Consider the following 433,782-nt stretch of genomic DNA (forward strand, 5'->3'; position numbering starts at 1 on the left):
TTCAGTGGCTTCGACAAAAATAGATATTTTCACTATAAGTACCGAGTACCGAGAATATGTACAAAAATACCTGTATGTATTACATCGCAAATAGATGCTGTAAAGGATAAATCCGAGTAGCACTTCCAATGGAAATCTTTTTTTGGGTAATAAATTGTTAAATCTGCCTTACTCTATAATCTGCAGATTTGAGTCTTGGGAACTCTTGTAAAAAGTCTTCTCTGGTTCGAGAAGCCTGTTCCCTGTTAATCTCACCTCACAAGTAATTGTTACACTCTAGCGACATCTGTAGGACTCTGGAGTAAGCTTTATGACTAGCGCCATCTATCGCTTAAATACTCAACTTATTCCCATACATCACATTAAGTATGTGGTAACTGGCATTAAGTCGATGCACTAAGTTGTGTAAAATTTTGAATCAAGCCGCTAACAATATCACCCCTTATGTAGATAAGGTTTAAACTCCCGCTTAACGCCATCCGCCTGTTTAGGCACAAATATTTAAATGTTGTAAGATCATTTTACAAAGAACCTTATTTTCCACATTATACGATAAAAGCATAACTGAAAATGGGTTTGTAAGTTTGGGTATCTGGCAGCGAGACAAATGAAATATAATTTTGTTGTTTCACAGCGTTCATTTGGGTGAGTCAGTAGCGCAGTTATGGGATGACTCCGGACCGATGATGATGATGCCAGATGTACGTGGCGATGATTCCGGTGGAGTGGTTGAAGCGGTGTCAGTTAGTCGACACTGTGGTGACCAGATTCGTGGATGTGTTCAGAAGAGTCCATGGTAATCCGTAGTGCAGAGCCGAGGCGTAGGTATAGTAAAGGTCCGTGTAGCGGCGCAGTGGATTGCTGATTATGACTGGCGGACTGCTAATTCATGTTGTCGCTTATATATGTAAAAAACGTTGGTTAATATTGCCAAACAAACCTAGGCAACGGCCGAAATTTCCAGAATGTTTCTATAACGGCCAATGTACCTTGGCGCTTGGCGTAATGGCGTACCACTACATAAGTAAGAGATTTTGAAGATTAAAGCAGTTTTTATAAGCCTGACACATTACTTTTTTGGGCTAGTGAAAAGACTCATCACAAAAAAACTCGATCAGTTCAAAGGGCAAGATGTGTTCCTAGCAGTATTTAATTGAAGCATTTCGAAGTGATCAAATTTTCAAACCAAAACACAAAATTTTGCATTACTAGGTCGTGCAACGCCTTAATATAAATAAGTAGGATATTTTTTGTTGTCATAAATAAAGATATATGATGGTTTTTTTATTTTATTTTTAACTAACTGACAAACTAACCATCACGCTGTTTCCAAATATATCAAACTGGGATAAAACATAAAATGTTTGTATTCTTACTATGTACGTATTATAATCATTAATGTATTATACAGTCTATCTATTATTTAGTCTATGATGATAATATATTATATTATCAAGACGAATCAAGCGCATTGCAATTTAAAAGTGTGGTTAATAATGTTATATAGTGTTCAGGAATCTAAATAACTTTGACTAATAACTAAATAAAGCAGAGTTTAAACAGTAAAATGTTTTTCTAAATATACGAAAAAATTACTAATATTGAATAATGCTAATTTATTAAGAAACGCTTAAAATTTAAAGTTTAAATACGGGATTGTCCATTAATGAATGACTTGAAATACGAATTGAATGTCGCGATGTCGGAACACGTGTTGATAAAAATCCTAATATTTCTGCTTTTCGTCATATTTTCGTATATTATCAATGTAAATGCAGGTGCATGAACACGTTTCCCGATATATTTACTAAAATTTTATCAGTAAACGGCCTGTAATCCCGTTTTTATCAAAATTACAAAATTTTGAAGAAATTTTCAATAAATATCAATACTCATTTTTCTTCGTGTTGACTTAAATTCATTATACTAATTCCAAATATTTTGACTTACTGTTACGAGTACAACAGTTTATAAATGGAGTGCGATTTGATCATATTTATCATCAAATGCGCTATTACTCTGAGAGTCATATTTGATTTAAATCTAATCACATCTGCCCTGATGATGGACACTGTAACTTTGTCCGAAAAGTTCTCTAAAAAAGGAGTTTGAGGAAAACCGCAACACGGCATAACACCCCAAAAACAAATAAAAAAATCTGAGAGTCACGATAGTTTTTATGAAACTTCGCTGCTATCAATCTTCTGCACTGGCGGTTTGTGGGCTTGTAAAATGGGGAGGCACAAACATTTCTAATGCCATCATGTATATGTATATCTACTAACACCTAACAATTAATATACTTAGAAAAAATAATTGCAAATATTACCTACGCCAAACTACAATAATAATCATGTGAAAACATGAAAAAATGAATTAAATGAAACAAACACAAGATACACCTCGTCAACTGTAAATTCTTTCTAAATCAATACAAACAATAGTCCTACTCCATAGGCACTGCCGCGTAATTTGCAAAAGTAAAAAAAAAACTGTCATTACAGCTACTTAATCGTAAATGATCGGTTCTACTTCGGAAATGTTCGTTGTTTGAGGCGCGCCTCAAATTAAACGACGCGCGATCATGTCAGCTACCATACGGTGTGACTTTCCCATCCCTCTCCACCTACATGAAATCAGCGGCTCTTGGAGGCGGGCCCTGTCTCTGCCCCACTGGTGTATTATCGTAGGTACTGCGTTCTGTTTGCTGGGCGAGCGGAAATTCTTTGTAAATAGTTATATAAAGACAACCAGTCTAGAGAAATACATAAATACTAATGGGTAGTATTTAAATAGAAGTAACTTTAAGGCTTACAATAAATAAATTTTTATCATTTTAAATAAAGTTATAAGATATTTTGGATACGATAAGTATAGATACGTGTTTTTTTTTCCTTTTTTTCTGCTATTTTTTAGGGAGTCACAGCCTCCTCTACCTCATTGCATGAACCTTCAGTGATCTCCTATTGCCTCTTTCCAGCTTATCGCACACAATACGATGTCCGACTATTCACAGCACTGCCATTGAGAGTAATTTTAGGTCTCCCATTACTCCTACGCACTGCAGAGGAGCCTATTAGATGACAGGCTGAGGCACTCATTTAGTACCTACAGATCTGATGAGTGTTTTATAGAGATCGGATTCATCCTTCTCGAGGGTTTTGTACTTTGGAGCCGCTCATTACCTTTTGAAGTACCTCGTTGAAGAGTACACAGGCAAGGGCATCGCCTGTCAGAGCCAGTAATGCGTGCGTGGAGTTCGAGAACTTAAATACTTTCCAAAACTTTTGATATTCCAGATTCCAATAATAAGTCAACACCCACCACTGGAAAATAGACAAGAATATAATACAAGACTCCATTCTTCAAATAAGCAAGTTATACAGTCTAGTATTCGAAAAGCCAACCTAAAAAATATTGGATGAATTTTAACACTTATGAAATATGAAAACATTTTTTTTCTCGAATAGTTGCAAATAATAATTGTGCTTTTATGCAGAAAAACAGCGTTTTCTAAGAAAAAACGCTGTTGTTGTTCAGATTCATTCAAATTACGCCCCATATATTCAACTACGCTCCTAACAAAAGTCGTTTTAAGATCTCAATCACTCAAATCAATTTATTTATTTAAAATAATATATAGTAGGTATTCTTTGCGGCACGTTCCAGAGAGGAAGATACTCGCAGTAGGGCCCTGTTGTAAGACCACTTTTCACAATTGATACGTTGCTTGAAATATCTTCAGCCGTATGTAGTGACCAGATTTGAAAAGCCAGGCATTCTTCCACGTATTCCCCATCTCTTTCCCCTCCTCACAGCCTTCAGCCTCACAAAATATTCCAATCGGGTATGCCATAGTCTCACTGGCTCCAGACGGTTAAGAGCAGTTGGGACTCTTGTGTGGAATTCATATAAAAAAACGACAGATGACAGCTCCATGCCTATATTGATGGCCGGTAACACGCTCTCAGTACAGGTCGAAAATTACATAATTGACTATAACATAATTGAACTAACGGTTTTATGCGATAGGCGCTTGGCATAATATTTGTCATTATAATGCTGATAAAGGTTATATTTCGGTATTGTGTTATTTTTTAATATGTTGTAACACATCTGGAATATTTAATTTTCAAATAATGCAAATTTTTGTCAGTGAAACGAAAAATAAGATACATGAACAGAGGGCGTTATTTTTTTCTCTTTTACGTGTATTGTAATAACGTTTTGTCTATTAATTGAACAAACTTACCACATATTTTTTTACACACTGTATATGTTCACTACAATCAAATGAAACGTCAACGGCCTGAGCTTTTCACATAAGGCTATTTTTGCGCATAAGGGCCCAATTTATTTTAAAATGTAATGTTAGTAATTAATCATGTAATCGAAAAAAAAAAGCCTCAAGCGGATACTAAACTAAAGTAATATTATAACTATTAACTTTTGATGGGATAATTCGAAACCGAAAAAAAGTTGAAAAACCTCTTCTTATGAAAAATCTTAAGCCAGTTGAAAATGCATTCAAGAGGCTGATCAGAATATTATAAAACACGCAGAGTTATCTTTTGACCTCTACCCAGGACCGCCAATAAGCAACAAAACGTTTAATCTCAGTGGGAATATAAGGGAGGAAGTGTCACATTAAACTACCACATGTCTCTCTGTAAATCTAAACTACCACATGTCTCTCTGTAAATTAAAGATTAATTTCTTTAAATCAAAGAAATATATACATGCATCTATGTTTTATGTGTGTGTGTGGGTGTGTGTGTGTGTGCGTGAGTGTGTGTGCGTGTGTCTGTGTGTGAGTTTGTATGCACCTTTATTCGAGGACCTTCACAGGCCTTTAGACCCAGAATCCGAGGACTCACACGAATCCGAGGACGTCCTCGGATTCAAAATGCGAAAAACTGAATATGTACCTATAATCTATGCGTTATGATTGGTCAACTGTCGAAATTTTGGGCCGATCGGAGAGAGTCCTCATTTTCGTGGCGAAAAATATCGTGTTTAAGTTGGGTAGTGTTTCATTAGTACGGATGTGTGACCACCAGGGCGGCGCCGCTAATGCTGGAAATCACACACAGACCCTAAACCGAGGACTCTCTCAAAGTCCTCGGTTTCGTGTTAAAAGGTGCCGATTGCCGGAATGTGAACACCAGGAGGCGCTGCAAGCTCGAGTGTCAAGAAATCTCACCTACGCCCTAAACCGAGGACCCGTCGTTCGAAATTCCTACGTGCATGTTGTGTATATAATAAGTATTGCACTATTAAGATTGTGTCGACAAGGAATTCAGTTTTTGACTGTTGAAACAAAATTCAATATTGCGTTTACTTCGTATTGTGAACTATGTTCTGTAATACTGTTTAATTCGATGTACGGTATTGTAATATTTAATAAGTAATTAGGACACCTGATCAAGTATTTGATTAATCCGCGTCATATATTCTTCTTTCACTCCATTCTTCGTTAATCCGCTCTATGACCCTATTACCTACACCTCACAAAAACGCCTCTGTCTGAATTAAGGACAAGGGAAGAATATCGCCACCTGGATGGGTGATGTTATCAAGTGGGTTAAGGAGGAGCTGTAGGAAGGGTTTTATTAATGCGGATCTTGAAGAGTCGGAAAAAATTACCAAACGCAGAGTAACATTATCGTCAAATAAAACATACAAAATCGTTAAAAAAAAAATGGTTTTTTAGGTAGTCTGACAAAAAAATTAAGACAACAAAGTCGTTTATAATTAAAATTATTGAACCAATATAATAATGATTTAAAACAAATATATGCCAAGAATATTCTTATACATCATTTTAAACACAGAAAATCTCCCAAATGAAACTCGGATACATGACACAAGAGCCTCAAAAAGGATTTTATTTTTATTTTTTTTTATTAGTAAAAAAAGATACACGAATTACATAATATAACAATTACATAATATAATTACACAATATAGTACAGTTATTAATTACATAATATTAGTATTTGATGTACCCCCATAAATAAGCAGGGCTTGTGTGTATGGGGGTGTTGTTTTATTGGTTTATATTTGGTACGATTCAGTTCAACTGTTCGGAATACTTTTTAAGGTGGCTTTTGAATTCGTTTATATTTGCATTCATGTTTCTCATTTTTTCTGGTAATGAGTTAAAAAAATTAACTCCGAGATATTCATGGTTGAACTGTCCTATTGTTTTTTTACGTTTAGGAGTAGGAAGTATTGACGTTTGTCTAAGATTTCTGTTATTTTTAAAGGGTGCAATTTTATTTTGAATATAGTTTTTATAAATTTGTAATGTTGCATGGTAGAAGTATAATGCACTTAATTTTCTGACCTTAAATTGTTTGAATAAAAGTTCGGACAAATATGAATAGGTTTTTTTATAATATGGTTTTTATTATTAGTTTTTGTGATATGTACTTGTTTGAGTTTGATTTTTATATGTACCGCCCAGCCTATAATGCCGTATTGTATAATTGATTGACAGAAAGCAAAGTATGTGGTTCTAAGTAATTTTTCGTTTAAAATATCTCTTAAACATCTAAATATATATGTTAGTTTCCTTATTCTGTTGTTCAGAATATTTATATGTGGGGACCATTTTAAACGCTGGTCTATTGTTATACATAGGTACTTAATATCGGTCTTGCTTTCTATGTTTGTGCATAACATATTGCATTTGTGGTTTTCTGTATTTTTCACAGAGTGAATAATTATGTTTATTTCTTTAGGTGTTTCTTGTTTTTAAATGAAAAATGGTAAATAATAAGTTTTTTTAGAATTTAAAGTCAACAGGTTTTCATCAAACCATAATTTTAGTTCATTGATATCTGTATTTGCCATGTTATTTAATTCTGACCAGGTGTTTGCTTTTAGTAGTAGGACTGTATCGTCAGCGTAAGAGACAATGTCTCCATATTTGGAAATATTGAATATATCGTTGACATATATAATAAATAACAATGGTCCCAAAACCATGCCTTGGGGTATTGAAAAGTCGCTATATTTTGAATCGCTGACTTGATTGAGTAATTTTACTTGTTGAGGTCTTTTATGTAAATAACTAGCTATCCATGCTAAGACTTTTCCACAAATCCCTATTGATTTTAATTTACTTATTAATTTTTTATGTGATATGCTGTCGAAAGCTTTTTTGAGGTCTATAAATATGCCAAGACATTTTTTATCGGAATCTAGGGCCGTATATAAATAGTTGGTTATTTTTGCTATCGAGTCGTGAGTACTTGTATTTTTTTGAATCCGAATTGGTTATAATTAATTATTTTATTTTCTTCTAAGAATGTCCAAATTTGTTGTTTTACAATTTTTTCATATATTTTTGATATATTCGAGAGAAGTGAAATCGGGCTATATCGATATACGAGATGTTCCAAAATTCAAGACAAGTTTTGGCCAAAGAAACCACATATATCTGGCAACCAAACTCTACAACATCCTTCATCCAAGTTTGAAAAAGATAAATAAGTTTAAGGAAAAAATCAAAACATGAGTAGAAATTAATACAGACATACTATAGAATGTATTAAAAACATAAACCTACCAGTCCACCTCAGCACAGGACCACCTAGTGAGGAGGACTAAGAACAAACAGATGAAACATTTATATTTATATACACTATCATATCTTGTAATTCTCATCAAACCTGTAATTAAATAGTCACTAATAAAAAAAAATTAAAAAATTAATTAAATGAAGACAATGTAAGCGAAACTCAATCAAAAATCTGGAAACAGAAAAATCAGAAAAAGATATTGGCACCTCTAGGACTCGAACCCAGGACCTCTCGCTCTTCCGGGCGAACGCGCTAACCACTGCGCCAAGGTGTCGATATCAAATTCGTCGTTGTTTGTCCTGGGCTCGAGTCCTAGAGGTGCCAATATCTTTTTCTGATTTTTCTGTTTCCAGATTTTCGATTGAGTTTCGCTTACATTGTCTTCATTTAATTAAATGTTACAATTTGAGGTTTTACTCATAAAAAAAATGAAAATTTAAAAAAAATTATAATTCTTTCCTTCCAGGCATGATTCTTTATATTTTATTTCTTGGCGTTCTTTTGTATGATGTTGTGCACATAAAATTTAATGTTTTTCCATGTTCTCTGTCTTAAATCTGGTTCATTGGTCAAACATTCTTCGCACTCTTTTTTGTTTGGAATTTTTTTTCTTATCCAGAAGACAGCCATTTGCCTTGATACGGCATCCTTCTCAGCAGAAGTCCACATTTTCCTTGCTGTTATTTTCTTTTTCCTTGTGACATGTGCATTCATTGTTGGAATCTCATCCGTACCTACTCCGTGGTCATCTGAATCCCAATCTTCATTTTCCACGTTTGTACCATTAGGAATCGGAGGAATGGATACCGAAGACGGTAATATTGTCGCGGACACGGATTTTTCTTGAAGGTCAATAGTATCTAGATTTCTGCCTTTATTTTCGGCCAACTTTCCGCCATCCATGGCCAGCAAGAGATTACTCACCTTGCTCAATTGTATGGTACTTTCAGGAAGACGGTAAAACTCTCTATGAACCCGAATGTCATGGCCCATGTATGTTGCCAGTTGGTCCATTTCGTTATTTTTGAGGTTCAATAGCTGAGATGCAGTTGTCACTTGCTTCCGTAATTTTGTGGATGTCAGAGCTTTGGGATCTTTAGCACCACATCCCAAAGCGAATTGTCGTAATGATGTGTCTGATCTCAAGAACATAAGCGAATTTATTTTAGCAAATAGGTATACGTTTCTGTCTAAAATTCCCACAGACGACCTCTTTTCAATAAAATATTTAGCAATACGATGAGGCGTATACTTTTGTTGCCTGTTCACCGAACGAGCGAACGTTAGGACGAGCCGCGACGCTTCCAAGATACGTGTAAGAACTTCGTTCCACACTATTTCGAGGACCCAAGACCTCCAAAAACTATAGACCACTAAATCGAGGACCTTCCGAGATCCGTGTATTTTACGTATGTGTAATCCTGAATACGTGGACAGGCCTCGGATATGGGAAGTCCTCAGTTACCGGCTGTGTATTCCGGTTTTTTGAGGACCGTTTTCTAGGTGCTTACCGGGTGTATGATGAAACCGAATAGACAGCAACGATCACGATTAACTTGAGTATACGTATAAGTGTAGAATACATGTCTACTTTATATAATATAACAGGACCTCGAATTCGGGTAGCCAGTTGAAGTCCTCGAAATCGGGATTGGACAAACAAGGGTGCGTGTGTCTGTGTGTGCGTGTGTCTGTGTGTGCGTGTATCAGGGTGTGTATGTGTGTGTGTGTGAGGGTGTGTGTGTGTGTGTGTATATGTTTGTAAATTTAAAAAAAAAAAAAGAAAAAATAGAAACTTCTCTAAAAAAAAAAACCAATCACATTGATCTCTATAGATACATTTAACAAGTTTAAAAAAAACTATATTTTAAACACCACTGTTTTATCCTTACACTATAATACCCACGCTCAGGCTTCGCCTTTGTGGGATTTTTTTGTTACTCTTTCATTCTATATTACTATGTATGTACCTGAATTGTATATGTATCAAAAATTTTGTTAATAAAAAAAAAAAAAAAAAAAAAAATAGCAGCCTGCTCGCTGTCTGGCCTACAAACATAGGGGCCGCTACGGAACCTTATTATCGCTCCCCCATAAACCTCATCATTTGGCAATACTGTCACTTGAATTGCCTCCTCCGTAATAAATGGAATGGTTGCCGAAATTACCACAAGTAAGAAAATGAAGTCATATAATACATGAACATATAATTAAGTCCTGTTCAAAGTAGATCAGAGGAAAACAAAATTATAAATAAAATTCTTGCTTGAACAGACTATACAGGTGTTCGGAGGTAAAGTGCGCTAACTTCAGGAGGTGACTCTACAAGATGGTAAAAGTAAAAAAAATAACGACATTTTTCGATTTTCCAATGTTTATTTTCGCATACAAAAATATTTTTCCATAAATGAGTATTTATTTTCACATACAAAAATATTTTTCAATAGAAGAATATTTATTTTTCCATGCAAACACATCAACTTTTTAACCTTAAAACTACCTGAAAACGTTGGAATATAGAAAATAGTTGCAAACTTTTTTACTTGCAATTTCATGTAGACTCAACACAGTAAAAAAATATCATAAATTTCATTATTTTTATAATTTTTTATTATGTTGTCTTATTAGACGTAAAGTCGAAAGAAAGAAATCCATATTTGGTTTTATTTTGGTTATGATACACACGTACAAACATAAATATATAATATCGGACAGAGGGTAATCCTAACTCAATGGTAAAAGGTAAAGGGCAAGGTGAAGGAATATTTATATCTGAACAAGATATTTAACTTCGTATAAATATTATATAAATATTAAATTTGAAATCTACTGTTAAATAATTATTTTTTTCTACAAGAAAATATACTGGAAGCGTTTGGTAAAGTTATTGTTTTCAAACGGCACCTATTGATTATATTTATGGACTTTTAGTATGTACCGTTTTATCGAAATGTAAATATCACAGGAAAAGTTAAGAATAGACATTTGCCTAACGTAACTACCCGTAAAGAATTTACAGATAAATCATTATTTTTATAGTGTTGCTTTTATAACAATTTTACAAAGTGGTGTGTAGCGCCGGTTTTGATTGCTGCCTATAGTAATTGAAAATGCTACTTTGAAATTTGAATGGCACCATTTCATTTCAGCCACTGAACATGAAGTGAACCCATGAAGTGATTCTTCCATACAATTTCCAAGTCTCATTTCAAGGCGATGTACTACGTAGTAATTTAAAATCATATATTTTTGGTTTGAAAATTTGGTCGCCTAGAAATGTTTCAGATGATTTAATTAAATACTGCGAGTAGAATACATCCTGGCCTCTGAAATAATCGAGTATTTTTTAGATAGATCTTTTTATAAGCACAGAAAAAAATAATGTATAGGCCTATGAAAACTGCTTTAAAGTTCAATATCTCCTACTTACGAACCTATTTTCGGTTATGGTGTTATTGTATAATGTGGCAAATTAAGTTACAAATTTATCGAAAAACATTAAAATATTTGTGCCTGAACATCCAAAAAATAAAATTAAAGGCATTTTGGCCATGTTTTTTTCTTGCATAAATCAAAACAGGTGGTTGGTGTGAAGCGGGAATTTAAGCCTTATCGCCATCTACATAAGGTGTGTTATTGATAGCGGCTCGATTTAAAATATTACACGACGTAGTGCATCGCCTTAAATAAATTATTTATGGTATAATTCGCTTTGAAACAGAAAACCATCGCAACGAGGGTAATTTAGTAATTTATTTTAAAAATCTGTTTTATAGACATATTTTGTAAAATATTTATTTACTGGGTTATTTTTAGCTGCTAAACGTTTCCACAAAAAAATAAATCATCCCACAATAGTCGTTAATTTTATCGACGTATTATAGATTTAGGCACCCACTTCGTGGATTTAGACAATCATCATCGCCTTCAAATTTAATGTTAAAACATGAGCGTCTGCAGTGATGCGGAGTCAACGTTTTTTTCCTCAGCAATATATTTATTTTTATTCAACGATATGAATTTTATGAACGAGATAAATCAAAACACAATCGAAATTGGGTCAAAAGGGGCGTCTTTAAGTGCACATTATCTGCAGGCTCAATGCTCGGCCAATCGCAAATTGTGCACAGTCCAAACCCTTTCTCAACTAGTGTTGCAACTCAATGCATAGAAAATTCGTTCGAAAAAAAAATTCTGTTGTACGTTGGCTTTTCCAAATTCCTTTATACAATATTTACGAAAACGCGCATAAACTTCACATGACAAAGCAAGAATAAGAGTTAATTAATTGAAATTCAAACACTTTTTGAAATACTGGCATAAAGAGCTCCGGGCCAAAAAGGCCCCTTTTTCTTTCATCATGAGTATAAATTGGTTGTTGGAAAATATTTTTTTGCAATGAAACCTGGCTGCAATTAGGGGGCTACACTTTCTGATATTTCACAATCAGAACGAAATAATTTATAGTATATTTTTTGCTCGTTCCAGGGTGATCCATTTTCAGCATTTCCAGCTTAGGAAGCGGGTATGAGTTCGTTTGGTTACTTAGCAGAGGCACCTGGGTTTATGGGTTGAGGTTTGTCCAGGTCTTGGTGGCGGATGAGAAAGACCCTTTGACTTCTCCAGCTGGACCCTCTCCACCGATTGCTTCCACAACAGCGGGAGGGATGAATTCATACGTCCATCACACCTGGTCACAGTGACCCCTTAGATCTCTAATACATGTTTCCTTCCCTCAACTACGCCTCCTTCCTTTTCTTAAAAATAGTCACCACACAGCACACTCAAAGAAAACATAGGCCTTGGAGGAAGTTATTTTCCATAGGGCCTCCTGTGTCGAGTTAAACTAAAAAAGGAAGATGAGCCGTACAACAAGCCTGTTATGGTCCCATTATAGTAGTAGTGTGACCACTGACTATAATAGTCTTTGTGACTATTACACGTGTCGTCATCGATCTAGTATCTTCTATATTTTTCGTTTTTATACAAGACGTCTGAGAAGGATTTTTTGGTCGGTGAAATATGACCACTATATGCTGTGTATGTGATCGCTTTTCTTTCTTCTGCTCTACGAATTAATATTTTTATCTCACAAGGTGACACCTGAATTTTTTTTTATGATTTCCTATTTTATCACAATTTTCTAAGAGAGAGTCCAGTTTGTGCTACAGACGTAAATAATGATTGAACACAGAATGTAATAAACCCTTTTATTAAGGTATTATTAGTTTTTTGCATGGGACAAAATCTCCCCTTTGGCTCTATTTCTTCATTCTGGTTATCTTTTCCAAATTCAGATAAAATGTTAAAATATTGAAATGTCGGTTATGTGATGGTCTCAGTTACAACTGGTTGTTCTTCTGGATCGTTTTGTATCAGTAATGAACTCTTTAAATCTATTTAGACCAAATTAGAAAAGATTGAAATCGATTGAAGATGAACGCAAAAAGATTATGTAAATCCACTACAAGCAAAAACAATTTACACCTGAAATAAAATAATGGTAGTGTAATTTAATTTTAATATCGATATGTTTTTGTAAAAATTAAGTAAATTCGGTAAAAAACATAAAATAATGGTAAAATAAAAAATATCCTCAATAAATCGATAGTAGATGTGCATTTAAAAAATAATGTTCTGGTTTGAAAGGGTTAAATTTAATTGCATTTGAATGGTCATTGACGGCAATGTTCGGATTCATAATATAAAGTCGTTTGCGAAAAAAATAGTTGCAGTTGTAGTGACACGGTGCACGATGCGGTTCCCGGCTTTTCTGGTCCTCTTGGCGGTGGTCGGATCGGCAACAGCTTCCGAGGAGACAACCCCTGTCACCGAAGTCTCCATCGTCATCAAGAATTATACCATTTACGGAGATAATGGTAAGGTAAGTGTCAATTTTTTAAATATTTTTAAGTCTCCGCGTGATTTTTTTAAAAATTTATAGTTATTTCGTCTACTGATAATTCGACAAAAAAATAGTGAGAAGAAACGCAATTTTCCCTTAATTTGCGTAGTATTGGCATTATTTGAAATGTCAACATTCCTTCTTGAACAAATAATAATTTCATTGACCTAGGTCTAATAAAATTTGGTACATACACAGGACATTTATGAAAAATGTTTGTAGGCATCACCAAAAATATTACTATTTAAATATACTAATGCGTCTGCAGCATTTACAAAAACAAGCACATCCATTTTTTTTACACTTCTTTCACCCACACACACACACACAAATCCACACACACACGCAATGGTCTTGATATTTACTACAAAGACGATGTTTGAAGGGACCAACAATCCACTTCAAGGTGGTTTAACCAGGCAGTGCCAATATATGACTTTAATGAAAATTCCCTATTCGTACGCTTTTGGTGCAAATAAATCGATTTCACTACCATCCTATCAAAGCTAGATCCGGATACCACTATGCTATGGAGGTCACCTCTATAAATTTCTAAATTAAAAGACTCTACTTAACTTATTAAATTTGCATATATTCTTTAAAATTGGCGCAGATAAGATAAGTACGCACGTCTACAGACTAAATAACAAATATCCCATAAAGATTACTGCAATTGTTTATTGAACATTTCGATTTATTTATAATATAATCGTTTAACCTTGGCCTTAAGAATAAATAAAGTAGTTATTGGGTCAGCACTCTTTAAAATTTCAACACGTTGTATCTTTTGATTTATTATGTTGTCTCAATCATGCATGCATTAATTGAATATATATTTTTATTTTATCTTACACCACGCTAATTATCACCATTATAAATTGACTGCAAAAAAATGAAAGTTTGATTTTTTAATCCTCTATTGTACAATGCGCAGGTTCAAAGTTCGGTAATTTAAAAAAAAAACAAAAATGTAATTTTTATTGTATTCATTTGGAATAACTTGATGAGTAAAACCTTGTAATATTTAATTATTGAAGACAATATTCGCGATTCCTAAACGAAAATTTGAAAAAGAACAATCAGAATAATTGGAATCGCTAATATTGTCTTCAACAATTAATTATTACAATTTGAGGTTTTATTCGTTATTCCAAAAAAATAAAATATTCATCCTTTACTTGCAGAAAAACTCAATAGATATCGCACATTTAAAAAATATGTATATTTATCTAAAGACATTGTCTAGTCTAGATTGCATTTAGTTTAGGTTGAATCTTGCATAAAGATAGCTGACAATAAAATGTGCAGTGAGAAAAATTGAGACAATGTTGGTAGTTCATATTCGAAGGATGAAACAGTTAAATATGACCGAAGAAGATATCCCATTAGCTCAGTTATTAGAGCAATACCCCGGCAAGGCACGGGTCCTGAGTTCGAGTTCTAGATGTGACCGTCTCTTTTTCTGATTTTCCTGTTTCAAATTTTCGTTTAGGAATCGCTAATATTGTCTTCAGTAACTAAATAATATTTTTAATTGAAACTTTATGATGGAAGGTAGGTCAGAAGCGATACTAAATTCAGAATCGGAAAAACAGTAGCCGTATACTTCCCAACTTCATCAAAATCGTCTCTTTCCCTTTCCCCGTGACATATTTGTTTAGTGTGTGCAATAGTCTCGTTGTGCTGGGGGCTGGGAAATTTTTGTGTAAAGTTATATAAAAAAATATGATTATAATAAAATAAATTATGATTGGCGTTACTTTTACTTTTCAATCATTATATGCTTCGGTGTCCGTGGGTAAAGTGCACTAACTTGGAGGTGATTGATTCTTTGTGATAGTAGTACAAGTAAAAAAATAATAATTTTAGAAATAAAAAGTTTGAGGATAGTTTTCAGATAAAAAATTTTCTTTCGCTAAAAATACTTTTGAATGAAAAAAAAAAGAAAACGGAATTTCAAATAATGTAGAAACATCTTCCAAAGTTAGTGCACTTTACCCTCAGACACCCTGTATAAGATAGCGATAAGTGAATTCATTGGTTTCAATAAAATTCTTATAATTTACGCTTCGAATGAATAAATACAAAATGTATTTTAAAGGGTCACTCTTAGGGTCAGTTGTTTCACAGAATTTGAATAACTCATCACATTTTAAAGTAAATTTTCAAGTTCTGTGAAAGTTCTATTCAAGTTCTGTTATTATATCATTAAAGGTCAGTTATTACACAAAACTTAAATAAAAACAGAATTTTCACTGAATTTGAAAATAAACTTTGTTCAAATTCTGTGAAACAACCCGTCCTTACAATAATGAACTCCATGAACCAAATATACATGTAATGTATAATAAATTAATTAATTAGTTTGCGATCTTGACTAAAAGTTAGGTTAGTTTTGGGGCAGAGCCCACATGTGTATAGTTGGAAAAGAAAATCACAAAAAGATCCCAGAATCTCAATGCCAGAATAGCACGGGCTACCTCCACCGTAATTAGTTGGTACATAGTCAATGGCAAAAGAGAAAGTATAAGAGTGTTAATATGTTTCCTGAGCAGTGTAATTACGACTAATTTATTATGCGTTAACGAAAATTTATTCCTTCTTAATTTAAAAGGTGGCCCAGCGGGTAGCGGGTGGTCATGGAATACCTCTCTTTATAAATGATTAAGCAAGTAATTGCTGCCATTCGTTCCCAAAGGGACGACCTTTTACCTTACAACAATGTCCTTTTGCATTAGATTTATGCTTAAGGGTTGCTGAATGGTTTCACAGCCTTTGGAGCTTACTTTTGTCCATTTAAATGTCCTTTTTCATTTTAAATGTGAATTTAAGAATTGTTAAATTGTAGATTAGCGAATGTGCGGCCTTGGATATTATTTCAACCGAGGTCGAAAGGTTTTTAAAAGGTGAATGTATGGGTCAGAGGGTTTAATACGCACTGTGGTAAATGTAAGAGTTATATAGAAATATTTATAAAATAAATATTGTAATTATAAAATTCATAAAAGTTTTCATCATACCAACATTATTTGTTTTATACTTCTTATTTTTAGAAGGTGTAATTAATTATTTGACGAAAAAAGCATTCTTATCTTTGCATTGTTTTTACAGTTTCTATGGATTGAAAGCAAAGTTTATCTTCCAAGTAGGTAATTAATAAGTTTCTTATCTTTGCGTTGTTTTTAAAGTTTCAATGCATTAGTTTATCTTCCAAGTAGTAAGTACTAAGTATCAATTTCGCGGCGACCCTGTGGCCGAGGGGTAAGGCTCTCGTCGAGTAATCAGAAGGTCGCGAGTTCTATCACGGTGTGCGCAAGTAAATGTTGTTTGATTAATTTGTGTTACTCCACAATGTATTCATAAATAATAGTGGAAGATACTATCAGTATCACCCTTGTGTAAGATCACCATTTAGAAAACGTTGCTTGCAATGAATTAAGCCGTGTTCGGTGACCAGATCTGAATAGCCTGGTACTCCCCCACCTTCCTCTACCCCATCTCCTTCCCTACCACACTAAACTAGCTTATCAAAATTGAGGATACCACAGTCTCATGCGGCACTCAGATTAAAAAAGTAAGTACGTGCATATAAATGTAAAGGACTCCAGTTTTCTTTTAAAATTAAAGATAATGTGGCGATAAGCAAATTACATCGTTAATGGCCACATTATTTTTATTACCAGAGGTCGTTTGAATAGCGTAAAGATGATAATTCTTACAGAAATTGTTTAATTGTTTTATTTGACACAACTTGACCACAAGCTGAAACGGTATGAGAATCGAAGTTTAAGGCCCCGCATTAGAATTTCTATTGATTTATAACATATTAAAAAATATATGTTATTATAATATCTGTTATGTTATTATGATATTCAAGAAGATAACCGTTTTAGACAAGAAATGGTTTCCCCATTTTTCAATAGAAGTATCGCATCTCTATAAAGTGCTCATATAAAAACAAGTTTTTTTCAGTTTCGTAAAATTGTTAAAATGCTATCGTGTCGTTTCACGAAATTTCAAATAATATATTTGTACACTCTCAAAGATAGTCCACTTTACCCAGGGACAACTTATAAAATGTTCAAGTTTTTATAGCGCCATAAGAAAAAAAAAATTGTGTGTCAACAACAGTTATTTAATAAATCAAAACCAAAATTTCTTTTGTAATCATAATATTTGTAAGTAGGTATTTAATAACCTATATTATATGTAACATTTTTTGTACTTCGGATAAGGAATTATTCAATTTGTCCATTGTCAATTTTGTGGCGATTCACTGATTTAATTCGGAAAAAAAAATACTGATCAAATACAAAACGTTATTTTGTTGGTCTTTACATTACAAGAAGGTACAATCTATAGCATTTCTTTCTTAGCTCGCACGGGTTTGGGCTTCCCCGTGGCTAGTTACCTTATTCCTCTCACCCCCCAAATATTATCAAATCTTCGTTAAAATCCCCTTTATTCCAAGCATATTTTTCAAATCTTTTTTCCTACAAGCGCCGTACGCAGCGCCACAAGGCAGCTTAAGTAAACAAATTATAAGCTAAATTTACCTGTGGGCTCAGCTTAAGAATTTAATTAGGCTTAAAACTGTATGTAAAACTCTGGGAGTCGATTGAATGGATCTCAAAGTCGAGACTGTGAACAGAAAACTTCATGATATTCCAGACACCGTGAGGATTTCCATGTTTTAACATTTGTCCAGCAGTATAGGTACAGTTATTGCAACTGTTGCGTTTTTATTACGATAACTTTTCCAGAAATCGTAGAGACCTGAATTTGAAACAACTTAAACATTTTTACAGCCAGGCCGATCGCCATGTACGAGTACTTTCTCTTTGTGACTGCCTGGTAACCAGTGAAATACTCTATCTGACACCTCTTTTCTCTTATCTCATTTAATTATTGTATTATTTAAATTTACCGTATGTACTCGCTTACACACTGCACATGACATTGTCTCTAATACTGTGCAGAAGATTCCTGCTTCCAGCTGCAGCGGAATTTTGTGAATATTATTTGAGTGTGAATGCTTCCTAACACCGTATGCAGGTTCATACGATTCTAAATGGATTATTATTATTATAACTCAAAACCCTTGGCATACATAAATATAGCTGCCAATACAAATGTGCGGTGAGAAAAATGAAGACAATGATGGTAGTTCTTATTCGAAATATGATATAGTTAAAATATGACCGAAGATAGGGTCCCATTGGCTCAGTTGGTAGAGCTGTGCCCTGGTAAGACAAGGGTCGTGGGTTCGAGTCCTAGATGTGACCGTATCTTTTTCTGATTTTTCTGTTTCAAATTTTCGTTTAGGAATCGCTAATATTGTCTTCAATAATTAAATACTTGTAAGAGCCTTTAAGGACTAGCCATCTGTCTATCTGTTACATATACCATCGCGGGAAAGTGGTGGGCCACCTTCAATATACATATAGAGATAGCGATTTGAATAGTTTTTACTGAGACTGCGTAGTTACAATTGTATCTTCATATATTTTGTATGGAAAATATGGTGGGTAATATAATTTTATAAAAAAATATATTTTCGTATCTTTTTCCGATTTCGCTGTTTCGAATTTTCGTTAAGGAATCGCTAATATTGTCTTTAATAATTAAATATTAACATTACTTTAAGAGCATTTAAGGACTAGCCATCTGTTACATATACTATCGCGGGAAAGTGGTGGGTCACCTTTAATATACATATAAAGATAATTTTATAAAAAATATATTTTTGTATCTTTTTCCGATTTTTCTGTTTCAAAATTTCGTTTAGGAATCGCTAATATTGTCTTCAATAATTAAATACTAACATTACTTGTAAGAGCCTATAAGGACTAGCCATCTGTCTATCTGTTACATATACCATCGCGGGAATGTGGTGGGCCACCTTTAATATACATTTAGAGATAGCGATTTGAATAGTTTTTACTGAGACTGCGTAGTTACAATTGTACCTTCATATATTTTGTATGGAAAATATGGTAGGTAATATAATTTTATTAAAAAATATAATCTTTAGAAAAGGTATATTTTTTCACTCATCTCGTCTTTGATAATTTACGTTCAAAATGTACGAAGATACACTGTACCTGCGTCACCTGTCACAAAAATAAAATTATGCCGCCCGACGAAGGTTAAGTAAGGCTGAGCTTTTGAGTGCCTTCTTAATACCTATCCAAATGATTTAAAATTTTCTTAAATATGACATTTTAATATTTTTTATTGAAATTTATTAGTTTGAAATAACGTACCTTGATATAAAAGAGCCACAAACCATTTTTTTTCGTGGGGAAAGAGGGAGATAAGTAATGTCTTATTCCAAAGTATGTTTATTCTTAATGTCAGAGTTACTCAGTTTAGAAAATAAAATTAAATGGTTTTAAATATCAACACTTCTATATTCTAGACACTCAATTGTGAGTGTTTTCAGACTGTCTATTTCTGGTGGTCATCAGCATAACGGTAGGATAGAAGACCAAATGATTCAATTATTCATGCTACTAGAAGAGGTAACTCCCAGATGTCTTTAAGACCTTTCCAATTTACGAATACATTTCTTCCAGCTCCAACATTTTTCCTCTAACCAGTCACCAGAGCATCTCAGTCGCTTTGTGTGCAAGGCTGAGAAAATTTTTATTCTAACAGGAAGTCGTCAATGTTAAGCCTACGCCTTGCTCTCGTAAGGAATTTTCGGTGGGTTCAAATCAAATTAATGGATGATCTGATAGGCCTACATCTACAATAGCCGCTTAATTTTGAAAAAAAATCCAAAGATCCTCCTGCAACGTAAGTTGAAGCACTAATCCATTGACGGCATCCGAAGCAATCTAACAAGTCAGTAAATTTAACAGTGTTTGGTGACTCCGCACGCTCTAGGTGTATATTAATATAGCCAGTTATGAAAATATTGTTCGAAAGTCCTATAATCCGCTCGAGAAAACACGACAGTTCATTATGAGTTTATTTCAGCCACGATGGCAACGTCTAACCAGTCGTCTATACGAAACGGTAAATTATAATAGTACGAAAAGAAAAAGGTATGAGGTTTTTATTCTATTGTCTTCATATTTAAATATTACAATTTGAGGTTTTACTCAATAAAGTTATTCCAAAAAATAAATATTCTCTCTAGACTTGCAGAAAAGTCAATAGATGTCGCACATTAAAAATAAAAAAAATAAGATAGGTTTATCTAAAAAGACGCTGTCTAGATTGCATTTAGTTCGGGTTGAATCTTGCGATCATACATAAAGATAGTTGCCAATAAAAAAAATGTGCGGTGAAAAAATGAAGACAATGTTGGTAGTTCTTATTCGAAGTATGATACAGTTAAGAGTGACCGAGGGGGATAAGATCCCATTAGCTCAGTTGGTAGAGCAGTGTCCCGGAAAGACAGGGGTTCTGGGTTCGAGTCCTAGATGTGACCGTATCCTTTTCTGATTTTTCTGTTTCAGATTTTCGTTTAGAAATCACTAATATTGTCTTCAATATTTAAATATTACAGTTTGAGGTTTTACTAAATAAAGTTATTCCAAAAAATAAATATTATTTCCATTTGCTAATGCCTATACACCTTACAATGACGCTCCTGCATAATAAAAAGCCTTTTCCCTACCTACCTAACAAGATTCAATCCTCTTGAATTCAGGAACGAACTAATAAATTATTCTTTTATACACAAAGTGATGTTCTATGAATTTTTAACGTTTTATTTCTCAGTTAATAAGCTTCTTAATTCTGTTAGATAAATAATATAGGAGTCCCAGGGAGAGGTCGTACTACGTAATCGACGGTCGTCCTCTTCCTTCTCACGAGTCACGTATGAGAACCAAAAAGATAGAAGATACTAAAACGATGACGTACGACCTCTCACCTTCGTAAAATAACCTCTTGTCGTAGTGTAATAAAGGAGAGAAGAATCTTAATATTATAAGTCTTAAGTATTTCAGGTTGAGTCCGGCTTGTAATGGCAGCAGGAGCTGAATTTTTTTTATCAAATTTTTTTATGTTTTATCATTTTTGTCGGGCGGCATAATTTTATTTTTGTGACAGGTGACGCAGGTACAGTGTATCTTCGTACATTTTGAACGTAAATTATCAAAGACGAGATGAGTGAAAAAAATATACCTTTTCTAAAGATGATATATTTTTAAATAAAATTATATTACCTACCATATTTTCCATACAAAATATATGAAGATACAATTGTAACTACGCAGTCTTAGTAAAAACTATTATCGCTATCTCTAAATGTATATTTAAGGTGACCCACCACTTCCCGCGATGGTATATGTAACAGATAGACAGATGGCTAGTCCTTAAAGGTTCTTAAAGTAATGTTTATATTTAATTATTAAAGACAATATTAGCGATTCCTTAACGAAAATTTGAAACAGTAAAATCGGAAAAAGATACGAAAATATATTTTTTAATCCAATTATATTACCTACCACATTTTCCATACAAAATATATGAAGGTACAATTGTAACTACGCAGTCTCAGTAAAAAGCTATTCAAATCCCTATCTCTAAATGTATATTGAAGGTGGCCCACCACTTTCCCGCGATGGTATATGTAACAGATAGACAGATGGCTAGTCTTTAAAGGCTCTTACAAGTAATATTAATATTTAATTATTGAAGACAATATTAGCGATTCCTAAACGAAAATTTGAAACAGAAAAATCATAAAAAGATACGGTCTTATCTAGGACTCGAACCCACGACCCTTGCCTTACCAGGGCACAGCTCTACCAACTGAGCCAATGGGACCCTATCTCCTTCGGTCATATTTTAACTATATCATATTTCGAATAAGAACTACCATCATTGTCTTCATTTTTCTCATGACGCGGGCCTCATAATAAACGCTAAAAAAACTAAGATCTCCACACGCCAGATATAATGAAACGCATTCGCTACATACACAAATATTTGACTACATACATAAAAATTTTGCACAGCCCTGTTGCTGTGGAACCATTGAATTTGTCGAATAATATGTATATCTAATTATGTATGTCTGATTACGTCTAATAGGGATCCAAATGATAATCTAGTCTCCTTCAACGGAAGCAATCTTCCGAACAGGCCTTCCATTGATATGCTTGGTGTAACTATAAGTGACCAGCTCAGGTACGGGGGCTCCATCGAAGCCAGAGTAAAGTTGGCCTCTCAGAAGCTGGGCGTACTGTACAGGGCCCGCAGATACTTTAATAGTACACAACTGCTGACCCTGTACAAATCGTAAGTGCGCCCTACTGTCGAATTTGGCAGCCATCTCCGGTCCGAAGCCCCTAAATACCTGAAAAAACCCTTGACTCTGTGCAAAAACGGGCGGTCCGTTTGATAGATAACCCAATCTTAACAAACGGACTGCAATCTTTATAGCACAGGCGTCAGGCAGGTATGCTGTCCTTGTTCTATCGGTATTACAATGGAAGATGCTCTGAGGAACTAGCGTCATTGATCCCTTCGGCACCGGTGCGTAGTCGGGATACACGCCAAACGCGCGCCCAACATTTGTACACGGTTGACATTTGTCACATGAGAACGGGTCGCTTCTACGATTCGTTCTTAAGTTCAACAGCTCGGCTGTGGAACGAACTGCCGGCCTCTGTGTTTCCTCCCTCCTATAACATGGGACTCTTCAAGACCCATGTTCACTCCTTCCTCTCCACAAAAAGACCCTCCACACAGCATCCCCAAAGATGACATAGGCCCTGAGGGAAATTATTTTCTTCAGGGCCTCCTGTGTGGAGTTAATATAAAAAATAAAATTGAAAAATCTAAGTGTAACTATTGACTGCTACATGAAATGGGATGTACACATTTGTAATGTTTCTGTGGTATTAGTATACTTTTCTGTTGCTCAAGGCTCGTTAGAAGATTGATAACTCTGATGGTTCGTTTACAGATTTATTACGATAAAAGCAATTACAACCGAGCTGTACAATATTAGTTGGTAACGTGTGCTGGCTATACTGCTAAAAATGGAACAGGACTTTCTCAATAATAATCCTAGAGAAGCATATAGGGGAGTAAACTTCTTCAAGAAGGGTTTCAAACCGAATACAACACTATGCAAAGACGCTGATGGATCAATTATATCAGATAAGGAACGAATAAAAACAGTGTGGAAAAACTACTTCTATAAACTTCTCAACCCTAATAGCGACCTGAGAAGTCACCCTACCAACATCCCCACTGAATCAAGTAATGAAGAATCAGCGAATCCACCAACAATGCAAGAAATAAATGCTGCACTAAAGAAACTTAAAAACAACAAATCACCTGGGAAAGACAACCTCCCGGCAGAGTTGTTCAAATATGGAAATGAGCATCTGAGAAATCTGCTACTCAATTTAATAACTAAAATATGGACACTGGAAAAAATCCCAAAGGAATGGCAAATAAGCATAATATGCCCAATTCACAAGAAAAGTGACAAATTAAAATGCGAAAATCATAGAGGAATATCACTTCTATGCACAGCATATAAAATCTGCACCATGATACTGAAACAAAGAATTGATAAATATGCAGAAAACCTACTGGGAGAGTATCAGGCAGGCTTCCGCACCGGTAGATCCACAACAGACCAACTGTTCACCGTCAGACAGATCTTGGCAAAGTGCTGGGAATTTGACATAGACATACACCAACTATTCATTGATTTCAAGCAAGCATATGATAGCATAGATCGGGAGTGTCTATATGACATACTACTACAATTCCAGATTCCACCTAAATTGGTTAGGCTCATAAAAGCCACAATGTCAGACTCAAGATGTCAGGTCAAAATAGACGGAGAATTGTCGGAAGAATTTACAGTATCACAGGGACTTAAACAGGGGGACAGTCTGGCTCCCACTCTCTTCAACATTGTGCTCGAACATATAATACGAAAAACACTAATAGACACTGGCTCCAATATTTGTTTCAAGAGCAGTCAAGTTGTCGGATATGCGGATGACATCAACATTGTCGAAAGATCAATTTCAGCCATTAAGGAGGTCTTCGACCCTTTAGAAACAGCGGCGCGGGAAGTAGGACTGCGAGTTAATGGTGACAAAACAAGAATGATGGTACAGAGCAGGAACCCCTCACACAGAAGAAGAAGTAGTGCACTATTTAAAGACAACTACTCGTATGAAGTGGTCGATCAATTCACCTACCTGGGCTCCAGCCTGACAGAGAACAATGAGGATCCAGCAGAAATCAGAAGGAGAATCACAGCAGCCAACAAAACATACTTCTCTTTGCTGCCAGTGTTTAAGTCACGTAGTGTCCACAGAAAAACCAAAATAACCATATATAAGACCATTGTAAGAACTGTATTGGCATATGGATGTGAGGCGCTGACACTGACAATAAAGATGGCTGAAATGCTGGATACTTTTGAAAGAAAGGTGCTGAGAAGAATATGTGGACCCGTGAAAGAGGGCGAACAGTGGCGTATCCGGCACAATATAGAATTGTACGATATATATAAGGCCCCTAGCATCTCTGCACACATGAGACTCCTCAGGCTGAGATGGGCTGGGCATGTACAGAGAATGCCGGATACACGCGTCCCAAAAATAATTCTGACTGGTCACCCAGGTGGAAAGAGAAAAGTGGGAAGACCCAGACTGAGGTGGGAAGATGAGGTAAGAGGGGATGCAGCACAGCTTCTCCAGGTGACAAACTGGAAGTCAGCCGCTGAGGACAGGAGGAGTTGGAGGCGACTGTTGCAGGAGGCCAAAGCTCGATATGGGCTGTAGCGCCATCGAAGAAGAAGAAGAAGAAGAACGTGTGCTCGCTAGTGGGGTGGTTTTCCGTCTGGCGCTGCTCCGTCAGCGCCCGTAGTTAATGCTACCGGTTCGGAAGGGCTCGGCATTCCCGAGCAGTTCCAAACCGCTTGTACAGTGTTGCCAGACACTGCAACATTACAAATGTTTGTAAACGTTTAAGGGCTATAGTAAGTAGGATTTATAAAATAAAATACTTTATGCCTATAAGTACCTAAAAATCTACTCATCTCTGGCCGAATCCACTATCCGATATGGAATTTCGTCTTGGGGACATTCACGTAAAACAAATGTAAGTTATATACAAACGTTACAAAACTCCATTATTAAATTACACAAATGCACACAGAATTAACATCAAAATAATGTACAAGTCTTTGAATGTTTTACCTGTTAGAGTATTATTGTTGTATAATATCATTAGTCAACAAATTATACCGTCGAATTCCTTGTATAAGGTAAGAGTCTACCATAAACATAACACAAGATTCACTCAAAATGATGGATTAGTGATTCCGAAATGTACATAAGTATGGAGAAAGAACTCTAAACTCCATTGTGCCGAAGATATCTAATAATCTATCAATGTCAATCAAAAATAATACCTTATGTACCATTAAAGTCAAATATAATCTAAGAAAATGGCTATTGGACACAAATTTTATGTACCTACTGAGGCCCTTGTATAGCTAATTTGAATTCAAAGTTAAATTTAAAAATATAAAGTAAATTGTACCTACCTATGTATGCTAAATATGGATAATATTGTTTCAATTGTACTTGTCTGATATATAACGCTTATACTGCAACTATATTTTTATATTTTTAATTTTTCTATTCTGTTATATTAACTTAACCGTGTTATATTAACTTAACCGTCTCATTGTATGAAGTGTTGTCTGTATGTACCTGCTAAAAAACCACAAAAGCAGTTGGTTTAAATTGAAAAAATAATACTTTACATTTATGTTTTTAATAGGGGTAAGAATTTTAATAGTTTTGATCATTCTTATCTCCTCGGGGGATGCATGAGACAGCAGAGTTGAATAAAGAGCATTATTTTTAAATATCTAATAAGGCCGATTACCATGGTCTCAGCTTGAGAAAAGGATTGATAGTGTACTATGATACCATCATATCATATCGTATCGTATCATATAGATTTTATCAAAATAAATAGCTATGTAGTATTCTTATTTTATTTTCTTGGTATTAAATATCAATTTATAAAGCGTAATATATAAACTTATTCCAATAAGTAAAACAATAACATAAAATGGAAAAGAAACAACCTTAAAATATTTCGTGGTTAGTTAATTCTTCCAACTGTATCAGTGGCGTAGAGATAAATCATCCGTGCCCCCTGCCAAACGTCAACAGACAGCCCACCCTTACAAAAGGAAATAAGAAACCACAAAATAATATTTTTATAACATAACGTACGTTATAATCTACGCGATTATAGATCGCAAATCTTTTAATACACCTTGTACAAGATATATGCCCCCGTATATTCGTAATATAAATATGAATAAATAGTTATGTCCGTATAAAAACTCAATTCTTTAATTTAATACAATGTTGTAGTGGTATGCCTTTCTTGAAAGAATTTAGTTTTTATACAGACAACTTTATTCATAGGCGCAAACAAATGATTCGTTTTAATATTTTAAAACATAACTTGCAAAAAGTTTATTTTAATAATGTATCTAGCAACGCGTAGATTATAAAGTAAGTTTCGTTTACCAAAACTATTGTTGGCTGTCAATATTTTTATCACATACATTATAAGTGAAAAAAAAATACAGTGTGTGGCAAGCCAACGCACGACGGAAGTAAAACTTTTAGTATTTTTCTCTCTCTCTTTTCATTTCATATTATTTACAATTATTTTTATTTACAATGCTATACATTATAGTTTTAAAAAGCGTAAATTTATTTATAGGCGTGTTGTTAAAAAATGAACGTTTAACTAGATTCCTAATATTGACATATTTATAAGTAGCATGTGATAAAAAAAAATAAAAGTTATAAAAATATGGGATTCGAACCCGGGTCCTGCATAACGAGTGTCGAACGCTCTGCCTCTAGACTACGAGGAGAGGTATCTCGCGCGACGAGAACCGCGTATAACGTGTACTCCTCAATTGACTTTTAACGTGTAAATTTTCGTTTTCAAACACGGCAAATGAATAATATCACATAACGTCTCGTTAACGCTTTATATAGGGTCGAATAGAAGATATATCGGCAGTGTGAAGTCATATCTGTCGTTTTTAAAAATATTTCCGTTTATTTGTCCGTATATTAATTAATAATGGGTGTGTTTTCTACTAAAAAAACTTGTCACGCACGTCTGCGAGAATAATTAGTCGCGTTATCGGCCTTGATTAGTAATTTTATTGATTCAAAATAAAAATAATTAATCAAAATACCGAGCGACTCTACCGGCTCGATTTGTAAGCTATATTTCGACAAAAATATCATATAGGTACCGACCGTTAATTCTAGCCAATTACTCGAGTGATCACCTGCCGGTCTAGAGTCTCACTAAATGGATTTAGACATTTCGGGAGACTATCGGTTAAAATTAACAAATTTATGTAATTTTTTTTTTAAATGTATATATTTTCTTATATGTATGCCTGACAAAGTCGCAGCACGAGAGCATTTTATCACTTTTCCTCGTATTAAAAAAAAATCCCAAAAAAAAAAAAAAAAATAGTTAAAGCGGGGATCGAACCTCGGTTTTTCACGACGAAAATCGGGTGCTCTGCCTCTAGACCGCGAAGCTGAGTTTGGAGATTGACCTAAACTAGGTATATAATATTAGCTAGGCTCCTATAGCGAAATGATCCCCGTTTTTCGTGACGGTCATGAGTCGGTTTTACTCCGGTCCTCGAAAATGCATGACGCGCGTAAAGAAGTTTTTCTTCAAAAATAAGAATATATAATGTTGGAATTGACTTTAAGCTTTTTCTTTAGAAATAGTGAACCTACGTCTCTAGTGGTTAATGTTGTAATAGAGAGGGATACACTTATCGTAAAAACGATTTGTTCCCTCACCAAAAAGGTCAACCGTGTATAGTGTACAGATTATCAGCACGCATTTATTATGTCTTCCGAATACGCCGAGATGGTATGGTGCGAATAAATTTGCGAGCCGAAACGCAAGCCAAACAACAAATGACGCGAAACACCGCTTGCAATTGTTTCGTTCCTTTCCCATAATTCGAGTATCGGTTTGCTTTTCCAGGGTATCGATTCTCCAATCCAGGCCGTTCGAAAATCGCTGTCGAAAGTACATACATTGGTCGAAATTCTTATTCTTGAGTCTCGTCGAAGGTGCATGCTTACATACGCCAAACTTCAAAAGTCATTCTACTTAACGAGTGGGTCAAACTATGGAATGACTTCATTCAGAATCAAGGCCCAGGACAGATGTCTACAAAATTCAACAGTGGGCCGCACATGCGATTTGCACAGGGCCAGCAGTAGTCGTGTAGAACTTTGCGGGCTTTTTACAGCATGCCCAGTTACCCAGAAGCTAATTTAACACTGGCCATAACTGGGTTTCTTGGAAATGTTCAATAAACAACTTGGTGTTACATAGCACTCTTTAGGGTGAATTGCCTAATACAAAAAAAAACTTCGTGTTAAGATGGCTTCTGATATTAAATATTTGCACCCGTATATAGGCAAAATGAATTCGAATAAAAAGTTTTGCCCGTATAAAAATTCAATTCCTTTCAAGAGGCGCATACAAATAAAATATTGGATTGAATCGCCGATACAATATTATTGTTGAATGCCTTTCTTGAAGAAATTTAGTTTTTGTACGGTCAAAACTATTTTTTCATATTCAGAAGATTCAACCCGGTGAAAAAGCAACTATTCCAAACATTCTGCATGAGCTATTACACTAGCGAACTATGGACAAGGACAAGGCATCATGAACATACTCCGAGTGTAATATAACCACAGTACAGGCGCTGTTCGTCCTCCCTTGGCGGTGCAGTGCTTTACAGATGTTCGCAGAGGGTGCATGGGATTGCTGGCTTGATGCGGTACAGAGTAGCCGGGACTAGTCAGCTCTACAGGAAATCGGAAAACACTCTTGTCCAGGCCATCGCCTAGTGGCAGATCGTGCCCCTACACCATAGATGGAGAATGTCGCTCAAGCCACCGTAGTACAAGTGTTAACTATGTTTTATTTTATTTTATTTTAAACTCAATATCCTGTAATTTATTTAGATGAACGCTTTTACATTTGAAATAAACATTATTCATATACACATTGCGTATGTACGGGCGCAAACAAAAAAAAATCGTCTTAATATTGTAAAACATAACTTGCAAAAAGCGTATTTTAAATTTACGCCATCTATGAACACGTAGATTTTAACGAACGTCGCGTTGAAACTTAAGACATGCACAGTAAAAATAAATATGATTCATTCAATGATGAATAATAATACATATGGATGTGATAAATTATCTTCCATGCTTAGTAGGATTAGATCAATGATTTTTGAACGAAAAATAACGTGAAATGTATATAAATTTTTATTAAGTTCTACCAACTTCCTTACCGAACTACTTATTGCTTGACAACTATTAGGCCTTCCAAGACATTATAAAACTCTTTTACTGAGATCAAACTTCTAAACATTTTTTTTTCTAGCACCATCGGTAGAATGACTTTAAAATAACAACCTTTTTTTAAATTCCATTATTTTTTCAATTTCTCAGTCCGCCCCTGCCCTCTTGTACGCAATAGACAAGAAGAGTTCGAGTCGCGTGCGTTGAAAATTGTCCAAGAGATGGTGCTAGTTTATCGATTCTCTTTGCTTGCTTCTAATAAAGCCCCTCCCACCAGAAAATGTAAACTCGAGTCAAAAGCGCTAAATTGTCACAAGTCTAGCTTTGATATAGCCGCTTTGCTTGACTAGGTGCCATGTTTTAATGGCGCTTATTTGATCTTACTAGCACGGAAAGCCAAGTTAAGGCCATTCCCAGAGCCAAGAGCATTTCGGTAGAGTCGGTTTAGTCTAATGGGTGCGACACAAATATAAAATATTAAAATATAATAACATAATAATATAGCTACAATTAACTTATGTCTATGCAAACTAATACCATTTTGAAAGGCAATTGTTTATATTTAAAGGTATATTTTTAAGCTTTCATAATATTTCACAAAGTACGTTAACTAGTGATAATATTAAATTTGATCCAGAAAAATCTTGTTTTATATAAATTTTTGGTAAAAATCGTATATAATTACTTAAAATGAACTGGTTTTTGTTTTTAAACATTTATCAGAAGCGTTGCCAGAGTTGATTTTGAATGTACGGATAATAAACAGATTCTCGAGATTATCAAACAGAATATTATCAAACAGTATATTATCAAACAGAATATTATATTAAACAGAATCTGCGAAAAAAATATTTTGTCTTCCAAATCATCACAATCAGTCCTTAGCTTGACCTACATTTGATTGTCTTGACTTCGAAAATAATAAAATTGAAGTATTAGAGAATTAATCATTTTAATGCTGTTATATTGATAAATCAATCTAAAATTATAATTCATTTATGATTATCTTTTAGACATTAAGTCATATTAACGTTTTTTTGACACCTGTTTCATTAAAAACTATAAATAAGCATTAAAATGAATTATTTCCTTAATTTATAATATATTGGACTTAAAAAAGCAATTTACTAAAACAAAACCAAGATTAAAATTCGATATAGATTGATCTAAATTACACCTAACTTTTTGTGTTCAGAATAAAAGTGTTGCTGTCTGGTGATTAAATCTGTTATAAAAACTGTTCCTACCAAATTATTTGAAAGAGATAATCTTACTAAGATAAGAAGTGGCAATATGGATTGTTGTAAATATATTAATGACGTTGAGACGAAAAACAGTCAATTGATAAACCCAAAATCTTGATTGGGCATTGACATATCATTTATTTAAAAAAAAACGTGATGCAAATCAGATATTTATATCGCGATTAATTTTGATTGAAAACAAAGAGGAATGTGAGGGTGAAATGACACAAAATTTTTTAATTCTCTCTAAACCTAGAAAGGTTTATTGTGGAGTTTGAGAAATTGATTTTATATATTATTATTTTAAAGGTTATTCGTAAACCGGGAATGTTTGTCTTTCTTTTCAAAAATTTAAATATTTATTTTTTTTATTTATTATTATTTTTATATATTAGGTGGCTCGTAAAGGCTAAAAATCGTCCATGATCTTGGTCTATTTTAGCAAAGACAAATATTATTACTCTCACCAAGTTCATAAACACGGATTACAATCATATTTGGTTGATTTTTAAAATCTTTTGAATTTCATCAAAAGTTCTTTCAATACATCAATACAAGCGCGTTGACAAAGTGCTCTTAATTCAAAATAATAGTTTTATTCGTGTACTGGTCACCGTAAGGTATGAAAGACAGTATGAATTTCGAAAGGCAAATTTATTTTTTGAAAGTAAAATTTAAAATTGTAATTTTATATTTCATTAGATCCTGCGGTGAAACATTTCAGCGTTACTGATTTTGCCATCGAAACACAACTAGACAGCCTCGCCCATTTTCTGTGAACGTAGTAGGGTCCCGCGCGCGCGCAACAGAGCCGAACTCCCCCTGGCAGGCTCGGGGAGCGACGGCGAGCTGCGAACGCCACTGCCGCTGAGCTGTGCCGTGACTGCTATTGCTATTCGGTCGGCGAAAGTAGATGAGCCAACAACGAGCGCGAGCGCAATATTGCTTGGGATCCTACCGACCGGTGTGAAGTACGCGCGGAACCTCCTACCCATTTACCTGGGAGACTTACCTGTACGCTGGGCGTGCGATCTAACCTCAAACCCGCCTGACATTTGCGCGCCATTCGAACGTTCCCATGTTTAGAAAAGAATTATCCCCTCAGTGTCTGGTAGTGATTGTTTTCTGAAATATCCGTGTGTCTGCGGGATATTATGGTGTCCTCGGGAGAGCGGGGGAGTCCGCTCGCCGTGGTTTTCAAATGTAAAATGTGGTTTGTGTTTTCATTTTGTGCTCTGTTTACCGGGACGTCTTACGTGATCGCTGGCAGCGGTCACATTACTGACAGTAAGTACACGTGACATAACAATTAATTCCTTCTTCCGCTCATATCCGAAACATCCGGGAAATATTGTCTGTGATGAGTTATGCCGTTAATTAATACGCGTTGAAATCACCGACCTCCTCCACGTCGGTGTATTGACGATCGCAGGTATCGGTATATGTAGCCGCTGCGTCTCAAACAGCTGGTAAAGGAATTCCAAAACCCGAGACACGTCGCCCGACAAATAAACACAACGACTCTAAAATATTATTTACTTGGAATTGTATGCAGTGTTTAGAGTATCAGGTGAAAAAATCCAGGTAAACTTTATAAATACGGCATACCTACTCACTCATAAATGGTACAAATATTATATTCGGCGGAGATTCTAATAATAATTGGACCTTGAATACAATTATTTTTTCTAGAACGCACCATTTTATGCCGCAACCTACTTTGACCTATTGATTTAACCGTTTAAATTACATATTAAGCTACATTCAAAACAACACAATTCATTGAAAAAAATACAAACGAATTTGTGAAAGTAACTTTTGTATAAGGATTTTTCGAGGTCCCTTTTTTACCCCTCGAAATCAATGAATATTGGCCTATTGTTATTTGAATACATTGACAACTACTAACGGTTCAGGGACAGTGCTTTTCAATTTACCTGTACTTAGTGAGAATAATAATTTTTGTCGTTGCTAAAATAGACAGAGATCATGGGTCATAAACATTCACGTTTAAAATTCACAAAAAATGTCTAACAGTATTGTTGACGGGGGTAATCAGTTTTAACACATTTCTGCATACAGTATTGTCACCTGGCACCAACGCACGGACATCTAAAGCACACAATAATAAAAGTAACTATAAATAAAATACAACATATGTACTTATGATTTGAGATTTTCACTGCCAAAAGTATTATAGTGATTTGTTTTGGACGTTTCGGACAGTATTCCACTGTCCATCATCATGGCTGATGTGTAATTTACATTTAAACATCTGTCCTGATGATGGACACTGCAATGCAGTCTGAAACGTTGGCTAAAGAAGGAGGTAGCGAAACACGGCATAATACCCCAAAAACAAATCATTAAAATACATCATACCAAAAATACAATATTTTGATAAAACCAATAATTATTAGGTACAGGATTCCGCTTATTCCGTAATTTATTCAATGTTTTTTTAAAACAAATATCTGCCTCATTTGACAAACTTTAAATACCTATGGGTATATTATTTAATAAAATATTATTATCATTAAAGAGCAGGATCATTATTTTGATCCGGCGATCAACGACGATATTTAATTATTATTATCAAATTTTTCAGAATAAAATTTAACTATCATAGATAGGTACTTGAATTCAAATTTTTTTTAATTAAAAATGAAAATTATGTAAATAGTTGTTTTGCTGTTGAAACGCAGCTTTTAATCTAAAAATTGCATAGTTATAAAATAAACAAAAAAAATTATTGCTTTTTTTTAATGGCGATATCACGAACAATAAGGTTATCATCAGCAAAGAATATTGATTACTTAATCGTGATTCTACTTTCTGAATGTGACTTTCTTTACACTACTGCGTACTATATCTTGTTTTATTTAACTACTTTTGTGGATTCTGTAAAACGTTATATTAGTGTTGAGATCCCGCCTAAATATTTATTACATCCTTAAACATAAATATGACTTATTATATTTAAATACGCTAAGGACGGGTTGTTTCAGAAAATATGAACAAATCATCTAATTAAAGTTAATTTTCAAGTTCTGTGAGAGTCCTATTGAAGTTCTGTTATTATATCAACATGGGCCAGTTGCTTCACAAAAATTAAATAATTACAGAAATTTCACAGTTCTTGAAAATGAACTATTCATATTCTTTCAAATAATTTGAACAATTCTTCAAATTTCAAAGTTAATTTTCAAGTTCTGTGAAAGATTTTTAATGTTTTGTTATAATATCAGTACTGTCAGGCAAATAGCCTATAATATAATAACAGAACTTGAATAGAACTATCATAGAATCCGAAAATGAACGTTGATATTTGAAAAATTGTTCAAATCCTCCAAAACAACCCGTCCTTAATGTGAATGGATACATTTGTTGAGGAACATAAAAAAATCATTATCACATTATTTGAAAAAAAAATTTTTTTTAGTATTTACCTAGTGTATTTTCATTTGCATCGAAATAAGGCTATGTAATAAACGAAACCCTTAATTATAACCGAAAAAAATCACGTGTAGAAAAAGTAAAAATATTATTCTTGAAAAAACTTTTGTTAGATATTAAATTTTTTGTTCATTTTTTTGTAATTCAGTTCAAGTCTGTATAGAAACCTACCCACGCATCTTAATTTTTGGTAATGTTACACCTATTTATTACACATCTAATTCGACCTACATACTTCATGTTTTTATATTACTATAAGGTGACACTAACTACTATTGATTGACACCTGAAATTTTACCTAGATTCACGCGAGACACCTGTTCAAAGGCTTCCGATACTTTTCATTATATCATACAAACATGAATATAAAACGTATACCACAGCGAACAACTATGCCAGTTAACGTCCATACATGACGATATCGACGTAACGTTTCTACATACGATATGTAAATGTTCGGAATGTTCTTCGATTGGAAAGTTTTTATCTAACAATCATTCTACAGTTGATAGGAAAATATTTGCTGTTTTATCAGCTGTTGTAAAATTTAACTAAAATGCTACAAATGTTATTCCATTGATTTACCCGTAATATTCAGATGCTAATATTATAAAATATAGCAGTTAAACTTAGAATTACGTTCATTTTCGTGCTTGAAATCGGATCACCGTGCTTAGTGACCAGGTCTGAAGAGCCAGGGACTTCACAACCTTCCTCTCTACTTCTCATTTGCCTCCCCACTCTATTAGTGGGGAGGCAATAACAATACAATTTGTTTAAAGAAAGCACACTACCTAAGTTAATAGAATACATTTTATATATACTTGTATTCTATTATCTTTGGTCACTATCTTAATGAAAATTCTTTTCTATAAACATTTTCTCTCATAAAATTGAAAAACTGCGAATAAGGACGGGTTGTTTCAGAGAATTTAACAATTCTTCAGATTTAAAACTTAGGACGGGTTGTTTCGGAGAATTTGAACAATTCATCTAATTTCAACATTCATTTTCTGGTTCTGTGACAGTCCTTCTGTTATTATATCATTATAAGCTAGATGCTTGGCAGAACTGAAATAATTACAGAACTTGAAAAAATATCTCACAGAACTTGAAAATTAACTTTGATATTTGAAAAATTGTTCAAATTCTCCCAAACAATCCCGTCCTTAATTTTAAGTTATTTACAGGTTCTGGCCTATAATAGAATAATAACAGAACTTGAATAGGACTTTCACAGAATCCGAAAATGATCGTTGAAATTTGACGAATTGTTCAAATTCTATGAAGCAACCCATCCTTAGGAAAGGTTGTGTAACAGAATTTGAAGAATTCATCAATATCAAAGCTGATATTCAAGTTCTGTTATTATTTTTTTAGTTTTTTAAGCAACTGGCCAATAATGACATAGTAATATAACATAAATAGAATCCTCAAAGAACTTGAAGATCAACTTTGAAATTTGAATAATTGTTCATATTCTGTGAAACAACCCGTCCTAAATAAACAAAACGATTTCACATTTGAAAAAAATATCTTTACTGAACCATTAAAAAGGCCACCGACTCGAAACGAAAACCGAAAGTACAAACAAATTTATATACAGACGACATGCAAAACGGTCGAGTTAAAACACACAGAACAGGATACGCCCAGTAAGTTAAGTACTCAAAGCATTTGCCTCTCAGAGTTTGTTATTGCGGAAACGCGAACGCAAAAATAGAAAACCAAACAACTTGCCGAAAAACTTTAATAAAATACCTATTATATTTCGTAATTCACGAATTCATACCAGGTAGGTACTTGTGCGTCATGAACTCACCAGTTAGAATTAGAATTCATGAATAACTTAGAAACGCGTATTGCCGATAGTCATAAACATTTCAACTTGGTTTTTACAAGGATCAAACATCTCCATTAGAACACCGATAAAATCGCATTAAATGATATTTATGAACTTTTTCGGAGTAATACAAATATTATTTTATTCATATGAAACAGATATTTTGTTATGTGACATTATAATTTAAAATAAAACAAATAACTTTAGTAAACACCACTTTTATTTTTATACTTAATGCCGACCGGGTTTCGCTACAATCGCAGCTTCTTCAGGGCAGTACATTTCTTGACTAAAACCTAAAGTCTGCAGGTAACATGTGTTACCAATATATTAAGGCGAAACTTACAAAATTTCACAATGATAATTCATCACATCCTAATACTCCTTATAAAAAGTTATATAAAGTCATGGAAAGTGATGAAACAAAAAATTTATTAACTGGGTTAAGTAGGTTAGGTTAGGTTAGGATTAAATTATTATTTTTTCATCGTTTCTAATGAATTTCTAAAGGTGTGTTGAATTGTCACTGTGTTGAGTTATCATGGAACCGTCAACAGGGAACAACTTAGGACGGGTTGTTTCGGAGAATTTGAACAATTCATCAAATTTCAACGTTGAAAGTCTTATTCAAGTTCTGTTATTATATCATTATAGGCTAGTTGCTTGACAAAACTGATATAAAAAGAACATGAAAAAATCTTTCGCAGAACTTGAAAATGAACGTTGAAATTTGATGAATTGTTCAAATTCTCCGAAACAACCCGTCCTTAAGTATTGCACTTTTATTCACGTTGATTTGGTTGTTGACGACTTTGCTGTTAATGTTTTTGGATTTCGTTACCAAATAATAATACAACAATAATCTATTTAGTAGAACTAAAAACATATTATACATGCTATTTAAGATGTAAATATGTTTGGTTTGATATTAAAACTATATTTGAGATACACCGACAAAAGTGTATTGTTAATGTGTCCGAAAATACGTAAAATTATCGTTATTTCTAATGAAATCGATCAAATATTTTGGTAAGCTGAATTTTTTTCTTGAACTGATCATTTATTTACTTGATTTTTTTACGCCAATCTGGACTCCCACATGTTTTTTTAAGACAAATGACGTCTAATGAATAACAGCATAACAAAATATTTTACAATGCAAGATGGGAAAATAGTAAATAAGATAATAGATAGATTCTGAAACATTACAGAAAACACCAAGAAATAAGTCGATAGAAAATAAAACTAAAATACTTCAGTATATGTAGGTACATTATTATACAAGTATCAGACGCACAAAAAATAAGTCGAAGCAGTCCGTTTTTGTTATTGATTAGTTTTTTTTGGTTCTGCTTGTCGAAATGAATTCTATTAAGACCTGTTAATATTTAGTAATTGATGGGTTAAATATATCAATAACATCCTTATGTGATTCCGTGTTGGAGTTTTACCAATAATACGGTAGATAATGTCTCGATGTTGATTTGATAGGTATTTGGAAAGGAGTCAACTGTTCAGGGCTGTTAATTATTAAATTTATGACATAAATAAGTTTAGTCATTAACGATTCCACGTTCTGATAATTTTAGTAAATAGAGTTGGCACAGTAGATAATCATAATTTACACAATCACTGGCCTTGGAGTCACAAACTCTTACGTAAAATGGAGACATTAGTTTTCTTCCGATTCGGTGTGAACCACATACCAAGGGATTTTTTGTTCAGCTATGGCAGTAATGTTAAGAAAAACATAAGGGTAAACGTATGGTGCATTATAATCTACGATGGTTTAAATTGAAATATTCCATGTAAATACACTTTTTGTAAGTTATGTTTTAAAATATTAAGACGAATTATTATTTTGCGCCCGTACATACGCCATATGAATATGGATATATAGTTTTGTTGGTAAAAAACCCCAATTATTTGAATAAAGCAATACAAACACAATATTATATGCGTGGTTCAATCCAATATATTTTTGGAAAGAATTTAGTTTTAGGGACAAAACTATTTATTCGTATTAATTAGTAACTAATAATTTGCCATCTATGAATGCTTACATTATAACTTACGTTACAGGATATTACGTATATTATTTACTTATCTACACTTGCGTAAGTCAAGTAGTGATAAATAGGTAGTTCAACTCCTTTTTTATCTTTCGTAACAATATTGATGCTCTTTAAATAAAGCGGTTCTTGGCTTTATATGATAAGACTATCAAAATATTAAGTTTTAATTATCTCAACGAGAACCTTCAGAACAAACCATCTTTGTAGTAGGTTCAGACAATGCCAATGTCAAGAGATGAAATATTTAATCTGGTACTTGAAACCCCATACCCGCGCCAGTGAAATGATTAATTTAAAGATTATTGAAGGTTTTAGATTACTTGCTAACGCCATCACCATTCATTTATAGGAACAGTAGATTTAATTTATTCAGTAGATACAATTAGTTATTTGAATAGTAGTAGGCTTTGCGTTAAAAAAATATTTTTCAAATTTTCTCTATTTAAATCGAAAGCAAAAATTGTAGCAGAGTGGGTAGTTCGAACTCTTTCACATATCACCACTTAACTACTAAATTTAGATGTTATGCAATATTTGTATTCGGTTCAATAAGTGTATAATAATTTATATAGAAGTAAACATTGGAGCACACACATGAAGGACACACAGAATATTATACTTAACACAGATGAAATGACAAATGTTCGAGTTGAAACAGATCTTCGGCAGGCTCAGTTAATAATAAGTCAAAGCAAATAAATATACAAGTAAAAAAGAGTGATTGCTTTCTGCGAAAAGTATAAGATATTTGGTTGAAATATTATATTACAAGATTAAGTTAAGCTTGGAAAAAGTTTTTTAGCAGTATGATCTTTACCGATTTCAAAGAAAACTGAAATCGTCGTTTATAAAACCATTCGACTCCAAGACCTCAGACCGCTAAATGAAATGTATTTGGATGTTTTTAAAAATTTTAACGATTTCACCAGACGTAAGGAAAATTTAGCGTCAATTCGGGCACACGGCGCCCATGACACTTTTCTATCGGTATAATATCTCTTTGGTATATGTTGCTCTTTTACACACTATCTGCCAAGTGGTACGAATAAACAAGGAAGAAGTCCAAATATTTGTAACAGGTGGTGCAAAAGTCTTCACTCAATTTCCTTAAGCTGTTACGTCTATAAATACAAATAATGTATCCATGGTTTTTCAACGCGTATTCTGCTTCTGTTAACTTCACAAATAATTTAATTACCTTATTACACGCCGTAGTACATTAGATTTTACAAGTCATTTGTATCACTGAAATGTCAATACTTAAAATTAAAAAAAAAAAGAAAACATAAATGAAAAAGTAAACAGAACATACAATAAAATAATGCATTAGATAAAAATGTGAACAGAAACTAAGAATAAAATATTCATAAGTCTGCGTGATTTCTTATTTATAAATTAAAACATAATATTTCACCCCTCACAAAATCAACAGAAAATTTGATTTACTCTTTAACAATAATAATAATAAAATAATAGTGGAAGGTTTATACATATAGGTCTTTTTCTGTTCAAGAAAAATAACAGAAATGGAATAAAAAAAACGTCATCATGACAAGACACTATTTGCAAAAATGAGTACATTTTCCGATAGGTTAATGAATTTTGCGCCATCTTTTATTTAGAAATAGATATTTTGAACAAAAGTCAGAGTGAATAGTCACTGTAGAAATTTTTTTCTAACGTAAATCTCACTCATTTTTATCGGATGTTCTTTTTGCGTATTTTCATCCGTTGTCGCATTTACTGGCACAACATGTGTACGAAAGATCGGGGCTTTTTATAGCGCTTTTTCTTTCATTCTATTTGTGAACACCACCAGATCGTGAGATGGTGAGATTCAGTCACCGTCTACCACGCTATACACATATCATTAGCTATATAAATACACACATCTGTCGTCATTGTTGATGAACAGAAGATGAATGGGTTTTTATAAACCTTCGAAATATCATAAAAATTGGTGCAACTGAATTGTCATTTGTTTTCACTCATAAGATCTTTCCCGTTTCATATTATTTTACCGCTGTAAGTAGTCATAAAGTTAGTTATTATCACACGACTTTGTGTCATATATATTATAGTAACAAAAATACAATACAATCGAATACAACATACAACGTGTCCCAAAATTTGACACCAACCTTAATATATATTTCTTTCGGAATATCTAAATATGATCCCAGTAAAAAGGTTGATGAACTGATTTTTGCAATAACATGCTAGGTCAGTTTGGTAATTTTTTTCAGTCTGATGAGTCAAAATCAGATGTTTTTTTCTTCTAATATGTGACTTTGGCAAAAATGTATTTTTTTCCAAACGTAAAGCACACTTATTTTTGTACTGTGATCAACAACAGCATTATTCAGGATTGCGTGGCAGAAATCAGAATTGTAAAATATAGAAATCTGTAGTTGTGGCATTAAAAGAACTGACCTAAGGTGTAGATTTTCCCTACATTCATAAAAGTGCAAATATCTCGAAAACTAGCGACTTTTTACTGAGGTCATATTTAAATATTCCGATTAGTCGTGAGCTTACCTATTACCCATTGACAGGTTGGCGTTGATGCTTGAGACACTTTGTATATCTACAAGATACGATTTTTATTAACTCGTTTGAGTGATTTATGATATTAAATAAATTAATATTTTTAATTATTTATATTTATGTAATGATTTATGGATTCGCTTAGACTGTCAGGGAAACTATTTAAGAATTTATTGAAATACTCACGTGTACCGGAGTGAACTATCAACTTAATTAGAAAATTGAAGAATAAAATAGTTCATGCCTTTATGAGTTTATTGTTTAAAGACTTGTATGTATATTGACAACAATGATTTTCGGAATGAGATGGTCAGTATTTTTCCTCTTATTTTGAATGTCAAGTGTGCAAAATTTCTTCAAGAAGTATCAAAATTCTGCTTAAAGGGGGTGTGAAAAGGGGATAGGGTGGTTCTGATTTAAAAGTAATCTTCCTCTTGTTTTGAATGTCAAGTGTGTAAAATGTCATGAAATGAATATAACAGTAGATTTGAATATTAATTAAATCTACGTGATCTGCCACAGACACTCTTCTTTATATAAATAGATAGATAGAATATAAATATTGTGGCGAACTACGCACGAAGCATGCACCGCAGACGACTTACTTAGGCACCATCAAATGAATATGAACATCAAGCTAGTGAAGAGAGTTTTTACGATTAAAGAATTTTTTTTTAAATCAAGCATTCATGGGCTATTCTTAACAAATTGGCTGCATTCGACCGTTCACCACGATACAAAATTTTGGTTCCGGGTCAGTTCGATCCTGCATGTTTACAATCAAGATGCTGTATTAGATGACTCAATCCTACGTAGTATCTTTAAAAAAATATTATCTTCACAAAACAGGATGTTCACCGTTCATCGCAACGTATCTTTAAATTCTCCTAAAATTATGTGTGTAATGGTTTAGTTTGTTATTTCGGTTTATGTGTGCCATTTGTTTACGATGTCTGTATGACGTCGGAGTTGTCTATATGGTAGGTACAGACTTGGCAGCATCTCAAGACGCGAGTTGGTGTACTTCTGTTGCTCTATTTCTTGATCTATGAAACTCGGCAATACTTCTGCAACCGCTTTGAGTGCAATCGCATAGTCAAACCAATTTAAAGAATGTATTTATACTCTATGAACATATTTATGCTGATCATGACATTTGAGGTGAGTGCGACGTTAGTGTCTCTACTAAATTTTGTGTGAAATAGATAGGTACCTTGCAATACATACCTGGCTTTACGCGGTAACATCATACGAAGTTTAGAGGTGGGTTCAGGAAAGATATTTTTACGGTCGGTTCAGAGATTCATTATCCAATTTTTTGAGTTTTTAAGAAGATTCGATCTCAAAATATCGAATAAGGAATTTGGTGCGGCACTCCAAATTCCAGAAAAGCATGCATCCCACAAAGAAAATGAATTTATCGAAAAAACAAGTTTTTTTGTCCCGTACGAGAAAGGGCTGCTGGTCTTTTTTATAAAAAAAATAATTTCGGATTTTTTGGCTGAAATACCTAAACCAACTGTACCTACATATTTTTTTTAATCAAGAGGTAAGGTATGGGCTAAAATTAAAAAAAAACGACTGATCTACGTTCTAATGCAAAATTGATATAAAAAACGTTTTTATACAATTTAAATAAAAATAGACGGTTGGGCAGGAATGTTTTTTTTTTTTTAATATTTTACAACATATTTCCAAAGTTAGTTCTAAATCCATGAAATTTCGAGTTCTAATGGTCTGTATTTCATAATTTAAAATTCAAATAGGTAAAATAGTTCTTATCTGTACTATAAAACTTTGTTATAACTAATAAATTTGTGCTGAACTTTTTCCATATCGTTTTAACCGGATTGCCAATAATTTAATTGCATTAGTTAATTAAGAGGAAACTACAAGCCAAAAATATGTATATTCTTGGTATACCTTATATTGTAGGTGATAGGCATTAAAATCGTTTGACAAACGAAGTCTAGAAACGTTCGATTTCATGCACAAAAGTGGTTTTTATTTATTTTGTAAATAATTTTATGAGAAAGCAAAAAAGTTAATCAAGCGAAACTCTCACAGATAATCTTATCTATAATACTGTATTTTTTTGTAAGTTTTTTACTTTATGCGTTCATACGTTTCAATTGAAAAAAATGTTTTCTGGTAGTTTACATTTTTTTTTTATTGAGTAATTTATTATTTTTATTTTTATTCTACTCAAGCGAAACGATAGGAAAACCTTCAATTGATCGAAAGCATATTTTTTGGTATTCATAATGTACACCAATTCGTTACAAAGATTAGTCAAAATAGTGATTTAGCATTAACCTTCGCCTTAAATTGTAAATACATACATAGAATAAAAACAGAAAACAAGTGAAAAACATTAAATTTAAAAAAATTAAGCAAATAGCCGTTTACGCAGGATTTTTGAGGGTCTCACGTTTCCAAAAAGCCATCAAGGGGACTCGATCCAGGCAATCGTGGGTAGCAGTGATGATGGAATTCTTCGATTGGCGTAATTAATGTGATCGTATTTATATAGTTGGTAGAAACAGCAAATTAAAGAGATATGGAAGAAAGTTGTGTAGAATAAAAGGGAAATTAAGCAAATGAGAATGGTAGAAGTTGGGGATGACCGAGAGAAACATGGCACGATCAACTAACAAAATACTTGAGGTGAGCCATGCCAAGTCAAAAAATTAGAATAAATGATAAGCAAATTTAAATTTAATATTTAATAAGGTTTTTATGTTTTTGATTTATACAAAAACATGTTTTTTTATAATATAAGGATTGTATCAAGACGTAGGTAAGGTTTTTTTAGAAGGGTTTGTATGATACGATATATGAATGTAAATGAAACAAGGAGTGCTTACCAAGACCGAGTTGTTTGACTGTCAATCCCTGTTACCCAGGTAGGAAATAACGTAATGGTTAGTTAGTTATGTAAATAATGCAATAGTGTAGTTGGCAGAGTATGTACGTTGCATTTTTGATGTCTCGTATTATTATTATTCATCGGCAGTAATTAGCAAGTCTACCTATGTACCTTCTTGTTTATTTTATTGAGTAACCTATCCATTTTTGATAATCAACACCGACAATCGCTAATTCACGTTCACATCGCCATCTCCACAATAACATTGAACAAAATACATAGGACTAAAAAAACATTGACAAAGGGACAGAACAAAATAGGACTAAAAAAAAAATTGACAAAGAGACAACAAAATAGGACTAAAAAAACACCGCGAAAGGGACAGAACAAAATACAAAGAGTATATTGTCAGATGTTTTGAATTTAAAAGTACTAATAGATGTCGCTCGGGCAAATTGCAAATCTCGAAACAAAGCGAAGTAGCTCTGCATATTTGAAGCCGTAAAGAGCAGAGGTTACTGTCCCGCTCTGTCAGCGCGTAGACCGTAGATATTGTCGATCTTTCTACCTTTTAGTTTTCCCTAATCCTTCCCTGCTTTGGTAATCATGACGTCACCCCGCAGTGTGCTCAGTTTTCAGTAAATTTGACTTTCCTCTCATTTAACAACGGTCACCATTCTACTTGCTCTCGGAATGGATTAACTTTATTTTAAGAAGGTCTAAGTTGAACTTTATGATTTGATTTCCCAATTTTTTCGTTATTTTGCAATATTCAAGTTGAAATTGACTCAAAAATGATTTATTTTAAATTAACTCCAACCAAGAGGCCTTGGAAAAGAATTTCACTAGAGAACGGGTCGTTTCAACGACTCTAAAATTTTATTTTCTATCCTCAAAAGACCCTCTGCACTACATTAGCCCTGAGGGAAAATATTTTCTTTCTATGGAGTTAATGTAAAAAAATGTGTTCAGGAGTAATAGAAGTATTTATCCGTCCTTCCCACCAATGGAGTATAGTTAAAAATAAGCCCAAAAAGGAGTTAAAAAAGAGCTATAACCTATACCCATAGAAATAACTCTTAAATTGTCAGTTTTGTATAAAAAAATGAGCTAGATTATCTAAAATAATAACGGGCTAAGAAGCCAAATCCTTTTTTGGAGCTGATGGCCGCAATTTAGAGCTAAATCTAGCTCTAAAGGATTTGAGGTGGCATCACTGCCTCATACTGCGGTTCCAAGAGAGTCTCGTTCGAGAGGTCAAAAGTCGTTTAGAAATCGATAATATTGTCAGCAATAATTACAATTTGAGGTTTTACTCATTAAGTTATTCCAAAAAAAATAGAAATAAAACAAATAAATTTGCTGAGTTAGTTTCTTTGTATTAATTTAACTATACATTGTGTTATGAATCTGTCAACTAAGACGTTGTGGATGTGCCCCGATTATTATAGAATTAATCCGTATAATAAAATATATGCAATTATTTCGAATCCGTTACCAACAATTTATTAAAAAAAGCTGGTCATATTACGACCTTGCGACGATATGTTGGTACCTAGTATCTAATTTCCTACAACTCGTGAGGCCGGCAGCCCAAATTCTGAATTGAAAGATAATCAAAAACGAACGAATAAATCGCTTTCCTCTCATTTGAGAATACAGTTGGTTTATAAGAGAACCGTGGAGTTGCCAGAAAACGAATAAATTCTAATGTTGCCTTTTTTTATGTTCGCGATTTTTCACTCAGTTCCCGCAGCGAAAAAGCGAATGGGAGGTTATGTAGGTACCTACTTATGTTTTATTTGATCGGAAGTACGATGTACTCCACGAAACGCCCTCACAATGGAAACTAAGAAGCACCCGACCAGGAAAAAAATCATTTAATAAGAAACCCAAGAACTGATTACCATAGATAATAAATACAATGGGAGATGAAAGCGTGCCGACCATGAAACGCCTACCATCTAGATTTGAATGGAAACCTATGTTAGCACTCGCCATGTCTCTCTTTTGCCTAATTTCGTACACGGAATAAAATGAGTACCTATTGCTAATTTACGAATGTCTTGAAATTATTGGTAATTCGGTTAAAAACTTCTCCCAGTGTCTGGAGTTAGTGAGACTATGGCATCCCTAATTGGGGTATATTCCTAGGCTGAAGTTAGTCGGGAGGGGAAGGAGATGGGTAAGGAGAAGGTGGGGAAGTACCTGGCTGTTCAGATCTGGTCACCAAACACGGCTAAAGCCATTTAAAGCAGTGTTTCAATTCTGAATGGTGGTCTTACACCAGGGTGATACTGAGAGTATCTTCCACTCTGGAACGTGCCGAAAGTATACATTGCTAATACATCGGAACACGTAGTCCGTTCATGCACCTGCATTAGGGTGTCCCAGGACATAAGGAAGAATTTTTTTTTCATGAATTTAAATATGCATACCCTCTTATTTTATTCCATTTGATCTCAATAACTCATATAATAAATATTATTTTGATTAAACACCGGCAACCCGTGCCGACTTGATGCCAAAAATATGGTACAGAGTTAATATGGAAGGATTTTCAACTTTCATTTTTGTCGGATAAATAAAATTTAAAAATGCACAAATGTTCAATTATGTAGTATTTTATATTTAAAAATGGTTTATTGATTAAATTTTTTCTTCATAGTTTGTTTTTTACAGTAAGGATAAATCTTCCGGTGTTCCTGAACGCATCGTAACAAAAATTATTTTTGTTCCTCTTCGACCGTGAGATTAAGCCATGAAAATCTTGCATTAATTTAACAGTTCTTTCAGCTGTATCATTCACTACTCTCAGCGGCGACACCTTCTTTCTGACTTCTTGATACGAAGCAATATTTGACCACATCGTAGGGAATTAAGAAAACTGGCATTTGTTTTCAGACGATCAAACAAATACTTGTTCTTGACTGAAATGAAGTCGTAAATATTTTTCTCTGAAACAAAAGTCACTAAATTATGATATGAACAAAAACCTCAATACAAAACATAATTTAAACTACTTAATAAACTTACCATACAATTTACCATCAAGATCTTCCTTCGATGGGATGTAACGTTTGTCATGGGTTGATAAATTATTTTTTTTGATATTTCTAGCATTTTTATTTTAGTTGTTTGATCCACAGCGTCATCAAACAGCGATAAAATAGATCCTTCATCAGTCAAATACCATAGCTGCTTACTGAACAGAAATAAAGCTGTCATTGAGATGTTTTCATCAATTTTTTCTTAAGCCTTCATCGATTTCAAAAAGCACAAGTCCTGGTAAGGTACTTTAACAGCTATAATACATTGTAACCATGGCTTGACATAGGATGTTACTATGAACAAGCAAACGTCTAAAAGTGCCGCCTTATCCTTACCGGTAATTTTAAATTGCGCACAAATTAATGATATTTTCGAGGAATAAAGCGCCTTTGCCATCCATCGAGCACCTGGGGGCCAAATCTTAAATTTTCTCGCTGTATCTTCTCCTAAAACTATCACACAGAGCTCTTAAAACTCTCAATAGTCATCTCCAAGTATTTTTGTTGTCAGTGAAGTATGGTAAAAGTCAAGCAAATCATCGATTTCGGAAGCGGTTAGGTGCAATGTGAGATTTTCTCTGTAGCACTGAATTTTATCGGGATCAACATTTTTACAGTTATCTCGAAACTTTTTAAAGAGTGGTATGTCAGGCCTTGTAGTCAATTGACTGATTTTTACTTCGAATACAGCTTTTAATACCAACTATGGCTATATTTTGTATATATTGACAGTTAAATTCACTTTCCGGATATTGTAGAACAAAACTTCAAGAACTTGTCCATTAGATGGCAGTTTAGAACCCGATATTTGGTGTTTTACGACTCCTATTAAAAATATACTCTTTTTAGAAGTGCGTAAATCTAACAACATCTTCCCTGAACGAGTGATTTTCGTTTACTAACAAAATAGCAAGTTACTACAAGCTCATCAACACATTTGCTCGCTGGTGTCTTAATGTACAAGTACTGACATCTTTCGATGGAAGTCGGCACGGGTTGCAGTTGTCCAAAGTAAACGAAATTTTTTTCATAAGTGTTTTTTCATTATTAAAACAAAATTAGAGGGTATGCGTTCAAAAATAACAACTTTAATTTTTTTGGGACACCCTAACCTGCATTTTCCTTAATAATGTATAATAAAAATTTTTTACTAAAAGTTTAACAGGGAACCTATTAATTCATTCTCTGAATGTGCCTGCAATCCCCTTTTCAACCGGATTACCAAAAATTTTAAGAGATTCTTAATAAATAAGCAATTCTCAATTACTCTCATAATATTCGAATTTAATAACGATGATGAAACACAGTTTGTGACGGAAATTTAAGACCTGATTTGCCAGACTTTTGGATCATGAAACACGCCCACTTTACATTTCTTGTGTTCTTATTTATTCCATGGAAAAAGTTTCAGGTTTTTGAGGGCCGTTGAGATGTAGTTTTGTTATTTCTCATACTTGCTATTTCCAGGTCATTATTCCAAGCCCTTCTCACCTTCAAGAACTTGTCTGAATTCAAGTGCACTGAGTTTTCAAGTCGCATAATTAAAGAAACACAGTATGTACCTACGTAAAATAATACATAAAATAAACTTGCAACAATACAAAGTTGAATTTACATGTTGAAACATTGACTTTTCTCTACTTTCTATAAATATAATATACACATAATATATATTTGTAAACCTTTCGGAAGAAATTCTCTAAATGATACTGAAAATCCTATCAATATATTCTAATATACATATAATCCTATATTTTCAATAATTTAGAAGAACTAAGGACACCAACATACAGACGAGGATAGTGATTTTATTTAAAACTATTAAGAGATAGAGATTAGCTAATAAAACAGTTTAAAGCTAGCCCCAAACGGGTATAATCTTCTAATTGTAGTAGGTAAGATGAAAGTTTACATCGATCACGAGGGAGGCTGGGCAGAAAATGGTAGTGGGGCCCCTCTCCGGAAACTAATTATTACCGGGAATAAATCGAACCCGTTTAATTAGATTTTAGGCAGGAATTGGCCGGCCAAAGAATCTGTTGACAAAGAAAGATCACAACTCAAAGGTCAGGGCGGGGGATGTGGGTCACCAGGTATCGATGATGCTATTCCTGAAAACTGCTTTTCTTGAGATTATACTTAAATTTTTACAGAAATTTCACGGGTTCGGAATAATGCAATCTTAAAAAATAATAATATCGAACCTAACCTAACCTAGCAAAATATAACCGAATCTAACTAAATCCAACCTAAAAAACTCGTGTTTTTTTCATAAAACTTGAAATTATATTCATTTTCAAGTAATTTTGTTTCTTTTATGGAATACGAAATTACAATCACATCTAGGTTAACAATTATTTTTTTATAAGCAATAATTATTAGCCTGAAACACTCATCCACATTGAAAAATCTCCTGATAAAAGATACAAGACGCCAACGGGATGGGAACCCGTGTCCTTTCGATTTTCGGTCGACAGCTCTGACCACTGAGGCTGATGGCGGCTTATCTCTTATCCGCGAAATAATTCAATATATACTAGTGTTTTATTCAACAATTACTGCTTGTTACATTTTTTCACCTGAAACAACCAACTTTATTTTATATGAGAAAGGCATTGTAAGTGCTAACTCTCACATCTAGGATGTGTTAAAGAAAATAATCAAGGACCTTCAAACGTTAAAACGATTCATAGAATAAATGAAATATGTTTTAATAGAAAAATTAAACACGTTTTTTCCCCAGATCTAGGGAATTTTTCCCAGATTTCCATCAATGCCTAGAATCTGGTATGTATTGCGGGTTAGTACGATGGGTCACGGCAGCTGGTCGTCATTTGTCTTGCTCCCTATAATTTGTCCCCGGCTCCTGTAATTTGTCCCCCGGTGACCTCCAGGTCAGCCCGCCGGACCGAAAGGAACCCCGCTGGCGCCTATTTCGAAATTTTAGATGAAGGAATGTTGGGAAAGGATACGTATAAATCACCCAGGCCTTTGAATCTATTTAATTAAACATATTATATCATTTTCGGTACAGGGCGCCATCTAAAAAATCTGTTGAAAATATAAAACTGATTATTTTTTGACATGGAAAACTTTGGAATGATGAAAAAAAAGGTACCTAACCTAACCTAACATAAACCAAATTTTCTAACCTAACCTAATCTAACATAACTTAACCTAACCTAACATAAACGAACATACATAACCTAAAGTTATCGTATAACCTGGTTAACCTCTAAAATCTTCGCTTTTTTCTGGAGACTCTTTTCCTTTCGACTTAGTAGTGTTTCAAATTTATTTGTAGAACTCTTTTCAGATTTGATTATTATAATGAATCATACAGATAGCGTTTAATTTTGACATTGACTTCGGAAGGCAAACCAGATGTGCCATAATTTAACTACCAATTTGCTGCTTTTAAACAAGGATATACTAAGTAATAAGACAACATTGAAATTTTTTAGTTATGTGACACAAGGTTATAGTATAAAGTATGTTGTAAGGACTCATTCATACATGAATATTATATAAATAGTGGTAATATTATGAATTCCCTTGGGAGTTTATTTATCCTGGATTTAATGATAGTAAGGTTCCAATTCTATTAACCATCTTTTAGTAATTATTGATGATTGAGACTTAGTTTAGAGTACCTAACATTCATCTATCTTCTATCAATATATAAATAAAAATGTAAAATGGTTCAAAATTTTAAATCTCCGAAAGTTCTTCATCGATTGCTATGAAATTTAAACGCGTGTGTTTTTATATACCTATATTAAATTGATAGTCACCTCTGACAGGTAAAAACATATTTTTTTATTTAAATAGTGCCATCTGTTGTACCGAAAAGCAACACGCGCTATTGTTTCTCTATCTGCACAGACAGACTGAGCCACAGAATCGCGTAGCGGGGTACAGCTAGTGATTAATAAAATTAACTTAAAAGACACTGGACAGAGAATTAGTACGATTTAGTATGAATTACATTGGAGCCTAATAATCTAGGGTGAAGGGAAATTTTCTGGTAGCCAGCTTGTATGACAAACTTTTGAAATTATTTATGTGTAAAGTTGTAACAAATTATTATTTTCTTTTAATATAATATGCATTTTGGATTCGGCTTATTATTTTTTTTTTGTATTTTTGAGACGGGGAATGTGAAACGTAATGATAAAATCATATAGGTTAAGACCTTTTTCGCATATCTCCCCCCTCACCCTGCTGTTACAAATTGTTCTCGAATGGATCTATCCAGGGCTTTTTAGGTTCGTGATTAATAATCTTTTCTAATCGTGATTAGGTGACAAAAATGCTCTTGGATTGTTCTGTTCTGCTTTGAGAAAAGTAATTTTTCAGTTAAGTACAAGAAACATTAAATCCACATTTTGCGAAGTTCGTTAGAATCGACGATTCTCTGCAAAGCAATTTTGAAGTTTTCAACACAGCCATATGTCAGTAAAGTTTCATTGGAAAACACTACACAGACATAAAAATCAGCACACGTTTCAAAACAATACGAAACAGTCGAACAGTTTTTAATTACTCAGCTGTCAAAGTTTATACGCAGAATAGAAAATAAACACGAAGAAAAGGTGTACAAAAAGCCTGTTCATAACGAAAACAGGTATTATTTGAAAGTTGGAAAATATTTACTTATAAAAATTCTTTATTTTATGCCACAGAAAGACGGTCAGCTAAACGTTTGGGAGGCCGTATTATTATGCGACCAGTGTTAATTAAATTGGAACCAGCGAACCCGCTGATTGTAGCTTGGGGGTTTGTTAGGACAACGCTTTTCGTACATTTTTTATATCTAAGATGAAAATAACGAGGTCATGGAAGGAGTTATAAGACTTCAGCTTCAGGTACAATAATACTATTTCAAATTGCTGGGGCTTGGCAATACTATTTTAATTTTAGGCATGTGAATGTGGTACATTTTAGATGGTGCGTTTTAGATTTGAGTTTGCTTTATTAAAAAGTATTTTTTTGTCAATCGTAATATGTTGGAGGTAGCTTCTAATTATGTATTTAACGTTCGACGGTATTTGTTTGTTCTTAACTGGAACTGTAAAAACAACCTAGTAATTATGTTTTATTTACTATTCAAGGTCTCAAATTAAGTAAAACAAAAAACTTTTTACCTAATACGTACCTCAAATATGATATATAATCATCATCATATATATGACTGACTAACATAATATGTTACTATAATTATTCAATTTAAAAAAAACTATTCAAACCATCGTAAATGATTCTTACTTTATTATACGTTATAGAATATTATAAATTATTATTTATTTAATAATTATGCAAAATAATATATTAGAATACTATGCAAAAAAACCATTATAATTATTGAAAATAAAATTTTAACATTTCAAATTATAACAGGAGGCAGAATTATATAATGTTTTTTCCTAATTTTCACGATATCGAATATTGCTTTTACGTCCAACAGATGGCGCTGTTTAAAAAAAAAACATGTTATTACCTGTCACATGTGACATCTTTTTAATAACATATTATAATATTATAATTCAAATCGTGCCAGCCAACGACATGGCGCTTGTGAATATGCTGTGCCGCACTGCAAAACCAGGTTGGCCCAAAGGCATATTAGTTTTATTGCTCCAAAAATGTATAATTCTTTATGTACAACCGTTAAAAGGGACACGTGTGTAAACCTTCAATCTTTTAAAAAGTACATCAAATCTTGGCTAAAAAACACTGAACTCGATATTTTTTTCTTATAAGTTTTAGCAAAGCTATCTGTAACATTTATATCCATGTAGAGATTATTTTTTATTATTTCACATACATATAAAAACAGCGGATATATTTTATTGTTTGTAATGCTTTGTCTGCTAATTCACTTTTTAAGATTACTTCTTTAAAAACTAGTATTTACCTTATTTTTTGTGTTATTATAAAACTTTTGCATATTTCATGATTTAGTTTCTTGTATTGCATCTCTACAGTAACTCTTTTAAAATAACTTAAATTTATATTTGATATTGTATCTCCACTTAAACCATATAAATAAGATAAAAATACTTATAATACCCATACTCAGGCTTCGCCTTCGTGGGATTTTTTTTTTAATTATGTACATTTATTTCAATATTTTTTATACATTTTTCAATATTTTATGTATGTATAAAAAAAAAATTCAATAGTAAATTTAAAAAAAATAAAATATATATATGTAGGCATATAAAAACACAGGCGCATTCGAATGCAACTTTGTGTCAAAATTTTAAAGCAATCGGTGAAGAACATTCAAAGATTTAAGATTATGAACAAACAATAATGTACATGTTTATTTATAATTTTTTCATCTATTAAACAGTTTTTATTGTTAAATTTATTTATTTGACTCTCCGTTTGCAGGCTTTCGAGAAGTAGATTGTGATACAAGTGAGAATACCCTCATATGGCCTATGCTTCTTTTAGCACTTTTAGTCTTCACTGTATCCGTTTATTATGTTGTCTTATGTTCGTGAACTTATGATGTTCTTATAAAATTTGTGTTTGTTTGTGTAAGTAAATTTAAGGACATATTATGATACAACCGTACAATTTTCAATTGGTTCATTTGTTTGCAAAGTTTTTTCGTGGGGTTATCTGTAAATAAGCGTGCAACACGTTGCAGTTGAGATCTTTATCCGATGTCTAAATAATTCCTCTTGCGGAAGAGGCACCACGATCTTCAAAGTAAACCCACGGTTTCAGCAAAGCCCGCACTTAAACCCGAGTGACGTTGTTAGCCAAACTTGCCTGCAGTCGGCAAATATTAAATTAAACCAACTTCACAAGCAGTTTAAAGCAGATACAATTATGTCAAATAAGTTCACAAGGAAGTCACCGCTGTATGCAATAATTATTCTCACTCAGACACTAATTACGTTTTGAATATATTCCTTTATTAACTTCTGTAAATGAACACTAATGAATGTTGGGAAAAAACAGTGCTCAATCTTTATTTCAATTAATATTAGACTTCTTTCGAATACTAACGAAATATTTCTAAGAATTTCCCAAACTATGATTTTCATTGAAAAATAATAAAACAAAAGGCACTTCAACAACGTTACAATACATGCAGGTATATTTTTTTAGTCTTGACACTTTATCTTTGAACCTTTTGTACACCGATACACATTACTGTGATAGAAAGAGACAAAGATGTACTCCTTAATTTTTTTTTAAATTTAAATTATTTAACTTTATTTGGGAAACACAGATTTGTACATACATATTACGTATTATTTCATAAACTCATCGCGCTAGAAAAATATGCCTGTTACTAAAGTAGTCCTTGCACAACATCCGAATATTACACAGAGCGCAGCTGTTTTCTGTAATGATTTAGATTTTTAAATATATGTATATAGGATGTCCCAAAAGCCAAAAAGCAACAACTTTTTTAAAACAAACATATAAAGTAATGTTATACCATTTTAAAAACTACACTAAACGAGCAATTTTTTTATTTTTATTTTCTTAATGTATAAGTACTGTTATTTTAATTTTGAACTGTGATCATTTTGATCAATAGCAAGCCTCTTTGGGGTTGCGCAATAAAAATTAGGCTCTTAAAGATGATTAGGAATTTTGTAGGTGTGGTACTCGAAAAACTCTTCTAAGGTGCCGAAACTTTTTCTTTTATTTTGTATTATTATATTATGATTTTCTCTTCCATCATGAGTTGGCCTACCAGCCCTCTAAAAGATGTCTATGACGGTGACTATTGTGACACCCTGTGTAGGTATACCTAGATAAATTACGGAAATATTTTTTATATTGTGTTACCTAGTGAAAGCATCGCCTGCGTTTGTACAGTGATGAGACAAAAATGACCTATGGCAACTAGCGAAATCTTATGATCGGACATATAAAATTAAAAAAAAATGGTTATAAAAAGCGTAAGCGTTCAAATATGTTTTAAAAGGGCATATGTAAATACGAATGTTAAAGAGAGCGCCCTAATATAAATAAAAAAAATTATAATTAAGCGAAAATGGTGAAAATATTTAATAAAACACCACTCGTTTGAAATAGATCAAAATCACATCACTATGAATTTTTTCATGCCTATAACATATTAAATATCAGAACAAAACGTATTTTTTTCTATCGCTAGAATTTCACATACCTAAGTAACGTTTCGGCATTACAAATGTATGGACATTATCTTCAAAAATATTTAACATATATTTTAGTGAAACATAAAAACTTAAAGAGTTAACGGAAAAATTGTTATAAATCGGTAGAAATTGGGTAGGCGGGGGATTAATGTAATATTTTAATCACTCTTAGTAACTAGCAAAGTAGTACAACAACGAATTCAGATAATCAAATGGGAAAGAACCGTGCATTAACTATTTTATTACGAATTTTACTTATCATAAGATATCTATATAACTCATGCATATGAAACATGCAAATTGACTCAAACTAGTCGCTAGAATGAAGTTACGATATGAAAGCCAAACCTAAAGCTAATCCTGATCAAAGTTTGATAAAGTTCGTGGATAGTAGGTACATCTAGTTCACCCCTATTGAGATCTTGGCTCCTTTACTAGGAGTAGGTGCCATTTGACGTAAAGTTTACGCTTTCATCTCTGTAACAGATTTACTATGAGATATTCAAATAATTTCTGAAGGTTGCATTTCGTATGGAATATTACTTATTTCTGCTTAATTAAACTGTTTGCTAATAAGTTTAAAATGCCATTGTGTTACGTGGTGGTCCAACCACGGAACTTACGATCGATCGACGATTCGTTGAAGAAAGGCTTATTAAGGGTTGAATTCTTGGCGAAGCGGACATATTTTTCTGTTTGATATATGGGCAATGTTGGATTCGGTTTTCCGATACACATTATTAATTGATTGATGGATTATCCAAAAACAGCATTTTTACTTGTTGTCAATATTATCATTATTACATTATTATTACATAAGAAATAATTATTACATTGGTCATAAATATAAAATACCTATCCAAAATAGTTTAAACTACAAAATATTATTTTCATACAATTAGAACGTGTACTCAGGTCAGCAGTTAAATTGGTGTTTTAAAATATTTCATAACGCACCACGCTGTCTAATTTATTAGGCTATTGTAATAAACACAAAATGTCTACCACAACATGGAATTCTAACTAATTATCATTATTAATATTTATTATTGATAAGTCGCTTTGGATCCTAGTGCTCCCAACCCACTGGAGCAGGTGAGACTATGGCATCCACAATTATGGTATAGTGTGAGGCTGAAAGTAGTGATGCTGAAGGTAGATTACCATTCAGAGTTGAAGCGTTGCTTGGAATGCCTTTGGTAGTGTTTGGTGATTATATCAGAATAGCCCAGTACTTACCAACCTTCCTATTCCCTTCCGCATTATCTTCAGTATCACAACATAATTCATGGAATTGCCATAGTCCCACTAGTTCCGAACAGTCGGGACTCAAGTGCAGTATTTACAAAAAATATAAACTATCTGCATTATTTGTAAACGCCATCCCGTTTCGTTCCCAGTTATTGTACATCTGCTTTTTTTTAACATTTGACAAGATATAGACAAGAATATTTTGGTAAATTAGTTTCACATGTGCTGACATGCTGACATACTCCGCTTCTGACATTGCGACATAAAAATGGCCATGAGAAAAGTATTTATCTCTCCAGACAATTTTAGTCACATTGAAATACTCTCGTTTTGACAAGGCTTGTTTTACTGTACTTGACGTTTGTTGTATGTAAGTATGTAAGTATGTACCGTCGACGAGACTCAATAATAAGACCAATGTATGTGCTTTCGAAGGCGATTGCGAGCGGCCTCGATTGGAGAATCGATACCCCGGATAAAAACAATATTACGTTTCACTGACTTCTCTGATGAATGTGATAATATATTTACAGTCCAACGATATGAAACAAGTACGCACTGAAAATATAATAAGTAAATATAAAATTATAATGTTCCTCATTTTTAGTCATACGAGCTTATGAACCGACCTGGGATGTCTTAAATTTCATATTTTACAAAAATACAAACGTTCAATCTTGCTAAAATGCTTAAAATGACGCGTGAAATACTTTGCATAAGAGCTTTTTGATATATGCGATCTAAAAACGTGGGATTAAAGTAAGTTATGGGGCTCTCACTTAAATATCTGTAGGAAAAAGCTCGGCTTAAGTGTTGGATACAGTGGTGAAACGTAGATATTATTCACGTATGGTTCCAAATATCTTCCGAATGAAGTAGGTTTTAGGAAGGTACTGTTGGCTTAGTCTCTGCGGTATCGTTTGGTGAAGTAAATGCTCAACGGTGGTAATTTCCCATATAACGTTCGGGCGGTGCTACCCCCTCCCTTAGCATGGGCAGGATTAGCGTAATGCTTATGGAAAGGTGAACCTTAGACAGAGGTGTGAATATTTACGTCATTACAGTCTTCGATCTACTTGAATAATTATTGAATTATTTGTTCTTTAGGTGTACTATATCGAGTGAAAGTATGATTAATTATGATATTTTCTTATAATCTTTCAGATTTCAGCCCCTTGTCTTTTCCGATGGGAGTGCTAAAGCCTCTCTGGCTTCTAAAATAATCATGGTAGAATCGTATTTCACCATCAAGTAGATGCGTAGTCTTTGAAGTTAACGTAGACACAATAATCAGAGTAACAAGAGCTCTTATACAATATCATTGTATAAGAGCTCTTGATACTCAAGTCGTGTTTTGACGTTCTACAAAGAAAATAAACATTAACAATATAATGAAACAACTTCCATTAAAATCCATCTTCTATTGTTTAATGCACGCGACGAGACAATAAAGGTCAATTTGTTGGATGCGTCTGCCAAATAGTTTTCAACGAGAGACGGCCGGCGTGGTCTAGTGGTATACGCTTTTGACTACAGATCCGAAGGTCGCGGGTTCGAACCCGGCGTGCGCAAATAAATTTTATTTGATTGATTTGTGTTATTTCACAATTAATTAATTAAAATAATATATATATAGTATATTTGCGGCACGTTCCAGAGTGGAAGATACTACCAGTATCGCCCTGGTGTAAGACCACCATTCAGAATTGAAACGTTGCTTGAAATGGCTTTAGCCGTGTTTGGTGACCAGATCTGAATAGCCAGGTACTTCCCCACCTTCCTCTTCCCCATCTCCCTCCCCTCCCCAATACCCTCAGCCTCACAACATACCCCAATTGGGGATGCCATAGTCTCACTGGCTCCAGACGGGAGCAGTTGGGACTCTTGTGCGGTAATACTGTAAAAAAAAAAAAAAAAAAAAAAATTGACATTGTTGTGAACCATCTACCATTGATTTCTTTTGTAAATTTTTCGTAAATAATCTTTTATGATAATAAATTAAGAATGGCGTCCTTATCAACATTGACAATGACGTTTTTTGTCTCGAATTCGGCCATTTTCAGACCTGTCTGCTACTCTGCGGTGATTTTAGTGGACGACCTCTGAAAATTTATCTGTGGATAAGGAGATAATTAGTTTTTTTTATGGTACAGATTAGAGTGAAATCGCGAAAATTGCATCATAATTTTTGAAGGTGAAATACATGATGTGATACAAGAAAAAATATTATTTCAGCCATGTATTTTGCTCGCGAAACGTCAAGTTTTTTTTTTTTTGCTTTCTATAATGTCTTTCTCTTCGATTTATTTTAAGCTATTCAAAGCATTAATTGTATTTCGAAATGAAATATTACGTAGAGTTTTTTACGTTATCTGTTTTTTCAGTTTTTAGCTGAAAAATACCAATGTCCACAGTCTAACATAATCATACGATTATTTATTTATTTTACGCCTATTAAGGCTTTTACTTACATATATAACAATATTTACGAAATTATACTCTTAAATAGTGCAGGAAATGACTGTTTAAAACACACATGCAAATAAAAGTTATAAGTCGGGTGCCATGCATTTGTTGGGTATCTACGTATTACTCTATCGGCCATAGGAAATAAAACTTATATTAAATATAAGCATCAACAAAAGTATCAACATTTACATAAAATCGCATGAATCGTTCTAATTTTCCAGAGTTTGATTATTGGACAGTAAGCCATGAACACTTGAGTATTTGAAATGAAGTCTGTCTACTCCAATGTTCCTCCTAAATCCAGCACTTTGTACGCCTGTAATTAGTTCTGAATTCCTGAATTATTAAGCCTTACTTGGCGCATTTCACATGAGCTGGTTAAGTCTAGTTAGACTTATCTGTCTTACTGTGACTGGGGAAAATGTACGCCAATACTGCTGATACATATGGTGGAGCTTCTTATGTTTAAAATAATGACTAAATTTTATGTTAATAATGTAAGATTATTTTTTAAATAAACAATAAAAAAATATATTAAAAATATCTTCAAATTATTCGTCATCCGGTTAAAATGGCTGTTTCCTGATAAACGTGTAGTATATTCCTAATATTGTGTTCATGCAACTTCACCTATACAATGATGAAATGCGAAAATATTGTAATTTTTATGAACACGTGTTCCGACATCATGATAAAAAGTTCCTCTTTTACAAAAAAAAATAACAGAAAACCCATTAATCCCGGTTTAACCTGATTACGAATATGATTTGAGATTTTCACGGCCAAAAGTATTTTTGTTATTTGTTTTTGGGGTGTTATGCCGTGTTGCGCTAACTCCTTCTTTAGCCAACGTTTCGGACAGCATTGCAGTGTCCATCATCAGGGCAGATGTGTTATTTTGGAAATAAAATGATTACGAATAATTTAAAGAGATTCTTAACAAATTAGCAATATTTTAAATCAATAAGTCTTCTCTGTGTGAAAACATTATTTTAACTGTTTCATGTTTTTTATGGCTTACTCGGTTTTATCCGAGTTTATGTACAATGTTTTCTTCAATTGTCCTTTTCATTTAAAAAAATTGAAATTATGATAAATGAAAAATTTCAGCTTACATCATTAATCTTGGATTTTATAATCTTACCATTCTAGCTCACTGAAAAGTCACGGACCGACACTGATAAAAAGATATTTCTAGATTTAATAGTTAATAAATAATATTATTATATTATAAATAGAAAACACTTTACAAGCCGAAAGGAGTTCCGTTGACATAGGAATATCATTGACGGCCTGACCTGATGATTTGTTGACCTGAATATTTTTTGCTTCATAGTAATGATTTAGCCCAATAACATGTAATCCCTAACCGTGATAATGGTTATCAAATGATTAATTAAAAACAAAAATCTTCGTAAGATATCTTAAACGATTACAAGTAATTGTTATATTTTTAAATATAAAAGATTAGAATAAATAGGTACTACATCAGATACTGAAATGGTAATTTGATTCCATGTGCAGATAAGTTTTTATTTAAACAAAGCATTGACGTAACACGACACGCGTTGATGTTGATAATGCCTTCGAAGGACAATATGGCTGCCAAAAGAATACCTTCAAAACAAAATATGTAGGTACCAAAATGTTCATTATTTATTACGAAAGTGAATATAAGATATAATCTTTATTATTATTCTAGAAGCGTTTTAATCGATACAGTGTTTTTGTCACACTAAGCACCCGAATATGGAACCTTTACGATACAAATCTTTCAATATACTTATTTACCGATCATAATATTGTTTCCACTCCGTGTTAAATAACAATTTTTATTACATTCAAATAAATTCTCTTGTTAGAAATTACGAAATTTGAAATGAAGGCTTTTAATTTTTTAGAGCTGTTCTTTGTATCCTTATTTCACACGTGCCAAACAATGCACCGGGCAATAGTATATCGGAACATCTAGGGAAAAGAGAAAAGCACAAAATCTATGGTTTTGAAATGTTGACTAAACTGGAGCAATTTTTGTCCGATATTCTCTAGCCTCCCCCCTTCCCCAAAATACGAAATTATTCTAGGGAATTTTTCCCCTGAAATTTCTCTGGCCACCTCATCCATTCAGCCAAGTACCTCATTTGTATGACTTTGTATTCATTCTGAAATCTGGGAAACTTTTTATTTCTTAAACCTGGAGAAATTTTGATCTGAAATCTAGGTCTAAGAAAACTTCCATTCTGTTTCATACCCTACTACATGAAAAATGCTGGCAATCCGCCACCCGACAGCAGGGCGCGCAGTGGGCGCATCCGGCAACAACCCGGTTACCCGATGCCGGACGGTACCGGCCGTCATGTGCGGAAAGATACATACTAGCCCATACAACTCAGCGCTCTTTACCCGGCAGCCGGCCGGTACCGTACGGCTTTATCCGGAATGTGTGATAGGCTTATTGTTAAAACATATTTTTCTTGGTATAGTTTTTACTTGAGAAGAATCAGTAAAATATTATATTTCTGATAATAGAAGAAATCACTAGCACACGTACAGGGTGCGGCAAAATAGACCGTGCAGTTTTGAAGGACTGGAAAAAAAACGCCGCAACTTACGGAAATTGGATTTATTTGGTACATAATGCCGTTTTATGCATCAAATCCTGAAGATGGCATCAAAAAGATGATAAGACAAAAATATGATACATTGATGATAGCGATTTCTGAAGTGTTCAGCCGCATTTTGGCACTTCCGGATAAGTATTTTCTTCAGGTATCCCTATAGGAAGAAGTCGCAAATTACAGTCGGGAGGCCACTGGGTGGATACAAAAGAACGGCGATTTTCAAGAAATATGCAAACGGCGAACCCCAGTGTTTTCCGGAACAAACCTTGACATAATGCCACCCCTCCCATGTTCTTACCCATACAACACGAGATGTACAGGCCCTTCAAAACTGCATTGTCTGTTTTGCTGCACCCTGTATACTCGCGCAACTTGACAGCAGTTGTCTCAATAGATGGATGCTTTTCTTATAGTTAGAAATAATATGTTATTGCCAAATGACAATAGATTTCCATTCAACCAAGCTACCGGAATAGTAAAATGTAAATGGAATACGAAGGCTAATCTATTATAATAATAATAAATAGTATGAAAACAATCGTATCAATGAAACCTTCAAAAAAAATTTCAAAAATTAAAGTTTTAAAAAAATTAAGAGAAGAAAGAAATAATTAAATTTTTTTATCTCTTGTTCATAAACAAATTTAATTGTAAGTATGGTTAACACTGAAATAAACTTTTCGGTGCAAAAACTCCCTCTGCAACATGAATACGAATTTCCACAAACTTTGCATATATCGCTTTTGACCAGATATCGAAAGAGCGGGCAGATAAAGTATGGAATAATTTATAAAAGTCCCCATAAAATTGAATATATTCGAATAAGAATCCGGAGAGGAAAATATTTTTGGAACAGGGTAGTTTCACGGGTAAGTTAACTTTAGAGGTTGTGCGATCGAAATTGTTGACAGCAGCATTTATGTTGCCAATATTTTACTTATATACTGATTTTTATTTACCTACTATTATCGACCTCCTTGAGCGAGCGGTTGAGTTCTTTGGATACGATATCAAATAAGTGGGTTCAAAAACCCGGGTGGCGCATGTAAAATGTAATTAGTTAAAATGAGTTCGAATTTACTTGACACGGAGAAAAATTAATTTTGATGATTTATTAAAAATCTCTTAAAATTATTGCTAACCCGGTTAAAAACAGGACCGCAATCCGCTTCCTGATAAACTTTTAGTAAATTCGTAATAATATCGGAACACGTTTTCATGCATCTACGTTTGTCTTAATAATATGTAATGACGAAATTATAAAATGTTATGATTACTATGAACCACGTGTTCGGATATTCTGACAATTCATTGGTATTTTACTAATAGTTTATCAGGATACCCTTCAATTAGAAGAGATTCAAGAGAAGTTGATAATTTTATACAGCTAATTTTTGTTAGTTTAATTTTTTAGTTTTTATTACTTTTATTTACTTTTTATTTACTTAAGATAACTTAAGTGATTGCTAGAAAAAGTCGAGGACGCCTGAGGAAGACATGACACGATCACGGTACGATCACGACTCGGAAAGATCGAAAACTTAAAAAAGTACCCCTTCAATTCTCTATAACGAAATTAAAATGCACCAAGTTTTCTTTTACACTTGAATTTACAACTCCTTCACTTGTGATCTGAATGAGCAACTATTCAGAAGCACCGGTTAAAATATGACATTGGCCGTATTACTGTCCAGATCTAAATAGTCATTTTGTTTATTTATTGTTATCAAGTTTAATTTGTAGAACTCATTTTATATAGTGTTTTTTTTTATGTTAAATAATACCATTATCCTATTATAACTATTTTACTAGCTTATTTTAATTTTGACCTAGATGCAATTATCGAAAATCATCTGTATGAAAGAGTTAAGATTCCTCACCACTTCTAGCGTAGCACAGTATCATTTTAAAGCCTAAAAACAGGAAATCTTAGACCCCGAATGTGATTACACATTATTCTATATAACACAAAACTTACTGTAATCATCACTCAAGTCATATAGAAATTAGTAAATAAAAAATATTCAACGAAATCTGCTGTTTTGATCAATGATGAATTAGTCATTTCATGATTAGATCACAGAGTGGAAAGAAATGCTTTCATCGTTTTCCCGACCTCCCCACAATTGTAATATTCAAGGAAGGTCGCACGCCATCTTGTGATACATCAATCTTTATCCCAATATATCAAGTTTGACCTTTCAGAAGCAATCTGTTACATAGCAATATACCTACTGATATCGATAGCATCTGCTGTTCATACATTTTCGATGGTGATTTTTCGTGACAAGTGTCGAACGGTAAATGCGTCCCTTTAGTTGATAAATATTTTGAACATGGTTTTGCGTGCATATTCGGAAAAATAAACAAATTTCCTTGCTATAATAATAATACAGGTTTTAAATAAAACGATTTTTAAAATAAAAGCTGTAATATACAATGCATACACCATTTAGAGTATGTTATGGGGCTGATAAGAGCGCAGAAGAGAAGGAAATAAGAAGCTTAGGGAGTACTTGGCTATTCAGACCTGATCACGAAAAACGACTAAAGTTACTTAAAGCAACGTTTCTATTCTGAATGGTATCCCTCTACTTTGGAAAGTGTTACAAATACACTCTAAATTTTGGTATTTGTTATTTGTGAAATTAAAATTAAATAAAAATAATTAATAAAACATAATGTAAGCAACTCAATCTTGGTACACATTACTGGATTTATTCACATTCATAAAAAACTTCTATTATTCTGATTCTTGTATTTGTATCGTATGTAGGTGTTAAAGATATACTATACGGAGATAAATGAGTACGGCTTTTTTTATCAAGATACTGTTGAAAATGTGACTGTTTGATCATTTCCCATTGAAAAATTAGTCACTCACAGCATATCTGAACACGTTTTCCAGGCGCCCTTTTGTCCGAATAAATATAATAGATGAGATGTGAAACTATGATTATATTGAAAAACACGTGTTCCGACTTCCTCATAACTTAATCGTGTTATGAAATAAGTCAAAACATTCTTTATAGGCCTCCAGTCCCATTTTTAACAGGAAAACGAATAATTTGACCAGATTTTTAATAAATGAACAATATTTAATATCAGTAAGTTTTCTCCGTGTAAATCCAGAGCAAATGTAGAAATGGCGGAAATGTGATGAAGCGACAACGTAATAAATGAATTTCAAAGGAAACAGGGTAAAAAGTGAAATAGGTTTTGAAGACTTTTCGAAAATGTACGTCTTTTCGCTTTTGCATGTTTAAGCTTCAATGGTGGATGGGTAGGACGGTTTTGGATAATGCTCCTTTGAAAATCAATGGAAATTGTAACTGGTGCGGTAGCTCAAAATAGCTTTAATAATTACATTATATTATTAGAAAAATTCACGAGCTTTTTCTTCTTTCAAGAAGATTTTTTTGCCAACGATTTTTCTAGTAGTTCTATTCTGTGAATAGCAGAACTGGTGTCCAAAACACGATGATTCTTATTTTCTCTCATTTAATAAATCGATTAAATTACAATCTGAAATCATAATATTAGTAAGTAGGTACTTATAAACATAACTATTTCGTAATAAATCGTATATTTTATAAATTATTTCAATAAATAATTATACAATGTGTCCAAAGAAACGTTACTATCTCAATGGAATTTATTTTTAGGCAGACAAAATGCAAAGTGGTCGGGTTAAAGCAAGACTACGCTAAATACTGTAAAATACGATAAAAAATTGATTTATTTTTTTGTTCATAAGTTCAGTTTTTTTTAAAAAACAAAGTATTTACAGGATTTTATAAATGAAAATCATTTACAAATCTACTTTTTTTAGATTAGATTTAGTCAAGTTGGTTTATATTTGGTTGGAAAAGGAAAACTATTAATATACGATAATTTATTTATTTTTTATATATTTATTTGGACACTTCATTATTCTAATACTATTGATTGAAATGACTCGTTGAAATCTGAAAAAGTAACATTAACCTCCCAAATCTACTGTGAAAATGTGTGTATATATTTCATAACGCCCGAGTACACCGTTCGATATATGGCTGTTTCCGAAACAACCAACATATTTTCTGTTTTTTTTTAGTTAGATAACAGCGATATGTGCACGATTTAAGCTTTGAAGTATAATAATAAAACATCCGCATGCCCAAAAAGTTTAAACTGTTTCATAGATATAATCACCGAACTGAAAAAAAATCTTTTTTAAAATTTCATTCCAGTTTCATTTCAGCAATTGAACTTACGACGGATATAGAGACACGCTCACAACTTCTTCTATCCGTAGATATCTTCAGTAGGTAACAATGTATTATGTTAACGATGACCCCATTACATTAATTTCCCTTCGAAATCCTGCTTACATAAGTATTCTAGTTTACGAGTGGTGCTAAAAATGTCGATGTCACCCTATACACTTTCAGTCCCGACAAAAACCTTAATGTATGCAATGTATGTTCTCGAATGCGGGTTGTTACTTGAGGATGCTTGACTATTTTGGGATCATTTCAGTGGGGGTGGTGAATATTTTATAACAATTGTATTTTAAAAAATATCTAGGAGATGTGAAATGTTTCTAACAGTTTAAATTACGCTAATTCCACAATAACCGCAGTTATTAGTGTTGACGTTATGATATTTCTGCAATAATCTAAATATTGGTTTCATTTAATTAGCCGTCAAACGATTTGCCGAATGAATTCGCTTTGTTATGTAAGTGGATTTCTACTTTTTTTGAATATGCAATCTTTTTGCGGTTAAGAAGCACTTGTGAACTTTTGGTGAACTGTAACACGAGCGTGAAGTAGGTAGAGACCATCATTATTTTATTTATTAAAAATTTTTAAATTGAATTTTTGTTTTGTGTAAATGTTTTATTTTTTATTTATTTATTGCATCTCACTATACATAAAACACTTTTTTTCATATAAAAATCAACCTCACTAGGACTAAGCCTGTATCTGGGTTAACAATTTAAATTTGAGTGAAGCAAACATAAGAGTAATCAGTGTAATCACAAACATAAAGTAATTCTACATACAAACACAAAATATTTCAAAATTAAAGAAAAAATAAGTATTAGATGTGTTACCAGATGGGTAATTTGACAGTATATTGTAACAATATTTGAACCATAACTAATCATTATTCATTATTCAAAAGAAGAAGCAAAGTAGATAATAAAGACAGTTAGGGTGACATTCAGTTTTTAGCAAATGGGACTTATATATGTTTGATAGATGAATTAATAGAGTGGAGATATGTTACTAAAAAAGCGCACGTGGTTTCATAGATCCAGTGAACATACTTTGGCGGACCGTTCATATATATTTTATTCGTGCACACATATTCTTTGAATGGTTATCTTTTCGTAAGTGGTGCTACATTTTTGTTGGATTAGATATTAGATTGAACACTTATAACACGTCTTGTCTTTTTATAATGTCGCTAACTAGCACAGAGATAATTCGTAAATTTTCCTCGGATGTCCTCGACTTTTACCATTCAAACAACAAAAATGCTTTTGGCCGTGAGAATCTAAAAACTTACCCCACTCTCTAAACATTCCTAGCACTAATAATAACAAACTTTGAAATTTGCTGCAAATCGGTGCAGTAATTTTTGAGTTTAAATTATTATTTTCATACGTTCATACACACACACGGACACTGCTTTTTGTGGATGTAGGTTGGATATTTGTCGTATTTTTGCGTAAAGTTTATTAACATTCAATAGGAAAATTTCTTATTATGAAACGAAATGATCCTAAGCCAATTATTTTTTTTTATACATACTCACTTTTTATACACACTTTCATACATTCTCACTTTTTTACATACTTTCATACAAAAAAACTTTTATACATAATTTCATACATACAGACTTTCCATACATACTTTCATACATGCACACTTTTTTTTACATACTTTCATAGATGCACACTTTTTTTTACATACTTTCATACATGCTCACCATTTTACATACTTTCATACATACACACTTTTTATACATCGGTACTTTCATAAATGCACACTTTTTTTTACATACTTTCATACATCTTCACTTTTTTACATACTTTCATACATACACACTTTTTATAAGTACTTTCATATGTGCACACTTTTTTTTACATACTTTCATACATGCTCACATTTTTACATACTTTCATACATACACATATTTTATGCATACTTTTATATATATAAATTTTTTATACTTATTTTCATACAAACACACTTTTTATACAAAATCCTACATTTATAATTTCCCGTGATTTTCGAGGCTCTGAGCTAGTATATTATAAACTGTTATTATTATTAATAACGAAATTGTATTTTCTCCTGATTGATTCAATTCGTTAACTTTCCCTAATGCTTTTATTTGGTTTTATTCCCAGATGGGCTTTTACAATTTAACATAAAATACCTAATCAGATGTAAAAAAATATTCAAAATGTTTTTAAAGCATTTGGTTGACGGCCTCCGTGGCAGGTTCTTGACTAGCAAGCCAGAGATCGCGGGTTCAAATCCCGGCATGCACAAGTAGACTTTAATTGTGTTATTTCACATATTATTCATTAAAAATAATATATAGTATATTTTCGGCACGTTCCAGAGTGGAAGATATTCTCAGTATCGCCCTGGTATAAGATCATATTTGAATAGCCAGTTACTTCCCCACCCCACTACCTTCAGCCTCAACATATAGGGATAGTCATAGTCTTACTGCCTCCAGATGGCTGGGAGCACTTTGTGCGGTTTAAAATTGACAACCTAAATATGAAAAAAAAATAGTTAAACATGTGACAACAGCATAAAATAAAACAGAAACTAAAATAATAAGAGTACAAGAAATCAATAAGACTAAAATTAAATACAACAAAATTCGCCTCATTCATTAGTGGAAGTTCAAAACCATAAGAACATACACAGCATTTCAAAATATCGGAGATTTATAAAATTTTCACTCTGTCATTGATACAAGCGAAGACTCAGATGAAAGTTTTTTATTGTGGCCACAAAACAAAAAATGAGTTGTTTTTTGTGTTCACGAAATAGCGACATTTCACACAGCCTCCAATAGATTTTATCGCAGTACGATAAAAAAGTAAACTTTTATAAAAACAATCCAATAATTTCAGATTTCATCGGAATACGCTATAAACCCATGAAACGTACGAACAAAAGCTTACAGAACATGTCACGCATTCACAAACCGGATCGACAATGGTATTTTTCAGCGTGATATTTTCAACGCCAATAGTTGAATGTGAAATTAGTGAATGCTTTATGAGCGCTTCCGAATTCGTACGGTGTAAAAACACAGATTATATCACCTACATTATTGTTTCGGTGGAGTGGTAGATGATCCCAATAACGCTCTGTTGAAAGACCATATTCGAAACGTGCTTTGGCTTTAGCCGTGTTTAGTGACCAGATCTGAAAATCCAGGTACTAAGTGTCAACCTTTGTGATTATCTACTCCTCTTGCCTTACAACATAATTGCCTTAGTTCTACCGACTTCCGATAGTTGTGAGTGCTTAAGATCCTTTTGCAGTATTAAAAAAAAACATATTGCCGGTGGGTGGGTAGGAATAGGTAGTTCGTTATCAGATTCAAACATAATATACAGCTCAGTAAAAAATGAATCCTTTCATTGGATGTTCACCATTTAGAAGAAGGAAGAAAGATGCTTATTAAAAGGTATTCTGAAATGTGTAGAAATTTATCTGAAATTGGCTGCACCCCTGTTTGTCAAATATTTTACCTCCTGTGTAATATTCTGTTCGTGTTGGTATGTTTTCCACATTCAATCATTTCAACTCTCCGCACCATGTCACCTCTTGGGACGCTGTGGCAGGAGAGGAAAAAGTGAACCCGAGTCTGAAAAATACCAGTGTTATCGGAGAGTTATAAAAACCGTACCTACCATAAAAGTTTTTCCACAGCCGAGCTAAGCAATCAAACAGTTTCTGAAACTTTTCAAACAGCCCGTTCTCATGCGGGACATAATATTCCGTACGAGAAGGGGTCGGTTGTCTCTCGGCCCTGATTGGATGTCGTTTATCTAAAATCTTTTGTACTTACCATAACAATACGATTAGTAGCGTGGAGGGGGAGATGCTGACCTTGAAAAACCTTTTTATATCGCAAATAAAATACGCGTCATGAGTACCAGCTTTTATCAAATCTATGAGTTTCTTAATTTTTTTTTTTAATTTAATTAAAATCAAATTTAATAGTAAAATTATTAAGTTCTGCAAGTATTTTTTGGTTTTTGTTATTGTTACAGCTGTTTCGGCTTTCAAGGTAATTTTCAATTTTTTTTTTCAGACACAGTTTGAAAATGGCCTTGAAAGCCAAAACAGCTGTAACAATAACAAAAACCAAAAAGATACTTGCAGAACTTAATAATTATATTATTTAATTATCATTTTAATTAAATTAAAAAAAAAATAATGGAGTTCTACGAATCAAACACAAAAACAATAAATATCTATGGGTACTACACCTTATTTATTTATTAACGTAAAAATGTATATAGATCTCAATTTTTTCATTGAAATACGGATTTAAATGAACATTGCCAATTTATAAAGAATCTCTTTAAAATATTCGTAATTCGGTTAGAAACGGGATTCCAAGGCCTTCAACGAATGAATTTAGCGGTTTCCTAATAAACTTTTAATAAAATACAAATGATAATAATACAAAAATTAATAATTTTAATAATACCACGATGTTGGAACACGTGTTTATAAAAATTCTAATATTTTCTCATTTTGTCATTATGTATTATCAAGGCAAATGCAGGTGCATGAACACGCGTTTCGATGTATTAGGAATTTATGAAAAGAGTATCAGGAAACGGCCTGAAATCCCGTTTTTGACCGGTTTACAAATAATTTAAAGAGATTAAAAAAAAATAGCAATACTCATTTTCCTTTTACCTTTTTACCTGCTGGCATTTTACAATGTATTGCATAATAATATGTACATTACTGCTCTCGTCACTACGCTCAACGTATGAAGTGTTTACATCCCGCTTTAACGTACACCTGATTTCACTATGAATACATCAACCGTAATAATATGTTTACTACAACAATATTTTAACTTTATGTAGAACGCATTTTTCAGCTATTGCGTATTACATACACTTGTTTACTTGGTTAAATGACCGATCTAAATAGTGTCATTGAGAACACACCTAAAGTTTCACTCATTTGTCGACGACATGTCAATAAGTAATATACAGTCTGAAATGCCAGGGACACGATATTGCAATTAATTTTTGTACAAGCATCGTTAAAGTTTGAACAAACAATCAAATTAGTAATAACAAATGGGTGATCATAAAAATGCATGTATAATGCGTCAATATTAAGAAATATATAAAACTGTAAAACATAGAACGCGCTGGATTGTTGTGGACTTGGCGTGGATGGAAAGTAGTCAATTACCAAACAGGTTTTTCTACAATCATCAAACATACTAATTTTGGTTGTGGGTCTATCTGAGAGTGATTAACTCTGGTTCAATGAGCACGGATTTGTTTTGAATTTATTTATTTATTGCATCTCACTATACATAAATAACTTTTTTTTCACATAAAAATCAACCTCACTAGGGCTAAGCCTGTATCGAGGTTAACAATTTACATTTGAGTGAAGCAAACATAAGAGTATCACAAACATAAAGTAATTCTACATACAAACAAAAAATATTTCAAAATTAAAGAAAAAATGAGTATTAGATGTGTTACCAGATGGGTAATTTGACAGTATACTGTAACAATATTTGAACCATAACTAATCATTAATCATTATTCAAAAGAAGAAGCAAAGTAGATAATAAAGACAGATAGGGTGATATTCAGTTTTTAGCAAATGGGACTTATATAAAAACTTATTATTTAAGAAAGGACAAGGATGAAAAAATATTAAGACAATCGACTGTCAATACATAAACCTTTATTAACTTTTAAAATTTAACTAAGGAATTGGTAGACTTAATATGATTTGGAAGAATATTAAACAAAAGTGGTGCCTGATATAAATAATTTATTGACCAAAAGAAGTTTTAGTTTGTACCGCCACAAAGTTCAATGTAGAGCTAATTCTAGTTGTCCGCATTTATTGTGTTCTTTCGGCAAATTTAATATTAATAAAAAATCGACAAAGTATTTGAGTGATGTATATAGCTGTTTTATGCACATAACATTACATTCCTTATAAAGTAGATTGGATGGATAACAGAATTTTTTTTTTGTACATCACTTTAAGGATCAATTTTTGAGTAATATTTAGTGGTTCAACATTGGACTTTAGACATGATCCCCAGCATACTATGTTATAAGAAAGTCGAGATTGGACTAAGGCAAAATAATATTAAGTGTCAATTTAAAAAGTGGGACTGATTATACCAATAATTCAGACAAGTGATAAAGTCCCTACCTACAAAACAACATATTTTTAATCAGAATATTGTATTTATAGCATTTTTTTATTTTTTATTTTGGAACAATATCTTACATTTCTTAAAATTACAATTTAGTAATGTTGGCCTCACTGGGTGGCTTACCCGCGCTGAGGCCTCCATTTTGTAACAGGAGGCAGACTGCATGAATGGGGGTAGTCAGGAATCTCTAAGGAGCGCCGATGATTATACTTTTTGAAATCCAACTAATGTGTATGGACGGTGAATTTTTCAAAAACAAATCATGAACAGTAATGATTTTATTAACTGCTGGGAGTACAATAATATTATGATAAGAAAAACATTATCATAATATTATTTTACCATATTATATAATATATTGTACTATTGTACTAATAGTGGAACAAGTTTCGACGAGTTATTAGAACGCAGTAGCGCCTCTAATTGTAGCTCTATGTCAAAGAGCTACAAGTAGAGGGGCTACTGCGTACTAATATCTCGTCGAATCTTGTTCCACTATTAGAACGCGATAAGTGGTGCGCGTAGACCGGATTCGGTAGTTTTAGTTAGAGCTTAGCTAGAATTGGAGGTAAAAAAGCGGAACTATTTCAAAATTATAATTATTGATACGTTAAGTACAAATTTGTCACAATATAGGTGTGATGATTAAGTGCTTAGGTTGGTACTATAAACACGTCATGCAAATAAAGTAATATTATTTATTTGATCTACGTTATCTGTTATTAAATAGTATGTTGATAAAACCAGAAAAGTTTCATGGTCAAATTTTCGTATTTAACAGTTTTTTAAACGTATAACTGGTAATCTGTCTCTTAAATACCGTTTGCAAATTTCGAGTAAGATCTCTAATGATAATACTAATTACAGAATAGCACGTGATACTATTGCTATTATAAACCTTTTTAGCGGCTCCTTCCCACCTTGGCTTTATAAATTTTCAATTCATAACTCAATAATTTATGGTAGGTAGAGAACATAATGATAACCTTATCAACTTTTCAAGGTTGCATTATGCCATTACAAAACGGCATTCCAAAATACAAAAAGTGACACATTTAGTACCATACTTACCTGGTAGGTCCTGTTGTGTTCCGAAACCCACAACAAATCTTTATGTAGATAATACATAATCTGCTCCCCGCTTCTTTTAAATATGTTTATTTTTATTTTTGTTAAGTGTGTATATTTATCTATTAGTCGAATTGGAAAAAAACAAAAAAAAACAAAACATTTATCTATGTCACTGTCTGTTTTATCAATCTGAGTTATTGAAATAGGAACACGAATAACTTTTGTAAAAAGAAATATGGAACATAAATGATAAAAATAGTAGTTTAAAAAATATATATACATATAGATCAACAAACACTGATTCTGAATACATACATTTTATTTTATATTATTATACGTAGAGTTTAAAAATTGTTTTTAAAATCTAATGAAACACTATGTCATCAAAACGCACCGTTTGGTTGATACGACTAATCTGCTGATTGATTACAACAAATCTACGTCAACAATATAGCTATGGTTTAAAACATCCACATCAGAGTTGCCACTTCATGGAGTATTTAGAAATTCCTCAGATCGCGGGGAATTTCTAAGATTTTCATCAATTTGAAATTTGCGAGGATTGTGAGCATTTCTTGACTGTCCAACCATATTGAAAAATATTATATTTACGATAGTTGTGAGAAAGCACTATATTTTGTTTTGGCTGGCAGCAAATTTTCAAAAAAGTCTATTTATAAAGCCGGAACGAAAGACAAAATCCGAATGCTTTTTGCACTTTGATTCAATACGATAATATTAATGATGAGATTCTGACATTTTACAAGTGTTTTTGACGTTAACAGCGGGTAATATTAAGAATAAAAAACGTTTCCCATACATAAGAATAAAAAGAATGAAGGTTTTTTGAGATGGGTAGCTGGGTAGATTTTATGCGTTTTTGCGAGATATGAAAAATAAAACTTATTTCATCTATTACACTATCTGTAACAATTTTTAAAATATACAGGTATTTAAAGGTATCAGGTATTTCAAATAGAAGGTAATTATTGATAACAAAAATATCGCAATTCCTCATTCCAGTAAATTAAAAAGTATTTTCAAAGGAATTTAGCATTCTAATTTAAATTCGATTTTCTTAGGACCGGTTGTTTCGGAGAATTTGAACAATTCATCAAATTTCAACGTTAATTTGCGAGTTCTGTGAAAGTCCTATTCAAGTTCTGATATTATATCATTATAGGCTAGTTGCTTGACAGAACTGAAATAATAACAGATATAGAAAATATCTTTCACAGAACTCGCAAATTAACGTTGAAATTTGAAGAATTGTTCAAATTCTCCGAAACAACCCGTCCTTAGATTTTTACAAATGCGGACTTCATATTAAAATAATTTCAAAATTTTGCATTTTTAAAGCGTTCAAAATCTGACGGGGTACGGATGACGTCATATCTATCTCGATTTTGTCAATTAAGGAGTAATGTCAATCCCTCTCGGGTCGGTAAGAAATCATCAAATCCCATTTTAAATATTAAAACAAATGATTTCCGAAAAACATGAATTCTTTTGAAATAATTTGTTTACCGGAGTAATAACCCATGTGTGAGTCTACGCAACGCAACTATGTCTAATTCTAATGCACGTGGTCATCAGAACCAGCTGACCAATCACAGGGCGTTTAAGTCTCTTACGGTTTCGTTTTACAATTAGTATTTATTAATTCTACGCATAATTATATATAATAAAACTAACATTTTCAGAATCAGCATTCTGTTTGAATATATGTTTTTAAACCATAAAATGTTTCACTCATATTTCATATTTTCGGCTACTGATTCAAAATAGTGTTGTGCTTCACATCGGAATCATATTTAGTATTACAGTATTTAAAATATTTTCCTAAACTTAAACATTGCTATCTTAACAAAATATAAATACAAATGCTATAATTCTTTCTGTACCTCCGTTAATAAATTAAACAATCGGTTTTTAGTGAAACACTTCGTTCGTGAAGTTTTTACTTTCATCTGGTGTTTTACTTCTTTCATTATATAAATGTTTTTCTTCTAGACTGGTTTCCTTTATCTTTAAACATTCATGTAATTAACAAGAGCTTTAACTAGTCTTGTAACGCTAACTTCCGCGCCATTAAACTCTTAAGTCTGCAGATAAATCGCTTTTCCTTCCAGCACGATATTAGTAGGTTCTGGTTTCCATAGAGACGCGGATACCTATTGTTTTCATGAAAAGAAGCTTTGATCGCAAGAATAAAATATTTTAACCACTGGCGGCTCATGACTTTTGGGTGTTCTAGAGTGTTAATATTCCAAAAATGTCATTATTGATGTTTTTGTAGCTGAAAATGATTCATTAATTTTTTGTTTTTTGTACGAAGATTTTCAGAAAACCAAACTAAAATTTCCTGAAAATCTTTATACAAAAAACCAAAATTTAGAAAAAAGTTTAAAAAACTTTTTTCTACTACAACAACATCAATAATGCCAATTTTGTAATATTAACACTCTAGAACACCCAAAAGTCATGAGCCGTCACTGATCGCAAGAATAACGTCAATTTCAACCCTTGCTATAAAGCTCCTTTTAAATATTCAAAGCTTCTTCAACACTTCCGTATTTTTCCTTCGTAGGTGAATGATTAAATCGGAACACACAACAAAATATTAAGGTTCTTAATGTCTTGGTGATGCTTGAAAAGAATTTTATTTCAGTAAATATCTTCCCCTTTACTGCGGCTATCACATGCGTGTGTAATAGATAAAAATTATTAATTTATATTTAATATTAAACTTTTGCTGATTGTTTAGGACAAATGGTACTTAATTCATATCTTACTATTCATTCTATTGAATTCCGTCTAAACTTAAACTTTAGGGTGCACAGTTTACACCCGCGCTGTGCAAGCGGGTTCCCTACAGAGCATCGGACCATCTCATATTATAAATATATATATATCTGTTAAAATTAAATTAAAAAGTGAAAAAGTGCAGTATGATTTTCTCACCTAATTTCGTCAGCAGTGCAAGCAAACAATTTCTTAGGGTTTATTGTTTTACTTATAATTTTAGTAGCTATTTATTTTCTCCTCTTAAATTCATCTATAACTTTTAAGATATTTTACCTTTGTTCATTTATATATTTTAATAATTTCATTTCATTAACACGTAAGTACATAATTTTTTTATTTATAATATTCAAAAATTTTATTACAAAACACGTGTAAAGATTTTAAATGAATGTGTTTACTGCTTGTAAAACGTAGGTTTATTATAGTTTATAAGGTCGTTAATGTACGAACTGTTTAATTAATATAATTGCCAAATACATAACTGTATACTTATTCGTAAGGTTGTTTGTATTGTGTAAAATCCAACTTGGGAATAATTATAATTAACAAAACACACATGAAGAAATAAGGGATTACATTATTATTTTGTAGCATTGGGTTAACCGAGTAAAGGAAATGTATATATTTATTCTCACGAAGAAGAAGTTTCAGCAAAACAAGTGAATATTTATTAATAGAAGTATGTGGCTAGACAAGGTGACAGTGTTTTAAATAATATTGTCCACCTTTAATAAGAGTAAAGACAAATTTGGAGTTGTATGTAATCTTAAAGTATATATTTAAATAATATTGTCCACCTTTAATAAGAGTAAAGACAAATTTGGAGTTGTATGTAATCTTAAAGTATATATTTAAATAATATTGTCCACCTTTAATAAGAGTAAAGACAAATTTGGAGTTGTATGTAATCTTAAAGTATATATTTAAATAATATTGTCCACCTTTAATAAGAGTAAAGACAAATTTGGAGTTGTGTGTAATCTTAAAGTATATATTTAAAAAAATATATATTATTGACTTTTTTTACATTAACCCCACACGCCTACCTAGTAAACCTTGGAAAGCTGTGTTAGGTACAACAACATTTAAAACATTTTACCAAAATGCAGAGGAGGCCGGCAAACTAGACAAGAAAATTTGAAAATAATTTCCCTCAGTGCCCATGTCATCTATGGGGATGTTGTGTGGAGGGTAAGGAAAGGAAGGAGAAGAAGTTCTAGGAAAAGGTATGAGGGATGTGTATGAATCTAGGGATCAGTGTTTTCAGGATGGACGTTTGCTCCATCCCGCTGTGCAGGCTCATCCTGAACACACCTCACCCGATGAACCCGGGCACCCCTGCTAAGTCACCAAACGTAGCGAACAACTTGAGCTGACCTATGACAGAGGTGTTGGTTATCCAATAAATGGTTCCCGGGGCAGCGGTACCCAAAACGGCCTCGCAAATTGAAATTTATAACAACTTTAGAACAAGATGTATGCAAGCAATGAGAATGAGTACTGTATTCGGGTCAATTCTAGTCGTGATGCCACACTAATTTAATGAATGCGTTGTTGTTATTATGATTGAACCGACAAACGAAGCTCTTAGTTCTTACAGAATTGGCGTAACACTTGTCTGAAAAAAATTGGGACAACTAGAATGAATAAACCGGGATACCCACGTCAACGTTCTATAAATAAGTTGACGATCTAAAATTAATCTCTATTAGCGGCAGTGCACGGCCTTGAGTCTCATGTCCAGCCGCAGCATCTCGTACTGTATATAAAATTATTATATATAGATAGATAATATACTTTATTAGAACAAGTTTATGGAATCCACGGGATTTTGGTCACGTAGTTCCTAGACATTTCATTATACAGTCTAATATCAAATATGTATTGTAAAGAACTTACACGAAAGCTACAACGACAAAAAATTCTAATATTTCGAATTTATTAAGAATCTCTTCAAATTATTCATATTCCGTATTTGCATAATGTATGTACCTACACGGAGAAAAACTACTTATATGAAATAATGATAATTTATTCAAAATCTTATCAAATATTTAGTTTTTCTGTTAAAAACTGGACTGCAGGCCTTTGACGAATGAATTGACGGAGTTCCTCACTAAGTATCAGATAAAAGCGAATGTTTTATTAGGAAGGCGTAACACGTGTTCATAGAGATATTTGATTCTGATGTTGAGATAATGATATTTTCGCTTTCTGTCATGATATTTATTAGGAAAAGAACCCGTATTCTCCATATATTCTGAATGACTAATATTTATCTGAAAATTTTCATACCATCAGTTTTTTTACAGGATAAATTTATTCATATTATTTAAATATTGGAGAGAAAATTCCTAGAAGTGTCGCCAATTTACGAAAGATATTTAGGCTCTTAGACCTGACTCCAGACAGGCCACTCAAATTGATTATCTGTTAAAAGCAGAATGTCAAAGTATTAAAATGTTTGATCAATTCCACAAAAAAAACAAGTCAAATTGACCTTACGACTGGCACACAGACACGCCCATAACATAATTATATCGCTTTAAATCTTGCGAGAATGCGTCAATACAAATTATCAATAGTAGGATTGTGACGATAAAGAATTTTTATGAAAATTAAAATAGAGTACCACTATCAAGCGTTCTTGGCACGTATCTACTAGAGAGTCGAGCCCCTGATGAATATTCTTTGTATTGGCAGACGACAGACTGAGCAATTGTATGTATAATGATTTCAACATATAATATATTGTAAAAGTAAGTTTTTAAATAATATGTTTTCGCAAACAACTTCGCATATTACCTAAAAATAATACCATATTAAAAATATACTTGTAAATGTGAAGCCATAATATGAATGACATTTTTATGTACGCTTTAGCCAGAGTGACAGACCTTCAGTTTCAGAAAATACCCCAATTGGGGATGCCATAGTCACACTCAGACGGCTTTAAGCAGTTAGAACTCTTGTTCACATAAAATAATTAAAAAAAAACAAATCAACCCCTCCATATAAAATTGAAACGTATACGCCGTCTATTGAAAATTACGTGCGTCTTGATTAATAATTTAATTCCGCACGGAAAAGACATGCCTTGTAATTTAGTGTCTTACGAAGAGCTTGAAATTTGCTGAGATGCAAGTCAAATTAAGTGGATAATTAAATAAGGAGATGTGATTAAATATGCATAAACGATGATGTACGATAATTGTGTGTACATCATTAATAAACATACTTCATAATTATTAAAAGAGACTGCCATAAGTTGGCTTCTCGGTAATAATTCATCATTGCTAGTGAATAAATAATTTTAAAATTTATACGCTTGAGAAATGCACGTGATATTAATACAGTGATTTGATTGATATGAATGGCTTCAGTTGGATCGTGGATGTCATGAGATTTATTAATACATTGTTAACACGAACCATTTATTTATATCAATCGGTCAACGAGTGAAACCTTCACTTTGAGCACTGCAAATTGTACCACTAAAAATAGGCATCCCCAAAACACTTTAACCTTTGTTAAACGTCAAATTGGGTTTTTATGTTTGTCAGTAATAATTGGAAGCTTTTAGAGCTATTTTTAAATTTTCCGCCCGAAATGTTATGTCCGCGCTGATTTTCCGAATTTTAAAACGTTTTTGACGAAAACATCCCGCATTGGAAAAGTTCGTTTCAGTACGCGGAAATTTGTAACGTTTGCTGGAGGTAAATATTTCCTGCGGGGCTCTAATAAATAGCCTCATTACTTTTCCCTCGCATTTCCCGATGACACTCTGTCCACATTCTGCGCGAATGTTACTTGAGATGTTGCTATGGTAACAACATAATGACGCGTTTGTCGCTCATTTCAGAGGATTCCCTCTAAATGAAATTCCTCCCTGTTCTTCATCGTTCCTTGTTATTCTGGTATCGCGCAATACTACACTGGGACTCTGACTTGGGACTCAGCCTTGGCATATTTCCATGTGATGCATTTCCTGCATGAAAAACACGTATCGCTTACAATAGATTCACAGTAGTCTACGTCTTTGTTGTATTCCTTTGAATGGCAATTCCGTGGCCGATATGCGAAGCAGTATGAATACAAATTCAATGCAGGTTAGAACTGCATCAAATGTATCAACCCTACATATTATCTAGTACCTACACATCGTAATATGGCGCGACTATTTAATCGGGGGGTGACTTTGATCATCGCAGATATCTATAATTCTCGCTACCACTTTATAATAAACAAATATGATTTTTTCGCTAATATACACTCAAAAAATATATTATAGGTATAGTTATTATTTTCTCGGATCAACAGTTATCATTATATGTTGAGATTTTCGCAGCAATATTGACCAATGAATCTGACCATCAAACATTTAAAAGCTGAATAAGCTCTTATCCATTTCTTCACGATTCATCGTTATAACGAGAGCAAACACTTAATATTCTTCCGACAAAAATAAGTGGGGTACACACGTCCGTCTGTATAATTGAACCCTTTTAGAGCCAATACTGGCTCCACCCCCCCTCGAGGCTTTATTGAGTATAACGAAACTGGCCGCCCTCCCACGCCACTTGTTTGGTTGGCTTTTAGGGGTAGGTCCCCCATATTTTATGGCCACTTCAATTTTTCCCTCTAAATTGATTATATATAAGGAACCTATATTTTCGAGATACGCCTTAAATAAGAGAGAAAACATTTCTTTTTTCATACACGGTGGAAGAACGTAGCTTACTTTCTTTAACCAGTAATTCCTGTTTTTATTTTGAGTAAAAATGTAATTCAATTTTTGGCTTCTGATGACGTTGGTTGTTGTTTTTTTTTAATTTTAAATATTTTTTTTAATTTTAAAAATTTGTTCATTCGTCTTCGTTGGATACAAAAAACTCCCCACCCAAACCTAACTGTCCAATACCTACTGATTTATTATTTTTTGGTGAAAAAAAGTCACCATAGGTCAAAATGCCAACTAGATTTCATACTCTCCGAAGAATCACTTTTAATAATTCGCAAATTACGATTAAATTGAAATGAATATTTTTTATGTATAATATGGATATAAAATTATAGGGATGAGTATTTGAGAGATTCAAGCGATGTCTGAACCATTTATTTTAATTTTAATTAAATTCACACCGGAGGTCTTATGGGAAACATCTGTCTTTAATAATACTGTGTGGAGAGTCCGCAGCGATACAGCATCCGGAAAAATGCAGTTGATTCTGGTATGGTCATTTCTATATTTTCATATAGAAAATATAGAAATTTTTCTATGATGTTTATGCAATAAGCAATATTTTTTTTAACATTGAATCGTACTAGATTTTTTATTATACTTAGAATTTTAGGCCAAGTTAATTTAAATCTACTTATAAATACTAACATTAAAACTACCTATATATATGAATGAATTATTCGTATTCCTGTTAAAAACAATGAACTTAACGAATGAATTGATAGGTTTCCTGATAAGCTTTTAGTAAAATACTAATGTATTGTCATGATGTCGGAATACATTTTCATAAAAATCCTTTAACATTTAAAAATATTTTACATTTTGTCGTTATATTTTATTAAGTTAAAGCAAGCGCTTGAATACGTGTTCCGACAATATTACGAATTTACTAATAGTTTATCAGGAAGTGATCTGCATTCCCATTTTTAACCAGGATAATTAAAGATTCGAAGAAATTTTTAATAAATCAGTTATATTAATTTTTCTGCGTGTATGTGAATAATGTAAGTACTTATCTATGTAAAATAATGTAAAAAAGTAAAGAGTTTAAATAAAAATTAAGTTAAATAAATATGAAGCCAATCTATCACATGAAAATTACATAATTGTTAAGTATATTAAAAAGTACAGAAAATAAATGTACAAGTATAAATGTTAATGAGTTTTTCTGAAAGTACTCTACAAATTCTGTAGAAAATCCATTACTGAAATATACAAAGAAAATCGTTAAAGACAAGAACTCATTTCCTTCTAGCTTTCTCATCAATTTATTTTCGTGTTAAGCTTCAGGAAGAGCATTTTCAGATGTTTTTCATTTATTTTTTAATTATGATTAGAGACGTAAACGAACGAGTTTTCGGGATTCAGGACAGTGGCTTTTATAAAAAAATTTAAACCCAAGAATGTTCGAATATCAGTACCACGTTCATTTTGCTTATTTTCGGAATGCAAAAAGAAGCAACGTGTACGAATATTACATTTCATAATTTGAAATAAAATCATTTAAACAAAATATTTTTAATTTAACTTAGGCGGTTTATTAAATTTATAATAGATTTTTTAAACATCGTTTAACATTCTTATTTGAATACAATTATTATTTTCTCTTTATTAATAAACAAACTAGATGGGGAGACATCGCAAAATAACCAATGGCAACCGTGGTGACTGGCAAACTTCATAAAATCAACTTGGCTGCCGTCAATGGCATAAGGTTAAACATACGTCGATATATATCTAGGAGCCTTTAGAATGAAAGCTCGCGGAACTATGTACAATGAACATCATCTCTGTATAAAAGCTACTAATAATAACAAACGGACTATCAATCAGTTTTCTAATTAAAAGGAATTTCGTAGAACAGTCAACTCAAAGAGCAGACCTCAATTTTGAATTATTAATTGGTCATACGCACGCCTACAATACTAGTCACACATCCCGCCACTGTCAAATCATCCGATATTTCTTATAATTGGACACAAAGAGACAATTAAATTCCGGATAGTTATTCTTATTGTATGTGTGAACTCCGAACGCTGTTGAAATAATTGAAACTCTATCGATGGATTGTGAACCATGGTTGCAGCATTGACTAAATTTATTTATGTAAAAGTAAGTAATTGAGTGAAATTTGGTTCACACGTTCATAGCTCAGTTTTTAAAATACAAATATGATTTAGTCTACACACTTCGTTTGGCTTGTAGAATAATGACATAAATTTTGTGTTTTTCGTCACAAAGTAATGCTTAACGTTGGTAGTTTACAAGAAACTGACGATGTGTTAATTCGGCTATAGCATCCAACAGCTTTAGATCGAAAATTTACTGGTCTGATAATTTATTTTTTATTTTTTTTATATTTACTCCACACAGGAGGCCCTGAAGAAAATAATTTCCCTCAGGGCCTATGTCATCTTTGGGGATGCTGTGTGGAGGGTCTTTTTGTGGAGAGGAAGGAGTGAACATGGGTCTTGAAGAGTCCCATGTTGTAGGAGGGAGGAAACACAGAGGCCGGCAGTTCGTTCCACAGCCGAGCTGTTGAACTTAAGAACGAATCGTAGAAGCGACCCGTTCTCATGTGACAAGTGTCAACTGTGTACAAATGTTGGGCGCGCGTTTGGTGTGTATCCCGACTACGCACCGGTGCCGAAGGGATCAATGACGCTAGTTCCTCAGAGCATCTTCCATTGTAATACCGATAGAACAAGGACAGCATACCTACCTGACGCCTGTGCTCTAAAGATTGCAGTCCGTTTGTTAAGATTGGGGAATCTATCAAACGGACCGCCCGTTTCTGCACAGAGTCAAGGGTTTTTTTCAGGTATTTTGGGGCTCCAGACCAGAGATGGCTGCCAAATTCGACAGTAGGGCGCACTTGCGATTTGTACAGGGTGAGCAGTTGTGTACTATTAAAGTATCTGCGGGCCCTGTACAGTACGCCCAGCTTCTGAGAGGCCAACTTTACTCTGGCTTCGATGGAGCCCCCGTACCTGAGCTGGTCACTTATAGTTACACCAAGCATATCAATGGAAGGTCCAAGCATATTAATGGAAGGCCATATGATGCCATAGTTTAATTACCCAGGGTATACGTTGTAAAATAATCTTGATATGAATAAAAAAATCATTTTTATTCATATCAAGATTATATATTAATATTAACGAGTATCTCATTTTAAAATTTATTCGTAGAAATACCCGATATTTACTGTTACTGTAGTCTGATTAAATTAAATATTCTAAGGCATTTTGATATCATTTTGTACCGGGAAGTCCATTCATATTACGCGTTCAATATCAATCGGCTGTGTTCACTGATGATTAGTTACTGATTAAACATCATTGTGAACCTACTTGGTATTGGTCGCATTGCTTGTAACAACGGAGCATTGACGACTGTCAATCTCAATAAATTTGCTGTATGTTTTAATCATTGTGTTTATGTCGTAAGGCATCTTATTAAAATCAATGACACCCTATATTTACTATTGCGAGTGTCGGAAAGTTTCAGATCTATTTTAATATTTTAAGGAGGTATGTAGGTACTCACATATATAATATGCTCAATCTAAAATCGTGTAGGTACTGGTATTTTATGAAAATAAAAAAAGAGTGTAACGAAATAACATGTATGAATTATATTTGTGAAAATATTTTTGTTTTCATACACGGGTGGAATTATAGAAATCCAGAATAAAACAAGAGTTCAATAATTATTCTTTTGACAGCAAAACTCAGAGTAACCATTGACTTTTGTTTCAAATTTAGTTTGTTAAATTTTCTAAAATTAAAACGCTTAAGCTTTTAGATTTTCGACGATAGCAGGTAGGTTATATAATTAATTGAGGTTGAAAATTAATCATTTATTGTGGATAACTTTATTTATTAACACCCTCTTTATAGGTTTTTACATATGAATATTAATAATTATTACACATAACTGAACTGCTTCAGTAACTATCTCTCGTATTGTTTGTTTGGTGAAAAAGTGAAGATGTCCACTGACTCGGTATAATAATTTCCTTTTATTAATATTCTGGGTAACGAGGAATGCTGTTGTTATTCCACGAATATCTGCACTGAAATAAATCCCGATTTCTAGTATTACGTAGTGAAATCCGAAAGCTTACCGAATGCAAGTAATTGTGAACTATCAAATACATCATTTAGAGCTTTGTATAGAAATACTAAGTTCGTGAAAATACCAGTACCTAATACGCATATTGTTTTATGAGGATAAGACACAAACTCGATAATCATTAATAGATGAATACAACAGGAGATAGAAAGAAAGAAGCAACAGCTGAGTTGGACATTGAAAATAACAATGGAGGGAATGGAACAATCTCACAGCGTTATCAATTACTCTGGGTGATCAAAACAAAACAATGTACACAAAGTGACTGTGATTTATCTTATAATGTTCCATCTCGGCATCAAAATGGAAACTATAAAAGTTTGTGTTGTCCTATGAAATTTCAGAATATAATAATATTTTATGAAAGTGATTAATATAATAATGACGTAATCATTTATTGGGTTGACTCATAAAGAAATTCAAGAAAAAACATGTCGGCCCTGGTATTTTATTACTATTTTTTATCGTTTGCTTATTTTTTTAGGATACATACTTTTTTCCGAGGTGTTGGCACTACTGCGTATAACCTTCAGATGCAAAACATTCTTGCAAACGAGATTTGCTATTCAAAAAACATTTAATGATTTACTAAAAGTTTTTGTTATCATAAAAAAGGCTTTAGTAGCTAAGTTAGAAAAAAAAACAATTTGATATTTTAACGACGTTCAAAATCCAGTGTTGAATCCATTTTAAGACATTGGTGATATAGTAAAACATAAAAATGTTTTAGATAAAAAAAATCTGAATAAATTGCTCGAAAAATACTTTGCTGTGGTGGCTGCAAAAACTTTCTTGTTAGAATTATTACGCCAATTATAAAAGCACATTTGAATAAACAACCGTGAAGAAACAATATATAGATATCCCCTTTAATGTGTTTGTAGGTTAGAACCATGCTTAAATGAAATTCATGAAAACGTTTTACATTAGCAAGTTCTTTCTGAGCGATTTGCTGCCTCATAGCCCAGACGAAATTAAAAAATACGTGACATTCCGCAATAAAAAAAACTTTTTCCTTTTGAATTTACACGGATATACAATTCTTCAAAGGATCTTAGTATAAAAGGCGTGGTCAAAGTTATTTTTTACCAGCAAAGGAGCGAAAACAACCTTCACTTTTTTTCCTTACGTTTTCTTTGTCTTTGTTATTTATGACCATGTAGGGGTATTATTTCAGCCCTCTATTATATTTTGAATATAATGTTTTCAGAAATTGGTTTCTAGTAGATATTAAAGACCATTCGTTTTACGTAACATAATGTAGAGTCAACGCACGTTTATAAGATACCCGGGTATGTGATAGTTCACGTTTTCCTTGCTCAATAAATAATATACTTTCTTACTATTCAAATTTATTTTTGGGTGAAACTTTCGAAATAAAAACACAAACAATTATGCTTAAACGTATATAGGTACATTACAGGTAAATACAAGGCGAACATAATAGGGTTAGTGCAGTTCTTATAAACGTGCTATTCTCTCCGTGGTCTTTATTAATTTTCTTTAGTCACATTTGAATGTGTCGCCAGTTTTTCAGCTTTTTCATATTCATTAATAAATCCTAACTTGATACTGTGTAAATAAATAGGTATATGTCAATCTTATTGATAATAACATAAAAGCTGTCATTGATAAATCGTATCCCCGCTTAATACGTTGCCGTATGTATTCCAAAATAAGATAATGTGCTTTGAAGTTTCCGTATTTCATGTTATATTAAGAACTACGTGGATATATAAAAAAAAATAACATTTTTCATATGGGTATTACAATTTTAATGTATATAACCATGTTAGTGATGTAGCACGCTGTGTGTTCTTTCAAGGTGTAATGTTTTCCCGTCCCCCCTTATGTTCTCGTTAACGGATTAATATTTTGCTCGTTTGATTTGGCTCTTCTCGCGGTTTATCAACCCTTCAATCTTAACGAATTAATATGTCACGTTGTGTCAATTTTTTGTTTCGACAGGGATTAATTCATTGAAGGATCCTTTTAATTGGTTGTGGTAACTTTGGTTCTTTTTAGATGAGGCGTGTTACATTCTGTATGGTTTGAAAATAAGACAATGACCGACTACCCCGATTTTAACTACCTTTTCCTACCTTGTTTGCTCGCCCAAACGTTTCCGGTTGCTGCAGTTGATAATGTGCTAATATAATGAGACAATTAATTACAAATTAAGTACATAAAATTCACTATAGACAATTCAATTCAAGATGCACAAGATTCTAAGTTAATGATTTGACTATGGATTGTTAGTTTTGTGAGTTATTTCTATGAGTAGGTATTTTCGGGAATAGCTAGAGACAAAACATGTGTTGCTTTCGATTGGTCTCCGTCCAAATCCCACCCATCAACGTGACCAGCTCGAGAGCAGCCAAGTTGATGGTCCAATCCCAACACCTCCAGAAATGAATTGAATATCGCTCAGCGACAGATGAGATAATGACATGTTTTGCCTCCTGCCGGAGGGTGATGAAGGTGGAATGTGGGTCCTTGGTGGTAGCTGTTGATGTTGATGTTGATGATGAATGATGAAGATTCATCTTATACCGTTAGGTACAAGGGGCTGCTCCGGTCCGGTGGCATGATAGCCTGGTGTCAGGAACCATTTGGGCCACGTGGGTAGCGCGAGGTTTAGGTCGCGTCAACCTCCCCCAAATCGATGATGAGTTGAGCTTCGCCAGCATGCCGAAAATTAGGAGTCCACTCTACTAACCTCAAACATAAACATATACTGAAGTGGTTTGCATCAGCAACGTCAGGAGTTCGGGAGTCCCGTGAACACCCCTCTGGTTTACGCTCGTAAGGATAATGATGAATTCAGCTTCAGTTTGTTCGACTTCGCCTCTGCAGTCACGCTACTCCAAATAGCTCCTGGCTCCAGTCTATACAGCTTCTCGTTCCAGTAGAGGTAATGACACATATTTATCATATGTACAATACAGAACATACTTCAAGTCTTTCGTCCACACTCAAAATAGTCATGTCAATATTTAATTTGGATGAGGGCGTCCATCCGACATAACGAATGTTTCCTAGACGGGAGATTTTACCCCACTTCAAAGTCATGGTCACTCGCTCTATCGTTTGTTACCCTCCGTTCGCTTCAAATATCAAAGAATGGTAGAAATTGATATCCTCGACTTCCGGCGCTAAGGATCAGGGATACTGGAATCATCAGGTCGTGAATCTGAAATCATCCGATCTCCGTCAGCTCAAACGGTTTCAGTCGGAGTCAATTTCCAACCTAATTCTGGATGACTTCTCCTCCTATAGTGGGGTAAATACTTATTGAATTTGACAGGAAGGACGTCAGAAAGCGCCGAAACAACTTCATATTAGTCACGATCCCTTCGTTCTGTCAGCGAGAAAATCCTCCTCACACGCCAGCCAAGAATAGCATAGCCCTTATCCGCTTTGTTCCTTCGTCTACCAGCTAACTCAAGTAGGAAAGCCCATTAGCAATTTTCGTTCCCTTCGATCTGAACTCAGTGAAAGCGTCCTCTCACCAGCTGAAAATACTCGAAACAGGGGTCTATTCCAGGTGACTATCTAAGGCTGGTCCGCCAACACCTTCGACAGAAACCGGTGCTTGTACGGGAATAACTCAACCACACCAATAGCAGGGGAAAAAGCCGGCGCTGCTATACTAAAATAGACGTTATATCGGTATCCAGGGTTATCGACTTTGCTAACACAAGAGTCCCTATTAGGCAAGCCAAATTACAAATTTCGTTCCCTTCGCTTTTGTCGCTTTGGTAAGATAGGACAGCCTACGGAAAATTCGTACACTCCGTCCCCGTCAAACTTATGAAAAATGAAAATCTCACTTCATAGAATAGGAATGCCAGACAGATGAATTCTCCCGGCGGCTAGCTGTAACCCGCTGCGTTATCCCGATTCAAAAATGAATGAAAAGAGTGATGTTTGAATAAGTTATATTTAATTAAATATATTTTATGAATTCCGTATAACCTAATCGTTAAATATTATTACTGGAGAATTATTAAATCATCTTAAATTGCAGAAAACAAAATTGTCTAGCTCATAAACAATGTCTATTGTTGAATGATCTTAAGCGGCTTCAGGGTAACCGCTCTTAGTCCTTTTGTAATCGCCAAGACCCGGTCACTTCAATGCATTAGGTGATTTATGGCCTCCCTTGCTAACAGGTCCGGACCTATAGTGCTCAAGTTAAATACCCTTACTTCAAAATACAATTGGATTATTCGGTTTACATTAAGGAAATAAGTGTTAATAATTAGATTATAATAGACTTACCGATACATCTTAGTGTCAACAATCCAAATAATTAAAAAAAACAAACACAGTCACATGCAGAAAACTCATGCTGTTAGAAAACCGCACCTTCTAAACTAAATGATTTTAGCCGTGTTCGCGTCCCGACGATTAATTCTTGTTGACGCGCTTCCTAGTTTTACTAACTCGACTATCTTAAAACGCTGACCGATCCTGATTATTCCTGACCGTCTCCCAGACCTTGAAACTCTGACCCCCTTGACTTTATTTCCCGCCTCCCAAAGTTTTCAAACTGGCTATCTTGAACCGCTTTTTCTAACCACCGACTATCGACTTCCTTCCCCCGTTCTTCAACGCTGACCGTCTCCCCGCCCGGGCTCATTAACCACGACTATCGACTTGCTTCTTCCGACCTTCAACGCTAACTGTCTTGAACCGCTTTTTCTAACCACGACTATCGACTTCCTCCTTCCGATCTTCAACGCTAACTGTCCCGACCTTCTCATTAACCACGACTATCGACTTCCTCCTTCCGATCTTCAACGCTAACTGTCTCGACCGTCTCATTAACCACGACTATCGACTTCCTCCTTCCGATCTTCAACGCTAACTGTCCCGACCGTCTCCCCGCGCTTTCAAATCCAGACTCCCAAAAACTGACTACCCGCCCGCGCTCCTTAACCACGACTATCGACTTGCTTCTTCCGACCTTCAACGCTGACTGCCTTGACCGTCTCCCCGCGCTTTCAAATCCAGACTCCCCCTTCTCAAACCAACCCCCCAAATCACCATATGCGATTTCTAATTTATGTTCTTTTGAATTCTGAATGCTTTTTGTTTTCAAAAGACAGAAATGCACTAAAGGAACACATCAATTATGGCCCTAGAACCTGTCACATTAATTTTAAATCGTTTCAAAACCAATAAATTGTTACTTCTCCAGTAAAGTCTAATTCTTTGTTCAAAGGATGAAACTTGACTACCCCCAGTCCAGTGGCGTGTTGGCCCACCAGCATTTTAGCTCGGCTTACTATTATCAACCACCATCACGGAGGTCTCTGCCGATACAGTGCATGTTCCTTTTTTTTTTTTCTCTACCCTAATAAATCTAAACACTTGTTTTAAAATCAGTTGTCCAACATCTGGTAATCTCCTATGTCGTGAGACCAACTGAAAATTTCTTTCCCACCATAATTAAACTTCAAATAAAAATTTATCCCAGGGCGAGTCCATCACAGCTCCCTTCTGGAAAAATGATAGTGGGAGTAGATACGGAGATAAGCTATTGTCAGCTATTATTGTTCCATCAACTTAGCAGCAGAACACGTTTGAACTCGCCAATAATACTTTTTTTTTTTTCCAAACCTTCCTAGGTTTCACTTGCTCCCCACTACCCTGTTCTTGTTGCTAAAATTGTTAAAATTCCTAATCCCTTTTACTTTTTATTTTATTTATTTTTTTATATATATTTATCTTTTTTTCTACGAAAGATTTCCCAATCCGCCCCTGTCTCACTTGACGTTCTTATTTTTTTTTTTTTTTCTTGGCCGCACGCTATCAGTTAAACCTCTGGTAGGTCCGTTATGGGGCCCTTTTGTTAACTTTTTGTGTGTTCCTGCCGTTGTTAATTGTTTTATGACTGAGCATACAGTAACCGAGATCTTGAGAGTTATTTCGCATTTTTAAGCGTCGGGTAATTTGTTTAGATTTTTTTTAATTCATGTGAATAGGACTCCTTCTATATGAACAATCTATTAGTGTACCTATATGTTTTGCGGTAATTCAGTTCCGTCTAATTTGAGTGGATAATCTCTTTACCAATTTAATTGATAAATTATTTCTCGTAAAACCGTGTGCCTTATTTCCTATTCCTCCATACAGGATGCCTGATAATAATAATTATTATTATTGAATAATTTATATAGCGCCGTTTTCGTGAAAAGCTAACTCAAGGAACCTAATATTGTAGTAGCTACTAATATTTTGATAAGAGTTTTGTTGAACAACTATGTCGTATTATAGGAAAAAGAAGTGTGGAGGGGGAGGGGAAGGGAAAAGGGGTAAACTATACAAATGAAATCTCTTTCAAACTACGCTGTCTTACATTAGCCAAACAATAACGGTGAATGGTGATCAGAACTCAAACATTGACCTCAGCGTGTCTTAGGCTATACTCTAATAGCTGGCGACCCACTTCTCAAAGGTACCGTGACCTACCAGAACCCACCACGCCTGAAGGAAAACGAATTGAGACTTCCCAACACTTCCAGATACTGTTCCAGCGTATTCACTTCTGTGAACCTACTTTACTGTCTCTAAATGGGGAAAGTAATTGCATCCCATATCACGATGCTTACGCGAAAATGTGTCATGTAAGTTTCGTCTGATGAAGCCCTCCTTCCACGTGCTGTCAGACCTACACTTCACCTCTTAGAATCTGTTGTAATTAAGCCAAGATTGCGTTGGCTTACATCAGGTTCCAGGTCGACGCCATTGGAGTATTTGATAGAACTTTAACGGGTTTATTCCTACGGAATATCGCGCGAACATCTCTTCCACATAACCTTGCAGGAACCTCGCAGGTCACCTTCAGCTAGACGCCTCCAACAGCGAATTACGCTCTTTTCATCCCAGAGTCACTCATGCCTTCTCACCCTGTCTGTCATTCCCTTTTTCATTGCATAAAACCGCGAAAGAGTGAAGCTTTCAGTATGCCGCGCTGATCCGCTCAGTTCACGCTGGCGTCTTCGTCCACGCGATAGCGCAGGAAAAAAAACCATTTCTGCTTGCTAATATTTGTGTGATATTATTACAGCGAAACTATCTAATTCTCCAATTATGAAGTTTAATCGTTGGTCGAAAATCGGGACAGGGAAAGGTTTAGTAATGTTGATGACACTACCGAGGTAATTAATGTTGATTCGATGGGGAGTCTGAAAATTATCAGGGAAACCCTAGGTATAAATATGTTTATATGTATACATTTTTTTTTTTCACGAACCCTTTATTCATAATACGCAACTTTTATTGTTCACTGAATTTTTTCTAACATTTCAAGATAATATAAATCTGTTCCGTCGACCCACTTATAAATGGTCAAGTTCATAATAAGTGACGTAATAAGCTATTATTTGGTTTTGTCCCCCCCGGGAAGAGGCTCCGGTCTAGTAGTACAATACATCTTTGTTTAGATTTTACAACCGCCTTAACTTTCTCACCGTACGTATTATTGACTTTAAAATGTTTTGTTTAAATTGCACTCTCCCTTCAAAGTTGAACTTCAAAAAAAAACTGTTATCATAAGTGATTTTTTTTTGTTGTCCCTGGTTTTCTACCCCCAAAGTAACACGGGTATGTGCCTAGCATGGTGGTCGAAAAAATACTAAATGCATTTAATAAATAATTTCAATGAATAAGGAAACATAAAAAAAGGTTTTATCTGTTAATTCAGTCCTTATCGGAGGTTGGACATCAGCCTCTAGAATGAACTGGGTTTGTGTCTACTACTTGAAGAAACTATTTTCTCCCTCCACAATGTAATACCTTTAATAACTATGTCTTATCGGAGGTTGGATGACAATACAAAATTTTGTTTTACAATTTTATTTAAAATTTAAATAATCTAATTTATTCCCTACTGATAAATTCACGGATATTTTTATTACGGATACAATTTTATTTAAAATTTAAATAAACTAATTTATTCTCTGCTTATAATTCACAGATATTTTTATTTCGGATAATTTGCATTTAAAGCAAATAAACTAATGCGCTGGTTTAGGTCTACTACTGAAGGAACTATTTTCTCCCTCCACAATGTAATACCTTTAATAACTATGTCTTATCGGAGGTTGGATGACAATACAAAATTTTGTTTTACAATTTTATTTAAAATTTAAATAATCTAATTTATTCCCGACTGATAAATTCACGGATATTTAGCATTTAAAGCAAATAAACTAATGCGCTGGTGTTAGGTCTACTACTGAAGGGACTATTTTCTCCCTCCACAATGTAATACCTTTACTCACTGTGTCCTATCGGAGGTTGGATAACATCATAAAATTTCGTTCGTATATTTTTATTTGGAATTTAAATAAACTGATTTTTACCCTACTGATAAATTCACGTATAGCTCAACTATTATTGTAGAAATTCACTACCTTCCGCAGTTTTGTATTTAAAATACTGAACTGTTAGCCCTGGCTTTTTTTATATATTTTTTTTCATTGTCTTGAACCAAACAGAATGTAAAACATTTTAAAACCCCACCTCCTGGTCACGGCACCACTGTAATGTTTTCCCGTCCCCCCTTATGTTCTCGTTAACGGATTAATATTTTGCTCGTTTGATTTGGCTCTTCTCGCGGTTTATCAACCCTTCAATCTTAACGAATTAATATGTCACGTTGTGTCAATTTTTTGTTTCGACAGGGATTAATTCATTGAAGGATCCTTTTAATTGGTTGTGGTAACTTTGGTTCTTTTTAGATGAGGCGTGTTACATTCTGTATGGTTTGAAAATAAGACAATGACCGACTACCCCGATTTTAACTACCTTTTCCTACCTTGTTTGCTCGCCCAAACGTTTCCGGTTGCTGCAGTTGATAATGTGCTAATATAATGAGACAATTAATTACAAATTAAGTACATAAAATTCACTATAGACAATTCAATTCAAGATGCACAAGATTCTAAGTTAATGATTTGACTATGGATTGTTAGTTTTGTGAGTTATTTCTATGAGTAGGTATTTTCGGGAATAGCTAGAGACAAAACATGTGTTGCTTTCGATTGGTCTCCGTCCAAATCCCACCCATCAACGTGACCAGCTCGAGAGCAGCCAAGTTGATGGTCCAATCCCAACACCTCCAGAAATGAATTGAATATCGCTCAGCGACAGATGAGATAATGACATGTTTTGCCTCCTGCCGGAGGGTGATGAAGGTGGAATGTGGGTCCTTGGTGGTAGCTGTTGATGTTGATGTTGATGATGAATGATGAAGATTCATCTTATACCGTTAGGTACAAGGGGCTGCTCCGGTCCGGTGGCATGATAGCCTGGTGTCAGGAACCATTTGGGCCACGTGGGTAGCGCGAGGTTTAGGTCGCGTCAACCTCCCCCAAATCGATGATGAGTTGAGCTTCGCCAGCATGCCGAAAATTAGGAGTCCACTCTACTAACCTCAAACATAAACATATACTGAAGTGGTTTGCATCAGCAACGTCAGGAGTTCGGGAGTCCCGTGAACACCCCTCTGGTTTACGCTCGTAAGGATAATGATGAATTCAGCTTCAGTTTGTTCGACTTCGCCTCTGCAGTCACGCTACTCCAAATAGCTCCTGGCTCCAGTCTATACAGCTTCTCGTTCCAGTAGAGGTAATGACACATATTTATCATATGTACAATACAGAACATACTTCAAGTCTTTCGTCCACACTCAAAATAGTCATGTCAATATTTAATTTGGATGAGGGCGTCCATCCGACATAACGAATGTTTCCTAGACGGGAGATTTTACCCCACTTCAAAGTCATGGTCACTCGCTCTATCGTTTGTTACCCTCCGTTCGCTTCAAATATCAAAGAATGGTAGAAATTGATATCCTCGACTTCCGGCGCTAAGGATCAGGGATACTGGAATCATCAGGTCGTGAATCTGAAATCATCCGATCTCCGTCAGCTCAAACGGTTTCAGTCGGAGTCAATTTCCAACCTAATTCTGGATGACTTCTCCTCCTATAGTGGGGTAAATACTTATTGAATTTGACAGGAAGGACGTCAGAAAGCGCCGAAACAACTTCATATTAGTCACGATCCCTTCGTTCTGTCAGCGAGAAAATCCTCTTCACACGCCAGCCAAGAATAGCATAGCCCTTATCCGCTTTGTTCCTTCGTCTACCAGCTAACTCAAGTAGGAAAGCCCATTAGCAATTTTCGTTCCCTTCGATCTGAACTCAGTGAAAGCGTCCTCTCACCAGCTGAAAATACTCGAAACAGGGGTCTATTCCAGGTGACTATCTAAGGCTGGTCCGCCAACACCTTCGACAGAAACCGGTGCTTGTACGGGAATAACTCAACCACACCAATAGCAGGGGAAAAAGCCGGCGCTGCTATACTAAAATAGACGTTATATCGGTATCCAGGGTTATCGACTTTGCTAACACAAGAGTCCCTATTAGGCAAGCCAAATTACAAATTTCGTTCCCTTCGCTTTTGTCGCTTTGGTAAGATAGGACAGCCTACGGAAAATTCGTACACTCCGTCCCCGTCAAACTTATGAAAAATGAAAATCTCACTTCATAGAATAGGAATGCCAGACAGATGAATTCTCCCGGCGGCTAGCTGTAACCCGCTGCGTTATCCCGATTCAAAAATGAATGAAAAGAGTGATGTTTGAATAAGTTATATTTAATTAAATATATTTTATGAATTCCGTATAACCTAATCGTTAAATATTATTACTGGAGAATTATTAAATCATCTTAAATTGCAGAAAACAAAATTGTCTAGCTCATAAACAATGTCTATTGTTGAATGATCTTAAGCGGCTTCAGGGTAACCGCTCTTAGTCCTTTTGTAATCGCCAAGACCCGGTCACTTCAATGCATTAGGTGATTTATGGCCTCCCTTGCTAACAGGTCCGGACCTATAGTGCTCAAGTTAAATACCCTTACTTCAAAATACAATTGGATTATTCGGTTTACATTAAGGAAATAAGTGTTAATAATTAGATTATAATAGACTTACCGATACATCTTAGTGTCAACAATCCAAATAATTAAAAAAAACAAACACAGTCACATGCAGAAAACTCATGCTGTTAGAAAACCGCACCTTCTACACTAAATGATTTTAGCCGTGTTCGCGTCCCGACGATTAATTCTTGTTGACGCGCTTCCTAGTTTTACTAACTCGACTATCTTAAAACGCTGACCGATCCTGATTATTCCTGACCGTCTCCCAGACCTTGAAACTCTGACCCCCTTGACTTTATTTCCCGCCTCCCAAAGTTTTCAAACTGGCTATCTTGAACCGCTTTTTCTAACCACCGACTATCGACTTCCTTCCCCCGTTCTTCAACGCTGACCGTCTCCCCGCCCGGGCTCATTAACCACGACTATCGACTTGCTTCTTCCGACCTTCAACGCTAACTGTCTTGAACCGCTTTTTCTAACCACGACTATCGACTTCCTCCTTCCGATCTTCAACGCTAACTGTCCCGACCTTCTCATTAACCACGACTATCGACTTCCTCCTTCCGATCTTCAACGCTAACTGTCTCGACCGTCTCATTAACCACGACTATCGACTTCCTCCTTCCGATCTTCAACGCTAACTGTCCCGACCGTCTCCCCGCGCTTTCAAATCCAGACTCCCAAAAACTGACTACCCGCCCGCGCTCCTTAACCACGACTATCGACTTGCTTCTTCCGACCTTCAACGCTGACTGCCTTGACCGTCTCCCCGCGCTTTCAAATCCAGACTCCCCCTTCTCAAACCAACCCCCCAAATCACCATATGCGATTTCTAATTTATGTTCTTTTGAATTCTGAATGCTTTTTGTTTTCAAAAGACAGAAATGCACTAAAGGAACACATCAATTATGGCCCTAGAACCTGTCACATTAATTTTAAATCGTTTCAAAACCAATAAATTGTTACTTCTCCAGTAAAGTCTAATTCTTTGTTCAAAGGATGAAACTTGACTACCCCCAGTCCAGTGGCGTGTTGGCCCACCAGCATTTTAGCTCGGCTTACTATTATCAACCACCATCACGGAGGTCTCTGCCGATACAGTGCATGTTCCTTTTTTTTTTTTCTCTACCCTAATAAATCTAAACACTTGTTTTAAAATCAGTTGTCCAACATCTGGTAATCTCCTATGTCGTGAGACCAACTGAAAATTTCTTTCCCACCATAATTAAACTTCAAATAAAAATTTATCCCAGGGCGAGTCCATCACAAAGGCTATAAGATCAAACGTATTACCTACCCACGGAATTAAAAACACCAGTTTTTTAAACTTATATTTTAGTTATGTTCTTAAAAAATTCGAAAAGTCCCCGTACAAATATAAGTTATATTCTAAATATATTATGTTCTTATTTTTTATTGGTAAATTCAAAACACCAGATTTTGACATTTAGGTATTAGTTGCAAAACGGGAATCCAAAAAGTACCGGTCCAAATATTATATATTAAATTGTATAGATTTTATTGCGTATTTGAATGAAAAATTAATATATCTCTCTTTTCTTTTCAGCTACAGTTTGTTCATCTCGACAATTTCAGTGCGCGAACGGGAAGTGTATACCCCTGTCATGGGTGTGCGAGGGAGAAGACGACTGCGGCGATAACTCGGACGAGAATCCGGAGGAATGCAAAGGTAACGATCACTTTCAGCCACTCCAAGTCACTCTTATCATTTCAAAACACCCGAGAATTTCTGCACCAAATTAAGACACTGAAAATACTATGAAAGTGGTTCCGTTGAAGTAGCGATACGAACTCCGTGACTGAGCGCGAACTGTTTTGGTTTAAGTTTGTGTTTCGTTTTTTTTGTCAGCAGGTTAATTTAAAACAGATTTTAATTATTTGCATAATTTACACAAAAGGCCTTACTAATAAACGTTGTATGGTAAATGATTATTTATCATCTGCGTATCAGTAGGAGGTAAACTTTTGGAGTGTATTGGATTCGAATTGTATTATTTGGACTCCGTACGAAGCATCTCTTATTTTGAAAATTTAACAAATTTCATTGAAAATCCATCGCTTTATTTTTTAATTTGCCTCTCCATGGAGCGTATCCTTATTTACATCCAGCTTATTTTATTCTATGTATGACTAACTACCATTCATTAGAAACCCATTGATATATTTTTTTATTCAAATATATAATTTAATTAATCAACAGCCCCGGATCGAACAGCGAGATACTGGCACAAATCGTTATGTCTGTACTGAAGTCTCGAGAGCGATATGATGGATAACAAAATCCACGTATTATTTGAAACTTATGAAGATTTGTGACAGGCAAGGCTGTGTCAAATGACAATTCAATTTCATCATGGGCTGATGAAAATAAATTATTTATTTTGCAATAATAATAATTGTCACTATGTCATATACACCTTCGAGAAACCCCAAAAAATTTTATTATTGTTTTAAAAAAGATATATTGTTTAAAAAAAGATATATTGTCTCCAGCAAAATCCATCAAGGACCTAGGGGTAGTCTTTGATCCAAAACTAATGTTTTCAGATCATATACTTTAGTCGACATTATCATGCTACAAGCAATTATAACTATAGGTATAAATTATAAGCGTTTTGCAAACCGTTTTACAATCCCGAATCAATTACAACTATTTGTATTGCATTATACGGTATAAAATTGGATACGCCTCAACTGCACTGTCTGTTTTACTGCATGAAGTATAAGGGGTAAATTAATGAACAATTCACACTAATGAAAATTTCTCAAAGTTATGTGAGCCATCGCAAACAAGTCAGCAAACTACACGTACATCCAGTATTATATAATGAGAATATAACCTTAGAATATTGTACTAAATTACACCCAACGTACGCACATAGCCTGGTGGGACAGGTGTAATGCATACAGCCTTAATGAAACCGACGCCCTCGGAGAAGTCAGTCATTGTACGTCCCATACAAGGGGACAACGAAACTAGGGGAGGTTTACGGAGTAACGCAACGAACTCATATTTCGCCTGAAAGATTGCATCCGACATTGATCTAGGTAGTCATTGTATTGGATAGAAAATGGTCTCACAATTCCTTTTACCAAACATTTATTATTTCGGAGTGAAAAATCATTCCCAAAACCACTAACACTATTTAACCCCCGGGGCCTAGACAAAATAATTTCAGGTGATCGAAATATTCTCGCTTGACATTCAATTTAAAATAGGTTCGTTGATTTTAACATACCTACCAAAAAACTTAACAAGGTTTTTTTAATATATTGTCAGTTTTTGATTTAAACCGACATTTTTAAATGCAATTAAAAATATTAAAATTTTGAACCCAAACATAGCAAAAGTTTTAAAACTTAAAAAAGCACAATTAATTAGTTAAACTATTGTATAGGTTATTGTCATTTCACTTTTTTTTCGTTTTGTATAAAAGAAAATTATCAAACCTTGACCGGGTGAACCGTCTGCGGTTGCTCATTTCTTATTTAAAATTATACGAGAGCGTAAATGATAAAAAATTTAATGCAAAGAGGAAGCTTGGTGTACTCTCTTTATAAACAAATCTGTTTATATTATATGTCTAACTATAATAGTTAAAGAGATATAACGAGATTTATGTGGACTTGCTAGTTGGTGACAGATATAGCACTAAGTGGCCCGAGTGGTATAAAGAAAGTATTACGAGATAAGAAAGCTTACAAATTGCAGCGGCTAGTTGATTAGTTCATTGTTCAAGATGTTTGCTACATTTTTATCATTTACTTATGTTCCAAGACTAAATTCGTCACGTAATGTTACTTTTTATTTAATTGTTTTGCGGAAAATGAGTTAATTTCTTTTTTACTTATAAAGTATCCATACAATTTCATAAAAAGACTTAAGTGTGATTTAAACCAGTCGAATTTATACTGGAGGTCATTTTGAACGCACTAAAAAGCCTATAGCATATTTGATTGAATGGAGCAAACGGTGTGCTTTAAGTTTGAGTTTGATATAATTATACGCAAGTTCAAAACAATATTTTTACCACGAAGTTCCTATTACGAATTTGAGATATTCATGACTTCTTGATATTTTGGTTATAATTTATTATTAATGGCGTTTTATTTGCAATTTGAACTGGCAGCGCGACAGAGAGATAGGAACGTGCTAGGTAGATCTAGTATAATTTACAACGAGCGAGCTTTATTACTCCCCGGGGAACTCTTATGGAATAAATTCATGCACTACTTTATCCGCTAGGCTTGATCCACTGATGCGCTTAGCTAACATGTCCCCTAAGTACTATCACGCTAAAGATCATGCTATCAAATCAGATACGAACGATTAAGTCTTTCTAGAAATTAATGGTAGTATAAGTACCCACCTCCGATTTCCCATCTTCGTAAACAAGACCCCTGCGAAAGGGCTGCTAACCTGGTTATCTAATATACGAGACATGTCGTGTTTCATTTTCAAACGTGATTTTAAGAGTGGTTATATAAATAAAGTGATAATGCAAAAAAATACACTGATTGTATTTTTTAAAGTTTTAACAATAACACTTTTAAAACTAACTAACCATCGTCGTACGCAGAGAGGACGGACCGCCAAACAACTTCAAACATTCTAAGCGTACCTTTCTTAATATTACTCATTACGCTTACATCAGCCTTTTTCTTATTTCAAGTAAACGATATATTTTTTTAAATTATAGGTGATAAGCACTAAAAAAATATTTTAGAATTAAGGATTTCGAATATAATTCAGTTTTCATCGATGAAAAAACAACATACTGCCATTTTTCTATTAAGTTTGATTCCAGCGCGTTCTAGAAGTATTCTTAGAATTTGTCGGATTTTGAAAAGTTTTTGGTATTCTTTCTGCCGACGACGTATAAATAAATAATCATTGAAGAAGACATGACGGAAGCTAGAGATAAAATATTTAGAAAGAAACTCGGTAAAAAACACACTGTTGTATTTGTGTCAATTCGGTAAGCCGCTGTTTCAAAGGGTAATTTTAGCCCTCTGTCCTCTGCTCATTATTATGAGAGTGAAAGGGATATTTGATGAAAATTAGAGACATTTATTTATTTCAAAAGCAGGCAACCTATTTGTATTTTAATTCACATGTATTTTTTATGCTGGACCCTTCCACAGAATCAGTGTCTTTGTGTCTCTAATTACTGGATTATCCGAAATAACTGTTGGCGCTTATTGATAAAATGGCGTGTGGATCGGGCGGGTAAACAAGGAGATAAGCAAATTTCCCATTTCCCACCCCATGTACAAACAACGGCCGCTTATTATTCCAGGGATGTATCTAATTTTGAAAGTTGCGCCATGTGCCGCCCTCAGAAATCCCGCGATGATCCGATGAGGGGAGACAATGGAGATTTGCTTGAACTTTCCCTCGATATGTTTGTGTAAACAAGTTTCGGGAATATTGTTATGCCGGCGGCAAATTTCGCGGCGAAAGTATTCGCGAAAGTACCGCCATTTCCCGTTTTTTGTGAAGCCACAACTCAGTCCCGCCATAAGGCGATTCTGCCCGTTGCGTGCTTTCGATCTTTTTAAGGCGAGATCCTAAAAAATCCCAAATATTCTTGAAAATCTTTAAAGGGCTCTCCATTTATCGCGGACTTACCGCGAGCTCCAAACTTTTCGCGGGGAATATTTAAACAACACGTTCTTGAAAGGATAACCAAACTCTTTTGGGGAATTTGCATTTTTTATAAATTAACGCAGATAAAGTTGAAGGGAAGTGTTTTTCAAATTAAATACATATTTTTTGTTAAGGAAAACATTATAATTTCTGTGAAAATAATATCTACGGATACTTTATTTTTTATTTTTTAACAGAAAATAATGAGTACTTCTTTGGAATGTCACGCAGTGCGGTATTAGCATAACATCAACCATATCCAAGTAAACTTTGTCCTTTAATAATGTATTCACCTCACCGGGCCTTGTTAATGCTTCTGTCCCTAGAGAATTCCCAAGACTAATTTCAACGAATCTCTCCTTACTTAAACTGGCATTAAATCATAAAACAGTAACCGATTGATGAATTTTTAATTCTTCCTGTGCTGCTAAAACATAGAATTCGATACGAGCGTCACAAAATCAGAAGACTTATGTCATATCTTCAAAGAACAGGGAGAGATCATCATTGATTTATGTCACGTGAAATTGGTCACTGCTGGCACCGCGGGGTTCTAAGAAAACTAGTAGAAAGATTTATAAAATTTTTAACACATTTTAAAAATATTTTCCGAGAAGTAAAAACAATTGATTTAGTTTTCAAACATTTTGGTTGAGAAAAAAATATATTTTGCATTGTTTAAAATCCTCATATTTCTTATTCTTCCCCCATAAATTAGTTCACTTCATTTTCATACCCCTTGTGCACGGAAAGAAAATATTCGAAATTTCTGGCTACCCTTTTCTTTTACGACTGTTTATTTTGTCGACGTTATTCACATTCTTTTCATAAATTGGGTGCATTTGTAAATCCTTTCAGAATGGTTGTCGTTTCCCTGCATAATATATTCATCAAGTTGCTTCCATTTACTTTCACGAACGAGTTTCCTAAGGTATGGGGAGGCGCTGTCGCATCCACCTTTCCATTACGCGCGGGGGAAACTTTTCTGATATTTCTTTCTGAATTGGAGCCCCTCGACAAAGTTTGTCGCATACTTCACGACTAAAAGAAGCGCGGCATTCTCCTTGTATTCCTTGGTGCAATAAAGAGCTAGTAGTCATGTTCTACGCCGTGCCGGGTTACTCCGCCAATAGGAAGGGAGTAGTTTCAGCAAATCGGTCCTGACAGATTTGGAAAGTAGTAAATAATGGTTGATTTCGTTATGACACTAAGTGGATCAGGGTGAAAGTGGATGGCAGGAGATGTTCCGAAATCATCAAGGGAACTTTTTGCCTTCGTAGAACGGGAAAACTTCGGTCGTAGAGTTTTTACAATGTTTCAGAGGCTGTAAGTACTAAAGGCAAGGATGTAAAATTTACTGCCGTAGTTTTATGAACGTATGAAAGGTTTGTGATGTAATAATTCTGTGTTTCTTGTTAATAAGCCAAGCATTTTTGCTGGCTGGGTGTGTGATTGATTAATGATTAGTGAGACATTTATATTGTAACTTACTATCACACAAAGATTGCGCATATTGCAGGCAACAATTTTGTTTTTAAAAGGATTTTTCTTTGATGCTGTCATTTCTTTAGAATATGAATATGATATGATGCGGTGAATAATAAAAATAAGTAGTTATTCTATATATAGGTTATTTATAGGTTTGTACAGTTTGCCATAATCCACGCTCAGCCATCCATACCAAACTCTTACTTTCGATGTGACACCAAGGGCTATCTACCACCATAATCACCGGTGGGTGGCAATGACTGGCTGTGAAGAAAATTAGGCCGTTAGGAAACACGGGTTTCTTTTTAAAATATATGTGAATTTATTTTAGATTAAAATAGGTCAGGATTAGGATAAAGTACGAAATGTAATACTGATTTTATTGATCTTGAACTTTAATACTGATTTTATTGCAACTTAAGTAGAGATAATACTCAAATATCTCCGTTTTTTTATCAATATGTTACGATCTACCGTGTTAAAAGCATTCTTTTGATCAAAAAATAATGTTCCCGTAAATTCATAATTGGTCCATACGATTCTGTATAGTCGATATTAAATTGAAAGCAGCACATTTAGTATTAGATGATAGTCTCAAATCGTATTGTATTGTCGCAAGTATTTCGTTGTGCTCGAGATATTTCGATAGATATTTAATGACACAAAAAAGTAATTTTTAGTTTGTCTGGAAAGATCTTTTGAAAGGGAGATCATGCATACGAAGTTATTCACCAGTTAATGTTTGCAATTTTTGAGATATTACACAATCGAAACCAGCTACCGCTTTAGAATTGAAGTAAAGCCCGTAAAATTTATCCTGATCATGTGAAAAGATTGTTTTGATTAAATATAATATGCAAAACTGACGGCACTGCCACCGCAAGGAATGTTGATATATAAATAAATGTAACTTTTTTTCTACTGAAATATTTTTACTTTAACAACTGTCAACGTGAAGCATTGCGCTTAAATGAAGCGGTAACAGAGCAATTAATCTGATGTAAAAGAGTTTAAATTGTTGCGTAGGAACTTCTTCACAAAATGATAGCGCAGATATTCCACTCGAAATGAAAAGAAGGTTCGGATGCGCTATATAATCAGCGATATAATAAGATATTATGATTTGGTCTTGTCTAAATAACAACAACTCACGGTAAATTTTTCATGTCTCAGTTAGTTGATGGAAACTGTACCGCAGAACCTCAGCATTCAAAGTGACAAAGTCAGAGTTACGAAGGACCGTGGGTTTCTCTATCTTAATTAAAATCTGTGTGCTGGATCAGCATAAACACTGGAACATCAAACTCTTTCGTCGTGAAAATTGCACAGATTTTTTTTGTCTGGAACTAGGTTAATACAACTACTTTCAGTTCGTAACATCAAGCTATGAGCTTTGAAATATTCATATTTCTTTGCTGTTTGATTGGTATTTTTCAAGTGTTCCAAATGTTTAAAAAAATCTACAAATTTTAATGGGTAGGTAAAAATAGATAAGACTAAAATTTTTATAAATTTATTAAATTGGTTAGAATTCTTGTTATCAAGTATCTAGTAGTAAAAGCTTATTAATCTAGCTAGCAAGGGTTGATATTAAAGAAAAAGTATATTTTTTTAAAATTATCATCCCTCCAATCTATTGAATATTGCGCCGAAGTACCTACAAAATTCGATTGAAATTCTATTTTACGAAAACTTATTTTTTTAAAACAAATAATGCGATGAATATTTATTTCTAAAGTAAGTTTGGTAAGTTGTTCAACAAGTGTATAACACATAAAATAATAATTTGAGTACGAAAAATATAAACAGGTACAATACAAGTTATCATGGAGAGTTCTGTTGTACAAAGGAGTTAAACAAATTATTTAATAAAAAGGGTGCAGAACATACTACTTTTGCAAAAAAGTAGTGTTGTTTTATTACCCTAGAATGGTTCACCTATAAGATTTTATCAGATATAAATAAATATAATTGAGAAAAAGATTTTCGCAATCCCGTTATTCAGGAATGGTTAAAGACTTGATGTCATGCAGTAGGTACTAAATTTAGTAGAATCATAAGGAAAAGCCACCGGTACGTTGCGTGCTTCCGCCGGAGGTCCTCCAAGAGCGCCACGTGCGGCAGACATAACGCGACAAATAAATGTACCACAAATGTATCGCACACACACATCTTACATAATAATCTTCGGTAACACGGAAAAAATACTATGACTGATTTCTTAAGATCCTGTTAAAAACGTGATGCTAAGCCATTTATTTCCTAATAAAATATTAGCCCATTCAGAATATATGCAGCTGCGCTTATCTTGATAAATATAATGACGAATTGTGACTATATTAGAATTTTAACGAATACGTGTTTCAACATCCTAACAACACATTCCTGTTTTATTGATAGTTTGTTAGAAATTCTGTCAATTCATTCGTTAAAGGCCTGCAGTCGAGTTTTTAACAGGAATACGAATAATTTGATTAGATTTTCAATAAATTTGCAATATTTTATATGAGTTTACTGATAAGAGCTCCCACCATCTATAGGTCAAAAGAGATGTACACATTGTTCAGGTTGATACTTGGATGGTTTGATAAGAGCTCCCACCATCTATAGGTCAAAAGGGATGTACACATTGTTCTGTTTGATACTTGGATAGTTTGATAAGAGCTCCCACCATCTATAGGTCAAAAGGGATGTACACATTGTTCAGGTTGATACTTGGATGGTTTGATAAGAGCTCCCACCATCTATAGGTCAAAAGGGATGTACACATTGTTCAGTTTGATACTTGGATAGTTTGATAAGAGCTCCCACCATCTATAGGCCAAAAGGGATGTACACATTGTTCAGTTTGATACTTGGATAGTTTGATAAGAGCTCCCACCATCTATAGGTATTATTTATATTATTTATATAACCTAATTTCTTATATGTATTAAAACCTAATTTGTAATTGTGTAAGAAATTAATAAAAAAAATATTATTATTATTATTATTATTATTATTATTATTATAGGTCAAAAGGGATGTACACATTGTTCAGTTTGATACTTGGATGGTTTAAAAGCTCGATTATTTCTATGTTCCCGATGGTTATCTCCGTTACCGAGAGCTTAGACTGTTCTATCGTTTAGCGTGCAGGGCTAACTTGCCAATTTTCATGCCTGTGGGGAGAGAAATCTTGCTTTTGAACAGGCTAAATTTGGACATCGACAAATTTAGTATCAATGATGTTCCCTTTATTATGCAAGCTCTGTCACGATGAGTGTAGTTGATATACCCACCGTTTATGTTAATTTATTTCTCGCAAACAGTTGAAATTACCGTCGTAAACAAACGTCTTTTGTTTCTGTGTAAAGTCATATTTTTTTATTTAAAAAAAACAAGAAACATATATTCTTGGGTTATGAATTACATGACAATGTTTGAATTCCACCTATGCATTATCAAAATATGGCTTGAACAATGATGGAAGACTTAGCTAGCGTAAGATCTAGGGGGGACTGGGAAGTATTTATCTATTAGGCAACCAACAGATTTCTGCAATTTCCAAGGGTTTTTATTCCCTCTTCTCTTACTTAGAGCACCATCATCGGATTCGATGACATATAAACATATGCGAAAGTACAGATTGTACCTTGTAGCTTTTGAGAGATCCTAAAGTTTTTCTGCCCCTAAGATGGTGGCATGTTATGAATTGACGAATATCTAGGCGAATTTTACTAGCATACAGTTTAATAATAATTACAATTGGATAATTTTTATAGCGCCGTTTTTACGAAAAATCACCTCAAGGGCGCTGTGCAAGTTAAAATCATGTATAATAAAAACAAAACAAACTCCACGAATTATCAAAACGTCGAACCAGGGAAAGTTTTGTATTTGGTGTGTAGGTGAAAATAAAGACGTAGCGCCGCTATGCGTTTATGCGATTTGCTGAAGAATCGTATCTTTGGTTTGATTATATGACAAATAATGTATGATGCAAAAAGACAAGATAAATAATGGTTTTCTCTAAGGGGGTCTTTTGGAATAAACATATTTGACTGTGAAAAGACAAAGCGCCGCAAGCCACAAAATGAGTTTATAATGTGACAGTGATTATTTGTTTTTCAAAATTTTCTTGTTGCAATATTGCAATTCCATTTATAATTATCAGATTTGAAGGTTGAGTAATTGCATGTACGGTTTTCTTGAAATAACTTGTTAAAAATGCCTTAGTCAGCAAAAATTACTTTGCCATGTTGTACAGGGTTTTCCAATAAGAGGTGTCATTTTGAATAGCCCGCTATTTTGGTAGATGTTACTTTTGAAGCTGTCATTTTTTTAACATTTGACAAGTAAAAACCAGGCCATTAATAAAAATGGAACGATACACGCTTCAACAACGCATTGAAATTATTAAAATTCACTTGAGTGAATCAAATGCAAATCATCTTGAGTGATGAGGCCCATTTCCACCTCGGTGGCTTCGTCAATAAGCAAAATTGTCGCATATGGGGCTCGGAAAACCCAAGAGTTATTGTTGAAAAGCCTCTTTATTCTCAACGTGTTAGTGTTTGGTGCGGTTTATGGTCCGGCGGAGTCATTGGACCTTGCTTTTTCGAAAATGAGGCTGGAGAAACAGTTACGGTGAATAGATTGCACTATCGAGAGATGATTAATGATTTTTTATGGCCGAAATTGGATGGTATTGATTTAGACAACGTTTACTTTCAAAAAACCGCGCTACGTGCCACAAAAAAACGAAACCATTGATCTTTTACCATTGAGTATCAAAATAACATCTCTTATTGGAAAACCCTGTACTTTAAATTATTCTACATAATGAAACAACTGAAAAGCCACATTCCCAAAAATACGGCTTAAAAGACAGTGTTTTAGAAATTAACAGTCTATTATAAGTTGGCTCATTTTACTCCCATGCAATGGTAAAGCCCGAGTAGCTAATCAAAATAAATTTAAATTAAAGAAAATTTTAGGAGCTAATGCTGCATGAAATAACGAGGTTAAGGAAATTTCCGCATCATCTGAATACTATTCTCATTAAGGGAAAAGTTAAGCCACCCAGATGCAGTGGGATAGGACAATAGCGGGTAATGTGATTGCTTTTAAGGGCACTTTGGAACCATTCCGTTCCATTTACAAATTTCCATCACTCAATCAAAAAGTAGGTTAGGTTAGTTCTGATATTATTGGGAGACGGTAAGATACCTACAGTGAACACATAATCTCAAGAGTTGTGATCTTTACAGATTTGATAGGATGTTTATCTTTATTAAGTCAGACCAATTAAATTGATAGAAGGAATTTTTATATACGAAAATGTAAGAAAACATAAGCTAACTCTGGAAACACGAACACGCCCACACTGCACTTCTCTCTGATTGATTCTCTTTGGTGATAGGATAGTTTAATTATGAGGTCTTAAACTCTCGAGATGAAACAGCACTCTAAGGGGGTATTTCACTATCTCTGATTATGTTCTGACCAAGCACTAAACCGCGGATTAGTCATTTTTTCGTTTTCACTATATCTGAATAACGCTAACGCTCGGGTTAAAGTTAGATTTGACTAATCAGTGCTCGAACTTCACGTTAGGCGCTATTCCTCGAATCAAAGATGGCGTCAAAACATTCCGAGTTTAACAGCTGAGAAGTGAGTCGAATTTTGTAGAATGAATTTGAATGCTTGTATGATCCATCCTGAATTATTTGATTGTGTTCAAAATAAGAAACAATGTATTAATTCGACACGAATCTATCTAAAATGACCTGATAATCAACATAACATAACCAAAAAAATGCACACTTCGCGGTGTGTGGACTGTGACGCATGACAGCCGTGGCAGTAGATGGACTAACTGCAAACATTTTGCGATGTTGCCAGACTATTTCGAGTGTTATCTATCTGGAAGCTCGAAACAATGGTGAAACGGTCACCGTTGAATAACGGAGTTATTCTGATCTTCAAAGCCAGCCAACGGATAGCTAGTCAGATATTTAGCCCGATATAGTGAAATACCCCCTAAATAGTATAAAATAAATTGGCTATTCGTGTTTATTTGTGCACTTGATTCTTCTAAACTACGCAACTGATTTTGATAGGGTTTTCACTATTATTTAGAGAATTTCTTCCAAAAGGTTTAAATATATAGTACATGTAATTTATATTTATAGAAAGTAGAGAAAGATATATGTTTTTTAATCAAGTCGTAAAAAAAATTTCGGCGCTTACATTGCTAGCGCTGGCTAAACCTTATGAGATACATCAAAATAATGTAATGTGGAATGGTACATCTTGAACAGGCCTACAGAAAAGTCTGCCATGGTATATGTGTATCTCCTAAGGATAAACCCCAGTAACGCCGGGTACACATCAGCTAGTAACCTATATTTACTTTGATATATGCTTTTAAGGTTTTAAGAATATTGTTAAACGAATGGTATTTTCACAAACTATATACACCGTTAAAAATGTATGGTGGATTTAAATTTAATATTTCTCATTCTGATCATTGTTCTAAAAATATGTCATTTTTTATATTTTCATAAAAATTATTGATTTTAAAAAGGATCCAAAATCGCACATTCCAAAACGGTTTCAATTGGCTACAACGTAATTATGACATAAAAACAGCAATGTAAATAAACTAACTTCATTTAAAAATTAAAAATACTTTAACTATAGTATTTTTTTAGAGAAAAAAAAAACAGTGAAAATACCAAAGCCTTTTTAAATTTCTTAAGTTTCTTTTTTGCCATTTTACCAGTATTTACAAATTACTTACCAAAATAATACAAAATGTAATTTCAACTAGCGATGAGTCGTTCACGAGTGAGCTGCACAATTGAGCTAGTTCTTTTTGATGAGCCGTATTCGTATGACTCCAAGTAAACCGTACCACGGCTCAATATAACGGTTACCAGGATATATTTAAAAAAATAGCACAATTGAAATTATCTCAGAATTAATTGTTATTAATTACGGCATCTGACTGTCCGATATTTGAACTTGGACATATTTACTTACACCTACTAACTACCTAGCATCTTATCATCTTATCCAGTACCAAGAATTGTACATTCATACGCTTATGCTTGAGCTGGGAGCCGTATTAGGGAATCCGTAACTTGGGAAATGTACTGGGGGAGTCGTACCGGGGCCCCAGCCATATCGGGCGAACGCAGAATTATCATCGCTCATACGCTCTGAGCTCACAACTCACGTTCAATGAGTTGACTCTTTGAGCCGTACAAAAATATTGAGCTGGTTACTCATCGCTAGTTCATAATGTAGAACATATTAATTTGCTATTTAGGCGTGCGCAGCTAAGGGATAAAATATTTGACTATAGTCACCTCACCGTCCTTGATGTGATTTTGCACAAAAACGGCCCTATACAAATCATCCAAATATTATGGTAGTGTCGGTTTCGAGACACGGAGATGTCAAAAAATTAATTTTAAATCTTATCATAAACATACGTTACCCACTAAGTAACAACGGTAATAAGTATGACTTATTACCATTGCAAATGTACTTTTTCAAATGACGTTGTAATCGGCTAATTGGGTGTTGATCTTCCATTTATTTGACTAATTTAAAAAAATGAATAATGATTGATTGATTGACTACGATGATAAAGCAAATTTATAAAATAGACCAGTCCAGACGGTGCCAAACTGGATTAAGGATTTCTTCAAATTGATAATATTGGCAATATGATAAATAATAATAATATACATAACTCCTGTACAGCGCGGTTTTGTGTCATTTCACTTCAAATGATTGATAGATAAGATTTGAATTCTAGAATATGTTATTATCAAAACAACCTTGGGTTAAAAAATATCGTCACCAAAATAAAATAACTCAATTGTATTCTTATGATGGAAGAATCGAATGACTTTTTTTATCAGTTATCTTACAAACATTTTTGAAGTTAATCTTAGTAATAAAGACATCCATAATGCCACAAAACCACACAATTTAAGCCAAAGTAAATGCAACATTACACATAACGAGCATTTCAACTTTTATTGGCGTTCATGTTTCTAAAATATCACAACGTTACAGTTGTTATCGAACATTCGATACATGACGCCACGTTTTCTTGGAAACTTCATTTAATGATGTACTGGTTCTGCATTAGCATAAGTAGCGATTGTGACATAAACTAAAATCTAATCAAATGGAAATGAACTACTTCGTTCATATTACAAAGAAAAGATACTTTTCTAACATTTTATCATATCTATCCATTTCCGCGTGTTTTAAACTAGACATCATTTCGTTCATCGAAATCGTTCGACTCGATTATAATGATGCGTGCAAAAGAAATTTAATCGATTATCGCAAATGATCTTGATTATGTCCATCGTCGTGGTTGAGTGGTTACTATCCTTGGGTGTGAAACGGGGTCCCGGGTGCGATTTCCGGAAAGAGCAAATAAATTTTATTGATTAACTAGCCGCACCCTGCACCGCGTTGCGGTAGCTCAGTATGTTTGTGCAGACAGAGAAGCAAGCGCTCTTGCTTTCATGTCCAACAGATGGCGATGTTTAAAAAATATCATGTTTTTAATTATCTTGATAAATAAAAATCACTTTTCACTATGTTCGTACACGCTAATCTCCGAAACCGCCCAACCGATTTCCCAGTTTTGGACCCAATAGGTGACGCTGTTGTCGAAATCTTACAAAAAAATAAATTATTCAACGAGATTAAAAAAACAAACAGATTTCTTTTCCAAAATTACATAAAACCACACATTTCAACTTCCTTATATGGAAAATCTTCGCGGTCTGTGGCAGGACAACGCCTTATATTATAAAATGCATTCCAAATGGTTGAGTAAATTCTAACTGGTTTCTAATCTTAATAAAATTCCACCCGCGTATATTTGTGCTCGCAAAACTCGAACACCAAAGCGTTGAAATTTCAAAGTTTTTTTGTTATAAGTGCCAGGAGTATTTAGAGATATTTAAGAAGCTGGTAAAGGAAGTCGGGGATGCCCGAGGAATACTTACTATTATATACACGTTATGCAATAGGGTTCGCTGTGCGTATTTATTGCTATATTTTGGAATAAGCATGCCTTCATTCTTTGTGAACATAGTGTTGTGTTCATGTTCCAATTTATTTTTTTATTCAGAGTCTGATATATGCTGAATCAATATTTTGTCCTAAAGTATTTATGCACAGGCAAGATATTTATGTTTCGATACAACAATGAAATGTTACGTCTCTATGAAAAAAATATTTTTTGAAACTAGTAATTTAACCATAGAATGAACTGATTGTATGTAATTTAATTTAGTTTTACAAGAATTTTCCCAAGTGGTTACTCCATATGGAAAGAATAATCATACAAATGGAAATAAAACTAGCAGAAAATATAAACAAATTTAAACATAAATTTAGCAAATACGTGATGGTTTACACAAAAAATTGCTTTTAAAAATAGCATTTATAGAAAAGTTGTATAACGACATAAATATGTAATTATTTAAAGGCCACAAATAAAATTTTTTAGTGTGTTAATCATTGATATGAAAACTGATGTCATTTGTAACCCAGTGAGTGACTCCCATTTTTTCGTGTCATAGTGGTGATGCATATCTCATAGTCGTCAGAATGAATAAGTAAATTAATTTTAATTTTAGAATGTGACAAATATATTGACCGCTATTTTTAATGTTCTTGAAAATTAAACCCAACCAATGAAAAAAACTCGAAATTTTTCTAAAAAATTAACAATCTAAAGGAGGAAAAATTCCAGGCGGCAGAACACGTTGAAAAGTTAAATTGAATGGCTACCCCAGATAAACGTTCCCTATCCAAAACCAAAAAATACTTGCAGAACTTAATAATTATATTATTAAATTATATTTTAATTAAATCTTTAAAGAAATAAAATGGAGTTCTATGAATTAAACACAAAAACAATTAATAAGTTCCCCATCCCATAGGGATGAACATTGGATTGGCTGTATGATGAATAACTTCCATGGGGAAAACAAGATGTAGACAAAAAATTCTACTCTTCTAAGTAATAAAGAATAAGGTTTTTGAAAATCACGATTTTTACATTTGAATAATTTAATTTCGTTTTAATATTGTGATTATAAATCAAAAATACTAATTTGGGTTGCGTGCCTATGATCTGTGATTGTAACCTAGTTCAGGATATGCTGTGAATTTAAGTTTCATTTTGAAAACCGAAACTTATGTGTGAAGAATTATTCACACAAGCGATAAAGTACCTACCTTTAATATAATATTACAACAGTATTTGGATTGTCAATTTCAAAATTGGAACTGATGTGTCATGAATTAAGACAAGCAATAAAGAAGCGAGCTGTGTACTATTTTTTAATAAAATAATATTTTAATCATTTTTTTTAAATGTTTATTTTGTTTTGATAAATCTCTTAGGATTAATCTTGACATTACATATCTCGTTTTTAGCCAATGCGCATTTATCATAATTTTAATTATAATATCCCGTGATTTTTCTAACGTTTGCGCTAGTAATATAATATTTTATATTCATCACGCAGACAGCACCGTTAACAATACTAATTTTAGGTTTGGTGCTTGACATTGAAACCGTAAACAGAATAGGTACATCAATTTAAAAAAACAGATTATTTATAAACAAGTTCTGCTATGTAATTATGATTACGTGTGACAGCCGTTTCGCCCTCTGAAGGCATTATCAAACTGTCTTATAATTAAACAGTTTGATAATGCCTTCAGAGGGCAAAACAGTTGTCAAGCGAAATAATAATTACAAAGCAGAACTTGTTTATTAATAAACTGTTTTTATAAATTGAATAATAATATCATTGAATAAAATAATAATGAAAGAAACATGAAAATAATAAATAAAAATTAGTAGGAACCTCGCTTCGTAATATGCGATCTTTACAATATTTTCAAGTTCCTGTTTCTGATCACAGTCATTACCAGATTAAAATATACCTATAATTACTATTTACAACTTATAATCATGTGCCCACAAACCTTGACAACATTTTAAGACGTACTTATTGAAATGTGTACTTAAACATAATACTCAGAAAGTAATAAAACAGTTATATTAATGCTAAACTTACCAAACACGTGCGGATGTCAAATTTGTAGTAGTAATAAAATAATATGGGCGAAGGGTCTCGCTAAGAGTTCCTAAACCGACGATTTTGTGGTTCATAAAAGTTTGATTATGTTTGGGTAGGAAGAAATCAGACGATGAGATGCGAATAGATATTCCGGGAAAGGGTATTTTTGACTGGATACACGACGAAATTACATGTGCGTGAATATCACATACTAGAATTACAATTCCAGAATTTCATTGCCAAAATTACACAGGGACGGCATTAGTCATGGACAGGTTTACACGTACTTATATCTTACCCACTGGAATAAAGTCCAGTCTCCACTGCCTCGGAATCTCCGGTCCTCTTTCAATAGGATAAGGTGCTCTCACGGCCACCGTGCCTGCATGATGCATAGGTGTTGTCTTAAAGAGTCAGCGATGTGTGAATGCGGTGCGGTGCTAACCACCGAAAATGAATCAACGAATGTCCTCTCCATTGACTGACTCCCCAACGGGATTGATGGGGTCCACAGTGGGTTACCTGAGGCCCTAGACTGGCTTGCAGACCTAGATGTCCCCCTTTGACCTTCCCACAATACGAAAAAAATCGAATTACACACGTTAAATAAACATAACCCAACCTAACCTAACTTTAGTTTTTTTTTCATTAATGGAATTTATTTAGAACAAATTAAAACAGCTTTTTTATGTGCGTAATTTTAGTAGGTGTTTTACTCTGCATCTGTAATTTGGTCTACGTGTAATTCCGTCGGTGTGTAATTCTGGCAGTGTAATTAATCAGCCCCCTCGAGACAATTTTCCACATAAACGAAGTTATACAAATTATCCAAATATTATTATTATTTGTAGTGCTGTGAAATTCATGCCTGTATCATTTCGTCCTTAAACCACTTCCTGTTAACTTTTCCCTGACACGTGAAAGCAGATGTTTGTATGTAATATATTTGTTTGTTTTATAATCTAAAAAAATATTTCATGCAAACTATCACTATCCGAAGCAACCATTTAGCATACTTCCTAGGTAGGGGGGTATCGTGAAGCAGAAGAAACTGGGGAGGGCGGGCAGGAGAGAATTAAGTTTGGGTATCCCCTGACTATTCAGATCGAGTGAATAAACAAACCGATAACTTACTTCAAGAAACGATTTGATTTTAAATCCTGCTTTCTCACCACGTCCATTTTGATGGTATCTTCCACTTTCGATCAAACTTAAAAATAAATTATATAAAACCTATTTTAACGCAGTACGTAAATATAATTTTATTTAAGTAGTTTACGCTGGGTTCAGTATATATGATCTTATTATTCAGATTATCAACAATCTCATCTTCGGAACAGAAGCATTGGTTTAATAGGTTTCTACTCTTGAAATATTTTAAGACCACATAAATGAATCCATCTTTGTAAAAATCTGTTAAACTTAAAAAATAACAAAACAACCCTATCCATGTATAATTTTTTTATAAATGAACTAATGCTCTATTAGCTATGAAGTACCTAAAAATAAAAATAAAGTTTTTTTTTTTAAAGTGACCAAATCAATAATATGACAGTTCTTGATGTGTGTGTGTGTTTTGTTATTTTTTTTAAATATCAACCCATTTGATATAATACAAAACATGTCAGATCAGTATTTTTACTTCGGACTTGATGAAGAATAGTGATGTTCAGCGCCGTGATATGTGTGGTTAGGCGGGTAAAGTGGGTCAAAACGTGACCTGCGTGCTTCTAACATCCCATCCCAACATTTTCTTCATTTTACCCGGTACTACCCACTCTTCCCCGGACCTACCCAGTCTCCCCGTACTCACTTTCCTCCTTGCCCGCTTTTACCCCGTGCCCACGTTCTCTTACCGACTTTACCCCATGCCCACTTCCCCCTACTGATTTTACCGCTTTCCCTCTTCCTCCCGCTGGTTTTCCCGCACTTCCCCCCTTGCCGACATTCCGCCATGCCCAATGTGCCCCCCGCCGCCCCTCTGGTAAACACGATTCGTGAGGAGGTGATTTTGAACACGACAACACGGAGATGTCGCGTGAGATCCAAGCACACAAGACCATTCCATTTTTGCTTTAGTGATTTCAAGTTTTAGAAATGTTTTCCACATTTGTACCTACCTACCATTTTAATACCATAATACCTACCATTTCGAAACAATGAGAAGCGACTGTCTTAATAATAATAGCCATTTATTAAAAAATATATATATATTTTAAGATATTATTCTCTGATGCATTTTATTCAAACACTATACATTTAGGTACTAATTATTATTTCAGGGGTGTTCTTCTTTTTTAAGCCCAAGAATTATTCCGACTGTAGTTGTATAAACCAAGTTTTAAGACAACAATAAAAATTTAATCATAAAGTAAGGGACTATAGACGGCCTCCGTGGTCGAGGGGTAAGAATCACGACTACCAAGGCGAAGGTTGCTGGTTCAAATACCGGCGTGCGCGAGTGATATTAATTTAATAATTTGTGTTATTTCAGAATTTATTTAATTAAACTAATATTTAGTATATTTACGGTTCGTTCCATAGTGGAAGCCAGCAGAATTAAAACGTTGCTTGAAATGGCTTTAGCCGTGTTTGGTGACAAGATATAAATAGCCAGGCACTCACCTTTCTCTTCCCCATCTCCTTCTCATCCTTACTACCTTCAGCTTCGCAACAGTACAACGGTTGAGAGCAGTTGGGATTCTTGTGCGGTATGAAAATAGATCAAAGAAATATAATCTGAAGCTGAGAAGTAGTCCAGGATAATGACAGTCAAGGATGAATATTTATTTTGGAATAACTTAATGAGTAAAACCTCAAATTATAATATTTCATTTTTGAAGACAATATTAGCGATTCTTTAACGAAAATTTGAAACAGAAAAATCAAAAGAAGATACGGTCACATCTAGGATTTGAAGCCAGGACCTGGGGTTGCATCTTGCAATAATATATAAAGATAGAAGCCAACACAATACCTGTTAAAACTGTTACAACTACAGATTATTGAGGTTCACGTATAACTACCTTCTCGATTCACATAGCATAAAGGCATGCTAGTTCTAACGTATTCATGTTTATAAAACTATCGAAACCATGAATATAAAAAAGCACTATTTGTATTCAACAAGTTACCATGTGATTTGAAAAAGTATAACTCCATGCCAAAGCTACTGAAAATGGCAATCGAAGCTTTTTTTTGTATTGGTCACGTTATATAATAATGCATTTTTTCGTGGATTGACACACGAACCAATATTATTTTGCTTACCCTCGGACAATTTATTTCATTTTGCTCCTTTCGAAAACCTCTTGAAGTATACGATCAACCATATAGGATTATTTGAGTTATAATACAAATAAAATATACATATACATTTAAAAAATGTTTTTGTTTGTTTGTTAAATTATTTTTTTTGTCATGGTACCTAAGTACCTACCTATATCCTATAAATTTTTACCTTCCAAATGTTCAGCACTTCGTGTCAATAATGTCTACCTTTTTATTGGCTATTATTAGCTTTCAAAAAGCTGGGTAACAGTAGTGTTACCCAGTAGTGTACAAGTAGTTGTAGGAAAGTATTCGATATGCGCGGGCCTGAAGGTTATGGAAGATGTGACGAATCAAATTTCGTCACAAATAAATTTGAACGTTAAACTAAGTATGTCCCGCAGTGTGCGCCCAAAGACAAAGAAAGTGTTGACAGACGGTGGTTGTAAAGAAAGAAGTGAGAAGTGCGGGGTAGGGCGACAGGTCCTACGAGCTCAAGAAAGAAAGACAGTCAAGATCGAGGCGGGAGAGAGAGGAGATCGAGACAGGAGTGGTGGTGAAGTACGCGCTCCCCGCCCAGCGGTGTGATGCTGGGCGGCGGATGAAGAAGTTACAGTCGAGTTAGAGAAAGTGATTTTCAAGTGTTGTCCTCCGCCCGGCGACGTAATGTTGGGCGGGAGGCGAAGAAAGTGCGGTGACCAGACGCGGCCGGGAGGGCCTGAGCTGCAGAACTGCAGAAGCTGCCACCTAGGACTTCGGCCTTACTAAGGCCATCGAACAAAATCAACTCAGTGACAACAGTGTAACTACAGTGAACAATGACAATGCGAATAGTGAAGAAGTAATCCGAACCATATGACAACTAGTTAAGTTATAGATGTAAGTAGATCTAAGTATAATTTAGATTAAGTATTAACACTTGACAAACCCTATTAAAATCGAGACTTATAATTATTAGATGTTCTTAATTAAATTCACCTCCCTAGTCCCCACCCAAGCGACACGAATTGGCGAGAAGGCAGAACGACTGAAGAGGTAAGTATAAAACAGCAATATATTTAAGTATTATTCTGAGCTAGCTGCGGACAATGTGTTAACAACTTTGTCACAAAGATTAGCGTCGATTATTTCTCGAAATTCGAAAACCTTTTTATCTGGAAATTGTTTCGAGTGAACTTCAAAACTACACCCACTCGTTTTCCGATCGAGAACACGTAACCAATAACTTAGGGTGATGTAACTTTAGAGGATATTATTATTATATTATTAGCGCAGACCGATGAAAAATCGCGGATTATTGTAATTGTAGGATTTATGAAGCCAAAAAAATTTAAAAAAAAATATTTGCCTCAGGTTCATAAATTCGTTTTCCGAATTTTAAATAAACTTTAAAAGAACTGACACCTTTCCAATGACACTATAAAAATGCAAGAAACGTAATACTCATACTAATTGAACAAAAAGTGTAATACTAATTAATAATAATATTTGGATGATTTGTATAGCGCAGTTTTTGTAAAAAATCATCTCTCGATGATTCATCTCTCGATGATTCATCTCTCAAAAATCATCGGGCGCTGATGAAAAGGATAGTCAAGCAAAGAATATATGTGAACGAATGAAATAAATATACGGCCCACTAAAGTATGTCCACTAGACCTAGTTTAGTGAAACTAACCTCTAACTCTATAAAACTCTACTAACCCGTCACATGCTGACGAAAATAATTTTTGTCGTGCGCAAGATAATTCCCTGGTTGCAAATAACCTGACAATTCTTGAGTTCATAGCAATGATAGAGGAATACATGGGTAATGCATGGGTGTGAACCCTACGTATTTGTTTATTTAGCTACTAACCGGTCGATGTCCAATGGCCAATGCTGGAAGCGAGGCCAATGTGCGAAGCTGGAAGCTTGTAAGCTCATGAAAGAGGAATTGTATCCACGTTTGCACATATTTGAAATTGAAATCATGTCAGACCATGATCATGCAGATGAATTGCCTGTCACCAAAGCTTTGAAAACCAAATATCTTCTTTACACACTTTTATCTTTGCTCTCCATCCCTTATTTTCTAAAGTTTTACATATAATAACTGGTAACCGTTCATAGCATTGTATGGAATATGAATATATCCCTTAAACGCGCGGCTCGAGGCTAATGAAGCCTGTTCTAAGAAGAGATGAAGGGTTTTCATCCCAAATTTGTACCGAATATATATTCTGTGAAGGCTCAGCCACTTGAATGATGGACGGGTGGATTGATGATTAAATGGATTATTGTTGGATAATCATTTTTCGAGGGCTATTCAATAACAATCCTTTGTTCGTAATATTGAATTTGATAGACGCTCCGTGTAAATTTCGATGGTAAAATAATTATTTTTCAGTTTAGTTTTTGATGTGCGGGTAGCTACTGAATTTAATATAAAAAATAAAATTAGCACTTTGTTCTGCTTTTACTAAGAATTTTAATTATGAGTCTATCATATGTCATTAGTAGAACAATGGCATTTATATCTTATGTTATTTAATTTTTACTTCAGTTAATCGCAGAAAAGATATGTGATTTAACAAAAAGCACTTTTAATGTGATCAATTGACGATGGTTTCTGATATCTTAATGAAGAGGTGGTTGGGATAATGTGAACCCCGACCTGCAGGTTCCCACCTTATTTATTATACCCTCGGTCTCTACAATACACGCCATCTATGGGTATCCTGATAGATTAATCTATTGGCATCTATGGGTGAGCTCTTTCACTATCAATATCAAGGTTATTACATTGATGTTCATGTAAAAATTAAAAAAAACAATGTTAACTGGAATAAACCACTATATGGGGACGTACTAAAAATTAGTTAAATATACAAGAGTACCAAGAAGTTAAACTAAATAACATCAATCAGGTATTGGATGTACCTCATTATAAACTTAATTGTACGTGAAGCAAAAAATATGTAATAATGATTAATCGATGGATCAGTTCATTAAAAACACGAAAAACCGTATTAAACATTCATAATTTTTCAGAATCAGATGGACACTAGCTATTTTGTATCGTCACTGATATACCATGAAGGTCTTTGCAAAAAATTACAATGTATTGCTCCAATGAATAGAGAAACGGAACAATTCTACCCAAGTAATTCCATATCGAATGCTACGTATACACGCGAGCCGAACTGCCATACTGAACCTCAACTTATTTTATTTTATTTTATTTATTAGCGTTATAAACAGTTTTTATACATACATAATATATATGACAGTGATCAGAGTAATTATGTCATTGACCAATAAAATAACGACAAAACAAACCATAACAGAAAAATACATAACAACATACCTAATAGAAACAATTCTGATAAAGTACATCAATTATCAAAAATTTATTAATCAATTGAAATATTTAAAAAAAATCAATGAAATATTCAGTTTTTTGGTTAAATAAGATGCAGTATCACTTTTTTACGGATGCTGTGAATTTAGCTAGGTTCGTGTTAAACACATTGATGTTTGGGCATAATCTATTAAATGTGCTGAAGCTTCTTCTTATAAATACATTTTCAAGGTAATTTGTATTGCTTTTAGGAATATAAAACGTATCCAGAGATCGAATAACTCTTTTTGGACATTTGAAATGAATATTTTGTAGTAAGTATGGGCTATCAATAAAGTTATGAAGTATCTTACAGAGCATTAATAGGTCTCTGATATCAAGGCGTTGTTCAAGAGATTTAAGGTTTATGGGGACACAGTATTGTCAACATCATTTCTTATGGCAAAGGAACGAAGCAATCGCACTTGCAGTTGCTTGGATCGTTTCCCGTAATTCGTGGCTTGGCTCACGTTACTATTTGCAAATATATACGTACGATTACGTTCTTTAAAAATGATAATATGGCTAGATATGTCAGTATTATTTGCACGCTCTACTTAAAATCAAATCAAAATCAATCAGATATTTCATGAAAATCATAAAAAGTTTATTTTTCCATGATGTTTTATCTGAAATAAATCTCTTAACTGAGATGATATATAGGATAAAATACGAATTTTATTTACCAAAAATATAAGACTTTTCCAATCTGAAATATTTTTGTTTTCAATTACTACATTTTTCTAAGTATGGTATTTTAAATCATATTTTTCTTTTATGACATTTAGGTATGTTATTTAATTTTATATTTTTCTTTTATGACATTAAGGTATGTTATTTTAAATCATAGTTTTCTTATATGACATTTAGGTATGTTATTTTAAATGGTTATCTTTAAAGACATTTAAATAAATTAATTTAAATCATAGTTTTCAATAATATGGTATTTTCGCCGTTTTTTAAATTTAAGTATTTTCATTTTATTTTTTGTGTTAGCTATTATATTATAGCTATATTATATAGCTATAATCATAGCTATAACTATTAAAATTGTGTTTTTTATGATTTGCCTCCAAAACAACATCTTTGTTTATGAATTCGGCGGTGCTGAAATCATAATGACTTTGTAACCTTTGGAACCTTTTCGGTTTGGAAGTGCGGCTTTAGTTCGTTTTTGAAATCAATAACTATGAATGAAAATATTGAATATGCATATTTTTACTGCTATAAAAGAATCTTTTTTACTACAGAAACTTTAGATCTTCAACAAATTTTTAACGATATCCATGGTTAGTGAAAATACCCCACTTGTAAATTTGAAAATGGAAGCAGTAAGTGTTTAGAAACAAATTTATTGTTTTAAAATAATTAATTTATCGTCTTTTAATTTAAAGTTTTTGCATGTCGTTTCAAGCTTTTGAAATCCATTTTAAGGTAACTTTGCATGGTTTTAGTTAAACCCGACCCTCGGTAAACCAGTACGAATATGTGCGAGGAACTGAACTGATAAAACCGATAGAAGTGAATCAAACATTTTCATGAATCGAAATTCTCTCTTGAACAGATTATAAATTTCACTGGCGTGTGATTTCATTTGAAAAATATGGCGAAAACAATTTTCTTTCAGATTAGCTTACATAACACTTCTAGCGTTTATGCGTTCAGTGGTGATAGGGTTCACTTTCTTTGTATGTATGGTATAATATAATAATGTGGTACTTATGATATTTACACCTCGGTATTGGAGTGGACACTGAAGAGAGTGTTCTCCCAGTGTGGGTTTGTTGAAGTGGCAGTGTTCGCGTCCTTTATTGATGTTTATTTTCCGGATACCATTACGGCGGGTTTACCTTTTGAGGTTTCGGACGTAACGGCGACCTCCCGTACGGTGCTTTGTTGAACTTCTAATCAACTTCCCCTGTGTTGCTCACACTCACACTCATAGCATCGCGTGCTTAAACTCGCGATGCTATGATGAAAAAAATATAAGAGGATTTGCTTGGATAATGTTTTTCAGCAAAAATATGACAACAATAATTTTTAAATATTTTGACAAAAGTTTGATGCATACCAGACAGTAGTGCTAGTTTTTTTTTCTTATTAGACAAATGAACAACCTGGAAGAAACTGTATGGCACCTTGTATTTTTGGTAGTAAAGTTATGGATATCTTTTTTTTTTTATAGTGAATACCTCACAAGAGTCCCAACTGCTCCCGTCTGGAGCCAGTGAGACTATGGCATCCCCAATTGGGGGATGTTGTGAGGCTGAAGGTAAGTGGGGAAGGGAAAGAGGAAGGTGGGGAAGTACCTGGCTATTCAGATCTAGTCACTAAACACGGCTAAAGCCATTTGGAGCAACGTTTCAATTCTGAATGGTGGTCTTACACCAAGGCGATACTGGTAGTATCTTCCACTCTGGAACGTGCCGCAAATATACTATATATTATTTTAATTAATTAATTGTGAAATTACACAAATTAATCAAATAAAATTTATTTGCGCACGCCGCACTTTGGACGGAATGGAAAAAAAACGCGAATTAAGTGGTTTTTGCATACGTTAATTTTTTTAATATTTATATTTTTTTTAGTGTAGTACAATAGTTTCTGCATTTTATGTGTTAATTTAAATATGTCAATAGGGCTTGATGGAAGTTTGGCAACGCTGCAAAGTGTGTCGTAAGTTGAATGTTCGGCATCGCGTTTTTCAGTTCATTACTACGCGTGAGCAGAGACGGTTGTGTAATAAGTGACTTTTGGATATATTTACAAAAGTTTCTTATGGCTGACATTCCTCAAGGTATTTTTAATTTAATTTACAAAATTATATATCAATATATCATGTGTGTGAGATTTGAACTAACATCTAATTTTACACTATTTTTGAATTTTTTTGCTGTTAAAATGCATATTTCAATTAGCATTTAGAAACAAAACATCGTTTGTTCCCATTTATGAATATATAAGTATTGTAGACTGAAGTCTCACCTTTAATGCCATATATAAATTGTGATCATCTTTTGTCCTTCCTTGAACAATTTTGTTATTTTCAGGAAGGCCTATATGCATTCTCCAGAGAGAATTATTCGAGGCATTAAAAAAACGGGGTATATTAAATGCCACTTCTGAGAAATTAAAATAGTTTTTAATTAATTACGTAACACAAAAATACCACATAGCAGTGGCGGCCGGTGGTCAAAATATGTGGGGGTTCACCGGATTACAACATTAAGTCATAAAATAAATTAAATAAAGGTAAATACCTATTTATAAAGAAGTTCTATTCTCTGCTCCTTTTATTTAGCGAAGACCTCTATCAATGCTAAACACTGATAGTGCGTTCAGTCTATCCTGACTCAACGTGTTAAAAAAAGATTTTATTATTTTTAACGTTGAGAAACATCTTTAGCTTTCAACTGAGGTCATTCCAAAGGTCATGAATGGTGCACAAAAGTTTTAGTAATTTCACAGTCTCGGGAAAGTCTTCTAATAAACAAGTACTATAAAAAAGTTGTAAAATTGATAAAACGCCGTTAACTTTTGAAAAATCGTCTCGGGCGTAAATTGCACAGAGTTCACCTTTTACTGAACTTTATTTAGGAAGTCATACGTTTTAAGCGTCACATTGAAATCATGTTCTGGGAAATTTGACCTGTATCGATTTTTATTAAATAGCTCATTATGGTGTTTAACTTAGGCACGGTAGCCTGAATCCAATTGCATTCTTATGTCAACTTTTCCTAAAACCTTTAAGCTCAAAACTTTTTGTAAATGAAAAATGACAAGAATCATGTTTTTTTTTATTTTTTCAGAAAGGTGAGTTACATCAGTAACACCGCTGATTGTCCAAACTGAATCAATATCGTAAATTAAACACGGAAAACAAAATAAACTATTCAATGGATCACATGCACAGAGCTACGAAGCTTTGTTATACATTGTTTTGTTAAATAATCGAGTAAACTTCTTCGATCCAGATTTGCACTCTTGTTTTATTATCAGTTCAGGTTTTAGGTGGACCGGCATTTTTTATTATCACTTTGTTTTCAAAACTCGACCTATTGTTCTTAATGTATTCCACATTCAAACTCATTCTTAATTTATACGTTGAACAAACACAAAAGTAATCATAAATTAGTACAACCTGCAATAATTGATATGCCTTATTAATAATTGATATACAAGATCGATTCAACCTGCAATTGAACTTCAAAACTTTCGCAGAGTAAGAAAAGTTTTAAATTCAACAGACAATGCCCGGCGACGGCAAGTACTGACTGAACTGATAATAAGTAATCTGACCATCACTCATCTCTTAATGACATGTTTTATCCTGTATGCTTGTATCGAAGAAGCGGAAAATTCGCTGAAAAATAGCAGATGGTAAATTGAAACCACGATATCGACAATAATATCAAACATACGCGTTTTAGTTTAACTTTCTACTGAATAAACCGTTCCTTCTGATGTGGTGGTAAAACCCCGAACGCCGTCCTTGATAAGGTATTATTTGCAAAGAATAGCATGAACTGGTATGTACCCACGCTTTCGACTGTTCCACAGAATATGCGACAAAGCAGTTAAATTTTGGATCGCAATCGAAAACGAACTGCTACGAACATAGGCACAAGCCAACGTCGGTCTGCAAGTTAAGCGCGCTTAATAAGTAGGTACCTTTTGTATGAGATATTATAACCGAACCGAGTTTCGTATTGTGATTAGCCATGTCGGAAATCTTGTTGGTTGTTCGGCGCTCGGGAGCACATATTAGCTGGCCGCCACTGCCACATAGCGGCAGGTTCTAACATTTTGAGCCCTACATTTTACAAAAACATTAAGAATTTTTCACTACAATTAATGACGAAATGGAGAAAAAGCCATTTATAATAATAAATTAATATTTTTACTTAAAAATAGTTATAATTCATTAATAAGATTAAAAAAAATATTGCACTAATATTTAGCCATCAAACAATTAATTCGTGTTTTTTCTTCATTCCGTCCACTGTGCGCCGGGTTCGAACTCGCGACCTTCGGAATGGCAGTCCAATGCGTTACCACTGGACTATGCCGGCCGTCAAAATGAATGAATCTGAATGATCTCTATGGTCAGGTCATGATAGAAATAACATAGCAAACCAAGCATAGTTGCTTTGAACTAGATTTACAATCTGAAAATGCTGTATAAATTTCTTGACGGCAGAGCTAATTTTGAAAAAATAACCGATTAATAAATTTTCAGAGTGTTGAATTTGACACGAATCATCTTCACACATTTATTTAATCAAAATTTTAGATCCGTAAATATTTTAAATTACGTGTGACCACTAGTTTGTTTACTTTGTCGGGCAAATTTATCGTTGGAAACAATTCAAAATAATATTAGGGCTAGGATTAAACTCTGTAGTAAATTCAGCCTATCATTTCGAGTTATCAAAACATCTGAATATGGGATTATTAAGGCTTTGTGTTTGCTGTCTAGCCTCAGTCTTTATGAAATGTTCCGTACATTTTTGGAGAGCGAGGATGCGAACAATATGGGATGGTTAAATAAAGAGATTAAATTTGATAATATTCGAAAATCGAGCCAAGGTTGTTTTTGAATTAATTTTAGGAAAAGGAAGACAAAACTGATCTCTTTTCCATCTGGATGATGAGGGTTTGATTGCAAAGTGACTACAAAAATTTTGTATTATTTCGAAGACGAAGAATTTTATTATTTGATTGTGTTCCATTCCTTTAAGAGTATTAAATAAAAGAAACCACTTGGTTTTGACAACTGAACTATTGGAGGGAAAATATATCACAGTTTAGGGAGGAAAATGCTTGGGAAACGGAGGGGTTAGAAAAAGGTTACAGATTTGTTGCAGGTTAGAGATACTTTGTGGATATGATGTAATAAATATAATGTGGGGATAATCAGATAAAAGAAAATTCGTGAGTTTATAGAGATATTACATACATATTACGTTGAGATGAATTGTTCGAAGTTTTATCTATAATATATACCTACACATATCATATATACACACACACACATATACGTATAGACTGTGTTTTGGTAAAACGCTTGAAGCCACATTTTTGGAAATGTTACTTTTTAGTGGTTTCATATAGAAATTATAACATGGTAAAGTAATTTTTTCTGATTAAGTCATTTTTAATACTAAAAGCTAAATTTATGGGCACAATTATTTTTGGATTATATCGATAAAATCATATTTGAAATTACTCAACCCTCAAATCTCTCATAGGAATAGCAATATTCTACTTTTTTTTTGTGCTATGCATAAAAAATCTTGTCTTAAACATTAGCTTACCAAAAAAATAATAATCAATATTCTATATCAAGAAATTAAAAAAAAAACATCCGCTCTCGTATAAGCTTCAAGATATTTAATTAGTTTTACGAATTTGTAAATAATCGTTTTTATCGTCTCCAGTAAAATTTTCATTTTGTCGTTTAAGGGGTTTTATCAAACCGTATTCGATTTGTGAATACATAAATCAAATACTTTTTATCGTGTTTTTTAAGACAGATAGCTAAATTTATTCTAATGGAGGTCCGTGGTGTTTTAAACGACGTCTAGCAGGTGCTCAAGAACTTGTGTTTTTTTTTCTTAATTTGCTCCTAGAGGTTTGTTTTTGCTAATTAAAACCGATTTATGATCACGTTTACTGAGGACTTAGACTAAGGACCAGCCAGAGGCGGTCTGTTAATTAACTAATGCCTTGGGAATCTTTAAAATTTCTATATTAATGCTCAATATGTGTTGTAAATATAGCAGTCTCAGAGGAAGAAGAGAAGAAGAAAAACTCAGAAGTCATTGCATCAGAGAATGTATCCACAAACTAAGAAAAATAGATTTCAATTGAAATTTTCTGAACAATATATTGAGTAATAACTCTGTTTAACCCTATCTAACTATACAAACAAAGGTGTGGTTATAATATAATATAATAGTTAGTGTTTTATTATCTTCCTTTTTTGTAACAAATAGAGAAATGATATCGTCACAGGGATCTCCCGTTCTGAGGATTTCATTTAAATATTCATAAATTCTAGTAGTATGGATAATTTAAAGAAATTATAAATATATTAAATAGTGTTTTAAATATTTCATCTCGATGGAACGACCCCGAATTCAATATAATGACGCCTGTAGAATCATATTTGGATACCGAAGATACAGCAACGCATCGAAAATGTTCACGAAATTAGGACTAAATGGATTTGCCGGCCTGATGAGACACCGGGTCACTGGAGCCAGGATGCGGCTAATGGCCTCCGCCAACACGTTGGTGACCGCAGCCTACCAGCACCAAGTGCCACTCCTGAGTGAGCCCTGGGCCCAAGCTCACTCAAGACCACGCCCTGCATAGTTGTACTCTAGGTTAATTTATTCTTCTTCATTTATTTTTTTAATTTTTCACATACCTATTGTACAAAGAATGTGTATATATATATATGGTAGATATTGAATATATAAATTGCATAGAGGGAATAAGATCACAAAGGCCTCCATTTTAAAGACTGATCACGTGTTCCTAAACTCTCGAAAATTAAACACAATTCAATAAATATTTTTATCGCATTTTAGCAATCTCCTCATCGTTTGATACAACTATTAATTTGCGTAGTTATTTACAGTAATTTATTAAGATTTATTTCAGATACCTCGAATGGCGCTAACGCGCGATGGTGCCATGTTATAAGTTATAACGCTCTCTACTTCGGCGACACAACCCATTGGAGCACAAACAACTCAAATAAACTAGGTTTGCTGAGGTCCAACCGCATTGTGCTTCCTTCCAACTTGGTACTTAACTCCTGCCACTCCAGGACTGGCATTACTTTGCATATGGATTATATTTCCCAGTCATGGTGAGCTCCTATCCGCAAAACATACGTGGATTTATCATAAGTTCGCCCAAACTTTGAGGGTAGGGGTCGGTGATCGTTGTCACGTGAAATTTAGTTTGAATTTATGTTGTAATTAAGTTTTATCTCTAGAACTGGCTCGTCGGTTAATGTATAATCGCGATTAGTAAATCATGCACTTCGTGGGGAATTTGAATGCGTTAATACGAGTACAACACGCTTAAATATGTAAATATTAATAACCATCAATTATTAATATTTTTTATTACTTGAAAGGTGTTCATTGACATGTTTTATTTTTTAATCGCTTTTCTTAAGACAGTCGATGAGAGGTATTCCCAGTAGTTCACAGTGCCATATAAAAAATGTATGGTCAACACATCGCTTTCGCTTTATATGTTCACGTCAACCATCGCAACATCTGTTATACCATGGCTACTAATACGTTGGTGCATTGTAACAAATCGGAGCGGTGGTTTCAATTACATTACGAAACTTTTTTTTAAATGGAATAAAGTAATCGAGTTTTAATAAATTTACGAACGTCAAACAATTTTCTAAAAATTACCAAGACATCAGGATAGTTTTGCTTATGTCATTTGCCATCCGCAACCTCTATGGATTGCGAGGAGTTTTGGCATAATACAACGTCTCTCTCTTCAGCGAAGTCGTTAAGCAATCTCGAAACCTTAAGCAGAGTATCCGGAGAGATCCGAGAGAAACGGTCAATAGAATATCGCCGCGACCGTCCAACAAATCCCGACACTGATCACGGTTGAGACAACCCCATGTTTACACTAATACATGGGGAATTAATTTAACCCCTAACAACTCATACAGGTCTTAATGGCCCAGACCCGAGCTACCAACTTATGCAAAACACTGTCGAGCTTTAACCCTCACGAGCTAAAACTATACCCATAATTTATTCTGAAGCTTTTGTTTAACACTGGGAGATCATGCACCTTTTACTGAAACGCGTGAAATCCCCTCCCTCTGAGTCTTATTTGCTAGATCCTGATATATACCGTATTAATGGATCGCACTTCTAGAAAGCCTTGAAAGGAACTCGAATGTTGGCTCAAACTTTGGAATGGAGTTAAAGTTAAATGTACTCTGAGTAAATGAACAGAGATTCAAATGAATCGAATTACTTAGCTACTTATTTACCTTTGAAGATCATGAAACATCAGACATCACTGAAAGTACGCCAAGTTTGAAATAAGCTCCAACGAATTATATTCAAGCAGTTCCTGACCATATTTATTAGGTATGGGTGTTGTAAGTTATATTACAGATATTTACAGTAAAAGCAGACGTTTGCAAATTATAAAATTACAATATTTATCTTTTGCTAACCTGGTTCCGTGAGTTTGTCTTTATTACTTCTTTTGATGAAAAAAATTTGGACTGAAATAAGTATTAAATTTTCCACCACTACCAACACTATTTTCGTATTTGTTGTTCAACGCTGACCTGGATATTTATTTATATCTATGCTCGTGAAAACAGTTTACATGTTAAAAGATAAGTGCAATAATAAAAAAGAGTACAAATTATTAAAAAATACTCTTGCTTATGTTTTAAAAGTATTTGTTTCAGTAGAAATAAAGCGAATATATATATTTTTTACATATAATTTCACTCCATTTTTCCAAATGCAGTCATGTTAACCACTTGTTAATAATGAATATTTTTATTGATTTATTGTTTCTTCAGGATTTGGTAATTTTAACTAATATTTTTTTACTTATACAAATGGGACTAAGCCTTTGTTGAGGTTTGAATGGATATTTTTTGCTTTGTCGAGTCAGTGATGAAAATATTTTTCAGAAAATAATTTATTTTTGCGAACTACTGACCTTCACTGATACGTGCTTCCTTTACAAATAATATTGAAGAAATTTTAAATAAACGTTTATCGGAAACCGATATCCTTATTTTTTTGGGTTCCGCTTTCTTTGATGCAGTCACTTCGTTAAAATATTTAATACTTACCTAATTATAGTTAGTATTTTATTAAGAGCTTGTATTCAAAATAATTATATCGGCGGCTCGTGAATATTGGGTGTACTAGAGTGCTAATATTACAAAAAATAGCATTGTTGATGTAGTTGTAGCCGAAAACGGCTTCTTTGTTTTTTTTTTGAAAATTCGGTTTTTTGAAAAAAGCTTCTAGGAAATCCGTGCTGCGCACAGCCAAACTGATATTTCCTGAAAATTTTCATAGAAAAAACTTAATTTTCAAAAAAAAATAAGAAATCGTTTTGGACAAAACAGTATCAATAATGTCAATTTTTTCAAACATAGCAAGCACTCTATCACACTCAAAAATTACGAGCCGCCGACAGACACAAAACACGCCATAGTGTTATTACGTTTGTACCGCGAAACGTCAATGGGATATTTTTACAAAGTATGAACAAAAACTTCAGTATCATAATTTTTTAGGAGAAAAAAAAACATTGAAAATATCTTATTGGTTATCACGTTTTTATTGAATGAAATCTTACAAATCCAATAAAAGTATTTTTAATCGGGTAATACCATTTTCATTTTTTTTTTGTATTTTTATAAATATTGCGATATTGTGAGATTTAAAAACCAATGTTAGTAGGTATTGAAGAAAGTTTAGTGATTTTAAAGGAAATCTTTCTCAACCGGTTGGTTTTAGCATAAATTTTCTAATTGAGCAGTTCGATCCAATTATTTTTTATATATTTATGAATTTGTGGAAAAAATGCAGTGTATGTCTTATGATGTATTTAGGGACATTTGTTTCACAGATTTGAACAATTTTAAGTTTTGATCAGTTTTATCCAAGTTCAGTTATTATATCAGTATTGGCTAGTTGTTTCACAAAACGAAAATAATAACAGAACTTGAATAGAACCTACACCGAACTTGAACATTAACTCTTAAATTTAATGAATTGTTCAAATGCTATGAAACAACCTGTCCTTAATGAAACAGAAACAGATCTTGAAAAGAACTTTCATAAAATTTTAAAATCAACTTTTAAATTTGATGAATTGTCAAAATTCTGTGAAACAACCCGTCTTTAGTGTTTTACCTGCATTGAAGAAAGTCATAACATAATTTATAGAGGTTTATGGGGCTGACAGATTACGCTGTACGCATCATGGTTTGTTCTATCTCAGCATATCTCTCGCCACAATCCCAATGGCAATATATGTTGAGCATTATGCTGAAATAGGCCAATCCACGAGAATATAGCACGCTAATAGCGTGGTCTGTCACTGGTTTTAATGATTTTGGGGGAAATATTTACCAACTGATAAATTTTGGTTTAAATGTAAAAAAATACTTAGTTATTTGGTTAATTTTTTTCAAAATACAAAGAAATTGTATTTTGCTAAAACATAAGCTTAACAGAGACGTCAAAGTCTATTGATATTTGCCTGGGCCCTTTATTTCAAAGCAACATAAAAAAAGTTTTCTTAATTAAACTTTTTCAAGAATTCTCGAATAATTGATACCACGTTTCTCGTAAATTGGAAACCAAAAGCTGTCCATTTGTTTCTCAATCAAGTTTTACGGCGTTGTCTTTATTACTAATTGTGTATTCATATTCATGAAGCTCCTTCTAGATATTGATGGAGTAGCCACACAAAACGTCAACCCTCATCAAAAATTATTCAGACAGGCGTGTGAGTTTGTGGGTATAATCTCCCATAGGCCTTTCTATAACTTTTCCTTGAATATTTATCAACAAAACTGTGTTCGGTGAAGTTTTGCTAATGTTAAATGTACACGACATCTCAAGCACGAGTCTTGTGAAGCTCAAACATTTTGTTAAAAGTCTTTTGAGATTTTTCCTCCTGATATCTCAAGTACGTGTCTTGTGAAGCTCAATTATTCAGTTGAAAGGCTTTTGTGATTTTTCCTCCTGACATCTCAAGCACGTGTCTTGTGAAGCACGAACGTTCTCTCAACGATATTAACGGACACAAGTAATCCATTTTATATTGTGTCTGAATTTATGGTTAGATGCCTTTTTAAGTTTAATACTTTTTTTTTATTTTCCCATCACGAATGATAAGTTTCAAATAAATAGAATACTAGGAACTGAATCAAATATCATATCAGACAGAAGTATTACTGAAGATAAAGAGTCGTGACTTGCTTTAACTCGTAATACCAGATTTTTCCACATTACACTATCTAAAATTTCTTCTTAATTTGATAAAAAAATATTACAAGATACGTCTTCCCTCGTTAGGTTGGAAATTTTATTCAGGTATTCAGTAACTTATTTAATTGATTTACAAATTGATTGAATACGGATTTTACATCATCAAACGTTATTCTAATGGAAGAATTATGCTGAAGTGACAACCACAACATAATCAACTTTATTCATCCTTATCCGACATGTGCTTGGCGAACTAGCGATTCTGGTATGATAAGATGTCTAGAAAAGGTAGCGGTCACAAAGGAGTGATTGCTTTGATCTGAATTTCTTGGTAGGGATTCAATTCCATCAAAGGGCATGAAGAAGTATTGAGTTATCCTAAAATGTAAAAAAATAAGTATACACACAAATTCAGTCGGTTTGATTTTACGTATTTTTTAACGTTTCGGGAATACTATCTGTCCATTTCAGTTACTATTTTTACACTAAAGTCCAGTCATAAAAACAATAATTTATAAAGAATAATTAAAGGCTTTTACATAAAAGTGATTCATGATGCAGTGTACATAGGAGAGTATCTGTATTATACAGTAGTAAAGTAGGTACAAAATACACAGTTGTAAAATTGTGATTACAAGTAGTAAAATATTAAGAAATGATTAAAAAAAATAAAACTAAATAAAAAAAATATGAAGCAATATTAGTAAAACGTAAGAGTAACATAAAGTAAAAAAGAAATTACAATAACACTAAATATAAAACAAACCATTCAAACTAATTTACCAACACTACTCTAATTTGTAGGATTCGACAAAGTGTTGGTATAGATTATGCTTAGTTCTATAAATGGAGTCAATAAATGATTGATGGGTATAACCTTCAAAATAAATTAAAAAGAAAAGTTGTTCTTAAAAAAATTCTATTTTTATAGTGGAATAACTTGGATAGAATCACCAAATTGTAATATTTAGTTATTGCCAGGAAAATATTATGACCACTGAGCTATATTTATATCAAAAGGTTCTGGGTTATATTCCTAGATGCTACTGAATCATTTTATGAGAGTCGTTAATATTGTCTTCAATGAGTAAATAATTATTTCCATTATTACTTGTTTCGCACGAAACCATAGTAGGTACTATAACAACTAATTACAAAACATAAAATATTACGTAATTATAATAAAAGCATTGGACTGAATACGGTTTTAATCGTAAATCCCTACAAAATTACATGCACATCTTACTAATCAAGTACCAACCGTAGGTGCGGTCAAAATTATGATTAAATCAAAAATGAGTTTTTTTTTGTCGGACGATAGAGACGATGCAGTTGAACAGATATAGCTAAGATTTGTAGAAGAAAATGCAAATGTTTGAGTAAACGTAATCTTGTAATGTCAAGATGTTAACCTCAAGGTTATAAAATGTTACAGTCATTAGCATAATAAAATTAAGTTTCTAATGTACAATCAGTATTATCAATGGTTCGTGATGAAGTGAAATAAGGTAGGGCCTGTAGGAAGTAGGTTGCATAGGTATTGATTTAATTTTTATCAGCTGGTTCCAATGTAATTTTATTGGTATTACTGATAAGAATGGGAAAATAATATGAACAGCGTACACGTGTGGATGGTTCAACAGATTACATTTTTTATTTAACAATATTTTTTCAAATCTTTTAAAACATTGCTGTAACGTGTAACGAGGTGTTATTAAATTAACGAGTTATTTTTAGATTAGGAAGGTGTGTTTGAGTACCGCCGTCCCGGGAACCATTTATTGGGTAACCGGCACCTCGGCCATAGGTCACTAGCTCGTTGTGTTAGGTGATTTAGCAGTGGTGCCCGGGTTTATCAGGTGAGATGTATTCGGGATGCGACTGCCGACCAGTTGGGCGGGATGCTAGATTGAGTCTGGTTTGGGAGATCCTTTGACCTCTCCAACCGGTCTCTCAACCCCTCGCCTTGCGAAGCAGTGGGGTGGATATATTCAATCGTATCACTCCTGAACGTACTAATCCCTAGATTCATAGCCACCCCTTAAACCCTTTTCCTTCCCGGCAAATATAGACCCTGAGGGATTTTTGTAGGACCTCCTGTGTGAGGTTAATGTAAAAAAATGCTTATCGGTTTCAGTGAAAGTATTATAGGATTCGGTTTAAATTAATATGACCCTTTTCGTCCAAAAACTTATAACAATTAAAAAGATTTTTTATATATGTCTGGCAGTAGTATGAAATAATTTATGAAACTCTAAAACAATTTAGCTAACCAATAATATACCTCTCCTTCAACAAATTTCTGCGGGTATTTTGTAAAATAAAGAAAACATCTCAGGTTTTGGGAAATTCAAAAGGCAAAGATGTATGGAATCTAAATACATATTCAAACAACTCTTGCTTATAGCCGCTCGCCGTATTTTAATCATAATTAAGGTGCGTGTGGAGGTACGAGAGTATACATAAATATTACATGAAAATGTACCTACGTGATTTTACGGTGTTGATATGACAGCACGTTTTACCACGTCTAGATAACGAAAAATATATTTACCCACGACTCATGGAATTTTTCTCGTGATAAAGATCTGCGAAAAAATGTATTTAACTTCCGATGGTTGGCCTTCAAACAGCTGATTTTCTCAAATAAAAGCAAATTATGTAGCATTCTTTTTCTCTTAGTAATAAAAAATGGAAATATTTTAATAAATTCAGAAAAGAATTATCATTATAATTCTTTAGTATAAATCATTTTACTAGTTTGTATCTAAGGGGGCTTGTTATTTAGTTCTACAAATTCTGATCACAAAGAATTAATATGATTAGTTAATAAGCGACTAGGCAATGTCGACCAAACAATTTGGTGGACACTCCGTCCGATATACCTACCAGCTCGTGACTTTTGGGTGTACTAGAGTGCTAATATTATAAAAATGGCATTATTGATGTTGTTGCAACTGTAAACGATTTTTAATTTTTTTCGAAAATTCAATTTTTTGTATAAAGATTTTCAGGAAATTTCAGTTTGGCCGTGCGCCGCTCGGATTTCCTGAAAATCTTCATATAAAAATTAGAATTCCTGAAAGAAAAAACGTTTTCAGCTACAACAACATCGAAATCGCCATTTTTTGTAATATTAGCTCTCTAGTACACCCAAAAGTCACGAGCAGCCACTGATACCTACTAGTCCAGTCAGTGGGGAGTTTTACCTTGCAAAAGGTTAGGTAGTTGCGATTTTGATATATGTTGTTAAGATTGGGACTCTAAAGAAAAAAAAAAGTTTTCGACCTTGGGAGGGTCGAGCTCGACCCGCCATCTTGGATTGAAGGTGCCAAAATTTGTTTTTTTCAAAATAATTGTGAAGTGGTCGTTTTTACAACCAAATTGTTCAAGGCAAACTTAAAGACAACTAAATTACCTACATTTTTTGTAGAAAGTTTTTTTTTGTAAGTCTAATATGTAACGAGTTACAGTGGCGGAAATGTGAATATTTTTCTAAAAAATGATGAAATTCTCAACTTAGTAATTTTTTCGGGTTATTCATTACATAGTTATAATAATTTTGTTAACTCATTTCCACACCACCATGAGGTAGAGAACATGGCGCATTTTATTGTGGTATCCCCAGTAGGTCTACTCCACAGATATACCAGCGATGGTAGATTTCGAAATTATGTTACATTACTATGAATTATGTTACAATAAATTATCTTACTTAATAACAGTCTTCGTCATCAATGTCATCATCTAACTCATTGCCTGTGATACTGAGATTCTGGGCTTCCATTGACAAAATCTCTTCTTCTTCGTCCTCGACATGGATGTGATCCTCTGGCCAATTTCGGCATGTTTGACCATTACAGCACCCACATACAATAGAACACTTCAATCCAGCTTTCCTGCAGCTACATGCAACGCCGCATCCTTTTTTACAATTGCATGAAATAAATTTTAATAAAGTCTCGGGTGCTGGTTTCTTTGTCATTCTTACTGGAACAAGCCCGTTGGTGTCACGTTTCCAGCCCCAGTTTTCTGGATTTTTTTGGATTCCATACCATTTTTGGACTTGATGGTACGTTCTAAATGCATGGTACCGTGCAGCGTCGTTCGTTGGTGGCAAAGAGGCAAGATTGAATTTGCTTTTTGTTGTCGACTTTGCGAAACGTTTGTAGCGGACTTCTTCCAAGGTTTCCCTATCCATGTCACTCCCGTACAAAGCAACAAGAAAGCGTGTTCCTGCAACTGCTATGTCTTCTGGTGTTGCATCATGTTGTTTGAAGATTCCTATCATGGCATTGAGTCTTGTGTCGTTTTGCACAAGCGAACAAAATTTTGTTTTTCCTTGGTTGAAGAAGGACGATGTTGTATCGCAGCCGCTAAAGGCATGAAGAAACAGAATATTCTCACCCGCCTCTTTGTATTTCACACTATTCGCGGAATGCAGTCTTTCAAAAGTTTTGCCTCTCCCGGGTTTGCGAAGATATATACAACTTTTGGGTGGTGCTAATGCTGTCAGCAGAACTAAGAGATCAACGTCTTCACCAATAATGAAAACAGCGTCATATGATGAACACAAGGAAATCGCAGTATTGACAATCAACTCATCAGCATCTTCTTCAGCCTGCTTAACTGTAAAATCATCCTGTATAAATTGCTTTGTAAGCATCGAAATCAGACGGACTTTGTTATTTTCATTGGCTAAAAAACGTTCTTGTGAAACTTGAACTGGCATTGTTTCATCGAAAAGAACATCTGCAGACATGAGCATCCAGGCAACGTCCTGTAACCAGGACTCAATCAGTGTTGCCAAGTCAGCTGTAGACTAGGATCCCACTATAACAAATCAACGTCATCGAGCACACGGATGATGCTATATTAGTATATTGTAACGCAGAAATACGTTAAAATGATATTGTGTAATATGTTCGTACAAAATTTATCAAGAAAACTGGAGTTTTACAAAATTTTCTTTTTTCAACCGCTGTAACTCGTTACCTATTAGACTTACAAAAAAAAATTTTATACAAAAAATGTAGGTAATTTAGTTGTCTTTAAGTTTGCGTTCAACAATTTGGTTGTAAAATCAACCACTTCATAATTATTTTGAAAAAACCAAATTTCGGCGCCTTCAATCCAAGATGGCGGGTCGAGCTCGACCCTCCCAAGGTCGAAAACTTTTTTTTTTCTTTAGAGTCCCAATCTTAACAACATATGTGAAAATCGCTACTACCTAACCTTTTGCAAGGTGGAGCCCTTTTTTATCCCCCACTGACTGGACTATACGTCTTACGTGTTATTTATATTACGAATTATTTTTACGATTTGGCTTCTTCAGATAAGCTCAGTACTGCTCAAATGAAAGACCACCACTTAGAATCGAATTACTTTAACTATCCGTATTTTGGTGACCAGAAACTCATAGCATTAAGCTCATAGATCTAATAGCTAAGCATTTTCTAACCTCTTTTTCCGAAACTCTTTCTTCTCATTTTATTCAGCCTTGAACAGATTTCGAATAATTCAGGATAATAATTAACAAAATTATGCCATAGTTATACTGAATTCTGGAAGTGAGGTTAGGACTTATATTACTGACCTATAATTTACTCATATATCACATTAGAAAAAAAATTGTTTATTCCCATCTCAACCGTAGATTTAAAAAATATTTAAAATATACGTTCTGTATTTTTAAAGTGATATTTGTCTCCTTCCTAATACAATTGTGTGCATTTATTGCGTTTAGTGCATCAGCGGCATTTCGCAGTAAGGTTAGATTTATCTGTTTATTTGCACCTTAATCACAAATTTTCAAGTATTGAAAATGCACAATGTTTATTTTTCAAATCCTATTTGTTTCCTCACCAATATTTAAAACATTGAAGGCATTTTGTCAATGTTCCAAGCTACAATTATGTCTGTAGTTATAAGCCTTAATCGTAAGTTACTTGATGTAAGTCTTACATGTAGTTCACCAGTTATTATGAATCCTAGTCGTAAGCCAGTTATATTTATTATTCATTACATATATTTGTACAGCGCCCTTAGGGAGATTTTTCACGAAAACGGTGCTACATAAATTAGCTAAATATTATTATTATAACAAGCTCGCTGGCTACTGGCTACTGGCAAGCATTAAAAACAAAAATATTGGGTCAGCGACATTTTGCAGTTAGGTGTTGAATTCAAATGGGCGTGTGTTTTATTGCATAAACAGAGCTGAAGCTCCGTGGCTTGGCGAATTGATAATTATCACATGGTTCTCGGGTTCGGAATTATTTCACTAACTGTGACATGTGAGCTTGCTCGCTTTACGATCGCTATTCGGTTCAAGAACTCAACAGGAATGGTTTACAGTTTGCAGTTTGCTCTCTGTTGTGAGAAATAAAAGGTTTCGCGTTGGTAATACGAGTGTTGTCCCTTTAATTTATATGACTCAGAATATTATTGTTTATAATTTAAATTTAATTAAATGAAATAAATATTTTAGAAAGTGTTGCCAATTTGCACATGGCATTATTTTAAGCGACTTAAGTAAGATTCATATGTATTTTTTGTATTTTTGTAAAACGGTTACAACATTACTTAATTTTTATACATTTGAGGAATATCTTTATGAATCCTTGCAAAGTTTTGAATCTTTAGCAAGTTAAAGAAATTAGAAGAGAGCATGGAAAAAAGGCGAGGAGGTATTGAATAATCTAATTCTTCAGATCTGATTACTGAACACAGCTAAAGCCATTTCGACCAACTCTTTGATTCTGAATGGCAACCTCTCATCTGAAAAAAAACTGAGAAAATGTTCCATTTGGGAACGATTCTGTATGTGAATAACCCATGTAAATTAATTTTTTTTTTCAACCCCTAGACTTCAGTTGAAACTTAATCCCACGAATTCTCGGTCCAGAATGAAAGAGCTTACTGGTCTGCTAAGGAGTTCTTCAAATTATAACAAAGTTAAAGTTTTTATAAATATAATATTATAAATTCGAAAGTGTGTTTAGTACCTATTTTTCTTTCAAGTCGCAACGGAGCGACCAATCGAAGTGATTTTTGCGTGCGAATAGTTGGAGGACTAGGAAATGACATAGGCTAATTTTAATTACGGAAAAAACTATTCACTCCCGTGGGAAAATTCTTTGCACACTAATTTTTCCCCAATACCATGAGAAGCCGAGGGGCAAAGCTAGTCTTATATAAACGGGAGAGTGTCCCGTTTATTAGTTTATTCCGAGATTTATGAAATTTTGCACAATTGACCTTCAAAAAAAGAGGAAGGTCACTGTTTACAGTAATTTTCGAAAACTGAAACAATATTATAAAGAATGCTAATTTTATAGAACTCGTAATGAGCGCAAAACGTAATGTGTGCAATGACGGGGCAATGACGAAGCTAGCAGAACATTGCGCCCACAAGGGTGGGTGAGAATTGGACGCATTTGTTACACATTTGGACAGCTACTAATTGGTCAATATTTACATATGTCTATCAATAATATATATAAATTAATATTATTATAATGAAGCACTTATTTGAGAAAGGTGTTAACGGGGTCGTGTGATTCACACCGGAATATAAACTGTGGAATTGTTTTTATAAAAAAAATGTTTATTATGCGGACATAATATTTGAGACCTTGCAAGTTAGTACTTACCTTAGTACTCAAATGTTCATAAAAACCTGTCCATAATCTGGTTAAATCTAGTCAGTTTTTTACACATCATACACCTGAAGCGAGACGCAAAAAGTCTCCTGTTGGGAACAAAATAATATTTATTATATTTGCCTTCAAATGTCATAATTGTTTATTTTTGCTTTTATCTTGTCCACTGATAAATCTTTTTTATATTTAGGTGTTTTGAATTTTTTAGCTGTAAATTGCTTATTTATTTCACTAAGAATGACATCTTTTTTGCGAATTACGCTTTCCTAAAAAATTGGCCATTTTCCATTTAAATCGTAAACAAGATTATTAATTAACTGTTTGTTTTTTGTTGCAGGTACGTGTTTTTGTTATTCAACCCAGTTAAAGACTTGGTAAGTTTTTAAAAGACAGTGCAAAATAATTCAGAGCAGGGCCTCGATTCTCGACGAAGTCGACCTGGTTCGACCTACTCGTTGTTCGAGTGGAACGACTTTTGAAGTTTGGCGTATGTAAGTATGTACCTTCGACGTGACTCAAGAAAAAGAATGTCGAGCAATGTATGTACTTTCGACGACGATTGCAAGCGGCCTGAATTGGAGAATCGATATCCAGGTCAGTTTCATTTTATGATAGAAAATTATACGCGTTCTATACCTCTTATTTACTATTTTTGGATGATAATAAAGAATTAGTAATAACCATATGTTCATATCGCAAGTATGCCCTACTGTCGAGTTTGAAAGCCATCTCCGATCTGGAAACAATCGTCGCCTCTACAAAAACAGTCAATCCCTAATTTAAAGAACGGATTTCAATCAAAGCTAGTGACTGGGGAAATTCCGCGCTTGTGTTATCGTTATTTTAATGAAATGTGCCCTGAACAATGAGCGTTATTGGATCACCCATCATTCGTCACCTGTGAACAGTTTGGCGATATGCCAAACGCGTTCCCACCATCTGTATTCGATTGACATTTGTCGTTTTACAACTCGTTCTTGAAATCAGTTTTTCAGCTCTGAAAGGGGCCGAATGTCTAAAAACAGCTAGTAGCCGAATGGACAAATGCGTCCATAAGCGTTTCCACATACCTACAGTGATGAAAGTAAGGTGAACTCTATTAATGTAAGGTTATTTTAATGTCTCTCTTGGAAATGGTTTTCATAGTTTTGCACAGTATATATGCGCAGTATTTGCATACGTGAGCTCCTTTTAAGATGTCACATTAAAAAATCTGTCATTTCATAATTAAGACAAATTTTTTGATTTTACCCCCTTTTGCATGCATATTTAGCTCAGGTATTCGGAGTGATTGTTCGCAATTGTAGACTGCGTTACTATTATGATCAAATGCATTGGTACACGTAGTACAAGTCAGTTCGTAAATGGTTCGTAACGGTTTCGTTATTGTTTTTTACATAGTGATGTGTGAACACTCCCGGTCAACTGCAACTGAATTTCATTAGTAAATAATGTCAATAGTCCGGAAGAAAGGTCATAGAAAAGTTGATTGATAATGTTTGAAACCTCTATCTAAACGTATTGGCACGGGTATTCCATGGTGGCATACGGAGTTTATAAAGTAACAAGTTATACGTAACCCTGACGTTATGGTGCTGAGTGACTGAGGCTTTTGGCTGGCAGAGTTAGGACGAAATTAGACTAAATGAAGTTGAAACTAATGCAGAGTTCAAAATCAATGTGTAAGTATAATTAACAAGAATAAATAAGATGTTTTTTATATGTAGAGCGGATGAAAGGAGAAAGGAGTGTGATGATTCATTTTACGTTAGATAAGTTCGATGTGTGAGGCGGTAATTGAGAATTTGTCTAGTCCCCACGTGTAATGAGCTGCAGAAGAGCTACGCATAGGAAAAAACAAAACATTTCTTAAACTTCATCTGCTCCATAGCACGCATCCAAATATGAAATTTTTAAAAGAACAACAATATATTAACATCTGGCCGCATTTACTTTTGTTTGTATTCTCGAGGCTCACATTTTGATTAATACCGACGAATTTGTAACTCTTAATACCCTTTTTCTGACTGACACTAAGATCGATAAAATTAGTACCTTTGGATTAAAATATTTTACGTAAAATGGTTTGAAAAAATTATAAAACGTTTTTATACTACGAAATTAGTGGTTGGCACCAGATTTTATTTTTCTAGACGATAAATTAGTAACTTTCCGAGGTATTCATTTGAAAATATCTGAGATTTTAGTGGTAGGTTTATCGGATTTAATTAAAATATACCCCACGGAAAGATAATTTTCCAGACCTGCTAGAGCAAATTCGACTGTAGGTCCGTGAAATACCCCGGGCCGCGCGCCGAATATTTTTATACACGCCTTACACATGCGTTGATAAGATTCCTTCTTTATTTTTTTCCGATTCCGTCTTAGCGGAAAGACCATGTATAATATACATAAAAATACGTCGGAGATAGAGTGTTCAATTTTGGGCGAAGCTTAGAAATAGTACTACGTAATGGTCGTCTTTAGGGAGGTACGTCAATGACAATCTGCCCTTAGTAAGCTATTGGTATTAATTAGTTACTTTGTGAACTTATCTTGTATCTTTCATAACTAGTCTACCCACACAGATGACACAACCCACCTCACTACTGCGTCGTCTGTCCACGTACGGAAACTGCATTCAGACGTGCATACCAAATAACCGTATGCACTAGACCACATATGTTCGCGAGGTGTTGCAATTTCGGGTCTTTGTAGTATCCAGATTTTAGACGTATTCGGTTGGTACTGTCCAGATTTTAGATGTGTCCGGGTAGTACTGTCCAACTTTCCGATGTTCATCCTGCTCTTGTTTGGCCAATGTGGGTACGTCGCAATTCGTGTCCCACGTTTCTCTTTGGCTCGTGCCGGAAAATTCAACCAATCAAAGACTTCAAAGCTATGCGAGTGGTTGGGACAATGATATGTAAAACACAAGATAAACTCTACATCTCTCAACGAATCCCGGAATTGGATACATTAGTCAATTACATACTTATTTAAAGTTGTTTAGGTGCTACATTTGGTTTTGGTTCTTTACTACCAATGACATAACAATATCACTATCTGGGTCTCAAAAACAAGGTGCACTATGTATTCAGAACATCAGAAAGCATTACACGAGTACTAACAAGCTGCTCAAACCATTCGATTTTTTCTAGAAAATGTTTATTACGTTAACAAATACGACAACCCGTAAAAAATAAATTTATTTAATTTTTTGGCTCTTAACTGGTGTGAACTTTCAAAATGACTTTAAAAAGTTTGAAAAATAAATAAATGATTTGATAGAGGATTGAATCTTCCTCCCGGGGGATTGAAGTTAACCGTACTAAACACTAAGCCAAAACCCAATTGGGTAGGACCGATATTTATTTCGTATATTAACTGTTGTAATGTCATCCAATTTCAGAGAAATGCGTATATGTCCGTGTTTGTTGATCATCGATAACGAGTCTATCTACTGAGTTTCATCTCGAGCGTATGTCGTGAAGCGGGTTCATTTTCAAGATATGCATTCGTTATTACCGAAAACAAAAGTGGAATTAAGAAAGATGTATTTATTTAAAAATTACACTAGACTCATTAGCAAAAAAACTTTTATTTTTACTGCGGACGTTACCTTGTTGTGTCAAGGATTATTTTTAAACTGGGTAAAATTATTGAAAATCTTGTTGTCTGCAAATCAAACAATTTTAGATATTATAAGTGACATAAGTTGGTTTTAAAAGTAGGCATGCGAGTACTGATTACACAAAATTGTAGAATCATTTTTTGTTCGGCAGTCCAATCTCGTGTATCCTACGCCATTGATGTGTCGAGACTATTTTACTACTTGGTCCACACTGAACAAAGCCATCCAACCAGTCACACATCAAAAAGACAACCGGCGTCAAAAAGTATATCCAACCGCTTCTATATCCCGTTGCATGGTACGTCGTAGTCGTCTTTTTACTGTGAAGCTTGCTCTGCGAGACAAGTAATACTGTCGGCGGTGCACACCTGAAAGCAAACGCGGTATTCCACGTATGCCCGTTTTATTTGCTTTGCCAATTTTGTAGAATCGCGCCACCTGGTTCGGCCAATCAGAGGCCCGCATTTTGAGACGTCATTGCTCAACGTAACAGCCGTGAATGCGCCTCAGCCTTGCCAGTGAATGAGTCTAACGTAACATGACGGGTTTTTTAATGCATCTTGCTACTCTTTTGCTCTCAGGTATTGAAATAGGCGTTTTGCCCGCTGCGACTGTGACCGCAAAAGGTTTGTTGTTACCACCGGTGGGAGCGTTAGATACACAATCGGCTCTAACCGGTTTTATAATAAGAATGCCCACGCACGTTGGTGTATAATTTTGGGACATTACCGGTACATTGCTTTTGTTTTTTTAGAAGGTAGGATTTCTCAGAATTTAAAACAGACTACAATTTATAAAAGTATCTACTGAACGACTACGTTCTTTTAAGCAAATGGCTGAAATCGATGAGAAAATAATTCATAATATTTTTTTCTAGCCTTTCAACGTGCGAGCATTGTACTTGAAAATCTTTCTCGCCATATTATATAAGCAACAAGCATTAATGAATTCAACTATCGATTAAAGTTAATGGCAATAAATATTTATCAGTAAACAAAATAATTATAGCGTATAACCATTTGATTAGCATACAACATAACCTTGGTATAGGCACCTTTTTCAATCAATCCCCATGACAGTATTACAGTGTGATAATTTTCCTTATTGTGCTTCGTAAAATCTCGTGGAGTATAAATAATGTATATTTCCATTATTAAACAACTTATAGTGCGATTAATTGTGGTCACATTTTACTACGCCTCACCCACGAACTCTGACGTCATGTGCGCAGTCACTGCATTTAGCATTCAGTCAAAACTAGGCGTACATAAGTGACGAATTGGGTCACTGAATGGGCAAGATACGTAGGTAAGTCTTGGATTTTTTTGCACACAACGAAGAATACAATCATTAAAATTATACAATTATTATTATTTTACAATTTATTGCAATTATTACAATTATAAAATTATTATAATTATACTATTTTTTTAAATTAGACAATTATTACAACTATACAATTATTACAATTATACAATTATTACTTTTGGATCATATATTGATCTGTATGTTTTGTTTTTGATATCTCTTTTTTGCCATTGTTCATGTTTTGCTGTTTATATTTTTTGTTAATACATAGTGTATAATGATACTTAAATTGTGCATGATGTGAACATTTTTAAGTTGACTGTTGACATCTACGCTTTTCGCAGCGTTTATCTAATGACTTTTTCATGTTTATAGTCTGTAAATGTTTCTGAACAATAAATAAAATAAAATAAAAAATACAATTACACAATTCTTAAAATTATACAATTATTATAATTATACAATTATTACAATTATATCATTATTACAACTGATGTAAAATATGTAATATGCTTTTCAACCAAGTGCGATACAAAAATGGTTATTAGTTTTTATGTATCTCTATAAATAGGGTAGCACTTTCTTCTGCCGCCTTTCTTTGAAATAGGATACGGAACTCATTTATAAGCAATTTGGAAACAAAAGGCTTCTTATATTGTATCGTTGTTCAAATAAACTGAGTATCTTCAAATTCAATAGATTTCTATTTATATGTGCTCCGCTGCCTGTAAAGAGTTGTTTATGGCATTGTTAAAGATGAGAGTAAAATAATAAATGTGAAAAAAATAATGTATGGGATATTTTGTATTTTTGCGTTATGAAGAAAATGGCTATTTCCATGCCGTCTATTCCGAAGTGTTCATTTTATAATAATAGATCTATTAACTCATGCTACTGGTGGATATTACTAGTCAATAGTCACCGTAATGACAACATAATGTTACCAGATGTATAGGTAGGTGTAAATGACCACTTAACTGTGTTGCAGCATTGACCTTCTTTAGTAAAAATTAAGGCAAATTTGAAGTATGTTGAATATTTGAACTCTATGAACTCCTCTGAATGCATTATGGTAAATAAGCATTTGTGTTACGTAGATACAATTTACATACCCATTCGTATCTTTCAGAGAAACTGCAAATTCTGACTGCAAAATGATCACACAAATGTTTTATCAATATTTAAATCTCACTAAAAAAAATTAAAAAATATTAACAAATAGCTCTTTTTAATGCAATATGTATTGCTGCTTAATTTTAAATTCTTCTTAGTTTTAAATGGCATTTCGATTAAAATGCAAGCAAAGGTCGTGTATTACATTATAATTAAACAGGGAGTTTTATCAAAAAAACTTCCGCAGATAAAATTTGTGACTACCTCGTCGAATATTAAATTTATCTACCAGAGATTAATTTGTAAAAAAAAATCTTGGATATCGTATACAACAATTTGAATTTTACTGCCATTTTAACTACAAAAAACTTCATTTTTTTACTATTATAATCACGCAAAAAACTTCCATTATCACAAATATAAAAAACTCAGATTTATTCTTCTTTCGAAATAAAGAATATAAAATCTGTACATTTATTTCTTCCGCGTCACGACCATAAAAAACTGTTCATCTCAAACTCCAAGCGGATATATTTTTAATGATCATAACTCTGTAGGTCTATTCAACTCGAATACAAAACTTGACCACTTTTGATGGTTGATTGATCATTTTTTATTGTATTGAATGTTGATTCAGGATTGATTGATTCGAATTGATATGACCTCTCATATGTGAACTTGATCAGAGAAGAGTCGATCTCTCAATGTGAATTAAATAGTCAATTAAAAACAAGTGGTTAAAATAAATTTTAATCATTGAGAAAATTATTATCTGAAGCAACAACAAATTTAGAGCTACTTTGCTTTACTACTTGTAATAGTAGGGGAATATTTTAATGGTCACCTAGTACCTTTTGTTTCCAAATTGTTTATAGTTTTAGAAATCGGCCACGTAAATAATATTAAATTTATGTGTATTTTTTATTGCTAAAAACCCTGAAGAAATTTTTCAATGTACTTCGCCTAGGAGAACAAATTACAGTCAGAGTACAGATTCCGAAATTTACGCATTACAATTGTGACGTATTTCAAAATAAACTACTGTTCTTGAAAGCAGATGAAAAACGCTTTCAGATTTTATTATTACAAATAAATATAATACTGGAAGAAATAAGATGTAACCTATAATATATAATCTTTGTACTCTTTTTGTGCAATAAATATTTTTTTTAATTTTTGAATTTTAAGCAGTTAAAAATATTAAACTTTGAACGCAAAACAAAGATAAACTTTTTAAGGTTACTTACTGATGGTTTTTATCGTGTAAATTGTAATTACTACTTTGCACGAACTAAAAATATATTTAAATAGACAAAGCTATTAAAAAAATTATAGTCACTTCACTTTTTCAAATATATTTATTTAAAAAATTGCAAACCTTGACAGATATTTTTCAAATGCTAAATGTTTTTTCATATAATTTTTTCTGGAACCTTCACGTAAATTTTTTAATGTAATCTTAAAGTGCCATCTTCTCTCTTTCTAGCACTGTTCAAATCACAATTTCTATTCTATTCAATCATATTTCATCTTAATTCAAAATGAGGCAACATAAGTCCCAAAACGCCTCTATGCGCTGTTGTCTGTGAAGAATATCTCCCAAAAGGGGGTTAAGTAAATATTGTTATGTGTCATTGTTAGCGCATAATAATAGAATACAAACATTTTTTTCAATAATGTCTGCTAATAACTTGCTAAAATCAAATATATTTCTGGTAACATCTTACGATCTAGGAAAAAAAAATAAATTTAATAACCCATATTACATGGTCGATGCTTACAGGTGTATAATTTAATAACCCATAATACATGGTCGATGCTTACTAGTTGCTTATAATTTAATAACCCATAATACATGGTCGTTGCTTACAGGTAACTTATAATTTAATAACTCATAATACTTGGTCGATGCTTACTGGTAATAATTTAAGTACTCTTTGACTTTTTGTTCTAAAATACTAATGTAGGAGCAAAAGTCGAATGTTTGGGAAACAATAAATTATAAAGTTTGTGCTCAGTTAAATAGGCGCAAATCGCAACAATAAAGTTTTTAAAGTTTCTACAATTTCATGAGTAAACATTTTTCTTTATTTATGTTTTGAATAATTTCCCACCCTTCTTCTAAATCAAATCCGATCGTAATTAAAGAACTTTCACTCTTTCTTGTTCCGATGAATTATTTATTGGTGTGGAAAACATTTTGATTTGAATGGTAATTTTGTTTACCGTTGGGAATATCTCAATACAAATCAGTTCGAAAACATTAGATTTATTATCAAAATTAAATAATGTTGTTTTTGGAGCTCCTTTTTGAATTGAATTTATGATTAATTAATTAGGATCCTGCTGTCAAAGTTTTTATCAAATATTTAATAAAACTTTAGTAAAAACAACATTAGTTCTTAAATAATATACCAAATTGTATTTCTCTAGAATAACAGATAAAATGTTTAACTTTTTATCCTTGACATAATTTTACTACAATTAAATTGTTACAATGAACGCCTCGTTAAACGTCAAGACCGATGTTAATAAATAAATTATGTTTCAATAGAAAAGCAACGTCAAATTGTTGGATTGTATTTGCTTTTCAGGTTTTACAGTGTACTCTGTAGTTTTTTTTAAAGCAAATTGGCGTTCTGTAATTTTTATATAATTTTCCTGATTTGAAATATCCGAATAGGTAATTTTATATTCAAAAATTTTGTAGCTAAATACCCTTTGGAGAACATACTCATATATACATACCTAGACTAGTACTACTTTCTGAAGAAAACATAAATTTTTCAAATTTTTTATAAAAGAATGATTAATTTTTTTCCAAAAGTCGTGAAATTGAAATAATTCACGGATTCCCATTTTAACTTTGGAGGCTGTATATTATCACAGTTAGGGAAATCATATTTCATCTTGATTGCATTGCATGGTTCACTTCTTTTACTTTTTCAATTGGATGATATTACAATTGGACGATTTATTGTGATTTGATTCATACGAATAGCTAAATGCAATGCTTCCCAATCGATAGCTTGCACCCAATTCCAGAAGACTGGCAAAATAAAGTCTAATGACTAATTAGTCTAAAGTCTAATTATAAGGCCCAGGAGTTTTGCAGAAATTCACGTGTGGCAAAGTCATGCAATTTAATGGACATTCAGCGGCATTTTGTGTTTTTGTTTAACTTGTCAGGTTATTAAAATCAGATATAAAGCTGAAACGTGCCTAGAATCGGCGTTTAACAAGGACCTTTCAAATTTCATAAAAACAAAATGACGCTGAGTGGCCATTTTATGACATACTTACATTTGAATTGCTGCGAAACAACTGGTTCAGAAAAAGTGTATTCCGGATTGAAAAAATCATTGATGGACCCCCGTTGCTCTTAGAAAAACGAATTTGAAAGAAAATATATTTTTAATAGATACAATTTTAATTTGTTTGCTTTTTTATAAACATGCATTTTCCGATTAAGGCGATGCACTACGTCGTGTAATATTTTAAATTGAGCCGCTATCAATAACAACCCTTACGTAGATGGCGATAATATTTAAATTCCCGCTTAACACCATCCGCCTGTTTTGATTTATGCATGAAAAAAACGTGGCCAAAAAGTACCTTTTATTTTATTTTGTGGATGTTCAGGCATAAATATTTTTTTTTTTTCGATCATTTTATAAATAACTTAATTTGCCACATTATTCAATAAAATCATAACCAAAAATGGGTTCGTAAGTAAGAGATTTTGAACTTTAAAGCAGTTTTCATAGGCCTTATACATTATTTTTTTCTGGGCTTATAAAAAGACTTATGTAAAAAATACTCGATTGTTTCAAAGGCCAAGATATATTCTACTCACAGTATTTAATTAAAGCATCTGAAACATTTCGAGGTGACCAAATTTTAAAATCAAAAACACATGATTTTGTATTACTACGTATGGCATCGCCTTAATATTATCTGTTGACAGCTTTGTGGTATTATAAATAAAGTAAAACTTTACAATTTTGTTCCAATTCTAATTTGTTCAGTTTTGTGAACAAACAGCTATTACCCGTAGAGTCAATTTATTCGCTTTTCAGAAAGCTCACATGTCTCATAGAAATCGTTATCTCCCTTACCATCATTGTTAGAAATATGAACTAAACGGTTTTAATAAGATAAAACACCATGCTTAATATTTTAATACAGAAGTTAACAACAGAATAATTAAAGTGTACTGCTCTAAGAAACCAAAGGTTCCGACCGCCATTTGAGATTAAAATAATGAAACTTTGTAATTTTTTTATCATTTTTATATGAAACGACAAAAAATCGAGGTGGCAAAAATGTTTATAATACTTTTTCATAATAAAAAATGTTTTTTTCTCGAAAACGGTTGAGTGTTAGACAAAACAAAGTAAGATGAGCATTTAAAAAAAAAATTATATAGTGACTATAAAATTTTAATATTTTATAAATTATTCATTTATTTTTATAATAAAATTTGAAAACCTTTTCCATCATCTTAACCAGCGAAAATATATAAAAATTCACCGACAGCATCTTTAAGAAATACAACGGTCAATATACCGGAGGCCTGAGGTTTGAAAAAACCTTAGAATCAAATGTCCCAAAAAAATTACTAAAATTTAATAAAAAATGGTGGACTAATTTAATAAGAAGGAGATAAAAGCTGAAAAAAATGAGTAATGTTAATGATTTTTATACTGAATTTTTCACGGATTTTCTTTGTATTTAAAAAAAAAATACCTAAACCCATTGATTATTTTTTTATAATCATTGGGGTTAGGTATATAAACAATCGACAAACCGGTATTTACCAGTTTAATCGGGCTTTATCGTAACATTTGAAAAAAAAGAATATATCTGTACAACAAAAAACCTTACATAAAATAGATAATGTGTATCGCATTGTATTATGCAAGCGAATGCAAATCAGCCCTCTGGGAAATTAAATTCCGTCGTGTTATACCCCCTAGGAATACAGGAATAGGTACTTGTAGGTTGCTCAACCAAGAAGTAGGATTATACCTGTGAAGTCGCATATTTTATCAATTAGTATGGAAACGTATAATGGATAACTGGAGAGAGTTTTATTTTTTAAAGTTTTAAAGTCTAAGAACATTATTAAAACACCAATGGATCTTGTAATCTGTGCCTTTTCCTTTATAAACGGGTTAGCAGCAGTTATTTTGTACGAAACATTTTATAACCTTTTTTGTTTCTTATCTCTTATATATTTAGTCACTGTAAATAATAATCAAAAACACTGATCTTGTAATAAATACGTACCTCGGATTGTACACAAAAGGTCCAGTTGTTGCGCAGAAATCAAATGTAACATTGTCATCAATGTTCACTCGGCGCCATTTTTTATTGACATTGAAAAGTTCCCGCTAAACGCCGATCTTATAATAGGCTGTCAAGTTTAACAAAATGATAAGGTGTCCTATTCGGCTGATCACAATTTGTTCAAAATCAAAAATAGACTTAGGAATCGGCATGTGGCCATTTGATTACGTCAATATCTGCGAAACAACTGGGCCTGTTTTCTTTTTTATGCACAAAAGTTCAGTACGACAATGAGAATATATTTTTATGTTTTATACTTACAACAACTTACATAATTAATGTATTGTGGTAAATATATCGCAATTTTATTGATTTATAATAAGAAAATAAAATCATGTTGACTGCCACATAATACTCACACTCCTCAATATACGTACTTAATGGTCCTTTTGAGAAAACGAAAACATTTTTATTGTCAAAAATATCACTTACGTTGAATTGTGTTTATTTTTGGACCTTGTCGGGGACCCTAAAACGCTTATCACGGAGGACTCTCAATTTTTCAAGAGTCTTAAAACAACATGGGAGTGGAATATAAAAGTCGACAATCACTTTTTTGTTTTAAAAGAAAACTTTTTTATATTTATTGTGCCTATTCATATTTGCGTTCTCGTTAGAGATAAAATAACCAAAATTAATGCATGTAATTTTATTATTACAAGGCATTTCAAAGACCAGCTTTTCGTTCAACGGGACGGTACTTCTAGATCAGGAAAAATGATATTCCATACGTTGAGTCAATTAAAATTCCTCTTCGAAATATCAAATAAATAGGCGCACATTTATCGGAACGTAATGGATGGTGGAATATAAACCATTCGATTTCAAAATCAAAGATCCACTCTTTTTTTAATTCTAAAAAATGACATCATTCTCATATATTTAATGGATGAAATTTAGATCCGTAACAGGAATTTTGTGCGACACGAAAATGCCAATAAAACTTAAAGGAAAGACATACCAGACTATTGTTAGACCCGCGATAATGTATGGCTCCGAATGCTGGACTATGTACAACTCCTACTCTAGGCAACTCGAATCAGCAGAAATGTGAATGCTTAGATGGACGGCAGGAGTATCATTAAAAGATAAAATTAAAGACACCATAAATACCACGCTATTAAAGCATTCAACAGTCTTCCACTTGAAACAAAAATTGAGAAAAATAAAAATAAATTCAAACACAAAATAAAAAAATGGATTAAAGAACAAAAAGACAATATTACCAAAATACTATAACATAAAAGAATAAAACATATACACGCAACACAAAAAAATATATAAAACACGCAACACGCACAAACACATAAATCATTATAAATGCCGATTTACATTCTCCTTTGATATTTTTCTTTTAGTGTTATAATTATATTTTAATTTTTAATCTTTATTTTTTATTTTAAATTTATCTTTATTTTAATGTTGTTTTTCTTTTATTTTCTTTTAATTGTATAAATTCTTAAATTATAAAATGGGGGCCTCAGCACGGGTACCCAGTGAGGCCAACATTACTAAATTGAAATATGAAATATTGTAAAAAAAAATGTATCAACAATAAAAAAAAAAAAAAAAAAAAAAAAAAAAGCTCACGCATTCGTGGTAGCCTGGGTGTCACTGACATAAACAGTAAGCTAGAGGAACGACAGTTAAGATGGTATGGGCACATAAGACGGAGACCACCAGACCACACAGTGAAGCAGGCAATGTCTATAGAGCTTCAAAGACAGTCATCCAGAGGTAGACCAAAGAACTCCTGGATGACCCAATGCTTCAAAATCCTACAAAGAAACGGCCTAGATGAAAGCGACACTCAGAACCGAAGAAGCTATAACCTGAGAACGAGAAGAGCCGACCCCAACAGCCTACCTAGGCAATGAGTTGGGATAGTGCTAGGAAGAAGATTCTCATATATTTAATGTTAGAATTTATAACCCGTGATAAAATTATTTTCAGAAATTAATTTTCATCAATTTCAAAAGTCTAATTAAAATTAATGTTGACCTTCGGGTTCACGTTACATATAATGTAAGCTTATAAGCTTAACGCTGTCGAGTTTATTATAATGTGATTATACAGTGTTGCCTAATCAAATACTTCGATTACCATAATATTTCGATTATGCCAACCTTTCAGTCACCCATTTCCTCATTGCTTGGTCGAGAGTGACATCGCAATATAGCGCCGGAAGGGGAGACCCTCACCCGGTTAATGAAACCCCTTCCCCCACGTGTTGTGTTACATTTCACGTGGAAATTGTTTTGACACTTGCTCCTCGGTAGCGTTGTTATTTGGCAGTTGCGAGGGCGGTTATTGCAGCCCCTTTGTTTGTTTTCGTGACGCAACACATTTTTCAGTTTTTTCATAATGTTGCATTCTCGGAGGGTGGTAGTAAACTGCTGTCATTTACAGTGAAAGGCGGGGTGAATGTTTTTTTTTGCTCTAAGTATATACTGAATTTAACAGTAATTCATACAATTCCTATTTACTGCTAATAAATTAGCACAATTCTATACAAATGTTTACATTGTTTTGAAAGTAAGGTGGGATCGCCTTTAACAGAGGTTCCCAAACTTTTTTGCCCCGTAGACCACTTGCCAAATATATTTTTTTCCGTAGACCCCCTGCCTGCGGAATATTGAATTTTCCTAAAGCTATTAACGTCTCATGTGATAATCATTTCTCTTTTTCGTAAGAAGATTTCCTTCCCTTGCCTTGCCCTGGTGGCGGTATAATTGCTTTGTCTTTAAATTGTGCAGACTTGTGAGGTATTACACCAAATGAAAATGGAGCAGGATAAGCAACGGGAATTTTTTTCTGTAGCTAGCCCTACAGAACTGCCCCTTAAGTTCTTTGTTAGCGCTTATTCCGATCAGTTCTTCTTGTCACATGATCCGATTCTTCAACATTCTACTTCCACAATCAAAATGTCCGCAAACTTAGTTTTGAAGTCTGTGTGAAGTACATTTAAATGTTGAACGTCATTATTACTGGACGTTTTTCAAAAACAAGTTGGGAATCTAGGAAAATTCGCGGCTTCCGATGTGCAATGTTTTGCTTCAATATATTAATACTGAGGAGAAAAGGAACGTATAATTTTATTTATAGACTTCAATAAACAACTTTACAAAATATAAAAATACAAATATCAATTAAGTAGTTTCTCAATCTATTATTAGTATTACGTAAACTGTGTTATTTGTGTTAGGTGTATTGTGTCATTTACGGAACTCCTAAATGTTGACTTGAGGCAAATGGGGGTCCGCTCGTATGTACCCCCATTTGAATCTCGTGGACCCCCAAATTTTTTTCTCGCTGACATAGACCCCTAACAAGCCGATATCGACCCCTGGGGATCTATATAGACCACTTTAGGAACCTCTGGCCTTTAAGGTAGGTAATCAGAAAAAGTTTTTTTTTTTTTTTATGGAATTATTTACCGTATTTGTTTATATTGATACGATAACATTATTTTCCGATATTATTTAAATATATGGGCCTATGACTGTAAATAATTTTATTCTTAATATTTCATTTTGTTTAATTTAAATACAGTCCATTTTATTAGGTACATTTATTATTGAGGTTCACATTACCAAATCAGGTTTTGTAAAAAAGTACCGCTAATAGAGCAGCGTATTACTATTACGTATAAATTCCCTCTTGTAAGCAATGGTACATAATAATCTCAATATAATAGCGAAACAACGTAGTCTAGTGACATCGTGCAGTAATAATGTTTCAAAATTGATGGGATCTGTTTGCTGTTTTGTTGTGGGTTATTTTATACTTTTTATCATCACAGATACAAAATTTCGGTTCGTTAGATGTACAAGTTTATTTTTGTAAGGCTATATATACTACCGTAACCATTGAATGGGATTTCCGCGTACTTCTGTCCCCGTAATTCAAGATGCCGCGAGGCTTTAGTACTTTCAGGCGGTGTGGTAGCGCGATGCTCGGATCCTAGCAGTTTGCAGATTCGGAGGCCCCGCGGTATCTCGTCGGCGGTCATAATGTCAAATTCAAATGGAGAAGTTTTAAATGCGCCACCGGAGGGAAATTATTCCCTTTCAGGAAATATGACGTCCTTGTCCCTGTCTCTCTGATGTCTGCCGCCCCATATCCCGCACAACCTTTCAACTCAAATTGAATGAATTTCCCTTTCCTGTTGAAACCGCGATAGGGTATTTTCAAATTGCGCCACGGCAAAAAGATGAGATAATTTATGTATCCCTTTGGGCTGCAGCATGCTCTGGCTCTGTGAGGATTAAACTAAACATTTTTGTACTCAATTAGGTACAGTTTTTGATTCAGAGTCATTATAATAATTTTTTTTTTCTCTTTTCGTCCTTCTCATATACAGTATATGATAATTATTGAATGATTGCTACTTAGCAAAACATACAATAAAATATATAAACAAAAATATTCATCGTATTGAGGGCAAATGTCGAATTGCAAACCACCTTTGCCAGGTAGGTATAGTAAACTTAATTTTAAATAAAACAACGCTGAGCTATTGGAGCGTTCACGTATTAAATAAAATCTATAAAAAAAGTTTTTAAATATTTGGGGGCTGGTAAACTTCAAAGATAAGTGCATAAACTACTGCGCTAATAAGGTTGTTGCACCTCGTACCTACGGAAATATTTGCCAAAAAACTTGGGGGCGAACTAAATTTAATGATTTCATGTATGAGCGTATTATTTCCAATTATACACGGAAACTTTCAATTAAAATAATAATTACGCTATGTCATTAACAAAAAGTACTCAGTTACAATTGTATCGCATCATATATATCTTTTGGTATAGTAAAACTTATACATTATAGTAAGAATTTATGATTTGGAAGCGTCCGTAGATCACTAAAAGTGTTCCACTTTTTTCAAGAACCTGTAAACCAGTATCATATAAAATATTGTATATACGTCCGCCATTGTTTGGGTTAGAATAAAATACATCGTCGTTTTCATTTTGAAAAGTTTTAAATTCATGAAGCTGAATTTGAAATAACGAATATTTTATCTAAACGCAGACAACAGGAAAAGCTCACAATTCTGCGGTTGATACTAGAAAAGTTTTTTTTAAATCTTTACTTGAGAGTTGTTTTCTGATGTTCCACTTACATCAAATTACAAACCTACAGAATTTCTGAAAGAATACTGACAAATATATTTTTTTTTTGCAAAACATTATATATATATAAAAAATCGTTTGTCACTAATCACTAATATTTAAATAATAAAAGGGGTATTTTAATGGTGAAAACGACAGCTACTATTGGCTACAAATAGAATACCTGGTGCTTTTTAAATTACCTTTAAGTTCAAGGGATAAAATATTAACCCATTATCGCAATTAGTTACCTACAACGTATCTTTACTCGTTAAGAATACATGTTACATGGATACCAATGGATTTTTTCTTCATTATGTAACTGCTAAGATTGAAAACCTGAATCCTGACTCAATAAATTTCATATCACTTTTGTCCAAATATTTGTTTTTGTCTCAATAGCTTCAAAGCGCGTAGGCTTTTAGAAAATAGGTAGGTTTAGATATTTTATCGAAACAAATGGGTGTATTTTTTAGATTCGCTTTAGGTTTTGATATCGTGTAAAATATATTTAAGCTCTCGTTAAAAGTTTTCGATATGGAAAAGCTTTTATCATGTTTAAACTTCATTAACAGGCACATTGAGCCAACTGGCGATGGGTAATTCAAATTCTGTTTGAAATTAGATGATTCCATATAAAAATAGCGTTCTTATGTTAGCAATAAAATTTTCCGCTCATCTAAACCATTGAATACAGACTCTTTTATCGATTCCGATAAAAAAGTTCGATAATAAATTGACGATGTTTATATTCGATTAACGATAATTAAACTTTGGTACTTTAACAAAGTTTTAGTTAATTAATCATACAATGTCAATATTATAGGTTCATTCGTAATCACATTACTACTCTCCAAGTTGTGGATTAATTAATACAAAATTAGTTCAAATTTTCCATTTTCCCGAATGATCTCAAGTAGTTTTCTGTTTCCTGGCAATTATCTGGTAAGCATACATCCGTTTCACTAAGTGCTCTCAGTGCTTAAAATATGTGTTTGGTTAGGATTAATGTCCGTTTGAAACTGGACTTAACTATTTGTATATACATATTGTGAACATTAAATAGACCCTCTGAGTTAAATATCAATTCGTTGGTATGGCTGAAATAAAACAAATACGGAAAATTTTGGCCTAGCAAATTTGAATTATTCAAATTTGTTAGGTTGGGATGTTTCATAAAAAATCAATTATAAATAATGCCATCAAATGGCCGATCTGCGAATTTTTTTAAACATCTATATGGTCACCATTAAACACAGATTTTTCAGTTCCTTGAAAATTATAATGGCCACCCGCACTTTATCTCTAAACTGAATTTCAGACCTATTTCTAATTACACGGTGACATAATATGAATAATGAACTGATGCAAACAAAATAATTGCTGGAATAGCGGCCTATGTTGTAAACAATTAGACTATAATTACTATTTCTCATTCTTATCATTATTATTCATTATTTTTTTAAATTAAATAACTGAAGAAAAGAGTAAATAACAAAATAAAATTTGTAGGAACAGAATAATATTTGGGGGTGGCCATAATAAATTGTCAAGGGACTGTAGGTCCGTGAGATGACAGTTGGACTTTTAAAGTGATCACAAAGCCTCTTCAGTATATCCAAAACTTGTATTCATTTCTACAATAACTAGAACTTTGCTCTATAATATACTACTTTTGATAAGATTTTTTTTTAATTTTAGGGGGCTATTTTTATTTTCACCTAATATTTTCTTCCACAGACTCCAATTACGTTAAATTCGTGGTTTCATAGAAGTAAAATAGGTATAACCTGTCAGACACTTCAACCTGCCGTAAATAAATACGTCGATGGTACAATTAATATACATGGTAAATGAAAATAAGATTCAGTATGTATTTAATTTACTATGTGTATTGTGTTTAATTGTTTTGAAAATGGTTAGTTTAAATTCAAGTCTATTACTGGTGACCTATTTTCTAGATCAGTAAATTCCTGACAATATATTAAACTTCTATTGGTTTTTTTTGTTATTTGTTTTTGGGGTGTTATGCCGTGTTGCGCTAACTCCTTCTTTAGCCAACGTTTCGGACAGCATTGCAGTGTCCATCATCAGGGCAGATGTGTTATCAAAAACATTATTTAACGTAATAACGTTATTTTGATAACACATCTGCCCTGATGATGGACACTGAAATGCTGTCCGAAACGTTGGCTAAAGAAGGAGTTAGCGCAACACGGCATAACACCCCAAAAACAAATAGCAAAAATACTTTTGGCCGTGAAAATCTTAAATCATATTCTATTGGTTTTTTCAATAATGAAATTAAAAATAAAAATAATAACAGATTTGAGAGACTACGATTATTTTTCGACATCGCGGGAAATTGCAACATCGCCTAGGCCTTGTGACATCTCACCTGGCCTTCGCCCCCCATGCGCCTTGGTCTTGCGACATCTTAGCCGGCCTGCATCTCCGCGCAGCGAGCCCATTCCTCCTCGCATCACCAGCCGAACAGGTCCGTTGCTCCTCCGACTTTCTTATTTCACACTGGAGTACGTGGAAGATCTATGGTCTTCACCAGTGCTGGACACCACCCACAAGTCCTGTCTCCACCAACGCGGTGTGGAGCCACCAACTACATCGCCTCGATCACTCCACCGTCGTTCATCTCCGCCTTATATGGTGTTGATAATCGACCTGGCGGATTGGCCGTCGACTACATCCACCGACGTGGTGTAGATCTTTGGCATGGAGAATTCGTCATCGATCAAGTCCACGACTTAGCGTTGAGCATCGGTCCGGACTCATCTTATCTACACTGACTTAAAATTATATACAACATTTTTCATATGTCTCCTTACTAACCCCAAATATAAATATTTTATCCCACTAGATCTGAAAACTAAACATTTCAAGCAACTACATTTGAATTGATTTGTTATGTTAAATGGGAACAGTTTAAAAATTACAGGATAATACAATATAAATCCGTAAAATACAAAAATACAGGGAAATAAAAAAAAATTGGAAAAACATTCATAGCCCGTGCTTCGGTATTATAACAATATGTAATTTACTTAAGATTTTAAAATTCTACACATAGTATATAGAAAAATCAAAAAATGTTTCTATTACAGTTAATTTAAGCAATGATTTGATTAATTTTTTCACAAAAGCTAATGGTTTCTTGAAAGGTTGTAAGTAGTGAGTTGTACATTTTATGGGCAGTAAAATTAATATGTCTTTCGACTAATTGGTTCATGAAAACGTATGAAGAATTGTAAAATATTCTTAATCTGATTCTAGTGGTATCTATGGCAGATTTGAGTTAGATATAAACACAGTCTAAATGCTTATTATTATAATGCTATTTATCAGTCACTCAAGATGATAAATAAATATTTTATCAAAGAAAAACAAAAAAAAACCTTTTCCGAACAGTTCATATATTTACACGCAAATTTAGCAGTAATCCCTAGAAGTAGAGGTCTACGAATAATTATTCAGAAACATGTTTTTGTTATCACAAGAACTAGAAAATTCGTTATCGGAAAGGGTTCGGAATAGGTTTTCAGGTCGATTTTAATATTCACGTTTACCTGCCAAAGTTGGCGCGGAATTTGCGATCAGGGATCTGGTCGTAGAATATTATTTGACAGTGATAAATTCTAAGGCACGCGGCGGCCAATTTTCCACCGTGTTGGCTTAATTCAATGATTGAGGTGAAGACGCTGGGCCCTTCAGGTGCGATTCATTACTTCGTCAGAATCCGCGACCCCCGGGAGCAGGGAATCGGTGACCGCATCGATCATAGCATCGGACACAGGCGATAATGGGATCATTACGGGACACGAGTTGTGTATCACCGACACTCTCATATTCAGTCATATTATAAGGAATTATCAGGAGTGTTGGATCGAACAATATATGCATATACCGAATACAACAATATATTTGTGTTAACTGTATAATATTGCTTGTAAAGATCTTTAAAATAACCTCCTTGGGCTAACGTTTTGCAGAATCTACAGTGTTCCTTATGAGGTAAGGATATTTTTTAAGGATTCGTGTCCAAGGAGAACAAATATGAAGATGATACGTTGATCATAACATTCTTGGACATGTAATCATTACGGAACATGAATTCTGCATATAGTTCTAAAGTTCACTTGGTGATTTATCTTTAGATAATATAAATTATTTCTTTTCACCTTGCTGATAAAAGTAGGTAAAACTTAAATTCGAAAAAATTCTCATCTTCCAGCTGAATTAAGAAAATATCATTATTATCATATCTCTTTTATATTTTGTCTATTCTTTGCTGTATTATTTTTAACTAGCACCTTCCTCGTTGTACTAAATAGTGTTTTTAAATATTTTATCGTAAAAACCTAATAGTCGTTTACATTTTAATAAAGATGAAAATATTTTGTTTTTGATTATAATAAATTTAGCACCTCCGCAAATTGTGAAGATTTTGTCTGAAATGCTTAATTGAAAGCATACCCACGCACGCTTCAACTTGTAATGAAATAAAAACAAAGAATTTTATTCCGCGCATTACCATTAACAAATTACGAAGTAAAGAACGTATTTTGTAATTTGCATTTACCTTGTAAATCAATAAACGTTTAACGGTATTAATTTATCATTCAACACGAAACCAATTACAAACCAATGAGAACACAATGAAAGTATTGATACTTTAAAAACACGTATTGTTTGTTTTAGAATTTACATTTATTACGCCATTTTCAATGTTCAACGAAATCTTTCTTATATTTTTTTCTTTAATTTAATTCAACATAAAACTCACCTTTTTTATTATATGTTTTTGTGGTTAACGATAAACGTTGTGCATATTTAATATATTGCTTGATGAAACATTTTGGTAAGCGTTCGAAACACACTGTAAAGAAGAAAACAATATCCATCCATACGATCGGAAACGAATGGAAAGATACTTACTTTGTGCACTAAAATTTACATATATGCTAGGATATAATTCTACAAAGAGCGAGCCGAAGTTTGGTTGTAAGATAAGAAATTTCATATCCACAGAGTGTACTCTGAAAAGAAATCGCAAATAATGCGTGTTACTTACGAAATCTCAAGTAGGTTTGTTTTTCCACATACTTTGAGGTAGGTACCAAAATTTTCCTTATATAAATACGTGTATTTATTTGAGTTGGGCATGTTTACGTCTTTTGACATTCCGTATCTAACAAGTTGGCCGGAGTAGAAAATCATTTATCTTTTAAATTTTCCGAATCAGCACATTCAAGTACCACCGCTAAACTTTGAACTTTCCGGAACACGGGGTAGAATAGTTCTTTTGCATCGCATTTGCTTCGTCGCTTAAACTGTTAGGAAGTTATATATCCACACCTGTGCTATTCGGGACACCCCTTGTCCCATTTTATGCATTTTCTTTATCTTCGCGGAGAAAGTTTTTCTAAAAGATAAAATTTTATGACAGTTTATTTGCTCTTCTGAAAGCTCCTGAACTCGACTTACCGGTGCGCGACGCACTGACAAATATAGTTCAAACTATGTTGATTGTATTAGCGTAAGGTGAGATCCATATCCATTGAAACACATGAAAATCATGCCGGATGATTTCTGAACACATAAAAATACCCCCCTCTTTCGTAGATGATAATTTTTCTTAATAATATTATTAAGAAAAATTATAATAATATTATAATTGCTGGACGAAACATCGCATTAATCCTATAAAAAAAAATTGCAAAACTATAAAAATACCTAAGATGAATTAACCAAAAACAAAGAAATCAAAATGATATTTCACTTCAAACCAGTACATCCACAAAAAAATTATACATATAAATAAAACTGTTAACATTAAGAAAACTATATGAATATAATGCGTGTCTCCTTATATACAAAACAAATAATAAACTCACACATACTAATACAGAATTCACTAAAACATCCCAAGTACACACACATTTTACCCAGCAACACAATTACATACATTTAAATACCATACATACTCACTATGGCAAGCAATCCATTGGTTACGAGGGAGGCAACATATATAATTGCCTTCCAGACAACATTAAAAATGAAAAAAATGTAAGTACATTTTAAAAAATATATATTTTTACGCTCATTCAGCAAAACAATGAAAGTAAATAATATTGTTATGTTATGTAGTTTTGTATATGTATTTAAATAATGTATAAATTTTATTTATTTCTAGTTAAATAAGTGAACATGTAATTTTCTTTTGAATGGATTAAAAAACTTCAAAAGAAACCCTGCATGATTTTAATAAAGTAATAAACTACAATCTGATATTGAGAAATAATTGTCATTTTGAACCATAAATGATAAGTTCAATTAATATCTTGAATTTTCAATTTGTGTTTTGTTTTGTCAGCGCGGCAGAGAATCCGTCCCACCGACTGGGGCGGTGTATCTGGGGAAATCATGGTGAACTAAATTTTTCTTTTAGCAATTACCCGAAATAAAAATATCTCGGAATAATGTTCTGCAACGGGAGAACTTTTGTTGCCATCAAGGAAAATAGTTTCAGCTTGCACAGTAATAAGCAATACCGTCTCAATCCTCCCTGCATATCTCTGGATGCCACACTCGTTCTGGATCTCGCCTTTCACTTATTTCTCCCTCCGAATTTCATATCTTATTCTCGCTTGAAAGCTTGAATTTGCATGAAAAATTCCGGATAAGAATTTAAAATATGTTTTTACCATAAATTATTGCAAGTGATGTTTTTTCCTATCCCAGCTAAGTGGACCCTGTCGCCTTTGTTATGTTAATCGTTTTGTTCAAAAATTTCCTGAAATATATATTTTCTACTGAAAAGTTACATCGCTTGAAAGAAAAATTTTCTCACACAGCGAGCTCAAATGAGTCGGGAAAACGGAAGAAAAGTTTTATCTCGTTTAAGAATCCATAAAGCATACTTTTGCCGTTTTTTATGACGAAATAAACTTTAAACAAAAAGTATGAGCGCAATTAATGTGATTAAGATGACTTAAATGATTTTAGTAAGTTTTTTCTGTGTATGCTCTATTTTACACGCAGCATATTAAATTCACCGTAGTCACTCGTCAATGAATCTCTCAATAAGTACTTGTAGTTTTTTTGATTTATTACTGTGATTATCTAATTATACCATTTATTTCAAGACTAAACAAAACGTAACTCTTAAAGTAAAATGATACTTTTTGAAAATTTAATAGTGTAAATAAGAAACTACCGTTGTATGTAGTACGTTTGACGTCACATCCGTTTCCGGCACCGGGGTAAAGTTAAACAACCTGCAAAGTTATCCTCAGTCGAAGAACTTGACACAGGAAAATTCATCATGTATACGCAAGTATTCGCTTGAACGCATCGGCGCGCACCGTAGTAAAGAGGCCACTATCACAGTGTTCCGCAAACTTTTTATGTTCACGGTACACCTAACTAATCAAGAAATTTTAACGGTACACCAAAGAAAAAAAAAACAAGGTAAATTTTGGATAGGATTGGCTAGGCTTATTACGAATAACGGCGAACTTTGAGGTTCAACTACGAAAGCTGCATGTCATCATAATTTGAAAAAACATCCCAGGTTTTGAATGGTTTGTTTGGCAAAGCAGGGTTTGTCTAGCCGGGTTTGTGTAATTATGATTGATATTTATCACATAAGAGTGACAGAATGACCGCGAACTGTCACCGATTCGGTTTGAGAAGTGAATTTTAATTTTACCCAATTGATAATTAAAATGCATATTTTTCCGCCGCCACCAAGCCAAAAAGTTTCCTTTTATAGTAATTACGGCATATCTAAAGTTTTTTTCTAAAAATTATTCGTAATAAGCGTGGCCACTCCGAACCAAAATTTACCAAAAACAATATATTATTCATATTTATTATTAAAATCAATATAACATGAAAAGATGTTTAATGCGAAATGTGAGCCTGTTTAACTGAACACAGACGATCAAAATTTGGAACAATCGTTGATAACGCTGCTCGCATCTCTTCGTCGATCGTCCTCAGGCGTTCTCTTTTTTTGACTTTATCGTTGTGAGAGTTAAAAACCCCAATTCGCATAAATAGGTCGTGGCAAATGGTTATAGAATTGCAATAGCTCGCTTTGACAGCAGTGGATACTCATTTTTTACGTGGAGTCAAAATGAGCTGACTCTGTTTCAGAAAATTTTAATTTTAGTGTCCGATCAGTTTTAAGCTCCATGAATTCTTCCTGCTCGTTTATTGGTAAATGTCCAAGGGAAATGCTTTCCGAAAATGGATTTCTTACCCAGTCCATAGGTTGCAGGTCACACTTAGGAAAATATGAGTTCATTTTTTCTGCTAACAGCTCTAACTGTTTCACTATCAAAGCCTGCATTTTTTTTTCTGAATCGGCAGCCATGACATTTGGAAACATTTTGTTACTACCATTAGTAGCGTGGCTGTTCCATAGCACCAACTTAGCGCGAAAGCTTTCAATCTTGTCTGAAGACGTTCAAATGTTACAATTAGATAATAATTAAGACCATTCTCATATACATATGGAAAAATGACTTGGTGAAAAAAACACAACAAAAAATTAACACCCGTTACTCGTCACACCTAAAATGTAAAATTCCCCAAACGAAAACAGCTTTCGCCCAGCGGCAGTTTTCTTATATTGCTCCCAAAATATTCAACTCGCTGGGTATTGATATCAGAAAATCAAAAACTCACAATTTGTATGTCATAAGTGTTCAAAATTGGTTATTTATAAAGGGAAGGAACTTTTTCAAGGAATGCCTGCCATCATTAAATTAAGCTCATTTTCTTTATTAGTCATTTTTGTTTTTCATTTAATTCTGTAAAGAAAAAAGTTTAATAATTAACTAATTAATCTTTATTTTCATTATTTCAACAAGTTCATTTTCATAATTTCTACTTTATTTTCATTATTTTAACAAGTAAAGTAACCTATTTATTTGCTGATTGTGTTCATTTTATCTCATTGATATCAACAGTTTAAAATACGGTTGATGTACACTTGAGCAATCTACTGAACTGGGAACCAGTAAAAGTGTCACCTATTATACACATACATTGCATGTAAGAAAAAAATACTTAGATTAACAAGTTATCAAATATTACATTTATATAATTATATAAACCTATGTATATAAATTTCGACTACCACAATACGGGCGTGTGTCTAGTGTGGTAGTCGAAAAGCATGTAAAAACTGTACACATTAATATTTCATGAATAAAGGAAAAAAAAAAAAAAAAAAAAATTTCTTCCTTGCATTTTTTTGTTCAGCTCATTTAATTGAGCGAATATGTCCGCCAGATATGCAAGTTTTGCTACCCATTCTTCTTTTTTAAATAGATTTGCAATTCATAAAGTCAATTAAGTTCGCGACGACACAACCAAACACTAGCATTAACGAATGACTACTAAACAAGCGGGCGCAACGTCGCCGTCGTAATTCGTAATGTTATGTTGTCACGCGCATGCACCCCGATAGCTCGTGCGCAATCACGTGATAATATAGCAATAGCACCCCACTTATATAGTGTAGCACACGTGATAATGTAACGTAGCGGCGTAGCACACGGCCACTTCGCAGCGATCGAGTCCCACCCACGCCACCTCCGGCCGCCGCGCCGCACAGAAAAGCAAAGACCGATTTACAGAGCACTTTGTGAGAAGTGACGCGGGACTCGCGGCACACTTACAAATGGCCACGGCACACCAGTGTGCCGCGGAGCACACTTTGCGGAACACTGCCTATCACCTTGTCAAAAATGAGTGGAAAATTGGAAGTCGTTGTCGCCGCGCTCAAAACTGTGAAATGTATGAACTATGTTTGTTCAATATTTTTATCTGATAACCATTCGGAAATCGATTACGAATACAATATCTAGCTAGCTAAATTCACAGACTGAAATAATTTTAAGGTTCGTTTTTTTTTTTTTACAGAATGACAAACTTTCCCGGGTTATGAATAACCTGTCAATATTTAAAAACATCCTACTACCACCACAGTAAGCGGAAAATTTTGCTTGTGTCATAATGGAGGACTTAGGCGTCCGAGGAATTGAGCGGGACCCAAACGTGATGCCAACTTAGTCACTGACTTGTTTAATTTGATATGTTTTCCCACATTATTATGTTATTGGAAAAGAACTTATGTTAGATACTTGAATCATCTGGGGGGTTGGTCCGTATCTAAACATTGACCAAAGTTTTACATTTAAGCTATGTAATTCAAAGAAACTGTATCTTTATAAGTCTTCGGCGGGTATTATCAAGCTGCGAAGTGAAGAGGAAACGATTCTTACAATTTCTGTTAAACTTCTGAATGGAATAAAGCTACTTAATACACTCGATACATTTAACTATCAATTAAAGGTAGTTTTAATATTTTTGATACCTAGCGAACCAAAATTATCGTAAGAGACTATGAAGGTGTATTCAGATAACACCGCGTTTCTACCGAAAAAAATGTTTTTTCAGTTCATTAGACTGTATAAAATATGTAAGGCATGACCCCAACCTTCTCAGTTGGGGTCGGCGGTACGTTCTCCTGTCAATTGGTTATTCAATATCTCATTTATTGTAGTCTCACTATATTACTGAGATGTGTATTCCACATTCGTTAACGGGTAGACATTTCCTTTCAAATGAATTACCCCCCTTGTCTTTGTGTATACATTACTTGGAACTTACCTGCTGTCCTATTCTGACAAACTCCGTTACAATTTTAACGGGAAATAAAATTTTTCATTTTTATATAATATCTTGTATAATTTGACATCTCGTTTGCTAAAAAAGGTTGTAACGCAAGGGGGTTTTAAGGTTTCAACCCAGTAAGGAATATGGACCAACTTTTCGTGGGTGTATAGAGATTCCGCGGTTTGTTTCGCCTAAAAGGTATCCACCTCTTCTTAACCACGCATTGTTTGTCCGTGTTTATTTAGCGAAACGTGACCCCGGCATGAATAGTAAATGAGCAAATATGGGAATGAATATACATACTGGGTACTGGAGTCACGACAGGAACGAGCCAATATGCTAACACAGGTATTCTTTTGGCTCGTGTTATGCAATGTGTGTCTTCGACATTATTCGCGATTGAAAATAAGGTTTTTTCGTATGCTTTTGTGATATTATATCGCTGTGTTCTTCTTAACTTTAAAAATATCAGGTAAATTTATGGATGTAAATACCAATGTATGATTTTAATAAAATGATCATTCAGAGAGAGCTTCTTTCCTTTACTTCGAAGGTCGTGTCTATTTTGTGTGTTATATTTTATATTTACTCAACTGAAGGCTTTGGAATCCCAGAAGGGGGTCGCAATTTCTCAATAATTTTGTGGAAGAAGATTGAGAAAATACAAAAAGAAAATCAGGAAAACGTGTTAAAAATACTTAGGAGAAGCATTTCCAATAACATTACGTTGCTACTGCTCATCACTAGAATGCTAATAATTTTATCCCGCACTAACAAAGTTCCTATTACATTATAAATACTTATCGCGGAGTTTCGAATCCGCGCCTTCTAGAATCAAAATAAAAGTCCTTACCACCTTACAAAAAGTGTCGACTTTTCAAATGACACATTTTCAACTGACAAGGTTTTCAATAGAAATGACAAATTTCAATGGAAATGTAAATATTTTCAAATGTTCCTAAATAATTTAATATCCATCACAATTTCAGACGTTTTAAAGTTAATTTAATTTTTATTGAAATATGTCAAAGACTGCCGGAAAACCATTGACTGCGTCAAACGATGCGGTATGTTATTATAATGTTGTATCGATTACGTTTATATTTTTACACAATGGTTTGCAATTGCGATTAAATGCCAAAAAACATCACTCACACACCTTCTTCTTTCAATCTCCTTCTCTTCACTACCTTCAGCCTTACAACTACCCCAATTGGGGACACCATAGTTTCACTGGCTTCTGACGGTTGAGTCTCTTGGGCGGTTTTTCATAAAAAAATGATAAAAACTATATCTGATTATGATTGACTTCAGCGGAACACAGAGAATCTTTTAAAACGACGAGCTTGATTACTGATTAAATTGGTATCATATCTAATTCTATAACCATTTTTCACCGGTTTCCACTAATTAAATAATATTAATTTAGCTCAATTAAGATAAACCCTTTTATCTTTTTATTACCTACGCTTTTCTTAAGATATAATCTTTGTAAGTTTTATAAACAATTAAATGATCTATTTTGGATATCATTTTACATAATTTATAAATCTTATCATTTATCACAATAATATCGTCACAGCCTGTTTAATTACAAAACTCTACACGTCAAGATTTCTTTGGTTGATAAAGCTATTGAAGGATTATCTACACCAATAATTAATTATTTATGTTGTTACCACTGCCAAAATAGCAAAAGAGTTAGATAAAAATAATTATTTTTGATTATTGTTATTAATTTTGACTTCTATAGGTATTCATCACTGCTTGTCAGCTTATGTCTGTAATTTAGTATTTTTTCTTATTAATATGCAATTAAAATGTCAACATCATTGTGACAACGAAATATATGCTCAATAATCAAAAACAATAATATTATTCGTAGAACTCGTAAAATTGTACTTTATAAAATAATACAAGGAGAAAACTTACTGATTTTAAATACTGTTAATTTATTAAATTAAATTTTAAAAACTATACGTTTTCTTGTTAAAATGGGATTGCGGGCTTATGACGAATGTAGTGAAAGAGTTCGTAACAAAGTATCAGTCAAAATCAAATGTTTTATCCGGACGGTGGAACGTGTTCATTCAAATACTGATTCGGAAAAGAACACATATTCTCGATATATTCTGAATGACTAATATTTTATCAGTAACTTTTTTAACAGGATTAGTTTTCTCCGCGTAGAAGCGTTATAATATATATTTCCGATTTGTTGGTTAGACTGCCAGAAATAAATAATGATATTTTTGCAAAAATGTATATTTAAAATTTTTATAACCTTGTAGATAAACGAAAATTATTATCATTTATGTTTGCAGACAAAATAATACTTTTAATGGAATTAACCATTAGACATATTTATACGGGTGCACCAGATTGCTAATTATACAGAAACTTTCAGTTTTAAGGGTAGGTAATCGCTAATATGGAATTATAGTTGAATGATTTATTCTACGATTCATGAAGGACTATCATTGTGTTGTAACAAGTTACTTTAAGGTTGAATTGTATGTTGTAATTATTTTTGCAGAAAATACAACACGGTAAAAGTGCAAAAACTTAAACTCTCTTAATATTCACCCATAAATTTGTTTTTCTCGTTAAAATTAAATAAACTGTATTTCAAAAACGTGTATGTTAGAGACCGTCCAAACCACCATGGAAAAATAATCGATTTAAACATGCAAGTCTTTATTATTTTTATACGAGACCTGACAACATTGCATCTCAGTTTTCTCGCAAGACGAAAAACTTTTGAATATAATAATTTTTTCATATTTTTATAATGAAACCTTGCATTCATCCCTTAGCGCAACAAAAGCCACGTCTTCGTGCAGATCTGCTGTCTGAGGATAATTCTCCTTCAAACTTAATGCAGCTCCCGGTTCTGCGCTAGGGAGGGCTTGGCTTTTGTGAGCTGCTCTATAAAATAAATAAATAAATAAATATTTTGCATGGAATTGTTCCAAATAGAACGATTTTTTGCTGAAACACGATGTCTTTGTGTACCTTACTTTATTTTCAAAAAACACGGCAGCTAGTCAATGCACATAAATCGAAGGAAATATATTAAAAAAATTCTTTGAAGAAAACGTTACGGTGGCAAAAATGTTGAGTTGAAAAGTTATTTGACTACAAAGTTTCAGCTTAATTTACAATTTTTTTCAAAGATGGTATGTAACCACAGATATATTTAAAATATCTAATTAGTTAGTAAATGTAGAATAAATTTTGAATAAAATGTGTACCTATCCAGTATATAGTATTTCGCCATTTCTTGAAAAATTGCAAATAAAACTTCGAAATTCATTCAGATGCCAAGTCGTTAAAAGCTTATCCCAGAATAAACACTTTAAAATTTCGTTAGCAAAGCAGGACAAACTCTCTTACCATATTTTATGAGACGGCATAAAACCTGTAAATTCCGTCGCTACCCGGCGAGGGGAGGGGGTGGAACTCCAACCCCACCCCCTGTTGCAAGTTCTTTCATTAAATATCCATTAAGGGTTGCACTCTCCAGCCAGCCCGGGCTGCTAAAGAAAGGGACTCGAGATGGCCTGAGAAAACTTTAGTAGACTTCTTGTAAGACAAAGAGACATTGTTGGAGCATAACACATTTATTTTTTAAATACCTCGCTGCCACCCATCTTACTTGGTTCAGTTTCACGTCTAACGTCCAGTGTGGCTTAGTAGTGAAATATCCACAAATATTTTTTAATTCGGCTTTTTGTATCACCAACTGACAGAGAAAAATTACAAAACGAACCTGGGGACGTGCGACCACTAAACCAAAGTAAAGACTTTAACCCCTGTGACCTGGCGGTCGTGAACATTTATTTATATTGATTTACGGGTAAAGCTCTCGACTAGCAATCAAGGATGTCGCGAGCTTAAATCCCGGCGCAAGTAAATTTAATTTATTTTTTGATTGATTTATATTATTACACAATTTATTTATTAAAATAATGTATAGTATACTTGTGGCACGTTCCAGAGTGGAAGATATTTTCAGTATTGCCTTGGTGTAAGGAAAAAAAGCGGGGATCGAACCTCGGTTCTTCACGACGACAGTCGTGCGCTCTGCCTCTAGACCGCGAAGCTGAGCTTGGAGAGTGACCTAAACTAGGTATATAATATTAGCTAGGCTCCTATAGCGAAATGATCACGGTTTTTCGTGACGGTCATGAGTCGGTTTTACTCCGGTCCTCGAAATTGCATGACGCGCGTAAAGAAGTTTCACTTGAAAAGGTTTTTTTTTATTATTTTTTTTAAAGAAAGACTAACATTATGAATAACCTGAAATATTTGAAAATATATTATTATTTTTGAAAATCTACTACCACCACACTAAGCGGAAAATGTATTGTGATGGAGGACTTTGCCAGCCGAGGAATTGAACACACCACGCTTGGGTGGAACCCTAACGCGATGCCAACTCAGCCACTATCTGGTATTTTGTGACCACATCTGATTAGCCAAGTACATTCCCACCTTCCTCTTCCCCATCTTCTTCCCCTCCCCACCACTTTCAGCCTCATAACGTACACCAATTGGGGATGCCATAGTCTCACTGGCTCCATATAGTAGAACATATATAAAGTAGATTATTTGTGGAGGGAGGACACCGGGCGGTCACCGGACATACACCGGACGGTCACCGGGCATACACCGGGCGGTCACCGGGCATACACCGGGCCGGCGGCTTGTATTGATGTTTTATTTCGAAATTTTATTTAGATGAAATTTTGCACACGTGAACTTCAAAACAAGAGGAAGGACACTGTCTATATCTGTTTTTAAAATTCCGTCTAAATCCGGGACAACGACTAGCCATAAAAATACTTGCAGTTTATTTTATTATGCCACATTATTTTCTTTAATTTCTCCTTTTTCCATTTAGATAAAAAACATCTTTAAACAATTAGATGTTCATATAAACTTACTAAATTCATCGTTTTATTAATATATTCCTCGCAGAATATACGTAGATAAAATACCCGATTTCGGGGAATCGTCTCAAGGAAGTATTCATACTGTACCTAGATACTTACAGGCTACATATGGGCGAGGTTATGTAAAATTTCGCGTACAAAGTATTGGGTCGTGTATGTAGGTCCCTTCTCCCTGTAAACCCAATTCTCAAGCGCAGCTGTTTTCCGAAAGTAGGACAAGCAAATGTTTTTGTATGTCACTGAGAAATATTTTCATTTTCACAGATTATCATTTTATTCAAGTGGAGTCGGAAAACTCCCATAATTTATTCACCGGTTTTCGATATTTCGTTTCGCGGCTGAAAAGAATTGAAAATAAGGAAAAATAAAAAAATTTCTTCTTTTTTTTGTTTTTTTAATTTTGTTAAAACACACAAAAAAAACTGAGAATATATTGAAGATGAATACAATAAGAGAGTTTTTAAATAAATTACTTACATTATACAAGAACGAATGTATGCGGAATACTTAACTCGACTCATAAAAATTATTGTATTATTTCTTGTTGCTGTCGCTGTGTTACACACTTACAGTCTTACCAATAAATATAAAAACACATCCCAACCGTAAAATAGTGTTTTAGCTACACATTGAATAAAAATTGTACGTACTCAGTTTAGACAAAATAATTATTAAAAATGTTTTAACTGGCTGCTAAAGAGCTGGCAACGTTGCATTTTGACAGCCTGACACATGAACTATCTTACTATAAAAAGTTAGGTTATTTTTCACTATTATTTTAAGTGAATTCAACAATACTTTCATAAAAGTAAAGTTTGTAGGTATTTATCAATCCAGAATATAAACGTATTTTTAAAACGCATTAACTTCGGGGCTCGTCATGATTTAAAATAAAAACACATACATCTGTTATTGACAACTATAATTTTATTTTATTTACACTCTATCGGTTTTGGAAGAACCCTTTCTTCATCTGGAGAATATTAAAAACTAACTACTATGCAAAATATTGACAGATTTATACAAAAAAATAGGTGTTTGAGGGACAGGTGAACAAAAGTGGCAGGGGTAATTATGGGATTCCAGGAAGAATAAAGCGGTTAACTGGAATAGTTCAGAGTGGAACTTAAAGATGTATTAATTTCATTTATACTAAAGTTATCATTTAGGGATTTTCTGATTTCGAGTGCTCCTAAATGATCTAATTTCTTTCCTTTATTATTACGGTGAAGAATTTTAACCACTGTGTCCTTATCAAAAGTTTGATCGGTGGAAATGAGATGATTGGCAAACTCTGATTTTTTTTGGTATTATATATTTTTAATATTTATAGTTATAGTAGTCTTTCTTTCCTATGTAAAACGATGGACAATCATTGCCACATAGTTGGTAAATGCCTGAGTGGCTTAATTTATGAGTTTTACCTTTAGTATGTTGAAGTAATTTTCCCAAGTTATTATCAGCATAGAACACGGGTTTAATAACAAATGTATGTCTTTTATTGCAAAATATAAACGTTTATATTACGTAAAAATGAATCAAAAATGGAATTTTTTCGTTATTCTCTGCGATATATATATTTTAAATTAAGTGATGGTTTTCTTGCAGATTTCCTAAATAAATGAAATTAATAATTTCTTGTTTCCTAAATTTTTTCTTCGTTTGAAGTAAAAAGTTCCAAAAATGATATATTTATTTTTATTTAATACCTTTAATAAAAATAAATATTTAAGATATCGCGGAAATATTCCGAAATTCGGTGAGGGATTTCAAGTTTATTCAACAGAACAGAATAACTTTCTTTGGCTGTATGAACAATTTCTATATCTTTCTAAGAACTATTTTATGGCCGTTATATGTCAGTTTATATAAATAAGATTTTTAAGTACACAGTTGTTCAATAGCTTAAAATATTCACCACGTTTATTAGTAAGGCTGTTTTATGTGTACATATTATTGTACGCCTTTATTGGACGCTTGTTATTCATTATTTGTTATTTCATTGTATTTTTTGTTAAGCTTCTGCCTGTTGTGTACATCAATAAACTAAAACAAAATAAAAACAAAGCGTTTTTGAAGTTCTAGAATAAACAACTGTGTATTTTGCACCATGATAAATAATGGAGAAATGAAAAAGAAGAGTCCATCAGAGATAGACAGCAATGTTTTTTATTTGCTCCGTCCTCATTCTCTAGGGATGGGAGGGCCTCATAAATAAGGACTGTCCGGAACACTATTGTTTTTTCTCCCGCAACCATTAATCCGCCATGTTACTTTGTGGAAACCTGTCACCGGTTCGTTTTAATAAAAAAATGTCGCGGGTCTTGGGTCCAAGGCATTCGGCCGAAGTTCACTAGGCTGTGGCACCGAAGATTTGAACTCGTTAACCCCACCCTACTGAAATTTCATGAAGGATAAAATGTTACTGTAAAAATCTAAGTAAAGTAAATCTTTGGTTTTACCGGTAATCCGTAGCGGTGATTTATGTAAATGATTGTGTAAACGTTGGAAATTTATATTAATTAGGTTAGGTTAAGTAAGGCTAGGCTGAGACAGATTTGCACAAGGCAAGAGTAATTTTAGTCATTCCTGGTATTTATCAATTCGAAAACAGCCTGCAAACGATACCCCTACTTACATTATAAGGAACCATTTTGATAAATTCCATGTATATGTTGGTTGAATAAATATTCAAAATGTAGGTAACGTTATGTAAAGTTAGGTTTTTTCGGATGTGTTGGGTTAGGTATGATTAGTTTAATTAATTGGGTTAGGTAAGTCCTCATTTACCATTGTAAGGTATCCAGAGCCCTAAAAGCGTAGATACTATTGCGTTTCGGGCTTTTACATAACTATTTTTGTATAGTCTACGAATTACCAGTAAAACCTAAGAATAGATTTACCAACTTTCAGAATTTTACACAAAATGTATTTCATAATCCCTGTAAATTCGACCCTTAAAAATGGCCCGGTTGGTATCTCCCAACTATGAATGATGTTGCTGATCCGGTTATGTCTAGATATTTAAAGCAAGATTTATTGCGTTGGATTTTCGAATGTTGTCACCGTTATCCGCCGTTATCGTGATTTATTCATACGGGCTTTATTTAAGGATTGTATTTTGATTGAAGATGCTTCTATTAAAATTTTGATTTATTTTTATCAGCTGCTTTTTGAATGTCTCAATAATTTCTATGATTGCTCGAACAAATTATCCATTATTTATAAGTATTATAAACGAAACATTTTAAGAAAGATAAATAAACAGTGGGTGATTTTTTTGTTGTTATTGCAGCAAATTTACTGGAAGCACTAAACATTGATAAAATAAAGCTTTCCTCCTGTTTGCTTCTGCTGAAAAGTGCTTTTACGGTTAATTTGCTCTTAGAAAATATAAAAAAATTAAGAGCAATTATAAAAAATAGGTCATAAAATAACCAATAAAGAAGCAGCAACAAAAATTGTGGAAATAAGTATAAAAATATCGTCAAACCATCTATATATAAGCATTTTGATGGACAAATCATGTTTAAACTCTAGCAGAACCTGTGGTTACTATCAGGTTTCACCCATTTGTAACATTCTTAATTCGGATTTTTTTTCTTTTTTACCAATTGAAAAATATAGAGCATAAGTATTTGGCATCTTTCGGAAAATATATATTTCAAAGCCAGGAACAACTCTATGCGGGCGCAATTGAAGCAGTCCGCTCCGGACGCTGAATAGAAAAGGCGCCAGGACGCTGATAATACCTAACACCTAACAGTCCTAACACATCACCCTTGAGATTATTTTTTATAAAAAAGGGCGAAATTTTTTACTACCCAAAGCCTCGCCACAGGTTGTATCTATTTCTTACGTAGCCGTGTATAATATATGGTATTTGTCGGCATTCAGAACTATGTCTTACGATGAGATGGATCACTGAGCAGTACACGATAAATCCTAAAAAGGTGAACAGATCATTATTAATCATTGAATCAAACCATTTCTCTCAGGCAAAAACTAATAAATCATTTGCTTATTTCATCAAGGACGATGAAATAAGATAGGTTGTGAGTTGTGACTACCTCCTTGAAAACATAATTAATCAAGACGGTTCTTAGATAATTAGTAAACACAGAAGACAGAAATTAGTGAAGGAATAGTTTCAAAAGGAAACAAAAATATTCTCGGTTTTAACAATCCTTTAAATGACACCTCAAGCGTCCCCGAGCGCTTCAAGACTTCATCGCGCTTAATTAATTTCAAGTGGTTACTTCCAATTCAACAAAACTGGGAACCATTTATCAAACTTTTCGTTTAGGGGAAATCAAATACCCTATCCCCGGCGAAACTCTATATTTTCTTCTAATTGTACTGTTTGCCAAAAGTCCATTGTTTCCCCCCGATGGATTCACCTACACGAGCCACTCCTACCAAGCTACCCTTCCCCCTGCGGGAATTTTCTTTCGTGATTTGTGTTACCTTTAAATCCGTCAAAACATGATTTTTTTCTTACTATATCGTTATTTTTAAATACGCAGGACGACTTTTTTACGAGTGATTATCATTTTCTTGCTCCAGTTTTGATTAAAATATTTTCATCAAAATAATTAAAGAATTTTTAATTAAATTTATTACCTGATCGTTGACTCTGAATACGTAATTTCGAGACTGAAGTTCAACGACTTTTTTTCTATTTTATAAAGTACTAGCGTGTACCTGAAGTTGCTCGTGATTATGGATGGTTTAGAGCAGTGCTCCGCAACCTTTTCTCACCTACGACACACCAAATTTCTTCCTAGAATTCTGCGGCACACCAAAAGCTAAAATATATACATATAAAATTGATACACAAATTTTACAATAATTTCTTTTTTTATTTGAAAACTATACATACATACATATAACTATAAAAGTTTTCAACTAGCAAATTACATACATATAACTATAACATATTTATTTTTACGCAATCTTAATAATTATTATAAAATAATAATAAATTAATGAGCGATTAATTGTTAAATTAACCTGCGATTGTTTATTAACCTGTGCTTGTTTCAATGAATACAAAAGTTTTATATTCGGCTCGATTTTTGACAGCGCAACCCGAAATTCTTGGTCAAGACCTTTTAAGCATGACCGCTTATCATTTTTAATTAATACAAGCGTTGAAAAACTTTGCTCACATAAATATGTCGTTGAAAATGGAAGTAGTGTTAAGAATGCTTTGATTGAAATGTGAGGATATTCCTTTTTAACGTAAATCCGGAAAACATCCAATTGATCTTCGGAGAAGTGAAGTTTTAATGTCATGTCATTATTTAAATCTGTAAATTCCACTCGAATTTGCAGAGGAAGTGCTTCCGTAGAATTTATTGCATTGGTTGCAAAAGGATTTCGAATCCAATCATATTGTTCCGTATTAATGGAATAAAAATATCGACCAAATTTCTGCTGAAGCATACTTAAATGTTGTTGGGCCAGATCCACAGTTAATTGTTTGTTTTTAATTGTACGATGGTTGATCCTTTGGTACATTTCCAAACATCCTTTTTGCAACACTTTCTGCCGAAGTTCGTTATTACGTTTATTCAAATGCTCGAATATATCAGCCATGTATGCAAGTTTGGCTATCCAGTAATTATCATCGAGGTACTGATATAGTTTGGGCATATTTTGATTTAATCGAAACTCACACACCTCTTAACGAAGCTCAAACAATCTAGCCAAAACATTGCCTCGGAATAGCCAACGAATTTCAGTATAAAACAATAAAAATTCATATTCGGCTCCCATTTCTGCACAGAGGATTCCAAAGATTCACGAGTTTGGGGCTCTTGATTTAATTATGTTTACGATTTTAATGCATTCATTCATCGTGTTCAAAAGTTCCTCCGGTAAATTTTTGACCATCAATGCTTCTCGATGTATTGTTTATATGTTTGTATGTATGTTTGTTTTACATAAAAGACAAAACCCTTTTTACTACCCGTCATTGCCGCAGCGCCATCCGTGCAAACAGCAATGCAATTGCTCCATTTAATATTATATATTTTGAAGAAATCATCGGTTACTTGAAAAAATTCTTCACCGGTAGTTCGCTCTGGAACCTCCTTACAAAATAAATAATGTTCTTTAAGTCCTCGTCAACGAAAAGTACAATAGCTATCAACTGTGCTTATTTTTAATATCGGTTGTTTCGTTGATCTGAAGCGCAAATTTTTCAGCCAATAGCAGTTTTCTAATCAGTGTTTCTAATATTATTGTGAATACGTCTTTTAACAGTATCTGCATACAATGAAAAATAGACAATATTATGAAAAATATTTTGTCATTGTGTATTAAATACATAATGAAATATTGTAAAATGTCAAATACATTGAATTTGACCGCGGCACACCTGTGACCGGCTCACGGCACACCAGTGTGCCACGGCACACCGGTTGCGGAGCACTGGTTTAGAGCATGAGTGGCCAACCTTTTCAGCAGCAGGGCCAGATTTTAGAAATGAGTTACCGGGCCGTACAACAAAATTTATTTTATTATTCAAAGCAAACAAGAAATATATGTATATATTTTTAAGATGTAACAAAAATGAGAATCAAATCAGATTAGAGTTAGGCCATGCAAAAGATAATAATAAAAAATATAACATATTTTAGTAAGACGTCTGATTTTATTTGTCAGAACTTTGCGCATCAATTTATTTATTTTATTTTATTTATTAATCTTAAGTTAGCTCACATCTTCGTGTGTGCTAATAGTTTTATAAACATATAAACATGTACATTGTTTGGCAAACATAATCTTTCTTTAAATATTTCACTAAAGTCACAAAAAAAGAAACATTAATAATTGAGATAGACATATTTTCTTAATTCATTTTTGAACTTATTAATATTTTCTATCACAGCAATTTCCTTCGGGATTTTTTTATAGAGTTGAACGGCCTGGTACATCAGAGATTTTTGGGTGCTTGTTTTTTTTCTTGTTGGCAATCTAATTTGCTTAGAATTTCTCGTCCCGTGTCCGTGTATCTCGTTATTGTAATTTATTTTTCTTTTCAGTTCCTTAGACATCATCCCTAAGTTAATTTTATGTATAAAAATAAGTACATTCAAATACACAGTTTGCTTCACCGTCAAAATATTCAGCTCCTTTAACATGTCTCTTATCCGTGTGTATATGTTGCGCTTAAGTATTATTCGCATTGCTTTATTTTGCAGTATTTGCATTTTTTTCATTTTCCCTTTATTGCAGAGAAAAAGAATACTTGAACAGTAATTAAAGTGTGGTGATATAATTGTATTGTATATTATCTGGCATGTTTCTTTATTTACTTTGTTTCTGATTCTACCAAGAAATGATATTTTTTTTGCAATTTTTTTATTTGTATAGTCTGCATTTTTTGAGAAGTTCAATTTTGAGTCTATAATAACACCTAGATATTTAATTTCTTCCACTTTTTTTATGATTTCTCCATTTATAGAAACTTTTGGTTCCTCATGCGTATTTGTTCTGCCTATATGCATGTATTTTGTCTTATTTACATTTAGTTTTAATTTATTTAGTTTGAGCCATTTTGATAATGTTTCTAAGTCACTATTTATCTTTTTGATTGCTTTCTCATAATTATCTTCTGTAATATAAATTAGTGCGTCGTCTGAATGTTGATAACGATTGATGTTGTTGCTTCACGCAAACACTTTTATAAATGCTCATCAGTGATTCGTGTTCTGGTTTGAGATTTAATAAAATGCTTCATAAGTGTTTTTCAAAATCTTGAAATCGGTTTTCAAACTTTAGGTTCAAGTCAAATATCCGCCGCCATTTGTGTGTCATCTGGCTGCAATAACAATGTGGGAAAGTGAGTGAAGATTTTTGTCCAACTGTTGTTCCCAAAGCCCAAGTTTAATTTGGAATGCGGAAATTAGATCATACATGTTATTAATTAGTTGATCATCCCTGTAGACAATTATCAACCATATTTAGATGGCCAACTATATCGACCAGAAATCCAATGTCGTTAACCCACTTCTTGCCTTCAAATTCTGGGATACTTTTTGTCTTGCTCGCGAAAAATGATTGTATTGCTTCAAATCAAACACTCTTTTCAATATTTTGGCACAGGTCAGCCATCTTACTTCTGAATAAAATGTAACATGTCATTATACTGTGAATTCAAAGACTTGATATATCCCTAGGCACGCCTACAATCTCACTTCAAGTGATATATTGTGTTCACACATTGTTTTGTAATGTTAAGTTAATATGCATATATTTTTCCCCGAGGTAGGAACGGTTGTTTTGAAACCGGTCGGTGTATATTAAAAAATAAATATATTGTGGTTCATACAAAGCTACGTTGTTTCATTTATTCAGTTTATAATATTTAATTTTATAACGTACATTAATAATATTTCTTAATATATATATTTTCCAATTCAATTAATAATTCATTTTATCGACGCAGGAAATTAAGAAAAACGACAATTAAGTCAATAATTATTTATGCATAGAGTTTTGATCGGATAAAAATTCTAACCAAAACTAAATGATAAACTCATTTTTGGCTACTTACGCCTTTTTGAAAATTTTCGTCAAGTTAGAACTACGTTTAAATCTTAATGATTTTGAAACAAATGGCGCTGTTTTTTAAAAAAAAGCATGTTTTCCCCTGTAACAGGTGATATCTATAAAATATAGGTATATAAAAACACACGTATTCGAATGCAACTTTGTGACAAAACTTTAAAGCAATCAGTGAAGAACTTTCCGAAATTTATGATTTTGAACAAACAAAATTAACATTTTTATTTATATCGATGAAACAATGTGTAGATTAACAGTTTGTTTGATAACGCAGATAATCAGAATTCCTGACTTTTACGAAGTAAAATATTACATATTATGGGCACATATTGATTAATGTTATTAATTTGTTTCAGGTAAGCCAGGCGAAATTTCAGCAACCATTTACATTTAAGGGGGTAAGTTAATTAATGCAAATCCTGTATGCTCCCAGATCGGGAGGCTGGATAAACAAGGTCGCGCCCTCAACCACCGGGGTCATATCTCCTAATTCCCCCCGAATAAGCATGAAAAATATGACAAGTAAGCTTGTTAAATGCTTCATTATCATAAGCGAACAGAAATGTTAACCCAGCGAAAATAAATAATTTTCGCGAAGACATCTACATCGTAGATGCATATGTAATAGAATCAAGGATATAGGCCATTGTTAGTATAATAATAGGCCCATAAAAAAAGGGTCCAACCCCATTCGTCCGTACTACTGCAAATTGCATCAACGTACAGCAGAAACACCTTGGCCAGTTTGGCCAGAGTTTAAAGTTTTTTTCTGTGAACGTTTTCTTTCAGTTACTTTTTCCCTTTGAAAGTCTGGTTACTTTGCATACAAATTAAATGATTGATAACACTATTTTCGAGATTTTTCGATTTATTTCGACAGTAAAGGATAGTGACTTTTGAGTGTATTAGAGTGCTAATATTAATAAAACGAATTATTGATGTTGTTGTAGCCGAAAATATATTTTTTCAAAAAATTCCATTGTTTCATAGAATATCGGTGCAGCGCACTGCCAAACTGAAATTTCCTGAAAAGCTTCGTAGTAAAATACTTAAATCGAGCACACTTAAGCAATTTGTTCAATATATTGACAGTGAAGTAAATGTCGATGCCCCGTAGCTCACAATAGTAGCTTAAATCATTAGGTTGTTAATAAAAGTACGAACAAAAAAACTGTGGATGTTTTACTACCCCAGAGCTCTCCGCCGTAGAGCTTTTAGTGAGACACAATTTTTTGCTTTAAATAAGATTTGTGTCCCTTAGAGTTAACCTTCATACACAAAAAGCGTTGATATAATATTTACAAATAATGAATCCAATCTTGGAACCTAACTTTGTCTTTAAATTCTCCAAATGTTATAAATATTTAACGGCAGCAAAGTTTGTTCCTACCTCTCATAATGAAACACGTGTATTAATAATATTTATCTCACGCGCCTCGACCGCTCATTTAAAATGACGAAGTTCGGTGGCGGTTCGGGCAGGGCGCCTGCGGGCTGGCACCGCTGAGAACCCGGAACGTGCCCGGAATTCCAAACCCAGAACCTTCTCTACCAAACCACCCTCGTCCTGAGATTGCGCGAAGTGCGCCACCACCCGCCGTATACCGTACACCGCCCATCTTGCCGTGTTTACCCGGAGGGCAGGGAACCAGGCTTCCAGTGTTGAGTAATTATTGGAGGATTCGAACTGTGCTATACCTGCTACCTGATTGAGTTATGTAGCTAAAACTACTTTTCCATGAATGTACATTAACACCTGAATAATCAATCGTACCCTATTTTTTCGTAAATTTAAAATTTGATTAATTCCCAATTTCTTAACTATGTTTATTTATTACAATAACTACATTTACTATATTCGCGAGCATTAACAAAATATAACACTCAACTACTATGTCTTGGGAAGTATTTCACTCATGAAGAATAAAAAACGTGTTGCGGAAACTAATGAAGAATTCAAATTGTAATATAACTTACCGGAGGAATACTAAGGACGGGTTGATTTATAAAATTTGAGCAATTCTTCAAATTACAAAGATAATTTTTAAGTTCTGTGAAAGATTTTTTAAGATCTGTTATTATTTTAGTTCTGTCAAGTAACTAGCCTATAATGATATAATAACAGAACTTGAATAGGACTTTCACAGAACCCGAAAATAGCCGTTTAAATTTGAACAATTCATCAAATTTCAAAGTTAATTTTCAAGTTCTGTGAAGGTTCTATTCAAGTGCTGTTATTATATCATTATAGGCCAGTTGTTTAAAAAAACTCAAATAATGACAGAACTTTAATAGAACCTTCACAGAACTTCAACATTAAATCAAAAAAAGAAAAAATCAACATTGATCATCAAAAATTTGATGAACTGTCCTAAGTTACTCTACCGCGAAAAGATATTCGCCTCCATATTATATATGAAGCGAATAGATATATGTAATATGGATGCGAATATACATGAGTATTTAATATGAATGCGAATATATATATATACATATGTAAATATGTATATTATCTATATTCTCCAATAGGTATAGAGGACGTAATACTACACAATTTTGGAATTATAATTATGTACATATTCATACATACTCATCTGTCAAAGAATATACAGGGTATATCTTCACGTACCCGACAAACTTTAACCAGCTATTCCTTAGCACATTTGGAGTAAAAAATGTTTTGGGCACTTTGCTGTCCGGTAACATTTTTTTTTTAAATAAAAAATTTACTATTCATATTTTCACCACATGTCACCAATGTTTTATCCTTTTTCAAAGTTTGAAAACCCGTCAGGCAATATTTTGTTCGAGTTTCGTTGAATAATTTACGTACGTACCTACGTTGGCGCGCTTTTACAATCACAACGAAATGGCATGGCACCATTCGTCTCATTTTTAACTATTATTATTTAGTGTGTACGAAAGAGCGAGGACACTTTGTGACACACTTGATAATAACAGCTGTTGAACACGAGAAACAATGCAAATGACAGTGACGGAGTGTGGATTTTTTAATTTATTTTTTGTTTTTAATGGAAAAAAAATGTTACCGGACAGCAAAGCGCCCATAACATTTTTTACTCCAAATGTGCTGAGGAATAGCTGGTTAAAGTTTGTCGGGTACTTGCCGATACACCCTGTATATTATCTCACAATTCACTCTCAATAGAGTACTTTGTATTCCGAGTACAACATGAACCGTACCAAGTATTTGATTCACTACTCGGTCGTGGAATTATTTCCAGGGGCGACTTCGTAGGCAAAATATCATTTCATTAAAAACAATAATTTCTTATCGATTTTTTTTTACCTTTTTTCCCCTCTCTACCCCGATGTGTAAATGATATTATTATTAAATGTCTATTTGAATTCCACCTTTGTTTTCTTAAATTAGTGAATAAATAAACGAATGACCGAATGAGGGAAGTGGAATCTTGGAAGTCAAAATTAACCCATTTCCCGACATCCGATCAAGCTAAAACTCGTCAGATAAACTCGCTGTCGATGACAATGCATTCTCTGAAATCGGATGACATTATACAAGTTTACAGCAGTTAATATACGAAATAAATCTCGGTACCATCCAATCGGAATTTGGGTTAAGTGATAGCGCGGTTGACTTCAGTCCCCCTGGAGAGGGAGGTACTATCGTCAGCTGAACCAAAAAAGATTAAAAAAATTATGTACTATAGTTTTGGTTGTCTTTTTATAATAAAGTTTAAAAATTTCTCCATTGACTAGTGTAGTTCTATTTTAGTCACAATTACTACGAATGCTCAAATTGGTGAAAATTTGTTTATAGTCAAATATCACTGTAACCTAGTTAGTTGTCTTGTTGTGATTATGATAATTGTGACTTGCTGTAGGCAGTTGCAATGTTCTATAAGTTCTCTGTTCAATACCGCCGTTGATGAGATTGTCACGTACAGAGTGGACCACGTGCTAAAACGCCTTGTTGAAACATCACCTGAAAGCAGTCACGTCATGGTCCTAATATCTATAATAATCTATACGATCTATCAGAATAGGATTATATTAACTTTAGCCTGCCATGACCTGGATATTGTTGAGAAAAAATAAAATCGATTAAAAGCGTCAACATCTCAAATCACATTCAATTTTTTTGCTTTTTTTCATTAGCTTCACACATTGTCATCTTTGGGGATGCTGTGTCGAGGGTATTTTTATGGAAAGGATGGATAGAAAGTTCTAGAAAGGACAAAGATACGAGGTGTCGGTAGGAAACTGGGGTCAAAATGTCCAGGAGTGACGGATGTATGAATCCATCTAAGGCAATGAGTCGAGAGATCAAAAGGTCTCCCTCAAATAATCCCTCTTGATTCAGCCCTCCACTAAAAAAATATTTACATTGGTTAGATAAAGTTTTCTTAGCATTTTACTTGTGTAGGTGTGTTGTGTTATATTGGCCTTCTTTATAATGATTGGATTATTTGTATAGCGCCGTTTTTGTGAGGAAATCACCTGAAGGTTAAGATCTCAAATGGCTTCTTATCGGGATATGAAAGAAAATTTTACAAGCATTTTGATTTTAAATACATGGAATTCTCATACGATTTTCATAATTATTCCGTTAGATCTTTTTATTTTAATGTTGTTTTTTTTTATATATATTCTAGCCGATAGCAAGACGACAAGTTAAATAAACCTACCTTATCTCTAGAAACAACAGAATTTTTTCGATAAGTTAAAAGTATTTAATGTTATTAAATTTTAGGTAGCTTAGGATCTCAGAGGCCTAACTACAAAAACAGGTGTTTTGAGTTAAGGCGAAGCTAAATGCTAAATCACTATTTTGATTAATCTTATATTTTTTTTTCAGTAGAAATGTATGAACGCGTAAAGGAAACAACTTTTAATAAATACAGTATTATAGCTAAGATTATCTGTGACAGTTTCACTTGATTAACTTTTTTGCTTTCTCAAAAAATGATTTACAAAATAAATAAAAAACAGTTTTGCGCTTGAAATCGAACGTTTCTAGACTCCCTTTGTCGAGCGATTTTAATGCATGTTACCTGAAATATAAGGTATACCAAGAATATACACATTTTTGGCTTATAGCTTCCTCTTACGCTTTATTCCGGTGATGTCATAATCATATTTATTAGTGACGCGAAGCTCAATCTCGCACATATAGCCGTTTAAGAAATACAGTTGTGCGTTTAAGTTGGGCATCCAGTTGGGTATATGAGCATTCTGATCTTAATTTTAGCTTATCTCAAAATTATGTTTTTGAAGACAGATCCCTGTGATCCTAACCTCTCGTATGATGTCCTTATTTATACTAATCTAAATAATTCTATAATTCAACTCAATAAATAAAAAATTACAGTGTGTGGCAAGCCTACGCACGACGGAAGTGAAACTTTTAGTATTCCCAGTCGACGCTTGTTTACACACGCTTTGGTTGTAGGCACGACATCCCTACATCATATTTCACTGTTAGTATAATCTCGCCAATATGTTAAACAATCCTATCATGTTATTACAACAACAATACTATTTTGTGAGATATTTATCCACTCTTCTTAGTTATGTTTACCTTACGTTAATGTCATCACTGTGTGAATCAGACTCTCTTCTTCTTTGGTGATTTTCAGGGGATATTTCCTCTTGTGCCACGAATGTTTTTCTTACTTCTATCTCGTCACTACTCATTTTTGACACTAAAACTCTGTTCCAAATCGAATAAACCACAATCAATTACGTATTTCACTCGTATTACACTCACCGCGCAGTACACGAAGCAAGCAGCTGGTGCCTGGCGTGGCGTCGTTGGCTAGAGAGAGAGGAAAAGAGAGAAGAGAGAGAGAGAACGTTCGTCAGTGGCTCCCTCACCTCAGTAAGCGACTACGGTGAGCGGTGAAGCGGGAGGGGTCCCGTACCCCACCACCAAATGATCACGGTTTTTCGTGACGGTCATAAGTCGGTTTTACTCCGGTCCTCGAAAATGCATGACGCGCGTAAAGAAGTTTCACTTCAAAAGAGTCTATATTATGAAGAACATTGATAAACAATATAAATCTGTACAATATTTTTCTTATGTCCCGCATGGTTCTTAATCGGTTTCACGCTTACTCGTGTAATCAATTTTAATCTCTTAAATGTAAACCAACAACAAGCCCTTCTTAATTTACTCAGTCGAAACTGTTTGAGGCCGATTGCTGTATGGATGTAATTTATCAGTTAATGTTATCTTATGGTTGAGCCGATATCTCCGGACCCTATTGAAAATAACTGCTTATGTAATGAGTTTCCTTCATGCTCAATCCCTAATCCCGAGTGGCCATTGTGGTCGGCTCGATGCGGATCGTCCTCAATCCCTTACGATTGCTTCAAGGGCTGCCCGGCACCTAAACAAAAAGTTCACCCTTTTAAATAAGATGAAAAATACATGGAGACTTTATTTTATCCTTTTTGGGAGCTGGGTAATATTTGCTGGTCTGTTTGTGTTATAATTACATTTTGCTCTATTTGGTTCTTTATTATACTAATATAAAGTTCAGAGATATGTTGTTACTTAGAAGGAAAATACGCATTATTTTTCATTCAGTTTTAGGCTGTGGGATTTTTAAAATAAGGTTAGGGAACTTAGTACTAGTAGCTGGGCAGTTTATATTTGCCAACGTATTTATTTAAATGTGTTTTTCTCCACTGTTGTTTTCTAGTATTCCCTAGATGGCCTAGATAGTATTACCTTTATATATAACTTTTTTATCTTTACATAAAATTTTAAATGTTCCTTAAAACACCCAATCGGCCCCTTAATAAATGTTTGTCGATTACAAATTTACTTTACAACAAAACGTTCTTGTTTATTCTTATACTAATGTTAAGTAAGCTCTGTTCTGTAAAATACCCAATCTGAAATTATTTAGGTTTGCTAAATACTACAATAATTAACAATAAACATTTTGTATTTTCGAGTGTCGCCCAAACCTCCAACGGTGTTGGACGCGAGTGAGCGCCGTAAGCGGTGAATAAATAAAATAACACCTTCAATCCAAGACAAATTATATAAATACATAAATTTACGAAAAATATATTTTTTTAACCTGGAAAAATGGAGGAAGCGGTTGATCCGCATGCCTTCATAACAAAGGCGAAACAAAACATAAGTGACTTACATACAATCATCGAAGAAAATAAACTTACCAAAGAAACCAAATCAAAAATGATGAAAGAAATAAATAACATCATGGAAATGATATCGCACATGGCAATAGAATTAGCTAAATTACAAGAAAAGTGTGATATTCAAGAAAAAAACCAAGCACAAAAATACCCTTTTTCATACTCTTCTGCAGTAAAAAACTTAATATCACAAACGCAAGAAAAACGATTTCCTATAATAATTAAAAGCTTAAAAGAAGAAGACACTGAAAAAATAAAAAAGAAAATACAAAAGATTAAAATATCGCAGTTGGGAATTCGAGTATGCGAAATTAAAAAAACAAAAAAAAACCTTATAATAACATGCCCAGAAAAAGAAGACGCAAAAAAATTAAAAGATAAGATAAATGAAGTCGACAAAACCATAATAGCGGAGGTACTTCTGAAAACGGATCCATGCGTAATATTCAAAGGTCTTGACAAAGACTATACCGAAAAAGAATTCTTAGAAGACATCATTGAACAAAACAACGACATCAAAATGATATGTGAAAAATACCAAGATAAAGAAATATTACAAGTTAAGGCCATCATTACAAACAAAAAAACTAACAGCAAAAACTTAATACTACAAACAAATCCCGAAATGAGACTACATCTTATTAATAAAAAAAAAAATTCATCTAGGATTCATGAGAATCTATGTAGAAGACTGCAATCCTCTTACCCAATGTTTCCACTGTCAAAGATTTGGACACACAGCACAAAAATGCTACAATAGAATGAATAAACCAACATGCAAGCACTGTTCAGAAGATCATCCCATCTCCGAGTGTAAATCCCTGGAACTGCCACCCAAATGCGCTAACTGCAACTCAGCTAACAAGAAGAAAGAAATAAACTCCTTGAACAGTAAAATGAATGAAGTAGACCACCGAACAAACAGCGAAACATGTAAGTTCCGATCTTACATGCTTAAATTAGCCAAAGAAAGAATTAACTACGACATTGAATAAAAATCTTTTAAATAATTTTGTAAAATACAACCGAAAATGTATTAAATGGATGATTTCTTAAGTAACGAATTAGATTTAAATATTAAAATTCAAGAATATGAATGTATATGTACCGATTCGTGTAACAAAATTATTTCTAAAAACATCAATGATATAATTATTATGCACATAAACATCCGTTCAATTCAAAAAAATTTAGATGAATTAATTCTAAAAATAAATAATTTAATTAAAAAACCGGACTTTATAGTGTTATCCGAAACATTTACGAACGCTGAGTCACCGCCTTATCACTTACCTGAGTACAACTATATTTCTACCAAAGTAGACATCAATAAAAATTCGGGAATAATAATATTTGCAAGCAATAAATTTAGTATTGTTAACATAATAGAACATCCAATACACTTAGTAAACTGCATCGAAGTACATTTCAAACTCGGCAAATCCATATACCATCTAATAGCTATCTATAGAACGCATGGCTCGAGTATTATTACATTTATTAATGACCTCAAATACATATTATTAAAATTAAAAAATAAACTTTGTTTTGTCGTAGGAGATTTTAACGTTAATATTAATGAAAAAATAGAAAATAATAACAAAAATGAATACATCAATTGTATGACTGAACAAAATTTTATATCTTGCATAAATAAAAATACTAGGGAAATAAAAGAACATACTCCATCTTGTTTAGACCACATTTGGACAAATGTAAACATTAAAGATCTTCACAAAATAAAATCAATTGTTTGGAAAACTAACATAACTGATCATCACTCATGCTTACTTCTGTATAATAATAATATTAAACATAAAAAACATAATTTAATAACCAAAAAATCAACAATAGATATGACTATTCTCTCTGAAAAATTAAAAAAGGAAGATTGGAATAATGTTTTAAACAATGATGATACTGAAATTTGTTCGACTAACTTCGAAAATATTATGTCACAACACATTAAAAATTCGACAACTGAGATAACAACATACATAAAATCAAAATTAAGATGTTTAAAACCTTGGATTACCAAAGGACTTATTATATCTATCAGAAATAAAGAAAAACTTTACAAAATAACTTTAAAGAATCCCCGAGATGAAAAAGCATATATTTTCTATAAAAAATATAAAAATAAATTAACATCTTATATTAAAAAAAGTAAAGAAGAGTATTTTAAAAATAAAATATTATCTTCAGAAAATAACCATAAACAAATGTGGAAAACTGTTAATTTCGCCATAGAAAATACAAAAAAAACACAAAACATTAAGTACATTGAACACGATAAAAAAATTATAGATGCCAATATACAGCCTAAACAATGTGCAAACATATTTAATTCCTTCTTTGCAAATGTTGGGAAAAATCTTGCGAAAAATATTCATAAGCCTTCAAACCAAGAAAACCATAAAAATAAAAATATACAGAAACGTAATATACTTTCAATGTTTGAAACAACAACAGAATGTGAAATCTCGAAAATAATAGAAAATATGAAAGGAGGTTCGTCCCCCGGTTTTGATTCTATTACGACACACATGTTAAAAACTATGAAACCTCACTTAATAAAACCTATCACTCATTTAATAAACTTAAGTTTAACAAATGGAATTTTTCCAATGAATTACAAAACCACAATAATCTCACCTTTTTACAAATCCGGAGATCCACATCAAGCAACGAATTATCGCCCAATATGTCTAATTTCTAATATAGGAAAGATCTTTGAAAAAATAGTAAAAAAACAATTGGTAAATTTTCTAGATAATAATAAAATATTACACAAAAACCAGTTTGGCTTTATAAAATCACTCAGCACACAAGATGCTATTGCTAACGTAACTTCATACATTTACGAATCATTAGATAAAGGTAAAAAATGTGCGGGTATATTTATTGACCTTAGAAAGGCATTCGATAGCATATCCCATGAGATGTTATTAAAAAAATTGAATAATATTGGCATAAAAGGCAACGCAATTAAATGGATCACCGACTACTTAAAAAACCGTCCTCAAGTAGTAAAAATCAATCGTGTTAATAGTGATCAAGAGATTACAAGCTTTGGAATCCCCCAAGGTACAGTGCTTGGACCAATTCTATTTACTATATATGTAAACGATATTTTTTTTCAACCCTTACATGGTCAAATTACGTCATACGCCGATGATACAGTATTAATAATAAGTGATACGAATTGGGAAAATGTAGAATTAAAGGCCACAGAAGACATCAACACGCTCAAGAATTTTTTCGACACTAATTTACTGTCACTTAATAAAGAAAAGACATTTGTAATTCCATTTGCAATCCATACAAATGATACTCCTAAAAATTTTAACATTGTCATACATAATAATACTAAAATTCACAGCCAAAACTATTGCAAATCAAACTGTACAGTACTAAAAACAACAAATAAAATTAAATATCTAGGAGTAATTATTGATAAAAATCTGAAATGGAAGGAACAAATATGTCAAGTAGTAAACAAAATTAGAAAATGAATATATATATTTTTAAGAATTAGAAACTTTCTGTCGATAAAAAATCTATATTTAATTTACTATGCCTTAGTTCAATCCACTTTACAATACGCTATTATTAGTTGGGGATCCGCGTATAAATGTAACCTTCTTCCAATTGAAATTATACAAAGAACAATTATTAAAATTATATTAAAAAAATCCTTTGACTACCCAACAGAACGCCTGTTTGAAGAATTTCAAGTACCTACATTTAAAGACCTATATATTAAAAACTCATTAATCCAAATTATAAAAGAAAAAGATAAATATCAATTTTTAAATGAAAACAGAACGCGACTTAGACATGTTTTTCTATGCCCAAAACTAAATACGTCTTTTGCACAACATCATTATACTTATCAGGGAAGAACTTTTTTCAATCGTCTACCAGAAGAAATCAGAAGCATTAATGATAAAACCCGAATACTGCTCTCTGTCAAGAGACATTTTAAAAATATTCTGAAAAAAAAAACTACTGTCACTTAATTAATCTCACAAATATCCTTAGTTTTCCATAACTTCCTTTCTTTTTTAAATTTACTAAATTAATATATTATCCTTCACTACTATCAAAAAAAATACTACAGCAAACATACATTTATGTAAAAAGAATTATTTAAGTACCAACTAACAACAACATTTTTGTACACTCCCCTTCCATACACAAGCAAATGCTTTCAATGGAAGAGTAGTAAAAAAATACAAGATGTAAAATGATTTATGTACTATGTAAACATATTATTAAAAATAAAAAATAATTACAAAAAAAAAAAAAAAAAAAATTATTTTACTAACATCAAACAATGTAAAATTTTGTTCTACTACCACTTAAACATTACCTTAAGTACGTATCTTGAACTCTCATTATTTTTTGAACAATTATTATTTAAATGTACAGCAACTCTCAACGATATATAGTATATCTTAAACATTGTATACATGTAAAATCCTCCATGACGTGAATAAATAAATAAAGCTACCTACATAAGAGCCTTAATAAAATTTATTGTTTTTTGTCAAATATAAATAATATTACTACCTTGCATATCGAAATTTAATACATAAGCAACTTCAAAACTACTGGCGTCAAATCAAATAATAATGTCAATAAATTAGTTGCTTACAAAAAAATTCTTAGATAATATAATATAACTATCTTTTGAGCGTTAAAATTGACACTAAATAGATAAGTAGCTACTTTAAAATACATTTTACGTCACAATTAATTCCGCTAGGTTGGCACTTTTCCATGATTACGCAACACTTTCTGACGCACCTACTCGGGGATATAAAACGAGTCCACTTCCCCATCCCTATGCCCCGCTCGTGTGATGGAATCCATTTATCGTAATTCCGCCCCATCCCTAGCGCCATTGTTGTGTCCGACCTTTTTGTGATTATTATATTTCACGCCGCCGCCATTTCCCGAAATGTGCCCGCTCTGTATCCCATTTGAAGATTGATTTCGGCCAATGGACAGCTAACTGTGTCACGGCACGGGGGGCGTGGGGCGATTGCGTCCACTCAGACCGGATACTAGGTACCTACCTAGTTACTTTTCCCTTATATGTGTGTACATAGTATTAACATCTCGGCATTGATTGAGTTTCAAAACTATGTACGTAGGTACTTATTGTGCAAATGAAAGATTTTGATTAAAACTGAAAACGTATACTAACATATATAGTCCCCCTCAGCACAGGATCTCCTAGTGAGGAGGACTTCAATGATCTGTTTTAATTTTATATATATATATATATTTTTTCATGTACCATACAAAAATGTACCTAATTATTTAAAATAGTAACTAAATAAAAAAAAATAAAAAATATCTGTCGACCGACTGCATAAATTACGACGGAAATGATGTTGTGTTATTTTCTACAACGTTTAATTTGTGACACCACACCTTTTTATTTTTTACACACAGGAGTCTTTGACAAAAATTATTTCCCTCAGGGCCTATGTAATCTTTTGTGATGCTGCGTGGAGGGTCTTTTTTAAGGAAAGGAAGGAGAGGAAGTCCTGGGAAGGTCAAAGGGTCTTCGCAAACCAGCCTTTCCCAAACTCGCACGCCACTCAGCTGAACCCGCCTCAACCTATAATCACGGGCACCCCTGCTCAATCACCAAACGTAGGAAACCACTTTTGGTGACCTATGGCTGAGGTGTTGGTTATCCAATAAATGCTTCCCGCCTCCTAAATTGAAACTAGCGGTTAAATTAGTTTTTGGTGATATTTTTTGAGATATCTAAACAGTTCGTTTGTTTGATTGCTATTATCTTGTTTTGTTCCTCTTATGAATCTAGAGACCAGTGTTTCTCAATCTTATTATATGTGCCATGCTTCACTTCAACCCTTCAAAAAACTCCACGCACCACTCCCCCCACCAATGAAGAAATCGTTATTAAAGTTGTAAAATAGAGTAATGATATTGTGCCCAAAACCTATTCGGTCGGTAGTACTTTTGTATTTTTAATGAAAATTCGATGAAATAGTAGTATGAAAAAATAACGAAATTTAAAATTTTCTCTCCTGTTGTAAATGTGTGCACCTTTTCAATGTATACAAAAAAATGTGGGAATGTCTGGTGCTAACTTTGATTGCATTTGAACGTGTTTTGAAAGTGTAACCAAACTTATAATTGTATGATTTCATTCTTACAGATGATGCTTTATTTTTCTGCTAGGGGGGGTTAAAGTGATCGATACATTTGGTGCGGTTCTTAGAATGTATTCTGTCCCAGATTCTTTCAGAGTCATTTATCATCCCATTCGTGACCGCCTGGGCATTTTTTCCCATCACCATTATTCCTTATACGAAAGCATCCATCTTCGTTTCGCATCCTTTGAGTTCCTAATGGGACAATTTGCATAGATTCATTAATATCGAGTGCTAACTCACGTCACATATATGTAGATATTCATATTTAAATGGAAATATATTTGTCAGAACAGAAAGTAGAAGTAAGTTCCACCTTTCAATTGTAGATTATCGATGAAAAAATTGTTGCAAAAATATCGATTCTGCATTTTGTCTCGTAATGAAAGTATATCTAAATGTATTTTTATCAGTAGCTTCCTTCTGAGTCACACGTGACGGAACAGCGATAATAAACGTGTAAATAGTGTACCCACACTTCAGTATTATTATTGTAAAGCTACCCATCATTATCATCCACTGATCTCTATCAGAAGAATAAACAAAGTATTACACAAAGAGGAACCAGTCCATTACAAAATGACTATGTCAGTGGTCACCACAACTTGGCGTAGTCGATAGATCACTAATTTGAGGCGGGTATGGGTATCGCCGCTCCGGGAACCATTTATTGACATAACCATAACCATGGATGCGCCTGACCACAAGGTGCTTGGCGGGCCGGATTGGGAGAGGCCGGTTTGGGGAGACCCTCTGAGCTCTGTAGTTGGTCTCTCTCGATCCATGGTCTTATATCGTAGCGGGAGGGATGGATTTATATGTCTGTCACTCCTGGACTCACTGATCCCTAGATTCCTACCCACTCCTCATTCTATATTACTTTCCAGAACGTCTTCGTCTTACTTTCTTTAAAAAGACCCTCCACACAGGATCCATAAAGATGACATAAAAAGATAGCCTCCTGCCTGAAGTCAATGAAAAAAAATAATAAATAGTGTCATATTAGGTGTCTCTTTGCTCGTCGGAAAGAGACACCTAGCATGAAAGTGGAATAGACACAAGATGAAGCTTAGTTTGCTGTCACAATCCTCCACACTCATCTATTACGAGATTATGCTGTGCAATTGGCATACGTTACGCCTAACTTTGCGCGTCAGTGAAAACGTGTAACTGCCTCATATTTTCGAGATGCAATGAGATGGTTCTTACAAATATAAATTTTGAAATCAATGTTTTATAATAAATAAAATAAAAAATTAAATTTACTGGTACCAATTATTATAAATCATATAATTAAACGTCTCACGAGATCAAACGTGAAACTGCGAGTTTGAGATTCACAGGAACTTCTCCATAGGATTAAAATGTTTTCATTGCAAGAGAAAATATATCTTAACTGTGAAAAAAATTTCAAATTAAGCTTCCCGAAAAAATTTACTATTAATTTCAAGTTTCCCTCTTACCGAGGGCTAATTTGTTTTTGTGAAAATGTGGACGACTGTGATAAGAACTTATAAACTCATTTATGCCTCGCTCCGAAACTTCACATCTTTTGTCCTCGCAACCAGAAGCAGCGAATTTATTTTTCCCATTCATAAAGTAGAATCTGAAGGAATGTACGGTATTCGTTGGGAGGGAAAAAGGTGCAAAAGGTACAGCCGGCAGTCGTTGGCTTCTTCGTTGGTTCTGTGGGTGGCGCCACATACCCACACCCCCTCGACTTGTACACTGTACAACTCTGTACTTCTAACATTGGACTGGTACATTTTTACAGATAAAGGTGCGATACCAAAGTGGCGTGCCATCCTGTTTTGTTTTATTTTTTTTTTTTTTTAATTTGTAAATATACTGTAAAAATAAACAAAAAATATCCTTCCTAAAAAAGTGATCTTATTTTTGTCATGGGAAATTTGAATGTGAAAAGTTTCACAAATCGGTTTACACGTTTTATTTCGAAGACGTCTTTTTATTATTTGACATTAAAATATTAAGTATACACCACTATTTAATCGAAATAATCGACTTGTTTTCAGAACATTTTTTTTTTCGTCAGGGTAAACGTATATTGAAAATGTATTATTATAAGGATACACAAATAAGTATGTATTTATTAATGTGTCACTTTTTTACTAGAAATTAGTTATAAAAGTAAATGTTATACGACACGCCAGTGCTGAATGGCACATTTACCTGTAAATCTATCACCTTGTACTGTGTTGTTGAGGCACATTTGTATAGGTAGGGTGGCTGGGGGATCTGGAAGCAATCCGCACAACCGAGTTGACTATGTTAACTCTCTCATCGCTATTTCAGTCAGACGAGCCGAGATTCGCGTCCACTTCATATTGCATCAACCACTTTACCTTGGAGATAAAAAAAAACAGCCAAAATTCAAAGGGGAATATTGCATTTCACGTAATATTTTTTATATAACCTATGCAAGGATGTGGAAAAGTAAAAAGCGTGTATCTGGACGGCGATGAGTGGCTGTTTATTTTTCTTTGCCGGGTGGAAATTCTGAGAATCCATTCTGTTTGTCTTAATGTTCTTATTTGAATAAAAAATAATGAGTTTGTTTAGTGAGTTTAAAAACTGAAATTGAAATCCTATGAAATACTTGAAAGAGGGTTCTTTTCCAAAGTTTATTGGTATATTTATCAAAAGAAATAAAGTGCTTGGTAGTAACATAAATAAAACATTTTAGTTTTATTTATTATCTTATAGATCTTTCGTAAAATACATACGAAAACTGTTTTGCTAATTGAGTTAACTTTGTTTAGGCAGTAGATGTATTTTGTTTTTACTATAAGTGAAAGATCTGAAATATAAATAACACCTTTTTTATTTGCAAAAAAACGTTTATTTTAAATCGTTTCTACTGTTGTGTATGTTATCATTTAATTTACGAAATTGTTAATGCCGTTGAAGACTCATTTATTCTCGCTTCTCAGTAAATTTAAATTTATTTTGAAAGCTGCTTGCAGTTCAGTTTGCCAAAACATACAAGCTTTATTTCAATATTCCGCTATTTACCTCAAAGTTAGCCACGTGGAAATTGAGTGCGGTAAGCTGGCTAATATGAGTATTACTAGCCCAAAGCCTTGCAGACGGGACGTTCTGGGATCTGTAGTAAATCTCGGTACAAAGGCTGGCAGAATTGGGTGAAAGCGCTTTGTGCTACGGCGCACGGTTTGCGGTTCATGGACTCTACGGGTGCCTTTAGAGCCGTGGCACCGTAGACCCGTAGGACGGAAGAACCATAGAAGCATCTCGGTACCAAATTTCCAGAATACCTGGACTCACCGGAAAGACGAATGGAGGATTCCATATCAAACCTTGTTAACTTTGGGATTTTATGCGAATTTTTGGTGCTTTTGCTTTATAATGGATAATGATCTGTTTGAAGTCTTTTCTTTTAAAAATAATGCAAATAGTCATGTTAATAACATATCAATAACAATGTATTGTATATCTGCAATCCGAGTTAGAATATTTACAGAAATATGAGTTTTTATTGAAATTACGTTGAAAATCGTTTTTTAAATTTATTTATATATTTATTCATTAATTACATAATTTATCCGCATTTATGAAAGAACTTTAAATGTCCCATGAGGAAGAGTCCCGTTTTATGAAGGCCAAATTTTCTTCTCGTAAATATTTAGTTCCACAACTTTTTTGGTTTGGAGGACAATTAGGAAATACGAGTATATTTGTACACATGCGTTTGAACGATTGTATCAAATAAAAGAGGACTTCACGAATTTGGATAGAATCCTATAATTGCTATCTTGTATTAACCACAGTTACAGAATATTTTCAAGTCGAAATTAAACCTGCAAATTAAATGGAAGATTCGCTAACGTTTACTTTATTTATATTTACAAATATTTGGATAAACATGAATTCATTCCTTTGATGTACTCGTGGCGCTGCAGCAGATTTGAAATACTCGACTCATTTTAGAGTGCATAAATATTTTAAAAACTTCAAATGCTTTCGGTATAGAATTATTATCCAATTCGTATCAAATTGCTTTTTGAATGATTGCCCCAACGGGAAAATTTACTAGCCAATACAACCTCTATGAAACTGGAAAAAATCTTTTTGATAGTGCACTGAATACTCTTTATAGCTTTATATTTATTTTGCCAACCAGCAATTTAATATTTCCCTCGGGATTTAAATTTCAAAACCCGTCAAAACGACAAATGGGTTTACAATTCCGGTTTTATCTTTATCAAGTGAAAAAAAGTAGGAAAGGACTGGCAGCAAACGAGCCAATTACTGGCTCAAAAAACAGAATTACAGGCTAAAATTAACCCTCAATGAAAATTATTGTAAAATGCAAATTTTAGAATTTATTACGCAGAGAGAAATTTATATTCCGGATTTAACCCAGTAAAACCAATGGGTGCTAGAATGAACCTAAAAAAATTTGTAGTTGTCGATGTAAACAAAAATGTCACAAAAATTATATTTTATGCAGTGTGTAATATGATTTCATCTCTAATTTGCACTGTTTCGTTAAGTGTGAAATATTTTTGTTAATGTTGATAATAGTTTTAGTGAAAAATATTTTATTTGTGCCTAAAACTTAATGTTTCGATTAAATGTTCCCATCAACCGAGGTTCTTCAATAAGAAATTTAGTCGTTGGTCATTATGTTGTACGCTTTTTATAAAACAAATATACATTTTATCAAGATTATATTTTGCATGAAATAAGTAGCTACCTATAGATTAAGATTTCCTTTTATTGTGAATGGCCTATTCCCACTTCCTGTAAATGTACATATTTGGAACAGGGGCAAACTGTTCGGCGAGATACCGGGAATTTCCCAGAGGGCTAACATGATTTATCGACAGAAATGTATTTATGAGAATTGAGACATTTGAATTTCATGACTCTCAAACAAAATTGTATAATATTTTCAAAATGTCATTTATCAAAAGTAATGCATTACAACCAATCCTGTAACTTCTTAAATAGATCATAGTTTGCATTACATACACTACATTTTTTGGAGAGTTATGCTACTTATGATTATGACTGTCGTGTTGCCTCCACTAACTTGGCTTTCCAACACACAGACGTGAACGGACCTTTGTGCACTGCGGCCCAGCAACGGAAAACTCTCCATATACTTCTAAACTGGTTGATGTGACGGTCATCGTGAAGGTGTGTGCTAACTTAAGGCATCTTCCTCGGATACCTCCGTTCTCAAAAAGTGACATCTCTTTCTTCAAAACAGATTCCAGGTCTTGAAGTTTCCTTTTTCTACTTTGAAGTTGATATGCGGGTCTATCCCCTCTTTGTAACATCGAGTTCAATTCCTCCTTCATTGTCAATTGTCCACCGCTTATTTATATAAACAGCATGTTTTGGTGTAAATTTAGTATTTTTTCAATCCCTCAATCAAATTCAAATTCAACCCGAAATCTCACAAAATCGCGGGATGAAATTCCGTAGGAATACGGGATGCTAACTAGTTATTGTTTTCCACATTCACTTCACCAGCTCCAAAAATTCATCATAATATTTAACCGTTTGGGTGCCAATCGTCGATTTTCGTCGATTCGTGTTTTAACGAAGATTGCCGATCGTCGATTTCCGTCGATTGCGTCAGTCGTGTTCTGATTCGCGCGTACGTCTGTACGTAAAATTCTCATTTTTTCGAAACGCCTGGACTTCGGGATCCTCCTCCGCGTGATTCTAAACCAATATTCTTTAATGAAAAACCGAAAAAATCATCGAATTCCTTGAAAATTCAAAGAATTTATGGGGTTTTAAAAAAATATATAGTTTCATAAAAAATAATGTTTTTTTGGTGGCATTTTACAAGCAACTGTATGATTTTTTTTGGCACTCAAACGGTTAATATTCAAACCCCATCACCGGTTTTCATAATAGTTTAGCCTTCTGAACCGTAACATAATGCTGATGTTATACTATTTATACCAGTTACATATATACATTGTATTAAGAGACGTACGTGATAACTAGTGTTCCTGATATTATTTGTGGTAAAAAATGTAAATTGGTTGGTCTTCGGTATCATATATATATTTATTTTTCAAAACTGAAGAAAATGTTTCTTTCAACAACTGGTCAGCAATAGCCTACGGATTTTCAAAAATGTTTTTAGTTGAGAAAAAATTCACCGGAGGCCAAAATATAATACATTTCGTCTCTTAAGGGGAATGGCTGCGCGGCCCTTTTCATAAAAAACTTAAATTTGGATTTGAGGACAAAACACTTTATAACAAATATCTAGTACCGATACGTGCCACTTCATTTATTTGAGTTCTTAATAATAAAATAAAGGCAATTAAATAATTAAATTTTGCATGTTTTGAGAGGCAACTTTGTACTTTTTTAAAAATATTTTATTGTAATTATTAAAAAATAACCTTACCCTACCTACTGTTTTAATATAATAAAAAAAAAATTAAAAAAATCTACTTTTTTGGTATAAATTTTAGTTTATCTATGACAATTTTTTTTTCATTGTTATTCGGTCGTTTGTAATTTGAATATACCTACACAAAGAAATTTTTTTTAAATAATTATCATTGACTCACAAATAATTGTCAAATTTGCCTTAAAAACATGAATAGCAAAAAAGTTCAATGCTCTATTTTTATAATTTAAAATATAAATAAATAAAGTAGCACATATCCTTATTAGATACTTGCTACATATTTTTGATAAAAAAAATGTTATGTAGTTTGGTTAGGTATTTTTTTTTGGCCTCCTGTGTGGAGTTAATATATTAAAAAAAGGTATTTTGGCCTCAAATCAAGTATTGAACTTATGTTGTGTATGAAACAGGCCGCGCAGTCATCCCCCTTAACACCCCATGTAGATTGGATTTTATAATCAAATAATAACACTATTTTGTAGAATTCACTGCATGCGGAAATTTTGCAACGTGAAGACTACGCGACATTATATGTAATAAAAAGTGCACAGCTCAATAAATATATTTTTATACGCACAAAGAAGGGGATGTTACAAAAATAGTCATGGGGTCCCTATTTTGCCTTTAATGTATTATTTTCTTTATTTATTCATCCTCGCTTATTTCGTTACGGAAGTCGAGGATCCAACCCCGTGCTCTACTCGGAGTCAGGCTCCCATTGTCATGAAAATGTGAAGAAGGAATGGGCGTGTTTTTGTTTACTCACCCAGTTTTGACAGACGTGCCTTCGTTTATTGGGTTCGTTGTGATGCTAATTCACCTCTCCAACTCGGCCAACAAATTAAATGAGATGAACCGTTTTAATGTTCTTTTGATAACTGATGAGGCTGCGTGTTTGATTGAATAGATATTCATATTTCGAAACCTCCCTTTGAGCACGCGCCGTGAAGTTTAATTTTATGGATATCAAAGATATGCTTTATTTGGTCAACATTCGCGGAAAAGTGTTCGCCGGCACGGAAGTCAAAAGAAAATAATATGAAACATTCGTAAAAAAAATACGATGGTTATATTTCCCAGAAGAATCACCACATTGAAATTCTAATTTTTATTTATTTATTTCTAGGCTTACACATGATAAACAGATAACAAATGCAAGTAATACAATAAGTGTTCCTAATAAGAAGACTTTAGAGTTACTTACATTCATCGTTAACTCATTCTTCATGCATACTTCATTCATCTTAGACACCGAACCGCATCATAAACAGGCAGCATACTCAAATTTGCGCCTAATCCCACCTTTTTCCATTTTTGAATACATTTATCCATATATAGATTGAATAACCACGGTGACATTACGCTGCCATGTTTGACACTTTTTGTGATATCAAACCACCTCATAAAACCACCGCTCACCCTAACTCATGAAACGCTTCCCTCATACGGATACGCCCTGTGTGAGATTCGTTTTCACTCCATACTTGGACAATACCTTGCATTCATAAAAGCACATTGCACATCCCATAAAATTCCTCTGTCTCCTTTCTTACCCTTCAAATCAAATTTCTATCATACAGCTTGCCAACTGAGCATAGCAGACACATTCCATTCGTTTACCTTTGTATAACTGCATTATCACATCCTACACGCCTTTAGATTAGAGAAGAGCCCACATTTAAATATTTGTTAAAAAGATTGCTTAACGATGAGAGAATTATACGGCTATTTATTTTAAAATATTCATCAGCAATATTGTCGAAACCGACAGCTTTACCATTCTTCTTACATTTGATTGATATTATTATCTCATCCATGCTGATTTCAAAAATAATTAAATATTGTCTCTAATTATTTTCATACTTAAATTTGATGAAAATTAAAATAACGCCATTAAGTGAATTTCAAAGAAGAAATTTCTAAAGCTGTTTACGGATTATAATGTATCAAAATCTTTGGAAAAGCCACCAAGTAGTTTGTTCGTATAATGACTTCCTTTGATACTGTCAATTCATTTTTTTATTTACTGTAGTTAATGAAATATATACATATTTCGATTTCTCACAAAATAATACTATTTCTTAACTTACAAATTATTATTTCATATCTTACATTATTCTTGTCTAAGGCACATTGTAATATTTACAATTATCATAAATATGTATTATTCTTCTCTTACAGTTATATTTTTAATATATCTTAAGTCTTTATGACGTCTTACTCAATAAACTGGCTTTAATAGGATTCTATGTAAGACTATTCAACTTTTTGCTAGCTTTGCTATATTGCAGACAGAAAACAGTTTGCAAATGAAGTATTCACTATGTTGTGTACGTAGTATCAGCAGTACCCCAAGGATCTAATTTAGACCCTCTTTTCTGTTTTTTTCTGCACTCTAGGTTTTTCTCTTGGCTGATGACCTAATTCTTGGAAATACTATATTTAGATGACTGCAATCGACTCCAGTCAGATACGGACAGAATTGTTGAATGGAGTAAAAGGAATCGTATTGTGTTCAAAATACCTAAATGCTTAATCTAGACATTCTCTACGGTGGTGTGCATTACCTGGTATTGCCGGTATACAATAGTCACCCGAAATTTAAAACCATGAAAAATCTTGGAAACATGTGTGATAGTAGGCTGATTTCATGGTCATATTGTGATGTCTTGTAGCACTTCATTGAGAATGCTTGGCTTTATTTACTGGAATTTTAGAGATACCCGAGATGTTATCATTTTATTCAATTCCTTAGAACGGAGTCAACTTGAAAGTGGGTCCGTAATTTGGAGTCCACACCAGGGAAAGTATTCCAGCGGTTTGGAGAGAGCTCAGAAGAAATATCTGAGATTTTTCAACCTGAGGAAGTATGGCTACCCATCGGGGGCTCTTTCCTACTATATATTTTTCATTATTATTTCACCCGCCATGCTAGGTATGTATGAACCACCTACTAGTCAGATTGCGCACATTGCAACACATTTCTTCAGACAGATTCGTCGATGTTTTGAAAATTCGGCTATCGTGGAAAGCATTCATTTTTTTTAAATTTTTTATGTGACACGTTACAAGAGCGTCCCTGCCTGTGCAGTGTACAGACAGGGGAACTATGTCACCACCCGGTTGGGTGGCGTTGTGAGGCGGAATAAGGTAGGGGCTGTAGGAAGGGATTTGTTAATGCGGGCCTTGAAGAGGCTTGGATTATAGGAGAGAGGAAAAACAGATGCCGGTAGCTCGTTCCACATAGGAGCCGACTTACACAAAAACGAGTCGTAAAAACGGCCCGTTCTCATGAAGCCAACGTCAACCGTGAACGGGTGTTCAGCTCGTGTCCGTCGAGTTTCGCGCACGTGCACCGGTGCATCAGGAATCAATGCTGCTAGCTCCTTGGAGCAGGCTCCATTGAAATACCTGTAGAACAGACACAGCATGCCTACATTGCGTCTATGCATTAGAGAAGGCAATCGGTCTGTTAACAACGGATTGTCAATCAGACGGATCGCTCTCCTTTGCACAGATTCAAGCAGGTTTATTAAGTATTTTGGGGCACCAGCCCAAAGGTGGCTTCCAAATTCAATAGTTGGGCAGACTTGAGACTTGTACAGGGTCAGCAGCTGGTCACTGTTGAAGAATCTCCTAGCCCTGTACAAGACGCCCAACTTCTTGGAGGCCTGATTTACTCGGGCTTCTATGGATCCCCGATACTTGAGCCGGTCTTCAATGTTCCCGATGATTATTTCTGCCACCGACAGAGTATACTGTTTCATCGCATTCTTGTTGTTGAAAAGAATCTGTTAGTATATCGATATTTAGCAGCCACGAAGCTGCTTTTAAATAGCAAATTTTTTTTCTGCTGGTATTGTTTTATACCCACTTAAAATACTTCTGATTCATATAATTATATTTTAATAATTGTGCTTTATAAAGTTATGATCTATATACGCTTTAAAACTGAAACTTTTGTAATATTTTTGAAATAATTAAATTATTTGAAAATGATATTTTAACCCATGATTTTTTTCTAGTTACGGTACTCATAGCATAGAGATATACGATTAGAGGTGCTATTACATAATAATAACTCATCGTTACATATTCCACTATTAGAATGAGATAAGCGGTGCGCGCAGATCGAATTAGGTAGTTTTAGTTAGAGCGTTCGGAGAGTTGGAGGTAAAAAAGTAGAACATATTTTTTTCGATCCATGTCTTATCTAAATATAATACACCAATGACTCATAATATTTAACTCTTGACAGGCCAAGATGCCAAACAAAATGTCTCTAACCAAGTGGGTCTTCCGACGACCCCATGCATTTTTCTGTTTTATGGGCTTTAAAACTATAGAAATCTCAATTATTCAGTCAATTATTAATGGTAACTTATGTATTCGCGCAGAAATACTTAAAATACTAAAATTATATGTCAATTATATAAGCTTATTGGGAGGATAGTAATTTTGGGTACTACCTACTCCTCCACTTGGCTGCGGGATAGTTAAAAGTTTAATTCAACTTTCAATGGTACGTAAATATCATTGTACTAATACATAACGAAAAAACTAGTCATGTAGCATTTTATTAATCCAGTACGATTTGTTCATTAATAACTAGGCACTACTTTTAATCAGAATATAACCTGTTTAATAGAGTAGGGGAGTAATTGGTGCACAATCTGTGATTTGGGACAAAACAATGATTTTATTTCAAAGCGATTATTCAAGTTCACCTACATTTAGGACGGGTTGTTTCGGAGAATTTGAACAATTCATCAAATTTCAACGTTCATTTTCGGGTTCTGTGAAAGTCCTATTCAAGTTCTGTTACTATATCATTATAGGCTAGTTGCTTGACAAAACTGAAATAAAAACAGAACTTGAAAAAATCTTTCACAGAACTTGAAAATGAACGTTGAAATTTGATGAATTGTTCAAATTCTCCGAAACAACCCGTCCTTAATTAATTTACCACACTCTCAAATTCATTAATAACAATGATGTTTTGTGTTATTTATCAGAAACTACTTATAGATGAGTAGGATTACAGAATATTGGAAACGAGCTATTCGAGGCACCGGAACATAATTATATTTGCAAATCGAAATTCAATTCTGCACTTTGAATTATGATACCGAATCACTAATTTTATATTAGTAAATAATTGAAACATAAAATAAAATATGGAGCAATTTTCAAACACAATAAACATTTTCATCCTTGAATATGTGACAACTAAATAAACACGCGAATGCTGACAAATCGTTTGATGAAAAATAATTCGAACATAAATATTCGTTTGTACGTTTTGGCCATGTTTTCAAATAATTACGTATTAAAAAAGGCAGACATTAATTATATTTAAACAAAACCTATTGTTTTTTACATATTTGTAATAAGCATTTATTTTGTGGCTCGTCATAATTTACAATAAAAGATATAAATTTAAATATTAAAACTAACTAGTTAGTTTTAATATTCTCCTGACGAAGGAAGGGTGCTTCCGAAACCGGTAGAGTACAATTAAAATTAAAGTGGTCTAAAACAAATTTATATCTTTTGTTGTATATTTTTATTTATTTTTAGAACAACATTTAATGAAAATCTCAATATACCCTATTCATTAGAGGACATTAATATTTAATTTTCTATATTAATAAAAATGTTTATCTTCATTTTTTCAAAAACTTATATTTCCGAAAGTTCTTCACTTATTTCTTTGAAATTTTCACACATCGTTGCATACCAAAACAAGTGTGTGCTTTTTATATGTCTTTATTATATAGATGTCACCTGTGAAAGCTAAAAATATGCTTTAAAAAAAAAATCGCATCTGTTAGACGTGAAAGCAACAGGCGCTATTGTTTCTCTATCTGCACAGATAGACTGAGCCTCAGCAACTCGTGTTAGGGTACAGCGTATATATATATTGTTGAAGCCAGAATATATATTATAGAATTTGATTGATTCTGGTTTCAATAATTTGTATATAAATATATATAGTTTTCTTGTGCATATTTTATTGCTATACATTCTTTGCTACCTGAACTTTTATTAAGAATTGAAGTTAAATCACGCATTTGTACGTAAACTTCAATTAAAAATTGACCATTTCTCCAGGATTTCATCACAGAGGTTTGTGTCTCCGCCATTCTATTCTTTTGAAATATCATAAAAGAAAAGTGTATCGAATCTCTTTCCTCCCTTTGTTAAGTGCTATTATCTGAACACTGCTTGGCATTGTAGTCTGCACCCCAAGAGAGAAGTTCTTCTTCTTTATCCCTTTCCATATGCCACCACGTGCTATTTTGTCTCTTTTAACCCCCTACGATTTCTAGTTTCTCTCATTTGCACCAGTCGCAGTGTCATTAAACAGGGTTTTCCAATATGAGGTGTTATTTTGATATTCAATCGTAAAAGATCAATGGTTTCGTTGCTTGTGTGGCACGTAGCGCCGTTTTGTTGAATGTAAACGTTGTCCAGATTAATACCATCCAATTCCGGCCATAAAAAATCATAAATCATCTCTCGATAGTAATCCATTCACCGTAACTGTTGCTCCAGCCTCATTTTCGAAAAAGTAAGGTCCAATGACTCCGCCGGACCATAAACCGCACCAAACAGTCACACGTTGAGGATAGAGAGGCTTTTCAACAATAACTCTTGGGTTTTCCGAGCCCCAGATGTGACAATTTTGCTTTGCTTGTTGACGAAGCCACCGAGATGGAAATGGGCCTCATCACTCAAGATGATTTGCATTTGATTCACTAAAGTGAATTTTAATAATTTTAATGAGTTGTTGAAGCGTATATTGTTCCATTTTTATTAATGGCGTAGTTTTTACTTGTCAAATGTCAAAAAATGACAGCTTCAAAAGTTAAATCTACCGATATAGCGCGATATTTAAAATAACACCTCTCATTGGAAAACCCGGTATATTTTCCTCGTCTTATAATATTCATTCACCATGTATTATTTATTTTATAGGATTATTTAATATATACGCTTAAAAGTCTTTACTTTGTGTCTGTACTAATCAGTCTATTATCAGCTAGGTAAAGACTTTCTCATTCTATTTTTCGCTCTTTTTGGTGAGTGTTCTACCACGTTTTACCGCCTAACTTTTTTATTTCGTGGTTTAGCAGGTTTTAGGGCAGCACTGAGCCCTTTTTATTCCCTTGAGCTCGACTGAATGAAGATATTTGTCCTTTTATCCGTCCTTTGAGCGATGTGTACTGCCCATTGGCTTTTGCTTATCTGGCGTATTCAAATATAGCAGTTACTTCTGCTAGCTTCCTTATCTATTTGAATTTTATCAGATGTAGGCAGGGTTGCCAGATATCTGGTTTTGGACCGGACAGTACGTTTTTTTGAACAGCTGTCTGGTCTAGAAAATTTTGGAAAACCGGGAAATAGAATGTCCGTTTTTTTAAAAATACTCGACATATATACCTCCCTCACGAGATAATTTACAGATCAAAAGTAGTGAGCGATTCTGGCGGGTGGTAGCAAGACTTGCTCAAATCTGTTGAAAATAGTATGCAAATATGTGTGCAGTATTTCCGTCTCCAATGCCATAGAAAGAATTTTTAGTTTAATGGTTAATGTATGGACTGACGAAAGAAATTGACCAGGTGTGAATACTGTAAAAAGCGAATTATGTTTTCTTCAATTTAAATGTCAGTTGCACTGGATTTAAAGATACAATTTCAAGCCATAACTGATTATTTAAAGCAGTAGCCTCTAGTGCCAAATATGTTAAAAAGTGATTTTTTGCTTACCAATATAGTTAATATAAGTTTTAATGTTTACGTTTACGTTTATAAGTGTTTCGTTGTGTTCACCCTCAGAAATTTTCTCTGTTTGTTTTGGCCAAAATCAAAGGGGTTTATGATTATTAAAGGACCCTTTGATTTTCAAAAAATTGTGTCAAAAAAATCAAAGGGGGACCCTTTGTTAAAAAATATTCGTTTTTTTATCTGGACCGTCTGGCAATCCTTGATGTAGGTATCTTTCCAACTCGAGTTCCATAATTTTTAACATCATTATTTTATTATGTCACCATATATGTTGCAACCATATCTATAAATTATTTAAAAATCTGTGCATTGATCTCACAATAAAATAATTTTTTTGCATTATATTCGTATTTGTGTTTGTTTAAAGTGGTTCTCCCCCATTAGTTAAGTTGGTACGTTTGGTACCGATTTTCAATTATCACTTTCTGTTAATAATGATGCATTCATTTTTTTTATTTTCTCTTTCCTTTCATCTTCTTTTCTTTCTTTGTATGTTGTTTTTTTGCTAATTCTATGAACGTAAGTTTATTCACTTCCGAAAACGTTATTATACTCTCCTTTTTAAATACATCTATTTGAATTTAGATTTTGTTTACGTGAATGAATTAATACAAATCTTGTATGTGGAAACTAACCCACTTTCCAACATCCGATGGAGCTGAAACTCGGCAGACAATTCATTCTATCAACCTTTGGCAATCACAAACGCATTTCTTTTAAATCGGATAAAGTTTCTGAGGAAGCTTCAGTTCTCAATCAAACTTTTTTTTAAATACATAAAAATAGATGTAATTTATTTAAAATACTTACTTTATACTTATACGTTAAATATTATTGATGATTTGACTTTTCTACACTTTTTTCATGAGCTTGGCCTTGCTGAAAAAAATATTGTAACGCGTTCTATAAAAAAATGTATGATTTTTGTATTTTTTTAAGATAAATATAGAGAAAAGCAGTTTCAACATCTTTTTTACTGTACTGATTCAAACATTACATAATGACGCCTCAATAGTGCGTAGCAGTCACCTAAAAGCCACAAACTTCCACCCAAGAATTAATTTAATCGATTGTAGCTTATAAATAGTAGGTCATAAATTACTGACAATGTTATGGGTACTGTGGTGATTAGCACAAACGTATCGCTAAAACTACTGATCGAAATTAACTTTTCATAACACCCTTCTTTGAAAGAACGAGCTCAAAGATGGTTGAAATTGTTATTTTCACAAAGGTTTTATATTAGGAGCTTAATATGGCTGCCATGTAAACATTTGTTTTATTTTATTTGATACATTTCATGGTTGGACCCTCGGTCTCTCTAGCGAACTTGTCGTCCGTGCAAATCTCTTCTACTCCCCTGACCGTAAGCTTGCAATAAGCTGATTCCTCACAAAAGTGCACCCGTCAAAGAAAACCAATTTTGAATTACATTTTTCAGTTGATTAAACAGACTGCAACCGGACAAAGGTTTCTCATGGATGTGCTTAAATATATGTACACAAACGTATTATGTAAAAACGTTAGAATATTTTTTGTACACAACGAAACTGTATTTTAACTTATATCAATTTACAAATTCATTTGGCACATAAACAAATACCATATTAAAAATGAAAATAATAAGTGTTTTAATATATTTTATTTTTTATAACAAATAGGTATAGTGATATCCTCACTGGCATCTCCCGTGCTAAGGATTTAATTTAAATATTATTAAAATTTAGTAGTAGGTACCTATGGATAGTATAAATATATTGAATAGTGTTTTTTCTGAAGTAATTATAAATATATTTCAAGGTGTTTTTTTTTGTTCAGTTGAGTGGTTACGGTTTCTGTATTTGGTGTCAGTATATTATCTATTTCTGATCTCCCTATATTTTGTATCCAGCTTTTTATTTCATTTTGAATGTTAAAATATTGTTGTGAGTTTTGAATGAGATTTTGTTAGTGAATTTAGTACCATAGTATAGAAAGCTTTTTTCCCAAATATTCTATTTGTAATTGCTTGTTGCATATGTTTTTGACCCTGAGATCTAGTGTTTCTAATATATCTGTTAGTTGTTATTTCTCGTGTTTTATGTGTATCAACTATTGTTTGGTTAGAATAGAGTTATTGAAGTTAAGTTTACGTTAAATTTGTATTATATCCATCAATTATGTTCCAATGTATGAATATTAAAAATTTACATACAAAAGTCTTAGGCACTTGATTGGATTTCTGTTTTCTTATTCTGATTGTCATTGTTTATTTTTATAAATATCAACAAAGTTACTCCACATTTCCACTCTTTAACAATTTTCATTGTACCTTAAGTACTTATTTTTTACTTTTCATTTTCTATACAATTATTGAACAACAACTCCTTTGTACTATGAACTCTCTACGATAACTTGTACTGTACCTACCTATATTGTTTATAGTCACTTTATTATGTTAAGTACTATACACTTATTATTGTATTCCTGAACAAGTTACCTTTAAAAACATGTGCATGTAAAAGCCTTCAAGGCGTGAATAAATAAATAATTACTAACAGGCTTTCATACTTATGGGTTAAAATTGCAACATATATGGGTCAGAATCCTTGAAAATAAATATAATAAATAAATTACCTATGTCCTTGGAAAAGCATGTTAATAATGCAAGCAAGACCACCGAATCACAATCGCTTTCTGCCAATCGTGTTATGCTAACGTCTTGTTTATTTTGACAAATCGGTAATATTAATGTCACAAATAAATAGATGCATAAAAGGACACTGTATGCAATGTCACAATGTCCTACATGATTGAAAACCAAAATTCAAAAAAGGAGTTTACTGTGTACTTTAGGTAGGTACAATTCTCACACCTTTGTTAAATAATGTACAGCACCCCCATATCGGTGATATACGATAGCGCTGTAATTCTATAGTAAAATGGTTTCTGCATTAAATTACCTACCAATTCGTGGAAGGTCTTTCCTATCAAAAGCCCCTCTTGTTCACCCTAGTATACTGAATCCATGTGCCCGGTCCATGTTCCTGGTTATAGCAATACTTTGCAGAGAACGATAAAGGATTGGGCACTAGGAATTTCCATTTCTGGAAAGTGTTTAGTATTTTAAAGGAATCTATGTTATTAATATATTTAAAAAGTATCTATGTTGTTAATGCTTGAAACATGATTATTTTTCATTCCTATAACTATTGGGTGATTAATTTACTTGTTTCCTTGCTTCCTGTGGCCCAATCCCATCTACAAGACCGACCCCTCGAGAGTTCGCGCTTCAGGAACCTTCAATGAATAGTGAATGTTCAATGGGGATATTTAGTGTGGCAGCTAGTTGACTCCAATGGCCCGTGAACAATCAACAATACTGACCCTAGTTCCTTTGTTCGAATCCGGCGTATGGTAAAAAAAAACACATAAATCTCTGAGTATTCTGATTCAGCTCGATAACTTTAGCTGACAAATTGCTAACAAATGTAAATTTTGGTCCTTGTTTAAAATTCGGTTTTCATAAGTAGATTTTCCACGCTTACACATTTTAATGGCCTGAATAATCTCAGCATTTTTCAGTTTGTTCACAAACAGCCAAGAAAAAACTAATTTATGTGAATCCTTAATGATAAATCGTCGTACTTTTATAAAGGTTGATAACATTCCTGGAACATTAATTCTTGGTTAGAAGGAAAAATAAATTGTTTTAAAAGAATAAAAAGTCTAATGACTTACTGAAAAAATCCATGTCAACCAGCCATTGTTTATTCTTTGCTCATTAACCACGTCTCTGAATTTATGTTCGTTGTTTTTGGGGTTGCTAAGCTGATTCGCCCATCTTATTTCGCTCTCTTTTTAACGTCTACAAAACAACATCACGAGACGATTGGTGGAAATCGTCAAACGTTTCATTTAAACATTCTAACATGAAAAGTTATATTTAAACATCGAAATAACAGAAATTGAGTTAAACTTTGGAACGCCATAAATACTCACCTTGTAGATTTGAAGCTATTAATATTTAAATTACGATTATAACGTTTGAATAGAGACCAGCATAGTTTGTAATCATCTCGACGTCTATTCACGCGGGATGGTTCCCATCACATTATCTAGGTTTCAGGTCACATTTATGATGAGGGTTTAATGTAGGTATAATACGACAAGCAATCAGACCTCAAACCGGATCGTTTCGAGTGAGCGCTAAATAACCGTATCGAATCGCACATCCTCCAGTACGCTTCTCACCACTAAATATCGATTATTGTGTAATTCATTCCACCCTGACATGCTCCATTTTGCTCTTCATGAATTCTGAAACCCAAACACATTAAGGCGAAATAGGTAGACTTGACCTGAAATTTGGCATTTTTGAGGTCACTTTTAGACGTATGGACACTTTTCTAGAAAAAAACACAAATTGATTTCGAAAGATCGTTATTTTATCTTGTAAAGTAAGTTGTAAAATTTTGGAAAATGATATTATTTTCATACCATAATAAAGTGTTACCGTTGGACGATATGCAGATTTGTTGCATTTTCAAAGGCGAAGTTGTATCATACAACAAATATTTCAAATCATATAATAATACAGTATAAACAATCAATAAATTATCTATCATATATATGTATAAGAATTTTGTTTTTATTTCAAATAAAATTACTAATAAATAAATCCGAGGACGCGTTTTGTGACGAAAATCCCTCAATTTGACTATTTATTTATGACCTTACAAATTGGTATAGTTGAGATCTTTTTACAAAAATAATTTACTATGATATTATTGAAACATTAAAAATAATTTATGACCAAGAAATATATTCTTAAAGTATATAATAGTAATTAATTTCGATTCGCGTTTATTGTTTGTTCGTTGTTTCTGATTACCTCGGCGCAAGCCGAAATTTTATCATTCCCCGCTGCGACAGCGCGGCGAGCAGACGTCTATTCCACGCCAGTCTACTTGATAACATTTTAACGAAATTCCTCGTTTAAAAATGAGGAGAAAAATACTATCGGACAAAATTTTTATAAGAAAACAAAAATTTCGTCATCAAAAACGTACATGGGAGAAATATTTGCAGAAAAAAAAGGGTTAGTCATATTTAATTATCCTTGTACATTGTACGTACTCTATATGCTACAGGGTCGTTCAAACGAATCAGTCAGAATACGCATATATTTTTTATAACATTTAGCGATAATTTTGTGTTGTTTAATTTTCAGGGAAAATAATCACCTACCGACGAATGGTTGTGATTCTGAAGCAAATATTGTCTCTAAAATTCCGTCGGTATGTGTAATTTACATTAATATTATTATTATTTTATTATGTAAATAGGTAATACCTACAATATATTGTGAATCATGGATATTATGGTGACCGAAACCGTCAATATCGGGGTATTTATAAACTAGCAATTATTCCCGGCGTTACGCGAGTTACACGCACAAAACCATACCCTTGTATACATGGTGTCGGGAAACGCGTAGTATATTACTGTGACCGATTCAACTCTAATTACCGCGGTAATTATAAACAAGCATTTATTACCCGGTGTTGCGCGATTTACGCGCATGCAACATTACCACGTGTACACGGTGTCGGGAAACTCGTGGTGAAATTACGGTGACTGAAACCGTGAATATCGCGGTAATTATAAAATATCAATAATTCCCGGCATTACGCGAGTTACACGCACAAAACCATACCCTTGTATACCAGCGCCCTTGAGGTGATTTCAGCGCCCTTGAGGTGATTTTGCACAAAAACGGCGCTATACAAGTCATCCAATTATTATTATTATTATTATTATGGTGTCGGGAAATGCATGGTATATTACGGTGACCGATTCAACTGTAATTACCGCGATAATCATAAACCATAATTTACTACCCGACGTTGCGCGAGCAACACGTATGCAACAGTACCTTGTACACACGGTGTCGGGTAACTCGTGGTAAAATGTTTCCAGTCATGGATTCAACGTTGGGATAAGTATATCTCTAGTCAAGCACAGTACTTCGAAGGAGATTAATTCCATTTCCATGTAAACTTATTTGTAATAAAATTTTCTTAGTTACACATTAAGCTGTACAATTTCTGTTTCGAAATCTTCCTCATATAAATATATTTAACTGGCTACAAAAGAGCAGGCAATGCCGCATTCTAGTCTATGCGTATATGATTCCCGTCAAAATAACGGTTTTGAATCGTGATGTGCGATTCAAATCATGTTTTTGTTAATAATTTCTATTCTATTGTCCAATTCCCTATTACATTGGTATAATTCAACATATTTAGTATTTTTAGTGTTACTTTTTGTCAGTTTAATAATGTCATATTGTGAATTGAGCTTCTTGTTTTAGAAGAAAAAAAACAAGGTTATTTTGATATAATTACTTTAAGTATTAGAAATAAAACTTACTGGTAATACCTATCTTACAAACGGATAAATATGTAAGACGAGAGATTTTTTACAATCAAACTTAATGTTAATCACTTTTGTAAAACCTATGTAAAATAAAATTTAAAAAAAAAACAAGTGAATAAAAATATTTGAAAAATTAAAAAAAAAAGTTTATTCAAATACCTACCTATTTTGTACCTACTATGTCAACGCACTACATTTGTATTTATTTATGTTTACGCACTCCGACGTATAATTTACAAATATGTATGTAACTACTTATTAGGAAGAAAGCTACAACCGAAAATTCAAACACAATAATTGTTATTTCATCGGAACCATGCTGTAGGTTTCGACCGCCGCGCGGAGTATACGGCTGGCAGTGGAATGAATATGGTATTTCTGTCTCGTTCTAAAAAACTTCCGATCGTGAGACTGTCTTTTGACGAAATTCGAATTCTCGGTCGCTGGTTAATACGCCTTAAGTTAGCGAGCATCCGAAAGCCGAGTCAGCATTGAAAGGTTTACCGGTATCTGCCCAGACCAGGACTTCTGAAATGCACGTCATTACTATTTGCAAGTTGCAGTTCATTTGTGAGACAAAGCTTGTTAGTTGGGCACAGACGGTTACAGAAGCTTCATACACTTGCTAATTCAATTCTCATCAAAACTGTTCCTTCTACGAACAAAATGAGACGTCTGGTAAAGTTTTCTTTTTATTTTTATAATTTATTCAGATAATATTGATATTTACTACCGTTGCTCGCTATTCTAATGGTTGAAAGTGAGCCATTAGTCAGTTTATCCAGTCTTACATACCTTTCGTATAGGTAATATTATTTTACAACTAAGTCTCATGTTAGTCTATCATTAGATTGATACTAACTATTACTAAGGAAAGAACCCTCTCAAGTGAAAATATTAAGCGATAACTACACGCAACTCTGTTTTGATTGTTGAAGCATATGCGTACCTATTATTTTTATGAGTCGTAATATGTGATAATTAATTTAAACTAAAGGTATCTTATGTCATCATACGTCACTTGATTTTAATTTGTTTTGTTGCTTTATAATCGTATAGTTAGTTTCCAACGTTTTTTTCCCGATAAGGCGGTCTGAAATGACTCGTAAATTTAAAACAGGAACATGTAGTTTATACCGATACATCAAATATGACGCAGATACTTTCCTTTTTACTCCTTGGGTACATATTATTATATACAAGCGTTAACACGTATTTTCCCATAATGTCGTTAGGTAAAAGACGTTCATCACAAGAAAACAACTTGTACTCGTATCTAAACACCAAGTGTAAATGTAATTATTGGGATTCTTCGAAGAACGATAATAATAATAATAATAACATGGAATTTATATAGCGCAGTTAAGTGTCATTTCACTTCAAGTGCGTTTAACTAAAACAAACTTAAAAACGGTAATTTAGTATTAGTGGTCATCTTCCTAAAATTATTCCTACAGTGTGCCTTACCCAATGCAGATCTAATATTATAACACTAAATTTACTGTTAATACAAAGTAATGACAAAAACAGCAACACAGGATAAAACAAGAATATTAAAACTAAAAACATAATATAAAACAGGAGGCAGTTTGTGCCCAGAAATGAAAATCTTCTGAGCAGACAGACATTTTAATAGGTATAAGGAGGTAACCGAAACCAAACAATTACCGGAAGTTTTAGAATATGGCCTATTATAAAATATCGAAAAGAAGTTAAGATTTATGAATGGTAAGATTTTTTTTGACAATTATTCATATTATATTATTTGGAACAGGCTCAATCAAGTGAGGTGGTTTATATCAAAATAGTATCTGTACCTTTATATGTATACTTTTGGTTAGTAAATAATTTAATGATATAACATTTACAATATCGTTTAGATAACATTTTAATGAGATTCTAGTGAACACGAAATCTCGTAATAAATTGCAAGTAAAATTACCATTATTAAGTAATTATAAGATATTTTAAGTCAGTATTATATTACTATAACAATAAATTTCAAAGTTTTGATCTATCTCAAGATTTATGAAATTTGATAAAATAATACATTTTCCACCGGCTTTGTTTTTCCACGCTCAGCGCAAAGCACGTGTTGTTATTAAGGTTGCCAGCGAGATTCAAATTTCACACAAAGTGGGTAGATACGAGTATCTTAACCGTCGCATCAACGACAGTTTCATGCACCGCCAATCTGATTTACCTGCCGTTTGTTCACTAATTGCTCCCAGGGGACTCTGCTTGTTCTAAATGTGTGCTCTGCATTTCGGTTAGCCCGGAACGTGATTGTTAATATTCGGTTTCACATCCTAACCACGAGAATACGACCTAATCTATCTACTTGTTGACCTATGGATTATTACAGAATTGTACAGATATTATGAGATCCCGAGAACACATCCAATGGATTTTCCTCACTCCAAGCCCATTTAGTTACGAGCTTGAGGTCACTATTATTCTGCATGTGGGTACACAGTACATACGTCGTACGTATTATCTGCCAATAAATGGAACCCATACGATGTCAATAAAAGTGATTTACTCTTGTCGAATGGGTTATTTGTAAATATATTTTTAATTGGCTCGTTCGGTCTACCGAAGACCTACGATATCTCGATTGTTATTGTGATAAAGCTTCTCTTTGGTTTTTAGTATGCATTAATTTATAAAGTGAATGAATTTAAGATCTTATGTTTGGATTTTGCATCGAGCTAAGTAATAAGCAGTGAATGAATCGTGAAAAAGTATTGTAATAATAGAAAATATATTTAAAAAAGCCTTCGCGTTACCAGTTCATTTTATGACTACATTACCAGAACACAATACAAGAACTTACAAACTCTAGTTTTGTAGTCTCCTACTAGGTACTTAATTGGCGAACAAGCAAGACATTTCTTGGCTTTTATTCGAGCAATTGAATTGCAACCAGCCTTGACTATGGCACCCAGCGCTGAGAGATGCTGGCTTATTTCTGTTTACAAAATTAATTCAGTTGAGTGCTTTTATGTAAGGCGGAGAATAATGCATTCCCTATCAGACTCGTACCCCGTACCATCTTACTGCCCTCCTTATTACTTCGATATCCTAGCATGCACTTCATGCTACAAGATGCCTCCGTGTTGTTTAATGCATTTCAAATCACTAAACCGTTACACTGCCGATAGAGTTCTCTCTCTGATGGCCATGTGTTAATATCGAAAGCTTTCGATTAATTAAGTGAGGGGTGGTTGCAGCTTCGCTTGCAGAGGGTTGAGGTTGAGGTGGTGCAATCTTGTCACGTTTCAGTCGGGAGCTTTACTGTGCCATTTGCTCTTCGAATTGGGCACAAACCAAATAACCTTTATTACCATGCCGCTGGCGCTGTAAGCGTTGTTGTGAACTATTTTTACGGCAACGCAGATAGTATTTTAACTGTTTGGAATTTATTTATCATCACTTTATTTAGTCCCTTCTGTCAAAATACATAAAACACGCCCACATAAACGCTGAAAAGATATTTTCCCTTGGTGTAATAAAGTTTATCGCAATGCTATTCCCAGATTTATTGTCAAATTTCTAATTTCGCAGAGTTATTTCTCGATTTTATTGCCGTCTTTTATGAACCCAGTTAAGATTGTAAACGGGAATGTATTAAGTGAAAGAAAATCGCTCTTCAACTTTAAAACATGGATAAGATAGTAAAGCGTTCAGTAAAAACATTTGAATTGCGTAATAAAGTTTACCTGACAATAATCATAATAAAAAACGAGTTTTATCGTATACTTCAGAACACGTTTAATCGCAATAAATCTGAGAATTGCTTCCACTGTCAATTGTGTCAATAGCTGGTGCAAATTAAATCATGACGAAGACAGCGGTGCGTGAAGTGAGTAGATGGTGTTTTTCATGTAGATTTATGACCTCTTGTTAGGGTGGATAAAGTGGGTATACGGGGTGATTTTGCTAGCCAGCTATAATTCTTTATTGTTAACTGCTGATACAATTTCGAAGTGTCCGCTCGTAAAGTTCTCCCTGTTTCGTATAACAAATGAGTTTGATGCGTTGCGGCACGGTAGATCCATGTTCATAAATAAGGGTGACCACCCCGACCCCGTCTGGGGGGCGGTGGCGGTGGCGGGTGTGGGAGCGGGAGCGGGAGCGGGTTGTTAATGTTTTATTTTTCCCTTGTCACTGGAGGATACTAACTAACCCGTCGACAGTTTTAAAAAAATGCCTCTCGCAAGTCAGGGAAATTTTCAGTACCAAACGTATCGTTTCTATCCGTACCCCTGGAACACTTACCGTGTAACTAGCTTTCCGTGAATAATTACAAGTATACGTTGATTCTTTGAAAGTAGAGAATACATTAATAGTGCATTTACAATTTGGGAGGCAGGTGTGAATTAATGGGAATTAAAATTCATTAGATAACTAATGCATCTGCCATAGGTCTCTCCAAGTGGTTCGCCACGTTTGGTGGCATAGCAGGGGTGCCCGGGTTCATGAAGTGAGGTTTGTCCAGGTCTTGGCAGCGGATGCATCTACCCGTTAACTAGACTGCAGTGGGAGGGATGGATTCATACGTCCGTCACTCCTGGACACACTGACCCCCAGATTCCTACCCACCAATCACGCCTTTTTCCTTCATAGAACTTCCTCTTCTTCCTTTTCTTGAAACGAAGCATCGCCGAAGATGACATAGTCACTAACAAATATTATTTTCTACAGGACCTCCTGTATGGAGATAATCTAAAAATATATTTGTAAAATTCATTATATTTTATATAATAACATTTTATTGTTTAAAGCACATTTTTGCAATGAACACCTGCTTGAAAACTATTTAATAATATTTTTAGACATCATTCAAAGTTGACGATATCACAAATATATTTTTAGGTACCTGTTCAGCAGGAAAATTGTCTATCTCATTTGTTTTGTAGTCGGAATAGATAAATTATATAATATTAGGTCCTAATGAAATTCAGAAAAATAAACATCTCCACACAGTTTGATAATGCCATTAGAGGGAAAAAAACGGCAGTCATGCTGAAAAATAACAATAAAACATGTTAAAACTATATTAATACTGTAAAATAAAATGTAATAATGAACTATGAAAAATATATATTACATTAATAATTAAGTTATCAATTATTTATTTAATTTGTTTTCATAAGTTATTTTTTTTACCTTTAAAAACTTTCAGTTTGTTGAAAATTTATTTCACTGTTAAATGTGTAAACGAATTAATGATAGGTTGTTTAAACTGAATAATTTATATTAATCAAAGACTTAGTTAATTAAATTAAATAATTAAAACAGTGTTAAGCCGGAGGATCGATAACATTGCTGTCATTTTGATGACAGTGTTAAGTCAGAGAATCGATAATATTGCTGTCAATAATGGTGACAGTGTTGAGCCGGAGAATCTATAATATTCTCGATATTATTATATATTAATAATCGATAGTACTCTACTGCAACTCATTCCCTTCAATATCCCCTCGCACAGACTCAGAAATAATGAACTGCTCTTCCTCAACCATCATTCGACAAATTGTGGATATTATTTACCATTGTCCAGAATGTGTAGACTGGTCAACTTAAGTCAAAACCTTAACTTTTTTGGGATAAGTCCGAATGATTTTTGCCAGTTGCTAAACAAGTGACGGAATATTATAAGTGTCCTGTGGTCCTGACCCACGGCGTAGTCTTGACTTGATTCGACTTGTCACTTTATTTTCTTAAATTATATCTGCCTTATGTCTTTGCTTTCATGTACCTTTGTCTACTCCTGTATTTTTCATTTTACTGTATTCGTGTTATTATTTTGTAATTTGGACGATGTCCGTCAATAAATAAATAAATAAATATTGCTGTCATTTCGATTCCATAGAAAACGGCATTACTTTTCATAGGGTTTTGTTGCACAAAGGCTGATTGTATTTTAATCCTCTAAATTAATAATCACTATTATTTCGTGAATTGGATAACAGTTAAAACTATTATATTATACCGAAAAATAGTGAGATTTTTTAAGGCGTAGCGTTACTTTAATATTCGAATAATTTGTTTACTACAATATTTCACCGCACACAGGGGCTTGTAAAATTGTTGTGAAGGAGCAAAAACGGATGTAAAAAAAAATTGCCATTTTTTTTCAGCGGATTTTTAGACATTTTTACTTTCACCATGATTTTAGAACTAAGATTGTTTGAAATTTTTTAGGAATCTGAAACCGAGTTTCGAATTTCATAAAATCTTGCAAAATAAATACTTTTGTGTTTCATTAAAACGCACATTTTTGAGTCTTTTAATACCCGTAAAATCTCCATACACTGTTTTCATTATCTCTACGTTCAAGGGTTTTTTCTTTTACAAAGTAGATATTTGCTGTGATGGTAGAATATTTATAATACGCATTTCAATGAAATAGTTCATCTCTCTCATACGTCCATTAGCCGCCTTCTACGAATGGTGTTTACCATTAAAAAAAACTCACCTTACCTAGAAATGTTACGCTCTTAATCCTAGTTGACGTGTTCCAAAACTATGCTCCCTCATTTCGGGAATGAGGTTCTATTTGAAAGGATGTCGACACTTCGGGAACATGTGTGGTACATAAAACCAAGCCAAACTTCTAAGTTATATAGCTTGGAGCATGAGAGTTTCCTTCGCCGTGTACGTCGTGTTTTTCGAGTGTGACAGCGAAAGCAGTTAGTGTCACATGCAGGAGTTTATGTTCGCTGTGACAAAGTGTTTATGTGCAACCGCTCTTTTTATTGTACCGCGACGTATGCCTACAATAAAATGATTTATTCTTTATTTCTTGTGCTTGTGGTATTTTTTACTTCCCTCTAAAATATTGCCGTCCCTTTGTGTTATCTTTGCGAAATTGTTGGTTTGCCGTGTAGGTGGAATTAAATTGAAATGTTTATTTTTTTTCGCAAATTATTTTTTTTTGATTCGGAGAAAATATATCACAAAATTTAATTAATTCAGAAAGCCCACCCCCATGCCATACAATTGCGCATAATAATTACCTGAGATTCGTGAAAATAAAATTCATTAGCCTTTTTGAGATAGGTATACACGGTTGATTTTTTCAACAAATTAATTGAAGTGGAACTTTAATTTAAAAAATACAATTTATAAAAATAAATTTTAGCCTATTGTAAGCTTCAATCTATTGAAAGGTTAATATTACTTACTCATATAAATATACCTAGGAATACATAAAAATAAATTAATTTTTAAAAAAAGACAAACATTCCTGGGTTACTAATAACCTGACAATATTTGAAAATCTCCTGCTACCACTACAGTAAGCGGAAAATGTTGCTTGTGTTGTGATGGAGGACTTAGCCAGCCGAGGAATTGTAAACACTACGCCTGGGTGGGACCCAACTGATGTCAACTCAGCCACTGACCGATATCAAAATGGAGTTCATGTTTTTATGGATACTCATATAAATACCTAGGGACATTAATTAAAATGGAGTTCCATCACCATTTAACAGTTTCAAAAATAAATAAATACATTACTTCGTAAGTATTTCGTTGTTATGGTTTCCCATGAACATCGAATGATGTACATGGTCCATTTAAAACTGGGCTTAAGTGAGTGCGAAAAGCAATCATGAACACCCTTAGAGAGAACGGTTTTCGTAAACGCCTCATTATCATGAAAATGATCCAAAAATAGCACATCTCCTCTCCAATCGCGGAAACACAGGTAATAAATGTTGAAAAAGGCGACTAACTCGTTCCGTATACCGTAGACCGTAGACCCTGGCATCGAAGCCCGTAGCCATAACTCTTTTTGCGGGGAACCCTATTTCGCAAAAATATGTATCCAGAACAAAGCCTACGCGGGTAGCGTGCTGAAACTTCCAACATTAGTCATCCCTGTTAATATCGCACAACTTACGGGCGCGCATGTGCAAGTGTGTTCATCTCAATGAAGAAATAACCAATTTGGGTAATGATATCGGTTTGTGGCCTTTTGGCCTGAGGGTGGAGGTGCTCTCTTCCCATACTGAACGAAAGGTTCTCCTCTCGTTATCTCTCAGAATCTTAGTAGTTCTCGGAAGTAAATAATCGTTGTCCTAGGAAAGAAGGATGAAAGCGTTTCCGGTGAAAAGGCGATATGATAATAATGCTTGACTTATTTTTGTGAGTTAGGAATTCTGAAATATTATCTCCTTATGGGCGGTCGCTTTACAAATTTACTAAATTACTTACAACCATAGTTAACTTCTACAAACAAACGGACCGTTTTGCTGTGAAAGGGTTAAGACTTACGAAGTACTCTAGAAAGAATAGTTAAAGACGATAGATACGAAAAAACAGTTATATAAATAAAATGCAATTGAATAGGGTATTTAATTGAATCACTTCTAAAATTGTCTTATCAGTTTTTCGTATTTAATTTTTGTGTAGTTTGTAAGTATTTCCAAATTATTTAATGAGATTACTTAACAAAATAAACTGTGCAAAAACCCTTTAAAAAGTAATTAATTTTTCAACTATACTTAGGAACATGTACGAACGCTTCTGAAGATCAGAGAAATTTAAATTCAAATTGAATAATTACAGTAATTCAGTCGGCATCTCCGCACGAAAGAACTTTGTTATTCTGTGTTCAATTTTTATATCATAAAAGTTAGACGAATCACAGTTTTTCTAAATAAAACAAGCTTTCACACGGTTGCTTTTCCATGTGCGAGCTTAAATGGGAGCTTTTGTCAATTATTTTTTTCCGCAGTTACCCCCCGCCTTACGCAAGACTATCCCGTGCAGCCTTTCCGCCCTTCCTTTGCGCGAATTATTTCACATTGTTTAATTTACTTTCAGCAGGGATTGTAGTGAAAATTATTATTTGAATCGCACAAATAAATTAGGGAGATTTTACCGCTTTGTGATATGGAGCGGAGATAATTTAAATTCGTGTTTTAGCCCTACAAGCTTTTAACATAAAATTTTATGTCAAGTAGATTTTTTAAATATATTTTTATCAAAAAAACCAGTTGCTATAAGGGTTCAATATCAGATATCTGTTTTTAGTGCGTTTATTGTATAGAGCTCTATTATGATTTATTTTCGAAGTTAACAGAGCTTTGGGGATATGGAAATGAGACAAATGAAAGAGGTGGGTTGTGAGACAGCGTTTATTTGAGTCAGTGCAGTTGTGAGATGACTCCCGACCAATGCTCAAGTTGTTGGTGGATGTAGATCGACGGTGAATTCCCCAGGCAGAAGATTGACACCGCGTCGGCGGATGTGGTCAGTGGCGAATCCTCCATGTCGAAGAGCAACAATAAGTAAGCGGTAATGACGTTGGTGGAGTGGTCAAGGCGATAACAAGGCGTGGCTTGAAACCGCGTTGGTGGAGACCGGACTTGTGGATGTATTCAGCACTGGGGAAGCCAAAGGTATGATTGACCTATTCGGCAGATGCGCGGGAGATGAATGCCGGCGAAGATGTGGCAGGGTCTAGGCGCGTGGGAAGCGCAGGCCAGGAATGATATCCAACGCCACGGTGCTAATCATAAAACATTAGTTTGGTAAAAATAATAAAGTATTTTATTCACAATACTCCTCACTAGGTTCTCCTAAACTATAGGTTGTTGTACGGGTGTTTAGTGATGTATAAATTCCCGGGAATTTATTTCTTTGTAATATTCCTGGGAATATTCCCGGGTATATTCCCCTGGACGGGGAATTTTGGGAATTTTGATTTTAACAACATAATACCTCAAAAAGAATAATATTTATTGAATAAAAAATAAAATATACGCACATATGGTACACATAGAGCAGGATAGATCCATAAAAACTATTCCCATATATATAGGAATAGGATCCAAGAGAAAAATAACAAAAAAACACCAATCAAAATTATTTTAAAGTGAGTAGTATCTCTATATAATTGTATACTGTACAGTATTAGTAGCCTATATACACTTTATGCTAGTAAACGGTACATATAAAAAATCAATCGTAAAACTGTAAAAATGACAACTTCACAGATCGTTACTGTTCATCTGATGATACCGATTGGACACTGACACTATCAACTTCGCTTCCACTTTCATCTTCATATTCTTCTTCTTCTTCATCCGACCCGGACGAAGTTGTTGCCGACTCAAGATTATCTACGTTTTCTTTTTCCTCAGCACAGTAAATTGGATGTTTGCGTTTGCGAGTACCAGATAGGTTAGAAACGTTATGATGCGAAGCAATCTGCTCATCCGTGGAAGAAAGGGTTTTCTTGGGAGCAACTTGAGAGCCTCTTTCAGAGGAAAGAAGTTTCCAATTGTGTGCCACAAATGTTATTTTCCCTGCTCTTTGAGTTGTTAGACGATTCTTCCGTGTTGTATGAATGCGACTAAACGTGCAAAAAGATCTCTCAGTGGCTGCTGAAGTAATGGGAGCAGTCAATATTTTTATGGCAACCTGTGACAAATCAGAACATCCGCACATACCCTTTCACCAGATCACTGGCGTGTTTTTATATGACACACTTCCATAGGAATGCCTTGCTCCATGATTCTTCTTTAGCCCTATAATTGGCTAAATCAACAAGAACATTTGCACTATCAACAGTCTCCATATGACCTGCTACTTGGTCAATGAATTCAAGTGCTTCAAGTTGCTGTGCGTGGCTTAGCAGATGTCTTTGGGGACCTGGATCTAGTAGGGCAGCAGCCAGATGTATTTGAGCAATAGCAAATTCTTTGCGCTGCGCCGTCTTTTCCAGTATTTGCTTCTCTTCGGCATGTGACAGTAGAGACGCTGGAAGAGTTTTACTTAGACTGCTCTCAATATCCTCAAAAGCATACAATGCTTTGTGTGTTAGTGGATCGTCTCCCTCTAGCTGTGTAATCCAGGAAACAATCGGTCGCAGAACATCAGCTAATGATGTCACTCTTGTCCAGTAAATATCATCGTCCAACAGGCTGTTCTTCATATCACGAGGTGAAGATGAGGCAGCTTCTTTTACTGCAAATGTTTGCATGCTTACTTTACATTTCATAATGCTGTCAAGGCAATTTAAATAACTGCCCCAGCGTGTTTTGACAGGAAGATGTAGAGTCGAATTCAATTTCTTTGCTGTATTTATTTCAGTTAGTAATGCGCTCAGTATTTGTGATTGACAAATGGTCTTAACGATACTAACAACCCTATGAATGAAGACGTTTGCTTATTTGGTAGAAAGAATGTCATTCACCAATAGGTGCATTGTATGAGCTACGCACCCAAGGGGTACAATGTGCGGATATTCACTTTGTAAAAGCTTGCACGCTTTCTTCATATTGGCCGCATTGTCTCCTATCACAACTAAAAGGGGGAGGGGGGGGGGGGCATAAGTGGTAGGGAAGTCCCTAGATCAGGGGATGTCGTCTTAGATAACTGCTAACACTCAATAAAGCATCCAAGAGAAGTGTAGAAACCATTTTATTAAAAATAAAATAAATTCCCCGTTTTCGGGAATTTATTTCAAGTCGGGGAATATTCCCGGGAATATTCCTGTTCCCGGGAATATTCCCCGGGGAATATTCCCGGGTCTAAGTCACTACGGGTGTTATGTTTTCCCCATCTAAAACTTTGTTCTAAATTATGCATCGTGTCAAAATTATACCACTTTATAACTATCTAAAAGCCCTACGGGCGTGAAATGAATAAAATAATGTAAATAAAATAAATGAATAGTTGTAAGATAAAGGTAATTGATCGATTGCTAACGTAGTTGATTCCTGTTCAATTTTAATTTTAAGACAATTGGCATTTTTATTGTGGATTCCTTCACTTTTTCGGCTTTAATTTTTTTTTTATATTATACCATAATTTTGATTATTACCAATTAAAGTTGAGTAGGTTTAAGTTGGACTAAGGACCAAGTTTTGAAAATCATCCTTGCTTGAAAAACATAACATGTCCCTAGAAATTGTTAAACCATATGTGAGGCATCAATTTCCTGTTTTTCCACACATTTCATAGTAATTTGCTTCCGTTCACATTTCGACATTTTTTTCGTTTGTTCTATCATATGGTTTTGACAGCCTGACGAGGGTTTACTATTCCAATGAACACAACAGGGTCCATTACGTTAATCCCTAACAAGGTTAATGATTTATTGTAAATAGTTATAATAGAAGATATGCTGAAACCCGTGCCTTTCAATTATATCAAAAATTTACCCTAGTGAATCCAGATAACCTTGGCATTTCATTTATTTATCCCAAAAGAGATATTTATTAGAAAAATGTGTTCTAAACTTTCTAAAAACGCAACTCTTTGAAGTGTTGTTGTGGATTTTCCTTACGAAGATCAATTAGAAAGGTAAGACATTTTTTAACGTAAAGTGAACAAGTCAACAATTGTTTTTCTACATGAGAGTGAGAGGTATCATCAAAGTTTTCCCATTTTCTTTACCTATTTTAGCTAAAATTGTTAAAGCTTTCATTTGAAGCACTTTCTTAGGTTTGTTTATGAAACCAAAAGCACTTCCAAGGTATTGGATTTTAGACTAAAAATATGGCTTTTTTCTGTAGCTTGACTTCACTCAAGAACTGCTTCCTGGTAAGAAATTAGTTCCCAGAACTATATATAAATAATTTGACATATTTTGGTTGATTTGTATAGGTAATGACATTTTATAGTTATCTTGTTCGAATCTCTAGAATATTTATGTATGCTTAATTTCAATAAATCTTTAACAATTGTTGTGGCATTAATTTTGAGTCTTTTAAAAGGTATTACTTGCTTTATTATCATATTTTCATGAAAATTAGATTTAAATATGATTAAAAGCACGTTTTTTTCTGTTATTTAATATGTTATAGGCATGAAAAAATTCATAGTGTAGCTTTAAATGCATTCAAAGCATTCGTCGAGAGATTTTGCTACATTTCAAACGAGTCGTGTTTTATTAAATATTTTTATAATTTTCGGTTAATTGTTATTTTTTTAATATAAGCGCGCTCCCTCTAAAATTCGTATTTACATATCTCACTTTCAAACCATGTTTGAACGTTTACTACGGGGCTTTAAAGAGGAAGAAGAAGTACAGTCCCGTGGATTCTGACCAAGGCCGTTTTCTACTTACGGAAATTATCCGAAGAGCTCGCTTCCCCGAAAAGCACTTTTCTACGGATCAAAGTCTATCAACAAGATTAAATTTAAATATCCTGCATTACTCATTATTATATCCGTCGGTATTTTTCAACTCCTAGAATATGAGGCACGTGGAATTTTTATAAATAATATACTCATACTCGTCATTGAGGCTATTCCATTACCATATCCAACCTTGCCAAAATATTTAAATGCGAAATATATGGTCAATGCTACGTATGTAGCCGCCTATTTACCTCTGTGCGCGAAGTGATAGACAAACTATGACTGAAAATAACACTGACAGAAAAGCTAGGGAGTCAATATTGGAGCTGCCTCGACCACATGGAATCCGCTTGGTTTAATGTCGATTGTTGTGGTCGTGAATTTGCAGCTTTCAATGTATTAGCAACACACAACCCTGGATCCTTGGAAATTGACTCAGCTTGGAGGCAATAAATTTTTGTAGATTTGATATTTATTAAAATCTACAGTTTTGTTCCGATATTTATGAAATTTTGCATACTTAACGTTCCAAAAAGAAAAATACGAAGGTCACTTACAGCCCGGTCAACACCGGGGATTTCAGCAGGTATTTTATACTGTAAAGTTTAGGCGCAAATATTAAAATGTTTCCAGTTATACAAAAAAAAAAAAATATTTGCTAAATTATACAATAAAATCAAATCTGAAAAAGGGGTTAAAAGTAGAAGTCTTTAGACATTTTTATAGGCCTGATACTTTGTTTTTTTTCTGGGCTTATAAAACAACACCATCAAATGGCAGGTTAAGCCAAGGGGTAGGATGTGTACTGCTTGCAAAATTTTTTTAAAGCACCTGCAATATTTATAGGCGATAAATTATCTATCCACAAACACAGTATGAACCAGCATGATTTCGCACTACTTCTCATGAAGTTAGATTAGGTCATGCCATTGTTAGAGCGAGAGCTACGAACTACGAAACACAACAAATTGGATCGTAGGTTAAACAAACAGCCATTTAAAAAAATAATTTATTTAACCAAGACTGCTGGGCAAAAAGGTTCGCGGGCCGTATGATATGGGCCGCATGTTGCCTATCACTGATCCAAAAGGGCCGCGGATCGTATGATTTGGGCTCGCGGGCGGCGTATTGCTCATCACCGATCCAAAAGGGCCGCGGGTCGTATGATTTGGGCTCGCCGGCCGCGTATTGCTCATCACTGATCCAAAAAGGCCACGGGTCGTATGACTTGGGCTCGCGGGCCGCGTATTGCTCATCACTGATTGAAAAAGGCCGCGGGTAGTATTTTTTTTTATTTTTTTTTTATAGTGAATACCTCACAAGAGTCCCAACTGCTCCCGTCTGGAGCCAGTGAGACTATGGCATCCCCAATTGGGGGATGTTGTGAGGCTGAAGGTAAGTGGCGAAGGGAAAGAGGAAGGTGGGGAAGTACCTGGCTATTCAGATCTAGTCACTAAACACGGCTAAAGCCATTTGGAGCAACGTTTCAATTCTGAATGGTGGTCTTACACCAGGGCGATACTGGTAGTATCTTCCACTCTGGACCGATTATGTATAGTATGATTTGGGCTCGCCGGCCGCGTATTGCTCATCACTGATACAAAAGAGCCGTGAGTCGTAAGATTTGGGCTCGCTGGCCGCGTATTGCTCGTCACTCATCCAAAAAGGCCACGGGTCGTATGATTTGGGCTCGCGGGCCGCGTATTGCTTATCACTGATCTAAAAAAAAAACTCTTCAAAATTTAAGCAGAGTACCTGTCGTTTACGTTTTTACCAGTGGGTCTATACAAATGTTAGTTGGAATTTCCTTTAAGTGTTATAATTATAAATTATTTTATTAGAGGTTGCCATCTGAAAAGCTTTTAAATTTTCACTGCTCAAAACTCAGCATAAATGTTCATCATCAGAGGCACTTCCAACTGTCTTTATTTACAGCATCTTTCATAAGCAAGTTGCAACAAGACGTTAACATGTCAATCATTTTTCAAGTCCATAAATGAGATACGATATCGAAGATTTAAGTCAGTTTCCGTCGTTGCCAGACATCAATATCCACGATCATTTACTTTTATTTCAGCGAACCTATAATCTAAATTATTGTTCTAAAAAAATTGCAACAACATTCAATCTAGTAAGCGTGGTGCTTTGCCTATTTTCCAAGGGAAATTGCGTGCTCCTAGCAACCGGACATGAGCATTTCGGTCAGTCAAAGCGGACCTGAATAAAGTACAGGATCCGACACCATTGCCATCTACCGCTCGACGGGAGAAACTCCCAAGGCGCTTGGGGCGACATTTCTTGAATGTAAATCATCATTTCCATACATAAATTTTCATTTCCGTTTTATTCCGTTTGCTGGTGACAAGAGTACTTGCCGAGAAACCGACTCGATCTGAACGTTGTTAAAACTAAAATCAAGTAAAAAGGAATATATCGTAATCTTTAAAGCGTTGCAACATTGAGCTACGGGTAATCCCTTTTCATTCTTTGTCTTTGTTTTTGTGCTCGGTGCAGTGTGAATCAGGTCACCAAGAACGCTTGTGAAGGATAAGGATTACCGCGCTGAATTTTAAGATATTGCATTATTGTACGTCGCTGTTTCTCGAGAAATTTGTCTCGCAGTTTTATTCTCCAAGTTGCCTCGTAACAATGGAGTTAGATGTAATGCCGTAAAAACATGATTGAATTGACAGATACAAAAATTATGCGCATCCGTTCATTATTGTCGAGTGGAAAATATTAAAAGTATGTTGTATTTTATGTAAATTAATCCAAAGAGTACGAATGTTTCGTTCAATATATAATAAACTTCATAAATGTAAGGGGTGCAATTTTTTTCACGATTTTTAAGTTTATTTTATATTTAGATAGTTAGGTCTACAAATTGAATTTCTGTATTTGGGGATCTGGTGAGGAGACACGAAATGAAAGAAGTTATGAAGGTCACAGTGTTTTATTTGAGTCAGGTTGCCGTATGTGAGATGACTTAAGGACCGATGATGAAGACTCCGGATGCAGGCGATGAAGTGCTGGTCAAGCGCGGGTCAGTAAGTCGACGCCGCTGCTGTTGACCGGACTCGTTGACGTATCAGGTACTGGTGAAGAGCAAGGGTCTTCAGGGTGATCCAGTGCTGAACAGGGTAGCCGAAAGGTGCGGTGGACCTGGTCGGCGGTTGTGCGGGAGATTGCTTAGACCGGCGAGGATGCCGCGTGGTCTAGGTGCGTGGATGTAGCGCTGGTCAGATGTGCTGGAACCAGGGCGCTGTGATCTGGTGTAGCGCTGGCCAGGAACAATGGCCGGGGCCAGGGCGCTGTGATGATCCCGATGGAGTCCATGATTGAACCGTGCAAAGCCGGGTGTTATCGCCTCGTGCGCAGCGGAGGGGCGCGGGTTGTCACTCGCCAAGTCTTGTAAATTGTTGAACAACTGATGACTGACTGACTGACTGACTAGTTCCTTCACGCTGTCGCTTTTATAAGGTGAAGAAGCTTCTTGAACATTTTGGTTGCTATTGCCAAACAAAAATAAAAGAAAATCTAAACTTTAAAATGACGTTCGAATCAAGTAGTAGCGTACCACTACAGCTACATAGTTGATATTAAAACTTATTCCAAGTTTATTTATACGTCCTTTCACAAAACTCTCCCTTAAATATCATTGAGAAGTTTTTGAAATAGTTACCTAAAAGAGTGAAAACATATCGCGAGAAAAGATCATTGAATAAGTACATGTTTACACAAACGAGCACATTTACATTTGCAAATCGCACAACGATAAATCAACATTCTGTTTTCCATTTATATTCTCCGTATGATTTCGACCACCCTTTTCTTATACCTTCTATCCCCACATCGTTCGGCAAGTTGTTTTTGTGAACTCATCGCTTCCTGGGTAAATTTATCGCCATATTACTAATGCATCTTCTATCTGAAACTGCTTATCCGACCAAGTCGGCGAATAACTTCTAAATTATGCAACAGAGTCCGAATATGAAAGGCGCTGGTTTACACCGTTTGCCATTTGGTGTAGACAACTTACAAAATATACGTTTTCCCACCGCGTGTTTGACTTTTTATAGAGGCTGTATATGAAATGATCTTTTTGCTTAAGAAAACGTATGCCCTGAAAATTCAATATTTTTTATCTCAAATGTACGAGTAACATCTGAATGGCTGTATTTAAGTATCTTTCTCTTTTTTTCTTTTTATTAGTTTCGGCAGGATATTGTCAGCGGAAAAATATTATAAATTATTTCCACAAATGGGCTCCGTCTTTCAAGTGCTTTGTTAATACCAGCCCGCAGCGTTCTTTACTATTCCACAGTGACAATAATGAGAGTTTTGATTTAGAACGACAGTTAAAATGACTTTTTGCTGAAAGAATTCGAGCGAATTTTTTATTGCGCCGTTGGCTCGATAATTGGTTTTCATTATGAAAACTTCAACAAATTTTTAGGGTTTCTCAATGGAGATACGCTTTTTAAAATATTTTTTAAATCAACTGTTTTCTTAAACATTGGGCAACATAAAATGCTTTTCCTAATACAACTATTATCAAACTTATAAAATTTTGCTTATGATGAACTCTGCTTTTTTAATTTTATTTCTTGTATTAGGTTCCTCTTTTATCCACCGTTTGATCACTCTGAATTATTTTGTATGGTTTCTTGCATGAAAGCAATCTTTTACGTTAAAAATACCTTACATTCCAATACAATTTCTTTCACGTAAAATCAAAATTCATCGCCATTCTCTAAAAAAATTCAAAAGGTTTCAAGGTAAATTTAGAAACAATTTCGCCTTAAAAATGTTTTGGATGAATACCAAAGTTTTTTACAAAGCTGTTATTATAATTCTGATTTTTTTTTTATTTTCTCAAAGCATAATACATAAAAGACGTCGCTGATTTCGTTTTTGCCGGATTTTAGTTTTTTCATCGCTCTTAACTGGTTTTTGCTTTTCTTTCCCAACATCTTTATAATGTCAATCAACTTCATAATATTTGCTGAAAATCTTGAAAAGCCTTCTAAGAATGTCATTTGATATCGTGACGTAAAATAAATAACCGTTTGAAAACATGCAAAATAGCTTTTGTGAAAAGAATACATATATTTTATGCTTATTTTAACGTACCTCGAAAGGTTTCGTAGCGTTATTTATCAGAAATGTCCTTTATGAAATCAGAATTTTGTAGAATTCCAAAACAGAACCGTTTTATATGCGGTTTTCATTAGAAACTTTTCATGTGTTTGAGGTTTGAATGCCTATCAGACTCCTAATGAATATAAAACCTTTATTTCAATTGCTTGGAGAAAGTAGGTCATTAATCGTGTGAGAATGGAGAAGAGCACTTGGAGCAAGACATCTTTATTAGAAGCGGTCAGCCGAACTGCCACACCATGCCAGGCGGCATGTGGTACCGAGGGCGAGGGTTGAAATAGTGCTTCGCAACTTTATTGTTTCCAACAGAAAAAAAATTTAAAAAAAAAATTGTAGTTATAAATACGAGTACAAAATAATATTTTCATCCAAAAATAATATATTTATTACCTCGTTAAAGATCGACGATTAATTTCATTCATTCACTTCACTCATTCAAGATATATATCCAGCTAACCCATTGGTCGCATTTTGCACCCGTGTTCTAAAATTTATTATAAAAACACCCTAATATTGTACGAAAATGTAAATATATAGGCCTAGTCGTAAGGCAGTAGTTAACATGTCAACTGTGGATGGGACACCGGTGTCCTCCATACACAATCGAAGAAAAAAAATTAAGCGATATTTACCTTTATGTACAAAGGAACTGTATGCAGAATAATTTTAAAATCGCTTGCACTAAATATTGATTTAGAAAATAAATTATCTACGATTTTTTGGCATGCCATTTTTTCTCAAGGTCACGGTCATCACCAAAGTCAACTGGTTAAAGGCCTTAGTCTAAAGTCAATGGATATGATCTAAGTCACTAGTTTTAAGTCAGTAGTTCTATTATAAATTATTCAAGAGATTTATTTGTGCAGAGCCCTTGAGGTGATTTTTCGCGAAAACGGTGCTACATAAATTAGCAAAATATTAAATATTAGTAAGATTCCAAGACTAAACGCAACAGTGACTCAACAAATAATTTTGAAAAGTGATATAAAGTCATGAAATCTCAGCTATTTTTGTTTCATTTTTCTTCAATGAGTTAAGTTACAGTAAAATGGCGCCTATAACATAATCTTCACTAGTATTTTTCTTCACTAAGGTTAGTTACAGTAAAATGGCGCCTATAGTATAATCTTCAGCAGTATTTTTCTTCACTAAATTTAGTCACCTTAATACGGCGCTTTTAATAATCCTCCAATTCGAATCGCAAGCTTTTAAACGTAAAGCACTTAAGTGTTTGGTTTTATAATATTTGTGGTGTACCGTGGTTTAAAAATGGCGAAAAAAGGTTGCATAACACTGTCTGACAGAAACAAGTATGGCTCTTAACGATTTGGAGAATATTTGCTTAAGGGGTTGTCTCTTCCTTGGAAGGGTCTAGAAGGGTCGGCTCGTGGCTCGTGGCTCTTGTCGTTGTGCGGGTGACAACACGTGACGCGCAGTTAGTCTCGGTAAACTTTACAGAGGCGCAATTAATAACCCAGCCCCTTGACTCCACCGATATTTAAACAAGACGGGAAAATGAGTTTGTTTTGCAAAACAGAGTGTGGCGTTTGCATAATGGGCCACGGATTCCAGCGTCAGCCCTCAAATATTTAGATAGATGCACCCTCCCATTAGGCGGCGCGCACAACGTTTCCCTTTGCTGCGCACAGAACCAGAATATTTTAAAGGGAGCTTTAAAATCAACTTCCGCTGTTGATGCACGGACCCTCGATATTCTTTACTGGGATTAATATAATCGGATTAAATTACGACCACGACTAGAATGGCTCGCTCTCGGCATAATTATTTTCTTCTTTGATAAATATTTACCCAGTTTCATATTAACTGAGTAGTAGAAATCTATTTGTTTGGCTGAAGCAGCAAAATTAGAGCTTAAACAGATTCAGTCTATTCATGAAATTTGCTAAGAACTTTTAAAGAAGAAGTTTCTGTTCTGGGAAAATATGTATGGTGTTTTGATTTATCCATGAATGTGCTTTGATTTATTCAAAAATAGGTAAAACGTCGTAATATTTGTTCTGTGTACACCCAAATAGATAAAATTTAATTTAAAGCCGAGTATTAAAGCAGTAAAGTGTAAATTGAGAATGTATAGTTGCAGTCGCAATGTTTACCGATTTTGTATAACGATAATAAATATACCAAATATTTCTTCTGAAAAAACAAAAATATACTTACAAACACATATTTACACTATGCATTAAATTTTTAGTTAACGTCAAAATATTATCAGTTTTTATTAACAACGCAGTTGTCGACAAAGTAACTAGCGTGATATAGAAACCAAAGTATGTGTTCGATAAGAACTTCCCGCTTCCGACAGCGTCGAAACGACGCCACGACGTCCTGGCGCCTGGCGTCGAATCCAAAAAGTTCCAATCAATAACCAAATTAATCCCACGGAAATATTTACAATGTTAGTAATTTAGTCACTGATTTTAAGTTTTAAGCCTCCCAATAGTATTCAATTATTCACCGGGCTATTTATTAGGAGTTTTACACGTGTAATAATTTATAGATATCAATTTCTATAAATTATGTAAATAAGTTCATAGCTAGCTTTTGCAATAAATATATTTGCTGTATATATAAATATTTTTTTAATATTATGGTGGTAGGGTTTTTTGGTCTCAAATCTAAGCCATCACAGCAACCTTCAAACCCGCCGCAATCTATCATTGAACATGTTTATTTCATGTTTTATTATCATTTTTACTCGATTCTGAGTTTCACCATATTTATTGATGTCGACAGCGGTTTCGTCACTCAATTGTAACAAGGTGGTGACTGCTGGTAGCTTTATCTCAGCTTTGCTCCATACTCCACACTCTACACTACCGATTTGCGAAGTAGACTTGTTCCATTGTACATTAAATGTCTTTAATTGAACCAGTATAACTATTTGTCATAATTTAAGTCTCAATTTTCTTTTAATCTATAATAAATTAACATTTTTTACTATTTTCTCCATCTTCTAACCATTTGGAGCCAGAAATACTGTATCACACCAAATTGCGGTATGTTGTGAAGACATAGGGGAGGAAGGGAAGTGGGGGAGAAGAAGGTTGGAAAGTACCTGGATATGACCCTATTCAAATCTGGTCACCAAATACGGCTAAAGCTATCTAAATCAACAAGTCAGACCTTTACCACGGTGATAGTGAGGGTATCATCTAGATTTTACACAACTAATGAACAACCATTTACGATATATTAGTGGTTGTTTTATCAGTTGTGTAAAATTTAAAAGCCCATGGGGTTATTAAGATGAATATTTAAGTAGATAGATAGATAGATAATATAGATATTTAAGTCCTCTTTTGACTTAAACTTTTTTTACTAGCTAGGGACATATATCGAAAGCTCAAGTACTTCTGGGCGTCAAGGTAAAGAGATCGTGGCAGTTTCTCTAAATCGTTTTCGTAAATAACCGTTTGTGCAAAAAACGATTAAGGCTAAGCTTAATGCCAAATCACTATTTTGATTAATCTTTATAACGAATTGGTGTACATTATGAATACCAAAAAATATGTTTTAGATAAATTGAAGATTTTCCTATCGTTTCGTTTGAGTAAACTACAAATAAAAAAATAAATTACTCAATAAAAAATATAAACGTTAACTACTAAAAATTTTTTTTTAATAGAATTGTGTGAACGCATAAAGGAAACAACTTTTACAAAATACAGTATTATAGCTAAGATTATCTGTGACACTTTCACTTGATTAACTTTTTTGCTTTTTTTATAAAATTATTTACAAAATAAATAAAAACCACTTTTGTGCTTGAAATCGAACGTTTCTAGACCCCGTTTGTCAAGAGATTTTAATGCCTATTACCTACGATATAAGGTATGCCAAGAAAATACACATTTTTGGCTTTTAGCTTCCCCTTAAGACAGTATCTTGATTTGGTGGTTCTTGAAGCACATTGTTTTGTTTTAAGATAACGAGCTGACGTGTAACTTAAACAACCGATTCGCTTCGTTCTTACTCAAATATCTCACTATCTAGATCAAGCGTTCAAAATAATCATGGTAGCATAATTTTTATTTTTATTTTCCGAATAACGCTCTTAAAGCTGTGGTCACGTAAAGCGCTGAACATAAAAATGCACTTATCTCCGGATCTTTAAAACAGTTCCACCACGACTTCCGGCTGACTAAGTTAGAGCTGAAATAAATACTGAAAACGCCGCGAACAGACCAACCAATACTAGAACAGGGATATTTTTTAAGAACGTAATGTGTATACAGATAAAACTGACCACACCAATATTCGTAAATAAAAAAAAACACAGATACAAAATCGTACTATCAATTACACCACAATGGATTTATCCTTTGTTGTGGTTTGTTCCCTTTTCACGGATAGGCTTCATTGCTCATTCGAGCTTTGGATAGATGGCGATTTATTTTAAAAGTGAGAAACGAGCCGTGCTGGACAAAAAAAATATTTGCACATATAGAAGATCGAAGACTCATTGAAATCTCCGTTAATTTCCTAGCAGAACATCTTTATTAAACCTTCTACAGACGACTAACAATAATCATCAGAGCGAGATCTAATGATGGTGTTTTTACAAGAATTATTTGGTAAGTCAGATAGCCTGTTTTCGTGTTGTTAATCTGTTTATTTTTACAAACGTATTTAAAAAATGATGTGAAATTCATCTAAATCTGAAAAAATCGTTTAAATATTTTTTTATTGATAAAGATATTTTTATCTCCTTCTGATTAGCCGTATATATAAGCTTCATTAGGGCGCCAAATCATCATCTTAGAATATCGTTACCTACCTACTTTCTTTTAGTTATTAGCTTTGTTATCTCCAAGAAAACACCAATGGCTTCGTCTTTTTTGCATTTTTTCCAAAATTTGCCAAATCATCATCTTAAAATATCGTTACCTACCTACTTTCTTTTAGTTATTAGCTTTGTTATCTCCGAGAAAACACCAATGGCTTCGTCTTTCTTGCATTTTATCCAAAATTCGCCAAATCATAATCTTATAATATCGTTACTTACCAACTTTATTTTAGTTATTAACTTTGTTATCTCCATGAAAACACCAATGGCTTCGTATTTTTTGCATTTTATCCAAAATTCGCCATGTTTCCTTGTTTTAAAACGACCTATTTATGTGAACATATTTAATTTCTTTCCGCCAAATTGAATTAACGCAAATGTCTCTCTATTCTTGTATTCAGCATCTTTATCTATGCAAAATGTTTCCGGAATAGTATATAAATCAAGATAAAAGGAATTTTCTTTACTTTCATTAAAAGTTTTGGGTCTTATTGGCCGTTTGATTTTATTGAGGTAAAACTCCGGACAGTGTTGGATTCAAGGACTTATTTGCTCCCTTCGAACTCGCTCCCAACGAGAATAATTTCAATTCCTTAATTTGTTTTTAAGTAGGTTAAGTCTTCAAGTGTCATCAGACAAAATAAAACGGGAGATACTTTAAACTTCGACTTGTATAATCGTCGCTCTTCCGATTTCACTTATTTTTAATGTAAATTCCAGTCCTAAAGATATATATTTATTTAGTTTATTTATTAACGCCCTTTTTCGGGGCTTTTACATGATAATATTAAGAAATAAACATTACTTATTGTATATAACTGAACTGTTTCATTAACAATATTTTATATTTGTTTAAAGATAAATTGAAGATGTCCACTGACTTGGTATCATTTTTTCCCTTCATTAGTATTCTGGGCAAAGAGAAATACATTTGGTAGTTAGTCCCAGAATTTCTGCACTGAAATAAATACTGACTTCTAGTATTACGTTGTGGAATCCAAAAGTTTATCAATTCTAGCAATTCCGGACTATTTTATATAGAAATACCAAGTCAGTGAAAATTTTGTTACACTTTTGTTTTATTTTTAGTAAGAATTTGACTCTAAAACATTTTTTTGGTTAAAAAATAATTTATTTTTAAATTAAAAGCCTTTTTATCTGAAACGCAAATATTTCTCGAGCGGTGAACTCTAGCGACATGAAATTCACATGGTCTTTGTCGTTGTTTATATATTATATATTAAGAAAAATAGTGTCAAAATATAGGTACCTAGTTAAACTAATGATTTTAAAAATATTACCTAACTTCAGAAAATACTGTCGGGTTTTAAGAGGCTTAAACATCAAACATAGAATTTTAAAGATGAAACGTTTAAAACCCTTTGTGCTTTGTCTACCAGCTAACTGTATATATAAATAATAATTTCAATGTTCGCTTCTTAAAAATCTTAAATCTCCGAAAGTTTTTTACCGATTGCTTTGAAATTTTGACCCAATTTTGTCATTCGAATACGCGTGTGTTTTTATTTATATAAATGTCACATTTGATAGGTAAAACATGTATTTTTTTAAACAGCCCCATCTGTTGGACGTAAAAGCAACACGCGCTATTGTTTCTCTATCTGCACAGACTGACTGAACCACAGCAACGCGTGACGAGGTACAGCTAGTTTATGCATAATTTCAAATTTCCAAAATGTCAGCGATTATTATTTGCACAGCAGCAATAAAAGAAAATGTTTTAATATAAGTTCAATAAGCCCCTACTTTTCGTATAGTATGCTACTTATGCATATAGGCACAAAACACATGAAAAATCACGCACGCGAGCAACAGAGCCCACAATACAAAATAATATATAGAATCGTTCACTTCCGCCTCGTTTTATTCGTGCCTCCTTTCACACACACAAAGTCCTTTCAATATCGACCCATATCTCTCTGTTCACTTTCAATGGAAATTTGCACCCATTGACAGCAATGGAGAGAATAAGAGACGCCAACGGTGACTCTTTATTTATTTTTTTAAATAAACTCCTCGCATTATGTCACATAAATAAAGGCAATCCCTGAAGACAAGGCATCGACATTTCCATTTGTGTATAATGCGAATGTAAAGGTATTGAAAGTAAGTCTCAAGTGAAAACTATTCATCTAAGTAAGTTGGATTAAATTACTTAAAACAATCAATCGGAGTATTAATAAGCTACAATAGGAGATATCCTCAAGTATCCTCAATGTGAAAGAAATTATCTATATACACTATATTCTTATTTTTTGACCTTATAGGTCGCAGATTCGACTTCTGGGAGGGTTTAAAACATACAGTTTTCACAGAAATACATTTTTTTAAATATCATTCCAAAATTAAGTAAGCTTCAGATATTGCCCTGGTATTGTTTTCTTTTTTTTGCTAACTATAACCATAAATACAAGATGACTGTGCAGAGTATAGGTACATTTGTTTACAAATTAAGTGTGTAATTAAAATTAAAAATAGAAAATATTATAAAAAGTAGGTAGTATGTAACAAATATACATGGGTAATTTGAGTTTTCCTGTGACCCGCATCACTAAGCTTTCCTTTATTGAGGCAGTCATTTTACAAGTTAATTAATACACATGGATATACCAACAAATATATTAAAATAGTTTTGTTTAATTAATCATTTCTAATTTGGGTGAGTGCACCGGTAAAAGCCCTATCATTACTTTCGATCAAAATTATTATGTTATTTTTTTTAATTAATTTTTGTTTTGCTTCCATTACAGCAAGTATTTGATTTTTCTGCGTACTATTTATGTCTGTTTGTATATAGAATGGTGGTAATTGTTTTTTCGTATATCTGCTGAACGTCAAACACATTAATAATATTAAAGATTTAGTTCGAGTCTTCAAATTAGAGGTAGTATTGAAAGAACGTCGTCCGAATCGTAACGTTAGCATTGATTAAAATGCATTACCTATGCTTAAGATGACACAATACTAAGTGAAGAAGGCGTGTACGAAAATATACGTCGCGTGGCCCCGGTGAATTGGACGAATCTGCGGTCGATTTTGCATTAACAGGTCTAAAATTGATATTTCTGCAAGTTTTATCTTAATTAATTCTTTATTATTTATTACTAAAATCTCAGATCCAAATTGAACTCCTCGGAAATTTACTAATTCATCGTCAAAAAAATCTGGTTCTTGCCGCTAATTTTATGGTTGAAAAACATTTTATAAAATTTTCAAACCGTTTTACGTAAAATATTTTAATGGTAGGTTACTGTTTTTATTAATCTTAAATATAAAAAACTTAATTACACTAAACATCCCCATTATTAGAGTCTTGTGTCGCCTTAATGCTGAAATATCCAAGTTTTGTAAACCGACATCCTTTGTTCTTCGGTTTCTTACGTTATCTTTTACTTACCTAATGTTGAGACATTTGATTTTTCTACTGACCCCAGGGGGGCAGATGTGTGTAACTTTCGAACTGCAACTTGATGCCCACGTACTTGATTAACACCTTAAGTAGGCTTATTTCAAACAAAATACAAACTGTCACCTCCAAAAGCTTATTTACAAGTAGTGTCATTTTGTCCCGTGATGGAGTGAAGGTGCATCGCACCGTGGAAATAATTGTCCGGAAATGGTAGATAAACGGAAGCGGAATATATTATGACGTGAATGAGAATCGCACGAACAGAACCGTGAATGCCACGGATGCGTGTGTGCCAAGCATAAATTTGTATTTACTGAATTCTATTAAATAGGAACAATTCGTATTGTAATGATCAAACAAAGATTTAGAATTGTTAAACATTTAATTATATCTGTGCCCACGTCCTGTGCGTATACCAATATTACAAGTGCGTTGATTTTAAATGAGAAGACTACTTCAACTAAATATACCTATGGCCTGTTTTCAAAACTGACTTTATGGCTATTTAATATATATGCGCCATTGAAGATAATGAAAACATTTTTGCAGACGAGATTTCTTGGCTATTTAATATATATGCGCCATTGAAGATAATGAAAACATTTTTGCAGACGAGATTTCTTGGTATGCTTCAAATTGGAATGTTTTCATATTAACATCTACTCGCTGACGATGAGCTCAGTGATCACTACCGAAATTCTAAAATAATGTTTTCAGAGGACTTCTAATTTGGGATGCTTCGCGACGTAGGTAAATCGTTCTCGTTAAATGAATTTCAATTATTCATCACGTTCATCTCGTTAAGTGTGGATCGTTAGAAAGCCCTCTATTGCTTCTCTGTTAAAGTGCCATCGAGTAACGCTAAATGTGTGTGGTATACTTATACCCGCGAGACGAAATTACCATCCCCTAATACCAAGAAAATACACATTTCTCCGCTAATCATATTCTGTATTTGAATACACCTTTCCATTATATTGGGAAACACGCTATGTTCCCACAGCGGAATTTTATAATTAGGTAAATAAATCATATTGAAACTTTTTATAATTAATACGATTTTTTTTAATATTAATGAATTATTCAATTGTTTATATTGCCATTTTGAAAAATGATGTCATTATTCTTCTTCAAACAGAATTATTATTCTTATTTATTTTGTACAACAATACAATAATACAGCCCGAAGTTGGTAAAATGGGTTTGTTGGAATCTAACCCAAACAATATCTGTTTACTTTACCTGTAAGATCATAAAGTCAAGCGGTACCAGCAGAGCTATTGCTATTTTATTTCCTAAAATTATGTATTCCCTAAGGAATTCTATTCAGATGAATTCCTTTGTCTCCAGGTTCGCTTTATCCCGACATGACACGAAGAAGGGTTTAGTAGGTCGGTAGAGTGGTATCGACAGACATGTAGGTAGAGGGAGGACTTCGATCTCCAATGCAAAGTTTTTTAGCCGTCCCGAGTAAACGTTCAGGAGTGAAGTTTATGTTATTGTTATGGCTTTCCTACGGTAGGGTCCCGTTTCCTTTTACCCTTTCATTGCCTCGGGTGGCAAAGTTCAATGAAAAACAACAATGGCTTAATCCCGCCCGGAACGGGCTTATATCATATATTTCCGGAATGAATCGAAAAGAAAAGAAAATTACCACGTTCGTGAAACAATTGCAACAATGCAATATTATTTTTTTAAGCTTTTGAAATCATTGAACGAATCGCGACTTACATAACAGCTATTACGACCTGATTAATATATTGTTTTATTTTTTACAAATGACAACATGTTACTACAAAAGACAGATTTTGATGCCTTTGTCAATACTTGTGTTTGTTTAAATAGTGATGTGCAGAAAACGGTCATGTAATAATTAGTTGGTGACCGGATAAATCATCAAAATGATAATTCATCACATCTTTAAAAAGTTATATAAAGTCATGGAAAGTGATGAAACAACAACTTTATTATCTGGGTTAAGTAGGTTAGGTTAGGTTAAATTGAGTAAATTTTTTTTTTCATCGTTTTTAATGATTTATATCACTTTTTAAAGGTGTGTCGAATAGTCACTGTGCAGAGTTAGCATGGAACCACAACGGAAATAGATAAAATAATGTAATCTTACTAAACTTTATTTTATTAAAAAACAAATAACTTTGTTAACATCACTTTATTATATACAACCAATACATGTTTCATGAACGAAGTTCACCTCATCAGGAGTAGGTAAGTATACACCGAAGTCAAAAATTAAATAATAGATTACAATTGGAAAGAAGAAGTGGAAGGAGGGGGGAGGGGTAAGAGAAGGCTGGGTTTATAAGAATTTGGAATTACAATATCGTTAGATGGGAAAGACCAGTTAAGTGGGAAAAATTTTAACATACGTTTTGTTTAATTTAAGTTTAGAAATGGAAATTATAATTCGCAATAGGTCACGGTAGAATTAATCTTGCCAGCTGAAAACAGTTGTGTTGTCCTAGAATATGGAGAAAGGTATAATGATGCGATAAGTGGCATAATTCGAAAATTTTTCTTTTAGGTTAAGACTTCAAACTTTTGTCTTTGACATAAATAAATCTGAATACGCTCGTCTATATTATTAGTTATGTCTAAAGAATCCTTATTCCATCCCATCCACATGTTACATTTCATGGCCAAAGTTTGCACCATTTTTCAAGGTGACAGATAGACATCTTATTAGACAGGAACATCAAATATGCGAACACGCTCCACTCTCCTCACTGCTGCATTGTACTGAACAAACAAACTTACTGATTTGCAGTAATATAATGTAAATTTTGAAAATTTTGTTTAACGGTAAATCTGTTTCAATAAATTGAGTTAATTTTAATTATAATTTACTGTACTTTGGATGTGTTATTTAAGAAAATAGTGAAAAAACACCTAAAATAATATTTTTAATACGTTATGTCAAAACAATTTACAAGAAGACATGAATTTTATTATTTTGATACTTACTAAAACAATAGTTTCCCAAAAATACGATTAATAATAACACACAACCATAAAAAAACACTTTTTAGAATTCATGCGTACTTAATTTACCACGTTTTGCTTTATTGTTATGCATTACATTTAAAAATACTTCAACTGTTTTTAGCTTTTCTACGTATTTTAGACCCAAATAAATGTTTTTAACACCTGGAACAGTACCGTTCTTAATCACAATATTTAACTGCAATTTCACCACGGATTAAGCTACGTTTTTGACAAAGAAAAATACAAGTTTAAAATTGGCCGCTTTATAAATTGAACCATTTTCACGATAAAGCTGATGTTTTATTTTACATAGCGCTGGTCTATTTACTCTCATGTTCAATACGATTTCCTGCCAAGGCAGCAGCATCAAGTGCAAGATAAACTGCAAGATCAGTTGGGGGCACTTTAAGGATCCGTTAGTTTGGCGATACCACCATGGATACACCCCCAAACGGCCATAATCGTTCTAATACCGCAAGTGCATTCATCAAGGGGCTAAATAGCCATTGGAGGATAGAAGTAAATACCTTTGACTACCTAGCCTGAAACGATGACCTAGCCTGAAACTACAGGCGTTGCTTTAGATGGGGTGGTAATTCAAAAGGGGTGCTTTGCATCTTGACCTAAGTCGATGCTTTGAAGGTGAATCGTTTTTTGTTGTGAGAAGGAAATTTGGAATTTTCACAAATCGTGAGAAATGTTGTAACGTAAAAGTAAATGGAGAAGAGAAATTTAAGACCAGATTTTAAACGTCTGTTTGAAGTAACGTTCAGAATTTGAATAATTGTAAGTCAATTCTGAGTATCTTTCACCCTGAAACCAGATGCATATAGGTACATGATATTATATATTTTGAAATATCTGCAATTTTTCCTCATTTTTCTACCTTTGATTTCATAATATTTAAAAAAACTTATATTCTTAAAAGTCATTCCAGAAACGTAAGTTCCATAAAGAATATTATTCATAAAATATACGGATTGCTCGAATTCGCAATACAACCACACTCATTACTTCTTGTCCTTTCGTGTAAGTTGTTCTAGTCATTTGTCGATGAACTTTCTTTGGGGAATGTCATTAAGCCCGAGTAACACTTGGAAAAACTGGTTGAATGTATTTGAAAGGGTAGTTAGTCTCATATGGGCTCGACGATTCATAAAATTAATCAGCACTTAGCTGGCAATCACGAGCCACTTAGTGAAAAGACACAGCGCCTGCCTTTCTCAATTTTTTGCGAGGAGTGATCGTCGTTGAGCCGATTTACAAAGTGATAAGTGTCTCGGAGCGACTTGCCGAAAGGGGATCGAACATTAGTTGTGTTACCGCAGCGGGGGGCGAGCTGCTCGCATTAACTTCTCACACGCATGTGTTAGGGTCCGTTTATCGAATTCTGTTCAATTTTACTACAAACACATCTTGTGACATTTTTTTTTAATGTGGGTACCGCACCAGAGCCCCGACTTCACCCTGTGAAGATCTGGTCATAAAACATGGTTAAAGCCATTCAAGCTAAGTTTTGATTCTGAATTGTCGACTTTCCCTTAGCTAACCTGAGAGTATTTTCCACTATAGTGGAGATAAGCTTACCCCAAAAGTCAAACACAAAACAATTTTTTTGCACTTTTGTAGAGCGTAGTGACTCCTAAAGATGTAACCCGTCATTGATATCAATCTATTTGCGTTTTTATAATTTTATTTGTCCTGAAAATATTATGAATTTTCCGAAATCGGAGTGTTATTTTGTTTATTTCTGAGAATCGAGCCGCGAACTAAAGGTTTTTATTTATAAATATAATGTAATTATTACTTTTGTGTTGTGAAAAAAGATGTTAAATTTATTTCCATAATGAATAATAAAAAATACTAACAATAAGAATAATATTATTTTGATGTTTTGCAGAACGCCGTTTTTGCGAAAAATCACCTCAAGGGGGATGTAAAAATATAAAATATGGTTCTACAATGATCTATTTTATTTATTGTTTTTGTGTTTAATTCGTAGAACTCCATTTAATTTTTTATAAATTTAATTTAGATTAAATTTGATAATATTATTATTAAGTTCTGCAAGTGTTTTAGTTTTTTATTATTGTGACAGCTGTTTCGGCTTACAAGGCCATTTTCAAACTGTGGTTAGTCCACATTGAGACGACGTTTTTATACTATTTCAAATGTAAATTTTGAAGGTGCATACATTGATTTATTACTGGTTACACCGATGACATGATCTATTGTTGGTTAAACCAATCTATGTTTTCCCCTCAGTAAATGGTAATGGGTTCTTAATTATTTACGAGTGACTTTATTGCTATGAATTATTTGGGTGCATTATACTGCTTGGGTTTTGTGAAAATACTGAGAAGTGGTGAGTAAATTATTTTCAGTACTTTATTAATTAGTGTTAAATTTGGGTCATTTGTTCGTTTATTGATTTCTAATTGTTCAAGTAAATTTAATCTAATGCCCTTTTTTTCTATATGCAATGGTTTTGGACCCTTGTTGTTAAGTGGGGTATGATTATTCACCAAGAGATGTTCTGCGAATTTTGAGGATGTGTTTTTATTATTATAACATCGTATATGTTCTTTGAATCTAGTTGAGAATGCCCTCCCCGTTTGTCCGATGTAAGTGGCGTTACAATCGGCGTGGTCACATTTTAATTATAATAATAAAAACACATCCTCAAAATTCGCAGAACATCTCTTGGTGAATAATCATACCCCACTTAACAACAAGGGTCCTAAACCATTGCATATAGAAAAAAAGGGCATTAGATTAAATTTACTTGAACAATTAGAAATCAATAAACGAACAAATGACCCAAATTTAACACTAATTAATAAAGTACGGAAAATAATTTACTCACCACTTCTCAGTATTTTCACAAAACCCAAGCAGTATAATGCACCCAAATAATTCATAGCAATAAAGTCACTCGTAAATAATTAAGAACCCATTACCATTTACTGAGGGGAAAACATAGATTGGTTTAACCAACAATAGATCATGTCATCGGTGTAACCAGTAATAAATCAATGTATGCACCTTCAAAATTTACATTTGAAATAGTATAAAAACGTCGTCTCAATGTGGACTAACCACAGTTTGAAAATGGCCTTGTAAGCCGAAACAGCTGTCACAATAATAAAAAACTAAAACACTTGCAGAACTTAATAATAATATTATCAAATTTAATCTAAATTAAATTTATAAAAAAAAAAAAAAAAAAAAAAAAAAAAAAAAAAAAAAAAAAAGATCTATTTTATTACTAATTTGAGACTATGCAAACTATTTTCAACTGATGTCTAAAAATAATTCGACCACTAATACCCACTTATATATACAATGCGTTTGACCACTGAATGTAATCATTATTTACTAGCTGTACCCCGCCACGTATTGCTGTGGCTCGGTCCGTCTATGCAGATAGATAAACAATAGCGCGCGTTGCTTTTACTTCTTACACATTTTCTAAAAAACATTATGTTTAAATTTATGTTTGTCCAAAAGATGGCGGTTTTTCAAACAAAGTATGTTTTTACCTGGCACAAGCTATAATAAAGATATACAAAAAAACACACGATTTCAAATGCAACTTTGTGTCAAAATTTCAAAGCAATCGGTGAAGAACATTCGCGAATTTAATATTTTGAACAAACATTTCTTACATTTTAATTTATATTCTATACAGGCAGATAAAATACAGGACCATACTTACTTGGAAGGCCACTTGAGATTATTACAAAAAATTAGTTACAGTTTGCACGCAGAACATATATTGGAACACAAGTAATAGGAAATTCCATTATTAATTCTGGAATTAATTTTGATATCATATATATGTATGTTCTATAATTAGCGTGTTCACGAGATGAAAAACAAATGTTACGTTGGGCGGTACAAATAAGAATTCATCTTACTAAATATAATTCGTTCCTCGATAGACAGATTGAGGAGTAAGGCTTCGAATAATGTAGAGCCAATAAGAAAATTGTGATTAGGATGTATTATAGGCAAAACAAGAATGGTATTCTGACGCATATATAATGAATTTAAGGGTATGAGAGCTTAAAAGGCTAAATTTTAATGACCTGGATTCTGTTGGGCTTGTTATGCATCTTAGTTCCGGAGGAAGTTTATTCCAAGCCTTAGGCCCAGATACTTCCAAACGTGATCTTAATTAAAACTTAGTGTTTGGCTTACGAATAGGTTCCATACGTATAGCACATGATGTTGCTGATCTAAGAGTTGACTGCCTTAGACTAGTGTTTTCCGGAACGCATAGTTCAGAGATGTACGGTGGGGCCATTTCATTGATGGATTTAAACACCATCTAGCACAATTTGTACTGGATTCTTTAAGGGCACTTGAACCAGTGAAAATTATGAAAGTGTTCTGAAATGTGTGAATATTTAGAAACTCGGGTTAAAACTCAGGTCAAACTTCATCAATTTAGAATAACGACAAATTGACCTAACTTATCACTTTAGTGAGCATAATGATATTTGCAGTGCGAATCTTAAATAATCATTTTATAACATAACAATAATTGATTTTGGTTCTTTTGAACTCTTTTGATTTCCTACACAACATTTTTTTTACATTAACCCCACAAGAGAGGCCTATCTAGGAACTAGCGTCATTGATCCCTTCGGCACCGGTGCGTAGTCGGGATACACGCCACACGCGCGCCCAATATTTGTACACGGTCGACATTTGTCATATGATAACGGGTCGCTTCTACGATTCGTTCTTAAGTTCAACAGCTCGGCTGTGGAACGAACTGCCGGCCTCTGTGTTTCCTCCCTCCTACAACATGGGACTCTTCAAGACCCATGTTCACTCCTTCCTCTCCACAAAAATACCCTCCACACAGCATCCCCAAAGATGACATAGGCCTTGAGGGAAATTATTTTCTTCAGGGCCTCCTGTGTGGAGTTAATATATAAAAAAAAAATCTGTGGAGATGCTGTGTGAGGGGTCTTTTTAAGGATAGGAAGTTCTGGGAAGGAAAAAGGTATGAAGGGTAGGTAGGAATCTGGGGGTCAGTTTGTCCAGGAGTGACGGACGGGATCCCTCCCACTGTGATACAAGGCCGAGAGAGTTCCGCTAGAGAGGTTAAAAGGTCACTCTCAACCAATCTTTCGCGATCTGGACTGCAACACAGTTGGTGGGTAGACGCATCCGCCACTTATAGACCTAGACAAACCTCACCCCATGAACCCGGGCACCCCTGCTAAGTAACGAAATGCAGAGCAAAGCAAACCACTCAGAGCAACCTTTGGCAGTGGTGTTGGTTATCCAATAAATGGTTCCTGGGGCGGCGGTACCCATTCCCGCCTCGCAAATTTTACGGTATATTTACCTCTATTATTTATGTTGACCTTATGAAGAAGCTGTTATTTGTAATGAAAAAAAAAATTCAACTCGTGTTTAAAAACCCACCCTAAGGGGCAGGATCGTAGTTCAGAAGTAGGCGTCACCGAGCAAGCTCGCTCTACGCGTATTCTGGCGTAGACCCGCGGAGAATAATGGCTGGACGTGCTAGAAAAGTTTGGCAGAGATTTATGTTTGGTTCAGATGGAAGGGATGGGGGCCTTATCTCAGGGCTGGCCTAACCCCTACTGACTGTCCGAGCTAAAAGTTAAGACAACACCCAACCCTAAGACGGTGCTTTAACAGCAAGGGTGCAGAAAATTCTTCAAAAGTTACGAAATAGCGATTTACAATGTCGATTCGTATTTCAAGTCCCGTTGTGATGATCCCATCTGTAATGCTGGCAACCGTATTTAAATGATTCCTATTGCAAGACCTTTAGTGATGATCCCATCTGTAATGCTGGCGGCCGTATTTAAATGATTCATATTGCAAGCTCTGTTGTGATGATCCCATCTGTAATGTTGGAGGCCGTATTTCAATGATTCCTATTGCAAGACCTTTGGTGATGATCCCATCTGTAATGCTGGCGGCCGTATTTAAATGATTCATATTGCTAGCCGTGTTGTGATGATCCCATCTGTAATGCTGGTGGCCGTATTTAAAAGATTCATATTTCAAGCCCCGCTGTGATGACATCTGGCTTTCGTATTTAAATGATATCACCCGCATTTACCATCTATTAGTTATTTTGTCATTTATTGGGTACTAATTTCTGGTCGAACCGTGTTCAACTATCGTGCGCAGGAGTCCGATTCGGTAGTTTCCGGTCGTTCGGCGTTAGAGTGTTGAAGGTCAATTTTGTGAAAAAAATGTTCGACTTTTTTGTTCAATTATCTTATAACATAAAAAAAAATCACCATATGTTTGTTATATAATTAAAATGAGATGGCGAAATACTATTTCAAGCAGGTGTAGGAAAGACAGAGAGTATGTTAAATCGAGTAAAACCAAAGGTTTTTAATGATTTCCATTCAAATATAGATGGAAGGAATTTCTAGTGTGTACTATATATTCAGTGTTTAAAGAACACTGTTATTTTCAAATTCAAAGTTTAATTTCTCATTATAAAAATGAATAATGTAACGTTATCTTTAAACTCTTTTATCATCGGCCGACGAATACCCATTTTCTTGGTCGTTTTTTTGATCTACGCTTTCGGCCTTTGCCTTGTTTTTGCTCTCGCCCTTCGCGCGATTATTTATACAAGAACCTGAGAAAAGCTGGATTTTGTAACGTAATTACAATTTGAAACATTGCCGTACTTTAATTAAAAAATTATTTTTACTCCGGCGCATCTTGTAATTACAAATCGGATAACTGTAATGATGAGAAATTATTATTTCTTTGTTCCAAAACTTTGTGTTTATCTTATCTCATTCCTTCATGTATTCATTTAATTAATGGTTTTTCTTTCAATACTGTGGGTAATATAATCAAAATTCCTAGTGTATACTTTATGCGGTAAAGGTATTTAAAGGGAATGCGTTGATTGTACATTTACTTGTGATTGAGATCATTTACAGAGATTGAGGTACATTTACTATGTTTGGGGTACATTCACTGTGAGTGAGGTACATTAATTTACTGTGATTGAGGTACATTTACTGAAATTCAATTGTGGTGATAAATGTATTAAGGGAATAAATTCACTATACATTTACTATGATTAAAATACATTTACTGTGGTTAAAGTACATTTAATGTGATAAAGTACATTTACTGTGGTTAAAGTACATTTAATGTGATAAAGTACATTTACTGTGGTTAAAGTATTTCACGGGTGTGCAATGTGTGCATTGATTAGGATTTCTTATTATTTGTTTTCTAAGTTTTGTGAAATCTCTGATTGACTTGTTTGTTTATTTGAGTTCAGAATTTTTGATTAACAATTACGCATCGTAAACTATTGAGTAACTTTGTAATGAAAAAAATAAAAATAAATGCCAAATTCCCGCTCCTATATCCATTATAATATTATCGAATGTTCTAAAAGTATGTATTTTCTTAATTCAGAGTACATTTCAATATTATTTCCTACTCCAATGTAAAAATTTTTACAAAGAATATAACAATCATAACAATAGACACCTGCCTGGAAACTGTAAATGGATGAAAACTATTCAATTAAGGTATTTCCTAAATAAATGATAAATTAATCTATTAAACCATTTTTCAAATAACTGGAAACACCACAGTAACGAAGATAGGAAAATCCATATAATTGTAATAAAATCATTGTATACCATCCACGTGAACCCCTCCCCCCCACGCCCCTCGCCCCTTCCACAAATGTTATATACATAAACCATAGTTTAAGGAATAATTGTACCAGTCTAAAGATGGCTATAATAAGCTGAAATACATATTTATAGTTATAATGGAATTCCAAATTGTCACTGACAATTACGAATTGTCAGTGTCAAAGATAAAATATGTAAACTATCAATACTTTTCAAATAAGTGTAATTCATTTTTTATAAATACTTTTCCACTTGTACCTACATCAATTTACGCAATATTTATTATAAACTACGTAAATTTCTGCTTTTCTTTTTTCCAAATGGTAGGCTTATTTTCATGGTTTTGCCAAATTAACCATTTTCTTTTTGATAAAGCAATAATTCTTTTTCATTTATTAATTCCTTAACTTATATCTAGTATAGATCTATGTCATGAATTTCATTGTTTTTGATGTATCTTCAAACAAATATTTCGTATGTGTTATAGCCGAATATTGTAATGCAAATTAATAAACACACATGATCCATTTTGTGATAGTTGTTTCACACTAACTTTTCTTTCCATTACTGCGGTAAAACTACACGTTGTTAAATGATGTAGTTTTCATTACAGATACCAAAGGCATTCGTGAACCACATAATGCACAATCCAGTTGGGACATAGGGTAGTGTGGACTTTACACCCCTAAGGGAAATCTTGCCACAATTTTGAAATCCATTACTTAGTCACCGTTGCATTCGAAATTTCAAACACCGACTTCAACAAACTCAGTATCTATATTAAATAATTAACGTATATATTAAATTCGTGGAAGTTTAATAAGACATCTATTTGCTGAATGTGTTAACAAAGAGTTTTCATGACTTCAAAAGCTTGTCGAAATCCTAAAATTAAATAAACTGTTTAAATATTTTCACATAGCAACAGCATTCATTGTTTAAAATTTTTCATGTGGCATTGGTTTGAGCTTTTACCAATCATTAACCTGAGAATATCGGTGTTTATAGGTACTTATGATATTTGTTTATTTGAATAGATGAAAAAGATGTTTGGTAACCAGTAACAAGAAAATTGTAAATTGTTCAACGGTGTTGATTTAATATATCTATTGAAAGCTTCACACTCAATTAGGGATGAATATGAGAAGCTAATTAAGCCTAACATTTCCTCGTCACAAAAGTCTCACGTGTGTGGATTGAGCCGCATTGTCTTCTTGGAAAAATCCCGTTTGTGTGGCATCTATTTCATTCAACCGTGATATCTCCCCGTCGTTAATCATACTTTGTGCGACAATGTCGCGAGTAATATGGAGAATGAAAATTATTAAATCAAACCGACACAAGAAGATGTTCGTAAATAATTTAATTTACTCCCTTGTGTATTGAAACATCTCATATTACGGGAAGACACATAGTTTCTGAAAGATTTATGAGCATGGAAAATATGGAAACGGTTTGAGAAACTATGTTCCTATCACGAAAATGTATTACTACTGCCTGCTACCAAATAAATACACATTAAAAAGTTTTAAAATTAATAATTCAGTTTAAAAATCTTTACAAATTGCAAATTTTCTTTGTTAAGACATTACCAAGAGACACGGCGGAAGAATGATATATTTAAAAAAAAATAAGTTGTTCATTCATATAATTCAAAAATGAAAAACGAGGAAAAAAAATTCCCTCTGGGTCTACGTCAACTTTGGGGATGCTGTGTGAAGAGTCTTTTTGAGGAGGGGAAGGAGTGAACATGTTGTAGTAGGGAGGAAATACAGAAGTCAGCAAATCGTTCCACAGCTGAGCTGTTGAACTTAAGAACGCGTAGTAGAACGAGAACGACCTGTTCTCATGTGACAAATATCAACCATGTACATATGTTGGGCGCGCGTTATTTGTTTTTCCCGACTCTACAGCGGTGCCAAAGAGATCAACGACGCTAGAACCGTAGAACAAAGACAGCATACATACCTAATGCATCAGCTCTAAAGATTACGTTTGTTAAGATGGGAGAATCTAACAAACGGACCGCCCGTTTCTGCACACAGTTAAGGTTTTTTTAAGGTATTTTGGAGCTACAGACCAGAGGTGGCTGCTAAATTGAACAGTGAGGCGCACTTGCGATTTGTACTTTTTCAGCAGTTGTGTACTATTAGTCCCTGGTACTGTTGTACCTAGTACTGCCGTATACAATAAGTTCAGCTTCTGAGAGACTAACTTGACTCCAATATCCAAGACAATGCTCAACAGTTAATACATTATTGTTATTATGTTTCCCCTTTGTTGGCGTGATATATAAATTCTTTATTAATTTACTTGCTGGACTTCAAAGGGTTATTATAAACGGATCGATATTTTTGAGTGTTTAAAAAAATGCTCACACTTTCATCAGAAAAGTTTGCAATTTAGATTAGTTACCAACTAATGTATACGTATGAGCAGTGTGAACTGTGTAGAGTTGAGGTAGGTACTTAGATAAATAAAATAAATTAAATTTTATCCAATGATACTAAACGTGACTGACAATAAATACTCAGCCAAAAATCAATTTCACAAAAATCTTTCCTATATTAAAAAGTCAGCATGAATATTTCCTTCCATTCTTTAAATGTCTTCTTCCTATTCATTCTAATATTTCCTCGAAGATGAGTTATTACTACCCCTCCCCCTGTGAGTGCTATCTGCACCCCACAGCACTAATGACTCCTGGCCTGACGCCAAAATATAATAATTGTGCACCGTTCGAGTTGAGCTGAACCCAACCTACCCGAATCTTGTTGGATTCAACTTCTCTTGGGTTCATATTCACTGTATTATTATAGTTCGAAATAGTTTTCAATCGCGATTTTGTAGGCAATTATGTTTGATGATTGTTTTGATGAGTTTGCGGAATGTAAGATAAATAAAGTTAAATAATACTATTTCCTTGCATTATATTCGTTGTCCATACAGCCTTGAGGAAAAAATTGAAGTGTCTTTTTAGGGAACGGAAAGTGAGGAAGATTTGGGAATGAAAAAGGTATGAGCGGTGAGTAAGAATCTGGGGTCAGTGTATCTAGGAGAAGCGGACGTATGATTCTATCCCTACCACTGCGGTTCAAGGCGACGATTCGAGAGAGTCCTGCCTGGTTAAAAAGATCTCCTTCAACCAGTCTCTGTAAATCCGGTCGCCACACAATAGGTGCAAACGCATTCGTCGCCAAGACCTAGAAACCATCACCCCATGAACCCGGACATCCCTACCAAATCACCAAACGTAGCAAACCATTTGGGGTGACCTATGGCAGAGGTGTTGGTTATCCAATAATAAATGGTTGCCAGGCGGCGGTACCCATTCCCGCCTCCCAAATTGTTTTATTTGGTACATATAACATTATTTAGCAATATTCGAAACACATTGTGGACAGGCAAAATCACCTAGAAGTTATAGATATTTAAATCCCTATTAATAATGTGACACCAGAGCTCACCGCAGGAGAGTTTTAAATGCTGTAGACAAAATTATTTTTTCTGCTTGACGGTTGGAATTTACATAATATGTAATTCAACAAGTCACGATTCGGCAATATTTAAAAAAATAATATAATATGCTTAGGTACGTGCATTTTGTTTTATAAATTGGAAATATCCTAGCATGTATTAAAATGCACCAGGTTGAAAATGTTTGAAGCAAAGGGTATTATTTTGTAATAATAACACGATCGCTTTTGCGAGTGGACATCGGTTAATCTGAACATATTGTTTTAACTTAAAAAATAACAAACACAGCATCCCCATCAGCGTCGAGAGAGTGGGTGTAATCCTCCCCTTCGTAAAGCCTGATCCATCTCGAGTTGTTCATATATTATTTCACACACCTGCCCGGAGTGCAGGAGATAAGCCCATTGTGGAAAGCCATGTTTTCAGTTTACACTAGCTACAGCCGCCCAAACAGACTGCTGCAGTTATCATAACACTGGGAACTTTGGACGGAAACCGCCCAACGTAAATATTTAGAAATTTGGGAGGGCGGCTCTTTCACTAACTTGTAGCTTATGGGCTTTGTTTTAAAAAAATAATGTTTTTTTTTGGTCTAGGACTCTTGACTTTTTATGGTACAGCAAACAAAACGAAAGCCTAATTATAACCAATTTTTATAATATTCTTATTGTGTGAAGTGATATATTTTAAGTGTTACATAATATGCTTATATCACCTAGCATTTTTTTTAAATATACCAGTCTAATAATGCCTGAAATTGTGTGAAACCGGCTTAACAATATACTGATGAGGAGAATAAAAAAAACGAAATAATTTGTTTAAAATAATTAGATTAGATTAATACCATACGTTTAAAATCACCAGTACAATGTCTTTAATTGGGTGAAACCGGAGAAGTCACAAACAATAAACTGATGAGAAAAGAATAGTGAAATAAATATATATTTATGTCACTATTCGTTATATTTACGTATAAAACAATGGAATCCCAACCGAATCAACAGCTTAAATAAAGATAACTCACACGACATGTAGGTCGGTACGTATATTATAAGAAGAAAAAAAACTCAATTTATCAAGATTCTTATTGAATTCATGTGAAGAATGGTGATTTTTATAAACGAACTGATAACTATTTAAAGCATACATATAGCTTGTTAAATATAAGTATTTACCAAATAAATTACTTCTATGAAAGTTCCTGATCCGTTGATCGTTATTATTTGGTTTTTTTTTTTATGCAAATCTGATTTTTCCATGTGTGGCGTTGCGTACATTGATTATGTGTGTAGGGGTAAGCATGTACAAACACATACAGTCATGTGAACACGGCTGAAACCGCAATCAGTAAGGATTAGCTCACTCCCCGGTTTACCCCACCATTATACGGTTGATATTGAAAATCGCAGCTGCCCCTCTCTACCCCAACTTACCCTTCTGATCCCACCCTTTCCACCCCTGGGAGGTGTTAAAAAACGTGTTTCCTTTTGGAGATGAAACACACATAACGTGTCACATCCCGTGACAAGGCCGGAATCTAAATTCTACACCGAACGCAAGAATGGGAGGTTTTTTGCACAAATATAAAGGAGAGCAATTTTAGTATTCTGGTTTTAATATAATACCTGTACCATAATTTGTACTGTGGTTAATTTTGTGAGGTTTATGTAAGATTATACATACTGATGATAAAGGCATTAAAATATTGTTGGCACACAAAATCTATTGAAAATATTTCAGAAATATGCTTTTCATTTTCAAGAAAACATGACATGTATTTACAATTAGGGTTGCGTCATGTCAAGAAAAACAGAATACAATATACAAAATTTCTTGAATGTGGATAATTCAAGAAATGTGCACAAAGTCATTTTTTCGAAGGCGTTTTTTTTCATATATTTTAGGGAGACGACGTATGTAGTATATATGTAAAATATCCACCCCATTTCCGATTCAATTCTACAGTTTATAGATATATATCTGTTTTTAATTTCTTATACGTAAGTTTTAAGCTTGATTAAAATAAATTATTTTTAACTCTAAACATTTTAGAATATTTATTGTAAACACGTAAATATTTCAAAAGACTTTCAAGTTGAATTATTGCTGGAAATTATTTTCAATGAAGTTTTGATTGAAGCGAAATTAAACTTCCCCTAAGACATTAGTTTTTACGTTTAAATGTTATTAATTTATTATTTACCTCTGCTTAAACAGTAATAATTTCCCATGACAAACAACATGCCGGAAGGTTTTCCAACGTCGCTGTTTACTCATTATTTGCCATTCCTCTTTTGTATTTCCTCTTCTGTATATCAACTGTCATAAATTGTAATAAATTGTGTTTGTGTCTTTGCGTTGTTTCCCGTTTTTCTCGTTTCACTCTACATCTTCCCTGAAATTTTAGGTCAAGACAAACCTCATCCGGCCGCATTGTAATTTATTCCAAAACATTTCAAATTCTGCATGAATACTTGAAATTTTCATTTTTCTTCTTCTTTCGAAAATGTGCCATTATTCAAAAGATGTTAATTTATTTTCCCTTGTTTTCAGGTAAGGAAGCTGCCTTGAATTACAATGAATAGAAGACCTGAGATTGCCTGAGGGGAGGGGGAGGGGGTGGGGGGTGAGCCACATTCGCATTAATAATGTATAATATACTGAAGACTTCTACGCGATACCAACAGTGAGTTTGAGTTTTGTATCTAAATTTCGGGGAATATATTCACGTACATTTACGTCGTTTTCAAGAGAAAACCGAGTCTTTAAAAGATATATAAATAAAAATCTACAAACCAAAAATAGTAATTTCATATGGAAGTTAACCTTAACGTAGTGAATATAAAAGGTAATCGAAATACATTATCCGTCATTATGTTACTTACGCAAAATCGGAATGATTCTAGTCCTCCAAATGATGTTTGTTTTTATATTTTTTTTATATTAATTATTATTCAAATGATGTGTACTTACTTATTATTTCTTATTGCAACTATTTGTTTGTGTATTTATTACCATAATCTCTTTAATATGGCTCCATGATAACTCAACACAGTGACTATTCAACACACCTTTAAAAAGTGATTTAAAGTCATTAAAAACGATGAAAAAAAAAATTAAACCTAACCTTACCTAATTTAACCTACTTAACCCAGTTAATAAAGTTTTTGTTTCATCACTTTCCATGACTTTATATAACTTTTTAAAGATGTGATGAATTATCATTTTGATAATTTATCCGGTCACCCTTTAATATATAGTGTTCTGCTGTTTTATGGATACTCTATATGACTCAGTGTACCAGGAGGAATCACTAGAAAATCATTTTTTATACTTCAGCTATTCAAATAATATATCTTTGATAAAACCTTTGAGCTTCAACTATAAAGCATTGAAGGACCTATTTCGTTTTGGACTTTATTATTTATGTAGTGATGAATGTCCTCCTTGTTCTTTATCAGCCGTTCGTTTGTTTCATCCCACAAAGTTATCCGGTGAATTCCGCTCGTTAATCATTAAACTAAAAAGGGCGACGCAAGAAAGATAGCGAGTGTCCTCTGTCCTTCTCACAAAAAGTGCACAGCTTTCTACCAAACTGCACAGTCCGCCGGATGTTCCGGGAGACATGACGAGCGACGGGAAGTCGGCAAACCACTTCCGGCGGCGCCATTATTTAGTTTTTATCACATAAACTTATCCGCTGCCATTCTTTTCAAAGTTCGGCTTGGAGGCTCGGTCTAACATCTCGTGTTTTAAATGTCTCGTAAGATTTTAATAATTTACTATTTTTTCTGTAAAATCTTTTAATTTTCTTTTTTAAAAAATCATCGTGACGTGGGATGATCATGACACAATATGTGCAGCTTTTTGCAGCGGATTCAGGCATTTTAGAATTCAAATTGTAAGGGATGTATGTTTTTTTATAGATAGTAACCTACATAAAAATACATGCGACGGTTACCGTGCGAGTAATATTATATTGTCAACAGTATGCACAGACAACAAAGGATTTTAGACTTATTCCGACCGTTCCCTTCAGGTTTTTTAATATTTTAGCCCAGTTTGCAATGTGTCCGATATATTTTAAATATGTATTTTATTTTCGTAAAACCAAACAAAGTTTAACAAAGCAGATAAAATTACATTTCAGGTTAAATGGATTGACAATAAACATTGGTATTTCTTAGATTATTTTTACTTTATTTTTTTGCTCCAAACGCAGAAAATTTGATAGAACACAATATTTCGTTAACATGTTCCTTTTGTTTAGGGAATTTATAAGAAAATTGTAGCTTACACTTACTATATTTATCTCGTTCATACAATAAAAAAAGAAATAATTTCTTGGATTCTTTATTTTGGCTGCTTTTAGGATTATTTTATAATATTTTGATGGTAAACTTTGAATTAGGGGCAAACTGAAGAACACCTATAAAATCACGTATTTCCGCATGATAATTTTTTTTAATCTATGGATGCCTGGTTATGTTTGGCCCTTTGCCCCGAAGGGTTAATATTTTAACCAACCATCACGCTGATTCTGAGCAAGAGAAGGCAGAGAGAACGACCTCCAAATAACTCGGTCTTGGTACACACTCTTTGTCTCATACATCGTCCCATGCATACTCTTCTAGTATCTGACTCCTGACATGGCCCGACTCAAGTATCCGATTAACTTGATCGTGCCTGATGCATGTCTTCTTCAGGCGTCCTCGACTTCTATTGCCATTCACATTTGTGTCCCATATTATCCTTACACCCCTTTCTTCGTTTATTTGATCTACATGCCCAAAATAAATTCCTTCAATAAATAATTAATATTTACATATCGTTAAATTGTCATATTAAAAAAAATCCATTTGCAGATCCAGGTTTGAATTGATAACTGATTATTCAAACATGACCTTTGTGTGTACCTAATAATCACCAATGTGTACCGATTATTTTAACATCGCCCACAAATAATGAATCATTCACCAATATCGCATTGCGGCTAATAAATCATACCCATGGTAACTGTTTGGTTAAATATCCACTAGAAGTACTTAATCAAATAGGTTCATCCTGTTTTCATTCGATATTATATTGTTAAAGCTTCAAAGGACTGTACTAATTTATTAGTTCCTTTAATGATAACGGATAATAACTTCAAATTAAAATACTTTATTAGGACAGGTTCAAAAATTCGAAAGGATGAAAGTAGATTAAATGCTGTTGAAATGAGATCCCTGAGGCGTATGTGTGGTAAAACCATGTTTGATCGTGTGAGGAATGTGGAGATCCGCAAAGAGTGCAAGGCTGATGTAAGCGTAATGAGTAAGATTAAGAAAGGGACGCTTAGATGGTTTGGGCATGTAGAGCGAATGAGCGAATACAGGAGTGTAAGGAGGATATATGATGCAAATGTGAATGGTAGCAGAAGTCGGGGACGCCCGAGGAAGACATGGCACGATCAGGTGAATCAGATACTCGAGTCGGGCCATGTCAAGAGTCAGAATAATAGAAGAGTATGTATGAGACGATGTATGAATGTGAATGAGGCAAGGAGTGTGTGCCAAGACCGAGTTGTTTGGCGGTCCGTCCTCTCTGCCTACCCCTGCGGGGAAACGGCGTGATGGTTAGTTAGTTAGTTAGTTAGGTTCAAATGTTTAAGTTTATTTTGAGATACTAAACACACTTATGTTCGAATTCTGAACAGTACTTATTGATTATTAATAAATTACTAATCTATTTATCCTCCATAATATTTTTTTTTCTTCTTTCCAAATACAATAATTTGTATGGATTTTAATTTTGTAATATTTTTTACTTTGTAACCTAGTTATATTATTTTTTCGCAAATTTACACTCTTCTGCTATCCACAAACAAATGCTTTTAATGGAAGTGTAGTATAAATTAAAACAGTATGACTTGTAAACATTGTAAATTTGTTGTAAAAAACATAAATAATAAATAAATAATAATAATTTGCTCATTATTATGTTTTTGATAGGTATCGTCACAATATTTGAGTTTAACATAGCACTAAAACAGTTGCATCGGTTTCATACAGCATGTTTCAAACATATTTTTCGGCTTAAATTAAATAAAACTTTCACTTTAACTAAATTAAATGATAAATTAAGAGATGCTATCAGGCTTATAATAAAATTCAATGTGAAACTTATCGAAAAATATACATGTACCTAACATATACGAGTAAGATATGTTTTCTTTTTCTTTATTTATTTATTTGTTTCTCTATGATAAAGTACATTCATGTATTTTTTTTGTTCAACTTTTTTGTGTTCTATTTAATTGATTTTTAGTAATAGAAAGTATGTAGGTACGTATGTAGCAATGCTCGATAATAAATGGCAATAATTGAAGGAAAAAGTATTAAAAATTGGCACGCTCATCCGGCATGTGTTTTGGGAGCTATGGCATGACTTATTTCTTCTTCGGACGTCTGCGCGAGTTTCTTCAGATTTTCCGACGAAGGTTCCTGCTAGTTTGAAATTCTAGTTAGAAATCATAGCTTCACAGTAGAACCACATAGATAGCCTTTTCAGTAGAAACATGGCTTACAATCTCCGACCTACAACTTGTGGCAGTCGTTAGGCGGATTTGCCTGTAGAATTTTTCATGGGAACAGTGCGCGGCAACGTGCTGGCCCGACTTTCCATGTTCGCGCTATGTGAACTACTTTGCAATGTCACGAAACATGTGGAAAAATGTACATTACAGATATTACTTGAAGTAATTGGTACTTTAGACGTAACATCTGGTGAACTTTTAGTTGACGAAGGGCTAAGATTGTTAGAAAACTACTTACATCGGTTTGTTTTTTTGTGTCAAAAAATGACACATAAATCTACTAAAAAGCTTATTGTTGATGGATGGTTTTATAATAATGTTGAACAATTATTAAACGAACGTACCACAAAGAAGATGAATCAACTTAAAGAGAAAATAATCCTTACTTAAAACCAAAACACTACAATTTATTGCAAAAAAAAAAAATTTATGACTTCACAGGAAGCCCTTAGGAAAATAAATTCCTCCCTGGCCTGTGTCATCTTTAAAGAATATGTAAGTTTATAATAAATGTTATATCAATAGTAATGAAGGGTAAAATAGCAAACTTAAAATCAATGTCTAGGCGCGTAAAGTCTTAACCTTTTTTATAAAAGCATGTTTGTCTGAAGCGACCAGCCAGGTAATTATGTTTTTCTTTATCTGTTTGTAAATAATTAGTATGTTTTTCTGATTTTGTTTGTAAATATTAAAATTAGATAGAGCCTACGAACTAATAAGTTGTACAGCGCCCTTGAAGAGATTTCCACAAAAAGCGGCGCCATACAAATTATCCAATTATTATTAATATTGTTGTGTGGAACCTCTTTTTGAGGAGATAGTGTAGTGAACATGGGCGTTAAAGAGAATCATGTTATAGGAAGGAAGAAACACAGAGGCCACAGCCGAGTTGTTGAACTCAAGAACGAGTCGTTGAAACGACCCGTTCTCATATGACAAATTTTAACCGTGTACAGTTAAATTTTGGGCACGCATTTGGAATATTTCACCGGTGCTGAATGAATCAATGACGCTTATGTAATTAAATGAGGTGTATAATTACTCATATCACAAATTCGGTTCATTATTCCCCATAAAGCATTTTATTTAGTAATAGATGATTCATTTTCAATTTAAATGATGTAACACACGTACTGATGGAAGTACTTTATATACACGAGATTTTATATTATATTTGTGGTACAAAATACCCACATGAATAAATGCTATCACGCGTTAATCATTATGAAAACCAATACGTATATTGTATTACAGAACTTTGAAAAGCACTTCAATAATGAGGAACTAAAACTTTACTCTGGGTAACGTTATTTTGGGTAACCTAAAGTCTTATTTCGAAAGAAGTACATATTTCATATTGAACTTCGAAATTCGTAAATATTTGTATTACCTTTGATTCCCTAATTCCCTTAAAAAGTCAGCCTTAAATTTGAACTTTCAACCATTAAATGTAATTTTGTTTGTCTTTCAATATAATATTTTTCAAGTAAAATATGAAAATGTAACACCCCGTACAATAATAATAGACGTTTAGTGTTACAAAAGTGTCCAAATAAAAAACGAGTTTAGTTGATTTTTACACACATAACACATTTATTTAATTTGCGCCTTTTACTATGATGTGTTCTGTAAAATACATAATAAGGCATAAAATTTTCTGTTAATAAATATATTAAAACTTTTTACATTAACTCAACACAGGAGGCCTTGAGGAAAAATATCCCTCAGAACCATGTCACACATCTTTGAGCATACTGTTTGGTGGGTCTTTTTGGGAAAGGAAGGAGGGGAAGTTCTGGAAAGCAAAAAGGTATGAGGAGGGGTGCCTAGAAATCAATGTCTCCTGGAGTGACAGTCGTACGAAGACGATGGGTCCAGACAGAGTCTGGCTGGAGGGATCAAAAGGTCTCCATCAACCCCTCAATCCCGATCCGACCAGCCACGCAGTAGGTAAACAAACGCATCCGCTGCCAAGACCTAAACAAATCTTACACTGTGAACCCGGGCACCCCTACTAGGTCACAAAACGTAGTAAATCTCTTGGGTTAATCTATGGCAGGGGTGTTGGTTTTCCAATAAATGGTTCCCGGGATGGCGGTACCCATACCCGCCTCCCAAATTAGATTATTACTGACTTACATGGTACCAAATTACTTCTTATATTTTCTTGTTATTATGCAAAGCAGGTACTATATACTTCTCATTTGTACGCCTCTATACAACGATACCGAATCTACATGGAACACGATACGCTTATTATACTCCTGTCCTGTTTACATTTTCCCTTTATTATTATACCTAAATATAAAAATCTTCAAAGAGTGAAAAAATAAATTAAATTAAAAAAATAGAGTTTTTATACGCTCATCCTTGCGAAGAAACCATTGGTATTGAAACATATGGTTTAAAATTTTTTTAAGAATAAACCTTATATCGATGCCGTAAAGGCAAAAGGGCGTAAGGAACAATTTCGCAAAAATGAGTTTTTTTTGTCTGATCAAAACTGTATAATTAACTAATTTTTGACGAAATTGTCTCTTACGCCTTATTGCCTTTCTGGGTCGGTATTTTCTTCCGATGAAGCTTATATAATTTGGGGACCAGGAGGATACAAATATTTCTATAATACATAATAAATACCAGAAAATAGTTCTTATACTTTATTTTATTCTTATTCTTGTATTTTATTTCTTAAATTGTGATCTTTATTATTGAAAATCGTAATTTTCTTAATTTCAAATAAATTAGTTAATGAATTAATTGCGATTGATGAAAGCGACACTCAGAACCGAAGAAGCTATAACCTGAGAACGAGAAGAGCCGACCCCAACAGCCTACCTAGGCAATGAGTTGGGATAGTGCTAGGAAGAAGAAGAATTAATTGCGATTAAAATGCCTGCATATTGATTTTTAAAAATGCTACATTTCAGAAATAAAATGCAATAATTCCAGCCATCTGCAAAAAATAAATCCCTCATCCTATGAGAGTCAAAAATCAACCTACAAAAAACGGCTTGCAGTCAAAATATATAAAAATATATCCCTCTGCCTTTGTGAATAGAGAGTTAACCGCTGACGTGCACTCGTTACACGAGGGCCGGAAAAGCGGAAGCAATGAGTTGGTACACACCTGTCACAGCGCGCTCGTCAGGACGTTTTTAGTTTGTCTTTGAGAGAACGAATCCACGAGAAATATTTTAATACGAAAACTAACAGCATAAATGATAATTTTGATGCAATGTTCGCTCGCTGTGTGCAAATTAGTGGGATTTTTACTGCCTTTGTCAGGATTCGTGGTGAAAGTTTAGAGGCCGATTGAATTATTTTTATTTTATCTCTCGAGAAGTCAACATATTTAGGAATAGTGATACGATCGACCCAGATGTACACGAGTTTTGACACTAGTTATTAATATATTATGTTTTCTTATTGAACAATTCAATGTACTTAGTACTGTACAATTTTTGATTGTGAAAAAGATATTTGAAACCTCTATTTCTTATAATATATTATAATAAAACAAATATGTCAGTTTCAAAAATAGAAATCTATTGCTCATAATCTTATTAAACTACTATTAAAAACAATGGTGTTGATCTAGAAACTTTTTAAAAAGTATTAGCAAATTTCAGATTGTCAAAGTTATTCGAATGTTTTCAGTTCCCTTTTCACCTAATTTTTTTGTTTTTATTTAAGAGTTCAGATACGTAACCTCTTTAACGGCAGCTAAAGGGCAATTTCGGCAATTTCTTTCAACTAACCTTGAATAAAAACGTACATCATGAAACAGCTAAACTTGTCTGACATCCTTTGTTTAATATCAATGCTCTTACAAAAATGTCGTCTGAGACGAAAATTTAAAAAGGAGCATTTTTTTCAAATTTTATTTTGAATGGTTCTCAGATTTTTCATGCAATCATTTAATCTCTATTTTTTATTAGTCAACTATTATACTGTTTTTCTCTTGTTAATTTTCAAATGAGGGTATTCTAAAAATGATTAAATTTTGCATTAGGTACCTCAAGTAAAAAAACCCTGGATTCAGAGCATTCAATTTTGGTCAACCTGATTTAAATTAAATGCTGCAGTTAAGCTTGTCGAGTGCTAATTTTATTTTGTGACGGTATATTGAGGTTTACTCGCATCCTGAGGGTTTCGTATTGAAATTATTTTTGCCAGAACAAGTGATTAATTTTTAAACCTTTTCTCCAATTGTACCTATTTGTTGCTACCCTAGTCAATACTCTTCGATGATGTTTTCATAGAGATAAACGGAATGAATTAATTTACAAATGAGACTAGCATTAAAAATGCAGTTATAATATTCAAAATAAAAAAATTAAAAATTTAATTCCATAATCGTATAAAATTCTAAATAAAACTATGACTAGTAGGATAATCCACATAAAAAAAATAGTTTATAATTCTAAATAAATAATTTTAATTACAAAATTATTTATAATTCTAAATAAACACATTTTTTAATCGATAATTGTTTATAATTCTAAATAATAAATAAACATTCGAAAATCTTAATAATTCTAAATAGGTTTTGTCAGTTACCAAAATATTCGAATATTAATTAGAGATCCTTAATTAGGAAATCATCCTTTTATTCTCGTAATTAATTTCATTTTGTGCAAAAGTTTAAAATTAATTTCGCTTAACGAGTTCTACCAAACGAGTTTCGTTAAACGCAAAAAGCTTCAGACAGAAGTTATAAAGAAGTTTTGTTTTTCTAGCCAATTGGATTGTTCCATTTCAATTGATGTATCCTTTTGCAGCATCTCCTGAAGAACGTATTCGGAATTCAAATCCGGGAGAAGTTTAATTACAATTTGACTGGCGCTTTTTTGCATCCCCTACCCCACCCGCCAGGATGGAAAATTGATTGTGAAAACAACCCAAATACATCAATAATGTTATTACGCTCTCATACGTATACATATTGGAATTAGAACATCTCAAAGATTTGACTGATTCTATGTTGGGCCGAAAGTAATAGAAAAAGTTAATTTGATGTCTAAGATTACTTGGCTTCATTTAAATATTCCATGCGAGGAATTGGATTTTTTTGATTTGATTAAAAAATCTTTTATATTTTCTCGGAATAAATTTACTTTTAAGTAAGATATTTTTTGACCAACTATAGTAAACATGTCCCTACCTACTCATAGATTAAAAAATAATTAGTCATAAATGGTCTATCAGGAGAAACTCTTTCTTAGGTTCAATTATAAACAATAACTGTAATATCAATATGAAACCCTTTTCTAAAACCCCTTGTGATTATTAAATTGATAGTGTACAATATCCCCGTGCAATTTTAGTTGGACTGCGAAAGTTTCAAATAACATATTTTAGTACCTAATATTTCTTTAGAAAGCCAAATACTGGAATTAGTTGTGCTTATTGAAACATATTTACCATTAATGATCACCTCCGGTAGAAATACGTATTGCAAAATATTGCGTAACTGGTTAATTCTATAGTTGTATAAACATGTTTCACTAATTCAACACTGAAATCAAATTTTTTACCGTAAATAATTAAAATATTTCTATATTTTCGAATAACGAGTGCCCAAATTATGAAGTCACAGTATGATATTGTGATGGGATATGTTTTACTGTTTTTAAATGACATGGGTAAAACCACGTGTATTTTTTTTTTAAATTTAAATCGTCGTAAAAAATAAGCATTTCGTGAAAACTATGCATTATCATATGTTTAGAAGTAAAATAAACATTTCAGAGTATTAGTCCACTTTCTATTGAGCGGTATAATATATTATCTATTATGTGTACTTTTAGTTTATATTTTTCAGATGTCAGATGTTGCTATGCTGCTTTCTTTCGAGCAAAATCTTTAACCATAATCATTTATATCAATTTTTTAACGATGATATTTTCAATGCCTGAGTCATTGGGAGGAGTGCCAGTAACTTCTTGATTGGTGCATAAAAGCGTCAATTTAATTATTTAGTGACACAAAGGTGTCTCGATTTGCCATCATTCTTCCCTGAGACTCAAAAGTGTCTCCATTTGCTTGAAAAAGGAAAACATCGCAATCTGGAGGGTTGGACCGTTTGATGATCGATCAAAGAAAGTCTGTCAATCAACAGAGCCGTAACAAACGCAATAAATCTTCCGCTTTCCATCTGAATAAAGGAGAAGGAAACGAGGCTTACTGACTTTATTCCTTTCCTATTCTACAACAAAGCTTTTCGGATAAATTTGAATACATAAAATTACGAACCCATCATCGGTTCGCTAACCTTTTCTAGTTCCAGCATTCCCTTAAGGTTTCTCGCATTTCAATTTCTCGGAATCTCTTTATTTTCGAACTTTCACTATCCATCACGATTTTGGTTTTTTAAAAGACTGAACATCAGCCGAATTATAAAAATTACATTTTGGAGATAAAGATAAGGATCATCTATTATATTTTTATTAGAAAATCAAATAGAATTTATAAATATTAAAACAAAATAAAAAGGTAATTAATTGTTTTATATCACTAATTTAATGTTTCAAAAATTTAACACTTTTCATTAAGCTAATATAAATTTAAAATGGCAGTAATCCTCGAGGCTCTGATTCGGCTCCCAGAGATAACAATATATCGAAAGAGCTTACACAGTTTTCACACATTCAATTTTATTGAAACAGGGAATTAAATTCAAATTAAGTCATATGAAATGATTTTATCAACAGTTTTAATTCGGAGTTTTTAGCATCGAGGGACTTCCCGCGTGTTGATTACAAAGCTTATGATTGTTTTTATTTTATGTTATCTCTTTCCATAATATACTATAAATGATGTATAAGAGATATATGTTTTCAGCATTGTAAATTGATTTGAAAAAGTTATGAATTAAAATTATTTTTTCAGCGAATGCTTGTGTACGATAAGGCTTCTTATAAATATGTGATTATTTCTCGAATACATAATATACTGATTAACAAAATATTTTCCGAGGCATTTTGAATTTCAAAATACGAGATCGTGTAGAAAAAAGAGTAATTTAAATGCAAAAAAAATCTGACGAAATGAAAAAGTACGATTTTCATGAAATACAATTTTGAAAATAATTTCCTTTCACGATCTGAACAAGTAAATTTTTCGCCTTTGTCAACCCTCGAACGTTTTCAGTGGAAAAAATGCTTTTCAATCTCCGCACAAAGATCATCAATCTTACTTAAGCTGTGTAAAGCCCTCCAGTCGAATATGATAATCATTTTCTTTTTAGATGAGAATAAATAAATACAAGACGGTACAAGATACGAGTACAGGGTTTCAATCGCGGTGCGGTACACTGTACCTCGTAGAGTCAGTACGGCCTTTAGAAGTTCTATTATCTCCCTCAGAACGGAGATAAGGACCAAGATTCGATACATTGTTATTTAACTGACGATAAAAAGGAAAGAGATAGAAAGAGCAGGTGTGCAGATATTGGACCCGTAAACCTTCCACTGCGATATTTGCTCATTTCATATTTCTCGATAAATTCACCCAACGGAACGGGACGCCATAAAAGTGAATGTTAATATCCCTTTGTTCGCATTTTATGGATTGCTTTTTATCTGCGTTAACACATTGCAACATATTGGGATCAGCGGTGAAATGGGCCAGACAATAAATATAAATTTCTTTGCAAATTCGACATACCCTTTGGAAATGGCAACATTTAAAATACACTTAATTTATACTTACTTATCAATGAAAAATTATAATAAACTTAAATATAAGCTAGGAGAGTAGGTACGTATTTTTTTGCTAAAATTATTTTCATTTTATGCGCTCCGTAATCTAATTAAATTGCCCGTTAGCTGTCTGTTAGTAACCGATTACTTTAGAATTTATCATAAATAGCAAAAGACTGGCCGTTTTATGTTCTTGTAAAATGGCAAAACAATGGGTTGAATAAAAGCCACATTAAACTGATGTAATCATCCCATCTTTGCGAATAGAATCCCTATGAAATGTGTACGTCAGCTCGGGAAGAATTGAAGTGCCGCCAATAAAACGTTCCCAGGAGAAATCCGAGTCTCTTATCACAAAAATCCATTTACGTTGCTGAAATATTCAATTCTATTCATTGCGTTGCTTGGATAGGGCACAAGTTCCTCACATGGAGAGAAGACCCGACAATGGATTTCGAGAAACTCGCGTCGAAACACAAATAACATTATGAACCGTTAGATGCTTCCGTATACAAAAAAATCTTTGTATTGGCGATATAACTTAAGTCAATATTGTAAATATTTTTTTAATATTTTTAGGTGTACTCCCAACTTTGTATACGTGTATGTCGTTTGAAAATATTGTATTACGCATACGTCAGGCTGTCAATTTTTTATCAATGTAAGTGCTTTGTCTGATTCTAAATAGACGATTGTATTATGATGTGAAACATAGATCGAAAGAAACTTTTTAAAGGTCTTTGACTCTATCTGACGGCTTTGTAAATGGCGAGGATTGTGGCTTTCTGTGAAATCTGCGGTTATTGAACCATTGAGAATATATTTTATACGTAAACTTTCAGCGTGTTGGTTTTCTCCCTATAGCGTTGAGGTCTACGAGAATAATGGATGTCGTCCAAACGGCAGGAGAATTTCATCATGGCGGGATGCTTAGCCGAGAAATAAAAATGATGTAAAACAATTTGATATGTATGTATGTGGGTTTGTTTTTATGAGCTGGGTGGAGGAATTTGGTCGTTTTATATCACCGTTTCTTTTAATAAGGTTGAGCAGCCACTTTCATGGTGCCGAGGTGTTAAGACTTTTCGCTCGGTTAATCTTTAACGGGTAATGAAACAAAAACATTTTACTCTTAATTTGTTTTTGTGAAACATATTATTTAACGTGAGCTAGCCGTTAGTCCAGTGGGTTGGACGATCGCCTGATAGTCAAAGTAATTACATCAAGTACCCCCATTTATACAGAATAAGTTAAATTCTCAGAATGTCAACTTTTATTCAAGTGGTAAATGCCTACTTTAAAAAAAGTAACTTAAAAGAAGATTTTGTTAAGCAAATTAAATGCGAACTTTTTAATGCGAGAGTTTCACTGACTACCACTTAATACATTCGAAACTGGTCCCTTGAGGGACATTTGTTTATTTTATAGTAACTCTAACTAGCTTTACTATCTTAAGGACTTTGTTTTTTAATTGAGATCTTAAATTCTCCCTAAAAAGTAAATAAGTTTATAAAAACAAATAGGATGTTGGACGTTGTGAGCACAAAAAAATAAGGTAAACACTCCCAACTGAAATGTGATATTAAACTTTTCTTTGTGCGGGCATATTTGATTCCGGGAGTCCTTGATTATGTTTTTATGTTCAAGTCGTTGGGTTTCATCAATCATTAAGCTCGTAAACAAATACCGCTACGCCAGCACAATCGCTCTACGCTGATGCTACGCCATACATCATACTTTACGGAGGGTCTTTGGAATATTGCACAGCCTCTAATTGATTATTTTAATGCTAAAAAAACAGTTTACAATTTTACTAAAAGGGTTTCCAAAATGCATAATATATTAAATTTTAACATATTTTCATTTAATATAACTCCATACCTAACTTTTTACAATATTCAGGCCTTGGATACTCGTGTGCTAAATATAATATTTCCAAAATTGCTAAATCATATTTTTCCTTGGAATAGTTCGTATAATTCTCGGAGCGGGAGATATTTACCTCAGTGAGAGATCATAAACCTCAAAGATGGTGCCTAAAAGGTCCAGAACTGAGAAAATATTATGCCTACAGAGGCTTAGCGCACGCGGTTAGGAAGACAGGCTTAAGTATTTTCGCGGTGATTTAAGCCGCATCATACTTGCGGTTGGTAAACATGTTTATCAAATTTCACCGAATACATTATGCTGATTTCCATTCCTCCGCGTATAATTTTCGAATACTTTAAAAAAATCATCAGTTTGATGCTTTGCTTAAAACTGCGCAAGCTCGTGAAGGTAGAAAACTGTAAGCCTTCTGAAGGACTTTCTCTCCAAGGTGATTAATAATACGAATTTAATATGTGCGGGTACATTAAGCATTCATTGAATACTAATTCTACATTACCTGTACCTGGGACGATTAAATACTCGACAAAATACTATTCAGAATGGAGATTAATACTACCGCTTTTAACCCATACATTTGGGAATTTTGAAAGCTAGTACACCTAAACTTCTTACGAAGGTTGACAAGGATGCTTCCCCATTAAATTCATTACAAGATGTATATATAATATGACAAATGTTTAAGTTACTTACCTAGCCACTAGGCTTAATCTATGAATAGTTAATAGACCAGACTTAATATCTGATACTCTGCAAGAGCCACAAACTACCTTTCAATTTATAAGACTCATGTTAAATGTTCGCAAACACTCATCGTGTTTATTCTTCGTGGAACATGATGTATTGGTAAAAGGCGTAAATATTAATAATACATAATGATCTGTCGTCAGATCTTATTGTTTTTACTGTCATCCCCGGTTGTTTGTCTTCCCACATCTGTTCGCGTGGGACCCTTTTGAGCGTGCGATTATCCCACATGGTTAATCTCTACTGTGCGCTCAATAGATCACGTCAGCCCATCTTGCATGGGTGATCACTCCAGCGTGGCTGACGGCTCCGATTTCCATCATCTCTTGTGGAAATGGAAGTGACGTCAAGTGGCGTGAAGTTATGATAAACAATGCCACCCCACCACAGCGTCCTTCATTATAAAGCCTACCTCTGTTACCTACTAAATGACCTCGTTTTAGCCAATTACATTTTATATTGCAAAATGGGTTGCATCTTGCATCGTAATGTTTTTTTAGATAAATGGAAAAAAAATAATTTGGATTTTTCCTGTTTACTTATACAACTAACTACTTGTATAAAAAATAATTAATTATAAGCAAATGTAGATATAATATGTCTCGACACCATCTAGTATGAAATTTAGCACTAATAAAGCCTTTCCTACAAAAACAAAGTTGGTTATTTACAAATGAAAAAAATATATAATAAGCGGTAATTGTTGATTGAGGTACCTACTAGTACATATTGAATTATTTGGCGTTTTGGAAATAAGCCAACATAGCTCAGTGGTTCAGAGCACCTGACCGGACATCAGAAGGTACGGGTTCAATTCCCGTTGGCGGCATTTATTTTTAATCGGGAGATATTTTCAATTTGTATTGATATTTCAGGCGATTAATTATTGCTTATAATTATCTGTTATCCTTTGTGCTATGCATAAAATCTTGTCTTATAACATTAGTTTATTATTATGAAAGAAAAATAATAAACTAGTTGTTTATCTATTGAACTGGTTTGATAAACTTGTGCCTCGGTATATTAGTAGTAAAAAAGGAAAATTTTCTGTACTTCTACTAACTTTATTTCTCAAACCCATTTTCACGGTTTAAACACAGTTTTACAGCCTCTTTTGAGTACATACCCCAAACATAAATGTACTTATTGAAGTTCATTCACTTGCTTTGAAATAGTACTTGCTAAGAAATTAATTAAGTATCAATCGAATACAACTTATAAACATAGTATTGTATGTTAAAGCTAACTTGTTTCGAACGCAACCGCAACATTTGGCAAATAATATATCTCAAACAGAGAGTGAGTTTTTGTAAAATGCACGGTAGTTTCTTAGTAGTCCTCTATTTTAATTGAAATAGGCAGCTCTGTTTGAAGGGCATCGTATACTTACTTTTAAAAATGCAAAATGATATCAATAAATGTTATGATTTTTTTATTTAATTTCAGTATCACAATACTTAAATTGTTGGAAAATAAGTTATATATAAAAATTGTTAGTGTTTTGCATGAAATATTCAACTCTGTTCCCCGGAATTATGTTCCCCACAGATTAAATAGTTGGAAATTAGGCGGGGCAAAATTATTTCGTAAGAATTATTGAAAATGGTATGAATTAATGGCATTGTTTTTTAAATTTCTATTTACGAAACTGTTCGATAATGATCATTATTTATTTTCTGGTAATTCTATCCCATTAATAAAGTATTAACCTTGTTACAGGCGAAAGCAAGTGAGTTAATATTTATTTGGAAAACAAAACATATAGTTTTTGAATAAATAATAAATAAAATATTTTATAAATTCATGCAACTGAAAAGGAAGCAAACCGTGTAACAATGTACACAAGCTGGTGGAAATCTCAAATCTTGATCTTTTCAATGCTCACTTTGGACCAGATTAGATTAAAATTAGGAGATTTATAAGCGTTACTTTACCTTGTAACAATTTATATTCATTCACAATAGTCAAATTTGTTTTCGTGTTGTTTGACGATTTGAGATAAATCGCCTCGGCCGTGTAATATATCTTGGAACACGAAGCGTAAAAATAACTGAGGGCTTAAAAAAATCTGGAACTTGGATCTTGTCACTAAAAAAGAGAAAGGTAGCTTGAGTTGAGTGAAGCACCAGCCTACGAGGGCGAGAGTGTGGTTCAGGGGGTCGCGTAAGCTCCTTATGCTGAACAAACTACAACTTACACAGAACCCTGATTATTAAGTAATCGTTAAAGTGCTACAGGAAGTAGTGAATCTGGCATCAAAGCCTACTAATGCTTGTAAATTTAGGAAATGAATTATTCATCCAGATGTCATTAATTATTCATCAATTAAGTCCACATGAGCTAGAGCTTTCCTTTTTCTATTGTATCCAGAATATGCTAAGAATTAGAAAACACGTTTATTTTACCTAATAAAATTGATTTCCAAATATTTTTACGAAACTGTTCAGAATCGCTTTCCTCAATCTCGACGATATTTTTCGACAAAAAACCTTTTTTCTTAGGATCCAAATGTGTTTTAAAACTTATTGTTTAAAATAAAAAGTTGTTCCTGAATATTCATTCAGACTATTTTTTAAAGTCAAGGTATTTCATACAAATAAAAATTGGGTGTGTTTGTCCGAGACACTATCTAGGTTACAAACCAAATGCATTAGAAACTTTGTTTATATTTAAAAAAGATAGATGCCAAAAACATGGGAAAAATTAGTTTGCATTATTAATTCTGAATTTGAAATACGAGATCGACACATATGACGTTTATAAATATGGTCAAGTTGTTTAAGACGCCTGTAAGATAAGAGACCCTGGGTTCGATTCCTAGCTGTGACCGTTTTCTCTTTTATTCTATGTGTCTTAGTTTAGATTTATTAGTACATTATCTTCTTCAATAATAATAATAATATGACTGTTTCGATGATTTCTAAACATATCTTCTTAGAAAATATGTTCATTATTATCAGTTAATTTATGATGTTATTTTTATGATTATATTAAAACATATATTTAAGCAGGGCTAAAGATTTAGAGGTTGTTACGTCATAAATGGGTATGCGATGTCAGTTTCACAATTTTGAAGTAACGAGGGTTTCGGGAGACGTGAATGTAATTTGATAAGTACTAATTAAGAATGGAAATTGACAGTAAATTCTGGTTCAATTTAGACGTTTTTCTCTTCAGCTAGTTAATGCCATTAAAAAATCACCAGGACTTTCCCGATATGATAATTGCGTAATTTTACTTCAGAGATAATTGGAGCTGAAACTGTGATTTAGGGAATCTGTTTTTCTTATTTCTCGGCGGTAAATTATTCTACTCAGAATTCATAACGTCAGAATTATTTCCTTTCGTAAAGAATATATTTTTTGCATAAATTGGCCATTAATTAATTGCTCGGAAGCTTTTCTAATGAAATAATAGTCTGTTATCATTTTTAACCACTAATTGAATTTTCTTCATTCCCGTAAAAGTTTTTATTGAAATCTGGATATTTTTTTGTTAGAGCAATTAAAAAAAAACAAAAACAATTTTTTTCTTTCGTGTTATTCAATAATAGATATTATTATTTAATTTTATTTTTAAAGGTTATTTGATGTTTAATTTTCATGACGCTTGACTTCTCTTTCGCCTTCCAAGGGCATTATCAAACTCTCGTCAAAGGGCGAAACAGCTGTCAAACAAATTTGTTTATTAATATTATTGAATACTGACATTGGGACTTCTGTATTGCCATTTTAGTAAAAAAAAATTTACTGTTAACTTTTCTAAAGTTTAATCACTGCATAGTATGCACAACTCTGCATTTTAAACGAGTGAACATACAAAATGCTCATTTTAAAGCCATGCAAAAACGCTTGTATTTAATCACTAGCCGTTTATTGGTAATTTATTGACTTGCACATTAAAAAAAAATCTGAATAAAAAAAAATTATTTATGAAAATAAAGGAGTTGAGTTATAAATCATAATTTTTCATATTGTGAAACTTACCAAAAAAAATACTTAAGGTCCTTTTTATTATTTTCTTCATTTTAAGAAGATGAACGTCTCAAGTGAATAAATGATCTCATTGAGCCCAATTTAATGTAAAACATTGTTAAGGGCTTTGAACAGCAATGAATATTCCTTGATAACAAGCCTCTAGTTTATGTATAACAAAGAAGAAAAATGAGAATGAACAACATAGGTTAAGAAGGCTTGTAATAATAATTCTTTGTTCCTTTATTTATAGAGCCTTTTCAACATTGACCTATTTCCTTTTTTATGATCCATTCTTTCGGAACCAATCGAGTGAGACTGAATAAATTCATTTTCTCTAAAACCAATTTAGCCGTGAGGAGCTGATCTCCATAGAAAATCTGTGATTTAAGAAATATTGGAGATAAGTGTAATGTAAAGCATCCACTCTTTTTGAATTTATAATAATTTTATATAATTTTGAATATATTCATAAGTAACACAGAGTTTAACGTTTTTGAAATGTGTTACTAAACATTATGCCCATGCTGAGACTATACCAAGAAATATAATGTATTGAAAATGATTTATTATGAAAATATGTTTTCTTATTTTCTAGTAAATATTCCATTCCACGCTATTCAGTAATTTATTTATTTTTTGTACCTGCGTACATGTTTTTATACCTTCTCACAATGATGACATTTAATATCAAAACCATTTTTTTTCAACCACATCCAAAATTTAACCATATGGTACGAGTGGATAAATACAAACTTTTCAAATCAAATTATTCATATTTTTAATAATTGGATTGAGAAAAATAAAGGCAAGTACTAATTATATGATATTATGTAACGCCATTAAGAAGCGATATACAAACATAATACAACGTATCTTTAACCCACCCTCTGTTCATTTTTTATTGAGAAACGATTCACTAAACATAATACAACGCATATTTCACCAACCCTCCGTTCATCGTCCATTAAGAAGCGACTCACTAAATATAATACAAGTATGTTTCACCCACCCTCCGTTCATCGTTCATTAAGAATCGATTCACTAAACATAATACAAGTATTTTTCACCCACCCTCCGTTCATCGTTCATTAAGAAGCGATTCACTAAACATAATACAACGTATCTTTTACCCACCCTCTGTTCATCGTTCAATTTTACATCTCGATTCACATCTCTTCCAACAATATTTGTAGGCACAGGTATGCTAATGCGAATTTGTCGATATCTCACTAACTCCCGGTGATCCGGGCCCCTTGTTGTGAAATCGGAAGTCATGTTAGCTCATCCTTCCCGCCTTTTCCGTGTTGAGTTTTGTTGTGAAAGATTTTCGGGCACGTTTCCATTTTGTTTTCCGTTTTACGATCCGCGCTGTCCTTCCTTTGTCTATGAATGAACCGAGCTCCGTGCCATAAAATATGTTTTTTCTGAACTTTTTTCCGGAATTCAGGACCTCGTAATCATTGGCACGCGAGCAAAAGGAACGTGGTAGGTGAGCAAACTATAACAAAACTATACTTCTATGATACGCAGTATGTTAAGGGACGTACTTTACTTATAACCAGTAATTCCTGAGATTACTTGAAGTTAAAAATACTTTTTCAATTTTTCAAAAGTTTATTATATATAATACACATATATCTCACGTGTAGTCACTGTTCACATTCACTCTTCCGAGTAACCGCCCAACTCCATTTAACTTGGATATATTCCCCCTAAAAAGATATTAAAATTAAGCTATTTTTCCAGGCACCAGAATATACTAACATATAATACGCACACATTTATCATATAACTATATTAACAAAAAAATAAGAAAGCTAGCCTACATTTTCAAGACTCTAAGAAATATATTGGACATGGTTACAATAAAAACTGTATACTATGCGCTTGTTCAATCAATGCTTTCATCTAATGTTGTACTTATGTTGGGGTTTTCACCTACAGCCTTTAAATGTTGCACAAAATTAATTTAAAAGTTTTTTGTATTCGTTACAGTTATTATACAGTCAAGTAAAATTATGTTAGTAAAGCAGTTGTACATAATACAGGATTAAAATTTTCAAAATCATTGATACTTCAAAAAGATCAAGAGAAGTGCGCAACACTAGATTGAGTTCTTCTTTAATGTGTAAGCCGGTGAATACCAGAACATCCTTTGGACAAAGAAATTTTTCTCATAAAGCTCCGTTGCTTTATAACATGAGAATACAAAAATTATAGGTTCGTTGAATCTATTCAAAAAAATGGTAAAAAATCCATTCTGGCTGAGAGTAGTGATTTCGGATTGCCCATGTCGTGGCTTCCGTCATGAATCACCTTAGGAGCCCCATATTCGATGTGATAAATCTGTGTATGTGTTATGTGATTTACTTAATTGATTAAATATAATTGAAAAGCGGCTCACCTAGACACAGTAATTTCATAGTGAGATGAGCAGAAGAGGAACAAAAATAATGAATAAATAAATTAATTCATTTATCACTCCTTAATAAATCTGACATAAGACACTTAAAAACATTTGAAAATAATGGTGACCGAATAAATCATCACAATGATAATTCATCACATCTTAAAAAAGTTATATAAAGTCATGGAAAGTGATGAAACAAAAACTTTATTAACTGGGTTAAGTAGGTTAGGTTGGGTTTATTTTTTCCATCGTTACCAATAACTTTATATCACTTTTAAAATATGTGTTGAATTATCACTGTGTTGAGTTATCATGGAACCGAAAATAATATGGTTGGTGTTTTTTTTAAAGATATGATTTGTGTTGATTAAAAAGATTTCTTACCTCTTCCGCTCTGTACCTACGTACCTACTTATAACTAGTAGGCTGTTGTACTTGGCTTTATATTTCTTGCTACATAAGGAATCCCCTTATGCCTTATTTATTCGGGCGGAATTTTTTCACAAAAATATTTTTAGGGCAAACTGCTTTGTTGCTTCTTCACGTTCGAAAGAACGTTAGAACTAACACACAAATGTGTTTATTTTTCCTTTGGAGCTCGTGTGCGCGTATTTGGTTTAAAAACTCGGGAGCGCTAAAAATTTTATCACGGACATATTATAAATAAAAATAAGTAAAAGCACAAACCAGAGACTTTTTTGTGTATAAAGTTGTCACCTACTTTTTGTAATTCGTGATACTTTAATAAAAGAATACGGGACAAACCTTTCCTTATGATTTTACATTATACTGGCATACTGCCCTTGCTTTTTTTAATATATATTGTATTATTGAGTTAGTTTTCATATGTTTTACCCTTTTTAACCGTTTTATTACCAGCTGGCTTTTTTATTTTCACAATACAGAGGTATTTTATTTTTAATTGCCGTAGTGAAATATCATTTTCAACGGACACACCCCGTATGACCATTCATACGAACATTGCTGTATTCAAAAGATGATCAAACTCAGATTCACTATTTCCATTTAGAGCTCCGAGATGTTTTTTAGTTCTGACTTCAAAGTTTCTATTGGTTCTACCTTTGTAAAAGAAATTACAATCATCCCAATTGATTTTATAAACTCCCGATTTTTTTGTTTGATTATCGCTATCTTTATTATTAAGAATATATTTCTTCATTTTGTTAGTAGTGTAAAACGCCGGTGGAATATTACCAGGAATGTTTTTATTTATAATTTTGGAAATATCGTTATCCACAAATAGAATTCTACGCCATTGTTTATTTTTATCTTCGGAAATAGGGTAAATATACCATTTTAAGAGATCATGTTTATTTTTTTTAGTATTTCAATTATCAATTTATTAGAATAACCGTTATTAAATGCAATTTTTTAATGAATATATTGTTTTATGGTTATATGCTATTTGTATTTTCAGGTCTTAAAATTCTTCTCACAGGATATAAAGCATCGCAAATAAATAATTATATTTATAGAAATTAGAAAACATGTTAATATAAAAGCAGATATAATTAACAAGAATTTTTCTTTAATAAACTCTCTTTTAAATATTTTCCCACTCAACTGGTCTTTCCCTTCTAACGATATTGTAATTCCTAATTCTGATAAACCCCGCCCACTCTAACCTCTCCCCTCCTTCCAATTCTTCTTTCCAATTGTAATCTATATTTAATTTTTGACTTCGGAGTATACTTACTCCTGATGAGGTGAAAATTTTGTTCATGAAACATGTAGTGGTTGTATAAAATAAAGTGATGTAAACAAAGTTTTTTTTTTTTTAAATAAAGTTTTAAAAGATTACATTATTTTATCTATTTCCGTTGTATATCAATGCATATGTACGAAATAAAATGTAAGCATTATATTTATTTATTTATTGGACAATTTCACCTCAGGGGCGCTATATTGTAACAATCTATTTACAATATATACTCACCCTCTCTCTGTGAATGACCTAATATGTACCAATTAAATGTAACTTGTTAGTATCACTTAAGCTGGGCGAAGCCCAACCAAGTGCCGCCCGCAGGGCCCAGCAGCAAAAAACCCGCGGAGCGGGTTTTTAACTGCTATTTGATTTATAATATAATACATACACTCTCCCGATAAAGCAGATACCTGCGCTTAGAAGAGGAGAAATTATATATTGCAACTATTTGTGTATATTATTGTGTATAGGGAATGCAATCCCGCAAGAAAATGTCAATCCAGGTATTTGCGGGACCGAACAATATTAGTCTCGCTGGATCCAGGTATTTGCGGGATCCAGCAGAGTGGACTTAGATATCTAATCAATAGTATAATAAAGACCTAATACCTCGATCTACCAACCTTGTTTTTAGAGTTTTAAATTTATACCTACAATAAAACAAGTTCTGTGGGACATTTATTAATAGGTATACCTCTAGTTAGACATAGGTAAAGTTTAACTCATAAATTGGCAAAGAATAAGATAAGACATAAATTTACATAATATACCCGCCTCGGAACAGAATTTGTCTAGTGAGGTGGGTAAAAGAAACGATGGGCTGTTGATCTCGAACTCTTCATACTAATCAAAGTAAGTTCGAGTTCGTCTTGAGGTGACATTGGTGCTTCTGCTGCTGCTGTGTTTGTCTCCAGATTAGCGAGAGAAGTGTCGTCATCGTCATCGTAAGGATCATCAGCGTCAGCAGGAGCAGTGGCTACTGCGTTGTTACCCTTGTCCGTGTACTCTAGCCTTTCGACTATAGTTTTGATTGCCTTGCGTATTACACTTTTTGAAGGTAGATTAAATGTGTCATCGACATTAATAAATTGACTTCTGTCTTCTTCGTACTTGTCTTGATATGGATCATGTAAGTATAATAAAACCGCTGTCAAGTTAGTTCGCCGCTCTGAAATCCGTTTCCTCAAAGAATCAACAAATTTTTGGGCTAATGGTTTATTAATATTTTTCAGTTTGCTAATAACAAATTCTAAAGTGGTTTCCGCAGTAATCGAGTTTGACTCTCGCCTACATAAAACTTCGACTGCTAATTTCACCGGCTGTAATATTCCTTCCAGATCGTTCAGCACACCATATTCCTCTTCAGTGAAAAAGTAGTCAAGATTTGCACCGAGCCCTGAGTCAACCAGACTTTTCGATATGCCCAATCTTACTTTGTTAAATATTGATATCATTTCGCACAGGCTTGACCACCTTGTTTTACAGTCCAATAATAAAGCAATATTTTTTCCCATGTCTTTTGTCATGTAAGTCTGCAGCAGATCGTTCTTTGTGGGCTAATTTTTAAATGTATGAGCTGCGCTTCTCTGTAATCCCGCCAGTCCAGCGGGATCCCGCAAAATTTTCGACCGAGATTAGTCTCGCAAAATGTCTGCGGGATCTCGGTATTTCGGGATCCCGGTATACCGGGATTGCATTCCCTAATTGTGTACATTAAGTTACAAAATGAAAATTTTTAAAGTGAAGTGATGAAGTAATAATTTTATCAAAGCGGTTAGTGGTTAATTTAAAATTCATTTAAATTTAAATTTAAAGTTAAGATTAAAATTCTTGAATTGTAAATGTTTGTATAATTCTCACCCAAAATATTAGTTTGTCATCGAAACGTGAAATAAGCATTAAGATCCTAGGAATGTAACGGATTCATTATAATGTTACAACTCCTTGGTTGCAGCAGTTTACCAAAGTTCCTTACTTCATTGTATTATTAGTCTGAACCGTAACTTCTTGCGAAACTTTTAAGCGCTGCTTAAGTTTATCGTCAATCTTTATTTTCCTAATATACCTACCTATACTTTATTTCGTAGTTTCCCTCCGTATTCTGAAAATACGCCGGCTGCAGGGAAACTAGGAATAGGGGATGATGGTAAAGGATAAGCCGTATCATCCCCTTGTTAGTTCCTATTATAAAATTATCATATTCTTCCGGAGCATTTGTTTTTATGGATCCTCAGGGAATAGCACAAAGCTTCTAGATTCTGGGGCACATCGGCTTTAGAGTATTGTTGCGCTTTCATGGTAAAATGTATTCAATTTGGTGATCCTTTTTTATTCCGTCTTTTTGTTTCAATCATTCAGTAAAATGGAATATTGGTAGATGGAAAATTACTATAGAATTTTCAGCATCATTTGAATTGACTTTATCACCCACATTTTTTTAATTATTTATTATGGATAAATCAAATTGAACAGTTTTATGTTCTTTTTCCAGTAAGTTAATTTTTTCAAAGTTCTATAAGCCTTTGATGGAAATTACGATGTTATAATTTTAAATACCTACCTGTATTTAGAGATAGATAAAGAGAGGTTACAAAATTGCTATCAACTGTTCCTCATTTCTGCGATCGCTGTAATCGTTGGTCAATTCTTTGATGTGTCTCTTTCATTTCTCTGGGCCGTATTGTTAGGATTGCTGACACAATCGAGTTGCCACTGCTCTCTTCATTTTTATCTGTGCCCCCAAAAAACCCTTCACACTTTATGAAATATTCCAAATAATACAATAAAACTATCTTTATTCAAAGATTTATAATAACTTTGGCAAACTTTTTGGTGGTTATGGCGTATTCTGCGCGTGGAACATTTTAGGTTCCATTTCAACATTTTAAACTGTCGTTTGTCTTATTCTTTACAACTTATTCTTTCTTGCTTTACACATTTTTCATGCGCCACATAAATAATACTCGTATAACACATAAACTATGCGAAACGTGATTCCACCAACTGCAATTTTTGTAAAGTATCATTATCGTTTAATAAGTTTTGGGTACACATGATGCCCCTATTATTTGTGGATTTCGTATTCTGAACGACAATTCATTTATCACGCTTGGATTAAGTTTCCGAAGTAACAGGGTGTTTTTATTGCGTTGTTGTTGTTTACCAAATCCCTTTCGTATTAAATTTCAGTTTGGCAGCAAATCAATACCACTAATGGTTTTCGTTTTACACAGATTTCCGCTAACACTTCCCGGCAATAACCACAACCTCGTTATGAAAAGGAGGTATCGATTCTAAAACTTATTATATACGAGTAGATACCAGCGACCGCAAAGTTTCCACCTAATTCTTGTCATTTCTATGCTGCTAATGAGATTAGATTACTAATTAATTGATGTTAGCAACAAAGTATATTTTGGAAACTTTAGTAAGGCATTGTTTATGAAAATTTCTTACAGAGTTAGGCAAAGACAAAACTTAAATATTCTCGTTGAATTACAAAATAACAATCATATTATCCACTACCGGAGCAATAAATTACTACAGTATTGCTATCTTGTGAGGTTTTGCTTTGTACTCAAGCTCTGCTTCTAAGACTGAGTTCTAAGTAAGTAAGTTGTTATATTTTTGGTGTTAAAATGAGTGTCTTCCTAAAGTCGTTTCGCAACGAAGGGCACTCAGGCGCACCTGTTACAGCCGACCCTGGCTCACTTTGGGTATCCTCAATGTCCTCTTGAAAATGGTTTTCTTCCCTTTGCTTCTGCTCATCATCAACTCAGAACTTCACCTCCCCGTGTCCCTGTCCCATCGCCCGCTCTCGCCCTCCTGCCCTCGTGCCGCGAATACAAGAGCGCGTCTCCCCTACAGAATTTAATAAAATTCTTATTACCTATTCATGGCCAAAACAGTTTTACTTAACGAGTTTCTTAAGGGTTTTTGTTTGGGATTCTTGTCCAGAAATGAGTGTAAGGTCCAATCTATTTATGCAAATGCCTAAAATAAGCAGAATAGTTATACCGATCGCGTACGTACTAGCACTGAGGTAATTATGATGGTGCTGAATTTAATGACCTCATTTAATCCTTTCAGGAAAACTGTGTGGTTATATTATACTTACATACCCAAATAAGTACATATTAATCTTCTCGCGAAACATTATCGCCCAGAAGAACTTTAAACTTTTACTTCTACTAAGTAGATTCGAATTAAAACTACTGTAGATACGTTTTTAACTTTCTCTGTTGAGATTTATGTTATGTTCTTCAAAGGGAAAATTCGCGACTTAAAAAGGCACGAAGAGTTATTTCGTGGTATTTTAACATTCACCCCTGATTTATTTTTTTACCTTCCTTGAACCTCATGTTAAAAAAGTATTCGCATTTACAAATTGAAGAATATCCAATGAGCGTAATAAAAAAATACAAGGTAGATTGTTAAGCAACGTAATTGGTCTCATATTTTAGCGGGAAAAGTTTCTCTCTTGATATTATTATTTAGTCATCAGAGCCTTATCTTCAAAGGCTCTCACGGAAAAAGTTTACGCAATTCGTCTGTTTTTTTACGGAACGCCAGAGGCGGCCTTATTTATGACTAGCTATTAATCAAGTGCTTAATTGACTTTCCTCACACAAAGCACGAATAAACGCTTAACTGCTGTAAATATTTAAGAAAATACTCAACTCTACACACAACTAAAAAAACCGTAGTTTAGAATAATTGAAAACAAGAATGTTAAATAGCTAGATTCAGGCTGCAATGTTGAATTTTAAAAGGTTTTTTTTTGTTTTTGTTTAAGTTTTTTTAAATAAACCCACAGTAATAATAATAACAATAATACACCTATTTTTATTAACAGAAATATTTTTAAATCCATAATCTTTGTCCCCAGGGACTAGCTCTTAACCGTTGTGAACGTTTAAAATGTCTTTTGATTCGACTAAGGATTGAACCTTCCTCCCAAAGTCACTTTAAAAAAAACAAGTCACTTTTTTATACATATTAATATTCTGTGCAAATAAAATATTCTCTGTTATTATAACATTCTATACCTTAATAGAATTTCTTTTACATTAATTACTATCTATTATCATAAACACCTCATACCTCGATTTATTTCAGGTCTTATACTAACCTAGTATTAATTCAACTTTTATTACACTCGTAGATATTTATTTTAATTATGTAAATATATATTGTCTCACTGCCTTTCTATTAACAACAGTGCAATAGTATTTTTGTGTACACATTACTTGTTCTGTAATTTATTACTAATATTCTTCTGTGTATCACTGTGTGTTTATAATCTGATGTATCATTGTATTGTAAAAGCCATTTTATGGCGTTTAAATAAATAAATAAAAAATGTCATCCGATTTTTTTTAAATGCATGTGTTCGCGAGTTTATATGCACGAGCACCACCAAAATAGTTGATAGAATGCATTGTCATCAACAGCAAGTCTATCTGCAGAGTTTCAGCTCTATCGGATGTCGGGAAGTGGGTTAACACCCACTTCCAAGATTCCACTTCATTCATTTATTTGTTCATTCATTTAATCAAGAAAACATAATCGAATTTCAAAATGTTTTTTTAAAGGGATTAATGTGTTACACTATAATGCTTATTGATTTAATGCAATCGATCAAAGTTTTTCATTGTATTATTGATATGTTTTATGGTATTGTTAAATTATAAATATTGTCAAGTTTTGCAATTTTTGTTTATGCTTCGCCCGTTAAATTGCATATGACTCAAAACAAGGGCCGGCACTGAGCCAGTAGAAACCGCAAGGGCGCTGTGTTAGGTGTTATGTTATTATCAGCGCCTTGGTCCCTTGGCTCCTTTGCGCCTTGGCATGTCGGCACCCAGAGCGGACTGATCTTGCTTAAGACCGGCCCTGCTTATATCCAAATTGTCTATGAGATCAGTAAAAAGTCAGTGATACCGAATTTAATGACTAACAAACCTTTCCTCTATTTTGAAAACTCTCCTCTTTCGTATTCGGTAATCTATACCTATGTAAGTTACGAAGCACATTAATTTTCGTAGAAAATAATATCGCTAGAGTAGCAAAATTTTTTAGCGGTTTTGAAAAGAAAATTACATGACTTGTGTTACAAATAAAACGAGTAAGTCCCTGGATCGATCTAATTTGTTTTTTTTTCAAATGGCCTTGTGACACGTCACAGTGCCTGCTCACGGAAAATAAGCTGTCATAGTTTCTGAATGAGTTGTTATCGTTTCCACCAAAATTTAATATACTTTGTGAAATCTAAGTCTCCCTTCAAATTGGTACGTTTTCAAGTGTACTTTTTACATCAACGCCCCTGGGATAGTAAACTCTCTCCTGTCTAAATCTAGATTTCGATATAAAAAATTATAAAGGTTATGTTTTAAAGTTGGTAAGTAACTCATTGATGTAACCCGTTTCAAGAACAGGAAAATGCGAAAAATCAATTCTATGAAGGATTACAGACTCTCGATAGGTGAGCACTATTATCATAATTCATACACTGTAGATTTCTAGGTCAGTGTAATTATTTTCATCTCGAAAACTCATTGCAATCATCAGATGCTTTAAAAAATCCATTTCATAGACCAAAACAAGTTGTTTTTTTTCACATTAATTTTACCAAATTTTTGGATATTTTAAAATTAAAATGAGTTTAAATTGTATTAGAATGACTTAAAACCATATCTTATGTAAATATATGGCGTATGAAACATTTTCACAACGATAGTAAAACATTGAATATGCGCCAGTTGTGTGGTTAACATATTATTTTCGTTTCCGTGGGTTCAAACACTGACCTAAATATTTCATAATTTTGTAATGTGTTGAAATCTAACGGCAGAATTTAATTCCATTGCCTTTTTGGCATAATGCAACTTTCAATAGTAATTAACCTTTTCGTTATCGTTACTAACGTGCCTACAGAAAAAGTTCTATTAATTTTATCTCGAATACTAATATAACATATTTTTCTTTTATAGATGCAAAAAATTTAATTTACATATCTAGTTTTTACTAAATTTTCTCGTAGCTTTTCACAGATACTTTACTAGTTGTAATATAATAATTTTGAATTTAAACGTGGCCACGTAACGTTAAGTTAGCAACGCACTATCTACTATCCGACCCCGTCTTAGTGTCCGAGAGAAGAACTTTCTTTTACCTCCAGTTATTAAGAAAGTTTTTTTTCAACACCGTGTTCCGATAAAATTCAGAAAAGTTTCGTTTATGATACTTTTTCTTCTTTTGAACTTAGGTTGGAATTACGTTTGCTAGTTTTTCCACTCTCGCAAGAACTTGTCGTGTTTAATATAATTAAAGTATTACCTTATGTATTCCATTTATTTTTCTAAACTCCCGTAAAAGCTGCAAAATCGTAATCAATACCAAATACTTGACCCAATGATCAACTTCAACTATTATTTATCGTTTTAACTGAGCACTAAGTTAATATGAAAAACATAAGTCATTGTGTACACCTTTCATTTGAAAGCTGAAATGCATTGGTTCGTAGTCGTATTAAACACAAATTAATAACTCCAAACAAGTGTTTCAAGAAAATTATATTTTGTTCCAAGCCTATAGGATTCAATGTCTTAAATGTATTTATGCGCGTTAAAATAATAATGAAAACAATTCTAACGGTTCTAGCTACAGACGTGTATATTGCACTTGTGTATATGCAGTACGCCGTTTCAAAACTATATTAAACAGCTCTAGCTAAAGACGTGGCACTTGTATATATGCAGAACCCCATTGCAAAACTATATTAGCCGAAAGATGTATCAATTTTATTGTCCTCAAAATATACAATTCACTACAGACAATAATCGAAGATACCACGTTGTATCAAAACATTAACTATTGTAAAAAAATATATCAAATCAATCAATATAATCAAATAAATCAACTGTAATCTGTATTACATAGTATTTACCAAAATACATTTTGTTTTTGATGACACCAATAGCAAAAAAAAATTATGCACTTGTAATTTTAAAAAAAAAATAGGGACTTCATTTTTATGCCTCGTTTTAAACTAATAATGAGTCTAATTCTGTTATTTTTTTGTATTTTTTAACTTAATTACATATTATTTACCTACAAAGATAATGTAAGCCTTAATTTTATGTTTTCTTCTATTATTATTGTGATAATAATTACCATAATAACCACGCACAGGCTTTGCATTTGTGGGATTTTTTGCTACCCACTACACTGTAAATTTATTTGTGTAACTGTTTATTGTGTTCACATGTATCAAAATATTCAATGAACAACGTGAAAGTATAACATAAGAATTAACATTTTCATTATTTTCCATTCCTCATTTCTTTTTTCATGAAATTCTGAATGTTTCAATTATTTTCCTATCATATTCATGGTATTCGTAATACCTTTAAAGTGCTTTTCTGAGAAATTTTCTATAATCCTAATGTTTGATGTTTTTGATAAAAGCTCCTTTACGTTCGCTTATCATTAAGAGAACAATTAATTTCCAGCATAGCTTCTGGCGCTCTGCACATTTGTTTTATCTCATTAAGCGTGAGGATTGTCCCCCGTTAATAATTAAAAAAAAGAATAATTTGATAATGCAGAGAGGAAGCAGTATAAGGTTGCTAGCAGACAGCTGCTATGGCGGTCGTAAAGTTTACGACCAGTTGTAAAAAAATCAAGAAAGAAACTTTATACCCGAAAATATAGGCGGTTAATAAAACTAGTTAATTTTTATTAAATGGTTGACCTTTTAAGATCATGCTTTTGAAATTCCCTGCAAGACTAACTCCGACAAAACCGAGTACTGACAGCTTTCATGTTTTAAGATTGTAGTTACACTTTTAAGGCCACTAAATTTTACAGCCGTACATAATTTTTAATCAGTCCTCGTTGTTACATCACCATCAAGTTGGAATCGTAAATTCTCAGTGGTATTAAACCTAATTAATTACTCGTTTTTTATTCTTACTTAATAACACTTTAAAAGTCGGGAAGAAAGTATTCTGATAAACATATTTACATTTGTGGGAAAGTATTACATCATGTTTACATATTTACATAGTTAAAAAATGACGACGAAGAAAATATTTTTTTTTCAATAATTAGTAGCCTTAAACGACTGCATTAATTGAAAAAATCTTTTGAAAAAAATTGGGAAAAACATACATGCCGCTATAAAAATAAATTAAATATTTGTATCAAAATAAATAAAATATTTCACCTATAAATTATGATAATTAAAATAAAATAACTTTGTTTGAATACCACTTTATTGTATATATTTATTACCAACCGGTTTCAGTTCAACCCAAACGTTCATCAGGGTTAATAAAAACATATTAATAATAATATGTTTAATTCTAATATGTTTTTATTAACTCTGATGAACTGAAACCGGTTGGTTATAAATATATACAATAAAGTGGTATTCAAACAAAGTTATTTATTTTAATTATTATAATTATGTATACCCACAAAGTGTTTGCTATAAGTGAAAAATTAATAAATTAAGATATAATGTATACTGACGAGATTTAGCATTATCAATGCCTTTCCTACAAAAATAAAGTTGGTTGTCTCCTAGTGAAAAAACTCTAATAAGCAATAATTGTTGGATTAAAATACCAGTACATGTTGAATACTTTGGCGTGTTTTAAAAAAGCCGTCGTAGCGCAATTGATAGAGCATCTGACCGACAGTCAGAAGACTGCGGGTTCAATTCCCGTAGGCGGTATGTATTTTTTCACGAAAATTTTTAAAAAAATTTTAAAAGTTTTTCCGGCTAATAATTATTGCTTAAAAATAATATGTTACCCTTCGTGAAATGCATAAAAACCTTGTCTCGTAAACATTAGTTTATCATTAAAAATAAAAATGTTTTATATTACGTTTTTTTAAACTATAAAGTGATCATATGGTTATTTGTAATACTTATATGTTTTTTTTAAATGTCTAAGAAATTTTCTTCTGAGTAAAAGTTTAAGCGGACAAATCATAAGTAACAAATCACTAGTGATAAAATAACTAGGTTAACTCTGTTGAATACGGTTTTTTATCATCACTTTTAATGACTTTATCCCACTTTTGAAAAGTATTCTGATTTATATTTTGACAAACTGCCATCTAACAGTATAATGAAACTTCATTGAATATGAATATATATTTTTTTTAATTTAAAAAAATTAAAAAACAAAAATCAGGCGCAGAAACAACTTACCAATGCTGAAGCCTCTGGGAAGAATTACTAGGTTAATTAAATTCCTCGCAGGAAATGTAGATATTTTCCACGTGTTTAAGTTCGAAGTATCCTTTAACTTTTGACGATTTGTACCAATATATAACGTTTTATGTCCTACATATAACGTTACATATTTAATGTTTGTTTGTAATATTCTGTCGCTGCTGCAATGCATTGGTTTTATATTGTTTTTGCAAAAAAAAACATTCTAAAAAGCAAACTGGTCCAAAATCAATCCGCTCCTGTCTATGTCGACATCTCTGTCTTTCTCACTCTATTCACTCAACCTTTTTATTGCTATCCTTCATGGCTGACAGGGCCGTCCTCGCCTCTTGGGAAATCACCATTTGCTTTTTCTCTTTGCGCTCTCTGTTTTATGCTTTTATCACTGAAAAGACACTAGCACTTTTTCTTTTGTGAAGATTCCGCGCTTTGCTGATGAAATTCCCGCGGGATGTTTAATTTACTTATCACCTTATGTTATTTATACGAACATAATTAACTAGAAAGCATAACTTTTCATTAAATCTTTTGATTCCAAATACTCAATAGTACTGTATACTTTGCAGTAAATGCTAAGCAAATTGTTAACACATCGATAGTGAACACTTTTACATTAAATATACCTATAAATGTTTGCATTATAAAGTATTATCTCATGTTCGAGAGAGTTCAGAAGAAATTCTTGGGATTTTTCTACATGATAGAGTATGGCTAATACCCGTGGCTCTTACTGACTTTCTTTTGGGTATGCTCGGAATGAAATATCTACGGGTCAGGGTCAGGAGAGATGTGCGCACTGCTACACATTTCTTCAGACTGATTCGTGGATTGCTTGAAAACTCGGTCATCACGGAGAGCATTCATTTATATGTTCCCAATGGTTATCTCCGTCATTGACAACATAGACTATTCTATCTCCCGGCCTGTAGGACTAACTTGCCAATGGTCATGCCGGTAGGGAGAGCAATCTTGCTGTTGAACAGAATCAATTCGGATATCGACATTTTTAGCATCGATGAAGCTGCGTTTAAAAGGCATGCTTCTGTTATTACTAGTATAGTTGATATACCCACTGTTCACAATAATGGTATAATTTTTTTTTAAATGCTTTGTTCTTTAAATGAATAAACTGAATTCAATTGAATTGAATAACAAAAAACGACGAATATTGAAATCAGTATGTTCACCAAATTTTATGTTTCTCCTTAAATTATGCGTATCTGTGTATGTTTAATTTATGTTTTGTATAATCGTGGACTTTGAAAGCGATGTGAAGAAAACTCTATTACTTTTTAAAACTCTTAATATGTGTAGGAAATGCAGTTTGTTCGCAAATTCAGGATTTCACATATTCAGGATTCCGCATATTCAGGATTCTGCATAATTTTATAAAATCGATTAATTGAATTGAATGGCTGCCATTAATGAGACAATGTACATACGTGTTACAGGAAAATTTTCAAGAAGTTTTCAATTTATGTAGCACATTTTATCATTTTTCCGCATTAAGAGAAGATGCACGTTTAGCACCCTGGATGGGTTACATGACGACATTACACGGGCGAGAATTTCAAGTACCATTGCCGGAATTTTGTACGGATGGAATTGCATGTAGAGAGAATTACACCTACATAAAATACACCTACTGGAAAATCGCAAATAAATTACACGCGTCACACGTCATAAAAACCTAACCCAACTATTTTCTTTTAATATGAAATTTATTTAGCATAAACACACTAAATTTAAACCTGTTACATAATCTTCTTTATCCGGTGTAATATAAGTAGGTATACCTATCTACATGTATTATTTCATCAATGTGTAATGTGTAATTCTGACAGTGATATTGGTACGTGAAATTCACGCCTATGTTATTTTGTCCTGATACCCATAGGGAGTACGCTTTACAAAAGTCTCTATACTAACAGGGCGAAAGGAAGCAATGGCCTGGATATTGAACGTTGACGATGTGAGTTGCACTCATTCGTGCTCATATTGCATAATGAAGCAAAAGAAAGTGACTTTTGTTGATCGATGGTAAAGGCCTTTTATTTATTTTAGATGTAGTCTGAAGATAGGGGAGCTCTTTTTTGCATTAATTTTCTGCTTTTATTTATTTATCTATTCATGTTCTCCATAAAACGGTTATGCCACAATGAATACGGAGAAGTTTAAAAACTTAAGTAGATGTAAGCATAAAAGGTCATGTAGGCAATTTTACTATTTTGTGACATGCGTCAAAATATAGTCGCTAAACTGACTGTAAACGAAAGGCGGGCAGACGTAGGCTGAGATGGGAGGACGATGTCAGGAAAGATGCCAGAGGACTACTCCATGTTGCAGATTGGAAGACGACGGCCGAGGACAGAGGGCGGTGGAGGCTCATGTCAAAGGAGGCCAAGGCTCGAAATGGGCTGTAGCGCCATTGAAGAAGAAGAAGAAACTGACTGTAAAATTGTCGATGGTCAATGCAGAATCGCCAAGCAGTTGATTCGCTCTGTTGATCGGCGAGTTCTGATAGGCAGACGTCCTTGCTTCTGCAGTATAAAAATGGGATCTCCCACGAGTAAACTTGTAAGGCAAACATATGTTAACTTCTTTTACTACAAGTGTATTAAGTACAGTTCCAGACATTTGTTAAAAATGTTTGCCTAAAAATATTTTTCGGCGTGCTTCTAATGTGTTCAAATCGAGCATTCATGTTAAGAACATAGATGGATAATGGACATAAATTTTCTCATATATAGGTAACGCATAAACTTCTTTTGTACTTTTTTTTTATTTTCAGGATATGATTTGTTTTAAGAAGGGGCCCAAATAATGGACCTTTATTTCGTGTTTTTTTTTTACATTAGCTCCACGCAGGAGTCCCTGAGGAAAAAAATCCCTCAGGGCCCAAGTCATTATTGGGGATGATGTGTGGAGGGTATTTTTAGGGAAAAGAAGAAGAGAAAGTTCTCCCACGGAAAAGGTATGAAGGGTGGGTAGGAAATCTGGGGCTCATTGTGTCCAGGAGTGACGGACGTATGAATTCATACCTCCCACTGCGGCGCAAGGCGATGAGTCGAGAGACAGTCCGGCTGGAGAGGTCAAAAGGTCTCCCTCAACCAGCCTCAGCAACTAAATGGTTTATTCTAGGATACTGCTAACAAGGGCTTCATATGTTCCGTTAGTAAATGCATCACGAAGAACAAGTCTTAGCAATTTGTTGGCGTATGTCAGTAATGTGCGATTTGAAAGAGAGATTTTCTTCGAAAATCACGCCAAGGTCTCAAATCTCATTTTTGCATGTTAATATGTTTTTATTAATATGTTTGGCAACAGGAATTTATCTTTGGATCTGGTAAATGTGACGACATGATACTGCGTTTCTGGATGTTGAAAGGTAAGTTTTCAGTTCTGACCATTTGACAAGTAAATCGAGGTCGTTATTTATTTATTTATTAATCTTAAGTTAGCTCACATCTTCGTGTGTGCTAATAGTTTTATAAACATATAACATGTACATTGTTTGGCAAACATAATCTTTCTTTAAATATTTCACTAAAGTCACAAAAAAAGAAACATTAATAATTGAGATAGACATATTTTCTTAATTCATTTTTGAACTTATTAATATTTTCTATCACAGGAATATATAATATATAATAGTTATGTGGTTAATGATCTTGCCAAGTCGTTAATGAATGAAATAAAGAGGAGGGCCCTAGGCTCGATCCCCGAGAAATCCCGGAGTTAGTTTTGTATTCGTGAGAGAGAAAGCGAAATTTTTTTTTAAATATTTAATTTACTAATTCAGACCGATGGTACTAGTAGAATAGTTTGGAAACTTTAAGATGAGAACATGAGACAAATGCAGTTATTGGGACTGGACAATCTTAATAGATGCAGGAAATGTAAAGAGGACGAAGAGACTTTAATAAAAATGGTCCCAATGTCCCGCCATGATAGGAACGAGGCTCAGATACCTGGGAAGTCTTAATTTTTTTTTTTGTGAAATAATTCTATCATCTTTGTTTATTTTATTGTTTTTATTGTAATCATGCGAAAACTGTATTACCACTAACTCTCTTTAATTGTTTTTATAACATTTTGTAATTCCATATAATGTTTATTCTTTATGTTTCTTTGTCATTTATAAATATATTGCATAGTTGCAAATATTGAATCAAAGACTAGAATCAATGGAACGATATTGGTCTAATATTGTAAATAATTGCTGTTTATGCTAAATATATAAATGACTGTTTGTTTCCTAAATACAATAATAATAAAAAAAGACACGTTGTGGAACCAGAAAACACAGCCAAATTTCCAATGACAACCCTGGTGAACTTTATCAAAGGGACCGGGTTAAGATGTTTAATTTTATAGCAATATCTTTTTTAATAACTTCAAGGTTATATATACCCTCCAATTATTAAAAAAAATAAGATAAGTTAAATTATTTGCTTAAAATACAAGGGTGAATTGATTAGTCGGCATTCAAAATCAAACAATTTTTTTTTTAATTACTTAGTTATTACCCGGTATCGTCCAAGTTTCAAAACATTTTTTCATATTGATAGTTATAATGCATCGTGTTTTATTTTTTCAAAATAATATTAATGTAAAATTGAAAGATCCTTAGCTCATGACGGAAACTACATTCCTAGTTGTTAGTTAGGTTGACGCAGAGTTTTCAAAAGAAAAAAATTATAAAGTTTCATGACGTCAAAGCTCACCGTTTGAGTGATTTACTGCTTCGGTGTACCTACCTACATATTTTTGCTCCGTACTTTAGTCTTATCAGACGCAAAATAATAGAATTTATGTGTTTATTTATGCGTATTGTGTTGGAACTAAGCAATAAGTTTGGAATATTTGATATCTTAATTTCAATATCTAAAGATTCATGAATAACAGCTTTCTAAAATCGTTACATTACTCAAATCAACTGATAAGAAATGATCAAACCTCTACAATTCACGTACAACCGCCTCTCTATATATCCTTAAATCAACAATGGTTGTTGTTATTAACTTAATGAACCTAGAAGTAAAGTTACAATACCGGTGGGCTCTCCGAATACCCAAGAAAACATCCCCTTTGTCCTGGAATGGGTGGCTTTGTCCTTTGCTTCCCAATGAATCCTTCACAGGCCATTACAATGATACGTGGGCGTCTTACCCAATTGAACAATCTGTGAACAAGATTCTAAGTCGGTGTATTTCCCAGAGGAGGAGATAGCCAACGGTCATCAATTCGTAGATGAAACGATATAAAAATTCCTGGTAGTTTGTAGGAGAGCGGAAAGCTTTTCTCCTTTCATAAATATTTATACTGCTTCCAGTCCAATAAATTAGAGAGACGTCTTCTCATTATGTTGTTCATTATTTATTTTCTTTCCTTTTACGAGGTTTTCATAAGCTGTTTGATTTTCTTTGAGACCCTTTTCATGTATTTTTGATAGCTGGTATTATTCTTCAATTTAAATAATAATTTTCCTTGTAAATAAATACTAGGCAAACAAATTTGTTCATCAATTTTGAAATTGGTTGTGCATTGCAACGCTGATTTAAAATGCTTCAGTTTAATTTCGAAAAATGGCAGAAATTTTATGGAACTTTATTGGTTTTCACCCTCGTTCCGGTGAAAAATAGTTTTATTGGATCAAATTTGGCAAGCAAACATTTTTATCCAGGAGTCGTTCGCAAAATTGCAATGAATAATAATGAACTAAAGCCAGCCCCCCTTTATGAATATTTAAAACACATTGTGCAGAATACTGCCACATGAATAAGTAAGTATCCAATGTTTCAATCAATTCAAAACATTAAGAAAACCTTTTAATTGGTGTGTTGAAACTTAAAATTATTAGCGATAAAGTGACAGGCATATTTAATAAAAAATAATTGTATTTTAATAATGGCTACACCAACAATCTTGTTAGTTTAAAATCATACTTCCGTTATTTTCTGCCGTCACGTGTTACAAAGTTGACACCGTCTTTTTTTAAGTTGACTCTTTATGGGGCTGATTTTTTAAAAATAAAGTGAAGGCTCTTGTTTTGCAATGTGGTGGGGCTGGAGCAACGCGACACGGAAAGGGTTTTACCCTGGCACCCTCCCGCCCTTCCCCTGCCCCCTTTCCTTCAGCCACCCTGCCATGCCACCCTAAACAAGGTCCACAAAGGCAATCTTCCGACTTTCTTCCACCAAGTCACTCTGGAACAAAGGACTATGCGTGGCTCCTAATATAACTGGGATCATAATGTTAAAACAAAAAACTTTCCCTGCACTTGAAGTTTGTTGATGTTAACAAACTAACTGCTTACTAACTAATACCCGAAACTTTGGTTGGTTCTGTAGAAACTTGAAACTGTTAATTAGGGTTATTTTGGTAGCCTTAACAACAGCGAAGAATGTGTAGTGTGTCTAATTTAGAACAAATGATATGTTACTTCAATGGCTCAATTCTGAAATCTGTGTAGAAATCGTGTTTTTGTTCTTATAATATTACGTATTAAACTAATAATCTCACAACATGTCTAGTGCTACCTGATCGTACCTTGGCTACTGTCTACTGATACTATACTGTACAGCTCGTTCCGCTTGCCTGCTCACTTGACCACCATCTAACGTTTTTGCACTTATTAAACAATTATCCATTATCCCTTAAGTGTATAAACGTTGTTTTTCCAATTATATCTTCAGGGCGCCTTGCAGAGAAATTCCGAGTAGTTTATATTTGATTATAATAGAGACTCTCAAGTCGTAATTCTAAGAACTTTGGTATTAATGATAAATTTATCCAGCAGTGCCTTGAAAATTCCCGTGATATGAAAACACAAAGTAAATGGATACCTGCGTCGCATCGGTTGAAGTGTTAAAAGTATTAGTCAACTATTTCTCAGTTAAAAATCATAAGCAGAGGGGAATCACACGGGCTTAACACAATGTAATCTATAATCTTTTACCAATTTTTTAGCTTATTTTTTACCACTTATTACAATTCATAAGTAATAGCAAAATTATTTTTTATATGCTATGTAATTAATAATAATTATAACAGATAATTGTTATTCATATTCTTCTTTTCTAAAAATGAATGTATGAAGTGTGCGTGGTATACAAGATATGGCCCTCTTTGTCATCGTTTAATTTTCTATTTTATTATATTTGTATAAACCTTCTTTTTGGTATTTTCCAAGTTTATCTAAAAATGCCATTTGAATTAGCTGAAAGCGTGCTTCACTTGACATGTTTCGAGTAAACTCGTTTAAATACTGGCATTTTATTAAAATTTATCAAACTATTTTTCTTGTTGACTGAAGGAATTATTTATTACCAACTAAAAATTACGAAATTTCGTCAAATGAAAAATCGAATTTCAGTTAGCAACAGGAATCATTTGCTAGCTGAAAATGCTAGCATTTACATTTTAAATGTTTCAAGTAAACTGGTTTTAATACTGGCATCGTATTAAAATTTATCAAACTATTTATCTTGTTGACAGAACGAATTATTTATTTCCAACTAAAAATAACTAAATTTCGCCAAATTTAAAATCAAAGTTCAACTGGAAGTTGGAATCAATTGCTAGCTGAAATTATATTTGCTACTTTACAAATTTGTTGTGCCCAGCTGGAGAAGGTTTTCACTTAATATTTATCAATTTATTCATCTGAATGATAAAATCATAATTTTTGCTGACAATTCCTGCTCAGATGTGGCGCTTAATTTTCACCACCCATTCAACTGAAATCACTTCTTCACCGCCAGTCTCCCCTCCTTTAAGTTCCCGAACCTCCACACCTAGACACCCTTCAGAGCTAAGTCTCTAAGCCACCCCTCACCAGCCACCCATCCCTGAACCAGCTAACCATCCCAGGGCTCACCCAGCCACCCCAAGTCACCCAGCCAGTTGACATCTGATCACATCCGACCCCTCCCGCTTACCCGAGAAAAACAGCCTTGCCACCGGCAGACAGACCCCAGAAAAAATAGCTAAGAACGATGCGATTGACGTGGCTATTCAATCCGAGAAATATTAGATACAATCAAAATAATGAGATTTGTCCGTAACTGGCCAGTCAACTTTTCAACTGCCAAATATGTTTTATTATCGCATAGCAGTAACTACTCTGTTATATCCTCCATTAGCTCCTTTCGAAAATTTAATAAAAAATAGTTGGCTTCAGTGTCCAACATTTATCCTACATAACCACCAAAAACATTGATCCTACTTACCCATCAAAAACAATTGTCTTCAATAAGTATCCAGCATTTATCCTACTTACCCATCAAAAACAGTTGTCTTCAATAAGTATCCAGCATTTATCCTACTTACCCATCAAAAACAGTTGGCTTCAATAAGTATCCAGCATTTATCCTACTTACCCATCAAAAACAGTTGTCTTCAATAAGTATCCAGCATTTATCCTACTTACCCATGAAAAATAGTTGGCTTCAATAAGTATCTATTTATCCTACTTACCCATCAAAAACAGTTGGCTTCAATAAGTATCCAGCATTTATCCTACTTACCCATCAAAAACAGTTGACTTCAATAAGTATCCAGCATTTATCCTACTTACCCATCAAAAACAGTTGGCTTCAATAAGTATCTATTTATCCTACTTACCCATCAAAAACAGTTGGCTTCAATAAGTATCCAGCATTTATCCTACCTACCCATCAAAAACAGTTGGCTTCAATAAGTATCTATTTATCCTACTTACCCATCAAAAACAGTTGGCTTCAATAAGTATCTATTTATCCTACTTACCCATCAAAAACAGTTGGCTTCAATAAGTATACAGCATTTATCCTACTTACCCATCAAAAACAGTTGTTTTCAATAAGTATCCAGCATTTATCCTACTTACCCATCAAAAACAGTTGGCTTCAATAAGTATCCAGCATTTATCCTACTTACCCATCAAAAACAGTTGTCTTCAATAAGTATCCAGCATTTATCCTACTTACCCATCAAAAACAGTTGGCTTCAATAATTATCCAGCATTTATCCTACTTATCCATGAAAAACAGTTGGCTTCAATAAGTATCTATTTATCCTACTTACCCATCAAAAACAGTTGGCTTCAATAAGTATCCAGCATTTATCCTACTTACCCATGAAAAACAGTTGGCTTCAATAAGTATCTATTTATCCTACTTACCCATCAAAAACAGTTGGCTTCAATAAGTATCCAGCATATATCCTACTTACCCATCAAAAACAGTTGGCTTCAATAAGTATCTATTTATCCTACTTACCCATCAAAAACAGTTGGCTTCAATAAGTATCCAGCATTTATCCTACCTACCCATCAAAAACAGTTGGCTTCAATAAGTATCTATTTATCCTACTTACCCATCAAAAACAGTTGGCTTCAATAAGTATCCAGCATTTATCCTACTTACCCATGAAAAACAGTTGGCTTCAATAAGTATCTATTTATCCTACTTACCCATCAAAAACAGTTGGCTTCAATAAGTATCCAGCATTTATCCTACTTACCCATGAAAAACAGTTGGCTTCAATAAGTATCTATTTATCCTACTTACCCATCAAAAACAGTTGGCTTCAATAAGTATCCAGCATTTATCCTACTTACCCATCAAAATCAGTTGGCTTCAATAGGTATCTATTTATTCTTCTTACCCATCAAAAACAGTTGGATTCAATAAGTATCCAACATTTATCCTACATAACCACCAAAAACAGTTGGCTTCAATAAGTATCCAACATTTATCCTACATAACCACCAAAAACAGTTGGCTTCAATAAGTATCCAGTATTTATCCTACATGCCCACCAAAAATAGCTATAGCATGTAGTGTAATAGTTTAACGTCGCGATGCAACTTTCCACTTTGTTCAAGTATACCTATCCGTGTTATATTTGATACAAAAATGAATTACTGGCAACTTATCATAATCCTGAGTCAGACTTTTTTTCTATGAAAAAATAATGGATTATTACTTTTTTTATGACGCAGTCAGTTATAAGAGTTGTCATGTTATTGTTTTCTTGTTATATAGTTAGAACATAATTGGACATTACTTCATTCCTTCTTACATTTTTAAAATGCAAGTGCTTGGCGTGAAGTGGGAACACAATTAAATCGTTGACATTGGTCTTCATTGTTTTTAGTCTTCTACTTGCCCAATTGTAATGATAATGATAACCAATTAACTAAGATAAAGTTCTCCAATTAAAATTTATACCTCGGTCAAACTAATTTATTGGTTTTCACACGTTGTTCTAACTCACCCCAAACTACGTTCAACACAATGCCGTTTAGCGTTTAGGGTATTCTTCTTTTAACGATTTCATTTGGTAAAGTACAGCCGCAACAAATTAATCTTAAAAGTCCGAAGTTCCAGTATCGGTATTTTGTTAGAGCTGAATGGACAGAGGTTGGCGGGATGATGTGTATTTTGTTGGTTGTTGTTAATTGCTTTCGTTAGAGAGACGTGAAATGAATTCGCAATGTTTGGATGTGTTTTAACCGAGTATTTTCTGTAGAAATGTGGGATGCAGCATAATGTTTAAAAACATCGAACTATCGATTGTAACAAAATATATTTTTAATATCATTTACCTAATTTAGTCGGCTTAGATGTTTATTATGAAGTATTTAGCGATTATGTATATAATCTAAATAAATATATATCAAAATATGGAATTCGATAGATATGTTTTAATATGAAGGAAGTGCAGCTGCATTTTCGACTTTTTAGTAATTCATAACTAAAATATTTGATTTAATAATACATTTCGCATTAATTATGCATGAATTTGTGAATTTTTTTAAGACAGGTTTTAAATAAACACGCTTTACGTCCCCAATAATATTGTAAAAGTTCTTTATGGCTTCGTTTTTTTTTAATTGAATAAAAATGAAACAGTAACGATTTGAAATTTTCACGGCCAAAAGTTCTAAAAGTACAACAGGTTCTTTGTATCCTGCTGAAAGAACATTGGTTCGGGAACATGATGATTACTATCACAAAAAAGTGTTTTCATTTTTCATTATTTATATAAGTTTGACTTCAAGAAATCGTACTTTTATCATACCTATAACTAACAACTGACTATAAAACATTCACAAACATATAGCGCCATTTTTATGAAATATATTTTACCTTAAGGACTTTAATTATCTACTTGGTAGACCTATCATTATCATGATCTTCGTTAAAAGATTTGGGAATAACGCTAGGTACAAGCCATCCACGGTGCGCCGCTTTCCATCTTCCTGTCATCTACAGTCAAATGTAGCCAGAACGAGGGCTTTTTGTTTTTTTTTAATAAAATTTCTGAACTATTATGTTCAGGAGTATTAGATTCTGATCACTAAAGTATTATGTTCAGGAGTATTAGATTCTGATTACTAAAGTATTATGTTCAAGAGTATTAGATTCTGATCACTAAAGTATTATGTTCAAGAGTATTAGATTCTGATCACTAAAGTATTATGTTCAGGAGTATTAGATTCTGATCACTAAAGTGATGTTATTTACTCTTGTGCAAATAATCGTAGCAATTAAAAATCTGACTAGAAATCAATATTTAAAAACAGTAATAAAATTTAAAAAATGTTAGATTTTTTATGGAATTAGAAAAACATGTAGAAGATAAATAAATATTTGGGTGGGTCTGAGAATCAAACAAAGATTCTCTTCCACACGGAGATAAATTAGTTCGGCTTTTTTTATCAAGTTACTGTTAAAATGTGACTGCATGACATTTTCCCAGTAAAATATTAGTCATTCAGAATATATCTGAACACGTGTTCACGCAGGTGGCCTTGTTCGAATAAAAATAATGAACGAGATGTGAAAATATTATTATATTTAAGAACACGTGTTCCGACTTCTTCATAACATATTAGTGCTTTACTAATAGATTGTTATCTTAAATTTATCAAATCCTTCGTATAGGCCTCCAGTCCCGTTTTTAACAGAAAAACGAATAATTTGACTTGTCGGTAAGTTGTCTCCGTGCAATTTCACTACACTCACAGTTTCCATACTATCGTTTCACATGTATTGACAATAACTAGCATAGTTTCCATTTATTTTACTTGAGATGTATCTATCTTCATGTTTGCAATGATAGAATCTTTGCATAATGGAAGCGTTATGCTTTTTGATAAAGACTTAATTTCCTGAGAAAACTAATTATAGATAAAAAAAACAGCTTTCTCTACGAACTCTGTTTCTTACGTTGTATAAATTTGCTACTTGGATCAAATGGATGACGGCCGGCATAGTCCAGTGGTAACGCATTGGACTGCCATTCCGAAGGTCGCGGGTTCGAACCCGGCGTGCGCAAATAAATTTTATTTGATTAATTTGTGTTATTTCACAATTAATTAATTAAAATAATATATAGTATATTTGCGGCACGTTCCAGAGTGGAAGATACTACCAGTATCGCCCTGGTGTAAGACCACCATTCAGAATTGAAACGTTGCTCCAAATGGCTTTAGCCGTGTTTAGTGACTAGATCTGAATAGCCAGGTACTTCCCCACCTTCCTCTTTCCCTTCCCCACTTACCTTCAGCCTCACAACATCCCCCAATTGGGGATGCCATAGTCTCACTGGCTCCAGACGGGAGCAGTTGGGACTCTTGTGAGGTATTCACAATAAAAAAAAAAAAAAAAAATGAAATTACACAGTAATTATATATTTAATTAAAAATGCCGCCTTAATAATTGTCCTTAACTACACAATTGTTTTCACAGTGTTCACAAAAACTAACCCTCCAAAGTAACAACTACACCTTTCCTCAAAGTTGCTCACTTCTCATACATTGTTATTGTGAACAATACGTCCAACTTTTTGTTAGCACACAAATGAAAGGATCAGTTTCTGAGGACCGAACATATTACGAATACAAGTACAAATATGCGCACAGGGAACTATGTTGGCTCGCTTTTTCATGCGATTGTTCTCTAAAGTCGTAAATTATAATTGAATTAGGTCCGTACATAATATAATGCATTGTTCCCAGTAATACCAAGCAACTGGCGACAATACATCGTGTTTCATGGTGGTATCGCGAAACTTCATTAAAAACTAAGGAAAAAATTAAATCAATGAAGAAGATAATATTAATAATTATCTATGAATATACACTTTTTTATTAGGGCAAAAATGAAACATTACTTAACCTAACCGAATTTTACTACCCGTCGTAATGTATAGGTACATAGGTATACGGGAGCCGGTCCTTTATAGTAAATTTTATAACGTCCACTCTAGCAGTCCACAATGGAGTGCTGGTACCTATCCTGATATATGGTAGTAAGGCATGGAACTGGCAGGATGAGAAAGGATGAAAGTAGGCGGAGGACGGAAAGAGGACAAATAGAGGAAGGCTGAAATGAGATCCCTGATGAAAGCGTAATGAGTAAGTTTAAGAAAGGTTTACGCTCAGATGATTCGGGCATGTAGAGCGAATTAACGAATAAAGGAGTGCAAGGAAAATATGAATATGTGAATAGTATAAGAAGTCGCCAACGTCCGAGGAAGACATGGCACGATCAAGTAAATAAGATACTGATGGAGTCAGTCCGTTTCACGAGTCAGAATAATAGAAGAGTATGTTTGAGATATCGTGAATAATCACCTCCGAAAGTTTCGTGATACCACCCTGTAATGCTGTACCAGTAACCACACAAAACATATTACGCTGTCGCTTACTTCATTTAGTGTAGGGACATTTGTCCCTGGATTAAATGAAGTAAGATTAATAGTTTCATATCCATTGCAGATTATGTAATTATGTGCAATTGAGAACATCTATAACTTGTTGGACCGGGAGGGTGATGTATACGTCTCGGCTAACTGCCTTGTAACGTCTTACCATCAAGAAAAGTGGAGAGATTAGCTTCTTCTGCCTTGTTAACCATTTTGATTGTTTTGAATTAGCGTCAAGTGAGTAGTGACTTATTCTAAATTAGGTGCAAATCTTTACCACGTTAACTTACTCGACTAAGTCCAAATTTTATATATATATATTATAATAAGTTGCCGTGAAAAATGAATCCAAAACACAACGCTTATATTCTACTTTGAAATGTTCCCATAGTAAGGTATTTTGGTAAAAGTGTTGTGACAGGAGTATTTAAGGAATGTGGATGAACCGATAGTATCTAATGCTGCGTATACATTTGCGAGCTGAAACGCGAGCCGAGCCTCGATTTATGGGAAAGGAAGCAACTGCGAGCAGCGTTTTGCGCCATTTGCTGTTGCTTCGTTCCTTTTCTATAATTCGAGGTTCGGTTCGCGTTTCGGCTCGCAAATATATTCACGCCATTACCGAAGGACAAATATTCTCATGGTTACGTGATACAACAAGTGATTCTAATAGTTACTTCTTTCAGGAAATCTGAATAATTGACAATAAGGTAATGTATGAATGTGAATAAATCACGGTGTGTGTGTGCCAGGATAAAGTCATGTAGCATGCGTGAACAGCGTGAGGGTTATTCATATTCAACTCTGTTTAAACTCTGTTGACTCTCACTTGAAAATAAACGTTATTGAATTTTATTTTACTAATTTGATGTCATATTCTTTTTTATTCATATTTCTATGTTCGATTCTCTTTTGCCAAACTTGTCAAGGACTATACTTAATTTACTTTTAACTTTCCGGTGTAATATAGTTTATATTTCAAAATTAATAAATTATATTTTAGATTCTGCCTTTAATCCAATTAAACGGAAGAATAATATCGCGCTCAGATTTTATAGAATAATTTGATACAAGCTTCGCTTATTAATGGCACTACGTTTTCGCTTATTTAGGAAGCCCTCGACTCATTAAAATAATTATGCTCGAAAGAATTAATTATTTGGTTGAAGATGGCCATTAGAATAATTCAAATGCTTAAAGTCACATTGTGGTTTTATGGTCCAATGAACAAGCCCAGTTTTGTATTATTAATAAAAGAGTTTATGATTAAATTGTGTGTTATTACGTTGTCACCATTTGATTTGTGCGAAAGGAATCGTGCATAAAACGCCAATCATATAATTGTATTTAGAAATATGATTTATGTTTAATCATAAGTTTTTCGAAAAGTAATCCCATTTTTTACCTACCTTAATATGATTTTATGACGCATACTTTTAAAAAAAATCTTTCAATGTGTAGTAATTTTGGTTTAAAATACAAATAACATGAAACTCTATTCCATTCACTTCGCAACATAATATGACAGTGCCTACATAACAAATGACCCAATTAGCCGCAAAACGTTTGGCGTTACAGCGTGAGTTTGTTGACAGGTACAAAATATATGAAATTAATTTTAGAGTTCAATATAGATTTTTTGGCGTATTCAATTATGGCGGTAACGTGTTTACTTCCTTATCCATTAATTCGTTTTTATCTCTTTTAAAAATTATAGTTTTGCATACTCGTTAGTAATTTCCAAATACAATTGAAAAAATAATATTTATATTTCCTAAACCATAACATGTAAATTCTCAATTCAAATGTATCAAACTACAGCAACTCTTTCGTTTTCACATACGAGTATATTCCCATCAAACAAATTACATATTACGTGTTTTAGGAAGTAAGTGCTTGTCGGAAATACTTTCATCTTAATTGCAAAATACTCTGTGTTTCTTGTTATGATATAATGTTGAGTTCTTCATTATATCATAACAAGAAACACAGAGTGTTTCTTGTTATGATATTTCTTGTTATGAGTGTTTCTTCCCATTTATTGCAAAGGTTTTTATCACTATGTGTTCGGTTCTTACGAAACATTCTCCTTTTCTGATAACTCTTTTCTTTAAAATCTATTCCGTCGCTTATGTATTTAAATAAATAAAATCAAGCAATATCAAGTTACAGCGTATCAAAATAGGTGAGGTTTTTACTGTGCCACCGTTTATATTCAGACTCCGTGCGAATAAAAAGTTGTAAGCTCTGAAAAGAGACAGTGGAAAGCTAGTATTGATGACGAAAAGTAAAGTTCCGACATCGCGGCGCCGGATGCGAAAACTGAAACTTTCATCGTCAAGTTGAAAAGCCAGCGGGTAGGTAGTACACTCACACACATATGTAGTAGGTGGATATTAGATATGCTGTTAGCGAACACGAAGAACGAAGCTTAATTTTGTTGGAAACTTTATTCTATAACAAGGAAAATCTAGTTTTTAACTGTGAATTATTTTTTAGAAACTAATCTGATATTTTGTATGTCTTTCGTAGTTTCGTAGTGTCATAAATTTGAATATTTATAAAAAATATAACGGTTCTTCGTAATAAGTCAAATAAAATAAGTTTAAATGATTATTTTAATAGCAGAGAAGTTTTTTGCATTAGGGCGTTTGTTGTAGCTATAGTATTTTCTTCTTTGACCAAGTATTTTGCTTTTTATACAATATGGCTGGCTAAAATTATGTCATCACTAGTTCTTGGTTGATAATCCTAATCGAAAATTGTCTGCAAGTCTCATTTTTCATTTTGTTACCTTTTTCGTACTATTTTGTTAAAATTTCGTTACACTTGAAATATTTTCTTAATTTATTCAACATAATTTTCTGCTATACACTATAGTTGCCCACTCTGTTCCTACTTTCTCATTTTCTTTTTTTTGTTATTTGTTTTTGGGGTGTTATGCTGTGTTGCGCTAACTCCTTCTTTTGCCAAAGTTTCGTAAAACGTTACAGTGTCCATCATCAGGGCAGATGTGTGTGGTCTGATGATGGACACTGTAACGTTGTCCGAAACGTTGGCTAAAGAAGGAGTTAGCGAAATACGGCATAACACCCCAAAAACAAATAACAGAAATACTTTTGGCCGTGAAAATCTTAAATCATATTAGAATAGTCTAAGTTTTGGTATAGTGTATACCTATCACGCAGTAAATACAAATAGCCCCTTTTCAAGATTTATAAATTAAATATAGTCTTATCAATGTTTATTACATTTAAACATGATATTTAAATCACAAGCAAGGATTCGCCTCAAGCTTCTTTGGAAACTGGTACGAAAGGTAACAGTTGCTTTTCATTCAATGTAATCATGTTTTATTTTGTTTATCGTCCAAATGGAATGTTCCAGTACAGCAGTTAACCAACCTTAGATTCGTGCAAGATAATTATCAGCCATCGATTATTCATACAGCTTGCTGAGTCCTTGCCCGTGACCCGGTTGTCCGGTAGCCATCTCATGATTCGATGTCACCCTTGGACTGTTACCCGCTGCAACTTTATTGTATAATCATATTTCATCTAACCGCATGACTTTCCACACTTTTGCGTGACCTTAAATACAATATACCTCAATTCAAATATATTTTTGTTAGTTAATTGTGGCGTTGCGATGGGCAGCGCTAATCTTGGTTCTTGCAGTATCAGCTCTATCGTGATAATTTGCAGTTTTTTTTGCATGAATTGAATGTTTTATAAGAAAGGGGAAAAAATCATCAAAATGGATCAAAGAACAAAAAAGACAATATTACCAAAATATCACAACATGAAATTAAAAAAAGCCTACCCGTAACACACAAAACCAATATAAAATATCACTCACAAAAACACTAAATTATATTTTAAATGTACATTTTTATATTATAAAATGAAAGCCTCTGCACGGGTAAGGCCAACATTACTGATAACTCTGAAATGTAAAAAATATTGCACTAAAATAAAAAAATAAATTAAAATGTACCTAAATCCGGCACTATTCTTTTTTCTGACGTGGATGCTAAGTGGTCAAAACAAGTCTGACTTTCTGAGAAAATTTTCAAACATTCGTACAGTTTCATTCCTTATATGATTTTCAATATAAGGTGTAGGTACAAGGTTTTTTGTGCCTAGCACAAAAGAAAACAAATTATTATAAGCAATAATTTAGTCGCCTGAAATATACAAACAAATTGTAAATATCTCCCGAGTAAAAATAAATGCCGCCGACGGGAATTGAACCCGCACCTTCTGATGTCCGTTCAGGTGCTCTGGACCACTGAGCTACGTCGGCTTATATCCGACAAGCCAAATAATTCAATATGAACTAGTACTTCATTCAACAATTACTGCTTATTATATTTTTTTCATCTGTAAACAACCAACTTTATTTACTCAGGAAATATTTTCAATTTTTATGGATATTTCAGGCGACTAATTATTGCTTAAAATAATTTGTTATCTTCTATTGCGACCCTTACCTTTTTCTCATAAACGACACATTTAACAAAAATGAGGTTAAAACGGAGCTTTAGCGGCAGGACGCCCAGCATACCTCCGTAGCTCTTCTGGTAATCTGATCCAACACCGAGAAGTATTTATTGCCCTGCTCCAGCGTGTGATGTCACGCGAGAAGACCGTTCCGACACGTTCATGTATACGCTCGCGCACTAAATTAAACCTTCTTCATTGTCATCTTCTGTACGGATGTGCACCGGCATTTATATTCTTGTCAAAGTAATTTAATCGCCGTCATGCGAAGTCTCTGTGCCACTCAGAGCTTTCCGGAGCGCGATTGTGTTATGGCGTTTGTTTTTGGAGCTAGCGAGTTAATGAATTATGTAAGCGGCGGAATGCAGGAATAACAATGGTTTATTCACACTAATACACTCGTAATACAAGCGTCAAATAGGATTAAGACTAGCGCAGACCCGTGATAAATCAAGAGATTTAAATTTAAAAATATGTTGGAATTTGCTCCGAGTTTCAAACCAATTATAATTAATATAGAGTAACTGATTTAGAATATAGATGGCGCTAGTTTACACCTTCTATAAAGGCAGCGAAATTATGTTATTTAAGTCTCAATTTCGATTAAGGAACTCACTTCTCTTCGATAGTTTCTAGCTAAAGGAACGCAAAGTGACAATTATATTACGCCCTCCGTTGGTGGAGTGATCTCCACAGAGTGTAGGTAGCAATACAAACTTTGGAAAAAACAACAATAAAATCGGTGTAATTTCAACTTCTTTAAAGTGTTTTATTTTAAAAGAGGAATCTACCCTTTTGTTCTCAAGTCTTAATTTTGCTCACCATAAACAACGGTGGAAAAAATTGATCTGAAAATATCAGAATTGTAGCGCATCCCCGTGAAAGATGACGGGCTATTATATTTTGAATTGTGTATATTAATAATTTTCTCTTAAAATATTTACTATGGGTAGGTACCTAAATAATTATTCTTCACATAACTAATTACGTTGTTAAAAATGATACTTTAATTCAAAGCGAATCCGATTCTAGAGTTTATGGAACCAGAGTTACAGACACACAACAGAACTTAGTATTAGCTTCATTATACCCAAGACTCTCTTCAGAAAGCGGTCCTTTTAAAATAAAACACTTTACATGCCTAATTGATCCATCGACATCCAAAAAAAAAATTACAAATATTTGTTATAGCTATCTCAATCTCAAATTAAGGATTTTTTCTGCCGTGAGTCGAAACAATATTGTATTATACTTGTGATAAACGATCTAGGCTAACTGTTAAAAGTTAGCTGTTTGCTGATTTACCATAATATAATATATATACTTTATCGCCTTTCGTGTTCCAGCATAATAATGTACAATATTCAACGCATTTTTCTAAAAATACTACGTAAGTCTTTCGGTTATTTATCTATGTGTATCATTAATTTCGGTTTTTACATAGTATAACTTAATAGCATAAGACATACAATATAAAACGGGAAATTAGAAAAAAATTAGTAATACAGCAAAGGATAGGAACTGGAAGTTAAGAACATATTTAAATAACAAAGCAAAATAAACAGTAAACTTATGGGTAGGTATTTAGTAAGTTAAGTATATTTCAAGTTGAAAAGATCTCTAAATGAGAATGGCGTAAATAATAAACCGCCCTTAAGAGCATGTAAAACAGTAAAGAATAGAAAATAGAAGTTAAGTACACATGCAAATAACAAACTAAACAATTATTTGATTGATTTTTGATTAATACAATATTGCAATAATAACAAAAAATATATGAATATCTACGTAACTAACTTCACATAAAGATGAAGTACATAGTAAATGCTTACCGGTAGGTATATAATAGGTAAAATATACTTCAAGTTGTGAAGGTGTCTACATATTATGTGATAAAAATCTAATTTCTAATGAAACAATAGTAAGCATGTAAAATACCAAAGAAAAAATTAAGAATATCTTTAAATAGCAATGTAAGAATATCCCCTATTATAGGGAGGTACTATATAATTTTTTTTAACTCATGAAAAGAGGAAAAAGAACTTTAAAAATACTATTATTACAGGTTGTAAGGGCTCATAATTTTTATTTAAATCATAAATTTGATTACTAGAATATATTTATTTTATTATTTTAAAAAATAAACTACTGAATGGTACGAACTACAAATATTTAACCACAAAGATAAAATCTGCTGCATATTTCAAGAATATGTGTCTACGCAGCTTAAATAGAATACATTTAAATATACTCATCTCACAATCCGGCCAGAGTAATTTCTAAAATGCATGAAGCGTTCTGCTGGAATCACTAATAAATCTCTCTAATGTATGAAATCCTTACAATGCCGCTGGGAATATGCATTATTCACCGCTACTTGAAGCTTCTGTCTGAGCACCTTTAGAAATTTATACCAGGATTAAAGAGGGATGAAGGGAAGAGAAATGTCACTTCCGAGGATGCGCGTCGCACAAGCATGCTGCGAGCTGTGAGCTGCATACAGTTGCAATGATTGCGCCGTTGTCTTCCCCTAGAATGAGTAGGAGTAGAAAATAACCACAACCACCCTTCTCCCGGTATATCCCCTTACTTATGTTTTTATTATCTGGCATATTTTATCTTGGGGTGGCAAGATAAAGAAACAGTGAATAATCTCAAGAAAATTTCGTTGTGGGTTTTAATACAACATCCTTTCAACTTTTAAGCTTTCCGCCCTCTGTCAGCGCTTAAAGTTCAAACTATATACTTAATGAACCCGTCGACATAAGCGTCTCGTATATTCAAATAAACGTAACGTGGGAACCTTATAATAAACTACATTGCGGCGTTTAGCGTGTCTGCTAGTGATAAAATTAAATAATAATGCAATTAATTAATCACTTCGGAGACAAGTTACGATGGGAAATACTAAATACGCACCTGCATTGTTCAGGTTCTTTCTTTACAGGGGGTAACGTTGTACACTGTTAGAGAAAACGTATTTTTATAGGTGTTAAGCGAACGAATGAAAACATTTTGCGCTTACTTCACGGTTATGGGTTTTATATGTGTTTGTGATTTATGTTAACTGTTTTTTTTTCTATTTCATTGTATATTTATTGCTACGTCAGGAAAAATCTAATAATTTGTATTTCTTTTGTTGCAGGTAAGAAAGCTGTCGCTAGAATTGTTCACGTTCATGAGCTGGGTATGTAAAGTAGCATAAGGAAATTTGTAAGTAGAAATGAATATTTTTTTCTTCTATTATTTCAAACAACGTGATAACTAAATACCTTATTAAAGGAAAGAAAATACTTTTCATAAACCACAATTTTAATTTTTAAAAATAACTACATCCTTCAAAATCAACGGAATCAACATCACGGCACAAATTATAAATTGAATATTAATTGTTATTTTATTTCTAATCTAAGAAATCAACCAATCCTCTAAAACAAAACATTATTTCCTAGAGGTATACACAGATGGCAGTCGACAATATATTTTATTTTGGACAAAGTAATGTTTTAACAATCATGGAAAAGGGACAATAGTGGGAAAACCACTATATTAATATTTGGGTAAGCTGGTTCTCGTAACGTTTTACTAGTAACAAATTACAAAAAGTCTAGAGCTAGACGTTTTTAATACCTGACGCACAACGAAATTGTTTTGAGTCGGGACGTGGTATTTTGTCTCCTTGGACCATAGACATATGAATATTAGTAGACCTGCCCTAAGTGATTAAAAGCGTATTATCCCCACTCCCCATACCGGTTCCATTGGAGCCGGCTGTGCTCGCGTATGGCCTCAAGTGAAATTTGAAAACATGACGTCATCATTCTTGTGCGAACTATGGTCGAGGCATCATCGGTTCATTTTACAAAATAACACGGCAAAATGTTGACTTGTACTATGAAAACTTGTAAAAATAGATGTGAAAAAGAGAATAAACCCAATTGTCTTATTACATTCCATATATAAGCATTATTTTATTTTATTTTAAGCATATTCACATCGTATAATATGGATCAGTTGTAGAAACATATTCTATCACATCGAGAAACGTCTGGACGCGAAACACAAAACTGGTTGGTTTGCTGGGAAGTAAATTATGAACATTTATAAAAGTGTCTTAACTAAATACTTAAACGAAATATTCGACTCTGAAAATAGAAGATTTTTTTTGCCGAATTTGGACTTCGCAAATTTGTTCATAACGTGGCGAGTAATTTGCGCTCCCATGTAAAAATGTCTATTCATTCAAAAGCAGATTTTACTTTTAAGAACTAAATGGTGATATTATAATGCGAGATGCCTATTTACTGTCAGATTGATTTATTGACGAATCGCAGTCAGCTTTACCCCCTTCGTTCTTCAACAGTTGATTTTACCCCTCGCCATTATCTTCTCGTCTATTAATTCCTATTCTGTGCCTTGGACACTTATTTTTGTAAAGCTATTTCTAAAATAAGTTGCCATTTTTCTATCACATTTCTCCGTAACTATACTATTCTAGCCAAGGAGTAATAATCATTTACATATGCGTATCACAAACTAAGCAAAATACTTGCAAAGGTGAGTGTCTAATGTTTTCAGATGCCCTTCGAAATATGTACCACCTGCCCTTCGAAATATGTACCACCTGGTGCTGTCGCCCTTGCTGACTAACTCATTGGTTATGATCTAATTAGAACCTCGTATGAATGAAACTGAAAATAGTATGGAGAGGTAGCAATACTTGGTGTTAATAAATTCTGTTAATGATTGTCTCTCGGTTGTATCGTTTACTGCATAAGATAATGTTTTTCTGTTGTCAAATTTTTTTTCTTCCCGTATCAAAAATAAATAGGTAGTTTATTTTTTTTTTCGAAAAAATGGTGAGACGTGTCGGAGTCTCTCACAATTACTGATAATAAGCGTCCTTTGAGGTGTCGTAAGATAAAAATTACTTTCATCTTCGGCAAGGAATTTATCACAATTTATTTTCCTCATTAGACACTTCCAAAAGAAAAAGACCATCTGTCAGCGAGAAATGGAGTTGAACTAATATTTAGTGAAGGTTGGCCACTGTGGGCGTGAATGATAAGGTGAAAAGATGTCTTTAATATAATTATAGGTATAAATACCATTTTGTCTATTTTGGCTTTCGTGGAATTCAATAAGTTGGCATGTGCGTTAAAATGATTCTACCAATTATTTTATTTGTAGATAAAACGAGTGTATGTATCTATATTTTATTTTATATCTCTGTTGATTACAGTGTTTACTTAGCTACATGTTACCAATTCGAATAATACGTTTCTGGAAATTGTTGATAAAATACTGAAGAAATGGCACATTTTTCATTTTTAAAAGAGGACATATTATTTGAACAAGGCTTACAAGATTGTAAAAAATAAGAACATACTTACTAAATCATCATGCTCATCAATTTTTTAGTGAAAATGGCTACATTGGAACTTGTAAGTAGGTACTTACCAGATGCAAAAAAAAATGTTTTCAATGAATCACCTCAGTGATGCTCCACCAACACCGTGGTGGGAGCATCACTGAGTGTTTATGAAAAAAATAAAGATTCTGAATTATTACTTAATATTAAGCCAGTGGGTAGGTACCCGGGATTTACATAATATTACAAAGCCAATACAAATATTTAGAATTGTCTCGCTATGACCTAACATGAACTATGAACTATAAACTAAAACATTTGTTTGCTATACCTTGCTATAAATAGGAAAGCATGAATCCAGTAGGTTTTTGAGTTTCTAATATTAGATAGCAAAAATTAATTTAATGGTAGGTATAATTAATTAATTTAATGGTATATATAATTTTCTAGGAGTTTGTTTTTAATGCCTCCAGCTACATTCAGTACCACGTAGAACTTGCTTCTAAATGAATACTGACGGATCTCTCAGTCAATAATTTCGCGCTGCCAATAAAAAGCGTTTCATTTTTGATGGATTTCGTTCGGGTGTCCCGCGCAAGATTAAATTTGCATTTGCCGCTTTCGAAGACCCGCATAAAAAAACTAGAATTGAATAAATCTTTCAGATCCCTTCGTGTGCTCTTCGCCCCTCGCGCCTGTGCTCTTCGCCCCTCCCGCCTGTGCTCATCCCCTCCCGCCTGTGCTCATCCCCTCCCGCCTGTGCTCATCCCCTCCCGCCCGCCCGTTCCGGCGAGCGCGCTTCAACCCACGGAATTATTTATCGACATCCCCAATTCGAATTCCGGCCCAGTCACATTTCTTTTGCAAATTATAAATTCGAAAATGCCATTCAAAGTTCTAGTCATTCGCCATGTGAAAATATGCAGATATCCACAGTGGAATAACTGAATGAATAAATACCGAGCTCATTAAACTTTTTGTCAGGTCTCTATTAATATTCAAGTTATGGAAATTCAGCAATCCTACTTGCGGAGGAAGAAAAATATTCTGCATTGTAACCGTGTTGTATATTTGCAACTAATACAGCAATAACATATAACCCTTTTGTCCTGGATTTGGGGTTTCATTCCGGTGTTCGCAGGTTTTATGACAGTCCATAGATATTTACCAGTCTTATTTGCTGTAGGCTGTAGGCTAATATTTCTCTGGAAAAGATTTATGTTTAAAGTTATTAAACATTAAGGTAGATATCTTATTTTTCATTGCGCTGGTTCTGGCTTTATGATTTACGGACTTGAGGTAAGTTTGAGTTTTTATTTGAATGTGAGATATAATGTAAATGCTATTTCTGCTACTGAGTTATTCGCTCATATTTTTAGAAGAATTTCTCAGGAGGGCATTCCTCGTAGATAAAACAAAAATAAGGCTACAATACAAAATAAAAATATCCCAATTAATTTTTGTATATTATTTATTTTCCAATAAATTCAATGTCCACACAAAGTTTGCATCACTTTTTCAAAAGGTTAAAAAACTTTCAATTATTGTTTAACATGTAGCCAAACATTCCACCCACAACATAATTAAAATTTTACCTTTTTACCTAGATTAATTCAAGAAGTTAATTAAATCACTCACCGCAAAATTTTCTAAGAACGAAAAGAGAAGAAAGAAAAATCTGATTTAACCTAATGAAAAATACTTTTCAATTTAGGTTTATTTCCTCAATCCAACATCCAACAGCCAAAAACCCAATACCTCCAACCTACCTCTACAGCGGAGTGCCAATAATAATAGAAAGAGCGCCACCTATAGTTTCCAATCAAATTAAATTGGTTCATTCGGTGAACTGACGACAGGTGTCACTATTGGCTTTTTCGCGAACCTATTCCGTTGGATTTAAAAAATAAATCTGTTATATTATTACAATGTAGGTCGATGGTGGCGGTGATATTGCACTAACAATACATATTACTAAAGAGTATGTCTTTTAACAAAGCTAATTATGAAGAGATTTATAAAAACACACTTGTAAACAGAAGTAAACGATGAAAAAACTTTTTCTACACGCCAAGATAAAAAAAATCTTCCGATTATAAACATTTGCATTTCTTGTAGAATTTCAGTACCTGAACGATCGTATGAAGGCTGATTCTAAAATATTGCTTACTAAAAAGAGAACAAAATTTTTTATTCGGATCTTATAAATTTTCAATACCATGTTAATGACATTGAAAATAATTATCATTTTCACATTATTATGTTCCAAATAACGTTCAAATGTGTTTTGTTTAGTTTATAGATATTAATAATTAGATAGGTACCTCCCCTAACTTAGTTTTCTTAGCTGTGTACGATGTTGTCAAATGAGTATTGGCGGTTATTCAGAATCCGACAACCTTTAACGTCATATATTTAATTTTAAGTAAGTACAGATATTTCCTTTCATTTTACGTCTCGCCGCTTCTTGAAGGCACTTTTTCCTTGTCAGGGTGTTGAAAATCATATTATGGTCCTTTCTTCCAAGACACGTTTCACTTCTTATTCTTAAATGTAGAAAAGTTTCATTTCAAGTGTCAAATAATGGATGCCAATATTCAATAAACTCAAAAGCATAATTTTCTCTTTGTCTGGAAAATTTTCCGTTGAGTTTTATATTGGATACGTTTCAAAGTAGTCTTTCATTGTACCATTTGTTTTTAAAAACAAAGTTTGTTGTTTACCTTCAAAACATGTTTTTTCCGAAACTGTTCAACACTATATTAGTAATTAGTACTCTAGAAGTCTAGAGTAAGCACTCGTTTGTTTGTCTGTCAAATTATTTGTATCTCTAATATTTCTCTGAAGTCTGCCATTATAATTTTTCTGCTGCTCGATTCTGAATTGTTAAGAGAACTCTTTGAATTAGTGAAAGACGCATAATATTATTCAAAGCTTTATTCTGTTTTCAAAATAAAATTAGTGACGGAACATTGCAAGTTTGGATAAAACTCGTTGATTTAAAACAAAACCGTCACTAATTTCAGCCCCATACCTAACGCACTTCAGATAGAACTTTCTAAAAACTCTCTCTGGTTAGTTTTTACCCCCTCCTTTAGCCTAAGTCTCTTGATGTCCCTAATCCTCATAATATGCTATATATTGAAGGCCTCCGTGGTCGAGGGGTAAGGCTCTCGACTCGCAAGCCGGAGATCGCGGGTTCAAATCTCGGCGTGCACAAATAAATTTTAGTTTACTGATATGAAATAATATATACCTAGTATATTTGCGGCGTGAAAGATACTCTTACGGCCGTTGTTCCCAACATTTTGAACGATCAATCTCAGGGTCCGATCAGCCAAGTGATTTATTCAGTAACGTTCGATTCACCTGTTTCCAAACATCTTTACTGTTGATTATCTTAAGTGACCATGTCCACTTTCATAGAAAATAAAATGACATCAAAGTTAAAACTTTCAATGCTAAATTAACATTGGCGAATTAATTATTGTATTTATTATTAATGCATATATTTTTTAAGTACTTTAATACGTAAACTGATATTTAAGCGTTTGAAATATGTTAAAAATAAAGTATAAGCTTGACTTTAATGCCACCGTGCCTTGGCCTCGCAAATATGTTTCACTCTGTTGACACTTTTTATAAGTAGTCATTTACTGAGGCAAGCTTAATCCAGTAGTTTGGCTTCCTTAAATTGGTTGATCACTCAGTTGTCACTTTTCCGTTGGAAAGAGCATAGTTGTGCGTTTGAGCAGTGTTGAGCCAAAATTTCGGCTCAGCAGTTGATAGTAGGATTGGGAAGAACGGCCGTTAGTATCGCCCAGATGTAAGACAACCACTCAGAATTGAAACGTTGCTTGGAATGGCTTTGGTCGTGTTTGGTGACCAGATCTGGATATCCATGTACTCCATCTCCTTCTCCTCCCCGCTGCCACCAAGGGAGATCGGGAACGCAATGGTCTTACTAGCTCCAGACGGTTGGGAGTAGTACTTTTGAACGATTTCACAAAAAGTTTATATTTATTTAACTTATGTAGTTAGTCTCTCGTGACGTGTTCTTGTCCAAACCAGTTATCATTTTGTCATACGGTTAACCCTTTCGGACCTTTACGAACAGAGATTCGAAAAAAAAACCTTGCTATCCAGAGCGAATAAAATTTTGCGGTTTTTGTTTTCGAATTGGCTTTGCGCCCTTTTTTAAAGTAAAATTGGATGTTCGCTAGTCATTCAAGCAGTAGCCATCTTTATACTTTGGAAGGTGATGTTTGTATTTAATCTAGACCGAATTTTGCTCCTAATTGAAGTTTTTATCTTTAAATTAAAATAAATATCTAATTTTTTTATGTTTGTGTTTATAACGTTATATTTTTAAAATTAAAGAGTCATTAACTTCTAAACTATTGAAAAAAGTAGTTGTCCCATAAAAATTCAAATAGCTCTACCAATCACTAAAAATATTTTAATTATATCTTGTATCATATTGTACTGTGTGTAATTCTAAATGAATAAAGAAAAATTGTCACCAAGCATTAAATGTGTCATATTACTAATTTAGATTCGGGTATGAAAGGGTTAAGTGATGTACACAAATATTGTTCTCTTTGTTACCAACTAGCCTGAAATATATTTATCTTTTTCTTTTATAATTTGGATACTGAAATTCCTACAAATAAGTTTTTAAATGTAGGAACTTTGGATTTAGATAATTGTGAGTTAAAAATAATACGAGTAATTTGTGTACTTATAATCAGTGCAAAAATATTATTTATGTTTATATTTACATTTTTATTAACTTCCTATCGGCAGGTACTTTTACAAAAATAAGTAAACTTTTAATTGTAATACTGTAATCATTGACTAAAAACTAGAAAAAAAGGAGATTAAAATCCTTTTTTGTTATTTATTCATTCTTTTCCTGATTCAGCAAATAAAAGTGGCCGTAAGTATTGTTTTTTTGAGGGCTTTGTGTCTATATTACAACCACCTCTGACACAAAATCTCCGTGGTTTTTCTTACGACTTTGAACGCTTGTACAACAAGTTTAAACCAAGTTGGATTGTTAATCTTGTGACGCGCGCTGTTTAGGCTTCTCTTAATGGCCGATAAATGAGCAAACTACATTATGGGATTTGAGGAATAACTTTGTGTTCTTTTTTATATTGTAGGGAACATGTATTTATATTATCTAGGGTTTCTAAGCAAGGCGGTGGAATTCGATGGAGAGTTGTATAGTGAATTATCTCCTAGGTGGGGTAATTTTTAAAATGAAATTTGCTGTTCTAGTATAATACATCAATGGCTGTTATAGACACAAAATGAAAGTGTTTCATTAAATTAGTTATTATATTTGCTGTTAACCCCCTGAACGGTGGCAGCATATAAATAAAGCTCGGCGTGCTCCACATAGACTACGTATGGCTATGTGCCTGGACTTGGTATGCAGACCGCGACGATGCGCGATGGTACACTGTTACTAGTAAACTGGTACACCACTATAGGCCATATTTTACAACATGCCGGTAGGTTTGGCTTGTTCTCGTCTTATTAAGTTGGAGGCACTTCTGTTTGTTTTCCTCTACGCGAGCCCGTGAAGGATTGACTTACGGCTCAAGTATCTAGGTTACATATACATGTTGCAATTTACAAACTGTTTTCAAAATAACATCTCTGTCAACTAAATAAGCTTTGCGAATTATGTAATTTTTTTTAAATATAGAATCTGTAAGTACACGTAGAAAAATGAGTATGGTTGATTTATTGGAATCCTGTTAAAAGCGTGACGGTAATCCATTTCCTGAAAAAATATTGTTCCATTCAGAATATATCGGAAACGTGTTAATGCTTGTGTCCTTTTCCTGATAAATGTAATGACGAAATGCGACAATGGTCCTATTTTTAAGAAAACATGTTAATACACATAACACGTTCGCGTTTTACTGATACTTTGTTAGGAAATCTGTCATTGACGGCCTGCAATCCCGTTTTTAACAGGATAACGAATAATTTTACCAGATTTAAAAATAAATTATCAAAATTTTATATCAGTAAGTTTTCGCTGTGTTATCTATAGCTTATATACATCTAATGTATATGTATGTATATTATGGATGACAAATGATATAATGAATTACTAAATCATTATTTGAAAAGATTTTGCAAATGATTGATCTTCACCTTTACAACGCAAGCTAGTGAAGATTGAGTTATAATCAAGGACCCAGGACGGATCTAGTTTTCGGTTTCCAGTTGTAGGTTACAGTTATAACATAATATTAAAATGATTATTTAATAATATTTTTAAGGCTATAATATGTATTTAAAGATCATAAAAAAGTCTTTAAATTATGTAAATTATAGTTAAATTTAAGCTGATGGAAATCTTTCTCTCGAACTTCGTGTGCTTTGGGGAAAGTAAATACACTTATGTACACAAGTAAAAGCTTATAACAGAAATGTAATACCTATGCTAACAATGTTTGAAAATCACATAATTTACGTTAAAATCTTAATTATTATTCAAAATACTTAAGTTTATCATTATATTCGTGCTTTGAATACGCCGTACTTACACTTAATAAATAACATTTTAATAAAATTAGTTGGCAGGGTACCGAAATGTTGTATTAAGGAACTTATAATTCAAATACAAGCTGCGACGGTAAGGTGCTCCTAATTCATTTATGTGAACATATTTAGTAAGCAAAATAGAGTAAGTAGGTAATTAAATAAATTATTAAGGGACATTTTAAACGCCTTGGGTCGTCTAGATGACAATAACACCACGGTGCCTACTCTTATTTTACCAAATTTAGATTCACGCTAGATTAAATTACCCAAATATTCCATTCTAAAATTAGACAATCCTTTTCATAAATTTTACTTTAAAACTTTTAAATTAAAGTTTCATGCCTAAATTTGGTTTATTGGATAATACGTTTCGTCCCATCCCACCGTGTGTTAGTTAAGGTTGGCAAGTCGTGTTGGTTGATATTGGGAACAAAATTTTCACAGCTGTCGACTCGTTTCCCCCCATTCTCACTTCCTCCAACAGGAGATTTACCGCGTACAAGGAAGATGTAAGAAACGTATCTGCTGCATTTTGTACATTTCCTTGGTTAATGGAATAACGTAATATCACATACGTGCTTTTGTGAATTTTCCACATCTTTTGTTAGTTTATTAAAGATACTCGCTATTTTTAAAGATACATCAAAATGAATTTAACTCTTTTTTTTGTTTATTTTTATTTTTTATTTAACTAAAATTAAATTTAATAATATAATTTTAAAGATCTGCAAGTATTTTTGGTTTTTGTATTGTTACAGCTGTTTCGGCTTTCAAGGCCATTTTCAAACTGTTAAATCCTTTTGCCTGGAAGCATCGCAGGTTTATTAAGCTAATTAATAAGATGGTTGACTTGGCAAATTCGCCCCTAAATGCGAATGTTTTAATGCTTTTAATTAAACTCGACGTAAATCTCCGAGAAATATGAAAATTATAATAATTTTGTATTTAAGATATTTTGTCAAGCCTTTTTCGCTGAAATCATTTTTGGGGATTCTGTACATTGACCTACAGATTTTGAGTACCTTAAATTAAAATTAAAATTGCATAACCTCTCATAAAAACAAATTGCTTTCCATTTTGTCCTTTCTAATCGTGTTTTGAATAACATTGCGCCTGTTTTCTTTGTAACCCAACAAAACCTCCGCTTATAATTCAAAAGATGTTCTTGAAGGGATGATTTTTTCCTGAAAGATTATCATCATACCTTTACCTATGCCGAAATTTCACTGAAAAGCCTTCTGTTCTTTTTATAATGTATAATTTACAAAATACCTATTTCTTTAGGTCTGTATCAAACCTAACGCATTAACAGCAGAAAGTTTTCTTTGTCAATACGAAAACGGCGCTATACAAATAATCCGATATTTATTATTATTATGGCTTACTAGCATCTGCCTCAACGCCACATAGTGCGATTAAAATTGGTCGTAATGCCTAAAATACATATGTATAATTGTCATTTGACAAAATATGTTTATAATCAGACCTGACGTTGTATCGTTGTACCACATAGAATAAATAAATTTGGATTAGATGAGATTTTATGGTCGGAAGGTGACGAGTAATATTTTCAAATGTATTTCATTTGTTTATTTTTAAAAACAATCACACAAAACTCCATAAATCATTAAAAAATTGATGATACGAATATTTATAATATGTTCCGCTAGCACTCTCCATGCGCATAAGAGAAATGCTGTTTGCTGCGTAGTTCGCAGTAGGAATTACAACTTTGTTACATTCGCATTAAATTTGCATTTTCATCATGTAATGCCCCTGAATCGGTTTGAAGCGGTATTGATAACGACTCTCAAACAGTTGTTATATTGGATATTGCAGTTTTATGAAAAGTCATTCTGTATATTAGCACGCCGCGCGCGCGAGATATAATGATGTGCAAGCTGAAAATTCAACGTTATGAATAATTTAGAATTACTAACGTATGTACATACTACTTATTTTATAAAGGACCATGATGAATTACTTTGGTAACAAAGCTATCTGCGACACTTATTTTCAAACGGGCTCACACAATAATAGGAAATTTTGTTTACTTTTCAAGTATAAATATATAAGATTCATAATAAAGTTTAACTTTCATCCTTTCTTTTTTTGCTTTATACCTAAATATTATTTTTTTTCTGGGATATCGTTATAAAGTTGCATCACCCGATATTGATGATTTGGTTGCTGATTTTTTCATTTCTCGCCCCGTGTCCGTCTATCTCACAATTATTGTTTATTTCGCTTTTATATTTCACGTGATTTCATTGCTAATGTTACTTTTAAAGATACATCCATTATTTGCTCAGCCCCCATCTTACCCGTGCACGCTATAAATATAAGAATTATTGTAAATTAGCATGTCATTTTATTGTAGAATTTGCTAATTACCGTTCTCATAAAGATGCAGAAATCTCGAATAACGCATTTTACGTTTAGTTAATTAGTAAATGGAGAGATAATTTTTTTAAATCTATTTTGTGTAAACTTACTTTTAATTTTTTTACAATGTTATTTCGTATAATCTCAGTATAATACAATCTCCTTAGATTTAAAACCTTGTACTATGGATAGGTTTCGCAATCAACGCCAATGTCCGCTGCGAATTATAATTTATATAACTACGTAGCAATTTTACGACCCGTAATTGAAAGGCTTCGATTGCAGATAACTATGCACAATTTCAGGTTACTTCGATAATCAAAGTTATTAAACATTGTTCAGAAATAAAAGACAGCGCTACTTAAAAAAATACTTGAACCAGTTCGCTCCGGTCTGCTGGCAGTGTGGTACAATGTTGCATCAGAGTGACTATTCGTTAGCTTTCTGGCTAGCTATGTTTTTCTTTACTCTTTCTTCTGCTCTCCTCATAGAAGAGGTTCGTTTTTTATCATGTACTGCTAGTTCTTTAATTAACGTCTGGTGAACCTTGTTTGAGAATGCAACAGAGAGGAAGACACTTTTGATAGGTATCTGTCTAAGACGAAGTATTTAGATTTTTGAATTTTACGATTATTTTAGAGTTCGTTAAAAAAACCAAAAACATAATCATTATAAGACATTACAGTAACTCGCAGACAGTAGAGAAACAATTCATGTTCAATATCAAAAGCATTTGTATTCAGCAACAATACAAAATATTCTCCTCCTCACCCGCAAAAACATTGGCAGGTTGTCGTACTACATTGTATACTACGGAAGATAGAACATCTTTACTGATTTTACCTCGGATTGTAATCAGGAACATAGAGACTTTTGCAAAATGAGGGACTATTTACCCAACGATCTTGTTCTCATAACAATTTCAGAATTATTGAACCCATTCTTTTCAGAACAGTTCCTACCTCTATCAACAATGTTGACACTCTATTGTCGTAATCGTATTAAAAAAATCTTCAAGAGAACTCGCAAAAACCAACACATCAGATGCTTCTTACATTAGTCACAATATGAAGTGATGTTACATTCAAATAATAGGCAAATGTCGAACTGACAGCCTATTGTAATATGCCACGCTTTACAATGAAATTATATTGTTTTGGTAAGATAAAGAATTGAGCTCCTAATTTCCTGTTACCCGAGTGAAACCTTCGGATACTGAATCTGTCAGGAGCTCATAGAAAATTTAAATTGTTGATATTATTAGAGTGATCTCGTTAAAAACGTAAACGTACAAAATCCTTTACTCCATTTTTTTATATAGTAAGCATATAAATATATCTTATGAAGTGGTTTTTTTTCTTCTTTTTAAACAGTTAAGCCTGGAGTCATTTTTTATTTAACGGGGATTTTCATTAAATGGGAATTTTAAATTAAATAATACTTCAATTTTATTATGACATAAAACCACGCTTTAGTATTTTTCTTGGAAAATGATTAACTTTTTATCGTTTGTCGGTTTTGATTGTCAATGTTTATTGTAAACTAAACAATATTTTCGTTTGACCAAGCAGCGTCATCTCAAACAAAAAATAATAACAACGCTTTATCAAATACATCAGAGGAATTTTTGATGTTGTTATCTGTGCTACATTTGCAGAGTTCAATGCCACCCGGTGACTCTGTTTTGATTACCTCGGAACTTTCCTTGACGCTACGCTACACGACTACACATGTTATCAGAAGACTTTTTAATATTTTAGAATTCTACGTCCTTGCCAAATAACGCATTTGTGTCCGTGCACTTTAACCTCTCAGTTTAAATAACATGACCTAATTTTTTATGTTAAAGATAAAGTTGTCAATTCAACGACTCTGTAAAATCTATTGCGTTGCCATCCATCTCAGTTTTCAACGGTCCACTGAGTGTGATCATCAATATTTTGGTCGATTGCTTACACGCGTCGTAGGCAACTTATCAATCACAAAATGTATTCTACAATGTGGAACTCGCGTTTATTACGCATTGTGCTTCTTAAATGATTGGCACATCATTATCAATTCACATTAGTCTGCTTTGAAATACAACTTAACGATAATATTTATTTATAATACTCTAATCTACGAGAGTTGGAAGCCTCTATCGACTTTATTTGTAAACTTGAGAATCTAAAATCTTGATAATGTTTCATTTGAATTATTCGTGCTTTGACGCTCGTGGCATTAAACTTAACAATGGTTTAAATTTTCAATTGTTTAGTATCACCAAAAACCACTTCCTTCGAGTTTAAACAATCCTACAGCATTAGTTATAATGTATTCACGGTAAGTACGTAGGTAAGGAAACATGGGTTAGTACCTACATATTCACTACAATAAGACTTTATGAATTCAAAAATCAATCCAATCCAATGTGTCAGTACTATTTTTTTTAAATGCACAATAACCACAGAACCTGTTGCAAATTAATTGTTTGCTAAATGGTTTAGATTTAGATTACATAAAATATTAAATTGAACATGTTATTTGTGTGAATATGATATAAAAGAATAAAATAAAATAAGAATATATACAATAATAATAATAATAATAGAATTTATTTCAGAAAGTATTCAGGGGTAGTGAAATGCAATACATTCCATATTTGAAATAATATACATAATTAGAATAGGAAAAATAAATAAAACATGGGTGATTCCGACAGGCACAAAAAAGCGAAATTTAAGAGAAAAAAAGATAAAATATAAACACAAAAACGAATGTAAGCAGCCGTTTATGGAGGATATTTCGACATCTCCCTTCTCCAGAGGGCCATCAGAGGTGACTCCATCCAGGCAGTCTGCGCCATAAGCTTCCCATGTGATGGCGGAGAAGCGCTCTAAAAGAGTGTACTCGTCTCTCCAGGAACATTCCCGTGGCGCTGCTGTATCTCGGTAGGCGGAATAGTTGGCGATAAGCATTATTGTAAGCGACTTTTAGCTTATGCCATTGGGATGCAGTGTAATCCACCCACAGTTCTGACGTGTATAGCGAAGTGTAAAATGCGTTGAAAAGTATCTTTTTCACGCTTGTCGGATATATATACAGCAAACTTTTTTGGTTAATCAAGTATTCTTATGCATGAAAGTAATAAAGTAGGTAGTTTTAGGATTACAATTGTGATAGAAAGAAAAAGGTTTCGCATTCGATTATATTAAATTAAATTAATTTTATGTCACGGCGCCAGTTTATTTTAATTTATGAAAGCACGTCGATCCGACATGTTGTGTCTCTGGTGTGATGAAATATTAATTGCAGTATCAATCTACTGCAATTAGTTCTACTACGAGTCGTATATTATTAGGTTCTACCCGTGTTCAAATATTAATATTTAGAACATAAATACAGTACTAGATTCACGCGCAATGACGGGTTAATAGTTCCGAAATTTAATAATAAATACGGACAGAGAACGTTTGAATACAACATACCGAAGATATTTAATTTATTACCTGACACTATAAAGCAATGTAAATCTATGAATAAGGTTAAATATATGGTGAAAAATTGGCTATCGGAAAAAAAATATTTACTTTAATATGTATGAAAAATTGTATGAAATAATTGTTGATTCTGTAGATATAAGATGTAAATTATAACTTATAAAAATGTATATGAAACTAAACTTTAAGCACCTGTTGACAAGCCAATTCAATTGGCTTAGCAGGACTTGTTTGTTGATATGTATTAACTATTTATTCAATAAAATTAAAAAAAAAAAAAAAACAAATAACAAAAAAAATTTACACAGAAGGCCAGTCGAATACTTTAACTAACTAACTAACTAACTAACCATCACGCCGTTTCCCCGCAGGGGTAGGCAGAGAGGACGGACCGCCAAACAACTCTGTCTTGGCACACACTCCTTGCCTCATTCACATTCATACATCGTCTCATACATACTCTTCTATTGTTCTGACTCTTGACATGGCCCGACTCAAGTATCTGATTCACTTGGTCGTGCCATGTCTTCCTCGGGCGCCCCCGACTTCTGCTACCATTCACATTTGCATCGTATATTCTCCTTACACTCCTTTCTTCGCTCATTCGCTCTACATGCCCAAACCATCTAAGCGTCCCTTTCTTGATCTTACTCATTACGCTTACATCAGCCTTGCACTCTTTGCGGATATCCACATTCCTCACACGATCATACATGGTTTTACCACACATACGCCTCAGGGATCTCATTTCAACAGCATTCAATCTACTTTCATCCTTTCTTTGCCAGTTCCATGCCTCACTTTTATTCCACAATTTCAAATGCTCTATATAAATTTGTTTTTAATTTTCCGTAAAAATAAATACAGTTTTAGAAATTTAATAAAATTATCGTTCCGATGTATGCATTTAAAATAAACATTACTATTTCTAAATAATAAAATTTTAATATCAAACTTGAAAATTGTTATCAAAAACGCTAACCACATTTTTACTCCAAACATAGAAAAATTGGGAGAACTCGATATTTCGAAAACACGTTCGTTTTGTTCGGGAGATTTTTAAGACAACTGTTTCTTCACTTTAATCTCTTTCATATAATTAAAAGTACAAAACAATTTTTTAAAGTTAAACCGATTGTTACGATAGCAGCGCAAAATATAAATTATTCATTTTGGCTATTTTTTGAGGCAAGCTGGAAAGAATTATTATTTTTCTTTCTAGCGTCAAAAAAAATAAGTATAAAAAAAAAACTTTTATGAAATATGTACGCCCGTTCAAATATAACCCTCAAACGCTGAAGGGGTTAAAGTGTAGGTATATAAAAGCCTATAATGCTTTAAGAATAATGGTTAGTTTGAAGTTAGGTTAAGTTTGATAGCCTCCGTGGTTGAGAGGTAAGGCTCTCGACTAGCAAGCTGGAGGTCGCGGGTTCAAACCCGGCGTGCGAAAATAAATTTTATTTAATTAATTTGTGTTATTTCTACTATAAGATACTCTCAGTATCGCCCTGGCTTTGGCCGTGTTTGGTGACTAGATCTGAATAGGCAAGTACTTCTCCCACCTTACTCTTCCTTATCTCCTTCTCCTCCCTACTACTTTCAGGCATTTAAAGGTGAGTATGAAAATAGAAATCTTTTCATGTGCGTTCTAGTTCCATGGAAATTTAAATTTCAATTTGTTTTAATCAACTATAGATTAACATTTTGTATTTGTGCTTTCTCGTAAATCCATTTACGGATTTTCTGGTTGGTTCGAAATGAAACGCGATTGAGAGTTAGAGATAAACAACAAGCGCATTTTCAATATTTCCATGCAATCACGAATTGAAAGCTGATTAATTCATTCATAGAATGTCTCATTAGAGTAGCTCGTTACTCTCGTCTCATTGTCCAAGTTCATTCACTCATAATTTCATTGATAATGTGACAAAATTACTGTGAAATGCGAATCAGTTTCATTCAGTCATTCACGTTTTAGCGAACCCATAAGATACCGATGTCGGTGGTGCCGTTAAGCCATTCCAGTTTTATCGAACCCATAAGATACCGATGTCGGTGGTGCCGTTAAGCCATTCCAGTTTTATCGAACCCATAAGATACCGATATCGGTGGTGCCATTAAGCCATTCACGTTTTAGCGAACCCATAAGATACCGATATCGGTGGTGCCATTAAGCCATTCACGTTTTAGCGAACCCATAAGATACCGATATCGGTGGTGCCGTTAAGCCATTCCAGTTTTATCGAACCCGTAAGATACCGATATCAGTGGTGCCGTTAAGCCATTCACGTTTTAGCGAACTCCGATATCGGTTTTTCTGCGTTCATCACATAATTTATTTTTATGTGTCCTCATAAAGAAGTAATTAGTTTGTTCACATTCAGAAAATCGTGCTTTTGCTTGTTTCACAAAATACTTTTCATTGGTGCTAATTTATTATCTGGCCCTAATTTTCAATTCATTTTTCATAGTGAACCAAATTTCTAAAAAAATTAAAAACAGTTTTCTATAAATTCATCTATTTTCAAATGTATTTTAACCTTCTGAAGCTGTCAGAGAGTCAGAGAATTTGGCGTTTTACAGCTTTTCAATAAAATCCAAATTCATGAGGTCATACATTTACAATTTTGTTATTAAAAAAATTTAAATATTTACATTTTGAATGCAAGCATTAATTAGTGTTAAAAATGGCTCGTCTTACGTTTAATCGTCAAAAAACAGAACTAAAATTACTGGCAGCAAAACAAACACATATTTTAAAAAACAAACGTATTCTTAACTTTAATTCTATGGTTAATTTACTAGTTTCTAAAAATATTTTTTCACAGAGACGTAAAATTTCATTGTTGTATTGAAACTTAAATATCTTGCCTGATTCAGCATATATCTGAATCTGAATATAAAAATAAATTGGAACATGAACACAACACTATGTTCACGAAGAATTAAGGCATGCTTGTTCCAAAATATAACAATAAATACGGACAGCGAACCATAGAGTATAACATTCCCAAAATGTACAACATTTTGCCAAATTGTAAATTCCCAAATAGATTGAGATATATTCTGAAAACATGGCCCATAAGTAGAAATACTGTTGTTATTCATTAGCATGTAGATTTAGTGATATTTTAGACTATTTGTGCCAGTAATAATATGAATATCTTATAAGTAGCAACAATATTATGTATATTTGTCCAGGTTAAATCTCCCGACAGGAAAAACTAAACCCTCCCACACACTTTTCCACAAATGATCATCTAGTCAATCCACATTACGCAAGTGCATTATATAAGCATAGTAAATACAAAATAATACAAAAAACAACACGTCAAATCACCAGAGATCAAATGGGAAAATTGGACTTATAAATCCTATTGATCCCTCAATATAAATATTTAAAAAATCTTTCGTAATCCTACATGTATTTAAAATGACTGATTTTTGCATTTTTATGTATAAATTCTCTGACAGATCTAATAAGCCTAACTTTGAATGAGAGAGCTAGGTATAATGCCTGTAGCCAAAATAACAAATAATTAGTAATAATATTATGTATACACATTTACATTGTAATTGAACATGCACAATGTACATCCTGTTGAAAAACTGCAAAAATATCCGAAAGTTCGAAAGTTGAAAAGAAATTTCACCGAATGCTTTGAAATTTTGAACTTGTGTTTTTATATACCTATATTATAGATGTCAACAGTAACAGATAAAAACATGTTTTTTAAAACAGTGCCATCTGTTGGACTTAAAAGCAACACCCGCTTTTGTTTTTCTATCTGCACAGACAGACTGAGCAACGTGTTGGGGGGGGGGTAAAGAAACTTATCGGCCTCAACTACATTCATATAATATATACCTACGTTTGTATAAAAATAAAAACTGATTACACATACACCTATTTATACATTTATCATCTTACTAATTTATTTTTCTATCCGCTGCACGTTTTTCTTAAATTTGAATACCGCACAAGAGACCAAACTGTTTCCATCCGTCTGGAACCAGTGAGAATATGTCATCCTCTATCTGTATATATTGCGAGGTTGAAGGTAGTAGATATGGAGATGAGGAAGGTGAGAAAGTACCTGGCTATTCAGATCTGGTAACCAACCATGGATAAAGCCATTTAAAGCCACGTTTCTAAACTGACTGGTGGTCTTACACCAGGACGATGCTGAGAGTATCTCCAGTGTAGGAACGTGCCATAAATACACCTTATACTATTGTTAAAGATTTAAGTAATCGTGAAATAACACATATTGATCAAATAAATTTACTTGCGCACGCCGGGATTTGAACCGCAATCGCCAGTCGAACCTCCGGATTGCTAGATTAGAGCTTAATCCCTGAACCACGAAGGCTGTCAAATATTTTTAATTCATGGATTTTTTGTAGTTCATTATTATTATTGATACGTAATGACTGACATTGTGTCATATATAAATGTGCGGCACATCAATAGTTCAGAAGTCAAAAAAGCAAGTAATGATTATCATTATTGTAAATAATGATTATCATTATTGAGGAGATATCAGCGAGTGGTACGATTTCCCTTAGAAATATCTCACTATCACGAATTAGTTTGTTTACACACATCCTAAGAACAAAATAATTTCTTGTTATTTGAGTGAAATTATTATGTGTTGTGTTATTTAACTCGGCAACCAACATCAATTTTGAAATACCAGGTTATGTTTATAATACACCCTACCGTTGATTTGTTAAAATCATCAAAAATTTTGGATATTAAAAATTCAGGTCTCTATATTGCTTCAAATAAATCGACTCGTGTCAAGTCTCGATCGGTTCCACCTGTATTTAATTATTATGAATTTGTTTGTACGTTCCGTTTCCGTTTAAATACGGTGACTTCTTCAATGGATCAGTAAAGATTATTTTTTCATATGTGGAATATATTATTAGGACTTTCTTATTCGCATTTTTTTGTTTTTATGATGGTACTTGAAGGTAGAGATTTTTAAAAAGAATTTTCATTGAGATTGTGACATTTTTTTAGATAAAAGACATAATTTTAAAAAATATACGGTTTATGATTAATGAGTACTTTCGAGTACTTTCGTTTCATTCCGTTTCGATTTATCAAATACGAGAAAATTATAAACATATTTATTGGACTCGAGGTCTACTGTTCAAAGAACTACTGGTGTTAAGATAACGGATACTTAACTGCAATCAAAAGTAATAATAGTATTTAACACTTTTAATCGTCATGAATAAAAGAACTAGTTTTCGGACATGTTTCCTGTTTATTTTTTGTATGTTTAATTCGTAGAACTGCATTAATTTTTTTTTTTAAATTTAATTACATCAAATTTAATAATATAATTATTAAGATCAGCAAGTATTTTTGGTTTTGTTATTGTTACAGCTGTTTTGGCTTTCAAGGCCATTTTCAAACTGTGGTTTTAACCACTTTTAGACGACTTATTTATATGATTCTATTTTACCCCCTCCCCAATTTAAAATGATTAAGCCGATTTACTGGTAAAATAATTGTGACAATAGATTTCATATTCTATGAGGGATTTTGAAGTCTGTTTTCCCCACATTAATGTTATCTTAAGTGTTTAATAATGATGTAGGAGCTATTCATTTATTTATATGTGTTATATTGTTTAGGCTTTGTGAACATACTTATAAGCTAGGAATAAATAATTTTCATTACTTTATTAATTAATGTTATTTTAGAGTCATTGGGTCATTCAAAATAAACAAACGTTTCCTGTTGACACATAATAACAGACTACCGACCTATTTGAGATTTGAACTGAAATCCATCACATTATACATCTGATTGGCTATTTGAATGAAATTCAAATAGTGCTTAGCGTTCAAAACTTTAGGGTAGACATTTGAAACTCATGTGTGAAAAATGTGAAAAATAATGTGCTTTTAACCACGCTTCGATGAATATTCAATGTCTGAACGCGCTTCTCAATAATTCAATTAGAATATTTTTGATTTTTAACGGCTGATTTGTTTTTAAATAATATGTTGACTATTCCCAAAATTCTATTTTCGTCTAGAATAAACGTTACCGAATACTGCCTAGTCTATTTGGGAGATACCAAAAAATAATTAATCATAATTTTTTCCCATCATTTGTGTTAAATTTGGTGTATCTCATAGAGGTGCTATTACTTACTAATATCGCGTCGAAATGTGTTCCACTACCAGAACGCGATAAGCGGAGCGCGTAGACCGAGTTCGGTAGTTTTTCACGGAGAATACTTACTGATATAAAAAAAAATTGCTAATTTATTGAAAATCTGGTAAAAATATTCGTATTCCTGTTAACAACGGAACTGCAGGCTTTTAATGAATTGGCAGGTTTCCTAACAAACTGTCGGTAAAACACGAATATGTTATTAGAATATCAATTAGGATGAAAATTATATTATTATCACATTACGTCATTATATCTACCAGGAAAAAGCACAGCTGCATGAACACGTGTTACGATATATTCTGAATGGACTAATATTTTACTAGGAAATTGGTTTGCAAATTGCAATCAAGTTTTCAACGGTATTTTAATAAATCAGCCATACTCAGTGTAGTGTCCCGGTTTGGACGTTTTCAATACATAAGCCAAACTCATTTTTCTCCGTGTAACTTCTGCTGTGAGCGTTGGAGGTCAGTTGGAGGTAAAAAGGTGGAACATATTTTTTCGCTTCAGGTCTCATCTAAATATAATACATACTTGATGTATCTTTATTTTGTATATTTTAATATATGATGTTCATAAAAATAATGTTATTTGAGAGATAGTAAGAAGAATCCTTAGGCAAGAAGGGTAAGACAAGTGATGAAGATTGGCAGCTATTCATTCAATATAATATGTATGTTATTTGTTTCTGTGAGCTAAGTAGGTACATCAAGTAGAAACTATTACAGCCTTTTTATTATGGACTTTGGTTCCCAAGGACATATTATTTTTAGAAGACATGAATTTGACGGCCTCCGTGGTTGATTGCTTGCGATCCTTGGCTACAAATCCTGATGTAGCGGGTTCAAATTCCGACAATGTCAAGAAAATTTAATTTGATTGATTTTGGTTACTTAACTGTTTATTAATTTATAATCAAATCGTGCATAGTATATTTGAGGAATTTTCCAGAGTAATAAATACTTCCAGTATCACCCTGGTGAAAGACCACTATTCACAAACGAAGATTTTCTAGAGGTTGCTTTACCCGAATTTGGTGATCAGATCTGAATAGTCAGGTACTTTTCCCATCTCCTTTTCCTCTTCATTATCTTCGCTATAACATACCCCAATTGGAGATGCCATAATTTCACTGGCTTCAGACGGTTGGAAGTAGTAATAACCCTCATAAAAATAAATAAGAAAAAGTTTTTAGTTTCGTTATGATTTATGGTAACCTTTCAAAGTCTAAAAAATGTTTTTAATTTACAAAAAATAGTTACACGTAAACATAATGCAACAAATATAATATAAAATGCACGGAGAGAAAAAAGATTTTTGGCCCTCTTTAATAAAACATCAATTTAAGAATGTTTTATCGATTTGCCTTGATCAAGACGATACAAAAAAATACATAATAAATAAATCTATTCGGATTTTCGTGAACACGTGTTTCGACACCATGATAATGTATCAGTAATTTACTGACAGTTTATCTGTAAATCCTTTTAAGTCGCGTCCTTGCGTTTGTTATTCGAAAAGTCCTGTTAATTCATCTGTAAGATTTACAATCCCATTTTTAATGGCAATAAATTAGCAATGGATTTTCCTCGTTTTAGGTAAGAAATAATTCATTTTACGTAAAAGTATTAATAAAAAGTAATAAGCAGAAAAAATAGATTTCAACCTATTGAGACAAATATTTAAATATATTTTTAATAGCTCTGCTAAAATACTAAACTTGTTCAAATGCTTTCTTCAGAAGCTTCAAAAGGGTTGAGGCAAAAACACTTATATTCGTTTTATAGATTATGTAGTCTATATTTTATTTTTAAAGCTTAGGTATATGAAATTCTTTTTATGACCGAGCTTTTCGCTGATCTAGTCGTATGATCATCAACTGAAAGTTTTTAGCCGAGTTCAATAAAAGCAATCCTTACAAGCTTAGTGAATATCAAGTTATACGGCCTTCTCAGACTGTCATTATCCGTTTTACTCCGCTCCGTTTTTGCATGCATCCTCTGGAATAAGTACCAAAGTTAATGCACTAAAATTATATATATGTGAGAAATAAAGGGTACTTTACGAGAATTATGATCATTAAATATTTATAAACTCATTTATGTTTTGAACTTCCTCACTAGAAACTGCAACCCAGATTAGAGATTTGGTACTCCTTCCGTAATTCATTTTTAAAAAGATCGTTTTTTATACTCACTACTCCGTAGCTAGCGATAGAGTTTAATTTAGAGACTTTAAATCGATGTGATGACAAAGAAATTACATACAGAAAAAACTGTGCAAATTTTATGACGCTAATGATCACTGTCCATGTGTTTTTAGTGAGAAGCTGTAACAGAACTTCTGATTTATTGTTAATATTTTACTTTGAATAAAAACGTATTTATTTCCTCGAATATTTTTTTCAATGTTACGTTGGCTGTGTTCACAGCCTGTGAATATAAATGTTGTTAAAAGTTTGAAGGATTCATAGTTACTTTCAACCGCGTAGAATTACAGTTTAAGATAATAAAATTATGCTAAAACATAAGTTATGGAATAATATATCAGTTTTCTTTTGTATTAAGATTTCATTCGCATCGTAAGTTATTATTGAGTAATATTTCATCGAGATATGTCTCCCCTAAAATTTTTCCTTCATTAATCTTTCCTCGAGAGTGCACATCGTTCATATAAAGCTATCAACTAACTTATTATTATGACAAACGACACCAAGAAAACTTGACGAAAAAATTTCCGCAACTCTTTCACGCACAACATGTTTTTCATAACTTATGTATTTCATTATAAGAAGATTATTTATGAATACGTATTAATGCTTTTTAATTAAATTTATTATAATCAACCTATTCAAATTTTCGCTACATTGAAAGAATATTAACAATCTTCAAAGCATGAGTAAAATTAAGAAAGGGACGCTTAGATGGTTCGGGTATGTAGAGCGAAGAATGGCGTGTAAGGAGAATATATGACGCAAATGTGAATGGTAAAAGAAGTACAGGACGCCGAGGAAAACTTGACATGATCAAGTGAATCAGATACTGGAGTCGGGCCATGTCAAGAGTCAGAATAATATAAGATTATTCTGACTCTTAAAAGTATGTGTGAGACGATGTATGAATGTGAATGACATGTATTCATTTTTATAAAACTTTTGACAGCTTTCAAACGGTGTTCATTCAAAATGTAAATTTCTGACATATCTCTAACTATGCAAACATTTTTTTGGAAGGCCTTTTTATGTTAGTTCCGTGACAAAACAATTAATTTACATTTCAAATTCACAAATTCTACAATAATTAAATTTTTTCCAGGTTTTTCGGGGGTCCGCCCTAGTAATATTTTTATTTGAGAACATTTTTTATCGTAATCGTTATGCTTAGGTTTCAACAATAGTGCCACTTTAAATCCTGCATATTTTACAATTTAAATCAATGAACAATAATACATCTTACTAATTTGGGTAATCACGTGCCAACAAATTGTATTTAATATTATAATCGTACCGCTTGGCTTCTGTAAATATCCTTCTGCGATCAATTCAATTTCATAATCCTACTTAACGTCACGGCTTATTCTGCTTTCCTTAAGCTGTCCCTTCTTTTCACTTCTAGAAATTTACCTTTTCCCATTATCTTCTAGATTACTTCTTCATCTTCTTGTAATTACGATAACGTCTCGGCAAATGGTGTTCAGCTTTGCCCGTGGTAAAAACATGGCCTCTGCATTAGGAATTCCTTATTATTAGTCTGGTTTATTGCATTACGGCGATCCTTGTAAAAGAAGTGAGACTTTGTATAGTTAGTAGCAGATAGCAAGCTAAACTAACCTCCTCCTCCCCCTCCCCCATTCCCTGGCAGCTTGTAGTGTTCTGTACATACAGTGAAGTGTAGGCAAAATGTACGAGAAACGGAGGTTGTTCTACTTCAACTAACACCGTTAGTGAAGGAAATATGGCGTTAAATTTCGTCACCACCTTCGTTTAATAAGTGTATATAAGTATATGCACAACGTCAACAATCCTCCTTCTCTTCCTCCTTCTTGGTCCCAGGGATTACATGAAGATATTTCCTAGTTCTGTATTTCACCAGCGGTATACATAATATAGCAGCACTCGACTAGGTACTATGGATGAACACTATATTGGAGAGTATCGCGATATTAAGGGAAATGCCGATATACGATCAAATATTAAAGCATTAACCACGAATTCCAAATTTACTACCGCTAATGGCACTTGAGCTTCCATAACAAGCTGAAATACATTCAGCGATATACGAAATTTTCAGTAGTTGGAGCTTGGAACCAACCGCGAATGAATGATGGTTATGGTATCAAAAATCTACACGTGTAAAGGAGCATAGTCAATTTTACTAAAACCGACATTCTACCTCGGTTGTACAATTTTACCTTACAAGTTAAAGTTTTAACCCAAAATATCATAAAATTAAATTTATTGGTTTTATTTAAATACATCTATAATGCGAAGAAAATAGTAAGCCTCAAAATGTAACATAATATAATTTGTTTATGCCATTGCTTTCTTATGCCAACGAAAATATTCTAAAATGTACTCGTAATGCCTTCACACTATATACTAAAATGTACTCGTAATGCCTTCACACTATTTACTAAAATATACTCGTAATACCTTCACACTATTTACTAAAATATACTCGTAATACCTTCACACTATTTACTAAAATGTACTCGTAATGCCTTCACACTATTTACTAAAATGTACTCGTAATGCCTTCACACTATTTTCTCGTAAACTACCACAGTCATAAATCAATTTATTTAGTTAATAACTATTAGCCATCATAGTAATCCTGAGTAAAATTTGATTGGGTTCCGTTCTCCGTCATTCGTTTTATATTTCTTATAGCTCTCCCAACGTAAATCCCGATTGAACAATACTTTTCTGGTAACGACTGCGGACGGATGAATCGTTGCAGGATATCTATAGCGGAAAGAATATAGGATCCGTTACAAAGCTTTGTTCGCTCGAGGCTTACCAACCGATGGCGATAGGAGATATTCCTATTGCCCAATGCAGCGCGGCAGGGAGGTTGCTTCCGATCCTTTGTTTGAGTTCAGCTTCATTTGTATGCTAAGAAGGAACCTTTTATATCCGCAAAGTTCACGGGGAAATTTGAGAAGGTTTTTTCCCTTTTTCTGGCCTGGAATTTACTGAACTTTCTCTAGGATTTTTCCCAACCTCGCATCGTTAGGGAGCTTTGAAAGAAAATGCTCAACAGCGTTATACCTTGCAAATTGTCTTCTTCTGCCTGTGCCCCTTTGCCGGAGAGAGGTGCAATTGCCTAATTGGCCGACGTATTTTTCGACACGTTTGAATAAAAAATTCTCTTAGATTCTCAAAATGGCCCGAAGACCTGAAATCTTTCTAAGAAGGGTAGATAATTTAATGCTTTCATATTTCTAGCATAATTTAATTTTAATTTCGAAAAGGTTTTTGTGAAATTTCTCGCTTTTAATAAAATTTTCTTCCTTTGTAAAATGTACCATTTCAACAATAAAATATACTGAAGTTATTTATTTTGAAAATAAATTACCACGTAAATTAATCATTGATTCTCTAACGTACAGTCAGTCATGTATTGATTAGAAGAAATTGTAATATTCAGAGTAGGTATTATTATACAAAAGCTCATAAAAATTGAATGTTCGTACAAATTGACAAACGAATAATATTTTCTTAATAAATATCCAGTGAGTGAGTGAGTAAGTGAGTAAGTGAACTCACTTTCAATATTACGTCGATTGGTGTTGAGTGATTAGATTTTAATAAGATCCTACCGTAAATAATGTATTTGCAAAGATTTAATTATTATTATATCTTGCTTTCGGCGAAAAAGTTAAATTTTCTGCTTGCCACCTGTCTGTTTACAATTTGGGCTGATGAAACAAACGTTTGGAGGTGTTGATGTCCTTTGAAACTGATCTTTGTTTCGTAGGAATTCAGCAATTATTATTTATTTACTAAATATGAACGGCTTAGTTAATACGGAGTAAAACTAAAATGTTTCCAGAAACAATTAGTTTTTGATTAAATGAAAATAACCAACTTTGTTTACTTCAATCTTTTAAGTAAAGCTTTTCAATAATGTGCTTTCGTTTTGAACAGGAGTACTTTATTTAAAACAATATAATTTTTTTGAACCTGTAAAAAGCGTTGTTTTATTTAATATTAGCTGATGTATACCCGGCGTTCCGGAAAAAATTCTCTAAATGATAGTGAAAAACCTATCAAACTCCGTTGCGTAGTTTAGAAGAACTAAGCGCACAAACAGACGCGGATGCGGATAGTAACTTTGTTCTATACTGTTCAAAGATACCGATGTATTGTCACGATGCCGGAACACGTGTTTCTAAAAAAATGTTTTTGACATTCGTCATTATATTTTATCAGGTAATCGCAGTATTTACAGTAATCGCAAAATTTTTCGCAGATTTATATTATATTATTACGAATTTACTAAAAGTTTATCAGTAAACTACCTGTAATCCCTTTTTATAGTTCATTATGATCTGGGATGTTCCGCAATGTTCCCGAACGTTCCAGAATGTTCCGGGATCTTCTAAAATGTTGTGGAATGCTCTCGGAAACTCTCGAATGTTCTGGACTGTACTAGAAATTTCTATAAGGCGAAACTTCCAGCCCTTATGAGTACAAATATCTTTAAAAGCACGCCCTTCAGGTAAAAAAGGGAACCTTCTTCATAGATGGCTACCACACCATATAACTCCCTTGATCGTTTCTGAGTTTTACACTTATTTGTATAATGTATATTGATTACGAAGCCACAATGTTGCTTTTTACGAACAAGCACGTTGACTTCAGCTATAATCTACAATTTCATTTTATTATTGGGATGTTTTCAAATAAGTTTTCAGGGAAAATCCTCTACAATGTTTTAAAAACTAACTACATATGTCCGGTGTAAAATATACTCCATCTGCTGTTGAAAGGCGTGACTTGTGTTAATTCATTAATGCCTGTTATGGTGAAAATGGGTGAATTGCCTATTTCAAAAGAAAAGTTTTTAATATTTTTAAACGTACAAAAATCTAATCAAAACTAAAATTTTGTATGTAGGTACACACAAGCATCCATATCCGTCGGACAATCAAAACTGGACAACTGGGCAAATAATAAAACGGGGAAGTGAAATAATAATTATTTATATCAATAATTATCATTTTTGTTATTATTTTTATCATTTTGTTTCACCACCATAATACGGGCATGCGCCTAGTTTTGGAAATATTTTTTTGATAAATAAATAATTAACATTTCATAATTGGGAACACAATATTTACGTTTATCCACTCACCTTGATTTATTTCTTTAACATATTATCTAATAATTACGTGGTTTCTAAACCGCACTATAAATAATAATAACAGTACAAGTGTACCTTAATAAGTAGGTACGAATATTTGCAATGTTATATTTCGATCGCTTTCTCGATTAGCTGATTCTCGATAGTCCTCAAATTGCATTTGATCGGACAGATGATGAAAGTTAGCAGTGCGTTTCGTCTGGTTTCTGACACACATTCGCGCTCCTATTGCATCAGTTGTTCAGCTGTTAAGTTGGTAGGTTGTATAGTTGTTTAGTTTGTTGTTCACCTGTCTCGGGCTGTTCCTCAGTGGCGGACTGGAGGTCCACCGCCTTAGAACAAAACCTTTTAGATCACATAGGAGGCTGCTTTTAATGATTGTACCGGCCTTGTGATCTAGGATTTAGAAGGTTTTGCTTAGAACCGGCCTACAATGGCTTTGTTTTCAACGATTTCAACATACATTTTTCAAACATAAATATTTGCCTACGGCGCGAGAATTTCGTCTCTGTTGATACTTGAAAACTATGATATTTTCTTCTAAATGTAAATCTGGAGCTATATTACCAAAACAACGTATTTTTCTTCTGGCTTTAAATTCTCAATGAGGGTACCTATAACCCTAGTTGATAGAGGATATTGCTATTTAAATCTGATTCATGGTTTGCTAATGAATAGTAGTTATTTTGTAATTACCATTACCATTCAATATTTCGTGAAACGCATGTAGAGTTCATTATTTTGTCCCACAGCCTAAAAATCCCATTTAAAAAAGGCTGTGATTCATTTAGTAGGTCTTTATAAGGCACCCTCGTTGCGTCGATAGGGCAGGGTCGAGCAAATGCTGATAATAAGACCTCCCACATGAACATGAACATCTTTTCATAATCTCGAAAAGAAATTTTTTTCAAAAAACGTCCTTAAAAACCTTATTTTACCCACAGTTTCACTGAGGTATTAACTATGTATATAAATACTTATCATATCATCTCAGCTCATATCAAAATTGTTATACTGTATTTTCTTCTCTCAAAGTAACTGCATACATTCCTTTGATATGAATACTGTACAAGAGTCTCATGTACATGTTCGACATCAACATTTTTAAAGGTAAAACTAAAATATTCTTAAATGTGTTTTTACATAATATCATCTGTCCGCCCCTGCACCTGTCTGTCAAATTGGCACATTCGTCTGTATTGGTTGTTGACCTGACGATAATGTTGATGGGTGTGTGCCTCGATACTTATACCAACAGATGCGGTGGTAGTGGTGCAGAGAGGTGTTTGTGTTGGTTCGTGTCTGGCTATGTCAATTATACGCCAGCCCTCGCGAGCGTGCAGGTTTCTGACAAAGAAGTTATTGGGTTATGGGGCAGCTTTGAGGGCGGATGACATTATTGATTTTGTATGTAGAACGGTTACAAATTGGGTAGAATATAAGAACGACATGTGTACATTTACCACTTGAGATATTGTATATGTACTTTAGGTACCAATATGGCTACACTCCGCAAAACCACGATGGAAGAAATGATCATATTCATTTATTTTAATGTGAGTATATTTACCCGGATTCATAAAATACTATACTTAAGTGTATTTTACATGAATATAAGTAATTACTTTATATAGCACTACTTTGTTTCGCGAATAAAAATCTACGATAATTGTAAGATGCCAGAGCTCACCATTTAACAATTTTTGCTGTTGATCAAACCAACAGATTTTATGGTTGATAAAATAAATCATCAAGATGATTTGCTAGAAATTTCGAGCTCAAAAGTTCCGTGGCCTAGTCCTATTTTTGCTTACAAAAAATGCATGAATATTTATTATGAATTGCGATCAACTTACCCTGTTATTATAATGCTCCAATCAAAACCATGTTTGGTACATAAAAATTTAATACCTACACAAAGTGTTTTTTTACCCAGATTTCTTTTTCGATCCGTTCATTGAACTACTTTCCCTGTACGAATCGAAAATCGAGCGTAAGCATTTACAGTACTTATCGAGTACTAACTTTTTTATAACGTCCTGTACACCTGTAATGTTCTTGTAATAACTTTTTAATGCAATAGCCATAGCAACTTTAAATTGTCTCTAATACTGCAAATTGCTTTTTGTAACTAAACTAAACTTTGTCGACAGTATTTTAGTGAAAGATTTTTTTAACCTACCTAGTTCATGACGCGGAAGCATTGGAATATATATATTTTTGCTGAAATTTCACAGATTGTGCAACAGTATGGAGTCCAATTAGATTTTTTACATTTGTTAAGCAATATTATAACAGACAAGCCAATACATGTGAATTCGGGTGGAATATGACAACAGAAAGAGTCGATTGGAGGAACATCAAGCAATTATTGATTGAAACATGTCTGACTTGAAAAAATGTTATCAAAAAAAAATCTGTATATCACATAGTTTAAAGACATATGTGTTTGTTTCTAAATGTACTGTTCTGATAAACAAGATGTTAGAACCTTTTTACAGCTCTGGGTGAATTGTTAGATAAAAATGTTCATTCCAAACATGTTGAAAATAATCAAAGTAAAGAAATAAAATCTCTTTACAATGTTCATTACCTTTACAAAGACGTAACAATTTCCTACAGATTTTTACACCTCTTTGCAAATTTTTCATATCTAATTTAAGTTTTCTCAAATAATGTATATTAATAGAATTTACAAAAATAATTCCAGTTTATGATTTATTTTTTTTTATTTTTTTATTTTATTTAATTTTTTATTTTTTATTATTTAATAAATGTTTACAAGTTACATGTTTGGACATTTTTTTTAACTACCATACTAGGCTAATGCCCGTGTTGTGGTAGTTATATATTGTTTTAATATTGTGTAATATTGTGTATGATGTTATAATATTGTGTATTGTATTTTTATTTTGATACATGTTTCAAAAGTAGGCACGTGATGCAAAATTGACCTTTCATTCCATGCGTTTTCCAACGAACGCATTCAATCCTCGTCGCCCAATAATGTTTAACACGAGAAGAACCCCATCAGCTCTTATGACACCAGCCAGTCGTGTGAAATCCAAACAAGGTTTTGTAACATCACAAAAATCAGAAACACGGCACGTCTCTGCGGGTTAAGGATGATGAAAAACCTGATGGACGCCATTACTGTATTCAGTCAGCTTCGTTTTAGGGTATTATGTTTATGTTTGTGGTTTCCACCAAACCACAAACATAAACATTCCACCAATCGGAGACAATATATGAAATCGATGATACACACGTGTTTTTGTCCTTATCAATCATTACGTATGTGAGCTTCGATCTCAATCTTCAATAACTTGCGATCTGGCAAGTCATTGATTAAATATTACTGGTGCTTTATGTGAAAATACGAATGTTTGCATTTATTTATTATAACCATCGTCGTTTTCTTGGTTCAAAGTAAAATAATAAACCTCGCTCGTCCACATAAAATCATCCCATAAATGAGCTGAAACACATGAATGCTTCCACGTGTTAAAAATGTAAGAACTAAGAAATTTAAATGTATTTATCAGAATACATGAAATACTAGACGTCTGATATGAAAATGTTTAAGTCGTCTCTGAATGAGCGATTCGCTCATAATTAAAGATTTCACTCATATTATATTATATAGAAGTGATGAAACTTAATAACAGAAGACACTCAAAAACTTCAAGGAGAATGATAAAATGTTTCTGTGAAATCTACTTATTACGTACTACAATTATTTCTTTTGCTAACAGTTTTCCCCGTATCAGTAATAATTACAGTTTCGAATACTTCACTCAAAATATTGATTAAATTTATAAGCTATTGTAGTAGATACCTAAATTTTATAATTTAAATAATAAAGAGAGATATGCGAAGTATTAGTAGAATTGAGATAGAAAGCTACACTGCGCTTAACGTCCTTAATAAGAATTTCTTATTTCATTAATTTTATTTTCGGTATAAAAATAGTCTGTGTACCTATTTAAAAAACATATTTTGGGTATGAGTAACATTGGGTGCTTATTACGATTTCCTTCAGGTACTCAAATTTATATCGCCAATCTTAAGTTGGCTAAAATATTCACATCAAGTCAGAAATTGTTGCCGCAATACTGCGACAAGTTTTTCCACTGAAACTTTTTTGTATTATAAATCGCGTTGCAAAGAAATAAGCGTCTTTATAAAGTTTTGAAATTTTTGGAGCATATGATTCTAGATTCAAATGGGGAACAATTCATAAAGCAATATCTGACAAGAAAGCTTTATATGTCGCCGTTTTATTTTGCTACAAATTGCTTTAATGTCAATCAAATTTTGTTCTCTTGAAGTTTTACGTTTTGAGATAAATGCTTAGGAATCTTTACACATTAGTTCAATATCTTATTTTAGTAATGTGTTATGTATTCAGACGTAAAATAAAATAAAATAAAAAAACAATTTTGATGGCATTCTATTTGTGAGTCAACTGGCAATTTTATTTTCACCAAACATAATCAGGGGAACGTGATTCAAATTATGATTAATTGTAAATTGTTTTTGAGAGATGCCAGCTGATTTTGTTCCCTAAATCCTATATCCCACATAATATCCAATTGCATAATTTAATAAAATTGTTATAGATACCTACTTTTTAAACGGAGTTTGAAAAAAAAACATAAAAATATATAGAACATAATATGTCTGTATATTATATGTGTACGTCAAAGTGGTGATACAGAGTGGTAGATACGTTGCTTGAAATGAATTTAGCCGTGTTTAGTGATCACATCTGTACAGCCAGGTACTTTCCAAATATCTCAATTACTGTCCCCTTTCCTTCCCCTTCAGCCTCATAACATACCTCAATTGGATATGCAATATGCCTTTCATTAGAACTATTTTAGCTATTTTGAGATTGGTTTAAGGTGCTCCGTTACATTAAGTCAATCACTTTTCTCGCCCCACAATGATAAATAATGAAAGGTGACGAAACATCCGTTCATCTTGACTATTCTGTCCTCCGATCTCACCCAACACCGACCGACAGCTATCTGTTAGTCGCTCGTCAGGCTCCCGTATCGGGCGGTGAGCTAGCGGACCGGTTAAGCTAGGCCGGGCGGGCTGGCTACTGCAGCTCGGCATGCTGGCAGGTTGTACCCTGTTAGTACACTGTACCTGTACTGTCCGCAGGCTGTGGATTGTGGACTTTGGACAATTAGGGCTGGCCTGCTCGACCAGCAGCCATTTGCAATCAATCCCCCGCCTCTTGGCTCCATTGGCACGGCGCACGTTGTGAACTGCTCATCGCACAGTGGACAGTTTTCATACTTAATCGACACTTTTATTTATTCAATTTAATAATCATAAACACATCGACTTAACAACGTTTTATAGATTAAATACAACCGAAATGTTTTGTTAGCTGCTCACCTCATCAGAGTTTACTTATAACTAAATTACAAATATAGACTTAAAGATGTAGTGGATGAAGGAATGGGGGGAAAAAAACTCTATCCTCATTCCTTGTTTCATTCTCTTTCATTCATCGTCTCTTACTACTCTTCTATTATTATCCCGACTCAAGCATACGTCTTTTTCTTTTTGTTTAGTGATTCAAACTAGAGATAAATACGTTCTGCGTTTTGCTGAAGGCCTTGAATTCTAGGAGTGGGTCCGGGTTCCGAGTTTTGGGTACGAACTGTATGACACACGGTTTCATCCCGAACTTTGTCCCGGACCCGGACCAGGATTCGCACCAGTGCAAAGTGTAAACTCGCTCGAGTGTGGCGAATGCGGGGGACAACACGAGTTCTCTGGGAGTAGATGATTTGAAAAAGGAGTAGGAGTGGAATCCCCTTTCCGCAAAGGACTCGGGTTCTTATTTCTAAGAACTTATTTCGCCTGAACCTACACCGCTAATTCAAACACCCCAGAAGCGTTTGATACCTATTATTATTATATAACCTTTTCCAGAAAATATTAATATTTTGTATTTTTTTTAATTACTTATTTGTTTAAGCTTTAATTCACTGAATTTATAATACTCAGTAGCAATGCCTTTTACGTAAATTTGAAATACCGTTCTAGCACATTTAACACGTGCTCTGGTATATCGCCATCCCATTTGATCGAAATGAAAATTTCATAGTGATGATGAAACACAGTTCTCTATTCAAAATTTAAGCAAAGAATAGTCAGACTTTTGGATCACGAAACACGCCCACGTCGCATTTCGTATATTCTCCCACATTATGTACGGTTCCATGATAACTCCTTAAAATGACAACTCAACACACCTATGAAAAGTGCTATAAAGTTATGAAAAGTGGTGAAACAAAAACTAGGTTAATAGGTTATATATGTAACTATTTCACCTAGTTTTTGTTTCATCACTTTTCATAACTTAATAGCACTTTTTGTAGGTTACATATGTAACTATTTAACCTAGTTTTTGTTTCACCACTTTTCATAACTTTATAGGATTTTTTTAGGTGTGTTAAATTGTCATTTTGGGGAGTTATCCGGTCACCATTATATACATGGTTTAAAAACAACATTTGTGATTTTATCGTTTGAAAGCCCTTAATGTGAGTAATGTGTTTTTACGTTTTGAAGTATGAAGTGAACACTCTTGTAAATTAACACTTTTCTCTTTTTTATAGTACGCACCTACCTAAATTAGTTTTAACAGGTTTTTAAACCTAATGTAAATAACCATTTTAGTTTTTAAACCATTTTATTGGCCTTATCTTACAAATGCAATCATTTATACCCATACGCTATTTAAATTCCATACTTCTCGAATAAGCCTAATCTGACTGACCACACATCACACAGTGGACATACTGCGTAATTAACATTCAAGTATTTATCAATTCAATTATTTATCTGTGCAGAAATATATTCTCTTATTATAAGAAATATATATATATTCAGTTTTATCATAATGTTATAATTGCTTATTCTTGTCGAATTGGTTAAATATGTTTGACCGCATAAAGCATATTGGTGATTATTTTCGTAAGTGACCACTTTTTGTTTTGGAAATACTAGTCCGTAGTGTTGCAACTAACTTCAGTTGAATCTTATTTATATTTAAATAAATAAATAATTGCTTACAATAAATATAATCATTCGCTTTTCCTGTGCAAAAGAGGTATACGTAACAATATATGTAGGTAGTAGAACTTATATTTTAAATATTAACCTTCTAAATGATTGTTTTTCATAATTATTATTATTATCAACCTTTATTGTTACCAAGACCAATTTGTATAACTGTATTTTAATTTAAAGTTTTTTTTTATTTTATTTCTTCAATAATATTATTATTAATTTTTTTTAATTGTGTTTATTATTTTTGTGCTGTGTAATTATTATTATTAAAGCTGTTTCACCTTTTTAAGGCGTTATAGAACTTTCACATTTACGTTTACATTACTTTACGGATCCCTTTAATTCTATTTTATAATAATTTCTATTTTTAACATTATTCAGTGATTTTTAATTCAAATATAATAATTCAAGTATAATTTTCTTTCGATATTACGCATAAGTTGACAATTTTCAAACTAATTATTTTCAATATAATAGTCCGGTTAATAGTAAATAAATTTCATCTAAGCATAAAGCACGTGAAACAGAAGCGCTTTCAGATTTTACATTATTTGAAAGATCAAAGAAATAGAGAGAGCACTTTAAAATAATTAATCTTAATTTGGGTTTCTGACGAATTGCTTTTGTAATTCTAAAATATTCGTGATTTCTTGTGGGGTGGCCATGAATTTCACGATTGAACTTTTCATTCCTTGATATTTATTCCTATTAACTTATTTCTTGGCTGTAAGATCATTTAATATTGTTAATAGTTTCGAACGTTGGAGTAGCCCCCGTAAAATATTATATTTTAAAACTACATATATAATTCATATATATATATATATATATATATATATATATATATATATATATATATATATATTATTTACACGCGTTATGTAGTCATTTTATAACATGTTGATAGTGAGTAATATTTCTTTCAAGTTAGCACTAAGATAATTTTTATATAATATTGAAAAAAACAGATCGTTTTTGTTGCAGAACTGATAAGTCTTTTAGCGGTTTTCCGATATAATTAATAAAAATTTCACCATAGCTTAATTTCAATATGCTTTTTACTTTCTTAACCATTGGAATGTCAGGGATAAAATGGTAATCGCCAGCCGCATGCCGGTTGACACTATTTTCGTAATAATCTTTTGATATACGTTTTTACACAGATAAAATAATAATATTTGCAAGTGACAAAACGACAAGCTAGAATAATAGTAAGATGCATTATTTCCTTGCCAAGCGAATAAAATACATTTTAGTATGCTAGGAGAATTTTTTAAGGTTCAAAATACCATAAAATTGAGACAGGTTCGCTGAGCTACTAACAAATTTAACAAATTTTGTGGATTTCGCGACAGACTAAAGATTAATTAAACATTTAAAGATACATAGATTATACACTATGGATGAAAGTAATACGAAACTTGAGAATAATCAATAAACTTATTCAAGTTCTCGAGTTTATCGAACTATTCTGTTTATTCTATTATGTCTGTATCCTTAAAGTACTAAATATATTTTATTAATAAATATATTTTATAAATATTCATTCTAGACTTGCAGAAAAGTCAACAGATGTCGCACATTAAAAATAAAAAATAAGATAGGTTTATCTAAAAAAGACGCTGTCTGGATTGCATTTAGTTCGGGTTGAATCTTGCGATCATACATAAAGATAGTTGCCAGTAAAAATGTGCGGTGAAAAAATGAAGACGATGTTAGTAGTTCTTATTCGAAGTATGATACAGTTAAAAGTGACCGAGGGGAATAGGGTCCCATTAGCTCAGTCGGTAGAGCACTGTCCCGGAAAGACAAGGGTCCTGGGTTCGAGTCCCAGATGTGACCGTTTCCTTTTCTGATTTTTCTGTTTCAGATTTTCGTTAAGAAATCACTAATATTGTCTTCAATATTTAAATATATTTTATGTAAATTAATCATTTATTGATTGTGTAAAATGCAGTCCTAAACATAATTATTGATTTAGGTTAATAATCAATTAAATTTTCTATAGAATTGCTAATTAATTCAATTTTCGCCGTAAACTAGTAAATCTAAATAAGCAATCAATGCTGGAAACCAATACTGGCACCGATGCAATATTAATCGATTCATTAGAAGGTCTTTGTTTGTTCATCACCCCGATTTGGTATTCTCTAATGAAAGGGTAGTATTCTATAAAAGCAAATCGGCTGCACTTAATTTAACAAGAGCAATCATCTCATTGCATTAGAATATAGCTATAGACGTGATGTCTTTTAACCCGGATAGACTTTGATAGAAATTAATTCAAAGGCACGCCTTAGAAAAGGTTAAAGACTTGAGAGTATCTCATGCTGGCTGATAAATAACGCTACTAATTCTTTGACACACATTCGGTGTCTGTTCTGTTAGCTTGACAGTAACCGAGCAGATTTATTATAGCTAGACACTTCAATACTTCAAGTCTGGCTTGCTCGCTCCGGTCTGAGCGGGTTTTAAGCGAATGCCCTGCAAATCAGCTCTCACACGAAGTTCAACTCTCGCGTTATGAGCATCTTTACAGGAGCTCATCATACTTCGAAAATTTGGAAAAGTAAATCCAGACACAGCTCAGCCAACAGTGCTTTGAGGTACATTCTCGCTTTCTTGCTTCTCGCGACAGTGTGATAGTGCTTCCAAGGAACGGAAAAATTGATTCGGAATATTTGCGCCCTTTTACGGGGGATGTTTTGAATTATTAATAAATCATAGGGTGACGCTCAACCCCCGCATCGGGAGTCATGAATATATCAATGAAAATCAAACAGAGAATATTTTCTTTTCGGTACTTTTTGTATTTCGTGTATATTTCGAGAACAAAATACACAAAGCTCTTCCCAAATTAATGATTCGTAAATTTTAATCAGCCGTGCATTTTGGTTAAAATTAAATGTGATACTATCTGCGAGTGAGTTTTTATTTGAGACTTAACCACGATTTTGTACCCTCGGCGGTGTAACAATGTGTACCTGCGTTAGGTACACTGCATACGAAACAGCGTAGCAGCTAGGCGGTGGTTGTGGGAGGGAGCAACTGAATGATGCAATAGCGGCGGTGTAGGGATCAGTGCAACGATTGCATTCTGTGCATTAAAATTTATCTTGCCCGGCGCGCCGTTCAAATACGCTCGGACAATGTGTCTCGCTAATTGGAAAAATTAAACCCGGTCATTTTTTCCTCCGGTGGTATAGTACCTACGCTCAACCAATACACTTAACAAAATGTTATTTTTGTTGTCAGTTTATTTTATTTGTGTGGAAAACATTCATTTAAATATTAGATCGATGAATACCGCATTGCTTCCGGTCACGTGATTTGTCACCGACTCCGGGAAATTGTGTGATTCGGGATATGGCGTAACCCACTTTTAAGCTATTAAATTGAATGATGATCGGCCGAAGAACTCCGTTAAATCCTCGAGAGGGGAGGGTGGCTATATATTAGGCAGGAATACCCGATCTAAAGCCCGGAATGGCGAAAAGCTCGACCCGTGTTACAGCCTGGCTTGTAAACTAGCCCATGCACAAGACGGGCAGGTAAACACCACTTTACATACGCTAAAGCTTCACAATCTTGCAGCTACTATCATAAAAAGCTGTCTAACGTGAAGTTACGGCCCGGCTTAGTGGATATATGCTCCGTGTGCACTAACTTTATTAGGCTGCACGTGGAAAGTACGAATATTCATCTTTTAGCAGCCACCCTATTTTATAATCTTTAAATTTTCTTAATTCTGATCGTTTTTTCAAATTTCAAACTTCTACAAGAAAGCACTTTGTTATTTCTTTAGTGTATCAATGCAGTATTACAGACAAACAGTGCTTCATAGCATCATTGTTATTTATTATATTTATTCTCTGTTGTACCAGTTTAAATGTTTTACTATTACGACCCTAGTTGATCATAACTTTATCGTATCGCCTAACGGCTGATGCCCTTTACAATACGCATATTTATGATACTTATAATTTATATGTTGACACCAATGTGTGGCTTACATTTTGTGTTATGATTAATTTTCTTAGTAAACGTGGCAATAACAAATATGTAATGTTCCATATTTTATTACAATATCATAATATTTACGGTAAAATCGTGAGACACAAACATATCATAATAAGATTAGATAAGATACACTTTTAAAATGTCTTTATTTCTCATCAAATTTTATCTAATTTTTTTTAAACAAGCCTAGCATCTAGTTGAAAACTGAAAAATAAACACAAAGCATATGATGTTCTGAAAGAAAACTTTAGTATCTGAATAACGTAGTGAAAAGTGAATTAACTTGCCGAAGAATTGACTTAGTGGACTTCCGATGATTGTCGGCTTAGACGATAAAATTGTGAACTGAAACAAAGTGTATCGATTAGCTGAAAATTGAAAATATGGCCCAACACGGTACAGTGTGGCCAGCCTTAGTGCTTCTTTTGGGAATCATTGGAAGTGTCGCAGCATACTACGACGATTATGAAGATTTTGGAAAATACGCATATGCTGGCGAGGGTAAGTTCTGATACACATTTATAAATACATTTCTCCTACAAAATAAGTTAAATTTTATTCATATTTTGAAAAAAAAATTAGTCATTGTAATGAAGCGCTGTGATTTTTTTAGCTTTAGATGACGAAAAGATTTTATTTTATTTATTGTTATTAAGTTTAATTTGTAGAACTCCATTTTATTTTTTATTTTTTATATATTCAATAATATTGTTATTGGGTTTATAAAAACAGTTTATTTTTAAACAAGTTCTGCTGTGTAATTATTATTACGCGTGACAGCTGTTTCGCCCTCTGAAGGCATTATCAAACTGTCACAGTTTGATAATGCCTTCAGAGGGCGAAACAGCTGTCACGCGTAATAATAATTACACAGCAGAACTTGTTTAAAAATAAACTGTTTTTATAAACCCAATAACAATATTATTGAATATATAAAAAAAAAAAAAAAAAAAAAAAAGATTTTATTTTAAAGTTTTTTTTTATTCACTAATGTTTTTTTTTTCTGATTATTTATTTTAATATATTATATAATAAAAAATCGTCAGAATTTACTCATTGTTAAAAAAATAGGAAAATAGTGGCTTACGCAACCTATTTTTTTCTATTGATTTTCCGGAATTTGGGGAGGTTAGTGCGATCCCACGCATCACAAAAAACATAAATATATAAAAAATAATAATGTGCCAGCAAATCATAAATTAATTGAATAGTTCAAAAGAAGGTTTTAATTGTCCGTAGAATTTTCTTCAGTGTGCTACGATGCTGGAATATGGACTCTGGCGGGATTCCATGATAAGGATATTCCCGGAGTTGTTTATTCTCTCCCTCAAACCTACCACACGGATGAGAGCTGCAAAACCCTTGTCCCTCCGTGAGCATGTTGGAAGCGCTGCAGTATCTGGGAAGGCCGAACATTTTGCGGTAGACGTTATACTGCACGCGTAGCCTTTTCACACTGCTCTTCTAAAACTCGGCATCTTGGTTCTTTGTTCATGACTTCTTAGTTTTCTATCTTTTTCTGCCAATACACTCAAATCCATGAATAAGCTGTCGAATAAACTGCTGTCTTAATGCCTTTTGATTCCACTCGTACTTTTGTTTAAAAAGGGTAATGTAATGAATGATAGGGTTAAATAGAAATAGGTGCATTTATTTATTTTTATCGAGTTTAATTTGTAGAACTTTATTTTGTTCTCAGACTCTCAAACTCAAATGGTTTGATAATGCTTTCATAAGGCGAAACAGCTGTCACACGTAATAATACCACGCTGCAGAACTTATTTATAAATAAACGGTTTTTTATATAATTTGAATAATGTTGTTGAATGTAAACAGATTTTATTTTTTTCATTTAAATAACTTTTTTAACGATATTATGGAAAGTTTTCAAAAACGTTTAGAGCGATTGTTTGCCATAATTTGCCAACCATTTCATTGAAGCAGAACCTAAAAAAATGGAGAAGCAGCGAAATATAGGTGGGTTCATTGGTCTTAAACCGCGGTAAGCTGTATTCATATGTTTCATATTAATATTGAGAAGAGTGACATAAATTAAATAGTAATATATCAGCTCCCATCGCACGAGTGTTAAGGACCTACCAATAATCGTTTCTTATTAATAAAATAAAAAAAATTGAAAGTTAATTGATGATGAACTTTGTTTTAACGTTACTATGACATGTCTGTAAAGCCCAGGTCGATATAGCTGTCAGAACTTTCAACTCTTTTTTACCGTTTATAACCTTAATCTTAATTAATCGGGTAAAATGTTAAAATTTTAAGTTTTGTTTTCTTTTTAGAGTTTTTTCTGATTTTCCTTATTATTCTTCATGGCACACTGTACTCGTAAATAATTAGAAAAGTCAGAATTTTCTTCTCCAAACCAAAAAGAAAGATATCACTTCCAACTACGGTTTCTATTCAGTTCAGTTTCCTTTAATTAACTGGGATATTTTGTTTAAGTTATTTTATTTAAATAAACTTTTAATATGTTTTATATTTTTATTTAGTTACAAAAACATTGTTTTTCATTATTACCAAAAATGAAAATAAAACATTTTAGCAATCTGAGAGCTTCAGAATTTTAGGATTTATTTATTCTACGTTAAATAAATTTATTAGTTTCTACTACTCGGTTATAAATTTGAAAAAATATTTGGAGAACAGGTGTGAAAGAACCTAATAACTCAGTAGTCAGCCGTACATTTAAGTTTAATAAAACCAATGAATTTTTCCCGTTTAATAATATAAGAAAGTTTGTATTACTCATGGCTTAAAATATATATCTGCCACGGTTTTCCAATGACTTTGTCCTACATATTATAATTTATGAAAGCATTTTCCCTTTAGAATTCTTCACCCAGACTAAGAATTTCTAAAATACTTTCAGATAAGTAAATATGATAATTTTTTTTCATGAAAAACTGTTCTATAATTCATTCTTTTAATTAAGTTTTGTCCCTCTTGGATATTTGGTCGATATCTTATTTTACAGACCGATGCGACTGCTATAAATACGAGTATTTTGTTTTATAAAAATCTATCGCTCTACATCCTTTTTCATTCCAAGCTTCCATATTTTGAAAACTACTTAGTATGATTCATACAATTTGAATGAAAGATTGTGTTTCTTCCGCAATGTGATATAGAAAAGTGAAGTAGCTTAAGTGTTTACTTTTATTATATAGTGTGCTATTTTCTTTGCATGAAGAACGATGTGACAAAACCTGTACTTGTACTGTCAGATTAAATAAATTCATTTTAAGCATCATAGGTATATGATCAAGGAAACAAAACACGGAAACTGAGCAGAAAATATGGACAAAGCTGGGCGTAAGCTAGTTACTTTAATTTTATCTTTTGCCTAACTTTTGATTCTCAAAAGACAGTTCCCACAGTTCACAATATGAAAATGTGTACGTAAAATTTTCCCGGCTTTAATCAGGGTAGTAAAATATTTCTTAGTATTTCTTTCATCAATCAGATATTCCGGCATGAAAACAGCTAACTTTTCTATTTGGCAAAGTAAATGTTTGTTTTCTTTAACGTGAAAAGTGTGCCTTTAGGAAAAGTTATCACATTAAAAGTCTCTTATTGGCCTGACAATTGAAACTATTTGAGAAGCCAAGGGACTTTCCGGGAAGTGTGTATAAAAGGAGCTCTTCAAAAGCTCTCGTCTCATCTAAACTTCGTGTTATGATCCTCAAGAAACGACCTCCCTGTATTCCCTGCGCTCCTTACCTACAGGATTTCAGAGGGCACCTTATTATACTTCCCAAATAAAAGACGAAGAACATTGTTTTGATAATTAAGTACCATCAAGAATATTCTAGAATTTTATTGAAATTACGTTATTCTTCTTCTTCTTCTTCTTCTTCGATGGCGCTACAGCCCATATCGAGCTTTGGCCTCCTGCAACAGTCGCCTCCAACTCCTCCTGTCCTCAGCGGCTGACTTCCAGTTTGTCACCTGGAGAAGCTGTGCTGCATCCCCTCTTACCTCATCTTCCCACCTCAGTCTGGGTCTTCCCACTTTTCTCTTTCCACCTGGGTGACCAGTCAGAATTCTTTTTAGAAATTACGTTATTACTCATTAACTTTTCATCTTCGTTGAATTTATGCAAATACATACTAAAATATAATAAAGAGCTTAACAGCAGGTTCCCGAAAGAAAGGGAAAATTTAATTTAATATTTCTGTTAGATAATCGAGTTTTTGCTTAACAAAGGTACGCCAATCAAACCAAATTTAAGCAAATTATCTTCTCAATTTGAAAACACCATACTTTCCCTTTGTCTAATGTGGTTTTTGGTTTAAAACATAGAAATTATAAAATCAGACAATCTGCGTTATCAGAAGAAAATCAGAAAAATATGCGCAACCTTCAAGATGGATGGTTGAGGTATCTACCTACTGTTAATGCTGTCAATCACTCAATCGACACATTAACTGGATAACCTGAATAACTTTCTTTCTAAGAAAAAATGGTCAGCATTCCTTTTACAGCAAAACTAATAAGGCACAATCTACACGCATATGCACTTTCATTTACAATGCTCAGGCATCACTGGAAATTAATATGGCTGCAAAATTTAGTATAAAGTTCATCTATTAAGTTTTCTGGCAACGTGCCAACTATTAATAATATTATGTTCACGAAGGCGATAACCAGGTAGGAACCTAATAATTATTTGGAAACATTAATTAGTGCAAGCAGCATATATTTATAACTTTAATCATATGTACTTCACAAACTACACAAGACAAAGTATTAAAAAGTGCTTTATTATCAGATACGCATATCAATTTTTTCATTAGAACATTGTAAATAGGCACGTAGGCAATTAATTAAAATATTTTAATCATGAAAAATAATACATGGTTCTTCAATAAGAGGTGTTATTTTGAATAGCCCGATATTTCAGTAGATGTTACTTTTGAAGCTGTCATTTTTTGACATTTGACAAGTAAAAACTACGCCATTAATAAAAATGGAACGATACACGCTTCAACAACGCATTGACTTTATTAAAATTCACTTGCGTGAATCAAATGCAAATCACCTAGGTGGCTTCGTCGACAAGCAAAATTGTCGCATCTGTGGCTCGGAAAACCCAAGAATTATTGTTGAAAAGCCTTTCTATCCTCAACGTGTGACTGTTTGGTGTGGTTTATGGTCCGGCGGAGTCATTGCACCTTATTTTTTCGAAAATGACGCTGGAAAAACAATTACGGTGAATTGTATGGTATTGATCTGGACAAAGTTTACATTCAACAGGACGGCGCTACGTGCCACACAAGCAACGAAACCATTGATCTTTTACGATTGAATATCAAAATAACACCTCTTATTGGAAAACCCCGTATTAGCAGGAACTTACAATTAAAATATGAAAATAGTAAATAAAATAAGATCCTATAAATAATGAAAAAATATGTAACATTAGTAATTCTTCAAATTCAAAAGAATTTAATTATGTATCAGAAGCTCAATTAATTAATCAATTTGGTCCCGGGATTGGTTGTAAGTTCCTCTTGCGACCGTTATCTTTTTATTTTTGCGAGTTGTTAATATTATTTTCAATGCTTACATATTATGTACAATGTTTAAACTTCAATAAGTTAATTCTAATAATAAAAATCTTTATTTATTAGAATTATTATATTATATATTAATTCTAAAGCTAAAACTGCGGTTATCCGCATTATCCCAAGGGGAGAATAATGTTATGTTGGATTATTTCACCAGATTATGACTGCAGGTCAAATCCCACAGATAAATTTGATGGCCTCCGTGGTCTAGTGGACTAGCAAGCTGGAGGTCGCGGGTTGAAATCCCAGCGTACGCAAGTAAATTTTATTTGATAAGTTTGAATTATTTTACGAAATACTCATTTAAATGAATTAATTAACATTAAGTACATTAATGTGTAGTATATTTGCGGCACGTTTCAGTGGAAGATACTCTCATGTTGCTCTGGTGTAAGAAAACCATTCAGAATTGAAACATTGATTGAAATAGTTTTTGCTTTGTTTGGTTACCATATTTGAATAGCCTCTTTCCCCTCCCTACTGCCTTCAGACTCACAAAATATCAAAATTGTGGATGCCATAGTCTCACTGGCTCCAATGGTTTGGAACAGTTGGGACTCTTGTGGGGCATCACATTAAAATAATAAAAATATCATACTACAATTCCGCATAGTCCGGAATTGCCTCAGTTATTCAGAAACAAAATTACGAGAGTCCATTGTTGTCATTGGAGCTTTCGAACGCGAAATAAAGATTTACAAGCACTTAAATGATTTTGATGACTTAAAGAAGGTTTGCACAGTTATGTATTATAAAATAATCCACTCGAAGCATATGATTCCACACTTCTAATTAATTCTACGGCACGCGCACATTATTCAAGCAAAAACTTTAAAATGCAAAATTTCATTCATAATGCAGAACTTAACACTTACTTGTATGCAAACTAAATGGGTCATATTCTTCGATTTTCAAAGTATCTAATGGATAGAGCTTGAAAAGGTGGATTTTAATTTATTTGTGTATATATATATAAGCCGCATCACTAGTAATCTCCGTCAATAGACATTCTAGGCAAGCCAATCGGTCAACTACATTTTTTACAGACAGAGTATTTCTCATGTATTGGAATGAGCGTGGTCGTGAGCTTGAAAATGAGCATTTTCAAAGTGAACACATTCACATTATTAGTGTTATTAAACTTATTTGCAATTTCCATTGTTGCCAGTTTCTTCTGAATTCCATTCATAATCTTATTACATCCAGCTGAAAGGATTCATTGTCAGTAATATTCCGAATTTTCCTAGCAAAATTACTCCGCTAGTGAATGTAGGGATGAATTTCTGAACGATGAGGGAAAAATAATAAAGAAAACGCGTTGTACAAATCTCGTATATTTGGTCATCACACATTTCTGAATCATTTACCGACAGAGCATTCTTGTATGTGGTTATTCAACAATGTATCATTCTTACGCGACGTGTAATAATGTCTTTAATTCCAACATTATAAAGAATAAAATTGCAATTTATCCCTTGCACAATTCTTCAAAACTTCATTACGTTCCATTAATACTGATTGCGTTGCGCTCATAAAACCATTTTTTCGGAATTCGAAAATATAAAACATTATTTTCAGTGCAAAACAGTTATCAGAACTATTAACCCATTTTTCCACAATTAGGTCGAATGCTTGAAAAAACGTTGAATCCAATATGGTGCTTAAATTATAATGACCCAGATTTATTTTTAGTTCATATTAAAACTCTTCTGATTAGTGGAGATTGCGGAAATGAAAAGTTCATATTTTGTTCCAAAAATATTTTTCTATATCTTCTCTATTATTCTAAAATAAAGTGGTTATCCGCGATTTTCTGTTTGTACACTTATTCTTCCAAACTACGCAACGAATTTTGATAGAGTTTTCACTATCATTTAGAGAGTCTCTTCCGAAAGGTTTATATACATGGTGTCCGGAAACTCGTAGTACAAGCCGGAAACTGGAGAATGTATACCACACGGGAAACCCAAATAAACATAAAGTTTTTTGATTTGAGCATTTTTATAACAAAAAAAAAACCAAAAAAATATATTTTTCGGCTATTTCAGGGTTCAAATTTTTTCGTCATTATTTGTTTTACTTTTAAAATTTTAAATAGTTTTAATTAGTTGGGTACTTTGATCTTCAGTAATAATTTATAAGAATTTGATCAAAAAAAAATCAACTTCTGACTCGATTTACTCGAAAACGAAAGCTCAAATCAAAAAAAATTATACTACAAAATCGACTCCAAATGTGATGTAGATTCACCAGTTTCCCGCTTGTACTACGAGTTTCCGGACACCATGTATATACAGGCATATTATTAGTCGAGCAATGCCGGGTTCACGTCATAATGACTAAAGCAAAAACTGCATACATTTTAGTTTCATTAATCTTTATAATATTTTTTAATGACTCTTTAGATAAGTAGCTACGTAGGCGATCATTATTTTTGTTATGAATTTAATTATTTATCTCTAAAAGTGCATAGGTGGTCACAGAAGTAAATAAGTCGGAACTAATTATTTTACAGAGACTAAACAAATGTTAATAATTCTCATCATATGGATTGTGAAGATTTTTAATAGCGTGTTTTTCAATAAGTAGGATGAATTTTAAGTGAAAAAATTACACCGTCTATTTATTTATTAATAATGTTTGGTGTTGCTTCTTCAAATAGATTGTCAAATATTCACATCAAATATTTTCATCAATGATAAAATTAATAATTATTTTATTTATTTTGTTTTATATATGTATATAAATTACAAACAATACAAACAAAATTAACCTTTGTCTGTCCAACTGGGAAGGATTCCCGTTTCAGGACAGCCAAATTGTGTATTTAGTACATAATATTCTTACAATGGAATGGCGATGTTGTCAAAACCAATGTTGAGAACATTTTTGATTGCATTCGAAGTGACAGGATGGTTTCTTTATCCTTGAAAGAATCGCAAAGATGTAATTTATTACCAGAGTCAATTTGGATAACATAGTAATTGCATTCATTCATTCAGGCATTTTGGAGAACATTTACAATTGTATAGTTAGAATTTCCACATTTATAAATCAGTATAAGACATATGATTTCTATACTACTTTTTTTTAGAATTTCTTAGGTGATAGAAATTACACATTACTAGACAAGAATATATGCCGTATGACATGTATATCTTTATATTGTAATCACCAAAGTACATCAGTAAATATTTAATAATACTCTTAATGAATGTCTTTAACTTTTGTAAGGACTATAATAATGTACGCGGTTAAATAAATTTTCTATAGTGAAAGTATTAATTATTAAATAATATCGGTAATTTACACCTGTAATAAAGTACCTATACTAACTAAAGTATCTGCACCAGTTTAAATCTTTTGAAATTTATCATGTACTATCATAGATGAACAATCATGGGATATTATAATAAGTAATTTAGATAGCAGGATTTGATAAGTTGAAAGTGTTTATAAAATATTTGCCTCAGGATCATTATTGCCCTTCAAAAACAAATATTTATATTTTTTGTTGACAAATTAGCGAGGTGTCACAAATTTACCGTTTGAATGAACACCTTTAGTAAACTTGTGATAAATAACGATGTATTTAAACAAATAAAATACGCATTACAAATATAGAATTATTATAAAAATAAAACATTTTTGGTACCCACTTTATCGCTCGTCTCATATGATTTGTATTTACTGGTTCTAATTTTGAAAACTAAAAGCTCATTACGCGGGAACGCTAAGGAATATTCCACATCCGAACCTAGTACGTTAAATAATTCTACCCTGAATTAACAGTTAAGAAATAGATATATTTATAGATAACTATGTATGTTTGTTTGTGGAAACTCATGTTAACACTATCCCATAAACAGATAAATTTTGCCAATGTTTTATTACCCTCGATGCAACTCCCCCTGTCTCTCATGCACTGGTTCCATGGAGACTGTAATTTATCCGCTGTTAATCGATTCGAACTTGTAGCACGGAATTTATCGCTTGTACACTGCTGTACGAGTATAATAAATAACACTGACCTCGCGATATTAGCAACTATCGCTCTCCTAGCACCACCAAGACGAATTTTTATCCTACGAGCGGTAAACTGCATTCACTCGTAACACCCAGACGGTGAAAACTCTCACCAAGTGACATCTGTCTGGATCCGAAAAAATTACACTCCGCTGGTGATAAGTATCCGTTGGCACCCTTGGCAGCACACCCCTATTGGCTCGAAATGCATTAGGTTCAGTGAAGGTACATAGTGTTTTCTTTGGGTCGTCTGCGTCGTGCTTTCTATTTTTTTATGTTTCGTTGGCAAAAATATTTTTTTAAGAATGAAAACCGTGAGATTTTAATGAACATAAAATTATATTAACTACAATATCTTTGTCACATCTTGACGAGCGCACGATTATGGTTCTGCTGTAATAAGCTCTATTTTTATTTCTCATCAGTATTATTGATACATACGTTGTTTATGGGAAAGTGCAAAGGGTTATGATTGAGCTATTAGTGATACATCCTTACCCAAACGTGTTTTTTAAATGAATATTGTTCTGATAGTAGTCATCATCCGATAAGAGAACGCACTAAAGTGTGAAGTAGTGCGGAAAATCCTCAAAAATACATAGCCATATCATATTAGTCTAAATAAGCTTATCATTGAAATTACAAAGGAAATAACACATTCAATTTAACAACAATTTGGTTGATTTTCAATCGGATCAAAATCAAAACCGGTATTAAAGTATTACAACAAGATTATTTTAGGAAATCCTTTCCAAGTATTTTCTCTCTCAAACGGTTTTTATTCGCATTAGATCCACTGCTTTCATCCTTTTAGATTCTGGATATTAAGCATTATTTATTAACATCTGTAGTTTGCGTGTTTTTTACTAGGAATCCAATAAAAAGGATTCGCTTGGGGACAATCCCAAAGAATCTGGAAGGATATCCTATATTAGGTATCTGGCTAAACTGGCTCAAGGTTTTTACGGAACATTAAACTTAGAGCGCGACCTCACCCGCATTTATCTCTTAATTCGGCCTTAGTTTGGGGAAACTTGTGATATGAAAAGGTTGATTAACTATATTCAATTGATAACTTCTTCAAAGATTTTATTTACGACTAGTAATAACAATTCGGCTTCAGCCAAGTTTGAATATTACATGGGCAAAATCATCTTGTTTATTGAAAAATTAAATAGTACGTTACAAAAACCACGCGTCTTATTCTATTCTACTCGTATAGTCGGTAAATTATATTTCGAATTTACGCCATTTCAATTTCAATTTTCATGACGCCTTTGCTCATCGTTCGAAAGTTTTTGCTGCTTCATTTATCTAGCACACTTATTTTCTGCTATTAAAAAAATTTTCTGCTAAATTTAAGCTATTTGAATTTTAATATGTTATAGTTAAAAAAAGCTAATTTGTTTTTATAAATATATGAATAGAAAAAAACTCCTTCGCTATACGTAATAGCATAAATTTATTTTACAGGGCAGTTTATAATAATAAGCGTACAGATAGTCTTATTTATAGATTAATTAAACCATATGAAATGGTTTTCATTTAAATATGAACGCATACTTCTCTGGATAAGGTTAATTATAATCAAGCAAATAGTTACTTTTATTTCCCTGACAGCAAGGTTTTTAAATTACAGTTTTTAGCTTTAATATAAAACTTAACGAGATCGCGGGATAAAATAAAGTACCTACACTAAAAGTAATTATGAAAATTGAGTTTGTTGTCCTGTGCCAAATTTCCACACGCGGTTGACCCTTTTTGAGGATGCAATTCATTTTTCATATTGTAATCACATTCGCGCTTTCATTAAGGGCATTATTATGGCCATTAAAGGGGCAATTCGTTACATTCTCTTGTAATTATTTAAGTACAGGGTTTTCCAATAAGAGGTGTTATTTTGAATAGCCCGCTATTTAAGTAGATGTTACTTTTAAAGCTGTCATTTTTTGACATTTGACAAGTAAAAACTACGTTATTAATAAAAATGGAACAATACAAGCTTCAACAATAACAATGCATTGAAATTATTAAAATTCACTTGAGTGAATCAAATGCAAATCATCTTGAGTGATGAGGCCCATTTCTACCTCGGTGGCTTCGTCAACAAGCAAAATTGTCGCATCTAGGGCTCGGAAAACCCAAGAGTTATTGTTGAAAAGCCTCTTTATTCTCAACGTGTGACTGTTTGGTACGGTTTATGGTCCGGCGGAGTCATTGGACCTTATTTTTTTCGAAAATGATGCTGAAGCAACAATTACGGTGAATGGATTGCGCTATCGAGAGATGATAAATGATTTTTTATGGCTGGAATTGGATGGTATTGATCTGGACAACGTTTAATTTCAAGAAGACGGCGCCACTACCACACAAGCAACGAAACCATTGATCTTTTATGATTGAATATCAAAATAACACCTCTTATTGAAAACCCTGTACTACGCAATACGATATTGCTTTGTTTGTTATTATGCTCACCACTTGTAGTTCTACTTCAGAGAGCAAGTAGGTATGTGGAGCTACTAAGGAAAATCTAATAATACTGTTGTAAAAAATAATAGAAGGGGAAGAAATGAACACAACTCCTACAAAGAATTTTCATGTTTTTTTAGAAATTTATCATATTAATTAAAACTACTGAGGACAGAACTTTTTGAATTTTTGAATTACCGAACAACAACTGTATAAACCGTCAATATGTTGAAATTTTTCTGCTGGCTGAAAAGCATCTGACAACACGATACTGCAGCACTGCCATTCAAATTATGAATTTTACTGACTCGTGACTCGTGACTCGTGTCACGTCACGAGACACCATTGTACACGTTTTACCCAAGTTCACTTTAAAGGTTCATAACTTCTTGAGTTTTCGAGATAGCGAAAAACTAAAAGCTGTTTTTTTAATTGAATATGTGATTGAACAGATTGAATTCCAGGAATGGAAAATCTACTTATAGAATCATCACGATAAGAGTACACCATTCATAATCGAGCCATAGAAACGAAATAACTTTGGCTTAAAATTTTTAGTACCAAGTAGATTTATTAGTCACAATTTGAATCCCAGTTTTTCTCATTCTCACTGCTTCCAATACCTCAATTCTTATATGCCCAAAAGTTAAGCTTGGAGATAACTTTTAGATATTTATTTTTTGGAGACTTTCTGTATTCAATAAGTCTGTATTAGCATTTTCTGACATGATAGTGGTTTAATTGCAGCTCGATCGTTGACTGCCAATGTGTGTACTTTGTGCATTGCGGAGCCATTATACATTAAACACGGAGAAGTGTTTTGTTTGTGCCTCTCAGTGACATAAAAAAACGTATGATTATAGAAAATATTAAAAATTGCGTGAGTCATACTCAATAACGATTCATTTGCGAACCCACGCCATATCAAGGTCTTACCCTAAATAACATCTTTCTTAAATATCTTTTCACCCCGTGTCACATGTTCCAAGGCTTATAACATTTTTTTTGTTAAAAATATGAGGAAATTGATGACGTCGATTATTCATACATAAACGATTACCCTTCGATGATGAATGCGATTCTAGGATATTAAATTTTAGTTTAGCGAGTGGAAACATCGATCAAACGTAACACTTTAAAACGGGAGCTGCCAACTTACATTACATAAAAAAAAAACTTTTCAGACTCTCGAACAATAATGATCGTGTTACGAAAATAATTTTAGTTATAAAATCTACATGAAAAGGTTCAAGGGAACAAATCATATTTGTTAAATTTATTCAACACCTCAGTAGCGTACCCTAATTCTATCCAGAATACTCGTGATTTTCCCATGAATGTATTTAGTTGGAATTTTTAAAGTAGAAATTAAAACATATACTTGATATTTTTTTGAAGTTGTCTGTAAAAAACTGAAAATGCGATCGTATTTTTCATAAGATTGAAATTTTCTATACATTTTCTTGGCAATCTTTTAAACACCAATGATTCGATTTCTACAAAATATTCTAAAATTGAAACTTTATTACAAGAACTATTTTTAAAGTTCCTATCATTTTCTTTATAAAAAGCCTAGTTGGTAAAATTCTATTTAAAACTACAGGGTTTTCTAATAAGAGGTGTTATTTTGATATTCAATCAAAAAAGATCAATGGTTTCGTTGCTTGTGTGGCAGTGGCGCCGTCTTGTTGAAAGTAAACGTTGTCCAGATCAATACCATCCAATTCCGGCCATAAAAAATCATTTATCATCTCTCGATAGCGCAATCTATTCACCGTAACTGTTGCTCCAGCCTCATTTTCGAAAAAGTAAGGTCCAATGACTCCGCCGGACCATAAACCGGACCAAACAGTTACACATTGAGGAAAGAGAGGCTTTTAAACAATAACTCTTGGGTTTTCCGAGCGTCAGATGCGACAATTTTGCTTGTTGACGAAGCCACCGAGGTGGAAGTGGGCATCATCACTCAAGATGATTTGCATTTGATTCACTCAAGTGAATTTTAATAATTTCAATGCGTTGTTGAAGCGTGTATCGTTCCATTTTTATTAATGGCGTAGTTTCTACTTGTCAAATGTCAAAAAATGACAGCTTCAAAAGTAAGATCTACCGAAATAGCGGTCCATTCAAAATAACACGTTTTATTGGAAAACCCTGTAAATATTATTATTATAATGTTTCTGGCTAATACGATTAATATTATTGAACCTGAAAATGTGTTGAAATTGTTGTGTGATTTTTGTAATTATTTGTTTGTATTATATCACATTCTGATTAACATTTAAACATTTTTCAAAAAAGTTACGTTAATATTACTATTATTATCACGAATACTCCCCTTCATCACAATGTAGTAACTTCGTATAATGTAACACCGTTACGTGTCCATTAATTTAGTTCGTGATTTTAGGGTTTATAGTGTTTGGAAAATATTGAACTTCACAGTTATCACGTCGTGAAGGCAAAACAAACTGTTCGCATAAAATCATTGTACATGGTGATTCATGAAAAATGTAACTCCGTTACGTGTCCATTAATTCAGGGGTTATAGTTTTTGGATAATATTGAACTTTACATTTATTACGTCATAGAGGCAAAACAAACTGTGCGGATAATTGTACCTGGTGATTTAAGAGGTGTAATTTAATTAACGTAAACACATTTTCGTTGAGGTAGTTATTGAAGGTTCTATGATAACTCAACACAATGACAATTCAACTCCCTTTACAGTAATATAAAGTCATTAAAAACGATATTAAAAACTAACCTAAGAAATAATCTATGTTTACTTTCGAATGTATCCATAAAATGTTTTCATTCAAAATATCTACAGTGGGGACGCTCCCTATTCCAAAATGAAGTCGATCTGTACATTGCTTGATAATGAAATGATTTATTTTTTATTTTTGAAAAATATCGTAAATACCAATAATTCAATGAAGGTTTTTTATGAAACATGTTTATGCTGAATAATAAACACAACAATGCACTTAATTTGTTTTTAATTATTTTGTTACATATCTTCAACAAAGTTGCTGACATTAATAATTTTGTTTGATGCCTTGTCTGGCCTTTTTGACCTTTGAATAATAATGTTTTAAAAAGATGATTGTCTGGAACACATCATAATAAAAAATAATTACTGAGTAGGTTCTAAACGTTAACCATCTTTATTCATAAATAATATAGATGGTTAAAATCTATCAATGCACTTATTTAAAACACAAAGAATTCATCAATACACGTACCTACTCCGCTGTTTCTTTTGTGAATTCTCTTTCTCTCATTTCATACAGCATTATGCGAGCAAATAGTTCTTCAGAAATCAATCCAGAATGTAAAAATATCAACCAACATGTAGTCGTATGTAAGTCGAGGATGCATATCCCCCCAGAGTCGGAGATTGGCAATCATCAGAGCGATTTGCAATTTATTTACTATGGCAAGGCATAAATCAACGAAATTGCACCCAATCCTCTCACGCTTTCAATTCGTACCTCTTTATTGAGAGAGTAATATTAAACCCTTTCAACATTACGTATTCTATTTACGTTACTGAAAATACTATGTGAGCGAATTCGGAATTTTGTCATTTTTTTACAAAAAGACATACATAATATACAGATCGTAATAAAGGTTTCTAGAATCTTTCACAGATTTTCTGCTCTCAAAGAGTATGTTTTGACCATGTATTTTAGAAACAAGGGATACTGGCCATGAAGTGTCAGCGACAAAATTGTCACCAACATCGTTCACCCTTTGAAAACGTGTCCATTTTCCAAATTAAATTTTTTAAGTTAAGAAAATAATTATCCATTAAGTGTACCCTCCATAACACTATTTTCTGAACAATTTAATTATTAAATTCTCACTATTTGCTAAATTATGAGATTATTCCCGAACAAAATATTCAATTACTTGATTTTAAAATATAAACAAGCGGCTGTTTACATTATATTCGTAGTTTACAGATAACGGTGTTACGAGGTTGAAGAGTTAACTAAAGCTTGTATTTGACACGCTGACCGTTAAGTTATATTAGCCAAGCATTATTTTGAATTTGATTATATTTAGTCGGTAGACTTATCATTAAAGGCAATAATATAATGCTTTGCATTATTGAACGCCATAACATTATAAGATTAGGTCAATTAAAAACATCAATATTTTATTATTATATATCTATTTCGCATAATATTCAATGTGATTTTATAATTCTCAACGTACTGACAATCACTTATGAAACTCCTTCCGGTAAAATTGAGACATTTTTTATTACTATGATTACTAAATTGCAATTTGTATGAAAACTTGCCTCCAATTTATCTGAAGATATAATCAATCGTCTTGCAAAAAATATACGTTTTACCATTTTGAACAAAACATCAGTTTTATTTTTTTTTTTTTATTTCGATGTTTAAAGCTTAATGGTTTTTTTAATATTACTTACATTGAATGGCATATTAGATTAAGTATTGTGGTTGAGAATTAGGAAAAATAAATAAATTTTGACGGTAATTGAAGTGTTTGGAAATAATTTTCGAATTTTGCGAGATGAATTTGAATAATTTAAATCTTCGCAGCTTATTTCGAACTTAATATATTTTGAGTTTAGAATGAAATCTCATTTTCTTTATAATTGAATACAGACTTTAACGAAGTGAAATGCATTTAATAATATTTTTTTACCAATGTATTGCAATATTTGAATATTCAATTTGAAGCTGGGTAGCTGGGTTTAACAGTGAAAGCTACCCAATTTTTATGAATAATGAATACGTAATTACTAAGAATATGAAATAAAAGGTGAAATCCAGGAGAATTCTACGAATTCATTCAACATATAAACCACAGTAACTAATTAATGTTTCCTTATTAATATTGGAAGATATAATATTAATTTAATCGAATGGCTGAATTGAAAACCGAACACCCGGAAATGACCATCGTTCGAGTGACTACATCCATGATCTAAATTTGAAAAGTTACATGGAAGAAAACTACAAGATTTGTTGATCCGAATAAATATATTATACGACTATTTTTTATTTCATTTTGGACATATTTTTTATCAAAGTTTAGTGTCAACATATTCAGTTCCAGAAGTAATATTGATGGCTATTTTATATTCAAGTCGATCTCCCCTATTCGATCAATCTTCTCTTATCTCCAGATTGAATTCTGCTGTCCGAAGAGATGGAAATATGTAGATTATAAATAATTAAACTAAAACCTGAAAATATAAAAAGGCTCGACTAGAACTTGGTATTTTTCAATTTAAACAACAAGAGCCTAGTCTGATCAGAGCTAAAGAGACCAAGTAGAATAGTTATATTTAACCAATAATTTTAAATTCTTACTGTCAATGTAACAAAGGTAATAAAAATATAATCATTTAGTTTTTCATTGTAGGTACGTATATGGAAGTATATCGTCTGTAAGCGACTTCACCGTAGTTTGACAATGCCTTCAGAAGACAAAACAGCTGTCACGCTTAGTAATAATTATATATTATATTATTTGAGTTTATAAATAAACTACTTTTATGTAATGTTATTGAATTTTTTAAAAGAAAAACTTAAAATTGAAATGGAGTTGTACAAATTAAACATGATAACCATAAAATGTACAGGCTACAAATCTGTTAAGTCATTTGAACTAATGTTTAGAATTTTGGAAATACTTTTTTAATACAAAAGGATTTCGTATTTTTTATTTCGCTGGTTTTGAGACCGAAAATTTTGAGATTAGGGATTTTGAATATTGTGCATCTAAAAAAAGAGTAATATTATCTTACCTAAAAGAATAAACCGCTTACCAGAAGATCAATAAAAAAGCTTTAGGCTTTTATGTTGTCAAGCAGAGCCCGGTTATTTGAAGATTTAGAAAACACAACAGAAAAATACCAACAACAAATATATTCTATCCAATCATCAGTAAATTGATTTACTATTATAATATGTGGTAAGGTAAGAATTAGTTAAATTCGTTTTGTACTCGTACACCGTATTCAGAATCATAGTTTGATTGCTGTATTTAGTATTGACCATTCATCCCAGTGTGAATCACCCATTATCTCACCCGAAGATAATCCGGTACACGTGTTAGAATGTCAGCTATATCAAGAATGGGTGGCTGAATGGAGTTTCCGGATTTAGTGGTATACATTTATGTCGGAAGCCTTCCTAACCAATCCAACGGCCTTCATGTAATATTCGTGCAATAAGCATAGTACATGTATATAATATACATATCTCACATATTACAGTGTACCCACCCCTATTTTGGCACTGGGGGTGAATACAACTGCCTATTGGGGTGGGTGACAGGGCCAAAAAGGATAAAACGGATATGGTTAAGTATTTGACCTTCTAGATTATAAACGGGGAATACTTTAAGGCGAAGCTTCATGCTAAATCACTATTTTGATTAATCTTTATAACGAATTGGCGTATATTATGAATACCAAAAAATATGCTTTAGATAAATTGAAGGTTTTCCTATCGATTCCTTTGGGTAGAATACAAATAAAAACATCAATTACTCAATAAAAAATAAAAATTTAAGCTACTAAAAAAAACATTTTATCAATATAAATGTATGAACGCGTTAAGGAAACAACTTTAAAAAGTGAAATATTATAGCTAAGATTATCTGTGACAGTTTCCTTTTTTGCTTTCTTATAAAAAAATTAAAACCATTTTGTGCTTGAAATCGAACGTTTCTAGACTCCTTTTGTCAATCGATTTTAATGCCTATTACCTACATTCGTGACAATATAAGGCATACCAAGAATATACACATTTTTGGCTTGTAGCTTCCTTTTAAAATTTTTTCTAGTAGCTACTCTTTTTTATTCCGTTAGTTTTATATAGATTAACACTAGTCATGATTATTTCTAACAACGCTCCCTAATTTGTTATAAAAAGTCGAAACAGCTAACTAAATAATTAAAACCAGCGCGCCGTTTCTCTGCAGTGGCAGACAGAGAGGACACACCGCTAAATAACTCTTGTATTTGATAAAGTTTTATTGAAAAATATCTAGGTATGGTGGAAAAATGGTTTAAAAGTTGTATAAAACATAATATGAAAATAATATAATGCCGGATAAATTTAAAAATAAAATAAACTTTACTATCTTAAATAATGTAGGTAATTAGAATCACGATGACATCTCATTACATTCTTGTATTATCACATAATGTTATATTATACGTTATTTAATAAAAAAAATCTCCTCACTTTATAAGTACAACATTTTTTTTCTTTTCATGTACATATATGTATGTTAAGTTTTAACTTTTATTTTTTTCCCTTTACACACGAGTGCTAGACTCTCGTAAAGGTAAATACGTTTCTATTATAATTTGAAATATGTATTTATTATGTTAATTTAAATAATTATCTTGTATGTTATAATAAATAAATAAATAATAAAATAAAAGTCACAAATTCACAGTCCTTCTCATTTCAAAGTGTGAGAAGAAGTAAAAAACTATTTGTTTGATATGTTTATCCGTGACACTACCTAGGTTACAAATAAAACTATTTGTTTGATAAGTTTATCCGAGACACTACCTAGGTTACAAATAAAACTATTTGTTTGATAAGTTTATCCGAGACACCACCTAGGTTACAAATAAAACTATTTGTTTGATATGTTTATCCGAGACACTACCTAGGTTACAAATAAAACTATTTGTTTGATAAGTTTATCCGAGACACCACCTAGGTTACAAATAAAACTATTTGTTTGATATGTTTATCCGAGACACTACCTAGGTTACAAATAAAACTATTTGTTTGATAAGTTTATCCGAGACACCACCTAGGTTACAAATAAAACTATTTGTTTGATATGTTTATCCGAGACACTACCTAGGTTACAAATAAAACTATTTGTTTGATAAGTTTATCCGAGACACCACCTAGGCTACAAATAAAACTATTTGTTTGATAAGTTTATCCGAGACACTACCTAGGTTACAAATAAAACTATTTGTTTGATAAGTTTATCCGAGACACCACCTAGGTTACAAATAAAACTATTTGTTTGATATGTTTATCCGAGACACCACCTAGGTTACAAATAAAACTATTTGTTTGATAAGTTTATCCGAGACACCACCTAGGCTACAAATAAAACTATTTGTTTGATAAGTTTATCCGAGACACTACCTAGGTTACAAATAAAACTATTTGTTTGATAAGTTTATCCGAGACACCACCTAGGTTACAAATAAAACTATTTGTTTGATATGTTTATCCGAGACACCACCTAGGTTACAAATAAAACTATTTGTTTGATAAGTTTATCCGAGACACCACCTAGGTTACAAATAAAACTATTTGTTTGATATGTTTATCCGAGACACTACCTAGGTTACAAATAAAACTATTTGTTTGATAAGTTTATCCGAGACACCACCTAGGTTACAAATAAAACTATTTGTTTGATATGTTTATCCGAGACACTACCTAGGTTACAAATAAAACTATTTGTTTGATAAGTTTATCCGAGACACCACCTAGGCTACAAATAAAACTATTTGTTTGATATGTTTATCCGAGACACTACCTAGAATAAATAAATTCGTTAGAACTTTGAAATCGTTAAAACGGCCAAAAATGTGGGAAAATTAGTTGAAAATAATATTTTTTAATTTTGAATTTGAAATATCAGATCTACAATACGACCTACGAGTTGTTTAGAGCGTTTTCCCGGTAAAACAGAGATCCTGGGTTCTATTCCCAGTTGAGACCGTTACCTTTTTATTTTTTGTTTCATTATTTCAACCACGCAGGTAAAATCTGCGTATTATTATAAATATCATATTTTTATATAGTATAACAGTCTCAATTTGATAATAGTACATCTTTATGTAATGCTTAGAATACAAATCATTATATCTTGAAGTTGTACATTGTGGCATTAACCTTATTATATTACTAGCATGATAGATTCAAATTCTTGAAGGACGTAGGTATATCGTAATGACTAATGACTTTTTTTACTAGATCGAATACAGTAGCACATTAGCGCCCTTGAGTAAAGCCCATAAATAATCCAATCATTATTATTAGTAGGAATTTCAATGGAATTCGTAATAAAAATAACAATTTTTGAAATCTTAGTAATCATCGTGTAAAATTTGTCATAATATTATTTTCCAGCCCAAAATTTTCGGAGGTTCCTAACGGTGGGGCCTGAAATGTTACATATTTTTATACTACATAGTTTTGGATGCCAAATTCCATACCAAATTAGTCTCCCTTTTTCGCTTCTTATCATTTCAATCCGAGTAGTGAGGATATATCAGTGTCGCCCAAACCTCCAACGGTGTTGGACGCGAGTGAGCGCCGTAAGCGGTGAATAAATAAAATAACACCTTCAATCCAAGACAAATTATATAAATACATAAATTTACGGAAAATATATTTTTTTAACCTGGAAAAATGGAGGAAGCGGTTGATCCGCATGCCTTCATAACAAAGGCGAAACAAAACATAAGTGACTTACATACAATCATCGAAGAAAATAAACTTACCAAAGAAACCAAATCAAAAATGATGAAAGAAATAAATAACATCATGGAAATGATATCGCACATGGCAATAGAATTAGCTAAATTACAAGAAAAGTGTGATATTCAAGAAAAAAACCAAGCACAAAAATACCCTTTTTCATACTCTTCTGCAGTAAAAAACTTAATATCACAAACGCAAGAAAAACGATTTCCTATAATAATTAAAAGCTTAAAAGAAGAAGACACTGAAAAAATAAAAGAGAAAATACAAAAGATTAAAATATCGCAGTTGGGAATTCGAGTATGCGAAATTAAAAAAACAAAAAAAAACCTTATAATAACATGCCCAGAAAAAGAAGACGCAAAAAAAATAAAAGATAAGATAAATGAAGTCGACAAAACCATAATAGCGGAGGTACTTCTGAAAACGGATCCATGCGTAATATTCAAAGGTCTTGACAAAGACTATACCGAAAAAGAATTCTTAGAAGACATCATTGAACAAAACAACGACATCAAAATGATATGTGAAAAATACCAAGATAAAGAAATATTACAAGTTAAGGCCATCATTACAAACAAAAAAACTAACAGCAAAAACTTAATACTACAAACAAATCCCGAAATGAGACTACATCTTATTAATAAAAAAAAAATTCATCTAGGATTCATGAGAATCTATGTAGAAGACTGCAATCCTCTTACCCAATGTTTCCACTGTCAAAGATTTGGACACACAGCACAAAAATGCTACAATAGAATGAATAAACCAACATGCAAGCACTGTTCAGAAGATCATCCCATCTCCGAGTGTAAATCCCTGGAACTGCCACCCAAATGCGCTAACTGCAACTCAGCTAACAAGAAGAAAGAAATAAACTCCTTGAACAGTAAAATGAATGAAGTAGACCACCGAACAAACAGCGAAACATGTAAGTTCCGATCTTACATGCTTAAATTAGCCAAAGAAAGAATTAACTACGACATTGAATAAAAATCTTTTAAATAATTTTGTAAAATACAACCGAAAATGCATTAAATGGATGATTTCTTAAGTAACGAATTAGATTTAAATATTAAAATTCAAGAATATGAATGTATATGTACCGATTCGTGTAACAAAATTATTTCTAAAAACATCAATGATATAATTATTATGCACATAAACATCCGTTCAATTCAAAAAAATTTAGATGAATTAATTCTAAAAATAAATAATTTAATTAAAAAACCGGACTTTATAGTGTTATCCGAAACATTTACGAACGCTGAGTCACCGCCTTATCACTTACCTGAGTACAACTATATTTCTACCAAAGTAGACATCAATAAAAATTCGGGAATAATAATATTTGCAAGCAATAAATTTAGTATTGTTAACATAATAGAACATCCAATACACTTAGTAAACTGCATCGAAGTACATTTCAAACTCGGCAAATCCATATACCATCTAATAGCTATCTATAGAACGCATGGCTCGAGTATTATTACATTTATTAATGACCTCAAATACATATTATTAAAATTAAAAAATAAACTTTGTTTTGTCGTAGGAGATTTTAACGTTAATATTAATGAAAAAATAGAAAATAATAACAAAAATGAATACATCAATTGTATGACTGAACAAAATTTTATATCTTGCATAAATAAAAATACTAGGGAAATAAAAGAACATACTCCATCTTGTTTAGACCACATTTGGACAAATGTAAACATTAAAGATCTTCACAAAATAAAATCAATTGTTTGGAAAACTAACATAACTGATCATCACTCATGCTTACTTCTGTATAATAATAATATTAAACATAAAAAACATAATTTAATAACCAAAAAATCAACAATAGATATGACTATTCTCTCTGAAAAATTAAAAAAGGAAGATTGGAATAATGTTTTAAACAGTGATGATACTGAAATTTGTTCGACTAACTTCGAAAATATTATGTCACAACACATTAAAAATTCGACAACTGAGATAACAACATACATAAAATCAAAATTAAGATGTTTAAAACCTTGGATTACCAAAGGACTTATTATATCTATCAGAAATAAAGAAAAACTTTACAAAATAACTTTAAAAAATCCCCGAGATGAAAAAGCATATATTTTCTATAAAAAATATAAAAATAAATTAACATCTTATATTAAAAAAAGTAAAGAAGAGTATTTTAAAAATAAAATATTATCTTCAGAAAATAACCATAAACAAATGTGGAAAACTGTTAATTTCGCCATAGAAAATACAAAAAAAACAGAAAACATTAAGTACATTGAACACGATAAAAAAATTATAGATGCCAATATACAGCCTAAACAATGTGCAAACATATTTAATTCCTTCTTTGCAAATGTTGGGAAAAATCTTGCGAAAAATATTCATAAGCCTTCAAACCAAGAAAACCATAAAAATAAAAATATACAGAAACGTAATATACTTTCAATGTTTGAAACAACAACAGAATGTGAAATCTCGAAAATAATAGAAAATATGAAAGGAGGTTCGTCCCCCGGTTTTGATTCTATTACGACACACATGTTAAAAACTATGAAACCTCACTTAATAAAACCTATCACTCATTTAATAAACTTAAGTTTAACAAATGGAATTTTTCCAATGAACTACAAAACCACAATAATCTCACCTATTTACAAATCTGGAGATCCACATCAAGCAACGAATTATCGCCCAATATGTCTAATTTCTAATATAGGAAAGATCTTTGAAAAAATAGTAAAAAAACAATTGGTAAATTTTCTAGATAATAATAAAATATTACACAAAAACCAGTTTGGCTTTATAAAATCACTCAGCACACAAGATGCTATTGCTAACGTAACTTCATACATTTACGAATCATTAGATAAAGGTAAAAAATGTGCGGGTATATTTATTGACCTTAGAAAGGCATTCGATAGCATATCCCATGAGATGTTATTAAAAAAATTGAATAATATTGGCATAAAAGGCAACGCAATTAAATGGATCACCGACTACTTAAAAAACCGTCCTCAAGTAGTAAAAATCAATCGTGTTAATAGTGATCAAGAGATTACAAGCTTTGGAATCCCCCAAGGTACAGTGCTTGGACCAATTCTATTTACTATATATGTAAACGATATTTTTTTTCAACCCTTACATGGTCAAATTACGTCATACGCCGATGATACAGTATTAATAATAAGTGATACGAATTGGGAAAATGTAGAATTAAAGGCCACAGAAGACATCAACACGCTCAAGAATTTTTTCGACACTAATTTACTGTCACTTAATAAAGAAAAGACATTTGTAATTCCATTTGCAATCCATACAAATGATACTCCTAAAAATTTTAACATTGTCATACATAATAATACTAAAATTCACAGCCAAAACTATTGCAAATCAAACTGTACAGTACTAAAAACAACAAATAAAATTAAATATCTAGGAGTAATTATTGATAAAAATCTGAAATGGAAGGAACAAATATGTCAAGTAGTAAACAAAATTAGAAAATTAATATATATATTTTTAAGAATTAGAAACTTTCTGTCGATAAAAAATCTATATTTAATTTACTATGCCTTACTATGCCACTTTACAATACGCTATTATTAGTTGGGGATCCGCGTATAAATGTAACCTTCTTCCAATTGAAATTATACAAAGAACAATTATTAAAATTATATTAAAAAAATCCTTTGACTACCCAACAGAACGCCTGTTTGAAGAATTTCAAGTACCTACATTTAAAGACCTATATATTAAAAACTCATTAATCCAAATTATAAAAGAAAAAGATAAATATCAATTTTTAAATGAAAACAGAACGCGACTTAGACATGTTTTTCTATGCCCAAAACTAAATACGTCTTTTGCACAACATCATTATACTTACCAGGGAAGAACTTTTTTCAATCGTCTACCAGAAGAAATCAGAAGCATTAATGATAAAACCCGAATACTGCTCTCTGTCAAGAGACATTTTAAAAATATTCTGAAAAAAAAACTACTGTCACTTAATTAATCTCACAAATATCCTTAGTTTTCCATAACTTCCTTTCTTTTTTAAATTTAATAAATTAATATATTATCCTTCACTACTATCAAAAAAAATACTACAGCAAACATACATTTATGTAAAAAGAATTATTTAAGTACCAACTAACAACAACATTTTTGTACACTCCCCTTCCATACACAAGCAAATGCTTTCAATGGAAGAGTAGTAAAAAAATACAAGATGTAAAATGAAACATAGCACCATGTAAACATATTATTAAAAATAAAAAATAATTACAAAAAAAAAAAAAAAAATATATATAATATGTATTCTAAATCAGTTCAGACCATCGCATGGATATTCTTCTTAACCACCCTAAAATTTCTTCACCGAGCTGTTTAAAACGTTCATCAATAATTCCTTAACAAATTCCTTAACACACGGAGAAAAATGAGTACGGATTATTTTATCAAGATACTGTTAAAAGTGACTGCATAATCATTTCCCAATAAAATATTAATCATTCAGAATATATCTGAACACGTGTTCACTCAGGTGCCCTTGTCCAAATAAATATATTTTGGATGAGATGCGAAAATATTACTACTTTAAAGAACACGTTTTCCGACTTCCTAATAACATATTCGTGCTTTACGTTTGCTGTGAAATTTGTCAAATCATTCTTTATGGGCCTCCTTTTTTGGTCATTTTTGACGAGAAAACGAATAATTTGACCAGACTTTTAATAAATTGCTGGATGTAATGGTAATGTCCGCATAAGTTCAGTATAGGGTCATTCGTGCCAATTCTCATACGTCCATCCTTCCTTTTAAGCAATTTTCCGCCTTTCGTTGTTTTTCTGTCTTCTTAAGAGCTCCTGTTGGTTGGAACAAGAGCCCTGGCTATGCCACTAACCCCTCGTTTTATTATTTTTGGGATCCACGAATGCTTCTGTTTTTAATGGTGAAAATTTCTCAACGAATTTAGTGTTTGCGTGAGTTTATTGAAAATATTATTCAAATTTAACATTGTTCCTACGCAAATAATCGTAATCAAACGAAAAGGCAAAGCGCTAACGAATGACGCAGGCATTGGCAGGCAAATTTAGTTGTGACGAGTTACACAATAAATTCAAATTCTCTTGTGCAATCGAAACATGTTTAGTAGAAATAAATAAAGTCATTATTTGTGTCTAACTTAGCTTTAATTTGTCGTGGTATTCTTTTTTAATAATTTTTTTTAACATAATAGTTCTGACGAGTTTTTATACTTACTTTTTTTTACCGAACTAGGTTTAAACCCCGCAACAGGAATACACAAAACATAATCTATACCTATGTATACAAAAATTTCCCTTAAAATAAAACATGTTTTTGTTTCTTTGAATTTGAAAATAACACAAAAAAATTTCACCGGAGACCAAAATTTCATGTACATTTTTAACTCCATACAAAGCAACAAACGTTGATAAAGTTATTCAGATACGTCCCTGGATAAACTCATACAGCTTGTATTACTACAAGTATGACGTAGCGACACTGGAGCCCATTTTTTAAATTATCACCATAACGTTTTGTGTTTTAAACAGCCACGATAACCTTATAATCATTATTTTTGCTGTTTGTTTTTGGGGTGTTATGCCGTGTTGCGCTAACTCCTTCTTTAGCCGACGTTTCGGACAGCGTTGCAGTGTCCATCATACATCTTCGGATCTACCGGATCTGCCCTGATGATGGACACTGCAACGCTGTCCGAAACGTCGGCTAAAGAAGGAGTTAGCGCAACACGGCATAACACCCCAAAAACAAACAACAAAAATGCTTTTGGCCGTGAGAATCTAAAAACTTACCTTATAATCATTAATATATTACGACGCACGTATGCAATATCTCAATCAAAATTAACGATTTCTATCCCAAACCAACGTTTCTGTCGCTAACTATTTTTTCTTAAAAAAAACCGCAACGTTCTTAAACGAGGTACCTCTATCCATTACAGTTAAACACACTTACTGGGCCTTAAACGCCCCGCTCCATACGTTTACCGTTAAACAAACTCACTGGGCCTGAAATGCCCCCCTACATACATTTATAGTTAAACATACTTACTGGGCCTGAAACTCCCCGCTCCATACCTTTACAGTTAAACACACTAACTGGGCCTGGACGGCCCCTCTCCATACATTTACAGTTAAACATACTGACCGGGCCTGAAACGCCCAGCTCCATACATTAATTTCAATATATTAGATTAAGCATTATAGCACTTTTTAGATAAACAAATATGTTTTGTAAAATTTTTCATGTTTACTTACGACTTTTTGTGTTTTAATGGCATCTCTTTCTGAGATGACAAACAGATTCGATCAATCTATAATATAAGCAAAGAAAATAATTATTATTTTCTCCTTCTGATTTTCACTATCGCATCAATATTTAGAATCATCCCTGCAATGAAAATCACTCAATTGAAATTCAGTAATGGTGTCATTGTGTGATTAAACGTAGAATCGGATGTTATTCCCCAGCCGGGTTAATTTAGAGTACTATTCATTATTGTAATCGGCTTGTAACTTCTACTATGCCAAGTGATAACTAGCACATTTGAATATTCAAGAGAGCCCCAACTTAAGCCCCATTCGCACGCAATCGCAGTTCGCTTGAAATAAAAGCTCTGTTGCTTAAGTTATGAGAAGAATTAATTGAATCATTTTTACTTTTGATTCACCTCCTTTTCCATACTATTCTATTAATATAAGTTCAGCTAAAATTAACTAATTATTTTTGGAACTATCGGGGAATTTCTGGCATATGTTGATTCCTCGGGGTAATTTAAATTTACAACCACCTAATCAATATCAATAGGGAAGACAAGATACTTCCTGGTATACGGCTTTGTGGGATTTTCCCAGAAGTGACTGCTGTAGGCAATAATAAGGAATACTAACTTACGTAGCACGGTATCATTGCTATATATTAGGAGATAGAGATAAACCGTACGAGGATTTTCTGTACGCCTTTTTGATATACAATTCCGTATTACATTATTTTGATGTATCTGGTAAGGTTTAGCCAGCGTTGGCAATGTAAGCGCCCGAAAATATTTTTTAATACTTGATTTTAAAACATCGACTTTTCTCTAGTTTCTGTAAATGTAAAGTGCGTGTATTAAATACATAAACCTTTTGGAATAAATTATGTTACTAATTAGAATTAATTAATATTATTAACTCTAAATGATAGAGAAAATCCGTTGCGTGGTTTAGAAGAACTAAGCGCACAAACAGACAGACGCGGAAAACGACTTTATTTTACACTATTTAGAGATGTTTCCACAATATGCTCTGCTGATTTAAACAGTCAAGGCTGTCTAAAACATTGAATCAAGAAGGAAGAGGAATCAAAACACATTAATTCATCTCTTGTATTTTCCAAAGATGAAACTTAATAACACCCTGTAGATTCCATCTAACAAAAGAGGTTCTATTTGAAACTTCAATCTCATATTTCGTTTGCAGTTATTTCCCCAACAAAAGTGAGGGTTCAGGATTCATAATGATTAAAAATGTTTAGAATGGTTCAACTCGTCAGTCACTCGGTTAAAAGTTCATTATTCGTGCGGTTTGCTTTTCTTCAACTTTTAATCGCAAACCGCCCTTTTTTCGAGGTATATTCAAATACGGCAATAAGTTAGCATTATGTTTGTCTTTTGATTTCGGACGAATAATTCACGCTGTAGCAACGGCTTTATACATTTTCATAAACAATGTATTATTAGGATTTCCCCTATTCATGTGCCGCAAATCGTGTTTGATCCCTTGGCGTAACGTACGTGGGAGCCATTCCCAGCTAAATTTGACAATCAGTGAGCAATTCCTAATATAGGAGATATGTTAGTGTAAATTAAACGTGGCTTAATCGGAGCCTGCTCCGGATTAACTCCGGTAGCGGTTACACTAAGAGTCAAACTGGAGAATTAATCTGAAGCCTTTATTATTCGCGTTAGATCCAATTTGCTTGATCTCTTGGGGCAGAATGGGGATAGAAATAAGAAGAACCTTCTAAATATACATACATCAATTATCAAATAGGGTATGTCCTGTGCACGTGAGCAAAATAAGGTTTATGGCTGAGAGATGAAGAGCATAACAGGTTTTGAGGAATCGGATATCCTTCAAATCCGAATTTAATGTAAGTACATATAATTTGAGCCTACAATACATAATGCGAGTATATTTGTTTACGTGTTCGTATTCAAGTATTTAGAACTAGATTAATTATTTGTTCCGATGTACAATGTATTTATAATAAACTAAACAAAACAAAATTATGTTATGTTAACGTTTGTTTACATACATTAAAGCAAACAAGTTATATGTTTACCTATTTATTAACATTTTAATTATATTGTTTTATACTCAGAGACACGTGGATACATTTAACCTTTCAGGCTAATTTGTTCGCTTTTGGGAACAACTAATATGATACTGTTGTGGTGAGAAATATTATCAAATCGGTGTTAGAAAGAAAAAACACCACGCTCTATATTCATATCCGCAAGTTAACCGCAGTATAATTGAAATGTGCATATTTATGAAACCAAAGAGAAGAAAAAAAATTGTTAGACTTCGAAATTTTTTTATTAATTATTTTTAATGATACTACCAAAAAGCGAGGTGCCAATAACGTTTAAAATGTGTCTTATAAAAAGTTCTGTATTATATATTTTTTCGTTATAACAACTTAATTAAAAAAAGTTTTTATTCAGCATTTCAAACAACATTTTGCATTCAAAATTTTAACATTTCTCAAAAGTATGTATATTAATTTCAAATTTATAGTAATAATTAAATTTAAAAACGTATTTCACCATCTTTCAAAAAGAGTTTTTAATGTTTCGGATACGTTCAAAAATATTCCATTTTTCAATAGGGTGATATAAAATTAGTACTGCTTTTTAAAATAAGACAAGACTCAATACTGTTTTATCGTTTTTTATTTGTTCGCTGTAACTTTAAAAAAGTGGTGAATCTACTGAGACGAAATAATACAAATAACAAAAACCCGGGCAAAATCGGACAATAAAGCTAGTTTTTCATAATTTCGTAACTTCTCAATGACCATTTTCATTACGTACAATTAATTTTATCTAAAGAAGACTTAAAGACTCAAATAAGTGTTTAGTTCTCTCTAATAAAAGATGATTTCATCATTTTTCAAAGGGTCAATGGGCGTTATTAAAACCTTTTTTATAGTAAAAAAAATCTAATTCTTAATTTGCACTTTAAAAGATAATTTTTGTTGCCAATTAATTACTGCTGAGAGTTTGCTTTATTTCTTTTCTTAAATAAAATTTTCTCGCCTCACTATAATAAATTAGTATCGTTATTTCAGAGTCAATAACTTTCTTTGAAATTTCCATAAATCTCTAGCTAGAAAAACATTATTATCAGTATCATTTAAGTTTATTTACTTTGAAATCAGCAATTCTAAGCCACTGAAGAAATGTTATTTGATAGTATGAAAACGAAACGAAAAAACGTTGTTTTGGTAAACTTCTACATTCCTTAGTTTCTTTTAGCATGCGAATAATTTAGGGTATTCGTAAAGTTGGAAAATTTGATTCTAATTATTTGATATTTTAGAAGTCCCCCTTAATAATAATAATTTCATTATAAATACTCCAATAAGTTTACCTCGTTAGTTTTTCGGCAAGGAAACTTTCATCAAATCGCTTTTCTAACTGTGAAATATATTCATGATTCGGGGTAAAGTATATTACGTTTTTCCTCCTATCTACAGTCGAATAAATATAAAATAGCGGTTCCACACATGTAATATATCTCGGGGAGAAGTCAAATAACAAACTTTGCGTGGTTATAAAAAGATTTATTGAGAAAAGGGAACGTGCTGCAGGTATGTTATATTTGTTCCTCTGGAAAGGGGTGAAGAATTTCTGTTTATAACCAGCAATATTTAGAATGTTTGTATGTAATATTACGTTCTTACAGAAGATTCTCAGAAGTAACTAAAGCTTGGCAGAATTGAACATATCTCAGACTTTTTGAATGGCGATATGTTGTACTTCTTTCCTATCCCTGTAAGAGCACAGGTATTTAGGGATTAGCTGCAGGTACCTACTTCATGACTTGAATGAAGGACTAAGGCGATATCTTATTTATTTAAATATCAACATTTTAGTAAGCATATGGAGCCAAGTGAATATTCTCATGCAACGGTGTATTATTTAAAATATTATAATTTTTTTTAATAATATTGCCTGTACCTGCTTTAATTAAGCATTTTGCTAAACTACCCCTTAACTGTGATGTAATATTAATTTTCTTATAATTAAATTATACATAATATGTAAATGAAATTCTCAGCACGGGAGATCCCAGTGAGGATATCATTATATCTATTTGTTACACAAAAAAAAAAAAAGATAATAAAACACTTAAAAAAAAAAAAAAAATTTCAGCACCCTCCTGAAAACATGTTGATAAAATTACTTTGTGAAGTTAATTTTTTTTTCTCTGTTGTTTGCAGAAGCCAGAACGTGTTCGTCATCGGAATTCCGCTGCAAGACGGGAAGGTGTATACCGCTGACGTGGCAATGCGATAACGAGAAGGATTGTTCCGATGGATCCGATGAAGATCTAGCTGTCTGCAGTAAGTTCAATAATTGAACCTTGTTCTAGAATAATTCTTAGCATATTTACAATGCAACCTGTTATAAATTCCAAAATAGAACAAAGTCATAAATTGATATTTACTTAATTCAAATATCCGACAATATCATGTTGTTACATTATTTTTTACTTTCCAGCATTCTATAATTTCAAAAATAGAACATAATCATGATGTAATATTTACTACAATATTCCATAAATTAAAGAAATGGAACATAATCGTGGTGTTCTTTTTAGTAACGGTTTTTCGAATTTGTAGTTCAAATAGTGAGTAAAGTTCTTACTCTCGAGAATTCTTGCTCTTTGCTGCTATGTAACAATAATATGAAAAGTGAATGGTTTAATTGTAAATTTTGATTTAATGAAATCAACTGAGAGTCAAATTAACATAATAAACATTTTATATATTTATCTCATAAATACTGTTAAATTATATTTATCGGCTTGTTCACTTTGGATTCATAACATGTTAATTTAGGTTTTTTTGTGTTCTTGTAAAAAAAAAATTTTTCCGTAGGAAACAGGCACAGAACAATAAATGGCAGTATTTCTTGGAAGGATACATAACAAAATGTTTGTGTTTAATCTAAGAGTATTTTCATTTGGTCATTTTTTTGGTCAACGAGACAGGAAATAAAATTGCAACGTTTTAAAAAAAAAGTTTTTTTATAAACAACATTGGAAATTATTAAGAATTTATAAAAATATTAAAGTGTATAATATTTTTTGTTGAATTTTCGATGTAATGGTATTTGGCCCTTTTAATAAAACATATTTTGTTGGCGAATTACGGAACGGATTCGGGCGATGAAAGTACTTGAATTCTTAAGAATTTTCCAATAAATTCCTTAGGCTCTTTTTGCTCATATTGTCAACAACCGGCCCAATAGCGAGCATTGCCTTTAAAAAATAATCTACTCTTGATAATAAAATAATTCGTAATCTGCTTTTCCATAAAATACTCTAATTTAATTATTTTTGGAAAAAATACCTTTTTCAAGCTACATTGAAATAAATATTAATTTAAATTATTTGTTTTCACCCAAACTTACGCAATATAAATAAATAGTTTTGATCATATACAAACTCAATTTTTTCAAGAAAGGAATACAAATACAATATTGTATGCGTGATTCAATGCAAAAATGTATTTGTATGCCTTTCTTGAAATAATTGAGTTTTGTATGTGGACAAATCTATTTATTCGTGTTAATTTGTGTAAGGGCGCAAAAAAATAATGCATCTTAAATTTTAAAGCGTAACTTGCAAAAAGTATTTTATCCTAAAATAATAAAATCGGCGTCATATATGAAAGAGCAGATTATGAAGTATTTAAGTATTCCCTTAAAAACGAATTAAGAAATTTTTAAAATTTATAATTAAATCTTTATCAAACGGTCATCGAAGTGACTTCGATTGGGATTTAGAACCGATGTTGGCCTCATTGTTTTGAGCATTTTATGCAATAACTTATTTCCTTAGGTGATCGAGGATGCCCCGATCATTTCTTCAAGTGTCTAAACGGTTTATGCATTCCGCTATCTTGGAAGTGTGACCTCACTGCTGACTGCTCTGATGGATCAGACGAACTCAACTGTGGTAAGTCCCAATGCACCACTGGCCAAAACTGGGGAATTTGGCTAAAGCTACCGAAATGCATTGTGAATCATTGGGCTTAACGACAAAATAAAGAAGAAATTTGGATGCATTCTTCTTTATATTATGCGATGTTACTTAATATATTTATTTTAGCTTTTATGTTCATCAAGGGAGCTATCTATTTATAATTATATAAGACGTCATGATTGTGCATATCGTTTAGGTTTATGGGAAAATAATTTAATCATTTTATCTTCATGATATTTTTAATTGATTTTATTTCAGGGAATATTGAAAGCAGAGCAGCGGGACATACTTAAATATTTACAGGTTTTCTTACATTTTTGTTTTGAAGTTACGAAAAATAATACAGTTTAAGATTATTTTGGTGAAAATTTTATATTTTTAACACACTTTTTAACAAAAATGTATGGAAAAGCAGCTTTATTGACATGATTTAATAATTATCATTCTAAGAATTCATTATTTATTTACAAATATGGATTAATTTCGCTGAGAATGTTTATATATAATAGTGAATTTGCTTTAATTCCTGATACTGATAACAACTTCATAATATACATTGCATACTCTTGCAGTTTTCTCTGATAACCCTAGTAACATTTCGTCTTTGTTCATTCATACAAGGACAATTGCTCTTATCTTGACTTATGATAAAATAATATCCATTTTGCGTATTTCGAGAACGAGAAACTTTCACAATCTAAATACATTAAGAACTTTATTTTAATCAAAATTTATTAACTATTATCCTTGTGGTAAGTTGTTAGATGTCATGCATCAAATGACAAATGATGAGACTTTATTTAAAAATTAATAGTTCAAAATTCCACGATTTAATTGGTATTTAACTTATTCATTTAATTGATTAATAATCCCCTCAAATCAGCTTTTATCATTTGTTTCAGAATCCATGAGGTTTGGATTTTATATTTAGTCTGTTAATCAGTTCAGGGTTATGAAAAATCGATTCCTGGCTAAAAATTGGTTCACAATCAGTGTTTAAAAAATCGGCACTTCAAAACTAACGGTGTGCTGGATAAGTTCGTGGTGATTTATTATACAAAACATACACTAAAAAATATGTATCCACTTATTTAAAAACCATATTTAAAATATTATTATTTACATTGATCGAAAAAAAATCAATATTATATCTTTTATTCTTAACTTTCTGGCCCATTTTCGGTTTCAAGCCTAAAGAAACTCTGTGTTTTAAGATAATTTTCACAAGTTAATTTTTAAAAGACGTTATCAGAGAAAATGCATCAGTTTGCGATATCTGTGATTTTAACCCTTAGGTTAAACTAAAACCAAAAGACTTTTTCCAAAAAAAATTATATTGGCAACTCCATTTTCTCTAGAGGATAATTAACACAAACTGACGAAATACAAGCAGTTTTCAATAAAACTATGACATAAAATTTCTCAGAAGTTGAAGAATTCATCATAATTCGAAGTTCATTTTCAAGTTCTGTTATTATTTCAGTTCTGTGAAGCGTATTCCCATGATGATATAATAACAGAACTTTATTTTCTCAGAAATTTAATGAATTGTTCAAGTTCTTTGAAACAACTGCCTATAAAACAAAAATAAACATTGTCAGCGGAATTTTGCATTATCAATTGAAGACTTTACGGACTAACGCATCAACCCATTAGGACGAGTTGTTTCACAGCATTTGAACTATTAATCAAATTTCGGTGTTAATTTTAAAATTCTGTGAATGTTCTTTTTTTTAACAAGTTTTTTAATTCATCCATTATGGGCCAGTTATGTCACAGAAGTGAAATAATAATAGAACTTTCACAGAACTTGAAAACTAACTTTGAAATTTGATGAATTGTGCAAATCCTGTAAAACAACTAGCCATTGTTTTCGAAATGTTTAGAAGACGTTGGATCCTTCCGAATGTTTTCGAAAATTCATGCAAAGAATGATTGGAATAAATATAAATACTATGCATGTTGTGATTGCCATTGGGGGTTGCTTGCTTGCCTGTTGCAGAGTCCAAGGCGTGCAACGCAGAAGAGTTCACGTGCCGGGGCGCGCCGGGAGAGTGCGTGCCGCTGACCTGGATGTGCGATGACAACCCTGATTGCTCGGACGGCTCCGATGAGAAGTTCTGCAGTAAGGACACGCGACCAAGCATGCGCTTTTTATTCACCACCATATAATAGAAACAAAGAAGATGAGTCAATGCGCGAACAAAGCGTGTCGCCAACATAGTTCAGTTCACCATATTACTTCAAATGGCATATTCGCCCAGCAGCACCAAGCCTTTTATTTTACCTAAACAACTAATGCAATCTTTCATTGCCTTGTCGTAGCTCGACAGCCGGCACGCTTCCATGCCATATCCTTTGTTTTTATTATTTATATTCATTACTGCTTATATTATGAGTATTCTTCATATAATTGCACAAATATGGTTCAAATAATGTTTGAAGCTTTTCTTATATCAATGAATTTATACCAACTAATATAATGTATAAATAAGTTTTATATTTATATATTAGTTTGGGATATTTTTTTGTTGCTTTCACTCAAAGGCGATACAATATGTTTATGTGCACTCGATGGGGATAAATATATTTGGTATATCATTGCTTCATGGATAACATTACACAATGCTATGTATTTGCACTTTATACATAAATCATTTTTATTGCACGAATAAACTGTTTAATATTAAGATTTTTCTCTTGTTGGTTCAACTTTTTTCTTTACTGATTGACATATTGGCTTTATAGTTATGTTAATTGAGATGAACAGAAACAATATCAGTTATATAAAATAAATTTATTTCCGTACTAGCTGTACCCCGTCACGCGTTGCTGTAGCTCAGTCTGTCTGTGCACATAGAGAAATAAATAATAGCGCGTTTTGCTTTTACGTCCAACAGATAGCGCTTTTTAAAAAAAAGCATACTTTTACCTGTCACAGGTGACAGTTAAAAATTGAATACTTAAAAATTTAAAAAAAATCTGGAATCTGAATAAAAATACTCAAACGTTTATAATTACGTAACAAGAATATTTATTGCGAATAAGGAATTTCTTATTTTATTACCAGGATAGTAATTTAAGGCAATCTTATTTCTTACTACCTGTACCCCGCCACGCTCAATCTGTCTGTGTAGATAGAAACAATAGTGCGTTTTACTTTTACGTCCAACAGATGGCGCTGTTATAAAAAAAACATGTTTTTACCTGTCACTGTTGACATCTATATAATATAGGTATATAAAAACACACACGTTCAAAATTTCAAAGCAATCTTTGAAGAACTTTCGGATATTTAAGATTACGAACAAACGAACATTTACATTTTTATTTATGTATATATAAAAAAAATCCATATATTTTTAAAATTTTTGAATTTCAAATAGGAATAGGTAGTAAAAAAAATTGTCCAAATTACTTAATATTATGGTATCTTCAGTTTCTTAAAAAAATCGTTTATAAATTCACCCATCTCAACTAACTGCAGGTACCTACCGCAAAAACAAAATGATTTAAGACAATACCTTAATTGCTTCTAAATAAATATAACCCACCTCTTACCTGATAGATAGATATTTCATTTTCACCCCTTGAATCGTTTCCCACCAGGAAATTCTAATTACCCTTACCTGTATTGTACAATAATATCTGCTATCGAGCAGTAGTTATTCTGGGTAGTTAAAATTAATAGCTCCTATTTCTCGTCTAGTGCCTCAATCCTATTGTGTCTGCTAATCCCACAGGGCTCACAATCAGACCGACCCATTGCTGAGATCGACCTGCTACCTTAGTGCGTACTTTCTATATTTGTACTACTCTATCTAATAACCAATACGACAGATTCACTGTAGATTTTCAGCAAAGTAATTGCGAACATTGGGTATTTTGGTTAACTTCATAAATAAAACCTAAAATAAATTGAAGGTAGGAAAATTATTCAAAATTCGAACACAATTGTCGAAATTGGATTGTTCGTAGATACCTACCTACTTACTGCATAAATCTTTGACATTCTTTTTATATCATGAATAAAATTGCGGTATAAAAATTCGAAATTCGAATGTTAAATTTACCCATATATGTAATACCTAATAACCAGTGTCATTCAGTCCATAAAGCTGAAAAGCTGTAGGCACAGCGATTAACAAAAAAGAACAATAAAGGCTTGAAATTTTTGACAAAGTACAGACCAAAATGTGTCTATTACCATGAATTTTGTAAGGAACGTGTTGGCTCGTTTATTCAGTTGTCAAAATATTCAAAGTTATTTTCAAATATTCAAAGCACAATATTCATATCCAAAACTTGATAAACTACACTGAGGCCTACCTTTAGTCATAGAGCAATGCACACCACTGCTAATAACCCTGTCAACCTCAGACATTATTTACAAGAACAACTTTATATAAACTGAGAACAGGAAATTTAATATTCAACATTCGAACATTGTTGTAAAAAATAAAGGTATTTACCCTATTAAACTTAGAAATTACTTTAAAATATGTAAGTAAATTGAGAATGGGGCAATAACTTTCAGAAAAAACTCACCTTTACCTCTAGAAACAGTAAACAATATTAAACCAGTTTTAAAAAAAATGATTGGATTAGTTCCTAATATGTTTACAACGCGTTCAGTTTTTTGCTGCTTGTATCAATGTTTGTCTAGTAAAAATAAATTGTTCCAGGAATCGAAAATAACAATGGCTTTTAAAGTATTAAGTTATTTTTTGTCAAATTATTTTTGCTGCAATATAATTTGTTTACCAAGTTATATTTAATATATTTATTATAACGTCGTAAAAATAACTTTTCTGTTATGAAATATTTCGCTTTTTTTTCAATTATATTTTCCTCCTTGTATAAGAAAGGTTCGCAAATGAGATTTTGATGGAAGTGCCAAAAATTCCTGATGAAAGGGAATTTTTGGAGCGTAAAATTTGTTTTATTGAATTTACGTACCGTGCATTTTTTACAATACACCATCGGGTTTTTTTCATGTGAGTGAAATAGTTGAAATTCGCTACCATCATGTTTTTTTTTCTTTTTTAATGAAATGTGTTAGACAATTCATAATTAAAAATGTTGATATTATTTGTGAAAACTAATGGAAATTCAACAAATTTTCTATTGTTCTACGCATCTACTCTTACTTATAAATGCGGTGTAAATATTAAGCAGCGCATAAGGTCAGAACAGTGGAAAACTTGACTAACTAACTACCATGGCGTTTGTTTGGTTAAAACGGTCTTAAACCAGTCTCAAGGCCAGCTTAACCACATCAATGTTAAATCGGCGTGTTAGAATCTAATTAGTAAGATGTTAGAGAATCAAAAGAGTCCCTGTAGTATCTGTAAAGTGGTAGATAATCTTAGTATCGCCCTGGTGAAAAACAACGATTTAGAATCGAAATGTTGCTTAAAATGTCTTCATCCGTCCTTACCAGATCTGAATTAGCAGGTAACTTCCCAACCTTCCCACATATCCTTTCTTTTTCCATTCCCTTAAATTACAACCATTCCACAATATGACAAAGTCCCTCTGACTCTGAAAGGTGCAGTCGGCAAGCTTAAGCGGCATTTACTTAGTATATTATAACAAAATAGATATATTTTTTAATGATTATTTGCCTCATTACGTCTATTTCTATCCGTTGAATTTTCCTTTTGAATTGTGTATTTTAACACTTTGCTTCTTGCACGTTATGTAGGTATACAATTAAAAATAAAAAATTAGTGCGAATTTCGAAGTATTTACCGTCGAATGTACGAATAATTTATTATTCAGAAGGCGTATTAGAATTCTTTAGAAAATTCTGAACATAAAAAAATGTTTTTAATTTATTGCTTATCTTTCACTTGTGATAATGTATAAAAAGATAATGTATAAATACGAAAGTCGGTATTCAAATTGGGATTTTATTTTTCTATAAAACTTTACTTATTTTACTGAAACATATTTTTTCTTTGTATTACCGCAAATAGTGCTTTTCTAATCACAATATCTGCAGATATTGTTATAATTTTATCAAATATCCGTCAGACGTTTTCAAAATGGGCACATTGTGCGCATAATTTATAGGGTGGAGGCAATTAAAATATAATAATATGTAGGTAAGTACCTGGTTTTCATAATTCAACAACGATTTATTAAATCTTTAAAATTCAATGCTTACTTCACTTTTCGCATGTAGTTAAAAAATAATTAAAATATGAAATGTTGATTTTTAAAAGATTTGTTTAGTATAAACAAATCGATTTCAACGATTTTCCAATCCTACTCCGCAAGGCTTCCCCTTTAATAATATATCTGGGTAGTTTTAGCCCCCCAATGACTGGGTTTCCGTATAATAATGCCATATCCGTTAATTCGTTAGGGCGACGTTTGAGACACCATTAATCTCGGCTGTAACGAGTGACGTTTGACGGATTCCGACGACCAAACGGCAGATTAGAGAAAACCAGAGATGTTAGAAAAGCGGATACCGTTTGTCGCACATTCGATATATGCGCCGTACTGATTTTTGAGCAGTTTGTGATGGATTACAATCATGTCGACGGACGACGTCCCCCATTGCTAGGTGGTATATGCCTTTGATTTTGAATCGGGAGTTTGTGGGTTTGATTCCCGTGCAGATGTGTCACATAGGCGAATACCTGTCCCATATTATTTTATATTCACTCAAAACACTTTGTTGTTGTTGTGACACGTTTTTATTAATTTTATTTTTAAGCCTTAAAATATGTTTTGGAGTGACGTTGATTGTTAAATGAATAATTTTTAAAAAACATTTCTAATTTCCCATTAATACGCTTCTATGAATAATAAACTGTAGTAATCACTTAGTACATAATCCAATTTATTTTGACGTCAGTTGTGTCAATCAATTATTTTATTATATTTGTGGTTTCACAAAGCGATTGTGTTAGTAAAAATACATTATATGTGGTTAGATAATATCATTAAAAAAAATTCCAACGAAAACCATTATGATTTACTTTCTTAGAAAACATGATTTTTTCATTCTTACGGTACAAATTCACAGAAATTTATCACTAGCGGAGTTATTTATTAATATCAAAATTAATTTTATGAATTCAACACTAGTGTCCTCCGTTGTATCAAAATGCCCTTGAGAAAACTACTTTTTTCCTACAAAACCACCATTCCCTAATGTGATGAGACATATTTTTTAGAACCACCTTTAGCTCTTTGGCAAAGTAAAACTTCTTCAACTAGCAATCAATAAGTTGTTAGAGTACAGAGTTTAAGCTGCTCCAACTTCAGTAGACATTTTCTCGCGATTAATCAAATGATGAATAGGTATTAAAGTTGTCTAACTTTTTAGACAATCTGGGAAATTACAACTCCTCTACAGCGGGAGCGTGCCGCGACTTTTTAAACTAAAATTAGCACTTTTTCGGATCAAAAAGTTTGCGTTGTGTATTTTTTGTTGTAGGCGAAAAGTTTTTATTTTTTATTTCGAGTTTTTACTTATTATTAAAATACCAATTTAAATATATGGATATTTAGCAAAAATTTTTTAACATAGCAATTTTGTGTAATATCCTATTAGGAGCTTTATAAATTTATAGCACGAAAATATCATCGCACACTTTTCAGATTTTTTTAGTATTTTAGGAATTTTCAAAAATGCTTCAAAACTTTTTCAATTTTTCGATTTTCGAATTTAGTCTGAAAATTAAATTACATAACTTACAAGTGAATATGTCAATCAACCGTCTTTATTCTGTATTTATGTTTGTATTGAGTGGAATTTATAGCACATATATATTTTCAAATAATACTTTTCACAAATCATTTAATTTATTTTTAAATCTTTTCGTATTTTTTATCAATTCCGTCTTCAATATTTGATGCTTTCGAAGATTCAATTTTCACCTTAATTTTTAACATCCTTTTTTTGAGATCGTAAATAATTAACGTAGTTGTAATACAAACATTCAGGTTGTTTAAAAAAAATACATATTCCAATTATCACAATTTTACATTAAATAACATGCGCTCAAATTAGGGCAATAATAATTATTTTTTGCATGAAAATTGATATTTTTACGAGCGCTTAAATGCCGTCTAACATATTTAGAATTGTAATAAACGATCTGTTCACAGACGAGACATGTCGCGCCGACCAGTTCACGTGCACCAACGGCAAGTGCATCCAGCAGCGCTGGACCTGCGACGGAGACGACGATTGCGAGGATGGCAGCGACGAGCAGAATTGCAAGCAGACCACGTGCTCGCCGGGTGCGGAGTTCACGTGCAAGAACGGACACTGCATCAACATCCGATGGCGTTGCGACGGTGACTCCGACTGCACAGACGGCTCTGACGAAGCAGTAAACTCACTTGTTTAATAATTATTCTTTAGTCATTTCCGCGTTGTTGAGGATAGTGACCCCCACTTCAGTTCCCATGGTGTACAAGGCTCCTTCACTCATCGTGGTCTTGCGCGGAGTGAAGATCTGCGGACATCGACTTTCCCGATGCCTGTAGGATGATATTTCCCCTCAACGTATCGGTGATCTTCATCTGTTTCTCGTGCATTCAACTTTGCCAGTGTTAAAAGTGTGACTGCATGATCATCTCCTACTATAATATTAGTCATTCAGAATATATCACGTGTTCACCGCAGACGGCCTTCTCCGAATAAATAAATATGAAAGAGATGCGAAATTATTATTATTTGAAAACGAATAATTTGACCAGAATTTAAATTTTTTTAATGTTCCCAACCAAACCTTGCCTGAAATCCTGTTTTTAACCAGAATACGAATTACTTCATACGACATGTTATCTACTAAATTAACAATATTTCCCATCAATAAGTTTTCTCCGAGCATGAGTTTCTCCAGGTTTGAGTTCCCAGCTTGTGAGCAACGTGTCCAAAGATACGCTGTAGATAGACAGTTGGTGGCCTATTGTGGATATTTAGCTTCTATTGATTACTAGGGTGCTTTTCTCCTTCATGCGTCTTCTGGCGTCCAGCTGTCTGTGGAAAATATGGCCTATGGCGATGGCTATGGCCTCACTCAAATTTCTCATACTTTGCCGATTCCTGTCGACCCATCTCTTCGAGTCGTCAGCGCATCTTCTTTGCACAAACCTATCGTAGCATTCCATTCCTTTGTCAAAATTAGGTATTTATACTTCATAATCATTCCATTCTGCAAACATCGGTTGACTTTTCAACAAAATTATATCCTCCTGTAGGCTGCAAACATCACTTCCGACGGTACTTGGCCTTTTGCTTCTAGCAATCCTTCTTTCCAACCTCTCTCAGTCGATTAGCAGTACCTTGCTTATAATAGTTTCCTAGATCTACATAAATACCAAATGGCTTTGCTTCGTATACCATCTCAGTGGTTTCATCCTCCTCCACTCGATATTCATGGCCACTAAATTAAATACAATATCGAGATAATAACCAAAGATCCCAATGATATTCATCTTAAAGTCTAGATTACGTTATGCTTAGTACTGTTTGGTTGTCTGATTAAAACACATTTACAATTTCCCAGGGGTGCACATACGTCGCTCAGATGCGCTCGCCCTGCCTGTTCACTGAGTTTGAGTGCAAGGACCACATCACCTGCATCCACAAGTCCTTCATGTGCGACGGGGATAAGGACTGCCCGGACGGCGGCGACGAGGACCCCATTCGCTGCAAGAACATCACCTGCCGCGAGGACCAGTTCCAGTGCAAGGACCGCTCCTGCATCCCTGGCCAGCTGTACTGTTCCGGCACGGCGGAGTGCACCGATGGAAGCGACGAAGTCAACTGCAGTAAGTACAGAAATTCATTAGAATTTGAATTAAATCACGTCGAGGTACCTACTCATTGTACTGGTGGCGATATGGTTGAAAATGCCAATCTTATATATATGAGGAACGGCTGCGCGGCCTTTTTCATACAAAACTTAAATTTAAATTTGAGGCCAAAATACAGAACCAAATTGAAAAAATATTGTAAGTCATTTTTATTTACAAAAAAGGCACTTCAAAATTATTTTATTATAAATCAATAAATTCCCAAAGTTATGAATAGTCTACTTTTTTAATTGCCTGTATTGTATACCTTTGGATCAAAAAAATAAGTTTTCAGTTTGGTCAAGTATTTTTGCCTCAAATCCAAATACAAGTTTTGTACGAAAAAGGCCGCGCAGCCGTTCCTCAAAGCAGACCGCCCATTTCGATTTATGCAAAAACAACAAAACAAAAACTTCAGACTTCGACTCCTTTCATGACAATGATATTCTTTTTTAAAAGATTTCTGGCTATTATCACAGAAAGATTAGAGATACTTAGAAAGGAAATGCCGGCACCTTTCAGATATGCTCTGCTTCTTTTATAAGTTTCCGATTAAATAAATTCTTCCTCCAACTTCCAGCGATAGCCGCCCAGGTCTGCGACAAGAAGACGCACTTCGACTGCGGTGGAGGTATCTGCATCCCATTGTCCAAGGTGTGCGACAAGAAGCCCGACTGCCCCAACTTCCTGGATGAGCCCGCCGGCCAGTGCGGCAAGAACGAGTGCCTGACAGGCAACGGGGGATGCTCGCAGGTCTGCGTGGACACTCCGGCTAACTACTACTGCGACTGCAACCCTGGCTACAAGCTGATGGATAACAAAACTTGTGAAGGTACGCAATCACCTAGCTTAACACTGAAAATGATAAAGTATAGGTTTGTATATAAGTTTGTGCCTGATTTTAGTAAGTGAACGAATTGGTATTGTCAATATCTTGAGGAAGTTGACATCAGGACTTAATTTTAATGAAAGCATAATAAATAATATTGACCGATGAATACCGACTGAATGAAAAACCTTCGTGGATTACATTCGCGACAACCGCATTTAAGGGCAAACAGTCAAAATCTCAAATAACATTTATGATTCAGCGGCACCAGTCAGATTAAATACCGTACTGTCGAGAACTTGAAAAAGTATGTAAATATATATATTTTTTTTAAATGTGAAACGTTAATGCTCCCAACCGTATGGAGTCAATGAGACTATGGCATCCTCAATTGGGGTATGTTGTGAGGCTGAAGGTAGTGAAGAGAAGAAGTAGATGGGGAAGAGGAAGGTGGGAAAGTAACAGGCTATTCAGATCTGGTCATCAAACACGGCCAAACCCATTCCAAGCAACGATTCTATTCTGAATGGTGATCTTACACCGGGGCGATACTGAGAGTATCTTCCACTCTAAAACATGCCGCAAATATAGTAAATATTATTTGTAATGAGTAATCTGTGAAATAACACAAATTAATAAAAGAGATTATAAGAAGGGTAAGGCTCTCAAAGTTATTTGAGAGCCTTACCCCTCGACCATGGAGGTCGTCATATGTAGTCAATTTAATCCTTTTTTACACTTTCTGTACTTACCCATGTAGAGTCTTTTATTCGATTCATCCGAAATTATAAATCTTCTATAATAAAGTCAATTATTTTTTTTCAGACATTAACGAGTGTGACGATCCCGGAAGTTGTTCTCAAATCTGCATCAATGAAAAGGGAACATTCAAGTGTCAGTGTCATTCCGGTTATATGAGGGATCCCAGAGATGTCACCAGGTGTAAGGCCACCGAGGGACATGCGTCCCTGCTGTTTGCCAGGAGATACGACATCAGAAAGATATCTCTGGATCACCATGAGATGACGGCCATTGTCAACAATACCAAGTCTGCTACTGCGTTGGACTTTGTTTTCAGAACTGGAATGATCTTCTGGAGTGATGTAAATGAACAGAAAATTTACAAGTAAGTTTTATTGGTCTTTTAAATATTTTAGCATCTAATTGAACCGTAAAAACTTATAGCAGTTGCTTCTGCAGTAAGTTGAGACTCTCTTTTCTTTCCGCAGTGAAAAATTTTACAACTCTGTTTTTCTTTATTGATTACCTGGTCAACTACCAACCCATGATAATGTGTTTTTTTCTCATTAAACAGGGCACCAATCGATGAAGGCAGTGAACAAACTGTGGTCATATCCGAACAGTTGATCACATCTGATGGTCTTGCCGTGGATTGGATCTACAACCATCTGTATTGGACGGACACGGGCAAAAACACCATTGAATTGTCTAACTTGGAAGGAAACATGCGCAAGATCCTCATCACTGATGGAATTGAAGAGCCAAGAGCTATTGCATTGAATCCTATTGACGGGTAAGCACTGTTTATAAAATATTTATTCTATAAAATATATATGTTTTTAATCTTCTTTTATTGAATTGTTGAAAAACTAGATTTGGCGATGTAATAGAGATGGTCATACCTTAGCCGAGATATATTTCTACATTCAGTCTCTAGGTGGTGTTGTTTTTTGGAATAGAAATTAAAGCAAGTAAACGTTTTTAATGTAGGTATAGTAGGTAGAATTTTACAGTAGTAAGCAACCAGTAACATCAATTATCTATTACTCAGTGGTTAAGTGGTTGCGATTCTTGGCAACAAGTGCGGAGTTTGCGGGTTCAAATCCCGGCATGTACAAATCAAGTTGAATTAAATTAATTTGCGTTGTTACTTCATAATTTATTAATTTAAAATAATATGTAAGTAGTTAATTTGTTACATATTCTAGAGTGGTAGATACCTTCAGTATCACCCTGGTGAAATACCACCATTCAGAATAGAAACATTGCTTGAAATGGTTTTAGCCGTGTTTGGTGACCAGATCAGAATAGCCAGGTGCTCCCCCCCTTCCTTTTCCCCATCTCTTTCCCTCCCTACAACCTTCAGCTTCACAACATAGTGTCACTGGCTCCAGGGGGTAGGGAGCAGTTTGGACTCTTGTGCAGTACTCACATAAAAAAAATTACAGAACTCTTGAAGATATTCACCAAAGTTCATGGTTTACATTGCCAGCACTCAACAGAAATATATACTGACATCTGGGCTTGATAAATATCTAAGGTGACAAATTACATATTGTTCCCCGTGTGGGCAAAGAGAGAATTAAATCTAAACTAGGGGTTTGTTATAAAGATGAATAATGATCTTGAATGTTTCAGATGGATGTTCTGGACCGACTGGGGAATGGAGCCAAAGATCGAGAGGGCTGGAATGGATGGAACTCACAGACAAACCATTGTTGCCTTCGAAGTCAGATGGCCCAATGGCCTTACATTGGACCTGGTCAGGAAACGCGTGTACTGGGTATGTCCCTCATATTTATTAGTATTCATTTTACATACCACACAAGTGGGGAAAGGAATTTAAAAAGGAAAGTGGAATAACGGTGTTCGCGGCATTCCGTGCAGCGCAGGACCATGATAATAGAAGAAGCCTTGTTCATTAGGGCAGTTAGAGCAACGACTCAAGAAGAAGAATCTATCATAATGAATGTTCTAATAGAATAACTGTTTATTAATACGTTTTTCAGGTGGATGCCAAGCTGAATACGATCTCAGCATGCAACTACGATGGCACCAACAGGCGCGTGATCCTTTACTCGCCCGTCTACCTGAAGCACCCCTTCTCCATCACCACCTTCGAGGACTGGGTATACTGGACCGACTGGGAGAAGGCGGCCGTCATGCGCGCCAACAAGTTCACAGGAAAGGATGTGAAGGCAGTTACAGCTACGCACATGGTTTGTCATATATTTTTATGATTATCTGCCATTGTGGGATATTGCCATTGTGTTATTATTAATTTTTGGAACTTTTCTGCACAGGATCGTTGTCGAATCTAATTAAGTTTCTACATAGCCAGCAATTTGCGTCCTATTGTAAAAAGGACTAGTAATTTGTAAGCAGATGTTATTTTTGATAAACGAATGGAGATATTACAATGTGAGTTACCTGTATACTGTCAGATTCATTGAAAGCGGGAAGGTTACGCCGCCTCCCGGGCTCCACACAAGTTGCTTTGTTCAGCTTACCCTGATTGGCTCGTCTTTTACTTTGAATGTCATGTCTGCCACGTTTTTTGTTTATATTATGAGAATATGCCGTATCTCGAAGTATATTTTATCGCACAACTTCATTATGATTGTTCCACAAAAACTAGTTATCATTGTTTATTTCTAGCTTCATAACCCCATGGTGATCCATGTCTACCACCCATATCGTCAGCCCGATGGCGTAAATCACTGCGCAGCTGTCAACGGACACTGTTCCCACCTGTGTCTGCCTGCCCCGCGTGTGGGCCCCCTTGCCCCCCGCGTGTCTTGCGCCTGCCCCAGGGGTCTCCGACTTATGCCCGATGGACTCATGTGTGTCGAGGATGGTAAATACAACGAATACTAAACGGACTTATGCCTAATCATACTTACTTTTAGATTTACGTTTGACAGAAGCCACAAAACTTCAGGTTAGATGGCAGCAGCAAAAAAAAACTTCCGGGTAATCCAGGTAGGTAGGAATGCGGTAAATCTGATGATTCAGCAGTTGAAGAAGTATTCTTGGAGCTATGAAGTTCACACAGACATGATGGCTCTTTTTTAATAGTTCTGATATACCAATAAATAAATTAGAACAAAGAAAGCAACAGCAACAAAAATTAAACGTCCCTATTATTATTTGGACTTGGCGCTTTCGTGAAACAAGAAGCCAAAGATGAAAATGAAGACTGTGCAAAAATTTCAGCAATTAGAAATTTGGCATAAACTAATTATTGCAAAATCTTAATAGAAAATTTTTTTTGCATGTTGCATCCACTTTTGTCAAATATTTATTGCTTGTAGATCAATAAAATATATTTTTTTCTAGTTAATATCTTTAAGTTTGAAAAGTAAGACAGAAATAAGGAAATTTATTTTTTTAAATTATATTATCTTAGCAAGCCGCAAGGTTTCAAATTGATCAATGTTCCAGTAGGTACAGCCTGTTGATAATCTGGTAATAAAAATATTTTCGTTTGTCCGCTTTTTTATCATGCTATTTCATCAAATACTTTTTATCCTTATTATCACTGGGTATGTGCAATCTAATGTTTATTCTTTTCCTTTTTCTTCTTGTGTCCTTAAATCATAATTAGCTCGATTATGGTTTGTTTGTGTTTATGATTTGTTATTTATGTTTCTTTTATTTTGATTTATTTCTAAAACAGAGCAAGATAAGCCAGTAATCACGGAGACCACCACGGTGGATGTAGTGAATGAGGATATGGCGACAACACATCGTGAGTACCTTCCCGCCTTCCGTTCTTTCCGTTCACTTAATCTTTATTCTTTAGATTTGGTACATTTAGGGTCTAACACACTACCACTTCACTTAAATTTAGTTATTAAAATCTCCTACTGAGGTCATGGATTTTGGACTATTGTAAAAACTTACGACTATTTTTAGTTTTCTCCAAACGGCCCCCGCTTTAATGCTTCACGTAACTCTTCAACAGAACTCAGAGAAACATTGAAATTCACCACAGGAATCTTCCCATCATTCATCGACTCTAATCAGTCCATACAAACATTGCTTTTCGTCTCTCTGCCTGCAACCTGGTTGCAATCTCATTGTGTTATTTTTATGTGTGTAGTGCATTTACATTTATTTTTATTTAACCATGCATGTGCATTTATGTGGCTTTATTGTTGTTGATTGCCATTGCAGGAGATATACCATTAGATCCGGCCCTTCTCATCACGGGCAGCCCATTTGACTTCAAAATGTACCGAGGCAGTATTTACAATGTGATTAGGCCCGGCCAGTTGACAGATATAGTGTCGAATATGTTCAGTCAGATGTTATTGAGTATGAGCAAGAAGGAGACCATGGAGAATACCACGCCGGTGAACTCGGCGGAAGAGAATTCCACTCTGCCCAGAGGACTGTACTGGGAGAGCCAGCAGTCGCAAGTGGAAGACTTTTATGATTTGTTCTACGAAGAAGACACGCCCCGGCCGGGTCCAGAACTATGGGAAGGCGAGGAAGGGGTGGAACCCGGGGGGCAGGGGAAAACCTTTAATTACGACGACTTTAACAACCTCTTTGGTCCACCTACAGATCCTGCCGGGGCCGACGGTAATGAGACATAATCATATTATGACACACGTTGTCTCTTCTTTCTTCACAACTGCTCTTGGCAACTATTTTGGAGGTGTTGTAATATTTGTGTTTTGTCGGCTGAATGATCAACCATCCCCCAAACTTTACTTTTGTCTGTCATGATACATACAAAATGGTTGTATTATCGTGACAAGGCAAACTTAAATGGCTGCAGAAATCGCACATCACAGGCCACATCTTCATGATAAACCCACACGCTTTAGCTTAATGGTTTCTGCATGAAATGATTTGTATATATTGGTGATGTTTTGAGCTCACATGTTTTGTTTTTGTATCATTATTCCTCTTTACCATTGAAGTGTAATCTTTTTCCTCCAATACTCATTCTGGTGATAGTCATAATGGTTCAAGGTTCTACACTGATTCTCTTATTAATACTGAATATACTTCTCAATACACTTCCTTTTATAAAGCATTGGGATTTGGGAACTAAAACGCGTTTTTAATATTCTTCTTCCTATGATATATGGTTATAATTTCCATAGCAATTATTAATATACATACAGTGTGAGTGCCTTTATAATTTAATACATAATATTACAATATCTATTCTTCTACATAATCTTCTTAATTTTTATGCTTATGATTCTATTTTCTTATTGACAGCTTTTACTTATGTTTTTAACACACTGTTTTTGTCAAAGATTTAATTATTTGTTGAGGAAACAGTCATAGCTTAACTGTTAATTCTAATGACAGCTTGCTGAATATTAATTTATATGTATTTTTGGTAAATAATTTATCCTTACTCTTGACATAATAAAAGTAAAATTAAATGTATGAAACATAGATCTTACTACATACTGTAAATTATTCTATCGCAGTTAACATTGTTAATACCTTAAGCTCTTACTAGGCAAATTAAAGCAAATAACAATAATGTCGTCATCATCAAAGTCATTTAAATTCGTTCATTAAATTTCATCTTCAAAAGTCAACTAAATTTTAAACCATTAGAGTTTTGAATTGCAAAAACAAATCAGGTGTCAAGATTTTTACCATCTACAGAAATGAATGTAAGATAATCATATTGATATTTCCTAGGTGTATTGGTATCAGACAGAAATTCTACAGCCGTGTCTCAAGATGGCCAGGGAACCGGAGTGGTGGCTGGCATTGTTATTGCTGTTCTCACCGGACTCTCCATCATATTCCTGCTGGTGAGTAAAGTATAAGTCATAAACAAACTACTCGTACACTTGTATTACTTTACAAAAGGGCTGTATTGTTTTGAAAAATTGTAATAATTACTAATGTTCCTTTATTAAAGTCAAGTGTCCTATGAAAAAAACTACTTTCTGGATTGTGTAAGTAATTTGAATTTATTTATAAAATGTATTATGTAATTTCTACAAAACAGGGGTCTCTTCAAATCAAAAATCGCCCTTACCTTTCACAACTCAACACAGCATTTTCAGAACCTCCTGTTTGAAGCTATTTTCTTTTAATTAGTAGTGAAAAGAAACTGCAGTATTACAACAACATCATTTGATAAGTAAAATAAAATCTTTCTTCAATAGTGGACATTCTTTTTTTAAATTTTCTCTTGTACATATTTAACACTTTCATTGCTAACAGGGGTACCAAAAATCTTTAATATCACTATCCTCTATGCAAGGATGGCTCTAAGCCAAACGGCTCCTATCGCAAGTATAATTTTGGCGCCCCTTGTCAAAACCAGTAGTCGCCTAGGTAGGATATCACTGAAATCAATAATATTGTTTTGGTGTAGCCCCGTTTTTAAGAAAAATAATCTCACGAGAGATATCTTAAGTGACGTATTAACAGCACCTTGGCAATTCGGCGCCCGGGGCGAATTGCTCCAATTGTGCCTGCATAGGGCCAGGGCTTCGATTCTTCAATCCAGGCTCTCTCCCAATTGTCGTCGAAAGTATATACATTGGTCGACAATTTTACTTTTGAGTCTCCTCGAAGGTACAAAATTACATACGCCAAACGTCAAAAGTCATTCCACTCATTGTTCGAGAGGAATGACTTTGTCGAGAATCGAGGCCCTGACCTGCCTCTATTTATAATTTTAAATAAAAACTTTATAGTTTTGATTTTTTTTGCATTCCTACAAAACTTATAAACACATAATCATAAAAAAATAAACTAAACCACTAAATTAAAACAGAAAACATATTTTGTAAATGTAAAGGTATCATTTCTAGACTGGCTCACTACTCTAGATTTTCCCCTCTGATCCCCCCACCATACGAAAGAAGAAGAATTCCTTGCCACAAATAATACTCCTTGCTCGCTAAAACCATAATTTTCATAAAATTAAGTATATTATGATAATCATTTCAACAAATATGGGATTGGGCGCAAATTTGAGTAATCTGAAAGTATGTTGCCTGTTGTATGCTTATAATGCAGTGCTTATTGCTAACAGTATGGAAGATCTATAATCTCTCGTGTCTAGGATGAGTACCTACGTACGTAAGTATGTACGAAGAATGAGTTAATGATAAATGTAAGTAAGTCTAAAGTAATGCTGTTTGAAAGAGAGAGTATAAAAACAGTGTTCAATATAGTTAGGAATACTTGGAGTAGGTGGATGAGTTTGTGTATTTCGGAAGTATGTTTTCGAGAGATGGGAAGGCTGACAGAAATACTGAAAGAAGGGTAAATGCACGCAACTCCATTAATGGAGGACTGAACGCATTAGGCGCAAACAAAAAATTGTCCAAAGAAGCAAAGTTAGCAGTCCATAATGGAGTGCTTGTACCTACCCTAATATATGGAAGTGAGGCATGGAACTGGAATGGATGAAAGTAGACTGAATGCTGTTGAAATGAGATCCCTGAGGCGTATGTGTGGTAAAACCATATGTGATCGTGTGAGAAATGTGGATTTCCGCAAAGAGTGCAAGGCTGATTTAAGTGTAATGAGTAAGATTAAGAAAAGGATGCTTAGATGGTTTGAGCATGTAGAGCAAGCGAATAAACGAGCGGGCCATGTCAAGAGTCAGAATAATAGAAGAATATGTATGAATGTGAATGAGGCAAGAAGTGTGTGTCAAAACCGACTTGATTGGCGGTCCGTCTTCTCTCCCTACCCCTGCGTAAACGGCATGATGGTTAGTTAGTTAGTTAAAATAATTTTAAATAAAATTTATGAATTGGTGGGAAAAAGGGCACTAAAATGAAAAGATGCGTGTGTCACCCCTCATAGCACTCAAAGTTTTGTTTTGCATCTTTACATGCCAAAGGTCAAAAACATTTTTATTCCTGCTGAATGATAGCGAAATGTCAAATCCTGAAATATTCAGACTTGAAATGTTCAAAAACATAACATTTTTATATTCGAAATATTTTTTCAAGCTAGGCTTCTCTAAGGCTAGCAGACTTGTAAGTTTTTTCGTAAATTTACGACTTCTAGCCAATGGGCATATTGCATTTTGAAAATCCAATATGCCCATTGGCTAGAAGTCGTAAATTTACGAAAAAACTTACAAGTCTAAAGCTAGCCTTAAAAAATAATATACAACTAAAACTCGATTTTTGCGAAACATTCAGTATTCATTCTTGCCAGAAGGCTTAAAAAGCCCTGGACAGAGCATTTGTGCGATTTCGTATGAATGGCATTGAAGCCAAATCTAGGGTGAGAAAAAATTGCCGGGCAGCCATCTTGTATGACTAAATTTGTAATTGATTTGTATTTAAAGCTGTACATAAATAACTACTATTATTTTATTTTTGTGTTAATGCAGATATGACGGCTTATGATTTTTTTGTGTATTTGATGTGACAAGGAATGGGATAAGTAATTAAGTTTGTTTTGTATTTTTCATACAACTTCCCTCTCACCCTGCGGCTTCAAATTGTTCTCGAATTGCTCCGTCCAGGGCTTTTTAGGTCCATGCCAGAAGGTAACTGTATAGAGTGCTTAGGGGATTTTCGAATTGACAGGCGCTAGTTCTACATTAATGATTATTTTTTTCTTTTGGCAATACTCGCCCATTCAAAACATCGCGACAGGAGACGTCTGTCAGTTTGTCAGTTAGTAATTTATTGCTATTTAAGATTATTTCAGCACTTTTTAGATACTCCTACTAAAAACGGACCCACCTTTGCAGAATTTGACAGCTTATTCATTTCGCCCTGTGGCCAAAGAGTTCTACTGCAGTTTGACCTACAAATAATGGTTGCAATCATCATGTTTTGAATTACCTACAATACAGCACAGCAGAACAATACCCACCTGCCACAAATCAATACGCTAATTGTATTATTGTTGTAGAAATAGTGTTCAATATGATGTTCGTCAAGTGTGACTATTATTTTGTTCATGTGTTGCATTACATTCTCAACATTGTTTTTGATATTTGTGCAAGTGATGACTAAAAATCACTATGTTTTTGTTCTGATGATCTCATTTTCATTTTGAGATTTTTTAAACGAGTTTGCACAGTGCATAATAAATAAGATATTCTCAAAATGAATCCGAAGAAAATTTTAGAAGATAAAAATGTGATAACAAAAATTGTTAACAAAAAAATGATTAGGCATGACAGCCTGGCGTGGGATGCTCCTAAAGCAGGCCCTTCTCGTAATGATTCTGTTCAGCTCATGGATGCGCCTTATAATTGCTGTGAATCTTGCGATATAACTGACAATCGAGAGGGTTGTTACAATCAAAGTCAATCTCTTCCTGTTCCTGAATCAGAAGAGTTGGATTCTTCGTTGCAAGATTTGCTGTTCCCAATAGATTCCAAAGAGGACCTGAAACCGACCAACAGGAAACATAGCTCCATCAAACGGTGCATCCGGGCGGCTCTCACCAGGAAGATTGAAAATCCTTCCTTACCGCTTCCCAAAGATGGCTCAGCACATCCGTCGCCAACAAATCACTCCAAATATTACCACACCTTTACGGCTGCGAGCACCTCCCTGCGGCAGAGCACTGTGAGGGTGATGGATATATTTCGGCCTAAGCAAAAAGTGCCGAATGAAACGATTCAAGAGTCGGGTGGCAAGAATGCTGGTGTCGGGGTGCGCACGAGGATCAGACGTGCTGCTGACATTTTCCACCCCGGCAGTAGCAATAGTATCAATCGAAATCCCGTTACCAAAAATGAAATGGTCTGCAGCAACACACTCTTTCGGAGAGCGCGCGGACTTTCCATAAATGATCCTTTCCTGAACCAAATTAAACTTTCTACCGGAAAAGGATCAGAGAACTCTATTCTTATAGATTTTTTCAAGTATCACAAGTGTGTGGAATTGATGCCTACATCCACCAAGGTCGTAATCTTTGATTCTAAACTGCTTGTTAGAAAAGCGTTTTTCGCCCTGGTCTCCAATAGCATGCACGCTGCCCCAATCTGGGATAGCTCCTGCCAACAGTACACGGGAGTCCTGACAGTCACGGACTTAATTAAAGTTCTACAAAAGCATCATCTGTCTCAGAATATTCTCACCGACATAGAAGACCACACTCTGCAAAACTGGAAAGACTTACTGGAAGGATCTAGTATGCCCTTAATATCTATCAAACCAGACATGTCCCTGTACAATGCTATAGTGACCCTGACAGAAAAACACATCCACCGTTTGCCCATTATTGACCCAACCACCGGAGAGCTGTTGTACATCCTAACTCTCAAGTGCATTTTACGTTTTCTATTCATCTATATTGGCAAGCTACCTCAACCTTCCTACATAAATAAAAAGTTGTCTGAGCTGAAGATCGGAACTGTGGAAAACATCCAAATGGCTACTGAAGCCACATCTGTCATCGAAGCTTTGGAAATGTTCATTACCCATCGTATTTCAGCCGTGCCCATTGTAGATAGTTCTGATAAACTCAAGGGGATCTATTCAAAGTGTGACGTGATCAACTTGGCCATTGACAAAACTTACGATAACTTAGATGCTCCTTTGAAAGAAGTGATTACCCACCGAAATATTTGGTATGAAGGCATGCAGAAGTGCACTCTCGATGATACCTTCTACGATTTGTTGGAGAAGATAGTTCTCTCTCAGGTTCACAGACTTGTCATAGTGGATAAGCAAGATAAGGTGATCGGAATGATATCTCTGTCGGATTTGATGAAGCACATTCTCCAGCAGCCAGTGGAACCCATGGTTCACTAAAATCTCTTAATTTATTTTCATTTTTCCATTACAAACAAGTAAATGAACATAAGAATATCATATGAAATATTAAACGATACATTTGTACAGTCTTATTTTTGATATTTTACTTAAGAATGTTAAACTTACCCACCTATTTTTTAATACAATGCATATTTAAAATTTTGCAATATTAACATAGACACATTCCTTCCTTTCTACCTCTCAAAAACTCAAGTCAAAGATTGAAGGAAGATTCAAGAATGCAGGTATATTCTTCAGCTCTGATTTATCATTTATTTGTTTCTTCACATTTGTTGTTTTGTTTTACAATTCAATTATTAACCTTAGTATGTGTCGAGAATAAACCTGTCAGTATAATTATGTATGATTCATTCTTATCAACCATAATAGTATGTTTTGTTTTTATTCGCACACGTGTTTATCCATATGTTTTATGTGTCTTGACAATTTCCACCTTTACCTAGACGTCCTAGACCATGGTATACCACCTCTAGCGACAGATGTCTTTCTTTAGCTAAATTCGTGAGACAAAAACACAAGTTGTTTTTAATATATTTTATTATTTAGTCAGTTATATTATTTTTCAGTATATTTATTTTTAAAGAAGCTATAATTAATTGAACATACAATTTATAGTTCAGACCTGTTCTAGTGTCCTTCCCACCGAGCTATCGACCAACTTAATCTGATGTTCTCTAGCTAACTTCACGAAACACTGATTTAGTTTTCAACATTTGTATTATTATCATCTTTCTTTTAATAATTCTAACATTCTCACTTGTGACTTTAGATCGGCCTGTACGTCTACCGCCACTACCTGCATAGAAACGTCACGTCCATGAACTTCGATAATCCGGTCTACAGAAAGACCACCGAGGACCAGTTCTCGCTGGAGAAGAACGGCTACGCTCCGGGAAGCAAGCTGTACCCGAGCACAGTTGGCGAAGAGGTAAGAGCACTCACCACGAGGGACTGTTCGCAACCTCATATCAGATAATTATTCAAACCCCCCTCGTTATAAGTTTTAAGATAACCAACTTCAAATTTTAACACTTCATTTTACAGATTATAATCTTTCTTTCTCTCAATGTAATTTATTAAAAGCAAATTAAATGGGAATTATTGTAATAAATAATTTGTTGAAATTGACTACATAGCAAATTTATTTTCAAAAATTATTGAATATTATTTATTCAATTTTTAAATGGTTTTATATTTATAAATAAAATATCATTTTAATAATCATATTATAATAGATTTTAAGAATAATATTATGTATTAATCTACTACTAGAAGTAATTTATTATTGTTAAATAAAACCATAAATTCAAGTATTAAATTTTGTTTCGACGTAATATTATAACAGTAATTTATTTTCTCAACACATACACACATCTGCAAGATTGCATTTCGAAAAGTTTTTTTTTTTTTAACTAAACATTTATTGTATATATTTCTTTATTTTATATATTTCTTTATTTTATAAGATTAAAGTAATTATTACATATTGCCATACTCTAACTAACAAATATTTCACAATTTAATGTTTTTGATGTAGCTTGTAAGTGTGGTAACAGTAATTTTATTCAATCTTCTTAATTGGCACATTTGATTAGGTATTGAAAATCTTAAATCTGTATGAGTGTATAGAAGTACTTAGTTTAATATTGATGTTAAGAAATAATTATTTGAGGTGTGCCAAAAATTTTACCTAATCAGTATTAAAACGGTAGTGATAATTTTACTATGAAATTCGTAAATGCCAAATGATTTGTACATAAAATAAAATAATGTCGAATATTCTGACTAGCCAATTCTTTATGAAAATGGCACTCGACAACAAATTGTAGATCGCTCTATTTCAATTTTTGAGATAGATATGTATGTCTTTGACTTGGCTTATGTAACCATGTTTTCATAGGGACATTAAAAACAATTTTCTAAGACTTATTTCAATATCTCATTCAGGTACCAACTTGTCAACTGTCAGTTGTTTATTCTTTGCAAAAAAACTTTCTGAAACACAATTTTCAACGAATCATATGTTTTCAATTTCTTACATGCTTTTTCTATTGAGGGTAATACTAACAAATCGGTGAGTCTATAAATTAATTTTTAATTTTTAATAAAAGTTTATTTTGTTTTATTGTTACCTAACACTACCACTCATTCACATTTACAGGGCATTGCACAAACTAAGCAGAAAATTGAAAATATAATTCATGTTAAAGACACAATGACATTCTTGCAGAAATGTTTTGTTTATTTGTTGTTTTTTTCATATGCTAGACAGTTTACATTAGACTTTGAAATCTGATTTCTTCTGACCTGACCATAGATAATATTACATATTATGATAATGGTGAAAATGTTTTCCACTTTTGCTAAGAAACTAATGAAGTGTTTTGTTGTTCTAGGCACAGGAGCCTCTCACGACTCCGGGGACGAATGAATATGTATAGTAAGGCAGTAATTCCAGCACGCAAGTGAAAAGATTTCGAGCGGTCATTACGAAGTGAAGTACAGTTTACAACATCCACCAGACCCAGACACTTTGATACGTTCACATGATTTGTGCGCTGATTTTGGAACGACTAGTTGTTTTCCATCTTGTTATACAATTCGTATACTATGCCAAACTGCTAATAAGCTCTTTAATTAATTATCGATGAATTGAAATATTGTGTCTAGTGCAAATAAATATATTTTTACTTGTACGCAAATGTCATTCGGTGATGTTTTTAAACAATGTTCCTTTAGTAATTTTTGTTTATTATTGCATAATTCTGCATTTTCTTACTGCTTCGTTTTGCATATCCATATTTATTGTGTTTTTACCAAAGGTACTGATAATGTAATTCAACCGGCTATAATAAGACCATTATGCTAGCTACCACTACCAAGTGGAGGCATACCTTATACTTTTCAAGTATATTAACCCATTAATCCTGTGAACATCGTCCAGTGAGAACATAATATTCAAGTAACATTTATTTTATTCCCTTCGTTAAGTTCAAAAGATGTTTAGTTTCAAATAACAAACACAAAAAATAATGTTTGACGGTAGCTCTAGTACGCACCGAGTTCTGTGATCTACCATTAAATTTTCTGTTATTATTGTTAATTTTGTAGTGAATAAGTCTTTTTATTTTCTGGGGAACATTCTAGGGAGATCTGCACAAAAGGCGACATGTTGCAAGATTTTTAACATAATTTGATATTGCTCAATACTATAGTAGATCTCTTATATTTTTCTTAACCATTGATGATTCTAATTTGTTTGATAATAAATAAATTTTAAACTAATAAATTACCTATTTGAGTAATTTTCAAGTGAAAAAAAAAACTTTATTTCCATAACATTCTGAATTATTTTAACATTGCCAACTAATTGTTTTTTCGCAAAGCTGTTACTTCTTGTTTTTATCCCTTTACAATATCATTTTGAAAATGTGAATAAAGTTAAAGCTTCTCAAAGGGCGTAATATGAGGCTTACTGTAAATAAATTTAAATAATTCAGAACAAAACTTTACATAAAACTGACATTATTCTGTTTTTATTTATGTTTTTGTTAAAAATTTAATATATTAAAGACATCTTTAGATATACTAATTAATATTATCTACATCAAATCCATTTGTATTTCATGAATGTTATTATCATAATTACTTTGTATTCAAGTGAAAAAAAGTTTTTACTGGATTTTAGCATCAATTTTAGTACTACCAGCCTAACAGTCTAGTACAAATTGTCGCAGTTTTGAAACTTATTTGAAAGTATCGAAACTATATTTTCTTTAAAAAAAAACACTTATTTATGTATCATTAAGATAAGTGAAAATCCAATGTTATTAAAAAGTGTGCGTGTGTATGTGTGTGTGAGTGTGATTTGGTATGTCTCATAACATTATCATGAAAAATTATTTAGATGTAAATTTTAATCCGGCCAAATTTCACAAAATATTAATTGAACATTTTAATTAATTTTACATTCAAAGTACTGGATACTGCATGACCCCGCTACAACTTAGATTGCTGGTATATTTATATGAATATATTATTATATTGGAAAAATCATTTTGTAAATATAAAAGTAAATGGTAAAATTAAATACTGTGTACTTCATTTATTGCTTGTTTAATTTACCCAATATATTAACCTTCTACACGGCTGTAACCTATTTGATCCATCGGCGGCTATCTCTGCATGTTGTGATCCATGAAGTTTCACTAAAACATTGTGTCAAAACGTGCCGCATGATGGGGATAAATCGCATCTAAAAGGTGATTAAAAAGTATAAAAATAATTGTTTTGTTTACATGGAGGCCTTCATATATTATGTACATCCATTGGACAGGCATCAACTCAAGATGCTGCAGTATCAATTTCCATGCTTATAATAACACTTTTAAACTCCTATAAAAAATATGATTGTATTTATTTAAAAAAAATGGTAAAAATGACATTGCGGGCTGGAAATGTTCCTTGGGCCAAGAATTAAAAACTAGAATAGCGTACAGAAAAAAGTGTGCAAGTTTTATGGCCCCCAGTGTCCACAATCATAGCAAAACAAAAGGACGAGGCAGTTAATAGAACAATGTTCTATTTCCTCGACTGGTTGGAGCCTGGCACTAGTCTTGATTGTTAATGAATAAACCATACCCTCATAGCACTGAGGGCAACGTAGCAATGTTACATGCATATATTATAATTATTATGTGTGTACATTTTCATAAAAAAATTATGCATTTTACAAATATGTAGTGGCTTGCACGCCCTTTATCCTAAATTCATCAGGAATGCTGGGTTCCCACCTTATCCAAGGTACACAGTCTATTTCATAGAACGAATAGTGAAGTCGATTCAACTTTGAATTTCTGTCCTATTTAATAGATTCTATGAAATATATATAAATAGATGTGAAAGTGTAACAATTCCTTTCCATTTTCAAACGGTTCATTCTATGAAATAGATCAGATGATAAGATTCAGGTAAGCCTAAAATTCACAGTTCTGATTATTTTTCTTTGTTGAAATTAAGAACTTGCTCTCGCCTCAAGGACTTACAATGAACAACATGATGTCTTTAATTGTTGAAGACAATATTAAATTTTAGTCATGTATGATTGCAAGATTCTACCCATCTATACCTATACTTCTCGGCAAGGAAAAAGTCATGGGTTTAATTCCTAGACACGACTGAATCTTTTTCTCTTTCACGTCTTTCGTTTGAGTATCGTTAATTTATGTTATTCCACTATAAAAAATATTCACCCTAGGTTTGTAAAAAAGTCAATCGATGTTGCACAAAATAAAAATGTTTAGTTTCGGTAGAATCTTACATTCATACATGAAGATAGCAGCCAAAATGTTTGAATAGATTGTTCTCCATATCGTCTGTAGGCAGCAAAAGCCAGCAAAACAAAAAGATTTTTTTTTTGTAATTCGGCAACGAAACATACACGATACTTTACACGCACTACAATAATAATCAAAAATGCAAAATTATAATGTTTATTTATGAAATGAGCGTGCGTCGTGCATGGATGGGTTCGAATTTGCGAATTCCAAATAGGTACTTAATATTTATTAGCACTGGCAATTAAAGTTAATACGTCAAAAAGACCATAGATAAAGCCGGTTAGACGCACAAGAAATACGGACGTGTCAAATTTTGTGTTTTTAATAACCCTTAATTTCTGAAAGTTCAGTCTCAGAATGGGTAAGTAGTAATAAAAGCGAAGTTTTATAATTAATTTAATGATTCTTTATATCATACATTGAACTAGAAAAAGCCTCACGTATAAAGGCTGAATGTTACAGTTTGCTAATCTATCGCGATATTATCAGCTCCTACCCACTTTACTTATAAAAACGTTCGATTCATTCGTGAAAATCACCTTGTATTGTGAAATAATATTTTGTTTGTCAGCATATTAATCTGTTCCATACGTTATGGAAAGCGATAGCAATATTAGGTATATCTACCTATTTGCTTATTACGCCATGTTTTGATTGTTATTAATCAAAACCTATAATATCAGCAGAGCATTGCACAGTATTGATGTCGATGTTACTTGTTTGTTTTGTTTTTCTAACATTATTGTTTTGTTTTCAGCGGTTTCAAGCGGTACTTCGTTTATCCTCTCTTCCATATTCGCAGTTCTGCTATTTTCCGGAATGCAGATGTATAGAAATTGGTTTGCTGAGTCACAGCTGCATACAATCCTAGGCGGATATTTGGGATCTGTTCTGTTCCTTCTAATTTTGACTGCGATTGGAAATGTGGAAGCGTCTATGTTTGGCAAAGCATTCCAGTTAAAATACCCTGAAATAGTCCTGTGCCTTCTCATTTCTCTGGTGGCGTCAGGAATGGTCCACAGAGTCTGTGTTACTACTTGGTATGTTATTTTACTCAGTTCCATGACAAAAAAGAATGGTCCACAGAGTCTGTGTTACTACTTAGCATGTTATTTTACTCGGTTCCATGACAAAACAGAATATTGAAGGAAAGTGAATAACAAAAAAACCTACATCTAACCCTGAACTAAATTGACCCAACCTAACCTATTATTTTATTGTGCTCTGTTTTGTCAATGTTTTATCCAGTTACCATTTTTCTCCTACGTATCTTTGATTTCAATCTTCTTCAAGAAAATCAACAAGCTTACTGTGAAATCTTGCTCCATTGTTCTTTAAATGAAGATGAAACCAATGATTAACATTAGAAAACTCTGGGAATTATTAATTAGTACGCTGATTGATCAAGTCAATGAAGATCTATGCAATTGATTGAGATTTCTCATGGCTTGCAAACAAGAAAGTGAAAAAGATACAAAATCTGCATGCCTTTGTAACCATAACACAGTGGCGAAACTATAGGGTGGCAGGGCTGGCGAAACTATAGGGCGGCAGGGCTGGCGAAACTATAGGGTGGCAGGGCTGGGGAAACTATAGGGCGGCAGGGCTGGCGAAACGCCACGGGCCCCGCGGGGCCGTGAGCTCAGAAGTCAGAAGTAACCCAACATTTTTAACAAAATTTAGTTAAAATTATAAATTTTATTTTATTTTATGACGACTGGAAACATATTGTAGACGCCATAGAAAGACACGAGACATCTCAAATCTTAGATTCGTGTTTAATGTATCAACAATGGCGGCTACATGGAACACTAAATAAAGAGCAAAAATTCATGATCAAGAAAGAAAAATCTTTTTGGCGCCAAGTACTCTTTAGACTCCTTGATGTTACTCTGACACTTTCAACGTGTAATTTAGCCTTTCGTGGCCACAGAGAAAAGGCAGATTGCAATGATCCAAGTTCCCGAGGAAACTTTTTGAATATTGTTGAGTTATTAGCAAAATACGATCTGATTTTACACGAGTTGTTAAGTAAATCAAAGGGCCATGTAAAATACTTAAGTTCAAAAATACAAAATGAGCTCATTTCTATTCTGGTTCTAAAAATAGAAAATGCACTCATAAATGAAATAGATGCTGCACCCTTTTACTCAATCATATTCAATACAACTCAAGATATTTCAAAAACAGATCAAATTTGTGAACTTTACCGTTATTGTATGATCGAGAAAGACGAAAATGGAATCCCAAAGGTGCTTGTCATTAAGTCATTTTTAGGATTTCATGAAGTTAAGGACCAAACTGCCTTAGCAATGTCCAACCAAATCCATAAATCACAAAAATATACCTCTAAAAAAGTGTCGAGGACAAGGATATGATGGTGCTAACACAATGAAAGGCACTTATGGTGGAGTTCAAAAACTCATAAAAGATATCGAGCCAAATGCCTTATATTTTCACTGTGCTTCTCATTACTTAAATCTAGTACATACTTAATGATGCAGTAAGAGAGTTTATTTGTATGCAACATTTTTTGAAACAGTTCAACAAATTTATAATTTTTTTGGGCATAGTATCAAAAGATGGAATATCTTATCAAGTTTTATATCTGATAAAGAAGGTGAGTCTTTAACTTAGATAACATTAAAAACATTGAACCCTACTAGATGGTCAGGACGTTATGATGCTATTTTTGTTTTAAAAGTTCGGTTTGTTGAAGACAAGACATGCTACGTAACTTGGCTATTATGTCTATTGAAAATTCAATGGCCTGATATTTAAACTTTGATGACGTTATTGATACTTTTGCGGAACAGAAAGCTCGGAGAAAAGAATTTTTTTCATAAATATCTTCTAAAGTTTATTACTAAATTGTTTTTTCATTATACCTACATATTTAATACCTATGCTTTTGAAAATAAAAATGCACACAATATTAGTAATACTGTTGGGTAACTTATTAAGTTATTTATAAAAAATAAATTACAACGCGACTGTGATTTTTACTAGGGGGGCCCCATCCAATAAATTTGCCACGGGCCCCCGATGGTATAGTTTCGCCACTGCCATAACAAATAATACATATTGTTGGCAAGTGATCTAATTTAATACATAAGGAAGACACTTTTACTGGTAAATATACAGACAAACGATATGCCTTTAATATGCATTTTTAATAGAAAAAAAAACACTTTTTATCAGTTAGATAACAATGAAAAGTGAGTACAAATTTCAGTTTCCAGAAACAATGCAATTTTAATACCTGCTTTGTAAAAAAAATGGATAATTGGATGTCTTTTCTTCACGGCGTGTTTTGACATAATAATATTAAAATAGTATTTTATTTGTTTTTTAATTAAACTTTTTTAAATTTTTTAATTTAGGATCATAGGTTCGTAGTTTGGGTTAAATAAAAGAATAAAAAACTAGCCTTAAAACTTAACAGAAATAAAAACTGCCGCCAAGTGAAAAAACGATTTTAATTTCAACAAAATAACTGTTCAAATGCATTATTTTATATTTCTGGAAACTGAAATGCTTACTTCTCATTATTATCTAACTGATACAGTGTTTTTCTATTGAAAGTGTGTATTAACCGTATCCTTATTTTCTGCATATTTACCCTTTCACCAAATATTACATTGCAAGATTTAGATGCAAGTTGGCATCCACTATACATCACTGTTTCTTCATCTTGACTACAAAGCAGATGGATCTGTAGCCGGGTGGTTAAGTTCCTTGTCTTTGGATTCAGAGGTTACGGTTTCGATACCCCGTGGGCACAAATACAAATTATTTGTGTTTTTTCTAATTTTTTAAAAAACATATTTATTTATAAAAGATTTATTACTTCAACGGTGTCAGCCTAAGATGAAAACCTATCGCAGAGTAGACCGTCCTGTGGGATGGTACGACGCTCTGTGGGAACTTGCTTGCATGGGGCGAGTATAAAATTTATGTTTAGAGTTGACATAATTCAATATGTCGTTTGAGTGAAAGTACTATGAAATAATACTAGATAGAACTCCCTTAATTTTTGATGATGATAAGTAAAGGAATCCAATCATTCATTCATAAGGCGTTGGGTCAAAGGATCTCCCTCAAACGGCCTCCCATGCAGCTGTTGTGCAGGCGCACCCACTACCAAGAACCCAGGCAACCCTTCTAAGTCACCAAACATATTCAAAAATATATTTGAGCCATGCTCGCTTTCGTTTTGATTTTGAGGCAGTATTCATACCCTCTTTCTAAATTATGTAACTACAGACATTTTGTAAATATTTAATTGCGTGTTTTGAAATACACATCTTCTTTGTCACATTGTCTTTTAAAAAGACTCATCGTACAGTATCCCCATATTTCACATAAGCCCTAAAGTTTCTCTCATAGCTCTGTGTCAGCAATGTTCTTTGCAATTGTTGATAATTTGAATATTTCTATTTCAGCTTGATCTTCTCCCTCGTGGGGCTATACTACGTCAACAGAATATCCCAGAAGGAGTATGCAGCTCCCATACAGCACGTACCGCAATCCAAGAAGAAGTCTCACAAGTCATAAATAAATCTAATTAACATTATTTTGTCAAAAGTGCCAGTCACAAACCTTCTAAATGGACATTCCTAAAATATTGTAAAATTGAAATTCCATACAACAGTCTTTGTGCTGTAATATAAATGGTATTCCACGTTTAAAAGTTTTTTTATACTTTTTGAACTACAAAGTGCACAAGAATGAAAATTGTATTATAATGTCTTTTTAGGGGAAGTTGTCGAGAAATAAACATTTATAATAAAAAATACTTTTAACCAAATTAATTCTTTTAACCCATTATGGCCTTCCCTCATTATTTAAGCCTCTCAACAAAATGTTTATTTTTACTTAAATAGTAGTATGCATTGCCATCTTGCGGATTTTTTTTTTTTTAAATTTAAAAAAATATTTAATTTGTTTTATATTAAAAAAAATTAATTTGTACTAAATAAATACAAAACAAAGATAGGTAATTTTTACTACATCAGGAAATTCAGGACAAGTCCACACAACAATTAATTCAGTTGCTGTGGTCAGTTTTGGATAAAATAACTTCAGGTGGGATGGTTAAACACTCAGTGCCGATGGGTTAATACACACCAACTAGACTTGTCTGCAATATCTAAGTTGTTCTATCACATTCTCTACAAAAACTTCGAATGAGTTGGGTTAACACTTCAGTTCCGATGGGTTCATCACATTCTCTATTATTGGCTCCTATACAGAGATGTGCAAAATGGGTACCCAAACCATTTGAAATGCAAAATGGAAATGGGTCAAAACTTTTCCATTTTAAAATGCAAAATGGGTTTTAGAAAAGCATTTCAAATGCAAAATGCAAAATACCTATTTTCAAAATGCAAAATGGTTTCTCAGGTCAAACAATTAAAATAATTATAGAATTTTTAAACAATTTTGTCATTTAATAATGGACATCAATGTAGAACAAACATATTACATGATGGTTAATCCAAAAACACCACGACTACAGATTATGAAACCACAAAATTTGCGCGGGACTAATGTTGCCAACGTAAAAACATAGAAACTGCTATCCAACATTTAATATTACAGCGTAATGGCCCCATGTTCAGTACCTATTTGAATCAGTATTTTTTTGTAATGGTATCACGTACAAAAAATACTGATTCAAATTGCCAGGGCTCCTACCAGGGAGCAACTTGACAAATGTAAATTATCTCTCATAGCGAGGATATTTGTGGCTTATGAAAAAAAGACGAGTGGAGATAGTAGGAAGAATGTTGCAAAAAAGCATTTAAAATGGAAAATGCATTGAGAAAAGCATTTAAAATGCAAAATGGAAAATACCCATTTTACATTTTGCATTTCCATTTGAAATGGATTTATTTGAAATAAAGCACATCTCTGCTCCTATATCATATTTACTAAATCTAAACTATTTACTTCAGATATCAGTGTTAGCTAACATATGTATTATTTTATCAAAAATTATTATTTCTTATCCATAAGTATCATTGAATCGCTGACAGCCCTGAATTGTTAATGCCAAGTTGCGATGCATACTGAGCTACTCCAAGTACAATTAATTTTGTAGTTAACAATAAACTCACTATTGACTATTATCATAGACACCTCACACTTCAAATTATGACAGGTCTTATACAAGCCTAGTATAAATTAGTTCAACTATTGTTACACTGGTATATATTTCTTTTAAATTATGCACTGTCTTACTGCACTTATATTAATAACTGCATCACTTGCAATAGTGTTTTTGTGTATACATTAATTGTTCTTTAATTTATTGCTATTATTATTCTGATTACCACTGTACGCTTTTAATTCGATTATCACTGTATTGTAAAAGCCAGTTTATGGCGTTTGAATAAATAAATAACTTTGGATGGGACGGGTTAACACTCCAGTTCCGATGGGTTAGTACACGCAAACGAGACATTTCTGAAATATCTAAGTGGTTTTTTATATCACATTCTCTACAATTTAGGAGATCCTAGAAAAAGTATCGATCTGTATTTAAATTAAAATTTTAGTTTAGTACTTTTATGGATTTGGGTATGCTGAGTTACTATGTAGAAATTTTGATTAAAATATTTTCGAATATATAGCGATTTAAACAAATTCACACGGCACCTTTATTTTCGCCCGGAGACAGTGTAGCGCCAGCGCAAAAAATACCCACCAAAAATGTGTTAAGACTCAATTAACTAGAAACCGAAAGCTTAAAGTGATAAAAAGTTATACTACCAAATTGACTCCATTTTCCCGCTTGTACTACGAGTTTCCGGACAGTGTGTTTCTTTTAAATATTTTACTGCTCTAAATATAGGTCTTCAGATAAAAGTAGATTCTTAATCTCATTCACAATTATGCTTTTTTCAGACAAAGTATTTCTTTGTAATAAATGAATGGGGCGAATTTGTACCGAAGGAGAATAAACTGCAAAGAATAAAAAATCATAATTTATTTGTCCAAAAACTATTAGATATTAAAGGATTACATTATTAAAAAATCAAGTTAATATAATAATCATATTATAAAAACCTACATACTTTTAGTGAAATAAAATGTTAAAAAACGCATAAAATAACACAGGAACCCTGACTCATCCAAAAAAAACATAAAATAAAAAAGAAATGTAAACAATTATATATAGGAATTTTGGGGAATTTATATGGAATGTTATAATATTAACTTATTTTCGTAAGTAGAAATCAGATAAGGTCATCAATTTGTTATTTTAATTCTATAATGCTTGACATAATTTAGTAAGTCGAATTTATTCACATATTTATCATTAGTAGAATTAACCCATTATAATGCAACACATGGGCCCAGGTTCCAGAACAATATTTACAAAACTCTTCACATTAGACAATTCTTTTCATATAAATAATTTAGATCTTCAATATCAATAAATTCTAATAAATATTTATAAATAATAATTCAAAATTTAAAAAGAACTAAATCTAGGCATACATTTATAAACATATTTAATAATAGAAACAGGCAGTGCTGTCGTCCAGGGTTTCCGGAAACCCTTGTTTAAAATAAAAATATTATATCCTACAATAATTTTATAGCTTTAGCTGCATGGTTGTATTTTTTTATAACTATGAACAATGTGCAGCGGAAGATTTTTTTAGGAGAAACTGGATGACACCACTGAAAACAGCTGTTGGAATTATAAATTAAATTCGTGAGATTCTATACAAAAGGTTTAGCTTGTAGCATTTACCTTCCTGTCCACAGTAAAATTTATTTCAGATGACACAAAAATATGGGCGAAACGTTGAGTTGTGATTTCTTTCTCTTCTTCTTGTGAAAGAGGTAATAACAGAGCTCTCGTCAGCGGGACTGCACAAGTTTTAAAAACCTTTTTTGTACAGAATATTTTAACACAATTATTAATTGATTAGATTTGACTAAATAATAAAAATAAATCCATGGGTAGAGAGTACGTTGTTGGGTTTAATAAAGAGAACTTTACTTTGGCATTTCCAGAGATCCCGGACGGGCGCTAACAGAGTTGCCGTGTCCGTGGAGCCTCAACTTGAAATCTGAAAAATATATACTTGCAAATCAATGAAACAAAACAAATTATAAATAATATAATTAATTAGAGCATGAATGACACATTAGAAAGGTACAAACTTTATAATTGGTATTGGTTAATTAGCCCCTAGAACCAAAATGTGTAGTAATATTTAGTCAGTTTTCCAGCAACAGTAAAAAAGATAATATTACAGAAGTCTTTCTTTCAATTTTTTAATTTATCTTCTAATTTTGAGATATTTTCGACTATAATAACTTTTCTAGAGCAGTAGTATCCAAAGAAGAAAAATTATTAACGATTAACAAATATTGCACTTTTGAAGTACAGTGGGGATATTACACGTTTTGCAAATATGTGCGATGAAACCCACATGTAAGGTTCGGTTTTCCATACAACATGTTTCGTTTTAACAGAGAAATTGCAAAATGGCCCCGATTTATTCCACAAATTTTAAGGTTTTCTCAAATAAGATTTTTTTCTGGTCCCTTGGAAAAACTAAAAAGAGTTTGACTGTATAGAGGTTTGATAAATGATTAATACTTCAACGGTGTTAGTTCGAGATGAAAACCTTCTGCAAAGTGATACAGATCGTCCTTTGGGATGGTCCGACGTTTAGTGGGGAATCAGCTTGCACAGTGCAGGTGTAAACTGTGCATCCTAAAGTTTAAGTTTCGACATACGGAATTCAATACTTCGTTTGTGTGATAGCGCTACGAAACAGTACATGGTTTGCATTATCAATCGTCTTCTGTCTTCGGGTACTCAAACAAAAAGTGACGTGACCACTTTTCTGTGTATTGAGTTTGGTGCAGAGTAATTAGCAAATATTGAAGAAGAAATTACAGCTAGCTTTGAAAGTAATTTCCTGTGCAAAATTATATTATGGCAAAAATTCATCAACAATGTTCAATGTGACTTAAAATTAATTAATTAGAGGCTTGCTATTTTTTTGTGCATAGCAAAATTTTTGTACTTTTAAGGCGTTTCAGGTGAAAGTAAAAGGATCTGTTGCCGATACTTATTATCATTTTCTCTATAAGCACACTGTCGTTTTGAGTGTACAGAGTATACTGTTTTTATCAGAGCTTTAAAATAGACAGTTACATAGTTGAAATGTCTAGATAATCGATCTCCATTATAATACGACATTTAATTTATTAAAAATCTTTTTTTTCTTGTTTATTTTTGACCGTACCGTTATCGCCTTACAGAAGGCATCTTCAACACATCAATAAATCCACCTGAAGACATATTAAAGTATAATTTTCAAGCAATAAGACAAAATAAGTCATAAATGTACACTATTGTATAGAGCCAATAGTGTTCATTCCTGATATGTATGTGTAGATGCTGTATAAGGGGTGTTAAGGTACGTACGGTATGATTTTTGTAGAAATTATTTTTTTAAATTCAAATTTTCACCAACAATTTTACTCCAAATAATGTCAGGAATCACTGGTTAAAGTAAGTCAAGTAAAACCTGAAAATACCATAGATTTACTTTAAATTGTATCAGTCTGAAGATGCCTGTTGTAAGGCAAAAACGGTAGGGTAATAAAATAAACAAGTGAAAAAAAGATATAAAGGGTTTAACCCCTCAGGAGATTGGAGTGTTTCCAATTTGCAATAAAATCCAAATAAATGGAATATTTCCAAACATATCTGAAAACTTAATACTGTTTTTGAAAGGTGACAAAATACACTTTCAAATTTTATTAACAGAAATAAATAATTCATAAGTGGCTCATTTTACGTTTTTTCATCTAAACACTGAACTAAAATTACAAAAGAACACATTTTATTAAAACATATTTTTAAACACTTTTTCGCTGTATCATATGAAAAAAAAATACAAAGTTTGATAATTTTTTTCTCAAATTACTGTCGGAAACATTTGTTTCAAAGAGGTGTACATTATAATTATTTTCTGGTAAACTTCTAGATTTGAACACAAAGTGCGGTGTTTTCTATTTAAAACACCGTTTAGATCATATTTCTCACCATGACACAATGATTTCTATCAACCATAAGAGCTGTTCCCAAAAGCGAACAATTTAGCCTGAGGGGTTACTAAAATTAAAATAATCAATTTAATATTTTAAACTATTGACCAATGATCGAAGATTAGATTTTAAAAACTGTGGTGGCTGATTGCCAACACCTAGTTTGATCTTTTTAGGCATCATCATCTATCATCTTTAGGCAAAATGCCAAGCTTAGACTTGTGTGTCAACATTTTCCTTTATCAGATCCATAAAAAATCAGCAATAATTATATAGCACTAAGAGTCTTGTTTTCTGAATGCGACTACAGTTTCAATTTGGTTTTGTATCATATTGCACACCGCAAAGCCCAAAATTAATAATAAGTTGTAACATGAATGGACTAGTTAAATGATTACGAAATTTAAAAATATAATATAGATAAATTATATTATTAGGCCGAATTGTATGATTCTAACGACTGATTTGGCTTCTTATTTTATATCTAACAAGCCCAGATCACATGTTATATATAGCCAATGAAAAACTAAGTTGTATTATCCGGTTAAAACATGAAAACAACAATTATCCAGTCATAACTACAAAAAAGAGAGAGAGACCAGAGATTACAGCAAACCTATATTGGCAGACTTGAAACTAATGAGTATAACCTGAATTTAAAAAATTGCATTACCTAGATAATATGCCACTCAACTTTAGTAGATTCCTTAATAATTTTCCAATTAAGTAAAATACAGTACTCTCACTCACCACAAAAACCGGGCATGTGTCCAATTTTAGTGAAATAGTACACACATATAAAATATGCAAAAAAAATAAAAGAAGTAGTTTGTAAAAAAAACAAACACCGCTATAGATCATTAATAAAATTTCCATTTTTTCATTTAAAGTTAAGTCGTTTTTTAATGTTTACGCTTGTAGGAAGACTCCATTTTATAAACGTATTTAAACAAAAACGTCGCAGAACGAAACGAACGAACCGAAAGAATCACTTGCGACAGTTGCTAAAATGTACAGTGGACTAACCAAAATGTCAACAACAATAATTATAATTAACTGTGGAAACTGGTAAAATGATCAGCGATAGCAAGCTAGACGGCAGTATAGTAACTGAGTGTGTAAAAGAGAGATAACACAACCTGTCTGTGTACAAAACTTGGCAAGTTTAGACACGCGGTGAACTACTGAATTTGACGTATGAACACCGGCGAATTATACAACTTGATTTTGTGCTTAAAAATAATGTCGGAATATAGTAGTTATTGGATAATCGAGCAGCTGATTACTGTACTTAATTTAGTTATAGTGAAATATCTACATTTAACAATGTATGTAAGGCACAGACAACACAAGGAAACTATTTGCAATAAGTAGTTTATTAGCAAATCGAAACTTGAATTTTTTAACAATAACTAGCCAAAATTTTAATTAAATAATTTGTTCAATTTGCCAAAAGGTATAAATATCTATATATTTGTAAAAGGACGGCATATATTTACAACATTCAATGATATGACAAAAACAAAGTGTGTCAATTGGAACAGATAGTATGTTACTTAATAATGATTATTTTTCAAAGGTACAGGAAATGACAAGCGTTTATTATTACAGGTGGGGTAATTCATTGATCTATGTAATTATTGTTCATTGTATTGGGCAAACCATAGTACGACGTCAAAACACACGTCAATGTGTTTAATGTCAGCAATAAGGCATGATATAAAATAACATAATATTGAATCCAATTCACAGAAGGCACTTTTCAATAAAATGCTATTATGAAATTTCTTATTTTCTAAAATAAGATTGTTTTGAAAACAATGAGAGATAAAAAAGATGATCAATCATGATTCCAAAATAATATGTGAATGTGTGTATCCATAATAATGAGGAAGAATCAATAACACAGCAGACAGATTGAGGACATGGCTGGAAAAATGGTCTAGTCTAAAAATCATGGTTTTAACAAAATATGAATTGTTTGCACATTGTTGAAATGCATGTTAAAAGGAAAAATGTTAATAACACAAACATTAAGTCTAAAATACACAGTACGAAAATGTAAATCAGAATTATGTTGTTTATTACCTCCACCAAAGCATTATTCCCACTTGTTAATCGACAATGCCAGATTCTAGATCCAGACCAAATAAAAAAAGGAATAAAGTCATCTTTAATTAAAGAAAATAAGCTTGATTTAAAAAAAATAAATAATGTTAGATAGACCAAACAACGTTCAAACCAAAATATTTAATAATAAATAGCTCTTAAATAAATTATATTATTTTTTAATTTGAATAAAAACGATTTAAACTATTTGTACAGCACCATTGTGTTATATCTATGATGCATGTTCCATTGCTATGAAGTTTAGTGCCTACTTTATTGAACAAAGAACACGAAATGAACAGTAAATGGTATATTCTAAATTGAATTCAACATGTAACCAATATGTTAATAAATTAATTTTTATTGACCAGGTAAATTGTACAAGCAACTTGATTTGTTAAATAATATTCTTTTACCTGGGTCCCATAGAATTGGGTTTAATGACTGCATTTTAAATAAGCATTCAAATAATTGAAAATAAGGCCACTATAAAAATGCTTGTTTAAGAAATAAATATGGAAATAATACCGATTGTTCCACATGGATTAATAATATAGAATAATAAAGCAATTGCACAAAGGATAATACATTAAATCATTTATAAACCATAACCAAATGAGACAAAAAAAAATTCTAAGGAAGTCATAAACAAAAATGCACAAAGAGACACACAGAAGAATCACATAATATAAAAAAAACGATAATTTATCTTATCTGATGTTTATAATATGTAATACATAAATGAGTAATTACAACTCACTCTCCAGTTGAACTATAGCTTAATGTTTTATCTGATTCTGATAACAGCATCTATAAAATATGTATTCATACATTGCCATGAGAAAATCATAATTCTTGAAAAAATTAATATTCATCCTTATCTAAATGAATCACATCTTTAAAGTTTTCGGAAAACATTCCTATATCAAAGGCTGCTTGTGGTTTCCTTGTGTCGGTTTATAAATAAAATAATGACTTAAGTGCCATGTTACCATGCTAAACCATAATTGGAATATAATCAGAACTTAACCACAAAGATTACAATGGGTGATATTTTGTGGTGCTTTATAGAATTATTTCAATAATTAGTCTAAACTTTAAACTCTGAACCATGGGAATAACCAGCTTAATATCACATTCTGGATTTCTCACTCTTTAATAATAACATAACAATAATAATATTGGCTATTTTACCCTTAAAACTAAACTAAAGAGTCGAATACCTCTTCACTAAGGCCACAGAAAAAGAGGAGACGCCATTCGATAAGCAATTTTTCTTTTCGCAATATCTATAAGGGATTTATAAAATCTATGAATTCTGCAGAGTCAGAGGATCACAATTACTATTATTTATCCTATTAACTCCGAAATAAATTGTATAAATTTATTCACAAAAGCAAGATGAAATGAATTTCTAAGATGGAGCGTCTCAAACACTGTCAGGTCTCAAACGAATAATTTAGAGAGACAAAACAAACACTGACACTGTGGGAATGAAAAGCTACAATTAGGTAATATTAATATGGTCCAACACAAAAAAGGAAATGTTAGTTAGGAGAGTGAGATTATTTATTTTTGATTAAATTACTTTTAGAATATGGATTTTGCAGAATCCTTGGTGTGGTCTCCATGACTCGCAGCAAGAGCTCATCCAAGTAGTTCTCCAGGTCCTTGACCTTCTTCTTCTGGCTGTCCACTTCATTCTGCAGACTCCACGCCATCACCACCAGATCCTCTCGACTCTTGGCTTCAAAGTTTTGTACAATGTCCTTTGGCAACTTGGTGTACGCTGGGTTCAATTTTACCTCATCGATTATACCTTCCTCTCCAATGATGATTCTTTCGCCGAGTGACTTTTTCGATTTCTCTTTTGTAAATTTCTTGAAGAATTTTGGGCTATCGGTTTTTTCTTTCAAAACAGTGGTGAGGTTTTCAACACTTTTGTTGTTTTGGGAAGACATTTTTTCTTTTTCTATAAGGATTTGACTTTGCACTTTTCCTTTGAGAAGCTTTTGAGACCATTCGTCTTTGCGTACAATCTCGGGTGCTTTAGGTGCATGCGTAATTTCTTCCAAGCCTAGTCGAACAGGTTTTGGGGGAGGAGATTTCTCAGGAGCTCCGATGCCACCGCTGGTGGAGCGACGCAATAGTTCTCCACCTCCCAAGTTTTCCAAGGAAGCGTTGGCTGGAGAAGGGATGAACTTATTGACCCTGGGAAGGGTACTGTTATTATTGACATTTAGAGAACTGCCGGAGCTCTTGTGAGAGAGGTCGTCAAAAGCAAACTCATCTTCATCCTCACTGATGACTCCGGGATCCGCCTGCCCCACGGCCTGGCTGGACTTACCGTGGAAGGGACTACTGGGGACAGGTTTGCCGGTGTTCTGTAAACTTAAAGCACTTCCTCCCAGAGAAGATGTATCACTTTTTTTCTCCTTTTTATTTAGATGCATCTTGGAACCTAGATTCTTGGCAAACTTTTTCAATCCTTTGCGTTTTTCTAAGCTTCCGATACTAAGAAGACTGCCACCCATATTTTGTGCTGCTAGAGATAATTGGCCCATAGAAGATTTGTATTTTTCCTTCTTACTTAAATCATTGAGGCTTCCTTCTTTGACTGTAAAGCCAATTTTGACCTCTATGTCTCCCCGGTTCTTTGTGCTCTCTTTACCGGATTTGCCTTCGAGTTTGTACCACCGATTCTTAGGTCTTTCGTAAACGTCGAGTCCCGCTAGCGGTATGGTAACTTGACCTAGAAACTGATCTCCGATGAAGTTCCTGTGTAACACGGTTAAGCTGACCTCGGCGGTATTTCCTTGGGTCGGTATCATCAGGTCACATTCTTCATGCCACTCGACATTTTCTTCCGCCTTTTCCTTCACTGATGTTTGAAATTTCTCCTTGCCCAACCCAATGGTGACGAAGCAGTCGTTAGTCCCATGTTTACCCTTGGTTAATAAGCTTTTCGCTCTTTGCACAGTCACTTGAACATGAGTTGGACTCCACATGACTATTTTTTTTGTATAAAACTATCAACAAAAACTACAAAACAATAAAGAATCCGACTGCGACAATAACAAAAGCGCTGTCAGCAATCACCAATGTGTCATGTCAAATAGAGTGTTGCTACTTGAATAAAAAATAAATCTCATGTGCGTGCACCACAGAAAACTTGTGTTGCTCGCCAGAGAAATAACGGCGTATCGCCTAGTGATGGGCAAAATCGAACTTTTTTAGATTCTATAAAAATCATCGACATGAAAATCGATTAAAATGAATTCGAATGAAATGAAATCGTTATTCAAAGCGTTTAATTGAATTAACCGAAAAAACGTTTTGTCGCATCACCTTCATATTTTGATATTCAGTTACGATTATGTATGTTGATCGCTAAAATAACGATTGCAATCGTGGATCAATGAACTAGATTTCTACCGTTTTTGTTGTTACACACTGTGTCTCATATCTTTTTGATTTGTGCGTGATCTTCCAGATAAAATGTATAGAAAGTACACGTGAGCAATTTTTTTTTGACATTAACCCCACACAAGTGGCCATATAATATGTTCACTTTTGGGATGCTATGTGGACTGTGGAGGTATGATTTGAGATTTTCACGGCCAAAAGTATTATGGTGATTTGTTTTTGGGGTATTATGCCGTGTTGCGCTACCTCCTTCTTTAAAAATGGTTTCGGACAGCATTGCAGTGTCCATCATCAGGGCAGTTGTGTAATTTTTAAAAATTAAACTAAAAAAAATATTGACATCGCAATGCTGTCCGAAACGTTGGCTAAAGAAGAAGATAGCGCAACACGGCATAATACCCCAAAAACAAATCACTACTCAACTAAATTTACGGAAATTGTACTGTTCCTAGGCAAGATTGTCATGAAATCTCAAAAATGAGTGCTACCTCTACTCTAAAACCTTCGGGGAAGAAAAAAAACCATTTTCGGATGATTAGCAGTATTATTTATTGACAAAAAATCTAAATAGTCATAATAATAATTGTATTTAAAGATAATTACATATTTAAATTAATCTTATAAAATAAATTACAAGATAATAATATTTACAGAAGACATAAGAATACGACTCCACTTGAAATGTGTCTTTCTTTCGCACAATTCAAATAAAACATTTTAAAATTTTTCATTGAGTATATTATGATTTTTCTATAAGTGTTATTATTAATGTTGCTAAAAATTAAAATACGATTTGAAATAAACAAGTTCAGAACATTTTTAAATATTTATTATTTACTGCACACGACGTTTTTTATTTCTCTATCTACTCGTTTCCGAAATGTAAACGACAGTGATAGGCTGCCAAAATGTATAGTTTTCTTTAGATAACTACTATTATACAACAAATACATACAGAAAATGACACAGTTGGTCAAAATGTACATACTTAAATATACCAGATTAATTAATTCCCCGCGCAATATAAAATCACATTTTTGAAATGGGCGAAAAAATATTTTGGTTTTATTTTGGTATCTATTATTTGCAATATTTTTCAATTTGGCGATAAATATAATATATTTTCAATATTACATACTGATGTACTTCCTTTTAAATCTACCATAGGCAACAAAACAATGCGGCGTTCATTTTGTTATCACAATCGCAGTACATATTTGAGAACAAAAATATCTAAATATTCTTAAACATTTACACATCTAATTGTAAATGAACATTGAAAAAAATCGAAATAATGGTATTACCTATTAACATTTCAGTGATATAATGTTCTGAAAGTATTATTTCGAACTCACCCTTCGATTAATACCGATCTAATAGTATTAAATATGTTTCTCGCCAATGAGTACTGATGTTACATGAACTTCATGGACTGCCCTTAGTGGTTTATTACTTTTAGCACAGCAAAAAGGTACACCACAGTGCAAGTAAGAAAAATCATTGCATCTTAATTTTGATGAAGAGGAGGCAGGTAATTTCTACAACATAATTTTTGAAAGATACTTTAGTAGACAGCTCTATACATATTATTATAAATTATAACTTAATACTTATCGCATAATAACACGATTTCACAATAACGAATAAATAGTTAATCATCATCCTCATCACAAATATACTATAAAATAATGACTTTTATACAATTTAATTAAAATTTAAAACGACTATCACAATGTCCAATTGATTTCCATCGTGAAACACCATCTACCTACTGCTTGATCCCATTTCCATTGAGTATGTAATCAAGAACTAATAAATTAAAAAATTATAAATTCTTAAATAGACGTTACTTTACTTACTTGTCGATACACAGTACATTTTTCCAATCGATCATCTTTTCTTATGCTTGATATTTTCAACATTGACACTATCGATTACCATTATTGACCTTTCTCGTTTTCGACGATGTTTTCTATTTATTTCTACATATCGAGAAAAGCGGTGGGTTTTCAAAGATTCTCTATCTTCTACATAAACACACAAAGTTATTAATTATTAGATTTTGTCAAGTGAAATCAAAATGTTCCTATCGAATGCAAACACAACATTATTTTCTTGAGAAGAAAAAAAGTTTTTTTTAGGTCAATAAGCAATGATGGAATTTAATTACATTCTTATTAACACCATTACTAATCGAATGGTGTTTTTGCATTATGTCGTTTCCTTGGTTACAGTTTGGTTCATATAAATAAGAGGTATAGTATTTGATGTCTTATCCATTACAATATTAATCTTTCACTTTAAAACTTTAACTGGGAGAGGGTTCTACGTATTCTTTTCACACATTTTAATAATAAATGTTTTCTTGATTATGGTTATTTTTTATTAAGTAACCGCTTAATGGATTCTCTAAAGGTAAAGAGTTTTTCTGATGGCAATTTTACTTTATTTTATTAATTATTGGCTGTTTGGAAAAAACAGGTAGGTATATTATTTTACATATTTTATTAAAAATACCCCAAACTAGGCAAATGTCAGTGTTATGGTAATAATAAATGATTTACAATTATATTCAGTGATAATAAATGTATAACTAATGATAAATGATGATAAATAAATAATGAATGAGACTAGGGCAGATTTATTCATACTTCTTGTGAATCACACCAATCTTATTCTTCAGTCCTCACGTCAAGTGATTTAATTAATTTTAATTTTAGATTTTGTACTCATATACTTAGACTCACTCGAATTTAATGAAATTTATGGTAGTAAATAATGGTAAAGGCTTAGGCATTAAAATTCATTTATTTATTATTTTATTTTAAATTCAACATAAGTTGACCATACATATTTCAATGTTATGCATGTTAATAGGTAAAAAATTATAGTAAAAACCATAATCACTTGGTACCTACCTCAACAAATTTATTAAAAGATAGTAAAACAGATACCCTTTAGAATTTTTTTTTTGCTTAAAGTTACCGGACTTAACCCTTTCTATAGCAAAGTTCCAGCTGAGGAAAATGTTAAAAAATTCTCTTGATTTTGTAAAAAAAAATCAGCATTTTGCATATCGCTCGTGAAGGACATTCCTCAAGGAGTTTTTGTTATTGTTTTTGCTAGGTTGCAAATTTTATTCCAGCAAAAATACTGTATATTAATATTATTTTGTAGTAATACTATTTTGCTTTGACTAGGATCCATTATTATTTTTATGTTTTCTTTAAATTTATGCTATATATTTATTTGTTTTTAAAAATAAAACAATTGTTTGTGTGTTACAATTTTTTTCTCCTTACGAATAAAAGATAAATCTTTAAGACATAAAAAATTAAAAATTAAACTAAAAAAATATAAATTTGTAAGCAAAAAAAAATTATTCACCAAAATTTTTCAAATAAGTGTTTATAGTGTTATCAAGCTTAAAATATGGTCTATATGTAGAAATAAAAGTGCGGTGCTGAAAGGTTTATTATTTTGATATTTATGGCCATTGCCTACTTTGACAGCTTAAGCCGTACAGCTGCAAGAATTCAAATTTACCGCTAATAACAATTCTTCCATGTTTTTTGTTATAAACTGAACCCTTCATACAAAACACCACAGAATTTGTACCTATTTACTGTAACTATAAAATTTATCATTTATTTAGGTACTTCTTACGGCACACACGACTAAGGGCATCCATAATCGTTCCAACATCCAACGAATCGGCGTAAAATAACGAACGCGTTAGTTTACAGCCATTTACAGCCTTGTGGCATGACAACTTTCCTCCATTACACGGCAAACCAAAAATGGCTAATTAAGAAAAAATATTTTTATATCCTCGCAAAATTACTCCAGCGCAATATTTTTAATAACTCACGCTCGAGAGACTCCATAATCGTAAAAATAAAAGGTCTGACTTTTAAAACGTATGAAGGTTCGCACGGAACGCGTGTAAAATTCTTGACATTTACCCGTTACTAATTTATGCAGTACCTACTCAAATAAGTAGAGGATTTTATTCAAATACCGAATGAAGTTGAAACAGTTGAAACCCCAGAAGAAATAATTAAAAGAAGCGCAAGTAATATAATTTATTTGTGCGTAAGGCGGGAAAAACGTAAAGCGCGGGAAATACAGGAGGAAAAATTAAATTTTTTTATTAGAAAAATCAACTAATTATAAAACAGGTTGATTGTGTTGAAAATGTGTAGGTTGCTTAAAATTCTAATCAGACAGCATAGGTGCATAACTATCTACCTACTTATATCATCTCTTATTCCTTCAGATAACTTCAGTTTCCTCGTGTTTTACCTCAAGTGGGAAGAGATAAATAATTAAATGAAGTTGGGTTTATTCTGTTAATGTAATTTGGTGTACGTGTTTCTGTTGGGCGACGGAGCGGGGAAGGGGGGGGGGGGGTTGTAAACTGGCTTAGAAAACAAATGTTTCTCGTGTTTACAAGCTATTTGGTGAAAAATCTTGGTTTGTGGGTAAATTCGCATAAACTTGTTGAGATTTTTTAAAACACAAATCTGCAATTAATTATTAAATTATTTTTACCTTACTAAAAATAAGTATTTTTTGTATTTCTATGTAACAAATTCGAGACATTTTTGTTTTATTTTCCAATGTACATTCGGTACTTAAATAAACAAAATTTAAGCAACAAATGTACTTTGGAAAATAAAACCCAACAAAACAAAATAAGTAATTGATAACACAGTTCGAGCATTGCGGAAAGAGGGGCTATAACACAAAACCTATATAAATATACGGATTCAAAACAATAGTATTTTTCACACACTTTTCTACAACATGGATGTCACTTTTTATTAATTATATATTATATTGCTTCGCTTGTTGCGAAATTGACTTGTATTTAGATACATCATGTTCATTAAATAACTTTTTTCTATCAATTTATTACATTCAATCAAAAAATACGCTTCCAAAATGATATTATTGTACATTAATAATAATATAATTTATTTATAACTATAAAATCACATACGAATTTTATTTGACATTTTTA

The 433,782-nt window shown here is 33.2% G+C and overlaps 4 protein-coding genes across 11 annotated transcripts; 3 read left to right on the forward strand and 1 right to left on the reverse strand.

Moving 5' to 3' along the window:
* Positions 1–13,310: 13,310 nt before the first annotated feature.
* Positions 13,311–411,901, forward strand: LOC149425125 (low-density lipoprotein receptor-like). Of its 7 annotated transcripts, none has more exons than XM_089649339.1 (17): positions 32,019–32,434; positions 97,239–97,361; positions 383,864–383,986; positions 385,489–385,605; positions 393,763–393,989; positions 395,172–395,436; positions 396,041–396,292; positions 397,115–397,415; positions 397,605–397,823; positions 398,669–398,813; positions 399,040–399,249; positions 399,689–399,887; positions 400,710–400,781; positions 401,210–401,620; positions 402,710–402,825; positions 408,563–408,721; positions 410,190–411,901. In XM_089649339.1, the coding sequence occupies exons 1-17, from the start codon at positions 32,302–32,304 to the stop codon at positions 410,232–410,234; spliced, it is 3,117 nt and encodes a 1,038-aa protein (XP_089505465.1). In that variant the 5' UTR covers positions 32,019–32,301; the 3' UTR covers positions 410,235–411,901. The 7 variants fall into 7 exon arrangements, with proteins under 7 accessions (XP_089505482.1, XP_089505474.1, XP_089505465.1 ...); XM_089649331.1 differs by lacking the exon at positions 385,489–385,605 and adding an exon at positions 387,635–387,757 and having other exon boundaries at positions 32,020–32,434; XM_089649362.1 differs by lacking the exons at positions 32,019–32,434; positions 97,239–97,361; positions 385,489–385,605 and adding exons at positions 350,144–350,285; positions 351,890–352,200; positions 387,635–387,757.
* Positions 402,834–408,553, forward strand: LOC149425126 (5'-AMP-activated protein kinase subunit gamma-1-like). Its single transcript, XM_089649390.1, has one exon. The coding sequence runs from the start codon at positions 406,111–406,113 to the stop codon at positions 407,767–407,769; it is 1,659 nt and encodes a 552-aa protein (XP_089505516.1). The 5' UTR covers positions 402,834–406,110; the 3' UTR covers positions 407,770–408,553.
* Positions 411,902–413,389: 1,488 nt separating the features above from the next.
* Positions 413,390–417,942, forward strand: LOC149425127 (protein KRTCAP2 homolog). Its single transcript, XM_089650971.1, has 3 exons — positions 413,390–413,493; positions 413,890–414,172; positions 417,578–417,942. The coding sequence occupies exons 1-3, from the start codon at positions 413,490–413,492 to the stop codon at positions 417,687–417,689; spliced, it is 399 nt and encodes a 132-aa protein (XP_089507097.1). The 5' UTR covers positions 413,390–413,489; the 3' UTR covers positions 417,690–417,942.
* A 2,225-nt stretch (positions 417,943–420,167) lies between these two features.
* On the reverse strand, positions 420,168–428,445 carry Rip11 (Rab11 interacting protein). 2 transcript variants are annotated; one of them, XM_089649397.1, is made up of 2 exons: positions 426,919–428,445; positions 420,168–421,222 (listed from the first exon to the last, which is right to left on the reverse strand). In XM_089649397.1, the coding sequence occupies exons 1-2, from the start codon at positions 428,336–428,338 to the stop codon at positions 421,149–421,151; spliced, it is 1,494 nt and encodes a 497-aa protein (XP_089505523.1). In that variant the 5' UTR covers positions 428,339–428,445; the 3' UTR covers positions 420,168–421,148. The 2 variants fall into 2 exon arrangements, with proteins under 2 accessions (XP_089505523.1, XP_089505524.1); XM_089649398.1 differs by having other exon boundaries at positions 420,168–428,445.
* Between the last annotated feature and the right edge of the window lie 5,337 nt (positions 428,446–433,782).

Source organism: Hesperophylax consimilis, chromosome 3 (assembly GCF_061612785.1).
Source record: "Hesperophylax consimilis isolate HC1 chromosome 3, BYU_Hcon_1.0, whole genome shotgun sequence".
Taxonomy (NCBI): Eukaryota; Metazoa; Arthropoda; class Insecta; order Trichoptera; family Limnephilidae; genus Hesperophylax; species Hesperophylax consimilis.

What these genes read in the sequence shown, in the direction of transcription:
- LOC149425125 (XM_089649331.1), top strand. Translation starts at nt 32,302, where the DNA reads ATGGTGTCCTCGGGAGAGCGGGGGAGTCCGCTCGCCGTGGTTTTCAAA. An exon ending in TGAAGATCTAGCTGTCTGCA is followed by an intron (nt 383,987 to 387,634) that starts GTAAGTTCAATA and finishes TGCCTGTTGCAG; the next exon opens with AGTCCAAGGCGTGCAACGCA. An exon ending in GCATTGAATCCTATTGACGG is followed by an intron (nt 397,824 to 398,668) that starts GTAAGCACTGTT and finishes TGAATGTTTCAG; the next exon opens with ATGGATGTTCTGGACCGACT.
- LOC149425127 (XM_089650971.1), top strand. An exon ending in AGAGTCTGTGTTACTACTTG is followed by an intron (nt 414,173 to 417,577) that starts GTATGTTATTTT and finishes TTTCTATTTCAG; the next exon opens with CTTGATCTTCTCCCTCGTGG.
- LOC149425126 (XM_089649390.1), top strand. Translation starts at nt 406,111, where the DNA reads ATGAATCCGAAGAAAATTTTAGAAGATAAAAATGTGATAACAAAAATT.
- Rip11 (XM_089649397.1), bottom strand. Translation starts at nt 428,338, where the DNA reads ATGTGGAGTCCAACTCATGTTCAAGTGACTGTGCAAAGAGCGAAAAGC. An exon ending in GCAAAATCCATATTCTAAAA is followed by an intron (nt 421,223 to 426,918) that starts GTAATTTAATCA and finishes TATATTTTTCAG; the next exon opens with ATTTCAAGTTGAGGCTCCAC.